The following is a 576,716-nucleotide window of genomic DNA, read 5'->3' as shown; positions in this document are numbered from 1 at the left end:
AACGCTTCTAGGAGAGAAAGTGATCTTAGCAGCTCCAAAGGAATAGAGCAGGCAGTGGGTGTTTCAATGTCCCGCTTCTCATTCCAGGTGTGCATGCTGCCTTTATTTTATCCTTTTTCAGGTTTAATTGAGCAGCTAACATGAAACATTCCTTCAAATTGTCATACTTTGATGATGTCAGACTTTGTCTACTTTCTAGCTTTACTGAAAGAAAAACACAGTACACTGAAGAGGATCCTGGGTTACACTATAGTCTCTTGTGTCTGTTCTCAGCATCATTCTTGCATGCATTTAATCTGCAAATGCAGTGGTATTTTTACAGGAATTGAGAGCCACCTTGTGGAGCTGGGATTCAAGAAGGGGATCAAAATAATACTGCTGGGAACTGCTGCTCGCTGCTAGGAACTTGGATCCAGTGGGATCCTGGATGTTGTTAATCTGGTAAACATACACACGTTGGCACGTATTCAGTGAGTTGTGCACAGCTCTGATGCTGACTAAAACTGGACAGCAAAGACATACACTTGTGGGCAGTGGCAGGCAGGAATGTAAGACTGTCAGAAAAATACAGAATGCAGCAGAATCAGGGAAGCAAAGTAATGTCCTCATTATGTCCTACACAGCCTTCATGGGGGATGGTGTTCACAGGGCATTTTTCACCATATAATTAAGTCCTCAACACTGCTGGTAAATTTTGGAATCATTGTATGTAGATTTCTGTTACAGGCTTAGTTTCTTCTTCAGTCATTCATTAACACTTAAGAGTTAGGATCACCAGGGCCCAAATACTGGCCCATGCTCTATAACCTGAGAAACAACAAAGATGGGATTACTGATGGGCATAACCTGTAACTGGAAGTGTTCACTGGTCAGTGTTTGTGCATAGAAGTAAGGAATAGTCTTTATTCTGAAGTTGCAAAAGGGGCTATACTACCAGCACATGGTTTTATAAGCATGCTACGAAGCAAGTAGCACATGAAAGCAGTCATGATAAGTCATTCTTTTTAAGGCCAAGTTTTAACAGACAATCCCAACAAATCCTTTATGCTTAACAGAGTTTAGTTTCCCCTTTTCTTCAGTCATTGTTTTGGTGAACAGGAGGTAGCTATTGGTATCCTTAATGGTTACTTCAGACCATTTAAATGGTTTAATTTTAGATGGGTTGAATTTTCCCCCCAGAAATTGCAATGTAACCACATATAAGATGACATGGTAGTAGGAGAAAATTCATAAAAAGACATCACAAGGCTATGGCAAGGAGGCAACAACTTCTACTCTGGTTTCAAAAATATGGAAATCTCAGAAAACCCTGCACCTTTTCCTATCATACTTCATTCCATCATGCTTCCAAGAGGCCATGGTGCATGGACCCATAGAGCACTGGGAGCAGGTGTCCAATGTTTGCTCCAAAAAACATTTAATAGATGATTCCACATTAGAAGACATAGAGGTGAAGGAAAGCCAAATCTAGAAGAAATAGAAATGAGCAGAATGCAACCCCTTATTTTCAGAATGTTCCCAAGCTTTGGACTCACATCTACACTTCCCAAGTTGTCTGTGTCAAAAGGAGAACACAGCAGCATTCAGAAGAATCCAGAAGAACCAGTAGGATCAGCCTAACCAGGATGCTGCTCTTCAAAACCAATATGTGCATGTTCAAGGTTACAAAGGATGCTTGATAAACACCGTTCTAACCTAGATATGGTCCTGGAAAAGTGAATGTTCTGCAAAGAAAGTTAAATTTAAAATAATATTTAATATACCCTTAAAATAAAGAAAAGGTACTATTTCTCAATTTCCTATTCCCCACCCACAATACACAGCTTTTTAAAAATTAATTTTTACTTATGCAGGCTTGTGGAGTTTAAAAGAAGAGTTTAGAAACATGTATTTTCTGTTTTAACTACAACATAAAAAAAAATTCAATTATATTTCTAGAAACCCCCTCAGTACATGAATTTTTTTTTTGAAAGGGGGGCTATAAAAAGTAGTTTGCTCTTCTAATAATAAAAATGAAAATTCAGTAAAATAGTTGCATGGATTTGCTTTGACTTACAATCTCATTTCCTCAATGGCTTTTGCCTTCCTTTTATCACCTTTTTCTGTTCTTTCTTTTAGAAGGAAGAAAAGGTCATCATCACTATTCAAAACTTGATTAAACCTGTAAGTTATTACATGCTATGAGACCTAGGGAGCTTCACACCAGCCTGAGCATGTTGTGACTCAGCAAGATTCAGTGCAGTTTTCAGCTCACCTGTGTACTGAGGCATTTGGGGTAGTGGTCTTACTAAATACACCGTAATGGCAAGAGGACAGAGTTGTGACAGTTCTTTTTTTGTCTCACCCCTTACATAATATCCTTGGCATAACTTATTTCTGTAGATCTACAGAAAGGTCACAGCGGAAAGCTTTGCTCCTGCAATGCTGAAGACTGCACACATCTTTGGTTCAGGTGTCAATTACATGATGGAAATATCAAAAGTGCAGAAAGGCTCTGGCCAGGACTGAGATGTACCTGAAACTCCATGTGGACTTGTATGAGTTTAGCAAATTGAATTGCAGCCCTGTTTTAGCAGTACAGGTCTAGTAAATATTTGGCTTAAGGTGATAATTTAGCAGTGGCAAAGGGATCAAGCATTATAGGGTCACAGAATCACAGAACGGTTCAGGTTGGAAGGGACCTTTAAAGAACATGTGGTTGAAACCCCCTGCAGTGAGCAGGAACACCTCCCACAAGATCAGGTTGCTCAGGGCCCCACCCAACCTGATTCACCCAAACTGACTTTGTACACTTCTAGGGATGGGGCATCCACAGCTTCATTGGGCATCCTGTGCCAGTTTCTCACCACCCTCACAGTAAAGAATTTCTCCCTTATATCTACCCTAATTCTACCCTCTTTTAGTTTAAAGCCCTTACCCCTTGTCCTATCACTACAGCCTCTGCTGAAAAGTTTGTCTCCGTCTTTCTTATGGACACACTTTAGTTATTGAAAGGCCACAGTAAAGTCTCCCCAGAGCCTTCTCCAGCCTGAACAACCCCGACTTTCTCAGCCTTTCCTCATGGGAGAGGTGATCATTTTTGTGACCATCTTCTGGACCTGCTTCAACAGGTCAATGTTTTTCTTTTGCGGAGCGCTCCACAGCTGGACACAGTACTCCAGGTGGGGTCAATAGTCAGGAGGAAAACACTGAAACCAATTTGTAAGAGCTTTTGTGCAATGATGATGAGAAGAGGAAAGCTAGGAATGAGTCACGCATTTTTTCAGCTTATTGATATGTTTCTTCTCAAGACTTTTTAATTTATAAACAGTATAGTCTTTACTTGAGGACAATGATTTAATTATGATTGAAAACTGTCCATCTGGTGTCCTTTTGATGCCATTAAAAGTATTATTGTGTTCCTGTGCTAGTTGTTTTCCTGGTTTTAAACAAAAAACTATTTGATTGCCCATTAAAATATGAACTTCAAGATCCCATCCAAAGTGCCTTAAAGACAGTGGAAAAAAATTCACTAATTTCAATGGATTTTGGATCATGCTCTCTTGGACAACAACTTGGACTAGGTGTAAGTATGCATATTGTAGCAATTATTACAGATGAATGTATTTAGCCTTATCTCACCCTTGGGAAACAGAAGTATCACTGTCACCACTTGCAGATGGATCTGTAGATCTGCACACCACGTGTTCTCTTAGTCAGATCAGCACATAATCCTGCAGCACGTAATTCTGGAGTGATAACTTACTATTGCATCAGGGATTTATTTCCCTGACATGTCTTTGTTATTTATTTATTGATACCTTCTTTTCTATTCCTAGTACATGAGGAACTTACAAGTAATGAACTTTCTTACAGCCCCAGCTTCTTGGGTCAGTCTGCACACAGAAAACACTTCACATTGGCTATAGAGGCTGCAAAAACAGTAAGACTCTTTCCCTATCCCTGCTGCCTACGTAGAGCATCTCTTCAAACCAGCTCTTCTCAGGAGAGACTTTGAAAGCAGGAGGGTGGGATGCAAATCCCAGGCACATGGAGCGCTCTGGGAATCCCACCCTGGCCCAGAGGAAAAGCCAACACATACCTGTGCAATAAAGTCACCCTCACTGAGCGGTCTGATCACACTCTGAAGGGAGCATGTGAAATCATGTGGCCTCATGGAATAGGGTTTTGGGGCTTGATTTTATGGAGTTGTTGGGGTTTTGTTTTTGTTGTTTGTTTCTTTTTAGTGTTAGCTAGATAGATGCTTTCTTTCTCATATTACTATAATGTGTGGTCAAAAGGCCACGTGCCCAAATTACCGGTGCCTTCACAATCTTGGTTCTATTTCATGTTTTTAGCCATGCACACAGTAGTTCAAGAGTATATGCAAGATAGGGAAGGGAGAATTAATCCCTCTGATTTAAAAATCCTAATGTACTTCAGTATCCTTCACAATCATTGCAAAGGAAAGAAAAGGGAGATCTGAACGTCAGGTCAGGGATCTTATTTTCATCTTATCCCTGTCCGTATGACAAGGCCAAGCAAACCCAAACAAAGGCATAAACAGCATACACCCATCCCCAGAATTGCTCACACCATTTAGGCAATTTAGAGCAGTAAACAAAGATAAGCGATCTTCGTAGAAGCAGCTTTAGGTGACCACAAATGGATCCCACTGTTTAATTCAACCCTCTCTCACCTAAACAAGTTTGTTTTCTCAGCGGTGTTTATTTGTACTAGGGAGTGCTAGGGAAAAAATTCCATCCTCCTCCAGATTATCTGCTTCAATGTTGTGAAAATTCAGTATTTCCCCAGCCTGAGAATATATTCCTCCTACAGACACACACTATTTTGTGGTCTTGCCAACATTTGTTGGTTGGTTTTTTCCCTGTAGCTCATAGCATTTTGCTGGGACTGGAGCTGATCTCTAGAATGGGAGAAGCCCTGCAAAGCTCAGTCTGGAAGGGAAAACCCACCAGATCAGCATTTCTGTCTCAAGTCACAGGGAAATGGGGAGAGAGAAGGCAGTAGATATGTGAAGTTCTGAAAAAAAAAAATTGGGGGATGGGGAATGTTTTTACTCTTTTAATGAATTTTCTACTGCTGAAAAATGGAAAAATGTTGAGGAAAAAAATTTAGAAAAGCTTTTATGTGAAATATTTTTTTTTTAATCCAGAGTGAAATAATTGCTAGGCTAAAAAGTTGAAAACAACATACTCTTTGAGTTGTCAAAATGTTTTTCTGTAGCTCATACACATTCCAATCTTTTCCACTTTCCTGTGAAAACACATGGTGTTAGGCAATGGAACATCCCTGGTGATGCTGTTGGCCTGGATGCTGGAAGTCACACTTGCTCTCAGCCCTTACTGAACCATAACTTGGGTAACCTCTCAGGTACAGGATTTCAGCAGGAAGAGCCCATCCATTCTGGGTTGCCTTCATCTGTCTTCTTTCTTGTCTTTCTGTGCAACACCAGACCTGGGAAGGTGCAATAAAGGAGCCTGCAATGTTTTCCTCTCTGCTAGAAGTTTTGTGGTCTCTCTGAGTAGGCAAAGGAGCTCACCTGAGTTTGGATGGGTGTGGAAGATACCACCATTCTTCCCTATCTACACCCAAGGATGAGAAATTCTTGGAAATGTCAAGAGACAGACCAAAATCCAGAACTTCTCCAAAGAAATTTGGGCTAGTTGCCTGATACTTAGAGCCTAGTGCATGAGCTTTGAACTTTTGGGTTGATGGTCCTTGAGATATCTCAAGCTTTGGGAAGGTATGGAGAAATGGTCTATATTTGCCTCTCCACTGCACCCAAGTGCATTCTCTCACCTGGCAAACAGAAGGTCTGCACATACTAGGCAAATGCATTAAATAGGTGCAGAACTAACATCTGAAGTGAAAATCTGTCCACTTTCCACCCTTATTCATTCACAAACCCATGAGAAAAAACAACACATGGTTGCTAGTTAATTTTGTGATTTCTAAGCATTCAGGAAGGTTCTTTCAACAAGATTCTGTAATAAAGTATGTTAAAATAATCCATTCACAAAGCAAATCTGAAATAACTTTAAAGCACAGGCTGACAATAACAGAAAGTACTCATATGTCACCCTTAGCTTCAAAAGAGTTAAGAAGGTTCTGGCAAAGGCACAGACATTATCTCCACCCACACACGAAAACATACATGGCTGAGTAGCTCTGTAGCAGCACACAAGGAAACAAAACAGTCTAGCCCAGAATTATCCTTGTGAAGGAAAAAGTGCACTCTGCTGGGTAACAGATGGCAAACAGATCAGAGACCTGCAATCAGGTCTGAATGCTCCATCCTTGCATCTTCATCGCTCACTGGATAGACTGTGACCATCAAGAGGAAGAACAGATAAAACACATACACATTTTGGCTATTAAAAAAAACAAAGGATGGAAAATATGATCCAGGTTTTTACAGCATCCCTTAGTGGTGATGGTCTGGGTGTCCCACACAGATTCTGATCAGCTGCTGCAGAGCACACCCCAACATCTGTGGAGTTAGTGTGGGGGTGTGCTGGGCTGGCAGACCTGTAATGCTGCTCCATAGGTTTGCCAAGTGCTTTCCATATGAATGCAGTTATGCACTCTTTGCTGCAAAGACTTCAGTGTTAAGGAAGCTAAAGTTATATGTAAGGAGATGGAGAAGCAAAATTAACTATTTTTATACATATGTAGATTTAATATGTAGCTACAATTCTCACAGCTCTCTGCTCAACCATGACTTTCTGGGAATGTCTTGTATTAAGAAGCAGGACTGGAGGCTGGATTAACACACAGCTTAAAATATCTCTGGGCCTAACTCAGGGAAGTACCATGAAGAACATTCCCAGTAGAACTAGAAAATACAAAACAGTTTTCTAAGCCTTTGACTGAGACAAAAATGTATAGGAAAAAATCACGATTGCTACTTCTTTTTGCAGCTGACTATTCATGAGTAACAAACGGATTGTCATGGAACTCCATAGTCTGCCACTTTCTTTCTGTATGGGATGCTTATCATCAGGAGAGCATGAGGCTCATTAGAGATGCGGTCTCTGTGGTCAATACAGAGTGACTGGGCAGGAATCTGTTGCTTGTGGCATGCATATACTAAGCTGGGTCCTCTTTTCCATTCACCTTTCCTGCCCTCCTCAGTCGAGTGTTTATATTCCTTTGCTGGTCGCTCACTCTTAGGAGTAGCTTTTTAACCCAAAGGACAAAAAGTGAAGCACCCGAAGGAGACAATTTCTTAACTCTCAGGATTTTCACTATAGGACCCTTTGGGAACAGCTGACAACCCTTTGCAGTGTTTCCTGTTTACTCTTATGCCTTGCCTTGTTTTCCAGGGTATAGCTGCATGGGAAGGCCATCTGTGGCTAAGAAGCAGTGTTGGCAGCCATCAGTGCCCCAGTGCTGGGGAAGACCAGATGTTTGCTCTGGTGTGGATGGCAGGAGGCTGCTGAGGCAGGAAACCATCTGGCCAGATGCATTCAGGTGCCAGCTGTATAGAGGATCTTACTGATACAGCTCCATCCAAGTTCACTTGTACTTGGGTTTCTGCAGTGTGGGCTTTTGGTGTTGCACTCACTCAGAAAGTGCACCCCAGCTCTTGCATTTCAGCTTATCAGGAACACCTCTAATAAAGTCAAGCTCCTCATTTCAATAATTTGGATCCTATTTGGATTAGATGCCTAAAGTAGGCAGTAAGATAAACATGCCTTTCTCCCAAAGTGAAAGGAGCTGCTGAAACAATGTGCCCATATTTCCATAACTGCATGCCTTCATGCTTATACTGAAGGGCGTATCATAGTTTATAAAACCATGTACTTCTCAGTTCCCTGACTGAGAAAGTAGAAAATATTTTCATATCTGTTCCAACTCCCTTTTCTAAGCACCCTTAATGCTGGCTACAGGAGAGAAGGGTTTTGTGGAGGTTTGCTCCAGCAGACACTCTGTCTGCCTTGCTGCAGTGACTGCTGTGAAACCTGCACCAAGGAAACCCTGTTCCTCCCTTCCCATACCCTACACTGGTAGTTTCTTTTTGCATATTACAGTTTCTAAAGCATCACTGTGGACACATACTCTACACTTCTAAACCACTTTTCGATGTCTCTCAAGAAAAAACAACTAGGAAGGTTTCTTTTGTGGGTGTTGAGTCTCTTCTCCCAAGTAAAAAGTGATAGGACAAGAGGAAGTGGCCTCAAGTTGCACCAGGGGAAGTTTAGGTTGGATATTAAGCAAATTAAGAAAAATATTTTCTTCACCTGAAGAGTTGTCAGACACTGGAACAGGCTGCTCAGGGAAGTAGTGGAGTCACTGTCCCTGGAGGTATTTTTAAAAGACATGTGGATGTGGTGCTTAGGGACATGGTTTAGTGGTGGACTTAGCAGTTCTTGGTTAATGGTTGGACTTGATGATCCTAAAGGTCTTTTCCAACCAAGACAATCCTGTGATTTTATGCTGTGGCAGAAGTTTTATTTGGCTGCTGTATTGTACCGAGGCTGGTATCATTATGTTGCCTAGTTTAACACAGATTGCATTCCAATACAGTTTATACTTCTACACATTTATATGCTTGATTGCCAAATTAGAAACAAGTAAATATGGTGAAACAAATACAAACAGTGCAAAGGAGTTTTCAAGCTTTCAAATGTAGCCCTGATTTGCACAAGCTGTGCAGCTGTGCCCAGCCCTGGAGCAGGGCTGCATGTCTGGCTGTTGGCCACCAGCTGCTGCAGAGCCATCAATGCAACCTGTGTTTTCTGTGTCCTTTACACAAAACAGCTATGGGGGGTTTGGTGCTGACACTCTAGAAGCAAAAGCTTACTAGAAACCGGAGGTCTTGACTTAAATGAAGAAACAAAACAAAACAAACAAACAAACACCAACAAAAAAACCCCAACAGACTATTTCAGAGAACGGGAAGCAGTAAAGAAGTGTCTATATGTGTGCACCTACTTCTAGTTCCACTCCTACGAGCAACATAAGATGCATAAATCATTCTCTCCATGCTGGAAAAAACCTGCAGCCTTAGGATTAATAGTGGTGGTGGCACCTATGACTTCAGCGTTTTAACATGATGTAGAAACACGCATCCTGCTAAAATATTGATGGGAATGACTGAGCCATGTGCACAAAACAACAGCTCCTACAGTTGCTGCTGTTTGTGGAGCTGCATCATGTCGTGTAGACCCAGTCTATAGACAGGCATGTTTGTGTTATGAGACAGTGAATTAGGTAGGAAAATGTGCTGTCTTGTTAAGACAAGAATCCAGCAACTCAGCTGGTGAATAGCGAGTGGTGGGCAGAAGTAGCGTTTGGACAAGATGCTTAGGAATTGCATGAGGAAGAGAGCTTCAGGTCTTCTCTTCACAGCTTCCTTTGGTTGATTCAGGTGGTAAGCATGACAAACAAACCAGACTGCTTGGAACAGAGTGCAGTTCCCTTCCAGTTCTTGTCAAAGCCCTTTCCAGCTTCTTAGCTGGCTGGAATAGAAAAGGCCATGTCCTTCTTTCTGCTAGAGTCACCTCCTCAGAGAAAGACCCATGTCAAATGCCTTTTAGGCGTTATTCTCAAAAGACAGCCTCTCCTGGAGATGGGGGCTGAACATGCAAGGGAGATGCAGTTTGAGGTCTCCTAACACACTCCTCAATATAAAATGACACCATGTTACTTCCAAGCAATACAAATATGGCTTTCAGAAATACGCTTTTTCCGTCTCAAAATGTACACGTAAGAGATCACAAAGTTCTAACTCGATCTTCAGATCTTTTTTGTAATAATTCTGCTCTTTCATCTGAGGCAATCTAATAAACAAATTATTGTACTTACAATAAATATGTCTCTGAATGTCTCCCAGAAAAAGATCATGGAATCATATCAATATCATACATTGCATTATTCAGGTTAATTTGTCCTTGAATAGAACATTAAATATGTATCAGTTTTAAATTACATTATTCGTACCCACTGATGTTCTGCTGATAAACTGTATATAGCAGAAACAGCTGTATAAATAATTCTTAGTTATGCCCCTAAGGAAATAGCTACAGTAATAAATCACTTGTCATGTGTCCAAATAATAAAATTGTCCTGAAAATCTAAGTGATACAATGCCACCATCTTCAAAACACCCTGTTTCGCTTGTTGTCCTTAACACATTTGTTACCTGTGTTTGAAAAAACATTTTAAAATTCTCTTGAGGTTTTATATCCCAATTGTGGAAACTCTTGTGGCTTGTCCTTAACAAAGACCTTTCTGTAGAACACAAGTTTCAAATTATGTGTTTCTAAGCATTATTTCAGCTTTCTGGTATATAAATAGCTCGGGGCCTGCTGAACTCCAGGTAGCTATCCCAGTCATTGACAAATGAAGCATGAATGGAAATGTAATCTTCTCCTGTCATGTGGATTTTTTTTCTTTTTTGGAATCCCAGTTTTGCTTTCACACCATCGCATTAAACATATCATTGATTGACCAGCATTGTACTACCAAGACTGACAGCAGGTTATTCATCGCACATCTTAAATACTGTGGGGTTGTATCTGCTGCTGCAATGCTGGCCTATAAGCAGCCACTTCTTTAATATATTTGGCCTTTCAGAGTTTGTATCAGTCTGGGATTTCCTGTTCTTTTATTTATTTGCTTTGCAAGTTTGGAAGAGTTAGGATTTTTGACAGTTTCCAGTTTACACAGATTTCTTGAAGCAGTCATCAAGAAAGTCATCAAGATAGTCATTCTTGTAGGGAAAAAACCTCTTTGCCAAATGGGGTAGATTTGGAGGACTTCTTTCCAAGCAGGGCTCAGAGAGAGAAACAAGGTAGGTGTATTACTCTCATAACTGTCCAGAATTACAAGCTGTTACTGTTTGAAGTTTACTGTTTGAGATTTAATAAATCCATTATCAATCTGGTAGCTTGGTGTGATTTAGTTGCCAGCAGGCACCAGGACAAAGCATGCCCAGCATCCCAACAGCCAGCCCTGGGGGGGCCCTTGGGACGGTTTGTCTGGCACAGTCCTGAACACAGCTCTTCTCCTGGACTGCTCCTGCCTCCCATCTATATTCAGCCTCTGCTGACAGCTGGGTCCAGACACAATAAATCCCACAGAGCATGGAACTGCACTGGCCATGAGTCAGATAGGGAGCTACGGGCTACACAGCCTCCACACTTATTTCCTATTTCTGAATTTACTGCTTGTAAAACTGCAATGAAGGAGCCAAGCCAGGAAACTCTGATCCACTAGCACCAATCTGGATTAATCCCAAATCAAACCCTAAAGCCAGGCTTGCAGAGTCTGCTCTTTCATATGTCTTCCAGAGATTTTTTTTTTCTTTCTAGTCAACTTTCCCTGAACCCAGGAGGAGCAGAATTACCTTAAACTTGTGATATGATTGACTGCAGGAGCTGCCTCAGTGGCTGTTTTATTTTTCAGTAATGCCCTTCTCAAGGCTTTTTCTGGAATTTGGGTGGTTTATCTATTGATCCAATGAATTGCTGCCTTTGCCAGCTATTTGCCATCTCTCACTACCATTTGAAATACAGGCATACATTTTAGAGAGGAGGCTCATTTTATTTTTATTTTTGGCAGCTCAGTGAAGTCTTTTATTCCAGTAGCAACACAGAGCTGTGCTTGATATGTTACAGCTACCTCTAAACTTTAAGACTGGGGATGTAAAGATGTTCTTGGCTCAGCACACAGTATCACTGCATATGGAAAACATAAATGGCTACAAAAGCTTCTTGATTTAAAAGGTGGGATTTATTTTCTTTTTTACTAAACCTCTCTAATTTCCTGAGTGTCAGATATTTGCTGTGATGAGCCCTGCTTTGCTTCTTATTGCAATGGAGAAAGCCATGGCTGGGGAATGAAATTCTTAGGTCAATAAAAGGCTTTTCATGGTGGGATTTGTCATAGCAGGTTGAGTAGTGCAGCATAAAGGTAAAGATTCATGTATAGCTGTGGAAAATAGATCCCTTTCTTTGCTCCAAAGCTTTATGCTTAGAATGACTAAATTTTCCCTGGCTTTACACACAGAGCAATCCTGATAAATATTCAGCCATTAATATTATTTTGGACAAGCTTTACATAGATAAATAATTGCTTCTTTTTTTAATGTTTTCCTTAGCACATTGGCTCAGTACAATGAATAGGACTACATTTTCCTACCTTGCTAATTCATGAACTCAATGGCTTCCATCCCCTTTTTTGACTGTGAAGCTTCTGAATTTCTTGCCAAGAATTTCAGTGCTTACCTAACAAAACTCATGCCAGGATTCAACAGCACATGTAATCTGCAGATACTATCAAAAGTTCTTAAGGCATGATGCTATTAAAGCCAGTTAGCAGGTATATATGCTTGGATCTATAGCTGCCTGGTTTCTGCTTCAGTGCCTTGCCAATATGCTCTCACATTTGGGGAGGGGAGGGGGGGGTGAAATGACAAAGAAGGGGCTCAATTTTTTTCTGTAAACAAAAAAGGGAAGGATCATTGGCTTTTTTAAACTTTGCCAGGTCAAAGAGATTTTTCAGAAGTCTGAGAGGCCTCCCATTAACTGCTGGACTGCTGTTGGAGGTGTCCGGCATGGAAAAGACAGAAGTCTTCCAGAAGTTCCTTTAAAAACCTCTAAAATGTAAAATATTAGGTAATCTAAGTATACGTTAATTTTCTCCTTCTCATTAATACTCTTCTTGCGATATGTAATATATTAGGTCTAACTGATGTGAAAAAGCAAGGCCCACATTGGACCTAACTCAACCAGTGAAGATGTGAGGATTTTAGTTGTTCTGAGAATCAAACCATTCTAAAAAATTATGCAACCTTTTATAGTATATCCTTTAGTATATCTGTATATCCTATAGTATATCTGTATTATTTTATAGTACAGCTAAATAATCAACTACTTTTCAGATTTTTTAGAAAATCCCTAATGAAAAGTAAAATATATAAGCAAAACATATATATAAATATTTACACACACATACACACACCATAAAATGCTACACTTTAGCCTAGAGCAATATCCAAGTCTCTGTCTATATATGCATCAAGGTTAAGAGTTGCCGTGCAAGGTGGCTGTTTAAGAAGCATGACTATAAAAAACTCCTCAAGTCTATGGAGGACAATACGTCTAGTGAACAAAAATAAATATGTAAAATTGATTGGGAAAAAATTAAAATAGGATAATTATAGTTATAAATCCACTGGAACAGTGGGATGCGAACAGCACGATTTGATTAGATGATTTGCAAGTTGATTAGTGATCCTTATCTTTACCTCCAGCATTTAATTGCTCCTGTTGGTCTTACTTGGCCTAATGAGTGATCGCAAGGCAGAATTTATCACCTCATCATGCAGGCAGGTGCTTGGAGAGAAAATGGCATCACCACAATGGAAATTCAAACTCTTGTCAAAGATCTCTTTACAAGGGGTTTTCACTGTGCCTGGGGGATTTGTCCAGATCGAGTTTATTTCCCAAGACTCTCTGGTATATGTCAGTTTTCCCATCTTCTCAGTCTAGTTACTGCTGCTGACATTCAGTCAGCAAATTATTGGCTTCCACTGGACAGTCCTGGGGGTTTGCTCCTCATGCATAAACCCATTCCAGGAAAATACATTTTTTGTGCTGTAGTGCCCAGACCTTTCATCTGTGATGGTGGCAGAGGGAGGTGATGCACCCCAATTTTTCCTGCAGCCTGAACTGACCTTCCTGCATCAGGTGGGTCCTATTGTGTGGGGATGGGGAAGGCTGGTGGCACCCCTATCTTTCATCCTATTTTCCTTGGTTTTCTTAGAAAAAAGCAATAGACCAAGGGAAAGAGGATGCAAAATAAACAACCTATTTTTTAATACTCTGGAGTTATTTTCGTTCTCTGTGCTAAAGAGCATGGCAAGGAGGTCTGCTCTGTGCTGGTGAGACCCCACCTGGAGTACAGTGTCCAGCTCTGGAGTCCTCAGGAGAGGAAAGACATGGACCTTTCATGGAAAGAGGGCCTATATGAAAGATGCAGGCAGAGTTTTTAGCATGGTCTGTATCAACAGGACAAGGGGTAATGGTTTTAAACTAAAAGAGGCAGAATTAGATTAGATGTGAGGGTGATTAGACACTGTCACAGGTTGCCCAGAGGAGTTGTGGATGATCCATCCCTGGAAGTGTTCAAGGCCAGGTTCAGTGGGGCTTTGAACAATCTGGTCTAATGGGAGGTGCTCCTTCCCATGACATGGGGGTGGAACTAGATGATCTTTAGAGGTCATTTCCAACCAGAACCATTCTATGAGTCTATGGTTCTATCAACAGAAGTGACCTTCACGGCAAGAGGAGCCACTGTTTCCATTCCTGAGTGTGAAATGTGAAGACCTGTGCAGCCGTCTAACAGGCAGAGGGATAACTACTGATGATGATGGCAGGCACAGGAAAATAATATTTCCCTTAAACTTTCTAATTGAATATGGGAACTCCAGCTTGCAAAGTCCGGCGGCTGGGTGATGCTACCAAAACACATTTTGTCTCCTAGCAACAGCTTGGTCTTAGCTGACAAATGCACAGAGGAGAAAAAATAAAACAAAACCAAGAGCAGAAAGAGAGAGTTTTGCTGGAATTTCACGTTGGTGTTGCTGGAATTTTGGATTGGTGTTATGCACGTATCTGAGGGGAAAATTAAAAAAATCGGCAAAATACCAAATATCAACTTTAGGCTTAAATCCAGGCAGTAATCATGTCCAGCAGTTATTGGTAAGTCACAGTCTTGTGTTGCATTTCTGCATGTCAGCTCAGAAGCGGGATGATCCCTCCATGGACAACTGCCTGGAACGTATTTGAGAGCATCCGTGCTGTGTGTCCAACCCACCGCCTGGGACTTCCAGCTGAGTCCAGCACCTTCATCTTTACAATCCAGCAATCAGTAGGGTTCACTGATTGCCTAAAAATATGACCCCAAACCTTGGGACTTCCGATGATGTAACTCTTAAGTGTTTGTGGTGCGTTCAGCAGGTATTCATGGCATGAATCACTGCAATCATACTTACCTAGTAAGCGTTATTGTAGGAAGTCCTCCACCCACAGCAACACTTTGCTGGGGCTGAGCTCACCACCACCAGTTTCAAAAGGCAGACTGCAAAAGTGTTTCAAAGACAGGGTTGAGACACTTGGTCCTTTCAAATATAATTGAAACTTTAAGCGTCTGACTTTTATAGCCTTGCTTACCTTCCATGAACTGCTTCAAGCAAAAGTCAGCAGCACCACACAGAACAAAATACAGCACAAAGCAGGGCTTCCATGCACAACGTATCTCAGGAATGTTCATCTAATCTAAATTTAGGTATTCACACTTTGTTATCTAAGTTTAAGTTAAGCTCCTTAATGAGACACAGGCCATGTGTCTCATTTTAAAATAGAAAGTCACTATTTCTCTCCACTGACTACAATGGAACCTAAGGTTGCAAACACTAAATTTATCCTTTTCTTTACCATAGTTACCTGGCTTAAAGGTACCAGTGGTCAGCTAACCCTCTGGGGCCTTTTGACTGACAACAGAGTAATTACAACCTTACAACAAAACATTTTGAATGTATGACCCTCTACTTAAAAGTCCATCTTTTTCTTATTCTTCTGGTCTTCCAGTTTTTTTCTGAACTATATTCTGATTTTTCTGTTTTCGTCAGTGCTGAATGTCATTAACATTGGCATGTTTTTTTTTTGTCAAGCTCACTAATATTTGATTCCAGTATCAGTTTCTTAGTAGCTCCCTAAATATTTGTCTTCTACCCCAATCATTTATTTAGCTACCATTTCCATTTTAGTGAATTACTTGCCTGCCTTGAATATGTTCTTCATGTAGTTGTTTCTAAAGAGATGTCATGAAATACTTTACTGAAAACAATATGATTTTTTTTTTTTTTTTGAGATTTTCCCTGCTAAGAATCTATTAAGCTTACAAGAGAAAGATAGCAGGGTAGTGTTGTGTGACCTTCCTCATATTAAGCTGTACTGAACTGTACTCTCTTGTCTACCTCTGCTGACTATTAAAATAAAACTAACAGTATAGCTAAATGAAAATGTTTATGCTTTTTAAAATATAGAAGCTGCTCTTGTTCTTCTCCCAGCACCTCTTCCTGAGTTAACATAGCATTTACTAGTTTTAGCAGGTTCCTGTGTTAGTTCTTTCAGGGTTTTGGATAGAGACAAGACTGTCACATTAATCTGAAACTATTAAGCCCTTAGATCTTTGTTTCTGCTCCAGATGCTCTCTCATTCCCCTGAGTCAGGCCATCTTTGCCCTGCATGTCACCGTGCTCACTAAAAACTGAAGCAAAGTTCATTTTTGGCCCACAATTAAGTTATCCTTAACCCCCACCCCCAATCTTTACTGCATAGCAGCCTCAAATTCCTCTTTTTGCTCTCTATTTGTTTATATGACTACTGAACATTTTACAAGGTGTTTTTAATTTCCTTTGCAAGGTCTAACACAGACTAGCTTCTGGCAGATCTCACTTTCTCCTCGCACTTTCTAACCTGCAAGATGGAATTTTCCATGTTGCTCAGCCCTTTTTTTTTCCATTTCTTGAAGACCCTTTGCCTACTCCTCATATCCTTTTCAACGTGGATTGTCATCACGTGGGTCTGGAGTTCTTCTGTGAGTTTTTTTTCTCCCTCCTAAAATGTAGACACTATTCTGTATCTTTGACTTCAGGAATGTCCTTTGCACTCAAGTCTCCAAGTTCCTCATTTCAGTTGACTTAACTGCTTTGAGATTTATAGAATTCACATATAAGAACCCAGAAAAATGTCTTTGTTTCTCTTCCCATTAATTTTAAACAAAATCCTCTATGATCTGATTGATGAGGACTATTTTCTACAGCCACCTCTTCTGTAACATCCTCATTCTGTCTAAATTAGGACTACCTCCTGCAGTCTCAGTAAATATCTTGTTGAAAGAATCTGTCAGAAGTCCAGATTCAGGAACATTTGAGCACTATCATCACCCATGGCCTCAGTTTTTTTATTGATATCATTCTACTCTGATCTATCTCTAGGAACAGGTCTCCCACAGGTCCTGTTGACTGTTTAATGCTATTCCACAGTTGCCTAGCCACAGTCATATTTTATCTAGAGGATCTTTAGTGGATCTGTGCTACTGCTGTAATAACATTTAGTTTTACAGTGCTTTTCAGTAAGGCAATGGGCCCTGGTTAATTTTATTGTATCATGCTTTTCCTCCTTTACATACAGCCACATCAGTTGTGTACACGTGCTTTGCTGTCACCCCTACCTCCCTCTGTCCTGAATACTGCCTTTCTCTCAGTGCCTGTGCTCCAGTCAGAGGGACATCCCACTATTTTTCTGTCAGCTTTGTAATTGCCTGGTTGTAGGTCCTACACCAGAAGACTGAGCATCTATGTCTCGCTGCGTGGGCTCGTTGCGCAGTGTCCAAGTTCTTGTACCCAACCTCTCTGTTTCCTAGCAAACAAAGTTGTCCCACTGCCTTTTGCTTACCTGGCCTTCAGAGTACAACTTTGTTTTCTCCTTCCTTTGCAGATTCCTATCTCAGCTATGCTGTCGTCTTTTTTTTTTTCCCCTTCTTCCTCACTTATTCCATTTTAAGTTTCCTATGTATTAACCTAGGGTGAGATAACTTGAGTCTGCTCCAACCTTAACCCCAACATTTTGTTACTCCATAACCAAATGCAGCTCAGCTACTGAGGACAATTTTCTTCCTGTTAAAGCTTTCCAGAAATTCAATGTGCTGAAACCATTCTTCCTAGCTCTGTCCTTGAGCTGTTTGTTGGTTTTGTTAGCTTGACATGCTTTTGCTTTTCTTGCTATGAACTCTGAGACTTGGACTGCAGATTGCTTAGGATTAACCTCTTTAGCACACAGAAAAAGTCACTTCACAAAAAACATTGCTGGCCAATTTCCTCCCAACTCCCCAAGTCTTCTCTTGTAGCCTAAAGAGATCTAAAAACGCACATACATGTAATTTTCACCAGAGCAGGAAAAAAAAAATTAGATTCAAAGAAAAGGTGCAAATTCAAACCAATCTCTGTCAGTCTTAGAAATACCTTTTCTGTACTTCTGAAGCTTTGAACATGCAATCCTGTGTAGCTGCTTTGTGTTACTGATAACTTCCCATCTCACATGCTACATCAAAGAGGTTGTTCTCTTGTACGGCTGTTAATGTGACATCTCCTCTGAAAATGTTCAAGAGGTGAAACTTATACTTTAAATGACTCTCTAAAATGACATGTGCTTCATTAAATATGTATATTTGGAAATGAGGAGGTTGCTATAAATGAGTATATATTGTCAAATATCTGAGATAGAATCAATACAGTCAGTCTTCCTAAGTTTCATATTAAGCAATAAAAAATATTAAATGAACAGTTTGTAGTACAGTTTCCTACACAAGGCTTTCCAAGAGTCAGCACTTAGTGTCTTCTTTGATACACATACATAAATTTAATATGTATGCTTTGCCTAAGAACATGAATAAGTAATTCCTTTTAATGTTTTAATTTGCATGTGTAATTTGAGTATGGGAATCAGTGAAAACGCACTTAAATGCTTATGCTAGTTTATTCACTTTGGTTTGAAAATTGCTGTGTGCAGCATGGGTAAGAAAGAAGTAATCTAGGTAGAAGAAGAGTTGATGGGAAAGTAGGTTATAATTTACTCACACGTTGTCCATGTAGTGGACAAGCAGTCAAATCTGCAGGGAAGTTGGTATTTCCTAGTGCATTTGGATGGATTTAATAATAACATCAACATGACCAGAACCAGTTTCTACAAAAACATGAATTAATTAAGTACATTTCCTAAATTATATGGTTCCTGGCCCAGCCCTGCTATGAGGACTATCATGCCTGCTTCCACCCAAGTTCAGAGAAATCACACTATTCATGGAGGTAGAACTGAAGTTTTTGTGAGCATCTGTGTGAATTTTGCCTTCAGTTACAAGATCATGGTGTTGTTTTTTTTTCCCAAAACATTTTCTGGAAGAGTCCGCTCCACAGGGACTTCAGGACTTCTTTAAAAAGTAATTGAACTGAAAACTGATTTTAAACTGAAATTAAACTGCAAACAGAATTGTTATAGTCATTTCTGCAGAACGTTTCTGGGGGTTGGTATTTTTGAGTAAGGCTGTTATAACATTGTGTTAGAAGAAGGATGTTACTTCCTACTAATTTATAAAACATGATCAGAAGCCATAAGGAAAACCTATCTTTTTTATTGTATCAAGGAAGGTTTGTGGATGGGCAGATTATGGGTAAAGGATGAGGGGGAGGGGGGCTGCTAGTATGTCTGTGGCAGCACTCCAGGGACTTGTGAATGCATTTTTCCCCAAGAGATTAATGGAGCTCTTACAGGAGATGTGATGCTGCCCTGCACAGGTCTTCATCTCTCACATGAGAGGCTCCTAGCAGAGGATGAGGTCTGGCAAAGGGGAGATTTTTGTGTCAGGGGCTCCAGAGCATGCTGCAGCTTCACTGAGCCCAGCTAGGCATCTTGTGGCTCTGCCCTTCTCAGAGGGGGAGAGCTGGGGCTCACAGCCTCCCCCTGAAAAAAAGAGAGATTCCTTCCTTCCACTCTCTGACTCTTTCTGTAGAAGCTACCAGTGACAGGCCCCCTCGCCCCGTGCTGCCCCACCCCTCCTTTACCCTTTTGGGAGCTAGAGCACTTTGTGCTGACCACAGCCCTGCAACTATTCCTCCTTGCTCTGCAGCCTGAAACATCTTTGGTTTTGGTCATTCCCTTCTCCACCTTCTCACCCAGGCTCCTGGGCTTCTTCTTCATTATCCCCCATCACTTTTCTCCTTGCCTCTCTCTTCCTGCAAGGGATCAAGCTGCCCCTGAGGACTCCCTGCCCAGATCTGCCCCTCCTGCGACCCTCCCCAGCACATGCTCCAAAACATCTGCCACCACCCTCAGTCTGCAGGAAGCCAGTTTCTTGCCCCAAAATAAAATAATCAGTGAACTCTCACATTCAGATTTTCAGTGGATTTCTCTTCTGTGGGCCTTGAACGGGGCTGCAGGCCACAGCCTGAAAAATCTCACCACACCTAAGAGGGATCCTTCAGAATTTGAGCTGCTTTGTGCCCCAGAGATCTTACAGCCCCGCACATGCCTCTTGGCAAGCTTTTCCTACAGCAGCCTACAGAGAAGCCTCCCCACATACCATGGGGTACCATGGTGGTGGCTTGAGCCAAAGAGGAGATGGACAAAAGGAAAGAGACAAAGTTAGGGAAGACCAGAAGGTCTCACAATTACTCCATTTCAGGCTATGTACTTCCAGACAGTTTTACACATTTGTTTCATATGTGTTTTACAGTTCAGATGGACTCACATTTACCAAGATGTAAACACGACATAGGAAAAAGCTTCCTTTGGATCTTGTGTCTTTCTTGTTGAATCAATGAGTTCAGTGATGTACCATCAAGCTTTTAGGTCTTCAGGTTTTTAAGTCTTTTTTTATAACAGAGCAGTCCAAAAGGACTGTTTTCCCTATTACATTTGAGAGCATAGCACAATTTCCTTATGACTTTGGGAAAATTTATAAAACCTTGGGTATTTTAGTTCTGCTGGAGACATGATACCAATTATTGAAAAGCAAGGGATGACTTATTGCTAACACTGAATTTTCTCCTCTCTTGGAAGTGAATGCTCCTGCCATTACACTAGTTAAAGCTAATCTGCTGCAGAACCACTTGCAGAATCCCAGCTCACCTGCTTTCTGCTACTTATTAAATAATGTGTCACACTGCAGAAGAACTCAGTGGATCTTGTCTTACTTTTTTGCCCCCATAAATAAAGAGACAAAAATGCAAAAAACGCAACACAATCTGAAGCAAGAAGCTGGAGGTCATGTTTAGTGGAAGGCATCATTATAAATTGAACAGTGGTCACTGTTACGAGGGGCTAAGCGAGTACCGCATATAGACACGTGTCAGCTGTGGAGGAATCTCTTACATATTGCAGAACTGCTCTGCCCCTCCTGCAGCCCAACTGCAGATCACCTCAAAATGCCAAGAAATGGTACAGAGCAGCTCCACATCCCCTGTGTGGACCTGCCTCTGCCTCCTGGACCTGCAAATGTTCACAAGTCTGTATATGCCTGAGCAGCCACACAACACAACCAATATCAAGTGCTTCACACTCCACTTTAGGACTTGGTTACTGCTCAAAATTCGACTCATGTGTTACATACAGTGAGTAGTCTGTTACCCGTGAGCAGGGACTGTGGTCTTGTTGCTCCCTTGTTGATGCAGCCAGGTATCTGCAGCCCCACCTGGACTGCTTTACCCTCTGCCCATATGAAAAGAGCTATTTCTCACCCCCAAGCAAAAACCAGTCGAACCCTTGGGACTTACAAGCTAGGGCAGGATGCATTTCACTTCTTTTTAGCCACTTGCAATTGTGAAACAAGATTCCTCCCCTTGCTTAGATGGTGTTTTAAGACGGGGCAAATGCTCCCTCTGGAGGTGCTCATCTCTGCAGTGTGCACAGAGGCAGCTCAGGGCACACAAGTTCTGCCGCTTCCAGAAGTCACCAGAAATTCCCAGAAATTCTCTAAGTAGGGAGGATGACCAGGAGAGGAAGGAAGAGGCTGGGGTTTCTAAACCCACAGGCCAGTTCTGGTGGCAGAGACAGTCACAGAGCCACAGTCACAGAGTGTTCAGGGTTGGAAGAGACCTCTGAAGACCACACAGGAATGCGTCCAGGCGGGTTTTGAGTGTCTCCAGAGAAGGAGACTCTGCAGCCTCTCTGGGCAGCCTGTTCCAGTGCTCTGTCACTTGCACAGTGGAGAAGTTTTTCCTTATGTTTAACTTCAACCTCCTGTGCTCCAGCTTGTGCCCATGACCTCAAAGGCAAACAAGTCCCTACTACAAGTCTCGACCACAAGTGCCTATTTGTAGTTCTTCGGCATGGGAGGATTGGCAGGAGATGTGGGAGGTGGTCACGACTTGGGGGTACAGAGTTTAAAGACCCAAAGCTGCAGGGAGAGGGGTTTCACCTGTGCTGTTGCTTGATGAACACCTTTCAAAGATGACGCCAACCCACGTGTCCTTGAGCCAGGTGGAGGGCAGGTACTGCTCCCAGCACATTACACCCTCTGCCCAGCAGCCTTCCTGCTGGATTCCGCGAGTTACAGCACATGTCTCTCCATTTTGGCATGAATTAACCCATCCTGCTACAGGTGCACAGAAAAAGGCAGTCCCAGGTGTATGGAAAATGAGTCCTGTTGGGTTTTGCACCATCAGAGGTGAAAAACTTGCCTGCAAAACCAATCCAAGTTTGGCCCAGGGTTAATATGGGACAGAAAGATCTTAAGCACATTGGGCATGTCCGTGTCTGTACCTGTGTGGCCAGACACTTCATCACCGAGAAAGTATATGTCATACTGAGTAGATTTGAAAGAGAAACTTAGCCTAACAAACCCAGCATTTAAAGATGGAGAGAAATAAAGAAGATGAAAGTGTGTTTCTACCCGCTACAGCTCTGTTGTGGTTTGCAAAATTAGCCTGAAGCGCTTTCCAAAATTATTTTCAACACTCCTGAACACTTGCAAATTATTTGTTTTGTTTCGTTTGAGGTTGTTCGGGTTTTTTAATTTAGAAAAAAAAATACATCCTTCCTTCTGGATTTTCTGAAATATAAAAACAAGAGCTATGATGCATCTTTCTGCTTAGTAGTGCATGACATCATGGACTGTAGTTCTCCCTCTTCCTAAATGCTGCCTGTTCTTTCACTGAGGGTTGATGAAGACCAACTAGCCCATGCTAGTTGTCACTTTTCATGTGGTTGGGATTCCATGGAAAAGACAGTGAATTATTTTTTCCTACTCTTTTATAACAAGTTTTTCTTCTTTCTGTTTATTGGGACTGGTCTTTCCCTTATCTGTGCTCTTTTCCAGCTGTGTGTGTAGCCATCAGCCATCACCGTCACCCACAGTGCCTCAATATTGCTCTGTCTGACAGAGATAGTGGGACAGAGCTTAGAGTTAAACCTGGAAACCATTACAACTGTAAAAGGATTCATAATAAACATTCTAGTGACATCCTCTTAATCCATCATCAACAAGAGTATTTTATTATTTAAGTTATAGATGTCAGTATTATTTATTCTTATTATATTAGAATCAATAGTATTAACATTGTTATATTTATGTAATATATTCCTGTATTTGCTTCTTTGAGGGAACTGAAAAGATGCATCCATGCAGGCAGCCAGGCCCAGAATAAAAAGCAACCTGAAAGTCTCTGCTGACCAGACCAAAGAAATCAAAGCACCTCCAGAGCACAGCTTGTCCCCCTGCACAAGTGCTTTGCCACCATCTCAGACAAAGCAGCTTTGGAGAGTCACTGACCAAGGGAGCAATGTGAGAAAGTTCTGGGTCAGGAATACCTTTGAAGCTGCAGACTCTGGGCCCTATTCTCACCTCTGGCCAATTCTGCAACCACCTCTGGTCACAGAAATGGGAGGGAAATATGTCGGTCGTTTTGGGGCCAGGGATTTGGGCAGGGGGATGCTAAGGCTGCTTTTAGCCTGTTTTTTTTTTATAGACTTGGAGATGGCTGGATGTTCAGTGCTGGGTTTTGTGCAGACTAGCCCATATCAGGCTGCCCCCGGGGCTGCTCTGCACCAGCAGTTAACCCCTCACCTGGGGTTAACACCATCTGCTCTCAGTTTTTGTTATTCCCAGCATAAGGATATTTGTCAGGAGATAAGTTGGTCTTTTTATAGTCAGGCCTGGAGTTTCCATGGTGAAATTAGCCAACAGGAGTTTCCTCTGCAAAGCAGAGCATATCCTTTACTGGCAAAAACATGTTACTCCCTTGGTTATGAGGAAGTGTCATTGTCCAAGATCTATTCTGGTTTTTGAGGGCTCCGTATCCTCAAAGAAATATTTTTAACCTGAAAAGAATATTTATACTGTCCAGTGAGAGGAGTTCACTGGGTTATTTTTAGTTCTGTTTGTGTGTTTGCTTTATCTGTGCATCCCTTTTTCCCTATTGATTTTTTTTTTTTTTTTTTTTTACAAACATTTAATAGAAAATGAAAACAAAGATAATAGATTAAAGTAATTCCTGGAATCAATCCACTGATGGGACCAAAGTAACACCAGGGATTAATGTGACCTGCCACAGTCAATGTATATCGTAACCAACAGGAATGTTTTTACACAATATTTTCTAAAAATTTTGGAAACCTTTGAAGATGCCCAGAGCTGGTGCATGGACTGGTCCTCAGCTCTTAGACATTAAGCAGAAAAACACCTCTTGTCTTTCTGATACTCGATGTGCCAGGCTAGAAGACGAAAAATCATCTTGTTTACAGCTAGGCACCTTGAAGCAGAAATTAATAACAAGCTGATTATGATGTTGTACATAAAAGCTTTGGTGCTGGCACATAGCTCAGCTTGTGGGCTAAGCCTGATTGCACCCACGATGAACAAGGACCAGCCCCATTAAAACCCACAGGGTTATGATATTATAAGCCTGGTGTGAGACCACAGTCACAACCAAAAGGCATCAGGGGACTATACATCTAATAAGTTAAAGAAATTTATTTTTTTCCCTTGGGCCTGATTATCTTCATAAATTGGCATTTTACTGATGCTGACGTCATGCTTTTTTTCACAGCCTGCTGGAGAAAGCATGGCTGAAATGCCTGGATTTTGGTATTTTGCAGAATCGGGGCCTTGCAGGGCTTATCTGCTCCAGCGTCCTACTCTTTCTTTCCTTGATGCTTCCCAGAGGGAGAGAACTGACTGTGATGGATGTGTTTTACATTGCTAACAGTCAGTCAGAGCTACCTGCAACCCCCTGATGGAGCAGCTCTGGTTCTGTCATGGAATAATGAGAATTAATGACTCATCTGCTAATTGAGCTTTTGTTGTATAGGTTTGGGTTTATTTTCCACAGGAATGGAGCACTCTTGCCTCTTACTGATGGCAAGGCTTGAAGCAGCCTTGAAACTCAGGGTACTGGATCATGTGTAAGTATGGATATGAAAACATGCTGGAGCCATGGCACATGGATCTCATCTGCATTGCTGGGGTTGCTGGGGCAGATCTGTCTTCTGCAGCTGCTTCTGCCAGTTCAGAAATATCCTTCTAAAATACATCCATGGTTGTGACAAATGTCAATGCAGAGCAGTTCTTTGCCATCTTTATTTAAACAATGTGAAGGGAAAGCTTAAATAAAATAATTTGGAATGGAAATGCCAAAATTTCTCTTCAAAACATATGGGTAATAAATCTAGTATCTTTTTAAAACAAGGAATTCACCAAAACAAAAACGCTTATGGTATAGAATATGATCTTGAATTTGCATATCTACATTACTCAAAAAGTTGAGGCTAAAAAGCATCAAAAAACAACTTTTCATCAAATGCAATGGATAAATATCCATAGAGGCATGGAGATGCTTCCAGAAAGAGAGACAGTGCAAAGCTACCTCGTGGCAAACTTTGAACAGGCTCCAACCTTATCTAATACTGCAAAGACAAACACCAAATCCAGATCAGGATGCCAGATTTTGGTTTGATTGAACAAAGAGGCTTAATATCCCAATTCCCATGTGCAATATTAATGATGGTATTGAGAAGTGGGATGGTTGCATTGTCTCTTTAGAGTGTTTTATGTGACTTCAGGGTCACGTTGCTCCCAGAAGACAAACCTATGAGTAACAGCAGGTCATTTTGCTTAACGTTTTCTTAATTTTACATATATTTGAGAGTCTGTGGTGTAAGGCATGAAAGGAAAGGCATGGGGTCGGAGGGTGTCAGCAGCAGCACCCCCAACCCTCTGCTGTCCCTCACTGTCTGTGGCCCACAGTAACTCATTTAATCTCTCTCTTTCAGCTTCTTCAGAATAATTACACTTAGCCCACAGGGATGTTGAAACAGATTAATTAGCTAAGGTTTGTAGAGACCTTTGAAGATGTCAGGCACTGTACGTGCTGCTTATTATGAATGTACATTATTGCACACTGTATGCATGGTGGGATTATGAAGTATTTGATATTGTGCAATTGGAGAGAAAAAAATGAGGAACATCCTTAGGGAGCCTAATTGGTATGTATTTCTAAACACAGTTCTTTCCCCATCTCAATGTTATATTCCATTTAAATACCTTTCTCAAGGCATTAATGATTTTCTGTGAAGTTATCAGATATCCCTATGCAAACTTCTAAGAAAAGGTATAATTTGGAAATAATTCTTTTCATTTGTTCCTTGGCTTCATAACTACAGTAGTGACAGCTGCCAAAACCATAGGAACTTTTTAGCCAAAATCAGTTTGCTTTGACTTTCAGCTCTTTCTTAATCCAGCTGTTGGTGTGGCCACACAGGTGCTAGTCTCAGGATGAAATAAGAATATAGCCCAGAGGCTCTCAGGGCTCAGCTCAGGGATTTGGATTTGAATATATTTATCCTTACAGCATCCTTAGGATAAAAGGAAGTGCAGTTATCATTAACCAAATAAATAAGTCTGCTTGCAAAATACCACCACTAAATAAGTGGTAGAAATTTGGTTTGGTGACTTCAGTCATTTTGAAAGTCACTTGGCTCCTTTGGTAGTGATGGCAATGTACAATTTCCTTCTTCTCTGATCAGCATCATTTGGAATTCCCTATAAACTTCCCTCTCTTTCCTCCAGGTGTTAAGCAGACTTTGCCCAAGCACTGCACTCTCTCTGAATGCAGAGATTCCCTTCCCCTGAACAATCTTTTTCCTTTTTTCTAAGACTTGTCAGAGATTAAGCAGGACAGAACAAAATGTTTGCCCACCCTAAAATGTGCCCTGTTTTCTGTGTAATAGATCATCTGTCTTGTGCTCATTGGTAGTAATGTGAAATATTTTTTGTATGCATGAATTATTAGTTATGATTATGCATAATAAAATAGTGTATTATTATACATATTTGTTAGAAATCTATTTATGACTGCTATAAACAGAGCAAATTATCTCAAACTCTTGTAAACCTGGTATCTGGTGAAACTATAAAAGAGACAATCTTGAAGATTTTTTATCAATCATCCACATTGTGATGTCTTAGGTCTTGGTTATACAGAGTCCAATCTGATGTCAACACGCTCTCACCGAAATCATAACAAGACCTTACATGGTACTGCTCTCTCAATGCAGACCAAGGACAACAGGACCCATGTCCTTTAGAAAGCTGTGCAGCATCTCTGCCTTCACTCACTTCTTGCTGGGCATCATTCCTTCTGTGTGATCTTCACGTGCACCACTTGGATACATTACACTTCATTTGTTGTGATTCCTCCCATGGGAATTTGACTATATCTTCTCTGTTTCTTCTCGGCTTGCAGAAGAACTCAGTTTGTGTATTCTGCTGCATCAAGAATATTTTTAGCACTTAAAAAGTAGGCCTGAGATGGCTGATCTGTTGGTGCAGTGGCTGATTGTCCCTTCCCTTTCTTTTGCAAGCCTTACGAGGAGTGGCTGAGGGAACTGGGGTTGTTTAGCTTGGAGAAAAGGAGGCGGAGGGGTGACCTTATCACCTACAACTGCCTGAAAGGAGGTTGTAGCGAGGTGGGGGTTGATTTCTTCTCCCTCATAACAAGCAAAAATGGCCTCAAGTAGTGCCAGGGAAGTTTAGATTAGATGTTAGAAGAAACTTCTTCACTGAAAGGGAAATTAAGCACTGGAATAGGCTTCTCAGGCAGGTGATTGAATTACCATCCCTGGAGGTGTTTGAAAGATGTGTAGATGTGGTGGTTAGGAATATAGTTTAAGCACTGGACTTGGTAACTAGGTTAATAGTTGGTATGGTTAGGTTATGGTTGGACTCGATCTTAAAGATCTTTTCAAACCAGAACAATTCTGTGATTCTGTGATTCCCCTTGCACAAAGGATGCTCCCAAATGGGAAAGGTCTCTCAGATAACACTGTCTCCCCTGTGCCACCTTCCCATCCCTGGTAAGTCTGTCGGGAGCACATTTCAACAAAACATTAGGTTAGAGGTTGGGCACCTTGAAGGATACCTGAGTCATAGTTGAAGGTGCATTTCTGCCAAACCCACAAGTCTCCAGGTTTCATCTCCAGCATCTGATGGTGAGTCATTTTATTAAGAAGAATCCTTTCTGGTTTTCTCCAGAGGAGTCAGGGTGCACAAGCAAATAAGCCACTATGAAAAACACAGAAAAAATAAAAATCAGAGAGGAAATTATTGTCTTGCAGCACAGTGCCCCTCTCTCTTCCTGGGCTGGATTCTTCTCTATGTTGTGTTGAAGTGCTACTCCATCCAGTTTGAAGAGTCCCAAGTGATAACATTTCTGCTTTCCCCCCCCGAGATATTACTATATGAAAGAAGTCTCATTCCCTAAATGGGGAATCAGCCCAGCTCACTTTTAAAATCTGCATAATTGCAGTATTTCCACTGGAACATAGGATGTGAGATGGAAAAAAAAGCCTTTTGGCCCCTTAAGTTGGTTCTGTTGAAAACAACCATTCATACATGTGTTTTTAAATCTTAATCTTAAAATAGTCACCTTGTGACTAGTCACCCTACTTCCAAAGATTTCTGATAAAAATTACTTAATTACTCAAATTATGCAGTGAGGTTTTATATCTTACTGAAAGGTCTGGTCGGTGTGAAGAGGCTTAAAAGATTTCACTAGAAAATCTCTGGTCCGGGTCAAAATTTGCATGAAAGGCTGGTGTTTCAATTTTATTGTTCAGGAGGTACACCAGAGGTGTATTTTGGTCTGACAGTGTCTGGTGTATATGGAAACTCACAGCACAGCAATACCAACCTCCCCCCCTCTTTTCCTATGGCAGGACCCGTGCAGTGGTGGAAGTGCTGGATGAAGGTGGAAAGTTCTCATCACACTTCATGGAAGTGAATGAAATTTGTGGTTTTCTGCCTCTTCCCCTCCTTTTTCAAGTCAGTGACACTGAAAAGGGGAAGATAAAATAACTGAGCACAAGCTAAGGGAAAGAAAAGGAGGGTTTAGATGGAAAAGCAGTTGATGTTCTCCTACGTGTTCTCCTCTCCCTGTTCTTGCCCTGTTAGTTGAAGGCTTTTGTCTGATCAGGTTTTTGTCTGACCTCAGCCTCTGAGCTGGATGTGCTCTAAGTTACATGACAGTTACTGGTGTGGCCAGTGCCTCTCAGTCACTGTTTCTCGAAGCTACAGAAAATCAGAAATAGCATTTCCCCTCCCTGCAGGGAGCTGAGCTCTTGAAAGACAGGGCATACAGAGGACTATGAAGCAGCAAAGGGTAGAAGATAGTTTCAGCAGGAAAACAAATTATTTCAATGTGTGTAGGCCTCAATGAAGGTCTTAAGCTGAGGAGATTGTTATGGTCATGAGTTATTTAGAATTTGCATATAAGCATTTTTGCATATAAACACTAACACTGTTTAAACAAATATGTTATTTTTAGGTTTAGATGCTGTGTACTACATAGACTTCTTGCAAATTTTCACTGAAAGTGAAACTCAGACTTCTGACATGCTACCCTTTCTTCATACCCCCTGCTACTTGGATGAGCATCCACCTACACATTTAAGTTATCCAGGGGAAGGTAGCTAATAATCAGGTTTTCTGTGCAGTGGAGATCACAAAGCCACAAGCCCCTTAGAAATTACAAGATGTGCTGCAATGAGTTCAAATCTGTGGGAAAATGATTAATAACCAACCAACAGATTTGATGAAAGCAGCTTGTACCTGACGAGGTGATGAATGTCCACAAATGAGTTATCTTGGAGGAAGGACTCCTCTTTCTCAGCAGCTGTGAAAGCAGTTCTCACACCAGCTGACAGACCTTCATCCCAGAGAGGTATTAAACCCTCCTCGGTCATCCCAGCAGCAACAGAGTTTCCTAACTATATTCTCCATTCCTTTGTCATCTTCAAAGCAGTTTTCCCCTGGGAACAGGACCTGATTTCTTTACATCAAGGGTCTGGCAATGAAGGCAGTGCTTGGACAAAGCTCTTACAGCAGGCAATAACGGTACTAAGGGCTTGTCTGTGTGCAAAGGTTGCACCATCTTGCTTTCTTAAGTCAAATCAAAATAATACCCAAGCATGTAGTCAAATACAAACCCTGAAAGGAGGATTTTGGTTATGAAATCAGTACCTAAGTGGGGGAAAGAAGAAGCCATAATTTTAATTCTCCTCTTAACCTTCTCCTATAACATTCCGTTCCCTTTCTGTTTTCTCCTTCTGTTACAATTACATACTGTTTAAGATCATTTACACTCTGCATGTTGTTTAGCTATGTCTGTCCTCACCTTCACACAAGGGTGAACTTCCCATTTAACTTAAATCCACTATTCTTGTTAAGAAAGCATGCTTGAGCCCAATGCTGAAAGTTGCTGAACATCTTTACAGTGCTGCAAAGCTTCAGCTTTCATTTACTTCAGGATAAGTGGCTGACACACAGCACATTGTAGGATGTTCTCCTGCTGGGTCTATGCAAAAAAGAGCTCAGGTAATTATTAAAATCTTAATTTCAGCTGTCAGTAATTATTTCAGTCCTGCCTGTCAAAGAGGGTAGGAGCCATGTGTCTGACAGCAGGCCTTGGGCCCCAGATACCTTAGCATGTAAAGTCAACTGATGCACATAAACAGGATTTTGCAATTCTAGTGCTTTAAAAAAGGCCTTTCCTGACTACAAACATGCCATTTGACCACTCATTTGTTGTCTGGATTTAATTGCAACTTCAGACTGCAGTCAGACTGCACATTTGAGAACAGTAGTTATCTCCAAGGAGCAGTTGCTGGAGAACAGGGAGGTGGGAGATGCCCCTCTCCTCACGCTTGGTCCCCAGAGCCTCTACCTGTCCTTCCCATGTGCCCTTTTCCTTTCTGCTTGTCTCCTTCCAAAAAGCACATAGTTGGCCACTGAAGAGCAGGAACACATCTATGTCTTCAATATTCAGGAGCAAATAATTCATGGCCATCATCATGGGCACAGCAGTGTGGGGAAGTGCAGCTGAGATTCAATACTGAAAACCCTCAGCACCACTGATGGTCTGCAGAGGTGCTGACGGGAAACAAAGAGGTCCTATTTTCTTCTGGGAGAGAATGGCAGCAGTTTCCTCATATTGGATAGCTCCCCCATGTGCTTGGATCAAAAGAGGCATTTTAAAGTAATCTCACCTGTTTTAAAAAATATAGATACATCCAGGCTTTCTTCAACTAATTTCCTTCATCCTGATCAGTCCTTCATCTTTGTTTTAAAGATAATATCCTCAGTTTCCCAGGCACATAGTCTTGCCAGTTGCTCCTTACTACAAAGTCCTCGTTTCCATAATAAAATGTTTTGATTATGCTAAAATCTAAATTACATTTCAGCCTCGCAGTTAGTTGCCTCTAGTGGTGTTGCCACATGGTTTGTTTGGGTTTTTTTGTTGTTTTTTTTTAACTGAAATAATTTCACAAATACCTGTGGTCCCACGTGACAGCACAGCCCACGTGTGCCTGCATCTGTGGGGAAATACCCGTGCTGAGGGGGCAGCAGGGGCTGGACGAGTGACAGGAACTCTGCACACCAGCTTGGCCAGTACCAACAGACATACGCAATCACATGGTGATTTTAATGTGAAGACAGACTGATAGATATATTCTAGATATAGTTACAATCATCTTGGATTGAAGCAAATATTAGTAGAAATTTGTGTACCACTTAAAGCTACATACCTGTGTTGTGTTTGATTAAAATAAAAGACTTAATGGTTTTAACTTCTGTTACAATATTAAATTCAAGCAACAGAACCACCATTTGGGTGGGGGGACACACTTTGTTTCTTCCTAACATCCAACTGTCTGAGTCCCATATAACTCTGCATAAAGCAGTTTTCTGCTTCACAGAAACGTATCAGTCTAGGATTCAACAGTGCATAACCTAATCTTGTATTATTATTTACATTTTCATAGCACACGTGTACAGATAATATGCATTGAGGTATTCAGGCTGAATAGTACACTTTAAAATCTCAGTGAAAAAAACACCACAAAACAGTCTGGTTAGCAGATACTACCCAGCCATTCAAAGCTTAATTATATTCTTAGTCAATTCTGATTTACATTTAAATTACAAATTGCATTTTGCTAGCATTAATTTATAATGCTACTTAAAAAAATACATATTCCATGGCACATGAATAATAATTCAAAGCAGCCACATCTTGTTGGAATGCTATGATCTCTCAATAGTGGGTGCTGAGTATTAATATTTCTAGAAAGTTTTCTCCATTTGAATATAGCATTTCTTAATGTATAAGCCTTACAGATTTGAATTCAGCCAACCATCCATGGTGCAGCCAGTTGCCATAGGATTTGCAGAATGAGCTGCCTGCACAGGCATTTTGTAAAAGACTGCAGCATAGCTCGATGGAAAAATGCTCTAAACCCACATATGCTTGTTACTGGGCCAGAACAAGGAGCTTTCTATGAACCACTTCACTCTGTGACCGTGTTAAATGTCAAGACTGAGTAGGATCCATTGACATCAGCCCGTGGCTGGGAGGTTTTCGAGGAAGGCTCGGAAGTGAGTGGGATTGTTCATCTGGGCCCCAGAGCAGGAGGATCTCTCCTCTGCTTCTCAGGGTGAAGCTTTTGCTTCCTTGGGGCTCACACAAATGTTTGCACTCTTCCACCACTAGCTCACGGCCTCCTGTTGACCACAGGCATGTGTTTATGATGCTCAGGGAGCACATTTTGCTCAGATGGGTATTTCCATAAATCTCAGACAAGCTGAGTTTTTTTATCACTTTTAATTAACTCCATTCCAGCATAGTGACAAGCATCTTCTGTTGGGTAAAAAACCAAAACTGAGCGTTTGCTTCTTAAAGCAAAGTCCCTTGGCACAGGTATGTGCTAGTATGGTTGTGCAAAGGCCAGCTGTGGAGAGTTTGCTGTGCACAGCCAGGATTGTTCTTATTATTTCATCTGCAGAAGATGTCCCAGAGCTCATGAGACTACACATGGCTTATATCAGTCGGAATGGGTAGCGGGGAGGGTTGTACAGCATTACATTCCAGTATAAGAAAACTTCAGTCTTGAAATTCAGAAACATGGCAGAGACATCCTTGGTTAAAAATAAATAAATACATACATATATAAAAAAATCTGTGCTCTTCTGTAGGAGAAAATGGAAAGAGGTTGTGAAAACAAAGCACAAAATAAAGCAAAAATATAGTCACTCTCACTTACTCACAAACAGCAGCAATGTCAAATGACTAATAGGCATGACTGCTCATAAAGCTGAACTTATATTTAATTTCCTCTCTCCAAAACTTTTTAGGAGTACAAGCAATATTATTTCAACTTTACATTCATTTATTTATTTATTTAATTTCAGAAGTCTTCGTTTTTGATGGGAAAGGAGTTGTCTTGTAAATGCTACAACAAATTCACTTGGATTGTATCACACTCATGCTATTTAATTTCAGCTCCCCGAGACAATTTGCTGCAAAAAGGACCCATTGAGAATGGCTGCTTTGAAAATTTCAAGTAAAATGTTCAAAACAGAGGGCCTAGCTGCTTTTAAAATCATTTTGCAACCCAGTAAAACTGAGGGAGAAAAAGAAAGGCTTGCAGCTTTGGAGAAATAAACCAACTTCAACACATCTTGAAGAAAGTTCACCAAGATACAGGGTCCAAAATCAAGAGGATATGGCTGAAATCGTGGAAAAGGAGGTAGAGTCAGGATTAACCTAGGTTTGGAAAGGTCTGATTTCTTGTTACTCCTCATGACAGGGGCATGCCAGGCAAGATGCTGTGGTGAATTGAAATCCCAGTTCCTCATAGGGCAGGGAGCAGCTCCAGACGCACCACTGCACGCTCACTTTTGCACAGCTGGCAAAGCCTTTCCAATAAAAATGGTGCTGGGCAGCAAAAGGGTATATGATTCTGGTGAGAAAAGGAGTATAACATTGCGTGTACAAGGTATTGTACCATGAATTTACTGAGATGTTTAAATTGGTTAAATCAGGTATCTATATAAATCTTCATTTTTCTATTAAGCAACCGTTTTTCCAGTAAAAAGTTAATAACATTCTCTGCAGAGTAAGTTATATTGGCTTTAAAAGGATATGAATGGCATTCCCATGAGCACAATAAACTTTGTAGATGTAGTTCTTAGAATTACTTTTTCAAGCCATTTTCTTGCTAAAGCCCTGTCACTTCTAGGCAAGGGTATGTGATCACCATCCCATGTTCCAGGATGGTTGGAGGAGGAACTTCTCCTTTTGGTCACTTTATGGTAACTAGTAATCCTTTAGCTTTGGTCTTGCTGTCCAGTCCTGTGAGTCAGAAGGAAGATCTAAGGTTACTCCTCATCTATCACTAATGCAGTGGTGCAAATTGCCACAGCATGCAACACGATACTGATGCCAAGCTGAGGAAGCTGTGGATTAGTGTCAGCGTTGTCACTGATGATTGATGCCCGCTCTTCCTTGCCCGGGAATGGGCAGTGAACAGCCTCCACAGTCCCTCCTTGTGGGTGCACATCCCTGAGGAGCATGGGGGAGCTCAGGGTCTGGCCTCACTGCTCCACTTTTGTGCCTCCAGGCTGTCCTCTGCCCTGTCCCATGTAAACAGGGAGCACCCCTTGGCTCTGTCTCCCACCCGAACCCACCACCTACAGTGAGCCCCAGCAGTGCAGGTGCAGAGATGTCCTCCTTCCTCACATGTGCTCGCAGCCACCCCTGTCCATATCTGTGCCTCTGCAAGCTTCAAGTGTTGACACTTGGTGTGAATGCAATGAGGATTAACCACTGACACCTCCATAACATGTGAACCTGTCACAAGGGCCATGCAGATATTGATAGAGAATCCATAAACATGAGTCTCTGCACTTTGCAGTTCAGATGTGTCTCATGTATCTGGACCCAGCAAAGTCCTCTGCTTCTTCAGCCACAACCCAGACAGGGACAGAAAGACAGCAGGATCTCTTCAGGCTTGCACAGGTTGAGGAGATGCTCACTTACATCTTAATTTTTCAAATAGAGCATCTTCTTGTAGAGAGATGATCCCACCATGTCCCCAGACGTGAACTGTACATGGCCTGCCCACCAAGCAGCTTTATGAACTACAGTAGTTGTATTCACCTTTTATGATTTCTACCATGTGAAGTTAGCCTCTTCTGGTAACAGCAAAGACTCTAGGTTGAATATTTGCTTGTGTGTTTTCCTGGCTTGGGACTCTATGGAAGAGGAGACAAACATCCTACCAACTACCTCCCCACTGACATCTTCCCGTGGGTCTCTGCTGGTGGTGTGGGAGACCAACAGGCAGCTCCTGGAGGCATGATCAGCTCATGTGCTAAGATCCACTGCAGAAGTTACTTCAGTAAGGCATGTACATACATTTTTAAATGTAATTTTTATTCCTCCTACCAGTTGTGCCTTTATTTACTGTTTAATTCATAGACTTCTTCCCTGCTCTCTCCACCATCACCTTGATGCTGGCTTCCAGAAGTGCCCCATTACAGAGCTGTGTGCTTGCACTTGTGGCATTTTAGCACAGAAAAGGCTTTTTAATGACCAAAATGCATCATATTTGACAGGGCCTCATTTGTTCACCTCCTGGCTAGCCCACGTCCAGCATGGCTGGTATCCCGCCATCCCCCCATCTCCACCCTGTTCCCTCAGAAGCGCTTTTTTCAGAGTCTGCACCTGTCTCCAAAGCAACTAACCACTTCTGCTGGGAGAGAAGCTGCCATTGGCGGCCGCCTACACACGATACCTCCCACCACGGCTGTTCTCCATTGCCATAGAAACCACCCTCCCTCGGCGGTCCCATCCCAGCTGACCTGGTGTTTGCTTTATCAATCTGCACCATTTATTCCCAGTGCCAATGCCAGCTTCTAATAGCAGAAATAAATACCTTGTAGATTATAACCCATGCCAGGACCAAGTCACTTCTCTTTTATGTGGGTTTGAGTGTAGAGGGGATGGGTTTGGCTTTGTTTCCATTAATTCTAGCAACAAAAAAAAAACATTTGTACCTTGCCATCACTTTCCTGGAAAATATTTGTTTCACATTTGGTTTTAACAGCTTAATCCCTCAGGTAAAGTCAATGAGCAGAGGTGACAGTTGAAGATTACATTGCTTTTTCTTTCTCCCTCTCTAATTCCCTTCAAAGCAAGTTAGTTCCTGGGACAGCATAATATAGCTTTTTAAAATGTCTCAGGGTTTTCAGGAGCCTGAGAACGACCCCATTAATCAATCCAGTGTTTCCCACCATCATCCCCAGCAAAGCAGCACAGGTTTGCTAGAGACTGGAGGAGATCTGGCATGTGCCAGGACTCTCCCCTCACCTCCAAAGCCTGAGATAACACTACATGGAAGGCAAGAGCAGATGCAGGCAGGAGGAAGTCTCCATCAGACCCACTGCATTCTACATTTCAGAAGGTAAAAATGGAGTCTCCTCTTTATTCTTTGCAAGGTTTTACACCCTTGAGTGGCACATACTCAGTATATAGCAACTTATGTGCAAAATGTGGTGTCTGTAATTGCATGTCAGACATTGAAGTCAAATGAATTCATGAAAATTTTATCCCAGCTCTGTCTTCTGTTTCTTTCTGCTATATTACTTGGGTTTATATGACAGACAGATGGGAAAATATAAGGAAACAAGGAGACAATATTTGGTTTAGAGCCTTTTTAGTATGCACTGCTTTCTCCCTAGGAGAGTGTCTTTACACCCTAATCACATCACCTCTCAATCTCTCTTTTTATCATAAACTAAAGAGACTGAACTGCTCGTGGGTAAAGACTTTTTTTCCAAGCCTTCAAAATATTTTTCTGCCTCTTCTCTACAACCCTTCTGAACTTTGAAGATCAATTTCAGCCTTGCAGCCAGAGGGTCCTTGGCTTTAGATGTTTTTTCACATCCTGTCCCATTTTGCTAAATCTCAGTCCAAAGGTTCCCACTTTTTCCATGCTGTCATGGTGCTGGATGAAATTACAGGGCACTGTTTTCCTTTGGAGTGACCATGCTGATCTTCACTCTTCACTGGTGTGAGTCAGTCCTCCAGGAGCCCTCTTCCTTCAGTGCTCTCCTGTGTGATTTGCATTCACCTACTGAAATTGCATCTCAACAGCCTCTACACCTCAAGGGTGGGATGCAAATCCTTCGCAGGAGGTTTCAGAAATCCTGTTCTGCCACTGCATTGAATGGTGTTCCACCCCATAAGGAACAAAACTTTTTCATATAAATACTCACACACACACACACACACACACATTTATTATCCATTTTCTGCAGGCATTTTCTCTCACACTGCAATGGTCACAGGAGCAAGGAACAAAATGGCAGGGACTCCAGCCAAACCCATGACTCTAGTTCCAATGGGTAGTCAAAAAAATGCTTGGTGGTATTCAGCCAGCTCTATTTTTAATATTGTGTTTACATGTGTAATGACCATGTGCAGATAATAGCTGTCCCCCTCCCTGCTCCACCCAGCACTTCACAGTACTGCTCACTGTAGCTCCAAGCAGACATGCCTTATGGCCATTCCCCCATCTGAGATGGCGTAACCTAGGGAAAGCACCTCGACCATTACACATGCAAATGTGCTATCTATCAGGAATATTATTTTAATAGATTTTTCACAGGTGACTTCTCCTGTTTGTCCCACTCACTGTCCCAAAGACCTATTCAGGCTGGGATGCAGGGAAGGGGAGACACCAAGAGGGAGGTGAGGATCCAGCAGTCAGGGTGCTTTACTGCTGCGGGTGCTCCACAAGCCCATTGCATCTTGGAGCTTTGAAAGTCAGGCAGGAAAAACAAAGCAGTCACCTGCCCACCACTGGCAGGTGGCCTTGCTGTAAGATAAAATCACTGGAATCACACCCGGACTGGCCCAAGCCTGAGCGGAAGGGGCCCAAATGCTTTAGCTCATCTTTGGTCAAAACTCTCCTTGATTTCTGGCTGCCTGGAGTGGTGGGCTGCAGGCAGCAGCAGCAGCCAGCTCCTAGGGCCAGCCTCCCCTCCCAGCTACTTCCACTTCTGCAGTCATCCTTTCAGACCCACTCCTGCAGTGATTTGGCAGATGTGGCTTTCAGCACAAACACAATACAAGCTCTCTTAGTAGCAGCAGAAAATTATACAGGAGCAATGGTCAAACTCATGGCGTCCTGTGCAGTCCAGAGCTTCCACTGAAAAGCAGTCGGAGCATGATGAAACGCAGGTTTTAGCATCGACAGTTTTCAAACCTGTAGCTGCAAACTTTGCTGGGAACATTATTCATTAAGTGCAGGAAATCAATTTTGGACCCCTTAATAGAAGCAACTGTACTTGCCTCTTAACAAGGTCCCTTGGGACTCAAACATATAAAGAGTGAACCCTTGGCTCCCCATGGCAGCAAGGGTAGCATGGTGGGGTAGCAAGTGTAGCAAAGCACAGGGCCCCATACCCCTGGAAAAAAATCAGGATATGCCTTTATTTTGGTTCCTGCTACCAGGCCTGGAGAAGCCGAGGCTGCAACAGTGCTCCTGAGTGGCTGCAGAGGTGGGAACATCACAGTGGGCTGCTGAGTATGGGACCCCTGACTTGTGTGTGACCCATACCAATCTGCATGGCACTTGCACATCATAAACACCCCATTTAAAATGTAAAGTCATCCATTTTCACTCCAAAAGAAGCACTTTGCTGGAATCCATGCTGCTCTCCATGTAGCTGTGAACACAGAGCATCCCAATGCTGCATCATTCTGTCATACACTAAAGGACTGTGATAAGCTTAGGACTAAAATCAGTTTTAAACTCTTGATGCATTGTTTTTCTCCTTCTGTATTATTAACCTGCACTGTGATTCCCAGTGCACCAGGCTGAAAGTGAGTAGGAGTTGATAAGAACCTACAGCAAACATTTGTGTTTATTTTTCCCACAAGAGAGGACATGTCTTGGCCATTCTCCTGAATTAAACATTGGGGTTTTGTTTCTTGCTGAGCTGGGACAATACGATGGAAGGACAAAGCAGTGAAGTAGAAAACACTAAACTGTTAGCCTGTAGCCTTAGGAGAGTTTCTTCCTTACCTTGTTGTGCAGTGCCCGGCCGTGAGGACTGCTGGCCTGTAGGCATGACACAATGCAGATCAGACTCAGCTTCAAGCCATGGAAAATGGCACAGGAGAAAGGAGAACAAGTGAACAGTTGAAGTGACCACACTTGTTCTGTTCACCGTGGCCGTGGGCTACCCTCTTCCACCTGCTGGCCATGCCTTTGTAATGTGATTGCTCCGGGAGGTGATTTCTTTAGGGAATTAATTCCAATTTCTATAACAGATTCAGTCTTTGAAAAGTGTGATGCTCATCTAGAGCAGTCTATAAATAAGAGCTGTCTCACTGACCAGTTACGATATGCACTGCCCTATTTTATCACCAGATGGCTGATGAAGAAGATGATCCTATTTTTATCTGTTCTGCATTGCCCATGAAAAGCTTGTTGTTTAGCTCATACTCCTCTTTCTGAGTACTTTTTCACAAAAGGAGATGTTCTGTGAGTGGAATCATTCAAGTTACTGTTGTTCATGGAGAGGAGTGAAAGGTTTCCCAGCCTTTCTAGAAGCAAATGGGAAGAAAGATGTTATGGCTACTACCTGCTACCAAACCACTGCTTGTGAGCACTTCCAAAGAGCTGCCTCATTAAAGTTAGGCCTGACCTGTCAAGACATATTGCTGACCCCATGACTTTCTAGAATTTTTTGTAGGTAATTTCTGTTGTTGTGTCACTAAAGGTATTCAGGAACATTTTGATATGGTCTAACCTGTTATTATCATCCAAGGGCAGGGTACAGGAAATGAAAACAGCAATTACCTGCTGTTTAATTACACTGTCCATTAGTGAATTATTTTCTTTCCATGTACAAAAAGGCTTCAACGATGATGAATCCCTGGTCTCCACCTTGTGGAAGTGTGAAAGTGGCCAACAGCTTGACTAGCTCCAGCCACGCATCCTGACATCTGCAAGTGGACCCCACCAAGCAACCTCAAGCTGCACCACCTGCTCCTCAGCTCCTGCATCCTCATATCAGCTTCACCCTTGCCCTGCACACGGGTGGAGTGAGACCTTGGAGGTTCAAGCAGAGCACACATGGGGTAGAGTGACCAATGCCAGAGGTTTCACCTTTGTCAGGAGTTCACCAGTAGACATCTCTTCACCCCAGAGGGTCTGTGCTCAGATGATGCCAGCAGAACCTGTGCTGGAGTGCTGCAGCATTTCCTGCTAGAAATAAAAAAGTGGCTCTTTTTTTCAAATGGAAAAATAGCCTTAGGAAAAGCAGCAATTCAATGCATTCCACTTCCTCCCCCTACACATTTAAAATAATAGCAAGGCAGCATTTTTGTGGGCAAGCATCAAGAGCTGCCTCAATGCAAAGATCACGGAAGAAAAGCATGAGTCAGCAGACCAGGGCCAGATCCTTGGATTTGCTGCAGTCCGGAGGGGCCAGGAGAGCTCCACAGCTTTCCATGTTCCCCCAGGTCCAGTGCCACCAGGTCCTGCCCAATCCTCTGAGCAGAGGGGGAAGCTGGGGAAAGCACAAGATGCTTTTTGAGTGGAGGAAGTCTAGTAACCTGTGGAATTATGAACAGCTTTGTGCTACCTAAGCCACAGAGCAGACTCAGACGGACCCAAAGAAACTAACTCTAAATCTTTTCCCAATTAAACTGGAAGCTCTTCAGCTTCCTCTTCACATATTCATACAAGGCAAGATGCACGACCCCTGATTTCAGCCATCAAAAATGTGAGTATCTCATCTAAATACTTCTAGAGAGGGAGAAAGAGGATGAAGACTTTAACTATAATTTAAGAATATAAATTAATGTGTGGGCACTGTGGATTGTGAGGGCTTTGGGTCTGCTGCCACGACCCACATGGAGCAGGGAGATTAATGTGCATCTGGGACAACTGTATCATTTTGAACCAATGTCCTGTTGACCAAAATGGGCACTGCCAAAGCAGTGATGCCAAAGCAGTGATGCCATACATTTTTTAGAATTAGTTTTTTTGCTTGTTGCACTAAAAATTTTAAAAGAAAATCCTGACTTTGTGCTTTGAGAGAGGCTCTTAGAGAATCAATTTTGCTCTCTCTTCTGTGGGCTGTACTATGCAAACTCTCTTACTGAAAGAACCATTTGTGAAGAAAGGCAACAGAATTATGCTTTTCATTTAGATGGAGACAAGACGTCCTCTGCATTGTAAAGGGAATATCATTTGCAGCCCAGGCTCTTTGTAAGCCTTCAGAGCCAAAATCAATTAAATTGAAAACTTACATCCCTGAATGTAAAGTCCCAAAATACATCCTTAGCTAACAAAACCTCTAAACCAAAACATATTTGAAAGGAGCATCCTGTTAAGCATTGTAGCATCCCTAGATGAAAGGCTGCTTCTTTTTCGGCCCTTACATTTTCATTTGTGTCCAGTTAAGCATTTCACAACCATCCAAAGTATAATTAAAATGTAGAGTCCTCAGGAAGGGATGGAAAAATTAACATTATTTATTGTAAAAATGGGCGTGAAAAAAAAAATCCGGTGACTTGTTCTTAATAATCCAACTCACACTTCATTACAGTGTACCTGCAATACTTAATTTGTGAAGCCAGTGTAATTGCATGTGCAAGATGAGCTATCATGCTGGTGTGAGGAACACAGGCAGCCTGGGAGCCTGCAGGACGAGGAGCGTGCTGCCCAGCCTCCCGCCCCGCCTGTGCTGGAATCACCAGCAAAGCAAAAGAAATTGCTTCTGCTTAGCAGGAACGACACTCTGATCTCACCCTCCAAATAGAGAACTTCCTCCTCCTGCTGCTCTGACTCAGCAGCTTGCTCAGAGCAACAGGAAGGAAACGAAGAGAAGAGGTCAAGGAGGAAGGCAGAGGTGGAAAGCCTGGCACTCGCCCATCTTCTCCTGCCGTCCCCCTGCTGTGGCCTTGCAGGTCCCACTGCTCTGCTGCTCCAGGCTGGACCTGGGGTCAGGGTGCCAGGTCCCATCCATAACCCTGCCTTCTCCATGCAGCCACAGCGCTGACTCCTGCCTCTCCTCAAGTCCACCCTGCAGGGTGTCTATTGGAAGGGTCCCTACAACACCAAAATATTTGGGTGTAGATGATCATATGTGATATTGCCAATCCGTAGGCACTGTCCACAACTATATAAGTAAAAGACACAGCGTGGCTCCTACAAGTCTGTCTCTCCTTCCCACTGACACACTAAGCCTCCACATCAAGATGGATAAAGGATGGCACTAGAGGGGCGGAAGAGAAGAGGAACGGTGAGCAGAGGCTATTCCCTGCCCTTTGCATCCAGAACAGCTCTGCAAGCCCAGTCTAGGGATGGCAAGGCAATGAATCACCCTGATACACTCAATGTGGCTCTTACTGCTTTTCTGCTGATGCCATGTATGCTTGTGAGGTTCCTCCTGATTTACAACAGCCTGAGACAAACAGGAGCATGCAAAGCTGACAAAGCACAGCTGTGTGATTGCAGTGCAGCCTCCTAAAAAGCAGGTGGTGAAGCAGGGGATGAAGAAGTGACTGGGAATAGCATAGCAGAGCTCTCAGGATACAAGAACAAACAAGTCTGAGCAAAGACCATGTGTTATATTGTTTATTTAAATGCTAATTAAATATTACCTTTTCAATTTGTATTTGTCCAAGGAAGCAACTGACTATACTGCTGGTGGTATTCAAAGACCACATGCAGACTGATCTGCAGCTTGTGCTGCCAGGCTCCTCCCCAGTGTTACTCTGCACTCAGTATGAGCAAAGCAGTAGGTACCACACCGAATCCTTCTTAGTTCAGCATTTCACTTTACAGTTATTTATGGAGTGACTCACAAAAAACAAATAAGGAGGGAAGGGAATTGTGTGTGCTCAGTTTTTTCTGTGATTGAGTCAGCAACCCAGAGGGTGGGAAACCCAGGCATGACAGCTCGGCCCTCTCCAGAGAGTGGGGCTGTCCCACAGGCAGCCTGAGGCAGCTCACACAGGAAGTGGACTGTGCAGACAGGTATTCTAAAACAGCAGCCTCACCTTTTGCCCTGAGCCCCTAGAAATGCTGTCTTTGTGCTGGGACGTTGACTAGAGCCAAGGGCCAAATACTGGAATGCAGGTGTCCACGCTCTGGCATTCTCATGGCAAGGAGCTGTGGTCCCTCAGAGGCAGCCTTGGAGGGGACCACCTTGTCCCCCCTGATGTGGGCTCTGTCCCCAGGCCACAGACTGTTTCTGGTGCAGAGTCGTGGCAAGGACAGAGGCTTTTGCAGAGTGGGGGCAGGACAGCACTGTGTACAGCCTGGAATTCAGTGCCACCTTCCCTTCCCTGGGGAAGGCGCCACTGGGCAGGCTCCTGGGGTTTGCTTGTGGCAGAGCCCCATGGGCAACTCCAGCTGCTGGCCCCAACGCTGACCTGCAGCCCCTGCACATCCACCACCTCCAGCAGCCATTGGCTGTGGCCCAAAAGAATTAATCAATAGAAAAATATAATCTGTGTATATTTAACTACCTAGATAGATTATGTGAGTCAGTATGATGGCATTGTTAACCCATGATGTCATAATCTCCTGCAACTGCCCCTATCTACTGTATCCCTCCCAGTCCTGGACTTTGTTCTTGGGAAGTCTGTTACAGGGTGTTTGCCCATGCAATAAGGAAATAACACTACAATTTCATATGCTGCTTTTTTTTTTTTTTTTTTTTTTTTTTAAAGCAGACACAGGTAATGGGGTTGACAACAGGTTGATTGGATCTGATGTAAAATTTCCAGAAGTTTCATTCTGCTCTGCAGTGTGCATTTCTAGGGAGTGTGATTTGTGTTTAGTACTCACTTACATGGGCACCAGGATAATAACCCAGTGGATCTCACTGCTGAAACTATGGAAATGGAAAAAAATATCTTTCTGCATGTGGCTGGCCATTTTCTGTCATGCTCAGATCCAGATGTATGCAATCCAAATACATTCTGTTATTAAAATCAATTTGCCTGATAATGTATGTGTAGACTTAAGACTTGTAGCCAGCGGAGACCTGAGTAGCCTGCTTTATTTCACAGGCAGAGTGTTTGGCAGGAGTTTGGCAGCTGTCTCCAGCTGTGGAGCTCTTTCTCTCACCAGGTGCAGATGGCAGCAAATCTCCTTCCTCCAAGCTAAAATGCAAATCCCAGCCCTTTCCAAGCTAGCGCATTGTAGAGTAACTGCTCTCTTTCATAATATAACTCAAATACGTTGCCAAGCACATCCTCAGGAGAGGACAGAGGGAAGGGAAGAGGGAGAGACAGACAGGCATTCATCCGGTAGCAGATAGGGCAAGGGAGAAAACTTGAGCACTGGTGTAGATCATTAAAAATGCAGTTAAGGAGAGATCGTGGGTTTTGCAGCAGATTAAAGAGGGATTGAGCATACTTTAAAAGGACACTGTCAGTATTAATTTCCTTCCTTTTCTGATTTTAATATCATGGTAGCAGCAAGCAGTCTGTAAACACCTTCTAAGCAGAGAGGTGCAGGGTATGGGATGCGGGATGCGGGATGCATCGCAGGGGCCAGGTGGAAGGAGCAAGCTGGGGAACATGTTGCTGCAACCTGTGAAGCAGCTCAGGGACAACTTCTACTAGCAGCCCTACCATCGGTATCCATGTTTGCATCAGGAAAGGAGCAGGCAGGAATGTATGGACTTAGTGGTATTTTCCTCCTGCTTATTTGGGAGAAAAAAACCCATCACCCACCATACTAACACTGTCCCTTTTCTTCCCTGCCATCACGCAGGCAGATGCATTGTTTGCTAATTGCAGATCACTCACAAATAGGAGGCACTACCTTTAGGTTGAAGTGGTGTTTCTTTGTCTGGAAACAAAACAAACAAAGCAAAATAATTGCAGGAGTCTTGCAAGTGAATACAACAAAATGTCAAAAGCAAGGCAAAATAACACTTTTCTTCTCTAGAGCTCAAATATCCCTGCAAAGCTGTGCTGAGTTTGGTGACTCCTCCTTGCTGAAAGGAAAACAAAGCACTTGGATCCACTCAAGAGCCCCTGGAAGAATTAGGAAAACCTTCTGGGTTTCTTACCTCTGCAGAGTCTGTTGGGAAGATCTAAGATGAGGAAGTAATTTTGAGACAGATTTTCTTCTCAGCATTATGCACTATGAAATACAATTCTTGATTTGCCTGAAAGCTCTTCATTTCAACTGAAAGCAGACAGAGCCAGACCGGACCCTCAAATCCAACACCAAAAATCCACAACAGGTAAGGCCTATGTAATACATCCCCCAAGCCCACAGCCCTGCCGTGCTGGTTCTTATCTACAACAAAGTCATGTTTTTTCCACTTGGAACTGGTGGGGATGCTGGTGCAACCTGTCAAGCTTCCCAGCAACCGCAGCAAAAGGCAACCACAACAGCACTCTAGATACTGAGGTTTTGGTAAACTGCTTCAGCCTTGAACCCAGATTGTATCCCCACAAAACACCAGAAGTCCAAATCCTTTCTATCTGCTCTCTGTAAACACAGAGGGAAGCAGTGCTTTGGGGGCACACAGAAAATTAGCACCCCCTGCCTCTCTGGCCACTCTGCGTGTGCTCCTCACATGTTTCTGTGTGTCCTTCATCTTTAATAGCAACTGAAGTGCTATCTGTGAAGGATGCCTAATGAGAAAGGTGTGTTGAAAGCCCACAGCAAACCCCTGCTGAAGACAGCCAGGTTACAAAAAAAAAGAAAAAAAGCTGCAGAAGGACAAGTGCATTTTAAGAAAAAAGGGCAACATGATTAAAAGTCTTTCTTGTCCTCAAGTGACCAACTAAACTTCTGCATAACTGTTAGGAATTCAGATGGGAATTTGCATGTTTGCATGAAGCAGCTACTCAGCGTTGCTGCAAAACAATGCAGCTGGAAATTTTTTTGTCTGAAATGTGCAGGGGAGGCATGACCTGACGTGACCAGAGCTGGATGTTTAGGAGCAGCACTGCCAGCCAGAGAAGTGGAGGAAACAGCTCTAGGAATACTGGATCTGGGTTAGATCTTAGCAGAATCATGTCCAGCCATAAGACCTGCTCCTGCAGGGACCTGAGGCCAGGCACAAAAAGGTTCAGGCCTTTTCTCTGGAAGCTGAGAGGCAGCAGCTCTAAGGAAACGGAGGTACGACCCCCCTCACACCACCCTGGTGCTGGAGATTTAGGCAATAACATCAGATATGGGGAGCATCTCACTGAACACAAGAGCGTTGGCAGTGCTGGGTACCAGATCTGGCTCAGGATCCTCAGCTAAAGCTTGGTGAACTGAAGGGGTGCTCATAACATGGAGACAAGGCTGAGGGCTGCAGTTTGGGGTTTGCTCTGGTCCAGCCCATAGCAGAGTTTACTTTGTACAGAGAAAACACATGTTCTCCTCCGTAGCCCCCTCAGTCCAGGATCAGACACTCCAGGTGCAACCCCAGCATTCCTCATTTGCTCCTGGACTATTTTTTGTCTGCTCCGGTTTTAAGTCTTCTAAAAATGTCTTAACTTACACGTGCCTTTTAAACTTAGTTACTTCCTTTATTTTCTTATCAGCTACCAGAAGGCTATATTTAAATTTCAGATGCAGCATTATCTCTTTGGCAATATTTAAATCCTTGTGGGACTTGTATGGTCTGGAAAATGAAAAATGAGGTTAATTGTTTGACCAATTCAATAAAGCGGAGCAGAAACTCTGTGATCTAAACTCAGACCTGCGTTATCTGACAGGGAAGGTGGTTTTGGTTTGTGTCACCTAGACAACTCTCTCTCGCATATCGTCGACGTAGCTCTTTGACATCAGTGCAGGTGCTATCTCCATGAGTCCCCTGTTTGCATGTCACCACCCTCTTGGTCTTCAGGGCAGGAGCTGGCAGGCTGCCTGCTGCCATCAGCAGGCATCACTTCCAGGCCTTAAACACTACCTCTGAATCAGCAGTGACCTCAGGACTAGTGCTTGGGAAAGGAGCACGTTGCACCATTCACTTCACATCAGTGGTTCCCAGGTGACTCACAAGTGCCATGAGTTGGAGACTTTTTGGAAGCAGTAGGGTCCTGCCCTCTCCTGCACACCCCATTCCATTCCTGGCTATGTAGGTTGTGCAGAGCAAGAGTTAAAGACAACCGTGGCAGCGTAGGTCAGTCAGCAGCCCTCAGGCACCAGCCCACAAGGACACTTGCAGCCCTGCTGGGGTGACATGAGGAGACTGAGACTGGGGTCTATATGCTGAGAGCCCTTCAGACACCAGGCTCTCTTTGACGGGATGTCAGCTCTAGCAGTTTTTCAAGTTCTAAAAAAACCAAAATAGAGTCACCTTCAAGCCTGAGGGGAGAAAGCTCCTGGAAGAAGGGGAGGGAAAAGTAAAAACTAAAGATCATGGTAGCAAAAAATGATGAAGAGAGAGTAAGTGCGATGTGCAGAGCGCAGGTAGAGGATTCGGACAGCCCAGTGTGTGGGTGTTGGGATGCCTGCCATTGACATGGCAGCACATGCACCTGCACACCTGCCCTCCAGCAAAGCAAACAAAAATGTAAAAGAAGAAACAAAAAGATGCCTTGCTCTCAAACAGCAATGCTGGGCACAAGCCCAGTGTGTTGCTTCTGGCTGAATGACTCAGTGTGCAACCCTCCAAATAAAGTGGCTCCATCACTCAGTGGGAGCTGCAAAACCCCCAGCACCAGCTTGTATAACCAATAGTAGGGTTTGCAGTTTCTAATTATAACCTCATTAACAAAGAAGAGCAAATAATACTTAGGCACAGTCTGTAACTCCTGGGGTTAACAGGGAATTTGCAGACCTGGCATCTGGGCAATGCTGACTTTCTGTTAGAGGACAAGATCCATGGATGAGTTACCTTGCTAAGGCAACAATGACAGGGTCAGCATCATGATTTTTCACCATTTGTATTGTACTCCTGATGTGCTCGACAGTGTTTTGATTCACACCTCAGATAAGAAACCTTGATGCAGGTTACAGGAATAGCTCCAGACCCAGCTGCCTGGAGATAGCTTATCATTTGGGCTTTCTATTGTACATCTTCCATTAGCCACTTGCAATAAAATCTTTCTCCAACAACATTTCTTTCTGGTCCACAAACCTTTTATTTCATAGCTTTGTTGCAGCTCCTGCATGTTTATTTTTCTGCTCATTCCTGAGGACAACACGTGGATGATGCTGTGGGTGGGAAACAGCCAGAGATGGCTCTTCTCCTCCCTTCCTCTCTGTGATCCTGAGACTGCCTGCAGGGATGCAACCTTGGTGCAGCTTCTGCCACCAGAGGATTTTAAAGGATGGCAACTTGAACTGCCTCAGTGACTGACCTGTTTTCTATCAATCAAAAAGCTTATGCTCCTCAAACTATGGGACATAGTTTGCTGGGAAGCACTGGCAGGAGCCCACCTGGAGACTGTCCTTGACCCCTTCTTGACTGGAAGAACATGTTCCCCACTGTTCTTTGGGTACCAACAGCTGCAAAGATGTATGTGATATGGATGGGGAGGTTTTTTGCACTGAGACTCAAACAGACATTTCCGTTCTGTTCTTTACCTCAAGGCACTGACAATATTCCCTGCTCCTGTTGGTGCCTTGCAGTTCCTGTGAGGAAGCCTCTCAGCTATCACTCTATAAAACTCCAGCCTGGCTAAGCTGGCAGCAGCTGTGTTTGCCAGCCCCTGATGCTGCAGCCGCACATCCAGCTGCACTTGCAGCCCAGCTCCATCGGAGCTCTCTCCTCATTCAAAGTTGTTCACTGCAGTGTGGGCGTTGTTCTGCACTTGCAGGGATGTTGTTTTGTTTTCCAGGGCTCTGGGGAGCCCTAAGGATTGGCATTTTACTTGGTATGTTGTGCCTCTGCTAGTCACTTGAGCTTTGACAAGCAAGCACTGGCAAATCTTGCACTGCTGCAAGACCCCCTCCTGCTCTTGTCTGTTAGTATTATAGTAAATAACCAGAGACACACTAATTTGTCTTATGCAGCTTTAGGCTATAGCTTCTCAGCCTTTTGTCCAAACAGGCCTTGCCAATTGGTAACCAGTGGTTGGCAGCATGTTGAATTGCCCCTTAATTTGGCCAAGATGCTCTTGGGCAACGTGAGTTTTGGAGACCCTCAGAGGCTTAGCACAACTAACAGCTAATACTCTTCAGCACCCAGTAGGCTGGTGGGCTGGGCCACTGGCACCCCAAAAGGCCCAGGGCCAAGTTGTCTGGCATTTATCCCTGCTGCAGCTCATGGGACAAGGCTTTGACCTCCCCCTAGGGATGGTTGGCTGAGGGAGGAGACCCACAAGGTGGACTGAACCATTTCCCAACAAATACAGAGCAGCAGCAACCTGCCAAAAGGTCACTTGAAGCTATTTATGAAAGCACTGAGTCAAAGAAGTGTGTGGTTAAGAGCCTGCCTTAATGAACAACAGAAACTCTGCATGGCAATGAGGGAAACAAACCCTGCTAATATTTTGATTGCTGGAAATGTGCCAGGGTGTAGGAACCTTCTGTCTGGAGCAGGTCTTGCCTGCACAGGAATTCTCCCCATGCCCTGGGGCATTTCATGAGGGTGAGGGCTGCCCAAATCAGGCCTTCCAAGCTCTGTGTAAGAACCTCTGAGGGTCTGCTCACCTGTGAGGCACATGTGGATTGTGTGGCAGTGCTTTAGCCACATGTTGCACTGCAGCAGGTAACGCAAAGCTGATGTGCTGGGATGTCAATGCCCTGGAAGGCCTAGGAAAAACCTTCCCTCCTGTTTCAGCAATGGAATCTGGGAGAAATGATGGTGGTGTGTGGGTTCTCCATCTGTTCCCCTTCAAATGCCATCAAAAGCTCTTTTCGTACAGCCCCTGTCCTTTCATGTCCATGCTCCACCAAAAGCCACCAAGAACCAACCTTTGTCACAAGTGGACTCCTGCTTTCTTTTCTTCTTTTTGACATGAAGCTTGTGGCATCCCTCTATCTGAAAGGCAAAAGGTGACTCCCTGCCCTTCACACCCCTGTATCCAGAGAAACGGAGAGAGATGCCCTTCCTTGGAGTAGCTCTCTGCAAGCAAACCACACAGAATGAGGAAAGACCCCACTGTCTTGTTGGTCTTATCTCTTCCCAGGAGACTTAAGGCACCCGTAGTTCTATAAACCCAGGCATTTTTATCAGCAAATTGGGTTGTTGTGGGAGCAACTCTTTTCACCTGCATATTAACTCTCACTGCATCAGCAAAGGCCCTGAGATGCAAAATAATCATCAGCTGCATGAAGCTTCATACTGCCCTGGGCCATCACCTTCCCAGCCTGTGCTGACCAGAGCCACAGCCTTCACTTTCCTTTCCTCTTCCCCCTTCTTGGTTTTCAGTCCTGTGCTTGGTTTTCAGAAAACCAGAGACTTTCCCAGAGAGGAGGAGAAGGAAAGGCACCTCTAGCCTCAGGATGGGGGAGCCTTGGTAAGGGATGAGAGGAATAGGTGAATTCACACCAGGTCTGTTATCACTCTGACCATATTCTTGCTGAGGAAAGTAGCGCATGCAAGGACCCACAGCCAAAAAGATACTGGACCACAAGACATCTGGGTCATTGTGTGGGGAGAAGAGGTGTCAGAGGATGATTCAGGCAGTCTAATGTGACCAGCCAAGGCCATCTGAAAGGCTGACATTTTATTTCATTTTTATATTTATGTATTATTTCATGCCTTTATTCCTCTGCTGCCAGTTGAAATCAAAATACCATTTATTTCCTACAGATTTAGCACTCATTAGAGCAGCAGCACCACCACAGCAGCAAGAGTCTGCCCAAGGAGGGTTTGCTGAAGAATACTGTCCTGCCATGCTGCCCTGGCAGGGACAAACCTTCTGGATGGAAAAAAACAAGGGAGTTTGCTTTGTGCTGTAGCGATGCCCTGGGTGCATCTTCCACTTATCCATTGCCTTCCTGCAACTCCTCAGGAGAGAAGAAAGCAGAGAGCAAATACTTTCTTGGTTATCTGAGGGAGACAGAGCACCTTTGATCCCAAATCTCTGTCGCTTCACACCAACTGCCACAGCTGGGAAAGATTAATCCATGCAGAGATGAGGGAGGAGAAAGAATGAAGGGGATGCTCCCTCCCGACCACTGCACCACAGCTCCTCTGGTGCTTGGAAAGCAGCAGGGGCTGCGCTTGGGAAATGGCTGTTGCATCCCACATCTTCCTTGCCTCTTGGTTGAGACTTTGTTGGGGGAATTAAATGAGGCAAGGGATCCTCTAAAGTACTTCTGTTGCGTTTTTTCCTTCTGTATATTTTGAATCACACATTTTAGGACAGGAGTTAGTGTGCCATGTTGCTTTTCCAAATAATTATGCATGATATGCTCCTTCAACTAGCCCTCTGGTGACTCACAAACAGGTAAACCTCTGAACAAGAGAAAAAAAATCCTCCAGCATGTTTCCATGGACTCTGTGCAGCCACCAAACGCACATCAAGTCTAGCCTCTTTGTGCTGCTGTCTGGCTGCTGAAATCCCACATCAGATGCAATGTAGAGAGTTTTGTGCAGAAGAAATTCTGCAAAGGATGGTCTGCTTTGGAGAAAATTGGGGGTGTCAGTGGTTTTGGTGTTGTCTTCTATTCCTTGCTTTGCTTTGTTGTTCTGAGCAGCCATTTCTACAAAAATGACCTACTGAGAGAAATAAAATTATCTTCATGAAGACCAGCTGAGAAAGTTGGGGTTGAGCAGCCTGGAGAAGACAAGGCACCACGGATACCTTAGAGCAGCCTTCCAGTACCTGAAGGGGCTACAGGAAAGCTGGGGAGGGACCGTTTACAAAGGCTTGTAGTGTGAAGACAAGGGGTAATGGATTAAAAGTGGAGGAGGAGAGATTAAGATTAAGGTTAAACATTAGGAAGAAATTCTTTAGTGTGAGGGTGGTGAGACACTGAAACAGGTTGCCCAGGGAGTCTGCGGATGCCTCATCCCTGGAAGTGTTCAAGGCCAGACTGAATGGGGCTTCAAGCAACCTGGTCTAGTGGGAGGTGTCCCTGCCCACGGCAGGGCAGTTGGAACTAGATTCTGTCATTCAGCAGGAAGGGTCAAAACTTTACAGCAGAATTTGTGGTGTAATGTCAGCTACCAAGAATGGCCCTGACAAAAAAGTGCATCTATAATGCTGAATCTTTTCCCCCATGTCCCTCCCCACCTGTGACCAAGGGGCCTGGAAGAGCCAAGACCCCATTGAGCATTGGGGTGGTCCCAGACGTGCTGCTGGAGCCGGAGCCAGGCACACACGTGGCTGCTTTTGCAAAGCAAAGTCGTGTGTAGCAGGGGAGTTCACCCCGCTGGGCTGCCTGTCTTTTGTGTCCAGAGAGTGTGGCTTGAGGGCAGCAAGGCTGAAGTTTAACTAAGCAGTGCCTTAGAGAGGAAAGTCCCACCTAGGAACTTGCTGTCAGAGGTGGTTTCACAGGAGTCTGAGCATTTGATCTCTGTTTAAGCATCCTTTTTTTTTAAGCAAAAAAATAATTTGCACTGCTAATGAAAAATGATAATTCAAAGAAAAGCAGATTCCCACTGGGAGGGATTTCAATATGAACTGTTTACAGAGGCTGCTGGCAGCAGTGCTGCAAAAGGGGGTGGCAGAGGCTGAGGCACCCAGAGCCAGCAGGTCATATCCTGCCATAGGGTCAGGAATGTGATCCCTGGCCTCTCCATCTCACCTTCATCTCGTAAGGCTGGTGCCACCAGCAGGTGAGGTCGGGGCCATCAAGCCCCAGCCCCTGCAGCCACGACATGCCCAGGGACATCACCTGTCTACCCTTTGTCCCCATTGCCCACCAGATCCCAGTTGGCATTGGTAGCACCTCCCAGATGCCAAGTAAGTAGCCTGAAGAAAGTAGCCACCAAGTCTGGCAGCTGGACCAAGAGGACATGCAAGTAGAGTGGTAGATTTCCATAAGGAACTAGAACAACAAATCATTAGGAAAACAAACGAGCCAAAGCAAGTCCTTCTCCTTTGTTCAGTAACAGTACACAGGCACAGAACAATGATGGAGCCAAATATCTCAAAGTTGCTTGGGTGCATAAATGTCTTTTCTTATTAATAGGAACAAATTGTCTGATCACTTTGAAAATCTGGGCTATGGTACATCTGGTTACAGGACCTCATTCCCTTGATCGCCAGGAAAATCTAGTGCAGAGACCCAAATGCAGAGGATCAGAAGCAAATTGAGAGACAAGAGACTGTGAGGGAAAAAAAAAACCAACAACCCTGTTTAATTTATATTTTTTCTGATATGGAAAACTGGGTACTTGGAGAAGAAATGTAAAAGAAACATTCTTGTAAATGCGTTTTGCTCCGAGTGAAGAGGGAAGCAAGGTTAGAGAAATATTTAACCTGACATTACTTTGGCTATTCTCAGCTCTTCAAAATTACTTTAATAGCTCAAGTATTTCAAATGAAGGTCTTTTATTTCAAAAATTAATGACATCAAGCAATTAAAATGCTTACAGAGTCTTGGTTCAATACTGTGGCCTAATTTAACAGTGGCCTTGACTGCAGTGTTGTCTTAGCTACCTTGCAGAGACTGTGGAGCAAGAGAGCATTAATTTCTCAAGCCCCTGCTCTACTCTGCAAGTCACTGTTGATATCCCACTGCTGAGCCATAGGATACAGCCTTCTTTCTTGTTTAAAAGACAGCTAGATGGCTGCTTTTCATTTTCACAGTTTTATTTTTCATGTTAGAAATATAATAGTGGGCAACAGATGCTTAAGTACTTTAGTGTGTAGTGAGGACCTCTCTCAGCAGCTGAAAGCAAAGAACTGGTACTCTGCTTTGTAAATGTACCCACCAGCTCCTTCGCTGTGCTAACTGCATAAAACATTTCTTACCCTTAAAGAATTAAAAAAGAATCGTTCTGATAAACAGTGTAACTGCAGAAATTAATTGCATTTTCCCAAATTTGGTGGATTTTTTTGGAAAAGCATTTTTTCCCCCTTAAGCCTTCCAAACTTACAGAAATTGTCCATCTTTAGGCAGAACAAGGTGTCCCTGTCTGACCCCTGCCATCATTTATTTATGACATCTACCAGATGTGATTTCTTAGGCACCAATGGCCCCAAACCAACCCTGCTCATGAAGCCAGGTATTTCATCCAGTTGCCTTCTCTCAGCATCTTCTTGCCCCATGGCCTCAACACAGCCCTGCCTGCTTCACCACCACGACCTACTTCCATCCCCGGGCGCTTTGGGAAGGGTTTTGATGTCAGCACGGGGTGGTTTCTGCCCTCCTCGCCTATGAAATCCAGCTGGCAAGCAGGATCCTCAGCCCCACTGGGAAATGCCATGTTGCATGGGAGGGTTAAGAGGGGCTCACTCACTCCAACAGTCTGTATTACAGGCTTTGGGGATAAAAAGGTCTAGAAGAGACCAGGTATGTTAGCAAACAATGGCATAGAGCTATCATCAAAAGGGAAAAGGATGCTCGGCCAGGAGTTAGCGGGGCTCATTGAGAGAGCTTTAAACTAGGCTTGAAGGGGGTAGGGGAAAAAACTCCTGGATGGTTTGATTTCCAGGACACCGGGCCTGCTGGCATTGTCCCACAGGGGACAAAGGGTCCTAGGGCAGGAGTTAGCAGGGCTCATTCACAGAGCTTTAAACTAGATTAAAGGTGGGAGGGGGTTGTAGCTGGGTTTGAACTAGTGGAGCATTGTTCTAGTATTAATGAAGACCAGAAGGCCTCCCACCTCCCAAGGGTGCCACCAGCGTGCTCAGCTGGCTCCCTGAAATGCCTGCACACCAATGCAGGCAGCATGGGGAATAAACAGGAGGCGTTAGAAGTTTGTGTGCAGTCTAAGGGTTATGATCTGGTGGCAATTACAGAGGCATGGTGGGACAGCTCACATGACTGGAATGTGGTCATAGGTGGCTATGTCCTTTTTAGGAAAGACAGGTCAGTGAAGCGAGGTGGTGGAGTTGCTCTTTATGTGAGAGAGCAACTAGAATGTACTGAGTTCTGTCCAGGGGCAGATGAGGAGCAAGTGGAAAGTCTGTGGGTATGAATTAAGGGGCAGGCTGGCATGGGTGATACAGTTGTTGGGGTCTATTACAGACCTCCTGGTCAGGACGAGGGAGTTGATTGAGACTTTCTACAGGCAGCTGAAAGCAGCCTCACAACTACAGGCCTTGGTCCCCATGGGGGATTTTAACTACCCAGATATTTCCTGGAAGGCCTACACAGCCAGACATTCACAGTCTAGGAGGATCCTTCAATGCATTGATGATAACTTCTTGATACAAATGGTGGACAAGCCGACTAGAAGAGGAGCACTGCTGGATCTTGTACTCACCAACAAGGAGGGTCTGGTTGAAGCAGTGATGGTCAATGGCAGCCTTGGCTGCAGTGATCACGAGGTGATGGAGTGCAGGATCCTGTGTGGGAGGAACAGAATACCTAGCAGGAACAGAACCCTGGACTTCCACAGGGCCAACTTTGGCCTCTTCAATCAATTATTAAGAGAAGTCCCATGGGGCAGGATACTAGATGGTAAAGGGGCTCAAGATAGTTGGTCAACACTCAAGGACCACTTCTTGCAAGCTCAGGATCAGAGCATCCCAATGACTAGGAAATCAAGGAAGGGAGCCAGGAGACCCACATGGTTAAACAAAGAACTGCTGGGCAAACCCAAGTGGAAAAAGAGAATCTATGGATCATGGAAGGAGGGGCTGGCCACTTGGGAGGAATACAGGACTGTTGTCAGAGGATGTAGGGAGGCAATAAGGAAAGCTAAGGCCTCCTTGGAACTAAACCTTGCTAGTGAGGTCAAAGACAATAGAAAGAGCTTCTTCAAATACTTTGCAGATACAACTAACACTAGAGGCAACATAGGCCCACTGCTGAATGAGGTGGGTGCCCTGGTGACAGAGGATGTAAAGAAGGCAGAGGCACTGAATGCCTTCTTTGCCTCTGTCTTTACTGCTGCAGACTCTCCCCAGGAGCCCCAGGTCCCTAAAGCCCCAGGATACGTCAGGATGAAGGAGGAGTTTGCTTTGGTAGATGAAGATTGGGTTAGAGATCAGTTAAGCAATCTGGACATCCATAAATCGATGGGTCCGGATGGAATACACCCATGGGTGCTGAGGGAGCTGGCAGAGGTCATTGCTAGGCCACTCTCCATCATCTTTGGTAAGTCATGGGCAACAGGAGAGGTGCCTGAGGACTGGAGGATAGCAAATGTCACTCCAGTCTACAAAAAGGGGAAGAAGGAGGACTCAGGTAACTATAGACCAGTCAGCCTTACCTGCACCCCTGGAAAGGTGATGGAACAACTCATTCTTGGCACTATCTCTAGGCATATCAAGGATGGAGGGGTCATTAAGAGCAATCAACATGGTTTTACCAAGGGAAAATCTTGTTTGACCAACCTTATAGCTTTCTATGAGGAAGTAACTAGGTGGATAGATGATGGTAGAGCGGTAGATGTGGTCTATCTTGATTTCAATAAAGCATTTGACACTGTCTCCCACAGCATCCTCGTAGATGCACTGAGGAAGTGTGGTCTTGATGGTCAGATAGAGAGGTGGATCATGAACTGGTTGAAAGGAGGAAGTCAGAGAGTTGTGCTCAATGGGACAAAATCTAGTTGGAGGTCTGTGACTAGTGGAGTCCCTCAGGGGTCGGTACTGGGACCGGTACTATTCAACATCTTCATCAACGACCTGGATGAGGGTATAGAATGTACCCTCAGCAAGTTTGCTGATGACACCAAGCTGGGAGGAGTGGCTGACACACCAGAAGGTTGTGCTGCCATTCAGCAAGACCTAGACAGGCTGGAGAGTTTGGCAGGGAGAAACTTGATGAAATTCAACAAGGGCAAGTGTAGAGTTTTGCATCTGGGGAAGAACAACCCCACGTACCAGTACAGGTTGGGGGCTGACGTGCTGGAGAGCAGTGTAAGAGAAAGGGACCTGGAGGTCCTGGTGGACAGGAGGATGACCATGAACCAGCAATGTGCCCTTGTGGCCAAGAAGGCCAATGGCATCCTGGGGTGTATTAGAAAGGGTGTAGTTAGTAGGTCAAGAGAGGTTCTCCTCCCTCTCTATTCTGCCTTGGTGAGGCCACATCTGGAGTATTGTGTCCAGTTCTGGGCCCCCCAGTTCAAGAAGGACAGGGAACTGCTTGAAAGAGTCCAGCACAGAGCCACAAAGATGATTAAGGGAGTGGAACATCTCCCTTATGAGGAAAGGCTGAGGGAGCTGGGTCTCTCTAGGTTGGAGAAAAGGAGACTGAGGGGTGACCTCATCAATGTTTACAAATATGTTAAGGGCAAGTGTCAGGAGGATGGAGCCAGGCTTTTTTCAGTGATGTCCAGTGATAGGACAAGGGGCAATGGGTGCAAACTGGAGCATAGGATGTTCCACGTAAACATCAGAAAAAGCTTCTTTTCTTTACTGTGAGAGTGACAGAGCACTGGAACAGGCTGCCCAGAGAGGTTGTGGAGTCTCCTTTGCTGGAGACATTCAAAACCCGCCTGGACACGTTCCTGTGTGATGTGCTCTGGGTGATCCTGCTCTGACAGGGGGGTTGGACTAGATGATCTTTTGAGGTCCCTTCCAACCCCTAAGATTCTGTGATTCTGTATTGCAGTGGATGCCCTGCCTTCCCCAGAAAAGGATGGGAAAGTCATCCTTGTTTCCATGGATACCATGTAACAGGAACCGAAAGCAAAGCTGCAGCCACACCTTCTAATAAGGCTCCCCAAGTCCCCCCTGTGTCCTGGTGGACAGGGTAGGGACAAACAACCCCTGCAGTATGAGGGGTCCCACACCACAGCCTTGGCTGCCCACATCTGGCCTTGAAGGATTGCCATGAAAAAAAATCTGTATTTGTGGCTGAGCAGGACCTGAAATTTTCTTGAGGCACCTTCTCCTCATCATGCGGAAACCCCAAGGGCCAGGGAGGCTGAGCAGTGCATGGCTCTGCTTGCTCCCCTCCCTATTAAATCCGGCTGAGTACACGTTTTGTATATACATTGACAAGCTGTTTGATCAAACAGACTTTCATTTCTTCTGTCCATAAGTGTCAGTGTTACATGGCACACTGAAAAAACCCCACAGTGAACATAAAACAATGGATAAGAATTTGTGGTTATCACATGACTAGTGATGCTCCCTTCTTTGCCTCTTGCTGTAAGGTTCTGTGCAATCTATCATGGTGGCACCAGCTGTGGTGGATCACATCTCCCATTACATTGCTGTAGGCACAACCACATGACTTTGCATCCCTGGCGCTGCTGCTGCAGCGGGTGGAAGGGAGATCAAACTGGCCCCAAAGCACTTGCGAGTGCTGTACAGCTCAGCCCTGAGCTTCTCCTTCCACCAGAGATGCAAAAATCAGGCTCCTTGCCTGCTTGAAAAGGCCAGTGTCCTATGTTCTCCACTATAAGCACCCTTGATCTTGCTCACTTGCAGTTCCCAAGCACAAACCACACCTTTAAGAAGCCCTGCTCTGCCCTGTTCTGCAACAGGCTGCTTGCCACTCTCTTCTTTCTCCTTCAAGAAGATTCAAAGCATCAAGAATATCTGCATCTGTGTTGCTCCAACTTTGATGCTGTTCGGTACAGCAAAGAGATGGTTTGCTATTTAATGTTCAGAGTCCATATGTGGGCTCCACCCCAGAGATATTTCTTGCAGTGATGTTACAAACCATTTCCCAAACAGGCATGCCTCACTATTTATCTACACGTCTCTGTTGGAGGCATTTGGAGAACTGGAGAAGTCCAGCTTTCCATTGTGCCAGCTGCAGGCCAGCACAAGCTAAGCCTGCTGTCACCCTGCCCTGAGTACATGCTGGCCAATGCCATTGTCTTCCCAGTGCTGCTGTGCCCTGTCTTGGTCATCTGTGATTTTATTTGCAAAATAAAATGAGAAAAGAAGGGGTACGTTAATGTTAAAAAAGAAAAATGTGAACATTGATGCTATGAGAGGACTTCAATAGTCCTTGAAAGCAGCTGCTTTATTAGAGGGAGCTTTGATTGTTCTAGTGGACAGGAAGAAGCTTTGCAAGGAGGTAGTAGCACCTGGTGGAGCTTGAGCCCTGGTTCAAGCCAGGATTTCTGCTCCAAGTCTGGTAGCTCATCCTCAGGCTCTGTGGTCACAGTGCTTCAGTATGGGCCTCCCTTGGGAAACTGGAAGCCCAACAAGGACCAGGCCCACAACACGACCACCATATTGCTACTTCACCCCAGCAGAGGACCTGGACTTGCAGAAGATGAAAACACCTAATGAGCAGAAGTCAGCACAAGGGAGAAAAATGGAGAGTTAACTGAACATTCAAGATCAGATAAGTATAAACTGTGGCTTGCTGAGATATTCTTTCAATATTATCCACTGTTATTTAGTAATTGCATGTATACACACACGTGCACAAAACATGAAGTGGTGGGATGCAAAGTTTTCCTGGCATGGGCTTCAACAGATGCATTACTTACTGAGGGAAGAGGCACAAGTTCAGATCATCCCTCACAAGTGCCAATAAAATCTTTATACCATGCCACTAAGCATTCAAAAAGCACCATCTGGACTGCAGAAAAGCTAATTTTGGAATACTTTTAAGCACAGCAGTTTATAAACTCAGGTGAATTAGTTACCTAGTTACCTGGAGGGCAGTTTTGCAGAGAGAAACAGCAAAACAAACTGCATCTGCAACCATGCAGTTTCCAAGTCCTCCATCCTGGGCTTGTGCAAACCCCCTGAGGGCTCTGTCACACACTGGGAAGCCACAGATTGACCCATTCCCAGGGGATAAAAGCTCCTTTCCCAGCCAAACACTGGAATTCTTTTCTTTTTTAAGATTTATCTGATGTTGGCCAAATTTTGCTGACTGGGAGCAATGGAGATGGAGGGCAGCAGCTCCTGAACAGCAGAGAGGAGAAGGTGGAGGAAGAGGCAGAGGAGGAAGCAGCCAGCAGATGGATGGAGTTGTCTATGCATTTGGTGTCTCTTTGAACTGGTTTGGGGCTTGGCAGGCTCCAGTAAGCTGCTGGCTGCAGGCCAGTCCTGTGGTCAGCATTATTTATTCCTCCTCTGCCTTCACAGTTGATCCTCATCACCGTATGTGCAGCCTGTGCTACCTCACACAGGCACCAGAGCTCATCCTCAGCTGAAACTCAGGGCTGGAAGGCAACTTCCCAGGCAGACAAGCAACACCAGTCAATGGGATTTATTCATCAGTCCAGAAAAAAAAAGCGTTTTCCTTTTTCCCCTCTGAGCAGAAGGGAGCACCATGTGGTGCCCTGTTTCTGCTCCTCTCCAGGGCTGATCTGTGCCCACAGGCAGGTTCCCTCCAGCTCTGGACCTGCTTTTGTAATAAGGAAAAGATCATGTTAATTTGCATGGTTTATCTCTGCTCTGGCCTAGCAGCTTAATGCCTTCATTCATAATGCCATCATTTCAGTGGCGTCCAGTGATAGGACAAGGGGCAACGGGTGCAAACGGGAACTTAGGAGGTTCCACGTAAACATCAGAAAAAACTTCTTTACTGTGAGAGTGACAGAGCACTGGAACAGGCTGCCCAGAGAGGTTGTGGAGTCTCCTTCTCTGGAGATATTCAAAACCTACCTGGACATGTTCCTGTGTGATGTGCTCTGGGTGACTCTGCTCTGGCAGGGGGGCTGGAATAGGTGGCCTTTTGATGGTCCCTTCCAATCCCTGAGATTCTGTGTTTCTGTGATGAGGTCCTTGTCTGCTGCCAGTTTTAATACCTGAAGGCATTTGGCTGCTCTTTCTGCTGGCTTGGACCCATCTCCACCTAAATGAGACCTGCAGTTTTATGGACCCTTCCCCTCCCAGTTATGGCCATAAACACCTGCAGAGTAATAACTGTGCACACTTCCACTCACACATCTTTTGGGGAAAAAAAAATACCCAACACTGAAAATATGGAATGCACATGTAAAATTGCCACGCCTCTAGAGAAAAAGTTGTTGTTTTCACATATTAAATGGGTCTACTAACCAATAACATTTTTAAGACTAGTTTATTAAATTTGAGTTTAGCAAAGTTTTCAGTGTGTTTTCATAGAAGTAGAAATACTTTAATGCAGTAGAAATAGTTGTGCAGCTAAGATGTTATACCTTTCTCTTTTCCTAGCCTCTTTGCAAAACTGTATTTACCTTTTTTTACACTTCATGCCTAAGGAAGCTCAACTCTGGCTTTAGCCAAGGAAGGCCTGGGGTTCTTATCCAGGTCTAAGCTGTTGTTTTGTCCTGGCTTTTCCTTGGAAAGGAAACCTTCTTTCCACCTCAGAGTCTTATTTCGTTTTACAGGATTGGAGAGATGTTGCATGGTGCTTGGCTGCTCTTGACACTGCAGGACCTCACACTCCACAGGTCGTGTCCCCTTGGCACACGGGTGCAGAGGGCAGGTAAATGGAGGCATTCATTTGTTGGAGAGCTGGAAGGCCTGGGATCCAGGGCAGCATCCTGCAGATGGGACAGCCAATCCATGTCCCAGGCTTTTGGCATAGGACCTGCTCTACAAAACCTGGCTGGGAAGCTACAGTGAGCTGAGTCTCCTGAGTGAGTACATGTGGGTAAATATAAAAATAAAGTGTCAGGAAAGATCATTGCCTGAGGTGTGTAAGGAAGTAGTAATAAGCTGTCTCTTATTAGATTTGCTCCCATCCTGGAGTTATGATTAGATCACGGATAAGTCAAAACCACCTCCTCATGAGATGTAGTATCAGGCTTTGCCTGTGGATTTGTTTTCTGAATTTACAGGCACTGATCCCCTTGGCTGGGTCCACAGTGTTGAAGGAGGATGCACAGCACCCTGGCTCAGGCACTGACAGGTCCATGTCCAGGCTGAAGAGAGCTGAGGGCAAGTCCTGTAGAGGGGGCTGGTTGGGATCACCATGAGAGACCTCCAACTCAACAAGCCAGAAATTTCATGGCAGCATCCAAGGTTTAAGCAACACCCCCAGAATGTGAGATGCTCTTCAGGAAAGGAGGTGCAGCTTAATCTTTTTAATTACGACAGAGATATCCCCCATTTTGCTCTTCCCTAAACCCTTATAAGTCCCTCCAGCTCTTTTCCACCTGTCCCAAAACACACTCACACCCACTTACTCCTCACTCAGTGCCTGTCGCAGTCCTGTGGGCTGTGATTTCCAGATCTGAACATTTTTAAGGGTCTTCCTGGTGCTTCCTCTGCTTTCCTCTTCCTCTTGGAAAAGGAAGCAAATGTGGAAGAATTGTGGAAGAGGAAGCAAAAGCAAGAAACTTGCAAATAGCATTGCTAAAAAAAATACCACAACAAGGGCCATCAGCTGGACAACAAGATGCTTCCTGCACCAGTAGCTTCAGGCTCCTGTGGAGAGCAATCTTCTTGTCAGTCTTCTCAATGGCAAATAATGCCAGTCCTTGGCCAGCAAAGGCCAAGGTGCAGGGTCTCCCTTGCCCTGAGACCTGCTGAGACCCATGGCCATGGGATCCCCCAGAGACTCTTGTCTCCAAAGCCAGATAGCTGCAAAAAACATTCAGCAGATGTTATGGCACAAGAAAAAGCAAGGAGAGATCACTCTTTCAGAAGGTTTGTACAAAAATAAACCACAGGTCAGGTTAGGGAGAGTGTTTCTAACCAGCCTCAGTGCGTTCTTTCCTGCACTGCCAAAAGGTGGGAGAAAAAGTCTCTTTATCACAGTTTCATTAAGTTCTACTCTTAGTTATTTTGTGGTGGTCCTCCTCCCACCAGACTCCATCTTTTGCTGAGACAAGGTAGGTATTAATAGCAGTTTCTCAGCTGCGACTTCCCAATGACATCCAGGGATGGTCTCACCTTGCCCAGCCTAAGAAGGGCAGATCGGGACTTGCCTACAGGAGGAACCACGCTGCCTTAACCACATCAGTGCAGTGAAAAGCATCCATCCTCCAAGCATGGACATGCTTCCCTGAGTGCAAAAGCACTCAAATACCAGACTAGGGAATAGCTCTGCTAAAATAAATTATGTCTGTGTTTTATGCCTTGAGATAGTAGGAGCTCTCAACAGCTGTGATAGCTGAAAAAACTTGTGGATACAAAGGGTAACGGAGAGCTGGACCAGCTCCCTGTGAGGTCCCCACACACTAGCATCCTTCAGCTTGTCTTTGCTTTTGAGCCACTGCCAGTGGCAGGGAATGCAAAGCCAAGTGTGCCTGCACTCAGACTGCACCCCATCCTGGCAAGGGGAGGCTGTACTTCACATTCATCTTGTGCTGGTGGCAGCCCTCCTCTGCTTTCATCACCTGGGACCACAAGTATGAGGGAGGCAGATGACATAGGTCTTTGGGGTGAAGTAAATGGCTTAGGAGATGCTGGAGCAGCAGCTGACCGGGGCTGCAAGGCTCAGAGAGTGACCTTGCAAAATAAGGCATGTCAATGGGTCAAAATTTCCAGTACAAAAAGTGCATCCTCAGTTTGTGGTTTTTGTGGGGGTTTTTTTGTGTTTTTTTTTTTTGTGTGTGTGTGTGTGTGTGTTGTTGTTTTGTGTTTTGTTCTGTTTTGTTTTTTTCTGGATGTGTAAATTCTGCCTAAGGAATGTTGAAGGTCTAAAACACATTGTCAGCCTAATCACATGATAAAAACTGCCACACTGCAGGCAGAACAACCATTTATGGAGTGAGACGATGCTGAAAAAAAAAAAATTGTTTACAGCTCAGTGTCTCCTCTGTCTGAAAATCACCCAAAGAGAGGAAGGAACTGGGAGAGGATTCATGTGGTGATTTAACATCTAAATAAGCATGTGAAATAAACATGTATTTCTGTCCACTCAAGAGGATTCAGGATTTGATTCCTCCAGTTCCCTGTGGCCACTGCTGGGTGATGAGCAGGTAGGCTGCACCATGCCCTGGGTGTGCCCTGGAATGCGTGGCAGCAGATGGGAAAAACCCATGGGAATGAGGTGCTGTCACACCGCAGGTAGTGGAGAGGAGGAGAGGGGAAACATTTGTAACTAATTATTTCAGCAGGACCATTTTATTACTGACTAGATAAGTGAGTCCATCCTGTCAATGGCTTTAGGAAGAGTGGACACAGAGAGATCTTGATTTTCATCTCCATTTCCAGCCCTCCGTAGATCCATGGACTCCTGGTCTGGGGTGGGGTAGTGGCAGGGTCACACCCACAAACTCTGGTGGCAACTCAGTGCTACTGGGCTGGATTTTATCTGGTGTTTACCTGAATTTTATCAGGATTTTATAGATGGCAGTCTGAGCTACCTGTAATTTAATCCCTGCAAAATCATGAGCTAAATCAACAGTCAAAGAAATAATAATCTCCTGTTTGTTTTGATTAGTCAAAAGAAACTGGTACCTTCTGCCAATTACTAGAGCTAAAGGTATTTAGCTCATATATGAAGAAATAGTCTCCATTTCCAAAATAATTTGCATGTTCATCTAATTAACCCTCACATCACCTTTGTGAAATAAATAACTATAATCACTGTGGAGTAACAACAAGCATTTAAAGGCAAACAAATAATTAATTAGGAACTGCAGTTGTTGAACTGAGACTGTTGGGGCTCCCCACGCCACCCGTGGTACTATGCTCTTCCTGGAAAAATCCCATGTAGGTGCCCAAGTGCAAAGGTGTGTTTCTCAGCAGAATGTTTCCATTTAAGGCTCTTGTGTACATCCTTGTGTAGGCTGCACCTGCACCCAGACTGTTGCAGCCCCATGGAGCGTTGGGCCCAGAAGGAATTAGGGCTAGTGCAAAAGGCATGGAGGGACATCCCACCCAGCAGTGCTATGGGGCCCAAAACATTTGGCCATGCTGAGCCTGACTTTTACCTGTCCAGTCACTGCACAGAAGTCTGCACAATATAAAATTAAATATTTTTGCTCTGATTAGTGTGTGTTTTTCATTTCTTTTAGACTGATGAAAACAGCTGCTTGATAAATCTGGCCCTGGATTTATCTGATTTCCTATTTATTGTTCAGTCTGCTGTGTCACTTCCATTCCACATTATGGTGCCTGGAACATACTATTTCAAAAGTATTTTTCCTTAAATTGCTATTTTCAGTGTCACAGACAAGAGCAAGAACAAGCATGGTTTGGGGAGATTTCAGCCACAGTGTCTGATCTAACATATGGCACAGCTGCCAAAATGCCACCATCTGATCTGGAGCCATTACAGGCACTCAAGCAATTTCACCTTGGAAATGTGATAAGGTTTTTATGGGCAGAGGACAACCTGTGTCCACCATCTCTCCTATTCCCCATATCAGTGCCACAAGACATCTGAGTCCATTTTCCCCATTTTGCTAGGTCCCAGCCCATACATGGTGTTTTGCAAGGACTGCTGCTCGCTGAAGGAGATGGCAGAAAGTGGAAATAGCCATTGTTTCTGTCCTCCTTGCTGGTCTCCTCCTGCCCTGCCTTTATACCTCCAGCACTAGGGTGGAGGAGGTCCCCAGCCTCTGGCATCAGGGGAGAGTTGTCCTGGGCACCTCCTGACACCATTGTCTACAAAGACTAGTACCAGCATCGAAACCTGCCAAACTTTTTCCCATCTACCTCAGAACAGTGCAGGGTTACTCAAAGAAGCTTATTCCAAAAGTCTGCAGAAGGACAGCAGCAGCATCATAGACATGAATGAATGCATCACTATATGAAAAGGTACCAACATAACGATGGAAACTTTTGGAGGTGCCCCAGAGAATTCTTCAGTAGGGATTTTAAATTTTTGCTAACTTTCTAAAGACTTTCCTACAGGGCACATCAGCAGGGTGTTTTGCTGGCTCAGTATGCCAGTATGTTACAAAAATAAGGAGAAGCAATTCAACACAACCCACACAGGACTGAGTGCAAAACTGGGCATGATCCACACCTCCATAATGGGACAGCACGGCTGTGCTGGAGCAGCAGTGACACCTGGGTGAGACAAGAACATATTTAGGGCAGTGCGGGCCAGGAAGAGGTTAAAGAATTTGTGGGAGAAGATGACCTGAGGACTGGTGGATGAGGCTGTTGCTTCAGGGCAGGGGCTGGAGCACTTCCAGCAGAAGACCTTTAATGTGATAGGAGTCAGGAGCAGACCTAGGTCTCCCTTTGCTTCTGCTGGGCAGAGGTTAAAGTAGGCAACAAACAGAAAAGATTCAGTTTGCTAATTCTGAAATGTAATTGACAGTATGGCTTCATTGGAGCTCCCCTCAGCACCAAAGCAGCCACGTGCTCCCTGCCATGCCATTATTCTTCCTTGGCAAGATGATCTCTGCTGGCAAGAGCAGATTTCATGTCCGCCAATGGCTTTGTCCTTAGAGATGCTTCCTGAGCTCAGAAAAGCAGTGGCTGATGTGGGCTTCAGGAGGGGATCTCCCAGACCATGGGTGCTGCACTGGGCTGGAGGCACAAGCCTTCTCCATCCAGTCATGTATGGACTCCCAGTGAGAGCCCATAACATCAACTCTCTTACAAGTGAGACAGACAGTTCTGCACATGAAAGCTTTCAAAAAGACTGTGTGCAACTGATTGCAAAGATCAGCCTGAGTGCAGCTCTGGAGAGGGTGATTTATGAAACCCCCATAGGGACTGAGAGTATTTGGGAAAGAGAAAGCTAAAAGCCATTATCTATATGCTTAATGCCTTTACTTAGGAGGCAGTTTCCCTTCTTCCTATGCTATTAGATTCCAGGTAACACTGGGAGGATGAGACCCCTTTTCACATGAGGTAATTAATCAGAATACCCAAATAAGCATGTGAAAGCACGCAAAGCATAAGAAAAATTAACCCCTCTGGCACATGTATCCCAGCTATCTCCCTGCCCAGGAGGAAATGGCACCTTGGATCAGACAGGCAGATTCAGTAGTTATAACTAGAAGTATTCCCATCTGGAGTAAACTTTTTTTTTCTGATTCTGTTTTTGTCATTAATGCTACCTTTGCATTAGTGCAGAAACTACCTTTGCTAGCCTTTAGTTGGCAAGAGATAAGATGCAGCATATAGGAACACCCTACAACTTGCAGGTTTGGGGGGGGGGGTGTGATATTTGAGTTACAATTAATAAAGGTGAGTAAGTGACTAAAAGGAGCAGGCTGCGTTGTGGCTAAAAGGAGCAGGCTGCATTGTGGCCACTGTTGGAGGATTTTTAAGCCACAGGAGTTCTTTCAACAACATTCATTTCTTCAGCCTTTGGTCTCCCCAGTGAGTTCACCATCAGTGAAATTGCCTTGGGACACCCAACCCCAACACAACATAAGCAGTCAGAGGTAAAGCAGCTCTCCTTCAAAAGATCTAAATGTTTTACTCTGGGGTTTCCACAAGTGATTTTCTGTGGCTGTATTCAAGTGTCCTCTGCAGGCTCTGCAGTTCCCCCTCTGCATGGGGAAATGTTTGCAGGGGTGAGATGCCCACGCTCAGTCTTGCACCATCCCTACCCCAGGGCATGGTGCCCAGCCACAGGTTGTGCTGCACATGGCCATGCCCAGAAGTATCCACTTTTGGCCCCAGCCAACTAATCCTAAAGTGCAAGTAACCCCTGTGAGACAAATTAAAACTGGTTGCAGGAAGACAGATAATTCACTAACCAGGATGGTGGTGATTTCACATTAATAAGTAATAGCACATTAGTTGGGGGAGGAACTCTCTTCTACATTAATGGATTAATATTGGTACTCTAATAGAAAGCCCCACTTACCCAGGGAGGCTGCAGATGGAGGCTCCAGCTCCTTGCTTTCCATCGGCTCACAAGCCGTTTCTCCCTGAGCTCAGTGGGAAGACATCACAACAGCATGAAAACATGAAAGCAGCTGAGATCACACCCAGGAACTTGCACATCCTTTTGTCTACCCTACATCACAGAATCACAGAATGGTCAGGGTTGGAAGAGACCTTTGGAGATCATCTAGTCCAACCCCTCTGCTAGAGCGGGATCCCCTAGAGCAGATTACACAGGAACACGTCCAGGTGGGTTTTGAATGTCTCCAGGGATGGAGACTCCACAGCCTCCCTGGGCAGCCTGTTCCAGTGCTCTGTTATCCTCAGAGTAAAGAAGTATTTTCTTATAGTTAGGTTAAACCTCCTGTTTACCAGTTTGTGACCATTGTCCCTTGTTCTGCCACTGGACACAGTCTGGCCCCATCCTCCCGACACCAACCCTGTAGATATTTATAAGCATGAATGAGATCCACCCTCAGTCTCCTTTTCTCCAAGCTGAACAGCCCCAGCTCTCTCAGCCTTTCCTCATTTGGTAGATACTCCAGTCCCTTAATCATCTTAGTAGCCCTGTGCTGGACTCTCTCCAGTAGTTCCTTGTCCTTCTTGAACTGGGGAGCCCAGAACTGCAGACAGTACTCCAGGTGAGGCCTCACCAGGGCAGAGTAGAGGGGGAGCAGAACCTCCCTTGACCTACTGGTTCCACTTTTCTTGATGTACCCCACGATAGCATTGGCCCTCTTGGCTGCAAGGATGCATTGTTGGCTGTAGTTAATTGAAAGACAAAGTGGCACTGTGCATTTGGGGGGCAAAGGGATGCCAAAACCTCACCTGCACACTTCAGGGCTGTAACTGGAAAAGCATGAGGAAACTGAAAGCTAACACCATCTGACATCAACAGTCCTGGCTAGAAAGCTGGATTTGACACATAGCCTTGCCAAAGCACTTGTGAGTACCATTTGGCATCCTCACAAGCAGCGCTGAACATTTCTATGGGAAGTGTGGCCAAAATTTGTAAATGGAAGGAGTTTTCCACAGCATGTTATCTGAGGTGGATGAAACCCCTGGGTAGCCCAGTCACCCACAACATTTTCTGTGGGACTTGTGTTTCTACCTGCATCAGAGGACACACCCTGGGCACCAGCCTCACCATTTCAGCTCACAGAAACCTCTAATAAAATAGAATACATTTTAAAAGGTTACCCAGGCCCTAATTTCCAAGACTAAAGGCTAAAGAGCTTGAAAAATGAGGGTGGGGTTATCAAGGTGGTCTATTTCCAGGAGGGTCCAAGGATGATTATACTGAGCTTAATTCACATTTTAATAATCAGTATTTAATGATCACTGGGAGAAAAAGCTAAGTGAAAATCATATGAACTGAGAAGCTGTAACTCCAGCTGAATGATCTGGTTCCACTGACTTGCACTGTTCCTAAGGGAGAGCAGTAAATATTAACACAGAAGTCGGATGGTTTAGTTCAAGTTTATGTCTCAGACCAGGCCGCTAATTTCAATACCTACATTTATAAAGATTGTATCCCCTAAATCAAATGTCTAAAAACAAGGAAAGTGAAAACTAACAGAAATTTAGAAAAAACAAGAATTTTAGGGGAAATAATTTTCTGAATGCTAAAATGTGTTATTGATGTTTCACCCACTGCTGGAAGAAGCTACAAAGGGGAGGCAGGAGGCAGCAGCTCCTTCCCCAGCTGGTGTAAGCAGGGTTTGCCAACGACAGACCCAAATCATACCAACATAGTTGTGCATATCCTATAAAGTATAAAGAAAAAAATTCGCAGATGCTCAGTAAGCTGAGATTTATCCTCTTCTTTTAACATTCTATGTTAGCTCACAGGTAGAGCAGCACTCCTGGGGTCACTGTGCTGTGCGGCGCAGGGAGGATGGGCAGAGCCTTCTGCTGATAAATATTATTAAAAATACATCCGAGAAGCAATCTATGCATCCAGAACTGAATCCAAACTTGCCAAAAGTTCAAGGATGCTCAGATCAGAGGTTTTGGTTCAGGCACGTCTCTGGAGACCTTAGAAACCCGTTTACACTGCAAAGAGAAAAACAGGAAGCAGAGACCATTTCGGCCCCCGGGGCCTTTCCTCCAGCTAAGCTGGCTGGTCCAGGAGAGATTATTTCAGCTGCAGGCACAAACAGTAGGAACTTCCCTCTGCTGTTTAGTAAAGGCTTCATCCATGGAACATTAACCCACTGACAGGAGCAGCATCTGCTAGCAGGCTGTTTCCCAGCCAAGCTGGTGGAAACCAAGGGGCTGGATCAATGGTGTCTCAGGCTCTCTGGCACTTTGAGGTAGCTTGCTTGGAGCATCCTTTCTGCACTAGGCTTATCACCTGTGCTAAGCAACTGACTGGCTTTTTAAAAGGAGAACTGAGTCTTGGTGTGGCCTATTGCTGGCTCATGTGTCTTGGCTTCCAGGTGGCTTTCATGTTCAAGTGGTAAGGGTTTATCTGAGGAAATCTCACTAAACAGGACAGCAAAGTCCTTTTCAAAAGTGAATTTGTAAAATCCATTTCTTTGTCCAAAATGGAGGTGAAGTCTGGAAACCATGGTATGCAACTTGGGTAGCTAATCAGCAAAGCTGTAATTGCAAAGCCTTGCATCAGGCAGCTGAGTCACAAGATAAAGAGGGAGAATTGGGGATGAACAGCAAGAAAATCCACATTCCTGGCTTGGAGAGACATAGAGCATTTCTGGTTCCCTCCCTGGCTGCTGTCAAGGCTTTGCAAGTAAATAATCAGCGTGAGCAATCTATGCATTTTATGTACACTACTCACGCAGAGCAGTTTAAAGATGGAGAGGATTTAAGGGATTTTGAGAAAAACTGTTCAGAGCAACTTCAAACAATTGCTAGGTATTAATGTCACATTTTCAAGTGCCAGTGTTTCCATGATTTTAGCAGAACAACAGTTTCTGCTTATTAAGTGTTTATCTTCTTGGTGTAGCTGTAAAATACCAGGAACAGACGCTAAATTGCAGGTAAATATGCTGCTGTGCTAGGGAATGGCCTTGTACCACACAAATTGAGGCAAACATATCCAAGAGCCAGGAGACTAAAAATCTGTCATTCACTCAATCTGCTTAACAAGTGTTGGAACAATTAGAAACAATCAGAGCTGATTCATGGGCTGCAAACTGGCCAGAGAGAAGTAAATATGCACTGAATACATTTTATAACAATTAGTTCAACAGAGCCTAATTTCACAGTTGCCCACACCATGATGATGTGCTTTCATTCTTACTCTGAGATATCGGACAGAGGGTTTAGTTCTTCTCCCTCCTGCTCCAGATAATACACCAGGTACCACTTGTAATAACACGCCTGCTAAATTTCCAACGTGAACGTCATCATGGATGCAGAGCCCTTATGTGTGCCTTACCATTTCACAATATCAGGATTATATATTTCCAAGAAGCCTTTTTCAAATGTGCAATTTGAAAATATGGTTTTAACCATTATTATGTGTGTCTGAGCTGGTGGCTTGTGCTTCCCCAACAAACAGGAAGACAACCTACTCAAAGAAAATTAAAATCTTGGGAAAGAAAGGAAGTTAAATCCTCCCTAAGGAACTCCAGAGAGATATTTCCCAAGCTAAGTCCAGGAAAACTTGGGGTTGTGATTTGATAAGCACGGATTTAATTCCCATTTGTGTTTTCCTTAGCACTGCTATGCTGAATCAGTGTAATTAAGGATTTTAGCCCCTCCAAAAGCCTTTCTTGTAGAGCACCTGGCTTTATGGCATGAGACAGAGAACACCTCTCTCTGATGCTCTCCAGAAACTGCTGAGAGAGCAATCTGGGTTAAATGCAGCAATACCCTACCCTACAGCAAGCCAAAATTGCAAATTTAGAGAAGTTTGGCTCACAGCCTTTGACTCACAGCTTCACAGCACCCTTCTGCCTTTGTCAACTTGAAAGGCCTCTTCTGTCTTCTGCTAGAAATGCTTGTGTCTGTGATGCAGCTGTGCTATGAAAGTCAAAGGAAGGTGTTTATCACAACTGAGATGAGCACCAGAGCAGAGCACACGTGTGTGTGCACATCTTCCTGTGCCCCAGGCAAAGGGTGGCACCATGAGACTTGAGTGCAGAGCCAGCAGTGCAGCCACCTCCTTGAGAGCGTTAGGTCCCAAAGGATTCTCCTGTGTTCCCCACTACAGTCAACCTCACTGTGATTCTTTGATGCTCCATAGGAGAGAAGTTTGCATCACGGCCTCTTCCTCATGGCAGGTGCTCAGCCCCTTTGGCTGCATTTATTTTCAAAGTATCAAAGCTAGCAAAGCATGAAGAACAGGTAGTCACCAGGAAGATCCCAACAGACCACAGCTGTCAGTGCATGAGTGAGATTTTAAGGCAAACTAACCCAGATAAGTGGTATCTCCTCTACAAACCATCCTACTCCAGAACATTTATCTGGAAACGTGGCCTCACCCTTTTGGGCTTATTTGCCAGGAATTCCCAAGAAAGGGTTGTGCTGCTGTGACATGCCTGGAAAGTCCTGTATTTTTCCACACTGGGAAATCAGTCACTGAAGCGCGAAAAGGTAAGCTCTGGCTAGAAGGGATTTTACAGCATGCTGAACATCTTTTTTTTTTTCTTTCTGAGAAGCAGAACAGCAGGGTCTTTACTTGGCCCTTCCACCCAGCACTTCAAGAATTTCTGATTATGGAACAGGTCTATTTTTTTTTATTTTTTTTTTTTTCATTTTACAGGAGCTTTAAGCTGAGAACTCTTTTCACTATTGAATTGACCATGGCCTCCCACAAGGCTTGAATCCAAGATCTTCCCAGAGCAATTATGGAGACTCTGTGGTAGGGCTGTCATCAGAATAATAGCCCAGAGAAATATTCCAATACAGACCTTCAGACTGGCTTCTCAGAGAATATCCTAGGCTAACTTTTACTGTAACTTTATAGACCTGTTTCTTCTCATTTTTCCTCATTGCACTCAAATTGTGTGTGAATGGTTGGATTTAACCTCCCAGTAAAAGCCAAGAGCTGTGTATGCTGTCCTCAGCTTCAGCAAATTACCTTGATTTTCACCACAGAAAGATTTGCCTTTGACTGTTGCAGCCCTCATTTGCTGAGAAGTGTCCCCGTCCATCTACAACTTCAAGGTCTGAGAGCTTATGGGTGGAGGTTGCAATATGTACAGATGTCCAGACAATTTCTGCATGAAGATCCCAATTCATGTTTCTTCTTAAAAATACAGCAGGCACATTTGCTGAAAAGTCCAAGGTTTAAGCCGGTGTAAGCCTATTGGAATCAATGAGATTATCTGGATTTACAGCATGAGGACTGGCTCCAACCTTACTTGGTCTACAAAACTTCCCAGACCAAGCACTGGGGTTTCTTCAGTTTTGCTGTCTCAAACTTATTTAACATATTAAGGAACTACCTTGGTGTGAACACAGGAGTGAGACAATGGCATAACAGAGGAGGCAGTGGCAGGAAGAGAGTCTGTGCTATGTGCATCCAAAGTGGAACAGGCTCAAGGAAGGGCTCCAGGGATGATCAGGAGGAAAGCCTGGTTGACATGAAGGAACTAAGCTTGATTTAGCCTGGTAAATCATGGGAGAGTGGGGATGGTATTGATCTCCATTAGTGCAGCAAACATTAGGGAGGAGGAGGATGACAAAGTAAGGGGAATGCAGGGCTGGTGTCAGCATTTGTGCTGCAAGAACAGATGGGCTGCTCTGCTCAGGAATGGCTTCAGACTAAAAATGAAAAGGCAGTTCTGACCCATTAGAGCAGGAAGGGCCTAAAAAAGTTCTCCGGGGGAGGAGAGCTTGAAGATGGGATAGGATTTGGCTGTGAGAGGGCAGGAGGGAGATGGCGAGTGGCAGTGAGGTCCCCTGTGCCTCACGTGCCCCCTTGAGCCTGTTGTCAGGGATTGCTCTGCCCATGAGGCACTCACAGCTCTTTCCATGTAGCATTCAACCCTGCTAACAAAAGTCCAGTCCTGCTGTCACTTTGGCATTTGAACCCCTGCCCACAGGCTGCAGGGCTGCACTGAGGGATTACATCTTGAGGTGAGCAGCACAAATTGAGTTCTGACCAGTAGCACTGGAGCAGCTGTGTTGTGGTGCCAGTGCCCTGCATCATCCAGTTTACATGAATCCACCTCCCTGTTAATTAGTGTGGACCTAGGCTGGTACAGTTTTTGCATGAACAACCTCTTCCTTTCCTCTGGTTATACTGCCTTGTCATTTATTACGATTAACTAATAAAAAATCTGAAGCTATTTATTAAACAGCTGTGGTTCTAATGGCGACAATAAGACATTATCTTTTTTTCTTTATTTCTTTACATGAGAAAAGCCTCTTTCCAGTCCCTCTTAGACCACAAGAAAGATAAGCTAAATAAAAGTTAAATCAATGTCAAGAAAACAAGATTACAGATAATGGTGTCCATGAAGAAGACATCCTTATCGGGTAGGTCAGGTAGAGCTTGTGTTTCAACATTAAACTCTGTATCAAAACCACCCCCCAATTTCACTGAAGCCATCACTAGATACTCCCAGTTGATAAATACCTTATTAAAATGGGCTGCTATTAAAATAATCTGCAGCAAAGCTCAATGTGCACAGATTTTCACTAAACAAATGCCTGGAAATATTTTGTATGTGTTTTTCTGTACTTATCTACTTAAAAAATGTGGATGTGTCGCAAAGCGTGTTTACACTTAATATGATGCCAATATCATCTGATGCAGTCCTCTAAATGGACACTTGCAGTAGACTGGGCCATCTCTCTGATGAGATACTAGAAAAGCAAGAGCTGCCCATCAGCACCCATACAGCCTACATCCAGCAGGTTGGGCTGAACAGCCCTCTGTAGTCTGGTGGATAAGGTACCCATGCTATGCTCTTACTGGCAATATTACTAAGCATTATATGGGCATGTCAAGGAGAAAAAAAGACTTATTTCAACCTATGTTTTAAATACAAAAGCAGGTGGAATTGCTTTAAAATTGGTCCTAACATAGGAAACCTGGTTTGTAACTGAAAACAACTGAGCACAGAGATGCTGAATGGTATAGCAGTGTTCATGGTGTATCACTCTGACGTTAGCCAGGATGAGGAGGAGAGTTGAGGCAACCTGGAGAAGGTTCTGTTTACTGCTGAGACTAATTATTTGGAGACAGCTGAAACAGGAGCTCTTCCTGACCTCTCACACTTCCCCACCCTACAGTATATGGAACATGCCTGTTTCCAGTCTTGTCAAAAATGTCAAGACCCCAGCCCATCTATCCTGCCATTTGTATAAGCTGGACCACACTGTTACAGCATATAATGCTGTGACTCCTCAAGAGCTCAGCCCAGTCCTTGGGAGGATGCTGGAGGGAGGCTGGAACATGTCCACATCCCTGGAGGATGCCAGAGGGAGGCAGGCATGGTCATCAAGCCAGCCAGCTCCCTGCAGATCAGCAGCTGCAGGAGGGTTTTAGGTGGGGAGTCTCTCAGGCAGATAGGCACTGCTCTCTCTTGTCTGAAAATATTCTCCTTCCTTCCTCTCTTCCTTCCTGAGACAGACAAAAGTAGGTAACATGCCAGGGCCAGTTCTCTGCATGGGGGATCATTTCTGACTTGCTTCTGCTTCCAGACTCCCATGCAAGTGACAGTCCTGGGTATTACTAGACTTTGTTTCATATCAGGCAACTAAACCGCCAGCTTGTTAATCTGAAAATCTTGTTATCCTCTTTCTACAGAAAAAGTCTGTATTTCAAAAGAATCTGTTTCTCTACTTAAAGAACACACTCAATAGTTAAGATCTTGCTTTAGAAATGCTAGGGATTAATAATTCAGAATAATATTTCTGCTATGCCCAGTGCCACTTATAGAGCCACAGAAGATGAAGATGCCCTTCAGCAGCAATGCCACTGTATGAAAACTAAAGAACAGATGCTTGTTACTGGCATTATACAAAGAGTAACACAGACCAGAATATCCCGAGTTTTATATGATCAGGCTAAACACGAGAGAGTGATTAGTGAGAATCACAAGAATCTGAACACAAACGAATGTTAATCAACTTGCTTTCAAAAAATGCAAGGAAACAGAAATCAGACCTTGGGAATTTATTCCTTCCTTGGGCTCACTTTGAATTGCCTACAGACCCAGAGACAAACACGGCCAGGGTATTTTTCAAAGGCCAGATGAACATGGACTCCAAAAAATATAAACACAGGTCTGGTGGCATTTGGTGCAGATGAGAGACCTGCTTGATAAATAAGGAGGAGAAGAAACTCACAGATGAAACCAAACATCTTCCTCAAGTGGACAATGCCCTCGGCACAGCGGTGTGTGCCTGTTTTCTGGCACTGTTATTTTTGGACACAGTAATCCCTCTCCCCTGGAACTGACTCACCTCTGCAGGAAAGCCTCTTCCCCCCTGAGCAGTTGTCTGCATTTTCCTTCCACAGCTCCTGATTTCCTTCTAGGGGCTTGCATCCACCTCTCACACAAACAGTTTTAGAGCATGACCACTGTGACTGTTTTTACAGGGAGAAACCTGAGCCAAAGAAAACAATAAATGCTTGAACTCTGTTCTGTTAATCAGATCTCAAAGCGTGATTATAACGAATCTCATACACCCCAAAAAATTAATTCCTCTTATCCTCACTTTGCACACACGGAAGGTCAAGCATAGACAATTCAAATTATTTTCCCCAAATTCATTCTGTATGGCAGGGCCAGGAATAGATTTTAGATCTAGAGATTCGTAGGCAGCCCGAGCTGGAAAAGATGAGTTTTCAATCAACATCAGATCAGGAACTGCTCTGAGATGTCCCTTCTCAGGGTTGTTACTTAGATTGTACCAGGAGATAAAGCAGGGCTGGAATCCTCTGAGAGCAGAGGAGACACAAACCTTTTTCTCAGAAACACCACAGTTACTCCTTCTTCAACTAAAAACTGTTCTTTCCAGTAGAAAATGAAACCTGGTGATTCAGGAAGCAAGCAGGCACCATGTCACACAGGCTGACAGGTCCTGGCACAAAGCAGGGGCCGTTCAGAAGCTCCATGGACTTTTTGCGGAAGATCCTCATGGTGAATCTGTCCTTTAAATTCCCACATAAATTTATCTTAAAAATAACAGGCAACTGGAAGAAAAGCAAGCATTTTAGTATTAATTTTCAATCTTAAAAAAATAAGGGGAAGGGGAAGATGTTTAGTTAGAGCTTGGCAGTCTGGTGGACTTGTGGGCACCCAGGGGTGTGTGTCTGGTGGCAAACTCTGCTGGGAATCGGAGATGAGGTCATGCCCTCTCCTCTTGGTTTGATTTTTGCCTCTTTGCCTTCCTGTTGAGCTAACATCCCCTCAGGTGACATACAAACTTCTTGTGCCTTACAAAGGTCTACAGTGAACTTGCCTTTTGATAAATGTGTAATTCGAGCAAATCCATCTCCCTCAGCTCTGGGCATTCTGTAGCATCCAAGAGGAAGGCCAAGCGCACAGTATCATTCCTCCCTGAGCAGCACCACCAAGTATCAGCCGACTGTGGCCAGAAGAGCCTTCCTTCTTTGATCAGAAAGCCACAACATCAATGAAAACCACAATTTTCCACCTAAAATTCAGACACATAATTTGCGTGTAACCGAGGCCTGTGGGTCATCTCACACTCTGGGCTGATTCCCTTTCTCCATTCAGTCTTTGTCATCTGAAGTTCTTAATGGTATAAATACATAAGTGATTGGAGCAGTCAAATTTTTGCATCTGTATTTTAGAATAAATAGGAAGTGAGAAGACTTGAGCAGTAGTGAGGTTGGTTGTCATAGCAATTGTTTGTTGGAAAAGAGAAATTGCAGCAACAAAACCCAGGAGAACATATCACTGTGCCTCTACCTTGTGCATCATGCCCACCCAGACTTCAGGGGGGACAGGCTGTACAGGAGATGAGAGCACCCTTGGCCCCCCTGCTGTTCTTCTACAGACGTGTTGGGGAACCTGCCTGGGGGCACAGCTGAGACAGTAAATTCAGCCTGAAGTTTCACTGAGTGACACACACAGGAACTTTGCACACACATTAAATCATGCTTGAGTCATCAAGTGATCCCATCATTATATCAGTGCAAGTACTTACTTATAAATCATAGATGAATCATAAGGCATTAGTTTGACTCTTTAAACAGTGGAGTATCAATCATCTGTTTTGTCTCAGATTAAAGCCTGCAATCACTCTGAAAACAAGCTGATCTCTGATGTAGGAAGGTTACCTGCAGGGTGTTCCTGTGCTGCTCAGCTGAACATCCATGGGCCACTACCCAGAGAAGGAGCCTAATGGAAAATAAATCCATGTGCAATTTAGGAGATTTACTTTGGCTTACATGAGAATATCTCTGAGAACCAAACACCAGATACATCAGCACAGTGATACTTGTACTGCTGTTATCTGAGCAATGATAAGTTGACAGCATTTGTAGAGAGTGTTTCACTTGTGGGTTTACATGTGATGCCTTATGTATATAGTTTGCTTACACCTGGCATCAGCCTTTAATGGTTGACATGTATTATTATTCTCATCTTACAAAGTGAGGGACAGGGACAGAATGTAAATGGGACACAAGGTGAGACTGAAACAGCGGAGCTGGAAATAGATCTTGTTTCCAGGCTCTGTCTGACACAGACCTTGCCTAATAGCATAAACTCCTGGTCGTTTTGCTGCCATTACAGCAGATGCTGCTGGCACCTCCTACATGTTGAGGGTCACACCAAGTCTGAGCATCAGCATTTCAGCAACAATATTCAGAATCATCCATGGGACATTTATATTCACATGTCAGCATCACTGTCCCAGGAAATAATGTTTGCATAAAAAGCCTAAAAATATTGCTTGGGAAATCTGTACTATCATAGGACAGCCTTCTCTAAATCCAAGAGCAGTGGTGACTCTTCTGCCTTAAGAAAAGGGATGGGGTGGCAGAGCAGCATCTAGCTGGTCACCACACCAGCAGCTGCCTGTGCTGGGTGTCAGAATGCTCTTGCAGAACAGCTTTGCCCTTCTCCACCACATGCAGAACAGCTCAGACCAGCACGGTGCTTAAGGAAGAAGAATTTAAGAAATCACTTCATGGCTGTGTCTGTGCTGGACTATTCTGAAGCATGAATGGCTACACTAACATACGCAGATGGTGGAACATCCAAAACAGGTCTGATTACCTCATTGGGCATAGCTGTCCCTAAATGACCTTTTCAAATGTTTGGCATCATTTTGTCAGACAGAGCTGACCCTGTCTTGGAGCAGGAGGGTGGAGCAGAAAGCATCCCAAGTCCCCTTTTCAAGCTTCATTTTCTTGTGGTCCTTTTCCTGAATAAAATCAAATCAATAGCATAATTTCTGATTGTTCCTTTGAACTAGCAGAGCTTATGAAGCAGGACAAAATGCTCTGATACATCTTCAAGATAGCAAATTGCCAGAGATCCTGTTGTGTGAGGTATTCATCAAAAGCTGTGGAAGATCACCAAAACTGCTTTCCTAAAACAAACCAATGAGCCATGCAATCTAAATTCTAGTGTCTGACAGGGATTGGTAACATCAAAATCAGAGGCAAAGTAGCACTTCATGTAAATTCATTCCCAATATATCACACAGTGTTAGCCATGAGTTAATATAATTTACTTTCAGAAGAAAAAAGGCAGCTGTAGGATTGTTCACACCCACTTGCCCTATAGCTTTACATTGAACATAGCTTCCTCAGGACTGCTTGGTCGTTGCTGAGCAAATTTTTCATGCACAAAGATCTTCTTGTGTTTAAAATAAAAACCAGCTTGTCATAAAGAAGTGGAAATCTGGGACCTTTTAGATATTCTCAAGGCAGTTTCCAAGACAGGATATGAAAAGCTAAAGCTGTGTATAAGCCTGCATTAACTGAATGCCTATGTTAGTGAGAGTTAGAAAGGGAATAGCCACTTTGCCCTGAGAAAAGACAAGAGAAAGTTTGGAGATGGGAAATCTTTTCATCTGTTTGGACCAGCTCATGAGAAAATTACCCCATGCTGGGGAGTGCTTACCCCTGGTGCTTTCCCTGAGGCTGCTCCTTGGCACAGTATCTGTGTTGTTCTCCCTATAAGGAAAAACAGTTCATCCACTCACTGGTACTAACCTTCATGGTTACCAGGTGCACCAAGAAGCGAAGGTCAGTGCAATAAATCCTACATGTTTGCTACCATTTGGAAACAAAACACCTCTGTGTCTGCAGAGCATATTTCTGCATAGCCTTCCTTCTGCAGTTTGAAAACATTATATATGCTTTGCATCTTGCTGCCTCAATACCATAACAGTGTCACCTTGAATACCAAGGAACACAAACCATCCTGCAGGAGGAAATCTGGTTTGCTTTAGATTAGATCAGCTACCAAATCCAAATTATTTTTGCTGTAGACATCTTGAGGATAAAAAATATTTATAAAATGTTATCCTTTGAACTGCAGGTTCAGCTTTGTCACTGGCTGTGCTTTAACACACAAATGAAAGCTTTTTATTTTTCTACTTTCCTGCCTTTTAGCTTGGTCAAAGATCACTGCACTTGCCTGACAGCAGAGCACATCTTTGTGCTGAAGCCTCTGGTTTCAGAGATGTAAATACTGGCTTGATGTCAGCCAAGCACCATTTCTAAAGCAGTTTCCAAATCCTCAGTGCTAAGGAGCTGCCACTGTCTTCTGAAAAGCTTTACCAAGCAGATACAGGTCAGCTCATGGGTCAGTTTCCTCCTCTTGTTTTAGTGCAGAAAACAAGACACTTTGTTAATGAAATATCATCTATTCCTCAATGCATTGTCCTACTAAAATCCAGGTTGTCTCTCTATCACATGCAGAATTAGTTAGCTACATCCACTGGACTCTTAAAAATTATTTTTCTCCGTACCTCTGGCAGAAGGACTGACTACCAGTGACCGAAACAAACTCGTGACCAGGCCCAACCCTCTCCTGGGTAGCAACCAGGCAGCATCAGAGGGAGTAAATAGGACAAAATCTGTGCAACATATGTTCGGTGAGGTGACTTGCTCAGCCCTGCAGCTGCTGAGGGCACTGGGGGCTGCAGAGCCCCTCCAGAGGCCACAAGGAGCAGCCAAGAGGCCCATCAGGCTGCAGGGACCTGACGTGAGGCTCCTGGCTGGTGACAACACACATAGCATTTGGCTGGCCAAGTGGCACATATGTACTGCTGGCCAGCAGCCAAGATGTCTCTGTCTTGTTTTGCCCAGTCCAAGGGACAAGAGAGTGGGAAGCTGGATATTGTCTTGTCTGAAGAGTGATGGAGGGTGGCTATTGCAGTCCTGGAGGATCAGGGACAGGAAGCACTCCAGGGATGCAAGTTTGTGGTCAAGTAGGAGACATGAGAGGTGTTGCAGTGAAGAAGTCTAAGGCAGTACAGCTGGCAGAGGTAAGGAATGTGGAGGGACCTGGCATCTCATGGAAAGGAGGGAAGGGAAACGGAGGGGTAAATATTGCGGGTGCAGTGAGTTGTGGGCCACTAGTGATGTCCGGTGGTCTGTAAAAGCCAAAATGTCCACCTGAGCTGGGTTGACCTGGGCAGTGTCACTTTGGGGCTGCCTCTCCATGCTTCAGGAAACCAGCTTCACCTCAGGGCACATCTTCACTGTGAGCCTTTGTGAACGCCAGACCCGCTAAACAGCAGGGTGTGGGTCAGCACAGCCTGCACAGTTTGTTTGCATCCTGTTCAGGTTGGGCAGCTTATGCTTTCTACTTTTTTCTTTTTCAATGAGTGAGTTTTCAATTCCTCATGGTTGCAGAGAAAAATTTCCAAATTGGCATGGGGTATCACAAGGCCCATCCAACCATGAAGCCTCAAGCTCTCATTTCACCACAGAGTATAATTAAAAGTGAAACCTTTTGCATTCTTATGAGCATAAGCTTCTAGTGAGCCACATGGGTTATGAGTTTATATTCTCAAACACGTTTGAGCAAGTCTATGGAAGGAAAATGATAGCAATAACTGGTTTCTGTAGCACCTTCCATAACTTTGACCCTGCTTGGGCTCCAGTTCTGCCCTGGCATATCAGCCCTGGAGCAGAAAGCCCCAGACTCCATGGAGACACAGCCCAGCCACAGGTGCCCACCAGATCAGACTGCTGTAGAGAGGTCTACATGACAGTCTCAGTGCAGCTTAGCAAACCCAGCCCACTGCTCACCACAGGAGCAGGAGTCCTACAGATTATTCCCAATTGAAACATTTGGTATTCATCACATTATGATATCCATTAAAATTATACTATTAATACAGGAAAAATATAATGACACTTCTCTTAGCAATCATTCCTTTATTTCTGTATTAGTGCTCATTAGAAAATTGCTTATATCAGAATGTGATGCTGGCTGGAACATAAAGTGTTGTATAGGCAAGTAGGATTTCATAAGCAAGTATGATTCATCACCACTACGAGATAATGGAATTACCTATTTAAAGACCTCTGAACTATTCACTATTCACTGAAGGTGAACTATTATGTTTATTAACAAAAGGTATTTGCATGAAACAGCTTCTCCACATTCTTAAGAGGGCATAAAGGCACCACAGTGTGCGTCAGCCTGTGTGAAGAAAATTAGACACATCAACAGAAAATTTAAGGACTTAGCCTCTGCAAATTTGGCTCCAAAGTGAAACACAATAAAAACTTGCTTCTCTCTGTAGTGTCACTAGAAGGTCCCAAGAGGGACTTGTGCCAACACACAGGCTTCTGGCATGGCAGTGATCCTGGGCGGATACAGGCCCTTCACTCACTCCCAAGCAGCCATGGAATTAAAAGCAGGAGCTTTGGTGATAAATGCTTCTGCAACTGTGAGTTAATGTTGGATCACACCATTGCTGGCACATGTCAACAAGAGCACAGATACAGGTGGCACTGCCTGTTCCCTTTGCTCTTCTGGATTCACCTCCAAGCTCCCTCCAGTTCCATCTTTAACCTCCCCTGATGAAATTTTCCCCTTCTCCTTGCTAAAGCAGTGTGGTGTGCAGCACTGCAAACATCACTCTCCCAGGGATTTCACAGGCAGCTGGCCCTTCGTTGCTCAAATGTAAACTCAGGAATCAGCTTGCAAGAGTTGTACTCTTGTACAATGTAATAAATATACATTAGTACATTCAAATTGCCTTCCGCCAGGTGTTCTTAGACTAGGACAGATCTTCAAGAATGGGGATAGAAGAGCCCAAACAAGTAGGCACAAACATCTCATGGTTATCCCTTTCTGTTTGAACAGTTAAATGCCAAATCTCTAGAGCTCTGTTTCAGCCCACGGTCATGTTCTGCCACAGGAAGCATGGCCCATGTAATGCATGAGTAATATCCATGGATATTGCCATGGAAAACAGACAAGGATTCATTTTGTCTCATGCTCACTAACAATCCTCACTTTCCCTGGGTAAGTCTGCAAGCTAGTCTCCTCATCACCTTCCTGAGAAGGAAGAGCTTTGCATGAGCAAATCACCATTAAAAGACAGAAAAAAAAAAGATGGGAATAGGCAGGTGGTGTTCTTGGACATGGAAGATTACCAGTGAACTCTCACAGGGCTTAAATCTTATGAATCATATGGATCATGGGACAACATCTCCATAAATGATCTGGAAATGCAACGGACAGAGGTTGCTGATGATATGAACTGATTCAGAGCATTAAAACTGAAAGCTGATTGCACAGAGTTGTAGGACAATCTTGCAATAGTAAGTGGCTGGATGATAAAAAGCCAGGTGAAATGTGATATTGATAAACGTGGAATAATGCAGACTGGAAAGACAATTTTACCTCCAAGTATGCAGCCATGGGCTTTGACCTGGTTGTCACCACGCAGGAAAGATATCTTAGATGGGTCTGTCAAACTGTCTTCTGAAAGTTCAGAAGCAGTTTTTAGAGGCTAATTTTAATATTAATATTAGCAAATGTTAGAAAATAGAGAACAAACCAGAAAATATTATAATGGTGGTTTGCGTGCATCATACTGTACATCTACAGTGCACAACAGTGGCATCTCTTTCCAAAGTGACACGGTAGTAGTAGAAAAAGCACAAAGACAGGAGGCAAGAGTGATCTTCCTATGTAGGGAACAATCTGACAGAAATAAGGAATCATCATCAACCTAAGGAAGAAAGGACTTTGAGAAATATACGTTAGGGTTTATAAAATCATGAGTCACACGGGGAAGGTCAACAGGGATTAATAATTCAATTTCTCATAACAAAAACCCCCTAGGGACTCTCACCTAAAGCTTTGTAGTGGCAGGTTTGAAAACAAGAGGTGTATACTGTGCACCATTAAACTGGGGAACTCACTGACACATTATATTGGTGGATGTCACAACTCTATGTGTTCAAAGAGTGAATGAAAAAAATTATGGAAGAGAGAATATATTGAGGATTATCAGTCACAAAGATACCATACTCAAGAGGAAGCTCTCCTACACTTCTCATACTTCTGTGCCCTTCCCTAAGCTCTCAGTCATCTTATTTTTTCTGTGCTTTAACTTCTTTGTAGTTCTAAGGCTCATTCTGCAGTCCTGCCAGAGGTGCAAGATGCACCAAGGAAATCTAGTGGAAATGTAAGTCGAGCTCACAGGGGACTAAATGACACAAGGGTGTGCTAACCCAGGTCACAGAAGGAACAGGTGCTTCTTAAAACAGAGGATTTCTATGGCAACAGTGAAAAATTATTATCTTCTTGCTTGTCGTGACATCTTTTGATCCACAGCAGCCTGTGGCCTGCACAATGTTTATCTCTCCTTCAGGACATGGGCAGAGACAACCTGCTGACCAACCAACCAACCACCCAGGCTCAGCAGTGCAGAGTTGCTCCTAATGCTTTCTAGCTGGCAGGGATCTTAATTAAAAGTTAGTAGTGATTAGTGTCTGTAGTGTGCTTAATGTAGAGGAGGATTAAGTTAACAAAACCATACAAAACAGGACAGTATAGATTATTAATTGTGAAGATAAAAATAACAAGTCAATATTTGTTTTTTATATGTAGGAAAACAAACAATTAAAAAAGGCCTTTTTTGACACCTGTGCTTCTGCTTGAACTTGTAAGTTTGCAGCTTTCTCCTGTACTTTCCTTCTCACTCTTGGCCAGATTACCATGTGCTTGGGTATAGCCAGCAAAGTCCCCCCTGAGGGCTACTGTACAAGCATTTTCCATGGGTTTCCTTTATGTTGTGATGCCCAGACTGGTGCAAAAGTGAGCTACATTTCCTGGGATGAGTTTTGGACTCTTCTTCCACTTGCCAGGGTTCATCTGCAAGGTGCACAACACCCATGTCTACATGTGTCACTCAGTGGCAGTCACTCAGACCTCTCAGGATCTGGGAAAACGGAGAGGTAGCCTTTACTACCTGTGTCACAACATTGGCACAGCTGAATGCCCTTTAAATGTCAGTAAACAATGTAGGGAAGACATCAATTAGATACTTACCCTGCTCTATTTTATGCCTTCTGTGGCTTCAAATACAATATTATAAAATGTAAGAAATTTATAAAGAAAACTAAGTTCGAAGATGAAAAAGACATAGCTAGCAGGACAGATGACAATAAATAGCCAAGTTGTGCCCTTTGCTGGTGCTGTTGAATGAACCTCAGTTTTCTGAGCAGGTTGTGAAGTCTAGAAGAGGGCTGCTGTAGTAGCAAATTCAAAAATAGCAGATTAGCTCTCCCCTAATGACTGAAGGACAACAAGTTATGGCATTGGATAATAAAGTAAAAAAGGTGATGAAGGACAAGAGTAGAAATATAGTTATGGAAGATGAGGCCTGCCAAAAAGAAGATCTCATTCTTCAAGGAGATTATGTTTTTGATTTACAACTGCAAAGACATGACAGATTTTAGCAAGGTTTTTTTCTGAGCACCATATTGGCATTCTGATTAGAAATTATCAATACACACTATTAATAAAGCATTAAGTGGATTAAGAAGTTACTAATAAACAACACTAAGAGGATTTTCTTCATCAAACAGATTTGTTATCTGTGAGATCTTAGGAAGATCAACAGGAACTTGGTACCTCTCCAACATTTTTATCCATTATCTGTAAGATATAAAAACACTGTTAATAAAATTTCAAATGCAGAAAATGTTGGGGAGGCCAGAAAGATCTGGATCAAATAGCAAGCTGAGACTATTAAAAAACACAGCTTTTAAAGGCACTCAAAGACAAAGTTGGTCTGACCCTAGCAAGGTGGACCAGCCCTTAAAAGAATCTCGGAAGTGACTCTGGAGCAACCAGTGCAAGGCACCATGAGCACTCAATGTGGTTAAAAAAGGCAAAAGAGTTGCCTAGAGGGCAGAAAGGCAGTAGGATTAACACACTACATTAAGGAAAGCATAGAGAAGCTGAATATGTTTGTCTGAGCCCCTTCCAGTGCCTCCAGATCCATAGAAACCATCAGCAGCCTTTGCACTGTGCTAGGCACCGGGGCTCTTCCCCACGCTCCTCCCACCAAAGTCTCCTTCTCTTTTACTCAGTGCTGTTTTCACTGTGTTTTGATCTCCTGATATTTAAAATCAGAGTTTGTCCAATCACTTGAGAAACAGCCATCTTGAAAGGGATACATGCAACTCTAGAGAATGTAGGTCTGAAAACAAAGATTTTCCTGGCAGCTGATAAGAGAAGAGAGGATGGGACCAGCCATGGTTGTGCCACCACTAAGCAGGCACCAGTGGTCAAGGATACTTCTGCTGGGGCACACACAAGAAATGGCACTGCCTTGTCAAAGGGCTTGATTTCTCAATGGTTTTGAGCTACTTATGCTGTACACATGTCGCTTTCTAATTTATTTTTGGCTAATGAAATTTCTGAGAGGCAAATCAGATTCCTATTGACACTGAATCTAATGCAGCCCCTTCTTTGTTGCAGCAGCTTTCTGAAATGAAGTTATAACAGTGCTGTAAAAAATACTTGATGTGACAGGCCTGGAAGATGAAATGTGTTGTTGATGTCAGTCTGTGGTAATGGAAGCTGAGCACAATTGCTCAAGAGCAACAAATTATATAGATTTAGGGCACAAAACAATTTCAGCTACATCACCTTAATGTCCTTTTTAATGGAAACAAATTGCTTTGTACCATGTACAGTGGTGCCACTGGAAGCTGGAAAGTTCAAAATGAAACAAGGCCATTGCTAGGATCCTCACTCAGTTCAGTGGAAGCATGACAGTGTGACAAACAAGGAAGAGACCAAAAATTTGGTCCCCAACACATGCCCTGGAGCCTTTATTTGGATCCTGCACTAAGCTAAATTTCAACAAATAGTCTTGTTTTGTTAATTATAGTAACTGCTTATCATTTGACCTCATCAAAGTATCCATCAAACTTCATTTAAACTTACAACATCTCTGAAGTGTGGCCTAAGTTTTCAAAATGTTTAGTCATTTTAACTATGGTGATATAATTATGATAGAAAAAATAAACCCCACCCTAAAGTGAGTACCAAGGAGCTGTTATTTCTGTACCAAGCTGTACCAAGGAGCTGAGAGATCTACACATTTCCACAGAAAAGACTTGACAGGACACCTTTGTCTGCAAAGATGCTGGATTGCTTATTTGAAGCCCTATAATGAAGTGAGACTGAGTCCTTTCCTCTGTGAAAGCACTACCCTTTTTCTTTTAGAAGTGACTACCTTGTAGTGCTACCCTTCTGTACTGTAGCAGTGATATTTTTCAGGAATAAATCTGAAACATTTTGTACGCACAAGTTCACGAAAGCCTTCAGGCTAGTCTTTAAATCCAAATAGTTTTACTGGGTACAGACATTATCTGCCTTTTGTACTGGAAAAAAAAAAATGCTGGAATAAATATTAAAGTAATTATATCTCTGTTGTTATAAGGGTCCACTGAAAAGACCAGCCTAGATCAGGTTGTCAAGCCTGATGAAAGAGCTGAGGAGGTGTTCAACAGAGCTGGCTGAGGCTCGGGGGCTGGCCCAGTAAGGCTGAGCTTGGGGTAACAACACAGTCACTGCTGCTTTGTTTTGCAAGAAAAGAGAGCTCGTACAGCTTTCACAGGTATATAATGCTTAGATCTTATCCCACTTCCACCTTTTCATGCTTAGATGACACAAAACCACTTTGTTAACTTTCAATTAATGTTTCTACAAACTAACTTCTTGCTAACTCATCTGTAGGAAAAAAACATCATAAATACTTCAGGAGACAGACATTGATCACACGGCTTGCAGGAAATTGCTGCTTGGGCAAACTGAACTGCAGGAACAAATTGGCAGTTGGATGCTCAGAAAGCAAAAATCACATTGTATGAGCTGGGTGACTTTTCCTGCAGCATGAGCAATGGATTATCTTGGGGAATTAGCAAATTCTAGGGGGAAAATTATTTACTAAACCACTGACCAAACAATTTTAATATCAAGCACATTTGTAAAAGCTCAAGGTCTATTAAAGGATGACTAAAATGGGCTGGTGTGATTAAGCACATGGCCAGAGAAAAAATATTCCCTGCTTTGTGCTCCACCAAAATTATACAGGTTCCAAATGGCCTCTGTTCCCTTGCACGCATTATTGGTGCTTGGGTTATTTCTGTAAAGATGTGCAGTCAACAAAACCATGAATTATCTATGTCAGCCTGTGTATCCCAGTGCTGCCATTACCCAGACACCTTTCCACTCCCATGCAGAAGTTAAACTTAAGGCTAAAATAGCCTTCCTTTCAAAAACTACTGCACTGAGTGATGGCTATTTATTATTTGGCAGCATGTAGAGGATTTGTGAGGCAAAAAACCAGCTGCTGTTACAGGACTGGGAAGCTGAGAGTGTTCCCAGTAAAAAGGAGATGTGGACATACTGGAGCACGTCCAGCAAGGGCCACAAAGGTGGTGAAGGGATTGAAGCACCTGTCACACAAGGAGAGGCTGAGAGAGGTGGGATTGCTCAGCCTGGAAAAGAGAAGGCTCAGCAGGGTCTTGTCAATGTCTTTCAATACCTGATAGGGAAGGAGTAAAGGGAATGGAGAAAGGTCCTTCTCGGTGACAGGACCAGAGGAAACAGCCAAAAATAAGTACACCAAAAATTCTTTTAAATCTAAGAAAAAGACTTTTTATACTGTAAGAGTGGTTGAGCACTGGAACAGGTTGACCAGAAAGCTTGTGGAGTCTCCAACCATAGGGATACTCAGAACACAACTGGTCACAGTCCTAGGGGATCTGCTACAGATGACCCTGCCCAATCAGGGCTTGAACTCATCACTCTCCAAAGGTTGCTCCTGGTGGTACTGCAACATCCTTGCCCCACTTGAAGGCCCAATAGAAAGTAGAAAGAATTCTTGTAGTTTGCAAGATTCCATGACTTGGTTTCCTTTTCCTCATCTACCTCCCTCTTCTCATACCCTTAATTTATTTCTGGTGAGTCTTCTGACCTCTAAAGTGCAGTTTTATAAGTCAGATGGCTGAGCATTGCTATGGCTGGACTGGATTATGGCTGGGCTATGTCTTCAGTGCCTGGTGTTTTCAAATTGGGCTAAAAGAATCAGAAATGTTAGTGGGACTAGGCTGGACAATGCTCACTTTGTTGTCGCTCCGTGTCAGGCTGCTGCAGGGAATGCCACCGCCCTTGTGTCAAACACTTCATCCAGAACTAATAATTCCACTTTGAACTAGATCCCAGTGAGATGGCTTTATTCAGTCTTACTTTAGGGAAGCCGTTGAAACTGCAATAGCAGTAAAGACTCTGGGTAGAATTATTTAGATGAATGATGCAATGTCTTGTGGGATGGGACAGAGAAGACCAGAGTTCTTCTACACAATCAGCTGGTAAGCTCCTGGCTTTGTTGTCCCTCCCATGTGCCCCATGAGGCTTGAAAACTCCCACCATGGACAGAGCAGGAACATTTTCCAGGGCTGTCAACACCTGTGGGATTTGTGAGCCTGGGTGCAAGGACCTGGGTCACTGTCCCACCTCCCAGCAGGGCTGCCTTCCTGACCAGTCTCCTACTGTCACATCCCTGCAAACACAAGCATCTATGAGCCTTGAGCATCGCTAACCATTCATCTTCACAAATAATGACATTAAAATTAAAATTAAATAAAACGCCCTCTTTTTTTTAATCATTACTGCCTTGTGACTTTTAGCCCACATGGTTGTGGCTCTCCCTGTTTCAGAGTGCACACAGTGAAGGAGGTAATTTCTCCCCATCCAGTAGGGAACGCCCTGTTGTGGTAAGGGCTACTGTAAGGGCTTCTGTGGTGCCAAGGACATCTCCTTTATTACAGCAGCTCCTAATCTTCTCTTAAAAACTAAAGGAAGGCGAACAAAGGGGAAACATGGCAAGCTGAAATCAATCAACTTGATACAATGAATTTTGAGCTTCATCTCTTGAATTTCTGAGGAAGAAACCCTTTCTTTACAGGAACAGGGCAGTTCTGAAGAAGAGAAAAATCAGAAAAACAAAGAAAAAAAAAAGAAATTTGAGGGTTGAGGTCTTTTGAGATTTAAACATATATATACATAGGTGCAGTTTACAGTACAGTTGTGGTACTGATAGCTTGCCACATTTTATGTGACAGCAAAGGTAGTATATTGAGGTAGGAAACAGAAATGAAGGGGATGTTCACAAAGATGTCAGTGAGCACAGCAAATCCTCAGGACCCAGGCACAACAGGACACTCACAAATGCATCACTGTCCCTGGAAGCCCTCTGCCAGGGGTCTGTCCCTGACGAAACACCTCCTGGCCTGGGAGACTATTGTGCCTTTCCTGTGCACACACAGGATGATAACTGGTTTGCCTGGATAGGAAAAGAGAGAATTTTCATTAAATCTTCTACTTGGGCAGGCAGCCTGCTGCCTGCTGAAATCTGACATATGCAAGTGGCTCAGCCTCACAAGAGGCAGAGATGGAAGAAATCGAGGGCAGGAATAACTCATACTACAAGCAGACCAAAAAAAAAAAACAACACCAAAAAAGGGGAAAGAATACTTAGGTGCAAACTTCTACTAGGTATAAGACAGATGGTTTCCCAGGGCTGAGAGCCAAGATTTTTTTTATTATTGGCCAGCAGTTACATGAAGTCTTATTTATTTATTTACTTAGTCTTAAATTAAAAATACCATAGAAATAAATCTGACAAGGTTCAAATTCAGTTTGCTCCAGCCTTATCATTTCATCCTCTGATAGGTTCAATTCCTTTTTGATCTTTGCTTTCAGATGGTGAAGTGTATCACATTTTTGTGAGAGCTGCTGACATTTTCACTCTGCATCAGCGCTCCCAAGACGTGCAGGCAGCCAACCCGCTTGGGCAGGTATGGCACAAGAAAGCCTCACTCCTCTTTTCCCTCCACATCAGCAACTCTCACAGAAGACGATGTCATGGTGATTGCAATGACATCATCATATGCAGGGAGGATAAAACCAGTGCCAAATACCTGAGGCCAAGGCAGTGCAGCACCATCACAGACTGGGAGCCTACTTGCTGCAGATACTGTGCTCCCTCTGTGGCAGCACAGCCACTTTATTTGCCCTGACAGAGGATCAAGCCCTTCCCGAGCCCTTGCTAGATGAAGGCTGGGATAGCATTTCTGCAACTGCATGGTGCCAGACTCTCAGCACTGGTTCTCAGAAGGGTTGAGATTGAAAGGGGCCTCTGGGGGTCATCTGGTCCAAAAGTGTTTGTCTGCACTTGTGCAATTATTATTTGTGTTATTACATCCTCTCCAAACTGTGCGAGGCATGCTGAGACCCTCAAGTCTCAATTTGCTTACTAGATTCTTAGGAAAAATTGGGGTATGAAAACTATTTATCTCTATCTCACATTTTTTCAAAGCGCTGCCATATGCCTTTTGAAGGGATGGTCTGGCACAGCATCATACACCAACCGAGATGTGCTGAAGGGGAAGATCATCTGGGGGTACGGTGATGAGACAAGCAAGCAGAACTCTGCTTGGGGTGACAACACAGAGTATGAGACTGGCCTGTTCTGTGAGATGGGGTCTCCTCCTTATGATACAGGCAGCACAGAGGACCATCACAGCCAGTCCTCTACCCTCACCTGAGTCACTGAAGAAAAAAACAGGAAATACCAAGCAAACATAAGACAGAGGGGACTAATCTACAGGAATGCCCAACTCCCTGATTATGAGACCAAAGGAGATGTCATGGCCACTGGGCAAGGAGCCAGCAGCAAGCAAGGCAAAACACTGCCAGGCTTGGAGAACTTCCACCTCCACCCCATCAACTGCCAACTACAACAGAACCAGGCAGGGAAAGGGATGGGAGGGACCTCACAGCACTGATGGGATGTGACAGACATGGTCTGGGAAAAAACCCAAAGCATTAGGTAAGCTTTTATCTCAGAGCTGCCGTATCAAAAACGAAAAGAGTTTGCATCATGTAATTACTTTTAAAAATGAAAGTGTTGGGGTTTTGTGGTGGTGGGTCTTTTTGTTGTTGTTTTGGTTTTGGTTTTGTTCTTCTTTTAAGTAAGAAAGATCTGGTTATATGATCCTGCTGGGTTTTTATTTACAGTCCTCGCGCCCAGTTTCATGTCATATCACTTCCTAAAAGCAAACTGCCCAAGGACGGAATTAGGGTAAGTCAGTTAAATCTGTTAGTTCACAAGGCTTTCATTTGCTGTTTGTTTAATCTAGTGGAAGTTCTTTTATAACACCCTGGAAGTGTTATTCAAGAGAAAAAAGTGATTTTAGCAGTTAGAAACAGGAGACAAGGTGTTGGGGCTTATGAATCAGGTCGTAAAGGGTAAAGCAATGAAACTCCACTGATTTCCATTAAGTGAATGCCATTTTACACCACCTGAGCATCTGGTCTTTCAGCTTTAACTCACCTCCACTGCCAAATCACTGTTGTGTTAACATCCTTCAGCAGAGGACATCCATTAAAGAAAAAAGCAACAAAACCAACACGATATTCTTCCCTTTCTGCTGTTTCAAAGAGGTAATTGCAACTAGAGAGTCTCAGGAAAGGTCTTTGCTTTCAGTTTGGTACGTTGACATTTTTTGCAGTTTTGCAGTGTCAGACAAAAGATTTACTCAGAATTTTCATCTCCTAAATACCACTGCAAGCCACCTCAAAATACAAACACTGAGGGAAGTCAGCCCTTTGAGCATCACTGTGCAGACTTGCATGTGTCCTGCCTTCCTTGGCTGGCAGGGGGAGAGAGCCCATCTCCTGCAGGGTAGGTATAGGGGGGCTCCCTGCTTACAGACCGGCTGTCTGGTGCTCTGAGTCCAGCTCTCCATACTCACATTCATTTCCTGGTCTCTGAAAAGGAGGGAGAGGCAGACATCACTTGCTCATTGAGCTGATAAAATAACGGACATGCTAGAAAAGGGACTCATGAGGGGACCAGCCTGCAGCCCTGACTGGAGCACAGGATCCCATGGGGGAAGTAGCAGAGGAAGGGCTTTGCACCACTGTAGAGGAAAACATGGCACTTCAGAAGAGATGCACAAAAAATGTATTAATGCATTATGACTTCTGTCCAGAGATGAGATCACATATAAAAGTTTCTCTGTGAATTTACTCCATCATTTGTTCATGAGAAACTCCCAGATTTGCAGCCTGCACGTGACCCAGACGAGAGCATCTTTGCCATTGGACACACTTCACCAGAAGTCTCTGTGTCTGAGTAAAAGCAGAACCGAGCCATGCCCACACCTGGCATTCCTGTGCTTGTTCACAACTACTCATAAGCCTTTTTTAGGGTCTGATCTTTAGAGTAGGGTGAAAGCTGTGGATCTGATGCTTGCTTGTAAGTGTGCAGGCTGCAGGAGACAACCTGTTCCGTGCCTGAATGTGCCATATAAGAGACCATCACAAGCTAGGGAGTGGAAGCCTTTATTCAGTTTAAACCATTATCAGCTTTAGATTGAATAAATTTCTTTTTCTAGGTAATAAGCATCACTTTAGAAAGCATAACATGGCACATAGCAAGGACCTGTACATCTCAGCATGGTGCAAGAAAGCTTCAGAGCCTGCAGATCAGCCACACCAATCCCAGCACTTTCAGTTGGTGTTAACAATCTTTCCAGTCCACCGCATGTGCAATAAACCTGGAGTGAGATGAGACACCGAGGAGTCCCACACTCTTTCCAAATAACTCGTCCTCATACTTCAAAGGCAGTTATGCTGCTGGCCAGAGATGAGGCAGACTGCCAGCAATGCACAGAGAAGGTTTTTGCTGATCGTTCCCACCATCGCACTGTGGGTACCGGTGCTCCCAGGAAAAGATACCCTCTGTTATCAGAAGCCTCCCAACTCAACCCAGCAGTTCCCAGCTACAGCCTGGAAATGAAAACCGCAACAGGATCATGATCCCCCTCCACAGAGGGTGATCACCAGCAGAGCAGTTTGGAGTACTGATCCAGCAGGCAGCTCCAGCACCAAATCAAGCTGTGGGGTTGGGACTGCCTTCACAAAATGCTGCATTTTGCAGCAAATAGCCTGGCACTTGGTCCAAAGCTCACCCAAAACAGAGGAAAAAGCTCTGCATTTCACAGGGTTTGGATTAGATCTCCAGCCTTTAATACAAAATAACTTCTCTTGACTTACTTTTCTTTCTGTTATTAAAAAAAAACAACAATCCAAATAACACACAATACCAAATACCCAGGAAAAGAACTGTGATTTGAACCTACAAGGTAAGCCACCCCAAATCCTTATCCTATTGCATTCCAGGACACTTGTGCCTGTTAAGCAAAAGGAACTATTATCTGCTACAAGGCAGGTGTTTTAGCTGTACTGGGAGTGAAAATGAGACTCTCTCTAAAAAATAATTTGATTAAATGGGAAGTTTTTTAATTTAACACACAAATTGATTTGGTTTGGTTGATCAGCTGTGATAAAAATAGAAAGACACCCTTTAAAATAATTAAAGAAACATTTGTCTGGAATGAAATGTTGACTACAAATGCCTTCTGAATGAGCACAATTTTGACTTCAGTTTTCTGAGAAGAGATTTGGAGCTGACGGTGATCTGGACCAGCTTTCTAATGTCGTGGTTCTTGGCTGGTTGGTCACTCTCCTGTTACAGCCTAGAGAAGCCAGGTGCTACATTTGAGGGTAACTGTCTGACTTCAGGATATAGCATTTAAACTGTTGCCATAATTTGTCAACTGCACCTATTTGCATGTCTTGTTCAAATCCTTTTTCAGTAGGCAATTCAATGTTCTAAAAATTGAAAAATACACGGTAGGTAAAATCATAGCTCTTAGTTTCTGCTGTTCTTTCTCATTTATTCCCTCCCTGAACTGCTCGGAAGCTGTAAAGATCCAGATAAATGCAGATGCATCCTTTTCTATTACATAATGTTTTACACTACAATAAAGAAAATGTGACATTATTGAGTGGTTCTTCATCTCTGCAAAAAGTAAAGCATTATTTCCTTGCTCAGTACTTCTTGCTCTAAACTGAGGGGTAACTTGAGGTGACTAGTATGAGATGTAAATGAATGAATTTCCTAAGAAAAAGTGGTTGAGGCAACATCCAGAAAGCTGGTATCTGGCTTATCAGGGTGAAAAGTTTGCAGTGGGAATCAAAGCAAAGGTGATGAATTCTTGTGGTTTTGAAGTTTGTCAGCTTGGAAACCTAGAGAACTCCTTGACAGGCACTTGCATAATTTCCACTGGAGCAGTTATAAAAAAAAATAATAAAAATTATTTACAAGTATTTTCTAAGACTAGGTGCTAGTCTTTATTTTTACACTCACATAGACAAACCTGTAACTGATAGGGTGTAGTGGGTTTTGCTGATGCATATGAATATTGCTCATATAGGGTCAGTTTTATTATAGTACTTCGTGTGACTTTGTATACATTGGAATTACATCAAGGACTTGTTTTGTAAATAGTTTGAAAAAGTTGTGCAGAAGAAATAACTTGGGCAATCCCCTGTATTTTCAGTGTGTTACAATTCTCAAGGGACGTTGTTGTATGGAGTAAATGTCTAAGCAATCACTAATGCAGTGGGAGACTGAAACACAGAACTGGTGCACAGGCCGAGTCTGGAACTGGGAAGCAGGCTCGACCCCCAGAGTTGTCCTTGTGCTTGTGCCACTGACCTGCAGGGTCATATTCTGCCAGATTTTCTGTAGTACTTAGCATCCTCAAGGTACTTAACCTTTAGGATGCTTGACCATATCTGAAATAGTGCTCCTCAGAGCTTGATGGGTTCAGAAGTGATGAGTACTCTCAGCTTTGGCTATAGTCAATGAGTGTCAGGGTATCTTGCAGCACATAATGTCCAAACAGCTCTGTTAAAATGGAAAATCCCTGGGAGGCAAGATACAGGTCACAATTCCTTCTGTGTAGTTGGAGAAGGCCATTCCCATCACCAGCTTCAAGCAGTGATTTCCTTTCATTAACTCTCTCAGGGTGGATACAACCCTGCCTTATTGCCACCTGTGTTTTAGATGTTAGAGTTCACTATGCAAGGTAAGAATATTTACTATTTTCATTATCCAGTAAAGACAGTCTATAAGTCAGGACTCATATTTGTATTCAACATTTACAAGGTGCCCTGCAACCCTGGGATCGCAACCGTATGTGGTGCAAGAGGAAAACATTGTCATAACCACGGAGGACAAGGGGGGATGGTTCTTTTTCACACCACATACAGTTTTCTAATTGTGCTCTCTAGTAACTTGTTCGTAAGTAGGATCCTGGTGCGGTTAATGTAGTCTCTGAATGAAACAGAAGCTCATGCTAGACACCTATACTAAGAAGAGACTGGAAATAACATTGGTGAGTCTTCTAATCGAAGAAGAAAGGCTGCAGAAAGGTCGCAGACTGTGCCGATAAAGTCTCTGCCTGTATGAATGCAAGTGCTCTCATCTGCATGACAAAGACTCCCCTCCCTTCCCAACTGCTGCTGCTTTCTGCTTTGTGACACCGGGAGGAATAACATAGCATTCGCTATTCACTCCATGCAGTCTCCACGCTGCAACGTGGAAAAAGAGGCTGAGTCCGTGCGGGCAGTGCTGTGAGTATGTTTTGCAAGACACAAAACGTTACATTCTCATCAAAATACATGCATTCACTGCCTCGCACCTATGCAAGGCAGGACTGCGCTGTTTCCTCTGCACAGCAGCCAGTCCCTTCATTATACCAGAGATTTTGCAAGCCTGACTCTAAAATACATTGCAGAGGTTTGATTGCTCATTCAGTATGAAGTTCTGCATGGTAATGAGATGTCCCTTAGACGCAACCGCTGTGCTGAGGTTGACACAGCAGAAACAGTGCAGGAACAAAGGGAGGAGTGTGAATCACCAAAGCCACAGCAAGGCGAGTCTCCAGTCTGAAACAGGAGTTGCCTGTTGGTACTGACTTCTTGAGGGAGAACAAGCAAGACCCCCACGGAGACTCACAAGGTAAGAGATCCCACCCAGTGATCTTCTGGCTGGTGCCAGGCTCCAGACATGGGACCCTGCCCGGGGACAGTGCCGAGGCCAGGGCTCCAGTAAGCACACAAGCCCATTGGACCTGCTGCCTCCCCAAACACTGTGGCAGGGGCTCTCTTAAACAGGGGGGTTTCTCTCATCAGGTGGTATGTGTCACTTTTGTCTCACACATGCTTCTGCTCTCCAGACACATCACTTCAGCTGCTCCATCTATTTCTGTAAACTCAAACCGCACTGGAAAACCTCTGGCACTCGAGGACTGAGTTCTGCTCTGAGCTGCATGGTGAAAGCTTTATTAAATCCAGGGAAGACAAAGTTTTACACAGAGTAAATAAGCAGAGGTTGGCCTTTTTCCCCTTTACCACTGACTTTCTTGCATTTCATTTTAGCCAAATCTCTCCCATGTTTTTGGCAAGATTCTCACTCTCTGATCAGACTCCTGATAAAGACAAGATGGTTTTGGCTCAGAGCAGGATCTTGCTAAAGAAGAGGAAGGATTTGTTCGGAAGAGGATTTTTTTATTTTATTTTGATACATGGCAACTGGTAGAAGAATAAAACAACAGATTTAAGGATCATATTTTTTAAAAGCATCCACTTGCCCTGCAGGTCTGTGCCCAAAATATTTGAACTACAACAATTACCCTTCTATTTGCTTGCTGATACTGACCATTCAGCAGGTTGGGGCTGCAGAAACTTATAATGGGCATGTGGTGTAATTTACCTTACACTCATATGTTGCTAGAATAACTGAGATGGAAACGTGCTTCACCCTTCCCATTTTTTTGCCTTTGGAGTTCAAGCAAAGGGAAGCTTTCCTTCAAAATGCAAGAACAGTGAAATTATTAACAAAAGCTAAATAGGACTGTTTCAGGCTGAAAAATGTATGATTCATAGCAACTTGTTCAGACACATTCCTAAGTCATATACATTATGGCAATTTACTTATGTAATAGAAGGGATCATGTACTGTTGCGTGCCCACTGTTCCCACTCATCCAACTAAATCCAGATGGGCTCGCACTACACAGAAAGTGACACACAAAAGAGAAGGAAAGAGAGAAAAGGGGTGCTGGAATTTCAGACAAATATCATGTAGCAAAACTAATACCCAAATGGCAAGTTTTGCACACCACAAAGTATTCATTTGTTCAGTTGTAGCAAAAGGCTGGGCAGAAGAGCGTCTCAGCAACAAGCCAAGGCAATCCTGGCGTAGGATTAGTGCCATTAAATGGAAGGGAAATGTCACAGCATGCATAAGAAATCTGAAGACTTCAGAGAAGCAAGTACCACTGCTCTCAAATGAATGTGGGTGTTTCTATTATAAAGCTAGATGTGGAATTTCATAGCCTTTCCAGTACGTTTCTCCACTTAAATCAGAGGTTTAAAGGTTAGCGAGTGTTGCTGCAGCTTCATTAGTGTTCTGATAAAATCTAGCAGGTGATTTCTGAATAGTCTGGGGAGGGTGCAGGTATGTTGTAGACCAGTCGTACCTCATGACTGCCTCTTCCATGAGCCCATGACACTATCCACTTCATTCAAAGAGGTGCCATCTTAAAAAATCTCCTGCCTTGTTTATGTGCTGGAAGATTTATGTCTATGAGAACATGCATCCTCCTGTATTTGTATCACATCAATCTCTCTTGAAAGTAGCAGTGGCAAACAGCAACTGCACATGAGGGATGCAATGCTGGCAAGGCTCACAGAGATAAATTACTGTTCACAGTGATAGGAAACTTCTGAGAAATTCAGAGTCCCCTGACGTGCCAGAAGTGACATCTGTCTTTTGACTGACCTCCACATCACAAAACAAATCTTCTTTAAGAGAACTTGTGGCTGTGGTTCTGCAATCATCAGCATCAGATTTGTGAACAAGAGACAATCTGTTGGTATGTATACAATCTAGATCAGACACCAACACACAATTACACTTACATAGAATTAGTAAGATCAGATGATGCTGAATTTATGCTCCAATTAGAGCTTTATGCCTGCTTTTGTCAACTTTGGGGGAGCAGATGGGCCACGAGGCCCCTGGCATGCTCTGCAGTCCCTGGGACAGGGGCATTCCTCCACAGATCTTGCTGCTGAGGCCGCGTCCTATCAGAAAGGATTGCTCCCAGCCACAGGGGAGGAGGGCTGGGAGCAATATGAAATACAAATATGATTTATTAAACACGTAATATAATATAAAAGGTACATTTCAAAAATAAACAAAACTTAATACTTTGGTGGCCTGTCTGAGCACCTGGACATGCCCCCGGAGGCACGTTCTCTGTGCCAGCTCTGACAGGATTATAAGTACACTGTTGGGCTGGACGAAAACCTGCCTGCTCCAGGTAAATGGCACTTGAGCCAGAGGCTCAAATTAATTAAAAATTAAAAAAATATGTAGACCACACAGTGCAAATAGCCTCTAAGCAGACAGAGCATCCAGCAAGCTTTCCTTCATCAGATTTGGTGGCTTCCTAACAGTGGGAGTAGGAACCTGTCCACTGGCCTAACACCTCGCTCTAACCACTCAGATGGGCAGGGGGGGACACAGAGGAACACAAAGGAATGCAGAGATATGCAGAGGAATACAGGCATAGGCAGGAGGAGGCAGGTCCTTACAGAAAGCAGAGGCAGCATGGGCACCCCAAATGGAAAAGGGACACCCAGTTGGCATGGAGCAATGTGACACGTGGAGGTGCCACTGGCCAAGGCTTCCTCCTAATGTGTGGTGTGAGTTTATACCCTGTGGAGAGGGCATGGAAGACCTTTTGCATGGAGGAGATGCCTACTTGCAGTGTAAGAAGGAGACCTTGATTTACTGATCTGTGCCCCTGTTAACCAGCAGATGCAGGCTGTGGCATTTGCCCACAGGTTGTACAGGGAAGAAAGCATAAAGAAAGCCTGGAGAAATTGGGTTAAATAATTTAATGAATAGGAAAGCATAGTAGCCCCCTTCAGGAGTTAAGTTTGGAAAGAGGAGCAGCCCCCGGTGATCAGCTGTACCATCTCTGGATCACCACTTCTACAGGAGAAAGCTGCTGCTGCCCCAGCACGTAGGGAAGCCATGAGCAACACCACCTCATCCCACAGGAGTGACTCAGATCAGCAGTATCACCTCTGCATGCCAAACATATCAGGTCAATACAATGATTTAGAAGTATTGAGGAAGCAAGTCTAGTATGCAAGAATCCCTCAAGGGAAAAGAAAGAGACACAAACTGTAGGAGAATGCACATTATTGTACATTCCTGTACACCATGCAGTAACAGGCAGAGGTGATCTACATTCATGAGCTGTGATGCTCTTCCTTCTACCCAGGAAAGAGTAGGATATATTTGTGCTTCAGGGGTGCACCTTCCCCATCTCTGCTGTGTGCTCTTATCAGTGAAGACAGGGTCAAAGAAGTTCATCTGAGCTCGGAGCAGAAAGGGACACACTCCTAAGGACTTGTAGAGCTGGTTGCACAATGCTGAGCCAGTCCCTGAAAAACTGCAGCTAAAGAAAGAACCCATATTGCACCATAAGTATTCATCATAGTATTCACACATCAGCTCTCACGCAACAAGACCTTTGGGCTCTATTTGCAGAGTTACGGAGTCTGAGAAAGAAGAGCAATCTGATCACAGAAACCATTCCAGTCTGGATGCAAGCTGGAATGCTATCTTCTTGTATGGAAAACTGCTCTGTAGCTATCACATAAAAGATGTGGAACTGTGCTTTGAGAGTGATGTGAGGAATATGCTCCAGCTTGCCTCACCTTCTACAGCTTCACATGAGAGAAAGCTGGGTCAGGTGAGAGACAAAAAGCACCCCTGACTTTATATATAGTGCCCCACTTAGCTGTGATTCATACATATGGCACCATTACTAAGCTGGAGTCTTCCCTGTGCAGGTACTGTGTGTTGTCCTCCACCAAAGAACATAGAAGGGAATTTCTGTGCACTTTCTTATGGAGAAAGAGGGAACTAGATTTTAACATTCTCTACATATAGTAAGGCTCTGGTCAATGACAGCATAATTTAACAATTTCCTTAAAAAAACCCCACAAAAGACCCAAATACAGCTCTCCTGTTCAATGACAAGCATCATCTTATCTCCAGTTTAAGCCTACCAGAATCCTAAGATATAGAAGGAAGATTCCTGACCTCAGTTTTCAGCTGTTGAACCTTCATATAACCAAACTGGAAGGCAAAAACTATTTCTTGGTTGATCTTTACTTGCAGTGTTTTCAGCAGCTTTAAAAGACATTTTGTACTTCTTGCTAACCTAGGTTTTCAAAGGTTTGCACACATTAAAGCAAAACAACAAGATTTCATTTTCTCGGTGGAATAAAACCAGGGAAGTGCATATTTAATAATCACATGAAGACTATCTATTTTATTTCAGTTTGTCTTTAAACAGAACAAAAAGGCATCAACTCACCCAAACTGCAAACACTGCCAACAGCAGGTCCTGCCAGCCAAGGGGCATTTGCTGAAGAACAGCCCTTTTGTCACCAAGACTGCTGAGTATATTTGACAATATTGCACCTTTTTTTGCCAGTCAGATTGAGAAATGGAAGGAGGATCGTTCTGGTTTCGAAGGTGCAACAGGTCATGACAAACAACCAGGAGAAATGGCCCTGGGGCTAAAATTCAGTCCTTATTACCAGCCCGAGCTCAGCCTCCCTGCAGAGACTTGAGCAAGTTTCTGTGCACACGGTTACATCCTATAGAAATCAGAGCTGATAAAACTAACCTGTCTCATTGGGGAAGATTTACTGAAGTCACTAAATCTTTTAAAAGGCAACTGTTGCTTTATGGGGTGAGCCCAGGGCTGGGAACCAAGACAGTGGTAGCCCCCGGAGAAATGCTCTGCAATATCTGGGAAAAAAATCTGTCCCAATCCAACCATATTGGATTTCTGCCATTGGCATCAGTGGGACCACGATTTCTTTTTTTATACCAAGTACAAATCCAAAAGGATGTGAAACTGGGAATAGTAATGTTTACTGGACACTGTCCACTGATTTGAGGTCTGCATGACATGATTATACCAGTGACTTCTGATTTTCGCCAGCCACGGTGCAGCAGCAGAAAGGCCATTCCTGTGAAAATGTCAGAAATAAGGCTCTCTGGATGGCTCGTTAGCAGAAGACTCTCAACAGGAGTTTAAAAAGGCTGCAAGAAGGATTAACACTGTCTTGAACCTGACACTAACCATGGAGAAGGGGAATTACACCAGTATAAAGGAAGGTGTGAATTTAATTAATCATGCTGGCAACCTAATTCCCCAGGTGAGCATTTCTCTTCCAATATGAACTGTGGCCATTTTCAATGCAGTTTATGTTTCTTAAGAGGTAGTTTAAACTAAGCTGAAAAAAAGTCACTCTTCCTGTAATAAGAGGATCCACAGGGGAGATTACATGGCATAACTGCAGCAATACATCTATACTTACATTGGTCTGACTTCCCATGCAGATGAGTCCTGACTCCAGTAGAGTTATTGATTTGTGGTACTGTGTGTGAGAGTGGCATGAGCCCATTGTGTCTGAATTATCCTCTCTGTATGGTCAAGAAGGAGGACAACAATTTTTGGTAAAGAAGAAAGAACAGAAATTTCCTTTCTCCCATTTTAATTCACAACTTCCAACAAAATTATTTTATGTCAACTACTTACTCTCTAGGACTGCAGTCCTTGCAAAATACCGTTTGATTAACGGCTGAAGCAGAATACAGAAACAGATCACCTTTTATTTCTCATTTGTTCAGGGATCAATGCAGTCAGTTTAGGTACCAAACCACAGAAGAGAGAACACACATAATACTTCCAGCATATTCCCTTACCTACATGTATCCTCTCTGTTCCCAACCCAGGCAACTCCTGTTTGCTCATCCTCAGGGCTCCTAGGAGCAGCCAGCATTACTCACAGCTGCCTCTCTCCATCTCCATCTTCCCACTGACATACCCCAGCTCCCTCCCTTGCCGTGCACTCCCACACTCACAGCGCAGCTCACCCGTCTCTCCCCAGCCTTCCCATAGCAGCCTCCCAAACAGGGGCTGGAGCTCAGGGATTCCCCTTCATCCCTCTCACCGTGGTTACCTGCTTCTGTCCAGGGAATGTTTTCTCTTTCCTGCCTGGCTTCTTTAGTAACTCTAGTGCTGCCTCCTTTACCTCTCTGCATTTCCAGTTACAACACAGAATTGAGCTGGGAAGGTACTTAGTAAGGAATAATCATAAACAAAACAAAAAAACAATGAACAAAAAAACCCAACAACAACCAACCCAAGTGTTTTCCGTGCTTTTTCCCAGCGTGAAAAAATATGCAGAAACTGGTGTGCATAAAAGCACAGGGATCTCCTTCCTGCCAAGGTGCTGGAGCTCCGTGGGCAGAGCAGTGGAGGCTACAGCGCTGTCAGGTTGGCAGGCAGGGCGTGGGGGAAGGCAGCCTCCTCTCAGGTTTAGGCTTTTGGGTGTTTTCCAAGTAATCAGACAAGTTGACTCCCACAAAAGGGTTAAGTTCAAACCTTAAGTCAGTAGCTCTGGTGGGAATAAATTTGCAGGGTGTTTCAGCATCCTCTGGCTCCTCCCTCACAGCGAACTGGCAGCCTGTTCAGATTTTTCCCTAGAAACTGCCAAACCACTATTAAGCCTTAAACTCATGCTGCTGGAGAGGGAAAACTATTTATAGAATAAAAATGTGAATGAGTTTGCTGGACCTAGTTCATATTTGGTGACTTCAACAAGTTACATAAGGGCGCATTTCAAAGCACCGCATTTGGAGGATCCTTCTCGGTCTTTTCCCAGTTTTTCCTGTTGTTTTGCTCACCTCTGCTGATTAGAACTGGGCACCATTCTGCAAGAGTATTCTAACTGCTTTGTCTGATGTTTTCTTTAGGTGAGGGTTCTGTTGCTGTGGCCTGCCCTGAGCATCTCACTCTGCTGCAAGTTTGGGATCCAGCAGCCTGCAGATGTGTAGGATCCTCCTGTAGCCTCCTTATAAGCTTGACAGCATGGCAATGATCATGGAAGGAATGAGAAATGTTTCCTTCCATCAAATTGTTCAGCATTTATAAAAAGCAAGTTCTGAACAGAGTATTTGGAGTAAAAAGCACTGCCACTTAACTTGACCGATTATTAACAAAAGAGCTTTATTTAAAAAGACTTCATGGCTTGCATAACGAATGAAAGATGAAGATCATAGATAAATACATAAATTGAAACTCAGACCTGAGCTGCTATAAGCCCAGGAATCATGTTGTCCTCAAAACTGAGATGCAGACACCTGCATTGACATTTTCAGTAACACAACCATGAATATGCAAGCCAACCTAAAGACACGATTTATAATCCAGAGGTACAGAGAGACCTGCTATCCCATTGAAAACTGCTCCTGCAAACTGCTGAGAGCCCCCTAACAAGACAATCTCAGCCCCAGCTGCCACTCCAGTCAAAGTGCTTTAAGGGTTTGAGCAGCATCTCCATGAAGCAGAGCTTGAGTTTGCAACTGGTGGGAAACGATCCATGTTATAAATAGGGCAGTGCATCCCTATCAGCACACAGTGCCCTTGTCAAGAGGAAGGATTGCTTTTCTTATTTTAAGACATGTCGTAACAATACACTACCTTAGAAGTGGAAAAGGGGCCTGGATGGATCTTCAAAAACACTGCCTTGCTTTTTTACATCTCGGTGTCCAGGAGCTCACATGCATTAACAAATACTGAAACCTTTTACATGATAGAACAGCAGCCTGGGGGATGGTTTTGGCATCTCTGCCTACCTCAGGTCTACGTGGCATGTTAGAAAGCAGTTTCTCAGGTCACATGGAAGGTGTGTCTCATTTCCTCTGGTTAATGGAGACAGGGAAGTACCCCCTGGGGACTGCGTTTTAGTTGTAGTATTTCCTTTTTTGTAAACAACAATTTATACCCTAGGAAAGGACCTGCTAAAAGGATCTAGACAGTGAAACCGGTTTTGCATGGCTTGGCTTTTCCTCCTGGAGTCAGAGTCCATCAGCCAGTGCACCTAAGCATGTGTCCAGCTCCCACAGCCTTTAATGATGCTTTTGAGGTATCTCACAAGCAATTAAGAGTCCAAATTGCAGGATATCTGTTAACACAATCCCGATTTTTTTCATAAACTGAGGCAGTTGTAACATTTGGGAACTTTAGATCTGTGGGTGAAAGCAAAACTAATGAAATGTGAAAAGGAGCTGAGCAGTGTTTCAGGTCTAAGGCTCACCAGCGCTTCAGGGTTCCTAAAGATTTTGGCTACAATGATGAGTTCTAAACCAGTCCTTGCCTTGCAATTTAAATATTTTAAATACTTGTCACATAGCAATCTCAAGCATTTAAATACTGTGTGGGCATGCAACAAAAAACAGGCGAGGAAGTGGACCTTATAAAAAAGCAATATGCTGCATTAAGTACACAAGGAAACAAATTAAAAGGAGTGTTGGGATATAACTTAGATGTTTAATGTTCTGTTTTAACAAGCTCTCAAACAGTGCTTGAAGCAGGGGTTAAATCTAATTCATTAATCAGACAAAGCTTGAAAAACTCCATGAGAGAAATGTGATACTACTTTGAGATGGAGGTTATTAGCAGCACATAAGTGAAATCCATGCAGTGGAAGCGGATGAAACCAGAGGCTGTGTCCAACAGCCTCCTGTGTCTGCAGCTACTGAGGGTGAGCAAAGCTTTCCTGTGCGCAGAAATGCAGTTCTATATTATGATCCAGACACTTCTTCATCAGAAAGATCAGAATGTCCTCCCCAGCTTCTCTAACTCTGCAAAGGGCTGAGATGGAGGCATGGAAGGGGCTAAATAAATCAATACAGCAGTAACCACATACCTACAGGGATCCACCCTCTGATGCACCAAGTACAGTCATGGTGACAAAGTGATAGGAGCTTCCCAAAGATACGATGGGCAGGGCATCACTGCCTGTTGCACAGCATGCTGGAAAACACGACTCCACCTTAAATTATTGCCTTTAAATTGCTTACATGTCTCTTAACAGCTGACTGACACATCCAGGCGAGGCAGGCACACATGCTTTCACCCCTGGGCTGTGAGGTCTAGGTGGGCTCAGCCTCTCTCACCACACAGAATGAGTACAGAAGTAAAATTTCCAGGGTACTTCATAGCAAGAGCAGTGCAAATTAGCATGCAACTTCTGACCCCAGGATTACAATGCCTTTAACAGGCATGATGCACATCCCACAAATGCTTTGACAGAGATTAAGCTTCAGCTATAAAGTCCAGATTACTTGATGTTCTTCATATTTTTATTCAATTAGGTTGATACAAAAAGCTGTGATGCTTTTGCTTCACTTTGCTATCTTTCAGCAGGAAAAAACCCAACATTCCCAGCTTTATTTTCCCTAGCAGGGGGATGCAGTATTTGGCCATATTCCTCCTTTCAGCTCAGAAGCTGTCTTGGAGCAGGCTGCTGTGGTTTCTCAAGCTGTCCTTTGCTGGACATTGCAAAAGAAGACAAGTGCTTCAAAGGACAAATGCTTGGAGAAATCAAACATTATTCAAAGCAGATCAAACCTGGCATTACCTGCATTACCATAGGAACCAATCTATTCCCAAATATTTGGCTTTAAAGCTTGCAACTGAAACAGGAGTGAGCCCATTACCATACATACAAGGCATAGTGCTTATAGCATACCTTAAATTGTGTGTCGCATCTTCCTGGAAGTGTGGTAGGAAGCTTCTGGCCAAATCTAGGGGAACACAAACAGTAAAATTCATGATGGAAGGTAGATACTAAAATGTCTTGAGTTCACAGACCCAATCTACTGCTGATCCTGCTTTTCCTCTTCTTATCATTGAAAGGGGATATAAACATAAGATATTTGTCCCGGACGCTCCCTCTCCTCTGCAGACATAGATCCCTAACCCTTCAGTGGAAAGAGGGAGATGCTCCACAAGGCACACTATCCTTTCATCTGCAGGTGAATATTCACTAAGGTTCATCCTTGTGCATCAGGCCCCAAAGCAAATAAGACTGCAGACAACAAGAATCTGCTGCATCCACCCAGAGCACCCTTCCACATCCATCACAACGCTTGCTGCTTCCTCTTCTACTGATTACCCAGATGATAGGGCATTACATCAGTCAAAGAAATCCACAGCTAAAGGAAAACCACATCACTTGGAAGGAAAAGTTCTTTTATTCTAACAGTGCTTACTGAACAAGGGGAAAAAACTTCCTGAGACATGTTGTTGGCTTACAGTTTAATTGATGCCCTCAGCTTTGAGCCAGCATAAATTATTATTATGAGGGAAATCGCTGAGCTCAGACTATGCAGACACTTGCCAAAGGAAAGCAATTCTGACAGTTGCTATAGGGAATTCTCTGCAGCTTTCCTGTCATTTTGTAGGGTACTTCATGCTGACCTGCTGGAATTAAATGAACTTATGCCAAAAGCAGTGCTCTCCCTTAGCAGTAGGCTGTGCATCAACACAGCTCTCTGGTGGTGCCCACACTGGGAGGGAGTGTCTTTGTGTCTAGCCTGGGGCCAGTATTCTGGAGCAATAGGATGTATTTTTCCTCAGCTGTCCTCACCCTCATTATAAAAAAATTTGATTTTGTTTGCTGGCAACAAGCTTGACAGTGACATCCTTGCAAGTGCGGAAAGCCCTAAAAGTGCCCACTTAATTAATGTCTCTTCTGCACTTCGCTACCACGTACCAAAAGCAGCCACCGACCTTCCCAACAGAGACACACCCATCCCCTGAAGCCTCTCTCTGCAGTTAATAGGCTGCCACCCTCCCGCCCCTTCCCTGGATACCTAAAAATCCATGTTGTGTTTAATATATTTCTCCATGAGTTACCAGAAAAGCACTGTTGTTACACAACAGGCCTAGAGGACCAGCAAAAATTTGGGAAGATTAAATCCTTGTAACTTCAGATTTGTTTAGGTCAGAAAAGAATCAGTGAGAATGAAGACTCAGACCTGAGGAAAAGGCAAAAGGATATCTGCAGTGGGTTAATGATTGTAAGTTGGAAAGTAACTTATTGTTCTTCTCCTTTGTTTCCCCAGACCTTAAGTATAATAAAAAGGGAGACAGAAGAGGCCAGGAAAAGGGCAGATAGAGCACAACAGCTCTTTGGGATCACGAAGGGGCAGATAACCCTCCTGGAGCCCATGGGCTTTATTTAATACCCTAACTGCATTTCAGATGCTTAATAATGCTATGCTGCTCAGTGCTTAGATCTATGTACTCCTTGCTACTTATTACAAAAGTCACTGAAAATATCTTTCCATTCCACAAAAAGTGTGATTAATTCTGCACGTAAAAGAAGGTAAAAGGTACACATGAATCACAATAATAGTATTCCATATACAAGAAGACATGCAATAAGCTTGACTAATGCTTTACACAAAGACATACCTGTTTTTCACAAATGGCTGTTAGAGTCACACCAGGAGCACAATGCATTTCTGACTCTATGACCCTAAGAACATACAGCATTTCTCATCTGGCTGTTCAGGGCATTCAGCTCATGTGTCCACTGCCTCTTCCTCGGGCTGCACAAGACCCTCTCACTTTTTTTCCCTTAAGAATTTGCTGCAAACTGCACTCAACAGCAAGAGATTAGTATTTCTGTCCTGCCTACACCTCCATCTCAGTGTTATTCATCCAGCCATGCTTCTTCCAAATAATATTTTATTGTCCTTATAAAGTGACTCAGGCCATAGGACAAGGGAGTGTTTTGCTATCAGTGTGCAAGACAAAAGACTGAAATGAAGCAGCATCCTCTGAATAACCAGAATAACTACCAAAGTCACCAGGATTAGGCTGATTTGCTCCCATGAGAATCTGTGCTGTCTCCTTTGTTTATCTACAAAATGTATCCTGCACAACCAATTAAGGCTTCTTCAAGCTTGGGACCTTGGAACCAATCTTATTTAATACTTTCATTAACTACCTTGGCACAAGAAAATGAAAACATGCTAATGAAACTGGAGCATATCACAAGATTCAAAGGCTGTTGGTTCACAGGAAGATCAGAGTATTATACAGGTGGGCTTAGAGTAAAATAGGCAGGATAAAACTGAAGATCATGGAGTATAAAGTCATGTGTTTAGGGATTAAGACCAGCATTTCTACTATAAATTTAGTAGCCCATAATTTAGCAGCGAAATAGAAGCACCCTATATTTCTAGCTAAGTACAATCTGACAACCCCTTAGTAATGCAATGCAGGGCTGAGAAACTGAAGTGTGATGCCAAGAGGTGTAAGAAGAGACATTTTCACCAGTAATTAAGTGAATGTGTTAGCACCTTAGGTCCCCCTGGGATCTCACTCAGAAGCTCTAAGACACTGGGCTTTTTTGTTTGAAAGACAACAAAATCAGATTTAAGAGGTGTGGGGGCTGCTTTGGTGGATGGAGGGAAGGAGGAAGCTGAAAAGGGGCTAGCATAGAGGAGGTTTAGGGTACAGTTGTGCAGGCAGTATGTGTGAATCATAAGGTAGGATTGCAGCATATGAGGCAGACACAGCCAACTAGGCATGCTTCTGCCTTGAAACGTGCACAGAATTTGCCCTTGTACTTCAGTGAACAAGCACAGAGCCTTCCAGAATCCCTCATACGGCTTTCCTAGAGGCACCCCCACCATACTTCTACTGCTCATAATTATAGACCAACCTAAGAGGGGAGACAGGCCTGCAGGAATGGCTCCCTCAGAAGCTGCCTTAGCCAAATGTTGAAAAGAAAGACATTCTTCCTTGCCAAACTGAACTAGAAAAGACCATCTCCTTCCAACTAATGAAATACTTATTTTTGTTCAGATTTCTCAGCTGGTATTCCTGTCCCGGTGTTTTGATATCTGGTCTCGTTTTTCCCCATCTGCTTGCATGTTCTCTCCCTCAATTCCCCAACCCATTCTCCCCAAAAGCTGCCTAGATGCCTCTGAGGGATGGTATGAACTACAGATGGGAATGTCTCACATTGAGCTTTTGTACTTAAACATGGGCATTAAGTAGCTCTTTTGAAACGAAGCAGCATCAATATTTCAGCAGTATGAGAAGAGTGGAAAGCCCATAGCTGACTAGGAGCCAGGCAATCACTTGGGAACATAAAAGATGCCAGTCATCCTGGCATCTTTGAAGCTCTTATAACACAGCAGAGGCAGCAGGTTTCCCAGGGATTGTGGACTTCCATACGACCCCAGTCTTGTAGAGTGAGGTAAGGTGATGTCAAGCTATGTGCAGAAATACCCCTTTCTGGTAATGACTAGAAAGACTGATGGAAGAAAGAGAAAAAAGGTACAGAGAGCCTTACACTCATCCCAGTGCAATCGAGCCTGTTGTGTAAAATCTCCAGTGCACCAGCTAGGCTTATGCATATTGTAGAGAGCAGAAGGTGCACCCATTACCTTAGCCCACACTTCACCTCCCACCCAAGTGGTCAGCTCCTGAGCAGTAGCAGACTGAGGTGGTTAGACTCCAGATAACAAGTGCATGGCTCTGTATGGCATAGGAAACACTCACCCATGGGTGCCACTCCTGCAACTCCTACAGGTTTCTTGGAACCACCCTGAGATTCTGATGCCAACACAGCTGTTCAACAGCACAATTTTTTATCCAAACTGGTTCAAACTTCAACCAATGCTGAAGTCTACAGGGACAAGAAGGTATTTTTAGCCACCTTCTCAGCTGCATCAAGTTCTGCCACTGTCATGGATAGAGGCAAAAGGGTGGGAATACAGGTTTTACTTTTCACCCAGGCATGGATTAACTGCATAGTGCCTAAAGATGCAGGCTACTGCTTGATGTCTTGACTAATGATCTAGAAAGAGAGTGAACAGGGCATGTTTATGAGTGACACAATGTTATTTGACAGTCAAAACAGAAGGCTGAGATAAGGTTGTGAAAAAACTGCATACAGACCTAACAAATGGTGGTTGAATGGATAAAAAAAAAAAAAAAAAGAAACTCCATGTTATCAAGTAGTCTTGGAATAAATAATTTACTTATTTATGTGGTTAACAAAATAAGAATATTTGCATAATACTCCATATCATTCTAAAAAGTTGACAGAATATGCGGAAGCAGTGGACTGAGAAAAGTTCCTGAAAGCATTAAACCACTGCCTAAATCAATAGTCTCACTTTGCAAGCAGCATTCAGTTCCAAGTGTCTCATCACATAGATGTACAAGAAACAGAAAGTATCCACAGATGTACAATAGAAGAATTTCAGAAACAAGGATGGACTAAATGAGATAGTACAAATCCTACAAAGGGCTTACAATAAAAACTTCAAGCAATTAATTAAATACAAAAGACACACAATCACAACAGGCAGGATTTTTCTATGATTTACACCACATGAAAATCTGGATTTACCCTTTCAATGTGAATCAAAGGGAGTTTGTGCTCTGTGAAAGCAAAGCACTAAATGACTCTTGATGACAATCATCTTACGTATCAGGCCCTGAAACTACTGTTCGTTCAAACCATTTAAACAGCTGTGATGCAAGAATAAAAATAAAACCAATTGCATCAGGAATACAGAATATTCCTCTCCACCTGAAAAAAATGTATGACTTCGAATGAAAATATATAATATGAAAGGGGAAAATCCAGATAATTCAGTCCCCTAACAAATAACACTTTAACCAGTATGAAATTTAGCCCTATGTACAAACCTGAGGACTGCTTATGTGCCTCCTGAGTGAACACAACTTGCACATAATTAGTATATAGTATTTGTATGGGTCCATTAGGAGTAAACTTCAGCCACCATGAATATTCATAAAATTGCTCTCATATTTGTAAACTCTGGCTTATGTTCAACCTATTTATTTTTATTTAGTTGCTTAAGGATCTGGAAAGAGACACCTCCAGAGGCTCAGTGGGATGGGAAGAATTATCCCCTGGAAATGCTTACCAGGGCTACTATGCTCAAAAATTCAGCAACTTGGAATTATGCCTGCAAGAGAGAAATCCATGTCTGTCTTTCTGTGGAGTATCCTAACAAAGTCTTGGGAAACAGATTTGACATTACCAGGATACAGTCTTCCATTAATCTATAAGGGAGACCTTATTGCAGCTTTTCAATATACAGAGGGGGCTTGTAAGAAAGATGAAGAAGGATCTTTTACTAGGGGCTGTAGTGACAGGAGAAGGGGCAGCTTTTAAACTGAAAGAGGGTAGATTTCCATTGGATATAAGGAAGACATTTTTTACAATGAGGTTGGTGAGACACTGGAACAGGTTGCCCAGAGAAGCTGTGAATGCCCCTGTAAACTTACCATTAAACTGGAGAACTAATGATTTCTCAAATGATTGTTCATTATAGAAAGTCTTTGTTTTCACATCACTACTATGTAGACTACTTCTGTCCCTGCCATGCCTAAATCTTACCTGGGTAGCTACCTAGCCAAAAACACATCAGTTAAAATACTCTCCAAGGGACAACCTTTTTCAATTAAGATTTTTCTGCTCTCAGTAATGACTACTTGCCAATCCTCAAGAATCTAAAATCCGATCACCGTTACCAAAGGACCATTTTCTTACAAACATACGTGAAATGAAGGCAAGCTATTTGAAATGGTAGAACTACCTTGTAGTTCAAAAAGCTCAACACAACTGTGTGCTGGTCCAAAGAGAAAGTTGTCCCACTACGATACCAACTCTGAGGCACAGTGCCTGGTGCAATGTCCCACTAACACCATTTCAAGCAGAAATTTCAGCCTTGAGAGGTACAGCTGATGGTCACTTTCTGCCTAAAATAATTTATACATTAAAAAAAAAAAAAAGAGAACATGAATATGTGAAGAAGGGTGTCAGAAACTTACTTTTATGAAGCAAGATCTGATGCATTTGGCACACTGGACAAAACGTATCATATTTGGAGAAACAATGTCTGCAAGTCACAGATTTTGATCGTTAATCAGAAGGTATTGACCACTGCCTTGAGAAGGATGAATTTTACTAATTTGTTCACAGAAAGTCTGCTCCTGATATGTTCTAGGAAAATGTCTTTCCAGGTTCACTTCTCACCTAGCATTTTTTATGATTCTGATACAGATTCCAGTATGGGATAGTACGACAGCCACAGTAAGAGCCACAACATGTTTTTTAAACTACACATGCCAAGAAGGAAAACCTACTTAAAATTAATACCAAAAGCTTAGCTTTCTGTGTCAGATTATATAGCCAGATGTTCCTTTGGTAATATGACATTGATTCCATAGTATGGGACGGATGGAGAGTTTACATATTTATTTTCAGGGGCAATTTTGGACTGAAGCCAGGAAATGACAGCTGGTCCTGGTTCAGAGTTATCTGCTGAAACATGAGGAGGGGCTGCTGGAAAATTTATGACCAATAAAACTTCTAGTTTGAAAAGTTTCTTCTTTTGGAGATACAGAAAAGACAGGAGACATCACTCTATGTTTAAAATAACCCAGTGAATTAAAAAATGGTTAAATGGGAACTTGAAAAGAGCTCGCAGATACCAGGTGAATGCTTTCATTCATATTGTAGGAATATGGTTTATTTTTTCATGAGAAAAGTACTGCAGCCTTCTTCTGCAGTGTAAGAAGTCTTTTTCTTGTTTGTATCTCCATGGACACTCATCCTGTGTATCTGAGGCTCCCTACAACATTAATGCAAGTAATTAAGTGATATAATTTGCATTAGCATAGGCTATCATTAAGCAGCTTGTTTATAATGATGGCGGATAAGTACAACAATTATAAGATATTTCAGTAAAGCAAAGATGCAGGATGTTAACTGCCAAAATTAATTCAGTTACTAAAGATGAATGTATAAGGTCCTATTCTTAGCTTTTAAAAGAGCATTTCATCTTAAAATATGTATGTGCATATGCCATCCCCTTCTTCCACTGAAGGATTATTTCATTTTCTACATAAATAATGATTAATGGTGTACCAGGTACATAATCATAACTAGCTAGAGATCTAACACACACTTTTCACAGTCCTCAGATTTCTGAGGTTTCTACAAGGAAGGTAGTACTGAGTCCTAATTAAACTCGTAGCCAAGAACATTGTCATTACAAATTGTAAGGAAAAACTCAATACAAACACATCCTACTGTCACATTTTGCCAATGGAAGAGCAAGAACTCTTCAAAACTGAGTTTGAAAAAATAACTTACCTTTAAACAAATTTCTGAGGCTTACTACAAGGTTTCTTTCAGCCGATAAAGTTCACATGTGAGAGGATAATTATATCATGTCTTCCCAAAGGTATCTCTGGTTAACTGCTTGACTGCCTTCTTTCTATCTGTCTTTTTTGTCCTCTCCCTTTCCTTCCTTTATTCTTAAGGTTTTTCTGCTCTGGGAATAATCTGACAATTATAGTTTGCTGTTATTACTCCCTTAGCAGGCACTATATTTCAGAATAAAGGTGCCTCTCTTTCTAGAACAAGTTTCCATGTGGGGAATTCCCCCAACTTACCTGCAGTGTACAGTTATAATTATTAATGATTCCTTTACCAGTCAGCTTTCCCACACAAACACGTGACCTTTAAATATCCATCAGCCTTAACATTACATGGCATAGAACAAAAAAGTATGTTTAGCTTACATAGAGAAACTACATTGGATGCTTTCAGATCAAATGCATCTCAATTTTTCCAACTTTTAATTGATCTAGTAAGATATATAGCCTCTCTGCACCAGCTTTGCCTGTGGACATCCCAAGCCCATTGTAGTTACACCAGTTTGGATAACCAGACTAATCAGGTTTTTTTTTCTCACAACCTCACCATGCTTCTAACTACACCTCCAGTGCCCCCTCTCAGACCCTGTTGTGTCATCCGTCCATCTGGTTGACCGATCTGCCTTCTCCTGTTTAGATAACATGCTCCTATGGTAGCTGCAGGGGAAGTAGGAAGAAGATAAGAGATAAAAAGTAAGAAGTGCTGAGATCAATGGTATAACAGACAGAGCTCTCCCTGAATCTACTAAACAACCAGCTGATAAAGCCTTCCCAAGCACCAGTACACCTTTATGCATTTCTGTCTTGTTCCCTAGTGCCCCCTTCCTCTCCGATACTTCTCAGTGCCTTAAGGACATGCTAAATGTGTGCCAGCTTTTTACTCTCTGCCCTTTGCATTTCACTTTTGCCTTGCACATCCATCCCCACTACCTGTTTTCCTCATTTGTCATGACCATCGGAAAAACAGCAGAAGAGCCAAAAATCTATACGTATCTATTGCAATATAGACATTTTCTGAAATCACCAATCTCATAGCACCACAATGAACTGTTCATGGATGACTGACTTGAATGGTCCACTCCCATAAATTGGGTAATTTTTCTTAGATAAAAGCAAGCCATATAATTAGAAAAGGGAACTAGTTACTTGTAATGAAAGAATAATCAAATCACCATGAAAAGGAAATTAGCTTCATTTATCTTAATTCTAGGAGCCCTACTGTTGCCTCCTGATAGGAGGATAAAATTTACTTCACAATCGCAGTGACTGTTGCCACTCCAGTTTCTTCATGCAAAGGGGGCCCTTTTTCATGTTTTGGCACAGCAAGTTGCACTTAACTGAACAGCAGCCACTAAAAGGCTATTTATTCCATTTCCATAAAAAAACCGACACACCTCAACTTTCAGTGATACCCCTGATACCAGCTGGCTCCTCTTCCCTCCACTTGCAAGTCACAGTTGCTGGGAGAGAGCCAGAGAAAACAATAAAGAGACCCAAGGGAGATCTGCAAAAGCATTGTATCCAACTAGACTGGTGCAGGGCACGGTAATCCTGGAGAGGAATCCCCAGTGGGACCCCTCCATGACTGTCTCTTGGCAGTTGCAGCACAGTAAGGCCCCAGGGCTCTGGAGCCACTTCACATGAGGTTCACTGGACTTGCCTAGGACCAGCAACGAGAAACCTGTATTTTTTATTCTAACAGCACAAAGAAGGGAATGGTTCTGTTTAGCCAGCATCCTCCCTTCCTCACAGGACAACAGGAGGCAAGGAAAGCTGTCTGAAGTGCAGATAACATAGGTTTAACAGAGCCTTTTCTACTCCTCAATACCACATGCCACTGAAGGAAAGGATGCAGAGAAACCCTGTTATGTTTAGTATGGAGATACATATTGTACCCCCAGAAAGAGGAGTGGAATTTAACATCAATTCCAGCAGGAGGGAAGACAAGTGTAAGATAAAGGCTAAGATTTTACTGCCAACCATGATCTGCTTCAGCTTATCAGACTACAGCAGCATTTACCCTGCAGCACATACCAATATTTATCAATATCATCCTTCACCAGCAAAGACCAAACTACTCCCATTATTCTGCAGCAAGTTAAACCAGACAATTGGCACTCAGCAGCAAAACTGAGGTTGGTTACCACCCTCTCATGCTGACAGTCACCTTCCTAACCCTAGTATTCCTTGATTCCTCTTCTCCCACCAGAAGAAAACAGTTTGCATGAAAGAGTACCCACCATCAGCGACACACTCAACAATTTCCTTCAGAGGCTTCAAATTTAAGAAGTCCCATGGCCTTCCTCACAGCTACAATACAGAATCAGGCTAAATTATGTTTAAAGAGCTTGATCCCACTAGTTCACATTTATTTGTTACTCCTTATGCCTTCATTCCCAAGTTCCCAAACCAAGTATGACATAAGCAAATCTAAATAATATTTTGTCTAGAAAAGATGTTAGCATCTTTTTAGTTTGTCTCCAAAGGCAGATCATACAATCACTTAGGTTGGAAAAGACCTTTAAAGACATTGAGTCCAACCATTAACCCTACTCTACCAAGTCCAGCACTAAGAATATCTCCAAGCACCACATCTAGATGACTTTCAAAATGCATCAAGGAATGGTGACTCAACCACCTCCCTGGGCAGCACATTCCAATGTCTGATGACCCTTTCACTTAAGTTCTTCCTAATGTCTAGTCTAAACCTACCCTGGCACCGCTTGAGGCCATGTTCTCTTGTTCTATCATCAGTTACTTGTGAGAAGAGACCAGCGCCTGCCTCTTTACAACATCCTTTCAGGTAGTTGTAGAGGATGACCAGGTCTCCCCTCAGCCTCCTTCAGGCTAAGTAGACCCAGTTCCCTCAGCTGCTCCTCATAAGACTTGGTCTCAAGACCCTTCACCTGCTTCGTTGCCCTTCTTTGAACACACTCCAATGTTCTTCCTGTATTGAGGTGCCTAAAACTGGACACAGTATTCAATCTGTAAGAACACAATTAGAATATTTTTCTTGTTTCTAGAATGTTTTTCATGTTTCAGCTAGAAGAGTTTATCTGTTTCTTACAATGAAAATCAGAGGTAATTCCTGTTTTGCTCAGGCTAACAAACTTCTTTGCTATTTTATTGAAGAATTTCAACACCTACAACCACCAGAGTGGCACTTTTAAACTCATCAAAAAGTTAGCCAGTTGGAAGTTGTCTTCTGCTGGTTTTATGGAAACTTACCCAAACATGGAAAACCTAATGAGAAAACTCAATTTTAGTACGGTCAGTTGTCATCTTAAGATTTGCTAGCAGAATTTCCTCAAGGCTCCAGCTCTCACATAAGACTGCTAAATGTCCAGTCTTCCTAAGCAAGTCCTCTTCTCTGCTCAGAAGTTTTAGTAGAAGTTGGAAAAAGAAGGGCAGATGGTACAAGTACAGCAAGAGTGATAGGATGGAGAACAAACAGGGAGCATTTGGGCAGGAGTAGAGCAGAGGGCAGGATGCAGAAGGGGAGGAGATGGGATGGCAATGTAAATTAGGGGGCAGATGATAAGGCAAAGAGGAGGGCAGGAAATAGCTTGGAAGCAAAGGGAGAAGTCCTGTAATCACCGGAACACAGGGCCTTAAGAAACATGAAATACATTTCCTCACCATTCAGCAAACAGACATATTAGTTGTAAAGAATCTCCATCCCACTCAAGGCAGGACACAAAGTAAGTTTTTCTAACTGCTACCTACGACAGGGCTATTTCAGATAGCACAGGAATATGCTGCGGATCCAAAGAGCTCAGTCATGCTGATCCTTAGTGGCAGGCTGTGCAAATCCTGTGACAGAAGTCTGCTTTTTGGGGTTCTTCATTTGTGTCTACTCTGTGAGATGCTACCTTCACCTGCCACATGCCTGTTGTACGGAACATAGGGAAGGAAGCTGCTGGCTGTACCATCTCTGCCTCTACAGAGATGAAAAGAATGTGATGGAGGGGGCAGGTTCTGCTGGGAAAAAGTCTTACAGTTATGACAAATAACTGAGCCTCTGTACAACTGAATTCTAACTGTGTCCTAGAGTTCATATGTACGTCTAAGTACTTTGCATTATTCCTCATTTTTCTCCCACACTCCAATTGAGTAATTTGTGGTGTGACCTGCTAAGATGCTGAATGTGAGTAGGTTCATCTGAAGCTGGTGGAAGGTGGACTTTCAATACATGCTGGGTAGCATACAGCATTTACCACCTAGGAAATTAAAGTCTTTGATTTAGTATTTACCACTCTGAAAGTTAAGGTCTTACATTTTGCCACATAGGTACCCAGAAGTGTTGATATTTTTAATTTCCTGGAAATAAGATAATGCCAACAATTTCATAAATGGTGTGACAAGGGCAAATTCATTAGTGGTTAGTAGGATGATAGCACTCCTGAAATGCTCTAAAGGAATTAATTGGGTTTTTTATTCAATGAAGGATAATGCTGTGCAGTAAACTGAACATTAAATTATACATGGAATAAGCAATAAAAGAAACATTAAATAGAAATGCAGAATTGGAAAGCATCTAGAGTTTAGTTTCCTGCTATGTCAGGCAACTACATCTCATAAGCACTTTTACAAATTGATCAGGCCCCACTTTCAAAGTGGATGGGCTTCCTGCCCTCAGCACAGGGAATTTGTTCCCCAGCCTTCCAAATCTTCTAATCCACAGTCTAAATTCATTAATGTCCATTTGACACACATTTGTCTTCCACTTAAATAACAATTCTACGTCCACATTGTTTACTCTCCTTTCAAGCCAACAACAGTTCTCATCATAACCTTTATTTTGCTAAACTAAATACAACAAATTATTTGAGTCTCTTCTTATAAAAGCTCCCCAAAGATCATTCCTATTCAGCAAAAGGGTTCCTCTGGGGAAACAAGCTTATGGCTATGTGATTATAAACCCTGTCACAGTGCAGCCTTAAGTCACATAGGCCCACAGGACCCAAACCTGAAAAGCAAGCAGCTGCCACACACTTGTCTGAAGTCAAGCAACAGAGGCCACACAGCTGCTCCTTACCTATGTATCAAACTCTGCCACACACATGCAGTGAAGTCTGGATGCGCCTCACAGCTCTGTGCACTCAGACTTGCCATGCCTGGCACTTCCTGATTTTTGATGGTTCTGCACTTTTTAATGCAACCTCTCAGTAAGTGGGAGAGAGATGTGATCCAAATTTTGTGAGGCTAATTCAAGTATCTTCCTTATTTTTGAGGGGAATCAGCAAAGGAGGTAGCCTTGATTAGGTTAGCTGTCCTTCCTCAAATAAAACCTACTCATCTGTGCTAAGTGGAATGGTTAGTTTTACCTCTGATGGAGACGGGATGTTAGTCAAGAAAGGTTTTGTTGTACAAGTGGGCAATTTTGGTCTTTATTTCATGTGGAAATGAAGATAATCTTTAGGGACTTTGGTGAAAATGAGAGAGTATCCTACTGACAAGGAGGATTAATAAGGGAAAAAAAATGCCTCCCAAACTCAAATGACAAAGAGTACCTTGTTCACGGCAAAGATCCAATTTCCACGTACATAATCCCAGTCCAAACACAGATCAAGAGCTTTACGAGTTGAGACAATAACATCCTGGGGTTGATTCAGAGAATTCATCATCCCATCTGGATGCTGAAGTTCCTCAGCATGACTATATTTGGTGATGCTGAAACCAAAGGTGAGAAATCTCACCACTTCATGCAGAGACTCACACAGACATTGGCAAACCTGAGCCAGCCGGAGCCCTGACAGACCAGATGCATTTGATCCACACCCGGATTGTGCTGAATTGCTGAATGCTGGGATAAACAGCACAAACCCACAGGGTCCTTACCACATCTCCTGAGACGCAGGCAGCACGAGTGCAGACAAAATCATGCATCCATTCTGCCAGTGTTTCGGACATCCATATGACAATAGGTTCCTCATGTTTATTCACTCATGGACGGATAACATTTTATTATTCACGTGTCACAGCATGGACGTAAAATTCCAGTCTGTGTCCATCACATCTCTGACCTCTTGAAAATGAAGGTGGAATCAAGGGTGGGGGGGAAAGTAAATATATGGACGGTCACTTATGTGAAATACTTGCCTCCACCTACTGTGAACTCTTCAGGAACACTTTCCTGGCACCGCGGTCCCAGGGGCAGAGAATCTGGCACTACAAAAAAAAAACCCAACAAAACCAACAAACAAAAAAACCCCCAAACTGTGTCAAGAACAGAGCGCCCATGGCATTCCTGCCGCCTCCACCCCGCTGCGGGGCACGGGCGGGGCGGGGCGGCGGGACGCGCCGAGCCGCTCTCCTGCCGGCCGCAGCGGGCAGGACTTTGCCCCGGCACAGCCCAACGCCCGCCGGCCCTGCCCGCTCCTCCCGCTCCTCCCGCCCCGCCCCAGCCACCTCAGGGCCGGCCGCGCCCGGCCGGGCCCGCCGCCCCGCTCCCGCGGGAGCTCCCGCCCGCCGGCCTCTGAGGGGAGAGGCGGGCCCAGGGCGCGGCTACCGCAGGCGGAACCGCGGCCGCTGCCCTTTCAGGCGGTAAAAGGCCCGTTGCCTCGTCCCGCCGCCGGCGCGGGCACCGCCTGGGCCGGCACCTCCCGCCCCCCGGGGCTCCCCCCACCCGGGGCTCCCCCCCCCCCCGGGGCTCCCCCCGCCGCCGCCGCCTCCCGGTCCCGGGACGGGGGAGGGGAGGGGGACGGGAGGGGGGGGGGGGGGGGTTGTAGCAGCATCACCATGGCGACAGTGACGTCATCTCACCCTGGATCTAATTGGAGGAAACCCCGTGGCCCCAGCCGCAGCCCACGGGCCAACCGAGCTTGTGCCCTGCCCGCGCTCGCCCCCGCGGCGGCGCGCTCTGCTGGGATTGGCTCCCGGGGCCCGGGGGGGCGGGGCCGGGCTCGCAGGCGAGGCCGCGATTGGCCGCGTGGGCGCGGGCTGAGCAGCGGGCAGGCCTGCCTGTGCCAACGCCCTTTAGCGCTGGCTCTCGCCGGAGACGGGAGCGGCTCTTTCTCTCCGCCACCGCCCCGAGCCAGGCAGCCGATCGGGTGCCGCCCGCGGCCCGGCCTAGCGCAGCGGACTCAGGTGAGCGCGGTGCCGCTTCCCGGCGGCGGGCGCGGGCCCCGCTCCGCCGACCCCGCCGCCGCCGCCGCGTCCTCCATTTTGTGATCGCGGCGTGGAGCGCTCGGCGGCCCCGGGGAGCGGCAGGCGCAGCCAGCGCCGCCATTTCGCACCCGGCGGGGCCGCCGGCTTCCTCTTTACGCCCCGCCGCCGCCAGGGCAGCGCCGTCCCCGCGCCCCCCGCCGTCCCCGGGGACGCGGCCGCCCCCGCCCGGCCCGGGACCCCACCCTCTGCCGCTCGGCCGCGCTCCCCGCCGGCAGTGCGGGGCCGCCGCGCCCCCCGCCGCGCCGAGGGCCGCCGTCCCGCGGCCGGAGCTGCGGCCACTCCCGGCGTGGCCACCGGGGGGAGGAGGGGAGACCCGGGTCCTGCCGCCAGGAGGCGAAGCGGCCTGGGCCGTCGGCCTGGCCCCCGGGCCGCCCCGCCCCGGTACCTCCGAGCGCCCCGGGCCCGCGGAGCGCGGGTGCTCGAGGGAGGCGGATCCCGGGCCCGCTCTGCCCGCCCGTGGCGTTGTAACCCCTTCCTTGCCTCCCCAGGGACGAGCTCGGTTCGCTCCTTTTAACAGCTATTTTTCCCCGGCTTGTCCCGGCTGTGGCATCCGCCTGGCTTTGGTTGTCGCCCGCAGGGCTTTTGGCAGACGGGGGAAGGCCTTTGGGTCAGGGGCCCCCAGGGCTCGGTGGTGACCAGGTGTCCTTCTCCAGGTCCCTGTTAAACGGCATGTTAATGCTTTCACGTAAAGCAAGGAGGAAAAGCAGGATGAGGACAAGTCTGCTCCGATGAAAGAAATGGCTGTTTCCAGCTCTTGGTCTTAAGGCTGCTGTCCCTTGGCTAGCGCTGAGTGTGCCTTCCCCAGTTGTGTTTCTAGGTCATGGTTTCCCTAGGGGTGGACCCTGGAGACGAGTGCCTCTCCCCTTAGTCTTGCGTGGAAGAACAGGCTCCTACAGTCCATCTCTCCACAGGGAGCCCCTGGAGATAGGGAAGGCAAGGCTCACTGTGATCCTTTTTTTTCGGGTGCAAGATCACGGGCAGTAGAGTTTTATCCTAGTGTCATGGTTACTGTCTTCTTTCTGGCAGGTTTTGAGGTGCATTCTCGTCTTGATAGAGTGACATCCCCAGCTCCTTCTGCTTTTGCTACTATACTGCTCCTGCCCCACTGCCAGCCACCATGGATAAGACCGAGTTGATCCAGAAAGCCAAGCTGGCAGAGCAAGCTGAGCGCTATGATGACATGGCCACCTGCATGAAGGCAGTAACAGAGCAAGGTGCTGAGCTGTCCAACGAGGAGCGCAACCTGCTCTCGGTGGCCTACAAGAACGTGGTGGGGGGGCGGCGCTCTGCCTGGAGGGTCATCTCGAGCATTGAGCAGAAGACAGACACCAGTGACAAGAAGATGCAGCTTATCAAGGACTATCGAGAGAAGGTGGAGTCTGAGCTCAGGTCCATCTGCACCACCGTGCTGGTAAGCGTAGGCTTTTCTATTTTGCTTTGTCTTGTGGGTTTTTTTTGAGAATTAAGTAAAGTATTCGTGCATGCTGCTATACTGGGGAATGAGACTGGGAACTTGACTGGTAAATACCATGCAAAATATTACACTGGGGTAGGGGAAGTCAGTGTAGTAACTTCTGCAGCTGTTTCGTGGATTATTGCGAGGAGGAAGATCATCTGCACTATGCCGTGGGGCTTGTGTATTTGAGATACTAAGTTTTGAGTCTGTATTTGGAGTTCGTTTTTGGATGGAGTGATATATGTGTAGTATTGCACTAGGTAGCTACAGAGGTACAGGGACTGTAGCCTCGTTCCTGTTTGTGCTGTGGTTAGTAAGCTTATCTATTCATAAAGATAAGCTGAATAGAAAATGAGAAAACCCCTCTACTTCTTGAGAGTTAATAACCTGTTAAAAGCATTTAAAGTAACTGGGTGTGCATTTTGTTTAGTTCTCATCAAGAAAGATGCTCTCAAGGGATCTTTAAGAGATGTTTTGGAGAGGTTTTTAATGTAAAATATTATTTTATCAAGACGTATATAGAAGATAGGAAATAAAGACATGTAGAAATTGGCCTTGTCATATTTAAGCTGACTTCTCGGGAATCTTTTAAGATGAATTTGCAGTAGTTACGAAATACTGTAAAACTAAGGTGTGAAGATTGGCATGACACCTCAAGCATGTATCATAGCCCAGGAATACATTTCAGTGCAAGCAGCAGAATTCCAGATGCTATTGATAGCAAAACTGTACTGTTCTGTAGTGGAAGCTGAAGAGATGTGTGTCAGCAGAATGTGGGCTGCTGGACACTATTCTGTGTGACCAGGGAGTTGTGGCTGCAGAAAGCTGTGTGTGTGTAATGTAATTGTGTGGCAGATAATCTTCAGTGGTTTTTTTGCTCCTCTAAGTTACTTTTTTTTTTTTTTTTGGTGGTGTCTAGTATTGCTAACATGAGAACAGGAAGAAGCAAGTCTATAAGGAAATAAACGATTTTGAGGTCAATGTATGTAGATTGGATTAGGAGACCTGAATTTAAAGCTGACTGGTGTGGAGGTAACTGAATTTGCTTCTTAAGTGTTCTAGCTCACGTACAAGGGAGTAGTACTTCCAAATCAGTCAAAATGAGTTATATTTGCTTGAAAATAACTTGGAGACTTATTAGCTTGAAGAATCATTTGAGTTAATTCCTTGACCCATTGAAAAGTACTTGTTTTTCTACAGTTACGGGTGTAGTTAAGCTGTAAAACTTTCACCTTTGTGAAAATGACATGACTTGGGTAGGGCAGATTTGTTTCCTGTGACAAGAGTTTTCACTGAAACTTGTGTCATGGAGTGCCAGTGTTTGTGCTGTTGTCACTCCTTTTGATCACCTCTCCTCAGTGCCCCGCTTCAGAACTAACTTCTTGGGACCTCAACATAAACCTCACTCTTCAGACTTCTTAATCTCTATCTGTCCTTCTACCACATCTAGTTCCTAAGAGCAGGTGGCCTGGTTGGTAACTCTTCTCACCTGGATGGCAGCAGGAAGTAGCATAGATTGAAACCGACAGCTGTGTGTGCTTTTCCTGTTCTGCCCTGCTGGCAAAGATGTGGCTTCTACCATTCCAGTGATCAATGAGTCAGCATCTGAGAGGTTGGAACTCAACATGTACAGGCACTACAAAGGACAGGTTTCCTAAAGCTGAGACACAAACGGGTTTTAACTCCTCCTTCAAATTGTAATTTCTTCTTTACTAATGCTATAGTAACTGGTTTTTTTTTAGATCTCTGAAGTTGAATCGCAGAGATGCTTCTTTAATTCCAGGAAGGCAGCTAAACTGAAACAACTGCTGGCAAGTAGTATGGAAAGGTTGCTTGTCATCTAGAGTATTTGGATTTAGGAAGGGTGGATGTATTGGGTGGAGTGTGACTGCTGTTAGTCATACTAGTAACAGTTTTTCAAAAGGCTTTTTTTTTAATTACTGGCGTGGCACAACTTTCGAAGCTAAGTCTATCTGGTGTGGTAGAAACCTTCATTTAGAAATACTTGCACTAGCATTATAAAACACTGCTATTTTTTTATTTAAACGATAGCAACTTTTAGTCTCAAATTACTTGGTTTTTTTTCCTGTAAAGAATGCCTCAAGCCATATAGGTACAGTATTATTTTATGCCATGGTTTGATAGGGAACCACTAGAATACAAACATCCAAAATGGTGTTCATAGAAATGAAATGTATGTTTATCAATAAAAATAGGACTTTTAGTAATTATTTAATTCACACAATCAGTGGTCACGGTAAATATTCCATCTTACACCAAGCAATGAAGACATTTCTTTATTTGTCTGTCTTGCAAGTTAGGAGCAGGTGTAATCTGAACCCTTTTTTAACTGTTAATTCTATGCACTGGTCTTTCAGGTGAGTAGCTTTTTAATGAAGAAATTGTATGGCTTCATCAAACAGCTTGCATGAATGTTTTCTTTGAAAGGTACACTAGCAGGTTTTGTTGAAGTCCCTGTTTTGATTGACTGAGTCTTTGGTAATGTAGACAATTAATGTTGAGTGTGATTCAAAACTGTTCTTGAAACTCTAGTCCCTGAAAAAAACAAAACGGGTTGGCATCTGTATTAATTTTTTCCCAAGGTATAGTTGAATTTTGTTGTATTGTGTACTCTGAGCACAAAGTTCATGTTTCTATATTTCCTGATTTCAAGGCGGAGGTACTAGATTATGTAGAAGGGCTGGGTGCAGCAGCAACTTTCACATAATGAGTGAAATAATGTGTGTGTACACTCTGCTATTTAATGACTTCAGGTTTCCAAAAAGGGTAATTTTGAATTGGAACTTCTTGGGGGCAGGAGTATATCAAACTGCTGAGTTTGCCTAGATCATTGAAGCTGCTTCATTCTTTAGAGACAACTATTGTAAAGGAAGGAAGGACATTAGCCCTTGCCTGGAAGGAGTTTACTCTCCACCTGCAATGGGAGGGTTTGAGGTTTTTTCATGTGTATTTGTTGGTGCTCAGCTTATGTTCGAGTTCTAAGTCCTACTGTTGGAGTACTTTGTAGAGCAGCAGAGATGAGATTTGATGGCTGCTTGTCCACATTTTAAAACTTGATGAAGATGCAGTGGCTAAAATCATTAAACTTGGAAACAACTGTATCTTGATGGTTACTTACTCTTTGTGTCTCTAGCTGAAACTTAGAAGTTTATTTTAATGTGCTTTTAATAGGGTTTTTTAAATAGAAAAATTAGATGCAAGGTTTTTCAGTTGTTTCCAAACATCTCTTTTTGCAGTGTCCTCTGCAAACAGTTGTATGTTGCACTGTGTCAGGCCTGTGTCAGCCAGTTTTTCTAGAAATGAGCAACAGCAAAGTGAACTTTTAAAAATGGACCACCCAGTAACATTACTTGTGCTTTTGATTCTTTTCTGTACCCTCCAGCAGTGCCTGCAATGAAACAGTCTTGAGCCATGAGATGTATCTTATTTCCATTTTTACTGTTTTAAGGTTGAGAGGATATCTGTAAATGTTTTATCTTCTATGAGGTTGCAGTGATAACTGTTGAAAGCATGTATTAGTGTGTTGTTCGTTCTAGTTTCCCCTTCCCCCCTCCCCCAAGGCTGCGATGTTACTGCTTCCGCTTTGCATGATTAAGAAACAGAAAAACCAAAGGTAAAAAACTGTCAAATTGTGATTTTTACCATTTTGTTGATCTAATTCTAAAGTTAATAACTTAAAGAAAACAAAAATTGCAAAACACATTTTTCAACACTACAAGCTCATAGCTGCATAGAAAATGAGATTGCTATTATCTTGCAGCAGCAAATAGATTCCTTGTGTCAGCTAAAATACCTGATGTGAGGTTATGAATAAGCTTTGACCATAGCCCTTTTTCTTTCCCTACTGTTACCTCACAAAAAAAGTGAAATCTTGGGTTTTGTTATACATGCAGAAGTTTGGCAGGTTCAGTAAGTATCAGCTTGATTGTGCTGTATGAACTAGAGTTTCATGTGAATTTTTTTCTCTGCTTTCCTATTTTCAGTGAATCGCTGCAGCTTATGTAGAAATACAGTGTTGTAGAGGTGAAACTCTAGCTTCTGAGTAAAACGTTGTTACAGTCTTTTGACTTGGAGAACTATGTAGGATGCAGTCTTACTCTGAAGGCTGGGCATACTGATCGCTTAAGTTAATACTACTTTTGGACTTGACTCAGTTGTCCCAATAGTGGTGGGGACAAGATTTCAAGTATAACTTGTGTTTTTTACATTTTTAAATAAAAGCAAATGCTATTGACTCATGCTTTTTAAGTAACTGTCTAAAAAGACTAGTTACTTCATGACTCAAAGCCAGACCTGAGGTTGCGAACATTAATTCTTGAGAAATCCAGAATTGTGGAGTAAATGCTAAATGAATGTTTTCATTTGGAATAACAGTCATATTTTTGATGAAAGTTAATATAGGGGAAGAGTTGATTCTCCTTTGTATTCTTAGCACAACTTCTAGCAAATATCAACACATTTGTGACAAGAATTGTGGAACTTAATGTATGAATCTTTTCTAGTTTAATATACTTGAAACTTAGAATTTACAATTTGAACTTTACTTATTCACAGTTTTCTCTTATGTCAGTTTTTGCCCTTCGTTAGAATCTGTTGCTGTAGTTCTGCACTTTTGTGCAAGGAAAACTGAATCCATTTGTAAGAAAGGACTGACACTTGCAGAAACAAAGCCTAGAATGTTCTGAGGTTCTTGAAGTGGCTGAAGACCATTAAAGCCCAACTAAAAATAGTTCAAGGAATTCTGATGGTAGCTGAGGCCTCCATCCCATGCAGTCATCACTTGCTGCCCCCTTCCCCTGCAACTGGATACTGGATTTCTAAAACATGCAAGCTAATGAAGGATGCAAGATAAACAGCAGCAAGGTACATTATTTCTGAGGTTCTGAAAACTTGTGCCATTATGTTCTTTGTGTGTGCAGTGTCATTTCCTTTTTCAGAAGCTACTGGGATGAGTTTAGATCACTGATTTGATTTTCATGGATATTTTCATCTGAGGTAAAGCTGACAGTACGATTAACTTACATCTGTTGAAAGTAGACAAGTGATGGATCCACAGTTTTTTCTATTCTTAAAAGTTTAAGAAGTGACCAGTAGAGAATTGCAGTTCTGCAAAGTCAACTCTCCTGACAGCTCTGAAAGGTCTGTCTTAAATGGCACATCCTGTGAGAAGCAGGATGTGGAGTAAGTGAAAATAAGAAATCATAATACCAATGCAGGTGACCAGCTGTTGAGAATGAGGCAACCAAAGCCTCATCTATCTCCACTGTTAAAGCAATTTTTTGAATGAAGTTAAGCTGTAGATTAACTAGCCTGGTTGTAATTAAGGCTATTAAAGCTTTGTCTATACTGTACCTCAGACCACTTGTACATCTAGAGTTATTAAACTTCCTGGAGGATATTTATTGGTTTGGTGGCCTTGAGAAAGTAGAATATGCTTACTAGGTAGAACTGGACAACAAAGACACAAACTATTTTTTCTGCTAATGCAGTGAAGCTTTTGACAGAATTTGTAAGTCACTGTCATGCTAACCTGCCAGACAGTTGTCTTGCAGGCATTTCTACTACATTAGTCACTAATATGATTAGCGGCCTTTTTCAAGTAAAATGCAGAAGGCTGATAAGGTACCTTCCAACCCAAACCGTTCTATGATTCTGTGATATTGGAGAGAGAAACCTTGATGAGGAAAGAACATGCTCGAGCTTGAAGATTATTAGTGGTTGTTTCTTTATAATGGCACAAATTGGAGTGGTTTAGCACAGTATTAAAACAGTACATTGTACCAGTTCCTGTATGTCCATGGAAGCTTGGTATTCTGTTTTCAGTAATGAGGGATTCCTTATTTTCAGAGAAAGGTGTTAGGTGGGCAGGAAGGGCTAGTAAGAGTGCATGGATATACTTTATAGGTTTGGTAAGTGAAGGTGTGTGTTTGATTAATCAATGTTTTCTTAATTGTGTAGATCTTGCCTCTTTTAAAGTTTATGTTCTTGCTCTTTGAGAATGATGGGCCTAATGCTCCTAGATGTTACTTGCTGTTTGTGTTTGAGTGCTTCTGTACTTGACCATAAACTTGAAGCTAATTTTATCACAGACTAACTGGGTAAGGTAAGTAAGACTGTTCTTGAACACTGCATTTGTGGCACTTTCTCCGTATAGCTCTACCAAGTTAATTGGTCTGACCTTTACAGGTTCCTCTTCATCTTTTCTGCTCCCCAGGATGCTGGAACCAATGTGAGAATGCTCCAGCTGAGCATACAGCTGACTTGTAAGCTTGTAATGTGCAAATTCACCCCTGGGTAACAGTTAACGTGAACTGGGCAGTTAGACATAGAAGTCAGTGAAAGTTGTTTGAGTGCCGAGTTTCACATCCTGTGGTTCTGTGAACCCACCAAAACACATTATATGTAAAGACGTATGAGCTAGAAAGTCCTTGAGTTTAATTACCTGTGATTCTGCCTGTGCCTTTCTCTTATTTTGTTGAAGGAACCAAGGGTTTGATTTAGCAAAGGTTTGATGTAGTTGGATTCCTAATGTTGATAGAAATGTATTCCTTGCTCTAGCAATCTTTTTTCTATCTTTGAATTTATACAGTCCATCCACTAAAGTAGTTGTGTATTGCGGTAAAGTTAGGCGCTGGAAACAGAAAACTTTCCATTTGCTCTGGTAATAAATTTCCTAAATACGCTCCACTCTTATCAGACTAACTGCCTCATATTTCCTGGATAAAACTTCTTCAGGAAGTTCTGTTCTGCAGTTGAATGCATTTTGCAGAATTCTTGTAAGCAGAAATTGTTTTAAATGGAAGTAGACAACATGGTCTTAGCAAGAGAGTTAGGGTTCACATGCTGTGAGAAATCGTTTTAACAGGGTTATCTGAAATGTTGGCTTCTAGTTTTTGTGACTTAAGGGTTAGATTTTATTGTTGTAGGTTGTCTCATTTGGAGAATAACAAATTACCTGCATACTCCTAATGCACCAAATGAAACAATGCATTGCTGGGTTTCCTTCAAGGTGAAGTTGGACAGTGCAAATGACTTTTCCAGGTGCACTAAGCAATGGGAAGAAAGTGCATTTTCTTAATTATCTTTCTGGATTTTGGTAATCACAAGTCTCTGATCTACATCTACGGCTCCCAGAGAGCAGAACTGAAGCAGGTAAAGTTTTCAGGCTCTCCAGAGTTGTTTGTTTGTTTGTTTGTTTCTTTACTATGGAGTGGGGGCTTTAAAAATCAGTTATTTGCACAAGGACAACAAACCTTAAACCCATGTATCTCCCACATGCTTCTTGTTAATTTTGAGTATTGTTGGTCTAGACGTATCAGTCAATAGTTTAATCATATCTTGAGGGTTTCTGTAGCTGCAGAGCATAGAAATAGTTTAAAATACAAATGTAGACCTCTTTGATTCTGTCATATTCTGGAAGATCACAAATGGAGGATGCTGGAAGCAACTTTTAGGTAGTATGGGTTCTGAGGCAAGAATCTGATGTCCATAATCCATGTTTACTAATAGAAAAATAACACTTGAAGTATTTTGAGGAATTAGAAATACGGAAAATGCAATCATGGAAGAATGTTATAATCAATTTGAGATAAATTTCTCTGATACCAGGAAAATTTTCCTGAAGGCTTTAGACTGTGTTGTATAGCCATTACTTCAGGAAAAAATTGTAATTATTGAAAAGGGAAATGGCATTTTTTGAAGACTCATTTTTACACTTGGCAGGGAGAAACTGGAAAACTTCAGACTCTTCCATAAAACTTGAATGGTAGACTTTCACTGGATTGTTGGTTTTATCTGATTAAAATCTAGAGAAAGGAGAACCTGCATTTCCACACACTTCTAGTTCCTGGCTTGCATAGTTCTTTAGGAACCACAGAACTTCCTGACTTCTTGTTTTAGGATAATTTTAAGCAGTGAATGTAAATTTTAGATTAAATTAATCTCAACCTCAGGTGAGAACAGTGTGTGCAGACGTGCTGCAGCTGAGGCTTCCAATGCATCTCTTAAGTGGTATTCCAGACACTTCATTGAGGGCCAATCCTAAATATTGACTGCCAGTTTTTAAAACTATGTAGACAAAGGTTCAGAACCAAATGGAAAAGATAAAATTAGGTCACCCTCTCCATTTCCATGCCAGGTACACTTGTCTCTGCTTTTGACAGTGCTTTGTCAGGTCATCCTAAGGCCATGCCAATACTGGAAAGGCATACTTGTATTTTCCTCAGTATGTAAACTGAAATACTAATGGTATTAAGAGGTCTGGATGAAAACTTTAATATTTTCCCAAAAGGAGCTGATGCGTAGAGCTTGAATCCAGAAGGATGAGGAACTTCTGGTGAATTATACTTTTGAAATTACAGTGATCCCAGCGAGGGACTCTCCTTTTCCTGTCAAGAAAACAACTGCTGAATGTTAAAACACACCTAGGTTTCAGTGAGTCATACTGTGGACTTTGGAATGACTGATTATACTTGAAATAGTCAAGAAGTCTTAATACCAATTTACTAGACGATTAAAACAGGCAGTCATTTGTGAGTAGAAGCCTTCTTGAAAGGTCTGAGCCTACACTGATCGCCTGTGCTGTCAAACACTTTGGAACATTGAATGTGTTTAAATTAATCTTTAACAGTTACATATTAAGGGAATATATTGGTCAGAGCTGTCTCACCAACTTCTTAGCTTTAGTTTTTGACTGCAGTTAGGGTGGAAACAATTTCCCTGTATGCTGCTGTTTGATGTTTTTTCTTATATTGGAGCTGAATGGACCGTTCAGAAATACTTGAGACTGAATAATTTTTCCAAGTATTTTGCACAGTGCAGCCCTGGCTGAATTTGTGTAGTGTCACACATTTCACATAGTGTGCCTGTTGGATGCAAGCTGCTTGTCTTCTAGATGGGACTGTGATGTTGAATCCATGTGGTGAGTTAACTTGCTAAAAAAAGAAGTGGTGTCGACATGCACTCTGTGCATGTGTATTATTTTTAAGGAATTTTTTCTGAAAAAAGGCTTATTTCAGAACAGTTTCTTCACTTGCAGATGAACATTTGGTTCTGTGGGGTTTGGCCAATAAGTATATGCTGTCACCCATGTCACATCTGTTCTGGTGCCTAGCGTCAATGAATCTTAAAAACAACCAAGCAAACAACAAAAAGCACTTAAAATAGGGAACATTCAGCGTCAGCTCAGGAAGGGAAGAAACACCTAGGAAGTCATCCAGAGGGACCTGGACAAGCTTGAGAAGAGGGCCTTTACGAACCTTATGAGGTTCAGCAAGGCTGAGTGCGAGGTCCTGCACCTGGCTCGGGGCAACTCCGGGTATCATTACAGGCTTGGAGAATGAGGGGATCAAGAGCATCCAGAGAAGGACTTGGGGGTGCTGGTGAATTAAAAGCTGGACATGAGCTGGCAGTGTGCACTCCCAGCCCAGAAAGCAACTGCGTCCTGGGCTACATCACAAGAATTGTGGTCAGCAGGTCGAGGGAGATGATTCTTGCCCTCTACTCTGGTCTTGAGATGGCATCTGCAGTAGGGTGTCCAGCTCTGGAGTCCTTAATACAGGACAGACATGGACCTGTTGGAGAAGGTCTAGAGAGGGCCACAAAAATGGCAAGAAAGAAAGATGGAACACCTCTTCTATAAGGAGAGGTCAAGAGAGTTAGGGTTGTTTAGCCTGGAGAAGAAACGGCTCCAGGGTGACCTTATTGTGGCCTTTCAGTACCTAAAGGTGGCCCATAAGAAAATTGGGGACAAACTTCTTAGCAGAGCCTGTACCAATAGGACAAGAGGTAATGGTTTTAAATTAAAAGAGGGCAGATTTAGGCAAGATATACGGAAGGAATTTTAACGAGGATGGTGAAACACTGACACATCATCCAGAGAGGTGGTAGATGCTCCATCCCTGAAACCACTCAAGGTCCAGTTGAATGGGGTTCTGAGTGACCTGATCTAGTGAAAGATGCCCCTGCTCACTGCATTTGGGTTGGACCCCTAAAGGTCCCTTCCAACACAAACCATTCTATGAAAAAGCAATAAAACTTAATCTAGTCTCTGTAAGACCTGTGAAAATTAGTACCCAGTGAAATGGTAGCACCTTCTCCACTGGCAGGTCTGATGAGCACTTAGACAGCAGAGAGCTTCTTAGCTGTTGATTTGAAGTTCAAGCTGGTCTTTTTGTTGTATCTTTGAACTTTTTACATCATGAGGTGAGGGGGAATGTATTATTTCTTTATATTATATGTATTGATGTTAATTTGTTTGCTCTTGTATCAAAAAAGAGTGATACTATAGGATTTTCTTTTCTCTAGATGTGTTTTGTGTCCTATGAGTTAAAGCCTAGCAGAGGGGTTTGTCTAAAATTACTAAATCCTGCAAATACAAATTACTTCCTGCAAACTGTCAAGACATTTGCATTTACATAGTAGCATTTAAAATCATATGCCCAAAAGATGAAGATGCTGTTAGCATCAGGTGTTTTAAACAACTTGAAGTAGATAAGTCAGCCTTAGGTTCAAGGATGTTGTTGAAACAGCCTGAAAATCAAGTTCTTCACAAAATCCTATTGCAGTAGTTTCAAACATTGGCACACTCTTATTTGCTAGAGATCATGCAGCAGCTAAACCAGTTTATATTTATGGAGACAAACTTCTTGAGAGCATTGCTGATTATGATGGTTGCTTTTATATTGACTTCTTTCCCTTCTGGTGGAGCAAAAGTAATGATATACTGTGCTGTCAGTGAGAAATGCAAATGGCAATGTAGATCAGTCTTTTGATAGCATTACATTAAATAACTTGGTACTGGTGATGCGACCCAAACATGTCGTATGTGTTGACATCTGAGTGATGGTGGCATTGTCAATACTTTTGAGTTAGTTTAGTTTACCACATTGAGAATCCTCTGTCATACCTAGGCAAATGATACCTTTAGCTTGCTTTGAAAAGTGACCTTAAACTAGTTGTGATCAGTAGATAATCTCTGGAGCTGACCTGGTTCATCCTCTGGTGTTGAATGAGTAAGTGTGAAGAATATATCTGTTAGCTAATGGAATTGGAATGTATGCAGAGACTCAGAGACATGTATTTACTTTTCATACTGAAGTCTAATTCTAAATGGCTCAAGTGCTGAAGGCAACTCAAAGGTCAATTCAGTATTCCAGGATTATTTATTTTTATTCATCTTTACTGTCAAGGTACTTCATAGCTGAGTATGTGGGAAGAGAGAACAACACAGATAAGATAGTGGTGGTATTTTTCTGCTACTTGAATCTACCATGTAGTTAAATTGTACAGAAAATATTTGATGTATGATGTGGTTGAACTTCGAAGTCTCAATCAGGCTTGCCTTTATAATAGGAATGGGTGGTTGGTGGGACTTTCTGTTTTGGTGGCAGCATTTAAAAGAAGGGATTGTCCTGAAAACAGGTAGCAGAAAGCATTCATTGGGTATATTCATTGCAGGTGATGTGTGCATGCATACACAACAAATAATTATGAAGGACCTGTGTCTTCAGGGAGCTTCTTTTTCCATATCAGGCACTTCAAGATACAGCTGGCATATTCCTTCAGGGCTTGCTTTTCGTAAAACTGAAATGGTGGAGAAGTGATGAGAGCAGATGATTTAAACTTAGTTTTTCTGGCTGAGGTTAATTGCAGTTATCTGATATGTTCAACCCTTGTTCCTGCTTTAAGCAGAGGGTAAAAGAGAATAACAAAGACACGTTACTTAGTTGGGAAAGAACAAAAGTAGAACTGGAGAAGGATCCAAAAAGGCAATTGTAATGTAACTTTCTGTTGACATGTAAAGGAGTAAGTCTGCCAATGGAGAGAAAATAAAATAAAAAATTCAGCTCTACAAGGGGAAGAAGTGGATTGCTGCCAGGCTCCTAACCTGCTCCCCATGGCTTCTTCAGGCAGCTGCAGATCTGTTCCAGGGACTGGTAGCCCTTTGCTGCTGCTGTCTCTTCTATAAATAAATAAGCCTGCCTTTTGTAGCAGGGGAGAAGAATATTGTATGTGAGAATAAGAAGCTGTTAGCACACTGTGAAGGTGAAAATAAATTGAGATGGATAAGCAACACAAATGAGAAATGGAGTGGGAAATCATGTCACACTACAGGAGGACCAGTGTGTGACTTGAGAATAAACCAGTGATGGGAACATAACAGATACCAACCACAAACCATCAGAGTGCAGGCCTGTTCTAATGCAGCTGCACAGAGGCCTGAAGGGTCTGGCTTGAGAACAGAGTTTTGACTTCTACTGCTGGTGGTTCCTAGAGTTACCCACCATTAGCTCAAACATCATGTGGTGCTTCCTGGCAACATCTGAGACATGTTTGACATTGTAGAGCATGTAATCGATGGTTGCAGCTATGTTTTGATACACAACTTTCTCTGACAAAAAAGAAAGCTATGGGCATGTTTTGCTGTATGTGAACATGGATGGCACTCTATTGTATTGTCTGACTTCATCAAAGAGTCATACCTGTGGCAGTGTCAGTCTCTCTTTAGGTAAAATTTATCATAATAAATTTTCAGGTTGTCCAAGGTCTGCTTTGTGTTTAAACTAAGGATTAATGGCTGATTGCTATCTGATGGAAAGGTAGAAAAGCCCTTGTGGGGAAAGATGGAGAACAGATGTAGGAAATCTTGAGTGTTTTTGGCTATTATTGAATCAAAACAGTGTACAGTAAGACATTTAGCTTATTGTGCTGTCTGCTCTCACGGCACAGGCAACTGATAAGAGGTAGGGTAAGTTGCCTTCCAGGAACTGAAGACGTCCTGAGATGAATGGCTCATTGATCGCACCAAATACATTACTTATTTGAAGCTGTCTAGATAGATAAATAACTGTCTTTACTCAGTCTGTTTGAATTCTTTTCTATCCTACATGATGCATATATGAGATCTTCCATTTAAGACTATCAAAAAAACCCAAAACCAGATACATAAAGTCCAGAATGAGGATGTTTCATCCTAGCTGATAGAGGCACAGATCTTACCCTTGTCATGGGCCGTGGTAAGGATTAGGAGGCCCTAGAGACACACTGGGAGTGGGAGCTGCTGACTGGGCAGCTCAGCTGTCCAGCTAAGGGAGTGCCTAGGAAATAGAGCAGTGTACATAATCCACTCCTTGCTGTCTGAAAAACTACAGTTCACTCCCAGCATCAACTTTTTTATCCAGAGTTTCTCAGAAATCTGAACAGAACCAGTGTTGTTCAAACCTGTGTAGTGAAGGCAGCACTGTCAGGATGCACTGACAGGGGCTGCAGTGCTACATGCTTGTGGTAGGGCTGGGGCCGTGGCAGAATCCTTTTGTGCACCTGGAAGAAGTGTGTGGTCTACCCCGTCTGAAAAGAAAAAAAAGTGGATGTTAATGGTCTTGTGAGTGTAGGTTTGAGGCTCATCTTAAAATAGAGGTGCTAAAACTCTCTCCTCTAAACATTATTAAATGTACACTAGTTTCCAGGGAGTTAGTATTTTTAAGTCCTAACCAAGCTATGTCAGTGACATATGGTACTTAACTCTATTGCTAAAGCTATCTTTAAAGACAGAATTTTGTAATACTTTTTTATGTGCTAAGTTTACAATAAACTCGTAGGTTTTAGAAGGCATATAAGAAAAATGCCTGTTTGACCCTTGTTGATGTTGTGACATCTTGAAGAAAAATCAAAGATAGAGTTTTGTCAAATATTTGGTTTAAAATCCTGTACAACATACCTTTCTCAGTTGTCCGGTCAATGCTTGTTAAATTGTGGTGTAGTTATCATATCTCATAATGGATAAATAGCATCTCTGCTGCTTAATGCAGTCCCAGCCTGAGAATGATCTTTAGTGGCTGCTAGATGCTCTTTGATCTTGACTGATTTAGGAAACTTCTAGAAGCGTAGGTGTATTATGTATCGGCTTTTTTGATCTTGGGCAGTTTCTTGTAAAATAAAACTTCTGTGTGAAACTGGAGGTCACTGCATTGTCATCTCTGAGTCTTTGAAACTAGTTTCTGTTGTATTGTGCTTTTTTGGTGGTGTTGATGTCTGAAGTAGAAGAAAAGCATGAGGAAAAACATCAAGTCAAAATGTGAAGTTTTTCTCATCACAGAAACTTGTAGGGTGAGGATAACTCATATGGGAATGACTCATGAAAAATAACAGTATTAATGCAGGGGTGTATTACCCATCTACCTACTATGTCTTAAGTTATGTTTTGAAAAGTATCTAAGGTTTTGCTGCTTTTCCCACAGTGCCAGAGAGGTGTACTGTTCAATATGATTGCTCAAGCCCTTGCATAATTCACTGTGTTAAACTGTTACACAAATCCCCCCCTTATCCCTGTGCCATGCTAGCCAGTGTCTAGCTTTTGGTGCTGGTTTTCTAGCCTTACCGAAAGTTTTAAAAATGTTTGTTTCTGATTTAGTAAGTGGATGGGTATGTCATGCTCCATATCATCTTGCTCTCCTATTGTTTTCTGTAGGGTGGTAATAAGAGCACTTGTAACTCTTTGCTGTTTCCTTAATGCTTTGGTAGGGGGATCTCTGAAGAGAGCTTCTCTGTGGAGCTATATTCAATATTACATCTGTGGTAAGCACACTGGATGCAGAAGCGCTTTTTTCACTGAATTGGAAGTACCCTGCTACAAGTGTTGGTTTAAAATAATCACCAAGACCTCAAGTGGACTTGGAATGAGTAAATACTTTCAGCTGGATTGCTCTACTACTGTTGATTATTAAAGAAAGTAATAACAGTAAGCTGGTATGCATAGGGAATAGGTTTGTGCCTAAAATTAGCTTGTTTTGAGTATAGTGCTACAGTTGCTAATTAAAATGTTAAGGGTTTTTGCCCTTAAAGTTTTCGGTTCCTTAAACGTTTTCTTTGTAGCTGCCTCATCTACTTGGATGCATGTTCCTGTAATGAAAATTTGACTTAACTAGCCACATTTTGTGAGCTTTGTGGAAACTTCCTGCTACTTTTATGATCTGTTTATTTTCCAAGTAACTGAATGCAGATCTTTATCACTTAAATTCTTAGTGTAAAGTTGCTCTGAGTATTGTGGGGTTTCCTTGAGTCTGTTGGAGCTTATTAATATATTTTGCCAACTACAGAGAGCATGGGTCAGTGCTGGTACTGGGTTGGGTAAAATTTGTGGGCCTCAGAGACAAGAAGGTCAGCCCTCTTACCATTATTACTTCCTTTAATCATCAACAGTAGCAGAGCAATCCAGCTTAAAGTTTACTCATTCCAAGTCCATTTGAGGTCTTGGCAATTATTTTAAACCAACACTTGTAGCAAGATACTTCCAATTCAGCGAAAAAAGCATTTCTGCGTCCAAACAGTGTGCAATTCTCCTTGTTAGTTCTCTGAAGTACCCTCTTCTGGGAGAAAATCCTGTACCTCTTCCTCCTTCATGCTTATCTTGGAAGGGCTAGGGAGACATTGCAGCCTTGGAGTGAGACTGATCTCCTCTTGCTGGAGACTTGTAAACCTTTACCTGTCCCTCTAGTAATCAGGTGGGAGAGCTGTGAGCAAGGGGAACAATGTGAGCAGCAGCTCAGGGTGTGCTGAAGAGCACTGAATAGCCCTTCCAGTTCCTAGGAGCAGCAGGGCAGACATGAAGGATGCCTCCCTGCTGGGCTGGAGCCTGTGCTACTTTACAGCCTTGCAAAGACCTGGTATGGTTTGGTCAGGCTGGCTACCAACTGGATGGGTTCAAATCCTTGGCTCTCTCTGGTAGGTGAGCTGGAGATTTTCTTATCAAGAGTCTAATGAATGCAATTTATACCAAAAATAGCAGACTAGTTTTTCTTACCTTTTTTTTCTTCCTGCAAAATGGTATTATGTTCTTATTTATAAACAGCTTTGAGACTTTCTGCATAGTGTTTAATTTTTCCAGTAAAAGCTTATTAATTTGCAACAGTTTTGACACAAGTGCATATCCTGAAACTAAACTTGGCCCTGAAACTATGCACCAGTAGACCTTTTCTGGTTGCTTTTTCTGCAGTCTGATTGGGTGGAAGGCTGATCATCTAGTGTAGTCTCCAGCTTTGTGCCTTTAGACAGTTTGTTTAAATAAGTGTGCATGTCTCTAAAATGCCTTAAAAATTCCTTTTTTCTTTGTAGCAAACATTTGAGTCTATCTAAACTTTCTGGAGAGAAGAAAAATAGACTGAACTTAGTTGCAACGGTGTATGTAATATGCCGATGTCTTTTGTTGCTGTTGTTTCAGGAGCTGTTGGACAAATATTTAATAGCTAATGCAACTAATCCAGAGAGCAAGGTATTCTACCTGAAGATGAAGGGAGACTACTTCCGATACCTTGCTGAAGTTGCCTGTGGTGATGACAGAAAACGTAAGTACCTTGTTCTTCAGGTCTTTAATAGCTAATGAATTTCAGTTTTGGACCATGGGGGAGGGAACAGTAAACAAAGTACACCAGTATCTTACTCTGAATTTGGGTGAGTTAGCTCAGTGGGAACAACTGTGTATCTGTTGGAAATCTCACATGTTCATGCAGACAGAGAGTAAAATTCTGAAAAGACCGTAAGCATGTTATGCCACAGAATTGTAGCTGGTGTTCCTGTTGGTACCCTTATTCAGAGCTTCTGGGAAGAAAAGTTAGGTGAAAGTGTGCTAACATATTTAATGTTGTTTGTTTGTATCTCTTTACTAAAATTAAAGTTGATGAGGAAGAGTAAACAGATCTCTGCAATATTTTTTTACTCCATGATGGAGTCCTGTTGATCTCTTTAAGTTTTAATCATTCCAGAGGGAAGCAGACTTCATTGTACTCACTTAAGTTTATAAAAAACAAAATTACTAGGTCAGTACACTATCCAAAGAATTGTGAGCTGCACTCTGAAGTAGTTTATGTTCACAGGGATAATACTGTCCCTGTAATTCTAGTTTACTGGTTTGGATCCAGCAGAAGATGCCTGGAAGACTTCACAGCTGGTACTGTCACTTGATACTGGACATCCTGAGAATGTAGAACATTCCTAGAAGTTAGAACATGTGGATAGGTAGTTTTAAGTGGCTCAGGAAGCTCTTCTGGGGAGGATTTCTCTATTCAGAGAATGTATTGAATTAAGTATTAGAACTTTTTTGCAAGGTGGCCAAATACTGTTGTGATGTGAAAAATTCTTGTTATAGCATAAGGTAGTGATACATTTCTATGTAACAAACTAAAATTAGTCCTGGAGTGATGCTGTGACACAGAAAGGAGATGTCAGGCTGATGGAACAGGCAGAGCACTGAGTCGACTGTCCCTTTGGGTTGGGCATGGTAGGCATCTGACAGTGTTGGCTAGTTTAAACCAATTGAATTGCAAAGTGGGAGGACAGAGCCGATTGTCACTTAAATAAGGCCTTTGTTAGTCTCCTTGTGTTGTCAGAGCATTTACATTTAAAGATGAAAATATACAAAATGGAGTAAAAGTCTTAGCATTAATGAGTTGCATTCAGAAATTCTTAACTCTTCACCTGGTTCAAATGACAACAGCAGGTCCAAATGTAGCAAAAACAAATTGGTTTTGTTTTTCACAAAGCCTGATCTCTGTTTTGTCTTGAGCAACAGTTAGGAATCTGTGGGCTTGTCTGAGCAGAGAAATGCCAGCTTATCTTGCTAAAAAGACTGTATTTAAAGAGATATGCATGTTGATACCGGTGCTTACTGCAGAAGAGGAAGTGATTGATAACCTTTTCAGCACATATTGGTGTTTTGCTGGGAAGTCAAATGTATGCATACACTCTCCTGCTTGACTTCTTGCAGACTTACAAGAGTTTTACTTGAAGTTTTTCTCATATCCACCTCTAAGCATTTGTGTATTTTCTTTGCTTCAGATATATATTATGTACATTTTACTTCCTGCATTTGCTAGGGTTTTCTTTGCTGGTTTTCACCTGTTCTCAAAAAATTTATAATCCCTTATCACCGGTTGCAATGTGAATACTGAAAAAAACCAAGTCCATGTAGTGGCTCTCTTAAATACTTAACAGATTTTATTTAAAACTTTTTTTCAAGCATTTCCTAGAGCAATTATGATATTATCTCCCTCAGAGGGCTGTATTCTGAGCTCTGACAATGGCCTTTCTTTTCCTGCTGTCTCCTTGGGTTCTGCAGCATGTTTAGGGTGTCTGTTGGCCCTTTGGTTGTCTCTTGGAAGAGAATCTGAAGTATTCCATTGTAGGACTCTTAAAAAGTATCCACTCTGGCATGGTAACCTCTGTTTTTGGTGGTATTTCTCCCAGTTATTTTGGGCATGACCTTGGGTTTTTTATCTTGACCTTTCTACACCCAGTCTTTGGTGCCAGACTTGCAGTTTTTCAGGAACATACAGTACATGCCTTCCAAACTTCCTCAAGAAGCAGGGCTGTACCAACAGTAGCCTTCTTTACTCTGCAAACCCAGCTGACAGAAGCACATCCATCCTGTGCTAGGAATGAAGCAGGAGATCTGTAGAGAAAGTAATGCACAATTAGTATTATTTTTTTTTTGTACCTAAAGTATCAAAGGCCATTGAGGTAATACAGTCAGCTTGGATTTTTTTATTTACCAACTTCTGTGTGTTTATCTGTCTCTTTGATACCTTTGTTCTGTAGTAGCTTAATTTGCTCCCGAGTTTTGTCAGTGTGACAGCTGTACTTAAAATGAGTTTAAAATCATGACCTTGATTAAAGTGCAATGTTTTGCTAAGAGTGGGCTTAAATAGAGGAATGTTCAGTCGCCTACTAATGGAGACATTTTTTTAATTTAAAAAAAAAAACAAACACCAAAACAAAAACCAAATACCAACCCACAAAAAAGCCTAATGTTTCTAATTCTTTTAACAGAAACAATAGAAAACTCACAGGGAGCTTATCAGGAGGCATTTGATATCAGCAAGAAGGAGATGCAGCCAACACATCCCATCCGCTTGGGTCTAGCTCTTAACTTCTCTGTATTTTATTATGAGATTCTCAACAATCCTGAGCTTGCCTGCACACTGGCAAAGACAGTAAGTTACTTTTTTCTTCTGTATCCCCTCAGGGTTAGTAGAAGAGAGTTTTATGCTTAAAATAATAGGAATTATTATTTCCTAGAGTTTATGCAGGAAAAGATCCTATTTAATGGATCTGTTTTCCAAGCTTATCTTGTTAGTGGGATTAAAAGGCTACAAGCAGCTTGTATTTACACTGTGATTTGTATCTTCAGCAACACAACAAGCATTTATTATGCCTTTATGCTTCTTTGTCAAATAGGACAATTCTGATCATTAACTTCTCATGTTTTTGCTAGCTTTTTTTTTTAAGCTACCTTACTGATAGGTTTAGCCTCTGGTTGTTTAATGATGAGTTAATAGGCTAAACATTTTTTAATTATTCTAGGCATTTGATGAGGCTATTGCAGAACTTGATACACTGAACGAAGACTCATACAAAGACAGTACTCTCATCATGCAGTTGCTTAGAGACAACCTAACAGTAAGTTCCCTTTTCATGTGCTATCTGGTTCTGTAACCGTGTATTTGCTTAGACTGAATTTGTGATGAAACAAAACCCCGTATTTTGCTCTAGTGAAAAACAGCAGTGATCTGGGCTGTTCACCCTACTATACCTTTTCATAACTTAGTTTGAATATAGTGTAATTTAATGTCGGTGACTTCATGCTGCATAATCTGGAATAACATCTTGAATAGTTCACATTCCTCATTTTTTGCCAGCCTTTTCATTGGAGGAGGAGGAGAAGGTGCATTCAGCTAACTTAACATACAAGATAGGACAAGGAGTCAAAAAACTCTGATCTGTTAGGGATTCTTAAGACTACCTCAGAAACAAAGCTTACTATTTGTGCATCCAGTGCAGCTTGCTTTATTAATTTTCTTTATTTTCATTTATAATAAAATATCTGGAATTGAAATATATTAAGATTAAAATCAGTTGATGTTTTAATATGTATTATAATGCTTAACCATTTAAGAAAAGTGCCTAATGGAATCACTACATTCAGTTAAAATATGTGAGTAGGGCACTATCTTCTCTGGATATTCACTGCATTTAACATTACAGCAACATTTATTGTTTTGCAATACTCCTTCAGCAGAAATGTCTTTTATTAGCACTGTAAAATGCTTAGCTTCAATAACCAAAGTGGTAATCTTCATATAGAGGATTTGGACCACTGCTTTAGAAATTTATGTTACTTAAGGAACTATGATTCAGATTTGTTGAATGATCTAGGATCAGTGACATAGCTCACTATTAATCACAAAAATCTGGACCTCTTTAGAGCACTGTCTGCTCTGCCTCTAATACATTGAGCTAACAGAGTGTGTCCAAAGAAGGACAATGAAGCTGATGAAAGGTTTGGAGCGTATGTCTTGGGAGGAGCAGCTGAGGGAGCTGGGATTGTTTAGCCTGGAGAAAAGGAGGCGGAGGAGAGACCTTATCGCTCTCTACAACTGCCTTAAAGTAGGTTGTAAAGAAATGGGGCTCAGTCTCTTCAATGAAGTTACCAGTGACAGGACAGAGAGATAATGGCCTCAGGTTATGCCAGGGGAGGTTCATATGGGTTGTTAGGAAGAATTTCTTCACTGAACAGGTTATCAGGCATTGGAACAGGCTGCCCAGGACAGTGGTGGAGTCACCATCCCTGGAGGCATTTGAGAGTAATACAGGCGTAGTACTTAGGGGTATTGGTTTAGTTAAGGACTTGTCAGTGTTAGGTTAATGGCTGGACTCCATGATCTTGAATGTCTTCTCCAGCCAAGGTGATTCTGTGATCCTGTAATAGCTGAGGTGCATAGCTAGGTGTGCCCTGCGCACAGGAAACAGTTTCCAGTTACCTCTCTTGGAGTGGGGTCTGGCAGCCAGGATTTTACAGCTTCAGTGCACTGGTACTTCCTAAGTCCAATCCATTATTATTTGTATACAATCTATAGTTGTCCCTTTTTGGAAGTGAAGCTGCACTTCTAAAAGCTGACACTGTTTGTTTTTTTTTCTAGTTATGGACATCAGACAGTGCAGGAGAAGAATGTGATGCTGCAGAAGGTGCAGAAAACTAAACTGCACATGGGGCGTCATTCTCCCTTTCCTTCTCAAGAAACCTTTTTACACGTCTCCATTCCTTATAGCTCCACTTGGATTTCCTATAGCAAAGAAAACCCATCCATGTGTATGGAAATCAATTTATAGTCTTTTCACACTGCAGCTTTGGGAAAACTCCATTCCTTGATTTGTGTTTGTCCTGGCCTTCCTGGTGTGCGGTTACTGCTGTAGAAAAGTATTAATAGCTTCATTTCATATAAACATAAGTAACTTCCAAACACTTATGTAGCGGACTAAAGTGTACCTGGTATTTAAAAACAAATCTGAACCAGTTCCTGCCAGTTGACTGTGTTTTGTATTACAGTAAGATATGAAAATGTAGTTAATTGCAACTAAAGAGTGTTCCACATAGCTTTTAATTCTCCACATTCCCTTCTTATTCTGCAGGGATTCCTTTCCATAATTGACTTTCACATGCTACTGTGTATTCTTTTCAGTAGGAGTATGGAAGTATTGGGCCAGATCAAGTTGAGCATTTCTAGTTTGGAAAATGACAAATTGGGTTGCTTCCTGTATGATGTAATACAGAAGCTTGTGTGTTTGAAAACAGGGGCTTCTCTTAATCTTCAGTTGCTGCTGTTTAAGTTGGTATCCCTTCCCAATAAAAGTTCACTTACACTCCTGCCTTCGTAGTTCTGGTATTCACTTTACTATGTATTAGAAGCAGCATGTTACTGCTGGAGTACAGGCAGTGCTTTTTGGCAGACTAAAGTGCATGTCATTTCTTAATACACTGGAATGGGAAAACCAATTGAAGTTCACATGTCCAAGTATAAAATTTAGTACTTTTCCATGCAGGTTTGTGCACATGTGAGAAGGTGTCAAGTTTGTCCAGTGATTGTTATTTAGAGAGTTTGGACCACTATTGTGTGTTGCTAATCATTGATTGTAGTCCCAAAAAAGCCTTGTGAAAATGTTATGCCCTCTGTAACAGCAAAGTAACATTAAATAAAATTACATTTTATAAACCACTTACTGTTGACTTGTAACAATTCCATGTAACCGCTTAAGGGCTAAACATAAATGTAAGTATCTTGTGCTAGAAGTGTTTTTTTTCAAATTTATTGCATACTTTTTAAAAAGTCTTCTGTTAAATGAACTCATTTCATATTTGAACAATGTTCATTTTACGAAAATATCCTGGATAACTTTTCTTAGTTAACCTAACGTGGACTTCTTAATAACTAAATCTACTTGAGCTAATGGCTTCACCTCAATAATGACCTAAGAAAAAGTAGCCAATTTCCTGACATTCTTCCATGTCTTGCAGATCTTCTCATCTAAATTATGCAATTTTTTGTAACCTCTTGCAGTTCTCCAGTCCGTCCTCCTGATGTGTTTTTTCTGTTAGTCATCATTATTCGTATTCCAGCTGAACTTCTAGAAATGCATAGGAATTTATGCTGCTCCTCTAGACCATTAGTTTGTGTGCTGCCACATCATAACCTGCTTTCTGTTGTTCTTAGACTGCTTTTAGTATTACTGTTTCTCCCAATTTTTGGAGCTTTTTGTAATAATACATTGCTCTGCTTTTTTTTTTTTCTTCTTTTCTCCCCTAGATCACTTAAGATGATTTTTTTTTCCTAAACCTCTACCTCTTAGTTTCCCATGTTGGTGGGTTTTTGAAAATATTGAACTCCTTTTGGTGTCCTGGCTAGGCAGGATATGACATTACAAAAAAGGATGTATTACTAGTCCTTGCAGGCTTCTGATGGTACATCTTCCACCTTCCATGTGTTTGTTCATTCTTTGAGTGTGCACAATGAATGTTCCAACAATAAAACTGTTCAGATTATGTGCTTCAATTGACATGCATTGCTTTAAAAAAAAAAATAAATTGTATCAATTCCATTTTCATCATGCAGTCACTTTGAATTGCTGTCAAAGTATTGTGTGGCAGGATTCTACATAAACTCATATGCTTCTTAATTGGTGTTTTGGTTTCATAATTTCTTCCCCTCCCCCATGCATTTCTTACTGATCCTTTGTTTCATAAAGGTTTTTAACTTCTAAGTGTTCTCACTCTCCAGGAAAAGTGTTTCAGTGCTGACATGTGAATGATCAGCTCATTTAAGAATTTGCTTTGTTCTCTCTCTTCTGGAGTTACTGCCTTAGCCTGCACCACACTGTCAGTTAATGCTGTTCTCTTGTTTCCTTCCTTTTGCAGCTTGTCAAGAGAGTTGTCAGTTTTCTTTACAGGAACAGCACTTTGGCCTTCTATCTACATTATAGCTTAATTATTAAATGCTCTTTCTAATGTCTGTCAAGGTGGGCAAATTCTAGCTGTCTCTTCTTCATTGCATCTACATTTTGTGCTAAACATGAATCTTGAAACTGCAACATCAGCTCTTCAATAATACTGAATGCAGCAGCGTCTTTCCTCATACTGTTGCTTCCATAATTTGGCCATTTATTGTTTTGGAGAGGAGAGAGAATGAAAGGGGAATGTAGGGGAATCGGATAATGGTGCAATAAAGGAATAAACTGTAATTCCCAAATGACCGCCTAGTTCCCCACCAACACCACCCCAATACATTCCATTGTTAGTGCAACACCCAGAGTAATTAGGTATGTTCATGTGGTATTACGGTTTATGGTCAGAAGATAATTTGCAGTTGCACATATGCTGCCCCACCTTAGGTAAGAGGACATGCCCCAGAGCTTAGGAGATGCTGGATAGACCAACAAACACCTCAGCTCTCAAACCGTGCCTCTTAGTCTGACTGGCAAATCACAATGCTATCCAAGACACCTTAGTAAAACAATGGTGTCTTGTTAGGTTAAGGATGGAGTTTTCATATGCTGAATTAGGTTGTATACAGAAATCCTGTGGGGCAGCTTTATTATTTTAACATCTACAATGAATTTCACAGCACTGCATCATTTCAACTTCCTTCTTAGTACTTTCAGAATAATAAGAAAACAGTTCTTGCTTCTCTGCAAGACAGGTGGTGGTAACAGAGATGGTACTTCACGCTAAGCCAAATTCTTTGGAGGTACTTGTGTTATAACTGAGTTGAGCAGGAAAGCAAGAGATTTTGTACTTAATTTCTCAAGGTCTTTATCAAAATGAGTAATGTCAACAAACATACAGGTTGTCTTGTCCTCATCTCTAAGTCTACTTGCAGTATCTTGGTGTGATAGCAGGTACCTGTCATACCAGGAGACAAATTATTACATGATTCTGTAAAACAAACAGAGTACTTGCTACTTTGCACCTTACTTTGTTATGTACAGTACAAAGCAGTGTAGGGAGACCAGAGAAAGTTTGGGTTTATGGGGTGTATTTTTGTATTTTGGAGTTTTAGAAAGCTTTGGACTTAGAACACGCACACACCAAAAAAAGACAGTAGAAATACTGATTTGGGTAACCAGAATCTACATGAGCACACAAAGTATGCTAACGTTTCAAATTTAGGAGTAGAGGGAAGGGATTGAAGTTGCACCAGGGGAGGTTTAGACTAGATAGGTATTAAGAATTTCTTTACTGAGGTGGTAGTCAGGCACTGGCACAGGCTGTCCAGGGAGGTGGTGGAGTCACCATCCTTGGAGATACTCGAGAAACTTGTCGATGTGGCACTTCAGGGCATGCTCTAGTGGGCACGGTGGGCTTTTCGGGGTTGTGTGGTGGTGCCGGTTTTGTGGGGTGTCTGATTGTAGTTTTTCTTCTTTTTCTTCCCCCACCCCGCCATGGGGATGGTTGGACTTGGTGATCTTAGAGGTGTTTTCCAACCATGAAAACATAAAATAATAATAATCATAAAACCTGTTAGTTTGGGTTTCAAAGTAGTAGTAACATTCTAAATATGTCTGAGAAATGGTCTGATGCTATCTAAAATTATCTTCCATATTAAACCAAAAGCCAAATTGGGCAAAAAATAATTATAGAAAGGAGAAGGACAAACTGAAATTTATTGCAAATGTTATTGAAAGACTACAAACTTGAAATCCCCACTCTACTGCTGAAAACTGAGACTTCTGTAACAAGAGTTGTGGTCAGTGGTTCAATGTCCAAGTGGAGGGAAGTGACAAGTGGTGTCCCTCAGGGGTCAGTACTGGGACCAATGCTGTTCAACATCTTTGTTGGAGACATGCACAGTAGGATTGAGTGTATCCTTGGCAGGTTTGCTGACAATACCAAGCTGTGTGGTGTGGTTGACACCCAAGAGGGAAGGGATGCCATTCAGAGGGACCTTGACAGGCTGGAGAGGTGGGCCAGGGTCAACCTCATGAAGTTCAACAAGGGCAAGTGCAGGGTCCTGCACCTGGGTCAGCACAACCCCAGGCACAAATACAGGCTGGGGGGAGAATGTCTGGAGAGCAGTCCTGAGGAGAAGGACTTGGGGGTGGTAGTAGATGAGACATGAGCCATAAGTGTGCACTCGCAGCCCAGAGAGCCAATCACATCCTGGGCTGCATCAAAAGAAGTGTGGCCAGCAGGGCAAGCGAGGTGATTCTGCCCCTCTGCTCTGCTCTGGTCAGACCTCACCTGGAATACTGCATACAGCTCTGGAGCTCTCATCACAGGGAAGATACAAACCTGTTGGAGAGAGTCCAGAGAAGGGCCACGAAGATGATAAAAGGGCTGGAGCACCCCTGTTACAAAAGACAGGCTGAGAGAGTTGGGGCTGTTCAGCCTGGAGAAAAGGCTCTGGGGGGACCTTGTATCAGCCTTCCAGTACCTGAAGGGGCTACAGGAAAGCTGGGGAGGGGCTTTTCACCGGAGAGTGTAGTGATAGGACAAGGGGTAATGATTTAAATTGAAAAAGGGTAGACTTAGGTTAGACATCAGGAAGAAATTCTTCACCATGAGGGTAGTAAGATGCTGGAACAGGTTGCCTAGGGAGGTTGTTGATGCCCCTTCCCTGGAGGTGTTTAAGGCCAGGCTGGATGAGGCTTGTGCAGCCTGATCTAGTGAGAGATGTCCCTGCTTATAGCAGGGAGGTTGGAACCTGATAATCTTTAAGGTCCCTTCCAACCTTGACCATTCCATTTTTCTGTGATTCTAGAACTAATTGCCCTCTTTTGTGTGAGCACAGCTAGATGACACGACTGTTGATAGCTCCAGCAATTACAGCTTGGCCAGCTTTCAGATGAATAAAATGCCAGTGTGGGAAGGGTGAAATGTTAGTACCAGTTTTGGATTATTGCCATGATGTTTTCCACTACACTGCAAAGACTCTAACTTGCTAGAGGAATGCCTTTGTCTTCTGCCAGAATCCTTAAATCGATAAAGAGAGATGCAAGTACATCTCTGATATTGAAGTGTAGCCTCAAACCATGTGGTCAAGTATTATAAAAATTTAATTTCTGTATGTGCAAAGTCATTTAGGGCAAGTTTGTCTGTAGTGTAAAATCTGTAAGTTGACATCAGGGTAAGAATCCCTGAGGTGGGATTCTGTAAATGCCATTAGAAGTGACTCATAAACTCTTATTGCAAATTATATTATCAGTTGTCCATTCTCTTTGCTATTTAAATGTTCATTCCTGCTCCTGTGCTCATCATAATTGTAAAATCTCTCTCCTTCTGGAAACGAGAACAGTTTGTAAAACCTGCCTAGGAGAGAAATGTGGGGGGTTTTTTTTAGGCCTTGGCTTCAAACTAACCGCTGATCTTGTTATTGCTGAGCAGATGCTGGGTATTTCAGATTTGTAAATAAAATCTGAAAAATAGAAAAAAATAAAGTCGAAGGGGCTCATTACAGCCCTGTAAGAGGGATTAAAAAGAGAGGGAGAAGAGATGTTTGTTTCTATGTCTAAATTACTTAAATTCCACTCTCCAAGGAAAACTCCTGATGTTTTACAGCCAGGGAGTGATCAAGTTTGGTCTCATCAGTGATAGCAATAACAACACTGTACGTTATAACATTCTTTGTGTAAGTCAGTCTTCAAAAAATATTTGGGACGTGTTTTAGAGGTACTGTAGCCTCTGTAGTGCAAGTTGTGTGAATCAGCCCACTTAAATTTAGATAATACTTGAGTTTCTACTTGCAGAACAAATTATGCCAACAGGAACCAGGAAGCAACAGAATGCTTTGGGACTATTTTATAAAACAGCAAAATCAAGGTTTTCTTGCTCTCTCATACTTTCGAAAAATCCAGACTGCCATAAAAAGCTACTTTTGCTCTGTTTGTGTAATTTCCATTGGTTTCAATGTATAGGTGGCTTAAAATCCATTTATATGGCTAATTTGATAAATCATGTTTGAAATTAATGGTCTGAACAAGATCTCAATACCTGATTTTAAAAGTTTCAGTAGCTGGTGAACTTTGTTGATCATTTAATTCACCTTTAATGTTAGAATTAACCAGTTTAAATACAGGATCTTGAGCATGTAATTCAAGTTTTATAGATAAGTCTACAGTGGGATTTTATGAATACACTATTAGCACTAGTTTTAGAGGTACCCATGCAAAACATATTTTTCTTTTTAGGCTTCAAAATATATATATTTGTTGATGTGGCCATGCAAAATGTATTAGATAAACGTTAGTACCCAGTAAATATTGCATCAAGTGGAAACTCTGTTACTCTCCTGCCAGTTTGTTGCTGTTAAGCTTTGTGCTTGGGAGGTAGTTGACGTTTTTATCAGTGGGAGGAACAGGAGGAATTCCTCAAGCAGTACCTAAGCGTCATTAGGGAAGTTTGTGTGCAGTAGTACTGCAGCTAGAGGCAGTTTAATCAAATCCATCTTGTCCCTTCCCCCAGTTTTTATCCCATCTGTGACAGTTTCAGTAATTCTCATTGGGAGACAAAGCAGTGGCTTTTGATAGATCCACTCTTTAATTACTTACCAACTGAGTTCTAAATTACTCTGCTGTAAAACATGTTCCTACAAATGTGTGTCTAATGTTCTGGTCACCCGCCTACTCTGCTCTACTCAGATATCCTTGGACTTGTCCTTGCTTTCTACCCTGACCTTCTAAGGGTCTAGACCAAGGGCTGGGCATGCTGTATGGTCAATGAAGAGATGTGATTCTTGAAGCCATCAGTGGTTCTAATCTCTTGTACCTTGGAAATACTTGTAGGGGGTGAAGGTCTCTACATACTGGTACCGGGTAAGTATGACTCTGGAAGGCAGAAGATACAGCAAGATGATCACTCCTGGAAGTGCATTGTGAGGCAAGAGAATAAACCAAGACCTGCAGAATGGAGTTCAAACCCAGCAGCTTTGATAAATAACAGAAGAAATTAATTTCTAGAAATAACAATACGATTGTTCCTATGGAGAAGAAACTGTAAGTGTGCCAGTCTAACCAATTTGAGATTTTTGCTTCAAAGTGGGACAATGTATGCTGTGGTTTATGTACTTAGAATAGATCAGAGGAGTCCCCCTAGATCATCACATCCCACTCAGCCCCATCACAGGCACTGCACAGCATGTTTATCAAACCTTATATTTAGATACTCTTCCTCCTTCCCTACTGGAAGCCTTTTCCAGGTCCTCACCCTGCTGATAGCTAGAAATCCAAATAAAAAACTTGCTCTAAGCCAGTTTATACCCAATTGTTTTTGTGTCAGTGCTGCCTGTTGGCTAAAACCCAGTAAGCATTCAGCTTTCAGGAGGGCTACACAGAGACAACTCTTGGATTAATAGATCAGAGTGCTCCAGGAACCTCCAGTGTGAAGGAAGGTAGGAATTGCAGAGCTTTGATACATCTATAACAGTAATTTGTTTTCAGAGGCAGGTCCTAATGCTGCACATACTTTTTTTCAAGGTTTTGCTGATTTTAGTGGGGATTCTGTTTCTAGATGGTCTGCAATAGTTAGATTTGTATTTTGTCAATGATCATTTGGCCAGTAAGGAGGACAGGTTGGTTTTGTGTGTGTGCACAGAGTCTATATTGCAAAGGGAAAAAGACAGCTGAGGAAGGAGGAATCTAAATTCTCATTTTGTTTCCCTAGTAGAATGATCTTTAACGGCATGGACATTTGAAAGAAACACTTCCTTTTTTCCAAATTGCTGCTCTTTATAAAGGCAGCTCACTTGTTACTTCACTGTCATAAGAGATAAATGTTGTTGGTCATTGGCAAGTAATATTGCTTATCTTTCTTTCTTGATTGATGGGTCAACTGCAAATACTACTTTTGTCCCATTAGAACCAGAGGAGAAAGGGTGGATTGCTCTTGTCAAAGGCACTTCAATTTTTAAAAGATGCTCAAGATTTTTAAATGTAACATAGCCTTTTTCCAGGCAAATACAAATATAAGATTGATATCAGTGTTCTGGAACTTCATACTTATTCCTTGACTTCCTAAATTTCATTGGTTGAGACAACTAGGCAGGCCTCCTCACTAGTTAATAAATCACTAGAAATAAACAGTGCAGTAGGAAGAATAATGGGAAAGAAAACAAGTTGGCTGTTCAGTGGATTTGTAATACTGGAAGGTTTTTTTGTTTTCTCTGACAGAATTAAATTGTTACACCCACAAAAGCACCACAATTTAGTGTATGCTTTGGTTAGTGATGACAACTTTCCTCATCAAGTGGAATCTAGAAAGCAGTTACTTCAAGAAAAAACAATTAAAATTGTCATGTCAGAGTGGATGTAATACTTTTTATTACAGTACGGTTCACAACCAGGCTGTGGAGAGCATTACATACACAAGCATCCAGAAACTTCATGTCCCTAGGAACCCACACCTGACATGCTAATCCTGCTTTTATGACTGATGACTTTTTGAGAATATTTGGTAACTAGCTGAGTGCTTCAATGACTACTTACAATCATGAGGTAAAGCCCTAAAGGCCATTTATATGAACACAAGGTCAAGCATTATTTATGCAAAAGAAAGAAACACAGAGTGCTCTCATGCTCTTAAAAGGATAAGTAGCATAATAAGAGCCTGACAATGATTTCTGGGTTTATAGTTGACATGGAATAACCCTGTCATCTGTTTGTAGTCTTCAGCCTCATTTGCTGAAGACAAGGAATATCTATGTGAATTAATTTGCAGATTTAATAAGGTGACTGTAGAGACCAACCTGTTTAATTCTTGAACTCAGAAGCACCTGAGAGCAATCTTCTGATGTTGGAGAAGGGAGAAAGGCATCTTTCACCAATAAAATCTTACTGTTCTTCTGGTGGGATAGAAAAAGAAACCACATGCACTGGTATTTGAGGTTGCAGTGGTTGTGATCTCTTCAGAGAAGGTCTAGAGCAGAAATTACTAATGTCATTATGAGCTTGGTTCTGAACTGCTGGGTTTCTGCTCTAGTTTCTTAAATGCTCTTGGGTCCTCTCCAGTGAAAATGTTTCCACAAGGTGCAGTGCAAACAAAATTCTCCAGTGAAGGATGATGGTCTAAAACTACAAGAACTGATGTAGATAAGCATGTGATGGCAGAGAAGGCTGACAATTTCTTGGCAAAAGGAAATGATACAGCAAAGCTGAGTTTGGAGAATCCCTGCCTTAACTTAGGAAAGTGAATCCTTAAACCAAACCATGTGGTGGCACCTCCTAGTAAATCAAATCAAATAGGTCCTTTGGGAAGGAGATCAACCCATAGTGAAATAGTTGGACTGACACTTGCCAGTTCAAACCATTGGACTTAATCAATGAGCATGGTGATATAGTCAGGGGGCTAAAAGATTGGGGTTGTTGTCACTTGCAGGCAGCCTGGAAGTTAGTAATGCTAAAGGTGCCAAAATGGAAGTAGTTTGCCATTTCCTTACATGTAGTTATATCACTGTTTTTCCATTTGTGCTTATTCATTTTTCTCCTTAATAAACCAATCCTGCTCTGTACAGTCTGAGTGTTTGCTCATTGAGATGTTCTGCTGAAGGTTGGGCATCCAAGTAATTAATGAGTAATTTTTCAAGGCACACCTACAATCAGGCAGCACTAGTGCTGAGTCTCGTGATGAGAGTCTGCTCACAGCATCACAAGTACTGGCTGCTTCCTACACTAGTTACTGAACTAGTTGTTTGATTCTTTAGCAGGAAACCTATTGTTCAATTTGCAGAATTGAGTCATAGAAACTATTTCCTGTCTGAATGAAAATAGTGTCCCAAAGTTATCCCAAATATTGCACAGTTATTCTATTAAAAAGTTTTACCTAAGAATGAAATTCTGATACTTGCTTTTCTTTTTCTTTTAATTGAATTTAAAATTGCTAGCTCTGAGCCTCTCATTAAGTATTTTTTTTCAAATAAAAAGTCCTCAAAAGCTCTGGTAGTCACAGCCAAATGGGACTCTGAATTGCATTTCCATCTTACGAAAGACAGTTGGAAAGATAACTGTGTGGGAAGTGATACTCTGCAGGGAACAGTCATGCCCTGGCAATGAGGATGGACCAGATGACCTAATTTCTCTTTTCCATTAGAGCTGTCTCTGATTCCCCAGCTAGTCATGCAAACACATGACTGACAATAAGGATAAAAAAATATGGAAAACATATCTCTCAGCACAACAAATAACTCAATTATTGATTCCATCACCTTGCAAGTGCTGATTAATTGAATGCCATAGAGTCTCCAATCTTTATGTTGGTCTTTCGGGTGAAACTTCCAGAACTGACTCGCCACTTCCTCTGCCTGGAATTCAAAACTGCTTTTTCAGCTGCACGAGAGGTCTGCTTGATGCAGCTGACGGAGGAATATAAGCAAGATTTGAGAACAGTGCAAAGAAGCAGTTGCAGGGGTAATACACTCTATGCCCTGTTTTAATACTATCCCACACAACTCATCTGCAACAGGATTTCGGAAGTGCAGCTCTGTGCTGACTGCTACATTATCACACCTTGTCCACAAATGATACGGGCTTGCTGTGCCAGCCCACACCAAGGTGTGAAATCACTGTCTGCATGGTCAGTTAAACTGGAGTTAAGACTGCTTTTTACTACTGTTTGTAAATTGGCCATGATCTGGCTGTCATGGTCTAAAGTTGTTAGGTTGGGGTTTTTCTGGCAAGCAAAATCTTCCCTGGCCATTTGCCATGTTATCCTCTCCCTTCACTTCTTTAGTCAGCTTCTTGCTGACTGTTCTCCCTGAGCCAGGGAGCCTGGGGTCTTGCAGTGTCAGATACTATCTGGAATAATAAGAATTTTGGGATCAGTATTTAGATAATGCACAACATTATCATTGGACAGGTCTTTGAAATATATGTTATTAACATATCCTCGTGCTGCAGAGTTTATTTGTGAAATTGTATTCCCATCTCATGTATCCCATTTGTATCTTCTCCATTAACATTATTCATGTTGTACCTACAAACCAAATCACCTACCAAAGGACAAAGAATCCTGAATACCTGCATCCTGAAGAGCATTAAGATGAGAAAGGATTACAAGAATGCTCTTAGAAAGACTTTCATCTAGATGGAAAGGGGCAAGGGTGTACAAGATAAAGAATTTTAAAAAGCAGAACACACAGACCAATATCACACCGTTGTTGTTGGAAAACTACAAAAACTCCCTATTGTCTGAAAGTAGATGTTAACCCTTGAGATCCCTCATAATTCTGATCTGCAAATACTAGATGGATGCTCCTCTAGCCAACTGAGAGCCAAGAGGAATTTGCCTCTCAGATCCATTTTGAAACTGTTTTATTTCCTGCTCAGTAAAAGAGAATGGAGTAGAGTGCTTCTTGCTGCAACTTCATGTCATATACTTTCTACTACTGCAGAAACCTAGGGTGTCTGCAGCACTCAGTCTCCCCCAACCTCTCCTTGTGGCTTTTTTTTTTTTTCTTTCAATACCTGTGTCTTTCAGTCTTTTTTCATGTGTATTTTGTATTACAGGATGTTGAAAACCTGTTCTGTAGCCCAGTTGTACAGACTAAATGTTTTGTGGAGCCTTCTGAAGCAGATGTCTATTACATGCTTTCTTGGGTGTAAAAGGTTGGACCAGTCCTGTGTTCCTTTGGCACTGGAAAACAGCTCTTTTCTCCTGGTGTGGGTCAAAGGAAGAGCTCCTTCCACTCTGCCACCTGTAGAGCCAGACACAAGGAGAAGGTACAGGGATGTGGATTGTTTTCCATACCTGCATTCCTCCTCCTAAAGTATTTTCCTGTGCACAGTGATGCTAATTTCTACAACACACAATGAGAAAACCTTCAAGTTCTTAAGAAATTTAAATAATTAAATGTGGCTTATAAAAATCTTATTGGTTAATAAGAAAAACATTCTGATAACAAAGTTTAACATTCAGAAATTAGGAATGTCCTAGTGACTCCTGAGGGCCCTTTGTGGAAAAAATTACCAAAAACTCTAAATCCTACATATAACAGCATATCTCCTGTCTCTTTTTACTTGTTTTTTCCCTTGACTTGTGAATTTTTTCCATGTTTTCCTTTCCAAATGGAATAGAGAGATTGTCGCTGTTCAGGGAAACTGCCTCAGAGACCTGCCTCATTGAGACAAAAGTAACTAGCAGATGTAGTTTGATGTGTTTTTCTTTGTTTTTCTTCCTTGTCACTCAGCTTTCATATTCACTTGCATCCACCCACTCCCAAAACTCTTACTTATCTTAACATCTTATGCTATTAGTGATTTGTTTACTTGTTGTCTTATTTCAAAGATCTTTGGCTTAAGTTGCTTTTAAACAATGTTTTGGAATGGGACGTATCAGTCTGAGCCTTACAAATTAGAGAACCCCAGAGGAAATGCTGATTTATACTTGCTGCCAGTGGTGTCTGAGGGCTGTTCCATTAAAAGGGAATTGCTGTGGTACAGAGCTCCGGTGGCAGCCTGTCCTCCTGGGCTATGCCTCCCATCTGACAACCAGTTCCTGCACTGGATACATGCTTTGGAGAATCCCTCTGAAGCCATAGTTATGTGGTCAGTTTAGCCCCAACATAAATCCGTACTGCCTCAGAAACCTGCCTTCTCACCTGTGCTTGTCCCTAGAGCCTCCCTCAGGCTGGCATTAGACAGCCTGAATGCAAATCTGAATACAAAGGTGGGCTTTTCACTTATCCCTTCCCAACTACGTGCTGACCCACGCAGAGCCTGGTTCTGCACCAAGAGAAATGCATGGGAAGAGAGACCAGGAGGACTACCCCTCCCAATGGCAATGCAAATTAGGTTGGATGGATGTGGCAACACAACAAAAAACTGAGTACAAGGACTTTTTGAACACTCCATTTTGTCAGACTCAAGGCAGGTTCATTTCTCTGGTTTGTATGGGATTCTGGGTCTGGTCTTGTCATGTTTATTGTTGGCTTAAATTAAGTGATATCAGATTCACACTCATTCAGGATGCATGATAATATTCTTTTTAGGAGTAATACTTGCCAGTAGTGAAAGCCCCCATGATTCACAAGTAAATTGCACAAAAAGAAGAGTTATATCTAAAAGACAAAAACTATGATCTTCACCAAGGAAGGAGTCTTGGTCTCCTTAGCAGAACCATCAATCCAAATGACACCCTAGAATGGTGGCATGGTAAGCAGATGTGTCTTACTACAATTTTCATATATTCTGTATGATCCAATATCTTCCTACCTTTGCAGTTGGGTTTAGGGTTAAAAAAAATAAATTAAGCATCAAAAGACAAACCTTGTCTTCAGTCTTTCCATACTTCATTGTGTGGGAGGCTGTTTCTGTAGTGTTCCAGAATGAAATGTCCTCATTCTGATGCCTGTAATCAAGGAAACAGGAGAATATGGGATTAATGCAACAAACAAGATGATCTGATAATTATTGACAGACACTTAGTTCACTAAAAAAGCTTAACTGAGTAAAATGAAACAATCTAGGACACGACTTCTATTCATTTCAATTGGAGAGCCAAGACTATGTGGAATCCCCACTTTAAAATAATAACCTAAAAGATGCACCACATACATGGGAAGTAAAAGCATGGGAAAATAATAAGTAACATGCCAGGTACCTTCAGTTGTGCTGGTGTGTGTATACTGAAATATGTATTTTATTTACAAATATATTACATTATATATATATGTTTATATGTATTTGGGTATATTTATTTATTTATGCTATGTGACCACATCTGCTTGCAGAAGACTGGCTCCTTTCATTTTGGAAATTAGTTATAATCAGATGGTAAAAACTTTTGGTTCCTAAGACCCTAGCCTTTGGTCTATGCTTTAATACTTTACTGATCATAACTTTTTCTAGCTTAACATCACACCTGCATTGCTCTTATCATTAGACAACATTGTCAGCCACTAATGGGGCAAATACTTTAATAAAAGCAGCCTAGTTTCACTAATGCTTTGGAGTCATAAAAGCAATTAAGATCTTGAATAACAACTAAATTGCTGTTCATATAAGTATAGTGTCTGAGTTTTAACACAGAATAAGTCTAATGTATCTGTTTGATAGTGGATTAGTGGGAACAACTGACTATGTTAATGGTCGTAAAAGGTCCATGGTATTCCACCACAAGGGTTACTGCCCTTGTCTGACTTTTCTCCATCAGCTGTCTTTGGGCAGTCTTCCAGACAACCCAGGAATCAGAACAAGTGTAAGACCTTGATTTTGCATAACTACTTAGAATTTTCACTGCTTTTTGTTATGCATGTTTGTGAAGACCACAAATAAGTGAAAAAAACCCCAAAACAACCAGCCAATGAAATAAACTCTGGGTGTATCTAAGAGTTCAGTGCACTTTAGTTACAAATACGTTAAAGGACAAACCATATTCAGCACCATTTAAATGGTCAGATGGGAACAGTTTTTGTAAAGCTCCAAGGGAAAAGGAAGGGCAGAGAAGAAGGAGGTATCAAGGGGAAAAATGCAAGAGCAAAAGGTCTGATGGCAATACAGAGTTTGATTTTTTCCCCCCTTAAACTATTTTTTCTACCCTTGTTGATCTCATCTTTCATGGCCTTCTTTATGGCCTGTTTCAGAGTCCTGCTTTGCCTTCATCTCATGGGATCAGCTTTTCTCAACATCCCAGAGAAAGCAGGAGCAGTTACCCACTGCTGGTTTCTGCCAGGAAAGTAAGTTTGATTCAGCTGAAACCAGGTACATAAGTAGCATAAGATCAGGATCAGGCCTTCTGTGAGTGTCTTAGAGATATGAACTGTATTCTTTGAACTGCATTCTTGATTATATTTGTCACACATTTCCTCAGCAACTTCAAAAGAGTTTGAGTCCTTTGATTACAGTGCTGTTTACCTACTATCTGAACTAACAGGCATTTGCTCAGAACAGACATTCACTCAAACACTCCCTGTATTATCTTTTACCCTTAAGTGCAAAAATACTTTAATTTACAAACAGCCATATTAACATCCCTGGTGAAATATAAAGCAGTATTCTTTTGAGATCAAAAATATTAAAAGAGTGATAACCAAATGAGTTCCTGTCCTAGATCTGCAATAAACTCTGTGTCTATGCTTTCTGCTTTAGGGACCTTACAAACTTCCTGCCTACCAGTTCTCCACCATTAACAGTATGCAGTCACACTTGAGAAATGAGCTCTAGGTACCAATCTCATTTTTCCTAAAGAAAATTGTCTCTTGTCTCTTGTCTCCAGTATAACTTTAAAATGGGTCTAGCACTGTGCTTATTTTCAGGTTATTTCCTAGTTCTTTTAAACTGGTGCTTTAGGTCAGCAGGTGTATAATAACTATGAGTGTTTGGCACTTACATTCCACAGTTAATGTATATCGATATCCACACTCTACACTCTATCTATTGGAAAACTAATTCGCACACAGAAAGGTGAAAAGACTTAGCCAAAGGTCTCCCCACTTACATAGTGGTACCTTGAGTTACAGCTGAAGAAGTATTTTGGACAGAGGTCTCCTTAATGTGCCCCATGAGCCACTGGTATGTGCTCTGCAGAACCATATCAAAACATGTTTTCAAATCGAATTTTAATAACAAGGTACAATAAGTTTTGGGACTTGACTACACTCCAGTGGTCCAAACTGTTTGGAGACTACTGACTTAGTTTGACATTAGTGATCACAGAATCACCAAAGTGCTCGTAGGTGCCTTGATGGTACAGCTGTGTTATCAGTGCAATCTAAGTCACAGGTCAATGAACAAAATAGCTCAGTGGCATATTTGCTGACCCAGAGGGCAGATGTTTCAAGTTTTTTTACTGCCACTACTATATACTAGAGTGTACTTCCAACCAAATGTCTCCAAGTAGGCCAGAAAAATTAGACCCTGCACAGGTGTAGCAAGAGAACATGCCTCCTAGCAGCACTGCCCTGGGGCAGAAGTGTCCCTTGGAAGTATTTTTCTCTTGTCTTCCTATTGTGCATCCTATATCAGATCCAGCTGGTTAGCAAATCACAGATGGGTGTAATCAGGTAGGCTGGGGAGTGGCAATTGTATGAGTCACATTTTCAGCATACTGAACTGAAAGACCTGTAGTGGAGACAGAAATGAAGCACCACGAAAATGAGAGATGAAAGGTGTATAAATACAAAGACATATAAAATTAGTGGCTGAAATCTCAGCTGATGGGCTGGTGACTCTTGAATCACATGTAGGTCTTAAGCAGTTCAAGTGCAGCTCCTGCATCAAAGCTCCATCATGAGGATGGTCAGTCTGAGTAATCTGAGCCCCAGCTGTTAGATGAAGTGAGCCAGCTGGTGCTCCCAAGCCTGACACCAGTAGGTTGTTTTCAAGTCAAAGACAAGGCCCATTTTGCAATGATGAACAGATGTCCCTGAAGCAGGCTGCTCACGGAGATTTCCTTTTCTCTTTGGAAACAGGCGGCATGTGAGGATTCTGGTCACATGAAGATTTTGGTATAGCCCCAAGGCATTTTGGTCAACTTAATTTTGTTTGCAAACAGGTGACTTAAAAATAAATCTTTCTGGTCTCACTCAAATAGTCAGCAGAATGATATTGTCTGAGAAAGAACTGTGAGGAGTGGGATCCAGCTTTCCTGTTCAGTGCAGTCACTCACACCTATTCAGAGTGGGAAGTACTTGCTAGCCTGGAGCAGTAGGTCTTCACACTTCATTGCTCAGATACCAAGGAGGTGACAGGGTCAAAAATACATAAGGAGAATGAAACCTCTGAACAGGTTGACAGCTTGTTGACACTGCGGGCTGCACCAGCTCAGCAAAAAGCTGCTTGCATTCCTCCAGTTCTGGGGTGAATGGGTTCATTCAGCCAGAGGTGCAAGTTAGGGTAAATCCACCCTGTCCTTCTGCTGCAAAGCCACCAGGTCACTACAGGAGACCAGAATTTCTTCTTCTTTTTGTCCTGGTCTTTTCCTTCCATTAAGGAGCATTAAGACAGACACACAGCTTCTCATTATACAGGAGGAGAATCAGTGCAACATCTCATCAGAGGAGTTTTTTTTCACCTGATTCTGCAAGAAGCTCTGGGCTCCTGGCATCACCATGGAAACCAAAGAAGATGCACGGTCTCACTTTCTTGGCTGGGGCATTTGTCTCTTTTCAAGCAACTCCCAGCACTGCCACATTCAAAAGTATGATATACTACAGTTCTTATGAGGAATACCAAGCAAAGTCTAATGCTACGTTCCATGTATTCCATTAATTGCTCGCTATTTGAGATCTTGCAAAAAAAGCCTAGAAGGCATGAATCCATTCCAGCACAGCCTCTTTCTAGCCCACTCTTTTTGTGTTTTTTGTAATACAGATTGTACAGCATTCAATACAATAATTTATCATAGCATGTTTAAGTTTCCTTTTTTTTTTTTTTTTCCCCATGTTTCCTCATTGTTAACATAGCTTGTAAGAAAACAAAACAAAACAGGAGTTCCACCTTGCAACTCTCATTCATGGGAATAAGCCATTGAACACTGGTTTCAGAGTCTGCCAAAAAAAGGTTCATTTGTCTCTTATGAATCTTCCTGTATAGTTCTAAGCCTATACAGGGCCTGTTCATAGTTATCTGTAGACTTAGTTATGTATGCATGCACGGAAATACATGGCCAAAGCAGTCAGCATAAGGCAGGTTCACAGCAGATCTTCCCAAATCTGAATGTGAGCAAATATAATCAGTTAAAATTTCTACTTTTGTTGTTGTTGTTGTTGGGAGAGTTGTCTTGTGGTGGGTTTTTTTTGTTTTGTTCAGTAGACTCAATTGTCCAGCTGCCAGGTTCTGCTGCTTGGGTTGCTGGAGTATACTGGCAATCAGTTCCCTCTGTGTCTCATACACCAAAATAGTACAGCTGGACACGAGCCTACATTTAATTACTTTCCCAAAGCTCCACATTATCTGCCTTTGCATTAACAATACTTCCTGGAGAAACATTAGTCTGATCAAAAATATTGCCCAGGAAAAGTACGTTTTTTCCTACTGAATACTTTGGTTCTCCTCTATTGTATTTCAAATCAGAGAAGCTTTTTTATTAGGAGAGAGAAGAGAACCAATAAAAATATCTGATGTCCTCTGAATATCAGTGGATTGGTACCAGAGGTGTAACTTTTACCAGTGTCTGTGACAGCTGTTCTATGGGTAAGAAAAATCACCAGGATATATGTTACGGACGTATTTTAAAACCAGTATGTAACAGAATCTAGCAATTTGAAATTAAGTCCGGGTTTTTGTTTGTTTGGTTGTTTTTTTTGTTGTGTTTTGGGGTTTTTTGGGGTTTTTTTGTTTGGTTGGTTTTGTTTATTTTTTTTCTTATTGTAGCCTTGAGTGTTACCAAACAATTGCACTGGTGAGAAGAAAACCTGGTACCAAACAAACAAAGCTAAAAAACTGATCCTTTTAACGTAAAAGGAAGTATGTTGCTCTGTGACATTTACACATATTTATAAATGTAACCCTTGTGCTGACAGTAGTCTAAAAATTATTAATAAGCTATCAAAATTATCAAACAGAATGCAATGTGCTCCTTCATTGCATATTGCAAGTTCTTTTCAAGCCAAACATCATGAAGTGTGCACAGGGGAACCAGAGGCACCAGGACCTGTTCCTATCAGCATTGATGCTAAGAGAACTGCCCAAATTGACTAAAGTGATTTAGGATGATATTCAAATCCACATCCTGCTTCCATTTAAAGTAGTGTCAAAGCTCTGGCTCTCTGCACAGGGCTGGGATGCCTGTGTAAGTATGAACCAGTACATCATAGATGTCTGGTAAGGTGAGAAGGACAGGTGTGAAATTACCCAGCAAATCATAAAGATGGTTTCTATTCATCATCCTGTCATGGAACACTATAAAACTCTGGAAAACTCCTGAATGGCTTTGCCATTGACATCTGATGGATCTTAAATATGTATGCCGAGTTCTAAGACAGTAGTAATCTTTAAATATGGAAAGCTGTTTTCTGTTTCCCATAAGATCTTTATTAGGACAAATGTGCACCTGTCAGATGGCAGAAGTATCTTCATTATTTATATACGGAATTACACATAAACATGTGCCACCTCTTCTCAGAACTGGAAAGGAAGACACATAAGACTGGCAGCACCATCTCCTGGCAGATACAAGAAATAGGGACCACCGTGTAAGGAAGTAGGGCCAAGTAATTTCTTTTCGGATTTTAAAAGACTGTAACAGGAAGTAACTTAGTAAGAGTATATTCCCTCCCCAGGAAGATTAACTTTGATAAGCTTTGGGGAAGAAAAGCATGATGTGTTATTATAATGATGAAAAACACGTACTTACAATTATGAAGAACAAATTCAGGTTGTTTCTGCCTTTAAAAAGCTCTCTCATGTTGGTGTCTCTACTTTCCTTTACATTGTAGTAACAGTAGATTTCAAAACTAGCACAGCAGGTAAGTTAGTCCAGTTGTAGTGTAGTCCTGGGAGACCTCAGAAGACCATAGAAGTTCCCTGTAGTCAGAAAACAGAATATATAGATTTTAGGAGTTGTAGCCAAGTTCCTGTCTTGCTGAGTAGGCAGGGGAAATAGCTGGAAACTCCTATTAATACCATAAATTGCTGGAGATCATTAATGTGGAATGCTGTTATACATATCTAGAAAGTGACAATGGGCCAAACTGCATTTAGTAAGGGTGAGGCCTTCAGAGTAACACAAGGCTGTATGGGAAAAAAAACATCTATGGAGATAAAAAGGAAGAGATTGCTGAAAGACAGCCATGGAAAAGAACAGAGGAGTAAACAAAGAGAAAAATATGAGGAAAAGAGGAATTCTAGCAACTTTTACGTTTTTTTTGTGAGCAGTACAGAATTGGTATGCCACAGGAGTCCAGATCCAGTTTATCAGAACACTCTACTTCAGCAAGAGGAAGAAGACTTAGACTCATTGATCAAGACCTAAGTATACCAGTCTTCTTGTTTGTTAACTCTTGCAGATCCACTCTTGCTATTAGGTCCCCATGTTCCATGGCATTAATCAAACATAAGGCCCTTCTTGTGTTACACAAACACAGATGATGCTTTGCTGTTGTTATTTTCCTTGTGTTCTGGAGGTTATTTTACTTTGAGAAACTCCCAAGTGCTTTAAGGAAATTTTTGGCAGATGATCACGAAAGTGGAAGAGACTTAGGAACTAATTCATTCCACCCCCCTCCCAAAGGAAGAACACTTCTTATAAGACACTGCACATCCCAGGACTTTGCCCAATTTAGATTCAAAAGCCACAAGTAACAGAGGTTCAAGTAATTCCCATGGGAAAATATGCAGCTTTATGCAGCCTTCCATCTCCCACATGGGTGGGGCTCTGCTTATCTCTAGCTTAGAACCAGGATCAGGCTTTTTTCCTCAGGGCAACATTGACTATTCAAACATTCACAAAACAAAGGTAATCCTCCTCCTCCAGGGCCTCCCACAAAAATCTGCTTTCCTTTCTAAGCAAATTATTAACTGTACATATTTAGGAATCACTCTGATTGGTGGGATAGCCTCCTTTATCAAATGATTTTTCTTAGAGGAGCCTTTCTGAACAGGGTTAGCTGTCCAGTTAGCTGTCTCTGTCCTTCTCCAGCTTTTATCATTAACACAGGAAAACACTTTTTACTGGCTATATACATTACATTATTTTGTTTCTTTTGTTATTCAATGTGTTGTACTTGTGCTATTCCTCACCAAAACACACTACATGCTGTTTTCCAGTAATTTCTAATCATATCCTATGTATTTATCATATCCTTGTTTAGGGCCTAATCATATTAATAAAATGGCTCAAATTCCTAAATGAGGGAAGGGAAGAATGCTTTCCTGTCAAAACTGAGCATCAACACCACCCTGAAGTGCTCCTATACTGGACACAAGATGATATGTTAGTATAAATTAGTTTTTTTTAAAAAACATACCCAGACATGCCATCAAACTAACCAACTGATACAAAGTACCGTATTGTTATTAACATGGAATAAGCAATATTGCTAACTAAATTGCACTTTTCCTAATTATTGTTTACTGTTTTGCTATTACATTTTCTAAACTCCTTAATCTCACAACTGCATTGTGATGGGCTCTGTCCAAACACAAATCACAAACTCTAAAAATATTTGCAAGCAATCAACTTTTCTTCTTAAGGTGTTCTTGTGAGATAAGAAGTAACAATGGAAGTAATGGAAGAAACAAATAGATTCAGTGGGAAAATTCAAGTGAAAACGGGAAAATAAACCTTTTACCTGCCTTTCTATATCTTTCTTTACAAGTTACAAAATAGTGAGACATCAGTCCACCAATCATAGCATCTCTGCTATGAAGACAGACTGAGAAAGTTGGGGTTGTTGAGCAGAAGGGAAGGGTCCAGGAGGACCTCATAGCTGCCTTCCAGTACCAGAAGGGGCTACAGGAAAGCTGGAGAGGGACTTTGTACAAGGGCTTGTGGTGAGAGGATAAGGGCTAATGGATAAAAATTTAGGTTAGACATTAGGAGGAAATTTTTTAGTGTGAGAGTGGTGAGACACTGGAGCAGGTTGCCCAGGGAAGTTGTGGAAGCCCCATCCCTGGAAGTGTTCAAGGGCAAGTTGGATGGGGCTCTGAGCAACCTGATCTAGTGGCAGGTGTTCCTGCCCATGCAGGGGGGTTGGAACTAAGGTCCTTTCCAACTCATTCTGTGATTCTGTGATTCTATGATCTGTACTGAGACTTGTGCAGTTCATATATGATATGAAAATAGGGATAAATAGTTCACAGATAAAAGTGAACTATTCCAAAAAGTTCCATCTAAAGTTGATCCTAAGAACCGAAGAAGGATCCTGCAATATTAAGTGACACCTGATAGAACGGGAAATGAAAATTGGTATTTTTAAAGTGCCAAGTATAACCTTCACCAAATACAACAATAAGCACTAGTTTAGTCGTTACTACTTTGCAAAGAAATCTTAGAAAGCTGATGGAGCATCAACTATCTGAAATCTCAACTCTCAGTGGAGTTCAAAACAAAGCAAAGTCACTAGAATTAAGACATACATAGAAAAAAAGGATATATTATATACTTCAGACTGGGTATACTATATCTAAAAGCATATAGAAAGAAGTAACTAGAATAAGCACAAATATTAAATAATTCCCCACAAGGGAAGCCTAACAAAGTAAGACTTTTAATTTTGGGGGAAAAAAAAAAAGCCTTAGAGGGCTAGGATAGATGTCAAGGATCACATCAAAGGAAAGAGTTATAAAAGGTATAAAACTGAACAATAAAACCTTTTTGAAAGGATTTGATAGGATTTCAATAATCTTAGTGTACCGAGTACCAGAAGCTGGCTAGGTTCTGAAACCCACCAAGTGAACTGGGCATAAACCCAGCACTCAGAGAGGCTAAGTGGTAAACCTAAGAGGATGTCCTGTGTCTGTGTTCTGCTGGAACACTTCATCATCTGCCTTCTCTTTGATCTGTTTCAAACTGAGATGTTGCCTAAAAAAAAGGTTCATGAATTGAGAATAGACAAAATTAACAGTAAGAGATTCTCAACAGATTCTGCTCATCCGTGAAACCTGAGGATGCAATAACTGAAATTCTAACTGGTATAGATTCTTGCTTAAAACTTTTTTGGCATCTAAAAAGTGGATTGTATCAAAATACTACATAGTCAGTTGTCCCTAATACACCTTCACATCTCTATGCTTATTCATTAATAATTTGAACAAGGAGGCGAGGAGAGACAAGACAAAGCTTGCTGATGATATCGTGCTATTCGTGGAAGGAAGGAAAAGGTGTGGCTGAGTATTGCAGAAGGACCTTTCGATACCTGGGGCTCAATTACCCACACTCAAGCGTGACGATATGGGAGACATCTTACTGGTTGTGGCACAGGACCTGATGGAAGCCCATGCTCTTCTGAAGCCTCGGTCAGACACCCTGTCGTCTGACATAGCCCTGGACACCTACGTAGGGGCAACTGAATTCAGCCTTCAGAGACTGGCCACAAAACGGTGGATGATCAAGGATACAGTTCAATGCTACATGTAGAATAATGGTGTTCAAACTGACCCTCACGTTTCAGGAGTGAGGTGTTTGAAATTTAATGGTATCTGTAGGACAATGTCTGCCCAGTGGAAATCAACAGCACATTGAATGTTAGAAATGTTTAGGAACAGTCTCAAGAACAAAAGAGGGAAGAGTGTTGTGCCACCTTATAAATCCACTGTGTGTCTCTATGTTGAAAACTGAATGCCATTTCAGTTGCACCACCACGAATAGGAAACTTAGAACTGGTGAGGTTCATAGAATCGCAACAAACACTTTTCACCAAAAGAACTAAATTTAACTTGTTGGCCTGCAAGAGGAGTCTTGCCAGACTGAAAGGGGATCTCATGGAGGCTATAGATGACTGGCATAAAGGAAGTAAAACTGTTTACTGTCCTTTCTAAAGCAAGAAGCAGGACTCATCAAATGGTGTCAGGAAATGTCAGGTTGAAAGCAAAGAGACCCTTATACATGCAATTACACTGTGGAACTCCCTGCTGCAGGATGTTACGGATGCTACAAGTTTACAAACATTAGAGGGTCAAATGAGCAAATACCGGAGTGTGATACATTGAGACCTGCTAAGGAAGAAGACACTATTTCTGATTTACGAGTCAGTAGACGCAAATTGTGGGAAACTCAAAGTGGACCCACGGGAGTTGAACCAGTAGTTTTGTCTCTTATCATCTCCCCATCTTTGGACACAAGAAGCTGGGAGACATACATTCTTGGTTTAAGCACTATGTCCGTCCTCGCGGCCTTACAGAAAGTTGAAGAACGATTAATTTTATTAATGCCCTAGCTATTTAAGTATTTCAGGTTAACTAATGAGCCGTGTGGCAAAACACAGGATGGGAGACGGTGGCGGCTTTGTCGAGCGCAGCCCTTCACAGTCGCCTTTACCAGAGGCACCTGCCACCAGAAGGGCGTTCAGACCAACTCCGGGAAACACGACCGGGCACAGGGCAGGGCGGCTGTAACGCGGGTACCAGGCTGTGCCTGCAGCCGGGCGGGCCCGGTCCGTCACGGAGCCGCCCCTCGGGCCCGCTGCGCGCGTCAGGCCGCTCGCCCGGACGGAGAAGGAACCATCCCCCGCGAGCTGCAGACACAGCCGCGGGAGACACCGCTGCGGGCGTGACGAGCCGTGAGAGGCCGGAGCCCCCCCGGCCATCCCAGAGAGGGGCTGCGGGAAAACGCAGCCCCCTCCGTTTCCCGGCGACGGACGGGGCGCCGGTCCCGCTGCGGGCGGGCGGCAGCAGCGCCGCCATGAGCATGCCCGGGGGGGGGGCGCCCTTGGGGCAGAGAGGCTGCACCGAACGCCTTGAGCCCGCTGCCCCGCAGGAGCCGGGCCCCGTCCCGCTGCCCCGCAGGCCCGCAGGAGCCGGGCCCCCCATCCCGCTGCCCCGCAGGAGCCGGCCCCGTCCCGCAGCGCCCGCCCCGCCGCCCAAGATGGCGGCCCCGCCCGCTCCCAGAAGGCCCGGCGGGGCAGCGCTTCCGGGTGCGGGCCAGGGCGGCGGGCCCGGCGCGGCGCGGGGGTCGCGGGCGGAGCGTCAGGTTCCCCGGGCGGATGTGAGGGAACGGGCGGGCGGACGGAGCAGGAGGGAGCCGCGCCCGGACCATGAGGCTCCGACTGTGGCTGGTCCCTGCCCTGGTGCTGATGTGGGGGCCGGGCGGGCCGGAGGCGCTGGGGCGCCCGCCGCGCCGGCAGCGCTACGGTGAGGGGCGAGGCGGGGCTGCGGGGAGGCGGCGTGAGGGGGAGCGGGGCACGGCCGCCTCTGCCGGGGCAGCGGTGCGGGGAGCGGGGCAGGACCGGTGTTGCGGGGCACGGGGCGGGGCGGAGCGGAGCAGGGGAGCCCGTGCTGGGCGAGCAGCCGCCTGAAGGCCGGCCCGGGGAGGGGGCAAGGCCGCGGCCTGCTCCCCCGCCTGCCTCCGGGCGGGTGGGCTGTGCCCGGGAGCGCCCGGGCACCCCGCGGCTGTGTAGGCCTTGCCCCCCGGCGCGGCGGTGGTGCCCCTCTCTCTGGAGGCCTCCCTGGTGGCCAGAGCTCTCTGCAGGGGGAACACGAGACCCCCCGGTCTCCATACTCGGGGTCTGCTGAAGAGTTTTCCTCACTGGCGTTTGCGTTATGTTAAGGCAGGTTAATCACTAAATGACTTCCCTTCGTAGCCCAGGTTGGAGGTGACCACTGCAGACAGCCTGAAGCTATCGGAGCCGAGTGTGACTTCTAGAAAACCTTAAGGCAGAGGAGGGCCATTGCTTTACTGAAGTTCTGTAAACTTACTTTTGCGTCTCAGCTTTTACTTCGGAGTAAAGAAGTTGCAAACTGCAGTTTGATAAACAAAAGCTTATCATTGAAATGGCAGATGAGCTCTTGTGAGAGGTGGTGGTGGTTCTTAGCCAGTCGAGTGTCCTGCCTCCGGTTGGTGTGGCCAGTAGTGACTGTTGCTCCGAGTCCCTTTTCTTTGCTTAGATCTCTCAGCAGATTTCCTAACAGGTGTCTAGGCTGTGCTTCTCCCACACCTGAATTGTGCTTGTGGTTCTGTGCAGACCTCAGCAACTGGGGACTGCAGGAAGTTGGGAAGGATAGGGTTCAGTGGTGGATGTTCCAGGAAGTGCAAGAGAAACAGAACAAACACAGCTTGTCCTTTCAGCATCAGGCAGGTCAGGGAGCTCCTCAAACAGGTTCCATTTTTGGCTGTCAGATTTTTTTGCCTTCTATTTGCTATGAGTTCATGTAATCTTCATTTGATACCTTTCTTATTCTTGGCCTTGTACCATGATGCCTGGACTGTGAGTGCAATTTGATGAAACACTGCATGGAGGGAAAACTCCTTCCTTCTGTTTCTAAACTGACTATTATTGTATTCAGAAGTGGTGAATATGGAAGGATTATAAATACTTTTCCTACCTTTAGTGACTTGCAGACCAATGTAATTTTTCTCTTCTGTCATCTCTTTATTTTGAGGGGGAAAATCTTAGTCTATGTAAAAAGTATCAGTATGGGAAATAATTACTTCATTGGTCTTTGTTACTTTTGCCTATGTGCTTTCTATTTGGTTTTATTATTTATTTATTTTTCTTTGGAGTGTATGACCAGGACTGCAGGCAGTATTAGTGATACAAAGGTACCATGGATTTATAATGATGAATACTTTTGGCTGCGTTTTCTTTCTGAGTAGTTTTTTGGCTTTTTTTTTTTTTTTTTTTTTTTTTTTTTGTAGTTATTCACTAGTCACTCCAAGATCTTTTTTCTTCTGTGTTGTTGTTTTGGGGCTTTTTTTTGTCTTTTAAAATTTTTGAGTGTTAATAGCTGTGCTGAAATACTGAAATACTTTGCTGCACCGGTATAGTGAGGATTATTTTTTTTCCTCACGTTATTTCACATTTATTCATACCTTCAGTTTCATCGAACATTTTGTTGTTCTGTCATTCAGTAAACTAAATATAAAAGCATTTCGTGATTGAGCTATTTCAGAATGCTAGTATATTTGAGACACTGTTTTCCTAGTATCATCTTTAGCCACATGTCTAGGAATTTGCGCTTTGTTTTTGGTACTATTACCCCATTGTCAGGTAGGGAAGTTGAGTGTATTTGTTGATTAGGCCCCTGGATGATACCTGGAGCAGAAATCGATCCTGCCCTTAGCACCTTTCAGGCCACCTGCAGCTAGACCAGTGGCAGTGTACTTGCATATCAGGATTAGCATTTGACCACTTTTGTTTTTTCTGTGCTTTATAGCTCCACTTAATACATTAATGTCCTGTTGCCTTATTGCTAGTTTTGTTGGTTTGCCCTAAAGCCCCTTTTCTTGAGTCTTTGAGGCAGGTCTTTGGATTAATCCTATCAAGACAAGCTTTTGGGGCCCTGCTTAGTCTCCTCTGCAGTGAATGCTAAAGTCAATTCTTCTCTTTTTGTTACTAGCCTTTATCTTTGCAGTTTACTTGTATTACAAGCCCCTTTAATTATTTGGCTGTGTTGTTTCTTTTGATATAATAAAAGCTATCTTAAGTATTAACCTTATGCCTTCTACAGGCTGTCCTTCCAAATAACTTTGCCTACTTTACTGTGGTTTTATGTTCATCTTTTGCTGGAGTTCTGTTGTCCTCATCTTACATACAGCTTGGTTTCTGAAATACCATTTTTTCCTTCTAATAACTTCAGCTTTGCTATTTTGGGAGCTCTGTTTAACCTCAGAGCTTGTGTTTTGTGAACTGAAATCAGATTTCTGGCAAGCAGTAGCTTTAGGGAAGTTTCAAGGATTACGATTTCATGATTTCTATTAAGAACTTTCTTGCTGGTTTCTCTAAAAGTTTAGTTTTTCAGGAAGGAAAAAAAATATTCAGTGAAAAACAAAATTTGACAAAGAATAGAATAAGAGGATAAAAAGACATGGGTAATTTCCCAGCATTTTTTGACTGAAGTAATCTTAGGGTGTGGTGCTCCAGCAGTCTAAACTGATCTAAATTGGGACTGCCACAGTCCTGGCCTCAGATTTCTGATCCTTTCCCCATTTCTGTGAGCTAAGCTGCTTGGAAGCTAAGGCCTTTTTTCTTTTTTCTTTTTTTTTTTTTTTTTTTTTTCAGTAAGTGGTAGTGTATATGTGTTTGGGTGTTTTCTGTTTGTGGAGTCCACTCCTTGGACTAGCTCACAGCATGACTGTGCAGGTACCTGACCTGTTTGTTGAGGGATGACAGTGGTTGTGCTCAAGGTGAGGGGTGAAGGTAGGATGGTATCTACCACAGTTGGTTGCCTTTAGATGTGGTGCTCTTTCTGATGACATTGACAGCAGGGATTAATTTCTGGGAGAAGTTTGACTCCACTAGTCAATACAGTGACTGTTATTATAGTTTTGCCTCTGAAAAATTAATGTCAACTTAAAAAAAAAATTCCTCTCAGTTATTTATCTCTGAAGATAACCTTTTATAGGTATTAAATATTAATGCTATTTGTCTTGGAGCTCAGATGTGTCTGAATTATAACAGGACCTAATGTACTTGAAAAGCACAGCAGTGCAAATACCCAGCTTCAGTGCTGCTGAATATATCACCGAATATATCTGAATATATCAGAGAATATATTTAAATAACTGCTTGAATCTGTTTTACAACACAGTGGTATTGCTAGTGCACTGCCACTAAGCAAGCATGTAGCCAGGATTGCCCACAGTAGTCTATCTGTAAAATGTATCTTACTCTACTGCTATCTCTAGGTAGAGAACTAAAATAAGGAAGATAACTGTTCCTGTCCTGGGCAGATGATATTCTTTGAATCACTCCCTAATGGCCTTTTTCTACCTGCTGTGTTGCACTAAGAAAATCTGAGGCAGATCAACCTGGGCTTGAATTGTTTGCACTCCACACTGCTCAAATACCATGCAGAATTCAAAATTAATTGCATGAGCTGAAGAGAAGATCCATTATGAATAGTTTAGTACAAACCTCTGTAATGCACATCAAAAGACTAGAATTTACAAATTGTTTAGTGGAAAAAAAACAAATTATAGTGGTATTGATGAATAAACTAGGGGAGCTGAGTGATACAGAAGGCAGCATAAAGTTATTCACAGTCAGTTTTGAATTCTGCTTCATACTTGGTGTGACAAAACACAGGAAGTCTGTAAGGCCAGGAATGTAACCAACTGCCAAAGGGTTTAGGAGTTGGAAGCTGGAGGCAAGAGCATGCAGTGAGATAGTGACAAAATCCTTATTTAAGATTAAACTTTGTCCTTCAAGACTCAAGCATCTGTTGGAGACTAAGTGTCTAGTTAAGGACCAAATGTCTAGTTTCTATACTGAAGTCTGCCATTTTTGTCTCTGTTTCTTATCCCATTTTGGTATCTTTGGAAGCAAGCTGACTGTTTTGGGTTGAGCTAGTTTTGCATTTTGGTTCTACAAGTGGAAGGTTGGGTGTGTAGCTCAGCATGCATCACACGGAGGAGAATCCAAGATGCAGCCTAATAGCAGTATGTTGCAGTATGTGGTACCTGCCCGGGATGCTGAGGGATTATTTTAAAATCACTGCAGGAATTTGTAGCTACAGTGTTTCCATAGGTGATGTTACAGGCTAAGTGACAAAGTTACAGTCTTCTGTACACTTTGTCTCCATATAAACAGCAAAAGCTTCATGTAGACATGGCCTTGTTTAATGCAAATTATCAATGTGGCTTTTATGTTGTGGATTGGCTGTCTTCTGTGGAGATACTTAATATCAAAGCTTTAAAGTACTTTCCTCAGCTTTGTTTTCTTTTGTTCATGTGAATCAATGTTTCAATTTCCAACTGAAGGACAAAAAGAAATGATAAAAGTGTACTTCTGGCAGGAGTTATACTGTGTACTCAAAGTCAATAGAGTGAAAAATGTCAACACTATGCTGATTAGTAAGAAATACCCTTAACTATTGCAAGATTGTTGTAAGGGGAACATAATCAAGTGCTCAGTGTGAGTCTGGTTTTCAGAATCAGCAATTTGGTCTGACCTCCGGGCAGCCAAAAAATAAATTCGTGTTTGCATTTAAGAACTGGGTTTTATTTTTCTTTCCCCCCACCGTAAAAACGGGCAACTTCACCACTGCTGTTCATTGCTGATAGCAGCAGTGACTCATCTCGGTTTCACGCTTCTGCTCCTCTGGAATTTTTGTGTGTGCGTATAAGGCCCAGCGTGGTTTCTGCCTGTGGCTGGAAGGGCTGAGCGAAGAAGCGCAGCCAGCCAGCTCTTCCGTGCAGGGTCCTCTGGGTTGCACTCTTAATGTTACACCAGGATTTAATTATGTGTTTAGTAGTCAGTAGAGATTCATCTTTGAGATAGAAGTTTATATTTAACTTCTGCTATAAACAGGCTAATTTCCCCCCCCCCCCCCGCCAGCTTCTTTTATAAACTGCAGGAGTCTGGGTTTTGCCTGTTTCCCAGACTGATCAGGGGAAGTCCTTTGCTGTGTTTAATAAAAGGTTAACCAAGATCCAGGATTCTTTAGCAATCTGTTCTACAGATTTCACATCACACTCAAACTTGATTGTTTTGGGGATGTCCTGCAAACCTCTCGATGGTTCTGATAGTCTTTCTGATGTCTTTTATTATTGCAGATGTATGCCACCATCCTGCCCATATTTATGTTACTTGTGCCCTGCATTTCTTCACAATATCCATCCTTATATTCCTATTTTTTTAAATATATTTTTTTCTCAATATTTACATTTTAAACCTAAGTAGGTACATGGACTGGAGGATAGCAAAGTGTCTCTGTTGTACAGGGAGGCACCAATAGCTGCCGCCCACTTGGTGTTGATCCCTAATTACTGAGGTGTTGAACAAGAACATGGTATGCATTGTGTTCCTTGGTTTCCTGTATAACCCTTTCAGATTGTTACTGAAATCATAAAGTTCTGCCCCTCTGTAATTGTGATGTGCCTTGAATTTTGGAAGGTCATGTCTGAGTGAGTCTAAAGTTGTATTCAAAAGGAGAAGAGATACAGTCAGATGGAGAGGATTGGTCTCACAACTGTAGTCCAGGCAGTAGTTGGTCTCCACGTAGAATCAGCTCCACTGAAGCTTACTTTGTGATACAGCAGGATTTTGTTGCATGATGTTCAAGCACAGTAGTGAGGCTGACAGTTGTTGGGGAGCCAGGCAAATTATCTGTTTCCAGAAAACACTACATCCTGTGACTTGGCTGTTCTTATCTGCAGAACAGATGAAAGTATGTAATTTTCTTTTGGGGGGTATATATATATATATATTTTTTTTTTTTTTTTTTAGCATTGGGTCATATGATGCTGTTCTGGTTTAAGATGAGACAGCTGTATGGCCCATGCTTCACTTTGAATATGAAGATGTTAATTCAGTGGGCTTCCTTATTTTCATAATGTCAATATTCAAGCAGGATATTGCATTCTTTTTTTTTTTTTTAATTTCTTTCCAAAAAGTGCTTTCTACTTTCACTAATAGGACAAGCTGAGATATTAAATAAAGAAAATCCAACATAATACATTTTGTTCCTCACTAGTCCCTCTTTAAGATGTGTTTAGTGAAGGAGAAAATTTGCAAGGTTAGAAGTGTCTGAGGTGTATCATGTAGGACCCACTGGGGATATTAATCTGTATTCAAAACCACCAGAAATAGCAGTTTAATTACCTATCTGGTTTCTGCTAAACAGAATTTGCACCCTTAAGGAAGTATTCACACTGTCCAGAAAGAGATGTCTATTTTACTGTAGGGGAAAAAAATAATCTTTGGAGTAGTATGATGGTGCAGCTATATGAACGAATTTTTCCTGAGATGAGCTAAAAGGGTGTCTTGTAAGTTATTAGCTTTTCCATGGTATCCCTCCCTGGGCACTTCTGAGTGTGTGGATCTTCAGTGTACCTGCAGGAAGAGGACAGCACAGCTGGTAGATGGTAAGTCAGCAGCCTGCTTCACTTCCCAGTGTGAGCTCTGCCTAACTGTACCCTGAGGCTTTGTCTGCACTGCACTGGTGACTAACTGAATCGGGGCACCCTGTTTTCTCACATTGTTTAGCAAGTTTGGTGTTGTTTGGATCAAGTAAAACACATGCCTTTAAAAACATTCAGCAATGCTGACACGGCTGACCGTTTTTACTAACATGTTTGTCTAGAAATGTGTTTAAACAGAGTGTAAACCTTTATCCTCTTATGGTTTATAAGTAGGCTGACATACATTGGGTTCTTGCTTTGAACCTGTTTCTTACACAAGTTCATCTGCTCACATACACTCAGTGAGCAAAACAGCAGCCGCTCTTTGGTGGAAACAAGTAAATGTGATTTATCTAAACTGTTAAAAGCATGGTCTGTTTTGCATGGGATAAGTGTTTCAATTCACTTTGTCATTGGCAATGGTTCTGTACCAGCTGTACTGGAGAAAGATGTAACAGCGTGTGTAATGAGCTGTTACGGAACAGCTTTCCCACAGACAGGTCTTCTCAATGTGTCCTCTTCATCAGCAGTCTCCTGAAAGCAGTGTAAACTGTTAAGAGAAGGTACCCATAAACATTTAGGCATGACTGCATCACCTCCTGACTGGTGAAGACACTCTGTGTGGACCAGCTGAGATATGAATGTATTGGCCTTTTCCATTAGCACTTTCTGGAATGGTGCTCCAGTCAAGTGATCCTGCTGTATTGCAGCCAGTAACCGGCTGTTACCTAAACATGAGGGCAGCTGTTTTGTGTAGGGTGATGGAGACATGCTTTAGCTCATGTAATTAAGGTTGTAAAGACTCCAGTCTGTGTTTCCTGGTCCAGATTCTGACTGAGGCTGTGAATTATATTTGAGGTTATTACATTTGGTTACTTTAATGAAATATTTTCATGTATGAAGAAAAGCGTAATTTGGAGAATAAAAAAATAAATAGTAACAATAAAGAATATGGAGCCCTTTAACCATTCAGCTGAATTGGAAAAATTATTAGTTGCTTTTGATAGATGTTAGATACCTATTGGAAATCAGCTCAAGATCAGTACCAAGGCTGTAGCTGATGAGTGCTGCAGTAAATACAGACTGGAGCCCTTTCTTCAGTTTTGGAGATTGCAGTCTGCAAAATCCTCCCTGAGTGTGTTCGCTGTGCTTGTTCTAGGGCTACTTTCTGTAGGCTTGTCATCCCATCCCAGTGCCTTTTGATGGGAGATTTATTTCTGCTTTTATTCCCTTTGGCATGGTTGGAGAAATAACTGCAATCATTCCTGCAAACCCCTCTGATGCTCTTGTGAACAATTTTAAACTCTGAAAGTAATGTTTGTAAATATTGTTGGATCTTGTGTTTAAAGTAGACACATTTTCTGTCACTGAATAATTGTGAAGAGAGTTTTAAAAAATATTAATTATATCTTCTGGGTTAAAACTTTGATTCTAGATAAGTTTAACCTTTCTATAAATGATGCAATGCAAAAGAATGCGCATGAATTGTTTCACTTGCCACATTTACTTGTTGCTTTCTGGCCAATAGATTTCGGCATGAGATCATGGGAATGTACTGTTCTGCTTATGAAAGCTGGTTGGAGAAGGATGCCATTGGTATTTGAATTGGTAGCTGAGTACAGGAAGAGAAACTTCTTCTTTTGAAATACATGCGGTGGCCTCCAACTCAGTGAGCTAAGCTGTTGCCCAGCACATTCTTGAGCTCTTTGCTGCTGGAGTAGCCTGCTGCAATGCATACTGGCCCATAATTTATATAAAAGATACTTTACCATGTTCAGTTGCAGAGTCTAGTGGCAGTAGGCTTGAAATGAGGGGAAAGAGAAGGAGGAAGGAGTTGGTGAGTTTAAAGTTGGAAGCGGAGTAAAAGTCACTGCTGTGGATTTCTTCTTGAGAAATTTTGGGGTATTGTCTTTGATGTTCTTCCCCTGTTTCTTTTACAAGCCTGATGTGTGCATGTTCTGAGAAGGTCCCCCCATCAAGACAGAAGGTGTAATAAGGTGAAGGCTGGCAATCATAAAGGAATATTTGGAATATCAGATGAAATTAAGGTATCCTTCTCCAAAAAGAGAGGAATGCAGAGATCTAGGAGGGGCCGGAAAGGAAGAAACCACAGGAAAGTGGTTTGGGAAAACCTGAGTCAGCGCAGTGCTATTGAAGCCTATGGGAAATTACTCTTGGAACATAGTGAAGAAAATGAAGAAGGAATGCCAGAAAGATTGTTAAACTTGAACAAAAACTATTCAAGTATATGCTTGCTGTAGCTCCCATCCATATAATCCTGTACAGTTGGGCTCTGTACAGTTCTCTATTTTGCTTAAAATAATGATGCTTCATCTTTTATTTTCAATAAGCCCTGACCATGGATTCATTTTCACAGTATGTAAATTTTACATTAAAATTGTTGTTTGAGTGTGTTACTGAAATATTTTTTCACATCCATCTGATACCTGAATTAGTTCACAGATCTAGGCCTAGCAGCAGCATTTCTTAAGTCTTTGCTTATGTCGCAAGTACATTTTAAAGCAAACAAATTTAGGAAGGGTAAGAGGAAATGCAAACAAGTGCATTCTTGTTTCAGGGTTACAGGAACTAGGAGTGTCCTGTGTTTCATTTGTTACTTTAACAGAATTGTCTTACTCATCTCCTTCAACTCTGGAAGTCTTGTTCTTACTACATTTCCCATGTCTCAGACATTTCCAGAAGTGTTTGTGTGTGTTGAGGTGAAGCAGGGTTTCTGAAGCTCTCCTTGCCTACCAAATAAAAGCAACTAGTTTATTTAGCTGATTTCTCAGTTCTCTTTCCATGAAACTGAGACTGGCAGTAGTGGCAGCTGCATCTTGCTCTTTGGCATGACCTTCCCCTGGTTCTGGGCCATACTTTGCAGGCAGAGGTGGGAAGGGGCAGAAGGAGTGTTTTGCAGCTGGGGTTGTGCCTCTTGGGCAGGCCTTGGGCTCAGTAAATCCCCAAGCAGTGCAGTGGTACCATGGTACCACACCTCTTTTGCTTCATGGCCCACATACCACACGCACTTGCTGTGTATCACAAATGTAAATTTGGTATCCCATATATCAACATTCACCCTAATTGAGGGGTCTGCTCTAGCTTTGTTGGAAGAATCTGAGGTTTAATTAAAACACTTTAGGACTGGACAGTTTCATGAAGGTTTTTTTCAGAATGTCTTTTCCCTGCTCCTCTCTACCCTCCTTGGCACAGAAGAGGAAAAAAAAACCCACACCATGATCGAAGGTGGTGGAAACTTGCCTGTGTGTATAACCCAAAACACATGGTAATCGATTGCAGGTGCTTTCAACCTGTGGGTTGTAAACAGAAATCAGGAAATTCCAACTGCACTGCCCTTCCTGTGTTGCTCAATGGCAGGGGAGGGGCAGCTGGGGAGGGAGAAGCCTGGGAACCACTGCTGGAGAAGGGAGCTGTGTTGTCTGTCCATCACTTGGTTAGTAGGTCTGGTGCTGTGAGGGCAAGAGAGCTGTGAGGGTCATCTTTGTTCCTGCAGCTCCCTCACTTCCAGTGTACAGAAGCACACGTGTGCACATACACTGGTGGTTAATTCTCCATACCTTCCCCCCTTGCAAAGAAAAATCAAGGTGCTTATCTTGGCTTAATCAGTGTGCTTGTTCTTAAAGGCTTTCTTGGGCTTTAGAGACATGTATTTGGGGAAAAATGATGGCACTATGTGGCAGGTTTATAAAAAATAAATAAAAAAAAATCAGGAGTTACACCAATCTAGATTTCAAGTTGGCAGTGTTGGCTTGTTGCACAAGAGCCAGTAAAACTCAGCTTACTAGTGGTGCTGTTTAGAAGTTCTAGAAAATATGTGAGGTTACTTGGTTGACTGGAGTAAGCTAGTGATCAGGGGCCCTAAGAAGTGGAAGGCCATCTTCATTAATGTAAACCCATTTTGGTAGCTATCATATCTGGTTTAGAAGCACAGATGGAAACGGAAGGGGAAAAATGGGAATTTTTAAAATAAAGAATGACTGGATGAGCACTTTTGCCTCTTGTAAAACACAGCTGACTCCTCATTTGGTGTAGTGAAAAGAGTGAACACCTCTGGCAGAGAAGGAAGTTGCCAGTGTGGGGATAAGGGCCTCTGTATAAGGCTGTAAATGGCAGATTAATTGATTGGTGCTGCTGGAAGCAAAGGTAGTTGTCAGGTGTCTCACTGGGTGGTGGGTGCTGCAGAGTGGAGAAGCATGGTTGGGTGCTCCTGGCAGGGGTATGCCTTCAAAAGCAGCAGGAGGCTTTGTCAGCAAGAGTCAAACGTGGTTGGCAGCCAGCATTGTGCACTTGTTAATGCTGGAAGAATCTGCAGAATACTGACCTGAATTTGTAATTTTTGTGCTGCTCCCCATAGGGGTTCGGGCCCTTGGTCTCCATCCTCTGTACAAGTTTTTGTTTTCTGATTAGGGAAATCAAGGCAGTTTTGCATGGTGATATGGGAAAGCAGGGTACCTGGAGGTGCCTCTTTAGATGTTTCTGATTGACTATGCTACACAGACATCTTTTTGGCTGCTATTGGACAGAAAGTTAATAAATGCAGTCCTGATATGCAGTGAATCTGCAGATAATTCTTAGGTTTAATTATTTTCTTCTTTAGACTCGGATAGGGACCAGCAGGTGAGGAGTAATTCACTGCAAAGAAGTGGGGACTTCTCCTCCACTTAATTTCTGGGGGCAGCCAGGGACGCTGTTAGCTCTGCATATCTGAGGCAGTAAAAATGATGGGTTGGTTTCTAAAAAATGGCTGTAATAAGTGAATTAACTTCTTTGTGTGCCTCTCTTTAGATTGTGCCTTGTCTCGCAGTACAATTTCTACTTACCTGCACAAAATGCGCCTTTACAGAAATTATCAAGTTATCCTAAAGTTAGAGCTTGCTGTGGAAATCAGAGGCTCTGTTTTGTTGCTTTACCTATGCATTTGTGATAGAAACTAAAACTTTCCTTGTTGCTCTTCCAGACACAATTGAGTCCATACTTTCAGACTACGACATCCTTTCTCAGTCTAGCATCCAGCAGCACTCACTGAAGAAGAGGGACCTCCAGCCTGAGGCACATGTAGAGAGACTCTTAAGTTTTTCAGCCCTGCAAAGGTAATTTAATAAGCAGCAATGAAACAGTCTCATATTTCCCTTCAGTTTGTGATGAATAATGCACAGTTCCAAACTCGAAGTTACCTTGTTTTCTGACATGACTGGCCGTTTCTTCTAAGTTAGTGATCTGCATGGTTATATGACTTCAAAGAGGAAAAATAAGTTGCATTTTATTAAGTCTGTTTGCTGAAGTGTCAGTGATTTAAGATTTCTTTAGCTTTAGTTTCTTGTAAATTACTTCCACTGATTCACAGAATCACAGATCCACTTTCACCTCATCTTGCAATATGTCATAATTCTTGACAGTCCTCTGGTTCCTGAAAATCTGTGTCTTCAGTTTGGGGATTGTGTGTGATATGCCGCCCAGGAGATTTATTACATTTTTCATGGAGACTTAATCCTCTTCCTACTGAGGGTATATTTCCTGCTCAATAAAACACTCGTAATAATTTTTGAATAAGATGGGAAATAGAAGCACAGGTGACAGGGGAAAGAGAGGTAGAAGAGAGCAGACATGAAGGTTGTTGGATTTTTATTCTGAGTGTCATGAAAGTGCCTTACAAGTATTTGAGTGCTGAAACTCTGAATCTAAAATGGAGGAGCAGGGTGAGCATCACGCTATGTATTAGCAAGTGGAGGTTGATTTTGTTCATCTGACATCTTTGTCTTCTGTGTTCTCATGTGCCTTCCCACGTCTGTCATCTACAACTACAACTGTTGTGCAAGTTGCTGTGCATATTTTTTGAATCTCTAAATGTTTGGAGGGGTAATTTTAAAGTATTGAGTATAAAAGCTTAATGGGATTAAATGTCTGGCTGTCCCTGTTTTGCACTGCCTCATGCACCCTGACTTTATGATGAGGTTGCAATACTGCCAATGATAATTACAGAATAATTGCAGGGGGCATAACAAAAATCTTTGACCCAAAGCCCACATAAACCAAACGCCCATTAGGCTCATTCCAGAGAAGATTCTCTACTTCTTGGGATAGCCTTTAGTTTTTGTGACAATGTATCATAAAAATCTAAAGAGATCAGATTTCTGTTTATGGTCTTCTGATTGTATAACTTAAAGATTATTTAATTTAAAATAGATGAACAAATCCATTGTTTTTCTTTAAATAGTTACCAGTAACTGGTTTTACTTGTCTGCAAAAGGAAAAGGTGCATCATGAGCAAACCAGAACTGTTTTAGATACGGGGGTTTACTTTTTTTAATTGAACATCTTTGACTCTTAAAAAAAATCTTTGCAGTTATGAATTACAAAATAGAGGTTTTTGTAGTCTGCTTATCAGAATGAATGCTTTCTAACTTCTTTCACACCCTTAGTAAAATGGAGACTGGTTTTATCTGTTATGTGTATACTTTCTTAAAAATAAATGGAAGTAAATTCTTTTACAGGCACTTTAAACTATACTTAACTGCAACTGCTGAACACTTTTCAGAAAAATTTCAAGCATTAATTGTGGATGGTGAAGGCAAGGAAAAGGAGTATCGTGTTCAATGGCAAGACTTTTTCACCGGACATGTTGTTGGTTAGTATGGACTAGACTGCATATCAGTGCTGAGAAAGTACAGCTTTGCACAAGTCTCTTGGCCAAAGTAAATGGTGTATTGCCCTCATTTTCATCAGATGTGGTTAGGATGAACAAGTAAACTTAGTTCTCATCCTCCTTGGGTTTTCTGGTTTTGTTTTTTGTGGAGTTTTTGTGGTGGGTTTGGGATTTTTTTTAGGTTTGATGGGTTGTGGGGTTTTTTTGAGCTATTGTACCCAGGTTCTGAGATAGGGCTTTTCTGTTTAGTTTGGCAGAACACAAAGGTATAATTTACTCAAGCAGTAGCTTGTGGTTTGTTTTTTTTTTTTACTTTTAATTATGGTGGTGGCTTTAATTCCAACTGGAATGTAGGACTTGAATATTCCTTGTCCTGGAACATAAGGCCCCAATAGTTAGTTGTGATATTACATATTGTAATGTTATTCCAAAAGACATTAAGATGGTTCTCTGCAGACTACTTTCCTGTAAGTTAAGAGTGTCTTTCTGCAGATAAAGAGTGTGTGGCTCCATTTAAGTCCATCACTAATGCTTCCGCTAAGTTGTTTTGATTTTTATGTGGCCTTTGTGATGTGGTAAAGGTCTTTTCCACTGGAATGCAGGCTGATGCCATGGAACTGCTGTCTGACAGTAGTAAGATGCAAGCTGCTTTTATTGGCAGAAATACTCTGGGTCCCATTACTAATCCCCACAGCCATCTCAACATGTTCTGCAAAATTATCTATTGAATCTGAGTCTTTATGACCATGACCATTGAGAAGTTAAGGTTGGGGGGTAGTGCTGGTTCATTTCTTATTTTCTTTAAGCTGGACAGTGTAGTGCTCTTCAAGGACTGAGGAAGGTAATTCTGCTTGAAGTTTAAAAACAGTTTTTAAAAAACACAACAGTGTCCATGCAGGAGTGTGAGCAAATAAAGCTGAATTAATTTTATTTTTCCTTGCTTATGTCAAAGGAGAGCATAATTCCAAGGTTTTGGCACATATTGGGGATGAAGACTTTACAGTAAGAATCAGTACTGATGGAGAAGAGTACAATATAGAGGTATGATTTACTGTTGAAAGGAATATTCCAACAGTCATCTCTTTTCCCTGTGGGTGTTTCTCTTCCTATTTAGTCACTATAACACCTCTGTAGCTCTAAATAGACTTGGTGGTGGTGTTTGTTGTGAGTCGAGAGGAGGGAGAGAAATGTGAAACCAATTTGACTTTCACAAGTGCTGAATTTTATTAGTAACTGACATTCTCTGACATTTGCATGCTTGATATACATCAGGGAAAAGGTATGTTTTACACAAGAAAGGGGTTTAGAAACAGAGTTAATAATCGGTGGTGATCATGTCCTGTAGAATAACAAACTCTGCAGCTTTCTGAGCAAAGTTGAGGTCTGTTGAGTTTTCTAACATTTTTGCTTTGACTCTTTAAGCTTTATTTGAAAATCTGCTATTTCTCCCTGCTCCCTTGTTTCTTTTTTACACCATTTTAATTGTTTGTGTTATTTTAAACTATTTGGTTAAAAAAAAAAGAAGTAATTAGAGACTATCCAAATGAGTTGTTCAGTGCAGTATATTCCCAGACACAAGCTGTATGAGAATGGCTGAATAACAGTAATTATGGCTGACTGTTATATGGGTATTATAATTGTCTTCAAACCCAAGGATATGCAGAATTATGGGTAAACTTGGGAAATCCAGTGTGTTAAAGTATGAAAATGTGATTGGAGTACCCAAACCGCTGTGCTTGTGTTTTGCATTAAGAGCATATAGCAGCCATTTGATTGTGGTTTCTTAAGCATTTTGGGGTTTGTGGTCCAGAGTAATGCAAGCATGTCTCATTTCCCACACAGCCAGCCCTGTCGCTCCTCGCTGGCTGTGTCTGTGCAGCTTAAATAAAGGCCAGCAGTAGCTTGGAGGCTCCAGCTTGCCCACATCCTAGCTGCCAACATCCCAGAATCAGCTTTGGCCCCTAACCAGTCTGGATAGGATGATGCCCCCGTGCAGTGTTGTGTGCCTCAGTCCATTCCCAAGAGGCAGCATGGACAAAGGCTTTCTGGTGTTGCCTTCCTTTGCTTTCACGGTCCTCCTGCACCATTTGGAAAGGATGCAGGTCTTCATATAAACCCCTGGTGCTCTTGTACTTTGCCCTAGGATGCAAAATCTGTGCCCTCAGTTTTGCAGTGTAGACACATGGCTGCAGGGCCAGCACAGCCTTTTTTCATTTCAGGATTTTTTAGCTGTGGACCAAAAGCACAGTATGCTAAGTAATAGTTGTCTGAAGTTGGAAGACCACTGCCTTAAGGGCAAAAGGAGACCCACAAGTGCTCTGCAGTGCTGACATGGGTGGTCTGTATTTCTTGGCCTTGCCCAAAGAACAGCCCCTGGCTGTGTTGTATTTGGTGATGTTGCTGTAGCTGTTCTGTACAGATAATAATAGGGACACGTTGGTTAAACAAAAATGATGGTCAGTATGTGTTTGCTATGGGAATTAGGAAAACAGTGGAACTTCATGGTTTTCTTTGCTTTTGGAGAAATCTTCATGATTATAAGTGACTTGGGTAGCTATTGAACATGGAGGAGCCTGCCTTCTGCTGTGAAGACTGTGTTCTGCTGTGCACTTAGATATTCTCTGTTATCTGCCAGCTCCTGTGCTTCTGGTCAGTGCATTTGTTAGCACAGTCTAAGCATCTCCCCCTTGGCTGTGCCAGTCTCCCTGCAGTTACAGAGGGAGTGGGTGAGCCTGAGATGCCTCCTCAGCTTGCTTATATTCTGGAGTGAAAGAAAAATTCTTTCTCTTCCACAGCTTTATCAGCTGGCTGCCGCTGCTCTCTTGAGATGATCTTTGATTTTTGGATGCCAACATAAAAATGTTGGGATTCTTTTGGCTTTCTTGGGGATGCTGTTTTATCAGACTTATTACTATGGTTTGATTATTGGAGTCCAATGTATTTGTGTGTACACATAACTACAGTTTTTTTAATATAGACCTAGTCTTTGCATTCATTGTGTTCCTAACTAGTTGTATTTTTGTTCTTCTTTTGATGTCAGCCACTGTGGAGATTTGTAGATAATGTGCAAGATGAAAGATTGCTGGTCTACAGATCTGAAGATATTAAAGATTTCTCAAGATTGCAGTCCCCCAAGGTGTGTGGTTATTTAAAGCTGAATGAAGAAGAACTGTTGCCAAAAGGACTGGAAGACAGGAAGCAAAATGAATGTGAGTGTCCATACCTTGGGAGAGCAGCATCTTTGAAACAAATGCTTGAATTCTGGCTGTGTTGACAAGTAAGATCAGAACCTGGGCAATAATCTGTGTTGCTACTTCTAGTTTAACTATTAAAGCAGCATTCTTCTTCATGCCCACTCCCTAATCAAAAAAAGGCCCAGTTGAAGGAAGAAACTGTCACATGGGCCATGTTTCTTCTGGCTTGTTGAGAGCATGTTTGGCCCTACCAAACTCTTGGCTATGGAGAGGAAGCTACTTCACCAGGCCTGAGTAGCATTCGGTGTGATAGCAGGCAGCAGTATAAGTGAACATTAAAGCAACTATACTTCTGTGCACTGTGCAGCAAGACCTCTTTGCCCTCAGTGGTCATTCTAAGAATCCATTTTGAGTTTTTTGAGTTTTGGGTCTCTTCCTTCTCTCCTCAGTTGTGGCAACAGAGATATGGGGATAATGACTAGGAACAGGAGGAGGAAAAGGGGTTAAGGCCGAGATGATGACTGTAAAAGCTCTGTAGGTAAATCTGTTGAATGTCTCAATTTCACTACTGTATGTTTGCTTCCTTACAACAAGTTTAAGGACTGTTACGAAGACAAAGTTTAAGGATACTTTTTTTAAAAAAAGCAACCAAAAACCAAACCCAAGATCAAACATCCCCCAGTGTCTCCAAAACCCCACCTGGACTCACATTATATCTTATATAGGGGTAATAGACACAACAGTGGTGGTTTTATCAAGTGTTTGTTTAATTATATTTATAATGTTCACATTAGCAAGCATCCGTCGGAAGAAAAGAGCTGTTACAGACAACTCCAAAAACACATGCAAGATGTTGGTAGTGGCTGATCATCGTTTTTTCAAGTATATGGGCCGTGGGGAAGAGAGTACTACTATAAACTATTTGGTAAGTAAGTGTACTTTGTTACTATTTGCTGCAGGAAATGGAGAGGAAAAAGTAGTGCTTCAGTAGTTAAAACAACATACAGCTTATGCTACTTCTCTACAACATATATATTTACATCATGACAGTGTGTGCTTTTTACCTGAAAAAGTGCTAAATCATGCTTTAAAAATATTTTATTATGATTATATGGTAGTTAAATTGTCTTAAAGTTTCATTTCTGCCTAAAAAATGTTATTTTTCCTGTCAGAGGTTTAGAATCTCCTGGATTTTTAATTCCACTGTAAATGATACAAGCATCTTTAAAGTTCAAGCATGTTTAAAGTTCACACAAGAGACAAAAGCAGCTTCTATATTTTTTATTTCTAATTATTCCAGGATTCTCTGTCCAAAGCAGTAAAATTGAAGCAGGCACAGTAAACAATTAGTGTGATTGTACATGAGTGTTGTGACTTACCTTCAGCAGGCAGCTTGGCCCCACTCAGCTGCTTTCTCACTCCTTCCTGGTGGAATGGGGGAGAGAATCAGAAGGGTAAAGATGACACAACTTGAGGGTAGAGATAAGAGCAGTTTAATAAATAAAGCAAAAGCTGTGCACACAAGCAAAGCAAAATTAGGAATTAATTCACTGCCGTCCGTCAGGAGGTGGGTGTTCAGCCATCCTCAGGAAAGCAAGGCTCCATCACATGTACTGGTTACCAAGTAACTCAGCCAAAACTAGTACAAAGGGATTGTATACCTGACAAGTTTGTGTGAAATAGACTGCCTATCCACAGCCTTTCAGCAGAAGTGGAGTGTATGGGTTTGGGGACTCAAAACAAAAACAAGTTAAACCACTTTTGGAGGCCTGCCCTTTGCCAAGAGTTCTCTGAGCCCGAATCTTTGAAATGCTAATCACTTTGATCCATCTTTACTGGCTTTTTGACCTTTCTGTCCCCAGAAATGTTTACATTTCTCAGGTAACAGAGTTTCAATTAATGTATTTGCAGAGATGCTCTTGTCTCAGTATCTGACATGTACTTCTTCCAGCCTAACCTACTGTTGTATTTCCTGGATAGATGTGTACTGTAAACAACACAGTGAGTGGAAAACTAAAGCATAAATTATTATGGAGTGGTTCTGAATGTCACTTTTCATTCTGAGCAAGTTTGATCATTTGTAATTAGTAGAAGGTGGTTTTTAAGAAGATGAGAACAGCACAAAAACGGATGTATTGATAGCGAGCACTGACAATAGACTTTCTAGAACCTTGTACTTGAACCATAATGAGGAAAATAATAGGTTTTCTGATGGAGAGGGAAGCAGGCCTAAAGCATCAGCTAAAGTATTTAAGCATCGTGCTAAAACAAAGCAGTAAAAGCAACTTCCTCCTCTGCCCTTCCCCTCAAAGAGACATAGAAAACTAGTATATGAACAAAACATTTCACAAGATGTCTTGTTAATTAATATTATCACTCTTCTACTATACAAAAGAAAGTGATAAATGGGAAAGTTTGTACAGGTTTTCTATGATGGAAAATGTTCAGGGATGTTTAATAATACTTTCTGGATCCAAGTGCTGTTGTTTCTGGAACAGCAAGTATGTCTTTTATGTTAGATGAGGTTCAATTTTCATTTGAAGTGTTTCTAGATAAGTATGTTGCAGCTTCCCAGTGGGTTTTGAACTTTATTACATGAAAATTTGAACTAAATAACTTGTTTTTCTTTTCTACATAGATTGAATTGATAGACAGAGTGGATGACATCTACCGAAACACGTCCTGGGACAATGGGGCCTTCAATGGGTACGGCATACAGATAGAGCAGGTATCCACTGAACTCTCCACGGGCTTCTAGTTTCATAGATCAGGATATGTTTTGGATATCAAGGTTTCTGATCATTTCACCTGGATTAGGGATAAAATAATCAAATCCTACAATATGAACCCCAGCCAGGAGCACACTGAAATAGCTTGCCAGAGGTGGTGTTAATGTTCTGACACATCGTATCCATTTTCACTTTCTTGCAGCTTTTGAGATACGAGTTTTCAGGGAGATTCTTTTGTATTTAATGTCAATTCAAAGGTGTGGGGTTTTTTTTCCAAAATATGAGCAATTCTTGTTTCTGTCAGGCACATACGCTTTCTAAATCATGTGTTTGATGTTTGTGTCTGTGGCTAGTGATTAGCTTAAAAGCCTGAGTGGGGCCCAAACATAGATGAAAAAGACACATTCTCTTGATACTATGATGGTGGAGAGGCTGATATAGGAAGGACACATGGGATGTAGTGGCTACAATTTTTATGACTGGTCCTGAAAGTTAGTGCACAGAAATCTGGAAAGGAATGTAAAAAGAAGAGGAACCCTTCGGCTTGGAGTACTCCCAAGAGCTGTGATGTGAATGTGAGGACTCATGGTACAAGCTAGCTGCCCCTTTGCTGGGAATAAGTCTGCAGGAACAAGGAAGCAGAATTAATTGGATGGGGAGGGGGAAAGAACATGATGCACTAACTCTAGGTTACTGGGAAAGTAGAATCCTTTAAAATATATTTTGGTTAGCTAGAACTCTGAAATCATTTGGGGTTATTTATATTAGATGTAAATCATGGTTGTATTTGTGTGGTCTTTTTTGATAGAGTAGCATGCATCTCAAAGCAGAATGTTACAGTGAAAACTGTTGATGTTGCTCTGTAAAATGGCTTGTGTAGTTCACTACAATGAAGTCAGTGTATCTTGACTAGCAGGCTGAAAAGTTAACATTAGAAGCATGCCGAGTCTGAATTTTTCTTCTTGCAGATCTGTTGAGACATTTAAGATTACATTGAAAGCTTTTCTGTAGCTGTAAAATTGATCAAAATTCCTCTACATTGTTGTTGTCCTTTTTGAAATGTAGATTCTCATCCACAATGAGCCAAGTCCTGTAGAACGTGGAGAAAAACATTACAATATGGCAAAAAGTTACCCAGATGATAAGAAGGATGCCTGGGATGTGAAAATGCTGCTAGAGGTAGGTTGACTCTTGAAAAATTGTGCCACTTACAGAGAATTACTCGTTCATACAGCTGCTCTGTGGTATCAGAGGAAGACTCCTCTACTTCATTTGCATGAGGTATGTTACAGAAAATCAAACTAGTTGCTGTGCCCTGTAGCCTGTGGTAAATTGTGTAATTATAGAGCACACACCCCATAGTATTATTTATAAATACTTATAAATACTAAAAACTTATTGTATTATTAATAATTATTAAGGCCTGAGTCAGAAAGGCAATCCTGATATGTCTGGCCCTGAGACTGGCTGCCTTGTGACCTTCATCAAATTATTGTGCTTGGTTTTCCCCTCTCTGAGAAAAGGAGAAACAAACAGACACATTATGTAAATGATCTGTACAATGTGCTTGGGTAGTCATTTAATTTTCTACAACTCTGTAGGACAGACATCAGCTGCTTTTTTTCGACTTAACCAGTTCTAGAAGGTGCCTGTCTGGCACATTAGATAAATTTCTGTATCTATAGACTTCTAATATACACTGTAAATATTTTGCAAAGATTTGACTTTTTTTTTTTTTTCCTTCTCTTTAAAGCAATTTAGCTTTGATATTGCTGAGAAAGCAGCTCATGTGTGCCTTGCTCATCTCTTCACATATCAAGATTTTGACATGGGAACACTTGGATTGGCTTATGTTGGCTCTCCCAGACCTAACAGCCATGGTGGCATTTGCCCTAAAGGCAAGGCTTCTTTTTTTTCTCTTCCAATTGTGAGTTGAATGCTAGTTTTTATTTGTGTTTAATCTTCTTCTCCAACTTTTGCAGAGTATGATTTGTAGATTTTGGCTAGAATAGATGGCCATTCTTTTGACTGGAGCTGGAAAAAGAAGGGAAAGGAAGGATAAAAGTCCCTAAGCTCTCTGGTGTGAACAAGCTGGCTAGAACAAATCCTAGACCAAGGGCTGCCTTGTATCGGCAGCGCTTCTGGAATGGCTGATGCTGTTGTCTTGGAAATGTCTTCTGTTTTCCCCTTTACTGCAGTACATGAGCTGTTTGTGCTGTGCTTGAGATTCCCCCACTCCAAAAGCTGGCAAGAGGCAGGGTCTCACTGGCGAGCCTGGGAGAACAATAAGCTGTTCATTTACCCAAACAACTATCACTGTCTCCCTCATGAAACCTAAGAAAAAAGTTTGGCCTTTTAAATTTGTTTCTTTCTCACTTCTGTAGCTTATTACAGTCAAATTGCCAAGAAGGACATCTATCTGAACAGTGGCTTAACCAGCACCAAGAACTATGGGAAGACCATCCTTACAAAGGTAGGAGAGTATTCTCTGCAGAGTGGGAACATTTGGTGTACGTACGTGTGTGTTGGTCATGTGTGCCATGGGATTTTGACAAGCTTCTGCGCTCTCTCAGAAACAATCTGCTGCCTTTCTGATTGCATCAGGTCCCTGGGGACTAAGATGTAGGTCACAAAACCAAAATCATTGGTTTTGTTCTTGCTGACAAGGGGACTTGGGACTGAATGGAGTTGAAGGTTGAATTCATTGTGGAACAGGAACGAGGAAACATAGCTAGTGTCTAATATGAGCCATAGTTATCCACGTATAAATAGGATTTTGGTATCTAAAGATGAATTTAAATGTATTTTCCTTTAAAAAAAACCCAGCAGACAAACCAAAACCTAAAGCAGAACAAGGCATATTATACAACAAGTATTAATGTTATAATACAAGATTAAGAATGAAATTAGTCTCAATAGGCTAACAGTAGACTCATAAGAAAAAAGTGTGTGTTTGCTATTATGTACACTTACAGCATGCACGTGGACAATTTTGTAGGCTTGGTTCCATTTGCAAGGTAAAGCAGTGAAAGTAGTGCAAGCTAAGTAAGAGGTATAGTTTGGGCCTTCTAATGAAATTTCTTTACCTGTTTTTTGTGTGTCCCCTGAATGAATAAAGCAGAGAACAGTATGATAGGCCAGGCTTATTAGTGCTGATACTAAGAGTAATGTAAATTGATACTTGTCTGGATTATTTTTTTTATACTTGCTGAGGTAGTATGTATTTAAAGGCCTGAATATGAGCTTTATCTCACTTTGAAGATCCAAGAGCAGTGCCTGTGTTTGCATCTACCAAATCTTTGCAGTTGTGCCTATTTCTCTCTTGCTGACTTCTCAGTTGTACTTTTCTGTAGCCTGATTATAAAGCGAATTCATAATTGGTGTGTGGGCTAAAACTTGGCACAGAAGCTGTCAAGAGGCTAGAAAAAAAAAAGACAGTGGACCTTTGTGTGAGAGGGATATTGACAAAGAGCTCTAGTGGTTGCCATGCTATTTGCATTTTTTGTTCAATCTCCAAGCTGGAGTTCTGCTTTGGATTACAAAGGAAATTGAGTTTTCTGTCTTCCCAGTGGCTGTCACAAAGCTTGAGATGAGGCAGTAGGAGGATTATGAATTGGTTTCATGGGGAGAGTGTAGCAGTGTCCACTTGGGTTTTGAAAGACAAAAAAAACCCCTTCTGCAAATTAAACACAATGATGCATGGGAGGGATGTCTGGGCAGCTCTCCTGTCTGTGGCTCTTGCATTAGCCATGCTTACCCTGGCTACCTGTGCTGCTTCTTGCAGTGCTTGGTCCCTCCTGTGCCTGCACAGCAGCTGAAATGGCAGTTACCTGATGCAACTTGCTTCTCTCTCTCTTGAACTGCTCAGTTCCTTGTGATTAACTGTTCTTTCTGTGCTGGTTTTGTGGTTGTCACCTCGTGACCTTGACACTGTCGGCTGGTCAAGGCACAGCAGGGAGGCGTGCAGTGCAGTGAGGCAGAGCCGGTTTGAGATCCTGAGCAGAGGAGTCCTGTCTTGCATAAATTCTGTGGGAAATCCAACCCTGTTGGGCCACGTTTGTAGATATCTTTCCTAGTAATCAGGCAATAGAAGAGCTTATTCAGCACTCCTAGTGTCATCATCCATTTAGAAGAAACCATTGTAATGGCGAGAGATGTTAAACAAGAAATTGACTAATTGTAGTAGCTGGTGCTTGTTTGGATTGGGTTTTGTTTCAACGTTTTATGCCTTCCAGCTATTTAAAAGCAATTTTTCACAATTTAAGTGCATTGCATTGAAAACAAGACTGAATCAGTATTCTAGGACAGCATTTTGCCTTTAACAGTGGTTTAATATTCAGATTTAGTCCTGGGACTTGCCTTTGGAAGTGGACCATAATTTTACCTGCCTTCAGTTTCTCACTTCTAAAAAAAATACAAATCCCTTTCCATCTCAGTGTATCTTGAATTGCTGGTGCCCTGGAACTAGCTGGAATATTCTGTCTTGTCCTGCTCAGCCTGATTTTTTTCCAGCATTGTTTTTTTTTTCATTTTCATAAAAGGAGGCTGACCTGGTTACAACACATGAACTTGGACATAACTTTGGAGCAGAGCATGATCCTGATAGTTTGCCAGAATGTGCCCCGACTGAAGACCAGGGAGGGAAATATGTTATGTATCCAATTGCTGTCAGTGGAGATCATGAAAACAATAAGGTACAGTTGCATAGTTTTGCTTCCATGTATAAGTTTCTGCTGTGGTCAGTGACCCTTTGCATGGGAAGTCTATTTGGTTAATGATTCCTGTAGCCTGAAACACCAGGAATGTAATGGATTAGCCATAAGAAGAAAACATACTTGCATGCTGTTGGGTTCTCTGCAAGATCAGCTCATCCTTGGATTCTGAGTTTCACTAGAGTTCATAGGGTGTCCAGGTGCTTTTTTAATTAGTTGTTTGTAATTAACTGTGGCAACATGCTGCTAAAAGCAAGTCATCAGCAAGAGTCAAACACAGGACCTTCAGTACCAAATAGCCTTTGGGTGGTCCATAGTTATTCTTGTTGGAGAGAGACTGCCAGATGTCACAGCCATGGTGCTCACCAGTCTCAGAAGTTCACAGTGGCAGTGTGGACTTGGCATTGTGCCTGTTCTGCAGATGAGAAACCAGGATTACCAAGGGAATTATGAGTCTGCAGTCTGGTCTGACTTGTGGTTCAGCCTACCCCACTGTCATGACGAAGCACAGTCTCTCCCCATTGCTACAACTTTGCATCCCTTCCTGGGGGTGGTTGCTAGTGCTCCAAAAGCTGTTGGAGAGCTGGAGTTGGCTCTTTGAGCCAAACCACATGTGGGTGTCCCTGTATTGCAACATAGCAAAGTTCTTTATGGGCCAAACTGTTACTTTCCCATCTTAAATTTTTTCCAAGGTATCAAACTGGCAGCATGGAGGGATTAACTGCTTTCTGAGGCACCAGAATTTGGGGGCATAAGGAGGCTGAAACTGTCTTTGATGCCACTTGTTGACAGAAAGGTACAGTCCTCAGTGCTGTTCTTTCTCCACGTGACTCTCTAGATGTTCTCAAGCTGCAGCAAAAAATCCATCCATAGAACCATAGAGGTCAAGGCCCAGGAGTGCTTCAAAGAGCGCAACAACAAAGTGTGTGGGAACTCCAGGGTGGATGAAGGGGAGGAATGCGATCCTGGCCTCTTGTACCAACAGGCTGATCCCTGCTGCTCTGCAGACTGTAAACTGAAAGATGGTGCCAAATGCAGGTAAGGGGAAATAAGCTACAACTTCTCTTAACGTGGGAGAGAATGATGGGCTTGGCTGAAAGTTGCTGAAGCCACCTGCAGGGTCATGGACCTGTTTCCTGGCTGTAAGGTGAAACATGTGAGCTGAAGATAGTATAGGATTTCAGGGAAGGCTGCTATGTACATGCACTGTGTATAGCATTCTGTTACTTTTTCTGAGAAGTGCCAAGAGCTACAAGCTCGAAGATGATGGTTGCTTTTTTTATTTAAAAGAAAAATCAGACATTAAAAAATTAATATTAAACATTTCCTGTGCAAACTTCTGTGCAAACACATTTTTTGCTTGCATTGCAAGGGGGCACTAAAAGGGGTTGCTGGTATTTTCAAGACCTGCTGCAAAACATGTTTGAGCAGGCAACACAGTGACTGCACTAAATGAGTCATTTTTCCATTCTTACTCGTTGGAGTGTTTGTGTCTCTGTTGCAATGCTGTGTCCCATCTGTTTTTTCAGAGTTCACCTCTGTGTAACAGTAGAGAACTCCTGCAACTCCTGTTGTTTAGCCTGAAATTCCCTTTAATGACTATGTTTGTACTAAGAGTCTTCTTGCATTAGATGCAGAGAGAGAGATAAAAAATGCAAGATGCAAGAGAATAAAAGAGAGGGCAGAATAAAGAGCAGTAAAACCTTCAGGATGAATGAGGAAGTGGAAGATCTTGTCCAAAGTTGCACAGCAAATGACAAGAGGATCTGGGTGCCTTGAATAAATACAAAGGTCCCCGTGTTGTCTCTCAATATCTTGTCCTTTCTATAGATTTTTACCTTTGGTAAATGAAGAGTGAGTAAGTGTGTAGAAAGGTGGTCCTGGGAGGGAGTAGAGAGAGCAAAGGTTTTGCATCAGTCAGTCAAAGTAGCTTGCTTTTATGTTATTTTTTTTCTAAACAATTGTTTTTTCCCTGGCCATGTCATGCTCATAATTCTAAAAAAAAAAAAAAAAAAAGCAGCTCAGTATTTCTTCCTTTCATTTTGTTCTTTCCACAGTGATCGGAACAGTCCCTGCTGTAAAGGTTGCCAGTTTGAAAATGCACAGAAGAAATGCCAGGAAGCCATAAATGCCACTTGTAAAGGAGAGTCTTTTTGCACTGGTAGGACATGGTTCTGTCCTGTTCATGTCAGCTTGCCAAGTGCTTCAGGCTGTGTCCTGTTCAATCTGCTTTCAAACTAGTGTCCTTTTTTCATCCGGTACATGTAATTTTAGAGACCAGTTAAGCATCACAAAATTGCCCTATAATGAGTTTCGTTGTAGTACAGGAGTCATTTGGTGATTTACTGCCCAGAAGAAAATGAAAAATGTTGATTTTTATTTTATTATTCTTTTATTATTATTACTTTTTTCTTTCTTTCCCTTAAAAGAAGAAAAAGCAAAACAGAGTGTGTCACTGGGAGGGAACAAGAAAGAGCTGAATCTTGCCATAGAAAGGGTGGAATTATTGCAACTCTACTTCAATTGTCCACTTGTTTACTTCCTCCTTATAAGCTTTTCTGGAGGCAAGGAGTTGAGTCAGAGCTCCTGCTTTGCTGATGGTGCCTCCAGGGTCTGCTACCTACTGCTTGGTTGCCAACGTGCCACAATGCCAGAGTCAGTGAAAGCCTCCAAAGCTGCTGCTGCCCCTTTGAGGAGCTGGCAGACAGCCTGCAGATGAAAGCCAAGAACAAGCTCTTGGGATTCCCCCCAGGATCTGGATTTCCTTTATTCTTCTGCACACTTAGTTGCTCTGCCCTTTGCTCTAACAGTCCTCCCACTCTGTTGACCCCCATCTGCAGGGAACAGCAGCGAGTGCCCTCCTCCAGGGAATGCTCCAGATGACACAGTCTGTGTGGACATGGGGAAGTGCAAGGATGGGGAGTGTGTCCCTTTCTGCGAGAGGGAGAAGAACCTACGGTCGTGTGCGTGCAATGGTGAGTGACATGGGACTGAGCTGCAGTGTGGGCTTCATCTCTGCTCCTCCAAGAGCGCTGGCTTTGCTGTGGGTTTGCCTGTTGGAGGACAGAGTTTCTTGTTTCTGAAAAAACACAAATGTTAGTTTTTCATGGCTAGTGCTTTCTGTTTGGAAAAATAATGTAGATGTCCTCTTGTCCTCTGATGGTCTGAGTGTGAAGACATTAAGATGAGACCCAGAGTCACAGAATCATTTAACTTGGAAAAGACCTTTTAAGATCGAGTCCAACCATAAACCTAACACTTCCAAGTTCCACTAAACCATGTCCCTAAGTGCCATATCTACACATCTTTGAAGTACCTCCAGGGACAGTGACTCCACCACTTCCCTGGGCAGTCTGTTCCAGTGCCTGACAGCCCTTTTGAAGATAACCTCTTAGAGGTGTGGCTTCACCAGTGCTGAGTACAGGGGAACAATCACTTCCCTAATCCTGCTGGCCACACTGTTTCTGATACAAGCCAGGATGCTGTTGGCCTTCTTGACCACCTGGGCACACTGCTGGTGCCCAGACACTTATGGTCTGACCCTCCAGTTAGAGAGGGCTCCCTCCCACCCTCCATTCCCTCTGCCACAGGCAAGTGGGAGGGAAAGTCTGACTGTTCTCTGTAAAGAGATCCCAACCAACCTCTGGATCAGGCATGTGGTAGAGGAGTGGTAACTTCCAACAAGTGGTTAAAGAAAGATTTCAAAGAGGTTAAAGTGCCTTGAGAACATAGCGTCCCTGAGTCCAGTCCTCTGCTACTGCAAACCTGCCTGTCACGTGGTACTGTCAATGAGCTTTACTGTTCACTTGCTCTCCATCACAGCTCCTGGGTCTGGTAAAGGAGCTGGGAGCAGGAGAAAAGCTTCACAGGGCAGTGCAGGGAAGTGCTGTGAGCCCCCCTGTTCCAGATGGAGGCATAGCCAGGGAGAAGGTGCCTAGAGGACCCCAAGTCCAAGAAAGATTTCAGTTTGTGTCTCAGACATGTTTGGAACCCCTTCACCTGCCTGTTGATGGCTGCAGTGTTAGGGTGTCACCTTGGAGAGCTTAGTTCCGCTGTGTGCCCTAGTATGTTGCACAGGACATCTGTTTGAGTTTCATGCTTGCTCGTCAGAGTAACTGCACTTGGGTGACTTGCACAGTCCTGCCTTCCCTGTGGGGAAGCTGGACAGGAGCACGTTCAGCCAGGGAACATGAGGGTTATGCACCTTCTGGTTACGGGTTGTAGGTAACTCTTGGTGCTTCTGAGGAATGAGTGTGTTGTTTTGTTACAGAAACAGATAATTCCTGCAAGGTGTGCTGCCGGGACGAGCAGGATAGGTGCATACCCTATGTGGATGCTAACAACCAGTTCCTGTTCCTGCGCAAGGGGAAGCCTTGCACCGTGGGCTTCTGTGATACAAATGTAAGTTTCCCCAGATGTCAGTGCACTGCATGCTCTGCTGCAGTGGTTGGGTGCTCGAGTCCTCTGTAACAGGGACTGTGCTGGTCAAGAGAAGCCAAAGCTTGACCTGCTGCGGAGCTGGATGGTACTGTGTAAGTATCTCCCCATGGGGTAAATATTAACGGGTGTCTGAGGCTGCAGATGGAAGTCAGTTCTGCAGAGACCTGTGCAAATTGAAGCGGTTACCTTCTGCCATAGCTTGTTACTCCCTTCTGCTGCTCCCCACAGCTCAGCCAGCTGGCAGTTTGGGCAGAGGAGGTGAATGAGCTCTCTCCTAACCCCAGCTAGGTTTACAGCACTTGCTGTTTCAGTTGTTCACATTAGTTCAGTTAATTTTGACTAAAATAATTCAGGTCAGGGAGCAGCAATCACATGAGACAGTATCTGAAAGGGGCAGTGAGCCCATGGCAAGGAGACTGGTGGGTTGTTGGCACTCAGTGACCATTTCTGTGGTACAGCTGCACAGACAGTCATGTCGCCTGCAGACCCCAACAGTCAAAGCTAAACTAAGTGTTGGTAGAAGTGAATTTGCAAGGACACACCTCAGACCTTCCACTGGCAGATCTGAAAGGGCAGTGAACTGTTGTGTTAAACCAGCACAGCCAGATTTGGGAGTCTGTCTGTCTGTAACCTTGGGCTCCTGAGAGCTGCAGCCTTCTGGGTGAGTAATGGAAACTGAGGCTTCCAGCACATAAACCTCTCCAGAAACTTCAGTTTTATGTCCCCTAACATGGAGCAAGGGTAGGGTTGTTTTTGCATGTTTCAAGTTTTAAAACATCATCTGCTTCAGACAGCAATAGAATTGAAACTTTTGCCAAAAATAAAGGCAATAAAAATGGACTGCTGCTACTGGACATGAGCGTAAAGCTGTATTTGGAACACGTGTCATGTGCTGCTGTGTCTGTAGTTTTCATTTCCTTAACCTCTTTGTATCTTTTTCCTTCTCTTTAAGAAGGCAGTAGTTAACACTTAGGTAGCATGAGATTATTTTATAAATAGGTGTTTACTTTTGCAGGGCAAATGTGAGAAGCAAGTACAGGATGTGATTGAACGATTTTGGGACTTTATAGACCAACTCAGCATCAATACATTTGGTAAGATGTGTAACAATATCCTTTGGGGTTTTTTTAGTTCATGACATGAACCTCTAAAGCCTCAGAGGGAGCTAGCTGTTTTATTCACCTGTATGTAAGGGTAGCTAGTAGCTGTATTTCTGACATATATTTTTGCCTAAAGTTTGACAATACTGATCTCACCTTTTAAAGCTGAAAGGCTCGGGATTATGTTGTGTTTTTCCACCCTGTTATTTTCTAGGTGTTATCCAAGCTTGTAAAGGGGTTGATAGCCTCTTGTCTGAATACCAAGAAGTAGGTCTAATAGAGAAAAGGAAATAACAGTCTTTTTAGAGGTCAGCTAGGTTCAGCATAGTATAAAGTGGGCTCTCAGTGGGATTTAGGATTTAGATGTCAACAGACTGGGAGAGTAAAACTTAATTTCTCTCTTCTTTAAGACCACAGAGGTCACTCACCTCCAACTGTGTGCCCAGCGATTGTGAGTGGGCCCCCATGGTCTTCATCCCCAACATGCAATCTCAGTGGGTAACCCTGGGTGTAACCCCCCAGTGTCTCACTCTGTGTCACTGGAACCATACAAAACCTGGTAACTAACTGGTGCTGTGTGGTGACTGGGTACCTCCATATGCTCAGGGAAATGCTGTGCCTACTGAGTGTCATTAGCTGGGTTTGGGGATTTCACTCTTGAGTTCTAGGGTAAAAAAGTCGTTTCTGAGATAATAATTAAAGCTACATGGTCTGCTCAGGTAGAGGCAGTTTGTGTATCTTAGATGTTAAAATATTTTGCTCCTGGAGGCAGGTAGTTACCACTTGACTGTACAACCAGAATTTGGTAACAGACTTGCTGTGTGTCCAGTGTATTTTGAGAGAGACAGCTTGGGTAGCTCAATATAGCGTTTTCCAAATCAACTCGTATTAAATGTTTATGGCCTGTCAGCATTTCTCAGCAGAGAGGACCAGGGGAAAAAACCTGTTATTGTTAACACATTGGACACAATTTTCTAAAATTGTAGAATTTCTTCTGTCTTTGCTTAGTCTTGCAGCCTGTGCTTGTCTAAGCAATTCTGTGGCTTGACTTGCATTGAGTAGTGGCTGCAGAATGGGGACAGATGTGTATGTTTATGAAACAGTATTTGGTTGGTAACTAACAGATTTGAACTTATTTCATCACAGGGAAGTTCCTAGCGGATAATATAGTGGGCTCTGTGCTTGTCTTCTCCTTACTTTTTTGGATTCCTCTCAGCATCCTTGTGCATTGTGTGGTAAGCTGCCTTGGCAATGACTGCTCTGTTGGGCTGAGCTGTAAGAGAACACTCTTCGTATATGAAATGGCAGATGTCTGTGGGAGAAGGTGATGGGAAACTTTTAGCAAACCCTGAGGGGGAAATCTAGCATTTACTTAACTTAATGCTCCTTCAGGAGGCAAAACTCCTGCTAAATTCTGCCAGGCTCTGGGAGACCCATTGCTCTGGTGAATATTTCCTAGAGCCCTTTCCATTTTCTCCTAGGCAGATTTTCTTCCTCTGCCTCCCATATTCTACCCAAGTTTAATTTTGGTAACTTTCATTAGAGTAAAAGTTTTCTAAAGACCAGCTAAGAAATAAGACACCCACGTTCTGTGGGGAGACCTACAGTGGGAAGTGGTCTTAGTTGAGCTTGGGTGGATGAGTAACTAAGAGAGGGAGCTCACAGCAGCTGAGAGTGTGGGCATGTGGAGTGATGCTGACACCACTGTGGGGTTAAAGCACAGGGTTCCTGCCCCCACAAGTGCCCTGGGACAGATAGGAAGGTATGGGAGGTAGGGGAAGGGAGAAGAGCCCCACCCTGTGCTGTGTCCCTGCAGGGAAACAAGGACAGGGACCTTGCAATTGGGAAACTAACTTTCTTATTTTTTGTGTGTGTTTTGGTTTGTTTTTGTTCATTTGTTTTCCAATAGGACAAGAAGTTGGACAAGCAGTATGAGGAGAACACCAAATCCCTGTTTTGTCCCAGTGTAAGTTGGTATCTCAATACGAATTGGCAGGAATTTATTCAATGTGTTTTAGAGAATCTGAACCTAAAGTGTGTGCAGATTATTTAAAAAAGAAGTGATAATAGACCTGGAGCCCTGTGCCTCACACTGCAGATAGATGAATCAGTTTGAGGGGAAGCTGTTTTCTTGAACAAGCTTGTGCTTGATATATCAAGCCCTTCAGCCTGGCAGTCTCTTGATTCTCCCTTCCTGCAAGAGCTGTGGCTTAGCCCTGTTGACGAAGCAGTTCCCTCACAGCAGCCGCAGCTCCCGGGGCAGGAAGTGGCTCCGCTCTGCAGAGCACCGCTCGGCGCAGCAGGCCGTCTGGGACGCCTCTGTGCTGGGACAGCTCTGCAGATCAGCACAGGGCTGACACAGGGCAGTGCTGGAGAGATGTCCCAGCAGAGAGTTGTCCCTTCCTATGCAGTGGGCACCTGTGCATGGGTCCCCTCAGCATGGGTCATTCAGCAGCTTCAACCACAGACCACTTGTTCCCAGGCAAGCAGCATCAGCAAAGCACAAGGCTCAGCAGGGAGAGGCTGCAAAAGAGTCTCCGCAAGATGTAGTGTGTTTGCAGAATGATTGTTTGTAGGAGTCAGCTTCTAGTGGCCAGGTGTGCTGAAGCCTTGCAGTTGCGTATGGGAGAGCTGGTGCTAGGACCTGTTCAGTGACACTTCTGACCTTGTGTAGATAGTGAGTTGGGAGATGTCCCATCTCATCCCCATGGGCTGAGGGAGGTTGTTTTTGATTCTCTGTGCGGTAGGAGGAGGGACCACAAACACCCTTGGGAGGTTTTAATAAAACAGCACTTTACTCCCAATCCCTGTGTTCAGTGCAGCTTCTTGCACATGAAACAGGGAAGTCTTCAGGTTGAAGAGTGGAATAAGCTGCATTTCCAGCCCAGGCTTTGCCAAAGCAGTGCTGGGCCCCAGGGGAGGTGGGGCTGAGCTGCCAGCTCTGTTCCAGTGAGGTTGTCACCTGTGGTGTTTTAAATGGAAAAGGAAGAAGCAGAGATAAACAGGCCTTTCTGCCTTTAGTGCTTAGCCTAGCTGGATTTCTTGAGAAAAAACCAGCACAGTACTTCTGTTGGATGTTACCTTGCTCTTAAGTTAAGCATAAATCTAATGTAAAACCCACCATCTGACTCCTTTTCTAAGCAGTCCAGTGGGTCCAGCCTGGCTAGGGCAGGGTGGCCTGTGGCAGCACGAAGGCCGGTCGGCGCGGCACTGCTGGGAGCGGAGGGGAGGAAGCAGGAGCCTTCAGGCAGTTCTGACAAGTGCAGGTGCTCCTCGGGAGGTGTCCATTGCCCGTTTGTAAACAGCGCAAAATCCGAACCCTGCATTAGATCTCGGTTGCTTGTCCCACTGCAATGGCTGCTTTTGTCTTGCAGAACGTGGAGATGCTCAGCAGCCTGGACTCTGCCTCCGTGCGCATCATCAAGCCCTTCCCCGCGGCGCAGTCGACCAGCCGGCACCAGCCGCTGCAGCCCCTGGCAGCCGTGCCCGCCGCCACCGCCGCCGCGCCCAAGCAGGACCACCAGAGGATGGACACCATCCAGGAGGACCCCAGCACTGACTCTCACATCGATGAGGACGGGTTTGAGAAGGACCCTTTCCCAAACAGCAGCTCGGCCGCCAAATCTTTTGAGGACTTGACAGACCATCCTGTCATTAGGAGTGAGAAAGCTTCATCCTTTAAACTACAGCGCCAGAACCGGGTGGACAGCAAAGAAACAGAATGCTAGTGTCTTGCTGCCTTCTGAATGTGTATGACTTGTGTCTGCAAAATAAGGATCTAAAACCATTTCATTTCTATAAATATAAATATATGTATATATATTTTTGTGAGGGAGTGGGAGAAATAAGGAAGTGACCTACTGCAGATGCTGGTCATGTGTATGACCTTCCTTAAATTACATTTATTAGAGCATTATATCTTTTAAAAAGGAAAATCCAAACTAAAAATGGCTTGTTTTTAAAGCTTTTTGGATTTGTTTTTCTATTTCCTTGACCTTTAACATTTCCTTCAACCTGTGGTGCAAAACCGAATATCCTGCTGGATATTGGAGTGTGTATATCAGCCTTTTTTATAATTTAATATTTTGTAGTCTGACAGCACTGATAGGCAATATTAAGGGGCTTTTAAAAACAAAATGAAAACACTGCAGTGTGTTCCGTATAGAGGAGATCGTTTAGCAATTTAAGGTACATAGAAACAAAAGTCTAAGCAGATGCCTTGAGAACCAAATGATTAATGAAAAGAGGAAAAATATAGTCCACAGCATTAAATGAAGATGCATAATCAGAATCAAGAAGCTTAAGATACACAGCTTCTAAATAAATAAAAAGGGTCATACAGAGGCTGTTAAACCTTGTACCTTCCTTTAGTGTGAAGCTCTCCTGCCTCTAGCAGTGAGGTTGTCTTGTCTTCGTGTCTCCATTGCAGAGAGAGGCTTTTGTTGGGAGTTCCCACTCCTCATTAAGAGGTTTGTGTGTTGCAGGTATCTGGCAAGGGAAAGAAGTTAAGTGGAGAAGTAATTTGTGGTTGACAACCATTTTAACCAGCTGTTTACAGTAGTTGTTTCAGTGCAAAAATGTTTCTCCACAGGTTATTTTGAAATAGGTTAACACTATTGTTGAGATGTTCAAAGAGCTGAGCCTCAGTTTTTCAGGGTCTGTGTGGCCTTTGGAAGCTCCTACTGCAGAAATAAATGGGGGAAGGGGAATTCACTCCACTGCAGCAGGGGGCATTTGTTTAAAAAATGATCATGAATTCAATTAAAAAAAAAAACTTTTGTTAAACTTACAGGGCAAGTATAAGGAGGAGAGAGTTCAATAATTTAACTTTCCACACAGGTGTTAGTACAATGTGATGTTAAAAGTTGGTAATTGGATGGTGTCCTGTGAGCTGGAGGTCTGTAGGGTGACCTGGGACTGGTACAGGAGGGTTGTAGCTTAGCAGATGGACTGACACAGTGGAGTCACAGAGCAATTGTTGTGATAGTAAAGCAGCATCTTAATTCTGTATCAGTTTTCTCCCTTCATAATCTGTTGATAAAACTGACATAAAATGTGACCAATGGTGGAACCATTTTAACTGTTACAAGCCTGAGCTCAGCCACAGGGGAACTGCAGCTGCGGGAAGCCTGGGTGTTTTCTGTGTGAGGAAGAGGATCCAAACCTGTGCTGAAAGGATTGCAGGAGTTCCCAGCTCTCCTCCCCACTCAAGGATACTTGTTACACTAATACTTGAATGTGTGCCTTATGGTATTCCTATCTGACTAGCTATTGTGTTTTATATACTGGTTTTGAACTTTGTTTGGGTTTTTTTGTTGTTTGGGTTTTCTTTTTTTTTTTTTTTTTGATTCAGTGCAAAGTATGTGTGTGAGGAGTTAATTTAATTCCCAATACAATAAAACATTTTTATATTTAAAAAAAAAAAAAAAGCCAAACAAGTGCTGTTCCTGTGCAGTCCTTTTAGAAGAGGTCTCAGTTCTCCATGTGTCAAACCTGGAGTTAAAAGCTGGATGTGAGCCAGTTGTTTCTCCTTGCTCCCCTCTGAAACTGCTTCTGCAAGGCCAGGTCCTGAGCAGAACAGTATGCAGAACTTGTCTGTTATGTTAGTTGTTAAATTAGTTGAAGGCTGACTCACTTGACCTGTCTCCTCAGTCTGGTGGCAAATTACATGTGGCACAGCTTTGCCAGCAGATGCAGGCCCCTTCTAGTAGTTTCTTCAAGATCCAAGCTTCTCAACACCAGCGTGTGCTTCACCAGTTTTATGCTGCCCCAAACCATTGCTCTTCTAAAAAACACAAAATGCTTTGGGTTGGAAGGAACCTCTGAAGTCCATCTAGTCCAACCAACCCCAAAAATTTACGCAAGAAGCTGCTGCTGTTGCCAAAACAAGTGGAACTTTAAAATTCCTGCTCTGAACTACAATGGATCGCTGCCAAAGGCCTCACTGCAGTGCAGACTGCTGTTCTGACTGCTGTATTACAGCCAAATAAATCAATATGGACTGACACAAACGGCTTTTGACAAACTCCACACTACTGCCCTGTATCAGCTCCTGGGTGTTTAAAGCCAGACGGTACTAATCAAGGTGCAGTCCCCAAGGCTCACCTAAGTCACAAACTCCTCAGGGCAGCTGAGACTCTTGTCTTCCTCTGAGTCTTCCAGGGAAAGAGCTGCTCATCCCCACAGATGTTCAGACCACCAGCACAAGCAGCATGCAGACAAACCACCCCAAGACACACCCTGAGTGGCCTCCTCTTTATTCTCCCACAGAGCAAGAGAAGGGGACACAGAGGGGTATCCAGAGGGTGTGGTACCTCCCCCCGGCCCCGTTCCCCACCAAGGTGCTGTTTGCACCTCCATGCTGGACACGGGCTGTTTGTGAACAGATGGGCCTTGTCAGGCCTGGCTGCTTCAGCTCCTGGCTGCAGGGGACCTCACAGCAGACTGGCCTCAGGGTTGGAATGGTCCACATCACGCCAGTAAGGAAGCAGTGAAGGAAGAGCAGACAGTTTTTTTTCCAGGTGTGACCAAAGCTGTGCTGCCACAAAGCTGTTGCCTTTTGTTGATAAATGGAGCCCATCAGACAAATATGAGGAGAAATCCTACAGGGGAAGTTACAGCCATGGATTAATGTATTTGCTAGTTGCAAACAGAAGGTCTTGAGTAATTGTTAAGTAAGTACTTCAAAGCCAAATGGTTTTATTTTTCACCATTTGTATTAAAACATGAAGAGAATGTTCTGGTGGCCAGAGTCACTGCTGTGATCAGGAAAAGATGATGGGATTAAGTGATGCAATGTAAATACTGGGTCAGGAGTGCAGGAGAGAGAAAAGATTCAGTGTCCAAACTGGAGTTACCTGCTTATGGGAAAAGTCTGCAATGTCTGTCACATGGACAAGTTTGGGTATTTGGTTAGAACCATCAGCAAGGTACTCATGCAGCCTGATCTAACTTTAGATTTAGCCCAGTGCAGTGCAGCAGGTGGGATCAGGTGCTTCCAGAGGCCCCTTCTGACCCAACTATTCCATGATTCTAAGTCAAAGGAAACACACCCAGGGGACATTTGCTAACCAAAGATAATGGCCAGGTTGTATTATGCTTTATTTCTTGTAGCCCACTATGAAGCATTCTGGATTATTTTTTTCCTTCCCCAGGGTAATATGGGTACATTTTGTATCCTTTCAGTAATAATGCAGGACTATGGCCCATCCCCGTGCTAAATGATGCATTTCACAAATCATGACGAAGTATTTTTTGTGACATCATACCTGATTTTTTTGCATCAGTGTCCAGAGGTCAAGTACATCTGTCCCACAATCCCTGGCTACCTGAACACAGGCCTGGGCATACTCCCCAGTGGTGGCATTGCGGCGATTTAATTTGTCACCTACCAATCAGAAACAAAATATTTAGCAGTCCCAACTGACACAGCCTGGCCAGTCTTCCTGTCACGCAATTCATCACCTCCTACTCCACTCCCCTCTCCTTGCATCTGAGGCACCTGGTGATTACCACTTCTTCACACTGCCACCTCTTTTCTCCCTTCATTTCTTTTTATCATAAAAGCATCCTCAGCAGCCTCACCAGTCCTTCCTCACCCCAGTACGTTCCCTAACTCTTGCTGTCTTCAACTGTCTTCCTGGTCCAACTTTCCCATAGACTGAGTGGCCCTTCAGCTCATTCCAGCCTTCCTCGAGCAGAGCTCCCTTTGCTGCCAAGTTGCCTGTGCTGATCACAACCTCACCTCCTCGGGCACAGTCCTGCCCTTTCCCTTCCTATGCCTTCTCATCTAGCAGTTGATAATTTCTTATTCTCCCTTTTTTCTTTTCTTTCATTACTAGGATTACTTCTCAGCTGTTTCATCTCCTCCTCCATTCTGGAAGCTCACCAACACACGCTTGCTCTCAATGTGCAACTCTGCAGGAACGTGTGCTGGGTCTGTAAGTTAAAAGCAGGACCCATAGGAAGCTCAGGGAATACAGGGGTCTCCTGAGGGAGCAAGGAGTCAACGCAGTGATGTACCCCGACCTGGGTGGGTACATGCAGAGGTCGGGGTACAACCTAGTGCCAGCACTAGGTTGCCTCTGCTCATTTTTAAGAAAGGCAAGGAAAAGGACCTGGGGAACTATCAATCACTCAGCCCAACCTCAGTGCTGGGAAAGACAGCAGGGTTATTTCCTCTTGGGATTAATTTCCAAACACAGGAAGGACAGGAACAAACCATGAACACAAATATAGCAAAGCCAGATACTGTTTGACCAACCCAACTGTCTTTTGCAACAAAATGATGGCTATGCAGATGATGAAGAACAGCTCTGACTTTAGTAAGGGCTTTGACTCTCTCTCCCACAGCACTCTGATTTGGAAGCTGAGCTTCTTTTTGCATCTCTCTTCGCACCTGGGTGAATGTTCCTGTGAACATCATCATCCTCATGCTTCACACTTCTCCTTCACTCTGCTATCTGTCTGACAAAACAAAGGAGAACATTTCTCCTGGATACTGGTGGAGGGCAGATGACCCGATACTGCTGCTTACTCTGCCCACAATAGTTTATTTGAGGTCCACGGACTGAGATCACCCTGTCTTCTGTTCCATTCCAGACAGCAATCTCTTTTGGACAGAGGCTGGGAGATCCAACACTGTTAATGCAAGTTTCCTCCTTCCCTACCCTGTAAAAAGGTAGCTCTAATATGAAAATAAATTAAGATTTTGAAAATGTTACTTGATAGCTGGGAGCCACAGGCAAGCAGCATTCATGGCGTGCTCACCTAACATCTTCAAAAGGACCACATGGGTGCATCTTTGGCAAACTATGGCTGTAGCAGCTTTGGTGGGAGCTGAGCACACAGGAAAGGCTGCTCCATGCCTGACCTATCCCTCAGGCCCTATCCAAGGGTCTGCTGTCCCATGTGGTACCAGCTATGGCTGATGTTTGATCTGACCTGCTACAGCTGCTCCTGTCTTGCACAATTTGCCAGGATTACTCTAGGACTTCAGTTCCTTTCCCAAACTAAGTATAAAAACTACCCTGCTGGATGAGACTGGAAGTCCACATGCTCCAAAGTCTACTTAGCACAGAGGTCACTGATGCACACTGAAGCCCCCTTATGCAAAGTCATGCAGTTTAAACATGAGGCCATCTTCAAAATCTTACTTCTTTGATTCACTACAAAACTCAGGATATGCAACACCACCTAAAGTAGAGAAAACCCTGCAAATAAAAAGGTGACAGCTCTGCATTTACCTGATTCTAACTCTAAAGTCTCCAATAAAAGTGCAGGAACTGGGCAAGCTGTCCCCATGGAAAAGAGGACACACTCTCAGGAGGTACAAACTGCTACTGCTGGAGTCAGTGGGATTGTGGCCATTTCCAGCAGCCAAGCATCATCAAGTAAGCTGTGCTATTATGTCTCTATTTTTAGAGTTAGCTTGAACAACATAATGAGAAATCACTTTATCACCTTTTGCTGCCTTTTTAGGTGCTTTTATTAGCATCTTTAGAACACGGCATCTTTGGGGAGGGTGTTTAAATTTAAAATAAACGTGACTAGGATATTACTGCTTATCAAAACAGATACAAAGCATGCTGTGACTATCATCAAATTTTCTAAGGCACACAATGCCAGAATTTCTTCCATTATTCATGTTATTTCAAAAGCTGCCAGGACATGATGTAGTCTGCCTAGGACATCTCAGCAAAACCTGTGCTCTCAAAGGGCAGCCACTTCTGTCAGTTTTATGATCAGTCAATGCTTTTGAAAATATTTTACTAATTAGCTGGTAGTTACTCCACAAGCTTATCCCAAAGCTGTTTAGCAAACCAGCTGTTAAGTCCTTTTCCATCAACTCCAAGAATGCTACTGTAACCTGGCATAAGCACAAAGCTAATCATCTGCCAGCCTGGGATCAGTAACTCACAATCTGCCTGCAAAATGCAAAAATTCCACCCATTTGTATCACTCATTTACCTTTGGCAAGACACTCCTTTTCCCAAGCTGATTCCTGAAGAGGTGGTGGCGTTATCAAAATAATCCGGTCTTCAGTAATGTCTACTGACTTCAGATACTGTATCATGCTCTTTAAGTTTGCAGCATATTCCTCCAGAGGAACATGTTGCTTAGGGTTCAGATCTGTTAGGGGATGGAGCACGGGCATCAGTGATGTTCAGTTGCTTACAGATGCATTTTACACAACCTAACATGCTTTCTACACAGCATACGAATGTGGGCACTCATTTTCAGTACGCAGTTCACCTCCACCACTCATTGAGAAAGTGTGGTAGAAAAATGCTCTTCCTCAATATCCAAAGCAGACAAATCAAGAGTTTAAATACAGCACTTCCAACTAGCACCAGCAAGGCACAGGAGGAAAAAGGAAAATCACCTTTTCTTTTTAAGATGCCTTTTCTTCCGATTCTGTATCTCTGTATTAGATCACATAATCACCTCAAACCTGACCTGAAAAAAAACAAACCCTAATATCTTTAGCTCTCTTGGATGCAGAGAAAATTTTGAAAATTCCCATGGACAGTCAAGCCTTCACATACTGATGTTATCATTTTGAATAGAGCTCTGTGCACTGCTATGCTTCTCTTAAAGATAATGCAAATACTGCCCTCCCTCATTTCCTCAACCCATCTGCCAGGAACTCGTCAGACTGCTCTAAAGGCAGAAAAATCAGCCAGATGCCCAACTTCAGTTTTAGGTGATGGCTATAAAACTACTTCTTGAGCACCTTGAAATTTACTTTTATTATTAAAACATGGCGAGAGAGAGGAAAAATAGAAGGCACTGCACGGTTTAAATACAAACAGAAGGACTGAAAACAATCCACTGGAAAAATTAAAAGCGGGCAACTGGTTGATTGAGAAACATCAGGAGAAGTCTGTGCAATGTTCTGCCTTTTCTACTAAACTGTTAAATTGTCTTAAGACAACAGGTCCCAAGAATAAAAAAGAAAGCTACCATACCTTTCAAAGCACTGTCATTAGCTCCAAAGAAAATAGTAACTGCAACAGTACTCTCAGCACCAGAACTTTTAGTGATCAGTCGTGGAAGGATCAGTTTAGCCCATCTGGTGTTGTACCCCGAGAGCCCACGGTTCACAACATCACACTTTCTGAAACAGACATATCAGAAAAAAACACCTGGGGAGGGACTTTTTACAAGGACATGTAGTGGTAGGACAAGGGGAAATGGTTTTAAGCTGGAAGAGGGAAGATTTAGGTTAGACATTGGGAAGAAATTCTTTCCTGTGAGGGTGGTGAGACACTGGAACATGTTGCCCAAGGAGGTTGTGGATGCCTCATCCCTGGAAGTGTTCAAGGCCAGGTTGGATGGGGCTCTGAGCAACCTGATCTAGAGGGAGGTGTCCCTGTCCATGCAGGGGGGCTGGAACTAGATGATCTTTAAGGTCCCTTCCAACCCAAACTATTGTGATTCCATGACACACCTGCTGAGTATTTCCACCAGTACTGGGCTGGTTACCACTAGGTCAGATCCACTTCAATAAACAAATAAATGCCAATAAATAAATATACATTAAATATTAATTCCTGTTGGTTTTCTTTTAGAAAAGCTGCACAACTTCTTGCACGCTAGAAATTACTTTTGACATGTAAGCTCTTACCTGACCAGTCTCTCAGCAAGGGATGCACCCCAGCCATTTTCCTGGAAGGAGAACTGAAAGCAAGGAAGAGCATTGGACCCCCACTGGAAGGACTTGCTCCCCAGCAGGTCGGTCCCACCACTAGCACGTTCCCTCCTCAAAAGCTTTCTGTCCATGTCCTCTGGCACTGCTGCTGCTGCAGCAGCACAGCCTCCCTCCCAGCAAACCCCATCCCTGCAGAGGTCAAACAGCCCTGAGTTTACCTAGACACATGACTGGCATCAGAGGCAACGTGGGACCAGACCCACGGCAGGATGGACCCTGTGGTCCCTTCACACCCCAAACTGCTCTCAGGCTCTAGCTTTGTTCTCAAATCACACGCTGCTGCTTCAGAGCGCAGCTTGATACAGAATCACCTTGGCTGCAAAAGATCACCGAGCCGAATCATCAATCTAACACTGACAAGCCCTCAACGAAACCAAACGACCTCTTCCAGTAGTGGAGAAATTAACCCCTCCTCCTTGTTCCCACTGCTGCATCCTCCTCTCTGCTACAACGCTGCCCAGCCAGCTGCTTGAGCCAGCCAGGCTCTCATTCAAAATAAACTCCTCAGCCCGATCCTTTTCACCAGAGCAGCCCTGTGACCCAACCCCGCCCCGCAGCAGAGGGCCAGGGCCGCCGAGGGGACGGGAGCGCGGGGAGAGGGCAGCCCGGGCAGCGGGCTCTCCTCCCCGCCCGGGAACCGGGAGCTACACGTAACCAGAGCACACTTCCAACGCAGGAACCCGATGAATTTCCGCAAAAAAAAAAAAAAAAAAAAAAAAAGGGGCTTTAAATCATTCCCACCAGACCGCTCCGGTGCCGGACCCAGCGGGGACACACCCAGGCCGCCCCGCCGCCCTCCCTCCCGCCGCCCGAGCGGTTCTGCCGCGGGCCCGAGGGAACGCCGCGCCCGGCTCCCCGCCGATGCCGGCAGCGGCTCCGGAGAGCGGCCCGGGGGCACCGAGATCCCGCCCGAGGGGCGGGGGCCGCACGGCCCGCACACGGACCCCCGCGGGGCTGCTGGTGCTCCCCCGGGAAGCGCTGCGGGACGGGTCCCGCCGGTCCCCGCCGGCCGCCCGAGCCGGGCCGAGCCGAGCGGGGCGCCGGCCGCGGGCTGCCGTGCCTCCCTCCCGCTGCGAGCCCCCGGGGCTGGGGCGGGAGCTGCGGGGCCCGCGGCCCAGGGGGCAGCGGCCCAGGGGGCAGCCGGGGCCGCTACCTCCGTGATGGAGTCTCCGAAGAGGACGACGCGGGGCCAGAGCAAGAGCCGCCCGCGGGCGCCCGCCTCAGCCAGCGCCATGGCCGCCGGACATCCGCGGGGCGGGGAGGGGCGGGAAACGGGGCGGGAAACCGGGCGGGAAGGGGCGGGAAGGGGCGGGCTGACAGGGCTGGGGAGCCCGCCCAGCGACACATTCAGCACACCCCCGGTCGTGGCTGAAAGCACCCTTGAACAGACATGCATGATTTGAAAAGGCGGCTACCCGTTCCGAAGAGGTACTTCCTTCGTTAAGAAAAGGCAGTTCCCTCCTGACGCGGATTCCGTTCGGCGAGCTAATGCCACACAACCTGAAGAGGAAAAGGGCCACCGCTCCTGCGAACACGACTCATGGGGACACGAACACGACTGCGAACATGGATGCCGTTTCAAATGTGTTCAAGCCCCAACACGCAGGCAATTCCTTCCCTGACAGGAACGAAACTACATACAAGCTTGATTCTCAGCATCTGCAAGCCTAAACCATCCGATTTATCCTCCAACTGTAATTGATCTTCAAAAATATAAAACTCTCTTCCTTTAATTTTTTTACAATTCTAGATATAGGTCAAGGATAAGAATTTTTTCTCGCTTCTTGTATGTGCACGTAAGAAAAAAAAAAGGACATATGCACCCTTTGCCTGATTTTATCATGATGCATAATAAAAATACATGCATAAACACAGCTGCTATAAGGTTGTTCAGCCATTATTTGAAATAACTCAGCTGTTTCACAGTCACAGAATCAATTTGCTTGCCTTACCGAAGCAAAAAAAACCTTTATTTACTCTTAAAAAATAGTCCAAGTAAATTTAACATTTAAACAATTTTTCTGACGTGTCCTAAGTATGTACAGAGGTCAGTGTACTGGGCTGAGGGCATCGTAAAGCCTCTGGGCAGCCAGCTCTACCATTTCACGAAGGGATTCGTCATCTTCGCTTCCCGGCTCACAGTCAACTGTCTGGGAACAGGGAAAGAAGCATGTTAGAAAAACCAGCACTTCATATTCCTTTTCAGCATGTGAAGAATGCTCGTAAGAGGAAAGGAAAAAGTAGTCATGCAAATAGAAAAGAAGGTTATAAAGAGGAGCATTCTATGTTTTTAAATGGTCTGCCAACACGTGGAGGAGTTCAGAGAAGACCTGTGTAAGTTCTGCTGAGGAACAAGAAGTTTTATGCTTGATTAACAACTTGCTTCAAAACTACTATTTAAAATGCATTATGTTCTGTAGCTTACACTTAATTTAAAATGAAATAAAACCACTCAAGGTTCAGTCCTTGGAGATTTCATTTTCACGCATATTCACCCACATTGTATTAGGTAAAAATTGTAAAACACTTGCACTCACCACAGAGGTACAGGCACCTGTACCTGGGGAGTCTCCACAGGGATGTTCCCACACCCATAAGCTAACCTTTACATCAGAATAAAAACCCCAAAAGATGAATTTATCACTAAAACAATTTAAAATGTCTTCTTAGAGAAAGATGCCCACCTCAAACATGCACGTTCATCAACAGTCAATCCAGTCCCCTGACTGCTCTACCTCAAAAAGAAAGGGCAGCACCTGCATAGCATTACTATTCTTGATCTTCCTAGGCTCTAAGATTGTACCATCTCTAATTCAGTATTAACTTGTTACTTTTCTGAACAAGTAAGTCCTTTCAACCATAAAGGGTTTTTTTCTGGGGGGGGGGGGGGGGAAATGGCATTTGAAAGAGCAAACATATTTAATACTATCTACCAGTGCAGTTGAAAGCTATTTGTAAGGTAACTTGTAAGAACACTATGTTAAGAGTTAACGTGGAAAAAATACATCCACGTGTTCCACCATATTGTCAGATCTATACTAAACAACTTTTTATTTAAGATCTGTTGAAGTTTTATAAGAAGATACACATACACATAAAAAAGGGCAGACCTTTCTTGTAAAACTTGTTTCACAATGGCACAAGCTTGCCATTCCCAACATGGTATGCAAAGTATTACTACGAAACACAGTCTTGCAGCTAAGCTGCCATTAGTTTCTGACAGTATGCAAGTCTTTTAACAATAATGTCATATGTAAGTGTAATATTATATGAAAATTAAACCTAAGTTCTTGATTAAGCAGTATGCATTTTTTCCACTCTTGTTACTTTTTTTGTTATTGCACGAGGACTTTTAATCAGTCCTGTATTTTTCTGTACTATGCATGCACTGAAATGTAGCATATGCTTATTAAGAAGCTGAAAAAAGATGACACAGCAAGCATTGTGTGTTAACCACAAAACTGTAACTCACTATCCTCTTAAGGTAATTAACTTTCACTTGTTTGGCTTCAATAGCTAACAAATTTTGGGCAGGGACCAACCTTTTCTTCTGGGTTTGTAGAATTCTTAAAACACTTGTTGTGGTCCCTATGGAGAGCACCTGAGAGCCACTCCAGTGGAATATATTACTACTGTGGATAATGGTAATCCATTATATAGTTCTAATACATTACTAACAATGACAGAAATACATTAAAATGCTTAAGGACACAAAGGACATGGCTTTAACCATTCTTTACAGTTCTACGTTCTTCAAATAACCAGGTGGGATAGCTTCTTAAAGCAGCGTTCTGACATGCGTGACATCCAGCTCTGAATCTAGCCAGTAAATTAATGAAGTATTTATTTCTGTGAGTATTTCAGGCTTTCAAATTTAGCTACAAAAGGATCAAGATGACAAGAAAGAAATTATTAGTATCATTCCTACTTGATGTTTGTTCAATTATTCAGACCACAGCCTATGTTTTCTGAACATTAAAAAACACTATGTGGGTTAAATCACTTTTATCTCTACAATCTTTCTTTACACAGGCAGAAAGTTGCTGAAAAATACTGGGTTTTCTTCCAAATTTACTGCATTTGTTACACAAACATCACTAGCAAATGCTTCTGTACCAAACCGAACTCAGCTTGCAGGCTGGATCAGTGTTTCTCTCAGAAAGGCTGGGTGCTGATTGACTGATGAGGATGTCAGTGAAGCTAACGGAAAGTGAATAGGCTTAAGGTGTTCTGATACCAAATACAAAAAACACTTCCTCAGCAAACGGATACAGAGTATTCCAGGCAGCACTGTATACTAGACTGGATTCTCACCTCTGCTAAACATAGTGCACACAAAACAAGTGCTGTGCTGTACATACCCGAGTGTCCAGGGAAATGTTGGCAGTCTTTCCATCAACCGTGACGCTCAGGACAGAGCCATCTTTTGAACTCACACAGTCTTCTCCAAACATATCCCTGAAACAGAGATATTTGCATCTAACACATGGCCAAGGAGCAAACTTAGATATCATTGACAAACACCAATCCAAATGATTACAAAAGTGAATAGTCACATAACAGTCAGTATTTTACAAAAAAAAATATCTCATAATAAATGAAGGGAAGGATTCCTTTGATTTCAAAAGAGGTAAGAGTTATTGTTGAAGAATGGCTTGAGCAGCAAGGCCATGGATCCTTGCAATCTCCTTGAGAGACCTTCAGAGTTATAACACAAGTAGCAACTGTACAAGCAATCTCTTTGTTAGCCTAACACAAGTATAAACAGTCTCTTTGTTAGCTTAATAAAGGTAGGCATTAGGCCTTATATAAAAGAACATAACAAGGAAACTAACACAAGGACAAGATAGAGAAGTAGAATAATAGAGAATAAGGAAGAACCCCGAGAACTCAGTGTGTATGTTACCATATAAAAGATGGAGCGTGTAAATAGAGCTATCCGATGATATCACGACTATACAATGAAATCACTACAAGTAGTTTTGGAAAAGGGTATAAAAGTAACACTGTGTATTCAATAAATTAAAGCTTGCTTTATCAATCACATTGATTCTAGACTGCTCGCTTCCCTCGCCACCGGCAAGTTATAACTATATAACAGAACATACTTAAGAGTAAGTTTTAAAAGAGGAGTGACCCAAAACGGTATTTTCAGAAGCGTTTACGGCGTAATTTTTCTTCCAGCTTCACTTCTGGAAGAAATAGCTGGGCCTTGTATTAAAAAATTTAATGTTGCTGATAACCTTTTTTACTGTACCTCTTTCATTACTTAATTTCTGGCCTTCACAGAAATGAGACTGAATTAAATTTGCACAGAGTATTTTTCAGTAACTGTACCCTTAAACTGTATTACACTAAAATTGTTGTGTTTGCACAATTAACAGCAATCATTTTCCTTTAGAAAGATATATGCCAACTTACTGAAGCATGATCTCCATTCTCTTCCTATACACTTCCATGTCTACTTTTTTTGAAATTTTCTGTACTGCAGCTGAAAAGAAAAAGTCATTTTACTTTTATAGACATCTGCTGGGAGGGAAAATTGGCTAATTGATACAATCTGGTTCCTAAATCACCTTCATTATAAACAATCTAAAAGCTGTATGAGATACATTTATTTAAACATATTATAAAGAAAATATGTAAAAAGTAAGATGGAAGAGTCAACAAAGTGTGTACATTTGAAATCTTATTTCCTGTACTAATCACACCTTAAAACAGACAACTTTGCAAATCTAATTCTCACTTCTCAACTATCTTTTTTATTGTTAATGCTTATTACTTCTCAAATTTCCTTTTCTTAAAAGTGGAAATAATCCATTTACATAATTTTTTTATAAACCCTTCATGTTCTATTGTTATAGGAAAATACTGCATCATGGAGGCATGGAGCATGCAGAGCATATGTAACTAGACAGCAAGTGTGAGTAGCAGCAATAGGCACAGACACTCCTGGAATGTGTTTCAGGATACTGAGTTTGAAATAAAAATTATGACACTGTTTTACACTATGTGGTATAACTGGTTAAACCATCATGAGATACTTCTAGACAAGTTATTTTCTTTTGAAAATTTACATATTTGATCATGAAAGGAGTAAGAAGTCTATAGGAGGAGCTAATTGCGAAAATCACTACCTGTTTCTGATGAAGAAACCAAACAGATCTACAACTACAGTTTATTTAAAAGGAGGCTTTTTAAAAACAAGTATTCAAGATTTCTGAATCCTCTGAAGAGTTCAGAGAACTGAACACAGTAGTAATTAGTGTAACTTAGAAATTCTTTGAAGAACTTTGTAATTTGCAAGAGACCAAGCAAGCACTTCTTAACAATTTACAAACTCTTACACGAGATGCAGTAACTGAATGTACTAAGCAAAACAACTTTATACTAGAAATGAGGTAAGAGTGGGCACATGCTCCAGTAAGCAGGAATAACTTAAGATACTTAAATTCAATCACTTGTGATCCTGTGAACACACTCTAAAATAGACAAGTGCAAGAACTATTTGGAATGTTTTTTTACCCCAAACAAGGGAAAAAATCCTGCAAGAAGCCACACCTGAGATTAGCTGATTGTACAGATAAAGTAGGGACTACCAAAAATCAGGACAAGTCAGATATTACACTAAGAATTAAAAAAAAAAAAAAGTAACAAAACAGTACAAGGCTTTTTCCAGCCATATAGAGAAAGACAGGAGAAAAAGGAGGTCCAAGTATATGTCTAGCATGGGATCTCAGATTGCTTTGAAGGCTTCCAGGTTCAAGCACCCACCTGAGATGTGTTCTGGGTTCATATCAGAAAGATTTCCTCCCCAGAACTTGTTTTCCACACAAACTAAAAATAGGCACTAAGGCATGTGTGGCACTGGTCACTACCTAAGAGCACAGAACGTACCTGCTGGGTACGTACCTGGGCATTACAGACGTGGCTTTTGAGTTTTTGTGACCTTTGGATTAATTTAGTATGATCGCTACTCATATTGCACTCTTGCAAAAAACATTAAAATAAATTCAAATCCAAATGGTATTACTTTTATATAACACCTCAGGAACAGAATTTTGGGTTCTGCTTGCCTCACCACATCCCAACTGGTGATGAATAATGTCCTAAGGAGGATACCCAACTATCACTTATTTCACTGGGTGAGCAAGGGTACAGAATGGCAGAATTAAAAAAGATCTTTGTAAGTAAAATGAGAACATTTACTGCAAGTAATGATGCAGGCAGTGGCAAAAAAAGGTGATTTAATCCCCTGGAAAAAGAGAAAAAAAACCCAAACCCTTATTTTGATACATGTATTATCATTACATTATACGTGTTGCCAAGCTGCTAACATTTATCCTCAGTGGCCAACCCAATACTTAGTGTATGCTCCAGATGTGTTCAAAAGCAAAACACTGGAACAAAAACCAGAAATACCATCACTGGTAATCCCACCAAAATTGGTGTGATTCTTGAACAGCAACATCAAGCCCAGTATCCAATGATGCTACCGCTACACAATAATATTACTTAGTTACATGGTCCACATAAATATAATTGTGGAATTAGTCTGACTTTATTTTCAGCCTTTCTGTTGTAGAGTCATAGGAACACCACTCAGGAATGGTAACTGTAACTTTCAAATGAACAACTGAAATATTTGAGATATCATAAATTGTTTATGCAGAAAAATCTGAAGTAATATTTAACTTATTTTTAAAAAGTCACATATGGTCACATTTTCCACAGTCAGCTACCAGCTGCCACGTAAGAGAAAGTTTCAACTAGTGAATGTTACAAATAATGAAGACCAAGCTGTGATTCTGTTAAGGTAGCAAATCTTAATTCCTAAGAAGTTTCTTATGTGAGGAAGTAAAATGTTGTGATTGCAGTCCATTACAAGGCATTATATGTGAGCTTGAGATAAATAAACTAAGAAGAAATATCTCAGTGAAATAAGCATACACTAAACTTACTACCTTTCTGTATTTTGGGATTTGACTGAACTTCCAGTATCACTGTTGTCACGGTGTCTGCGTACATATCATTAGCAGGATTTGCCACCCACTGGAAGACAAAAAACACGTAACATTCATTGCGTTTTCCTATTTGCCTTTCTCTGAATTTTAGCTTCAAAAATGGCAGTACATTTTACATTAAATTATTTACTACTTTTAACCTGGTATATTCCAGTAACTTTCCATGAAAAATTCAAGCTGTTGAATGCTTCTGAACGCATTTATTAAATAGTTATTAATTACCACACCTCTTTGGAGGAGGGGTGCAGGGGAATGCCATTTGACATTATTTCTAATTACTATTTGCCAAATAAAGAAAGGACACTGAATCTGCCATTACACTCTTGAGTCTCAGTAAAAAAAGCAGGACCACAGCGCTAAGGAAACTTTGTCCTAGCTTTTATTCTATTTGTCACCCACCAGAAAACTACTTAAAACATTTATTTCTGCATGGCATCTATCTGATACTGTTTTGCAGAAACTGGGAACAAAATACTTCTTCCTCAACCACCAATGCCTACCTCAAGGACTACCATGCCTGGTTCCTGGATCACAGTAATTGTTTTGAAAACCTTCAGGGCTGGTTTTTGTTGGATTTCTATTTCTTCTACGTCACCTAAGAAGTGGTAACAAATGGTTAGCAAGGACAAAATTACACTGAAAGCAAGACTAACTTTTTCTGCATAAGAAAACAGGTCCTTTTAAGAATAATAGGGACTGTCTATTATCACAACTGCTCAGAGCAGCTCACGAAACAGAAGTGCATCTCCTCTTGCCTTACCTCACAATATTTTTTTCTTTCTTCTAGACTGTTTGGGGTTTTTTTAGTATGTAATATTGGCCATGTTACCTGTTTTGAATTCTCATATTTGACTGGCTTAGTACAGTGATGTAAGTACACCAAAAAGAAAACAAATAAGAAATGCAGTGCTCCCATTTGCAGAATTAACCAGCTCCTCTTTACCCTTAAAGGATAACCCATTGCTTACATAAACATGGAGCTTAAACCAAGCATTTCTGTGCCAGGTAGCACTCAGGTTATGAGACCTGATCATCAGCCAAATATGGGTTTCTTATAATATGAATTAGATCTGAGCCTGAAAAAAAAATTCCCTTAGCTTGTGCGAGTGTCTTTACTGAATGAGCACAGGAGTTGCCCCTAACCCATAAGAAATCTAGGCAGAGGCACCAGGGATCACACTAGTTGGAGATTTAAATGGCTTCTGACTCAGAAAAAGTCAAGAATGCTAGACTCTTGCCTCTCAGGGAGGGACAAAATCATCTATCTGTCATAAAGGAGGACGGAGCTCTTGTTTTTATTACTTGTATGGCATTACCCATTCCATTTTAGGGCTGGAGATAAAAGACTGATTAATCAAATTTTGCATCAGAGTGGCTATGGCACTCACTTTGGGGATGACAGAAGACAAATATCAGCCTAGGCTCTAAATTACTACATACTCATAATTTTATAGTATAATTACAGTAGAATCCCCCAAAAAGGATGTGTCATGCTCATTAATTGCATCTGGCAGAAGCTGCATAATCTAATGAAAGTAGTGAAATATGAAATGAACTGTAGCACTTCAGTTCCTGGCAAAGAAGTTTCCACTCAGAAGACTTCAAAAGACTAAAAGCTGTTTTAGAAGTTGACCATTACTAATTCTGAGCATGTTTTTCCAAATACGCACCTGTAAGTTTTTGTAGCTGATAATAAAGCAGATTGAAAGGGCCGGTATATGGAATGGCTTGTGTCTGTGTTACAGTGCTCATTGCCAAGTCTGTATAATCTGAAAACATTTTTAAAGTATGTATTAATAAAATTGATCAATACATTCAGGACAGAGGCTTGAAAAGGACAGTTGTAAGGGTCTGTTTTAAGATAAATTACATATTTGTGGCCAAGAAATCAGCAAGAGCTTGTTGCTTTATCAGACCCATTAAAGGCGAGTAATGAACTAGGACAGTACAATTGCTTTCCCTCAAGCTCCTCTGACATCACCACTCCCTTTAAGTATTCTTCTATTTTGAGAAGAGATACATATATTTAGTAATAAATACCATAGGAGCAATGCACAATATTTTCACTGCACTGCAGCTTTTTACACTAAAAATTAATCACGTTTTAGAAACTGGCAGAACAATTGATCAAGGTGCTTTTCTGTTCTCACTAGTATGTTTTATGCATATTCAATACAGAGGAAGAAGTTCTAAGTAACCATAAGAGGAACGGAATTTTGCTTCTTTTCCTTTATAGAAGAGCAGGAAACTTTTTTAACTTCTCTGGACAAAGAACTGAATGTCTTGCTTCTCACTCCAACAGTTCAGAACTTTTGGCAAAACTAAGTCAAATTAAAACAAAGATGTTCACTAATTGCTTATCAAACACAAAATTACAGGGAAAAAAACCCAACCATTATTGTACGTATTTTAATGACAGTAGAAAGATACAGCAAGTTTCAGTTATCTACTGAGCATATCACCTACTAAGCATGTCTCTACTTACTAGAGAGGTCACATGGAGAAAGGATGTGATAGTTAAAATTTCTTTTAACTAGGATTCCAGAAATTCTCTGTCCTTGCTCTGGCTTCTTATCTGCTAAAGATCCCATCACCTGGAAAGCACAAAACACAAGGAGTGCAACAAGGCAATCTGAACTACTCATAGCTTAAAGTTAACTATGGAGATGAAATGTATTTTCCTCAGAAAAATCAAACATAGTATAAGATTAACTCTGAAAATAAAGGAAAATCAGAGTAACCAACAAATGTTCTGAGATGTAACACAAGAAAAAGTTGAAATAGTGAAGAGCCAAAAAAAAAAAGAAAAGAAAAGAAAAAACACCTTGAAAAAAACCCAACCAAGCCAACCCCCAAATACACCACTAAACCCAAAACATTCACACTCTCTGAGTCCCTGGAAAAGACAAACATTCCGAAACCAATGAAAAATAGAGGCTTGGAAGAACATGTATAGTTTTTATCCCTGAATAAAATACTCTTGTACAGATGGGAAAATATTCTTTTTATACCTTGGCAAGTTTTTCTCCTCTGAAGTTTAATGTGACAGCTTCAGTATTCCTAGGATTATGAACTTCAATATGAACTTCATCATTATCTTCATATTCCCGTATCAATGCTGCCTTCAGTCTGGCCATTTCATTCTGCTCACCATGAACTAAGATCTATAGGAAAGACAGTCTTCCTGTTACCAAAAGTTACTTGTTCAACCAGATGTGTTTAGTAAACAAATTATTCAAGGAAACTAATATCTTGGACCTCTCACCTTTATAAAAATGTAATTTCATGAGGTCACAATATACAAAACATTAGCTCAATTATAACATATACAGTTCTGTGTGTCTTTGAATTCTATGTATTATTCAAAGGCCTAAATTTCATGGCCATGAGTACTAGTAGAAAAGCACATGCAAATAAGCAGACTGCATTATAGAGATTCCATTTCATTTTTCCTACACAAACACATTGTTATATTACTAAAGGGAAGTATTAAGCTCAACAACGCAAGTTACAGTTAACTTAGCATTTTTGTGTCTGCACATGGATAAAAATATAATGAACATGCAACTCAGAGAGGATGCTTATTAAGCTCACCATTTTCTCTGCCAAATTAAATCCTCTTTTCTTCTGCTATGATTTGTTTTCTTTCCATCTGTGCTCGCACACTGATTCTCCCCCAGTCTCAGCATGCTTCAGATCCTAGTCCCCATTTTCATGCTCTGGTCCTTCACACCTGCTCCCTGTGATTTGCTCATGCTTTTCCTCACAAGTGCTGCCTCTGTCTTTTGCTGCCTGCTACATACCTTCTTTCAGACTGGCCTGCTCTTCTTCAGTCAATGTTTTCTTGTTTATTTTGGGGCAAATTCCAGTGAATTATTCCAGCAGCAGTGCCCCCAGCCTAATTATACCTTACATGCACTAAACACTGCTGAAACAGGCTATGGATAATACCACTTTCTTGAAAGTCATCCCCAGATATCCCACATGCAGACGCTCGAGAACAAGTTCATCTTTACTTTGCTACGGTAACATGATGAAAAGCAGTTAAAATCTCCACCTTTTCTTAGTCAAAGCATAGGGATGCTGGCTACTGCTGGACATCACCATCTGCCTTGATGACTCAAGGCTATTAATTGGTTTGATGAATCCTCCTCTGGAGAAACAGGCAGCATGTATACTAACCACGTGTGGAGGTTTCAGGGCCCGGATAAATTCACTGGTTTGTTGATAATCTGTGTGAGCTGAGAAAGAAATGTAATCCACAGACATCTTCAGTGGGAGTTTTTGCCCTGACATAGTTGTGATCTCTTCAGGTTCAGACATGATGTGCTAGGAAAAAAAGGACACTTTAAATAGAAGGTCGAAAGCTTCCTAACAGACACCATATAACTAATGCTCTACATTTCAAAAATCAATGAAAGAATATTGGCAGCCAGGTTAGACGTGAAGACTGAAAAAAATTTCTCAAATTTCACAAAAAACACACTCACAAATGAAAAAAAGCATGCATAACACACACCATTTCATCTTTTGCATCTCCAGCAGATCTGGGAGTTCATTCTTCTTCCATATACAGCTCTCTCAAATTGGCATCAATATTTTAACAAATGTGTGATTTCCATCTCTAAAGGCAAAACTAGGTGCTCTGGCTGCCCTTAGCTGCTGGAATTTGGAAGGAAGGATTTCATTCTCTACAACCAGATAGTGGCACAACATGTGCAAGGCAGTCTGATCTCTGACATGGAATTAGAGCTAGATTTAATACCAGCTCCTCTAAAATTAGGTTTAGGGCCCCCCTTCTCAAAAAGCTACATTGTGGAGGAGTCTAAAGACAGAGAAAAGTATCAATGGTTCTTTCTCATTAGAAGATAACTGCTCCTAGAAAAGATTATCCTGCATAATGGCTACATGGAAATTTTCTGTACTTTTCATTAGTATTAGCCAAAAACAATTAGTTTTGGCTACATAAATACGTGTGCCTGACAATAATCTTTTCAGTAAATCCAAATGCAGACATTTGCTACTAAGCAACCCTTTTCAAACTTAACATGCATAATACTTTGTATTAAGAACTTTCGGTGCGTCAGCAACTCACCTTAGCGAGCGTTCCTTCAACACAGTACCCTGCTATAATCACTCCATTTCTCTTATCTGTGCACCAGCTCTCAAACAACTCTCTGGATAAGCCACTCTGCATCATACCTGGGGAAGCCATCACAACACTTGGGCCAATATCATCAAAATGATCCATACTCTAAATGGACAAACAACATCAATATCAGTTACCATATCTCACTTAAATGAAAAATAGCCTAGTTGCACCCTCAAACAATGTACAAGTAGAGCTCTATATTCACAGATTATACCTCATCCTCATAAAAAGTGACCTTTACAGGAAAGTTCCTCCTACTGACACCCATAAGGAGCAAACTATAAGCACAGGGATGTATACTGGAAGTAAAGTTGGGACATAAGCTCTCATCAGCCAGCCCTCTAAACACTGAGACAGCAGATAACTCAGATATAAACCTGTACTTAATCAATTTATTAGGATAGTAAACATGAAAATTATTCAGCAAATATTAACTCTTCTATCACGCTTTCTCAACACAACTTCAACTCAAGCTTACCTTCAGATTGCTAATATGCTTGAAAACAAATGGATTGTTGATGTTAATTTGCTTGCGGATTTTGTCATTCATGGCATTAACATAAGTCTGATAAACAGCCATGCATTTCTTTGCCAAAGAGGAGGCATAGTATATAGGGATATCATGGAGTTCAGGATGATTCTGCCAGTATTCATCTAAAAAAACCCAAAAATGCAAAAATTATGAAAACAAAATAGGACCAACCAAAGAAGCACACAACACACACACACTCCCCACATTATTTCCAAAATACATGCTTCTCAGAAATGTACAACTAGTACAAACAGGAAAACAAGAAAAAGATGAACCTCAGATGTTTTTGGCAGGTCAAATTCCAATCAATCACCAACTTCAGCTACAAGGTATAAAGTATACACAGCAATAAATCTACACTTACAACAATACAAGTTTAATCACAACACTGCAATAAAGCTAAAATGTCTCTGTCAAATATTAATTACACATCTAACACTTAGGGACATCTGCACATAGATATGTTGGTGAGATTTCACTGTATCAAAGTTCTGTAAAACAAATCCATGGCCTTCAAGATGTGAAGGGATTGCCCAGTTATCTAGCCTGGCTTCCTGTATACCTCCAACTGTTTTATTTTACAAGCTTAACTGAAACAGAAACACGAAAAAAGCCTTCACTAACCACAACTTATTTTATCACTGATGACAGTAGACATGACCTTTACTAAACACAGAGATCTGACTGCAGCTATACAAATGTAACTTGTTTCCCCACAGTTCTGCTAGTCTAAAACATATTTACATTGTGTAACTGGGGAAGAATCGTTGAAAAAGGGCAGTATGCTCTTTTGGCTGTATCTGTACATTTAAAATTATATGGCTTTAACCTAAAAGCTCTGATCTACAGACAAAGGTTTCAGAACATGTCAGAGAGGCTCAGTGCCATGAGTATCTTAATAAGCTCAAGCATGAGGTGGAAGCAGCCACTAAGAGACAACTAATAGCAGCACTTACAGTAATATTAAAAGACTGCACCCATCATAATTCTCTATACCATCATGCAGTATTTTATTTTTTGACGGACATTTACAGAAAGAAGAAAAACAAATACAGGAGTCTGCAGACTCAATTGTGTAGGCATTTGAGACTCAATTGCATTTTCTATCTAATTAAGCATCCAATTACATGTCTAGCCTTCCTAGATGTATGTTCAAGCTTATCTTTAGAAACTCACTTCAGCATCTACACACAGCAAGGGAGGCCAACAAATTACAAACTAATAGCTACACAAGATTTTAAATTATCAGTTTTTATCTCGTCTATAAAATAAAAAGCCCTGAAACTATGGTAAGTAGTAAATAATCCTACAACATCTAACACTACCACACGCCTAGATTCAAATTTCTTATTAACATTTCTATAGACCAGTAACACATTTTGAAAACACACTAGTTTTTAATGTTGAGCTAAACTGAAATGGAAAGTGAGAAGAATTTCAAGTATTTTAGGTAACACTTCAGATTCAGCACCAATAAAAATAAGAATTTAATTTTGAGTTAGTAATCTTCTGATCTTTTCAGCATTTGCATGAACAAAAGGACTATTGAAAATTCACGTATATAGTATAAATCAAATGTGCGGCAAGAAAGTAAGGAAGTTTGGAAATAATTTTTTTAAACCTATTTTATATGAAGTACTTTGTAACAACTAGCACTATATTTTATGTGAAATGGCTTGTTATGATAATGTATAATTCCCCCCTCTTCCACATTTTTGCTCTTCTTAAGAAAGCTTAATTCGCTTTCCCATTATCAACAGGACTTCAGAAATGCTTCAAGTGTCTATTATGGTCTTCTAAGCTTTTCCTATAAAGACTTCTTCATATAGATTTGTGAACTAAAGGGCAAAGACAATGAAACTTTGGAACAAGACACACCTTTTTCTTAGCAGTACAATTTACACAGAAAAGTTGCTGCAATTGCTTACTTTCAAGCTGTATTAATAGTCCCTATTTGCTGAAGTCCTGACTCAACAGGATTCAAAAGTCATAGAATGCCACAATGCCTGGTTGGAGGGGACCTCAAGGATCATCTGATGCAATCTTAAAGTGAAGCACATAACACCTTGACATTACCCTTTCCTTTCTAGGCTTCCATCCTACCTCATGAAGCAGAACTGCCTTGGTTGTTTTATTGGATTTTTTTCATTTGAAGAAACACGCATTAAAAAAAACATTATATCTGAAGGACTGTACATGCAAACATTCTCATTTAACTTCATATGCCTTTTATTAAGGGGAGCTGGGAAGGTACATACCTAAAATTAAAAGAAGCTCTTGAGCTCGACCAAGGGCAAACACAGGAATAAGACCTCTACCTCCTCTATTTACAATGTCGTGAACAGTATTACAGAACCTTGCCTCTCGCTCTTCCCTCTTCTCATGAATATGAGTCCCATACGTGGATTCCTGCGTATAGAGAAACCAAATGTTAATGTAGAGATACAGAGACTAATTCTTCATCTTCTCCTTTCAATCTAACAAGAAAATGCAGAAGAACATACCGGTGTTAACACGGTGGGGAGGGGAAGGAGAGGGGTGGGGGGAAAGGTGAGGGGAAAATCAATTCCTCCCCCAAACTTCCCTTTCCAAAGCCCCTCCCAGCAATTTGGAAAGACAGATCCTGTTAGCCAAAAAGTTAGAACTATTACTTTTTATGCTTCTTTTAAGAGGTTTCAAATTTAACACATTTATTCTCCTAACTGGAAATGCTGCCACTGCTGTGATGAATGGGTTATCACATTAACATGGCTCGCTAGTGGTACGTTTGCCGCTGTTTAGAAACATCCAGTCGAAAATACGGTAATGAAAGAAAGTACAAGATTTTGATGTCACTTAAAATGAAATTATTAGTTACAGAAAGCAGCTAAAAGGGACACAATAAATGAAATAATTTTAAGTGTTACTCTGAAAGATCCCATTGTTTGTTTCCAGATTAAATGGTTACTGTCAAAGTTTTCCCTGAGCTTCTGATTTTCCAAACATGGATTCAGAATAAAACCATTTTGCTCAGAGAACAAAAGAAAAATAAGGAATAGCACTCAGGGCAAATTCTCAACAAACATAGCTGGAAGTAGGTAAGGATCTACTAAAGAAAGGTATCTGGCTAAACTGGGGTTTGCAAATGCAAGTTGAAACCTAATAAATCTCCCACCTGGAAAAGTTTTGTCTAGAGGCTTAAGGAACTTAATCCTTATATATATATAACTATTATAAAAGAAAAATTAGACTTTTTAATGAAGTGAAAAGAAATGTTGTCATGTTCTGGACACCCAAGCATTTGGACATTTAACATAAATCATCTACTATCACTCAATCTCCATTGTCTTTCTCATTTCAAAATGGAATTCAACTTCAATTAATAACCTTATACTTAATTTAATTACTAATATAAAGAACTTTTTTTTTTTAAAACTTACAATTATAAGAATATCAGGTTTAATATTGGGAATCTCAGCTGCCATCAGATGTCTGTCTTCCTGTCTTGAGAAATCACCTGTATATAAAAGCTATTGGAGACAAAGAGTAGTTATTCTGATTACTGGTTCTAACAGATCATCAGTCTTTAAAAAGCTGTTGACAGGAATGATGTTTTATATGAAAGATGCTTTTAAGGACTTTATGATAAAAAGCTAACTTGTGCTTTAACTAAACTCATCTGCTGTGGACAGTGCTTACAGTATTAGCTCAACAGTACTACAATACAAATATTTTAACCACAGTAAGTAAAGGTATTTCAAGCAGTACTGTAATTTCTACAGAACTAGGTAAACAATTACTAAGATTTAAATTTTCACTTGGTATTTAAAAGGTGCTATTTTCAGCCTGTTGCACACATGCACTGACCATTAAGGAGTAAAAATTGACATAAGAGAAAACAGAGCAGGTCTCCAGTGGAAGTGAAAAGTATATAAATACGTATTTACACATCAGAATGCAAATATAATGAACAAACGAATAAAATAACTTTTTAAAAATTATTCCAAGATCTTCTCATACTAAAAAATAGCCTGTAATCTGCCACATTTTCCAAATGGAATGGTCATGTTCCCCATTACACCAACAAGTAATTTGTAACTGTTAGTAATTTTTAATGAAGTCTTTACCGTAAGGCGGAATGCAGCACTCTGTGCCCAAAATGATGGTTTCAAAATGGAGCATTTTTTACTTAACAATCACTCCATTGATGAAAATGTGAATAACAACAAAACATATCGTCAGCAACCAGCAACCCTGGTGTATGGGTAGCCACATTCCTCACTTGCTTCACAGGGAATTAAAGAAAATTATGGATATTAAAACCCAATCTGTTTGAGTCATGCTTAGAGGGAAATCTCTTTCTCCATCATGCCTTAAGCAGAAAAATCCAGTAAGATATCATTGTAATTTCAGTTCTGTTTCTATATATTTATTTAAACTTTACAAATTCTCAATCATTATAAACCATTAACAAAGTACTACTAGACAGCAAGCCTCTGGACCACCATTCCTCTTCCCTCTTCAAGGCTGTATGCAACTCTTCTTGGGTGGTGATTATCCTAAGAACACCAATTAACGAGATTAGCTTCAAGTACCTGGTTTTGATGCAGCGCTGCCTGTGATTATATGATGACTTATTTAATCTCCCTGTGCCTAAAATTAATAATAATCCATTTCTTTAGGTACTTCAGTGTTTCTCTGAGTATTATGAGAATACACCTTGCATAGTTTGACAAATGCCATTTAAGCATTCAAACACGTAGATGTGGTAAATGAGAATTACAATACCAGACAACTGATTTTACTAAAATACAGCTTCCACAAGACTGCTTCAGCTATCAGCTACTTCTGAGCAGACCAGCACAGAAAACTGTTCACTGGTTCCAAGTCTGAGACATAACTCACTCCCATAAAATCCAAACTTTCTACCTGGTTCAACACTCCTGTCACTTACTAGTTTTAATCAATGAGAAGACAATGCTCTAAGTCAAAGCCACCCTCCTTAACTTGAGTCCAAGTCTTTTTGACTGCTCCAGTCACAGTGGTGAGGCTTAACACACAATTATAAATAATTAATGACCAAATCAGAATTCACACATTGTTTCACCTTTATAATAAAAAGAAAATACCTTCACACCAGCTATTTCAATCATAAACATGGCTGCTCCCAGAACGTGGCCTGCATGGTAACACCAGAATTTGATTCCTGCCACCTCTTTCACTTCGTGGAAGTTGATGGTCTCAATCTTGTCCATGCTTTCTTCAAGGTCTGTCTCTGTATATAGCATGTCATCCGCTGATATATTACTGGATATAAGTGAAATGGCTAAATATCAGCTCACTTTAGCAGCTTAGATTAAATAACAGTTGGAAAAAACACCTCCTGGGTTTTTTCCCCACTGACAGCAAGACTTCCATTCAGTATCACCACATCTCACATGTTAGAAATCAAGTGCAGGTACTCTAATGTAGTTCACCTAAGCAGAGTTAAAGCATCCTTTAAAGAAATGCCCACATTCTCTGACAACACCAAGCTGAGTGGTGCACTTGACGTGGCTGAGGGACAGAATGCCACCCAGACAGACCTGGACAAGCTTGAGAAGTGGGCCTATGTGAACCTCATGAGGTCCAGCAAGGCCAAGTGCAAGGTCCTGCACTGGGTCAGGGCAATTCTCATTATCAGTACAGGTAGTGGGACTTGGCAGAGAAGGACTTGGGGGTACTGCTAGATGAAAAGCTGGACATGAACCACAAAGTGTGCTAGCAGCCCAGAAGGCCAAGTATATCTGGGGCATCATCACAAGAAGCATGGCCGGGAGGTGATTCTGCCCCTCTACTCTCTGTTGGTGAGACCCCACCTGGAGCAACTATGTCCAGCTCTGCAGTCCTCAACACAGTAAGAATGTGAAGCTGTTGGAGCAGGTCCAGAAGAGGGCCACAAAAATGATCAGGAAACACCCCTCCTGTGAGGAAAGGCTGAGACAGTTGGGGTTGTTCAGCCTGGAGAAGGCTCCAGGGAGATCTCATAGTGGCCTTTCAGTACCTGAAGAGGGCCTATAAGAAAGACAGGGACAAACTTTTCAACAGGACCTATAGTGACAGGACCAGGGGTAATGGTTTTAAACTAAAAGAGGGTAGTTTTAGACTAGATATAAAGAAGAAATCTTTCACTATGAGAGCGGTTGTCCAGAGAGGTGTTAGATGCTCCACCCTTGGAACTATTCAAGGTCAGGGTAGACAGGGCTCTGAGCAAACTGCTCTGGTGGAAGATGTCCCTGCTCATTGCAAGGGGGTTGGACTAGATACATTTTAAAAGTCCTGTCCAACCCAAACCATTCCAGGATTCTATGATCATTCTTTTGAAAGGCCATGCTAGAATCACAGAATCTTAGGGGTTGGAAGGGACCTCGAAAAGATCATCTCGTCCGACCCCCCTGCCAGAGCAGGATCACCCAGAGCACATCACACAGGAACGTGTCCAGGTGGGTTTTGAATGTCTCCAGAGAAGGAGACTCCACAACCTCTTTGGGCAGCCTGTTCCAGTGCTCTGTCACTCTCACAGTAAAGAAGCTTTTTCTGATGTTTAAGTGGAACCTCCTGTGTTCCCATTTGCACCTATTGCCCCTTGTCCTATCACTGGATGTCACTGAAAAAAGCCTGGCTCCGTCCTCCAGACACTTGCCCTTAATGTATTTGTAAACACTGATGAGGTCACCTCTCAGTCTCCTCTTCTCCAGGCTAAAGAGACCCAGCTCCCTCAGCCTTTCTTCCTGAGGGAGATGTTCCACTCCCTTAATCATCTTTGTAGCTCTGTGCTGGACTCTTTCAAGCAGTTCCCTGTCCTTCTTGAACTGAGGGGCCCAGAACTGGACACAATACTCCAGATGTGGCCTCACCAAGGCAGAAAAGAGAGGGAGGAGAATCTCCCTTGACCTAGAACAGTCTTTCCAGTTCAGGATCTGCTCTGTATTTGTCTAAAACCCCCAACAGACTCCCAACCCTGGGCAGAGATCTACCACTTAGCTTGCAACAGCCTTTAAAAACCAAACTAAGCCACAGTTTTCCCATCACCCCACAATAAACAAGTTAAAAGAGGACTGTTTATCAGGTTTCTGACCCAAACTAGAATTTGCTGAGTTGAGATACACTCAGGATCATTACAGTCACATAGAAAAGATGTGTCAAGGCATGTAACAGAAGTAAAACAAAAATTAAGAAGATACAAAATACCAACAACATGTAAGTAGCAGAGCCTTCTTTGTATATTTAATATTTAATCTGACCTTGTCCTAAAGACTGATTTACATCTTTAGGGGATGAAAACTCACTAATTCTGCAAAGCTTGAGGAAAAACAGTCATTAAAAAGTATGGGAGCAAAAGACTGTCTTAAAAGAGACAGATGGGGAAAACAAGGGATACTATTAGAGGTCCAAAAAAAGGCAAACAAAAAGAACGTGAGGAAAGAAGGAACGATTTTTTTATTTTTAATGATAGGAAGTTATTTTAAAGACACGTTATCCAGGAGGTAGTAAGATGATTGGTTATTTCTAGTATATATACTTCTAGTCTGGTTATAATGTTGCTATTTGTGGCAACATCCAGGTTCATCTAGCCACCTTTGGTGGCTTCATCTTAAGTCCCCCATCGGATATATAGGTGAAGTAATTCAGGAGTTGAAGAGACAACCCACAGGTCAGCTTACCTGACTTTGACATAGTCTGAAAGAAGCCATCTGTAAATAGCTTTTGTGGCATGTGTCATAAATGTCCTTCCTTTAAAACTTGTTTTCTGCAAAAACCATGGCAAAGCCCCACAGTGATCTAAATGGAAACTAAACAGACACACAAATCCAATTAACACATTAACACGACACTAATATAGCATATGATTCACTATGTGACTGGATTAACATGGTGTAACAAAAATCCAGAAACTGAACTTTAAACCTCATTGTTAACTATTCTGTACACTAGTGACTAGAAATGCAACTAAGAAAAAAGGAAGAGTAACACAAGAAATGCTCCGTTAATTGCAAAGATTTTACCCACACAATCTAAGAATTAACTGTTTTGTAACCTACATATACATTTGGAAGGATAAAAGTAACAGGAACCAGGAAAACAATAAATGCCAAAGATACAAAAAAGCTAAGAAACATGATCCCAGGTTTGAATGTTGAACATGATGGATTAAAACATGAAATACTAAAATAAAATTGGCTGCACTTCCAGCTTCCCCTACCTCAAGGAAGCATTTTGAAACACAGGCAGAACAAGCATATACCATGAAAACTTTAGATTTCACAGAGACACAGGTATGACTGGTTAAATAATTTACAAATGTCTCTCCCTGTGTCTCACCCACTTATCAATATTTAAACAATGGAAGTCTCAGAGAACCTTTTTCATTCAAAACCAATGGAGCAAAAACCCCACCCAATGCTTTTCAGTAGTCTTTCTGTAGAAAACTCATTCCAGAAGGTGTTCAAGCAGGCCAGGTTATAAAAGAAGTCAGACACCGCAGTGAGCTCAGAGGAAAGTTGTCATGTCAAAAGCCACTGAACTCCCTTAATGTAAAAAAAGCTGAAAACTAAAACTTTGCCATCCTATTACCATGTATATAACACCTATTTTCAGACTCTTTTAATAACCTACAAGCAAACACAGCTCAGAGCACGACCTCAGTGTTTTTGCTTTTTAGGTGCAACTTACTGACTAATGAGGAGGAGATCGATCTCCGCAGGATCTATCAGATCAATGTAAGGAAGAGCATCCATTCCTTCCAGTCCTGGATGGATTCCACAATCAAGCTGAAATTTTAGAGAAAGTTAAAAGCTTCTAATAGAACATATAATTTTGGTCTAAAATACAGTTAGTAGTGACTAGTAGCTCTTAGCATCATGCAAAAAAAGGATTTTTTCCTTAAGTATTTTTTCCACTGGGAAACTGAACACCTCTCAAGAGACCCCAGTTTTTGTAATGTTCCACCTATGCAAGCCTTCCTTCACACTTCAACAACACATGAACATACAGAACCAGTGTATGCAAGTTATTTCAGCTGCCATCCCAGAAGACAGCTGGAAAAGGGAAAGAGAACATCTGTGTGTTTACATGTGACTGTTTAACAAAATTGTAGGCAAATATTAGCCTTACATTCCACTGAAACCTAATTTGTGCAAATTTCAGAATCTGTGCTTAAGACACATATACTCTGTTTGGGCTATGGATTTATTTTACAGGACAGCCTCTGTAATCCCTACTATCACATATGGTTTATTGTTCCAGAAAGCTACAAATGTGCCTCTTCTAGCAACTTCAGTGCAGAGGTTGAATTTAACCTGTAACAACATCTTTTGGTGATCTGATGACCCGTAATGAGAGGGCACACAAATACATTAATGCAATAGTTACCATTATTTTTCTTCCTTTAAACTCCAGAATAATGCATGACCTCCCTACTTCTTGGCCAGCACCACTGCAAAAGGACATCAAAGTCATAACATTAGAACAACCCACACTATACAGATATAAATATATATTAGATGCTTTCAGTGGGACTGCTTTTCTGTCTAGAAATAACAAAGACCTTTCAAGATCGGATATTTAAGGTAAATGGACAGTTACATTTATCTCAATGGAAATGACACCCCGTTTAATGCAGCAGACATAAAAGGAAACTCCTCAGGTTTTTATCGCATCCCCGAGCACTCGAGTCTCAAAGCACCGAGACGTGTAACAAGGGGCAAGTTTACTTAAATACTAAATTACTTGGGGCCGAACGGGCTTGAAGTAGCATCTTCAAGTCGTCCACAAGACAGATCCTACCGGAAGCACCTTCCCGCTGCATTAGCACCTTTACCAGGGAAAAAACCACCACCTCAGAGCCCCCGGTGCCGCCCACGGGCAGCAGGACAAAGAGGCGGGGCTCCGTCGCTCAGACAGGGCGAGGCTGCGGCCCGTCCCGGCGCCGGGACCGCGGGCTGCCCGCTCCCGGGAAGCCCCGCCGCGGAAGGCCGGGGGGGAGGGATGCCAGCCCTCCGAGGCCGGGGGGGAGGGATGCCAGCCCTCCGAGGCCGGGCGGGGAGGGATGCCAGCCCTCCGAGGCCGGGCGGGGAGGGATGCCAGCCCTCCGAGGCCGGGCGGGGAGGGATGCCAGCCCTCCGAGGCCGGGCGGGGAGGGATGCCAGCCCTCCGAGGCCGGGCGCAGCGCTTCGGCCCGGCCGGCCCGGGCACGCTCCCGCCCTCCCCGTCGCCACAGCACGGCCAGTGCCGGGGCAGGCGCCCGGGGGCCCGGGCCCGCCAGGGACGGGGCTCGGCCCGCCCGCCCCTGCCCGCCGCTCCCGCCCCTGCCCGCCCCGGGCGCTCACAGGGGCCGGATGAGCAGCTGGTCGCTCTCCTCCGCCGGGATCAGGGCCTCGGCTTTCCGCTTGCCCGACATGCTGCCCGCCCCGCCCCGCCCGCCCCGCGGCCGCGCATGCTCCGCCGCCCGGAAGGGGAAGCGCTGGCGCGGCCGCGGGGCGAGGTGAGGGCGGCGGGCCGGGCCGGGCCGGTGGGGCCCGGCCGCGGGGAGGGGGCTGCGGGGGGGAGCAGGGCTTGGCCCTTGGTCCTTGCCCGGGCGATCACCCGGGGCTGGAGATGGAAGCGGGAGGGAGAGGGGCGGGAGGCGGGCGGCGCTGCCCGCCGGGCCCCCCCGAGCCGCCGCAGCCGGCAGGGCTCGGCGCTCCGGGCCGCCGCGCTGCGCGGGGGCAGCGCGGGGAGGAGGGGCCTGTGCTCGGGCAGGGCTGCTGAGAGCTGCTCTGCCGTCCGGTGCGCTCCGAAAGCTCCTGGAGCAGCGTCTGTTCAGTCGTGGCTTCCTCAGAGGCCGCTGCCCGCAGCAGCGACCCGCCCGGCGTGCGGGGCGCCGGGTCCGTGCGGGGCGCCGGGCCCGTGCGGGCGGCCGGGCGTGCCTGCCCCGCGGCTCCTGGCCTGCCCGGCAGCGAGTGGTTGCTGAGGGACAAGCCCGGCAGCGGTCTGGGGGCTGAGGCCCAGCGCTGCATCCCGGACCCGAGCTCCTCCTCCTGCGTCTTCTCTTAGTTTCTGCATTGCAAGCGGTCTTCAGCGCGCTGTCCTCCTCCTGTGTTCTCTTCCTTCCACCTGCTCAGAATTCCTGAAGCTTTTTAATGACAATATTCCTCCCTGAAGCTGGGAAGTAGTGCTACAGCACTCCCTGACTGGGATCCAGCCTCCTGCTTCTCCACATGGGCTGGCCGAATGTGAAGGGGGGCAACAGAAGTGGTTGGGGAAGATACAGGAAAAGTGCTTCTGGAGTATTCTCAGAGCTCCCAGTAACTCAGCTCTAAGGCTGTAAATGAAACGTGCATCTCACTTTGATTTTCAGGAACATGTTAGGTAGTAATGGCTACAATCAGTTGTTCTTCAGAAGCAGGGCTTGTTTTGGTGTTGTGGTTTTTTTTATGTAATGGAACCTTTGGAGGAGGAATTGCATTGGATGCACTTTGTAGGATGCTTAGATTGTGGTTACAAATAATAAAAATAATCTAAGGCTTTTAAAGTGGACATGCTTCTTTCTAAACCTCTGCCTTCATATGCATCAGAAACTGGCCTTTGCAACAGTCTGTAAACAAGGTAGCAGCATTTTTTTAATGAATCAGAAGGTCAGGGAAATTTTAGTAGAGATCTTGAGGGACTTTCTCCCATTACACATGAAGAGCACCAGAGGAACATTCCTACTTCTGTTCTCAGAATTCTTTTCGAGTTTTCAGATTTGGTCCCCTTTGGACAGAGTCACTCTGGTGTTTGCCAATAATTCCTTCCCTTGATGAAAATGACAGCTTTAATTTTTATTTTTCCTACCTAGAAGATCTTCCTTGAATCAATTATGAAAAAATGTTTAGAAAAGGAAAAAAACGACACAGCAGCAGCAGCTCACAAAGCAGTGAGATCAGTACTAAAAGCAAGGTAAGCTGAATTGGGTACACACTCTGTTATTGGAAGCATTTTGTTTGTTACAAGTTGACAGTTCAGTGGCTCACTTGCACTGATGGTAGGGTGCCATTCCCATGAAATGCCATGTTCCATAAGGAGAACTTTCTACTTCTACTATTCCTCAGATTGTGTTATGAGAGTTAAAACCCCAATCCATTACACAGCTGTTGTATTCCCCAATGAATGCTCAGTTGCTTCCATAGTGAAGCCCACAAAGACAAGAGTTTCTGGCAGCACATAGTAAGGCTTGGAGGAAAAAATAGTACAATTGTTCTGTACTGATAAATGTTGTCTTTAAGAAAGTGCCTAGTGCAAGGTACCAAGAACAAGCTTTTCCTTCACTACTAGTTGGTTACTCAGTATCTCTGAAATGTATTCTTCATTTTGAATAATGTGTCCGTTTTGTCTGATAGGTTTTGGAATGATCAGTTGAATATTCTGGATTTTCCAAGGTGCCATGTCACTTCCCTTGCACTGCTATGTTCTTACAAGCATGTAGTTGTCAATTTCTTCAAGTTAAGATGCCGTACCAGAAAAGTCTGGACATAACCTTAAGGTTCATTTTCTCTTTTTCCTTTATTTCCTCCTCTTTTCAAAATATATGTGGACTTCTCAAGGGTTCCTGCTGAATTTATGTCAGTCTAATCTGCATTGAGGCAGAAAGATAACCTCAAGAAAGAAATAGATGGTGGTGTTTTTTTCTCCCCATTTTGCAGTGCTAATTAAATTATTAGAACATAAACACTAGCTTTTTTAAAAAAAAAAAAGTAAAAAAAAAAAGTTGAGGCAGGGCATCTAAAAGTGAATTGTTAATATGTTCTCAGTAACTCCCTGATGATACTGATTTTTTTCTTAGTCTGTAGATTCCAGTCTTGGGGGACTTTCCAGATCTAGTACCGTGGCTAGTCTAGATACGGACTCCACAAAAAGTTCAGGTATGTATTCAGAGTTTGATCAGATACATGTGGAGCAGGATTAGCCTCTGTTAGCCTGTTGACTAATGCATGCATAGCTCTAGGCATCCAGACCAAGTATTAATGATGGTTCATCTAGGATTAAGTCACTGTTTTCAAAGTGTCTGAGTAAGAAAAACATAGTTGCATTACCAGTCTGTTTCACAACATGTATCAGATAAAATTTCTTGGAACCTGTTTCCTGCTTTTGTAAGTTTACAATTGCACTAAAATAATGGAAGTAAGATTTTACTTGGTCTTGCTCACCAGATCACAGCACATCACTGTTATACCAAACAGATAATTTAAAACAAAAATATATATCTATAAAAGTAGATCTAGCTTTTCTGTTTTCTGAATCTAGGTTGTTAACTCCATACTTGAATTATTAAAAACAATGCTATATCAAGGATACATGAGGCTGTTGCCTTTACCAAGGGCTGTTCTGAATCAACGCAGGACAATTCATTAAGGAAAGGAGTTAATATACTGTGGTAAGGTTAAGTGTTTGATGAAAGTTTGCAAAAATTACAGAATTTAATAAATTAGTCCAAATAACACAAATTAGAATAGCATTACTCTTCTGGAATTCTTCAGAATTGCTTTGTTTTATTTTCTTGCAGGACAAAGCAATAGTAATTCTGATACGTGTGCAGAATTCAGAGTTAAATACGTTGGTGCCATTGAAAAATTGAAATATAATGAGAGCAAAAGTCTCGAAGGGCCGTTGGACTTGATAAATTACATAGATGTTGCACAGGTAAGTAGGTTACAAAAGACAACACCAACAACATCAGAACATCTGAAGCTTAGTTGTATTTCTTTTATATTGTCATGTGATACGGCGTCCTTGTAAATTTTAAACTTACTGGCATAAAGCAGCTTACTTAAAAAAAACATTAAGCTGTGAATCTCAAAAGCTGTCACGCTCAGTTCCATCCTGTTGAGTAACTGGAGAAGACTACCCAAAAAGCCCTTCTGAAGAAGCAGACTCAGGGCAAAGGCCCTTTTCTGGAGTCATTACTGAACAAGTATCCCAACTGAAATTTGTTGTATTGTATCTGGGAAAGAACATCTCCTCCAGGTTTCCTCATTAGAAGTTTTCCCACAGAGGAAAACATCAAGTTTCAGTTGCCTATAAACCTGTGACCAAAGAACCTGAATAATCCGCGGGTTATTCTTGACAAACTGTGGTTGCTTTCACTTAATTTTTACTGAAAGCTGTAACTGGTTGTTCTCAACAGGTAGCTGATGGTTTTATCTGTAAAAGCACACAATGTCTGTTTTTCTTACAGCACCTTGACATTTCAAGTATCTGTATATATGCTAAAGCTATTTTTACAGCCAAACAACAAAACAGCTTCCAGTGTGGAACACAGATCATCCAGGGCCAGCACGGCATGACAGGGCATGCATTATTTTTCACCCCATTTGTTTTAACCACACAGCCAAACTCCCCCAAGATGATAAATTCCTTTTTGGAATAATGTGATTAATATAATTAGAATAGAATAGAACAGAATAGAATAGACTAGGACTGTGTCAATTGGAAGGGACCTACAACCATCATCTAGTCCAACTGCCTGACCACTTCAGGGCTGACCAGAAGTTAAAGCATGTTATTAAGGGCATTGTTCAAATGCCTCTTGAACGCTGACAGGCTTGGGACATTGACCACCTCTCCAGGAAGCCTGTTCCAGTGTTTTACTATCTGCTTGGTGAGGAAATGCTTCCTAATGTCCAGTCTAAACCTCCCCTGAATATATTTCATGTACCCTTAAGACATCGGCCAAATGCAGGAGTGGCAGGCAGACTCCACACAGGAAAGGCACGAGCAGGGTTAGTGATGTTGCTGATACAGTGGACACATAAACACATTTTCTATTATATATTGTCATGGTTCATGTTCTGATGTCTGCGCTAAAGGCTTTTCTTTGTTTCCCTCCAAAGCAAGATGGAAAGTTACCTTTTGTTCCAGGTGAAGAGGAGTTCATTATGGGAGTTTCCAAATACGGCATTAAAGTTTCAACGTCTGATCAGTATGTAAGTGATTCACAACAAACTGTCTCTTTGGTGAGAGTTGAAAAGTGCTTTCATGCATTTCTCTGAGAGATGATCTGTGTGACCAAGATGTCACTTCTGGATTTAAGCAAAAGTAAACAAACAAAAAGGCTCTCAAAGCAGCAATGCTTCATGTCCTATCTCCTTAGGGCTCTCTGTATTTTCCTGGTTGGATTGGTTGGTTTTATGACAAAAATATGTTCCTTTTGAGACAGAGCACCAGACAAAAGGCAAGCAAGCCTTTATGCTCTTTGGGCACATCTTCCTTTCTCTGTGACTGTCTTGCCATTGTGTCATGTGGAAAAGTAGCATGACTGTGGTGGCCAAGACCAGAGGTTCTTCAGCCTGAATTAGTGATGCAATTCCTGTGCATGTTATTGTGGAGAGGAAAGAACAAAGCATGTTTTTTTCAAAAATACCTGAGTTGTCTACCTCTTTAAAGTTCCAGCCTTGCACTCCTAATCCAAGGGTGTGAGTTCACTCCAGCATTAAAGCCTCATGATTCCACTGTATTGATCAAGCCTGGTTTTTGTTTGCATCGTTTCCTACATCTTTTATTTTTCTTCAGCATGCTTCAAGTAGCTTTTTAGCTAAAAATAAAAATCCGGTCTCTTCCCCAGGGCTCCACAGTTGCCTTTGTGTAGCTTTGTATTACAGCCATGTGGTTTCCTTCTGGTTGCCCTCAGAGCCCCAGCTACCATAAATACTTGGCCTTATGAAGTCATGACCCATTAGCGACCCAGCAGTGCCAGCTGATAAAAGCCTTGAGTATGTGGACAGTGAATAGTATTGCTCAATAGCTGAATAGTCTGAAGAAAGCCAGAAAGTTTCCTTTGGTCCCTTCAGAAAATAAAACATTTGTTTCTAATGCTTGGGAGCAACTCTAGTAGTTGTTAATCAAACTTTGAACTCTTTTGGGTTGTTTTTGCTGTCCTCCTAAATTCTTAATAGGTTACACCACTTAATGTGTATTATTATACATATTATTTATTTAAATAAATAAAAAATTGAATTCCTTTGTACTTTGAAAAAGATCAAATAGGTACTTTTAAGACTTTTATCCATCATTCTTCAGGCTGAAAGACTGCACAAGCTGATAAAGCTTCCTGTGATTAAGCTAACTTGCACTGGCATGTAACTGTATTGCATCCTGTTTCCCAAATTTGGCTTTTTGCATTTTTGTCACTGTTGACATTTAATTTGTGTTTTAGTGTGTTGGCCCACCTAGCTCTTTTCATAGGGTTCCAAGATGGAAAGGTTTTCTCTGCATTCATATGAAGAATTCAGTCTTTTAGGACTTTGGGGGAGAGATATGAGTTCTATGATACCTTTGCAGGATACAAATTTTTTCCTCATCGATTTCTGCAAATGTTTGAGAAATTATTTCATTAGTGTCTGAAGTATGTACAGATATGTAATTCACTGATACATCTCCATTGTTGGTGGATGCAACCACTGGAAACAAAAAGCAAAGTATTTATAGAAGGCACACTGAGGCTTTGGCCTTCTTCACATTCTGTTTGTGTGTATCTGTACATATGTGTGTACGTACATGTATGGCACAGTTTGTCCATCCACCATCTCATTTCTCAACTGCAGAATTCCCTCAGCCAAATATTGGAAGATGTGAGGAAATTAATTTACAGGGGGACTGTGTACTTTAAAGAATTCTGTCCTCCCTCTTTTAGTGATAAACCACTTGCACATTAGCACTGATGCAAGTCCTAAGCAAGTAATTCTAAAAAGTTGCTAGGAATTTGGAGCGAAAACTTGGCATCTTCCAGACAAGAGACTGGAGAGCTGATCCAGTAAGTTCCATGTCAGCTCCAGCTGCCTCCAGCATGGTACAATACTTACTGATGGTATGAATAATTCTGAGTGACTGCCAAGCAAATGTCAGGGATGGAGATGCTTTTCAGGAAGGTGATCTTGGAAGCTGTGGTAGAGGTCTCACCCTCAAGGGTTTCACAGCAGGCATCAAGCTCTCTGCCCATTTGTACAGTTTATGTGTTGAAGTGAACATTTCTTTAGACCCATGAGATAGGGGCGTGAGGACCCACAGTGTGGCTCAGGCCACAAGTGGCCTTGCTATATCCACATGGCTACCTGTCCCCCCTCAAGCAACTAACCTTGTCCATACCTCTTCTGGGAATAGCTTCTCGCATGCACACTTCACAGAACTGTTGCAGAAGATCGTGTTAAACCACTACTTATTTTTTTTTAAATATTGACTAAACTCTCAAAAAAATACACAATTTTACCAAGGAAAACTTTTTTTCCTTGTAAATAAATCCAAAGTATTCTTTGTAAGAGAGAGAATCAGACCAGGTGAAAAATGAAATAGCTGTTGCACTGTTCCAGAGTAACTTCTTTTTGCCACATGGTTTCAGGATGTGTTACATAGGCACGCTCTCTATTTAATTGTACGGATGGTCTGCTATGATGATGGTCTGGGAGCAGGAAAAAGTTTACTGGCTTTGAAGACAACAGATGCAGCCTCTGAAGAATGCAGCCTCTGGGTGTATCAGTGCAATAGTTTGGTAAGAGTTTATGTTTACAGTAATTTAGCTGTCGGCATTTTGATTGTAAAGGGAGATTCTAAAACCCAAGGCCCTTCTGAAGGCTTTTTGGCAGAAGGGGGTTTGCTCAATTAAAAAAAAGTGGAAGTGTGCCCTGGCTGAGGAGGGGAAAAAAGCCCTATTGACTGCATTTCCATCAGCTTTCAGGAAAAATACCTACATTCCCTAAAATTGCCAATGAAAATTAGCCTGAGAAAGCTCTTTGCAATCTAAAGAGAGCTGTTGTAGCTGCCAAGGACAATCTTCCGTTTGTATTTTCAAAGACAAAAACCTCTTAAGATTAGGCAGAGCAGGGAGGGATTGAGTAACAATTCTGGTAATAAGAGCATGCATTCATATTTATAAGCAAGGGAAGCGATCCCTTCTTAAGCTTAGAATTCATTGTCCAGATACCCTGATCTGACACACGGCAGTGCTGGGAGAAGGCAGAACTGACTTTCTGAATGCTAGTGTCATGCTATGATGAAAGCTTAACAACTGATTTGTTTCAAAAGGCTCATTTAGAACAGCTTCCCATGTCATTTCAGACCACAGAAATCAAATTAAGTCTCACTAGTGCTACTCCACTATGCATGTCTCTGCCCCAAGACTGATAAAGGTCACATTCACCTTTAAATGAGTTTTGAGATGTTCAGTTCTTAACAAAGCGTTAATGTGCGTTTTTGTGGAGTTTTGTTTGTGGTTTGTTTTTTTTTTCAGGAACAAGCACAAGCTATTTGTAAAGTGTTATCCACAGCCTTTGATTCAGTTTTAATGTCAGAGAAATCCTGATTTTCTTCAGCAGCACATGACTGTGTAGTACAAGAGGCCTTTGTCTTGGGAGGAAATGGGGCTACTGTGGGACAGATGCCACAGACTGGCTGTAGCTACACACAGACCTAGAGAAGACTTGCTGTGCAAAGAAGAGCCATGCAACCTTGCACTTGGTACTTTGTCATTCCGCAAACACGACTTGAAGAAATTATTCCATCTCCAGTTTCCAGGACAATACAGAATTTTATATTTAACATGACTTTTTTTTTTTTTTCCTAAAACGTGTTTTGTATATTAATGTCAATATTGTAGAAATGTAAAATAAACCTGAGACTTGCTTCTGTTGCTTTGTCTGAAAAACTATGTGTTAGTGTAGATCTCAGTTCTGCTTAACCTAGATACTGGAACAAGAGTGAAGTGATAGTAGGCAGACACTTGGAGCTTTACACCTCTAATTTATTTTTAGGTGTGCCATCTACAAAGTTTCTGCATTCCAAAGAGGTTTCTGCATTCTACTTGTTTGCATTTCTGATTTGACACATTGAAAGACCATTGCCTAGGCAATGCAGAGTAACAGAAGTAGCCAAAGTGATTTTAAAAGTAGTTTTATTTTTCCAGACATTTGACTGGTTAACAAGAGTAAAATTTATTAATCATGCTCTAATTATAAATCACTGCATCCAGGACATTGAAAATAAGAGTTGATTTTAGGTTATACAATATATACAGTTGCTCTGCAACTAAACAAAATAAAAACAACTGAATTGAATATTATACATCTTGTAGCATTCTAAGCTGCATTTTAAGTGTCACTTGCTCCTTTTAAACAGTTAACACAGCAACCTAATAGTCTGTCTATTAACAGTATTTTTTTTAATCATTATTTTAATCAGATTTGAAAAATTGTATGAAATATGCCAAAATGCTGGACTTAAAATTCTTAATTTTATATCATAAATAGATATCTACAGGCTCTAGAATTTCTTTTTCCTCTGCCAGAGGAGCAAACTTTGGGAAACATTGAAAATCTAGGGCTAAATTTTGCTTAGCTGCTCTTCATTGGTCCTCAAGGTTTTAGCTGTCTGCACTATTAGTGCTATTAAGGAGTATTCTACAAGTTTCCTAGTTTCTCAGTGAACAAGGTTGTGACATTTTAAAGTGTCTTCCTCTTCTAGCAGAACTCAAGGAAAATTTGCATCATTGTTTAACTTTACGAGTTGTTACATACACTATAAGATTCTGTGTTAAAAATACTGTACATTAGGAGATATGTGCAAAATAATATGCCCATTTACTCTCTAGACTCTATCAGGGATAGAAACATACAAAATAGTGTTGCAAACTGAACGTATCAGTAAGTGAATAAAACTAGTGCTAAACTATTACTCTATCATTTTACTGGGAACTTTGAAAATACGGACTAATTTGCTTCAACTCACAACAAAAATATCTTGAATCATTCCAGTTTGTTCCCCATTTATACTGCAGCAGCAGCAGCATCTAGAAAATGAAAGTTCTGCATATACTTGGCTGTACCCCCTATCTGGGAGGCTCTCAACCAGCTGTACCATTTGGGAAAGGCGACACGAGGTACGATCAGTGTTGCTCTTCCAGCACTAACGCATTGGGATTCTTCTCCAAATAAGCACATACTTGGTGCTGGCCAATTCTCCATTCCATTCAATATGAAATGGCCAATTTAAACACCACTTGTCAGAAATTCAAAGTTCTCTTGATAAATCTAGAGATACGATATTCACAAAACGTGATCAAAGCCAATGTGACCTAGACATTGATTTTTCTTATCCTATGCCATCAGTTGTTTTCTGTAGCATAAGCAAAAACTGGTACAATTTCACCATATACAAACATTGACATGACGCCCAATTTGTATTGGTATTTTGTGTTCCATCAACCAACTGGGAACCATCCATGGCCTAGCCTTTGTTCACAAATTAGTAAAACAAATTCAAAAACAGTGTAGCTACCATATATGTGGGTATATTATATAAATACAGAGTGAGTCAGCAAACTATCGTCGTTTGCAAGGTAGTGGCACAAAAATTTTATGAAACATAATGTAGTGTACTTGTGAGGTGTCAGATAGCCTTAATGACCAATGATAATAATCTAAGTGTTCCACCAAATATGTTCCTTCTGTGAACACACTGCTGGACAATTTAAGAAATTTCAAGAACTTAAAGTCTAAAGACTATAATGAGACAAGTGTGAGAAATGCTCTGCAATCCATCATCATAGTTAAGTACATTTCAGGAAATGCAATTTTCATATCCTTGAGTCAATGTAGTAACTCATTAATATTGCCATAGTTTAGTTAACCAGTAGTGGTCACATTAAATGACCAACAAGGATGTAACATATATAAAGAACATTCAAAAAACAGGTTCTACACACATGCAGCATAGAAAAATGAAACAGTCTCAAGCCCACAAAATCAGACCTAGAAAGTTCAACGACTAACACAGATTTCAGATAACTGTAAGCAAATATCTACATCCATTCTGAAAGAAAGAAATTTCTCCTGTGGTAAACTGAAATACTTTTTCACTTTTACCTGGCCAAAGACACCCAATCAAAATAGTTTCTTCTGTAATTGTTGACATTCTGGATGACAGCCAGCATGGCAAGATGTTGAATGGGTCCAATTCAGAACTACACACTAGCTTGCATGTTTTGGTTCCAACACTTCAAATGGTATCAAGAATTTGATAAATTCACTGCCCTGTTAGATGCACACAATTTCTTTCACTGGGAAAGCAACACTGAACAGTGGTATTGTCATGTTACAAAAAAGAGAATGAAATTACAGTGTATTGATTGAAAAGAACATTCATGATGGTTGTGATGTCCACACACTTATATGGATTTTGATTGTTAAAGCTTTTCAATTCGCCTCGAAAAATACAGGGATAGTTGTTAGGTTTTTTAAAGTGTAAACTCCTCAAGAGAAGTTTTCACATAGAAAAAAGTTTTAGAAGTCCCAAAATCAGAACCATGGCAATAAAAAAGTAAGCTACAGTACCTAGGACTTGGGCAGTGCTCTGGCAAGGTGTCTGTAGATAGGCAGATGAAATTAAATAGAGCAAAACTTATTCCTGTGACCGCTGGGAATGAGAAACGTCTCCGTTGATCAGTAGCAATTTAGTCAACAATAAAGTGCACAAATGATACAGGGAAAGCTCCTTTCCGACTGGGATCTCCGTCAATATGACCAATCTGAAAGAGTCCAGATATTTTTCAAGTTAATCTCAAAAATGCATTTCGCTACCACCAAAATTAATACCAGTGACCTTCCTGCCTGCAATATGACAAGCCTCTCTCCCTGTCTTTCTGCAGCTGTGTTCTTTTTCTTTTGTGAATGGGAAACATTACCAGAAAATGCAGTCCAACAAGGTGCATTTCTTACTCAGCTATCGACTTTTTCCCCTGCCCAGTTTATGTTTTATCCAGTTCTTTGAAACTACCACCTCCTTATGCAGTACCACTGCTACACCACTTCAGTGCATTCGGCAATGCCTGGCAGTCCATATCCTGCCTCTGTTCAGTTGCTTCCGCTTCCCCCTCTTAACAATCCCTGGAAGGTAAAAGAATGGATCGATCTTCAGCACTCGGGGGTTTTCTATGAATCTATTTGTATTTATACAGCATCATTGTCAATTTAGATGCAATTTGAAGTTCTTTTCTTCACAAGTTAACAACCAGGGTAAGGCAAGTGTTTTCACACATAATTTTCCAAGATTTCACTTCAGCTGATGAGACTGGAATGTAAACAGTTAAGATGGTTTCCTAGCTCAAATAGACCATTTCTCAGTCTCAGTCTGCAGAAGAATTAGGACAATATAAAGCTGTGTTCTGAGGCTCACAACACAGCATCTTCAAGGAAGAGGAGATAGCAGACTCTTAAACTGCTGACATCCCCCAAGAATTTCCTGAATCAAACAGACTACGTAGCCTGTAGATTGTGAACCCTATGATGAGGTTTGGTTTTTGATATTTTTTTTCTGAATGAGAAAAGCCAAACATTTATAATTTATTGATTTTTGAACAAAATACATGTCTGGTATCAGGTTTCTATGACATGAAAATTTTCTTGTTATTTGGAAACCCAGTGGGGTATCTTCTGAAGTCCGTGTCAACCTCTAGATTTCATCTGTTTCCTTCAAAGTGTGTTACTGGAAAATGCAAGATACTCACCCACCACTCCTGATCTTCTTCACCATCAACTACAATAATGTCTCCCTCCGAAAAAGTTAGCTCATCTGGGTTATCTGCTACACAGTTGTAAATTGCTTTTACTCTCTTGGGTTTAGTTTTTGACTGAAATATAGAAAAAAATAAATGTAAATATCTATGGAAGAGACAGAAGAGTCTTGGAGTTCATCTAAAGAAAGCTTCAGAACTGCTTCCAACTACTATTTTTCATAGGTTAAAGTTCAGCTGCATCTTTTATGCTGGGTACTTATGCTCCAGGCTGAATTTGGCAGCATCCAAAGCCTTTCAGAACCACTGTGCTAGCAACATGGGAAAGGTTTCCCTTGGCAATCTTCCAAACCCGTCTTCAGAGCTCTTCATCACCGCAGCAAGTATGATCTTCTTCAGAAGACACGGTGATCAAGTGCTACACAGCAAGAGTAACAGCAGCAATGCTATCAGAAAGAGGCCTGAGCCACCTGCCAATATACCCCTTCTTAACTCGCTCAATGCATTTCAGCATCATACAAACCCTCCACACCTCCTCTGCCCCTGCACTGCTCTGAGGACTGCAAACCACAGGGGTGGTTTGGCAACTCTTTCAACAGGAAAGTTTAGTAAGGAGTTGCAATATTCCAGTATTGCAGCGGGATTCAAATCCTAGTTGTGTTCTATTTGAAGTGATGCTGAAATGGTTTTGCTCTGGTATCACAGTATCCACCATCCTATTCTCACTCCTCTCTTGGTGCAACCCGGCCTGCTGCTGCATTTGTTTTCAGCCTCCTCATTCTCTGTTGCAGACCTGCAATAATGCTACCTACGTAGTGTTTCCATGCAAGGAGTGGAGAAGCACAAGACCCGGAGGCAGAGCATTAAGCCTTCTACCATGAGTACACCCTTTTCCCCAGTTTGCCCAGCCATAGCCAGCAAAAATCTCTCCTTTCTACCCTAAGATGCCAGAGCACAGTTGTAAGTGCCATTTAGGTCAGGAGACACTTGCTAATGCAGTGGGTGTTTGGGACAGAGGCTCTGCATGGGATAAGGAAAAGAAGATCTCATCACCATCACCATCCTGAGTGCCCCAGGGACTGGTCCCAGTTTCTAGTTAGGTCAACCATGGAGCAAGAAGCTAGTGAGGGAAGAATGATCTTTCATAAGGCTACCTCTCTTCACCAGCAAATGCTGTGCTGTGGACATTACTGCCCACAGCCTCTTCATCTGTCATTTTGTTTGAGTCGGGCGCCATGCAGAAAAAGGTAGATGTGGAAGGAGGGAGGTAGCCTCATCACTATGCTCCTCTGCAAGCACCCATTTGCATTTTAATATAAAAACCTGACCTGCCCAGACCAGGAATACCCTTAGGCTCTATCACTGGGGCACAGCCCCATGAGTTGGCAGCCTTGCACTGCATCATAGCAGTTATGATAGATGTTCCACCTCAGTCAAGTCTGAACCACAACCACCTTTCAGGTCAAGAGGGAAAAGCTTCACATCAGTACAACAGTGGCATAATTACTAACATCAAAGCACAGTAATCACAGGTATTTCTTGTTCTCTAGAAGGCAATGAAATTAAAATAGGTCACATTCCCAGAAGACTAAAATCTTCCAGAAAAGTTTCCCATGTATCTACAATATGGTTTAAAAAAATCTAAATTATACATTGGGAAGAAAACCCACAACAAACAAAACCCAACAAATGATACCTCAGGAATTTCTATCTGAAAAATAGGCTATTGGACAAATACCCTGTACAGGAGATAAGCCACATGTGCATGTCCAACTAGGCCTCTTTTTTCTTTACTCAAGCAGTACTTCTGCAATCATTCCCCAAATCTGGGCTGGCCTCTGGGTTCTCTGGTAGGATAAAGACAGAAAAAAAGGCTGGAGTATAAGACTAAATTGAGTGATTTAGCCAAAGTACTTTAGCTAGTCTGACCTAGCTAAAGCTCTTTAGCTGAGGGGCCCTTGACTAAATCTCAGCTAAGATTCTTTACCTATACTGATTCAGCTAAAGCACCTTAACTAGCACACACTCCCTGAGCTAGGTTTCCCTTACTTTTCCATTCCATGACAAGAAGAAAATCAACCAGCTGATCTCGTCAGCCTCACAAAATTCACCCTACTGAAGCCCTAGAGACATCTGCAGAGTCAGATTTGTTCTTCATATTATGTGCAAGTAATAATAAATTGTGGAGACACTGTGATTGTTCCTAAAAACTAGCCAGGATATCCCATTCACTCTTAAGTAAAGCAGTTTGTCCTATAAAACAAAGAAGGAGAGAAAAATGTAGGGAACCATTACAACCTTAGTTTTCACAGAAACCCAGATAAGGAGATGTTTCAGAACTGACAGATGTGTTGAAAGGAGGTATCCAGTGCTCACATCTGAACCCCAGAACACACAACAGAAACTGTGATCAGGCTCCAGCAGCTTTAAATACAGCCAGCTTGCTGTAAATACAGCAATTCCCTCACTGCATGTAAGCAAAAGAGATAGATACTCCATTTTACACTAATTAGACCATTTAATTTTATTGTGGCCTAAAACATGATAAATATTTTGATTCAAGACAGACAGTAACTTGGTTAAGCAACAGTAGGAAAGGCAAGAAAACAGAAGATTTTACACTCCCAACTAATGCAAGATGAACTCCAGATGTCTCTGTGGCTTTTCAGCTTTATTAGATGAGAATCCGCTAATAGGAGTTCTAAGAGCTCAAGAAGCTCAGGACAAATGTGCAAGGCTATGCACACAAACACATTGAAGTGTGTCCTGGAGAGTTACTGTTTCAGTAGACATGGTTAAGGAAAAACTGAGGAAAGGACAGAGTCAGAGGACTGAAGAAGCCAGGTCTTTTCATCACAGCCCACTAAAAGCCAATTGCAGATGCAGGAACATGTCTCACCTCTCAGTGTATTATTTACCTACTGAAACACACTCCTATACAGGATGTAAAGCAAGAAACATCCCAGATCTAGTCACATAGAGCATCTCAAAAAGTATAGATTCTCTTTGCTGTAATTTGCTTACTGCAGTGAAACACTGTCATGATCAAGCATTTGGATGTTTTATGTCTATCACATAAGAGAACAATATAAAATCTGAGCAAGGACTGAAGACCCAGATGAACTACACATAACAAAACAGCTCAGCTCAGCTGACATTTGGAAATATTCCCCTTTACCTACACCAGTGTAAGAATACAGGTATTGACACTCATATGTGTGTTACCATTCATGGTCCTAGATTGTAAATAAGAATATGTAAGAGCATAGTAAGGCCACACAATCGGATCAAGAGACCATGCAAATCCAGTGTCACTTTTCTAACAGTCACTGTAAGGCTGGGGGAGGGTGGAAAACAATATACAATACTTCCAGCCCAACACTTCCAGCCTTCTCCTTCACCTACCTCCTGGCTGGGGATGTTTTGAGTCAGATGTGGTTTCTGTGTATTACCAAGAGATTTCTCCCCTGTCATGCAGTGAACACATGACAAAGAGAAACAACTGCACAAAGAACCAATTTATTTTGCTTTGAGCTTGACTCTTACTAGTCTTGTCCAAAGCAATTTGATCTACTACATGAACAACTATATCTATTTCCATTATAACAGGAAACACAAAAGCTCCTTTATTACTTATTTCACTGAGGTTTAAGAATGAAGTTAAATATGATCTGCAAGTGACTCACTCACCAAGCTGCCCTATAAGTGACTCACTCATCAAGCTTACCTATCTTCAATAAAGCAAATCACACCGTCTGTGGATTGTGTTGGTCACATCTGGACACAAGCAAAGAATACACACTTCTTTGGTTTCTGTTGGTGTGGTTTTGTTTGTTATTTTTTGTTTTGTTTTAAATTTAAAATCACATACTATCATATAGGAAATGCAAGAAAAGAGATGCTTTCATAAATATTTAGTACAAGTCACCCACATATTTAACATAGGACACAGGCTTTGTATTTTTCATGATTCTCACACTTTCTCCATAACAGGATACACTACTAAGTCAACATCATGTCTGATAGACTGCAGAAGATGTAATAAAATCAGAACCCAGATTATGTACTTACTATTTGTGATTTCCTTGGCATTGGTGCTGGTGGCTGGATTTGTGCCAAAGTATTTGTTGTAGAACCAGTTTGTGTCACTGGAATCTCACATACAGACTCTCCTGCTGCTAAGATATATAAAAAAGTAAATTTTAGACATGCTTGAAAAAGAAGTAAGAGTGATGATACAAGTAGAAACCAGATTAATTATTCTTTAAAGTATACAATTTTTTTTTTATCCCATGAGTATTTAACTTTTAATGGTTCTTTCTGAATAACTGAACAGAATTTTTCCATCCTTTTCCTGACTTAAAAGGCCTCTTTTTCCAATGACATTAACCTAAGACCTTCAATACGGCAGATAATGCTAAAAGAGAGAAAAGCCAATAAAACAGATGAGAGCAGAACCACATACTCATTATCCCCATTAGTTCACTGCAGACCGTGTGCTTTTAGAACCCTTTTTTCCTAGTAAAGACCATCTTTATCAAGATGCTCTATGCTTCACAGGAGACTCCTGACACAGATGGCAGATAGTTATTAGCAATTTCCCCTTAGATGTGTCAAGGGGAAATAAAAAAACCACAAACAACACAGTAAGAACCAATTAAGATAGTATATACGGTGGAAGGGGAAAGTGGGTAGGAGAAATTCCACTACAACCACCACAGAACCCACATAAACTTTACTTTGGACATCTTATTGAGATGACATTATTGCAATGTCCTAAAGTAAAAAAGAGCAGTATCTATTTGCAATTTAATTAAAACTGATTTGATATGAGGTTTAGATTTTCAAACTAGAAACACATTTTTCTATTCTCAAATGTGTATCTGTTCCCTTGTTTATGACACACAAATGCTGATGACACAAGGCAGTAAACCAACTGAAGTTTTAATAATGACTCCTTTGTTTGAATGGGGTTTAGGTGAGGCTTTAGTTAAGCTAAAGCACAACTGGAATCTGGCAAGGGATGTCAAAGACAACAAGAAGGGCTTCTGTAAATACATAGTTAACAAAAGGAAAACTGGATCCCATTTGGATCCATTGCTAAACAAGATGGAGGATCTGGTTACACAAGAGATGGAAAAGGCTGAGATACTGAATGCCTTCATTCCCTCAGTCTTTACTAGCAAGATCAATCCTCAGGAAGAAGGAAAAACCTGGAGCAAAGAAGTGTCAAGTCCCACATCTGGGGACAAACAAGCCCATGCACCAATACATGTTGGTGGCCACCCAGCTGGAAAGTAGTGCCAGAGACAATGGGCACAACTGAAACACAGGAGGTGTTCAGCTGTCTGAACACCAGGAAACACTTCATTACTCTGAGGTTGAGTAAGTTCTGGCAGGGAGTCTGTGGAGTCTCCATTCAAAAGCCATCTGGACATGGTCTTGGGCAACTGGCTCTGGGCATCTCTGCTTGAGCAGGTTGGTTCAGATAAGCTCTAGAGGTCTCTTTCAACCTCAGCCATTCTGTGATTCTTGTTCTTATTACTTCTATTATTTACATTAATTGGCCCATAATTCTGTTGATGCAGAAGAGCTTAAGGCATCAGGGCCTACACAATCAAGAAGAGAAACAAGAAGAACGCTGGTACTGACTGTATTTAAATGTGTACAGTAAATACAAAAACCCCACTCTCCCTTAGGCTTATAATTATTAAATTACAATAAAATAAATCTCTAAACCACAATTACCAGGTTGCTGTAGAGACCCAAGTCCTCTGGACTGCCCTTTGTTAGTTAAGCCAGCTGATTTCTCAGTCCTGTGCAGGAAGTCAGAAATTTAACCATTTAAGAAACAAACAAGAACTTGAACTGCAACAATACAGAGTATTTTCCAAATTATACCATTCTTGTCATGCCTGTAGTATACTTTGGTGACAACTATTTTGCTTCTAAAAATACTATTTTGCTTCTGTATTTTTGATCACACCACTCATAAGTTGTACCTAATTTTAAAATGTAAGGCAGAAGAATAATACAGGTGTAGTTACTGCCACTTGCGTAGAGCAGATTTTATTTTCCTAAGTTCTGAAGTTTCTTTCATTGCTGTTCTAAAATTTTATGTTAAAATTATGTATCCATATTAATCTGCCCATTATAGTAAGCCTCAGCAAGTTGCTTCTGCCCTTTACTTGGACAGCATGAGTCGTCTGGCTTTTATTTATGATTCACTATGTTCTTGCAGATCCTTCTCTTAAGGATTTTTCCTTAACCATACTCTGCTGTTCTCCACATTTCATTTTCAAAGTTGATTGTTCTTAAGCACTAAGTGTTGTGTACTGAATGACTAATCCTCTTCTCCCTTGACTACTACTCCAGTTTCTTGGGTCTACTTTGGATATAATCTGCTTTTCCTGTACACTTGTCCCTCTTAACTTTGTTTCCTGAAAATTTAAAAATTATATTTTCTTTTCCAGGTCTCTCTGCTCCTGCCATGAATGAAAATACTGAATAGAACCAAACCTACTCAAAGCATGTGAACAATAGATGGCACAATCAGACATGAAATCTCATTATCTCTTCTTTGCTATAAGATGAGACCTAGAAATGGATTCTTCTTTGTGGTTTCTTATTTCCATAATGGCTAAGCATTCTGTAGATATTCTGCAAGTCATATAATCTTTAATCACTAGGCTGTCTTGTTTTTACTGTGGGAATCCTTGTAATCTGCTTCCTTAGTGTCTGCCTTCTGTTCATTCCCATACTCTAGAACACATCGTTGGCAAAAGTATGTATGCTGTTTAAATTACTTGCATGTTATACACTATAAAATTGAAAAGTTAATAATTATGAAGTATATTAAGTACTAAAATGATATCAGTTACCCAGGGATAGGCTTTCTTTGGGAGATTCTACTAGGAGGTTGTGGGGGCAGTGGTGGTGGAGTTGGCTTGGTTTGTGGAGGAGCTGGTTGCTGTTTAGATTGCTGGTTCAAAGCTTCTATGATGCTGGCTGTCTTTGCCACGGGAGGCGGTGGTGCTGGAGAAAGCATATCTATAGAAGAAAGTTAGAGAGTGAAATGGAATTAAATTTCTATTTACCATTTTGTTTCTTGGGTTCCCAACCACAGGTTTTCCTGTTACAGGATTTAACCTTATTAAAAAAAAAATTCTTCACTCTGTGTAACCAATAACTTAAACTCAAAGCAATCCCTCCACTGGTCCACTGGAAGGAGGACCTCTTTGGAAAGAGGTTTACCTTTTGTTTCACCTAGTCAATGTCAGAGAGCTCACAAGTACTAAAATTTGTTCAAGCATTAAGGTACAAGTGAAGAAAATTATTGTCAAAGACAGTAATATTCTTGAAAATAGTAGATCAGAATATATTTAATAAAGTGCTGATACTGTTGGCTCAATCAATGCCTTCAGTTTGTGTTTTAGGGAAAAGTAAGAGAGTGAATAGTATCTGAAAAGTTTTATTTAGAGGAATGTATTTCCTTAAAATGCTGTTACAATTAGCATCTAATTAATTTCATATTAGGCTTAGCAATAAATTAAAACTTCTACTGAATTCTTGAAACCACCACAACAGCAGCTGGCAATGCATTAAAAACAATTTTTTTTGCGTTTCTACTGTCTGCAAGAATCAAGCACAATGTGGAGACACAGCCCCAGGCCTACACGTGACACTCATCTTTACAACTGGTGAGAAATGCAGCATTTGCACTACATACAAAAGTGAAGAGCTCTTTAGCTTTAGTAATAGACAGTACTTCCTGTTGACACTGCACTACGCCATATAGTCCGCACTGGAACATCTGAGAAGACATTTCATACAAAGTTACTGGATGGGAATGATAGGCTGAAGCTACAGTCACCAAAAGAGGAAGTATGAGTTGTGGAAATGGAAAAATAAGCCAACTATGATTAGATACAGCAGAAGGGAAAACAGGGGAAAGTGGAAACATACTTGTAGATGTTACACGCAATGGCGGCACAGGGGGATGAATAGCTGGTGGATCTGATGAAGACCTCTGCCTGCTTATACTTTCCACTCCTAAAGAATTTGTCTTCCACATTGCATTAGATGAAGAAATTGTCTGAATACCACTGCCAAGAACTGAAGGCTGAACTAAAAAGAGAGGAAAATACTGTATTATTATTATTGTTTACCCTAAGCACAAAGTGTTTATACTCACACCTGTGCTTTTAAAAATGGTGCAGCCAGACCACTATATTCAGCCATAGGAACCACTGCTATCTGGCTGGAATGCCAGAGCAGAAATCAGTTTGGTGTAAAAAATCACACAGAAGTTTCTGGGTGAAGTCTTACTAACACTTTACCTAAGTAAAATTTGTCTCCAGTCATTACTGTGAAGTATGACAACACCTGAAAAAGCAGAAATTTCTCAGCAAGAAGACAGAAGGCAACTCTTGCTACCTTCTTTAATCCCTGACTGATAGCTGGAATCTTCTCAGGCACTGCAAGAAGTACGACTTCTTCAGGGCCTCCTAAATGACTCTGTTCCTAGGCTGAAGAGATGCCTCCCCATTTCACAGAAAGACACTACAGGTTTTCTTCATAAAGCCAGTATTTTGCACATCTCATGCCACTTCTCCCTACTCAGCATATGAGCATCATATTAAGAGAAGTTGAAACAAAGTAAGGTACGAATAAATATTAGGTTGCAGGGAAAAGCATAAAAGGCTCAGAAGGCTTGGAGAACAGCCTAAAGCTAAGAGGATAAAAGAGTAATAACACACCATAAGCATAAAAACAACAACATCAGCAATCATCAAGAAGCTAAGATCAACAGTAATATTGTAGCTTTAACTAAAATTATAAAATAATAGGCTAATACATTGCTACAGTAAAGAATATGAGCTAATAATCTAAGCTGGGCAGCATACTTTCTTGGCATAAATTGGACGATGCTGGTGCCAAGAAGTCTGAGGTTGGGAATGAAATTAAAATTACACTCTTTGAAAAGTGTCATTTAATCCAGGGCAAACAGTGGGTAAAATAATATGGTTGGCCATGATTAAAATATCATCAAAGGGTAAACCACGATTTCTAACTACCCTATTGTATTACTAATTTAGAGATAGAAACTAACAGTTAAACACAGACTCCGCAAGCTCCTTGGGTAAATTTTTCCATTTGGTGGGGGAAACCTTCCTTTCAATCAAGTAAAAAAGGTGCCTAGATATTAAGCTTATTAACCTTAATGCAAAAATGTTAGACGAAAGGAATCCCACCTTGGTTAAGTTTTATATGCTGCTACATTTCCCCCAGTCTCATGCTATCCTTTTGAAGTAACCCAGCACCACTCTGTTTGATCGTTTCAGTTTCTCTGCTGCCAACAGAACATACTTTAACCCGACTTCTGTGTTGCAGCCATTCCTGTGAGACCAACAACTGACTTTTCATATTACACAGATGTTCAGTTTGCCATCTCAGACACAACCACTGGCACATGGAGTCTTGCATTCTGACCTCTGCAAAGTGCTCCCAAAGGCAGAAGCCACTCAAGTATTCCTCGTATCTCCTTGTATGGAGTATGAATTACAGCACCATAGAAAATTGTGTGTTTACATACTCATTTTTCTTGAATTGAACTTTACATAAATTTAGCATTTATGAAAGCTGCTGGATTAATAAATGTATTAAAACACTGAAATGCACTGAACGTGTACAGTACAAAGAGGACCTACACAGATTTGTACATGCTTCTTTAATATGATCCAAATAGGTTATATATGAAGGTAAGAATGAAGTTCACAGCATCAGCTTTAATGGTAGATTTTGCAAGTACACAGCCCTTCTGAACCAGGATGAGACATGCACATTTTACATTGTTCTGCTGATCTGAGAATAACCAGTAATTCAATTTCATTTTCAGCCAGTTACCAGTCCTTTAAAATAATCCATTTCTCCACATGACGGCACTTAACACTTTTAATAAATATACGCTTCAAGGTTGTTGAAATAAAACAAGAACTTTCAAGGTTAAAACCTCTCATGTTCTGCATACACTTTCCATTTTTGTAGGTCTATTTTCCATGTCAGCGGAATGCTACTGAAACTGTACATTTAAACTGAACTCTGACAATGACATCTTTAAGAAACAGAAGTATGAAAAGATGGAATAGAACAATAAATTAATTGCTGAACTACATTGACTGCAGCCCTCCTGTTTAACTCTATGGAGGTTACCTGGGCATTTTTTTCCCAAACACTACTACTCTATACTTTCTTGCAGTTATACTGAAAATCAAGCTCAGAAGAGGTTGTGCAGATTCACTTCCAGTATATAAAATGAAGTCCCCAATAAACAGCTTCAAAGCTTACCTGTGCAAAATAACTGTAAAAGAAAACCTACAAATGTAATAATATAAAAAAAAATAATTATAATCCTAGTCTAACATACAATGACATCTTCTGGTGTTAGTACCTTTGCTGATATTCCTTGGAGGTAGAGGAGGTGCACTACTTGTAACAGGCACTGTAGGCTGAATGGAAGGTGGGCTGCCACTGAGTATTGCTCCATATGTTTCATTTTGTAATAAACTTGGCATAAATCCTCTTTGCTTATCCTTAGCAATGTTGGCTGCATCTTTTGCCAAGGACGCCACATTAGGCTGAAGTTGGTTTGATCCAAGTTGATAGAAGCTGACAGGCCTGTCCTCTCTCCGATTGGGACTGGGTTGCTTAAACACAACAACAAAGGTACTCACTGACAACCACATTAGTAGTACTTGTTTTATTTATTAGTTGATAGAAAGGTATTAGTTTCTAGAAAGAAAAATCTGCTTCCAAAATTCATTTTGTTGTTTTTAGTAAGTAATCTAAAACCCTCTTCAAGACAAAGTAACTGTGCACATTAACAAAAAATAATAATAATAAATAAAAGAAATTAAATGTGAATTGCATTTCAAGATTATTACAATTTTCCCAGTTTCTCCTGTAGTATGCTCTTATGGGATAATACTGTATCCTTATATACACAGGACTGTACTCCTATAGATAGTCAATACAGATATTCAGACTGTATAAAGTAATGTTCCCCTGCATCAAAATACCAGGCAATATTTTCAAAGGTAAATAAACAACTGAAGATCCTAAGCCTCATCTGAAGTTCAACAGTGTTAGAATCCAAATAGATTATAATGATCTCAAAACCCAGATACAATTGCACCTAAGTATTCTACCTGTAGCTCAACCTACAACAAATTAGGAGCCAAAACTTCTCATTAACTCTTTTTGGCTCACTATTATCACTGGATGAGTTCAGGAGATTACTTCAATCAGCAGGTGGGATGGTACATTGCTCATCCCCTGCACTTTATCACATGAGATCTAATCAGTTGTCTTTGAGACCTACAGCAAGTCATCTGCTCATTATGCACACTTAGCATTATTTTTCCTGTTTCAACAGCAAGCATAGTAATTATTGTTATCAAATGATAATCAAACTAGCTAGAATTATAAATTCATGTGGCTGGTACAGGAATGCATTGTAACAATTCACAAATCTGAGAGAATAAATATGTCTTTAGAAATAATATTAGATGAACACTTCACAGACATACTGTCTGTATTAAATTAATCATTTATAGTAATAGCATTTAGGCAGAATAAAGATTTACTCCAAAAGTACCACAACTAAGTAATAGATTTTGCTTTGAATATCTTCAGTGCTCACACTGGACTGATCATGCATGGCCTTTAGACATGTTATAGTAAAACATTATAGTTCCAAGATTTATCAGAATTATGTATGTGACAGCCAGATGCATTAATTCCTACCTTTACTTTGGCTTAGCAGCCTCACTCCTCACTGGCTGACACTCTCCATTCCCTGACCTTGCCACCATCCTGGTTCTCACACTTGTTTCAGCCCACACTTGCTTCTGCTTTCCAAACCAGTAGAAATGTTTTCTTTTGTTTTGTTGATTGAGCTTTTCATTGGATTACCAAACTGAAACAGCTGAATACAGAGACAAATGTGTGCCAGCATGGGGGCCAAAGATGAGGCAGAACCAGCAGCTGGGGTGTGGAACAGCAGCAGAAACCAGTTGGACTGTCTTAGCCTTCTTTTAGGTTAGGCTTCTTTTATATGAAAAATTCTAGATTAACAGAACTTCAGTTTAAGATATAACCTTTTCTGATGAAGATTACAAAATCTGTTCAGTTGCTTCACCAGAAAAAAGGACAAGACCAATAGCTTGAAATCTATAAACAGAACTCTGATGTGATCCTAAGCAACAGAAGAATTCACCAGTACATTCAGTTTAGTTACAGACACTCGTCTGTGATTAATAGTCTTTAATCTTCTTTCAAAAGTCCCTGCAGTACAAACCTATTAATAGTGGGCAGTGAAGTACCAGTTTCACTACTTTGGCTTCATTGTTGAGTAGCAGATAACTTGCTGTACAAGGTGGAGGTCAGGGACTGGCCAAAAAGAATGCTCAACTGCAGAAGGCAACTGGCAACAGTGATGGAAGTGAAGTTGAAAACAGATAAAAAATACAAATGTAGAGTGTCCCAGAAAGGGATATGTTAGATTTCTAGTTGCAAATTACCCAAAAGATTTTACAGCTGGGAAAAAAATGAAATCTCTAAATATAATAGAGTTTCAAGCTGCTTTATTGAAAAGTTCATAATTACTGCTGTTATCTGAATGGTGATAAAATATTCAGGAATACATAAATACTGGGATAGTATATGAAACCTCATCCAGAAGAACTGGATTTAACAGCTCACAGATTCCAGATTCTTGCACAAATACCAAAATTCTCAAGAAAAATCTTCATAACAGTCTCAGAAGGTAGCAACTGTGCTTTAAAAGGGATGGCTCATGACATGTTTATCTGCTCTTTGTTGCTAACTCCTTCAAGTCAAGCACCAAAGTTAATTAATAGCTATGCTTGACTAAAGAGACAGGACATGGGGAGAAAAATCCTATGCAGTCAAGAACTTGCAAAAATGGTATTTTGCAACAGAGGAAACATAATGATGTAAAAATGAGTCTCCAAAACATTAAGCCAATTCGATGATCTGATGACCTAGTATTTTTAAAGACATTCTGTGAAAGCAAAGACAATGAACCTATGACTGTCAGGTTTTAAAGGTTCTGAAAATAACGAACAACCCAACACACAAGATTTGGCTTAACATTATTAAGTATTAGCAATTCATGCCCTAGGTGAGATGGGGGACTTTGCAAGAGAAGTATTAAAATGCTAAACTCATAAAAAGAAAAAAGTAAAATTTCATTATCCAGAGGAGAGTCTTTTGTTAGCTACTTTCAAGAGGAAAAAAGGCTGTGCTAACATCTCAAGATTAACTAATATAAAGCCTATTGTGTATTCCTTGCACTTTATAAAGGAAGCAGAAAAGGCAGAAGTAAATTAGAACACTGCAAGCACATACACAAAACACCAACCAAACAAAAAAGTGTTCAATACTTATACAGAATACTTCAAATTATGAAAAGTTTCAGAACGCCATTAGTATTTATGAGTCGATATGTCATTTCAAGTTACCTGGCCCCTATAAATCCAAGCCATTTCTAAGTGCATTTCAGGCATCAAAACATGTTACTTTGTTCCCTGCCTATATGTTTAGGTGCTTAAGTACTTTTTGAAGTTGGTCCCTAAATTAGGAAAGTGAATTCTGAAAATACAGTGAAGTTCCTATGCTACTGGAATACTCTGTAATACTTGTAATATGACCTTCCTTTGGAGATACTAAAAAGCAGTTTAGACATGGTCCTGGCCAACTGGCCCTAGGTGACCCTGCTTTAGCAGGGAGGCTGGATCAGATGACCTCCAGAGGGTCCTTCCAACCCCAAGCATTCCATGATTTTGGACTTAACAGCACCACCACAACAACAGAAATTTCAGGTATGAGAAGGGAGAAAACAAATAATTCTATTACTTGCAGATTCAGAATTCAGATCCTACCCTCCCATTAATGCATGTAGCTTATTCAATGCAGAAGTTTAGTTCCACTGAAGACAAGCCAATGCATAAACTGTTCCAAAATTAAAGCCATCAACTGGAGCAGTTTTACAAACATGAGGAGATATAATAAGGCATCTCTCTCTTTGTACAGGCAGTTTTTCTAGGTCATGTTAGTTCTGCTTTACAGTCAGCAGGTCTGGATATTCCTGATGCATTGAAACAAACTGTTGACTCCATTAAGAAAAAGGTATCACATCTGGCTCATCATAATTGGATCATCACCACATGTTCATATTTTTGTCTACCTTATATTAAAGAAGAAAAAGAAGACAAACTATAAGTTAGGGAACTAAAATTTAAGCTACTACATTTTACTACAGAACTGTATTTCACACTATCTTTACACCTACAGTAACAAGTGGTGGTTTTGAAATAATTATAAACATCATGCTTACACAGACAGGCGTACAGAAAAATAATAATGTATTGATACAAACCTGCAGCTTTTCATCAACATCATCATCACTTTCATCCAGATCTTCATGGAGTAACCGCCATTCATATTCTACATGAACATGAGAATTAAATCGTCCGGATAGTGCTTGAGTAAGCTATGGAAAAAAAGATTACTGTTGACAGCTATGTTATATGCAGCATTAAATTTAAAACAACATGTTTAAAACCAAACAAAAATCACATACAGAAGTAAACTTGGTTTATAAATGCAAATATTACTTCTGTTTTAAAAAGAGATTTAAGTAAACTGGAAAGTTACTGCACCGGGTTAAGTTTCAATAATTAAGTTCTGTCAGCAAATACAAGACAAATAAATTTAAATCAACTAGGCCTTTCATTAACCATTGTAGGTCCATTCTCCATTTTCTGGCATGCACCACATCTTATCTGCTTTGATTTAGGAACTGCAAGTCAAATAAATTAACTGCAATGGCTTTTATTTTTTTTTTTTTACTCAGACTTGCTGATCAAGAACTCGCTAATCCATTTTTTATGTTTATTAAAAGTAGTGATGTGAGCCAACTTTTCTCCAAGGAATCACAAAATAGTTTGGGTTGGAATGGACCTTTAAAGATCACCTAGTCCATGCCCCCCCTGCCATAGGCAGGGACATCTTCCACTAGATCACATTGCTCAAAGTCCCACCCAACCTAACACTGAACACTTTCAGTGATGGATCATCTACAATCTCTCCGGGCAACTAGAAAATGGCCTTCATCCATGGCCTTCACCCATAAAAACTAATTTAGTGGTAAGATTTCAGTGAGATGTCATAGAATTAGAATTATAGAATTGTTCAGGTCAGAAAAGACCTTTCAGATCATCAAGTCCAACCCTTAACCTAACACTGCCAAGTCCACCACTAAACCATGTCTCTAAGTTACCACACCTACACACCTTTTAAACACCTAGAGGGATGGTGGCTCAACCACTTCCCCGGGCAGCCTGTTCCAATGCCTGATAACCCTTTCTGTGAATTTTTTTTTTCCTAATATCCAATCTAAACCTCACTTGAGGCCATTTCTTCCTTGCAATTGTTACCTGGGAGAAGCGACCAAGCCCCACCTCACTACAACCTCCTTTCAGGTGTTTTACAGAGCAATGAGGCTCTGTAAAACAAGAGCAAGGAGGCTGCCCTCAGCCTCCTTTTCTTGAGACTAAACAACCCCAGTTCCCTCAGCCAGCCCTCAAAGACGTGTGCTCTAGACCCTTCCCCAGCTTTGCTGCCTTTCTCTGGGCTCACTCCAGCACCTCAATGTCCTTCTTGTAGTGAGGGGCCTAGAACTAAACACAGTATTTGAACTGTGGCCTCACCAATACAGAGGGATGACCACTTCCCTACTCCTGCTGGCCACACTATTCCTGATGCAGGCCAGGATGCCATTGGTCTTCTTGGCCACCTGGGAACACTGCTGGCTCATATTCAACTGGCTGTTGAGCAGCACTCCCAGATCCTTCTCTGTCAGGTAGCTCTCCAGACACTCTTCCCCAAGCCTGTAGCATTGCATGGGTTTGTTGTGACCCAAGTGCAGGACCTGACACTTGGCCTTGTTGAACCTCATACAATTGGCCTTGGCCCATCGATCAAGCCTGTCCAGGTCCCTCTGTAAAGTCTTTCTACCCTCAAGCAGAATCAAAAAGAATCATCCCCCGGCCCCCAAAAGTTTAGCATTTTCAAAGCATATAAAAAGAAATACAATTTTCTTCTTAAAAGCATATAACTTGACATAAGTATGTAACTATTTCTAAGCATAAAACTATTTAGTCTGGAATATATTAATTTAATATTTAACTGTAAACTGTCAACTATTCAGACAGGATTCTGCTTATAAATGCACAAACACACAGAAAGATGCAACACTTACCAGCTCTTCACAGTGGGTATGTTTTAAACGTTTAGCTATATCAAGTGGCGTCTCTCCTGATTCATTAGCTAGATTATAGCAAGAAAAGAAAGTTCTAAGTGTCACTATTAACATGTCCATTACTAAAGATAAAGACAAACCTGCAGGCACATAGTAAATACTAGACCAACAGCCTCCAAAACTAATCTCTTTCCTTCATATGTAGGTTCAGCTCTGAACGTGACAAGCAGTACCAACTCAACATGCCATATATAGGGAATGATATCCATGAAATAGCAGTATATAACTAGGCAGCAAGATACTAGTTAAAAATCTTTGTACTTATTGATCTAAATATGTTTAAAAAAACAAGTGTAATGTATAAGTCAATTTTAAACTTGAGATAAACAATGAATATTGATTTTTTTATCATGAAGATTATATTCACAGCATATAATACTGATGATAAACAATTGAGCAGGAAATGGACTTACTCCACCTTTCTTCTCTGAAGCAGTGACAAACATGAAACTGAAGTACACATTACCCTTTTACCTATTTCAATAGAAGCCTTCCCTCTCAGCAGCAGTTTGAGGCACTCAACGTTGTCCGTCAGGCAGCAATAATGCAGGGCTGTGCTACCTTTACATGTTTGCTTATCTAGATTGCCACTATTGGAGTACAAGAAAGAAGAGGAAAGCTGATTAAACTTTGTTTCCTACCTTATATTAATAAACCTCTTCTATTAGAAAGTTTTTCAAAGAATAAAATTACATTTGAAAATACTAGATTTAGTTTTAGTATTTGTATTCATTTAGCATTTGCATTACTTGACATAAAAGCAGTATAAATCGTATTTTAATAGCTTTCCATACACTTACCTGTTCTGCACTAAAAAGTCAACTATATGAAGGGATGTTCGATCAACTGACCTCACAGCAAGGTGGAGTGCTGTTTCATCTTGCTCCTGAGAATAGAACAAAATAACACATTTATTCCTGTTGATCTGCAGAGAAGCAGAAATTTTATTAAGACATAAATGAGGCTAATTAAAACATTCAAAATTTTCAGACATGTTACCATTAAAATATCTCTGTGAGATGTTCATTGCTTCCCTTATGTTCCTTTAAAGTAAAGAAACAAATGGGTTGAAAACAAATAGATTCTTCAATGATTTAATGTTTAATCACAGAATTTCACAGAATCCTAGGGGTTGGAAGGGACCTCGAAAGATCATCTAGTCAAACCCCCCTGCCAGAGCAGGATCACCCAGAGCACATCACACAGGAACGTGTCCAGGCGGGTTTTGAATGTCTCCAGCAAAGGAGACTCCACAACCTCTCTGGGCAGCCTGTTCCAGTGCTCTGTCACTCTCACAGTAAAGAAGTTTTTTCTCATGTTCACATGGAACCAGTTCCCTGTCCTTGAACTGAGGGGCCCAGAACTGGACACAATATTCCAGATGTGGTCTCACCAAGGCAGAATAGAGGGGGAGGAGAACCTCCCTTGACCTACTAACCACACCCCTTCTAATGCACCCCAGGATGCCATTGGCCTTCTTGGCTACAAGGGCACATTGCTGGCTCATGGTCATCCTCCTGTCCACCAGGACCCCCAGGTCCCTTTCCCCTACACTGCTTTCCAAACATTTTAATACATTTAAAACATGATGGTATTTGGAAACAATGTTAGAGTACACTTTACTATCTTTTGTTATTGTTAAATTACATCATTAAAAGTAGAGTGTTCAGAACAGTATTTAAAATCTTATTTTCAAATAAGAAAAACCAGTCCTTTTTAAATCAATGGAAGCATATTGCACTTTACAACAATTTTCTAATAAAATTTACAACACTTACATGGCCATTGGCCAGTGAAATTTTTTCTGTGAGATCCACACCATCAGCATATACTTGGACTAATCCAAGAATGTCTCTTGATTTGACTGCTTCACAAAGAGCATGTAATTTAGCTGCATTGTCAGCATGCTTTTTCCTTGCATATTTTCTCTCAATATACTTGGCAGTAATGTAATCTTTCCTTGCATTCCTGAAATTGAATATAATTTACTTCTATAACGTTTAGCAGAAGACACACATTTCCACAAATACATGCAAGTAATTTGAAACAAAATCTGGGGAAAACTACTTATCATTCACTGTGGTAATTTTTCTTCTTAAGTATGCATGGAAGACATGCAGTCTTGTATTTCCAGGATAAAATGTAGCTATAGAAGATGAATCAAATACACAGTATGAAGACAGACCATGAGTTTTACCCTCTGAACTCTGGGGTGAAGATGAGATTAAGATTACCCAGCTCTAGGCACAGAAGATACACCAAAGCTTCATAATGCTGGTTTGGTAACAGCAGCTTGTCAGGTTTATGTTTACCTGACCTGTACTCCTACACAGGCTGGAAAGGGATGGAAGGCATGGGATACAAAAATTTGTCTTATACCTCTGCACAGACTATCCTGGCCTTGGATCTGTACTCTCAGGAGTGAGCATGTTCTGTAAAGCAATTCTTCACCACAAATATAGCAGGGAGGATGCAGTGGAGTTTCTAGTTTTGCCTCTAAACTGAGGTGAAAACTTAGTACTCTTGATTCAGCACACGTTATCACTTTTGTTGTTGATAGCCAACTAACAAATGACTAGTGCTCTTCCCAACACAGCAAGACAGGAGCTTGAACACCTCCCAAAGGCACCACTCCTCACCAGCTCTTGGGATGTACACAACATGGCACAGAAGACATACAGTAAAGCCATACTTGAGATACTAGGAAATGGGGAAAAAAAAAAAATATCCAAATAATAATGAAGGGAATCAATGGATAGCTTCTGTTGCTAAAGCATACAGCAGTATTTCTTCATGATTTTTAAGAAGTGCTTGTCTTCAAGTTCCCATTTCATTAAAAAATATAATAAAATTGGTATGCAGAGATATCAAACTAAATTATTTTTTTAAATATAATTTTACAAGTATGCATATGCTATTGATTTAGAATCTGGCAAACTTAATAAGAATTCAAATTATTAATATTTGTATTCTGTATTATTATTAATAGTGGTAGTAAAAAATAATTTAAACTATATGGTTTAACATTAACTCTGTCAGAATGATGAAAGTTCACATTATGTAAAATCAAAAGCCAATTATTCTGGGTTTGTTTCTGTATCATTTACAAACTCTTTTAAGATGAAGTAGTATCCAGCCAAGTAGGCAGCTGTCTTTGCTGTGTCTCTGCTGTCACAGTTCAGTGTTTTTGAGGAATTCAATTAAATGTTCTGTCTTTATTCCATGTACTTACAGACTTAATTCCTAGGTGTAGTTTCTAAACAATGGGTGTTCAGCATCTTTCAGGTAAAATGTTTTATGTTGTGTTTAAATAGCACAAAATTAATAGCTTTGGCTTTAATCTCTACTTTTGCATGCTTTTAAAATTCCCAAGTCATGTTTCATCTGTTTCTGTTCTACAAAGGATTCAGAGTGTTAGTAAAACAATCCTTACTATTAGGGAAGGTACAATCAGATAAAGTTCAATAAAACAGACATGCAAAGCATCAGAAAAAAGGTTTACTCCTTGGCTATGAGGCTATACAAGACATAATACATCTTCCATGGCCTGCTAATGCCAACCATAATGGCATAACCCATTAGTAATATTAAACTAAATGCCTGCCACTAAAACATAGTGGCTTTTTACTTACATATCACTGCCTGGATTAGGTTTGACCATCTCATCAGCTGGCAGACAGAATTCCATAATCTCATTAAACCCAGCATTCCCAATATTCTTTGCAAGCTGATTAAAAAAAATAAAATTCACAACTCACTTAGTAAAAATGTTCAGTTACTGGCTATACACATCCTAGTGGGAGGGACGGGAAAATGGGAGCTGGGACTTTTTATTTCTGACTTGTAGTTCTGCTACTATGTCAGCGCTCATTAACAGATTAGGTATCCTTTTGGGTGTCAATTTTCATCTGCAATTTATTACACAATAAGTAACTCCAGAATAATCCATCAAAACACCAGCTCATACAATAAACACTGAATACTTTGTGCTGGCTAGGAACACATACATACAAACTGTCACAGAGCAGCTGATAAGTGGTAACATCTTTGTGTAGCAAAGCAGAATACATTTACTTCCTTTCAGGATTAAAGCTCTTTTATAAAATACACCTAAATAATTAATGGGAGAAGTTATTTGTGAAGTCCTTCAATTTTTAAACTGAGAGGCACATTAATACGTCAAACAGCTGTGGTCATTTAAAAAGCAATCAAGTGAAAAAAGACATGGAAAAACAAAAAAATATGAAGCCTCTCCTAATTTGAATTCTAGGATCAGGCAAAATGCACTGTAAGTCTCTGTGTTCAGGTTTCCTTAAACCTGAAGAATTAACCTTTCTTAAAATATATTTATCCAGAGGCAACTTCCAAGATTGGAACAACAGATTGTTAAAATGACAAAAATATACTTCTGTTGGAAGTATTTTATAGTACTATTTTTAAGTCGATACAAGCAATTTGATTACCAGAAGTTCAGATGTTCCCAGCACATCTAATGTAAGTGATTGCATTCTGGAATAGTGAACACCGAGTTCTCTATGGATTCCTGAGCATTCAATGCAAGTTAGAATTCCCAAATTTGTCGAAAGCCAGGTAGGATCTGAAACAGAAAGCACCCACAGAATTAAAATTTATTCAGGTAATTATTTCATTCTAGAAAATGTGGTGTACAGAAAATAAATTCTGTAAAGTTCCTGTATGTGAATTATCAGGATTTCATTAATTTATGTCTTTGCACTTATTCTGTTGGGAAACACAAACCAGGAACTTTTAATGGCAGAAGTGAAGAGGCAGATATTATTATTATTATTATTATTATTATTATTATTATTATTATTATTATTATTATTATTATTATTATTATTATTACTATTATTACTATTATTACTATTACTATTATTACTATTACTATTATTATTATTATTATTGTTTGTAAAGAATATGGACCTCCAAGGGAGCTACTCAAACAATTCAGTTCGTCATTCTCCACATGCTTTCTGGAATTGTATTTTTACCACCACCAATATAATGGTGTCACATTCTCAATTGGAGGCACAGGTGGAAGTCAAACTGAATTAACAATGCCTACAGGTTTTGGTGAGGTTTTTTATGTCAAGTACAGACTTCAGACTAAATGAAGCAGCAGTGTTTCTGAAGTATATACACAGTACCACACTGTAAGGGATTCTCACTGAACTATTTCAAAGATATTAAGCCTCATTCCTCTCCTTTCATTACTCTTGCTTGTCTTTTTTCCTGGTGTCTTGCAGTTTACTATAACATTCCCTCATCCTCCAGAGAAATTATTAATTTCTGAAGATGTAGTCAGTTTAGAAATAATTTTATTTGATAAAGGTTTTTAATAGCTACTTAGAATCTCCTCTTTTAAAGACAGTAGGATTGACTCTTCCCATAGCTTTATACAGTATCTATTGCTGGAACTATTGATTTATAAAGTTCATACAACTTCAGACCTGGTATTTCCAGCTACAGTTTAATATAGAAAAAACCTCTGCGTCCTGCAGTGCCTCTGTAATATTAGAGAGCACAGGAAACAGCAGGATTTAAAAAATAAATTGAAGATTAAAGTAGGAAATAATCGATCAACAAAACCAAACTGCAAACCATAGTCAGCAGGCACATTCTTTTCTAAGTAAACACCATTAGACATATTCCCTGGCTCACCCTCCAAGTCAAACATATAAAATAAAAATAAAAAAAGACAAAAAGAAAAGGGGTGTATTAGGAAAATGCTTGAAGCATCTTACTGCTGTCCAGTTTTACCTAAAACTTTTTTCTGAATATATGGGCTAATAAAATGAGATCAACTGATTTATATAAACAAAAATTACAATTAGCAAAATACATGGGAAGAAAAAAAGCTTCTGACTATGTGCATATAGCAAATTAGTCTTACTAAAGTAGCACAATTAAGTTGTTAGCCTGTTCTACTGTGTGTAATCTTTGTGAGATAAGGAATAAAACTGAAAACATAAAACATCAGCTTAAATACTCTCATGATACACAGAATTTTTCCAATTAGAAATATGTTTAATTGAGTCACCTTGTGCTCCACAGTCACAACACACATCATTTCCAGTCATCCTCTGGACTTCAGATATAATTTCTTTTGTCAGTTCCTGGACAATATTATTTTCTCCTGTGTTATCATCTCCTTTGAATGCATTATTTAAAGCTTCCTCTTTGCTGTTTTGTAGCACAGATGTCCATCTAAAATGGCAGTAATATTTTGCTATTAAATGTTTTGGCACTTCCAAAGGTTAAGGTAATGTCTCAGCAGAACACCAGTTTCAGAAAAAAAATTAGGAAAGTAACTCACATTTGACATTCCTGTTCATCCTCTGCTTGAAAGTGGTATGTTCTGTCGTCTGCACAATAAATAATTCACATACTGATTAAAAAAATGATTGAAAAACAGATCTTGCAGAAGTCTCTCAGAAAATCCTAAGATTTAATTGATGTATGACTCCTGAGGTCTCTAGTCTCATTAATGGAGTGTTGGCAGGCAGAAAGTCTATTTAGCAAGTTTCACTCACACTACTTACAGTTCAGCTACATTTATACCTGTATTTACACCAGATGACCTGTTGCTCTTTCAAGAGAAACTGTTTTCTTCAGTATTGTGCTTCTATCACACAAGCAGCAGGAGAGTATACTGATTTTTCCACGTTCTAGAGATAACCTCAGCAATTTCAAGTCTAAAGTTCTGCTGGGGGTAGTGGTGTGACTAAAATACAGTCTGTATTTGGGTTTATCTGTATATAGAAGACTAAAATTTTCCAAATGAGCTCTTGAAACCACAGTAAGAAAAAATGACAAAAGAAATTTGACAGACACAATGTCCAAACTACAATCAGGACAAGCCCCAGGCTATTTCAATCAAATGAAGCTAAAAAACTTGCATTTACCACTACTTTCGTAATTCTAAGAATTGTTATCACAGTGTGCTATTAGAGAAACAAGCATAATACACATGAAACAAGTGATATACAATATAGTTTAGAGATCGACTTGGAGTTAAAATTAGTATAGTTGATGAGAAAAAGAGAGGTAAAGCTACTGGCAAAAAGATATTCTAGGTTGAAAATTCCTAAAGTTTGAAAAATATTCAGGCAAAAATATATTAAAAATGGTCTAAACAATGGAATTGTTAAGAGAGCGAAGATACACGGAAGGACAGAAAGGAAAGTGTCAGATAAAGTGTAAGAGCTTTTATCTTGTCATGACACAGCAATTTGCAGTTTTTAAAAATCAAGGAATGTTTTTAAGCTCTATGGTAAAACAAAGTGAAAAAGTGACCTGGAGACAGCTAAAAGGCCAGTTATGCCTTGCCATATGTGTGACAGGACAAATGACAACACTGTGATAAGCTGATATTGGGCAAAATGTGACATGGTAACCAACAAAGTAACTGCAAAAGTAAACAGGGAAGACCACTTGCTTGTGCAGAAATGGAAAAGCTGTATATTGCATACATGACTACAAGTCTACTGACACAAGAAGCATATCTTACATTTACAAACTGAAAATAGCTTTATTCTCTGACAAAGGAACAAATGAGACATATTCTCCTCTCCAAATAATTTGAGACATATATTTTAATAATGTATTTTTATGGAGCCCAGAGATATGATACTAAAATGTCCCAGTGAGAAAACAAAGGAAGCATTTCTACTACACAATTCAGCTCCCAAAATTATTCAGTTTTGGTGATTTTAATACATAGACTCTTTATCTCACCTTCATATCTACTGTGAGATAACAAAACCACAAAAGTTTTCAGTATTTTCTTCACAGTAACACAGCAACCACTATGATTAAAGTTTAAGAAGTTTTGTCCTGTTTTAAAAGCTTCTTCTGATCTTGTACAAAAGTTGTAACTTTCCAAGATGACCAGCTATGACATTTTCAATAAAAAATAGTGATGTCACAGCAAAAATACTGTTACTCTATCATAAGGGAGCACAAAACTATATAGCATGACGGAAAAAAGATAGCTTTAAAAACAAGTGGTTTTCCAAAGAAACAGGTACAGTTAGTGGCATTATACTAAAATAAGTGAAATGGTAAATTATCAAAGGAAGGGCGTTTTATAAAGGGAAGCATTTTACAGCTGCAATAATGTTTAAGTGGATTATTGACACATTTACAGAAATAATGCAAAATCCTTTTTTATTTGGTGCAAGTAAAAAGACCTAAACAACAAACCTACGTGATATGAGGTCAAAACATTTTTTCTCCTCTGGGTTTGTTTTCACTTGGCAGGTTAACAGATTGAGCTTTGCTGGAGGTCGGTTAGCCTATTTGAAGACAAAGCATACACATTTTAATATATTGATACTGACTGAAACCTGCAGTTCAAAACCAGGATAACATCCCACTGCCCAAAAAGACTTGAAAATGGCTGTTCCTTTAATTTTCAAGGTACTCAGTTTTTTTACTTACGTTTTCTTCTGCATTGTGGTTTGTAAACTACATTTTCTTTTTTTTTGCTATTTTGGTCACTGATAACTGCATAGACAGTAGAATTTTGAAAGTGGAGAGGGGTAAAATCACTTTATTATCACTACTCTGATCACCTTGCCAGTAACACTTACATGAAAGAATGAGTTATGACAGAGAGACAGATGAATTTTATGTAAATTTAATCCTCTAACATGTTGAAATTTAGTTTTAAAAAAATTAGCTTTCTAGGTTTTCAACAATCAAATAATTTGACTCCTGTTAATGTCTTTAAAGAGAGCCTAGATAGCCGATTTTGAACAAAAGCTCAATTTTTAAGTCACTAAAGAGACACATTGAAGGAAAATAAGTTGGTGCAGAGCAGTCTTGCAATGAACATATGCAAAACTAAACTGAGATCTTTCATTACCAAAAAATGTAGTGAAACAAAATACATTGTACAATGAAATCCATTTTCTAGTCAAGCTCCTCTCAGCTATTTCAGTTCCTTATTAAACAATAAGTAGCAATATTTTGCTAAAAGCAAAATGCACAAGCAAACCTCATTTTTAAGAAGCCTCAAAAAGCCTACAAGAACTTTTCAAACAGCATCACTGTGCTGATCTCTTCTTTCCCTCAACCCACCCGTCCTACAGACCCGAGGTAGCACCTAATGAGACGTCATGTTTGCTACCTTGACTTGAAGAATGGCTTGCACTTGCTACAATAGATAACCAGTTTCACTTTTTGTTTAGAATAATTAAATCAGAAATAAGTTAACTGCAGAGACTCTGTTCTAGACTATACTATCTGAAAATTAACAAGTTTGAAATAACGTTAGTTAAGTACTATTATAAAGATAGTAATATACATAAACCACACTTAATGTTGCATTCTAACAATTTGAATCTATCAAGCTGCTAAAATAAGATTTCATCACCTAAAAAGAACTATTATCAAATGAAACCGAACTACCACATAACGTAATTAACTTGCAATGAATCTTAAGAAACTTCCATCTTCTGAAATTCTTCTAAAATTTATTTATTAAAATATTTCATTCAAAAAGAAGGAAGAACAAGGCTGAAGAATACAGATTTCCTTGAAACAATCTCCTAAAACAATGTAGCTGGCCAAAAAAGAACACCATCATCATTATGTCTGAAGACCAGTAAAAAAACAAAACCATGGAGAAACATAAGAAGGGAAACAATTACATAGTGTTTTTTCCTGTTAAAGGAAAAAAAGAAGCATGGTGTCCTTGAAAAACAGCATGCTCATGCTTTGCCCAATATAAGTAAGCAGCAGATATAACCAAGTCATGCATGCTTTGAAACAACAAACCTGCAGGTCTCCTGCTGGGCACTGTAAAACAAATTGTACCCAAGAGAGCTTTTGGAGGCAGCAAGATGACAATTAATTGACAACCACATTGTATTCTCTGTCTAGTAAATAGCTTTCCAAATTCCAGACATTCCTTTTTGTAGTAAAAGTGCATACAGTTTTCATTATTTTAGCCTATCAACGAAAAAGAGTTCTTTGTAACTAGAGCATACAAGATCACAACTTAAAAATGCCAGCTTGGGCCCATTTTCTTGGTTATATTTAAATACACAATATCCATAGCAGTAAAGTTTCTAGTGTTTTCATTTTTAATGTGATGGTTTGTCCAAGAAGTGTCCAGAGATGGCCTATAATAAAAATACAAAGTAAAGCAAACAAAAATAAAAACATACGCATCTGGTAAACAAGCCACTGGGCAACCCATGTATACCCTTCCCAGAGGCTCTAGGAGAATGTAAAAATGCAAGTGAGTTCAAGTTAAGAGAGAATCTGCTTGACTTTGGGTGTGAAGTGCATTCAGGACCCAACTAGTTTTCTGTAATTTATGAAGCTGTAAAGGGATCCACTAAAAAGCTTCAGAGAGGTCTGAAGGACCAGTATACACAGAACTAGTCTCTCTGGACAGGAGAATGCAGCATAAGAACTCTGCATCAGGATATGAGAACCCAAGGAAACGGCTCCAAAAACCTAAAACACATCCTGTGCCAATCTTGGAATCCAAACATATTTCAGAGTTTTGAACTGAGGACCTCCTACCCTGAAGTCAGCAAAAACAAAGGTATTACAAAACCCTGACATCTTTGCATGTGGCTGATACCACCACCTCCATGCTTTTATCCTGTGGCTGAGTAACAGTGGCTCCCCAACATGCTCCCCGACATGTGTCCTTCACTTGGCAGACAACACACTTCTGTTGTACGACAGATGCTGCTTGGGAAGAAGTTAAGAGCCTGAAGGCAAAGGGAGACAAGGCTCTATAAATTCCTTAACCACACTAGGATGTTGAACCAGACTTTTGGTAGGATTAGGAGACACTAGAAGTAGAAAATGCTAACAAACATGTAATTGCTATGACACCACTGGTTTGAAACCTCTGGGTTTCATTTTCCTGCTTGGGACTCCGATTAGACAATAAAATTTCAGACTACAAGAGAATTTACGGACATCCACGTTAACATACAAACACCCTGAAAAGATGTGCTGCCACCTCACATGCCATACATGCAGACTTCAGCAGCAGCTTGTATTTCTTCCTGGAGAATATGTAAGGCTCTATTCAAGAAAACTGACTTCTTGTATGTTCTGGCTACAAATAGTAAGTGTAAGAATCAAGTGTAAGAATCTCAGGCCTCTAAGACAATACCAAGGAGTGCCACGATCCAGAGCTGATATTTACAAAAGGCACAAGCAAGCATGTCCACTTATTTAACAGACTGGTTAGCTGATCTCATCGTGCACTTCTCCTGGATATCACGGTGATGTATTTTAGAATCAAAAGACTTAATCAGATTCTTTTGCCTTCAGATCACTCTGTTAATCTTGATGATAGATTAAAGTTTCCAGCAGTAAAGAAAAAATAACAAAAAGGTTCCTTGATAATGAGTCTCTCTTGTACTCCTTTTTTGCAGACAACCACCAAATTCCATTTAAGCTCTTTGAACACAAAACAACTTTGAGAAATCTGAAGCTCCTTAAATCTAAGTTTTTCACCTGGGACTTTTTGATCTGGTAACTACTCAGGAATTCCCATTTAAATGGCTCAATCTGCTTCTGTCATTGTTTTTTCATCCATGTACATTGAGTTCCTGTCAGGTAGATGTCAGAAAATTTCCAACTGCTAATAATTACAGGAACAAGCAGTGTCTCTTTTTCCATCAGCCATTATCTTGCACATTGCTCTATGAACGCTAATTTCTTTGAAGCTTTTAACTGTCTAAAAGCACAACTTCTGCATATATGCCAATGCAGACGTACATTCAGTGTTACAGCTGGGTGACTGACAACCAACCATACTCCCCTAATCCGTATCAGGAGAGCATTTGGCAGGTGCCTTTAAGTCAGAATACAGGATCTGTACCTTCCTGCAAACAGCTGTTCTAGAAACTATCTGAAAAAACAGCCCCCCATAAAGAGAGGCTACATGACCAAAGACAGAAATACATGACAAATACTTAGCCTTAAAAGGAAAAACATTTACAAATGTGTATTTGATAAAGCAAACAAAACTGACAACTGAATTTCGGAGATACAGTTCATTTCAAGCAACAGCTGAAAAGACAGAATGGGACATTATATTTTAGAGACCAGGAGGCATCAGCCCTGAGAAAGCTTGGAAATCAATATCGTTGATTCAGAAGTCTCAGAAACCATTCAGAGCAGCCTAGAAAATTCTTAACAAACAGAAATCACTTCCACCCACTTCAATGCCTGTGAAACAAGCATTAATTTTTTAGACAAAACTGCCACCAATACTTAAAGAAAAAGTGAACAAATAAACAAAACCACTTTTTTTGGTGTATTTTAAAACAAGAAGGTACTCTTTTGATTTTGTAATATAAAAAGATCAAGACCGAACTTGTGAAACCCACATATCTAAATTAACATTTAAGTATCTACCTCAGCAACTGACTTCCAGCTGCAGCTCTACTTATTTCATTGGGAACTTGCCGCTTCTAAAAATGTGGGACCATCTGGCAGACAGCTTATAAAAAGAGAACAACAACAGTATCTTGATAGACTCAGTAACTGTACTTGCTTGTGAAAGTTCTAAAATTCTGCTCCACAAGTGGATTTTTGTAGCCTGCTCTGAGCTGCCCAAGCTACACCCTAGTGGTACCACTACTGCATGTCCAATGCCAAGCACATGTACAGCACATGGAGACACCAATACAGAAACACTAGTAGACTTTTCTCTGACAAAGACGTGCTTATACACACTCATATGAGAACAGGGACAAATTGGTGGACAATTCGAAAGCCGTAATAATTACTCTACTTTGCAGGCCTGGATTTGCATTCCTCCTTAACTCCTGATTTTCAAATTTAGAAGGCAACAGCTTGTGATTAGATGCACAAATGAGAAATTGATTCATTTTTGCTGCCAGGGTCAACTTGTAGTCATAGCAACAGGCATAACAGGATGAAGAACAGAACAGTTCATAACAGGATCAAGCAACAGGACTGTTTATTAGCCCAAGAATGGGAAATACTTTCACTGAGTTGATTTTTGCCTTAAACTTCCTTAAAAGTTTGGAGAAAGCAATATAAAAAAAGAGGAAAGTCATGGGAAAAGAAAAACAGCTGAGTTCAAAGCCAAGAGTAGAAGGCCCAAAATATGGAAGTATAGAGTTTTAAAACTTCAAGTATAAATATTAACATTTTGTTAATGTGTTTCAAATATGGGTGGCAAAGAAAGAGGGACTTTTAACTCTATCTCTTGGCATTCTGGTAGAAGTTGCCTTCCAGGCTGATTTTCTCCAACAGCTACTCCCCAGGAAAGCTACCTTCATACCGAATTACCATATAGCAGCAAATCTGGAGGAGAGAAAAGATTCAGCACTGTCTCAGCTTGTCTTGGAAATATAAAAAGTTGCTTAACCCATATGTAAAAGATGGCTTAACGCCCGACCATGTCTTTCAAAAAGAAAAACTTACAATTGGTATATTTTTAGATAGTCTGGTTAAGTATGAACAGCTTACGTGAACTAAATGAGTCATTAAAAAAAGACTTTTTTTCCCATTAACAGTCATGAACATTAAAACAGTTGTATTTTTAGCTACTCTGTATCTCTTGATATATTTCTGAAAGACTGCCTTAAAAAATGTATCCATCATATTCAAAATGCTGCACCAGGAACCCAACTAATTCCAAATTATAAATATAGACCAGCATAGTTTGCCTTTTTGTATTAGCAACCATGTACAGAAAATACTGTAAACAAATACTTACTGTACCATGGGAAATTGTAAGAAAACCATTTTTAACTGAGCACTTCCTTTTCTGCCACACTTTTCTGATTCTGGTTTGAAGGGGGGGAAAAAAAAAGTGACTCAGTTTTTAATATATTTAATATTACATTGTTTCAGCTCTTAAGACATAATTATTTATTTTTTCAGTAGAATCCAGGAGTACTTACCCATCACTTTTCTTGTACAGACTGCCATTTCGTTCAGTGCCATGTTCCTTGTTTCCCTGAGGCTGATGTAAACTATAAGCTGTACTCTGACGAATCTGAGATTCCTGAAATATACAGAACAGCAATTTGTAATGCATTCCACACTTTCAACCAAAACATCCCCCCTATTAATGAGGTTCAGAGGCTTTCCTTCCTGCTCTAATCCTGCAGGCCAAAGAAGCACACTTCTCCTCCTCAATGAGAAAGAACCAGATCCATTTCTTTCATCAGAGGGCACAAAAAAATGTTTGAGGAGTAGCCATTATCAGCTCTTGCCAAAATCCTCTTACGTGCTTTCTTTTAGCATTACTATTGGACTTAATATATAACTTTTTAATCCAAAAATTAATTGAACAGTGGACTTTCCAACTCATGCAAACACTGAAATGTGCAAACAATAAAGGTTATTATTACCTGCAATTCCTAGTGCACCCTTTCACTGTAAAAAAATTACAAGCATAAACTTCAAATGGTTTTCCGTGTGGAAACTGAGTCAAGTTATTATTTGAAAAGCAGAAGAGACCTCCAGGGAACACAGTTCAGGAGGCATACAGGAAAACACAGAAGTTATTTCTGAAGAAATAATAATTTAAACCAAAGTATCTTGAACAAAGTAGACTCCTGGGAGAGGAAGTGACACAAGGATTAACTAAACCCTTCACACTGCTCTCAGAACTACCCAGAGGCAGGACCCACTGCTACAAGAGTACCTGTTCTTAAAAAATAACATGATAAAGAAGAATCTGATGTGTCATGCTGTATTAGTAGCAGTAACACAATGTCATGGATTGTTCAGTGCATACAGTAACAATGGCCAGTACTTATGATATTTCTTGCTTTCTTCTCTATGATCTTTGCTCCATGGATGTAGTAACATCTGTTATATATGGCAGATAACAGAGGTACAGCAAGGAAAAAAAACTTACGAAGAAAACAGCTCGTTGAAATTAGTCTCCATCTGAGCTATCAATAAGCAAAACCTTAAGAGCCATGAAGATATAATTTGATAAAAAAATCTCATTTGCTAAAAATATGAGATAGTGTGTCTCAGATACACTATTTTGGATCTTCTAAGTGTGCACATGATAAAATAATCTTCAGAGTATTAATTAAGAAGATAGTTTCTCTCTAATTATAATTAGCTTCATACACTTCAAGTACAAGACATCTCTGGTTAGAAGCAGGGGAAAAAGACTAACAAAAAATCAAGAGCACAGTTGGACTGTGCTTTTCCCCAGAGAATGCCAGATCAGATGGAATGCCTGTTTACAGGTTGCAGCAGTTCATTCTGCTACTATACCAGAGCTACTAATGCAGCCAAAGCTATTCAGGACCCTTCTCAACTGTAGTGGCACCACACTGCAAGTCCAAACTACGGTAGCGACAGAGCTACCACAGTCAGTGGACACAGTCAGTGCACTTAGGACTCCACACTTCCAGGCTGCAGGATTTCAGGCTCATCGTAGTGCTGGAGCTAAGTGGTCCCGAGAACCATGAGCTGAGCTGAGGGCAAGGCTACAGTACTCCTTGGTGTTCCTTTACAGCAGAAGCAACCTGTGCCCACTTCCCTGTCACTCAGACAGTGATCCAGGAAGCTGAACAGGTAGCTACAACATTCACCTGCGGATTTTAAAGACACTACAAAACCATCACTTAAAAGTCCATGCCTGACAAAGCATCCCTTCATATTTAAATGAGTGTGCTTATCATTCCTCTTCAGCCTGTTTACACAGAATTACTTGGTTTTGAACTCTGGCTGTCCACTACAAAACCAGAACAACATTTAAAAAGAATTTCTCCTCACTGATTAAGAAGTCTTGCATGCACAGATTTACTAACTTCTGAAGAAAATCTGATCTGACACTACCTGTTGTGTCCTACCAATGCCTTGATCTCTGCCTCCCATTAGTCAGTAAAGGAAATCCATTCCCAAGATTAAAGGCCTTAGAGGAAATTAATTTCAGTTCTCCATGTTGTCAATTATGTAAAGGCTTCAGGTGACCTCCAACACCTGCCCATAGCACTATTCCCATTACTTAAGACTGTGTTGCTACTTTTCGTGGAATATTTTCTGCTGCATTTCATCTACCTCCCTTCAGCTGTTGTTTACGCTCAGCTGCTGTGTTTGGCCAAACTGGCAAGCCAATAATACAAGCTTCCTGCCTTATTTCAACCAGAGAGGAAGCTGCTGTAACTGACATGTATTTCCACACATTCATTATTATGAACAGTATCTTTAAAATATGTAATACTATTTCATGAGAGGGACTTGAGAACCAGACAAGGAGATTTTCAACTTTAAAACCCCGTTTCAGGCCGTGGTCACATCAACTGTCTGTCCAACGTAATTGCCAGATGATGGTTTACCACAGCTCTCTGACAAGCAAGCTCATGATTTTCATCTAGCTCCTAACAGACAGGATGCCATACCACAAATCACCATCACAATTAACATCCTTCCGGGCAATTTCAGCATGCGTTTTCCATATGCAGGCTCCCCAAAGGATCTTCCCTTATTTCTGGTTTGCATATTGCACACAACAGGATTAGAAATCACAGATAACAGGGTCAGACTCAATGGCCTCATTGGAGGAGCAGGAACAATATATATTACCTATGGGAGGAAATGGATCCCTGCAGGATATAGGACATAGCAAGCTCAGAGTATTTTGTCATAACAAGAGCAAAACAGACTGAAGTACACAAGCCTAAGAAACTGAACTTTGTCCACTTTATCAGCTTTGAAGTGCAGATAGGCATACAAAAGAAAAAAGTGAGTCATTTAATTGCAGCATGTTTATAGTGAACCACTTCACTGACTATAAAGAGGTTTGTAATTATTTCTTCTAAAGACTGACTGACCCCTAAATCAAGCAGAATAGCATAGTTACAAATGAAAGAAATGTGCAAACAATATTCTGTAAAGATGGTCTGTGACTACTGATGAGAGGTTCTAAAAACTTGTTTATCAGCTCCACTATTTGAACAAAACACAATTTTCCACACAAGGTGTTTTAACCTATATTCAGCAAATTTTGGCTGGCCATTCTGCAACTCACACGGAGCAGGATTTTAGACTGTCTGGCTCACTCTTGTGCATACAGCTGCCAAAAAACCCTTACAACTTTCCAAGAGCCTGAGCTTCTGTTGTATGTAGACAAACACTGCCACAGAGACATTTCAGAGATCCACCCCTTATCTATTAAAGTTCCACAGAGGCTCCAACAGATGTATCTGCCAGAACCCCTGGCAGGCAGCCTCTCCTGTAGCACAGCTATCATTATTGTCCAAAACTACAAAATGCACACTGTTTAGCAATGGCCTGAACAGATTATAGGTTCTACCATAGATGTAGAGGAAGCAGAAGCTAATCTAACAACTACAGTAAGGCTACCCTCAAAGACAACGCTGGAAAGAGAGGAATAAAGGCAATACAACTTTGAAGTTAACCCCAAAACTTGTAGGAGCTCTACAGTTTGCAAAATAAACGTTTAAAAATTAAAAATTATGAAGGAGTACACACAATGATGTTTCAAAAAGAAGTTTCAATACAAATCAGGTTTGAGAAAATTCTGTGAAGGAGGAAACTATATATACAGGTAAAAAAAAAAAAAAGGTTCACTATCAGTGTTTGTGTCTTTTTGTTTTTTAAATAAACAGAAACAATATTTGTTAACATTCTATTACTTCATATATAAGTCCATTTTAATTTAAAATACATATATCTTAAAAATCTTGCAAGAACATCAAATCAAGCAACTGGATTTAATTCCCAAAAGAAAGTGAAATCACCAATTTGTCTTACAGCAATTTTACTTCCCAAGAACAAACTAAGAACTTTTTTTTTCTTTCTTTTCATAATACAACAAACAGAAGAGAAAAAAAAGATCCAGTCTTTTCATACCAACAGAAAAAAGCTCAGAGGAAAAATCCAGTTTCTTGAAATCTGAATGGAAATCATGCCAACTATTTTCATTAAAACATAGTAACACTTACTCTCCTAGACTTCGGTCACAAAATGTAAATGCATTTCAGGAAGGAAAAAAAATAGATCAGTTGTAGTAAAGGAAATTACAGTGCAACAAGAATAATATTAGTGGGTTGTACAATAAATTATAACAGGATTGTTTGGCATCTCACAGACTAACTGATGTCTTCAAAAAACTTTAAAAATAAAATGATAGCACCTCTCATGCTTTGCAAGTAAGCATCTATATCTAAATGTGATGAATTTAAAAATTATTAATATAGCATAAAGCACTTTAAAAACTTCTAAATTGTTGTATTTTAAATACAACAAAAACAGTAAAATAAGTTAATGTGTATTATTACATTTTTCAGTCTGTGAAAAGATGTATGCTCACCACATCTTCCATACACATTTAATATCAGCACCATTGATAAACAGGTAAACATAGAAAAGCAACACTTCCAGCAACCATGAACTCTAAACTGCTTCTACTATGTCTTCTTAATAAAGATCTGAATAAAACTGGAAGCCTGCTAAGAGATGCTAAGCAGCAAAGCCTCCTGATTGGGAGTGAGCAGTCAATGCTGAATCCGAACTAGCCACTGTATCCAACAGAATCACTAGTCCTCCATTCCACAGAGCTCAAATTAGCAAATTTTTAGCAAATGCACCCCTCAGTGGGTCCTAAATATGAGTCAGAATCTAAGAAAGTGCCTGCAAACTGTGTGGAACTTTGTATATAATGTTCATTATCAAAAAAGTCACATTGTAACAATGAGCAGCTCAAAGTGAAGAGCGTTTAAGGCCGTTTCAATGCTTACCAGCAAGTTATAGAAAAACTAGTCAGAAAGGACCTTAAAGATCACCTAATCCAAACCCTGAGCAATCGCCAGGGACATCTTTCACTAGATTAGGTTGCTCAACAACCATCATCTGACCACCAGAGCTCAGAGTCACCACAGCCTGTACGGGAAGATGAAAGCAAAACCAGAAAAAGATCAAGGAACTCTGAGCTCTACAGACTAAACTATTTCATTGTGATCCCTCTCAGTAAGAGAATCTGAAAGGAGGCAGGAGGTTCATTCATCACTTACTCATGGCCCAGCAGCCACGCAAAGGAAGCTGGCTGGCATTTATTTATATGAAGAGGAAGCACTAGCAATCTGAAACAAAAGTAGACTCAATATTTAGGACTAGATTATACACAAAATGCTGGCTTCCAATTCAGTTTGTCAAACAAAACTACTCCAGAATTCTTTAAATCTAACAGCAATCATAACTGAAACTCAATAAACACCTTATTTGTTAGATTACAGAACTGACCCAGCATGTTTGAAAACTGGCACCTTGCAGCAGAGTAGCAAACTTAATTGTCATTTTTTGCAGCTGATACAAGAGGTGGTTTTTGATTTGAAGTTTTACATAATCTTTATACAGTTTGAAGTATTATTGCGAGATAGCATTGTACTGATATGGTCTCCTTGATACTGCCAAAGTTGTTCCATTTTCAGTTGGAGCAACACAGACACCACTGCCTGTTAGTCCACAGACAGCGGAATATATCTTAGGTATTTTTCGATACTGATTACCAGAATAAATTCTATTTTTAGTGGGAATTAAGTTTTTAAAAACCTGCTTTTGTCAGAAACATTCAGTATCAGCATCAAAACAAAGATGAATAAACAAAATAAATTAGATGCCTGGTAAAAGTTAAAATCTCTATTTCAAATACTAACATTACATTAGAAGTAATTAAATTGGGCATTCTAAAGTCAAACCACTTTATATGCTCACCTCTTTCTGATCAACCTGGAGTGCTGATTTTAAAATATCTCTAAGCTGTGTTAATTGTCTTCTTTCCTCATCTTGTGCTTGTTTAATCTTGAATGAAGAAAAACACAGGTTAAAAATAACATTATCACTTCTTTTCAATGTAGTTCTTTCAAACTTGCTACTTAATTGGTTCATTTTTTCTGAGAAATGTTCAGGAAGAATGAAAACACAGAGAGAAAAGATAACGTGATCAATTTATTTTCGTCTATATCTTCAGAAAAACTGATAATGGCTAGGATGTTACTGAGTTAACACTCCGATACTGCCTCACACTGTCCTTGCTTCCTTGTGTTCAATTTGAAACAACACGTTATTTTCCACTTAATCAGTAAAGATTTTAGAGCAAAAGCTGTTTTCCTAACATTTTACACAGTGGGGTCCTGAACTAAGGCTTCTGGATATGACATTGGAACAAAATTTTACTCAAAAATATGTTCAAATCCTTAAAACGATGACTATTAAAACAGTCAGGCAACCTGAACCAAAATTATCACAGTTCTACTGTAAAAAACTAACTTTATAACACAAATGTGAGAGGTTGTTACTCACTGTATAAAGATCGGTCGAGAGTGTCTCAATTGAAGGCTTGAGACTTTCAACTGCTTTTAAACCATCCTGAAAGAAACTTAAAAACAAAAAACCCCATTATTAAACTTTGTATTTTTGGTTTTAAAAGTTGCCAAAGGAAGACATGCATATTATTATGTCATACCATAAATTTCAAAACATTAAGCATTTTTGTAAGCATCTTTGATCACCTCTTTATTTCCATCATAGTTTATTCTAACATGCAACATCCCCAATTAGGTTCACAACTGCCACAATCCACTGTCATGTAAGTTTTCCTCATTCTCACCTCTAGCACAGGTTCTCATCCCATTTTTTGAAGGCCCAGAACAAGCAAGATTCATTTGCAGAACAGCAAAAGCTCTAGTAGATATAAAATAATTGTGACTTCTTGGAGCCAAGTAATGTCACATCTGACTCAAACTTTCTGCTACATGAAAACCTCTTTGTTTTCCAAGCATTAATTATGGCCTGTATGTAAACTGAATATGCTAAATCTTACTGTAGCATATGGATTTTTCTGTTGGCATAGAAATGTTACCTATGCAAAATATTTCAGGTTAAAAAAACCAAAAAAAGTGGATATTTGAAAAACAGATCTAAAGAAAAACAGCAACTACACATGCATTTCATTAAAAATACCCGCACTGTTTGCACCTGAAAAAATTTTCAGTCCAGGAAGCAGACAAGAAAGTGACAGAGCAACAAAGAACTTACGTTGTTAAAATCTTATTAAATGGACAGAGCAGGTGAATGACATACTACAAATTAAACTGATTTTAAAACCAGCATAGCTATATAGGGAAAAATCCTACATGGAAGCAGACCAGTCTTTTAAGATGAAAACTTACTGATTTGAATGGGTTAACAGCATCTCTTTCAACTTTACAGCTATGGCTTTATTGCTATGTTATTGATCTGCAAGACTACCATTAAAAAGGACATCATTCTAATGAGAACTTTGTGTTTTATTACTGAGTATTCCAATTAATTAGATAAAGACTGAGTCTTTCAATGTAGTTTATCCCACTGCTTGAGCAATTTATTTTTCTTGAGCACAGAATTAATTTAGATCACTGCTAGATACACTCGAAAGAACCCGTCAGAACTAATGCATCTCTAACTAACAGACCAAACTAACACATCTGTTTCCAGAGTAGTTTATGAAATATGCCAAATTACTGTGCAGCACTCCTTTGGAATAGACAATTATACTCCATGGGACTAGCTCAACCTCATTATATGTTTTAGAAATAGTAACAAAAGCAACAACTAATCTATGACATAAGCAATTTGTCAAAAAATATAAGCAAGAACAGTAGAATTTTACATTGATTTTGAAAAACCTAGGAAAGTATAATGATTATGTCAAAATTTTAAAACAAAACACTGCTACTGTTATAATGAAGGTATTAAAGAAAACTAAAACATACTTGCACTGAGCATGAAAATACTTGATCAAGTTCTGAAGCAAGTCCACTCCTTTTTTAATCTTGATTTCATTGACTTTCAGCAGGTACTGTAAAAACAGTAATTCACAAATGATATGAATTATTACTGCTACCATAATTTTTTTTACATTTTATTTTCAGTTATTTTCCAACAAGCTTTACCGCTGCAGATTTAGAAAACTTAAAAGAGAATGCATTGAGCAGTGGCTTCACGAGTTAATCACACAACAGTAAATGTTGTCATGGCTGATTTTTGATACCCTGTGGGGATAATTCACTATGATTACTCCAAATTGTTAAAATAACATTCATAGCTCCTAGTGGAAGCTTGTGCTAAAGGAAGCATAAAAGTATAGTAGGAAGCATAAAGTGCAGTAAATTTAGGAACCCATTCTTAAACCTAGCAGCTCATTCAGGTATCTATCTCACTAGTTGTTAAATTCATTGCTTAAATAAATGTCATTAAGGAAGCAAGCTGTTTACTCAAAATAGTGAGGAATCATTTTAACAGTTTTTTAAATCTGCATTTTTTTTTTTTTGTTTTCTCTATTAATTCCTTATACATCATTATTACAGCAAATTACCCCTTAGTGGGAGATTTTCTAAAATCTACTGTCAGCTAAAAAATGGCGGAATTAGTGTCTTTTGCATCAGGCACAATCAAAGTCCATATTAAGTGACAGCTCCTCCCCTGAACGCATAGCACAAAAGATGCCATCCATGCAAGCAGAGGTAAGACTGACCAAGAATTTACAAGAGTCCTGAACTGCCCAATAAATTGCAACAATTTTTAACCCCTGCTTAGACAGTGACCTCCAAGCTTAAGAATTAATGTCTTCTTAGCAATGCTCTAATGCATCTGGTTTCCCACTACCTGCACTACACCCTGAATTTTTTAAACCCACTTGAATAAAGCAGTATCCAAGTGCCAGCTTTCCCTGTTGCAGCTTTTTGCACTGGTTCAGCTGAAAAGATGATTAGCTAAAATGTAGACATGCACAGAATAGTATTTAGTTAGAAGAATCACCTCTCTATCTCCTGTAAATTTAAAATGGAGCTCTAGGCATCTGGTATTCAGTTCACTTTCACAATTTATAGAAAACTAGTCTGTATTTATGATACAACTTTAATATATCCCACTTCTGATTTACTAACAAAACAGAAACAAAGTCTCCTTTTACGACAATTCAGAGGTAAGCACATATAAACTTCTTTTCCCAAAAATCAGAAGAAATACAGGATACACTTAATCTTCTCTGCATTTAAGGTAACTTGATTCAATTTCACAGACTTCACCCTGGGTTTTATTTTCACTACAACTGACTAAAGTGAACTCTTCCTTTACTGCGACACAGGAAGCGAGAAGTATCTGTTCTTGGTTGGTAGAAAGGACACATATGGGCAATTAGATGGCAGTATATGTGTTTATTTGGTACTCAAGTCACTTAATCAGTTTTGAATACTTCAGTCTGATTCCCTGTAGGAATGTGAAGCTTTTCTGCTAAGTATCAGCGCATGCAGTTACTAAAAGTGGTATTCAGGACAACTGCTGTTAAACTATGCTGGTGTATGAGTCGTATTACCTCTAATCATCCTAGTAAAAACAGAAGAAACACCCACAGTATGTTTTTTAGTTAATGCACAGAAAAAGAACACAGCCACTTTCCCAACCATGGAACCTGACATGCCCTTACATGAATCAAACAAAAAAAATATTCACATCACATTTAATACTGTAGAAACTTTCTGAACGATCCTGAAAGACAACTGGGTTCCACCCTTAGCGCCTTTATTTTTCAGCAGCAGCCCAACACTCCACACTGTAGGAGTCTCTCCTAAATAATACAACAGCTGTCAGCCTAGGGAACAATTCAGAGCATGATCTAGGGCTCAGAATAACTTACGGTGAAGCAGTAGTGTAAAGGCTTATTTATTATGATCTCTTAGTGCCTAATTGAGCTTTGCATTATTTATTCTACAATTTACTTGTTAAGTGACATTAGAAAATATCTAAATTCCCTGCAGAGTAAGCACATCAGGATTAAAAAAAAGTGTTTTAGCAAATGGAGTCCACTAATAACTTGGCATTTCCCTTTAACATCACAGTTGCCATTAAACAATTTTGTTTTTCAAAGTTTCCCTATTAACATAACAATATGAATTTCATGATGAATCTTACCTCACACATTTGTAACTGGAAGAACCTTCTTTCTTTCTCCATTTCTTCTGCAATTTCAGCTCCACTTATTTCTGTACGGATCATCCCATGCAGCTTAGCATGCTCTTTTTTCTCCTTCTCTATTTTTGTACTGTAAGGCAAAGAATCAGTCAATGAAGTGAGAAATCCACAGCCTCTCAGGAAATCTGATTATTCACAAAATCTACTGACAGATGCAGAGCCAAACTCTTGTAGTTTTGCATATGACTTACTTCCAGATGACATTTCATTTGAAATTTGACAATGACTAAAGATCAGCAATGACATACAGTAGCTGAAATCTAATTCAATCATCTGTTAAAATAATGTCCTGACATATTCCAAAGGAAGATACTAAATGAGAGGAATATACCAAGCTCTTGCATTGAAGAAAAAAAATATCCAGGAACAAAAGAATTCATTTTAATTTAAAATTTAGGAGGATGTTTAATCCCAAGTGACTAAACAGAAGTTAACAGAGTTCAATTATGTCACCAGATTTATTGAGTCTTGCCTGTCATCAAGTCATCTTCTATATATACAGGGTTTCCTAAGCCAAAATCACAGTTGCCATCTCTACTTGCTACTGAGCCAGTTGGCATTGGGAATGCTGGCCAGCCAGCTATGATGCAGACTTCCAAGTCTGCTAGACCAGCTGTCCTAATTCCCTAAAAGTTTCCATTAACATTTTCCAAGAGTTCTGAATAAAATAGGTTCTCCTGCAGAATATAAATGAATAAGCAATGTCTGTCATACAGTTTAACTCCCCTAAACACATTTGTGCATTTGTTACAGCTATTATCCACATTGTTCCTAAAGGCAGTAGCATAATTACACTAGACAGTTAGACAAGCCTAAAATGAAGCAAGATATTAATGAAAGAAGATACATGAAGAAGTTTACTTTTTTTTGAGAGTTTTAGTTTGCACTTGTACCATTTAGAAGCTGAAAATTCTTTAAATAGCTTCCTGAGGAAATGCTACACTGCTTTTGTACAAGAGGAAGCATTACACAGGAATATAGGAAGCAGATGAGAAGAAGAAAGAACACACGCTCTGTCGTACCTCCTCTTGCGCAGTCAAGTGTCTCTCTGCTCTCTCTCTGAAAGATGATATGTCTCAAGTGCTCTCTTAACCTGATGTTAACATTAACTTAATAGCTTATGGGAAAATGTCCTAGATGGTCTAAGGACTTCCAGTCAACAATATATTCTGCACTTATACTTCTCAAGAATGAGGAACTACCTCCTCTTACACCTCAAGCAGCAAGGGAAAACAAGAATTAAACCCATTAATCCCATCCCATAACATCCCACAGGGAAACATTTTGAACAGCAGTTCAAAAAGCCCCACTGCACTCTCAGTACTGGCAGGCATAGCAGAGCCAGCCCCTTGCAGTACTCCAGCAGCCAGCACATCCAGCCAGCACCACACTCCTTCTCAGCCCATCCTCTCCTGCCAGCAGCAGACATGTACAGGGAGGCTCCACTTCTTTGAAATAAACATTCGGAAAACCTTCACTTGTCTGAATAAAAGCTTGATTCTATAATGTTCTGTTTTAATAAAAAATGTCTGTATTCTCACCCACTTACTGTCAATTCTGCCATTTTGTAGCTACCAAATATAGTGGCCAAACAAAAGAATTAACCAGACATCAACCATGAACAAAGAAGATAAACCATTAAAAAAGATTCCTAGAAAATTACAAATACACAGCTACTTTCGAGCGCATACTCTAGGAGAGTTTAAATTATATCATACTTTATAGTTGTAAAAAAGTCAAACCTCAAAGCAAAGATCCAGGATGGTTTTAGTTCTCTCACTTTCCATAATCTAACAATTAATTATTCCAGAGAATTCACTGAAATGTGAGTAAATTGTAATAACTATCAATTGCTTTTTTACTGAAAATAATTGAACACAGAATGACATAATCACCTCTAAAATTTTAAGAGCTTATGAACATGCCATTAAGTGTCTCTAAATGCTAGTCAAGCCAAAAGACAACTAATATTGCCCAAGAGTTGAACATTATGCACAATATTACCATACACATTGTTTTAAGAAACAGAATTCCTTTTAAAGGGACAGATTTCAGTGAAAGAGTCCTTCCTAGACTTTAAAGAACACATCATACTCCACAAGCAAAAAGTAGTTAAACCAAGACTAAAGCATACCAGCATCTACCAAGTAATTCAGAGAAATAAGACATCCCTGAAGCCATTTGCTGGAGCTTTGGGCTCCATCGCTTCAAAAGCTTAAGAGTTGTTCTACAAAAAACCCAAACCATCTCTCCGTGACCAGAGATACATGATGGTGAATTTCATGTTTGCATTTCCTTCTTATTTATGGTTTTAGTACCTAACTATGTTTTCAGTTTTATAATCCAGAATTTAACCTGTTGTTTCCCAACAGAGATGTGTTACCTCCTATCTGATTTATACTACAGGGCACTTAATTCCTAAGGAAGCAAAAAACCCACACACAGCAGTGTTGCATGCCAATCTTCTGAGTGCTAAAGGTTGACCGTGTTTCTTACCAAAATGCAAGGGTCAACTCAGCTTCCAGTGCCACTCTACTGTGACATTAACCTAATCTTCCTGGCAAATACAGTTCTACACTGAGGGATTTCCAAATACTGCAGTGTATTCAGGTTTTCCAGGCAGACCAATTAAGCAAAATTTGTAAAAAAATTGGGAAAACAATAAAGCAGTAAGAAAGAAGCAAATGTGTTGTAAAGCTGTTGTTCTTGAAGCTCATGCAGCACATACCACACACAAACTTTGCTAATCTGAGTATACTAATACATAGTGACTGTAATGGGCAAGTAAAGCTGAAATACAGGTTGAAGAATCACAACAGAAAAGTCAATCAGTCTTGCCAATTCAGTTTCCACTAGGTGACTATTTTTACAGCTCATATTTGAAAAGCAACTGTTTTAAAATATAAATATTCATTTGTATTTCAAATAAATCAATGTTCTCATACAGATCATGGTATAAATAAGCAGCAAAGTAGGCATTTTTATTTTTTTAAACTTTAAAAAGGACAGGACCTATTTTACTGCTGAATATGCTGAAGACTGGTATTTATTTTCAGCCAGTGAACAACAGGAAACAACTAGAACACCCTGTGTGCATGCAGCAGCACTGAGCTGGCTGGCTGGGCAGCAACTCCATCTTTGTTCCTCTCCTTCCCCATATAGCCATAAACCAGGCTGAGTCTGGGTAAGTACATGAAAAGATGCAGAGACCGGAAATAGCACCTGGAAGGCACAGACATGAATGGGGAGCACTCTGAAAAACTGAGAGCTTCCACAGGCTATTTTGTTTGACAAAATAATATTACATATTTTTATTTCAAATATCCTTTATCTAGTCTTCCTTTTCAGTCAGATTGCCAACTTCACCTCTGGCATCCTAGCCTGTCAGTGAAAGAGCCCCCATCTTATTTTATCCTACTGTCTGTCAAGGCTGACACTAAAACATGACCCTCTCTCTTACCACCCTAGTCCTGAATGAAGTACTAATCTTTTCCTTTTGGAAATGCTGGAAGGCTTTTCCCTTTCTTCCATCCTGCGCTGGATAATGGGAGAGAAGAGGGCAGAATTAGCAAAATGTATCCAGATCTTTCCAGTATTTCATCCATAGTATCTGCAGATCCATTAAAAGCTTTTTCCATTTCATTCGCAGATCATCTATTTCATAACAAAAATGCTGAACATTAAGTCTCAGGCTCAAAGCAGTATCCTCTGAGTGTAGTTTACCTGGACCTTAGTAAAGTCTTCGACACGTTCCCACAGCATTCTCCTGGAGAAACTGGCTTGGATGGGCATACACTTTGCTGGGTAAAAATCTGGCTGTCTGGCCAGGCCCAAGGAGTTGTAGTCAATGGAGTTAAATGGAGTGCTGTTCCCCAGGGCTGAGTGTTGGGGCCAGTTCTGTTTAATACCTTAATCAACGATCTGAATGAGGAAATCAAGTGCACCCTCAGTCAGTTTGCAGATGACACCAAGCTGAGTGGGAGTGCTGTTCTGCTTGAGGGTAGGAAGGCTCTACAAAGGGATCTGGACAGGCTAGATTAATGAGTATGAGGTTGAACAAGCCCAAGTGTTGGGTCATGCACTTGGGTCACAGCAACCCCAGGCAATGCTACTAGCGAGGGCAAGAGTGGCTGGAAAGCTGCCCAGAGGAAAAAGATCTAGAGGTGTTGGTCAACAGCCAGTTGAACATGAGCCAGCAGTGTGCCCAAGCAGCCAAGAAGGCCAATGGCATCCTGACTTGTATCAGGAATACTGTGCCCAGAAGGACTAGGAAGTGATAGTGCCCCTGTACTCAGCACTGGTGAGGCTGCAACTCAAGTACCGTGTTCAGTTCTCAGCCCCTCACTACAAGAAGGATGTTGAGGTGCTGGAGTTAGCTCAGGAAAGGGCAACAAAGCTGGTGGAGGGTCTAGAGCACAAGTCTTAGGAGGGGCAGCTGACGGAACTAAGGGGAGACCTTATTGTTCTGTAAAACTACCTGAAAGGAGGTTGTAGTGAGGTAGGGGTTGGTCTCTTCTCCCAAGTAACAAAGTGAAAGGACAAGAAGAAATGGCCTGAAGTTGCCCCAGGGGAGGTTTAGACTGGATATTAAGAAAAACTTCTTCACCAAAAGGGTTATCAAGCATTGGAACAGGCTGCCCAACAAAGTGGTCGAGTCACCATCCCAGGAGATACTTAAAAGACAGGTAGATGTGGTGCTTAGGGATATGCTTTAGTGGTGGATTTGGCAGTGTTAGGTTTATGGTTGGACTTGATGATTCTAAAGGTCCTTTACAACCTAAATGATTGTATTATTCTGTTATTTGATTGTATAATAAATCTCCACTTTGTCATATGTGCATGCTTTAAAATGAAACGTGGCAGAAATATCTATGATCTATGAATAACAATGATCTGCTGAATGAAGTTCTGCAGTTCAGAAGAAGTAATTTGACAAAAGCTTGCAGAATTTTCTGATTATTTTTCTTTTAGATATAGTTTAAAATAAGAGTAAACATTGTCACTTAATCCAATAGCTATGCAGACATCTTTACAGAAGACTGTAATAACAACTTGTTCATTCTTCCAGTGACTTCAAATGGTTTAGAAACAAATCATTAATGATAGTGTTGTAGCTAGGTATGAGTGCTTGTGTTCCTGCACAGTAATGTAATGCACCTCAGCCTACCACCTTGATCTTATAATCCCATAAGCACATTAAAACAACTTGTTCCCTTCACTCAGTAGTGCATAGCAGACCTCATGCTTGGCTTTCAAACAGAGAATGGCAAAGGAGTAGAGGGAGCCAGGCTTCCCAGAAAAATCTTGTTAGTTTTCATTAAGCATTTATGTTTTATTGCATTAGCACAACACTTACTAGTAAAGGACTTCTGAAGATAATATATATTTACAGGCCTAAAAATAGGACACCTCTATTTAAAAAAAAAAAACAACAACATTTCTTTCTTTTCAGGAAATACAGGTTTATGTCTGGATTACACACACTAGCATTCAGCTAAAAAATGACTGAACAGCATGCTTCAGTACATTGATGCTTCTATTTCCTGTGCAAAATTGATACAATGTCTTTACCTCAAAATCCACCACAACAGAACTGACTAAACTGAAGAACGTGGGTGAAATCTGGCTGGCTGCCTCACTGAATACAGTCTGCCTGCTGGGAGAATGCGCAGTTTATGACATGTGTACTCCTTCCCCATATGATTCCCGGTGTGCCTGCCATTAGTGTTTAAGTACATTGGGGAAAGCAGCTGCCTCATAACAAAAAGAGCCCAGTCTGCACCAACCCTGCCCAAAGGACACAGCCAGACTTGTCCCGCTGCAGCGCTGCAGTGGCAGGCAACATCACCCACTCGTGCATGGAAAACAAAGACCTAACTGAGGTCCTAAGAGAAATCCACTGCTTTTAACTACTTTAAAAACGTTTTTAAATCTTTATGGCTTCAAGTGAAGCATGTTAATGACTGATGGTGAGAAAAGATGGATTATTCATAAATGTCACCTAAGGATGTTCCCGATTTTTGACTGAGGCAGGCTAACATAAAGCTATGGGTTACTTGCTCCTCTTACTCCTTTATTCTAGAACACTCCCAAAGTATATAAAAAAATGGATACAGCTTCCCTCAGTTACTTAAGTTAAGGTAATCTTCAGGAAAATACTCCAAGAAATTAAGATAGCTACAGGGTATAGGAGCTACGCAACAATCAACATTGATGGGTGGTGATCCAAGAGCATAAGAATGGATCTTAATATTACTCTCCCTTCAAGACTAGGCACATAGGAATTTTTAAACACACTTAATTACATATAGAGCTTGAAGTAGCAGGTCAGAAATTGTTATGGGGAAAAAGCAAAACAAATGTAATTTTTTAATTAACTTAATTTCTTTTCAAGTAGGTCACACTTGGGTATATTAGCACCTGATATGTCATCATAGAGGTACAAGTAAGAGAGATGAGACATTGTGGGAAATAAGTTCCAATTCCTTCTTATACAGACAGCCTATCGAGACAAATCAGGATGAAGTCACTGTCACTTCTCCACAGACTAAAAAATACCACTTTGATATCTGGTGCTTAGCTTCACAGGTCTGTACTTGTGACTAGGAAATGCAGATGAGTGGTATGACTTTGAGCATATGATCCAGAGGAATATGCAGACAAAGAACAGCCTAGCAGCCTCAAACAGTTTGTTAACCCAAAGAGAAAAGAAAAAGAATGGAAACAAACACACAAACAAAACATATATATTAATATATTTGAAGAAGAATGTCTGGAAAAGATAACTAAGCATAAAGGTAGGACTGATTTTAGTCACAGGCCAAACAAGGAGTCACCTACGGCAACACATTAAAGGCTGAGCACACCTCTGGCTATCAACACCTACATACACCATCCCACTCTGGCAACACAAGCTGTAGGTGAGAGCAAGTTTAGTTCTCCCAGTCCCTTTGTCCTTTTTGTTAAGACACAGACTGAAGATATTGCAGCAGAGAAAATCAATTTGCAATTAAAAATTCTTAAGATGACTCTGCACCCCCCCCACTGCTACAGATGACCAAAATGCACAGATATACGAAAGCTGAGATCCACTTGGGACAGCCACAGAATCAAAACAGTTACTATCTCAATAAACCTCAGTGGTATATATATTAGCAACCCAGAAAAACTTCACTGTTTTCCTGTGTCCAAAACGTAGATAATGAAGATGACCTGAACACATACAGGCTCAAATTAATATTCTCACCTAGCTTCTAAATTACATCATTAAACTTTCAGTCTCTGATTTGTAAATGCTGGCAACAACTCAACTTATCTGGGAACTGATCTTATGCACAAGAGGGTGTAAAAAGTCCTGCAGTCCCACTGCAGGGGCACGATCCTCAGAGAAGTTCCAGTCTAAATTGAACTCAACAGAGCTAAGGAAAATTGGGTCTGCTTCTTGGTAGAAGTGAGGCAACTTTCACCGAAAAACAAGATTCCTTGACTGCAAAACTTCAGCCACAATAAGTAAGTTCTGCTTTTGTAAAACAACCACAAAAAACTCCCACCCCAAACATTTTATCCCCAAACACGCCAACAGAAAAAAAACAAACAACCTTTGTTTTAAAGAATCTTCCTGTATGTAGAATTCCCAGGCTCCCTATCCCAAGCCTCAAGAAGATGATTCTTTGGTCTTGATCAAAGTGAAGGATTCCAATAGGCTAGACTAAGAGCTTTAAGCTCTGGAATAATAATGTGGAGCTTTCATCTAACCACTTAAAAAACTAGAGCACACAGCAATTGTACCAGCCCACCACCTGGAAATATCACAGAAAATGGTAATAGATCTAAAAGAACTTCCTGGTGAACATGTGTTACCTTCAGTTTTTGCATACTGAATAACCTGACGCATACGTTCGTTAAAAAATCTTGCAGAAACTAGTTGGTAACTTGGAAAGAGGCATCTCCTTACAGTGGAAAAATGAACCTGGTTTGGATCAAAAAACGGGTGGACTATTTGAAAGGAAAGTCACAAAGCAGACTTCCTTAAGGATTGTTGGGTAAAAGGAAAAAAAACTGTACAAATACATTTCTGTGGCCATTTTTACATCTCAAGTCCTTAACTAAGTTAAAAAACAAATGAAAATATTTCTGAAACAGACTGCCTGCTCTGATCAAACTGAGGATAAAAGTACAAATCTTTACATCACTGCAACATACTCATCCTGGTGAATATTCTATCAGAAATTCTGAATGTGTTAGAGATCTTGGTCCGGCAGCAACAGCGTTCTTGGTATACGTCCAAGAAGTGTGGAACTGTATTTTAAATTCAGCACATAAACTTCGTGGAATGCCATGATCAGTAAGTTACACATAAGTAAACAAGCTTTCAGATCCAGCAATCAAGCACTGGTAGACAACAGCAGACTAAATTACAGGACTGTCCTTTACAGCCCATCCTCAGAGATCAACTACTGCCATGGGCAATGATTAGAAACCTTAAGTACTTCAGCAGCTGATAATTGGCACAGCACCAAATGAGATTGTTCACTGGTATTAAGAACATGAAATGCTGGAGCCATCACAATCTTCCAAGTACCCAGACTGTCCCACTGGAAGTTTATCTCAGTATTTCAGAATGTTACAAAAATGCAGCTGAGTTTAGAAGCAGTAACTAGACTGTTTTCATTGTTATTCACAAAAGGAATAATGAAATTTAGCTAACTTGCTAAACTTGTTGCTTCTGTGAGTAAACCACTTACAGGAATAATTTCTCAAGACTCTTTGCACACAACTTCAGATGGGCCAACTCAGGGAGACCAAAGAATGATTATAATTTTGTGTGATGAAATAAAAATATTTAAAAATGGTGCTAGATTCTCAGCTAATCTAGGTGGCTGGGGATCTGCAAGCTATTTATGTTAAACAGCATCATCATATGTGCTTCTTCCAAACCCGTATCATCAGAAATGGTCTGATACTTGCAGCACTATCTCAGAAGATTAAAGATGCTGGATGTGCCACATGAAACTCAAGCAATAGTCACAATCTAGGTATTATTGGAATAAGGAATAAAACCCAATGCAAAATTCTACTTCAGAGACTGTCAGCTGTGCTGATACAATTGACTTGGCCAAGTCAGGAAACAACTGCTCCTGAGATAGGGCACTAAACCACTTGAAGGTTTAAAAGGTACCAACATTAATTATATTTGATCTCAGGTGCTGAGCTTTGTTGACTTATTTGATTTAGCTGGATATAACTTTTATAGCTGTTTATACTGTGCATCAGGTACTCTCAAACAAGTGGCTTTCGGTAAGATGGGCTAGACACATGAGACAAAGTTCACGAGACTCAGATAAGTGTTCATCCACTTCTAGTACACAATACGTCTGCTGGAAACGTGTAACCTTGACATTAAACGCTGGAAACGTGTAACCTTGACATTAAACGCAGAAAACATCTGTATCTTTAAACAAACTGCATTAATGAAATGTTTACTGAAGTTCCTGGTACCGCATCAATCTGGAATCATGTGCAGTTTGGAGTGGTAGCAGCCAACACCTCCACCAGCCTTACCACCTCGCTGGTAAGTGCCAAAGGCTCAACATCAAAGAAGGTGTTCCTAGATACCTCAGCATTGGGCACAGTCTCATAAGGTGTCCAAGAGACAGGGACATTACAGAATCATTACAAGGGTTTTAGGCTAACAAATTCAGAACTAAATCTTGACTTACATACTCTTGATTTTTTTTTTGTTAAAACATTTTTTAAAAATGCAGACATAAAGTATGTAATTTCTTCTGTACTCTTCAACTAAAGAAACCTGCTAATTACAGTGAATTATTCATTGATGAGGAAAAGGAAAACAACAACAACTGCTTAAAAGGCCATCAAGCACAATTATGTTGCTGCACTTTTGGTATTTAAAGGATGAACACACAGATGGCTAACTTTTCATTTTCTATATTAGCATTCTCCAAAAGTAGAGGAAGGCAGAAAAGGCAGTGGACTTTCACATGTAGTAGATTACAGGAAGCAATAAAAAAACCCTATTTCCCAATTAAAGCAAAACTCTCTCAATTTAAGTAGAAGAATATGCAGTGGAAGAAAACGCACAGGGAGATTATGCACATTACTTGAAACTTCATTAAGCAAAAAGGTCTACCACAGATACTAATTGTCATGGCACACAAACACACATGCACAAAAGACAATTAACTCATTAAATAAGTAGTATATTACAGAGTTTGAAATGTTTGTGTCTATGCACTTGTATTTTCACACAGCGTCAGGTTTTAAGAAAACAAAACAAAAGAACTCAGCTCCCCAGTTAGGACTTCTGCCTCAGGTCTTAACATTATTTAACGACCTTTATAGATTTCAGTTATACTTTCGTTTTAAAGAAAAGTTTTAAAGATACATACACTTTTGTTTCATAGTCCTTCCAAGCTTTATCAAAGGGTTTTTTCAAGTCCTGTCAGAAAAAAAAAAAAATAAAAATAGCTAATTACATGAAAAATACTGTGAATATAACAATGAAGAGACACCTTAGCCACTTGCAGCATCTACTAGAATAACAGAATCCACTCTTTCTTGAATATCTCACCTAAGGATTGCGTAAAAGCCCTCTTGCAGAGGAAAAACAATCTCGTAGACAGAATTTATACACTTATGTTTTTAAAAGCATATATAGCATGCTTTTTACAGCTCCATTTTGCTCCTTAAAAGGCATAACCACATCTTATCCCAAGAGCACTGTGCAATTAATCAAATCAGCTGTTTTCCCATCATTCCATCTCTAACTCCACTAGAAAAAAGCACCTGTCCTGAGGCTGTGTTATAACCTTAGCTAAGGACTCGATTCATCTCACTAAAGCTAAAGAAATCAATTTCCCACTGGCTTAATGGAAAACCTATAGGCCATACAGCTCAACATAACCAGTTCTGTGAGCATGTTGAATTACTTGTTTTCCAAATTCCTGTATTTTTTCCTTTTTGGATATAATTAACAAGTTGTGAAACAAAATGCAACAGTTGCAATTCTGCTAGAGATCAGCCAACTACAAAAAAAAATGTCAGATGCTGGAAAAACTTTGCAGCTACAGATTAGGAACTGATTCTTACACGTCAGGTAGTTATTTTGACAAGTATGAAATTAATTAAAGCAATATTTGGTTATTTTCTCAAGTCAGGAACATGAGGCAACATTGTATTGCAATAAGTGTATTTATTCTGACAGAAAAAGAAAAGAACAAGAGGAATGAAATGTGGTAAGTAAGCAACACAAAGTTAACAAGCCTATCTTACTAAACAATCTCTTTATCCTCCAAAAACACATTTACAAAGACCATTTTTAGCCTATGTACATTTTTCTTCTTCCTTTAATGTTCTAGAACAATAGCTGCCAGTCACTTCCTGTTTGCTCAGTAGTAAACAAAGCATAAGCCAAATGAGTTGGCTATAAGCTTTGAAATGTATTATAAACATATCATTTGAGTCTTAAATTGTTATTTTTTCTAATAGGAAATAACCTTAGGGGCCAAACAGATTTCAGCTTTGTTAAGAAAATCCCTATGCTCAAGCAGTCTAATGTATCTTTCTTAATAATCCATACAGTTCTAGGTAAGTTTAGAATGCTAAAGAAATCTATTAAAAATAATAAACCTTTTTTAAAAAGTACTACCCTGTCCTCAACTAAAGAAATATCTAAATCCTTTCACCTCGTTGCTTCTGTATCTCAGAGCAGCATTTAAAGCTTCTCAAATCTTGTTTTGTATACATAGTCAAGAGCATGCTGTAGGTGAAACCACAAACAGAAGGGATGATTCAATTCACAAAAGAAGAACCAACAACAAACCTTTCCTGTATATTAAGCTAATATGGTATTTTAGTATCCCATGCCTTTCATCAAATAAGATTAATACACTAGCTAAATGTATTTGTTATACCAACAATAATTTTATATATAAATAAGAAGATAAACATACCCCTTTTACTCCTTTTAGATCTCCCTTCAGCAAACTGTCCAATGGAAAAGTGATTATATTATTCATATTCTGAATCTGTAACAAGAAAATTACATTAAAACATTACATGTATTTTATAATAGAATATACACTGTCTCAATTCACACATTTCAGAAAGTTTAAAAACTAAATCTTATGGATTATTTTCCTAACCTCGTTATATGAAGATGTTTATTAGTTCAACCAGTAATCAAAGATGGAAAAAACATGAGTTAATTAAACTTAGTCTGGAAACACTGTAACCCAAGCCAGCAGGAAACACTCAGAATTACTGCTGATGACAAATACCTCATTCAACAGTGACTGCAAAGGAAGATCACTAATGATTTCACTGTTTAAATTATATTAAAACAATCATGCAGTTTTTCTGCACTTACATGTATCAATTTAATCAGTACATTTTAAATGAATCTTGTTTATTTTCCAGTCTCTTTAGTCTTATTCCATAAAACCTATCTGCTATTCTCACAATGCATTACATATTACTTTGATACAAACTATGAAGACAATGAACTCTGGTCTGTAAAAAAGCCATTATTCAAATAATCTCCATGTATTTTAAAAAGTAATGCATCCATCTTATTTATCTCATACAAACTCTGAAATAAGGATTTTATGAGGTCTTGAGTATGACAGTAATTCAAAAGTAAACAAGTAATTCAGGAAGAAAAAAACATAATTTCAAATGAAGACAGCAGTAAAATAATTACAGTTTTAGATAGGCATCTGTATGATAACATTTTGATAAGGAAAAAGAATGCAGAAAGACAGCAGAAATAAGACAGTAAGTAGCATACACCAGGAAAAGAAAGACTTCATGTCCAATCCTCTATGATTCAGCAAATATGTTCCAAGGTATGAGCCATGACGTCTAGCCACAGAGTTTAAACCTCAACAATTCAAGTGGATTGCAATTAAGAGTTAAACACATTGTATTTTAGAACCTCATGATGGAAAAAAATTATCAGAATAACCTGCAGTTGTTTGATGAATGTTGCCTTTGGATTGTTTCCTTTTTTATGTTATCGTCAGCTGTCATTTAAATTGTGATTTTTTCAAGAAGCACTGAAATGCATGTATGAAGATGGATTTCAAATATTCTAAGTACATAAAGAACTTTGCATCATGTACCAAAAAATGCTTCTGTTTCATCCACAGGGAAAAAGTCACCAACAGGTACTTAAAGAAAAATATTGCCAGTTGTGATGCTTCGTTCTCTCCAGAATGGAAAAATACACAACATTATCACCCTACAGCTCCTTGGTAGCACCACTAGAACAGACTCAGGTGTCCCATCCCCAGTGGTACTCAACAGCTGCTATTGAATAAACAAAGTCTCCAGACCCCTGCCCATCCTCTTCACCTTACCGCATTCAGCCTACAATCAAAGTGAAAATACATCAATTTTAAAGGTTAAACAGATCACCTCTGCATGGGAAGGCTGAAGAAATATAGAAAATATATTTCAAACTCTTAACACAAATGTAATTTCCCCTCCTCCACCCCTTTTCCATTTATAAAAAGTAATTCCTATAAAAACTGAATGAGCAACATCTATACGTGCTTAGCTGGCAGAGCTGGAAATCATCCACCTTGTAAGTTCTCAGCAGTACAACATCTGCTTATCAACATAATTATGCCCTAAGTTAATAAAATTAAATGTACATATAGGAGGTAAGTGAAAAGGTTTAAATCACACACAACATAGATGAAAAAAAGACTCAGCATCTCTAAGATGACAGATGGAACATCTATGCCTATGGACATGCACATCGAGAATAACTATCCAGGTGGAAAAGCAGAAGTCTCATCTAAGATATCATCCTATGCAGAGTTTTCTACTTTGTTATTCTATCAGTATGATGCAGTCAAATATCTAACCTAAAGATCAATACCATCATAGCCCCCATTTAATCATTCTTCAAATCCAGATAAAGAGGCATAAAGCAAGAATAAAGCATTTCTCAACAGTAGACTCAAGACAACTGTTTCTTCCTTAAGTTAGAAAAGAAAAAAATTCAGACCCTGAAGTACTATCCCAGACATATTAATATAAATATTCCAAAAAAGTTCTGGATGTTTCCTAGAATTTCAAGTCATGAGGTGTGAAGTTCAAAGCAACTTTAAAGAAAGAATAGGAGAAAACAACATTCTTTTTAAAAGTTTGGAGACTACTTAACTATTCCAATTAATTCCTTCTGTGTGCTATCACCTGTATACTACTATTAGTCTATTGTATTCCCTATGCTCCCATTTTAATCTGCAACAAATTTAAACATACATAATACATGAACTTTTCATTATTAACCAAAGTAGTTGAATCATACTAGCTCATATTTATAAATCAGCAAGCAATATATAGACAAAAGATCTTACATGTTTTTGCCCTCTTTCTTGAGAAACTTTAGCTGAACTACCTAAAAATATAGACCCATTTTTGGCATGCAGAGAAGAATTAATATGCTGCAGCTCCTACTCTGTGTGCATACAGGGAGCTAAAATGTATACAACTGCCTCTGCTTTTTGACTATTTTATGTTTTGAAAAATTCTTCAAAAAGAAACACGCACACAGATGCAGGAAAGCTTCACAGAAACTAAAGTCATCCTGTGTTAGAGGAACACTAACAAGTTCTACATGTTTTAAAAAACAGCAAGAAAAAAAATAGTTGACCTGGTTTCCACTTCCAACACTGCTGCTTTGGCAGACTCACAGTTCGTCTCTGACAGCTTCCAACAAGGTAAGATGTCAGAGACAGGGTAATAAATTAAGTCTCCCTAAGTTGGAGAACGCACAGAAGAGAAGAAGAAAGGACAGAAGGGAGAACTTAAAAAAAACATGTAGCCGCCAGAAGTGATGGTAGAGGCAACAGGAAAACCAACATTTGTGAAGAGGAAAGAATATTTTCAAGTACTTTAAGAGCCTATGGCTAAACAGTGAAGTTTCTCATTTCCTGGCCCTCCTGATTAGTTTAATAATTCTTTTCCAGAAGAGCACTGGATACTGGTGCCTGCAGTACTTCAGTAAGTTTTGTTTTCTTTAACCAAGCCAGAAAAACAAACCACCACCACCACCACAACGAAAAAAAACCCAACCAAAAAAAAACCAAAACAACTCAAACAAACATGAGACTCTGTTTGTTTGTCTGAACTTGGAGTTTCTAGTATATAACCCCAAGACTTCAGAAAACCATGTAACATAAAGACCCATAGCACAAACTTTCATCTTCACACCATGCCTCCCTTCCACACACAAGAACACAACACTGCCTTTTCCCTGTCCCCTCCCCATTCCACCTGCAGCACAGTGGTGTGTCCCACAGCACAAACTGCATCCCACCAGGCTGGTGCCTGAGGTGGAGCATCACCCACCACCCATGCATGCCATGGGAAAAGTGACTCCAGTGAAGCAGAAGCTTCACTAAGCACCCACATGGAGCTGCTAGCTCAGCTGCCTAGAAAAATGCCTTCTCACAAGATATCTAGTGTTGCCACCATGTGCCACTTGGAAACTGCCCCTCTGCCACTGATACACAAACTACAGGCTGGGAACTTCTCTGTTAGGAAGTGCAAGCAAAAAAAGACAGGAAATACTTTTTAAAGGTATTCTTAAAAACAAAGTGAAGAATTTTAAAAGCAAAGGGAGAAAGAGAGTTGAGATTATTTCAGCCCATTTTCTTTGCACATTTTCTAACCTAGGTTAAAACACCTAAATGGCAAGCTTCTATCACTTTCTCTGGGACACTTAATCTAATATTTTCACGCTGAAATCCCATTTATATGAAATTTATTACTTTCCTCTTCCACAATCAGTTATCTGTGAGGTAAACCACACACTTCCAATTTGTCTAAGTTTTCTTCATAAATCAGCCTATTCAAGCCCTGATTTTTTTGTTGTTGTTATTGTCCTCTGAATTTTTTCCAGTTGGATCAATATCTTTTTGGCAAAGAAACAGAGTTAGGATTCCAAGTGGAGCTGAACCCATGCCACAAAGGAGGAGTTATTACATCTTAGTTTATATCTTTCCAAGTGTAAATCAAACAGTACTTTTTTTTTTTTTTTCCCTCTCACCATTAAGCCACTCTTTCCTCAGCTGTACCAGTGAAACACAGAAATAACACAACTTAAATCATTACACTTCCCATATAATACTCCAACCCCAAACATGTATCTTTACCTTCTTTTATGCACTTAACTAGGACAAGTCGTTCTGAACAAAATATGCTTGTGAATGTTCAGGCAACAAACATTTTTTTTAAAACCTCAGTCTCAACTATAACCCTGGAAAGAAAATTCTGGGCATAGATTTCTTAAGTTCATGATATAACACAGAAAAGATACTTCCTTACATTTTGTTATTTTTTTACCTTTCACATTTAGGCAAACCTTCCTTCTTTTTTACATTTAAAAAAAAGTAGAACAGGAGCATATAGTCAGAAAAGTATTATCACTGTTCTTCCATTACTCCTGGATAAAAATCCAAAGTTTATTAATAGAAAAACTTCTTACATGGAATTTTTTCCTTCCAGCTACCTTCTACAGAGCGAAAATAACAGATTCCAGTCCTCTCCATCCAGCATGTTTCATTAGCTTTAAAATTAAATAAATGAAAAAGGACGAGTATACAGAAGAAAATGGAATTTGTTAAACAGCTTCACCAGATCAATTCCCTTTTCAAGGAGTATTGACAAAGATGGCAAGCAACTACAGATTTTATTTCTTTGTGGTGTAGCAATCTAAGCATAGGATTTAAAGGTAAAAAAATTCAAAGCACAAACACGTTGCAATGACCCTTTCCTTGTCTTAATATTTTTCATATTAAGACTCACACCTTTACCACTTGGCACTAAATTAATTAGAAAGGCAGAGTGATTAACACTATAAGCAAGTGCCATACAGAACTAACCTACTTGGGAACTCTGGTTGCTACCATTCTGTCAGGAATTAGCACCTAGTTTACTATCAAGAAGTGATACTGTACATGCCACATAAGGTACCATGTTACCTCTGAAAATGCCTCTAGTGTTTTCTGATAGTTCACTACCAAAAAAGACATACTGATTGCTCAATCTTCTTAAAAACATTTTTATCCAGAAGTTGTTGAAGAAAAAAATTTGTAGCTTGAGATTGGAGCTATGGCAAGAAAAAAACACAACAAAACACAGCATATCATAAACTGATCCAAACAACGCAAAGAATGTGTTAGAAAGCCTAAAGTGAGCAGTTACAAGGACCCGATACACAGTAAATTACTATTCATTCTGTCAAAAATGTGTTTTATAAATCATTTCAAATGTGAAGAACCAAAGTTCTTCAGTTTTGAGTTGTATGCACTATTTAAAAGTGTACACATAGAAGAAGCATAGCAAAACACACAAAAAACTCAAGACCTGAACTTTAGCTTGAATAGTTCTCAGTTGAATAATTAGATTTAAAAAAAAACACAACCAAAAACAAACAAGAAACAACAAACCCACAACACCAACAAAAAAACACCAACAAAAACAAATCTATAAACTTCAGCTATTAATTAAATTTTTTAAAACACTGATGCCTTGGTAAGTCCATAAAAACATCAAAGCCTTTTGGGAAGCTTTTAAATATATTAGAGAAAATAAGAACATAAAATCCCTGTTAAAGTAGAACAGCTTTATAATTACTTTACCTTACTAAAGGCAAGTTTAAGGAAAATCTTTTTGCAGAAGCACTTTACAGTTACAGCTCTAAATGCCACCCAGGCCAAGAGCTGACAGAACATGTCAGCTTCTACAAACAAAAGCAAAATATATGACCAAGCAAAACTTGACAGTAGCCCTAAAGCTTTGCCAGTGCTAATAGCTTTGGCATCTGTTCCAGTCTGAACATGTCCTCTCACTTCCTTGCACATTCCCCACTCATTTCAGTTAAAATGTCCTGTGGAAATTCAGTGCCCTATCCATCTATGTTATAGGACTTTTTACACTAGTCAATAGTCTTTTAACCTCTTAAAAAATGAGACCTCCCATCAGTAAACTTATGAACAGATTTTAGAAGTGACAACTTATCAACAATTTATTCTAGTGGTATTAACTTCTAATGGGCAAAGTTAGATAAAACTATAATTCTACTTTATAATTCTTTTATAATTCCAGAATTTTTATTATAAATACGGTATTTTGAAGCAATAACGAAGATTAGTTCCTTTTTTTCATATATATTTCTTTCTGGAGGAAATTTTTTTCCTAGAGAGACACCAAATTCAAGGACCATTAGGTTCCTTTACTTCTTCAGTTTTCTTTTGCTAGTCAGGAGAAAACAAAAAAACTCAACAATATGAAGCATATCAGGAAAGAGCAGAAACTTACAGAGGCCTTTCCTTCACCAGACAGCATTAAAGAAGAGAGAAGGTACCTATGCTATTGCAATGTAAAAAAAAATAAAAAAATAAAAAAAATTTACATTCACATCCATGCAAAATTATTATTAGTTTCAAAAATACAGAAAATCAGAATCACAAACTGAGAAGAATTAAAAACTTATCTACTAGCTCATGACATATCCTCTTCTTACACATTCAAACTAAAGCAAAAATACGTAGTTGCTAATGAAAAAGCAGTACACAAAGCAAAAAGAGTTAGAAATAATCCTTGGAGAACACACATAACACGCTTACATGGATAAGAAAAGGTAATAAAAACATGCATCCCACTTCCAATACATATTTATTTTGTTTTTATTTTCCTTTCCAGTTTGTGCAAGAAAAGTTATTCTTGCCAGAAACATTTTACAAAGACAATAATTACTGGTTTTAAGATAACAATAGCTAAGATTTTTGTTATAAAAGCAACATTTTTTTAGCTTTTAAAAGTCATTTTGAAATACAATACATTAAAAGGTTTTGCTTGAGAGCGGGTGCAGCTCTTAGTAGATTGCTTTTTAAAACCACCTAAAAATCACATTTCCCAAATCCATTTGCCTAATGAAGTCACCATATTGTAATTGATATATGATAGAGAGGGGTTTTTTAGTTAACAGAAGGTATCAATTAGAAGACCCATTTTATTTTCCCTTCCACATGAGCAGCCTACCTCTGTATGGGAGACTCAGGATAACTGACTGACTCACACTCAATAAGGATTCCTCTTCAGATACATAATCTGAGACAGTATTTCTACATCCAAAGACATTCAAATCAATATGATCAATATGAAAAACATTTCACTGTTGATAAATACATATGTGTCCAGATCCTCTTTCATCGATATCACAATTGGGTTAAAAAGAGAGGTCAGCATCAGGGACTGAATGGGACTGCCCTAAATCCCATCAGCTGGAAACATTCCTCAAAGAACTGATTATGACCAGCTGGCTGCAAGCTACAGACATTTGGTCTAGACTGACAAAAGCATCTGATGTGTCTTCATCCCATTGTTTTCATCAGGAACAGACTTTTAAATGCTTGTAGGAATGTGGGACATCTCCCCTTCCTAGCTCCTGGTTTAAGAGTTCTGTCATTTTGCGTTAATTTGGGACTTACTCAGAAAGCTCTAGTTAATAGGGTGTAGTCAGAATCTGCTCTTTTTGTGCCCTTTGATAATGTGAAATTGAGGCTGAAAATTCTCCATTCATAATTAAATCTCCTGTTCTTCCATTTGGCTCCAACCCATTTGGCTCACTGGAGTGTGCTTTTAAGCCTGCAGGGTTGGTCCCCAGTGGACATTATTGTCATTATAGCACTACGCTTGGTTTTGTTTTCCTGACTCTCTTCCATGAGAAGTGAAAGAATCTCTTTTCCAGGGGCACTAAAATCTCTCTTTATAAATACAAACAGAAAAAGTAAAAAAGTAAAGTAAATGCAACATGAATACAAGAGTAAACCAGGTTGGGTTTTGCTGGTTACAATTTTAAAGCGAATGAGTATGTACATTTTATAATACATGTTACAACTACTTTATTGTGGGAAGTTTTTAGATGTAAGAATTGGGGGTTTGGGTGTTTTGAGTTTTGCAAGAGGAAAAGCTAGGGCATGAGACATTTTCCTGAGCCAAGAATTTTTTAAGAGCAGGGGTTGCTAAAACACAAATTGTCTTCAACTTAAAGAGCTGTTATAATGCCGAAATCAAGCTTTTGTAATGACCTTTAAAATTTCAACATGTTTTTCTTAAGTAATTCTTACCAAATTTTTGAAGAGTGCAGTTAATTCCTTTGTAAACACAGAAAATTTTAAAAATGCTGTTCCCAAATCTGGGTCATCCCTGCAAACACAGTTGCCTCCAAATTTCTCCAGTGCTTGTGTATACTGTTCTTCATTTTCCACATGAGCTTCAAAAAGAGCAAAACATGAAAATATGATCAGTAGATATAAGGTTACTGAAATTACAATTTCAGAATATTTCTTGCTAAAAATGTTTAATTGATACAATGAACATTTATTATTTCTATTTTAATGTTGATATGCCAGAAGTATGATGTATTTCATTAATTTTGTTTCTTTTTTTCTATTTATCCATATGCTGTACAAAGTCATCAAGACTAGACAATCATCTGACTGGTATCCACTCCAGAAAGACCCACAATATTTCTGCACCATACCAGAGACAGCATAATGCTTCCCAACTCCTATAATGAACTTCTAGAGTCTTTTCTTAACACTCGAATTTTAACATTGTGCTGTTATGTTTAACTGTGTGCTAAACAAAGAGGAGAGATTGAGTGTGTTGGCACACAACAGAAGGCAGTAAGATCAAATAAGACTCTCAGGTCATCCTAGGAAATGGGACTACAAACTACATTACAGATGAGGACAAAACCTGTATCTGTGATGGTTCCACATAGAGCAACAGGGGGGGATCTGCAACAAATCCTAGCAGTCAATCCTATCATCAGCATTTAACATAGACCAGTTCAGTTGTCAAAGCAGTTTTGGTTCCTGACAACTAGATTCCTTTCTGAGACAAGGAAACCAGAAGCTCTGTCCCAGAAGCTGTCCAGTGCTCAATGGAGACAGCAGGTTCTGCATCACTACCTGGCTGCAGCAGTGCAAGTCACCCAGCACACAGCTAACACATCTGCCCTTCAGGAAGTTTTGAGATGCATGTGTTGGGGGGTTACTCAACCCAGGGGATGAGATGAATTCTCAGCCTAAAGCAAGTTCCTCTGACTCAAATATAAAGGAAATCTGATGAGCCTCAGACTTAACTACTTTGACCTACTGGTTCAGTTCTAGGAACCAGGTTACTTGCTCACATAGACAGGCATAAAAAAATGAACAATTTGTCAATTTGATATGTGGAATAAACAAAAAGTCTTTCTGTACCAAAGGTTAGTGACCACAACAAGCTTGAGCACATGGACAAAGAACACTAAGGTTACACCTGAGAGAGTTAAAGTTGTCTATTTAATACTCTAGCTGTGGCCAATTCCTGTCTCCTTTCAAAAGAAATCAGAAAAATAAACCCAGCACCCTAGAAATAAATAATACATTAATAAGAACAACAATCCTTTTTAGGTCATTATATGAGACCAGCATAAACCCTAAAGATTATTTAGAGCGGATTAATATGTTCAAACAATCAGTGATTCAGTTTAGCTTAAAGTCCATTTGTCTACATCAACACATTTAATATCCAAAGGATTCTCGATTCCATGTCCTTTCTCCAAATTTCTATGAATTAGCTATACAACCTGTTCAATAAACATAGCACACTCCAGCTTAAAAACAAGCCTGCCTACTCACATTTCTATTTGGATAACCATTCAATAACTTTATTTCTCAAGTAGTTTAAAATTTTCTTTCATTTCCAATATACGAAACTAAAACCCTGAAGAGTAGTGGTATAATATTGTGCAATTAAAGACTGTCATAATGTCCTTGCAGAATTCAAGTCAGACAAATGGCAATAATTCTACAAGTTTCTACCTTGTGTGCTTGAATCTGCAGCCTGTAAAAGACACTTTGTCTATAGCCATTCAATTTAAAAACTAAATCCTAGCACCGACCTGTATTTATTTTTTCTCAGCATCAACAGCAAAGGCTGAGCACTTACCAAACTTTTTTGCTACCCGAACTGTAGGATGAAGTAAGAACGTTCAACTGTTACTACTCTGTGATGTACACACACCTGGAACAAGCTTTGAACCACTGGCACAGACAGCAAAAAACAGGATGTGGCAGGTCACTACTCATTCAGTTCACACAGCCACCCAGTAAGGTGAATTATTTCCATATTGCTTTCTGCATTCTTACAGTGTCCTGCATCCAGCTTAGTGTATGTGAATCCAGGTGAGGGAGGAGGTCTGGGTACAATTCAGACAGCAAAAAGAGAAGGCTGCCATTGCATAATAAGAAGGTGAAAAGGCTGCTACCACTACTTGTTGTGGTCAGATGTGTAATCAGCAGCTGAACCATGCTGACTTTTTACCTTAGGAAACATGAGCTTTCTATTCCATACAGCATCCCCAAGAGTTTGCTATTCCCCAGCATCCTGGGGACCATTCCTCTGGATCAGATTAAACAAAGCAAACAAACCAGCAGCTCAACAGTAGTTCTGAGACATCCCCAGAATGATAATGGTAGTTATTGCAGCAATGCTATTAGCTGAGCTTAGTCCACAAGCTCTCTGGAAGAACACAAAATGCTATTTTTTCATGGAACCCTCCAAAATACTCTTCCTTGCCCAATGGTGTCTTCCTGATGGATTTTAAGAGTCTCTCTGCAAATAAAAGGTGTGGAATCTATAAAAAAAAAATAATTCTGGGCAAGGCTTGTTTGAGGGTTTAGAAGATTTTCTTTTAAGTAAGAAACTAAATTACAATGTAAAAATGGAGTCACTGTATATTGTACCATGTGTAATGTCCAAATCTGAGTCACTATCCAAGCCTCTGTAACAGTTCTAGATTTACACATTAAAAAAAAAGCCAAAACATGTAAACTTAATACTCTGAGAACCTAAATTAAAAATCCAGTAACTGTGTCCTTATGAGTGCTGGGCCACAGTTCTTGTCAAAAGGGCTAACAAGTGGCTGGGTTAGTGATATTTCTGCTGGTGGAAGAGAAACACCTTCAAACCTTGATTGTCAAGAGTGGGCAGCATGAATTTAAAAACTAGGCAAGGTACTGATTTTATGCAAAAAATGCAGTGACTTGCTACAATGCTTTAACAAGTACACTGATTACGAAGCATAGTCAAGCACTCAAAAATTTTAAAAAAACCAAACAAGCAACCAAAAAAACACAATCAGAAGGGTGCCACGTAAATATGTAACAGATGCCACCACTCCAGATGAATCTTAAACTGGACCCTCTACAATCCAAAGATAACAGCTTTATCACATTAGGCAAGAAGGAACTTCCTTTTAATTAGCTGATAAGAATTACACCACAACAGAAGTTCTTGTTATAACCTTATATTGGAACACCAATATGCCCAGAAGTTCTGTCATATATTGGTGCCTTTCCACGGTCACATGGCCAACCTATTTTGCATATAATATTGGTATTGTTAGCTTTAATTGCTATGAACTGCAAAGTGAGAACAAATGCCAACAAAAACCTTTTTCTTATCAACAAAAACAAATGCTGTTTCTTCTACACAAAATGCTTATAATTCACCAAAAAAAAAAGAATCTTCAGCTTCTTTTTCAAAGATGATAAACACAAAAAACTCCATGAGATTGGCACACGTAAAAATGCACTCAACAACAGTTCTTTGTAGCTTTATCAGTGTTTTTAAGACCAATATCTGACTTTGTGCATCATGACACTAAAATATTGCAGCTCATCAGCTCTCTCAAGTTCTCTACATAGATAACTGGAAGACACCAGGAAGACTGAGGTTTCACAAAGCAGTAGAGCCAATGCATCTTCCCATTGTTGCCAAAGAGAATAATTTCACCCCTTTCACCCCCTCATCTCTTAATAATACTTATATGCATTTCAGGTGCTCACCTAATCCCACTGAAGTTGATTTCACTGCTTTTGCAGCTTTATATAAGCTAAAAATTTCATCTAGGGATCTGCCAAGCACCAAGGGTGGCAGAAGGAGAAGGTAGCCCAGACCTGGTGGAAAAAGGAGAGCACAGCTTCCCCACTTGGTAGCAGTATGCCAGCTAGGTAGGTTCAGCTGCCTCACAAAATTTCATCCTTACTGAGCTCATGATCAAGCAGATAGCTCAAGATTGTTATATAAAATATACATTTTACTCTTCTCAGAGTTACCTATATAACTCTTCCTGATTCAGCAAGACAACTGTTTAAATTATCCCCTTTCACCAATATAAATTATTATATACTTACCCAGACCGGATATATTTATGGCTTTGACAGACTTCTTCATTTTATAGAGAACAGTTCGATCAACATCCAGAGCCTAAAACAAAAGAGAAAAATTAAATATGCAATATTGGATACTTTACTCTGGTAAACCTGTGCCCTGGAACCCTCCTGTAATTGTAACACTATTATGTTACTCAATGTTATTTCTGTAATTAATAAATTACTCGCCAGTTGCTCCCCCCTCCACCCACACAACCTATTCTATCCCCTTGACCAGAAAAATACATCTTCCCTATACCCAGCACTATCTTAAATGAAACTATTTACACAGTATCTTCTTGTTATGTTAAATTGTTAAAACAGTTTCAAACTGTGTTATGTTCTAACCTTGATAAAGGAACAAGAAACATCACCTCTCCAGACAGAATATAAAAATGGAATTTAATTACAGTTTTCCTGGATAATTCAGTTAATTAATTGCACTTCCAACCATAGGAACTTTCTCACTGCTACGCTGAACAAAACAAATTGCTTATCTCTCAAATATCTTCCACACGTTTTATCATCAAGCAAAGCTTTCACCAACATAATATAAAATTCCAGTTTAAATCCCGTCCAGAATACTCAGGTACTTATAACCAATTTGTTTGAAAGAAAAAACAGTGGCAGAAAGCAACCATTTTGCTTACTGAACAGAAATATGGGCAGATCCAAAAAAGTACAATTGTTCCAGAACAGAGAAGCACAATTAAGGATACACAAATTATTAAAAAACAAACAAACCCCACAAACAAACCTAAACAAATGAAAAAAAACCACCTTTGTGAAACTGCAAGAAAATTTAAGTGTGACTTCTAGAGATGGTGATGCCTTTAGATCCCACTGAAGAACAGTCCTGAACACTACAAATTACATCACAGCAAGAGCTGTTTAGCATGATACATGCTAAAAGAGCAAACAAAAAGCAGCAAATTAATTCCAGTTTTCATATAAAAGATTTCAGCAAATCATAGCAGCTACAGATCTGACCTACCATTGTTTAATTGTTAATTACCTGTATAGGATAAATTATGTGGAAAAGTCAGAGCACAGGACCCTATCTATTTTTTTTTTTAACATAATGAATGCAAAAATAAATATTATCCCTCCTATTTATGGGAGTATTCTTAAAATTAATCCATTCAGACCACAAATAGCTAGGCAAAATCTTTGCAGCATTCCACGGAAACCAACAGATTTAGATGTTGCCTTAACATTAACATTTTAGTGTCATGATGCCACTATATCCATTGGAAGTTTTACCCCCAGGATCATTACAGTTTACATCAGAAACATATTAGCAGGAAAAGTGCAGAGGCCTTTCACCTGGAATTCTAAAGTACAGAGGAAGGGAAAAAAAAAACCCTAAGAGAGTTCGTAAAAGTCACCCCCTTCAGCAATTTTAATTGCATTGACTATAACAAACTTGTATACGGTGAGATCGCAAAGGTTAGATTAGTCACCTGTCTGGATGGAAGTACACAAAGTCAACTCCCTCACCCTGTGTTCAGTGATTTCCATAAATAACCTCAGAAAAGCGCCATCTGATCAGCTGACTACAGAGGAATGGTAATTTCATTGATGACTGCATCAAAGGACGATTACTCTCTTGGAGAAAAAGTGAAAGGAATGTCTCCAACAACAAGCCTTACAAGTAACAGTTCACAGAGAAAGCTGATGGCCAGAGACTTAAAAGTTATGGTTTCAGTTCACTGCTAAGTGTCAGATTTGTGTGTGCACTTGATAAGTTATTTCAACTCTGCACCTGAGTTTGGGGAAGGAGGAAAAGAAGAAAAAGAAGACAGCACTTCTTATAAAAGAGAAGTGTTGGAACGATAGATGCATTGAATGAGTTACGAACCACTTGTACTACTGTGGTGAGGGACCCAGGTAGACCTAGGAATTCAGAAAATCTAGCCCATGACTGTCTCAGTCAGAAAGCATAGGCTCTCAGTAAGGGAAAAACTTCAAGCTGTCTTCCTCAACAAAAGTCATAATTTCAGTTTGCAGCTTCTCTCAACCAGCTCCCTCTTTCACTGGGATCAGGCAGTGGAAGGCAAACCCATAATGCACAGCACTGCCAAGGTCCAACAGAAATGATAGCTAACGCCCCTAACAGACCAAAGATGGTAATTTAAGCATCTAGCTACCACAGCCAGCTGGTCTGCATAAAAATTCAAAACAAGGATAACAGGGAGAAAGAAACCCCACAGACAGTACTGAGGCCAACAGAACCAGCAAAACACCCCAAGCTGTAATGTGATGAAAATGTACAGGAATGCCAGGGCAGCTTCCCTTGGGTCCTCCATTCTTCCTCTGCCTGCCCTTTCAGCTGTGCCAGTGCAAGTGCTTGTGGGGACGTGTCGCAAACTGCAGGAGAGAATCAATCCCTGTTTAAAATTAGACAAGGGGGGGGAAAGAAGTTATTTTTCAGATGGGTCAGCTTTCCAACTCTGGCTATCAGGCAGCCCCTTGATACAACATAACCCAAGGAAAAAGACAATGGAAATAACAGGAATGAGTAGGACAATCAACATACCCAGGTGCTCCTGCTGAAGAAGCCTCCAGAGACACCTCTGAACAAGGATTTAGTAGCTGCATGAGTGTGGTGACCACTTTTACTACACTGTTATCTCTATTAGCTACATTTTCTTTTAGCATTACATTAGTCTCAACATTCCTTCACATATTCACTCACCACAATAGAACAGGCTTTATTAGTTCAGCTTGTCTAGAAACTGTTACCACATTTTTGTGGAGATAGAGGATGCTGTAGAATTATGCTGAAACATCGAGGGAGGCAAGATGACTCATGCAGCCTCAATACTACCTTGACTAACAGCAACTTAACACTGACTTTCTAGCTGAGAACTTGGTTCAGCTTTTGTTCAGGTAGATCATCCATTCCAAAGTCATGAAAAACTGAGAAAAGTTACCCCAGTAGCAAAGTATCGTACCTTTGTATCAAGGCAACATGGACTCAACTAGCTATTTCCACCCTCTCCTAGCAAAAAAAAAAAAAAAAAAAAAAAAAGAAAAAAAAAAAGAGAAGAATTGAAGAAATTTTTGACAGTCAATACTTCATGCAATTCTATTTGCATATTACACCTAAAAGAATACTCCCATTAGAAAAACGAACAAACTGTCCCCAAAATAAACTGTGCTTCATTCTTTAAAAATACAAGTATTTCATTGTTGATTCAATTCATTGATGTGATTAATGAAAACGGGAAGAAATTCAACAGCAAAGACTGCAAAGTTGTGTATCCAAGAGAAAGATACATATAGGAACTGGCCGATCAGTAAAAAAAATATAAGGGGAATAAAGCAGTTTGGCTTACCACAGGATTGCAGAATCAACACAGGGTGCCAAAGTGATATAGCCATGAAAAAACAAACAAACAAACATCAAGATACAGGAGATCTCCTTCCACCAAAGACAAGGGAACAAACTAGTTAAAAAACAAAAAAAAAAAGTCATTGAATACTACATAGCTTTGACATGCAAAAAGGTGTAGGTCCAAATTTTTGGTCTTGACAGCTTATGTCTCTCTGAACCACTGGATTTTTGAGTCTGATAAACACACAAAATGGGAACCAATGTGTTACTTTCATCCAACAGTATGTGAAGTATGGACTGGAATAAAAAGTCTCTTGAACTACTCTGTTTTTTTCATGAGATTACTGGGAATAAGCTGTAGCAAACTTAAATTGGCTAGCTCAAGCAGATATCTAGAGGGAACTGGAATGTGCTCATCACACAAATGTAAATAAATAAAGAGCACAAGATGCTTAAATAAGTAAGTTTTTAAAATTAAAATACACAAAATGTAGGAAGAACAGGCTGCCTTCCTAAAATGATCTCCAGTCACCAAAGGTGTTTGGGCTATTCTCTAGGAAACTAAAGATCAATAGAAATTTGTACGGATAATGTGGCACTGATTGCCTGTATCTTTTGCTTGCTCACTTTCACTTACCCTGACTCCTCTCTCCTGAATGTAAAGGATCCTACCTAAATTCCTTACTGGTGGTAACAAAGAAGAAAAAGAGAAAAATACCAAGAAATATTTAAGCTAAGAAACAATGTTAGCATTAAAAAAAGCTGCATAAAAGCTGTACCTGAAGAAACTGTGACTAGAAATTGAGGAGAAAAAAAAAATATAATTCTGGAAAGCTTTCCAAACAGGAGATAAGGGGTAACAGGCTTCTGTTTCAGAGGGACCTGGATACATTTATGAAATATTATTATGTTGTTACCTATTGTGGTAAGAAACTAGACTTGCTCCTGTAGGACATTTCTTCTAATCCTCTATTCCTTTGTGAAATCTTTTGATAATGCTGCATTTAACAGTGGCTAAGTATGTCTACAGACTGATAGACTAAATATAGTAAAACTTTGTACCTTTAATACTGTATTTTAGTCTTGCTTATAGAACAAAAAATGGGGAGGGGGACTTTAATTGGAAGACATTCATGCCTATTCACAACTAATGCTTCAAAGGCAGCACTTCAGCATAAAATTTGAAAATGTTAGTTCTCTGTCTTTAGCAGTGTTCTTCATAATTCCTCATCCTTTTCTTTGTGCAAATATTAGCACTTAGAAATCAGTTTAAGTACAGCTGTAGCTTAAAAAAAACTTTGAATTTTTACTCCTGTATGTTTCATCAATGTACACACAGTATACTGATGCACACACATGCCAAAATCCTACTCTTCCCTAGTTCAACTGCTTTGTGCACTTTCAGTAGCTTCCAAAGCAGTGAAATTTAAGATGGCTTCTGATGTTGCATAGTCTACCCTTTGTTTTTACCCACTTAATATGCCCAGTAAACCTCTGAACCAGCAATGACCATGTATTCATATGGTGGGATCATTTTGTCCTCTCATGTAATGCTTCTAGTTTTGACTCAAAAAACTATTGCAAGATTGTTTATTTTGGCATGTTTAATTCAGTGTAATGTAGTCAAAGAGGCCATGTAAATAATTTTCATAGCCAGTTTCTACTGATCAGTCCTCAGACTTCCCTCTTGTTAAGAACAGTATATATAGCTTTAATTTAGGGGAAAAGAAACAAACAAACAAACAACAACAAAAACCCAACACATTTTCTCTACAGTACATTAAGAAATAAGCTACATTATTGTAGATGTGGTGCTATGCGACATGACCTGAACCATAAACTCTACAGTGACCTTTTTAGTGTGCCCATAGAATATTTTTCCACAGTATTTATGTCTTGTGTTAATTTACTTTTATGTGACTTCTAATGCTAATCTTTTGGAACAATTTTTAAGGTAAATTACCTTTTGTATCAGAATCTATATGCTGTTTCTGATCTTGCTCTCTTAACATGAATTTCAAGGCTGCTAATGGCAAATTGGATTAATAGGAAATGTATTCTCAAACCAGTTGCTCATATCATTAGTATTCTTCAAAATGCATAACTAGTATCTCTTAAAATGGCATAGAAACATTATTTAGTTTGAGAACCGTTTTACCTTACAACCCAAAGCTACACAGTGAAAACAATTACAAAAAATGTCTATTTGCTATGCTTTAAAACAAATTGTAATTTTAAATTTTCTTGCTGTATCTTCAACTAAATGATATCTCTGTGCATTTACTACAAAAAAATAAAAACACAAACCAAAACACAACTCTAAAATTACCTGCAATATGCAAATTTTTTTAAAAAATGTAATTCATGTTGTTTTTTTCCTAGCAAGTGAAGGCTAGTGTTTTGGTACCCATCACAAAACCACTTTGGACACACTGCTAATATATTTTTCACAAGGTATTCAGTAATACAAGTGTTAGGTCTTTTGACTGCACAGGCTGAAAATTTCAAAATTACAGTAATGAAACAAAAGCATTTCTGAGGCCCATACAGACTGTAGAAGAAGCAATTCCAATAATTACACAAAATATTTTAAGTTCAATAAGCCTAATGAGAATTTAGCAGCAAACACGTCTGTAATAAGTATACTAGGAACAGAGATAAGCATATCAAAATAAACAGAAGAAAATACAGCTTTTAAAATGAGCACTTGAGAGGACACAACTATCAGTATTTAGCAGCAAAGCTTTTTTCCTCATGTACGAACAAGGTCCAGTTTCACTTGCCAAAGGCCAATTTTCATTTCAACTGCTTCAAAGCTTTCTACTCTGAACAATAAAATGTGCCAACTAATTAGAACCAAACCCATCTTACCAGGAAGAAATCAGTCCGAGGTTATTGAAACTTCCTGGAATGTTATTCTGCATCCTAGTTTGTGTGCCACAATCTGCCTTGACCCTTTCAAATTATTTACTCTTTTTTTTTAATTTTATTTTTCTTTTTAATTTTTTTCTTTAAAAAAAAAACCGAACAACAAAAACAAACAACACAAAACTGTTCAGGTCCATTTCATATTGCTCAGAAATATTTAAGCCCACTGGGAAAATACAATGTTCCAACACTTCATTACTGCTCCCACCCTCTCCCAGAAAAGAACCTCAAAAGTAACATCAATCAAAAAGTCTATGTTGTCTAAATAGAACTTTGCAATACACAGGTTTATTTCTTTAGGAAGGGGTATTGGCTCAAATTAATAAATATATTTAATGAATTTCATGCTGGCACAAAAAAAGAATGTACTGTTTGCTCTTTTCAGTGGACTAGGGGGAAAACAAACTATTCTATTTTTAATTGGGGGTGGAAAAAAAGGCAGGAAGGCATAAACTGAGAACTTGGAGATCCCAAAGATTATTTTGCCACCCTTTAAAGAACCAAAGGGTATGGGGAAAAACAGGGCAGTAGTAGCATAAATGGAGAACCCTCAGGCTCTAGTGGTTAGATGCTCATTAAACATCTTTTGTACCAATCTTAGAGCAGAAGTCTGTGTCTTTATCTTATCCAAGTATCCTTACACCAGTCCCTTATTTCTTTGTGCCCCAGAAAATAATTATTTATCTGTAGAGGAACAGAAAAATAGTCATACTGGGTCAGATCTATTTAACTCAATATCCTCTATTGGTAGTGGTCAATAACAGACGTTTAGGGCAGCAGGCAAAGAAAAGCACTTACATACCCTTCCCCAAGACAATCTCCCAGTTTCCAGCAACCAGTTTAAAAAGAAAAGACTGAGAGACTTTCAAAGAAAACACTACATAGCCCAACAAGCTATTCTCAAGAGAAACAAGAAGCTTAAGTTGTCTAACTCCAGACAAGAGAAAGAAATAAAACTAAACTTCTTGCTCAGTGTCAGAGCTTCATGACTGCACAACAGCCTACTGTGGGAAGCAGTGAGGGAGGGAAGGGAAGGAGGAGGCCATCATTTTTGCACTATTTTTTATTTAAAACATTTGAAAGTCTCCAATACATTCCTTTCTTCTTACCCACAGCAGCTTCATTTTAGAAAGACTAAAATTAACTGTTTCACATTTTTGGTTATTTGGATGGGCTTTTTGCTGAAAGTATTCCCAGAACTGGATCTGAATTTGTAAAAAGTCTCAAGGTAACCAATTATTTTGTTGGTTTCTTTTTTTTCTTTTTAAAGAAGTAAAGAGTCCACTGGAACAACAACAACAAATGCTTAGAAGTACTGCTAAAGCAGTAACAAAATTTTGGGAAAAAAAATCCTCGTCATTTGAAAAGCAATCCTGGAGACAAGAACCAATGTGCTCTTCTCCATGACACACATTTAACTGACAAAGGTAAAAATAAAGTATTAACACACTGACTTTAGGTCCAATGTAAACAATCATCTTAACCATTATATCTTTAAAACAAAATCTAATCTCACCCTCAATTTTGGTAATTTGCACTAAAATATGGGGCTTCTCAATATCCTTCTGTGCTTCACCCATTCCAGTATTTCAGAATAATGATTCATGCCAGAGGCTGTTGCACATGCTGAACACAAATAGGAATATCCTTCCAAAAAACAAAGGATGCAGGAAGGAGCTTGGTCAGTTAGCAAGGAAAAGAGAAGTGTTCAAATAATTACTGTAGACACAGAACAGCAGGAATCAGCTCTTGTGCCTTAAAGACCTGGTCTTGTTTAAAAAGTAAGAATAGCAAGTTTTGAGTACTCATACCCAGCAAGCACAATCATTTGGCTTTTCTGGTGTATCTTTACAGGCAATCTGATCCTTGCTGTAATTAATCCTCCCTGACTCAAAAGATCAGAGATATCCACAGACATTCTATCTCAGTTTGTTATTTTTCTATTAGAAAAGAAGTCTATGCTCCTGGCCTCAATCCACTTTCCTGTTACAGAAGGAGGTATAAAGCTTCCTAAATTATGTTATCCCCCTCCAAAATCCTCTTTCCATTCTCCTACTGTTATGTAATTTCCTCCCTCCACGTATTAGTTTCTTTCCTAAATCCTCTCCAGTATCCTACTACTGATCACCTGGCACATTCAGGAAGGGACTGATACAAAGGGTACAAAAAAACCTCATAGGCATATTCTGGGGCAAGGCATTCTAGCCTGAATGTATTTTAGGATAACAATTCTAAAATAAATATAAAATAGTATTTTATGTATAAATACATGTATAATAGTTATAAAAACTTTGATTTTGGGTAATTACTTTATTTGGAGTGTGCATGGGAAGAAATGTTTCAGAACATTATACTCTACAGTAGCTATAACAGTTAATTTGTATGAATAAGCTCTTAGGTGTGAGACCTCTCTACTTAAGAGACTGTAAAGGTACAGAGACAGACATGCCATAAAAAAGACCAGGTTTATCATAGAATTGTCTCTGCAAAGTCCCTTTCCACGAAAGCATTACTTCTCCAGCATCTGGGTTTGTGGTTCTTGTGGGCCCAACGCCAAGGCAATCTGTTTCAGCGAGCTCTGGTCTATCTGGCAGAAAAATGTAGCAAACACTTCAGCTCTGAAATATTGTGCTAAGGGTATGCAAAGAGGTCACAAGAGTATTAACTTCCCAAAGCAGTGGTAAGTAAAAGGTAATTCGGTTGCAAAGGTAAAAGATGGGAAAATCAGACACTGCTATGTTGCATACAAAAACACCCTTGAGCACAATAACTTTTGTGTAACTTCTTTAATTTTGATTAAAACAAATAATTCATGTCTAAAAATCAGAATTATCTCACAAACTACTTCTATCAGTAAAGAGAAATCCCCAGAGGTTCAGAGCCTACAAAATGTTACATCATTCATACAAGTCAGTATATGATACTGTTGCACACTGACCAGAAAAGATGCTCTATATGTGTATTAATCATTTGATTTCCACATGCTTCCTTCACTACAGAAAGTTGGAAATGCAACAGATACTTAAGGGGAGGAGGAGTGGGGGGAGCACAAGAGATGACACACCAAGCACTTCAGTATAACAAAACTTCCTGCCTAAGAGGAAAGAATGGAGAGTGCTTATACCAACCAGAACACATCCATCTGTGCATTATCCAAGTTTTATACTGAGAAATACATTTTCCTTCTCTTTTCATAATTTCACCACCACCATCACAACTATCTGCTTTCAAAGATAAGATGACTGGACTTCAAAATAGATCTTATAAGCAATGAAATAGACTTGATACACTTACTCTTTACAGAGGCTCATTTTTAAACAAAGAGCATGTAAACAGAACTCCCTTATTTATTATTTATTGTTGTTTAGTTTTCCAGTAGCACTAGCCAGTTCCAGATACCCATGTATTTAGTATTGCATGCTTCAACATAACAAGATATATCATTATGTAAAACAAAGTAACATAGATAACAAGATAAAGTTTCAGTGAAAATCATCTTGAACAGCCAATTAAACTTTACACTCCCTTTACCCATGTCAAAATTCTCTGGTCCTCAGCCTGCAAGATACTCCGCTCTAGCTTTGTGTTTTTGCATTTCTGCCTGCTGTCCGCATCTGTCAAAGTCCTTCATGGTTCTGAGCCCAGCTGTTGGAAGAGGCTGATCCTCACTCTGTATCACTCAACAGCATTTATGATGAGCTAGGCTGATGGGATTTTCCCTTTGCAGATTTCTCAATTTAGTACTCGCTTCCCTAGTATTAAATCCTTTTATAAACCATCAGAGCCAACGAGAATTAATCTTTGCAGAAGATAATGCCCTTTTATTCTGCGTATGACAAGCTATCTGAATAGAGAATTTTTAGTTATTTATGGGCATAATCAAATGAACATATGGGCATAAACAAATGAAACACCTTCCAGACACTCAGAAGTTCCCATATCAAAAGGTCTAATCTGGTTTTAGCAGTCTTCAAATCCTCTACTTGAACCAGGCAATCCAAACCAGCTGCAATCTCTCTAAAATTACGAAAAACTAAAGACTAAGTTTTCCCCATATATGATCCACTTACTCTCCCCTAAAGCTGAAAAACTCTGTAGTGTGTGCACACATCAGCTGGATGCCGTAAAAGGAGCTATCCCTCCCCATCCAGCACTCCTTCAACTTTTGTTTGTTTTCTTTATTTAACCAATAATTCTAGGGACCAGAAATTAACCAAGAAAAGAAAAGAGTCTACAGCAAAGTAGCACAATCAAACCTCCATCTTAACAGATCTCTGAAAAGTTCTTAACCAAAATAAAAACCAAAATCTGTGCTACAGACAGTTTTGGCAGCTGTATAAATGAGGTGGTCATTCTGACTGGGAATAAAAGGCACACAGACTATCTAGTTCATGATACACCTGGAACTTTAAGGACATCACACTCCCAAAACAAAGAATGGCAGGTATTTAGAGAGGACTTCAGAAGAGAAAAAGACAAATTGCCTCAAATGTACAAAGTATTCCTAGGGAAACACTGTACCAGCTGTCAAAATGAGGATCAGCAGCGGTAAAGCAATACATCAGATATCACCTCTCTATTATTAGGGTAGAAATTTATGAAAGGCATCTACCTATAATACTGGTGGCATATTACTATAGCTTAGTTTTCTTCAGTGGAAAGTTGTTTCCTTTTACAATGTAATACATTTTGTGTAGTTAATCTTTCAGTTTCTCACACAAAAGCCCAGGGTCAAATGACAAAACTGATTTTCTCTTTATATACTAAAATAATGTATAGTCTACAGTGGCTTCCAGACTTCAGTCTGTGATTTTCACTCCAACTTCTCTATACTTCAGTATATTGCCTTTGAAAATCTCTGCATGTTTGCTCAGTATAAATACATTTTTCTCCATTAAAAAGTAATTGCATGATAGCATAATTAACAGCACCCACTGAAAATATAAGATTAGCTAACTTATTATGGCAATCAAACATTTGATAACACCAGTATCTTCCTCTTTTTGTTAAATGGAAAAAATACATGGCACTAATTTAATGTTGTTGATGCTTTGTCATGCTGTAGCTATTGTGAAGAGCTTCAGTTCTTGTTGTATAAATGCATAAGCATAATATTATGTGAATTTCCACCTGGGAATTTGGTTTTAAATAAATAACATATCCAAATTGTCATATATTGTATTTAATTTCAGGTGCCCAACTAAAGAAATCTCAACACAATATTACAGTCTTGAAAACAATGATCTTACATTCTGTTGGAATTTCAACAGCCTTAAGTATAACTAGAACTAACAGTTTAGGCACTCCTGTCCCTAAGGACAGCCTGCTAAAAGTTTATGTGAATCTTAAGTCACACAACTATTACTGTAGCAAACAGGAGATATAAAACACCCATTTACATAATATTTGATGTAAAATTAAAAGCTTTCCAAAAGGATGACCTTTGTCAAAATAATTAAGTTCATGTACACAGAAGGTACCTATAAAATGGAGTAAACAGTACTTCCCTATACCATTGAGCATTAGGAAGTTAAATTCATACACAGCTGCTACCTGACACAAAACACTGAACAACAACTGCATTTAAAATTGAAGCAGTTAAGAACAGAGAAGCACGTCCAGACCTATCAGCACTTTTTTTGTGTTCTTAAAAGAAAAAGGAAACAGCTACTGAATCAGCTGACTGTAACTAAAGAGAGAAATGCCTAAATCTCTGTCACCAAGCACCACGAATCCTTGCATCATTGCCACATCCATGTGGCCTGGGGGATATGGAAGGCAGTGGGAAACACTACCACTCCATCTCTAGCACAGAAAACTGTGCTGACTGATAATACTGACATGAAAAGCTTGACATCCACAACCAGAGCAGTTAAGCAACAGAAGAGAATGAACTAAGCAAGAGAATGAATGAAACCCAAGCAAAAAGCAGCTTACAAAAGATTTACTACTTCATTGCATCTTCAATACTACGCTCTTCAGAGCATCAGTTTACATAGAGCTCGAAGTGGAGAAGGAATCTGCTAGAATCTTTCCTGGTTTTGTGTAACATACTCCTACAGTTCTGGAAAACAAACAAATTATTAAAACATGTGCTTTGAAATACTCTATACTTCATGTTTTGCATTTGACAACAGAGCAAGGGCTCTGTGTTTGCATGTGCTAAGGAAATTTCCACTCCTATTATTCTAGCCAAACAGTAATCCTGTTTGATTGAAGTGGCTTAAAATGATTAGTAAATGCATTTGTTTCCAAGTTGACTTCCCTAGAATGCAGCCTAAGTTGCCTTGAAATTACATATTCTATGAAAGAAATACTTCACTAACAATGAACAGAAACCATAGAACATGAGAAAATAATCCATATGAATGTTCACATTGCTTCACTACTTCATTTTTTCCCTTCCTATATGCCTTCTAAATGTAGATAAAAGCTTTCAGGAACATAAAAGTAATTTGTTCATCTCTAATCACTTCAGCTGTTTTGATTTATCTACACGCATACTTAGCATAATGCCTAGACAGAATTATAGATTTCAAACTGGAACTACATTGATAATCTGATCTTTAATCAGGGATAGCTGAGGGGTGCACAAAGAGCAGGTGGTTCTATACACCATACTGCTCCAAGACAATGAGAAGCAGAGCTTCAGCCTTCCCTTTCAATTCTCTATTTCTTGGTTTAACAAGTCAGATGCTAGAATTTACACTTCAGGTTCTTTCATGTTAACTTTTACAGCCACCTCTTAAATAATATACTCCAAAGAAATACACTTCACAGTGTGCACAGTATGTCACTTCCATAGTAAGTATTTTTGTGAAAGAGTTCACATACACAAAGAAGTAAATTTTTCAAATTCTGTCCAACACCTACTCAATTGAAAACCAAACTTCTAGATGAAAAGTACTGAATCACACTACACAAGCTTATTTCCTGCAAAGCAGCATTGCTCATAAGAAAAAAAGCTATTCCATTACAGTGCTGTATCTCAGCTCCTCCGTCAATAAATTCTCCCCCAAAGGTGCATTATTTTCTCTTTCCAAATAAAATTGAGATATATATAACAGTTAAGGAAGTCTGTATAATACTTACTACTGTGTCCCATTTTCTGGATATATAATGTGCAGGACTCTCCTTCCACTACAGGAATACTAGATGGTAAGATAGAATGTAGCTATGATATCACCATTATCCAGTTTTCTCCATTAGTATCCCTTCCCCATATCCCTGCCTGCCTCCATACTATACTGATTGTTTTCACATTAGCCCTCCCTCCACATACTCTGCCTGATGCTTTCATCCTACATCCTGCATAAACACTGCCGCACTCCCCCTTCCTTTGCTGTTCCTGTTAATTCTGATTCCTCTCAACTTCCTCAGACTTTTGATGCATTTCCTTATCCCCTCCTTAATGCTTCTGACTATATGCCAATTCCTGACCCTCCACTCCTTATGTGACATTACAGTAGATTGCCTCTGGATGACTCCCTTGACTCTGTCCTTAATTCATATTCCATTTTCTTGCTCTTCACTTTTGACTAATCCTCATGTTCCCTCTTAGATGTTTCAGTTGCCTTTTACTTTCAGAGTCTGTTTCTTGTGTTCCCATTTTCTGTTGTTCCCTAGACAAATTTACTCCTCCACTTAATCCCTACATTGATGTAAGCTTCATGAAAGAAATCTGGACTTAGTCCAAATAAAAGAAGCTGGCAGTCATCTTAATCACAGAAAATCTCATATCTAATACTAAAACTCTTTCAGCTTATGTCTCTGTCCTCACCGATAACAACTACATACAGCAAGTATATCGCATACAGAAGAGCTTGAGCATGGTGCTGACAAACATAAGGCTGTATAGGGAAAAGACTAGGGAAAAATTAGAAACAATCCTAGCATCAGCTTGCAATAAAATTATTACTAACACTAAACTTTTTTGTCCCATAACTTGATCTATATTTTCTAGCCAGGTTTAAAGGAGAGGGCAGAGGGTAGGGAATAAAATCTCAGTAAGAATGGACCAAAGTAGAGGGTGATTACACCCAGCTTTACATGTATTATTCTCAGTAATTGTTTTTCCATAAGAAATTGGCAGCACCAATGCAAGAGTAAACAAGAAGCAAAAAAATTTCTCCCAATGTGAAGTTCTTCCACATCTGTCTACGCTACAACTTAAAAAATGAAAGCAAACATGAAAGTACTGTCTTCTTGCATAGCAGTGGAAGTTGCTGTAAATACTTGTTTACAGTATTCTCAAGTATTTCTGGAAGAAGGAAAGCGAACTGTTTACTTTGCTAGCCTGCCAGTCATCAGGGATACTTGTAATATTTGAGTAAGAACATCTCTCCTTCTCAATTTAAAAGTCATGGTGTGCATTTCTGCATCCCTTGCATCCATTTTTACTAGCTGTAAATACTCCTTTCCATCCCTGCTTTTTTAACCCTCTGTGCTTAAATCAGATATGATCACAGCCTTCAGAGGATTTGTTAAGAGTATTTGCTAGTTACCATCCTAATTCTTTCAGAATCCGGGAAAACACATTAACCAGCTCCAACAAACTGAGTGCTTAAACCCACAGTTTTATTTACTGCTTTGCTTACTTGCATCTCTATTCCCACTATTCATTCTACCTTCTCCCACACTTTGAGTTCAAAAACTGCAGCAGAGCACCAATTTAGATTTGGTAATACCTACATTATCTTTAATACGACTACATTCTAATTGTATATTATCTTTGTATTGTATATTGTATTGTATATTATCTAATTGTATATTATCTCCTCACAACTCTATGTGCTTAAAGAGTGGGTTTTTTTTCTTTACTGCCTTCTGTGATTCCTACAGCAACTTGACTTCTGCAAATTTGTCTTTTACCTTTAAGCACTTTAAAGCAAAACTTCCCTCTGACTACTTCGGTTTTCTTTCCATTTCTGACAGGCTCTGCTCAATTGTGATAATCTTCTTGGAGAGTTTCAAGTCTGTAGTTTTTCCCATAATCTTCCCCTTTCTTGGGATACTTCATGAACAATTTTCATGCTTTAGTACATGAACTCTTAAGTTCTGCTGACCTCACCACCTCTCAGTTTAAAGACTTTTTCCCTAAATATTTTTTTCTTCCTTGTTTTGTCTTGGTTTTGCTTTTAACTTGGCTGTTTTGCCTTTAGTGCACAACGAATTGAACTCCAACCACACAACAAACACTTTGCTTGTTTACAGTCTCATCCACAACATCCACTTGATTCCTGCCTTTAAATCAGCGATTCCCACATCAACTTCCCTTGCTGTTTCCTTCTGCAAAACTCAGCATCTTGCCTTGTTAGCCACCATAATGTGGTTGAAATACAGCTCATATTTATTCCTCTTGCACAAATCCTCCATGATTGCAGTGTTAACAGGCAGCCTGCTTTACCAGACCATAATCAACAGGTTGTCTTAAACTGAAACTTATCTCTCATCCAACCTTACATATCTATCATGCAACTATACAACCTTTCTGTATCTTGTGGATTTTATCCATGACCTCATCATTTAATTTTGATTATTTCAACATTCTGGCCTTGACCAATATGGTCTTTCTCAGTCACATCCACTCAAGCTACTAAACCTTTCAGTTTGTCTTCCATGCAATTAATCCCTTTCCACACTTGTATCAGAATTCTTCTTTGCATCAAATGTAATATATTGGTCTTTGATTCTTCGCTTACTAGAAGGTGACACTAATCATCTCTCATTCACTCACGACTCCCTCTGCCTCCAATCACAGGAACTCCAGCCATGAACATCCATTTGCTTTTTTAGAGTAACACCTTCATGTTATCCTATCAACTCTTAGTTTATACTTATCTTACCAACACTTACATTTTAAAGCATCCACAAACTCTTCTGAGCTATACAGCTCACATAGAATGGGAAGGAGAGCAAGGATGGAAGGTGTCCCCATAGTTGGAGAAGCTGCAGAAAGATTTAATGCAGGGGACATCTCTTCTGCCCTCTCTAGCAACTTTATGAAGAATACAACACCGATTTAGAGCCAGTGTTGCTAGCCCACACATGAGACACATGGGCTCAGGGTGAGCCCATCAGAGCTCCAACTACGGCTCTGGTACCATGGACAGAGCTGGGCCAAACCTGCTGTGGGGCAAGGGGGGGTGAGGGGTAAGGCTTGGGGCTTCACTGCAGTTGGGCAGAACACGAAGAACCTCTGTAGCAAAGGGGTCTCAAGAAATTGAGATAACGAGACACTGTAAAACTTGAGGAAATATAGAGAAGCTTCGTACCCAAGACAGTAGATGGAAGAGCTAACCTAAACAGGGTTAGGTCCAATTTTTCTGACACTTCAGGTGCAAAGGGTAAATGGGGCAGACAGATTGTGTGGGTTGTTAAGAGTGAGGCTCAGAAGCTGGGGTGCAGGAGTTTAGATTGGGAAGGATTTTATGTATTATATACACATATACACACACATAGGGAAAGTGCATATTACATTAAAAAAAAAAAACAAACAGATTTAAGAGTTAACTAAAATGTTTAAGAACAACTATTCTAATGCATATGAATAAAACCAAACCACTTCACAGTGGCTCAGCTACAAACACAGTAGACTAGGTCAGGTGCATCAAGTTTTCTTGGATTCCTCCACCTGTATTCACAAGCCATGTCCACTTGACACGTGGACTGTAAGTGCTTTGGAGCAAGGGTTACGCTTTTGTGATTGCAATGCCTTTCAGTAGCAAGGCCCCACCTTTACCTAGCACTGTGGTATTTTTTCGTACATAGAGAACAACATAAAGATGAGAAGAGGAAGTGAAGGTGGGTTAAATCTAAGCAGAATTAGCCACTTTCCACATCTACTCTCTTTTAGAATCAGCATGAAGTACACTAAATCCAGATGAGATAGTTCTGAGAAATGCAGCAGCACTAGGGATCAAAAGAGAAAAGCCACAGTTAGCAAAACACTTTGGAAATTTGCATAATTTCCATTGATCCTCCTATGGGGAATGGGGCCATTGCATAATAGGAAATAGATACACCATTGGATGTACCAAGGTAAGGTGCACAGGAATCTATTTAAAAGACTTGTCTGTACTTTAAAGGTTTAAGGTTTAAATTCTGTATTTTAAAACACACAAAAACTTCCAGCTGAAAACCTACAGTGTTGCTCCTGTATTTCTAAAACTTCCACTCTAATTCCTCTCAAAAAGAAAAAATTAAAAATTCCCACACTCTTTTTGAAACCATCATGCCATTTATGTCATAATGACTTTTCCAGAAACCCTTTGGATGCTGATGACAGAGAAACATGATTCCAGAAAGGAAGCAGAAGTGGAACAGAAAAAGCGGTGCTGAACAACACGTATTTATGGAACTGTACACTTTTCTTACCTCACTAAGAAAAGTGTGCAAGTAAGTTCTGCTAAAGAGCACATCATAGATACACAAAGTATATTTTATTAAAAGGAAATATACAAATACTAGTAGTAAATTTCCCCAAATGCACCACAATGTGACGTTTTCTACTGCTTCCCAATTTATACAAAAACACCTTCAGATAGCTTTCAAAAACAAGTCACAGTCACACAGCATATGAAGACAGAACTCCAGTCCTAAACATCTATCAAGCAAAAAATACATGTTGAGAAGTATAATTTTTAAAAACTTTTAAACCCACATGTATGCACTTAACCAGCCACACATTCGCCCACCCTACAAAGCTGTTATTACCTCTCACTCTAGTTAGCTTTGCAAAACAAAAATGGAGCAGAGACAATTACAGAATTTTAACATACAAAAGGGAATGAAATTCAATAAGCATCTATCCTTTATGCCTCTCCAAGATAGGTAGGATTTTTATGGGCTTCAGTTTCAGTCTTTATTGTAAAAATTAATCCATGCTTTAAAAAAAGATGGCACACTTGGATTCTATTAAATCACTCTGCAAATAATTTCTAAAAACCTTTCATGATCACAGTTATTAGAACTACCTTGCCGTCTCCACTGTGGTTTTGGGGACTATTTTACTTAGTTCACAGCACATAAAAGCAGGAAGTGTAGGTTCTAAGTAACAGAAGTACTAAAATCAGACATTTAAGCATTCACAGCTTAAGAATGGTCACCACACATTTTTAGATCCTGGGACCTTTAATAGAAACAGGCAACTGCTGTCAACTAAAAAGACCGCATTTGTCAGACTAGATTACTGATTTCAAGCAATCCCTCCCCCACTCATGTGACTACGCTCTGCACTCTATCAATTAAAACTTGTTTAATCTTAGTCACTATCATACATGCAAAGATTAAACAGTAACTTGTAAGGGCCTGTGGCATATACTGCTCTCTTGTAATTTTGCTTTAGCAGAAGCTAAAGATTCCAAACATTTTGCTAAGCAACATCCTAATCTGAGAACAATGCAAAAATTACATGATTCCTTTTCCTTTGAAATCATGTTGTGCTCCACGAGCATGCCTTTCCTAATTCCTTTTCCACTACCAAGAGCAAAGGATCAGATTATCTTTCTCCAAATGTTTGAACAGGCACCAGTTCCCAAACTGCAACACAAGCACTTCTGGTGATCTCAAAAGCCAAGATCCAGAGTCTGTAATTAGTGTATAGAATCACCTAAAACATTTAACTCCAACTATTGTCAGCTGATACTAAAAATCAATCATATTCTGCAACTGTCAGAGGTCAGTTAATCCAAATTCAGAAAACACTTATTTAAGGCAATACCACTGCCCACAGAGATATATCACTAAAATATACACTTAAAATTGTCCAACATCTTACTGATTTGCTCCCTTCAAATGCCTTTTCCACTTATTAACTAAACTTTTAAAACACAATTAGATACCTGCTAATTAACTAAGACAGAATTACAAAACTGGTAGCCAGCAGTGTTAATGTTAAGTGCAAAAGACTTCCCATTGGGATATGGAAACAGTTATCTGTGTTTGCCCAAAGCTGAGCTCAGTTACATTAGCCCCCACCTCCTGTGGACTGCCTCACCCTGTGCCTCTGCTTCCAACGGAGCTCAGGGCTTGGGAGACCCAAACTGGCTTCATGCAGGCAGTTGCAATAGTCCGTTCCAGAACCACATTTGCTGAGAAAAGCAGTTAAGAGTCATCCTCAAAGTATCAGTATTTACTAGTTAATTTCTTCATACATGTACACAATATCCTGGAAAACAAAAGCTTAACTGTCTTCGGTTAATAAACTAGCTCTTAGAGTCACTTGTTAAAATCAATGCGTACACAAAGCTTGCAGTCAGCACGGTTTCAACTTACCCATTAACTCTTTTGAGTAACACATTCCCTAAATCACCCACAGCCAGAGCTCTCAGTTTTCAGAACCATCCTGTCTACTGTAACAGAGCAGCACACTCAGGAAACTGATGCTTCACTGTACTTAAGACACTGGAAATGCACCAGTTATTTGCATTACCTGTACATTTTTAGATGTATTCATTACTAAGTTCATAACAAGCTGATGAACTGATTCTTGCCTAACCTTTTAGAAAAAAGATGCTGAGTGTTGACCTCTCTATTACACAATTTATACACAGCTTTTTATCAAAGGATCACATTTAACCTGAAAAACCAGGCACATCCTGCTAAAAGAGCAGAGTATTTCCAAACCAATTAAGTCTAAGTCTGAAAAAATATTTCAGTTTTGAAACCATGCAAATTTGTTCATTGCTCTTGATAAATCACAAAGGAAAAAAAAAAAATAGTAGTCATTTCAACATTTTTTAGGACAGCAACACAAACAAGCAGCAATTCCTGATATTTTGCCAAAAGTGCTAGATAGACCAATGCCATTAAGAATAGCTATAGTCAGTGCAACCTCTCATCTCCTGTCTTGCAAACTTTACTTAGATCTGCATGACAGTATGCACGTTCTTCATCATAAAAGATTATTTTTGTACCTAAACAAGCCAACAGTGTCTAATATCTGAAATATGCAGAGATACAAACACACATTTAACATACTGATGGAGTTTCTTTAAAACTCAAACAGCAGTTTATGAGAGATACGACACAAAAACAAATGCCAAGGACAAGAAACCGATTAAACAAGAAAGGATCCACCACACTAAAATGTTTCAAGGTGTATCATTCACCTAACGTAAAAAAACAAACAAACAAAAAAGGTCTTTAAGATGCTACTTGAATCTTTAAAACATCTTAAGACACATTACAGATTTCATGTCATTATCCATAAATTTTGTACCATCAGACATGAAAACGTAAAATGAAAACTTTTTTGCATGTTTTTTCTCTGAAAGATGACATTTTGCAACCATACAGCTTTAAAAATTGGCACTTAAGTGAATTATTGTGAGACTTCTGATAAAAACGCCTAAATCTAGAAAAACTGCTTTTCACCCAAACACTCCCAATAATTTGATTTTGTGTTAATCAATTATTAAGCAGCTCCGCCTTACAACTAAAAAGATTCAGTATAATAAATATTATTTAAGAAAAAAGTTATCTTCAATACAGAACTGTAGATCTTAAGACTGTCAGGCTAATAAAGCATAATTAAAACCAGGCATTTAAGTGCAAGCTTGCAGGGAAGAAAATTACCTCAGGAACAAAACAGTAATTCCTTCTGTGCAGATTATTTTGAATCCAACTCCTTGCTTTAGTGGTTTTAGGAACTGGCAAAACAGGAAAATCTTGAAAAGGGTGTTGAAACACCTAACCTGGGTTTTGTTCACTTAAGACATGTTAATAATCCATTGCTAGTGGCAGCTCTTTTGTAAGAAGGGACATCAACTACTGTCAAGATTATTTTTGCTGAAGAGGCCCTTTTCAAAAGATACGCTTCTACTGCAAAACAAACCAACTAAACACACTGTAAAAACTGATGTAACAGGTAGATGGAGCAAATCCATCTGCATCACAAATAAGATTCCCCTGCTCCCACAAGTTGCTTCAGAGAAGCTGCTAGAGGAATCGAGATACACAGTCCCTTCTCATTTCATTGTGCATATATGACCGGGATGTGGAATGTGCGCTCGCTGTGCTCAGACCTGTCCCAGATTTCCCTCCGGTGGGAAGCAGGAGGGAAAGAGCCTCTCTCCCCAGCGCTGGGAGCCACCACCCTCCTGGCACGGCAGGGAGGGCTCCCGCCATCAGCTTCAACGGCACCTTCCGAGAAGCAAAACCAAACACTCTTCGCGAGACAAAAGCGGCTCACACAAAGTCTCCGCAGCCCAGACTGTCCACGGGGAGGCAGAGAAAGAGGGGCTGAGGCTCCCGCGCCCCGCGGAGCGGCTGAACCGGCGCTGCCCCCGCCCCCCGGGAAGGCATCGCCCCCAGACCCCGGGGAAGCGCCTGCTGAGGGAAAGCTACCTTAAAGCACACGCCCGAGGTGGGGGAGGGTGTTTAAATATCTATGGGCGGGGACTGGAAAGATGATTAAATCCCACCTGTGCCAGGAGGCAGGCAGACCCACAGGCGGGGGCAAGGACGCCCCTCTCTGCCGTGCTGCAGGGGCCCGAGCCGCGCACGGCAGCCGGAGGGGCGGGGAGGAGGGGCGAGGGGGCCCAGGCGGTTCAGGTGTCGCTGCGAAGGAAGGGGCGGAGGGGGGAGGCTGGAGAGTGCAAGTTCTCCCCCAGGTAGGAGACAGGGCGGGCGGAGCCCACAGGCCCGGGGCTCCTCGGGCGCCCCTGCCCCCAGGCTGAGGGCAGCGGGGCTGGGGGCGGCCGGCGGCCCTGCCCCGCCGTGCCCTGAGGGGGGAGCTCCGAGCGGGGGGGGCAAGCGAAGCAGGAGCCCCAGGGGGTGCAGCGGAACCTCAGCCCTTCCCCCCCCCTCCCCTTTTCTTCCCCTCTCTACCCGGGCGAGCCCCACTTCCTCTCAGCGTCGGCCGAGGGCGCTGCTCGGGGCCGGGTGCGGGGAGGGAGCGGCCGGAGCCAGCGCCGGTAGCGCCTTGTTCTCCCCGCGCTGCCGGCAGCCAGGCCGAGGGGGCGGCCAGGCCGGAGGGGGCTGCGCTGCCCGCCCCCCGCCCCGCCGCGCCTCCCGCCCGCGCTCACCTCCTCGATGGCCGCCACCGTGTTCCGGCACTGGGCCATCCGGGTGGTGAAGTTGGAGGCGGTAGGTGACTTGTAATCCTCATTGGTCTCGGACACGAATTCCGACACGGAGATCTGGTCCGGCATGGCGGGGCGAGGGGAGGGGGGGCCCAGCAGGCAGCTCCGGGGGGAGGGAGCCCAGGGGGGGTTCCCCCCTCACATCGCTCGACCAGCGGCAGCGCCCGCCTCGCAGCCCCGCTCTCTGGAGCGGTGTTGTTCCGCCGCCGCACAAGGAAATTCCCCGCACCCACACTCCTCCTCTCCGCGCGGTCACGCAGCACCGGGGGCCGGGCACACGCCCAGCGGCGAGCGAGGGGGAGGCGGCGGCGGCGGCGGGAGCTGCCTGCACACCCCGCCCTCCCGCTCCCTTTCTCCCGCAGACACACACACACACACACAGAGGGCGGGGGCGGGCCCAGGCGTGGCCGCACCAACCCCGCGCCCGGGCAGCCTCCGCACGCCCGGAGCAGCCCCGCCGCCAGCAGCAGCCCCCCGGTGCCCGCCCTGCGAAGATGGCGGCCCCTCCCTGCCTGCCGGGCCCCGCCGGGGAGAGGGGCGGGCGGCGGGAACGGCGCGGCTGCGACGGCGGGCACCGGGCGGGCGGTCCCGGGGGCAGGCAGGGCAAGTCCAGTCGTGTGGTTCAGATCGTCGTGTTTATCAACAGCGAGAGCCCAAGGGCAGGGGAAGGTGAGGTGCGATGCCTACCTGAGGGAAGGAGGGCCTGGTGGAAGCCCGGGGGCCGTGCTGGCTTCTCTGTCCCTTCCTGCAGCTGGCGGGGGCAGCCTCTTCCCTCACAGTTCATCACCTGTGTTTCAACAGTTTAATCTGTTCTACAAGTTCGCTGCCTAGGTTCGAGGGAGCTAAAGGTGGGGAATGGTGTCGTTTCCCAGAGGTCCGCGCAACAAATGCTTGTAGGCTAAGGAGCGCTGAAATTCCTAGAAAGCTTTTTCTGTGCCTGAAGAGGAAACGTCGTTATCAGAGGGGGAGACACTTTCTTATTTAATATAAAGCAACGAGGATTAATAGAGACAGAAAGTGCAAAACTCGGCCCCGGCAGTGGCGGCTGTGACTGCCGTGGCAGAGGGAGATGGGCAGGGTGTCGGGCGCGCTGCTGGCGCTGGGCACGCAGGGGTGTGATCCATGGCAGTGGTTCCTCTGGGCCTCGAAGCCCTTAGGACTTCCAGCCTCTTAGTGCAGAAGGCTTTGGAAGACTGCATTTTGGCCCAGAAACTCTCTTGTGGCTCTTCCACTCCCCCCTGGTGATATAGTTACTGGCTTTCTATAAGTGATTCTTTATTACCGTGATTTAAAGCTCTCTGGGGAGTTCAGATGAGTAAGTAGGTACTCTTTTGCTGCAGCTTGTAAAATGTCCAAATAAATAACTGCAGGCCTACCCAGATGTTATTGCGCTTTGCCATCCTTGTTACTGTTACACAAAGTTCTGCTTTAACATAAGTGCTGCTGATGAACTGTATTTGTTTTCCCACTTGTAGTAAAGCAGATGAGTCAGCAATGACAATCTGAGTGTTCTTTCCTTATTCTGATTCTTACTAATTTTTCCATTCTAATTGCTCTCTATTTTGTCTCACAAAAATCGCCACCATTATTTTGCTTTTAACTTCTGTCTCCATGTAATTTTGTATTCTAAACCCCTTTCCTCCTTAAGACATGCATGTTTCAGTTAATGAGGCATGTATGGGTATAAACTGTTCCAGTGCTAATTATTAAACTTCTTATCTGTATTTGAATGTCACATAATAAATAAGTATCTTTGTGGCCAAGTTGAGCATAAGTATTCATTCTTGCTGAAATTGTGTGATGTTACATCTTCATTTTTGTTTCAGCAGGTGGTAAGACCTTTAGAGCAAAATTTATCACACTACAGCCTAAACTAGCATTCTTCAACTATCTATTATGTCTTCCAATGTGGCATGTTTATTTAGAAATTTTGACAGGGATGAAAAACTTAGTCTGAAAAGCAAATAATACTAGATTTTTACTTTTTGCAACAGCTCTTCTATCAGGTGTAGTCTGAAATTGCAGAATATCAATGTAGTATCTATTGGTTGCATCTTCAGTTTGATATTGAAGTATATACAACTAAGTAACATCATGCAATATGTCGTTAAAGTCCATAGACAGCATTTGCACATCAGGTTAGATTAGATGGTTGCAGTCGTATCCCCTGATCTGTAAATTAATAGATTCAAAAATTTGCCTTCCCAATGAAACTCTAGGCCTTTTTGCATGAGACTGTGCATTTCACTCACCGTTTCCCCCAGCTGTCTTTTCCTGAAGCTAAAGTCTTGTGCTTCTAGAAGACATCTAATCTTGATATAAAGGCTCAGTAGTTTGGAGAATCCACTGCTTCTGTTCATGTTTTGTGGCAAAGGCTAGTCATGATTACTGTCTTCCAGCTACTGCTTGTTATTACCATTTTTTTTTCAGTAAGTTAAGGAGCTATTCAGTACTCGGGATACAGATTTTTCTCCTTATGAGCATTCTTGCATACTATAATTTAATAATTTCTCAGTTTTGTTTCTTAATGAACCAAACTGATCAACTCCCCTCTTAAAGAGGGCAAAGCTTATTTGAATTGCTTTGCATTGGCCACAAACCAAGATGAAGTACACAGATGGTGACTGTGGGTCAACTGACATATGGCAACTTGCTACTCTGCAGTAACACTTTTATTAGTGTGTGTGAGTCCTACGTCTCTCACTGAGATGATGTTTTCTCAGCCCTTCCATCATTTTTAGAGTTCTAACACCTCAATAAATTATCCTGGTTCTCTACTCCCTCACTGTTACATGTGTGATTAGATTTTCTGGTTCCAGTATCGTACTGGCTCATCTCCCTGTCCACTCTGGCTTCTAGGTATTTATGAGTGACACTTTCAGCATCCAGCCCCATTCTTTGAATCTGTAAGTGTTGCAGTGGAATGGCTCAATAATGAGACAGCTGTGAATGAGACTTGCTTACACAGGATCTGTTCTACTATTTCATCTCTAGGTTTTTGCTGCTTGCTTACCACGTTGCTGGCTCCTTCTCCTCTGCCTTTGGACACTCCTTACTTTTATTTCTGTCTTATCTCCAATTAACACTAGATAAAATGCCACTGTCTTCCTTTACCCAGCCTTGCAGTTAGAGGTCTTCTACTATAGACAAATAACAAACACACTTTCCAAAGATCCAAAATCTGCATGTTACTTTGGTGAAAAGCTTCTTGTCTTATGGATATGCATAGACCACAACTCCATAAAGTATGTCAGGTTTTAGGTCTCTTTTCCCTTGCAGAAGAAATTAAAATCAGAATCCTAGATATGTACAGACATTCCTTCCTACCCTGACTTTAAACCATCAGTAATGGTTTCATCAGTCAGTGTTGTTAAAAACATGTCAGACCTCCAAAATAATGTGATAGATTTAAAAATAACTAATTTTCTTCTCTGATTAGGTTTGGAGCCTTTAGAAATCTTTATGTCAAAACATTTATTTGCATCACTGCCAGTAAGTAAGAACCCAAACCAAAGACCAGGTGCTGTACAAACAGAACAATAAGGCAGTCTCTAGAGATCTGAGTGTCTAAAATTAGCTAATGGAAAGGCAATTGACTGAATATAAGGAAATACTGGGCCATTATTGGTCTGTCTGACAGTCTTTGATCTTTGTGCACTATTGTCCACATGTTTCTTAAGACATTTTAGGTAGGGTTTTCACGATGGATTATGAGATAGGTGGGGATGTTTAATGGGGAATTATTACAAGAATGTGGGTCAGTGTGAGAGAAAGTGCACAAGACCTTGTGTCCTTGAAATTTAACGGCTCAGCATTGGAAGTTAATGTCATGGATCAAATGGAGGCAAAAGTTAATGTCTGTTTAATTAAAGAACATGCTAAAGGAGTTGTGAAAATAGCAGGGAGGGAACATGATGAGCTGGTTAGCATATTCGATGATCCCTCAAGCAGCTGCCTGGGATAGGAATCAAAATGTGTAAGGAATTTTTTTTTCCACAGCAGTCACGTCATTATTGTCCTTCACTGACTCAATAACAGTTCCTTAGTGTTTGCTCTGTCTGTCTTTGATATAAATATGGGGTGTTTTTTTTTTTTCACAGAATATATTTATTTGTTAGCTTCAGATAGTTTGAGGAAAGTGCTTACAGCAGCTCTTATACAGCCATCATCTAGTCTAATTGACTGACCTCTTCAGGGCTAACAAGAAGTTAAAGCATGTTATTAAGGGCATTGTCCAAATGTCTCTTAACACTGACAGGTTTGAGGCATCAACTACATCTCCTTTCTAGGAAGCCTGTTCCAGTGTTTGACCAGCCTCTCAGAGTAAATAAATGCTTCCTAATGTCAAGTCTAAACTTCCCCTGGCACAGCTTTGAACCATTCTTGTGTATCCTATCATTGAATACCAGGGAGAAGAGATCAACACCTGCCTTTCCACTTCCCCTTCTCAAGAAGCTGTAGAGAGCAGTGAGGTCACCCCTCAGCATCCTTTTCTCCATACTAGACAAGGACAAAAACCTTAGCTGCTCCTCATAGGAGCAAAAGCAGCAGTTACTCAAGAGTGCGATCATTGCCTATCTCAGTTGCTCCTGCTTGAGGAAAAGGAATTGAAGTAGCAGATCACAACAGACAGGCTTCTCCAAAGCATGCAGCGTGGAAGGCAAGTTTTGAGTGGCTAGCAACCTTGGGCTGAGATGGGTGTGTCTGACATTTGATGTAGGATTTTCTCACTGAATTAATCAGCTGATTTGACCTTGATGCTATCTCTGGGCATGATTTTGCAGGGTAGCATTAGTGCAGCCATTCCATCCTCCATTTCAGTCAGTGCTTTGTGTATCAGGATTTTAGTTACAAAACTTAAATTCATTTGTGGATCTAATTTTATGGAGTTACCAGATAAGAAGCACTTCCAGACTGATGGGCAGTGGATTTAGGATTGTCAATATATCTGTCTTAAATTTCCATTAATAGCCAGTCGACACTTAGAGAGTTTGGAAATCATTCTTTTACATCAGGGAGTTTGTCTTGAGATACAGAAGTTAAAGGTACAGACCTATAGGATGGGTCCTGGAGTGCAATCTGTCATACTGCTAAGTTGTTAGTACAGTCACTGGCATAGGTTTTGAGTTCTTAAAGTCTTCCAGAAAATGTGTAAGCACACTTTGGGAGATAGGACAGTATACTAGTGTACACTAATATACGTTATTAAATGTACCCTGTGTTTTTAAATCCCTTAAGACAGACCAATGAATTTGAGAATGACTTCAAGAATGTTGTAATCATTTGGCTTCAAAAAACAAATGTTTCTTCTGCACCAGTTCTGTGTGTCTAACCTCCTTTTCTTGGTATTTAGCTTCTGAAGGTTAAAAATGCTGATTCCAATTTAAAAACAAAATTAATCTAAGAAGACATTTTTTATTTCCTTTGAAAAAAATGAAAAAAAAAAAGTACTTTGGTCAGTGCAATCCCTATTCTCGTGTAGTTCGGTTTAATTGCTGATACACTAACCCATCTTGTACCCCATGTCTGATACCCATAACGGAGTGAGACTGATATACAGAGATTGGTTCTTCATCCTTTCTCTCTTAGCATTGTGTTTGGGAAGCTGTTTTTGCATGTGCATCTCTCCCAAACTCTTGGACTTATTCTAAATCTGGCTGGCACCTCACTTTGCTAAATCTAGCTGCTTCAGTCACAGTGGCCCTGCACTTTGTAGGTTTGAATTTAGCGTTTTGTGGGTTTTAAGCACACCATTATCTTTCCTTTGCTGTCATCTAAATAATTATGCAGTCTGCCCTCATTTCACTTACCATAGTGCCACAGTCTTAACTTTGCTTGCATCTTACCTATTTATTCACAACCTATTACTAAGTCATTACTTTCCAACACTAGCAGCTATCTCTTTTAAAATTCAGTCCTAAGTATGAAATTGCTGCCAGGCAGTTTCAGAATTCATGGGAGGCTCTGGCAATTTTCCTGCAGTTGCAGGACAATGGATGCAAGGACTATACTTAGATAATGCTGTTCAGTGTTAACTTAGACTTGATATGATAATGGAGTTTCTTAGAGTACAATTATAACATTTTGAAATACATAGTAAAATGATGTGGGAAATAGCAAACAGCTGAAAAAGCAAAGCATAAGGATTTCAATCATCTCTGAGGCTTTCAAGAAGAGCAGAGTCGCTGAGGCAGTAGAAAGACATGCATGTCAGAAATGAATAGATTATATAGGACCTGAAGGCTTATAGACTTCAGAGAGAAAACAGAATGAAGTAAAACTAAATCAATACAGCAAGATGTATATTAATTTTCCAGTCTCCCTTATTACTTATTAAATACAGTTTAAGGAAACAAAATAATTTCATTAAGCAGGGAGGATTGGGATAACTAACTAACTTATACTCTTTGAAGATAACATTTATAATGGTAATAAGAAATCCACTACAGGCAAAACATTCTAGCTTTGAACTTTATCAATTCAATCATTATTTTGCCACTGAAGAGAAGGCCAAAAAATCAAATGTTTATTTATGAGAGATTTATTGTGGATAGAGAATTAAATCATAAGCAGGAATTGTAAATAAAAATGTTTGTGATCAATGGAAATAACAAGGGGGGGGGAGGGGAGGGAAGGAAACAAAGAAAAAGTACAGGTTGGTCTGAGGCACTGAGTTACATACACTGTTAATGTTTGGTAAGTAACCGACAATCTGAATAAAGCTTACAAGGTCTTCAATATGTACAAAAACCCAAGAGTGTTATAACAAAGACCCTCTTTCACTGGTGTTATCAGCAGCTGATCCCTACCAAGCTTTGTAGGATTAGTGGCAGACAGTGACGAACTTCAGTAGAAATGTACAGACTTGTGGATGCCACAAAGTTCAGTCCTTTAACGTCAGCTTTATTTGTGTTTGAGCAGAGTTGCACTAACTCTCTTAAGGTATCTGCCATTCTTTTGGTGTCATTCTCTAATGACTGAAGTATAGTGAAAAGTGATAATGAGTACACAGTTCTCAGAGGCTAAAAGAATGTTTCATCATCAGTGCTCAGAAAAATGAGAAAACAGTCCATTTTTAAGGTCTAGATAGGAAGAAAAAGGGACACAATAATTATGTGATTTTAAATAAATAAATAAATAAATTGACTGCTGCCTCAAAAAAACGGTTTAAATAGTCCATCAAGAAAATACTGACGCTTAGAATCCAAGGGAATATATCGCCCTGTGCTTTAAGTAATGGACTTTTCATACCTTGGCACAAAAAGCTATGAACATGTTATCATTTAAGAGAAACAAGTCACGTGCCAGCAAGTTGCTTGGTGTGTAGTTCAAATAAGTAGATTAATAATAATAATTTTTTAAATCCTGAATTTATGTTAACATTAAAATTTACAGTATCAGATGAAGGAAATAAAATAAATATAAATACTAACAACTGACTTGCCATTAAGAATTCAAATGCAGTAGTGCTTGTATGCATTGCAGTTGCTTATTGTGATGCATGTAAGGTGCCTAAGGCAGCCCCTTAATTTCTCAACATTAGCATCCCAAGTAGCTGTACATGAAGAAAATTGAGGCTCCACACAACTAGACTGTCCATATGGGTCAGAGTATGACCAATGACCATGATCATTTGCCCCATACCTGCCATGTGTGTGTCATGGAGAGTGTCTTCACCAGAGGGAGAGCTTAATCAACTTAAGAGTCATTGAATGTGTGGGGTTGGAAGGGACCTTTAAAGGTCATCTAGTCCACCCCCCCTGCAATGCACAGGGACTTTTCAAACTAGATCAGGTTGCTCGGAGCCTCATCAAGACTGACCTTGAATGTTTCCAGGGATGTGGCCTCCACCACCTTTCTGGGCAACTTGGGCTGATGCAATCCACCCCCTCCTTGGACCAACAGAAGGGCTGCCTAGGAGATTCAGGCTTTCTTGAGCTCAGCTTACTAAATGACTGATAGCTTTTCCTAACCTAAACAAAAAACACCTGAACAGAATTTTTATTAAACTTACAGATCCAAATCTTAATCTTTCTTGCTTTGTTATCTACATGATCAGTCTCACTCATCTGAATTAGATTGTCTTAATGAATTAAAAACCACAAGATTTGATCGTTTCTGTGTGATTCTTATAGGTTTAGTTAACATTATCTGTAAATAATGCAACACAATCTGAAATTAGTTTCAGAAAAACAGAGGCACCACAGTTTCCACACTTGTGAACAGACTGTGTGGTTTCTGAACACCTCTGAACTGAGGCTACTCTGGTGCCAGCTGCAAACAACCTAATTTAACATTTATGTCTTCACAATCTAATTTGGTTCTGGAAAAGAATAATACATTCTGCAAAAAACTTATAATGAATCCAAGTATATGCTTCAAAGCACATATTCCATTTTAAAAGCAGCTCAGATGTTTTCTGAAGCATTTTTTAAAATGTTGTAAAACTTGTTGAGTAACCCTCTAACCAAGGGAAAAGAATTATTACAGCAAATTGAAAGCAATCTATGAGAGTTAGTCAAGAGACTGAATATAACATTCCAAGGAAGTCACATGATTTCCATTCACATATTTTCATTATCTTTACACTAACAGACAACACAGCACTTTATTTCCAAAGCTATTGTCTTATGATAACTGTCATAAGAGAGCCATTACAGCACACAGTTGTTTTTGGCTGAAGGTAGAGATGATTTTGTTTATGATACCTATCTTTTTGGAAAAAAATAAAATTGAGGGAAGTTCTTAAATGCAGGATATCTGATTACTTGATCACAGCTGTCTGTAGTCCTCCTGGCTTGAGTAGTTCTGTGTTTACTTTTCCACATGTACAACTGCAAAATCAGAACAGGGTAGGTACACTCTACCGATTACAATTTTTAATTTCCTGCACTTAATAAAAAATACAGTCTAGGTATTGTCAGCTCCTTTTTTAAAAAAATGGGGGATATGACTTTCCCCAAGTAGGAAAAGGACATAAAAAACTAAACATCACTGAAAACAGTTTCTCAGCTTCTATGAATGTACTAAATAAAAAAATAAAAAAATAATTTAAAAAAAGAAAAATAAGAATACATAGCCCATATTTACAAACCAGTTACACATGACAACTTATAGAAACCCAGAAAGTGGAGTTAATGTCCACATACATATATAATGAATTTTAAAATGCATGTATGTTAAATATGTATCATACTGATGGATTCTTTATAAATGAGTAAGAGAGATTTATTATTTATATTGCTCCAGGACTGCACTTGGTTCTTTTCAGTAAAAAGCTGGATGGTCTGTTTCCTTCCTCAAATAATATAAAACTCCACTTAAGCAAATAGATTGGATTCTGTACCTTTAAATTTGAAACAAGCTATTTTATGGGGTAGGATGGTGTGCAAAATGAAATGTAGCCATAATTGTTAAGATTTGTGACATACTGTTTATGGCTCCAGCTATTATATCTATTCCTATATGCATTCAATTAAAGAACCTATCTTCAATGATGTACTCTAGTACACTCCTGGGAACTAATCCAATGTCTTTAGCTATCAGTTTTACATGAAACCAATTATTGTAATATCTCTAATGTCTTAAGTGGTATTGTCGTGAATGCCATTTCAATGTGTTCCAAAGAATTTATTTCTGTGATTTTATCTATCTACTCTTCAAATGTATTATGCTTTCAAGAATATCCACAGAATCACATTAGCATTTTTGTATCCCACAGCCAAATGTTCAAGCAAAATATAATATGAGATAAATAATCAGCTGACTAAACTCAGTGCTCTCCACTTCTATTTACATAAAATGACCTCTTGCTTGTGCTTGACCTCTCTGTCCTCATTCTAAGTTCCCTGTGAGAGCCTATGTGCATTATTTGTTATAATCTGCTGGTTTTCCTGGTGCTGTGTGATGCTAGCTCAGCTCTGCCATAGACTACAATTACTGTCTGGAAAACTCTGGGAATTAACATGAAAGCAATGTTATGGAACTGTGCAGAAGAAAGGTTCTGTCTCATGTTACCACAAATTATCATTGTTTTACAGAAATAATAAAATGTACTTAGAAGCAGTGAGATCTCAGTAGTGGCACTATTTGACCATGTTTCTGAGGTAGCACAGTTCTCCTTTGTACAACTTTGCTCTTCCAGAAGTACAGTGGGAATAATTATCTAGTCCAAAAGAATGTTTAAACTTTGTGCATTAACATAATGTTTGTTTGCTGCAAAACAGTATGTAATTTCCATAAATTATTATTAGCAGGTTCTGACTTACTATTTGCATGAAAAGCACAGCTTTTGTGGAAAACTTCAAACAAGTGTGAGGTAGCAAAACATCATTATTGTTACTGTTGCCATTGTCATGGTTTGTTTCTGGTAGCTCACTTTTTGCTAGTTGATACTGTGTAACGGGTGCTGTAGGAGCTCTTTGGGGACCTAATGCAGCAGTCCCTTAATGGCCTCATTTTATAAGAAAACTTTCATTTATGACAAGAAGTTATAAAAACTATCATCAGAACAAGTAGAGAACTTTGATTTCATGATGCTTTGGACTCCCTTTATAAAAGGAAAATAGCTAACATGAAATGGAGTGGCAAAGCACAGCACTTGCATCTGAAGCACAGGAAGGGGAGGTATGCAATGATTCAGTGGCAAGGTACAGTGGGAATGACCTGTTTTTTCATTTGAGTGAATTTACTGTATGTCTCACGAGGAACTTGCCAGCAAAGGTTTAAAGATGGATTGCAGGTTAGGGTCTGTCTTGTTAACGAGGTCCCGGGATGATTTTCAGATGAGATGTACATACAGCAAAGTGTGTTGTTTCAAAGGAAGAAAGTGCACTTGCTGGTATGACGGTGGGGAGGCAGCAGTAAATCTGCCTTGATGGGTGGATGCCTGCATTAGTAGCATGTTACAGGTGGACTATAGCAAGGCTGAATATCTGGCTGGAAGCCCATTTTCTAAGCTGAGATATTACGTCCTACAGTCATTCTAGTACAATATCTTTCATTGCACTTTTATTTTCAAGCTGAGAAAATGAAAGAACAGTTATATCTGACGCATACTAAGAAATCTTCTGTCTTTTGAATTGTAGCTGTTTTTGCTTTCATTTTCCTAATTTCTGTGAATTCACTTCTTAATCACTAGCCTGCACTAGCGACTTGTTGAATAAAGCTTCGTCAGGCTGGTGATGATGGTGGTTTTCAGCTAAAACAGTAGTAAATATGCATTGGAATAAACATTATACAGTGGTGGGTTTTAACAGAAAGGAAGTGATTATTTATTGAGTGCTGCTGGAGGGTCTAATATAGTATAAATAAACAGAAGACAAAGACTAAGGGAAGTACAGTCTACAAAACTAATTTAAGCATATTTGAAACCTCTGTAAAATTCAGATGAAAAATGAAAGGGTTGCTTTGTGTTATTTTTCTCCACTTGGCCCGAAGTCCTGTACTACAGTAAAAAATCAGGATTTATCAGCACCTTCCACAAAGTTATGGTTTTTTTGTATAGAGCACTATGGGATTCCTCATTTAAGATTAACTCTTGAGAATTTGCTGAACAGTTTAATGGAAAAAAAGCAGCTGACACAACAGCAGACTCCACCCAAATGAAAACACATATCAGCAGAGGAATTTTCATGGGTATTGCTTTGTTCTTTTTTACTCGTCTTTACAAAAAGAGGCAGAAACATCACAGGGGTAAATAAATATGGAATAGTGCACGCCCACACAAGTCTGGTACTGTGACCTGAGAAAAAACTGAGAAAGAAAGATTTTTAATCAGGTTTTGAATGGAAGAGATTTGGGGATGGCAACTGTAGAATTATGTAGTAGTATTTTGATTTTTTTATTGTATTTAGAGAAAGAGAACCTATTTGTAAATGAAGAAAAGAAACACAGTAATTGCCTCAACATCAGTTCCCCTTCTCTCTGGAACAACCTACCTAGAACCCAGAAAACTGGCTGAGCTTTTGGATCAAAAAGCAATGAAAGCATGTCTTTTGAAACAGGGGGATAGGAAACATTAATAGGACGCAGAATAAATCTGCAGCATGCCAGGATGTCTGTTTTCCCAGGATTCATTTTACCACCACAAAATCTGGAATCATATGATCATAACTTGTATTTCAGCATTGGAGTATAAGCAAAGCAGTGAACAACATGTCAGGCTATCTTCTTGGAGGAAACCTCTACTGCTTCTGGGCTTCCTCCTTCTTGTACAATGGAGCAAGCAATGAGATTCAGGTACAAAAGTGTACCAGTAAAAGGCCAGTTATCTGCTAATGGACAAGAAAGAAGGGGAGAAGCTTAGCAAAATCAAGGTTTCTGCAGAGGGATTTAAGTGAAGAGCCAGTGAAGCAGATCCTGTGCTGATCTTCTGTTTCATTGTTCTCATCACTTTGCATAGTCAAATCTGATCATGCAGGTAGTTCAGTAAAATGGGATTGATTGACAGAATAATTACTAGAACCATTTTGATGCTATCTTAAAAGACAGGAGGTGATTCCAGAAGCATCTCTCCAGAGCATACTTGTTAGTGCAATATACTGAAGGACTTAAGAGCTGGATGAAGAACTTAATGTGGTTTAGCAGTACTAAATCCACAAAATAGTGCTCAAATAGGTAGCAACATACGCTAGTTAAACAAATTCTATTTAGACAAATACAAGTTATTAAATAGTTTTGGTTTTGGTAAATATGAGTAATATTTTTTTATTATTAAAACAAATTATACTAAATGTAATTGAAAGAGCAATTGAATAATAACTTGAAGACTGAAGAGGATTGGCATCGGTAGTATGGCTTGCAGAGTTGTCTGGGCCTCTTGATTTCTGAGCAAAAATCCTTTCAATGTATTAAGAGAGGACTCTGATTACAGCAACATTCTTAACTAAATCCCTGTAATCCTCTTCCATATCTAATGAATCTATTGCTTTGTCTGCTCTAGAATGCAAATGCAATGAGGTATATTAATTATGAAATCATAAAAATTTAGGAAGAGGTTGCATGGCCCAGCAATTTGTTCCAAGATTGTACCACCATCATTCCTCACAGGGCCTTGTCTGAGCAGCTCCTAAAGACTTAAAAGTGAGTGCCATCACTACAAACAGTTTGTTTGAGTGCTCTACTCCTCACTATTTGAAAGTTTTGAAGACTTATGAGGCTTTCTTTTGTCTTTTCTCCACAGAATATTCTTCTAATCTTTTGTTATGCTTCTTCACCTCCAGTTGCTCTTATTGGTCCCTTATGGACTCTGTCCAAGTGATCATGTCTTCTGTGGTTTTGTTGAAGCAAGAGCAGATGATGTAGAATTAGTGCCAGTGGCCAGGAGACTGCTGCATTGTCTACCACAGTCTGCATATCTGCAGCTTCCTCCACCAAACCACTGTCAGCATTTGTGCTCTAAGTGTGGCAGTTGATATATTTCCCCAGAAGACCAAGATTTATTCTAGTGCTGAAAATTACCTTCTCTTGAGGAGCTGCAGATGGTAGGGGTCACTAGATGGGATGGATGCAGCAGGAGACATGATACAACATGCTAAGTCTGGCATTTAAACCATTGCACTTGCCTATAGACCCTCTGTCTTTGAGAACTGCAGTTGTCTTTGTGTAGCTCAGCCCTTTGTTATGTTTTAACAAATGCTGTTACACTTTAACAGATTTGGGTTGTGTTTGCACTTTTCTTTTGCCAAGCAGGAAAGTTGGTATAATAGTTTGGGGGGCTATTACGACAATGTTGGGAGTAATCAATGATATAGCAGCCTCTGGGATACAGTCTGTGCCTGGTGCAGGTTGGGGGGCTGGGGTGCAAAACAGGGCAAGCACTATTAAAAAAAAGCCTGGGAGCAAGACTTGCAGAAAACAATTGCTTATTGCTTTCACTCCAGCATATGCATAATTTCACAGCGCAGCAAGCAGCACTCAGGGATTTTGCATAAACTAGTCAGTCAGGGCATTCTGCACAAGTTGCCCCTCCCATTTATTCCGGGTGAGTGAACAAGCTGTGGCAGGCACAGGTGGTGACTGTGGCTCCATTTGGGCTTCTCACTCTCTGCCTTGTGCCATCTGCTCCTCTTTGCTCCTTCAAATACCATGCAGGAGACAGCAGAGGAGCAGAATCCTGTTAAGGTTAGTTTGAGATCTGACTCTCTTGCTTTTGAGGGTTATTCCTTTGGCCTTCAGGTGATCAAGCACCTTTTCTACAGCCAATCCACTTGTATTTGGAGCTTGTTTCATAGCTATGAGACATCTCTTTTCTCCTGGGACAAGGTGGCTTAGTAGGGGGAGTCCATTTATCTTCATGGCTGGATTGAATTCTTCACCATGAAGCTTTATTTGAATCCTCTCTCTTTTTACACTGCTATGGTACCTGAAGCTGATCACATCTCGGCTGCTGTGGTCCTGCTCTGCCCTTCAACTCCAGATGCATGTTCCTGTTCCTGTTCATATAATCATGTGATGATCTGGCTGTGGGAGCTGCTCTGGTTGAGAAATAATCACTTTCTTGGTGGAGCCAGTTGTCAGCCCGCAGAACTGTCTCAGCATGTGGTTGCATTAAAGCACTGCTAGCAGAAAGAAAAAGATGGGAATGTAGTTGGAAAGTCCTGCAGACGGCAGGACTACAGCAGCCCAGGCTTAGTGCCATTGATTGCCATACAATTGCACTGGCTCTTTCTGCAATACTCGTCTTGATGTACATAATGTACTTAGAATGGGTCCATTCCTCTTCACACATATCTCTGGCCACTTCCAGGTAGATATCCAGCCTGCTGCTGCTGCTTCTGCTCAAGGTGGAGGTGAAAGTGGTGTGTTGCTCAGGCAGTAACAGGTTACAAATGGTGATGTAAAACATAACTGGTACTGAGCTAGGTGGTGATGGCAGGCGACTGAGCACTGCAGAGATCTCACACTTAGGATTGTGGAAACATGGCCCAGATCTCATACTTAGGATTGTGTAAACAAGGCCTAAGTGTATAGCTTTGCGTTGCCTCCTCTGAATACCCTCTCAATTTTCCTCTGAATATTTTTCCAATATGTCAAGATCACTTTGAATCCTAATCTTGTCAGCCAATGTCCTTTCAGTCCCTCGCAGTTTCACGCTGTGTACAGATTTAATAGAAATGTTCTCTAGTCTATCATCCAGGCTGCAATTGAAACTTTGAGTGAAGCTGGATCTGGGTCAGATTTCTATAGCCCCCAGCTTGATAGAAAAATATAACTTCATTGGTCTCTCAGTTTTAACAGTGTTCCATTATTAATTACTCTTAGCATATTGTTGTCCAATTAGATTTTGTACCTACCTTCCACTAGTTTCAACTAAATATCTTCCAGAATTCAGCCCTCCCAACTGTGTCCCACCTTCACTGTATTAATGGATTCTCATATACCAAGATGATGAGCACTTTCAGGGACAGTTTAATTGTCCTTTGGAGCAGCTTACTTTTACAATTAAGGCCACTTGAATGCATAGTATTTAATCCTCCCACAATGGTGAGAAATTAATATGGTGATTTCATGAGAGAATGACAATAAGTAAATTACCTGTCACTGGACTACATTTTCTGTTGGTATTTGTAGAGTCTGGAAGTCAGCATCTTCCCCTACCCTTTCTTTCTGCCTGTGAATTAAAAAGAACTGCTGCCTTTTTTTCCCATAGAACAGCAAAAAAGCAAAGCAAAGCCTCATTAGTGGAGACTGTTCTCCATAGTTTGGCAACTAGCAAGGCCCTTTGTGCTTTTCTCTGTGGAAGTGGAACATGTATGTGGAGTCCCTATGGCAGTGAGGCTCACACGTTGTTTAAAACAACAGCTCCTTGCACATATTGCTAAGCATTTGGGGCTGCAAATCCAGCTGGTCCCTAAGTAAGCCTTTATATATATATATGCTATGATACAGCATCTTCAGTGTTGGTCTTCTTAAATAGCATGTTTGTTCTTTTATCTCACTGTTTTACAGTTCACTACTTGCAGCACATAATTGTCCCCGAAGTGAAGGAGATGGCAAGTGATCCCAGCCTCACAAATACTCTCCATTTAGCTATCCCTTTCAGTGGTAAAGTGAAAGCCAAGGAAAGAAGTGCATGGCAATAGAACTATAGAAATAATGTCAGGTAGTAATAGCTAAAGAGAGAAAAAAGGCCACTCAGTCCTTCCTTCTACAATTTTCAGAGCAAAGATTAATGGCTTAAGAGCATTACAACTCAATTCTGTACATACCAGTTGCTGCCTCCATTTTTGCCCAGAGGCCAATGCTTGCAGTCTGGCTGCAATAGTTTGTGTTTCATTGTAGCTTTGGGTTTGCTTAGTGAGAAAGTATTATTTGAAGTGTGCACATGTATGCTGCCAACCTTGAAGACATTAAATCTCCTTTACACATAAGCAGAAAATCATCTACATATAAAATATTTAATTAGGTCATCACAATCACTTTAACATGCATGAGGAAATTTTGTACCGTGATACAAGTTCACTGTGGTGATGGTAGACAGCTCAGATATGTTATTTTCTCTTCTATTGTACAACAGAGAAATTGTAGAAATCACCAGATTTTTTTCCGTTGTAACTGGGTCATTTTGCTGGTTGTGATAAAGAAATCTCTGTAGTAAGTTGGATAGAATTAGGTCACGGCAACATGCAGTCAGTCTCTGGGTCTGCCAGATATTGCAGTTTTGACCTTTACTGTCCACAGGACTGGAGTTAATTATGATTAGAGAGTACTTACCTTTTATAGTCTTCACAGAAATCTCTTAGCCAAACTGCTTACTATACATATCGTAGTGTCTCCTGGTAGCTTATACTTTTTTTAAGGCTGTGTATCATCTACCACCATTGTAACAGACTACGATAGTGACCTTCCAAATTGCATTATGTTTAGATGGTACATCTGGAAATCAGTTAACACAATGATTTTATGTCTGTACGGTGCAGGGGGCATGAATTCCCTTTGTCCTTTACCTTACTAGGTAATACATATTGCTATAAATTCAAGATAAATATGATACTGCTCTGATAGTTTATATTTACTATTTTATATTTACTATTTTATATTTACTTTCTAGGATGTAAATTACTACCTGGTTCAGGGCAGTGATGAAGGCGTCTTCAGACAGCAAGACATTAGGCCTGTATCTTCTCCTATGGCTGACAGAAAATTTGTGGTGCGTGGTACTGCATTCCTAATCGTGATCTAGCACTTCTGGAAACTGCTGGAGAACTTCCAGAAAGATGTTGATCCTGTCCCACTACTTGGAAGAAGTAGGAAAAAACTAATAACAGGAAAGGCAAGAAAGCCCCAGCTACCCACAGAAGACTGCTACCTTGAAATAGACAAACTTGATCTGACACCAGCAAATAGGAACAGATCCTTCAGAAAAAGGTTTGAGGCCTCTTTCAAGGGGATGTCTACTGGAGAAGCATGGGGCTCTTGTCCCATGTACCAGGAAGAAGATCACAGTAACAATAAGGTCTATGTGGGAGGTCCTTCACAATATGCCTTGATTAAAGAAAGGTGGATATGTGTTTAATCCTAATTTTACTGTCTGAAAGAAGAAATAAAATGCTTAAGGAAAATGTCCTCCTAAACTCAATTAAAAAAAACACAGTCTAATAGCATTAATGCTAAGATATCTGCCCACAGTCTAATCAGAGAGAGGTTTTATGAAGCAAACAGTTTCTGACACTACTGTGGCGGTGTCAGCCAACTCTTGCTTGAATAAAGCAGCCAATAAAGCTACATAGCATGTAATTTAAGAATTTTCTAAGCTGCAGATTTCACAGCTATGGAGTTATTTCTCCTTAAAGCAAAGGAAGTAGGAATATTAGTAACCACTATTGTAGGTTACCACCCTCCAGACTTTTTATGAATAAGATCTAACATTTCAAGCTTTAGGCATTCATTAATTTTTTTAGCTCTCAGAAACTACAGTTCCCATTTTATTAAAAACCCTTTCAAGCTTCTCAGCAACTTTCCTCATGCAATCCAACTAGTTAATTCTGGTACAATTAACTAATATTCTTTTTGTCCATTAGGCATTTGCCCTTCTTTATCAGTTCAGTTAAAAATCTAATTGACCCAAAGCATCACAGTCAAGAAGTTATGCATCCTAATGAAGGGATGCCAAGCTGGTGAAGGATCTAGAGAACAAGCCCTGTGAGGAGGGGCTGAGGGAACTGGAAATGTTTCATTTGGAGACTATGAGACTGAGGGTAGACCTTATTGCTCTCTACGACTACCTGAAAGGGGGCTGTAGTGAGGTGGGAATTGGCCTCTTCTCCCAAGTGAATAATGATAGGACTAGAGGAAGTGGCCTGACGTTGTGCCAGGGGAGGTTTAGGCTGGATATTAGGACGAATTTCTATACTGAAAAAGCAGTCAGGGCTTCCTAGGGAGGTGGTAGAGTCACCATCCCTGGAGGTATTGAAGAAACATGTAGATGTGGCACTTCAGGGCATGCTCTAGTGTGCATGGTGGGTTTTTCAGGGTTGTGTGTTGTTGGTTTTGTGGGGTGTGTGGTTGTGGTTTTGTGGTTTGTTTGTTTTGTTTTGTTTTTTCCCCTGGGTAGATGGTTGGACTCGGTGATCTTAGACGTCTTCTCCAACCATGACGATTCTGTGATTCTGACTGAAAAGACAAAGTGTAGAGGACTCCTATAAGAAGGATTTAGTTTTCACATTCATAGTCCCGTGTCCCCACCCCCCAGTTATTCAGATTTTTTAAACATTGAACAATTTCTTGTATTTTAAAGACTTTTTATACCCTAAAGTTCAGGCCTGAAGTTAATAAAACTACAAATTATTCCAAGTTTGAAAATGTACTTCAGCTACAAGTTTCAAGGGTATATTATAAACAGTTGTCTGCAGAAATGTTGTTTTAACACCTCTTCCTCATAGACATCCTGGATACTCAAGTTATATATTTATTGTCAACAAGTGTCTTTAATAACTTGCAAAAAGATTTGGGCATTTGCCCACAGCCTAAATTTAATGCAACTCAAGATCTAAATATCACTGGTTTAAGCCTTCATAGTATATTAGAGACAGCAACTAGGTTTTCAGCATTTGCTTTTATGTGGTTCCCTACAGAGACTGACGAGACTAATTTCTTTCCCCAAGCACAGGAATAACAGATGGTGTCAGTCAGGTAGACCTGCCAGGGTACCTATGAACAGACAACCAAGAGATGAGAATATTTGCTTTGGAAACACAGTAAAGAACAACAGCCAAAACTTCCCTTTTTATAATTGCTTGGTCAAAGAACTCCTCCTTCCTTCTTCTCCTGAGCCCAAAACAGCAGTAGAGGGATCAGCTCAGATGTATTTGGATGCAGTTTGAAATTTAAAAAGGGAGGTTGGAACAGGGACCAGACTGAAGGTCCTGCAGAAGGGGCTTGAATTCTGAACTGTTGAGCAAAGGGGACTCTCACAAACTATGTAAACATTGTTTTTCCATTTAAAAGGCTTGTGCTGGATGGGCAGTCAGAATAGTAGACATAAGGCCTTGCTGCCTCTAAAATCTAAGATTATGCTCAAGTGCTGGCTTGCAAAACCACTTTTGTGTGTTGCAGCAAGCTTCTCCTGATTGTAGAGTTCATTGAAGTTTTGTGTCCAAGTGGGATTTTTAGTCACAGAATCACAGAATTGCTGGAATTGGTAGGGACCTCTAGGGACAATCCAGTCCAAGCCTCCCACTGAAGTAGGATAACCTAGGGCACTTTACACAGGACTGTATCCAGGCAGGTTTTGAATATCTCCACAGAGGTTCCTGAAGGAGCTTTGGGTTAGTGAGAAGCTGCTCATGAAGCCAGTCACCATTATCCAGGCCAGGTGGGCTGTGGTGTGAAGTACTAGCTCAGGGTCTTGTGCTGAGAAAGAACAATCCTGGAAAATATGCAAAAAAGGTGGAATAATTTACTGGAACTGGAAATGTTTAATTTTTATACTTGTAATTAAAATATTTTAGAGTTTGTAATTTGGGGGGGGAGAGGGAGGAAATCTACTTTTTGTTCTGATTTAGGGCAAAATATTAAAAACTCAGTGGTTTTGTTTTTGACAAGCTCTTATTATTTATTATGTTATCAAAACCTACATACAAGCCAAGATGCTTTATTTTCAAGCAATTTTGCCAGCTCTTTGAGAAAACTGTGAAGTAAGTGAGGAGGGCATAAGTGACAAGTATTTATAGAGCTCAGTTCCAAGCCATTTTGAGCCTGTGACAGCAGCACACAAGACAGCCTGGCTCTGAAATGCTTACGCAGGACAGCTGGTTTGTTTCCATCTGGAGCACTGTATTCTGACACTTGAGAACATGGGATACTGAAAACAATTTGCTGGATGTGGTTCTCCATGACCCACATGACAGTGGTCCGCTTCACGCAGCTACCAGCCTTGAAACTTCTGCCACCTCCTAAGTTCCCTCTCCCCCGAGAAGAGAGCAAAGGCACTTAGCTCCTATTTTGTAGCCTTAGTAACTGCCAGGATGCTGGGAGAAGAGGAAGCATGAGACAGGAAGTCAGGTAGTAAGTAGCCTTTGTGGCACATCTGTCACAGGAGTTTGTTGGATGCTGTTTGCTGCAGGGGCTCCAGGGGGACGTAGGTTGAGGTTAACCGAGAACACTGACTGTAGTTCAGCTTTATGCTAGGCTGGCTGCTCTTCTCGCTGGCTGCTGCAGGAAGGATGTAGCTCTTTCCACACTGCTGCTCTAAAGGCACTTGATGCAGTAGACCGTAGTATCATGTTTTGTTATTGCAATAAATCGTATTCTAGAGTACATGGGCACATGCACAGAAGTGTACCTACTTTTCAAATAGATGTGAGAAAGACAGCCCATTCCAAGCAGGAGCATTTCCATTCACCGCTGTTCCTTTCCTTTTTGGAGGTTTAGTCTGTTCCAGCTTACCCAGAAAATTTGTTCAAACTCCTGAGCCACCAAAAAAACCCACCCCAAAATGCAAACAAAAACAGCCAAAAACCCCTCAGAACTCCTGAGGGAAGAAAACTAGGTTTGTCCTGGCACTTCCAAACATCACCTAGTGCTTTGGTATTAAGCTGTGTTGTGCAGGAAGCAGGAGCTGAGGACCTTTCAGGAACTTGCACGTATACCCAGTCTCTGCTTCCATTGCTGCCTGAAAACTCTGGCACTCATGGACCCACAAAGAGCCCTGAAAAACGCTGATACCTCAGGGTTTATATTAAAATTCTAGTTTCTTAGGAATAATAGTAATTTTTTAGACCTTATTGGCATGATGATTTATAGCTCTGCCTGTAGCACTAGTAGCAATATTTTGCAGTTCATTTCAGTAGCTGTTGAGATTTCTGCTTTCAGTGTAAAGTGCAGCTGAAAACTACTCATGTAAAGAATGGTTTTAGCAATGGGTATGAAAAGCAGGGCTTACCAGGGCTGCTGGAAAAACTTACTCCATCCTGCAGTCTAATTCCTCCCGCAGTCAAAGGGGAAAGCAGAGGCTTTTAGTGAGGACAAATTAGGCTGGCAACAATAACTTGAATTATGGTACAGCCATGAGAAAATTCAAAGTCTACTTTATCCTTCCTTTCCAAAAGTCAATTCATCTTTCCTCTGAGAGACACATATTAAAGATTTTAAAACCAATTCTGTGTCCCATTTCCTGTGTGGGACCTTAATCTTGTAAAGTACATTCATTGCGCTCAAAGGTTATTTCTGTCTTGTTTTGACGCTACAGATTTAAAGAATGAGATCATTTCTGTTGGATGCCCAGCTGTTTAAGAATCTCCATCTCTTTTTAAGAAGTGCAAGAGGAAAACACAGTGTCCTTGCCAGAAAAACAATCAGATAATAAGATTGCATTTTGTTTAATTGGGAAAAAAAGAATCAGACATGATGTGATGTGTGGATGAATCAGCGCAGACAAGAATGTCTGTGACCCAAAAAATGTTTAATCTTGAAGTGATTGCCATTCTGGATGTAGAATTACTTGCACATCTTGCACTGTAGTTTTCCATCTTCACTGCATAATATTCCTAAAATGCTAGATTTCCTTGCTGTGCTAATTCTGCTGATTATATCACAAGCCTTAGGACTAGCATTTATCTTCTTAAGGCCCAGTTCTAGAAGTGATAGAGGAGGAATCTTGGATATAATTTTAGTTAAGGCTTAGTTTTTGATCACCCTGGCTACAGGGAAAAAAATATAAACATACTGAAGATCAGCCTTGAGTTTCTACAACATTTCTGTGCTGCTCATTGCTTGTTTGGTTTTTTTAAATGTTTGGTTTTTTTTTAAAGCTGGCGACTAGCAGAAGAGCTTATGTGTTTTAGATCCTTACACAATTAAAACCACCAGTAGAAGTTCAGTAGGAGTCGCAATATGCAGCAAAATTATTATTCCAAATTTTATATCAGGGGAGGTGAAAGAGAAAGGCTCTGTGGTTTGCCCTGTGGTTAACATACAATCAGTGTTGTGCTGTTGCTAGACATTTTCAGATGGAATACAATATGGCCACTCTGTTTCCAGATAAATTGTAATTTTTGTTGCTTTACTATTCCTTTAGATTATTTATTATTTAACCACTGTTTATAGCTTTGAATTTAAAGGACCATTATCAGAGTCTGAGATACAAGAATTATAGTTATTTGAACAAATTTTGGCATGTTGATTGATTTATTATGATGTTTGCAGCACAGAGTGTTTAATTATAGCAGAAGGCACATTTCCTTTACATGGAATTGTTCAATTGTGAATTCTGTGGTGGCTCTAGAAATGGAAAGAATGACTGAACTTGAACAATAAAGCATAAGACAGACACTGCTAATGCTGTGCTGGGATGCGGTTGAAGACAGAGCTCATGGGAAAGCAAAGTGCTTGCACAAATGCAATCATCATATCATCAATTAATCATTATTCAGAATGTTTTCCACCAAACTCTTCATGCTGATAAATGAAAACAACTTCTGAAGCCATTTCTGCTGGTATACCCTTACTCTTCTGAAGGGCTATGTCATTTCATTACAACTACTGGAGACAGAGATTCAGAAAAGTTTTACATTTGATCTGCTTTGGTGATGTCTTGGTGATTTGCTACAGTGATAAACAGTTATAGAAAGATATATTGGAAATTAGGCAGAATTTCCAACAAACACTTTTAGTAGTATTATAACTGAAGTGCTGTTAAAATTTTAAAAAGGTAAAGTTCCACTGAATATATTTATTATATTCCTACACTACATGTTGACTATTATTTATGTATTAGAAATAGAGAGTGCTCTTTTCCTCTTTCAGAACTCTTCTCTGTTTCAAAAGCAGAAAGTTTGCTGGAGGATGGTGAGCCTTTCATGAGGATCTGGGCATGGCCTGCTGCATCAGGCCCCTCTTTATGCAGCACCACCTTCAGCAGTGGCACTAGTAGAGGTGGGACAGGTATCTTGGAGGCACATCTTGGAAATCTCCTTTACAGGTCTGTAGAGCAGGTTTCAAGACTAACTCAGAAGTTCAAACTGCCACTGATAATTTCCTACTCATGTAGGAAAAGAAGCAGAAAGGATATATATATATATATATATATATATATATATAAGTCCTCAAAGTCCTCCAATTGGAACAGATTTTTTTTTTTCTGAAGGTTAACTAGCAAGAATGGCATTGGAAACAACATTAATGCTCCAACTGAAGACAGCCAAGTATAGGCAGATGTCATAATGGTGTCTCAAGGACCTTAATCATAGAATCATAGAAGGGTAGAAAACCAAAGCTAGATCAAGTGTACTAAGCCCAGCCTGTACTGTAGATGATGTGCAGCCAGCTGCACCCTGAAGCTATGTGGTGATTGATTCCAACAATTTTTGAAAAGTATGTGAAATGTCTCTGCTGGCACCAATGCTGTAGAGACTGGCACAGAATATACCATGGGTGTACTGACCAGTTGTGTGCGTATGCAACAGTGCCAGGGCTTATATCAAGAATAAAGCTATTATACATGCAGAAATCACAGAGAAGAACACGGACAAAAATGAAGGTAATATGGTAGTACTGCTGTATACAAGTAGTAATACTTGTAGAACCACAGAATGGTTTGGGTTGGAAGGGATCTTTGAGGATCACCTAGTCAAAGCCCTGTGCAGTTAAGAGAGACATCTTCCACTAGATCATGTTGCTCAGAGCCCCATCCAACCTGGCCTTGAATGTTTCTGAAAGCAACCTGTTCAAATGTTTCACCACCCTCATAGTAAAAAAATATTTTAGTTAGGATCTCCTGTAGTGATCAACAGCTTTAGAAATACTGAGCTAAGGTGAATTTTACCTGACACAAGCATCAAAGCCTCAGAAATGCCCTCTGAATGGATTTTATGATATGAGCACCATTCCTGCCTCCCATTTGAAATCAACTAGTTCTCTTGAGCAGCTCTCTTAATCACCAGATGACATCTCTGTGGAAATTAGGGTGTTTAATTTTAGGATTGTTTTTAAACAACTTCAAAAAACGTTGTTTAGGAATGCTATATATCTTCTAAATCCTATAAACAGATAAAGCTATCTATATCCTATCTGGAAAAACAAAACAACAAACAAACAAACAAACAAACAGTGGGCCCAGCAGCTTTCGTCAGCAATGGTGTTTTTAAACTAGTGACTTAAGCCATGCATCCCCTGTTCAGGGCTGCAGTATATGCATACTTCACTCTGTTATGTGAATTCAGTGTTGGATATGATTCTTGCTTTTCCACAAAGTAACAAACTCTTAAATATTAGGTCCCTCTTCTTTGTCTACCTGCTACAGACTTAACTAGTTCTTTTCAAAAGGAACTGGTGGTCTGCCAAAAAAACAGATTGAATAGAAGGGTCTTGAAATTTAGTGAAAAGAGAATAAAGCTGTGGTCATTCTAGTCTTGAACTGAAAATGAGTTTTACAGGTGTATTCATCCTCCCCAGCTGCAAACCCTCCCCAAGTTTTCTACCCTGCTCCAGCCCAGTTCTCAACCAGCTTGCTGTGGACTCTGCTGGGAAACCTCCTTAACAAATTAGAACAAGCTGTACCAGCTCTTGTCACTTACTTTACCTGTATATACAATTCTAACAATAGCTATGTGTTTTTCTGACTTAGTTATGCCTATTCCTGGAACTCCACATTTACGAATAAAGAAGTAAAATATTGCTTGACATGCTCTGTGTATCTCAGTGCAAAAGCACTGTGAGCCTGTCCTTAGATCCTCTTGTGAAAATGGAGTTACGTGTAGAGGTCTAAAATTCCTTCTAATGTAAATTACCAGCCTCAGAGACAAATACTTTGCTGTCTGTATCATCATAACTTTTGGAATGGTTTCTGAGATCACAGGTCCAACACTAGACCTTCTGTAACTGAGTTAAAATAAAGGACATTTCTGAAGAAGGGTACAGGAGCCATGCAGTAAAATGTATTTTATGCTGAAAGATTTTTTTTTCTTTGTTGAAAGAACAATATTAATTCAGACATATGTATGTATATATTTATAATACATACACCTTCCAGCATAAAATACTTACATCGGTGGATTTAGTCTTTGCCAAACCTCCAGTGTGGTGAGCAAGAGTAGCCCACGGACCTTATGCAGCAGCGCCTCTTAGTGAGAGAAACAAATTCTGCATCTACTTAGTGTAGGAGCAGAAATATTTCCGCTGGCCTTTCCTTTACTTGATTCCAAAGTCACTAACACAGCAGACAAACATTCAAACTTCCAGTAACCTATATCTCAGAATTATTCTTACTAGAGTATTCAAGCTAGAGTTCTTCTTACATTTATGGCTATGCACGGACTTGCAATGCAGTCTCCCTTTTATGTCATGAGTTGACACTTAATATATATATATATATATTTAGCTTAGATAGACTTTTGAAGTCTGAGAAAAATCTATTACTTTATTTAATATTTCTCATCCTCGATGTATTAAAGAAGCTTTCTTATTAGGAGATGTTCAATTTACTGACCACTAGAATGTCAGAACTTATTGCAGTCTGAATTCTTCTATAGTCAGGAATTTTATACCAGCTAAGCTGTTTGAAATTCAATGGGAGCCTTTTATTTATTAATGGATATTGAAATTATGGTATAACTTTGTAAACAACTTTTGCAGCTGACTGGATTTCAGTCTAGTTATATCCTTTAAAAGTGTCACGAAGGCCAGGAATATGTGATCAACATGAGTTCAAAAGACTCAGACAAAATTAATTATTTAGATGTAAAATAAAATAAAAAAAGAGACCAGGAGGAGTGGAAGGCTCTAAGTGAAACTGATTTAATCCGACATGGTCTCTTCAATAAAGGAGGATTCTAAGGTCTTGATACAGATTACTCTAGTTAACAGGAAAAAAAAGGCATGTTTATTATTTTTCACAACTGTAAACTTCTTATAACATTAAGAACATTTTGTTCAGAAAAACTGGTAGCCTGTGTATCTTTCTTCCTACACCCAGAAATACTTTATTGTATGTCAAGTATATCTGGGGGAAAAAAAAAAAAAGAAAGAAAAAAAAAAGAAAAGAAAAAAAAAAGAGGGATTCAACAGTTCTGATGGATAATGATTATAATGAAGTAAGTTTATAATTCTGTAATGTATGTGGCATTAATCCTCAAATGTGTGTAAAGACCTAAGTAGTTAATTCTGTATTTCATTTATGCTTTTCAAACACTTGTGTTAGCAGCTTCATTGTGGGTTGGTTTAGAGTTTCCTCTGATTCCTTATCTTCTTTGTGAGACTCATTTATATTGGACTTTTTACTCATAGAATCACAGAATGTGTGGCGTTGGAAGGGAGCTTTAAAGCCCATTTAGTCCAGCCTCTCCCCTTCCCTCTGCCCCGGTTCCCCCTGCAGTGCGCAGGGACCTTTTTTACTAGATTAGGTTGCTCAGAGCCTCCTTAAGCCTTACATTGAATGCTTTCAGGGATGGGGCCTCCACCAACTCTCTGGGCAGCTTGTTCCAGTGCTTTATTCTCATTCTAACCTTGGTGCTCCTCATCAGTTAAGTGGGGTCGTGTCCTCCTGAGCCAACCCGCAGGAGGAGCCCCCACAGCTTCTGGGCAGCCCTGGCTTGGTGCCCAGCACACAGAAACAGCTTTATCTCTTCTCCCTGCTTTCCCGTTTGGAGTGAGGGAACGAGTTTTCCACGAGCTTTTGAAGCTGCTGGCAAACTGCAGCCACATTTGACAGAAAGACTGGACTTACAAGGCAACTTAGAAAGGAAGGGCATCCAGCCCATGGTGAGGTATCTGGTTTGCAGCAGCACTGTGGCTCTACCAAAGCTCTTCTCCCCCAGGTCTCTGAAACCCAAGGAGAGAAGTAGTTGCTGCTGAAGGCCTCCAGAGGGAGATCCTGCCCATCTAAACTCGAGTGTCTAAATGCAGCTGTTAAATTCCACCCTGAATTCCTGAAAGTTTAATTAAACTGGATGGTCAGGGAGTGGAGACAGAAGCTATAAATACCATGGCTGAAGGAGCAGCTGCAGCATGAGTTCACCTGTAATCAGTGGCCAGAGAGTCTAAACTGGAAAAAAACACCCTTACCTCTCTGATTGTGGGAAAAGTTGTAACCAGAGTTCACTCAAAACCCCAGTCATCTGGAGAACACATTGTTAGGTCCAGTAATTATTCATTACATGAGAAAGCAATATTGAATTATCAAGCTGGATATATAGACCTTACTGATTGTTAGGAATCCTTTACATAACTCAAAGCAGTATACAGAGACATGGAGGAACAGCTGTGGTCACCATGAGATGGTATAAACAGGGAGCAAATCCCTGCCAGAGCCAGAAATCGTTGTGTTTTTAATTCGAAGATTTAAATTCACCAGATTGTGGTTACACCTATTTAAATGAAAATGTATTATAACAATGTTTTTGAGATGCTGTTCCCCTCAAGTGAGCTCTGGTAAACAACTACATCTTTTCCAGAATGTTACTTGAACTGAAGTAGCTTAAATTGCACCAGTTTGAAGACCACAAGTAGGAGGGGATATTGAGGAGGGTTGGCTGTCCATGGCAGGTGTGATGAAGCTCCTGACTGGGCAGCACCATAGTTCTATGTAACACCTCAGCAGTTATGGTGAGCAGAAAACATCAGAAAAGATGGTCCTGACTGGAGAACCTCAAAGATGAAGATAAACTTGACCAACAATTGCTGTATATTAAAGAGTAGTATCAGAATCAAAGAGCCAATACAAAAACTCAGACTCCCTTAGAGATGTGCAAGAGCTGATCAAATCTCAGTTAACAGTACCTACATTTTTCTGTAGTAGACACAGACTTAATACACGGTATTTGGTAGTTGTTCACTTTTGTCACCAACTCAATAAGGTGTTTTGAGGAGCTTGTGCAGTCAGGATGGGTGCTGAGACAATGGAGGGCAGGTTGCCAGGATTGTTTGGGGTCTAAAGGACCTGGCCTACATGGAAGGCTGCAAGTACATTGATAACATATTGCTCAGTCATGAGGAGCTTGTGACTTCATATGGTTATACTGATTTGATTTAAAATATTTTTCATTTATCTAATACAAAAACACAGAAGGCAGCTTATAATGCTTCAGAGAGAAACTGAATTTTCAATTATCAAGTAAAAATAATGTAGAAAACCTGCAACATTGACCCTTGCAAAAAAGTAGAAAGCAAAGTTTGGTAAATAATACTGAGCTGGGACTGAAAATAGAAAGTGAAGTTCTGCTTTGTGAAAATATTTATTTTTCAATAGTTTTTCCCATGAAAAATATTTTATATGAGTATTAACCAATCACAGCTATGCTCTTGTGGAAGAAACACCAAAGCTTAAAAGTAATGCTTTTCTGATCTCTGCAAAGACTTGAACACATCAGATGTGTAGTTCATGAGTAATTCTGGTTTATTAGTTTATCTCTGATCATCTAGTTTAAGACAAAGCCAGGTTATGTAAACTCCTTAACAAGTTCTCCATGTAACATTCTTCATTCTTTGTTTTTCCATTTAAGTGGCAACCACCATCTTTACGTAAACCAGGTGGCTGCTGGGTTTTGCTCTTCAGCAGCTGCCTGTAGCAGAGAATAGTTACACTGCCTTGGTTTCTTGCTTTGTTACTTCTTTATTTCTGAGCATTTGATCCCTTACTCATGCTGACATTCGAGGCTGGTTTGAGTCACAGCCTTGTGAGAATCTTTCTTGAAGATTCGAGTATTACTACAAGATCTGTCACAGTGTGAAACACAACGTATCATGTTCCTGTCTAGAAATTACTTCCCAGAAAGCTGTGACCCTGATCCTTCTTTATACAGACACACTTGAGGAGGCTGATACTTGAATAACCCCCAAACACTGTCAATATCTCAAGCACAAAGCTATTTATATAAGCATGTTTGTAAGCTGCTGACTGCTGCAGGCACAGGTACCAGTTGATTATAGATTATTATAATACAGCTGAATACATTGTGTAATGCAATCTGGCTTTGCTTTAATAAGGTGAAAACAAAGAGATGAACAATGTTCTTCTGTTCATGAGCTCTTGGAAACTGTCCTAGGTAGGTATGAAACCACATAGAGTGGGGTACCTGGTCCAAGTATTTTATAGGTTGGAAAAGGAAGTGAAGTACAGAAAAACAGGAGTGAAGTGCATCAGGGCACTGAAGTTGATAGTAACAAAGAAACAATATTTTTCCCCCTTACCCAAAGAGAAAAAAATAACATGAGCTGCATGGAAAATCATAGATGCTTGTTACTATCTTAGCACAAGTTAGGCAGTCACAGGATATATTAAATGATCAAGCAAACAGTATGTAATTGAGCTATGAGTCCTACTTTTATTGTGTTGGAAGACAAATAGAAAAAAAAACAACACTAAAAGAATAAACCAAAGAATAAACTCCAGTAATCTAATCATTATTTGGCCTGCAATATCTAGGTCTGTTTATGGATTAATACAGACAAAAGCTAGATCTGACTGGTAAGGACTGTAAATTGCAACGCCTTGCATGTGACAGAGGTCCATTTTGCCAAGTGGTAATGTATCAAAGTGAAGGTTGACTGCTTTGGCCATTTTTTCTCCCAGTACTAAGTGGTACATATTAAGTGTTTGGGCTTAATGTTTCTAACTAGATTACTGCATTTAAGCTTTCAGGAAGAATCGAGTGTTGTAAATGTTATTTGTTTTTGAAACATCAGTAGCCTGATTTTTTAAAATTTAAAGTAAAATAAAAATATTTAAATAAATTTAAATAAATATATTTGAAAATGGAAACATTAATTCAAATATTTAATTTAATTTCCTTGGGCTAAATAAATGTAGTTTTCCATGAAGCAATAAGAAAACAGAGATGTGAAAACCATCCTGGTTTGTGTCTATGAGAGTCCATCAGCTGCTTCACCTTCTGCTGACCCATGTACAGTCAATAAGCTCAGGGCATTTACCCTCAGTTACCTTCTGCCAAGCCAAGCACCATTTTTGAGTGAAACAGAAAAAAGAGAAAATGAGGGAAAGGGAATCTGTGTATATGAATATGTGGTCCTGAGGCCGTAATGGCCCGAAAGTGTGCATTTCAGTCAGTGAAACCCCAGTCAGCGACTTGGAGCTCATCCTGAACTTCATGCAGCGAACTCGATTCCTCCACAGCTGAAAGCAGTGTTGCAGGGCAGGGGGCTGATGTTTTGTAGTAAGGAGCACTGTCCTGGGCTTTGGTAGGCAGGGCATCCTGCTAGCACAGGTGCCAATGGAGCTGAATTATGGTTGCTGCTTCCAGCTCCTTACCAGCACCTCACAGCACCACACAGGCCAGCACCTCACCATGACTGGACCTCACTTGGGCCCCTATAAATGCAGTCCTGCTTGATTTCCATGTTCACACAGCTTCCCACCAATGCTGCACAGAGATGTACCTGTCATCTGGCACGGGAGTTCCACTTAAGACATTATGTGAAGAGCAAAATCTGATTGACATTTCTGCTTTTGTGCAACTTGCCCACTCTTTATCTCTTACCCACACAAGCACATACCTTGAGCATCTCTTTCTGAAACTCCTTTCCGAAGCTGCCGAGCTACACCTTTATCAGAGCAGAACTGCTACTCTGCACTATGCACCTTCATCCCAGCAACATTATGATGGATATAGCAATTTGTTTTCTTGGCATGGTTTCTGTGTGATATGGTAGATAAATTAAATCAATCAAACAAGCAATCCACCCATCCCAAATGGATAATAAAAAACCATAAGAACTGATGTACTGAATCCAGCCAGAGGTCCCTCTAGTTCATTAATCTTTCCTTGAAAGTGGCTGACACAAGGTGCTTGGGAAGCAGCAGACAAGCAAGGAAGGCATGTGGTGACTCTTTCCCAGTTCAGCACCCATCCATCAGCGATCTACAATTAACTGACCTGCTGAGAGGTGACATCTTCCTGTTTCACAGCACTTGAAGTGTTTTTCTTTCATTAACCTGATTTCTTCCTGAATATGTGTAGAATTTTACTGTCTATAGCATTCTCTGGAAGTGGGTGTTCCACAGCTTCTTGCTTTAGAGGTTAGCTTAATTTCAATTTTTTTCTTAACCTCACTACCTGTAAGCCTGATATAATTACTTTCCAACTAGCAAGTTGATAAATCAAAAAGTTATGATGTGGAATTTAATAAAGGTACTGAGAGATTTATTGAGCAAATAAGGTCTCTTCTCCCTGGTATCCAGTGATAGGATGTGTGGGAATGCTTCAAAGCTGCACCACTGGAGGTTTAGACTGGAAATTAGGAAGCATTTCTTTACCAGGAGGGTAGTCAAACACCAGAGTAGGTTTTCTGGACACGTGGTTGATGCCCCAAGCCTGTCAGTGTGTAAGATACATTTGAACAATGCCCTTAATAACATACTTTAACTGTTTGTCAGCCCTGAAGTGGTCAGGCAGTTGGACTAGATGATGGTTGTAGGTCCCTTCTGATGGAAATTTTCTATTCTGTTCTGTTCTATTCTGTTTTAAATAGTAGTAAATATGTAAACACCCAGGATGCTGGAAAATTTTCAGCAGTAGTTAAGACATGAAGAGAGGAAACCGAGAACACTCTATTGACTGTGAAAGAAAGTATTTCCCATCAGTGCAATGTATTCCTATCTGAAATACCTACTAAGGGATTGATTGTGTCTAAAAATGGACTGGACCTAAACACTTATGAAAGAGTAAGGATACTTCTGCGTTGGCATTAAATAGCTTTCTCTCTTTGCAGTGAATTCCCTTACTTCCCTTTCTTCTACACTACTCAACGTGAGCCAGCAGTGTGCTCAGGTGGCCAAGAAAGTCAACAGCATTCTAGCCTGCATCTGGGATTATTTAGTTTGAAGAAGAGGGGGCTGAGGGGAGACCTCGTTGCTCTCTACAACTACCTGAAAGGAGGTTGTAGGGAGGTGGGAGTTGGCCTCTTCTTTCAAGTGAATAATGACAGGATGAGAGGAGATGGCCTGAAGGTGCACCAGGAGAGGTTTAGACTGGATATTAGAAAGAATTTCTTTACCGAAAGAGTTGTTGGACAGTGGAATAGGCTGCCCTGGGAGATTGTGGAGTCACCATCCCTGGAAGAATTTAAAAGAAATGTAGATATATTGCTTAGCGACATGATTTAAGCACTGAACGGGTAAATTAGGTTATAATTGGAGGATTTAGGTTATGGTTGGACTTGATGATCTTCAAGGTCCTTTCCAACCAGGATGATTCTATGGTGCTATGATTCTATGAAACTTTAGATGTCACAGTTGTGTCCCCACTCTTTTTGCTTTGGCATCTCACTTAGTTTGGATTTTGCTCCATCAGATTCAGACCTGGGTTATAAATGGAATATTGCACTAGTTTTGGCTTGGGAAGACGTAATTTTCTTCACAGAAGCTTGAATGGGGCTTTGTTTTGGACTTGTGCTGTAAGTAGTGTAGATAACACAGGCATGTTTTAGCTGTTACTGAGCAGTGCTTGCACAGCACCAAGGCCTCTTCTGATTCTCATGGTGCCTCACCAGTGAATAGGTGGAGGCTGCATAAGGAGCTAGGAAGTGACATAGCTGGGACAGCTGACCCAAATTGCCCAAAGGGATATTCCAGACCATATGATGTCCTGCTCAGCATATAAATCTGAGGGAAGAAGGAGGAAGGGGGGGTACATTTGGGGCAATGGCATTCGTCTTCCCAAGTCACTGTTACAAGTGATGGAGCCCTGCTCTCCTGGAGATGGTTGAACACCTGCCTGCCAATGAGAAGTAGTGAATGAATATCTTGTTTTGATTTGCTCACACACACAGCTTTTGCTTTACCTATTAAACTGTTTTTATCTCAACCCATGAATTTGCTCGCTTACACTCTTCAATTCTCTGTCCCATTCCACTGCAGGGCAGTGAGCGAGTGGCTGCGTGCGGCTTAGTTGCCAGCTGGGGTTGAACCACAAAAATCATACATTTTTATCTAATCATCATTATACTTTAGAGAAGGAAGTTATAAATCTATTTATCTGTTCCTCCACTTTATATCCCAGTATCTAATGAAGACACAGGTAGTTCAGGAAATTGTAGGAGTACAGTTCTCTGGTCAATAGCTGCACAGCATTAGCTGAATCTGCTCCAGGTGCCTCCCATCACAGGGAAGCAAGTGTCCTTCCTTTTGCTCCTTGGTCCTTCTAGCCCCTGGACTAGGGGGGCATGGCAGTGGTATGAAAGTAACCCTTGCAGAGCTTCCTGCACTGTAGGATCCTGCATCTCCTCCCTGCTCTCTAAGAACACCTGGACAAGTATGAGAGAAAATAGTCAGGCTTTGCATCTGTGTGGATTTACTGCTCATTAAACCACCAGCATTTCTGGAGCTCAGATGCCGAGACTGGAAATCTAAATAAGTTGGTAAAAATAAACAGGACAGATAGAACTCAGTGCATTAGGTTTAATCCCAACGATAGCGTGGCGTGGCCTCATTTAACACTGGGAACTGGCAGAGGTAGCAGATAAGGAGAGAGTGGCAACAGATGCCAGTTGGCACCAAATAAGGAAGCTTGGGTTTATAGCCCACACTGGGAGCTAATAATGGCTACAAAAGAGGGCACACAGGCAAAATTGTATGCACTGGTGAAAAAGCTTCTTAAAAGTCAGTCTTGACAAATGAAAGCTGGGTTTTTCTATGCTCCAACATAATGGCCATGCTGAACAGAACACATGTGCCACTGTGGAGGTAATTGCCAAAAACTTTTTTCAAGGTTCTTTTAAACTTTCTCTTCTTTAAAAAAAAAATAACAAAATAGAGCTGACAAAAAAAGAAACATGAACTCTCTGAATCACTGTGGCTTACGAGTCCAAATTTTCAGTCCTTCATTATAACAAAGAGTGGTCAATGGACAGAAAAGTGGGTTGGGTTTCATCAGCCACAGACTGGCTTTTTAAAATTACTTAACCTCTATGTGCATCAATTTATATTTACACTGAGAAGTGGTGTGCTTACAAATAACTAGCTGGGAGAAATTAAATGTCCACATCCATCGATTGTGTTTTTTTTTTCCCTGGATTATCAGAGTAAACAGGGAACATTTTGAAGTTTTCATTGCTTACCTTGCAGAGGGTGAGATGCCCCGCAGGGCAGGTTGCTTCGCTGTTGTAGCTGTGTGGCTGTGCCTCTACCCTCTGCAGTCAGTTGTCCGGTAGGAGTGGGCAGGAGTCTGTGTGGGCAGGAGTCTGGTGTGGAGTTTGCTTGGAAATAAACACTTGAAAGTGAGCTGTGGGGCGCAGTTAATTAGCATGTGGAACTAACTGCAACCAGATATTGCCAAAAGGAATATATTGGTAGGAATTTCATAGATATAAAAGCACACATAGAAATGATTTAGGGTGAGATGTTGAGCAAATTGTTTCATCTTCTTGTGATGGTTCAAAATGAGGATAATTATACTTACCCTACTGAGTAAACTAATTAGAGATCTAAACATGGAAAGCACAGTATGTTCCTAATGTGATTATCTTCAGCTCAAGGAAGAGAGCATAGCAGACAGATAACAGGAAAAGGAAACAAAGGGAATGTCAGCCCTCGCTCTGGTGCCCAAGTGGCAGAAATACCTCCATGGCATGTAGGCGAGGACTGAGAGGAATGCATCAGGCACCTTCTCAGCTCTCTTTCTCCTTCACCATCATGGCCTTGTGTAGGTGTCAGTTGTCCAGGTGTCAGTTAAGTAAGTAGAAATGACATCTGCTTCATTTTGACCACTTGCTAACTCCAGGATAGGTTGAACAACTTCATCTTTTGCTCTGCTTTTGTCAATGGACAACATATGCTGATGTGAAGACCTAGTTTATCACTGACATTGAATATAAGACAGGAGGAAGATTTTTTTTTTTAAGTATACCAATGATAAGTCCAAGGACTACGTGGGGATAAAGCTGAAGTCGAAGTTCACAGTTTGACTTTTGAATAGCCTTCAAAATACAATGCAATATTGATACAATAAAGACTCTAAAACTAAAATGTTGGTACCTAACTACTGCCTACACTTGACATTGATCAGGTATCAAACAGAGAAATCAGTGCCCTTCACACACTTCAGACTGAATTTAACCCAATGAGACCTTGCAGTAGAGCTTAAATAGCCAAACCCTGAAACAATACCCTCCATATTATTATTTGTTTTATTGCTCCTGATTGAAACAGATTTAATCAAAGTCTTTATTACTTCTCCATGCATTCCACAGCACACTAATCTCAAAACCTCTAAAAAGGAGAGTAGCTTCATATTCTCCTGGTTTGGCTCTGACCAGTCTAACCTTTTCACTTTCTTTTCTGACATGTTACATTTAGGTGAGAAAGCCTGAAAGCAAGATCTTAGCTTGGAAGGCATTGACAGCACAACTATGCAGGTGGCCCGTTAGTAGAGTGCTTGTGATTATGTATTTGACTTATGCAGAATTTATTTTTTTTTAACTAACATGGAATAATTTAAGATTCTTTCATAAGTGTAGTGCAATAAGTGATTTGCATGGTTCTGTATTTTATAACTGGATGTAGATCCAGGTGTGCTCATTTGGTTTGGTGGGCTTTTGGTAGTGGGGGAGGCCCCAAGGGTGGTTCCTACAAGAAGCTGAAAACCTCCTCCAGCTCCAAACCACCTGGCCAAGGCCGAGCCATTAGAGAGACAATAGATGTGCTTCTGCAATTAACACATGAAAGAACTAATATAATACCTGTTGGAAGAAAGCAAGATAGAAGAGCTGAGCTGGGGAGGTGACAGCAGTGCTGGAGCTGAGATCCCAAGGTTGGTGAGGAAGAAGGGGAAGGAGGTGCCCTGGGCTGAATTTCCCCTGCAGCCCCTGGCGAGATGGCAGGCTGACCTCCTGCACCCCATGGTGGAGAAACATGCCCTGGAGGGGCAAATGTGGACCTACAGCCTGTGGACTTGGGCCTGCAGCTGTGGAGGATCCCGTGCCAGAGGCGGTGGCTGTTCCAGAAGCAGCCTGTGACTGGTTGGGAGGCTTGTGCTGGAGCAGCTTGCTCCTGAAGGACTGAACCTCGTGGGAAGGACTCATGAAGGAGGGGTTCATGGAGGACTCTCTCCCATGGGAGAGACCCCGTGGGGAAGCAAGAAAGGACTGTAAGGAATCCTTCTTCCTGAGGAGGAAGGAGCAGCAGGAACCACCAGCCTGTGAACTGACTCTAAACCCCATCCCCTGTCCCCCTGTGCCGCTGGGGGGAAGGAGGGAGAGAAACCGGGAACAAAGTAATTTGGTCTGGGAAGAAGGGAGGGGTGGGGAAACATACGCAAGCCCTGCTCTGTGTGTTGTCTGTGTCCTGTGTGTGTTTGCTTAGTGTGAAATTAAAGTATTATTTTTTGCCAAGTTGAGTCTTTTTGCCTGGGATGGTAAATGATGACTAACCCCTCCTTGTCCTTTATCTCGATGCTCAGAGGTTCTAGTTGGCCTGTGTCCTCCCCATCACACCATGTGTGTGCCTGGGGGTGGTGAGTGAGCAGCCACATGGCGTGTCAGGCCCAAACCAGGCACCAGGTCTTCAGTCAGTAAAAACTTACCTGCTGCAATTCAAAGTTCTGACAACAATCTAAGGCTTGGCTCAAGTGATCTGGGCTCCATCCCACTAACTTCTCGATGGCAATTCTATTCCTTTGCGCTGACTTTGCAGTTATCTCCAGAAAAGGAGTAAAAATTTCCTGAAAGGAAGAAGTCCATTTCTGCTCGCTCCTCAGGACACCTTGATGTCAGTTCCTCAATGATTAATTCTTTGTCAGAATACATGGAGAAGGGTCCTAACATTAAACCATTGCTTGCATAATGTTGTGGTTCCAGGGTAAAAATCTCCTTGCAACCTGTTATGAGAAATAAATACTGTATTCTGAGCAGATTTTTCTGAGTGGTGATAAATATCTTCAGACTGCTTAATGCAAGACTGGTCTATTTTCTGCTTTCTTAAAATCACATTATTTTGTTTTAACAAGATGGAGAGGAGATGTGTTTTCAAAGGTTTCTTGGTAGCAGAATTCTCTTGGTTTTTATTTTGTTTTGTTAAAGGCATGCAATAATCCTCCTACAATGCACTGTCATGTTCAATTGCTTAATTAAGTTACTGTGGCGAACTCATTAGGACTATAACAGTTTAAATCTATTATACACAGCCAGCCAAACATTAGCAACAGAATGTTAGTGTCTTATTTTGAAGTCTGGATCCTACCTTTCTGCTAGAAGGCAAAAATAGTAAGCTGACCATGTAATTGAAAGTGTTGGGTCCTTTTTACAGCATCAGTGTCCACATATGTATGCCCTTTAGCAGTTAAAAATAAACTAAAAAAGAGTAAACTCTTCAGCAGTAAATTGCGTAACTCGGGGAATAACAGAATTTGTTGGTGAAATACAAATGTGCACCCATGTGATTGCCAAACAAAGCATAATTTGAAATTTAAATGGATATCCACACAAATTCCAACATTTGCTAAGCTTTGTTCCAGGCATGCTTATGGCTGTTTGGCTACGTTTGGGATTGTAGCTAAGTGTGAAATGAGCAAAGAAGGAAAAAAAAGGTTCACATAAAAAGTCATGGTGGTCACATCATTAGTCAGATCATTTGTAGTAGAACAAGAATGATGCAGGTGAAGTGCTTTTAAGAGCTGAAGGAAATAAAAACTGAGCATTGAAACCAAGAACTCAGTTTATATGTGGGAGAGGTGTCCAAATTGGGGAAAAAAAACCCCAAGATTTACTGTCTTCCAGGTGGCCACATCAGATTCTCTGCCCGCTATAGTCATAGAACAGGGGGTTCTCTTAACAAGCTGGAGCTGTTGTTTGATAGTAAGATGGGCTTCAGGAATGGAGAATATTCAGCATTTGGGTGGACTTTACATATATTTGAACTGCTTATTAAAATTAAGACAAAAAACAGTCTGTTTGTGTAGCTATTCTCATTAATAAATTAGCTCTACCAAGTTAATGAGATAACCTATGTCATAATGTTTTGGACAGCTTTTTCTGTTTCTTGTTTTCCCACAAAACTTCTTGTACTTGATTTAAAGATTTTCACTGCTACAATATTTATTTGATTAGAGACTCTCTGAATTAAGACAATACCAAATATAACAAAATAGTTTCTGAGTGTTCTGAGAGAACATAAAGCAGATCTATGGTTTTCATAATTGTGTAAGAAGCTGCTGTTTATGTCTCTGTGCTGGGCTATATTCTACTTTCCTTGTCACAGTTAATGAGTATGAACCTACTTAATTGGCAATATGTCTTATTTCAAAAGCTAAAGAAAAAATGGATTAGGTGGATGATACAAATGAGTTGGTAGAAGTATTTTACAGTGTAGATTACATTAGGCAGAGTCTCTGAGGCAAACTCTGTGTTTCAGTGGAGCTGCACAAGGGATGACTGTGACTAGTAATTTCCAGGCAGGACTGGGACTGCCTTAATAAATGGATATGCTAATCACAGTGGAGAAATGCCCCTCTACACTGCATGCAAATGACATCGATGCTAGATATATTCTGACTATTAACAAATAATAATTTTGTAACACTGAGAGCATTTAAAAATTGCAGTTCCTTGCTAATTTCTGTTGATTTTAACATCAAGACAGTTTACACAACTGTAGCTCTAGTTTAGACAACAGCTAATGCTAGGCAGCCCTGTGGCACTTTAAGCAGGAGGTCACACTGTAATGACAAAATAGTTCTTTCCAGCCTTGTGAACAAAAAATATAACATCTATAAATAACAGATGCTAGAGGTGCATAGGAAGAGTGGAGTTAGCTCTCCCTGGACATCCAGAACTGTGGGAACTGCTTTCCTTGTCTTCTCCCTAAAAAGTGGAAGCCTAATATGAAGGATCTTTGGGTTCAATGCATTCTGTATAAGGCACTGACAAATTTTTAACAAGGAACCTACTGGAACAGGTTGCCCTGGAAGTGTTCAAGGCCAGGTTGGATGGGGCTTTGAGGAACCTGGTCTAGTGGGAGGTGTCCCTGCCCATGGCAGGGAGGTTTGAACTAGATGATCTTTAAGGTCCCTTCCAACCCAAACCATTCTGTGATTCCATGATTCTATATACAACATTTCTCTTCCAACTTCAGTGTAAAGCTTTTACAAGCATGAAATACTGAGTTGGCTGAGTTTGAATAGAGGTGAGGTAGAGAAAATACTCATCCTTGTTGCTCAGTTTGATGATTTAACTCTGCTATGGAATTTAAATTATTTAAGCAGCTATAAGTTAAACTAATTCTTTAACTGGTCACCTTGAAGACTACTATGTAGTTGCTCACAAGCTGTAGAAAGAGAAGATTATGTTCACATAATGCAACAAAGTGTTGTAAGTGTCCCAGCTTTCCTCTGGCTCAGTTAACCCAGAGATCAGGATTAACCTGCCACTTCTGTGATTAAAACTAGCAAATTGTAGACAAATTCCATTTCTCTATCCACATCTGCTCCTCACCAGTCATTGATCTGTCATTTGATGGACAGAGTGCAAAGAATCTCCCTGCATTTTAATATTGACAATTTAAAAGAATGAAAGGTCATATTTGTACAGAATGGAATAGCAGCCTTGAAAATGCTGACCTTGAAACTGTCTGCAAAGCAACAGTTATAGTGAATAACAGTTGAACATCCTCTTCTGTAGAGATGCTGTGACTCAGTGTTCACACACCAAATGTATCACCAGGTGCATGAACTGGCATTATTTTTACTAGTCCCTGACTGGAGTAATGAGGTAAATGCTTTTTCATCTAACCCTCATGTATCTTGTACACATTATGTGTCTAAGTAATGAAAAGCTCGGATCAGTTGCACTGCTTGCAAATATTTACCATAACTGTGCACATACCTCAGGTTCTCCATCAGTTAAAGATTAGTAAAATGCCAGTCTGTATCAGGAATTGCTTTCTTTCTGTGCTTGACATGGAAGAAACGCAGGAACGCAAGCACTGAAGATTTGATATGTATAATGTTTTCCCCCTACAAATATGCCGTAGGTTTCCTTTGTATTCTCTATATTTTTATTTTGTCATTGAACTGATTTTCATTTTTACAAGATTGCTTTGTTCTTTAAGTATATGATCCATGGATGATCTACAAATTAAAATCATAGAATCATAGAATGGTTAGAGTTAGAAGGGACCTTAAAGATCACCGAGTTCCAACTCCCCTGCGTGTGCAGGGACACCTCACACTTGATCAGGGTGCTCCATTTGTAATGATTTCAACCAAGTAAACTAGTATCTGAAAAGGTAGATTCATGGCCACATTAATAAATTAACTATATATTAAGTATAACCAAATTGATTAATCCTTGCAGCAAATTACAACAAAGAGCTTACAATACACAAAGGAACTATTATGAAATACTTATTTTAGGCTTTGAGCAGCAGAAATGCAGAATGTAGATGGAGAATTGCAGGGTTGTGATACAGAAGGAGAATCATACATCTTATTAGAAATCCTATCAAAAGCCTTTTGATGCCAGATTTTATCTTGTGGATTGAATTTTTGGAAACAATGGATGGCTCACAGAACATAATTAAATCAATCAGTTAAGGTATATTATAGCTTTCATAATGGATGATGGCTTTGCTCATATGACATAAAGCATATGTCTCATAGGTGACTTGTCTACATACAACAGGGATTTGAGCTTTTTACTCCCAGCCATTTAGTCTCACTGTCTGTCTCATTGCCATTGCTGGTGCAATAAGCAGTGACTCCTACAAAGTCTGCTTCCTTCTGCCAGCCATCCTTCTCAGGTGAGAGGACTGCATCCACCTTTTGCCAGCTGCACTGGCTGCCATCGTGTATCAATGGGTGATTTCAAGGATTCACATTCACCTGCCTGTCTTTCCAAGAATCTGATTTCTTTTTCAAATCTCTGGCTGTAGTGGCCTCTAGCTGATTGAGTCCAGCAATACTGCCCAAAGTTAAATTGAAATTGTTTGAAATTATTGAGAAATGCCCATAGCATTTCAAACTTCCATGTAAATTCCTTAAGATGATAAAGGAATAACTTTGTTTTCATGGAATGCACAAATAAAAAGACTATACAAAAGTGAACATGACCTACACAACTCATTATTGTTAGTGGACTTTTCTGTATCACTGGAAGATAAAGCTAAATTTTGACAATTAACTGGAAAAAGCTAACAAGAACAGTTAAATAATCAGTATTAAATACCATTTGCCTTCTGTATCTCTGATTATATTGCTATCCCCTGGACATCTGTGATGATTCAAGCATAGGGCATCCAAACAGCTATGTTTTATAATTGTTCCAGAAATAAAGAGCTTGTGTTAAGATATAGTTCTAAAAGAGTTTTCATACAAACAGAAACATAAAAATAAAACCCAAGAGTTCTACTTCTTTACAAGACTAGGGTGGAAGCTTTATTTATGTGCATGACTAGTTGCATTGAATTTTGAATGATTATTTATCTGCATTTAACTAAAACCCTCTCCTGCAAACCCAGCGCTTGAGTGTGAGCTAAGATGCTTGCTGACTAAGTTGCAGTTCAGCGTTGCACTAGTGATAGCGAAGTTACAATATTAATTGCATTTATGTAACATCTGTTGCCTAAGCACCTCCAAGCACTTTACAAATGTTAACTAACAAGAAGCCTGCCCATGCTCTTTTTGAAGTCAGTGGCAGGATTCCAGCTGTCCTCAAAGGGAGCAGGCACAGGCTCTAAGCCTCATAATAACGTAAAAGTAGGTTAAGGATCTCTGTGTTCACTGGGGAAGGGAGGGATAGTGGAGCTGAGGAACAGAACCCAAAAGGCTTTTCTCTGACTGTAGAGCTGCCTTTCTCTGGAAGAAAAAGTAATATAATTTACTGGTGGGACCACAAAATGAACCATAAAGAAGGAGCTGCCCACAAAGGTTTAAACTGTTGTTGCCTCAGAATGTGTCCTTTGTCTTATTCCAAAAGCAACAACTGGGTACAAAGCTGGGCTTCCCGGGATGTTCCTCTCCAGTGGCTGTCATGGCCTTACAAATAGCTGCTCCTTGAAGAGGCATTTTTCTTTCTGTCTGAGACTTTCTCTACAGAGGTATACGACATTTCTAGAAGTCTAGTTACTTTGCCTCTAAGTTTTCTGTGACTGATGTGTTTTCAGATCAATGCTCTTGACTTCTTGAGCAACAATAAGTAATCTTATGAGGAATAGAAGTTAATATATATTTGCACTTCGCTCTTAAGCGCTTTCCTGGTGGTTGTCCTCAGCACTGATTCCCATTTTAATCAAGTACTCTGGCATCTTGTCTTCATTAAAATTCTCTCAGGCAGCCAGTGGTGCCTCTTTTCCATCATGTAGCTCCATACAGAAATCCACATGGAGGCACAAGGGTCACAACAAGGCCACAGGCCTTGTGCAAAGATAAATAGCATGGAGTTAAATAGCACCATTTCAACAGTAACTGGAACACAGTCCTACAGAGGATATTTTCAGAGCCAATAAATGAAAGGGGGGGCTTTCACAGCCTATTTCAATGTTGTTTCAAAACAAAAAAAGCCCCAACAATATATCCAAAGAGAAGGAAGCAGAAAATAGCTGTTGGTAATTTTCCTCTAGTCTGCCTACACTTTAGGAGACTGAATTAATCTTTTGTGAAAGACGCCATCAGGGAGCCTATGGCCAATTTGCAGGCAGCTATCCATCAAACTCTCACATGACAAAGGAAATGCACATGGAGACACTGGAAGTTCCTGTGATGCCATGTGTGTCACCTTGTCCATGTGGTTCAGTGAGAACTCCTGTAGCAGATAGGACCAATATAGCTTAGATTATCTGGACTTTACAGAAGACATCCTCACAGAATCTTGTTCCTGCTCACCACTGCTGTAGAGGTAAGCAATGCTCTATTAAGCAACATACTAAGATTCATCTATACAAGAGGATTTAAATGGGCATTTTTTGTGGGTACAGACAGGACCATCTTCCTGCCTTAGCAGTCACATAATTTATTTTATTATACTCTCAATGGCATCAGCTTTAGAGAAGTAAAAGTGTTACTTATCTCTGCAGTATAACCCTCCCCCCTATTTCTAGCTACATTTGCTGCCTGCCTCCCAGTTTGTATTCTGCTCACCATCCATCTTCATTGACTTTTTCCTCACACCAATGCAAGATTAGAACACCACGGGAAATTAAGCACAGTGCATATAAATCATGTTTATTGTTGCCTCGGATACAGAAAGATAACAGGAATCAATAAAAAAAGGCATGATGACTCACAGTTTTATTAGTATACTCAGTTTTTCATGAGTTGGGTCTTCATAAAGCAAATGGTTTAATTGGACCACTGAGATCTAGAAGAATTCGTGTATTCCTGGCTATTTATCTTCTGAAACCTCAGTCTTTGATTTTCTGTAGCACTTACGGCCATAAGGGAAAAACTGTACTTCTCTCAGAGAACATGACAAATTTCTAAAAGCTAGAGAGGTTTGTGAAAACAAAATTCATCTTAGCTGCAGTACCTGAAGCAGAGAAGTGGTGCTTAGGAGTCTGAGCAGCCTTCACAGGGGAGGAAAGAAGACTTTCAAAGCAACAAACAAAACTGGTGGTTCAGATGACTGAAGTGTTCTTCCATCTTCTACTCTCACAAAGCATAAAGACCCCATTGTTAATGGAACTACAATTTCTTTCTGCCTAATTACAGAATCAGTAGACCAGGAGAATCTTATTTTGACCATTCCTCATGATTATTGATCTGTATCACAATCTTTGATAACTTTATTTCTACAAAAGATTAATTGTCTTACTTAATTTTTTTTCCATAAATTTTCTGGAAAATACTAATCAAATGCAGTTTAGCCTATGTATATCAGAATATGACGTCCACACAGTTATCCCTAATTAAATCAGATATACATGTTTCTTTGCTTATAGCACAGTCCTTAACCATGGTTTTCTTTAGGCAGCAATTGGGAGGATTTGTTGCCTTGACTGCTTCATGCACTTCACCTCACCATTTAGAGTTGTTCAGAAGGTACCTGGCTTTTATCCCCCTCTCAGAAGTGGTCCTTTCCTCTCCCCAGTGATGTACAATAGCAGGTGTTTCTCTCTGGAGCGCATAATGATGCAAAGACCAAGGCCAAACTCTAGCCTTGCTGTACGAGACATCATTTCTCTTTCAGCTTTCCAACAGATAGACCTTCATCCCAAAGACATCCAACAGTCCCTTAGATTATGGCTAAACTCTTTTCTCATGGGCCAACAATTGTTACTATGGAAGCAAAATCTCCCAGAATAAGAGAATATTCCACTAACATCCCAAATAGCCCAAGGAGCAGGTTGCTCACAGGGGCAAATTGCCCCATGTTTCCACAAAACTTGTTATCAGATCATTCCTACGTCAGTATTGGCTCTGTCTTCCAGCACAGCCCATCATGAGCTCCCTGTCCTGGTTTTCCCAGTTCTCTTCCGTCCATGGCCAGCGTCCGGGGAGGACTCTGCTCATCCAGCACCGTCGACCCTCAGGCTCGAGCTCTCCTGACCCTCATAACTCTCTGCTTTCTCCAGCAGCAGCTCCGGGATTCCTCGGGACTCTTCCCAGTTCAGGGGAGTGCTGTGGGAGTTGCTGGGGGTGGGGGGAGGCGAGAGGCTTTTGCCCATATCTGAATATATCTGTATATAATTGTATATATTTTCTTGTATGATTCATTAGTGTTTTAATTAAAGTTGTGTAGTTTAGTTTTCAATCCAGCCAAGTCTCTCTCTTTTTCTCTCTCTCCTTCCCTACCTGGGGGGGGGGGGGAGGGGATCAAGAGCATTGTTGTCGGACCTGAGTCAAACGGTGATTGACTTTAAAAGCCACAAGTCAATCAAGTTTTAAAAAGAATATGTACTTATCTTTGTATGAAAACAGTAGTAATTTAAAATTATACAACTATTTTTCATTGAATTTTTTTCATTTTCTTTATTTAAATATGGTTTGGAATCATAGTGGAGATTCACACTAGTTCTGCTGAATAATCTAATTTTCATGACAACCAAGTTCATGAGCAACACGAAGAAGTAACATGCAGACATAGGATCTCTTGGTAGCCTCATGGCTGGAGGCTTTCTTGTTCAATCCATGGTTTATTTGTCATTTTACCTGACACAAAGGGGAACTTAGTATGCTGATCAAGAAAAATACCTGCTAGATGCTTGTGGGTATTTTATTAAGGTGGAGGAAGGTGGTGCAGTGCTAATTTACTAGCCATGAAGAGCTCAGCTTTCTGGGTCAAACACCAGCACAACTTCTCACATTGGAGCATTTGTGGCAAACGTCAGAACAGTGACAAAACTGGCCAAAAATACGTGATTCTTTGGAAAGCCAGAATTACTTCAGAACGTCAAAATGAAGCCTCAGCTTCAGTTGTCACGATGGTGCAAGAAGAAAACACAAAGTCAAATGTGGTTTTGCAGCTGAGGCTTTCACCTGACCAGCTGTGCTTCCCAAGCTGGAATTCAGCTCTCCCCAATGAAAGGTGATGGTGACAAGGCTGCTGACACATTATGGTCCAAGGCAGCACTGCAAAGCAAGGATGAGCAATATTTTGTAAAACACTGAATGGACATTGGAAGTGGAATGGCTCACAGGACTTACTCTGCACGATGCAAATGTCACTGGAAATGCAGAAACCAGACACAAAAGGAGCACACCAGCAGCTTCTGGGAAGCCTGCTGTCTGTGCTAAAATTGGTCCAAGCTATCAGTGAGTATTCACCAACTGAAGCTGCAATAACATCATTCAATGTCTATCTCAATAGAGCTTTTCAGTAGACATCTGAAAGCAAAAGACAATGATATCCCAGCAGTGTTTAAACCAAATTTATCTACATAACTACTTTTGACTCAACATGAATGCTACAAGCTGTCAACTTCATATGCTCATTAAAGCCATTAACATTGGACGTACTCCAGAAACTTAACCTTGTTTTCTAATACGCTCAAGAAAAAAAGTTGTGCAGCTTCATCCTCAATATGTTCAAAGATGAGATTCAGCACCTGGTCAGTTAGGAGAGAATGTGCTGGAAAGCAGCAGTCAGTGAAAGAATACAAAGATAAGAACTTGGAGGTGTTAACTTTTAAGTTTTGGAGATTTTGTCCAGTACTTCTATTAAAGTGCCCTGTAGTGGTGGGCTGAAAACAGGCCAAACTGGTGGCTGTTGTCTTGCCATTCTGGGAGAAAATGTTGCATAGGGCAGAGTGTTTTCCACTGCTGAAATAAACCTATAGACAAACTGTGCTAACTGCTGTAACAAATGTCTTTTGCTTGAAGTGGTTAATCTTTAATTGCACTGGGGAAAAAAAATAATTATAAAATCACAGGTGACTTACAGTTCTTTATTTGCAAGTACAAATTTGTGAAAATTTTGGCCTAGCGACTTTTATTTTTCCACAACAAAGTGTAGTGACTGCAGCTAAAATGAATTTGTTACTAGGTTAACTGACTTACAGTGCATTTTATTAAAAACTATTTGTCATAATCATACCAACAGCCTAAGAGGGAGCCACCTAGCTGCATGGCAAAAACTGTCTACCACACCACATGCACTCTTGCTTAATGAATACTAGAATAAAATAATTCTAGTATTAGAGTTTTATTAGAAGATGTTAATAGGGGAAGAATTTAAAAAAACATGAGGTATGCATTGAACTTCTTAGCATAGGACTTACCTACTTAGTGGGACTGGGTTGGTCACTGGCTGGTAACAAGTTGTGTTCAATGTCAGGTAGCACTGGAAACTCTTGGCTTGTTTTTCTATCGTAATTTATACTTGATATTTAGCTGTACTTAGAAAACAAAATTAATAAGCTATTTCATATGCAAGTGCATATTTATATTAATATATATGAATAGCTGGCCAACAGGGGTTTGGAAATGGCTTAAAACTGATTGAATGGCTGAAATGACTCAAAATGTATATCATTTATTTATTGACAGCAAAGGAAGCCTACAGCTTTCTTAATTTGATTTACGTTCCTTCTGCTAAGAATCCATGACTATTGCCAGTGGAAAAGAAAAAAAACCCCATAGTGCAGGGCAGGACAAGTGAGCACTAAATTCTGGGCTGTCAATCCAATCGACCATGCTGAGTGGCTAATTCAAAATAATGCAGAAATGTATGAAGGGAATAATTAAGGAAAACATCTTAAATGCACATAGCAAAGTGATAGCAAATGCAATTCACTGTAATAAAATTGTTGCATTTTGAGCAAATTACTTTTACTGATTACTTTATGGCACTGGCAATGAGTGAAGATTACAACACACAGATGATTTAAAATACTGGAGACAGCAACACTGCCTGGTGCTCCGTAAGCACAGCTCCTAAGGAATGGGACTTCAAAGTAAATTTTGAGTTAAAGAAGCACATGAAAGGATGTGTCCTCTTCAGAATAAAGCACACAGTAAATATCAATTTACCCAAGTTGATTTTTACTGACATTAGAACAAACTGGGAGTTACAAGGACAAACAATGCTTATAAATCCATTTGATTAATCTATACAAGGAAATACATGAGGTGTTCATTACATAAAGCCAGAGACTGGCCTTGCTAAGGCAATACTTTCTGCTCCAGTGTTTCTCTTAATGCTTGCTTTTTCAAATTTCCCATCTAAAAGCAGATGCACTTCTAATATGAGCAGATATTAAGCCCAGCCTGCTCAATGACACTTTCAATGTAACTCATCCCATTCTGGAATTTGACAACCATAGAAAAGAAATAAAATGAGGAAATAAATACCAGTTCAAGCTTTCTGACTTGTGTTTACAGTGTCCCACCCTAGCAAAGCCTTCCAGCTGTACAGTCTTTGCCCCCTGTCCTACACAGCCACTCCCCAGTTACTTTAACTGGGTTTTGCTTACACAGGGAGTCAACAGGTTTAGTAAATCAGCATAAATCACTACATGATTTCATTACACACACGTATTACCAGATTTGTTTCATGTTGAGTGCCCAGATTCATGCTTACTTACATCTCCTTGGCACTACAAGATGGACTCCTTCAATGTTTGTAAAGTGCTATGCACTTGCTGGGTAAGAAATGCATGCATGCAATTAGTAATTACTATTGTTTATCTTCAAATAAAAAATAGCATTTAAATCAGAACTCCTGAGTAATCTTGTTTTCAATGAAGATGTTTATTTCAGAACACTGGAAAGAAGAGAAAAGAATAATACTATGGACTATGGTTTTATGGTAGTGTCAAAAGTACATAATTAGATCAAATGTTAAATTAAGAAATCCTAAGCTTAAAATCCATGGGAAACAGGGGTGTAGTCACATAGTGAAAACATGCTGGATGAGTAGGTACTTGATTCTCCTCTGCCATGCATTTGCTAGTTGCCCTCTCAGCCACACCTTGGGAATGTACCAGGGCTGCTCCACTGACAGTCCACTCAGGGTAGTGCCTCTCTTCCTGGGACACTGCAAGAGCTATACAAATAAAGGAAATGTGTGTCCAATTTTGTTATGTTTAAAATCTTGCTGAAGGGCAAAAAAAAAATCATCCCTTGTATGTATTAGTAAAGGTGAGAATTTATTGTTTGTATAATGCAATTCTTCAATTTAATTCAGGAATCATCAGTAGTCTAGATCTAATTGTTACAGAAAAATAGAGAATAATAATGCAGGTAGGGTACTTATATTTGGAAAAAGCAATCTTCCTTCTACTTAGGGTCATATATTTATGTTTGTTAACACATATTTACACCTTTGTCTTTCTTAATTGTTCTGTAGCCTCAGGTAACATCTAAATTTACTATATATGGTTCCATTTACATAATTTAGATACTGTTTATTTTTGGTTACTCCTAAAACCAGCTTGGTCCATCTCCAGGTCTGCAGGTTCTTTTAAATGACCATTATGGAGCTGTTTACGGCTGGGGGGTCGCCAGTGTCAGTCTGTGCCTCATCTCTTACACCCTCCCCACCCTGCATGCCTCTACACCACATCTTGTGTCTCCACCTCTCAGCACCTCCATCACCATACCACCCTGGATTGCTCTACAGGGCATCGTGGTGTCAGAGTTGTACATATCTCATCCTACCCAGAGCTTGTTGCTACTGTTGTCTGTGTAAAACTCTTTGTCTACTACACAAAGATAAACTAAAGTAAAACACATTAGGTACATACCCCTAGTCAATGACAGAACTCGCTGCCATGGCTAAGCCAAGTAAAACAAAGCTGCAGGCAGGTCAGGAAAAGTTTGGGCAGAGCCTGGGGCCTTGCAAACTCACGACAAAGGTGATGGCCTGTTGCTGGCCACAGTGATGTCATGTTGCAGAGCTGCATGGTCACAAACCTGCCTGACAGTGCTCCAGCAGCTCCACCAGCGCTGCCATGGCTGGGCCTCCTGCAGCTCATGCTGTAACTGCATGTCCACGGGCCTTGGGTGTGAACTCCTGCTCGTGCTTCCATCCAGCCCACCCACCTGAGGAGCAGCTCCCTGCACCCCTAAATTTGCTCTGTGGCGTAATGGCAGCCTGACTCGGTGAGCTCAGATTTCACTCCTGCACCTGCTTCAGCTGCTGCCCCACTTTATCCTGCTCATTTGCACCATGGCTGCAGCATAACCACAAGCTGCTGGGATTTAAGCCAGTCCATCCTTCACTCACCATCCCCACATCTCATGCTCTTCTGCCTTTTGGGCAAGCTTTCCCATTCCACTGTTCTACTGAGGCAATATTGTACGGGTCCGTGTTTGGCCTTCAGCCTCTCATTACTGTGGGCTCCTCCAGGCTGCCAGCCCAAGTCATACACGTTCCTGACATGCAGCCCACCAGTGGGAAGAGTACAGTCAGATCCTAATCCCATCCCAGCAGGGACACAACAGGCCTTGTGAGTTCAGCTGATATATTAAGCACATTGCAGCAATGCCATTCTGAGGGAGGTTGCACATAGCAATGTAAGGAGAGCATCAGATATGCAATGCTAGCTTCCTGAAAGGCAACTGGTCTGAACCATGCCTGGACATGCCCTGGCTTCTAGTCTTCGAGACAAAGAGCCCAGTAAAGTGCTTATATTGCCCTAAGCACAGAACTTTTTACAATCTTTTTCTTTTTTTTTTTTTCCCCACAAGTGAGTTTTTCAGAGGAGAAAAAAGAAAGGAGAGTATACAAGGGCATGCAGTGAAGTGTTATCACAACACCAACATGGCCAGCTTTCCCAACACACTCTTTGAAGCAATCTCCTTAACAAATGGTTCCCCCAGATACAAGAAGAATTATTAAGGGACTTGGTGCACTGGGATAAATCTTTCTGCGTTCTGAATGAGACCCCTAAAATCAGGGAACTGATTCTAACTTGCTGTTAGAAAGGGTCCTGTCCTTCTCACAGACTGACTAAGTCTGATCTATGGATGAAACCAAGTAATGGGTTTATGCCTGCTGTTTGCATGAGTGACTGCCAATGGGAAGTGTTTTTATATACATAAACTGAGCAGTTGTGTCACTTTGAATTGCCAGTGAGTTGTTTGGTTTTTTTTTTTTAAAAATGTAATAAAACATACCTCAGCAATTGCCACACAAAGGTTAAAATGTTTTTAAACATGCGGTTATATGCATAAATATTCAAAAAGCAAAAAAGGCTGTTTTTGTCATGGCTGCAGCACTTGCAGACAAGTAAGGTCAACTCACATGGAAAGTAACTTTCAGAATCAGCTGGCAGCTTGTGCAGCATTACTTGGTTTGCTGCCTCCAGCCAGGTGTGGTACAGCGATCTGCAAAGGAAACCATAAAAGCCATTATTTTTCCCCTAATAGAAGCTGCCCTGTTGGCCAGTTTCTTCACGGTGAGATGTTTCTGATGGGTCTGATATTTTAGAACCCATGGGAATGGCAAAGCAGCTTCTCCAACTCTGTCTCAGTGACCCAGCCCAGAGTCATTTAACAGCACCAATGCTGCAGAACTGTTAAGTCAACCATCTTAATTTTTTTTCTCTTTGGTTAACTATACTAACAATATCTGCTTTCATAGAGGGTTGCCCCTAAGTGAAGACAGTTTGCGGTGTGTGGGAAATGCTGCAACCTGTACTTCACTAAGAATAGTAACATCATCATCGTGTGTATAAGCATAATGCTTGTGAATTAGTCTAAGGAAAAGTTTTAGCAAAGTTAGGCTGTGATTTAGCTTTCCAGTTGTGAGGCTGATTTAATGGGTGGCCATTTGTTAATGTTAAAACTCACAGGAGGTCTGTACTACTGGTCTGTATTAGAAGCAAGCTGTCCCAGGCAGTGTGGCAGCCAATGCTTTTTGGCAAGGGTTCCTCTGAGTATTCCTAGTTGTAGAGCTGTATCATGGGAGATCCTGGTGATGAACTGCCTGCCACTCACTTCTTCTCCCCCTGCTGTGGCAGATAAGCTGCCCTTGTGGGAAGGTTGGTTGGCAGGTATCATTCAAAAAGTTGTTACTTCAGATCAGTGCTTTTCCAGATCCAAATCTAAATTGATAAATTACTATATTTAAGGGGGAACACATTTTAGGCAACGGATTTGGTCAAATAATAGCACAATTTTTGATCAAACTCCTATAGTTCAGGATATTTCTCATTTTCCTTACACATTTCATGTTCAGAAGGCTATTAAATAACTTTGCACAGCCTGAAGGGAATACTCAGGCCATGTTGGTCTTGGAGATTTCATCTCTTCCCCATCCAGAGATCTCTAAGACACTTGTATCACCACTGGGTTGCCCAGGCTCTGAGAAAGTCGAACAGGCCCAAGGCTGAGGCTCTAATTACCTGTTTATCTACATTAAGCTGAGACAAATTACTTTCCACTGGAAGTTAGTAAGCTTGTAGAAGTGATTTAAACAACACTACAAATAAGACCCACCATCTCAAAACATGGTCTATTGTCACTTTGATACATTCTAGCAGAAACCTCTGAGGACTGCTGAGTTCAAAGATGAAATGATACAAATAAAATTAAATCTGCTAACTGTGATCCTGTAATGTAGAAGCAATTAGTTCTCACACTGAAAATCCATGTCTTGTTATCTGACAAAGAATACTGAAGGGACTGGTTTTTCCCATTGTAGACACTGTAAAAACAGTGGAGCATGTGCACACGGTCACTAGTGTGTAAGACTAGGAGAAAATGCACCCCTACACCCAAATCAAGAGGCAAAAAATTTGCAAAATGTATCATGGGTATGTGGGAATCCCAAACCCTAGCAGGTTTCTTAAAAGAGAAATTCTTTGGTGGAGGTAGATCAGAAACACTTTGAACATTGGTTCAGTGATGAAGGTCCATAAACACTCATACAGGAACAAGAGCACGTGCAAGTTCCAGCACTGTCACTTTTGCCAGAGCTCTGAGAATCAGCTCCTACAGACACAAGGGCACATGATCCTTGCCTCACATGTTCCCCTCCAGGTTCAGAGACAGGCATCCCAAACTCGTATGAATCTTTAGTCTGTTGCTTCTCAGAGAATGAAAAAGGCAAAGACGAGCATTTAATGAGTTGCTTGGGTAACCTCATGTAGTGATCAGGGAAGCTCTTTAGTCCATGCCAAAAAAAGAAGAGATGCAGGAGAAAATAAAACCCTCAAATGCAGAAGAAATCACAACTCATGCCCCAGTCCTAGCCTTTCAGATGTTGAATTTTGGCTTGTTTGCATACATTCACACAGTTACAAAGTACATTTGCTTTTTCGTAGCAATCTGATGGGGCTCCTCAAATATTTTATTGTACACTTTCTGAATTTAGTACAGTGCTCTGTTTAAAATGTCATTATTTTTCCCCACAGTAATTAAATGCTTGCTTAATGAAGCCCAAAAATTAATCTGTGACAAAACATCCCGGGCAGAAGAACAGCCACGGGCACTAGAAGCTTAGGCAAATACATACACCACACAACTTGCAAGAAATGAGGATGTGTTGCAAGGTATTTTGCAACTTAACACTGTACATGGTTGCAGGCAATTACTTATTAAAGTACTTGTAAAGAGCAGGGAAGTAAACATGTTCAACATGAATTTCAGTAGGCTGTCATAATTCCTTACGTAACTGTTTTATCATTGTGGAATTCTGCTACTTTTGAGCAACTAAGAACAAAATGATCTGCACGTTCCATATTGTGTGAGGTTGCTTTCAGACCAGGTCAAAAGATGACGAGCTCAGTTCCCCCTGAACTGCGACAGAGAGCTGTGTGCGTGGCAGCAGGTTTCAGCTGTCCAGGGAGGTGAGTGCTCACTTGTTTCAGAACACGTTCATCCAAATGGGTGTTTATGAATGTTCCTCAAAAGTCTGTTAATCCTGCAGGACAAAGCATTTTTGAGATTAACTTGGCTCTTTCAAATGGTGGAAGCAAGTGGACATAATGAGAACATTCTGAAAACTAGCTAATATTTCTGGTGTGTTCATGATAACATGGTTTATCTACTGAGTCTAATAGTTAACTTGCAAACACCAGTCTGGGGCAGCCAATCTCCACCACTTTTTGACTGAGACACTAGAGATTTGAGGCAGGTTCCTCAGGCAGAGGTTCTGGGATCATTGATATTGTTCTGCCTGCGTGGAGAGGTAACGGACAATGTAGACAATGGTAGCTACCCTGCACTGAAAAGCCCATTATGTACCAGTGTATTAGATCTTCCATATCTGTTCTGCTTCCTTCCTTCCTGCTTTATTGCCTCCTTAGTGCTGCAGTGCTTTGCACAATATGTCTGTGCGTCGCTCCCCAGAAAGAAAATGTGACTTGCAGATACAAAGATCCATGGTGTTGTTTTTTTTCTTTCACAGCAATAAACATGAACATCTGAGTCTAGATTAGTAAAGTACAGACTGTGATGGATTAAATAGTCTCTAGCTTTGGCCTAATAAAGAAACACAAATCACTTTCCCAAAGGGAAAAGACTGTTTATTGGGTCCTGTAGGAAACAGGCAAAGCTCCTCCTGGGATAATACAGGCCAAAGTTCCAAGGAGCACAGCATGCCCATGGGTATTATGACCTCACATAAGTTTCAGAAAGTAGCATGGGATTAAACAAAAACCCCAACATAAAACCCAAACAAAAAAGAGCTTTGCGCTTCCCAGCTTGCAGGCCAAACCCAAGCATGAGCAAGTGGGAGAATGATGCAACTAAGCAGCATAGACCTTGTAATCCCTTCAGCACAAGCACATCTGTCAACAGGCTTTTTCATGTCAGGTATAAAACACATACCTCTGCTTCTACTCTATAGTGCTGCAAAATTTATTAGATGAAATTTTGGCAGTTTTCTTAAGATCTAAGGAATTGTATACATGAGATGAATACGCATTACACAGATTGAATTGATCAATATTTTCTGTCTTACATGACGCAGCTTTATTGCTCTTAAACTTACATGGCTGTGTCAAGCATCACTGATTTAACTAATTTTCATGGCATGTCTCTCCTCTTTTTATTTGTTTGTGTAGAACTATCATGCCAGAGACCCTGCTAGTCCTCTTCCCAAATAAACTTTAAAGAAAGAGGTCGTCAAGGAAGCAGATGGCTGAGAAAAATACAGGTCCAGCCTTTATCTTCTTTCCCAAACATGCAAGCACCCATCTGTTATGGAAAAGGGAAAGCCTTTGCAGTTGGGCTAGACACACTAATTGCATGTTGGCCAAAAAGAGACTATTGGAGCCTATCATGAAAGAAAAGGGAAGTTGTTCAATCTCTGCTGAGGCCCACACAGCTGACAATGTGAATCCGAGAGAAATATCTGAACTGTACAAACTCTCATCCAAGGGAGACCCTGAAGTTTACGTGTGGTTTGTCTCCAGGCACATGCCGTGCCATGCCCCACAAGGAGATGGAAGGGGAAATGAAGGACACCCACAAAAAAAGAAAACATGGGAAGGGAACTTAATCCAGAGTAGGCATAACCACAGCTAGGAATAAACTGCAGGAAAAGGAGTGATTTACCTGAGTACTATGCCTAGCACTATCCAAAACATGGCACCAGCCCAGTCGACCCCAAAAGTCAGAAAGTGCATGTGAGCTACTAAACAAAAGATTCAGCAAAATGGTGGAAAAAAAGCACCTTTATGCTATGTTCCTTTTATTTAGTGATATTGTTGCACATACACATAAAAGCCACAACTTGCAATTTCTTGGACTTGGCAGTTTAATCAAGTTCATGTGTGTTTGTGTACATGGCTGAATCACAGGGTTTCCCAGCAGATTCCTTGAATTAACAGATTTCAACAGAAATAGAAAATTATTTTTGATGACTTTTCATTCAAAGGCCTCTCTACAATTGGAAATTCCAATCTGGAGGAAATTTATGATACGTACTGATATGCACAAACCCTCTATTATTGAATAGAAACTCCTGGCCAACAAGGTACCTCAAGGCTTTATCTGGCTCCTTATACTCTTATGCTCCATTTGTAAATAGTGGAATTTATCTCAAACCTTTCTGACTACCCTAATTTGACAGACTCACAGAACAGTCAAGGCATGAAGGGACACCATCAGGTCTAGTTCAGACCCCTGCTCCAAGACAGACAACCACAGCAGGTTGCTTAGTACCTTATCCAGTTGGGTCTCAAGGATCTCTAATGCTGCAGACTCCAGAAACCCTGGGAAACCTGTTTCAGTGTTTGACCACCCTCATTGTAAAGAATTTATTTCTTATATGTAAGTGGAATTTCCTGGCTTTCATTTTTTGCCCATTGCCACTTGTCCTTTCTGGGCAGCAGTGAAAAGATGTTGGTTCTGTTGTCTTTTACTACCTCCCTTTTGGTATTTACACACATTGATAAGATCTCACTAGCCTTTTTTCCTCTAGGCAAAACACCTTCAGCTCTCTCAGCCTCTCCTTGTATGACACATGCTCCATTCTCTCAATCATCTTTGTGACCCTTCATTGAACTTTCTCCACTATGTGCACGTATCTCTTGTTCCGGGGAGCCCAGAACTGGACACAGCACTTGCGGTGTGGTATCACCAGTGTGTCACTAGAGAGGAAGAATCACTTCCCTTGACCTGTTGGCAGTGCCCGGGATTTTTTTTGCCTTCTTTTCCCTTATGTGAACACTGCTGGCTCATGTTCAACTTTTTGTGCACCAGGACCCCCGGGTCCTTTTCTACAAAGCTGCTTTCCAGGCTTCAGTGTGTACTAGTGCATGGGATTAATCCTCACCCATTTCAGGACTTGACATTTCCCTTTGTTTAACTTTATGAAGATCATGAACAGGAGTTGGCCCATTTCTCCATCCTGTCAAGGTCCCTGGCATCTGGTATATCAACCACTCCTCTCAATTTTGTATTGTCTGCAAACTTGCTGATGGTGCACTCTGTCCTCATCATCCAGGTTCTGAATAACAAGGTTAAACACTACTGGCCCCAGTATCAACCCCTGTGGTACTCCACTAGTTACTGGCCTCCAGCTGGACTTTGTGTCCAGACCAACACTTTGAGATCAACAGTTCAGCCAGATTTCAGTCCACCGCACTGTTTGTTTATCTGGTTTGTGCCTATGTAGATGTTATGGGAGACAATGTTGAAAGCCTTGCTAAAGTCAAGTCTGCCTATCCGCAAAGTCAGTTGTTTCATCACAGAACGTAGTTCCCTGGATTATTCTTCTTGGCCTTCTGGAAGACAAGTGGGATAATGACTTTCTTACAGTCCCCTGGAATCTCTTCCAGTTGCCATGACCTTCCAGATATAATTGAGAGCAGCATTGCATGCATGGATGAGTCCCACTAAATCCTACAGATTTGTGTATGCTCTACTTGTTTAAATGTTTCCTAAGTTGATGCTCCTCTACTGAGGTTATGTCTTCAGAGCTCCAGACTTTCCCACTGATCTCCACAGCTTGGGAACCCTTGGAAGTAAATCTTACAAGTAAAAAACAAGGCAAATAAATTTGTTCTGCAGTATAAATGATTCAAATTTTTTTAAGCTGTAATATTTCTTGTACCTCTATTAGAAGTAGAAAATCAACACAGGCAATGACTGAGGGTTGCCTCTTAAGCAACCTGCACCTGAACAACACCTGTTTGAAACTGCTGTTATTAGTGGTGGACCACATATGGAGATCAAAACATGAGAAACCATCAGAAGTAGCTGAGGGCATTTTCCTGTAGAATCATATTGTGATATTGGCAAGAGAAATCTAGCCTAGGGAAAGACAGAAGAATGACAGATCTCTCACAAAACTGGAAAAATATTTTAACAATCATAAAAAAGCCAGATTCCTCCTTGTGAGAAGAATGTGAGGAATGTTTTTTTTTTTTCCCCTTCCCCCCCCCCCCCCCCCAAACAAAGCCCATAGCTTTTATTCCTAAATACTGGAGATAACGCACAAATGAAAGCAGTCATATTCATGCTTTCAAGAAACAAATTTTGAATTTTCTGATCAAATTCCTGTTATTGTATTGTTAAGGAAGCGGCCTTGTTCGCGGAACTGAAGCAATATTGGGAGGGCTTCCTGTTTAAAGCAGCAGGGAGCGCAGCCCCGAGAACGTCAGTCACACAGTTCCTGATGTTAACTCGACTGGAGCATTGCAGAAACAGGGCTCCATCCAGCTTCAAGGGTCCCCTGCAATGTTACATACTGCAGGATCCCAAAGTTAGTATTTCTTCACTGTGACACACTAAATCTCTAATAGACGTGGGTATAGTGGGGAAGAGATGGAGCAACTTTACAGAGCTAGGGAATCAGATCAGTGTTCCAGCAGCCTCTCTCTCTAGCATCTTTGAAAAAAGTGCCAAAAATCTGGGAAGTAAATTACATAATAACCTATATGTAAGTCTCTTCCACAGAGCAGGTAACAATTGCTTAGCTTAATACATTGGCCTGCATTGGTGAGGCCACATCTGGAATATTGTGTCCAGTTCTGGGCCCCTCAGTTCAAGAAGGACAGGGAAGTGCTTGAAAGAGTCCAGCGCAGAGCCACAAGGATGATTAAGGGAGTGGAACATCTCCCTTATGAGGAAAGGCTGAGGGAGCTGGGTCTCTTTAGTTTGGAGAAAAGGAGACTGAGGGGGGACCTCATCAATGTTTACAAATATGTAAAGGGTGAGTGTCAAGACGATGGAGTTAAGCTTTTTTCAGTGAAGACCAGTGATAGGACAAGGGGTAATGGATACAAGTTGGAGCATAGGAGGTTTAAGATGAATATCAGGAAAAATTTTTTTACTGTAAGAGTGACAGAGCACTGGAACAGGCTGCCCAGAGAGGTTGTGGAGTCTCCTTCTCTGGAGACATTCAAAACCCGCCTGGATGCCTTCCTGTGTGATGTGCTCTAGGTGACCCTGCTCTGGCAGGGGGGTTGGACTAGATGATCTTTCGAGGTCCCTTCCAACCCCTAGGATTCTATGATTCTATGATTCTATGAATGCCTAAAAGTCCAAGGCATAAAGATATATATCCCTTGTACTTTTCAAGTAGACCTACTGTTGCTGGTATTTTTAATAATCCCTTTAAAATGGCTTGTATTTTCTGGTAGTGATATCCACAAAATAATGACATACTTTTAAATTTGTTGCCCGTTTTACATTCTTAACTGGAATTTCACTTTAATGTGGTACTTTTAGAAGAAAAACAGAAACAGTTAAGCTCTTTGTTGTTCTCTCAATTTTGTAATAATTGCACTTCACATTTAATCAAGCCAAGGAGATACAGCCAGTGCTGATATGAGATCTTTAGTACTCACAATTCCTCATTAAATGTTATCGTAACTTCTCAGTTAAAAAAACCCAAAACAAACCTAAGACCAGGATGAAACAAAACAAGCAGCAGTATTAGACAGATTTGCTCTCTACAACAAAGGAATGTGGACAAAACATTATGAAATTGACTATTCTGACCTCCATAACAGAGTACAGCAAGCTGATGTTAAGAACAGTTTTTGTTATATGCAGACATACATCTTCATCTTCATAGAAGTGAACATGCTACTGACTTCAAGCAGGAGATGGAATAGTGCCTATTCATTCAAGCTGTTTAATCTTTCATGGTCCTAAATATCCCTCCTCCCCTCCATGTAAAGAACAGTTTAGAAATGTGTTAATTTACTATCACTATAAATATAAAAAATCATGGAGGACATAATAGCCAAACTCTGCTTTTACATACAGTTTAGGGGGCCAAAAGAATGAAGCACTGTATAAAATACACCAGGATAAATATATCTAATGTGATAATAATTGAACTGAACTGACAATAATGTATATATATTGATTTGTACATTCAATTTACTAAAATGCTTCTTCAGATTTCTATATAGGTTTTCTGAAAAAGTTTATATTCTTGAGAATTTCAGGTTCACACAGTGCCATTTTAGAGAGACTGTTGCTTGACTGAATGGCTGACAAACTCAAAGCTTTACTTATGCAAATACTACATATAAATGGAACATATATCTGAGCTTGTATATGACTTGAAGTAACTTGTCAGAAACATGAATACTAATATGCATCTTTGGCTACTGTTCCCAGAATATTACTCATTAAAGCTCTGGGTGTGTTGTGGGGAGGACTATGTTATCATGACTATTATCTTGAAAATTTGTGTTTGCACAATGCTCACATGCTTGCAGAGGGACACTTAGCAGATGGGACATCAAGGTAAGATGCAACTAATAAAATTAAATCTCAATTTTGTGTTTTTACACTCAGTGGCTGACTGGTCCGAAGCTCTAGGTCCATTTCCCCTCAGGTCTCTCAGTCCCTGAGTTGAGCAAAGCTTCCCCCTGTCCTGTTGCTCTGAAAAGCAAAGGCTTGCCCACTAGAACAGACAGTGACAGTTTCTTGCTTGTTATACACAGCAAGGGAAAGGCACTAGGGAAGCAGGTGGATCCTGGAACAATTCCTGAAACATTTAGTCTCTGACCCAGTGACAAGTTCAATTGCACTGGGCTGTTCCAGGCTGTGGCTGACAGGTCTAACATCCCGAGTACCTACTTTCCATCCGTTACCTGACACCCACGCCGGTTCTGACATGCACCACCAGTTTTGTCTGCTAAACAGTCCAGCAGGACTCACTGGCTGGCAAAGAAGAGCTGTGCTGACTGACACTGTTGGACTTGGAAGTAGCAAGGGAAGAATTTTAAGAGCAGGAGCCTCAGAACTGTGTGTGGAGAAAGAGGTAGTGGGAATGGTAAGAGGGCTGGGAATCAAGTGCCATATGACCAACCCAACCCTATCCTTTCTAATGTTGATGTGTGCAATTTTTATAAAGAATTTAAAATTAATGCCAGACAGTAAAGCTAATAAGATGTATGGACACTGAAGCTGTCTTATGACAAAAATTTACAAAATGTCCCAAAAACAGGAGGGTAATTTAAGATGAAATGAAGGCACTAGGACTAACCCCAGAAACCCCTCAAGGAAAAAATCCTACTTCTTAATGAATAGAAATATGATCAGAATTGAACATAACTCATCCTGAAGTAGCAATGACCATATGGAGTGAGAAAGCTATTTAGGGTCAGCCAGTCCTGAGGGACAGAAAAAGCAAATTCCAGAGTTTTCCCTTTGTCTCCTTAAGTTAACTGTGAACCTGAAGGAACTGAAAAGAAAACCTATTTGGTAAGCTTATTTTTAAATTGCATGTTTCCTTTTTACTTTGCACCCCCTGCTACACTTCAACCTTTGCTCTTAGAATAAACTCACTTTACTCTGGAAGCATATGTTGGCATTAAAAGGAACTCTTAAGCAACTCAGGGATGAATAAGGTGTGTTATTATTTCAGAAACAACTAATCCACATAAAGAAGAGTCTTCATCCTATCTCATTGCACTCACCCAGGGCAAGTGGGAGGAACCTTGGGAACTAAGCTCTCTTAAGTAGCAAGGATCAATTTGAGAACCTGTAACATTAGATATCAAGAAAAGTCAGGTCTCCCCTTTCAGACAAGGAGATATGACAGCCCAGAAACTTGAGAAACTTGTTAAAGCAGTTATTTCCATGCCCTGCTGTTACAGTATGACAGGAAATTAAACTAAATTATGTATTTACTGTACATTTATTAATATGTTAAATATGAATGTGCTTTTTTTATAGTTACATCAATACAAAAGGTAGACTTGCCGGTTCTTTCTTACTGTTTTATAGTAGTAGGCTCCTTGCAAGGTTACCACCAGCCTCTCCCATCCACTGAATTTCACATAGTATGGCAAACACCTAATTAAGCTCAAAACAACTGTTCTTAAACTCATAACTTAGCTTTGAAGTTCATTGCTTTTATTTCAGTTCTGAAAAAAAGGTTTCTATTCCCCAAATTTTTCAGTCATCAGTGACAACAATGCCCCAATTGCATGTGGCACTAGTTATTACACTTTGAAATGCTGGACACTCAGTTCGTACTGTTTCCCCATGGAGAACTTCAGAGTAGAATTTGCTCTGAAAAGGCAACTCACTCATTGATGAGAGTAACTTCTTGTTGAAGTCAGTTGGTTTGTCCTTGTCATGAAAGCAGGAAAGTTCCTTTAGCAAGGAAATTATAATGTTTAAGATCTGTACCTCAGAGTCGATACTTACAGCTGAACAGTAAAGTGAGTTTTGATTCATCCTTCTTTAGAAGCTCTGACTGATTTTGTTAACAGATTTCATGTTACAACTGAAAAACAAAGTGGTCTGAGCTGATCATAAGTCTATGTTTTCAAGAGACACTGATGTTTCCCCATCACAGAATTTACAAAACTTAAACACTTAAGAGGAAAGGAAGTTGCTCCAAATCCGTTTTACGATATAAACTGATTTCTGCCTTAACAACAGAGAAGCTTGCTTGTTCGCAGAGCAGCTCTAAGACTGAAACAAAAGAACAAATTAAAAAATCCAAAGTGAACATGTTTTGCTAAAAAAGCCAAAGGGAGATTATAGCTATCAAGTAGCTAGACTTAGAAAAGTATTTAAACTTTTCTTAAGAGGTAGAGAGAGAACTGCTACTTGAGCTGGCAATCAACACTATTATAATAAAGAATTCTTACTAATATTAGCAGGAATTGCACTGGGCACTACATTACTACTATAGCAGCACTGGCTAATTAAAGATTTTATTAGTTCAGAAAACAGCTGATGCATGTGAAGTTTATTGTATTGTACAGAATATTTGAAGGGATTGCCAAAGACTGTTTTGGATGATGGTTGAGACAAAGATATAAACAAATACCAAAATTTCAACAGTAGATTTTTTATGAACAGTAATTCAGTTTGACTGACATAAGCTTATAAGCTTTTGCACAACTATTTCTCTCTTCAGAATGAAGTCTCAAATATTTTAAGCTAAGCAAACTCATATAGGTAAGGCTAAAATAAGACTTTACTGTGGAAAAGTGATCACGTCTCTATAGCTAATACTGAAACCCATTTTCTTTTTAATCTATTTTGCTAAAAGGAGTTTCAGTGATTAGTTCTATTTTCTGACTGTGAAATGTATTCCCAGAATAACCTTATCAAACAAACAGAGGAACGAGAACTTTACACTATGGTGCATCTAGCAACTTTGTCCCATTGTCCCTTTTTGTCCTCTGCCACAGCTCTTCTCTTTTTGCTCTTTATTGGATAATGTCATATGGGAAGACTGGTTTTGCAAACACTTGAATATCTTAAATTGTCATTCAACTTAAGGGAACCTCTAGCGTTTGTTACATCACTCTGACAGATGAAGTAATCTCTGTAGGGTTGAGAGATGCCTTTGTGATTATTTTTATAGCTAAGAACTATGAGCACTTATGGGACCATAAAAACTTCATCTTAGAACATCAGAAGAAGTTGATGCTATGCCAAGCCACTGTCCAGGGATTATTCTAATCCACACGTCCTCCTGCATTTTGACTGGCAGCCTTTAGTGGAAAGAACTTCCTTGTGGAAGTTAATACTTCTTGTTCACTTACAAGCAAATATTTAAAACACTAGGAAAGTAAGTAATGTTTTACGTGAAATTTTACCAGTTTCCTGCTCTGGGTCCATCAGCTTCTTTTTATCAGTCACCAGCCTTCTTTTTCACAGCACCATTTCACTTTCAGGGCTAATTGCATTGTTACCTTGTCAATGTGATGCAGAATGCTGTCTGTTGCTAGCCAATCCTTCATCTTCCCACACGAAACATAGTATTCTCACACAAGCAGAAGTCCTCTAAAAACATACATAATGACATCTTCTCTCAGAAAAAAAAAATGAAAAAGGAGAAGCTGAGGACCTAGTTTTACTGTAGCGCCCATGAAAGCCCCTACCATGCATTTCGCAGCAGACCAGCTACTTTGCTCTGGCAGAAATTGCTTATTTTCCTGTTACTTTCTTCTCGACCATTATTTTCACACTTCACTTTTAATTGCAAACATAGATTTGAAGCCGTGTGTGGAAGAGCCCCTTTTGCTCTTTCATGTAACCAATCTCTTCTGTTACTACAAAGGGACTATGATTTTGTGACTTATTTCAGGATGTTTTCCTTTGACATTGTCTTCCCCAACACACACCTTCTTAAATAGGAGCACAAGAATGTCTTCCCAAAACATTGTATTTCTCCAGTGCAGACTTATGAAAGATGCAATTATGTAACTTAATGCCATAGATGGCAACTACTTAGAGGGATATCGGGATTTTCAGTACAGATAAATGTAGCTTTTAAGTATGAACTCCTAAGATTCAATGAGTCAAGCAAGGAAGCATATTTTTGTATTTTATAAGAACACATACATTGGAAAAAAAAAAAAAAAATGAGAACATTAAGGGCTGTGTTTTAAAACCAAGTGACATTAATGCTGTGATATATCATGAGCTTGTTCTCAGGCATTTTGTTAATTGAAGGTAAGGAGTTCATTCAGTAGGTCAATTATTTGCTGTGAATATTTCATGAAAGTCCCAGTAACACCACTTCCATGGCTTTATACAGATGCACCAGAATAATTTATTATGACTAGACTATGATTCAGAATTAGCTATCAGCCTTTTCTAAAGCAGCTCTTTTGTGGCTTCATTCGAGAACGTTTAGGTTGAGATTTCCAAAAATTTGTGTGTAGGTATATGTTTCCTTACTAAAAGGAAACCAGATAAAATGAGCTTAGCCTAGATATACATATGTATAGTGTAATGCAGCCTGCCCCGAGTCGAGTGGCACTGCATTCCTCTGAAGTTACTCACACTTACATGTAATTTGCAGGTTTAGATTTAAGGGGCTGATTCAGAATTAACTGGGAAAAGTTGGGTGGTTTTTTTCATCTTTCTGAAAGCAGCTGTCTTTGCTTTACTACAAAAACATCCTGCTCTTGCCTCTGAAGCTGCAGATGCTACCACAATTGTAATTGCCTGTCAAGCAGTGAAGAAATCTAATTAAAACCACTTATTTGTACCTATTAACCAGTCTCTTTAAATGCAGACAAAAGACTTTACCACAAGCCAAAACATAAGTACCGCGTGTGGTCTGCAATTCAGTAAGAGAAACAATGGATGTTTTCAGATAATTACACTTACCTCAATTTTCCTGCAACTACCTATTAGCATTAACGGTGAACTTAAAAAAGCTATGTAAATCACTGTACCGAGCCACTACTCCAGACGTGGTTCAGACTGTTAGCATGATATTGGACAAAGCATTTCATCTTTCACATACTTAAGGTGGTGACATTTTTGTGTTGAGGGTAAATTGCTGATTGCAGCATCGTTTAGAGGTGTAATACACAATAAGTAAAAATAAATGTTTAATAGCATGCAAGGAATAACCTGTGGTTTTCTCTCAAGAGACCAAGGATTCTTGAGTCGCTTTATATTCCTTTGAAGCGTTCTTCACCACATCGAGAACAATTAAGGTTATAGTTATTTAATAAGAAAAAAACTCTACAGAAAGCTCTAATGTAAGAGACGTAGGCAGGGCACTAAACTAGAATTATTTAATTAGTAGCCTACTGGACAAGCTTATCTGGCAGTGTGCTGTGCTTCCTCACGTGAAGCCTTCAGTCAAGACCTCACTCTTTCTCATTGGAAAGTGTTGGCTGCAGAGGTGGAAGAGTTGTGCTACATCCAAGTTCAGGATGAGGGGCAAAAGACACAAACTGGAACACAGGAAGTTCCACCTCAACATGAGGAAGAACTTCTTTACTGTAAGGGTGATGGAGCACCCGAACAGGCTGCCCAGAGAGGCTGTGGAGTCTCCTTCTCGAGAGACTTTCAAAACCCATCTGGACATGTTTGTGTGACCTGCCTCAGCTACTCCTGCTGCAGCAGGGGGGTTGGACTCAATGATCACCAGGGGTCCCTTCCAACCCCTAACATTCTATAATTCTGTGATCACTACTGGCATCACCACATCACTTCTTGTTTTCTTTAAGGAGGCTGACAGGCTGAACCTACTGAAAAAGTGTACCACACTCGCACCATTTCAGGTTTCTGTATTTAAGAAAACAAGAACAAACAATCAAACAAAGTGGCTTACAAACATGATAGACAGACTTCCTTAAGGCAACGGGTGGCTGCAGAAACAAGGGGTTTTTTTACCCATTTTTGCAACACCTTCAGGATGCAGGCCCACCCTCATGCCCTGTGTGTGTGTCCATCACCCATCTACGGCTGCCCACGCAGCTGCGGAGCGCTGAACTGGCCCCGTGTCCGTCCTGGAGAAGCGGCGATGGTTAGGAGCTGAACCGGGGCTTAACCTCTTCCTTACCTCGACATACGCATGTGTCCGCATAGTTTCCCGCCACCCTCAGCAACAGATACCCCCGCCGCCCCCCGGGAATGCCGCCTGGCACCGCCGCTGTCCGCACCCGCTTCCCCGGGGGGCTCCCCTCTCAGGCTGACCCCCACCCCGCCCCGCTCAAAGGTGCCACTTCCCCTCCGCTGCGTCCCCCCGCGCCCTCGGCGAGGTCCCGCACACCAGTGCGCAGGTCCGAGCCCCGCACGCTGCGGAGAGACGCGGCACGGCCGGGACCCTGCCTCGCGCGGTCCCGCAGCGCCGCCTGGTGCGGGGCGCTGTGCGGAGCCCTGCGCGGTGCGCGCAGCCCAGGGCGGAGCGGCCGCCGCGGAGCCCCCCCCTTCCCCTTCCGTGCCGCCCCCCGCCCCAGCATTTACCTCCAAGACCCCCGCCCGCCCGGGCCCCATCCTCCCCCGCCCCCCGCCGCGGGGAGCGGCCTCGTCCCGCCTCCCGGCCGCGGGGCGGGGATTGGCCGAGCCCGCCCGTCACTCCGCGGCGGCGCCGCGCCCGGGTTGGCCGCCGGGGCTGCCGTTCAGCGGCGGGGCCGCGCCGGCCCTTGTTGTCACGGCGCCGTGCGGGGCTGGGGCTGCTCGCGCCGCCGTTGTTGCCGCCGCCGCCGCGGGAGCCCGGGAGGGGAGCGGTTCTGCCGGCCTCGCCGCCCGCTCTCCCGGCGCTGGAGAAGGCGCCCTCGCCATGGCCACCAGCACCACCGGCTCCACGCTGCTGCAGCCCCTCAGCAACGCCGTGCGGCTGCCCGTCGACCAGGTGAGGATGGGGAGGTGCCCGCCCCGCCGCTGCCTCCCGGGGGCTCGCCGGGGAGGGGCGGCGCCGCGCCGGCCGGGAGCCACCGCCGGGCTCCGCGCTGTCCCGCTCCCCCACCCCCCCGCGGCCCCTCTCTCCTCTCCTCCTCCGCCGGGCGGGGGCCGGGGGCGGGTGGGCAGCGCCCGGGCGGGGGCCGGGGGCCGCCGTTCTCCTCCCGCAGCCGCGGCTGAGGGGCGAGGGGGCGCGGCCCGCGGGGGCGCGCCGGGGCGGGGAGCCGGGGCCGCGCTCCGCGGGCAGGTGCGTTCGCGGCGCCGCCCGCCCGCCCGCAGGCGCGGCTGCATCCCGGGCGCGGCCCGCCTGGCCCTGCCCGTGCGCGGCCGCGGGGGCTGGGGTCGCGGCGGCGGGTGCGCCAACTTGTTGGCGTCCCCCCTTCGGGCAGATGTGAGCGCGCAGCTGGGAACGGGGCAGGTATCGGCTCAGCCGCGCAGAGGCCGGGGAAGAGCTGCAAACGCGAAGCGGCGTGCCGTGCGTCTGCCAGCAGTTTTTAAATGTGTTGAATAAGGATGTGTGCTGCACATCATGCTGCTGGGAATTCTGATGTACTTTGTCGGAAGAGCGTTCATGTGGTGGTGTCTTTTGTCAGAGCGATACAGGAATTCCTGACGCTCGTCAGTCGTGTTGTCTGCACAAAACGTCAGCAGGTTACAGAATAAGATTGGGAAAGTGAGGTTTGCAGAGTTTAATATCAGAAGTTGTACAGGATCTTTGTTTATGGTCTAGACCTCCTGAATTTGCAGAATATTTATGTGTTTGTGTGTACATCAGTAAAGGAGCCTTAAGTAACTCTGCCTATAAATCTTGCAGCACCAGGAAACTTCATGTGAGGAATTCTTGTTAAAAATATTTGTTTCATGAGTGTATGCATAAATGAAACTCATGAAGGAAAACAGTGTGTGGAAGTGTAGAGGGAGATTCTGATAGTTTGGTGTTAGAAAACACACCTAATAAGTGAGGAAAGTATCTGAAAATGAGATACAGAGTAAGAAGCATGTCTTCTGAAGGAGTTTTTAAGTGACTGAACTGCAGTCTTTGTCTTGCCCCACTCCCCCAGCCATTCTCGTGAATGGAATCTTAGGTTAAGGATACACATGAAAAAGTATCTTCTAGAAAACTGACAAAAGCAGGCAAGTTTAAACGGAGCTTGCTGTGATGGAACAGATAGGGTGCACAACTTGCAGTGATACCTGCATGCAGGATCAGTGGCACCCTGTGGCTCAGTGCCTTGCACGTGCAGGCTGTAACCTCTTCTTGGCAGGTGCCATGTATTTATTTCCATAAAGCGTGTAGCTTCTGCAGGGTACTCTAAAACCAATGAGAGATGACCATCATTTTATGGCATGGTGCAGGTGTTTATCTATTCATAACAGAAGTCATACATTTTAATTGCTTCATGATGTAGAGCAGCTTCTGATAAATTTATTTTAGATGTTGTTACGGCATTTTGGTGGTAATGAAGTTACTTTTTATTAAAGCCTGGGAAACTTCCCTGTATTGAATGTTTCACAACTGATGCTCCTGTAAAGCCAAGGTGTTTCTATAAAATACTAATCGAGTTCTGTTGGACCTTTTGGGAATAATTGCAATGGAGAGTGGCTGAACACTTGGTTAAAAATATTTGTTATAAGCAGTTAAAAATCATGCATGCTTTGGTTTTAGTAATATGGGTCCAGTTGTGTATGAAGAGCATGAATTGTGACTGGAGTATGAATTGAAGAGTATATGATTGTGCTGCACTGAGGAAAACGTATCTGTAACTGATTTTTTTTTTCCCTAAATGTTAAAGTTAGATTTTTGAAACCTCTCAGCTTAAGAGTCTGTCTTGATAGTAAGTTTGTAGTACTGAAAGAATGTGAAATGTATTCAGTGTATGTGTTCAAATTAAACATAGTAAAGGAGAGAATGAGGGCAGAGAAGGAAAAGGAAGTGGCCATACTCTGCTGTGTGTGCTCAAAGATTATGCATGACATTCAGGGATACTATACTCATACTTGGTATGAAAATGTAGCAGTGCTTTGGAAAAAAAGAGCAAACCAAATAGCAGAATAGAGGTTTTCTGATTAGTAGGTTGTTTCTACTACTTGATCCAAATCTGTACTGTGACTACAGTCATACCAGTACAGCAAGTACTTGAAATCGACACTCCAGAATAATACCAGCACTCAAAACTGATGGAGATGGATGGTCCTTTTCTCTGATTCTATGTTTCAGTTTTGGCCGCAAGTTGATACTAATCTTTATATCCAAAATGTTGCAATTGTGATTTATGTTCGAGCCATTACTGTCTCATCATCCTGCTGTAAAGCTCAAGTGAAGCCAAAGGCATGTAACTCTGGGAGGGGAAGCCCAGGTAGCATGGGTCAGTGTTACTCCGCTGTCTGAGTGTTCAAACAAATGGACAGGAGAACCTTGCCTATTTGGCAGCAAATGGAAGCAGAAATTACCATTAAAGGTGAAGCTGCTAACTCTAAGATTGAGCTAATTAATCATACCCACATCTGTGTGTGAATTGAGTGCAAGAAATTGATTACTTTTTGACTGAATGCTTCGTAGATCCAGAGGTGGACACTTGTTTAAGGATGAAGTTTTGTTGGAGATCAGTGTAAAATATGGAGGTTGACAGCTCCACCAGAGCTGTTTGACACATTTGTAAGAACAGTTTCCTCTACCTGCCCCACTATGTTACAAGAGAAAAGCTTTGTTGCTGTAGGATGTTACTGTTCTAGACCTCTCTTATTGGTACTAGCGTGTAGGAATGGAGAAGAACTTGTTTCTGCTTCTGTGTATAACCCCCAACAAGGTATTATGCATTAACTTGTCTCTACGTTAACCCTGTCTTTAACTCTTATTTTGTCTTACACCAAATTAACTGAAATGGCTACCTGGAAAAGCGAATGCATTTTTGATAGGTTGCTTGTTCCAATTTTTCTATTGTTATTTTCAGTCTTTTGGTGCGATGCTTGGTATGAACAAGAACCTATGATTATCTCTGTAGATTTGGGAAGGCAAACCTGGGCACCTTTCTTTTTGTTGTAGGGGGAAAAAAGTTCTCTCCTGGAGGGTGAAAAGCCTCATATAGAGCCTCCTATTTTTTCACTCCTTGGAAAACTTAAGTTTGCAGCTCAGCAAAGGAAGCCTCCCATTGACAACTGAATCATTGGATCCTTAAAGTTAACTAATGAGTGAATGAATGTTTATGTACCACAGTATTCCTTTTGTGTTGTTAGGAGAGACAGGGCATAAAAGTAGTTACGTTCTTCCTGCCCCTGATAGCTAAGGAAAATTATAGTAAGGATTATTATAAAAAACTTGGCTGCTAGAGAATCTTATGTGGGATCATAGAATCATAGAATCATAGGGGTTGGAAGGGACCTCGAAAGATCATCTAGTCCAATCCCCCTGCCAGAGCAGGGTCACCTAGAGTACATCACACAGGAAGGCGTCCAGGCGGGTTTTGAATGTCTCCAGAGAAGGAGACTCCACAACCTCTCTGGGCAGCCTGTTCCAGTGCTCTGTCACTCTCACAGTAAAAATTTTTTTTCTGATATTCACCTTAAACCTCCTATGCTCCAATTTGTATCCATTACTCCTTGTCCTATCACTGGTCATCACTGAAAAAAGCTTAACTCCATCTTCTTGACACTCACCCTTTACGTATTTGTAAACATTGATGAGGTCACCCCTCAGTCTCCTCTTCTCCAAACTAAAGAGACCCAACTCCCTCAGCCTTTCCTCATAAGGGAGATGTTCCACTCCATTAATCATCTTTGTGGCTCTGCGCTGGACTCTTTCAAGCAGTTCCCTGTCCTTCTTGAACTGAGGGGCCCAGAACTGGACACAATACTCCAGATGCGGCCTCACCAATGCAGAATAGAGGGGGAGGAGAACCTCTCTTGACCTACTAACCACACCCTTTCTAATGCACCCCAGGATGCCATTGGCCTTCTTAGCCACAAGGGCACCTTGCTGGCTCATGGTCATCCTCCTGTCTACCAGGACCCCCAGATCCCTTTCTCCTACACTGCTCTCCAGCAGGTCAGCCCCCAACCTGTACTGGTGCATGACATTTTTCTTCCCCAAATGCAAAACTCTACACTTGCCCTTGTTAAACTTCATCAGGTTTTTCCCCGCCCAAGTCTCCAGCCTGTCTAGGTCTCTCTGAATGGCAGCACAGCCTTCTGGTGTGTCAGCCACTCCTCCCAGCTTGGTGTCATCAGCAAACTTGCTGAGGGTACATTCTCTACCCTCATCCAGGTCGTTGATGAAGATGTTGAACAACACCGGTCCCAGTACCGACCCCTGAGGGACTCCACTAGTCACAGGCCTCCAACTAGATTTTGCCCCATTGACTACAACTCTCTGACTTCTTCCTTTCGACCAGTTCTTGATCCACCTCACTGCCTGATCATCAAACCCATACTTGATCAACTTATCTACAAGGATGCTGTGGGAGACGGTGTCAAATGCTTTACTGAAATCAAGATAGACCACATCCACCTAGCTCTACCATCATCTATCCACCTAGTAATTTCCTCATAGAAGGCTATGAGGTTAGTCAAACATGACTTACCCTTGGTAAAACCATGTTGACTGCTCTTGATGACCCCCATCTCCTTGATATGTCTAGAGATAGTGCCAAGGACAAGTTGTTCCATCACCTTTCCAGGGATGGAGGTGAGGCTGACCGGTCTATAGTTACCCGGGTCCTCCTTCTTGCCCTTCTTGTAGACTGGAGTGACATTTGCTATCCTCCAGTCCTCAGGCACCTCTCCTGTTCCCCATGACTTACCGAAGATGATGGAGAGTGGCCTAGCAATGACCTCCACCAGCTCCCTCAGCACCCTTGGATGCATTTCATCCGGACCCATTGATTTATGGATGTCCAGATTACGCAACTGATCCCTAACCCAATCCTCATCTACCTGGGCAGACTCCTCCTTTATCTTGACTTCTACTGGGGCTATATGAAACTGGGGCTCATGGGGAAAGCCTGCAGGAATAAAGACAGAGGCAAAGAAGGCATTCAACACCTCTGCCTTCTTTAAATCCTCTGTCACCAGGGCACCCACCTCATTCAGCAGTGGGCCTATATTGCCCCTGGTATTAGTTTTGTTGGCTATGTATTTGAAAAAGCCCTTTCTATTGTCCTTAACCCGACTTGCAAGGTTAAGTTCCAAGGAGGCCTTAGCTTTCCTAGTTGCCTCCCTACATTCTCTGGCAACAGTCCTATATTCCTCCCAAGTGACCAGCCCCTCCTTCCATGATCTATAGATTTTCCTTTTCCATTTGCGTTTGCGCAGCAGTTCCTTTTTTAACCACGCTGGTCTCCTAGCTCCCTTACTAGATTTTCTACCCATTGGGACACACTGATCCTGTGCTTGCGAGAAGTGGTCCTTGAATGTTGTCCAGCTATCTTGAGCCCCTTTACCTTCTAGCACTCTGTCCCATGGGACTTCCCTTAACAATTGATTGAGGAGGCCGAAGTTTGCTCTGTGGAAGTCCAGGGTTCTGGTCCTGCTGGGTATTCTGTTCCTCCCACACAGGATCCTGAACTCCACCATCTCGTGGTCACTGCAGCCAAGGCTGCCATTGACCACCACTGCTTCAACAAGGCCCTCCTTGTTGGTGAGCACATAATAATGCATCAAGGTTGCAACTTGAATGGTTTTATTATAGCTTTGCCTCTCATCTAGCCTTCAGATTTCCCTGTCTGTATTTGTGTCATATTTGTGCCTCTTCTTTCTTGTAGCCTGCAAATAGTGTGTTGGACCTTGGTCCATTTCTAGTTCTGGCACTATCTTGTTGATTGTCTATTGACAAATTACTTATCTTGGTGGTATATCAGCTTACATCGTGTTAAATGGAAGATAATTAAATTTGCTGTGAGAGGAGAATAGTTATAGGAGAGCAAAGCTTTCTTCTTGGCTCTAGGTCTCTGTGGGGCAAGGGGAGTTCAGATAATAACCTTTGCTTTCACTGCTTCCACCAGAGGGAGCAACATTTTTTATTTGAAAATAGGCAAAAATTATGAGTTATTGCTGCACTTCATTTGTCATAGGAACAGTTAACTGTAGTAGAGGAATAGCTGAGCAGGGGAGATAGGAGATTGAGTACAACAATATGTGAGCATCAGCTTTTTGCATGGGTTGTCTAAGAGATTGATCTTGAGATACTGAAATATGGTCTGAACAACTGGATCAACTAAGCTAACTTCAGTGATTATCTTCTAGATAAGAAAAGAGAGTATGGCTCCAACTGCTAACGGTGTAGCTATGTGAAGATGTGTGGACTCAATAAAATGTCATGCTTATGATTATGCACTTCACTTAAAATCCAGGATATAAATATAAGCACTGCTTTTTCAACAAAATCAATACAATTCCTTGCTATTTTCACTCTTCTTGGGTTTTTTTGCAGTCTAATTTTATACTTTATTTGAATAAATTTTCTCATTTGTGTAGAATAAATTGAATTTTCTACATGAGTGCCACCAACCTTCAAAGAATTTAAACTGACCTTTTTTTTTTTAAAAAAAAAAGTAGGCATGAAAATCCAACTCCTTCTAAATGTGAATTGTATAAACCATATGAACTTTCTTGATTTGGTGATCATGAGCCAGTCTGCTGCATCTATATCTTTGCATTATTTTCTGCATATGCTACGTTGTGCAGAGTGTTACCTAAGTTCCTTTCAATGTGTCTCTAATGCACTCAATTCCACATAAAAGCAATTATAATTGACATATGTTGAGCATTTGTCTTTAACCTTGTTGCCTTCAAGGAGAGCGGCCAGGATTATTTTTTTTTTCCTCATAATGATGTATTAAATGTTTATTTCCTATATATGTGTGATTGGTAAAATATATCTGCAGATTTTTTTACTTTATTTTGATGCTTTGGAGATGAGGCACAGCTGGAGTTTAAGTAAAAGACAAGGCTTGGAGGTGGCATAGGGAATCCTTTTGCTGAGAAGCACTATGTGCCTGATTTGCCTGCAGCAAACATCTGGATGCATCTCTTAGTTAGCTCTCTGTTTTATTTCACCAAGTTTTAGGCACTAGTCATGCCTTAGCCTCCATTGTTTTCTGTCAAGGCAACCTCGTGTAGCCTCCTAAGGACTGAAATGTTTTAGTCTGATGAAAACCCTTTTATCTAAACATGGGTTGGAAGTCAGAAAGTTTGTCTTATATAGCTGTCCAGAATTTAGATGCTCCAATATTTGTCTTAAGTGTTAGGAAACTATGTATAAAAAAAAAAAAAAAAAAAAAAAAAGTGAAGAGTGTCCCATGTTTTGTTCTCTTTCCCCATTAATTCTTAGACCTTTATGTGTATCTGTGAAATGGAGAGCAGCATCTTACTGATTCTGCTGATGTGACCCAGGAAACTTACAAGTAATAGAAGTGAGTAAAAGTAACATCCAAACACTGAAAGTAAGGGAGTGGTAGGATAGGAGAACTGTGCCCCTGCTTTACCCTGTACGCTCCTTATTTGCTGCTGGCAGCCAGTCAGAAGAGCAAAGAAAGCACGATCTCCTGTAAAATGGAGACTATAGTGGGTAAAGAGTAGTTGGGGAAAAAAAATCCAGGAGTAATGTTCTTTGTGCTATATGTGCTGTTGTCAGTGATTGGATGTTTTGGATTCACTGGCAAAGTCCAGTGATGGTTTTTTTGCTGGTTTCTTAACTTCCCCTTGAACTACTGGAAGGGAGGAAATATATAATCAGAAGGCTCCTAGTCTCTCAGCAATATTTTAGTATCAGTATTTAGGTGTTGACTCAACTCTCCAGGTTTTGTTGCTTGGAATTACTCTGCAATGAAAAATGTACAGAAGGATCAAACTGTTGGGATAAGAGAAAAATTGTTAAGAGAAAGCAACTATCTTGAAAGAGGGAGTGGAAGTGGTAACTGAACAGAATTGGAAAAAAAAGTAGACACTGGTTTCAGTGTTGGAAAAGATGAACCATCTCTTTAGGGGTGGAGAGATTTAGTGCAAGAAAGGAATACTTCTTAATTCAGGTTCACAAATAGTGGTGTGAGGATGTAAAATATAGAAGTACTTTAATTTTTAGGGAGCAAATTGTCATTCTGATATACTCTTGCTGACTTTCATACTGGGTATGTTTTTGTGAAGCAGTATAAAAACTCAAATATAATTACAGGCTAAGGTTTCTACAGTAAACATACAAAATAAATGCTCTTTACCTGAACAGCCTATAGTCACCCGCTTTGTTTTGTGAGACTGTTTTTCCTATCCTTAGGCAATTAATTCCAGTGATGTAAGTGTGAACACCTACTGACCTGTGTTCGCCACAATACAGGCCACTTCTGAATTAAAAATGTGGTTCAGAAATTGTGACAAAAATACTTCAGGCCTGGATGTTGAAAAGAAATACTGGAGAACAGGCTATAAAGAAACAATAAGGCATGAGGAAGATGACAAGAGTCACTTATTTACTGAATACATGGGTACTACTGTGTTGCTTTCAATTTGTTTTTCAAGTGTTACTGCTGTACATCTATTGTACCACAGCTATGTAGATCTTTTCTTGGGTACAGTGCTGACTTAAAACAAGAACTCTGAAAACTGGTAAAACTGAAATGAATGAGTCATCTTTATCATTCATTACCCCTGATATTTGTTGACTGCAGCTCCTGTTTACCTGTCCCTGTGTTGACCTGATGAAGCACTGCGGTTCATCCTTTGCTGCCTTGATTACTGCATGTCTTCTTCACATTTATTATTTTAACTAATGTTTACTTTTCCTAGCAGTTGCCCGGGTTTTTTTCATTTTCTGAGCCTTTGAATGAGGGAGTCTAAATTGTGGGGTTTTATTTTCTCCTGGAAGGTGAGAAACTACACGCTGGCCGGTGAAAGCCTGTTTACTTAATGTGTGCATCTTTACAGTATTTGTTTTATAAAGAATGTTGATGCAGTTCTTCAGCATGGATATTTTAATTTCCTTCTTTCCCTTGGAAAGTTCTTTAAATTCAACATTAGTTATCATTATTAGTCTTTTAGCACTTATTCAAATGAACAGAGCTGTTTGGCAGTCTCAATTTGTCTGCAAATCTAAATAAATGTTGGTTATGCTTTCTTGTTTTAAGTGGTGTTTTCTGCAGCTAAACCATGTTTTGCACAGGAAAACATCTGTAGCTCTGTCTTTTATTCTGGAATAATATATCCAGAGGAGCTATTTTGGTGTGGCTGTAGTGGTGTAATTTGCTGTAGTTGGAATTTTGATGTTTCCTTTGCTTCTAGTTAGAGTGGCCTAAACTGAAGAAGATTATATTTTTATTCTGAAACATGACTTGTGAACACACAGGTTGTATAACTGTAGTGGTGTATTCATATACAGGTTGCACTACCAGTATAGAATATATTTTTAATGTTTTTGACCTGCCTTCTGGCTGAGTAATGGCCTTGATTCTATTGCTTCCTTGCAATAATTTTTAATATATATATAAAGTTCAGTGAAGACTAAGCATGTCGCTCAAAAAGTGGGCTGACAGTCCAGAGTAAAATGAATGGGTTTTTATTCTAGACACTGGAAAAGCTAGAAGGGAGTTAAGGCCACCATGAATCTGCAGGAAAGAAGGTAGAGAAGAATATTTTAATATGGACGCATAATTCAAATGTTGCTAAAATATAAAAGAAAATGGAATTGTTTGAAAAGCTGTAGTGACTCGAAGTGATATCCACTACTTCTGCAGGTTCCTGAGTATTGCAAATTTTTACAGGGCTTCTGTGGTGCTCAAAGACTTTGTAGGTTCCCGATTTCATGCAGATGAATCCTGAACTGGGAGGAGCAGAAGGATAATAGACATGAAGGAGTAGAGACTGTCAGAGTTGAACAGTAGTTCATTCAAGGGAGAGTGTGGTGAAGTCCCATCTGTTTGGTTTTTTTTTTGTGGGGAGCACTGAGAAGCTGGCTGTTTTAAAGATGGCAAATGTTTGTTTCACTTGCTAATTAATTTGACTACTGCAGTTACTAGATTTCTGCAGACTATATGGACAAGATAGTGTTACTTTCTTGTGGTTTTTTTTTGGGTTTTTTTTGCTTATTTTAAGATGTATTTCAGTTTCTGGTTTCATTTGAGAAGGATACCTCCATAGATGTTAGTTTTTCTATTTTTAAATGGTTAGAAAATTCGGTAACTTTTACAGTTTTTGCAAAATTTCAAGATCTGTAGAGTTTATTTGAGCATTAAAATAATAACTTGTCGTTCCAATAAACATTTGAATGTTATGTCTATTGCTGATCCTCATGTGACAACAAATAGAAATGTTGAGGTTAATCACTATGTGCATGTGCACCCTGAGCGTGTCATAAAAAAAACAGTTCAGGAAAACTAAGTAGCTGAGTTGGTCTTTGTTTGGAACTGTGTTTTGACAACATAATGCTGTTGTGTTCTGATGTTGTAAACCCTTTTTCCCTGGTAGTTTGAGTTCTGAAACCCCTTAACTGGCCAAACCAGTTTTTGCTCAATGGAAGCGAGTGTTTTTATTGTTGAGGAGAGAAGAAAACAAAATGGAAGGCAAGCAGAAAGCCCAGGCCAGCATTCTTAGTCTGATTTCACCTTTGAACTAAACTTACTTCCTGGATTTTGGCTATTCCAGTGAATAAACAGCTGTTACTTCTGACAGCTCAATATCTATAATACTGAATCCTACAGAGCCAAGTGAGAGTGAGCACCCTTCAGCTGACATGGTCCTATCCTTAATGAATTAGTTTTGATTGTTTTCATTATAAAATCTATGCATTGATGCTTCCTTTTACATCTTTACTCCTATAGGTTTTCTTAGAGTAATTCTGAATAATGGTTTAGTAAGCCCTGTTTGAAAAAGCTTATTGGATTTGATGCTCATTTATTGCACAAACCGGATTACTAGTCCCTACATCATGTTCTTCATTATGTTCTTCACTCACTCCAGCATACTTAAGAATTACAAGCTAGAAATTGGAAGTTAATACTGGTTCTAAAAATGCTATTATTAACATATGTCATGACTGTCTTTGCTGTTTTTGACTGAAATTAGCTTGGAAAGAAAGCATTTTGAATCTGATGAATAAGTTCTTATAGCTGCCAGTAACTTCTGAGAAGCTTTTTGCCAGTGTTGTTGAAGTTGACTAACACAAATGGTTAGAGTACAAACTTTAAGCAAGTGGCTGCTATTAGAGGGGCTGTGCTTGGAAGTCTAACCTGAAAACACTTCACATTGGGTACTGTGTAAACATGAAGTGGCACAGTTTTTGCTACAAAGAGTAGCAAACATGCCTTAACATAAACATCTGTCTCCCATACTGATATTGCCCCAAAGTAACCATTGCTGCTTATCCTCCTTTTGGTAGTATTTCACTCATGAAGTGAGGTTGAGACTTCAGGGTGGGAATGTTAATGAATTAAATTTTTGTTGTTCTTATTTGAGCCAAAAATGCATTCGAAAGCATTGCCAGAAGATTTGTGATCTTTGAGTTGAAAAGAGAATGCCTGTTTCTTCCTATCAGTTAGAGAAGAAATGTTCTTTCAGTTTATCTCTTGAGTGTCCTTTAACTTCTATCAGATAGCTGTGCTGGTGTCTCTGCACTCCACTTTCTGATAATTCTCCATAAATGGAAGAAAATTACCAAACACTTTTTGATTCTTGCTGTGGAATTGCTCTTTTTCAGCTTTAGCATGGAAATTGTTCCCTTTAAAAATTTTTTTTTAGAATCAGTGCAGGAATTTTCAGGAAATAGTTGGAAAATCGATTGTTAGTTTCAAATAATAGTTATTATCACTTCTCAGTTCTTAGTGGCTTGGCAGCAGGCAATTATTGAATAATTGTGCAAGCTGTTTGTTCCTTTTCTTTTATACTGGAGGAAGGTTAGAAATTGGACAGGAGAAGATCCATCTGTACTGCTATCTGGTTTTTGTGGAGAAACATCAGTTTTCCTGTGTTATAAGCCGTTTTTTCTGAACATTTGTAGATGTTTTTGATTCCTCAACTGACTGTTTTGGTGGAAAAGGAAAATGGTTTTGACCTAACTGGCAGCAAGAACAAGCAAGAACAAAATACAAACAAGGCACAACTGAGGCTTCATTAATTGTGGTAAAGTTTGTCAATTTTTTAAAAGCATGTGTCAACAAATATGATGGTTGGAGGAGTTTGTGTTTAAAATGTTACTGCTGAAATAGCCCTATAGATTTAGGGAAAAAATCAAAACCTCAGCTTGAAGATCAGAGCTTCTTATTGAAGAAAATGGTGGTTGTTCTGTCTTGATCTCCTAGCTCTTGCAAGAGCTCTTTTCAGTGTGTTTTTGTAGTTCATAGTCTAAAATATGTTGTTGTTTTTTTAAAAATCTTTTCTCTCTAGTAACTATAGTTGTTGAGAAGTAGGGCAAAGCTGGGAGAATAGGAATGCTGCTCCATGTACCTTGCCTACTAGCCCTGTCAGAACAGGAAGCATGTACCATAACTTTTACTGTGGTGGAGCGGGGCATCAAAAATGACTATAGACAGGCAGACAAGTAATGATGGCATTTTGCAGCTCAGGAAAACTAAATTCTGTGGAAGAAACATACCACAGTGTGGCAAAATGGGGGAGGGGGAGAAATCTGGCTGCAGAATCATCAGGATCTTCACTGTTGCTTATGAGGTATCTTGCATCTTAAAATCATAGATTTAGGCTCTGTGCATGATCAGGTAGGCTTCAGTGCTTCTGCTTCTGTGCGGGTAATCTTTTTCCAAAGCCTATTTCATCAGCAATAAGAACTAAACTGCCTTTTTTATTTTTCCCTTCTGCCCCAAAAGAACAACTTAAATAACCAAACAACTCACAAAACAGGAAAAAAAAGCACCCTCACAAAAAACCCGCACAAAAACCTTTATCAGCTTTTATTCATCCAGAGTGTGTTATTGAGACCACAGGCATTTATTTGCAGATTTTCAGGTTTGAATACCCTTTTTTATTCTGGTCGGAACAGGTATGTTAAAAGTGAGAAAATAAAGGTGGACAAAGAGAAGGTAACTTCCTAAGAGTTTGCATGAGTCATTGGCAGAATAGAGTGTAAAATGTAATACTCTTGAATCTTACATGGTGCTCCACTGGCTAGACTCCTGTTTTGCTTGAGAGGCACTTTACAGCCCATGCTGTTCTTCTGAGGGCCTCTCAGTGCCTTGCTAGAGCTAGGAAGCAAAACTTTATACAATCATGTTGTTATTTCTCAGTGCATTGTAGGTCATGTGGGCTTGTATGATTAGTTTGTGGTATCCAGTTAGGAATTCTCTGTATCAGTAAAATTCCCTTGCTACTTTGGCTGATTTTCTGAACGAGACAAATGCCTTCTGTGCTGTGAAGTAGCAGGATTCTGGAGGGCTTGGTTGCAGTGATTGGCTTTTGATATTAAAATATAGCTTATATGAAGAGAAAGCTTAGCCTAAAACCTGTATTAGTGTATAAAAATTGCATATACTAAGAATTAGTTTCAGAGAAAAAGTATTTTCTTCTAAATTTATTTTTAACACAGACTTAACAAACTTATTTTATAGGTTATTAAAGATGCTGCTTAGTTGGAAGATTGGGAGATTGGGAGTTGGAAGATTGGGAGTTTCTAGCAGTTCAAATAATATGTTTTATCAAAACTTGCTTTTGATGATGAAAATTTTCATAGCAGTCAGTAGTGACCTTTTCCTCCTTTTCTTTTGCTTTATGTAAAGGATTGATCCCTCAAATACTTCCCTATTTGTTTTTACAAGTGCATGGCATAAATTACAGTTGAATTTTCAAAAGACTAGAATAAATGCCTTTAAAAGTTTTATCATAAACTTTCTATTGACTTTTGCACATAATGAAAATGGAAAATTTGTTATGTAGGTGGCTTAATGCAGTTAATGATTTAATGGGTTTTCATTTTATGTAGCTACTCCAAACATTGAAACTGTGAATTTGTGCTCATGTTTTACTGTTTCCTTTGGCTCAAAGTGTGCCTCTGAACTGCACTGGCTGTAGGACTGGTCTTGTACCAAAATAAGGATGTAATTTTTAAATTGCTAGAATAAATACAGCAGGCTTTTTAATAGCTTTGTATGTCTAAGTGGTATTTAACACACACCTACATTAATCATAGCTGTATAAGCAGTGCTGATAATTTGCATTATCTCTGTAAGTTTTTTTTATTATAATGTGCACATAACTTCCCCTGACACATTGTTCTTCATATGGGGCTTTCAGGTACTATGTATTACTGTCATGATAAGCTGAGCTGTTGGTAAGACCTGTACCATAGGAAGTAAAAAAATCTGTTTGTTTTCTTACACAATTGGTAAATTATAACTATTCAGGGTGGAACTTGCTGTTCCATGCATCTGCATCCAAACTTTTTTCCCCTAGGAAGTCTCAGCTTTAAGTGGATCAGGGCTTTTTATTTCTTCTACAAAACTGGAGCTGCTTATTGGATCAGTTTTTATGACTTCGGGGAGGTAAATTAGAATTTGATTTGAGGAATAAATCATCCTGTGTTGTCTTTGTTCTTTGTAGGTGTTTTGCTCAAGTCTAACCAAGTCATGAGTGTTTAAAAGTTGTTTTTTGCCCATACTCACCATGTTACAACAGTTTGACATAAGTTTTCAAAAGTTGTGCAATATACCACTCTCAAATGTTGGGTTTACTGTGTATAACACTTGCCAGCAGCAGAACTGCTTGGTTAAGCACTTGGTTTTTGTGGAAGCTTTCAAGATGGCCATGTCCAGTTCTGTCCTTGTTCCTGCTCGCTACTATGTCAATGGCTGTTGCGTTTGTCTTCTAGGAAGGCGGATACTTTCTGTGCTCCATTTTGAGTCATGTTGTGCACCTTCAGTGTTTCATGTGTCTCAGTGTAGGGATGCAGTGGAGCTGTATGTCAGCTCCATACTCGTCAATGTGAGTAAAGATGGGAGATGTGATTAGGAAAAGGCTGGATGTTAAATTTTTGTTTCATTTACTTCAGCAAGTAGCGCAGTACAGGAATGGTGTTTCTGTGGAATGAAGTGATTGGCATTGAGGATCCAACATTAATGCTATAATAAATTTGGGCAATACTGCTTTTACCTAAGTCTAAGTGGACTAAATGTCCCCTTACCTGTGGAGCAGATCTCCTAGTTTGGTTTAGCTTTAAAGAAATCAGGTAGCTTAAAATAAATCAGGTTTGTGTATTTGGACACCACTGTACAAAGCATCTGAAGTGAAGACGACTGGTAGACTTGCTTGAGAAACTCTCTCCTGAGCTGAACTAAGCTGCTGTGTAGATACATGCATTGTTTTGCTGCTGGAATTGGAAATGAATGGGATAGAATGTGGGAGCCCAAAGAATCTGTTTCTCTTTCTATCCCCTGTAGTGTTGGCAAGGATTAATCTTATTTTTGTGTGGAAATAAGTACATATTTCTGATAGCTGAAGTAGTAGAAATCTGTGTTTTGGACTGAAGCAGCCACAGGTAATTGTAAATGGTTTAGCTTTGCATTTGTGGTAGAAATGCTGTGTTTTCAATTTCACATAAAATGTAAGAATTTGGATATTCAAAATGTTTACCAAGTGAATATATAGCCTGTGATAGCAGATACTGGAAAGCCAGAAGAAGCTTCAGATGAACGTTGCCTTTGTGACTGTAACACAGCCAATAGTTGTCACAAACTCCTCCCCTACAAGGTCCTGTCTTTATTTGGAATACAATTCACTAGTAAACACCAGCATTTTAGTGACCTGGAGAAACAATATAAAGAAAATATGTAGTGCTGATTTTCAGTTTTCGCTTGCATTTTGAGATTGTTTTGGTCTGATGTACAGGCATGCTGGATATTCAAAATAGCAGCTGAAGTTGTGTTTTCGAAGCACAGCTCTAGTTAAATTTCTGTTACAAGTGCTAACTGAGACTGAGGGTCTCTGAAATTGGGCAATGGAAGTTAGTGGGCATTTATTTTACCCTTTGGGCTTTCATCATTGTGTGCCAGTCACCTAGTACAGGAATAGGAGTAGTGATCTCACACATTTATCGCAAAGTTCACATTTATTTCATGTAGTCTTCCCACATTATGGACAGATCTGCATAAACATGTCTATGGGGAAATGTAAGGATTTGTATTCAGTGTAGGATGCAGATGGTAAGTATTTAATGGGTCATAGGATGTGGGCAAATACTGAGCAATTGTCCATTTGCTGAATGAAGCAGAAGTCCTGCTGGGGAAAATGGAATAAAGCAGCAGAAGGAGTATTATCAGACATAGGTATGTGTAAAGGCTAAACTAAAGTTGCATGGCTTTCAAATCTCAACGGCTGCATAGCTAGGTTTTAAAAATATATATTTAAAGCTTTAGTAGGATTGGATGTGATACAAGTCAGCAGAAATGTTGGTGCTTTGTAATCTGCATTTCGGCACATAGTGAAGCAAGTGTAAGGATTGGATTGGTAAGAGCAGAGAAGAAATGCAGGACAGTGTATGATGGTGATGATGTCTTTTGTGTATCTAAGTGTGTATACATTTGTGCACTTTTTGGGAAGAATGGTTTAAAAATACCCACTGGTATCACTTGTAAGGAAGGCTTTTGGAACAAGACTGTGTTGCTTGAGTCATTTAGTTGTGTGTTCAAAATGTCAACATCATGAATTGACATCCCTGGAAGTTTTGCTTCTAAGGTTGGTCTAAAGGTATGATATCTGGCATTTTATTGCTCTTCTCAAAATATTATTGTGCAAGGGGTTTTGGGTTATTATTTTTTTGTTTTGTTGATTTATTTTTTTTTGGGTGGTGTTTGTTTGTTTGTTTAGTGGGTTACTATTTTTCAGATATGGATTTGGTTGTTTGAGTAAATAGCTAAAGCAAGAGCAAATGCCCAGTAAAGGAGACAGCAGGTAGGACATGAACAAAGGGCACCTTTCTCGGATTCATTTTGTGTGTTTTGTACAAGGATTTTCCTAAATCCTGCAGGCTCACCCTGAATTGTGTAATTCAAGATTTGTTGGTTTGTTTGTCTACTTTTATAGAAATAAGGGTACATGCCAGAGATGCCAAACACTTTTGCCCTTTTCATGGTAGTAGTAGGAGCCCAGTCGATGACTTCTCCCCTGAGTCTTGTTAGCTTGATTTTTGAAAGGTAGTCTGAAAAAGAAGGGCATCATTAGATACCAATTGGCAAATCGTTAATGCAGCCAAAGCAGCGATGTCTGGATATTCAGTAAAACCAGCAATGCTAACTAGTCCACTGTGCTATTACTTATGGACAAGTATTCTTGCCACACATCTGTCCCTTCACCTCAGCTTCACTGCGTATTTGTCCCAGTTTTCTCCTCAGGTCTCTCTCTTCCTCTTCTAGTCTACTGACGGTGCAAGTTCCTTGGGTCAGAAACATGCGATGTGGTATACATAGCATAATTTCTGTAATAAGTATCCAAAACAAATGCTGATAGTGAATTCATAGTTAATTACTTTGGCTTGAATTGTTCTTCCTTGTGTTCTGTTAAAAAGAATATTATCACTTTGTTTCCCTTTCAGTAGCTCCTTAAACTTGACTGTTTTGTACGAAACTTTACCACTAAATCTACAGATTGCTCCTGAGTTATAAACCTCATTCTGTTTTCATTTGCATCATTGCTTATAAAGGGGAGAAAACAGGTCAAGTTATGCCCTGAAAGAATATCTCCTCATTTATTTAGAATTTCTCAAATACTGTTACACACATAATGTACATGTAGGAGTAAGAGAGTGAATGGCAAAGTGTATGTGAGGGTTCAGTTTAGGGAATTGCTCCTGTTAAACAGAGCAGCCCTGCCTTCTGAGCCTCTTTACCTGCTAGCACTTAATGCTTGTGAAACTTGGTATTACAGAAGGTTTTAGAGTGGTTCAGAAAAAGGGGAATTATCCTTGAACTGGCAAAAGGGCAATGTATGCAATTGTTACAAAGATGAGTTCTGTAGGTAGTTGGTGTCACTTAGCATCTACTTTAAATATAACCATGTTTGCTTGCCCTCACACCCTTCCTTACCTGTTGTTACCTGAAGCTGGGCTAAAAAATGAGGAAGTAATGGGCTAGATGAATTATACCGTACTAGAGGCGTACACTGTGTTGCTGCACGCATCACTATTAGGCCTGCTGTCATGAGCATAAAAATAATGTTGTTGTTTGCCCTGTGGTGGTAAGATGAAGAACGTATTTCAGCTCAGTGGCATCAAACAGGCTAAACCCCTGTTGCGCGAGGGCCTAGTCCGGCCTGCAGTGTGTGCAGGTTTCTTGTATTAAAGTGCTTATGACCTGAAGGAGTGATCCCCCAGCTGTTGCTTGTGATGACTAGGGTTGCTGCTGTTAGATGCAGACAATTGTTAGGCAGTTTTCTGTGGAAGAAAACAAATCCATGGAGTGGGAAAAGTTATATTCTAAACAAAGGAATTCATCTGGCTTTTTGTAGCTTAAGTCAGTTTTGGTGGTAGTTGCTGTATTTGAGGAAATTACTTCTTTAGCATGCCCTTGCTGTTAAATTTATTTCAGGCAACAGTCAGAATTATTCTTTTTACTCACTGGTTGAGTTTTTTTTTAATTCCTTTTTTCCTTTCAGTGCCCTAATGCCTTTAAATATTTAGTATACAAGAGATTTTCTGTTTTCTAATACAGAAACTATCCCACTTGAAGGTACAAAAAGAAAATCCAATGTGCAGCCAAGCTGTTTATCTGGTTACATACCACTGAAGCAATCTGCTAGTGATTTGTGTAGCTGATACCTATTTCCCAGTCATGCTCATTTAGAAAGCAAATAAAAACACAAGCCAGATCTTAGTGTTACTGGGAGAGTATAAATGATTCCATGGTTGATAGAGTGGTTTGTTATATGGAAAATGTAAAGGAAAATCGGTTAAAAAAAAAAAAAAATTCTTGACTCATGCCCAGCTTGACTCTACAGTTCTGATTTATCTTTTCTGCTCAGCTGCCTGGGGGGCACTATTTTGTGCTTTAGGAGGGGAGGGGGCTCTTGGGAGAAGCTCCTTGAGGCTGACATGCTGTGGTAAGAGCTGTGGCAGAGCCAAAGGTGTGGATATTTCTGTTCATTTTTAATGCACAAGTGTGTGATAACTTTTTTCTCTTCTTTTTATGCAGGTCAACTTCGTAGTGTGCCAACTGTTTGCCTTGCTTGCAGCTATTTGGTTTCGAACATACCTGCATTCAAGCAAAACTAGCCCATTTATAAGACATGTTGTTGCAACCTTCTTGGGCCTTTATCTTGCACTTTTTTGTTTTGGATGGTAAGTTGCACTTAAATTCAGTATTCAGGGATTTGTAGGATATCAGTTTTTTGATTGCAGGGAGGCAAAGTTTTGTTATGAAGAACCCTAATTACCTCATTTTGTGGCTTTTAGCTGTTGCAATCGTACATAAATTAGCTTAAAATTTCTGATGTGCCCAAGTTTTGAGAGGTTTTCAGTTTGAAAACTGGTAGCTAACATAATGTCTGCCTGTGGTTTTGGGGAGGATGGAGCAGGTGCAGTTTAACTTGCACTAGTTTTTCTGTAAATTGGCTTGAAAAGTATTCTCTTGAGGTGTAGTGATAATTTCTCTTAAATATTCACTGCATGAGATAAGTTGCTGTGTTTTTTTCTGAATATTGAACATGAACTGATTTATTGTAGGAAGAGTGCTGATGATGCTTCCTTGTTGTATAGAACACCTGGAAAGGAGCTGGCCTCGAACTGAGAATTTTCTTTTGTGTGTTGTGTAGGACTTTTTATGTCTTAAAGGGGGGGTGTAGTTTGTTGTGTTTTAAAACAAACACAGATTTTTCTTTGACTGTTCAAATCTTGATCTCTTCAGTGTAGCAAGCCAGAATGTAGGGTATGTGTTCAATTTGGTGAAAAAAAATTCCCTTTAAAATTAGCTTACTTAAACGTCTCTCATCTTCCTGAAATGGCTTAAGACTAGTTAAGTGCCAGTTTCATTTTCTTGCAGGTGGGAAGCTGCACTTCTGTGCACACACAGAGTGTGTATAAGTAAATCTTGGAATTCCAAACCACAGACCTCTATTGGCATATTGCAGAGGCTTCTCAACATTAGTTGATATGTATTACTTTTAAATTTAGGAAAAGAAAAATTAGTAAGTTTTAGTATTTGGATTTACATGTACAGTTTACTTGGATATATAATTTCAGAACTGCCATACGTTACTCAAGCTTTTGCCCATAGTATTCTGCTTTGAGGGAATGATCTGATGTCAAAGATCATTTGACATAGGACATAGGTACTACTGTGTGTGGTTTTTATGAGAGCTATATAAGCTTTAGACTCACGTTCTATATGCATTGCTTTGGAAGCAGAAATTATTAATTGTAGCTTGTAATTAGAAAGTTAACAACATACTTGTATCTGACATTTGTGGATGGGAGACTTCAGAAAGAAACAACCTCCATGCCCAACAGGCATAAATAAAAATTGTGGAAGCCTCTCATTGGTAATAAGCCCTGGAAAAAAAAAATAGAGATAAATTTTATGCAATAGTACAAAGCCAGTTTATTGTAGTTTGCTTTGGGTAACACTTTAAAGCTATTATTTTAACAATTAATTTCTATTTTACTAAAATGTTCTCTGTTACAGTCATGGAACTAAAAGCTTTTTTTTTTTTTTTAACTTCTGAAAAGAAAGAACATAATTTTAAAAGTACACGTGTTAAAAAGCTGATACTTCTGTTACACTTGTGTCAACTCTTTTTCGTGTTGCTTGAGTATGTATTATAAACCCATGTTTCAGAGGGTTTGGTTTTGTTTGGTTCCTCTCCCCCCTCCACAGAGAATTGAGTATATGTATAGGTTACAATGCCATGGTATGCTTTCAGGAGCTCTTTAGTTGTGTTATAACATGTTCTGCACCTGGGCCTGCACCTGGGTTGGGGCAATCCCAGTCACAAATGCAGGCTGGATGGAGAATGGGTTGAAAACAGCCCTAAGGAGAAGGACCTGGGGATGTTGGTTGATGAGAATCTCATTGCGAGCCAGCAATGTGTGCTAGCAGCCCAGAAAGCCAACCATGTCCTGGGCTGCATCAAAAGCAGTGTAGCCAGCAGGTCAAGGGAGATAATTCTGTCTCTCCACCCTGCTCTCTTGAGATCCCCCCTGGAGTCCTGCATCCAGTTCTGGAGCCCCCAGCATAAGAAGGATATGGACCTGCTGGAGTGAATACAGAGGGGGGCTATGAAGATGATCAGAAGGCTGGGGCACTTCTCCTATGAAGACAGGCTGAGACAGTTGGGGTCATTCATCCTGGAGGAGGCTCTAGGGAGACTTAGAATTTTAGGTAGTCATATCTTAGATGAGACTGGCTATTAATGAAGTGTGGGAATGTGTGCAGATTGGTTCTTCCATAAGCAGCGAAGATTTTCAAGATCAGTTAATACCCAAGTGAATTGCTTTTCCTCAGTTTATCTGTATAGACTGTAGGACTTTCTTACTGAAAGTCTTTGAAGACATTTGCTTATGAATAGATAAGGAGTGAAAGTAGGAAACTGCTGAAAGAGTAAGCTGAAAGAAAAAGGTATCAGTATAAGCAAATACTGACTGCTTTTTAGGCTGCTTTTTATGGGAAATATTGCAAAACAAGATCACATGTAAGCATTCTATTGAGGCATCTAAAGAATCAACTTAATGAAGATCAGATGCCTTTCCCCAAACACTGGCCGTGGTTTATGCCAGTGCTCTACTCACTTGCTGAAATGTAACTTCTTTAAAAAACAAAATGAAACAAACCCCAGAACAATGGTTATGTTGTAGCTATGGTGGTAAGCTGTGGAAATCAAAAAGAAGGGGGTTACTGCATCTTTGTGACAGCCTTCTCTTCTCTAGTCTAGAGAACACCAGATCCCTCAGCCACTCCTCCTAAGGCTTGTTCTCCAGACCCTTCACTAGCTTTGTTGCTTTTCTCTGGACAAACTCCAGCCCCTCAATGCCCTTCTTGTAGTGAGGGGCCTGGAACTTAACACAGTACTTGAGGTGTGGCCTCACCAGTGCTGGGTACAGGGGGACAATCACTTCTTTACTCCTGCTGGCCACACTATTCCTGATGCAGGCCAGGATGCTGTTGGCCACTTGGGCACACTGCTGGCTCATGTTCAGCCAGCTATCAACCAGCATCCCCAAGTCCTTCTCCACCAGACAGCTTTCCGGCCACACTCTTCCCTAAGCCTGTAGCGTTACCTGGGGTTGTTGTAGCTCAAGTGCAGGACCCAGCTCTTGGCCTCATACAATTGGCCTCAGCCCATCAGTCCAGCCTGTCCAGCTCCTGCTGTTTATCAGCTGGGAAGTTCCAGCTAAGTCTTAGTTTTTGTTGGTTACTGTTGTCTGCGCTGTGCTAAGGGGTGAAGCTCTGAACAGAAGGGAGGGCTGCAGAAAACCAAAGTAGAACAAAAGGGCTTTTTGGAAGCACTGATGGAGTTAAAATTTGACAAACTTATTTAATTTCACATTAAATAAACAAATGCATGCAGCTTATTTTTATTTTATGAAAATGCTGTTAGAGCTTACTATTTTTTGCTTTTCCTAGGTATGCCTTACATTTTGTTATACAAAGTGGAATTTCCTACTATATCATGATCATAATAGGAGTGGAAAATATGCACAAGTAAGTTTCCATTATAATATTTTTTTTCTTCTATAAGAATGCTACTGTTTAGTTTTTCTTGTAACTACACACATATGCCATACTTCTGGTTGTTCCATAATATTTTAGCATTTGAATTCTGCTAACCATAGTTTTATTTCCAGGAGAGAAAATATTTTAGTTGCATATTTTTTGAATGTCTGTAGCTAGTTACAATTGGTAATGCTCCATTGAGGTTTCTTTTGTGTTCTTAGCATTCTGTTTTGTCATTACTTGATAATAAATTAGTCTAGGTGTCTCACAAATGAGTTAATTCAATATAATTTGATAACAGCCAGTGCTGGGAGAAGGAATTTGTCTGAGGGAAACAGTTCATGTGAGAATTTTTTTTTAGGTACTAAATGTTTACAATTTTTTATTTTTAATTTATTGTAAGAATAACACAATGTGAATGTGATCTTAGGTTAAGAATACTATATTAAGATTACATATGTAGGGTATTATTTTAGGTTTGCCAGAATGTATGATTAGATTAAACAGTATCTGAATCCATAAAGTCTGGCACTTGTTTCTTTTTTTCAATCACTCTTAAAAGCAGGTAAGACACTTATTTTATTACTGTTTGCATATGTTTTACTGTTCTACTAGTCTAGAGATCAGAACCAAACTAGGTTCTCACTGTGTTAATTCCTGCATAAATGTTTACTAAAATAGCAAGTCTTTGTTTGAACAGGTTTCTGAAGTATGTGAGGCTGTAGGAAAGAAGCTGGTAAAAAAACCAAAAAGGCAAATTGCTTTTACAAATACAGTGCAAAGCCTAGTGGCCTAAATTCATGATCCTGCCTATTAGAATGCCCAGCTTCTTTATATTCTGTTACTGAATATGATTTTATTGTCTTTTGAAATATGCTGTATTGGGCTCTTGTTTCCAGGACTTTCTACAAAGCCTGATGTATTCGAACTACTGTAGATGGGAGACAGCTTCATTTGGTCGGATGGCTGGTTTATATTCTAATGGTTTATTTGATTAGAAGTTGTTGTAGAGCAGCTTGTTCGTATCAACGTCTCTTTAGACATGTAACAATTTAAACTGTAGCTTATGTAGCTTAATATTTTAAAATAAATTATTAATGCAGTTAGATGCTGTTAAGGGAGTTATCAGGCAGGAATACATGGTCTTTATAATAACAACAAATTATACAGGTTTCTCAGAAAAGGAAATGTAGCAGTGTTTTCTTCCTTAATAGTGAGAAGCAGCTGCAGGAAACATTTCTAGTAGGTGATACAAGCAAGACTGTACAAGGTTTGCTCCTGCAATTGCCACAGTATCCCAGGAGGGGTGATGCCTCTTGTTGTCGCTACAGGCCTGTACCTTTTATGGAAAGAATGCACCATGGACTCTAAATTTTCTGCTGTGAAAATACCATCTACAGCTGTCCGTTTGGCAGCCTGAACAGAAACTAATGTGAATGACTCCCCTCCCCACCTGCTTGACTTCAGGCTACACATGTATCTCACAGAGCCCAGGAAAGACTTAAGGTTAAGTCCTTTACAGTAGAATGCAGCTGGTACCATCTGCCATCAGGATTGGAGGGTGGTCCTGGCAGTGTTTCACTGGGGGGTGTGTGTGTGTGTATGCACAGTTAATCAGAGTACTTAGGTATACCTGCATAGCCTAAGTTTTGGGATTTACTTTGTGCATTGCAGAGGGATCCACTGGCTGGCAGTCCTAATTAAAGTTTACCTGCATTGTTCATAAGCTTCTTGGAGACTACAGAAGATCAAATACCTATGGTGTAAATATGAATTCAAGTAAATTTTGTATTGTATAAGTATTTGTATATTATACAACATATTTTTGTCTGTTATCTAAATTAATTCACTGAAGAAAGTTTCCCTCTTCTTTTCACTGCCCTGCTTGCTGTCCTGCAGTTTTCATGAGTGTATAGAGAAAACTGTTACTCCCTTCCTTTCTGCTTCCCCCACCCTTGCATATAGTTCCTCAGTCTTTCCAGCCTCTCTACAATTTTTTTAAACAAATAAGAGACAACTGAAGTTTTTAGATTGTTTATCAGTACAGCTGCTGTGAGCTGAGTACAGCAGCTTTCCTTACACTCTGAAGCAAGGAGAGATTTTTGATACTCTTCATTCTCCAAAGCAGACTTTCAAATACTGATACTCTTCTAAACCTCTGTTGCTTTCTTCGTGTACTTCCACTGGAACCTAAAAATCTCTGCTCTACAAGGTTCCTACCTTTGTGATTTTCCTGAAGTAACTGAACCTTGTGCAGCTATTGCTTCGAGGCTGGTCTTCAGGAGACATGGTGTGTTAAACATGAAAACCTTACTGAAGCAACATTGAGGGTGGAAAGAAAGAAAGAAAAAGGGAAGACTTTTGGGGAGAGAAAAAAAAAAAAAAGAAAACCAAACCTCACCATTTTAAAAATTAAGGAAACCTTACCTTTTATATTTTAGCAACTTTATTCCAAAAGTTAATTAGCAGAAAATTAGTTACCTGAGACTTGGATTTAGCTACTTTTATGCTTTAGTCTTATTGAAGTTATAGTACTTGAAACATGAAGTGGTAACACCACTCCTGAGTGGTTCAAAAGCTCTTATTTTTTAATTTGTGACTAAGCTATCTTAATATTTATTTGGTGCTCTCACAACTCAGTTAATTATGAAATAAGTTATCCATTCCAATAACTTTGCATTTGGTAACTGGTATGGTAGTAACATTTTTTTCTTAGAAATTCTTCTGTTTTTTCTATGGTTGTGAAATTGCTACCGGTCTTAAAAAACAAAACTTCAAATGCCATGAAGTTTTTCCTTAGAGCATTTTGGCTGCTGTTAGCTAAGTGCTTTGTAAGAAGTGCTTGCATAGGTAATTTGATGACAAGGTTTTTAAGGTTTCTAGGTAAATCTTTCTCTTTTGACCTGATTTAGCCTGGGAGGAAAGATAATTGAGGCTCACAGTTGCTTCACTGAAGTTGGTAGTTTTCTCAATGCCTTCTTTGACAAAACAGATGTCTCAGATGTGTCAGTGTAGAAAATAAATCTGTTTATCAGAGATGATGAGGGGACTGGAACGTCCCTTCTCTGAGGAGAGGCAGAGGGAGCTGGGACTGTTCAGGCTGGAGAAGAGAAGGTTCACAGGGATCTTGTCAATGTGTGTAAATTCCTGGAGGAAGTGAGCCAGGCTTTCCGTGGTGCTCAGTGACAGGACTAGATGTAATGGGCACAAACTGAAACACAGAAGGTGCTCTCTGAACAGCAGGAAACCCTTTTTTTTTTACTGTGAGGGAGGCTGTGGAGTCTCCAACTTTGGAGACATTCAGAAGCCCTTTGGACAGGGTCCTGGGCAGCTAGCTCTGGGTGATCCTGCTTAAGCAGGTAGATTGGACCAGATGACCTGCGAGGTCCCTCCCAACCTCAGCCATTCTGTGGTCCTGTTTTATTTTGGTGCACATAAAATTTTTTGTACTGTCCCTACACTTATGTATGTGAGCTGTTTGAACATGATAAAATAAAGAGATATTTGAATTCGAGTTAAAAAATTTTGATTGTAACTGGTCTAGCCCCTGTGGAGCTGCTTCCTGGTCATCTCTTTCCTTGAGATTTGGGGATGATAGTCATCATTAAGTCCCTTTCCCCTTCCTAGCCAGAGCCATGACAGAACCTTGCTCCCCTTTTCCTTCACTCCTAGGTGAGTCTTTGACAAACAGCGAGATTTGGCAAAGGAGCAGTGGAGGAGGCTTGATGGTTTGATCTTAGGAATCTCAGATAAAGAAACAAATCTTGTTCTTCTGAGAGAACTAATTCACTCAGCATGTCAATTGAGGCACTTTATTGAACACCTGACTGACAAATTGCACTGATTGTCATGACTTGTTGATATACAAATTTGACTGCTAGTTAACCTACAACTTAGATTGCTCTGAAAATTAATTTAGATTTTTTTAAAGTTATGGTTTCAGTGAAATATAAAATGGATCAGGCAAACTACTTGCATCCTGTGAGTTATTGGCAAGGTTTTTGTAAGCCTCTTTGTATCTTCAGAAGTGAGAGCATTCATAAGCTGAAGTTATTCTTGAAAATGGCTTGAAATTGTCTTTTCCAAAGGCCTTTGATCAAGGTAAATGTAGGTTTGTTTGTTTGGTGGAAGCAACATCTAAAGTTAGTTATCATAAATCAACAGAAAGAAAGAATATCTAACAATTGTTAAGGTTTTGACCAAGAAATGCTATCAATTTCTAATAACATTTTTTAGTAAATTTAGGATTGGAAGCCTGCTTATATAATTACTGTTCTTTAAAGGTGCAAGAGCATCCAGACAGCTGTAAGCTATCTGACATATAACTTCTCAGTTACAAATTTGTAATTTATTTATGTAACCTGAATAAAAATGTCCGGTACATGGGTAGCTGCCAAAGGATGGTGGGCATAGCATTGAGAATACCAGGATTCAGAATTTGAAGTATTAGTAGCTGTGAACTGTTCTGTTTATGCAAACACAAATTTTTTTCTGCATTTTTACTTCTACAGTTAAGGCAAATAAGATAGACTTGAGGGCAGAAAAATGTTAAGTATGTTCTTATTGTTCAGCCAAGGATAAATGCAAGATGGAGGAAGATGAGATTTACTGGTTCTGTACCTCTGAATAACACAAGGACTGAAAAAACAAGTACTGTTCTTTCATGACAAGCAATTCTTGGAGTCTTAATCAGATCTATATTAAATGCAAAAAAAACCCCAAAAAACCTGTTGAAATCTCATAATTGCAAAGTTTGCATTTGATTAAAAAATGATTAAAAGCAGTTAAAGTATTTTTGGTGTAGATGAGGATCAAATACATATTGCACAGTAGAGTTTCTACAGTATGCATAGAAATATTATCCTTCACTATTAGAAAAAAACACCAAGGCTAATAAATGTCTGTATTTAGGAGAAAATTTCAGTATTTATCCACTAAAAAGAATTAGTTTTCCTTTTTGAAGTGGTATGTCTTTTCCTAAAGAAAAGGGGTTGCACTTGCTGATTTCCCCCTAAGAAAGGGGAGATGATGAGTATATGTATCTTTCTCAGGAGTAGGACTATTGTGGCTAAAATAGCTAATGCAAATCTTCAGTATATAAAAAAGATTCTCAGTTGTTTGGGTTTTTTTTTTATTTCCAAAAGTAGCAGTGAGACTGCAGGATTTTGTCCCATTCTAGTAGCCAGAATTAAGGAATGGTTTGGAAACCCTGGATCTTATGTGAAGAGCCACAGCAATGATTTGGAGAACTGAAACCATTTATTGTAAAGAAACTTACAGGGATTTTATCAAGGTACTACAAGACAAAAGAATTTGTATTTGAGATAAAAATGTAGAGAACTCACATTTTAGCTGACAAAAGCATTACAAAAATTAGAGGTGATGGTATTGAAAGCACGACTGCTGTTTTCCTTTAGATGGAAACTCCTTTCTGCTGTCAGAAATAGTGTTATGGCTCTATGCAGAAGAATGCTAGTTAGTACTTTTTTCTTTTCTTTTTTGAATAGCAAAGCATATGGTCTGACTGCTAGATGGTTTTCTTAGATAAAATCTTTGAAGTTTTGCTTGCGTAATAGCAAAGACTTTCTTGTTTGTTTGTGGAGGTGAACACTGTTTATTTTCTTCAAGAATGTAGTTTATCTTGTGTTACATGTATATATATTAAAATGTAAAATCAAGTTAAAATAGAACTAAAATAACTGAGACTTGTGATATGAAATAGGTTTAATGTATTCATTACAATTTCTCATGGCTGTTAATTATGTCCTTAACTGCTGAGTTTCTTCTTTACGTAGTTGAATCAGATTATCTACTTGAAGGTCTTATCTTGAGTTAACTGTGCAGATGAGAGCTCTGCTGTTGCTAGCTTGGTAATGTGTGGGGATAGGGCTTGAATGGGGCATATCATATGATCCTTTAAAGTTTAATAGCTGCCTCCCACGTGCTTTTTACATCACTTCTACATCAAATTGCAGATAAAACCCACTCACTGTTTAAAACTGCCTTACCAAATTTAAAAACAAAACGACAACAAATCCTCCTATATCCCTTTTTACTTTTGTGGAGATTATAAATTGAGATTAGTAGTCCTAGAGGTTTTGGTTGTTGGGTTTTTTTTTCATTGAGTATGCTTTATTGGCTTATTTATTTTCATAATTTGATAATGTTTGATTTTTCTGATGCTTACCTAGAGATCAGACTTTTGTATCCTGAAGAGTGTGAATGCAGGCACTGGCTAGCACCAGGCAGTGATTCTCTGCATCCTGAAGATGTGGCCATCACAAAAATAGCCATGTCAATGGATGGCTGTCTTCAGTGAACTGAAAAGTGAGCGTTTGTTGAAGTTAACAGCTGTCATGGAATTTCCTTGTAATCCTTGTGAATTTCTTTTGAAAGTGTTCATTTTAAATAGCTATTTCAAGTTCATCCACTTCGTTAACTTCCTTTAGCTGTCCTGGCTCTATTTGCATAGAAGTCAGTACATTACTTAAAACCATAAAGATGTAAGTTGAAAAACAACTTGATGTATCATCCTTCTTAAAATTAGAATGTTCTAATGGAAAGGCCTATGTTGATAATTTTTTTTGTAATTACCAAAATAGAGTGAAAATAGAACTGGATTTTTTTTATCTCTAGTGCCTTTCAATTCTGTCTTGTTTTTAAATAAAGATTGAATACATTTATTTAATCTTTGTGTCTTGCCCCCCACCTGCTGTATATGTATTTAGGGAGAAAGAAGGAAGAACAGGGAATCATGTGGTATCTGCAGCTTTGTGAAGGTTGGACTTAATTAAGTAGACAGGCTGATAAAGATAATAAACAACAATGCAAAATAAGGCATTTTAAGTGTTCTAGCCATTTCAGCTATTTTGGTACAAAATGGGTATATGATTGTATACTTCATATTTCCGGGGAGGGGGGCCTAAATTAGTCTGGTTTTAAATTCCCTCCCTTAAAAAAAAACGTAGTTTTTTATTTATTACTGATGTTATTAAAATAATGGAGTTCTCAGAAGAATAAGCATTTCAACAGTGTTGCTGGTATATAAACCTTCATCTCACTTGAGAAATTCAGGTGGAAAAATTTCTGATTTTCTGTTTTCTGAGGTAGCTATACTTTATTAAATATTGGTGTTTATCTGGAAGAGGGTTCTCTGGCTTCCTGAAACTTAAAATTGATAGGTAGTTTTTTCACACTGTGTACTTGGTTTCTATAAGTGTATAGAGGACAACCTTTTCTTAGCAAGAAGCAGTAGTGTAAAATGGCTGGGTGTGTTAGAAATCTGCTGGGACTGAGTAGCTATTGCTTTTTTGCTTGCATAGATTTATTTATTTTTTGGATCTCTGTGCTCAAAGTGAAGCTGAGCACCATCCATCAAGCAAAAGAAAATTGATAGTGAGACTAAAGTCATGTTTTCTACTCGATGTGTTTGGTAATGAAAGCTCTGAAAGCTGTAGCATCTTTATAGATACTTCTTCAAGGCATATAACTCTGCCTGTCATGCTGCCAAGCAGCTTGACTGCTAGGAAATCAGCTCTGAGTCATGGTATCGTTGCTGCATGGTTTATTACCTCAACAAACTATTGATGTCAGATAAATCAGTCTCCCTACAAAATGAAGTGGCAGAATAAATTGTACCTAGAAGAGTTCAGTGAAAGCTGTGTTCTTCAGCTCCTGGTAAAAACTGCCACTAGTAAGAGTTGATAAAAAATTCTGGTTGCATGGCATTAACTGAATTGAACCAGTGGTGTTTGTGATAGAGATAAGATACAGGGTTTCTGTATATTTTAGTCAACTTTCATCTCTTAAGTGTGTGCTTCTGCATATTTTTTTTTATTCTTTGGTGAAATGTCTTGAATTTGAGGCAGATTTCACTTTAGTAATTTTGACAAGCTCAGCAACAATCACTTCATTGTCCCTAATGGAACTGTTGGCTGTAAATTACGCAAGTCAGTTTTGCCTGCAGAACTGCAAGTGGTTCTGTACAAAGTGTATGGGTTGGAGCTTAGAGGTTTGAAGAAATAGAAGTTGATGACTGTTTTTTTTACCAATGCACAAGAAAACACACAAAAAAGCTGTTTGTGTTTTGTTTCTTTTAAGAGAAGGTGGATGTAAATAAAAGTAACTGATTTTTTAAAAATACAGACATCTTCATTTAAAAACCCAGTGTCTCAATTAAACATGGTAATAAATTTTACATTGCTTTTAAAGCAGATCGGTTTTTCAGGTCAAATGCCTTTACTGGAAGTCAAAGATGAGATCACAGAATTATAGAATAGCTGGAGAGTGAAGCATTTCCAAGTCCATCCCCCAGTTCAAAGCAGGATCAAGTAGAGTAGGTTGCTCTGTGAAACCCAAGTCTTGCTCAATGCGAACATGATCCTGAATAGCTCCAGTTGTTGTAAGCATGCTAGCCATTTCCTTTTGGTGTCTTGCTTCAATGTCTACTGTAACTTGAAATTTATTTGAGGTGACTTCATGCATCTTGATTTTCCGATCTATTTGGACTTGCTACAAAAGCTTTTTTATTCTTTAATTTCCCCCCACCCAAGAATTGCACGATATTGTCAGATTTCAAGGAAATTGCACAGATAATAGCATTGTTAACTTAAATCTGTTAGGCTCACTTGACAACTGCAAATTGGTGGGAGTAGACCATGTTAGGCAACAAGTAGTAGTAATCTGTCTTCCTATCCTTTTTTATAAGAGAGCATTTCAATAATAAAAAGGGGAGGTAGGGGCAAAACACATGAAGACTATGCCAAGAAAAAGCACGTGACTCTTTAAGACAGTAAAAACAGATGGAAGCCAGGCTGAGTAAGAAATATCAGAGGGAGTAATTGATACTTCAGGTTTGAGTTTTCTTTCTGTTCACTCTTCGATTGCATTTGAAGACAAATATGTTTCAAATATTCAAACAAGAAATCCATTATTTTCTTCTATGCCGTGAGAAGATGAGTAAAGGATTTACTTAAGCTCTTCAGTCTGGATGAATTGCCTGAAAGTTTAAAGAGAGCTATGTGCTAGAATTCCTATTTCCTTTTGGTTTGGTTAGTGTAGTTTTTAGCTGGGAAGCTTACTGTTTCGTGACAGTAAATTTCAAACTTTGCTGTTTCGAAGTTGCACTTGATTATATTGAAAGAGAAGTAAGTTAATAAAAAGATGACTGATTCCCATCTCAAATCTAACTGAAGTGATAGTGGAGCTTCGGGTGTTTGCTTTTTTTTGGGAAATCTTGGCTACGTGGTACTGAAGCAGGTTTGGTGTGTGTCTGCATCTGGTAAGAAGATGCAAGTACCTTAGACAATGTAGTATGGTGTTAACCTTGAACATTGGAGATGAATAATAATAAATGAATAATAATAAATAAATAACAATAAATAAAAAGTACTTAGTATAGCCAAGTGCTAAGCAGTTTGCTTAGCAGTCATTACTAATCACAGACAGAACAGAAAGTGTGAAGTCAGTAGCTTGCAAGAGGAGGCTCTGTGTATTTTGGTGTATGATTACTTAGCGTGAATAATCTGCCTTATTAATAGAACATATCACATGGAAAGGCACAATACATACAAGTAATGCATAATTTTAAACAACATGTAATATGAGCAACTGATGTCATCTACCTGGCTCTGTGCAAAGCTTTTGACATTGTCTCGCACAATATCCTGGTATCAAATCTAGAACGGTATGGATTCAATGGATGGACCACTCATTGTGTAAGGAACTGGCTGTATGGTTGCACTCAAAGAGTTGTGATCAATAGCCCAGTGTCCAGATGGAGACCTGTGATGAGTGTTGTTCCCCAAGGCTTGGTACTCAGACCAGTGCTATTTAACATCTTTGTTGGTGACGTGTACAGTGGCACTGAGTGCACCTGCAGCAAGTTTGCAGATGATACCAAAGTACATGGTGAGGTTGACATGCTGGAAGGGAGGGATGCAATCCAGAGGGACCTTGACAAGCTGGAGAAGTGGGCTTGTGCAAACTGCATGAAGTTCAGCCAGGCCAAGTGCAAGGTTCTGCACCTGGGTTAGGGCAATCCCAAGCAAAAATACAGGCTGCAGGGAGAATGGATCAAAAACAGCCCGAAGGAGAAGGACTTGGAGCTGATGGTGGACAAGAAGCTCAACATGAACTGACAGTGTGTGCTTTAAGCCTGGAAAGGCAACTGTGTCCTTGGCTGCATCAAAAGAATTGTGGCCAGCAAGTTGAAGGAGCTGATTCTCTCTCTTTAGTCAACTCTTGTGAGACCCCACCTGGAGTACTGTGTCCAATTCTGGAGCCACCAACATAAGAAGGACATGGAGGTGCTGGAGAGAGTCCAGAGGAGGGCCACGAGGATGATCAGAGGGCCGGAGCAATTCTCCTATGAAGACAGGCTGGAAGAGTTGGGCTTGTTTGGCCTGGAGAAGAGAAGGCTCTGGGGAGGCCTTGTACCAGCCTTCCAGTATCTGAAGGGGGCCTACAGGAAAGCTGGGGAGGGACTTTTTAGAAGGGCTTGAAGTGAGAGGACAAGGGGTAATGAATAAAAACTGGAAGAGGAGAATTTTGGGTTAGACATTTGGAAGAAATTCTTTGGTGTGTGGGTGGTAAGACACTGGAACAGATTGCCCAAGGAAGTTGTGGATGCCCCCTCCCTGAAGTGTTCAAGGAAAGGTAGGATAGGGCTTTGATCTAGTGGAAGGTGTCCCTTCCCATCCAGGGTGGTTGGAACTAGATGATCTGGAAGGTCCCTTCCAACCCAGACCATTTGATTATGATGATGAACTGGCTTACTTTTTCTTGGTATTCAGCCCTTTCTAGGAGTGTGTGATGTTTTAAATTCCATATCCTGAAAACTCCTTAGTAAGTCTCTGGCCATTCCATTCATCAGATGTTCCTCTGTTCCTTTCTTCCACCATGGTATCCGTTTGTGATACTGTGCTTATTGTATGCTGTGGAATCATCCATGTGTCTAGTCACTGTCTTACGGAATGCTATTTTTTTTTGTGATTGGTATTATTGCTTCTGTAGAAAGCTTTTCATCTTCAAAGTAGCTCACAATCTATTGAATGCTTTAAGGACACCTTGTGGAGTATGAATGAGGTGGTATGTGTATATTGAGAACTAGTAAGAGCCTGCCATTTCCCTGCCTAAGGCATGTGGATACAAACTGAAACTTGATAAGTGTTCTGATAAACTGAAAGAAAAATCTGTAGAGCCATCTTTTAAATTTTTTTTTTTTTTTCTGCAAGATGGAGATAGGTCTTCTTGATCATCAGTATTCACTTTTGGTCTAAGTTGAGGCTCTTCTGGCTTCCTTTCTCTATGTGATCCTGGTGCTCTGGAAAGCTCATCAGCAAATGCTATAGGCACAGTCTTCTGCAGAAGGTGGTCTTGATGGCATTGTTTTTCAGTTGTCTTTGCTGCAGTAGTTTCACTGGAAGGTTTGCTTTAGAAGTTCATGTAAGCAGTGTGATTTCTTAAGAATCATCTTCACGATATTACCACTTAATATGGTAATAAAATTAGAATTGGTCTATGTGAATGTGCTATGGGCTTGAGAGAGCTTTCCAGGAGAAAAGGGTAGCCTTGCTACTGAGCTGCTGTCAGAGCTGCAGTCAAAAGTCAGTGGCTTCATCTTTCCTAGTTGCTGGAGAGCAGAATAACAGATTTTTGTTTTATATAAATCTCTGAAGTAACAACATCTGTATCCATGCAGGATATCTCCAAACTGAAATAGCTTTCTAAACCTTTGAAAAGGGTGTGAAAGGAAAAGTGGCTTCTGAAAAGTGGGTTGAAATAAAGCTTTATTCTAATGTTGGTTTGATTCATGGCTTTGGAAGCTGGTTAGTTTTGTTGGCGTTTTTCCATGCTTCATGTTTGAGCAATTACTGTATGTGACACAAGCTGTATAAACAGTAGGAGTATCTAAATAAAGCACCCTAAGGCACCTAGAAGCAGACTGAGTTGAGTTTGTTGTGCCAGCTTTGTTTTGCTATTCATATAACTACTTGGCGCACATTTCAGAGGTCCTGCAAAGGTGTACCCTTTGCAGTGTAGAAGTGAAAGTGCCTCAAGATTAGGAAATGGTTTCTGCTCCTCAACCCTATCCTCTTATGAATGCGGATTGATGTGCAAAGTACAGCACCAATCATTTGAAGCAAAAATCAGAACTTCTGAAGGGCTGGAAGGAATGCCTTATGAGGACTGTCTAAGGACTTTGATTTGTCTAGTTTGAAGAAAAGGAGGCTGAGAGGCAACATTATTGCTCTCTACAGCTTCCTGAGGAGAAGTGGAGAGGGAGGTGCTGATCTCTTCTGCCTAGTATCCAGTGATAGGATGTGGGAATGGTTGAAAGCTATGTTTTAGGTTTAGATGTTGGGAAACTTTACTTAGAGGGTGGTTAAACACTGCAACAGGCTTCCTAGAGAGAAGAGGTGGTTGATGCCCCAAGCCTGTCAGTGTTTAAGAGACATTTAGACAATGCCCTTAATAACATGCTTCAACTTCTGGTCAGCCCTGAAATGGTCAGGCAGTTGGACTATATGATGGTTGTTGGTCCCTTCCAACTGAAATACTGTAGAGGAGAATTCTAGATGTAGTTGCTGTCCAGTTCCTATGGTAAAAGAAATCCTTTTGCTAGAAGTAGTAAACGCCATATATTTTAGCTGTTAATGCATTATAGAAATAATGCATTATGCATGGTTATGAGGCAAGTGTTGCTTTCTAAAATTGTTAGAATGGGCAATGGTAGAAGTAATGCCAATGTTGGCTAATATATCCATTCCTCACAAGCATCACCTTCTTGTATTTATGACCAGGATCAATGAAGAAGTAAAATCATTCATAATTATTTTTTTACTATACATGTTAACTATATGTAGGAGCATCTGTTATTCAAGATATTTCTTGGAAACTTGTTCTTCAGATCAGCACTGGGAGACAGTTGTGTTAAGTATCTTTTATCAGAATATTAATGACCTGCTGTGTACTTGTGTTCATTGTGAAATGAAACCATTGTCTCAGTATCTGTAGTATGTTTCTCTAGTGTTGCATAATCGTATATTTGATTTTCATTTCTTATTTTCTCATAGTGAGAGTGAAAATATGTGAGTAATCAACAGATAGTTTCTGTGTCTTAATTGTTCTTTTACTCCTTCACCATCTGCAAACACACAGGAATGCTGTGGCAGAGTTTGCTTTGTTCTGGATACAGTGCCTCAGTTTCCATGTCACAGGACATTAACAGTGATGACACATGTTTGAAATGGCATTTGATCAAGTCACTGAGCAGATACTGACCAACTGGTGATATTTATCTGAATGTTATGTACTTAATGCTCTTGTATTTTCCTGTATCCGTATTTGTTATAAACATTTTCTGCAGGTCAATCTCTGACCTAAGTTTGGGCAGAGGAAGAGCCTTTTGGCTTCAGGCAGGAAAGAAGCTGTTGCATGTCTTTTCCAGGTTTTTGTGGTAGTAACTGTTAAGACAATATTAGTGAAAGAGCTAACTACTTCCAAATAATTTTAATTCTGCAGTGAATCTTTTCAAAGGGATTAACTACTCTCAAAAGTACATGGTGCTAACAGAGCATATACTGAAATCTCATTTCCTTTAGTGGTTTTTTTAAAAGATCATTTGGAGTTTTGCAAAACCAACCCAAAAATTCCAAACCAGAAAAAAACCCACAACCCAAAACCAAACAAAAAACCATACCAAAACAAACAATAACAAAATAAACCACCAAAAATCCTTGCATGTTTGATGTCATTATATATTAGTCATAATATATATATTATATAGTTTGGCATATTTCAGTAAAGCAAAAGCTAAGAAGAGAGAAGTACAACATGAAAGGCAAGAGAGTTTGGAGAAGGTCCTCTGGCTTGATTAGTTTACATATGGACTTCAGTAGCTCTTACTTTTTTCTACAGATACAGTTTGTGGGTTTTCTGAAAAAAAAATATTAAATCTTTGCATCATGCTCTCCAGCTAAACCTTGAGGAGGGGCTTTCTTAACTTCTAGAAGGAGATTAGTTGCTTTACCCTAGGCTATTCTGGAGATAATTTGGCTGCAGTAATGACAGATATCATTCAGGAAACTTCAGATCTCCCTACTTCTTGAACTAGATAAATACGATGAAATGTGGTTTCCAGAGATTTCATAAATAGAGCTCCAAATCCACAGGAAAATTTTTAGATAGTAAGAAAGCATTTCTGGACTTCCGTGGTTATTTTTTCAGACGTCTGGCTGTCCTATTCACAAGTATTCCACTGTGACACAAAACTGTCTAAAATATAAGGTGTAGAAAGTCTACTGGCCAACTACTAATGTGGAGGTCACAATTTAAATGAGCCTTCCTTTTAGCTGAGCTTAAGCTTTTAGAAAAAGATTGATTTTTAAAATTTTTTAAAATTATTTGTCACTATTAAAATGTTAATTGGAAGTGGAAGGCTTCTTCTGAGCTGAAGGATATTACAAGTACTTTCAATGTAAGTTTTTTGTTTTGTTTTTCTTTCTTAACAGCAAAGAAAGACTTTGTATTGAAATGCATTACTTTGGTTTTGATTTTCATTTTCATTCCCTTTGGCAGACTAGGTAGGCTATGAAGAGACCAGAAGGAATAGGCGGGAGTAGACCAGAAATAATACTCCATTTTTTCCTACACTGTCTTCTCCCAGTTGCTGAAAAAGAGAAAACAGTAAGATTTGTGTGAACAGATTAACACTCTTGGAAGTGCCTTTTTGAAGGAAGAAGCCTTAAATCTTCATGCTTTTCTGCCTGCTTCTTTCTTGCTGTGCTGATCAGGGCGTGTCTCGTGAGAATCAATGTGTGGGTGCAATTCTGCTGCAGAGTCCAAAATCATTGTTCAAGAAGGAGGAGCAAAGCCTTTGATGTAATGGGTTAAGAACCTGAAAGTGATATAACTTCTTTACGTCTGTTTTTGGGGTTAATATGCATATTTGGGGTTTTTTAAGGAAAGTTATTCATAAAACATGCCTCATGGAGGATTGCTGTCAATGTTGCTTTGGCCACAAGCATTGTATCCTCAGTGAGGATGGTGCTGTCTCAAATACTACAGTTCTATTTGTGTCTTGCTCAATATTTTCTGCCCTTTTTACAAAAATTAAGGAATCTGGTACTCTAAGCATAGAATTTAGATTTCTGAATTTTGTTAGAGAATCTGTCCTCTTTCTTGTAGTCCCTGCTTTCCCAAGGGTATGCAGAAATATTCCATCTGGCTTTTCCAAGAGAAAAAGGAAAGAAGTGTGTGTGAGAACTTCAGCTGAGTTCAATTTTCTACATTGCTTGTATTTTATTTTGACATTTCAGTATGTGTTCTGTGGCTTATTGCAAAGAAATTTGATACATGAGGTATGTGAACAATTTGTAAATTAGAAGACAGAAAATAGGTTGTGGGTCACCTCCCTCTTATCAAACAAGTGTTTCTGAAATTACTGGTGCTGAAGCCTCATTCTTACTCAAAAATATTTGTTTGCATTGATCAGGAGATACGAGAGGTGTAGACTGCCTGCCCTCACAGCATAGCTGAGCTCCTTAATCAAACAATGTTAGCATATGGAGTATGTGTTCAAAAAAAGGTATATAATGCAAAATGTGAAATCTTTGCAGCAAACATAACCTTTATTTGACAAAATTGGAAACATTTAAAAGAAAACTGAGTAGTGCTACAAGATTATGAAACAAAAATGGCTTCTGTGGTTGTCTCTCTTTCATTCCTATTTTTGTGCTGGTCTTGCCATATCATCAGCATCTTGACTGGCTCCCACAGCTGTTTTTCCTCTTTATTGCATCTGAGCTCTTAACAGACTTTAATTTAAAAATAGATGTCATTTTGTCTACATACTGGATCATTTTTTAAAGTAGATTCCTTTTCTCTCCTTTAAAAAAATGTTTATTTGGGAAACAAAGCTGGATAATAGAATTCTGGAAAAGGAGGCTGGGAAGTTTTGAGAGCTTATCTGGACCTCTAATCAAAGGCAGTTTGAGATATTTATAAAGAAAAAAATGTCCATAGTTTCTTGTTAGGCAATCCAAAAAGTCTTGTTAGGTAACCTGTACAAGGGCTTAACTACCCTTGCAGTTAAGCTCTCCTAGAAATTAGCTGAAGTTTTAGGCTAAATCTTCTGTAGTTTGAGCCCCTTCATCTGTGTAGGGAAGCATATTTCCTTGCTTTTTGCAGCAGTCTTCTATTTGTATTGTCTCTTTTCAGTCTAGAAAAGGCTTGAACAAGTCTGCTTAACATCTCCTCATGTTGTGTTTTCAAGGACTCTTTCCATTTTGTGTGGTTGCTTTTGGAGTTCTTTCAGTTGTTCTGTGTGGAGATGTGCTTTTCAAAGCAGATTCAGGTGTTTCTAATGCCAAGCAAAGTAAAAAGCTTATTCTACATCTTTTCCAATGCTGTGACTTTCCACAGATCCTTTTCTGCTATAATGCTACCTAATAGGTGGTTTCCATTACAGATTGGTATGGTTGATTTACAGCCAAAATTTTATTTTGCACACAAGTTAATTCAACTCTATCTGATGCTTTTAAGCCTTTCTTAATTTTATTTTTTCCAAGGTAACTTGTTTTTCTGAGTGACTAAGTGTTTGCAGTTTTTTGTAATTTAATGTCCACCTGCAGATTTAATTAGTGTACTTACTGTTACCAAAGTACTTAATAACAGTTTCCTGTTGTTCCCATATGTTTGAGCTAGTAGAACCATATCTGATACAATTTGGGTACTGACACGCAGTCTCCAGCAACTTGAATAATAGGATTAAGACAGAGTAACTGGCTATATACATACCTGTACCTCAGGCTGGCTGTGCTAATAGGATGGTTTTAATTATGGTAGTAATTAGACTTCGGGTGTGCATGGTGTGGCTCATATGTTAGTTTCAGTCATCTAACCAAGTCATTAGAAATAGTCTATCTTGGTAAGGGAAGAACAACTGACATAATCTACCTGTGCAAAGCATTTGACAATATCCTGCATGACATCCTTGTCTCTTAAGTTGGAGAGGCATGGACTTGATGGATGGACCACTTGGTGGAAAAGGAATTGGCCGAATGGTAGCACTTAAAGAGCTGAGGTCAACCGCTTGATGCCCAAGTGGATATTAGTGACGAATGGTGTTCCTCAGGAGTCAGTATTGGGACTGGTGCTGTTTAACACCTTTGTTGGTGATCTGGATAGTGGAATTGAGTGCACCCTCAGCAAGTTTGCTGACAACACCAGGCTGTTTGGTGAGGTTGACACGCTGGAGGGAAGGGATGCCATCCAGAGAGACCTGGACAGGCTTGAGAGGTAGGCCCTTGCAATCCACATGAAGTTCAACAAGGCCAAGTGCAAGATCCTGCACATAGGGTGAGGCAATCCCAAGCACAAATACAGACTGGGGGGGAGAATGGGTCCAGAACAGCCCTGAGGAGACAGATGTGAAAGTGTTGGTTTATGAGCACCTCAACAGGAGCTGACAATGTGCACTTGCAGCCGAAGAAGCCAACCGTGTCCTGGGCTGCATTAGAAGAATAGTGACCAGCAGGTCAAGGAAAACTCAGATGAGAAATTAAGGGCATTTGAGTTGGTTATCTTGAAAAGAAGTTAATTAGAAGGGACGTAGGATCAGAAACTGCCTAAAGCTGTTTGTCTGCAGAGGAGAAATTGTACTTCTGTTGTAGGGCAGAGGGAAGAAGACTGGGCATGGATCTGGGTTGGAAGATGGATTTGATGTTTTTCTTGCTGCTGATAAAATTACTATCCTGTCCAAATGAACTATCTCTGTTCATAACGCAAACATGGATTTTAATTTTCTAGGATGTTCCTGGGTCCAAGGCTATAGGAAAATACTGAGAAAGGCTTCAATATCCTTACTAGAGAGAGGTGGAAGTTTGTAAATACTGGGCAGCAAAATCTAAAATGGGTTCCAGCTGTAAGGAATCAATAAATAAACCATTCATGAGGATAGGGTAAGCTTTCAAAGGGAGAAGATTCTGTTCATCTTACCTTGCTTCTGATAAAGCACAGCCACAGTATTTCCCAGTTATTACAACAAATAACTTGTTTAATGAACTGTATTTCACAATCAAGATTGGATGCTTTTGTGAAAGATTCTGAGAGTCAGAAAATATTTACCATTAGAAACTTACTCCTGTAATAATTTCTATTGATTCTAGTCTGGATGTTTTTGAGCTATATTCCTGACATTATTTCTTATTATGCCCACCTGCTTTTTGCCTTTTTAATAGGTCTCCTAATGGATCTCCCATTATTTCACTATGGAAGTTATGTTTGTTTTGTAATCAGGTTTTTTCTAATGTGAGCCACTGTGCCATCTGGTTCTCACAACTGCTTCTGATTTATCTGCTCCTGACAAGGATACGGAGTTAAGTGAGCCATTGGTTTGATCTGTTATGTAAAACACAAATTGCCTAAATACCACCAAAATAAATTGCAGTGAGCAAAATGCATCGTGACTCATTTCTTCTGTTTAAGACAAGGAGAGGTGGATCTCTCGTGTGGAGGGGGAAATTACTTCTTCCTTCGAGAGCTTGCTTAGGAATTAAGGGACTGGGAAATTGCTGAAGAGTGGCAAAAGGAGAGGCGCAGAGGGAGCTGCTGATGCCCATGGCTCCTCTAGAGTTTGCAAGGCTTTGGTAAGGGGCTGGGAGTGGATGGCCAGGCCTCAGAGGGGACAGAGAGAGCTTCTGAGGGACTAGGGGTAATTGAGCAGAATCTGCCACCGTTGAGAAAATTGTAGAGTTGGCTGAAAGTACATGCCTGTCTGCCAAGGACACAATGAATGAGGGAAGGATGTGCTCTTTGTTCTGTCTGCCCTACTTGCTCTCAGATTTTTCTGCTTAAATTTTAAGCTTCTAGTACTTGTTCTAGTAATGCATGTTTGTGTTGGTTTTGTATGTTGTGTGTTGTAACCACCCCTGCCCTCAAATTAAAAAGCCTTTATAATGCTTCTGGAAAGCTTTCTGTAAGGGGTGAGGTGGGGGGACGGGGTGGAGTAGAACCAGAAGTGTAATTTTAAGACTGAGGCTAACTCTGGGTGCTTTGCATAACTCCTGTCCTTCTTTAACTGAGTGGTTTGGGGCATGCACATGTGGAGGGTTTTTAAATTATGTTTTCCCCACATTAAATCATAGTGGCTAATAGAACATATGGTTCTTAAAATATATCATGTTTTTTACTCCTTTCCTCTCAGATGCTCCCCTGTCACTTACCCAGTTATTTCTTTTCAAGTATTTGTAGAAATGTTTGGCATCTTTAATAAAAATGTGCATTTTTCTACCATCTCTGCCAACTATACTAGAAGTTGAGATGACATTCTCACTTGTAGTTACAGGCTTTTGCAACTTAAAAATGTGTGTTTGGGAATAAATAACTTGTAGCTGCAGCAGTAAGAGAAACCTAAGATTTAATTGTAAGGCTCACAGTGCAATACAATCTTCTATTTCTAATCATGGTTTAGGATTTTACAAGTTTGTATAGGAGACACGTTTCTACTAGTGTATACTGGGATTTTAAAACTTGGTGCTTTTAGTACAATTCTGTAAATGCAGCAATATTTTATGACTTACTATATGATGATGTATAGATACTGTACAACGGAAACTGCAAAAGTATGATTGCTTTTGCATTTATCCCATGTGGCAATATCTTAGTTACGCTCCAGCATTTATAACTGTAGTGTAACTTCTTCCGGTCAGGTCTGCTTCACCCTTCATCCTGTGGTGGTACTCTCATCTAATTCTCCTCTTTCACAAGTGCTAGGAAGGATTTTGATTATTTGAGGAAAATTAGAATCATAGAATCATAGAATCCTAGGGGTTGGAAGGGACCTCGAAAGATCATCTAGTCCAACCCCCCTGCCAGAGCAGGGTCACCTAGAGTACATCACACAGGAAGGCATCCAGGCGGGTTTTGAATGTCTCCAGAGAAGGAGACTCCACAACCTCTCTGGGCAGCCTGTTCCAGTGCTCTGTCACTCTTACAGTAAAAAAATTTTTCCTGATATTCCTCTTAAACCTCCTATGCTCCAACTTGTATCCATTACTCCTTGTCCTATCACCGGTCTTCACTGAAAAAAGCTTAACTCCATCGTCTTGACACTCACCCTTTACATATTTGTAAACATTGATGAGGTCCCCCCTCAGTCTCCTTTTCTCCAAACTAAAGAGACCCAGCTCCCTCAGCCTTTCCTCATAAGGGAGATGTTCCACTCCCTTAATCATCCTTGTGGCTCTGCGCTGGACTCTTTCAAGCAGTTCCCTGTCCTTCTTGAACTGAGGGGCCCAGAACTGGACACAATATTCCAGATGTGGCCTCACCAATGCAGAATAGAGGGGGAGGAGAACCTCTCTTGACCTACTAACCACACCCTTTCTAATACACCCCAGGATGCCATTGGCCTTCTTAGCCACAAGGGCACACTGCTGACTCATGGTCATCCTCCTGTCTACCATGACCCCCAGGTCCCTTTCTCCTACACTGCTCTCCAGCAGGTCAGCCCCCAACCTGTACTGGTGCATGGCGTTTTTCTTCCCCAAATGCAAAACTCTACACTTGCTCTTGTTAAACTTCATCAGGTTTTTCCCCGCCCAAGTCTCCAGCCTGTCTAGGTCTCTCTGAATGGCAGCACAGCCTTCTGGTGTGTCAGCCACTCCTCCCAGCTTGGTGTCATCAGCAAACTTGCTGAGGGTACATTCTGTGCCCTCATCCAGGTCGTTGATGAAGATATTGAACAACACCGGTCCCAGTACCGACCCCTGAGGGACTCCACTAGTCACAGGCCTCCAACTAGATTCTGCCCCATTGACTACAACTCTCTGACTTCTTCCTTTCAACCAGTTCTTGATCCACGATCAATTAACTTGTTTTGGTACAAAAAAACCTGTTGGACGCTTACCCTTTGATGCTTGGAATGCAGCTATGTTAATATTTAATGGCAAACTTTAGTAGAAGACAGTTGCTTATTTTCTTTACATTTTATGTTAGAAAATAAACAGTTAAATAAACTGAATACATTCATAAAATGAGACGTTTCAGATGGCAGGGACCTCAAGAAGTCTTTGATTCAGCCTCCTGTTCAATGCAGGGTCAGCTAATGAGGTCAGATGAGGTGACTCAGGACTTGATCCTGTTGGGTCTGGATAGCTATCACCAATCTTATACTCTTCTTCAAGCTGATAATCAGCTAGGAGTAGATCTGTAAAAGATCAAAATAGAGTGAAAATCTACCCTCTACTTCATTGTCCACATTGAATAAAAATTGACTGCAGTTAACATATTTTGTTACTACTTCATAAAACATACCTTAGTCTGACAAAACAGAGTGCAAATCTGTGGTGTTCTTGACCGCAGTTCTGATAGTCTGAGATTTCCTTCTGTTCCTTGCAAATCTCGTTTCATGTTTTTTTCGGTGCCACTATGATTTGGGCAATGATAAATAACTACTCTTCTGGATTTAAATCTTTGTTGCTTTATTCTTGCAGTCATAAATTTAATCAGAGGCATATATTCCTACTTTTTTTCTACATCATTACATTCACAGGCTTTATTGCTTCACTGTTGAAACAATTTGATAAATAGAGTCATTGCAGAGGTGCAGCACATCTGTCTCTAGTGGCAATAATGTTTAGTTTAGGCTAGAGGTGTGCTAATTTTTTGGTGGTCTCCTAAAAGTGCCTTCTCTGGCAAAGGTACAAATAACTTAAGGGAACACTGTGAATTGTTTTGCTGTGTCACGGATTTTAATTTGCTGGTAGCTGAAATCTAACTTATGTGGTGCTTTCAGTTAGAAATATCTGGTCTGCCTGGTAGAGCCTGCACATAAAGCCTTAATGAAGGCATGGTTGAGCTGTCATACAGGCTGAAAATACTTCAGTAAACCAACAACTGAAAAGTTTTAAGACTATTGTCTTCAGCTATGAGGTAATTAATTGACTATGAATTGTGACAAGACTGAAGCTCCCTCTTGTAAGTGTAATTTACAGTTGACACTGCTTGAAGCAGAATGCTTTTTCTCATGTTGACTTCTGTTTATTCTTTTTTCCCCGTCCTTTTTTCACTCCACACTTCCCTTGTTATCTTTGCATCTCCAGAGATGAAGCATGACAAGGTTCTGGCATTCAGCTGAACTCATCAAAGCAAAATATGAATATTACAATCTGTTTCCTTGCTTTTAATTCTGTGCTTTTCTCACAAAACTGCCATCGACTTTTTTCTTCCTCTTGCCTGTTTCTTGTTTAAATGTGTGTACTAGCATAAGACTATGTGAAATGATGCTACAGCAAATAGTATTTGTCCCTAGCACCTAGCAGAAGTTTGAAAAACATTCCATGTTGACATTTTTTCAAACTAATGCCATTTAAATTTTCTCTCCTAAGTAGCAAAAAGGCCTAATACTAAATTTACAGAACGCTTTCTCAACTGTTCCAATACCTGAAGGTGAGAGGAGAGTGGTTACTAGTAGAGCAAGAGCGTTATAAGTGGTTGCAGAGCTAGGACTAAGTATTGAGTAGTGATTTACATTTAGCCCTGTCTGGATGGATGCCTGGTGGTCTTAAGATCAGGCAATGAGACTTACTCACATTTTTAAAACATAACTGATAATCAAATAATTAAGGTAAAAAATAAGAATATAAGCACAATGTATTTTATTTTGTAGTAAAAGAATATAACTGATTCAAACCCCTCATGGGGGAGTTTTCATTGCTGTGACTATATAGATATGGATTTTGGTGGCCAAAACAATATGAAATTCTGTTTGCTTAAAAGATACAGTTGACTTCCCTTCAAATTCTTGAGTCACTGATAAGTGTTATAAACCTCAAACATGTTAAACTGTTGTTTTTGTGTTTTTTTTTAAGGCATGTAAAACAGGGCATGCACGTTTACCGGAACCTTATTCAAATTTGGTTTATAATGAAAACACAGAAGGATGTTTAACTGCAGCAACACTGCCAGGCATCACAGTAATGAATAATTAGAGAACACACATTGTGTGCTTGTGTTACAGATTGGTTTGTCTTGACTGTTACGCTATATGTGATTTTTCAAAGTCTTGACATTCCTGGCAAGTGCAGCGTAGGAGCTTTGGGATGCATGCTAAATTTCTGGCTGACTGGCAATCACACTTATTTTTAGGCTTGAAGGGTTACAGTGCGGAGTTTAACATGCTTAGAATGAAATTAGAAGTTTTATCTGAAAATCAGTGACTTTAATTAACTTGAACATAATTTAGAGGTTGCTATGTGTTGCATGCTTTCTAAAGCAACTTGCAGTTGACAAGTTTAGTTTTTAGGTCGTTCTAGAATAGTGACCATAAAGCAATTTAGTGAGTTGTAGTATTTAGTGCACTTACTCACTGAATGCTCTGTGAACTAGCTAAGTGTTTCTATTCATGTTTTAGAGATGGGGCAGTCAGAGGGATTGAAAGGGTCCATAAATTTATCTCCTAAATATTAAATGTTCTGTGGATTGAGTGGGAATCTGAATGCTTAAAGAACAACTATATTAATAGGAACACTTGCATTTGTCGATCTTTGTTTAAGTCACCAGCTCATAATAATACAGTAAATTTGTGATGGGTCTTCCAGGCTATCCGAGTTCAGTTCTCTTCCTGGATTGTTCTGCCTGTTTGTGCTGGCCCTTTAGTGGTGTTATGGCGAAGTATCTAATGCACAGTGGGACCTTTGCCACCATAATAATATTAATCTGCTTCTATGTGTATGTGACATGTATTTCTTACTGTGAACAGAGTGGTATGAGCTATTTAATGCAAACAACTTTTTTGATCATTGCTGTAAGTTTGACAAACTTGCTTTAAGTGATTATATGTGGCTTTTCATAGTCTCTATACAGCTTTTTACTGCATACTGTCTAGAATTATGATTAAAAGGAACTCTGAGCATATTTCCTAATTCAGGCTAGTACCAGTCACAAAAAAATGCAAATGAAGACAAACTCTTCTCATCCTCTTTTTTTTTTTTTTTTTTTTTGTGGTTCAGATTTAAAATTAATAAACGTCTCTTAAGAACTATTGTGTGACTTTCATGTTACCTGTAGGTAAAACAAATTAAGTAATGAAAATTTTCAAAAAGGAATCTTTGAGCTGGCAAATTTATTGCAGATACCTTCCTTGTATGTGACTTGCAGCCTCCAGGCAGTCCTGCTAAGGTTTTGTTCATTGATAAGTCAGTGTTACAAAGATTTGGGAGTGAAAAGTTAATTTTTTTGGAGACCCTGTTTGTGATGAGAAAAACAACTGGTCTTAGCTTTCATAAAGAATGGCTCATTGTGTTTGGTCATATGCCTGTTTATGGAAAACAGAATAAACGAGTGGTATGAGGAAATTTCCAGATAATCAGTGAGTATGGAAAGTGCTTGAAGGCTGGGAGAAAGAAGTCGATGAAGTAAGACTGATGATTTATTTCCTTGAGAAAATTTTAAGTGACTTTTCTCAGTTATTAAAATTCAATTACCTGCAAGTGAGTTTTAGGAAACACAAGAAAGAGAATATTTCAGGAAGGTAATGGAACACCTTGATGATATTTGATAGGCAAATGGCGCTATTAGGTGTACATATAAGTGAATAATTAATTATTTTGATTTAGTGCCTTAAAGGATAATTGATGAATAACGTGGCATTCTTTATCCTTCTTAACACTGACACAAAAACTGCGTTTATACAGAAATTTAGCCTCTTCCACTACCATGTCTTGTGATTAAATCTACCCGAAAGTTTCTGCTAGTTGGCTTTATACAATATGATGTCAGGGGCAGGTCATACGACCTTTTGGCTGGAATAAACGGAGCAATTCTGATTTTTGAATATATTTTTTTTAGTTAATTTTGAGATAATTTCATTGCTCTAGGCATATAGAGGGAAGATTTTGAAAGGCATTAGCAGATCACAAACACAAGTGGTTTTCCACATCTTTACTGAAGGACAGTGAGATTACAAAGAAAAGTGCAAGCAGTTCAGTCGCTGGTGTAGGCTGAACATGCAGTGAAGTTTTAATGTGTATGGGGATAGGATCAAGACAGTACCCAAGTAAATAAAACCTAAAAAAACAGGTATATTGATATAATTATAAATCAGTAGAATATATAAATTTATACTCTGAGAATACAGTTATGTCCAACTTAGAGATCATAAATGTAGCTTTGAGTAATTATTATTTGCCTGGGGGCTACTGTGTAACACTTCTGTGAGTGATGACTTGGAATGCTGTTGAGAAGTTAATTTGCTTTTTTTGGTTTCCTATCGTTAACTGGAAGAAGGAAAATGTTTCAAAAATAAATGGAGGGCTTTTTTCATAATGGGTTCCTTGTGTACTTGCATGCAACAATCTAACAGGTACTATTTCTTCCCAACCATCAACATGAAGAATTTCTTTGTGAGCATGCAGTAAGTCTACAGTGTGCCACAAATAACCATTATGCATAGAGCTTACTTTTGCTGAGGTTTGATTTCTTGCCATGGCATTTCTGTTGCATATCACTCTTTTGTGGAGTATCTCAAATACACCCCTGGAAATAGTCAATAGTGTTTCTGTCAGGTGGGAGTAAAGAAATCTGCATTAAAATAGAGGTTGCCATCCTGTATTCAGGAGTAACCTGTGTCAGGCTTCACCATGGAGCAAAGAAAATGGAGCTACTGACAGGTTTTCTTCAGTCTGGGAGCAGGAGATAGATGACTTAGATCTCCCCATGTGATTCTGGAGGAATATATGACAAATACTGTGGTAGTGGTAAACTTGATGCATCATGCGAATGTTATGTACATTGCCATGCATTGATTAAAGGATGCAGAAGATAAGGAATTGTTGGGTGATTGTGGTGCTTTAACTTTGCTTGGGCATGGGGAGGGGGGGGGAGTGGGAGAGAAAATTGGACAGAAATTAAACAGGTCATCTGAAGGGATGGGTCTTTTCAGGTTAAAGGAATCTCAAATGTCAGGGCAAAGCAGGCATTTCATTTAAGCTATGTTTTAAGTAAATCAGATTTTTCAGAAAAGCTTTTATTCCAGATGCTGTGCTGCTTCAGATGTGTGCCTGATTGCAAAACAATGTAAGTAGCTTGGAATGGAAGATAGCTGCAGCTTTGGTGTAGGTCAGACCAGCTGCAGGGTTTGCAGTTGATGCAGTGGCCAGCTGAAATCTAATGGTCTGATTCCTTTCTGAAGGCAAAGCAAGAACTAGTGAGGGAAATAGGAATACCCTTGTCTCCTCTGGTAAGTACCTCCTGTAAAAGAGGGCATTTAGTTTTGAAAAATGGTTTAAAAGGAAATGCAGCTGTCTTCCAGATGTTCTGGGATGGTAACACAAACTTCTGACTTTTCCTTTGATACTGAAGTAGTTCAAATATTCCATTCCTGTAACTAAGCTTGATTGCTGTGGACTTTGAGTTTGCGTATTCCACCTTGCAGGGATTTGGGTTGTTTATTAATCTTCTAGCAGCCCCATGTGCTGATTCTAGCTGCATAACGACCTTCTCAGCAAATCACATCCCGTATGTTTCCCAGCTGCTGCCATCCTTAACACATGCAGAAAATATCTGCTGGCTGGCTGAACACTAACTCCAACTGGCATCACCTCGTGGCTCAGCAAACCCCCCCTCTCTCCTGGCAGCGTTGCAATCGCGCTCTTTTTCTGACTCAGGTGTTGTGTCTCCAGGCAAGGATGTGGGAGGTCTCACCAGACCAGAAGGGGCTGAGACTGCTGGGAAATCTGTTCTGTTCTACAGTCAGGGAAGAGCAACAGCTGCAGCACGTGAGGATGTGCATGGTGTACAATGGGGGTGTGTAGCTAGGGCGGGGTGGTGAGTGGGGGAGTGAAATAACAGCTCAGTCGTATGTATCCAAGATGACATGTGCCAGATATCGAGTTTATGATGGTATTGCGTTTAATGGTCAACCTCACTGTGGTTTTTGCCAGCAGATAACCTGTTCTCTTCTGCTGGCTGTAAGTTCTTCTATGAAGCTTTATGGTCCATAGAAACAAAATTTAATTTTGCAAAATACTTTGTATTTAGCAGTTCTTGGTTACAGTTGCTAAACCATTAGGGCTGGTAGGGCTGTACTAATAGTGCTTTCAGGAGTCCTATTATTATCAAGGTTCTGTAATAACATCTTTATTTCCTTAAAAATATTCCACAGAAGTTGTGTTGCTGCCTAGCACCTTTTAGGACACCGTTTTCTGTCTGTGTGCTTTATGGGTTTTTGCTAGTTTGTAAAAGTAAAGATACTGGGCATCTGATGTTTGAAATAGGTTACTTATGGATCACAGAGAAGGAAGTGGAAGGATAAAATTGCTTGCATGCTGTGATGCTGAAACATCGTGTAGCCAGGCAAATATTCCATAGAGAAATGGGTGAACAGATGAAAATTCACAGTCCAGCGTAAAATTGTTTGGGGAACTTAGCAGCATTTCATTTCTGAGCTACAAGTCCTCATCTTTGTCAGAAGATGTGTCAAGAATCTCCTTTGTTCATCTGGGCTTTGTAAGACAGATTCCAGAATCAGGGAGTTCTGCCCTTGGGTGTTTTGTATTGTGAAGCTGTTGGGCTTTCTTCTTTGTGTGCTTTAAGTGCCATCTACTGTTGTCAACTTTTAAAAATATAAATGTCAAATCTAGTGCTCTTATTTACATTGTTTACTGTTACACTTCCAAGCGATTGCAGAAATAAGAGTTGATATGACACTATGTTTTTTTCAGATGAAAGAGAACTTAGGTGACCTTTCATGTCTCATCTAAGTTTAACATTAAGATTTTAGACGAGGCCAACTTCAGCTCTCAACACTGAGTCTGATGAGGGATAAAATAAATTTTTCTATTCCCACCCTTCCTGGTTCTATACTCCTTTGAAGACTTGCAGGAAGAGTGATGTTTCTTTCACCCAGGGAAGAAATGAAAGCACCCTGCCCCCCTTTAGTTGCAGACTTATGTTTCTTCTTTCTATGAGAGCCTGAAGCTGATGTTGCTTGATGTTCCACATTTAGAGGGAGTGGGGTGAGAGGTCAGAAAGCAAGAGATTGTAAACTTCGGGGACGTGTGGAAAATGCCAAGTTATTAGTATGCAATTTCAACAAGAGTATCTGTGTGGCATTTGTCAAATATTAATTTTGCATTTGGAATATGGCCTGTAGCTATAAATGGAACAATCATTTAACTTAGCTTGATTCAAAACTTAGTTTACCAAGCTAATGTTTTGCCATTATGTATCAAAACATCAGAATGCAAGTGAAAATGTCGACCGTGAATCTGTAGTAAGCAAAACTATCAAAACCATCACAAATGGTTCTGGCTTTGTGTGCCTGGTTGTATGCAGGAAACCAGTGGACTGGGATAGCTTTTTCTTTTTTTCCCCCTTTTTTTTTTTTTTTTTTCTTCTGTGGAGATGTACTCATAATCTGGTTTTGTCATTTTGCATTTTTAAAGTGCATTTTGGGTCTCTGCTTGAAGTAATCAGAAGGGACAGACCAGTGTGTAGATCAGAAGGCTTCCAATTTCCTCTAAAGGACTAATATTGCTCACATTTTAGGGTAGTTTCTTGAAATACAGAGAGGATTTGGACTTGGTTAGGGCCATATCCTCTGAGTTTGTAACTGTATGTCCTAAAACTGATCTGTTTTCTAAGTAATACCAATGATGTATGACAATAGTGCATCCACAGTTTTAACCAGTACTGTATAGATAGGAATCTCTTAGTGTAACAAGCAGCAGGTTGTGGCAAGCTAGCTTACCTTGTGAGTGTTAGACAGTCAAAACTAAGCTAATTCTAAGAAGTATTTTTATTGACTTGTACTCGATGATTACAGAATTAGATGTTTATTTTTGGCACTTGGAACCTTTTTGCTTGACTTACATTTTTCCCCCTGAAGTTTTGCAAACAAATACTGTATGTTCTAACTGCCTAGAGTTGAATTTCTCCACGTGAACAATTAAAAGTAATTATGCTCATTAGAATTAAAACAATTAATGTATCTGCATTTTGTTAGGAGTTCAGTTCTGTCCCTAGAGACAAGAATTTATTTTTTTAGGGTTTTTATGTTGGCACAAGCACTAGGAAAAACAAACAAACCAACCCAGACATCAGCTTTCAGCACAGAGCATGCGAAAACTTGAAGGCTATTCTGTCACCTTTTCTAAAAATCAAAGCAGTTTAATGTTTCAAATTATATTATTTCTTAGCATAATAAAAGGAGTGGGTTTTGACTGGACATGGAACTTTTATTTCAAGACTAAATCCATAGTGTGTGCCAGCTAGCTGGTGAAAAAGTGCCCTGTGTTATTGCTTTATTTAACTTTATTCCAGCAAAATAGCATACTGTGCTGTTGTCCTTCCACTGCATGGGAAGAGCCTAAAATAACAGAAGCTGTTACGACATCTCTCAGAGCGTGCCTTTGTCAAGGTTGCAGTTCTATTTTTACTACATTTTGTACAAACAGAAATACGTGTGGTAGGTACTTGACCAAATATTTTATAAATAAGATGCTGAGTCCCCCAAAAGTGTAAAATCAAACAAAAATGCAACTCTTATCCGTGTTTATGCAAATAAAATCAGCTAATGTATGTTATGGTTAGCCTGGGCCTGTGTGCAGACTGACTTGCCTGTCAGTGGATACAAAGCTCTAGAGCTAACCTATGAGTATTCTTTTTCTTCCTTATCCAGCAACCAAACATTTCTGAGGGACACAAGTAAAAGCTGGGGGTTCTACTGCTAAACCACAGAATATAAAGCTGTGGAAGCTTTCTTCAAGCAGGTTCTGCTGGCTTAATCTGTAGTGTCTAATTTGTACATAGTTATGCTGAAAATGTAGAAATTTAACAACCCTTTCTCAAGGGTATTTGGAGGAACAGAGGGTGGTAAAGATAAGAGTCTGCTTTGGAGCAAAAAGGTGGTATAGGAGTAGTGTTCTCAGGGTTATTAAATGCGTGAGTGCCATGTTTGAATCCAGGTCTTCAAGGTGCTGATGGTTTGAGTCTGGGAGAGCATTGGGAACTAACTTGTGTGCTTCTTCTGCTCATCTGCTTTCATGCTTGTCTGGGTTTTAGCTGGTGCTTTGGGAAGGAACCCATTCCTGGATCCTGGCTTATAGATGGACACTTCACCTGACTTAGTTCTGCCACTGATCCTGTCTTTATGTCCTTCTTTGTTATAGATGATGTGGTGGGTAAGATAGTAGGTGTATCACATGGAATTAATTTCTAAGGCAAAACTGGATAGAAAGGCTTTGCCTGTAGGGGAAAAAAATAAATAAACTGTTCAAACAAAACCAGACTACTTTGCATTGAAGTAGAGGAGCAGCACTGGTGTGAATGTTCTGCTGGCTCTGCTAAACTTACAAAGATGATAAAAACAGAGGCGGTAGTACAGGGATGACATTGATGAGGTTCTCTATGTTAGCTGAAATGGTGCTTCAGAGGTCTATTTAATGCAGCTACTTCATTTCATCAGTAGAAAGTGTGATTAAAAATGTGTATCAAATTTCATAAGGGTGTTTGGAAATGAAAAGAAGGTTCATGTAATGTGAAAGAACTGAAGCCTGTATATCTGTGTGTTTGTATATATCTGTATACATAGAGGTATAAAGAATCTTTTTGGCTTTTTATACGTGCAGGTAAAAATGCCCTAACGTTTATGTTGATTAATGTTACTTGACAAAAAATAATTGGATAGGCTTCCCAGGGAGGTGTTGGAGGCACCATCCCTGGAGATGTTAAAAAAAGGGGCAGACATGGTGTTCCATAAGATGGTTCAGTGGTTAGGGGTTGTAGGGTGGATGGTTGGACATGATGATCTTGAAGGTCTTTTCCAACCTTGACAATTATATGATTATATTATTCTGTGAAGAAATAACGATATAGGGTAGTTCTTGTGTTTTCCTCATCAGTTAAAAATTTGAAGTCTTCCAAGCTGTGTGTAACTTGGTGCCTGGTGGCTGACATATTTGGAAGACAGTTAAAATTCATAATTGTGTTTGGTGAATGCAACATAGCAAGCTTCACTGCTCTGGTAGCTTTTGTTTTACATTGTAAAATGAAATCTGGAATCTCAGCAAGAACTTTAAGGTGTTTGTTGTTTTGTGTTTTTTTTTCTTTCTTCCATTTATGGACTGTAACTGCAGCATAGATATTAACTGAACGTTGCAATAAATCGCACCATGTCAGCCATGATGACTAAAATCTACTTCAAAGGATATTTGGAAGTAGCCAGGTGGCTGGCGTGTTGGTCAGCAGATACCAAAACCAGAGAAATGTTGTATAAACATGAAGGCAATAAAGGATGTGCTAGTTTTGTTGCTGTTCTTTCTAACTAGACTTTTCCTACTAAAGTTTGGTTTTGATTTGGAAGAGGTTATTGGCAGGGTTGCATGTGCTGGATCTGGTAGATGTTTCTGGCTTTCCTCAAGGCAATGTGTCAGTAGGGCTCTTGCTCAAGTGTTGTAGCAAATGATGTTTTGTCCTTGAAAGATGCTGGGAAAGCTTTGTCCTTCCCCTGTGCCTTCTTTACTCAAGGGCACATTGCTGTCTTATGTTCAACTTGGTGTCCACCAGGACACGCAGGTCTTTCTGCCATGTTACTTTCCAGGTGGGTGGCTATCAGTATATAATGGTGCCTGGAGTTGTTCTTCCCCAGGTGCAGAACTCTGCACTTCCTCTTGTGGACCGCCATGAGGTTCCTGTCAGGCCGTTTCTTCAACCTGCTGAGGTCCCTCTGGGTGGTAGCAAGATCTTCTGGCATATCAGCCGCTCCTCCTAGCAGACTTCACAAGCTACACTCTACCCCATCCTCCAGATCACGAACGAATATGTTAAAGAGGATCGGACCCAGTATTGATCTCTGGGGTACACTGCTAGTTCCTGGCCTCCACCTCAACTTTGTGCCACTGATCACCACCTTCTGGGCCTGGCTGTTCAACCAGTTTTCAGTCCAGTTGACTGTGTGTTCATCCAGCCCATATGTATCAGCTGCTTTATGAGGATGTCGGGCATCAAAAGTTTTTCTGAAGTCAGGCAGACGATATCCTCTGCTGTTTCTTCATCTACTAGGCCAGTCATTTAATTGTAGAAAGTTAACTTGTAGAAGTTAGAAGGTACTTAAGTCATAGGAACCTGCAAGAGAAGAAGAAACCTTTGAACTGCCCTATGCATTTCACTGTTCCATACTCAGGTAGCATGGCTGCCTCAATCTGTGTTCCTAAAGGCAGGACATCTGTAGAAGTACTGAGCACTTGTGTGTGTATGACTGAAATTTACTGGTGTTGTCCTTTCTGTAAACTTTAAAAAAGACATTTTTGTCCAAGAATTGGCCTTGCATCTCCTCTGTTGGGTATTCAGATAAATATAATCTCTTTATTTCTCAAGTTCCTTGTATGTGTCAAGCTGAGGTAACGTTGACTATCACTACAATTCATCTTAGAGGAATGCAATTTTTATGAAACATTTGAATGCACAAAGAATGACTGAGGAAGCTCTCATGGGGAAATTCCATGTAACCAGCCTTCTTGACTGCAAAGAATAATCTTGCAGATTTTGAGGTGAATTGACAAATCAATTCTCATTAGTGTACTGTTGTATATCTTAAAAAAAAAAAAATAATAAAAAAAACCCACACCCAACCCTGATCTGAAAAAATGATAGGTGAAATTAAAATTTATAATACTTCTGTAAGGTGGTTCTTGTTTTTCTTACATTTGTTGAAGATCAGCTTTAGCAGAGGCAGAAAGGCCTTTTTCACTCATATGTTTTAATGTGTGTATTTGAAAAGTAATTGCTTTTTCCAGTTCCTTTGAAAACTGCAGTAGTGGGATTTGTGGTGTTAAATTTTGCATGTATAGAAATGCGTTCCTTGAAAATTATGTTTGATGTATAATTTGCAAAATTTCTGTGCTTATATAGGCAAAAGTTTACTTCAAAATCGGGAAAAAAAAGCACTGATGAGATTGATTTCCTCTTTATAGGACTTACAGTTTTTACAGTGGCACTTGAAATGATAAATCCTGTGCTTTTTTTACATGAACAAGTATTTTGGCTAAAGACAATAGAATTTTTAAGTTTGTACTGCAGCTTAAAAAAAAAAATCTATATGCTTGCATAGGATAAATATTACCAGTCAGAATGAAGGTGTAATTGCAGAGGCCAGTTATGCAATATTTACTAGAAGTAATCGGAAACTAAACTCTACTTAAAAGGTAGTTTGTTCAATAGAGAAATGCTTATGATTTTTAATTGAAAAGCTTTCTTTTTTTCATTTGCTTTCCAGGTATTGCTTTGTTTTTGCTTTGGGATACCTCACTGTGTGCCAAATTACTAGAGTCTATATCTTTGATTATGGACAGTATTCTGCTGATTTTTCTGGGTAAGGAGAAAAATAAGTTTTCCATCTTGTCTTCCTAAGTACTATGTCTGTTCCTTTTTTGTTTTGTTTCCCCCCCCAAGTTATGTGTGTTAGCCTTTTAAATTTGGAGAGAAAGTTTCATGTGTTTGTGCGTGTTGGCACACGTACAAAGTGTTTATCTACCTGTGCTTTAATCGTGCAAATTCACAACTTTGGGAACAGTTGTCTGTTAGAACCACAAATATGTTATCTGCTATCCCTGGTTCCTGTCTGAAGTATATGAAGGATTCGGTAGCTGTGGGATTTTTTTGCTTTTACTTTTTTCTCTGTTACTATCCATGAAAACATGACGAAACTTAAATTTTATCTGATATGCTTGCATGCCTTGCACAGTCTGATGCCACTTTGTGAGGAAAATTTGAATGTTTTATGGAATTTAGCTTTTATCTTCTTTCTTTTTTGGTTTTATGTTAGATGTTCCAGAAGGGGAAAGCTAAGGAGAGAGACACCTGTATGCTGGAGTAGTCACACAGCCTTTGGAAATAAAAAGTGTTTCCATATGTGTTCTCTTTTTTGTAGAATGAACTTAAACCTATATTTGACTTGAACTTTATAGGATCAAACCAAAGTTTAAATAGGCAAATAAAAAATCATCCATATTGGTGGTGGTTTTTTCTACTGCAGACACAGAGAAGCGAAGCACAACATTTCCTATAAGTAAGATGGCTACTGTGATGGTGCTTTTTTTATTTCAAAGAGAATTTGTATTTTGGAAAAAAAAAGATAGGACATGCTTGCTGGTCTGCTTAAAATAATGCATTAATTTTCAGAAATATTATGAATGGCAGAGGTCTTTATAGTTCAGTAGTACCTGAATTGTGCTTGTTAGCCTTGCTGCTTCTCAGTCTTCATCGGTAACAGGCATGTAGTCCTGAAAATTTAACTTGTAGGCTGAAGCTAAAAGGTTTTATGGTTAAGTTAATATTTTCTGTAATTTTTAGCTGGGTCTTTCTACATTTACGCCTACATCCTAGTATCTGTCTTCAAGCCAATTGTAGTCAGTGGAGATCTCATTGATGTAGACAGTAGAGCCTGGAAGGCGTTTCAGCTGATCCACTGCTACGTATCTACCTTAGTGTGAACTGGGTAACTTGCCAGATGCCCCTGACTCCATTGACTAGATCTCCACTAGCTATAATGAGAGCTTGCAACACAGTTTAAAACTAGATTGACTGATGTTGCATTAAATTTCACCATTGCAAGTGGAACTGTAATCCTAGTGCTGTCCCATCCAGTTCACTGTAGGCCCAAGTGTTGAGCCCTGGCAGTGATCAAAGCTCTGAGCTGACTCCAGAAACAATATAATTGCACTTGCTTGTTGCTGCTTTGAAAACTGTTAGTTATTCTCCTTCAGGAGATGATTGCTCAAATACAACTGTATTGCTTTCACATAGCAGCTCTCTTTGTGGCTCTGTTGGTTTGGTGTTAGCTCAGGTATTTCTGCTAGGTCTAAACATATCCGAAGATTGATGAGATTTGTGTTCTGGTTAGAACTGAGTGGAAGCTTAGCTCCAATTCTGTGATTGTACGTTTGAGCTGCCTGATTTAAGCCATCCTTTCATGCACCTGTTTGGGAGCTTGATGTGTGCATATCATGTTAAATCTTGCATATACTGCCTTGGTTGGACTTGATGATCTTAAAGGTCTTTTCCAGCCAGAACTATTCTATGATCTGCTCCCTTGAGGTCTGAGACAGAGATTACTTCCAAAACAGGAGGAGAAATAAAATGATCCAAAGGGGCTATTTTCTGCCAATTTTTTCTAGTTCCAGGAGAAGACTGTAAGCTCAAGGGAAAAAAAAAAAAAAAGTTGCCTAACCAGCTGTTGAACCACAGCACCAACAAGCTCTTGCAAAGATGTTGGCATGGATTCACATAGTGGTTAGCCACAAAAGAGCTTTGAATATCTGTTTACCTAGATATTTCTCCTAGCACACCATGCCCATCTCAGGTGCCTGAGCCCAGAGTATCTGCAAAATGAGGGAATCAATGCACTGACAGTGGATAAAGCTGAGGAGACCTTATGCTAGAGGTGCAATTGCTTATTCAGAGCTGTGTGTTCCTGGCCTCATTACTAACAGATCCCAGCTGCCAGTGAGCTTTCCACAGCTTCCTCTTCCTCTCTGCCAGCACCTAAAAGGGGTGGTTAAAATCCTGGTTCACAGCCTCACAGTCCAGGAAGGACTTTTCCTCTTTTAGTCTCTAGATTGTTGCACCTCAGCCAAATCTCAGTATCTCAGCCGAAGATACTGGAATAGCCACTTGAGAAGAAAAAAAATTAATTAAAAAAAAAAAATAATCAGAGTTTGCTATGATAACAATGTATCAGCTAGAATTAATGTGAGCTCTCACTGAGCTCCTTCTGGGCTCCATCCTTTCACCAGGCAGGTTCCATTCTGTCACATGTCCACCTACAGAAGAAAAATCCTGTTATGTTCAGAATCAGTTGAGGATTTCTGCCAGCACCAGGCAGGTCTACAACATAAATGCTAGAAAGAGGTATGAGGGATTTTCCAGACTGTCTGTTCTTCTTTAGATTTTTCTTGCTGAACCTTGTCTGTCACTCTAGTCTTGACATCAGGATTTTGGGGCACTAATAATCTAGTAGAAAAGAACTTTTTCACAGATTGCATTTTGAAGACTGAGAATATTGTGTGCTTTGAAATAACTACAACCTAAAATAAAAAAAAAAAATTACAGACTGAGCCATCTGGCAAAATCCTGGTGAAGTCCTGTCAGTGAAGGAGGACTTGATGGTTCTTGGATTTGTTTTTCTGTGCCAATTTGAATATGTTGTAAAAAGATCAAGTGCATTTGAAAGGCTTGAAAAACACTATGGCCCCATCCTCCAGTATTAAAAACAGGGTTTTTTTGTGTTTTTTTGTTTGTTTGTTGTGTGTTGTTTGTTTGGGGGTTTTGTTTGTTTGTTTTATGGTTGTTGTTTGTTTTTTGTTGTTGTGTGGTTTTTATTTGTTCATTGGTTTTTGTTTTTCTTTGTTTCTAGCTCAGACACAGTCCCTGATATATTTTCGAGATCTGATTTCAAAGTTAAATTTCCAAATTCTGGTAGCCTATCTGATGCTCTCCCCCATTCCCCAACCCTCCATTTAGGGGGTTAGCAGTGCTGGGATTTACATCAGTCAAAAACTCTTAAATGCTACCAAGATGGTAGAATTTCTCAGTATAAAGCTGACTTCCTTTGCCAGGGAAGAGTATCTCTTGGACAGTTTAAGATCTGCTCAAGTGTACCCAATTCAAACCAAACTGAACTCTGTGGGAGCCAGAATAATTAGGCTGGGTTTTGTTTTGCCAGATGTGTTTTCTTGAAGCTAAGAATAATGCAAGATGGAAAAATTAAGCATAGGACCAGGTGTTACTAGAAGCAGTGGAACTCATCTGCATATCTAAATATAGTACTGTTCAACTTGTATATTTTAATGTGAAATAAATCTTGAACTTTTTTTTAAATTATTCTTTCTTCCCCCTTTTTTTTGGTTACAGTCCAATGATGATAATTACCCAGAAGATCACTAGTTTGGCGTTTGAGATTCATGATGGTAAGATTTCTTTAAAATTTGTTTAATTTTTCATATAAAATAAAGGATATTTTAGTCCAATTTGTGTTTTAGGTCAAAATATACTTTTATGTTGCAACTGATTCTTTTGATGCTTACTTACTCATGGAAGTACCAAGAAATGTTGCTCAGAAACTACAAAAGCTCTGAAAATGCTTATGTTGTGCAGAAGATACTCCCTGTCAGAAGATCAGTGATACTTCTGGGGCCAGTGACCAAAGACCACTGCCATGTTTTGGGGCTGGAATATTGATCCTGAGAGTAAGCTAAATTATTTCCAAATTCAGAAATCACTGTTACTGACAGGTTGGTAGAAAAAGGGCATATAACTTCAGTTTTTGAGCACCTCTGGTTTTAAAATGCCATTAATATCTCCTTAATTTGTGCCATGTATGCTGATTTTTATTGAACCTTTGTATATGTTTCATTTTGTTTATTGTCATAATTACACTTGCTGCCAACATCAGTGTGAACAGGGAGATTATGTAATTATGATCCTGTCTTTTGTCAGATTTATCCATCAGTTAAGTGGGCCCTAGTTGTGACAAAAATGAACCCTAATGTGGGCTTTTGTGGGTAGGGTATCTAGATTTTTAGGTACATTAAAATTAAAAGGAGTAATTTTCATTTCAATGTTTGAAAATATCATCCAATAAACCTAGCCAATTAGTTTATATCAGTTGGAGCTACATCTGTCAGTTGAAGATTGGGAGTGTACCCCCAAACACCTGGATCAAGTCACTTGTTTTTCTGAAATTTCTTTAGCAACATTCTATATCTGGTTTAACATGCTTTTGCCTCATGTGTGTCCTGTATTATGGAGTAGCTTTTTTTCCCCATCAAATTTAAAACTAGCACATTTTGAAGAAGGAAAGGTGCATTGTAGTTCTTCTGGAAGGAGGGGGCTTGTCTACAGGTGCAGTTTAGAAGGACTATAAAATGGAAGATTATACTTGCAGGATAGATTTCTAAGAGATGGTGGGAAGTAGAGAAGCTTTTGCAATTATATTTATAGGTACTAAATGTTAAGCAGGGGAGAGGAACAGAGATGCTGTCACTGCTTAATTCTATATCTTGCAATAAGTTCATATGCCATTTCTCTCTTTTTTGCTTATAACTTGCTTATAACCTACTCATACCCACAGAGCTTCACTCTCAAGCAGGGAACGTTAGACTTGATATTTAAAAGGAAAAAACCCAAGCTCACAGCTTCTTACAACCTTGTTTTTATGTATTTTCTCTAATTTAAACATAATTAAATCAGAATTATAAATAAAAATTTAAAGGAAAAGTAATTTTTAAGTGAAATACACATGTACTAAACATGAAATCTAATTCTTCTAAATTACTTCTTCATATTACTGTGTTGCACTTGCCTGTTAAAAATGTGTGGCTAGATACAGGTAGGAAGCCAGAACCATAACACTCTTAGAATCACTTAGGTTGGGAAAGACCTTTTCTTCTGTTCTGTCAGCTGCTTCTTGTTTCCCAGGGGCTTCTCAAATGCTTTCTGAACACACACACACACACACACACACACACACACACACACACATACACACACACACACACACACACACACACAATAAAAACATACCCAAAAAACCCCCTAAAAACCAACAAACCTCTTTATTCCTGTGTGTATCCTTCTTGCATGTCTTAAGTCTTGAGTTTCAGCTCTGTAGTTGCTAATTTTTAAAAGGGCTTTTCCTGGAATGCTGCCTGCTTTTTTCCCCTAGTTCTTATTTCCTCTTATGTATCTGGTGCTTTCCATTTTTAAAAGCAATAGACATTGATGCTGCTCTGGCAAGGCACAGCATTTACTGAGAGAAGTTAAAGGAAATAAAGAATACAGTCAATACGAAACTAAAAAGCTTTTTAATTTATTTTACCTTTGCCTTTTAGTGTGAATGATATATGGGCAAAATACAGTGAAGGGCTAGTCTTACACCAGTATTTTACTTTGCTCCTACAGCAGGCTGTTAGGACAATGACTAGATTATTTTATGCTGTTTTTCCTCATATTTCTATTGTACTAATTACAAAGTTGTAAGATTTCCAAATAGGCTATTAGAGCCTATTTCCCCTTGCAAAATAATGAAAATATAGTCTCTAGCCAGTATAGCCCCTGCAAAGAGATTTCATTGGATAGATAAAACACATGGAAAATGAGAAGGAGATGAGGAAAAAGAAACGAAGGCTTTATTATTTGTCTTTTGCTACCTGCCTCATTAGGCTGTGTTAATACACCATATGCTTAAAAAGTTTTTCAGGAAATGCTTTTCCTTTCCTTTTCCAGATTTGAAAGTAAATTTCTTGTTGATTTGCTCTATATTTTTAGTTAACTAGATTCTTTGCCTTTTGGTGTTCTCAGAGGCAAGTAATTTCCATGTTCACCAGAAAGACTATCTTTCTAAAAGGCTTGCATACCACTTTAGTATCAGTCTTCTCTGGCTTAAGAGGGTGAAATATGGATGTACTGGAGTGCTGAGTAGCTTATGTATTGCTGTACATTAGATATGAAGTTTCAGATTTATTTTAAATAAATACCTACAAATAGAGCAGACTTAACAGGCTGAATTGCTAATTGTCACACTGTAACCCCATGGTAAGAGGAAACATACCCTGTTTTGGCCAACTTATTTTTGTGATTAAGTGGGTTTTTTGTTGTAGTGAGAGGCAGTCAACTAAGAATGTTGTTTTGTTTATGAAAGTAAAGTTCTCATGAATTCTGCATGCACCTTTCTGATTTTAAATAGGCAGTGGTTTTTGTTGTTTGTAATTTTAAAAGTGTATTTGGGTGGTTGCTGTTGTGAAAGCAAGCAAGAGAAAATGGAACAACTCCTAAGACAGAGAAATTTCTGCTTATATATGTAGAACTAACTACTCTTAAGGAATTTTGATAGGTCATCATGACCCAAATCTACTTTATAAATGCTGGTATTACAGCAAGAAAGTTTCAGCTGTGTAACCAAGAATGTTATTTTCTGATTTGTCTGTTAGTTATGTCAGTAAAACTGCCCTGGTGTGGTGGTATGTGGGTGTGTATTTGTTTCTTATATTTTTGGTAATTGATGCTCTCTTGGTCTAGATTTGTGCATTCCTTTTTCTTTAAATACTACCTCTTGTGATAGTGACAGCATGGTCATTATTGTTTCAGTATCAGTTACCAAATCACTTTGATTACAGTATGTGTCATTAGTGTTTAAAGGAATTACATTTCTCCTCTAAGTCTTCAGGTGTTGTTCTGGGCCTTTGATTGCATGGCTCTCTGGATATCAAGACTTCTGATTTTTCTTGCTTTTTGTAGTTTCTTTGTAATTTTACTCATCTGGCATCTGTGTCTTGTTTGCTATTGCTGCTGCCAATATGCTAGTAACAACTAAAACTGTTAGTGTCTCTCTGTCTTCTTCAGGTCTTAAAATACTTTAATTACAGCATACATTACAGCAGAGTCTGCAATATGATCTCCATGTTTAAGTATTAACGTAATATAGTATTTTGTCTAAGCATTATCAATGAGTTATTGATTGGTTAGATTTCTTGCAAATACAAAGGTGGATGTATTGAAGCAGATTAACTGCAAAGCGGGGTTGTAAACATTGCATGATTGCAGTGAGAGCTGTCAAAATATGTCTTAATAAAGCATATGACAGGATATTAGTGTTTTGATTTTGTTAACGTTAGGATGTGGTCTTCTGAAAAGTAATGAGAAGATGCAACTTCGTCATGATCTAGACCACTGAGGATAAATTTTGTTACTGATTATTTACAAAATCCTTTTACTAATGAAGGAACATAGGAGTTTTTCCTACTTGACAGATGAGAAAACTGAGTTACAGTTGCTGAGTGACCGTATGATTTCACCTCTCTAACAAATATTCCATAAAACCCATTTTCTCTAATCCCCGTTGTGTGATTTTTGCAGCAACTAAAAGCTGCAGCCATTGCAATAGTTATCTGCTTTAGGACAGGAGAAACGATTCTCATAATCCCCAGAGAAAAATTACTAAACTTCTTGAGTGCTGCTGAAGTGTTGTTTCTTCATCTCCAATGTGTAGTAGGTTTGGAACAGCTATGATGTATGAGGCTTCTATTCCTATATGCAGATACATTGTCTGGGAAATATTAAATGTACATATATTAATTCATCTCATATAAGATAAGCATCAGTGTAAAAGCACCTTTTCCATGTGAACTTTCTGTGAATTCAAAAATGTTAACTGTAGCTTCCTGAAAGCTTTCAAGAGTATGACAGAGGCAGATATCAGTGATTTCCTTCCTCTTAAGTCCTATGCAAAGATGATAAATGGGCCTTCAAGGCTCTGACAAGAAGTAAAAAAAAAATACAGGGAAAGCCACTGGTCTGACCTCAAAAGAAGCTGCTGGCTGGAGAGAAATCTTAGCGAGATAGACAAATGAAAAATTAATAGAGGCTGACTCGTATGTGGTGTATTGACAGCAAGTGTATTGCTCACCAGGTTATTTATCCCGTAAGAGGCTTGTTACATATGTAACTTCAGCCCATTTTAAATATGCCGGTTCTTTCTTCCTCGCCCCTTCAAATGTGTAAGTCATATTTCAGTGGTTAGATTCTTCTATTTAAGGTGTGATGTTTTTTCCTCTTCTTTTATACCATGTAAATGATGTGAAATCTTTCATTTGACTAATTACTTTTGTTTAGTGGTTAGTCTGGCTTTATGCAAGTTCATTTGGACATACTTGGTGACTGCTTCCTCTTGTCTACAGTAGGGATAAAATACTCATATGGAATATAACAGCCAAGGAGGCTCCTGCTCTGGTCAGTTTGCAGTGTATATACACTGTGAGAGACAGAAGGCCCTGTATGGGCTACTTCCCTAAAGTAATCATGCAGGGTCATCTATATGTTTCTATAGGAGTCTTTGTGTTAAGTTTGTGTTAAGAAGTTAAAAGTTTCACTACCTGAGAATTGTATTCTTATGGCCTTAAAGGTTAAAGGACCTTTCACAATGCTTCTCCCACAAAAGAGAATTGTTTTCAGTACTGTATCTAAGACAGTTAGTGTAGAAATCTGTGCTGTAGCACCAAACAGAAAGTGGGAAACAGAATGATGGGGAAGGGAAAGTGCCTGCATGAAGTTAAGGGTGCAGCTTTGTCCTTCAATTTCTTGCCTTGAGGGGTATGAATGGAGATGACTTTGTACTGGGAAGGATCAGGACTGAGGAAGGTATTTTTCCAGGTCATACTGGAAGACATGAGTTGTCAGGTTGCCAACCCCTCTATATTCTCAGCTTTGCTGAAGACTAAATGTGCAGTTTTAAAGTTTTAAATGTGCATAGGTCATGAAGACAACAGTTATGTTCTCTTTAGATAACAAGTATTTCCATTAATCATAGAATTAAATGTGGTTTGACTTCTCCCTCACCCCCTAATCTTTTATCTTAAGCCTGAGTGATTTTCATATATAAAAAAACAAAAACAACTTCAACTCTAGTTAAAATTTTTCTTATGCTTGGACTAAAGATGAGGACTCTCTTCTCTGGATTTACTGGCATCAAGAGGTGGGGTTGAAGGCAGACTTCCTGTAAGTGGAGGAGCAGCTTCTATAGAGTCACCTATTTTCATAAAGCACAATGGGATTTAATATTGAGATTAGTTCCACTCTTTCATCAAACTTGGTTAGAGATTGGCTGTTGGGTTTAGGCACTGCTAGGGAGGAAGGTAATTGAAGTGGGATTCTATAAACTTAATTTCCCTTGGTTGCCTATACTAATAAAAATACTTTCTTTTCATGCTTGTGTTGGCAAAGAAAACTTTCAAATGTGAATCCCAGGGAATGGTTGCATGTGTGAATGTCTGAACCAGTGGAGAAGGAGCTGAAGGGGTCATTTTGGCAACCAGTGCTGCTATAAACCAGGGCTGTCTGAAGGAAGAAGCTCTGCTTCTTCTGTGCTCCTGAATTAGCATATTTTATAAAGATTTAAAGTGTTGAAGGTGGTATTTTTTTGCTTTTTAATGGGAGTACAAAGTTGAAGCCTGTTGTTCAGGGATGGGCCACTGGCATTCCAGGAAGTGCTGTATATGGCAAGAAGGTAGATTCAGTCTTGTTGCCGAACTTAGTCTTGGCCTGCCCCCTTCTGCTAGCAGGGGTTGGGGCTACTCATTACTGCTCATGAAAAAGACCTTTTTAAGCACCCTGAAAAGCACCTTTTACTGTTGTCCCTGCTTCACTGGACCTTGTTTGCAACCTTTACTTGCAGCATGAAGGTGCCCTTGAGGGGCAGTTTTAAATTGCTTAAATCCATCTCAGACTGTGTTCATACTGTACATGAAAAGTGCAATGTCTAGTGTAATGTCCCTGGGCTATTGCAATGTTGAAAGGGGTTTGAGGCTTGTCTAGTTTCCAGGACTGGGAATAAAGGGCTTTAAAACCTGCAGACTTTGAAATATTAATGGATGTAGAGGACTTGTATTTGTCAACACTTACTACAAGCCTTCTTAATGCTTACATGTGATTTCAGGTTTAGGCACTGTTGGATATAATTGAGGATGTGAGAGTTTGTAATTTTGTCAACGGTAAGAATTGTTTGATCCAACTCCAGCAAAAATGTTATGTCACATAATACCTCTGAAATTATTTCAGGACTTAAGTAGTTACATTGCAGCATGAAGCTTTCTCTACTGAGTAAAGAAACTGCTAATTAATGTGTGGGAATTTAGCTTTTCTTTTATTTTTCCTTTTTCCTGTCCTCTTCCCTAGGAATGTTTCGGAAAAATGAAGATTTGACTCCATCACAGAGGTGCTTGGCTGTAAGGTAGGCTTTCAGACCTCTCTGAGAATCTAGTTTTGGGGGTTGGGAAAAGCTGGTGTTTTGTGTGCTCTGCGAAATTGCTGCCATCCACGTTCAAGATGGAGAGTTTACAAACTTCTGTAAAATAGATCCATGTTTTTTATATTTGTAGCTTAATTAAGACATATATTCTCCTGGAAAATACCACTAGGAGTAGATTTGTACTTATTTAAGAAAACATTCTAAGTTCTGTGCAGTCTATGCAAGTTATTGCCATATCAGACAGGAGACTTAAGTTAACGTTTAGTACACATAAAAAGTAGCTGGTGAAGGGCCATGCTTGTTTAGTTCTGGTTTTCAGTGTTTAACTTCCTTTTCTCCTTTCTTCATTCAGGAAACTTGAATAGTGTGTTGTTCTGGGCAAAACAGTCTTGACTTGAGGAATTTACCTTAATTGAAATTATTGACAGTTACCACAAACCTTTGTTTACTGACTCAGTTACTGAGGAAAAAAAGAAAACATAGACAGTTGAACAAACACTTAAGGACATACCTTTCCTTCTCCTTCCCCTGGCTCAGCTTCAGTCAAACACCTCTATTGGGCAAGGAGTCACCAGAGTTCAGGAGATCTGTATGCAAATGCTCAGTATGGATTGAAAAGAAATACCAAGTGTAGAATGTTTTAAGCTGTGATTACAAAAGACCTACAAACTGCTTTTCTACATGTAGTTTTTGCTGCAGTTAGACTAAGCAATAAGATGGAGTATGACTTTTCCTACTGTGGAAATTCTGTAGAACGACACATTCCATCTCACAAGTTGCTTGTCTTTGAATTACAGACGCATGCCAAGTCTACTGGAGTATTTAAGTTACAACTGTAATTTCATGGGTATCCTGGCAGGCCCGTTATGCTCTTACAAAGACTATATTACTTTCATTGAAGGCAGATCATACCAACTGCAACAGTCTGAAGCAAATGGGAAGGAAGATACAAAGTATGAGCAAATGGATCCTTCTCCAAATGTAAGATGTATGACTTGCAGTGCTGATGCTTACATAATCATTGCATGAAAGGCTTGGTTTGCACTGTTCGTTTACAGGCATAACTTCTGAGCTGTATCTGGAGTTCATTCATCAACAGTATAGTTCCCTGTTCAAAAAGTTAAACACTTTTTTTTTTTAAGGCAGGTTTTCTCCATGGTTTCCAGTCTGGATCTTGTGGATATAAGCAGATTAAATTGGAGCTTCCTAACAAGCTTATATGGTAAAAAGCCATCTTTAAATTAAAATAGTTCATGCATGTTTCCTTCAAAGCATATATTGTACATAAAAAAAGTCCTAGTAAAGACAAAGTGCAGATTTTTTTCATACGAAAGCTGATGAGACTTGAAAGTTCCAGTAAGGTTTCATGAACGTTCTCAAGTTCTACTATTTTGTAATGTCTTCTTGCAGCATGTAGAAGACGTTCATGTTTAACAACTTGAAAAACACTCACAGAAGCGGTTTCATTTTTCTTGCTTTCTTTCACACAGAGAGGTGTTAGAGATGGATTTTGATCTAAAGGTGTAGTAAAATGGCTTGTGTGTACTAGCCATACACTGTGACTAGTAATCCATGCAACATAGTTCTTTTTTGTCTTTATTCCATTATTGGAAAAGAGACCACATACATACAGAAGAAAGTCCAGTTGTTCATTCCTTCCAAGAGATATTGTATGGCTTGAACTAAAATGAAAGGCTTCTGAATCTTGTTACTTTAAAAATTTAATCGAATTATTTTAATGCTTAGGGTACTAAATATTATCTTTTCAGTCTTTTCGTATTCTCTTAAATAGGAATATTTCAGACATTTAGATCTGTGTGTGCCTAAGGTAATTATAGCCACACATAAAAAGCAGAATTATTGTGGAGTCAACTGGAATACTGTTGCTAATTCTAGTACCAGTTGCCTGTTTTCTTCTCATCTTGCGGACCACCAACAGCTGCTGGAGCAGGTGAAGGCGTTCCCACATGGAGCTCCTTGTCTGGTCCCACCACCTAGAGCTGCTACCATCCCCACAGCTGGGCTAACAGGGAGTGCTTCCCAATCAGTTGTGTCATTGTCAACCGCTTTCATCCTTTGAGTGTGGATGTGGACTCTTTGCATGGTCCATTCTGTCCATCTTGTGTGGATATAGTAACTTACACCACAGGAACGTAAAGTGCTGGCTGGAGGATGATAATGCTTTAAACTGCTTCACATTTGACAAAACACCTAAGCTCACAGAAGTGTCCTATGGAGCCAGGAGACAGGAAAGCAAAAGACACAGGAGAATTCCTTGCGCAGATTGGCACCTCAGAGTCTGTAGTCTGCATTGATATGCTGTATTGGCAAAGTTTGCAGACACTTCTTTTTCAACATTGTTTTGGCTTGGTAAAGGCATCACATCTTACGTACTAAAATCCTATTTCTGTGGAAAAATATTGTGTAGTAAAGTCATTGCAGATAAATGGAACTAACCAAATCTGCCAGTCTTCTGGACATGCATCTGCTGATTGCCTGGTAGGAATTCCTAGCTTTTTACCACATAATCTTGCTAGTAATCTGAACACAGTCAATAGAAATAAATGTAAACCTATGATGGATTCTTCTTTCAGGTAAGTGGCTTTTCTTAAAATGAATTTCTCTTAAGATGCTTGAAACATTTTGCAATTTATGCTGCATTAGCTCTTGACATAAAAAAAAAAAAAAAAAAAGAGAAGCTGTCTTTGCTGTTGATGCCTCTTCTCAGCACTGGTGTTAAAGAAATCTGGTTGCATTTTATAACACCAGTGAGTATTGTGTGCTTTTGAAGACACATGGATAATAAAATTCCACTGCATTTGCTGCATCAATTAAAATATTCATTGCCTTGTTCTAGAAGAATGTTTAAATACGATTAACTTCATATTAATACTTTAAATTTGTTCCTTGATTCTCATGTCATTATTTTAAGAATAATAATGTGTTAGGTATCTCAAAAAATAAAATGTAATGGGTATCAGCAAATGTTAATGTAGTATATGAAAAAAAATCACTCAGCTGAGTTACAGTAAGTTTCATTTCTTAAGTATAATTACATAACCAAAGTAGTACATGCCAGCCTCCTTTTCTATTACTGTATGTTGACCGCATGATGTTAACTTGGTTTAGTATTTTTGCTGTGTTTATTGCATGTTAAATGAATCAAGTCAACATATTAAAACCTATTTCTTATATGCCTCCTATTGTGCCTTTTTACAAGCTATCAATTGTTGGTGCTCAAAGTGGTGTCAACTCTCAGAAATTAATATCTATCTTTGTAAGTTTCTTTTTATTATGGCTACCCTTAAAATACAAGATTCCTGTCAGCAGATACCTGCTTTCTTACTTATTATGCAGCCTCTTCCTACAGGTTATAAAGTTCTTGCTTGATTACCTATATTTTTTTTTGCCTGAGGTGCTAACCTCCCCAAAATAATATGCTTTAATATAGTTCAATATTATATTGAGATCTTTTTTAATTATCAACCAAGAACAAGTTCATTCAAATAACTTTTTAATGTTTCTGTTATATTTTTTAATGTTTTTCTATATTATAAATGTTTACATAGTAATATAAAATTCCGAGGCTCAGTTAGTGTTTTACCTTTATTGCTTCAATTAGAAAGCTGTTCCTGAACTCCTTACCCTGATTAGGTGTCTAGCTTTCAATCTAATTATATTCCCATCTAGTTATGCACGTTTTGTTTTGTCCTGGCACTGTCTTCTAGCTTAAGTACCTTTTTTCGTTGCTAGTGTTGACCATAGTTGATATTTTTATACATGTATCCACAGTTTTTGTTCATCAGAACTAAATGAGCCAGGCCTTTCTACCTTTTTGTTGTAAAATAAATGGTGCAATTTGCATCATATGAGGCCAAAGTTATCCTGCAACTTATGGTTTTTTAATTCCTTAACAGAACAGTTATTTTTATATGTTGAAAGCTATGAAGAGTGAATGAAATGAAACTTCAAATTTCTAAATTAGTTATGTCATCCTTGTAAAAACTGACCAACACTCCTGTGAATATGCAGTCCAGTGATTACCCATTTATGCCTTGGCAAAGAATCTTGTATAAGTAACCTAGTTAGTTAAGCAGTAGGAAGTGAATTAATGCTTTACTAAATGCATTTCTATAGGTAGTTGAATTATAGATCACTTTAGTGTCAGGTGAAGACTTTTATTTTTGTGTACATGTGTTCAAAACTTGAGCGCTATAACTGTCAGGCTGTAGTTTGATAATCTCTTTAAACCAAACACATTATAACCTCTTGCTGAATTTGGTAGGTCCTGGATGTGGGTTCTGGGTCCTTTGCTTATCTTAGCAGTGCTGATGTGCATTGCACTGTCCTGTGGTCTGATCATTTGATCCAGCCTAAAGCTAGTTAGTATATATATATATATATATATATGTATAAAAAACAACAAACCAAAAACACCAAACAAACAAGCAAACAAAAACCAACCCCACCTTCCACAAAGAGTCTAGTTTTTCACCTGGTTTGTCTAATCTGACTCACTGGAAGAGCAAAGAGTAAAAACTTGCAGCTAAGGTGAGGAGACAGAGCAGGACAGCTGCTTTGCCTACAGCCTGTATTTGGATTGTCCTTCAGAAACTCTGCTTAAACCAGTCCTGAAACTGCAGCTGCCAGTCTTTGTAGAGGCAGGAGATTATTTCCCTCACTTTTTATTAAGGATACTAATATCCCTGGTACTGAACCCTGCAAAAGGTATCAGCGTGCTTGGTTGAGGTTCTGGGATTTATTAAATCTTAAGTGTTTCTGCCAAAAAAATAATTGTAGCAATACATAATTTAAATGCTTAATAAATGAATTAAAACACCTTCCTTCTTCAGTACTTTTTCTACAACTACAAATTGAAAACTGCTGAGTTTATTTTCTAAAAGTACAATGCATATAGGCAGAGCCCTGTATGAGTTCATTATCTTAAGATAAATTTTGTTGTAACTCTGATGCTTTTCCTTAAAAGAGGGGCTTTCACCACCACAATTTAGTTAAAAACCTTCAAAGAGGTACTAAGTGTATTTTTGGGTTGAGTAGGCAGATTAATGATTTCTATCTACCTATAGAAAAACTGGGAAACAATGGCAGTGGCAAAAAGCAGGCTTTTAAACAGAGATAACATGACTTCTAAACTGCATAGACTTGACACAGATCTTCAGATAGAAGATGCCTATTTAGTATGTTTATGCTTTTATTTTAGGTTGCTTGTTATTGTTACCAGCCTATAAATACTCTTTATTATGCTAAATTGAATATGACTTCAAGTTACAGGTTAGAGTTTGTTTCGAAATTTGGGGGGGGATGGCTTTTGGTATTAACAAGTATCTGACTTCTACATGTGTCAGATATTAAATAAATTAAAGATTCATTAGTGTTAATAATTGTTTTTATGAACATTAATTTCTATTTAAATTCCTGAAGAAGTTAAGCTGACTGAACTTTTCCTCTGCTCTGGCAAAGAGAGATTTGGGTTAGTAGTTGCTAGAAAAACAAAGGAACACTTCTAGAAAGTTAATGTCCTTTACTTTGACCTCTTGTAATAGAGGAAAATACTAAAATGAAGTTTAATAGAAAGCAAGTAAAAAGAAATAATTAAACGTTAGCTTTAGCTGTTAATAGATAGTTGCTTCCTGAGTTATCCAGGTGGTTTGTTTAATTAGCTGGGTTTTCTGATCCTCTCTGAAATAGCTTCTGAGATAAGCCACATGAAAAATACACAATATTGAAAGCTACCATCACAGTTTTACAGCTTTTCCAATTGAAATGTTTTGTCAGGTTGTACCACCTCTTGCATCTATGTGACTGGGTGAATCTTTGGTACCCTGTGTGTCTGGCAGAAATCTGTGTTTTCAGTTGAGCACTTAAAGCTCCATTCTTTATTGTGGAACAGGATTACTCTTTATTTATGTGAAGCTGCACTCTTAATTGAAGCAGGACATTACCATTAAAACATTGGGCAGGTATACTGGAAGCAGGATGGACAGAAAAAGGATTCAGGTTATCTTTTTGTTCGGATGCTTCAAAGAAAAATAGTTAGATCTATTGTGGTTTTGCCAAGTTTAGTGTTTGTAAAATTGTAATGTAAATTAAAACAGTAATGTTTAAATTTAAATATTGAGATTACTTACAATCAGAACTTGAAAATTAAATATAAATGAACTAGATTTCAAACTTCTCTTTTGTAGGTACTTAGTTAGTGTGTAACTTCAGGAAGTTGCACAGATACGTGTGTTACTTTAGGAAACTGCATAGAACGTGGTGACTGCCCTTGGGATGTGGATTAGTCCAGAGACTTAAAGCAGTGGATGTCATGCATTATTGCTCTCTGTGTTTTGTAATGGAACCTTAGAAATGTTTTCTTAAAAATACTTACTCCTTAGTATGGTAGTTGTAGCAACACTGAATTTTGACAAAATCTGAGTCCAGTACATGCCTGAACAACATACTTTTACGTGCCTGTGAGCATATTATTTGACCCCTTATAGCTTGATCACTCTAGTTGAAAAACAGGTCTGCATGGAACTGAGGTATTTGGGCTGAAAATTAAAAAAATATTTCAGTATTTTAGTTGGTTTAGAATTTAGGTATTGCAATAATCTAATAGAGATGATTGATATATTGAGTCGGGCATCAATTTAACACCTGCATTATACCAAAGATTGCCGAAAATTAATAGAAGCTTTGCCATTGTTTTTGGAATCTCTGTACTGTACTCGTCTTGTCCCAGATTTTATGTTTTATACTGTGATGTCTTAACATCTTACTTGCTTCAGTAATTTGACAATGGAATAAGAAAAAAACTGGAGTTGCAAAAAGTGTTCCCATTATCAAGAGGGTTTTTGGAGGTTCACTGTAGTCAGATTGGATTTGCTGTGTTTGCCACAAGAAGAGGTGCTCACAGCTTAATCCAGATAATATTCCTTGAACCTTCTTAAAATGTTACCTGTTACTTTCAAGTTTGTAGTATATATTACCGAAAAAGTGATATGTATGCCATATGACATGCTTAGGGAAGGAAGATTATAACTTGCCTTTGTTTCCAGAAGATTAACAACGAATGACGCTTACAAAGTCTTCCATTTTAAACTTTTCAGATAGCTGTGGCACAGAAACTTTTAATCTGTGGACTGTCCTTACTCTTCCACATGACTATTACAAAAACTTTGCCTGTGGAATACAACATTGATGATAACTTCAGAGCTACAGCATCATGGCCTGTAAGGTTTTTCTACCTGTATGTGTCTCTTATGGCTGCCAGACCCAAGTATTATTTTGCATGGACTTTAGGTAAGTATATACACATAAAAAAAAATAGATAAAAGAAAGTGTAGGTATTGAGTTTCATTTTGGATGCTGCACACTATGTATTAAAAAGTGACAGTGCCCTCTTGAGGCCTTAGGAAAACATAATTACACTGAAGTATTTTGAGGTGTTGTTAAAGTGTATTGATTGGTGTCTCTTTTTGAGTAACAAATCTTGCCATAAATCTAAATACAATGTTGTGACAGTGTTGCAAATGAGATCATGGACTTTTGAGTGAAACATAAGGTTTTTTGGAGAGTGGTGGTGTTTCTATGAGCACTGACTTTGGTTTTTAAAAATTGAAGTCTGATGTACAATCTCTGATTTTTATTTTTATTTTTTTGATACCTTGATTTTTGGCATATCTGAAAAGTTATTCTAAGCCTCCTTCTGTGGTGAGTTATCACTAATTTGCTTGATGTTATTCAAGTATGATGGAAAAATTAATATATTGAAATTCAGATACAGTGCTTTTAACAGTGGGTGGCATTCACACAAGTATTTTCAGGATTTGATGTGTGACACTTCATGTTTAGTCTTTGTTTACTAAAAGTTGTAATAACTGATGATATAAGACCTGCAGTCACTGATTTAAGACACCCTGAATAGATGATGCAGTTTAAAGAAGGTTTTGCCTTTGACTTAGTAGTATTGGAAAAAAACAACACATACAACAGCAAAATGCTCTATTTATATAAGCTGACATCTTGAAAATGGCTCATAAAACAGGTTTCATCAGCTTCCTCCTCCTCTCCAGTTTTACATATTTGTTTCATAATTCTTTTGAGAGGGAATCTGTGGGACACAATGCAATAAAGAAAGCTTTAGTGTAGCAGAACAGCATGACTCATTTACAGCTGCTGGTTTCATTCCTGGTCAATGAATGAAGTGCTTTCAGCTTGTCTGGATATAGTAATTCTGGATCTTGTTGTGGAATGAAATAATTTTGAATGTTGTTCTCTTATGCACCAGTATTATAATCTGCAAGGAGTAGGAGTCATCTGAAAAATTAATAATCTTTGTTGTTTTTTTTCCCTGTAATACTTCTGATAGATTTCTCCTGATGCACTTGCTAGCAGTGTAGAGCTAGCATTCCTTTGGTAAAATACTGAAGAAAATAAGTTATGTCAACTCTGTACTTTCAGTTTGCTAAATAGCTTTTTAAAATCTTTGTTCCACTTTATTTCATCTAACCTTCTAATAGTATAAATGGAGGGGTCCTTAACATCCTTACTGGATGGTGTGATTTTGAGTTGTACATTACTGTTGTTTGCACTGCAGAAAAAAATGAAAATGAACACTTACTGCAATGCAAGTTGATAAAATGAATACTTATTCTAGCCATAGTCTTTGTACTAGCTACCAAGAGATTGTAGAATTCATGCTTTCAGCCATTTCTGATTGAGCATTAAATCATTGTCTAATGTTTGAAGTTGGCATCAGTGATACCAGATGTGTAGCAGTGAATTTTGTTGCCTTCTAAGTTAAAATTATTCGTGATGAGTATCTTCCAGACTGGTAGGTAGCTGGCAAAACTGAATTTCTGGAATGGAATTCATTCAGTCAGTAGTTTCTTTTTGTTTACAAATACACTGGATTAATACCTTGTGAAAGTTGTTAAGAAGAAAGGAAAATAAAAAAGAGATTAATCTCTCTTACATGTTACTACTGTAGAAAATAGTTTTTTTAATATTGTAATACAAGCTGAGCAATTGATTTTGCCTTTCTAACTGTAATTTAAAATGTGACAATCTAATTAGTGTTTTATGTGAATACAGAGCTAACAGAAGGCTCATGCCCTGTAACTAGGGCATTAGGTCTGTGTTGTTTCCGCAGAGCCTTTTGCCTACCTTGCATCCAATTCATCAGGACTCCTCTGAACTGAGAGAGGAGCCCATAGTCACTTATTTATCCACATAAGTGGATACCTGGCTGGATTCATGTCTCATGGATGTGCGTCTGTGCAACCAAGCACCTGACTCCAGAGAGGCAATATTTGGAAAAAAACCTTGTTTCCCTTCCATGGCCATCCTAATTTGAGAAGTACCACTGAGGAATTTTTAGTGTCAGAGCTAACAAAGCTAAGCAAAAGGTGATGACTTGTCTTGTCCTGCATAGTCCAGGTGACAGTAGCAGCTTTTTCTCCTTGGGAATTATTTGACCTTTGACAACATGTTGCATTCAGAAGTGTTGTTAACAATGGCCTGGTGCCATTAGTGGAAATCTGACAAACTCTGCATCGCTTAGTACATGACTGTTATATTCTGCTAGGGTTGCTCTGCTCTGCGTGGTGCTGTAAATAGGCACCTGCTGGAAGAGAATCGTGCAGTTTTATTTGTATGCTTTAAACATCACTGGTGCTGCATAATGAAGACCAGAGACAAGCATCTTCATGTTGTGCTGCTGTCACAAATCTTTACAACCAGCCACTGTGTCACGGTCTTGATGCATATCATTGAGATTAGTTTTCTGTCAAATTGCTCAAGCAAGTCTAAGTAGATGGTATGAGGGAGGGAGGACGTCTGTACAGTGAAGTCCGTAGTGCTGCCTTTCATTCTTTTGCTTTAGTAACAGTTTTTAATTGGAAGCTGGTGTGTTGCTTGGATTATTTTTTGTTTGCTCAAGTGTCTTAATACAGGGATCCTCAGTATTAAAAAAATATATATAGCTGTGAAAAATGTGATAAATATTTTGAACAAACTCCATGTTGTGTGATGCACAATTTGTAATACAGGCAGTTTGTAATTCACTTGTTTCTTTTTGTTTCATTGCAGCAGATGCAATTAATAATGCAGCAGGGTTTGGTTTTAGAGGCTATGATAAAAATGGAGTTACACATTGGGATCTAATATCAAATCTGAGGATCCAGCAAATAGAGGTTTGTTCATGGTTCTTACAAATAAAATACATGCCCACATAGGTAGTTGCTTGTAAATTCAGTAACTTTTCCAAAGCATTTTGTCCCTCTGGGTAGTGAATAATATGTTGTAAGTCAGAAATTACATGTTCACACCCTTAGGAAAGGATGGAAAATAGTCTGTTTTGAATATGTTCTACTTGTCAGTTGAGTTCCAAAATATTTTGTGGTTATAAGTAGTTGAGTAAATACATTATTCACCTCATCACAAAGTAGGGTGTTATTTTATGATTTATATGATTTATATGTCGTAATTCTGAAATATTTTGTAACATTTTATAATTATGGAAGTAACTAATTTGTTTTTACTTCACAGTTTTCTACAAGTTTCAAGATGTTTCTTGATAACTGGAATATCCAAACAGCGCTTTGGCTTAAAAGGTATTTCTTTCTTAAAGGAAAGCTTTTCTCTAATGAGGTTTCTTAGCTGAATATGTCTTTGAAGATAACATTTAAAGCTAAACCCCACAAAATGGTATGGTTGTTTAGCAACTGCATGGAACATTCGTGTTGAATTAAAGCCTCTGAATGTAGCACTTCTTTCTTACTCTAAAGTGTCAGGTAGTGATAGAAACTGTTCTTCAGTGGTCATAGGGAACATGAAAGTATTAATCTGTGGAGGTGTTTCTTTTTTTCCTCTCTTGGTATTCAAAGCAGTGCATGTTGCGAAGAGCAGTAGGCAAAATACATGTTTGGCTGTGGATTTTCTTTTTTTGGTGGGTTTTTTGTTTTGTTTTCAGCCACAAATTGATACAGAAACTTCCATACATTCTGTGAGAGAACTTCATGCACTCCTTGCTTAATGAGTGCGTGGCAAATAGTAAACCCTACAATGTGTTATCAAAAAAGAAAAAAAGCACTTTTTTCCTTATCTGGGAAATGGGTGTAGTGCTTTTACTACTTCTTTGTAGTAACTAGAAAGTAAAAAAATGTTCTTGAGTAGTACATGAATGTTGTTTCCCCTGTCCCAGTCTCTGCGTAGATGATCTTTATCTTTTATTCTAAGATGGCTGGCAACAGGATGTTGCTTACATCAAATTTCTGTATAGTATATTATCTTCCTTCCTTAATTTCTTCCCTAAATATTTTTCTAACCCAATTAAAAATAGAAATTGAAATTTATGTGATTAGTTTGGTTGGCTCAATAGGCAATAGAATCTATGGCTAGGACACCCATTAAGGAAGAATTGCATGTTTACAGGTATTGAAATGTATCATTTAATAAAGCAATAAGCTAATTTAAAATGCATTTTAATTTAGTTAGAGAACAGTGGTTTGTCAGTATAAAAACTTAGAAAGTTTGTTGGAACACAACATTCTCTTTCTAAGCTCCTAAATTGAATGGTGTTGAACTAAAACTCCTTTTACTGGAGATGACTACCACTTCTGTTAGGAACTGAAATTTAAAAATGCAAGTCAATTGTTCAGATGTGAAGAAAAATTACAGCATCTCATTTATTTTTAAGAACAATTAAGCTCAATTTAAGAGCAATTTATTGCTCTTAACTTATTAAGAACAGTTGTAGAAGAATCTTTGAGGGTAGTCTAAATGCATATAGATTCTGCCACAGTGAAAGGGAGATGGGGGGATATTTTCTTAAAGATTTGTTCTGAGTAAGAGATTGTTTTAATTATTACATATGAGGCATAAATATTGGTCCAGAGTATGTATTATATTACTGATAATTTGGTTAGTTGCAGTGTTTGAATAGAGAACAAGCTCATGTAGTACTTTAAGCATCCACTTTTAATACCTCACCTGTTTATTATTTATGGAAGTATCTAAGATATTAGACATTTATCTTTCATGAAGTGCACAGATAGCAGGAATCAGCATTCATTCTGCTTTCTTCTGTTGCTATTGGAAGAGGAACTGAACTTAGACCCTGATTGTGTGTAAAAACAAACACTTTGTAATAAAACAGTTATCCATCTACAGATCAAAAAACAGTTTAATAAATGTTTAATGTGGATTACAAAATACAGTAGTTCAAAGGAATTCTTGTTAGAAGCATACAAGTTAAAATATATATTTATATAGTAGGGTGTATCAACAATATTTATCAAGTTTCCTGACTGAGGAAGCTGTTAAGTTCCCCTTCAGCCTGTTCATTGTTTTTTTCCAAAGGAAACATCTAATTCCTTTTGTCTTTGGTCATGTTTGCAAAACCTCTGTGGTTCTTGCTGCTGTCTTCTGACTTCTTTCCAAACTTTGCGTCATTCTACAGTTGATGTAGGACTTCTGCTAAGACCTCTGAGGTCTTTCCCTGGCTTGTTACAGTCAGACTTGAATGCTTTGAGTGGGTTAATTACCCCTTTTTTTTTTTTTTTTTTTTTCCTTTAGGATCACAGTATTACATCTGTCTATTTCTGCAGCAGCAATCTAGTGTTGATTCATGCTCAGCTGATACTGAGTGTTTCATACTGTTGATTCATATTCATGCTCAGCTATACTTCTTCAGTAATGTTAAATGGATGGGTACTGTTTTCTGTATTCCAATTTCTTCTTAGATGTTCTAGACTTTGGACTTCATCTGGTTGATTTCAGAACACCATTCAAGTCAGTCAACATAATTTTGGATTCTAGTGCTCTGTCTGTTAAGAAGACAACACGAACCTTCTTCGTTCCTTCTCCTTCCCCCACAAAAAAAAAAAAAAAGGAAGGTGGAAATACACACTTCTCAGTCTACCACCTAAGCTACCAAGCTAGTAATGAAAGTATAGAATCAGATCAAGAGGAGTACATTGCTGAACAGTTGATGCATCTTCCCACTTCTAGACCAACTCATTGATAACCTGAACCACCCATATTTGAATAGGTTTTCTCAGCCTGTTGTAATGTTCATATTTCCTTAGTTTCCTGTTAGGAATGTCAAATGAAGCATTTCAACATTATTTATTATTGACAAATCCATCAAGGAGTTTTTAAGCTTGCTTTTAACTCCTTGAAACTGAAGCCTCTTTTTTTTTTTTTTTTCTAGTATGTATCTTACCTGACTTGCATTGGTATAGCTGAAATTTCATTAGTTAATTTAGGTTTTGTTAACTCCTGAATGCTTTGCAGGACAAAATCTGCTTAAAATAGTTTAAAACAAGGAAAGATTGAAGCCATGTATCAATTTATTAACAAGACAACTAGCCACCAGTCAGTGAAATACACATTCAAAATAATGTTTTGTAAGTGCTTAGTGTTGTGGCTTAATAAACAAATTTCTAAACACTATTCTGTAACTAATCCCTAAGAGTCTAAAAGAAACACATGTGCAAACCACATCTCCTCTCCCAGGAACATGTGGGTTACAAAACCACACCTCCCTTTGGAAGCCTGGGCCCCCATCTGCTTTGTGAGCTGCCTGTGGGAGAGGTGGGCTCCAGCCCTGCGTGGACCTGCTGATTCACGTGCGGGTTAGGAGAGTGTGCCTCAAGTTCATGTGCTTGCAGCTGGTAGGGATGAGTTACTGCTCCCTGTGCATGACATCCAGCTGGGACAGCCCCCTAACTGGATGCAGGCTACTTGGTGTCTACCAGGAAGGACGCTCTGTCTCTGTTGGTGGGGTGACATTTGGCAGTGTCAAACAAGGTTTTGATGGCTGTTTTTTTGCTCCGAGGCATCTCCCTGAGGTGCTACAATTTGTCCTAGTGCTTTTCCACTTTCTAGGCTGACACCTTTGTTTCAAAAGTCTCTTTGAAATTCCTAGTTATTGTTTAGTCAGGCCAACATTGCTTTCCTCTTTAAGGTGATCTATTGTGGGCAGATGTCCTCAGATAATCTTGTGTATCATGCATACACACACCTGTGCCCTACCTAGGTCCATGTTCTTATCTGAATGGGCATTCTTAGGGAAGCCCTTTGGTAAAGGGAGGGAGCTCTGCTGTTACCCTGCAACCCTGCACTGGGGACCTCATAAGATAAAACTTACCACACCCTTTTGACTGGAATAAACTAAATTTAGCAAAATGCATTTTTTTTCTTTCCCTATTCAGATCCTGCCTTTTTACCTTCTGCTCTTTAACACTGACTGTAAGATTTGGTCTCAGCTTTCTTTTTTATATGCAGAAGTTGTAGTAGTTACATTAGCAACGAATGTTTTGGCCCCCCCGTATCATTAGCTTGTCTTCCTCTTTGAATAATAGATTTGCATTCTCCTGTCTCTCTCTGTTACTTGCTTGTGTTTATAAAACCTTTTTACATATTGGTGTCTATGAGTTTTTTTAAACTTGAAACTCACTCTTGTATGTTAGCCTTAGATTTGTGTTCATGCATGCTTGTGCTGTTTATTTTTGCTTCACATTAGTGTGCATCTGTTTCCATATTTCCTATTACTTTTTGGTTTTCAGATCATTAAAGAACTCTTGATGAAGTCATATCAGGACCTTACCATGTTTCCCATCATTCTTCCACATCATGATGGTTTGTCATTGTGTCATTTAATGTTGTCTGGAAAATACTTTTCTTGGATTCCTGTTTCACTTCTTCCTTCTAGAATTCCATATTGTAGGACCTTGCCTAATAATTCAGGGTCTCCGTTTTTTAAATAGCAGATTTCAGCACTCTCCTTATTTGATACTTTCACATCCCTAGGGTCGTTAATTATAATTTCATCATCATGCTCACCTAATTGCTATACACAGACACATTTTCAACTGTAGTCTCTCTGTTACTCAAAACTGAAGGTAGTTACTACTTTTTCTCTTCTCCTATAAGCTGTGTTCATTTTATGAAAAATACATATCTGTCTCATTGCAAGAGTTTGTGCCTTCCAGTGTAGCTTTTCAAACACATTTTTGGATGGCTCAAGATGCATTATTAACACCAACACCCTCTTTTGGACACTTCTGTATCACGTCACTGTAAGTACCATGTGTGAGGGCACTGAGCATAGGTTAGCAATGAGGGGTTAAATCAGGAGCTGTGAATAGCTTTATTTTCTGTAAGGCATAATACAGAGGCAACATTATTAAATAATTGTAAACTGCAGTTGCATTGCAAATGATGTATCGGAGATGAAACTGTTAAAAGTACAAATGATAACTGTGAATATTGTTGGTGAGCTGTGTCTCATGTTGCTTATCTTTAATTGTCTTTGACTTGCTAGAGTGTGCTATGAGCGAGCCACCTTCAGCCCAACGATCCAAACCTTCATCCTCTCTGCCATTTGGCATGGGGTTTACCCAGGATATTATTTAACATTTTTAACAGGAGTACTAATGACACTAGCAGCACGAGCTGTAAGTACCCACCAAGTACCTTCTTAAATAATAAGTAGTTCTGTAAAAGAAAATTGTGTTCTGTAGTCCAAAGATGCAATTTACAGTTAACACACAGTCTGTTTGATAGTTTTGTACTTTTTTAGTTATGAGAGCAGTGTGGCTTTAGAAACAAGCAAGACTGTGCACAGCCTTTTACATCTTTGTAGCATATCTTTTGTGGATGTCTTTCATCTGCATTAACTGATCATGTATATTCTTACGCCATGGTAAACAAGATGATGTTATCTAAGATAATTTTGAAAAAACTTTATCACTCATTATCAGTAGTTTAAAATTTGCGAGTCAGTGCTATTTATTTGAGTCTGTCCCGCTCCCTAATTTCTGTCCGGTACTATTGTAAAGATGGTAACTAAAGAATGTTTCCCCTTGACCAGCAGATAAAGGTTTCTATTTCTACTCAAAGTTGGCTAACCAGCAGTGCAGTCACATTAACAAGCTTTTGCAGCTGCTTTTCAGCTCCATATGGAACCAGCAAACCTGCCAAGAAATCTCTCAGTCCTGCTTGAGTAAGAGCAGAGGCAGGTTTATCAGTTACTCAAGGGGAAAGAGGAACAAACAAAATTAGCTGTCAGCTCAGAGCAGAATAACAGACTACTTTTCTGTCTAAAGAAACAGGAGAATGAGTAATGAAGCAGACTGCTCTTTTGTTGCTATAATAGTTAGGGGAAGGTGGTACTTCAGATTTAGATTGTTATTAACAGTAATAAAACAGATGCCCCTTGTCTTCACTAAGATGTGGGTATAGTCCTTGTTTGACAGAACTGACACCTTTCTTTACAATAGGTATAGCTCCCTCTCCTTTCCAGACTTTGTCACTGTGAACTTTTGACATTAATCAGCCAGGGACTGGTGCAAAAGCCAAGGTTTAGGGACAGTTCACAGGTAAAAGTTATGTTCTCTCTGCAAGGTGAGTCCAGTCTACCAGAGTGCTCACTGTAGCATTTAAATTCATCTTATGAATTACATGGTAGTGCAACAAAGGCTGTACAATAAAATAACTCTCAAAGTTTATTCTTAAACTAACTTACTATTACCGGATTTTTCAGATAAGAAACAATATCAGACACTATTTTGTTGAATCTCCTGCTGTTAAACTGTGTTACGATATTATAACATGGATGGCAACTCAAGTAGCAATAAGTTACACAGTCGTGCCATTTGTACTGCTCTCTGTAAAACCCTCTTTCACCTTTTACAGGTAAGCACATTCTACTTGTTCCCTTTTTCTTTCTTTACTTGGAGAAGTATTTTCTGTGGCTTAAGGTTTCTGAAGGTTTATCTGTGATAATTGTGAGACTTGTTAGCTGAGCAAACTGTATTTCTGTTCTAGTGATCAAACATGGTTTGTGTTGCATTTGAGAACCTTAAAGTGATCTTGTTTTCCTATCATAATAGACTTCTCTTTCCTGGGTCAAGGAAAAAAAAAACAACAAAAAACCAACCAAAAAACAAAACCAGAGGGTGCCCTTGAGATCACTAAATGCATTTGGACTATTTTATAGCAAGACTAGAAAATGTCTTCCCAAAAGTAACTTTTATGAAAAACAGTCAAGAGCAGACTTGTCTTCACTTTACATCTCTGTTGCAGCACCAAGTAGTGTGGGGGAAGACTTCGTTTCCAGTTTCCCCTTAACAGCTTTTGTTAAAAGGGAAATATTAATGTCTTCCTTATTTAAATGTCTTATATACAAAGTACTGCCTACAAGGATGTTTTGACAACTTATTTCTTAAGCATCCTCTAAGAGTGGTCAGAGTTATACTGAATTATTATTTTTGTTTGTTTTTTTAGCTCCTGCTATTTCTGTCTTCATATTGCCGGCATCCTGGTCTTGTTGGTATTTCCACTGAAAAGAACTGAAAAAGGAAGTAAAAAGCGTGAAAGCATCCAGCCTGTGTGGTCCAAAAAACTAGAAGAAGAAAATATTTTGCAAAAGAACAGTTATTCCACAACAAATAATAGTTTCAGTCAGAAACAAGAAATAACCTGCAGATATCAAGTGTTAAAACAGTGATTGAGGAAATACTATGATGATTCTATTTTGTATGTTTTCAGAAACCCATTTTTAGCACCTTTTCAAGGGGTTTGTATTTGTTTGCAAAGATGTTTAGTAAGAAAGAATGCATTACCTAGGAAAACTACATACAATAGCAAGACTGGAAACAAAACAAATTAACCCCTCCCATGCCATGTCCCTGTGGGTCACGCCTTATATGAAGAAATTACCATTATTTCAATGGGCACTCAGGACTTGCAACGTATGTCCACAGGGTCCTATGTGTGCCCTTTGCTGAATGTACGTTGTGTATCCCAAGGCACTGATGGGGTGGAATGAAATTGTGTCAATCTAGAATTAACAAATGGAAAAGAATTTTTCCAAACTAATGACTTGCCTTAAACCCTCTATTTACTGAAATACTGTTTCTAAGTGGGAATTTTCAAGTTTGATTTTATGTGAAAAGTGTATTTCAAATATATAATACCATATGCTATAAAGAAGTTCAACGTAGGAAATGGAAAGTCACTAGAAGGCTTTTGAATTTTTAAAAGGGCATTGCAATAAGCCTCTCAGTATTTGGAGGGTTTTCTTGAAGTATCTCAAACTACTACAGTACGTTATGGAACTGTAAGCATTAAAGATGCCAAACTATAGTTTCTTTGATAAAGAGTATAACTACACATAGCCCTTCTGAATGGATTAAATAAATAAATAAACACAAAAAAACCCACACAACACCAGAAGGTTCACCTTTTCTGGGGCTTGGTAGCTAATCTAGGTTTCTTTTTTCTTTGAAGTACCTAAAACCAATTTAAAAAAAAACACTGCCAAGTGGGCTTCATGGCTAGAGAAGGAAAGGCAGCTGTAGGACACAGAAGACAATGTGCAAGCACCAGGATTTCAATGGAAGTGCATTTTTACCCTTAAATACCAGAAATACTTGGTTTAGAATAGAACTCTTTTCCAAAAAATTATTAATGCTTAAAATTGTTTTGAATTTTCAGGCATACAGTAGTTAGTTGATGATGCTTTCAGTGTAAAACAGCAAAACATTACCTTGAGCTGCAGTGCACAGGTAGCCAAACATGAAATTACTGTCATAACCATTTTCTGTATGCTTGATACTTGATGTCCTTTTATCCAAAGGAGTATACGAATCTGAGGAAAAGCTTTTACTTTAAATTAGAATTTTAGATGCAAAATTCACATAATATTTGTGGGTAACATAATGAAAGAAAGAAATCCTTCTGACTGACTGAATTATGGAAGGGTGTCAAGGGAATAATGCAGTGATTATATCTATTCCAGACCATTTATTGTGATGATGGTCTCCCTTCTAGAGTACTACTGTTAAAGGGCTACATTTGAATTGCTTATATTCTGTATTTTCTTATAATTTTTTTAAGTAAACACAAGCTGTTTATCCACATGTTGGGTTTTTTTTTGTTTTGTTTTTGTTTTTTAACTTTAAAACTGACACAAAATACTACTGGAGAAAAATACTGCAGCTTCTTTATTAATAACCTACAAATTAATGAAAAAAAAATTTGTCATAATATTTTGAACTTCAAGTTTTTGATCAAATATATGGCACTAGTGGGGTGAATATTCCAAGTACCAGAATTGCAGTGATAGTCCTCAGCTTTGTGGGGATACTACCATGCAAAAATAGTCACCATACTTCTGGCTTACTCCCTGTAGGACCAGATTCTAAGTCAGGTCAGAATTGTTTTCTTGCTGTGATAGTTCTGTGTCTGGCCTTTGGCTCCTTGCCTAAAATTCCCAGAGGATAATGTACCTTTTCTGGATACGCAGGTTAGCACTAATTAACCTACACAGTTAGAAACAGGGAACTAAATATCAAATGTGAGTAGATGAGTCTGATTAGATGAGCAGGGATGTTTGTTGTTTCAATGACAGCTGTATCCTCTTTAAGATAAAATAATCTGAGTTTCTAAATCCATACTTTTATTGTCCAAGTAGACTTCCCCAACATGGGGTTGTGGTTGTCATATGCCTCTTCAAAACGGTATCACGTTTTGTGTGAGTAAGGGCACATTAGTTTCTCTGTGTTTGATTATTTTTTATTAGATACAGAATCAGGAAAGACATTTTTCTACTTTCTGTTCTTGAGGGACACTTACATAGAATAACAAATAGAACTGCACATTTCTGGGTGGGTGAATAGAGTTAGGGTTGATTCTTTCAGCATTGGTTGCTGTTGAACTTGAGATTGCACCAACAGGATGAATTTCATATCTACCTAATCAAGCACTTTTGGATGCCAGTACAAAATCTAATGTGCCATCTTCCCAGTAATGTTCTGGTACTCTTATTTTCTTGTTTTGGCATGTGTGCCCATAAATGTGATGGAGGCTTATTATTTCTTCATTAAGAAATATGAAAACAGTTGTAAGCTCTCCAAGAAAATAAGCAGGTTTAGGATAACCAAGGCTGGTACTTCAGTGTGAATGAATTCACAGGTAGTTTTGTTCAGAACTTTCATACATTGGGAAGTTAAAACAGTTAAGAAAATAAGTATATGCTGTAGTCAGGCGTAAGTGGCAAGATATGGGTTTCAAAACTGGATGTGACTGGTGTCTGTGCAATGCAGTTACTTTTTTCTTCATGATCTGAACCCCTTAAATAGTTGCAACAAAAGATAATTATGACAAATAATTACTTCTGCACAGAATTTATTTTTAAGTGTAGAGTCCTAGAATTTGCCCTTTAAATGTCATTGCTGAAGATAAAAGTATTTGGAAGAAAATCTGCTCTTCATACAAATGAATTATCTTGGGGACTTTGGAAAGAGGTTTTTTTGTTGTAACGGCAGCACTCTGATTTTAGTCAAACTGGGGTTTTGTTATTGCTCTCCTGCTGCTCTACCAGTTTTCTGCCTTGCTATCACACTGCATCCTTTTCATCCATTCAGTCAGAAAGTCAAGAGCAGCCAGCCCCAATGGTGATATATAGATTTTACACACATAATTTTATAATATTGAATTTGAAAGGATGGTGATGATTTACTTTTACTCTTGTTGAGAAAAACAGTAGAAAGTGAATTTCCTAGAAATGTTTCGGGCATGAAGGAAACAGTTTTAAGTATTGTTCCACTTATTAACTAATGTACATCCAAAAGGTAGAAGAGTTCTTTGTAATGCAGATGAGCACACTATGAAGAGTAAACACGACATACTCATAATTTTATGGTGCTTTGCAGATATTTGCCTGTTGTAAGCAATTAATTCAGGCACTTAATGAGTTTATGTTGGTTAGTAAATGTAGTCACCTTGATAGTAACTATTTGCTTGCTTAACCTTTTTTAACCTTTATGATTCTGTATTAATGAAAGAAATATATATTTAAATGATACTACTGTTGTATTTGGGAAGGCTTTGTTAGCTTTACAGTTAGATATGCCCTTCTTATTCAGGAAACTTATTCTTCTGTGGCTATTCCTTAAATTGACCTCTGTTGATAAGATTTCAATAATAAGTGACATTTTAAAATGCATTACCATGTAAAAATATTGGTATGTATTTCAATATACTCTTGATAACAAAGCATACTTGAATGAGAAGGCTTTATGAAGAGATCATTGTATACTCCCTGCTCTACACTGACTTATGGTATGAGTTTTACCAGTATAGTATATTATTTTTTAGAATGATTTTACACTTGTTCTGCTTCCCCTGTGGGAATAAGAAATATGAATATAAGTGCTATGCTTGTATGACAGGATGCACACTAGGTAGTTGTGCCTCTTTTGATTTTGTTACTGGTGAAGTGTCCTCTGATGTAGAGGAGACCTTCGTGAGATCCTCACCTCCTGTCAAATTCACCTCAAAATGTAATTTTAAGAGTGTCTGGATTTTTCTCTCAGAAACTTTGCAAACAAATTTTGTCAACTATTTGTTTAAATACATGGTCAAATGTGTCCTCACATTTGCCTGCAAATGTGTCACTGCTGCTTACACGTAAACTTTCACGTGCTCAACTTTATCAGTTGACCTTGAATGATAAAGAAATTTAAAAGCACAGTAATTTAGGCTTTTCTTTCCCTTCTCCTGAAGTCTTTCACTTTGTAATTCTCATTGAATTCTGAAATAGTGTTTGACAGTTCTTTATTTTAAATAAAAATTTGGAAATACTGCCATTTATCTTGAAAATCGATCAGTGTTAAAAAAGCAGATGGAAATAAATGTAAGGATTTTAATATGACGCAGACTCTACATATAAAAATATATATACATTGGTCCTCTGCTGATTCGTCACAGCATTTCATTACATGACTAGCCTCTATGTATCTATTTATGTCCAATAATACTTCAAAGAGCACTTAAGAGTATTTTTGTGTTTCCTGTTATAAAATTAATTGGCTACAAGTACTTAAGTATTTAAATTCTATGCGGAGTAAGTGTCTAAGCAGATACTGTAGTGAATTGAGCCTGCTTTGTTAGATTACCAGATCTGTCTGGATCTAAGCTAGTGGGCTCTGTTGTTATTGGTCCTCTTCACAGTCATGGTGGACCAGCTGGCTGTGAAGAAGTCTCTAGTAAGAACATGTCAGTGGGTTTTCCACAGAGTTCCTGGGGGAGCCAAGCCTACACGTAGAGCTTGACAAAGGGCCTCCTTGCTTGTGACCCAGACTGCAGCTGGTCTGGATTTTTTGAGTTTGCTGTCTGAGCCTAGACATTTTGCAAACACCATGAAATCCACAAAGTCACCCTGCAAGGTTACAACTGCAAATATCACAACAGTTGCTTATTATTAAAATCTAGTTTTGAGATGAGCTTATTGTATGTTTTGTTACAAAGCCTAACCATCAACTGTATTGATTTTCATTACATTAAATATTTAATACATAATTTTGCTCACTTTATGTATACAAATGTGCAAAAGCAAATTTTGCCACTTCCATCTTCTGTGCATTAGCTGTGTGTCCCGTGACTTAGGCCTGGTTTTGGTTTTAGGTGTTCTAAATCCAGGTGCATATCCATATAAAAATCGTGTAAACTTTACGAATTGACAAACTGAGTTACATAAAGTGTGCATAACTATACTTAAAATAGGCCATATCAGTATTTATATGGGACTAGCATTGGGCCCTCTAGTTGTACACTACATCTGATGAAGGCTGTTGGGCTCCATTCTCAGAGTACTAAGCTTTCTGCTTCCTAAAGTCAAAATAGAATCTGTTGGTTACACTTTTAAGTGGAAAGTAAAGGGCTTCTTTCGGTTTGTTACAAAACCAACCTTGACAGGATATTCTGCTGCAGGCTATGGATACAAAGTGTGACTTCAGATATGACTGAAGTCTGAGTTAGGGCCACTTTAGGAGGAAACATTTAGTATGAATAGTGGCTCAGTCCAGCACCTTATCCCAAATGAACCTCTTGGCAAAACAGACCTCTGCACAATCTGTTTGCTTTCTTTCATTCTCTGAAGGAGAAATACCCTGAACTGGCTTCTCATTTAGGTTTCACTACAATACAGCATACGAACAGGTAGCTGTGGTCCATGCTCTAGTTGGATTAGGCTTCCAAACTGAAACAAGAAATAGAGAAACAGGGTGCCTAGAGACCAGTAATTGTTATAGTGCAGCACTGCATATTGAAGGTGCAACAATCTTTTGTCACAATAAGGAGTATTTGCCTATGCATATTTTGCCTTTCTATGTGTTTATCAATTCTCTTTACATCTTCGCTTTGTACCTTCTTTTGTCCAGTGGTGTTGCTTGTTTCTATGAAGAATCTTCTGATGTGTCTTACTGTGACAAAGGTGTCAAAATGATAAAATAGTAATTAGGTAGTTATTCTTAAATCCCAGACCTCAGATGTGTTCTAGATCAGTTAGAAGAGAACATTCAAAATGTATTGAATGAAAATAGAGTAAGAAGGGTAAATTTATTTAAAAATGTTGTAATAAGTTATTCAATTTAAGATTTTAAAATACGGAACTTCATTCTTTCCTGCCTTGGTTACACATTCAAGGGAATAGTTTTACCTCAATGCAGAAGTAGTTATGCCTCCAACTACCCGTATGTTAAGGTGAGAAAACACCCCTGGAAGTGGATAGCTACAGTATTCCTAAATTTGCCTTTCCTGGTTCAGATTATAATGCATTGTTGGTGAATTTCATTTTTATTATTCCAAAATATATATTTTTTAAAAAGTGTTATTTTTCAACAGATCCATAAACTAAGTGTTGGTGTATGGTAAAATTAAAATACCACTGTTAGTTACACTGTGATTGTGATATTTTAATAATTACTTATTTCTAATTTGTCTCAGCAGTGCTGCAGAAGCAGCATGCTCTTATGTTTTAAAGGTGTTTTTAACTTGCCTATAAATGTTTTTTTCTAATTGGTGTCTTTAAATCTGATTAAACTGTAGTTTAAACAAGTGAACTTGTTTTGCTAAATTCTTTGGTGTGTGTGTCTTTAATGAGTGCTAAAGAACAAAACTATTTTTACATTACTAATAATTACAATAATAGAATCACAGATCATGCAGTTATGTTTCAAGGTACAAATACAAGGATGTTAGGAGTCGGATTGATCTGTAGCATAAGGGAAAGAAAGTGAAGAACCGTAGAGAAACCACATGATCTGAAGCAGGGTAGATTTAGAATAGACTTTAGGAAGAAGTTCTTTACAATGAGGGTAGTGAAGCACTGAAACAGGTTGCCCAGAGAAGTGGTCAGGCTTGATGAGGCTCTGAGCAACCTGATCTAGTTAAAATGTATGTACACTCTTCTCTTGGTTTGGTATTAGGTCTGCTTCACTACAAACCTTGTAAAGCAAATGTAACTTTGCAAAGACATTTTTACACATATCTGTTTCTGCAAGTGGTGCCACCCTAGAGGAGTACTGGAGTATGTGTGTCTTGGTCTCTTGAAAGGCCCTACTGTTGTACTGATATTTTTAAACCTTGTGTGTTTAGAATTATTTTTTTACAAGCTGTATCATGGGAGATAAAAATACTTGCTATTTCAGCATGAAGGAATACAGATGCGATTTTAGAAGCTCTGGTGATTTTTGTCATTTCAACCAGAAGTTAAGAGACTGCAGTGGAAATTGCCTTCTCAAATATGCATTCACAATGGAGTCAGTCAGGAGCATGGGAAGTATCTGCATGAGCTAAATATATATTACTGCAGTTAGTAAAAAAATCATTTGAGCAGATTAAGTTAAAACAGCTTTCTGCTACTACTTCAGGTTGCTCAGACTTTTTGGTGAAACTGATTATTCTTATGATGGAAATCTTTTAACTCTGCTCTTTTAAGGTACTGAACAGAGAGAGTCCTGATTAAGAACATTCTGGAGCCAGCAGATATTTTCCTGTGCCTATAATTAACTTAATTCCATCTGAGCAACTTCCTGATAAGATGCAGGATGTTTTGGTACAGAGCACAGAAGTAGCTTCAGGGGAAGAGGTCTTCAGTCTACTTCCTAGATTAGAACTGGAGACCTGTACCCTCAGCAAGGTTTGCCAGTACGTCTTGCACATCTTGCTAGGGTGGCCATATAAAGCAGCAAGTGTTATTTCTCTGTGTAGATTACTCATTGTCTTTCCAAACTAAATAAACTATGACAGTGAAAGGACTCTCCACACTTCTAGTTATTCTGCTGTCATAAGAAAAACATTTAAATATAAATCAAGAAATAAAAGCCAAACCACTCCTGTGTTACAAGTGCTTAAAGCAATGTTTTCTCAGGGATTTCCTGATGGCATACCTAAATTATTGACTGCTAATAAGTAACTTATTTCATGGGGGAGAATTCCATGCCAGCTTTCCTTTTGTTTGAAATGTGGTGGTCTTTGTGTCCAGTCCTCCTGGTTCACCCTCTGTTGCCTCCTTTGCCATTTGGGTTGTTACACAATGAGTAATGTGACTGCCTGTGCACTCTGCCCAGTAACAGCCTCTTTGCATATTGATGCTGTTGTCAGATGGCACAAATATGCATGTTACACTGTCATGATTTTGGTCTATTTAAGTTTAGGAAATTGGAGGAAGGAAAGAAAACCATTTTAAGCATTATAGTAATTATAATCAGCATAATAAGCTTATTAATAACTAAAGCATGGTGACAATTTTTTAAATTCTATTTGTATTGAATAGATGCAGAAATCTGAAATAGTGGGGCCATTTTGTGCCTGAAACAGGCTTAGTTACTGTGACAGTTATTAAACCTTTCAGTTGTTTAAAAATTTTAAGTTTATAAGTCATGCAGCTATTATGAGGGAGACTAAACAACAAGGTTAAGAATTACTTGGAAAATTGATTTAAAGGGGTTTTTTGTGAGTCTTGCTAAATTTTATCTGTGATTTTGGAGTACTGAATATTAGTTAATCCTGGAAACAATTTCCAGGTACTCAAAAGGACAAGTAGGTGATTGGAAGTAGCATGGAAGTAGCATGGATTCACCAAGGGTAAGTCATACTCAACCAGCTTTTTAAACTCCTGTGATGAAAGTACTGCCTTGGTACATGAGGAGAGAGCAGTGGCTATGAACTGCCTGAACTTCAGCACTGCCACCTGTAAGATCTTCGTAGAGAACCTGTTTGATGTATGGGTTGGATGAGAAGAACAGTGAGGTGGACTGAAAATAGTCTGAATTGCCAGGACCAGAGGGTGGTGATAAGTGGCATGAAGTCAAGCTGGAGGCCAGGAACTAGCAGTGAACCTCAAGGGTTGATAAGAGGTTGATAAAAAGGTTCAATCCTCATTAACATCTTTGTTAATGATCTGGATGATGGGGTAGAGTGTAGCTTCAGCAAGTCTGCTGATGATACCAAACTGGGAGGAGTGGCTGATAGGCCAGAGGGGCCGCAACAGGCTGGAGCAACAGGCTGATGGGAACCTCATAAAGTTCAACAAGGAGAAGTGCATAGTTCTGTAACTGGAGAGAGCTAACCCCAGGCACCAGTATGTGCTGGTGGCCACCCAGCTGGAAAGCAGCCTTGCTGAGAAGTGTGGGGATGCTGGTGGTGGCCAAGCTGAACAATGTGCCTTTGCTGCAAAGAAGGGACCTCCAGAGGTCCCTTCCCAACCTCAGTCATTGTGTGATTCTGTGAAATTGTGTCGATGGAAAAGCTGGAAAGAGAAAATTGCTTGGATTAATTTTTTTATTTGGTTGGATTGTATGCTCCACTGCAGCAGCTTAAAATCATCATCATTTATTACCTTTCCTAAAAGGCATAATACAAGTAAAGTATTTCTACGCTTTACAGACTCTGGAAAATATCTACTTAGAACTAAGTGTCATTTAATGAGAATTTGGGGGGGGGGCAACTGTTAAGAGATCATTTTTATACCTTACTAACAAAACAAATGTATCTGAAAAGTGGACTGCTTAGTTTGAAATCCTAACTACTAGATTCCAATTTTGACCCTTCAGTGGGACCATGTTTCACTGGTGGGAAAGCAGCATTCCTAATGCAAGCATAGGGCACAGGTAGATGAATACAAGGATGTCAGGAGTTGGATTTATCTGTAGCAAAAGCAGAAGAAAGTGAAGAACCATACCGAAAACCATGCCTTCCCTTCCTCCGTATTCCCAGAGTGCATACAATTCCTTTGTACACTGGAGGGAAGGAGCTACTCTCTCTGCCTGATAAATTTGTAGCCATGGGGTGAAAACGCAGCTGACACCTAATGGGTGGAATAAGGATTTGAGTGATTTTGGATGTCATGAAGGGACAGATTATTATGCATTTTGGTATAAGCTCTGAAAAGAGAGTAATATTTTTAAAACATGAAAATCCATACATCTTAGGAGGCAAATATAAGTAGTGTCTCATTAAACTACAGCTTCTCTTATGTATTTAAGATTATATAGATGCTGGAAATATCAGGACCCCCATCATTGAGTAGGGGCTCCTATGCATATATTCAAGTAGCAGAGCAAGCATTTTTCAGCTCAGCAGTAACTGCATCCTCTATCCTTGTTGCATTACTATTTTGTAAATAAGAATGTGTTTTATGCCCTTAATTTCTCCCAGTTGATCAGCTGAATCAGTGTTTTGGTGCCAGATCTAAGTGGTTTTATTTTTTTATTTTCATAGCTTGGTCTTCAGCAATTGTCAATTGTATTAACTATTTGTTTGCATGTGGGAGAGTTGTGTGTGAAGAATTTCTTAAGGTAATAGGAGAAATACTTTAAAAAGTGAAAAGCAAGCAGCACACTTTCTGGTTATAAGTATTTGGGATACACAGGAAGCACTGACAGATGTTGCTTTAGGAAGCTAACTGTGATGGCTTTTTAGGGAAAGAAATCTCAGCATTGTAAAGATTTTAAATCAATGCTTTGACCCTTGAGCAGTAAGCTTAACTCCTTTCCCTTGCTTCTTTGTTGCAAGCCTTTGTTGTCACCCCTGGTTTAAGCTAGGTTCTGTGATCTTGGAAAGATGCTATGACTGTAGTCATTGGAGATCACCTCTCATAGAATCACAGAATGCATTGGGTTGGAAGGGACCTTTAAAAGGTCATCTAGTCCAACCTCCGTGCAGTGAGCAGGGTCATCTTTAACTAGATCAGGTTGCTCAGAGCCCCATCGAGCCTGACCTTGAATGTCTTCAGGGCTGGGGCCTCTACCACAGCTCTGGGCAACCTGTTCCAGTGCTTCACCACCCTCAAAGTAAAGAACAGCTTCCTAATGTCTAATCTAGATCTACCCTGCTCTAGCACAAGACCAGTGCCCCTCATCTCACTGGTACACGCCCTTGTAAACAGTCTCTCCCCCGCTTTCCTGTAGCCCCTTCCAGTACTGGAGGCTCCTGTGGTCTCCTTGGAGCCTTCTCCTCTCCAGGCTGAACAACCCCAGTTGTTCAAATGAATTAAATAAGGACGATTTGGACTTTTGCAGTCACTGCATTCGTTTTACAATCGCAGAAAGTACAGACTGAAGAGCTGTCGTCAGCGTGACGATAATCGCCTCGGGAAGGGCCTGAGGAGCCCCGGCCCGACACCCCCTCCGGGGCCGTGCGGGGAGGTCTGCGGGGAGCTGGCCAACATCCAGTTTCCTGCTATGCTGAGGGGATAACTCCCCCCCCGCCCCATTTACCAGCGGCAGTCCTCATCGTGGCGTTGAAGACCGCACTTTGGTCGGCTTATCCATCAGATTGCAATTGTTACCAAAACGTGGTTTTACCCCCCCGGCCCTTTCTTTGGGAAAGCAGCCCGGGTTGAATGCCAGGGTGGCTGCTCTGCCCGCTCCCTCAGCTGGGGGGGGCGCGAAGCGGGCTGGCTCCCTGCCGCCGGGGCTCCCGGGCAGGGCTTTCCTGGGTGCCCGCTATGAGCTGCTTGCACAGGGTTGTTAGCGGGCCAGCCCCGCGGGCGGCCGGAGGTGCGGTCCGTAAGAACACCCGCGGGGCGCTGCCGCCCCCGGGCTCGGCCCGGCCCGGCCCGGCCCGGCCCGCCGGCGGGCGGTGCCGCCCCGGGCCACGTGAGCGGCGCGGCGCGCGGGGCGGAGGCAGGCAGGGAGGGAGGGAGGCAGGGAGGTAAGATGGCCGCTGCCGCCGCCGCCGCCGCCGCGGGGAGGTGAGGAGCGGGGGCGGCTGCTCACGCCTCCCGCCCTGTCACGTCTCCGGCTGGGCCTGGGGAGTCGCCCGGAGGGGGCCGCGTCCCTCCAGCTGCGGGGTGAGTGGCCGAAGGAAAGCGAGAAGCGAGGGCAGCGCAGGCCGGGCGCGGGGAGAGGGGGCTGCCGGGTGACAAAGAAAGGGCGCCGCGGGGCCGCCCCTCGCCGTGGCGGGCTCACGGGGGACGCGGCGGGAGGGGTGTTAAGGGCAGGGCCTGGTCCCTCCGCGGGGGGTGCCTGGGCCGCGGCCCGGGCAGCCCCTGGGGTCTGTGTGCGACGGGAGGACGGGGCCTTCTGTTCCGGGAGTTTGCGACCTTGTCCCGGCGGCGAAGCGGCCCGCGGAGTGCCGGGTCAGCACCGCCCCGGCGGGGGCAGCCTCCGCGCCGCTGGCTGTCTCCTTTTGTTAACTCAGAAAAACAGGTACGAGCTTGACCTGTCGGCGCTGTCTGGCATCTGATTCCGAAGGTAACTGATTATGGACAGTTGGGGTTAGGAGTCACCGCCGCACGGCCGCTGCTCCAAACCCTCTGCTCCGGCAGGGCCAGCCACAGCCCAGCGCCGTGTCCGGAGCCTTCCGTGTGGCTCCAGCAATGGAGGTTCCACAGCCTCCCGGGACAGCCTCTCCCAGTGCTGGGTGACCTTCACAGTAATGAAGCGTGTCCTGATGTTCAGACAGTACCTCCTGTGCTTCACTTTGTGCCCATTGCCTCTGGTCCTGTCACTGGACACCACGGAAGAAGCTGAGTGGCGAATTTTCTTAAGGGTAGGGCTTTGCCACTTCTCATATATGTTGAACAGTTGGTTGGGAAAAGTGATTTCCAATCTTTAAAGGTTTGATGGGTGATAATACAGCAATATGTATTTCGATGGAAAAGTGTTTGAATCATGGGATTAATTATCTGCCCCCACCCTGTCAAATAGTAAAGAAATGGAAAGATAAAAAGGAGGGTGTTCTGTCAGAACAGAATGTGTAAGAAAACACATTTGTCTATTTGATAAGCGTGTATTATTTGGTCTTCAATGGTGGCTATTTAAAGTAACTTGATTATTAAGAAATTCAGATCTACTTGAAAGCCTGTGCAACCACAGCTTATGAAATGTAGCCATATTAATTTTTAAATCTGTATAACAAAGTTTTCCATAACACAACTGATTTTTTTCCTTAAGTGAAAATACTGAAATAGATTCTTGTCATAGAACTTGTGTCTTTGACTGACAAACCCTTGATTTTATGATACAGACAAATGTCTTATCTTTAAGAGATCTTGTAAGATGATGTTGTAGGCTTCCTTGCTGCACTTTTTTGTGTTATATATGGGTTATGTCAATTGATGTGTGTTGGTATCAATTTTTGAGAAACTTAATATTGGTACCTGTTTCTGTTTACTTTCTTTTACTTGAAGTATTTAAAAACGGAAATGGTGTTTTGTAGGACCAAGCAATTTGCATTTTGTACAGTCATTGAATTTTTGCTTAGGATTCTGATGTTCTTACCAATATCTTATTGCTCATTGACTAAATTTTGTCTTAGAGGTAGAGTAGCTTCTCTGATAAATTGTAAATCCAACTATTAGATACTTCACAAACCCTTTATTTTAACTGAGCTTTTCAACCAGGCTAGAACGTAGACATACCTGCCAGTTGTTATTGGATGGCAGTGGTGACTTCTTACTTAAATACATTTGCATCTTTCCAGTCTATTGGATATAATCCCCAGTCTTGTGTTATGGTTTGATGGGGGTTTTTTTGGTATTAAAAAATAATCTCCTTCGCTGGAGACATTCAAAACCCGCCTGGACGCCTTCCTGTGTGATGTACTCTAGGTGACCCTGCTCTGGCAGGGGGGTTGGACTAGATGATCTTTCGAGGTCCCTTCCAACCCCTAGGATTCTATGATTCTATGATTCTATGATTCTATGAATCTATCCCTGCAATATTCAGAAATGGCCATTGCCTTGAGTGCCTAAGGTGGAAAACATTACTTGCGTGTCTCCAGTTCCCTGTATCTTTTACCATGTAATAAAAGGTTGCAGGCAAAGGAACCTCTTTCTGTGCAAACTTTCTTTAGTTGTTTTGGTTATAGGTTTCCAAATAAGAATGTCTGCATCTCTGGTTACCTTTTTATGTCTTTTATTTTTTTTTTTTACTGTTACTATTTACTCTTTCATATTAAGTAACAACAACAAAAAAAATCTATTAAAATGTTTCTCATCTAGATAACAGGAGTGTGACTGATGGCCTTGCCAGATAAATAAGGAAGAGATGAAAATCAACATAAGGTCATTAGTCATACTGGAACTTCAGGCACTGGAGAAAAGGTGTGCCTGTAGACTGCTTGTGGAAACTTAGATTTGTTGTTTCTTTCTGCTTCTGAATACCGGAAATTAATATTTTAGCGACTCATATCAACTGTTTTGAAAATTTGTTCTTTAAACAGAATCCTGGTTGACTCATTCCTTATAGAAAGAACAGTTAAAAATATTTACTGCTTCATGGGGTGCCTGACTTGTGATCTCTTAATGTTTATGAAGCGCGTCTGTTTAGCGAGTGATTACAGTGAGGTGTCGTAAGGGTTGGGGGATGCTTATATGTACACACACTTCTTCTGTATTCCACATTTCTTTAAATTCTGATTTGGAAAGATGGCAAAATACTGTGTGTTTCTGTATCTGATCTGTGCATGCCCAGATTTCAGCAGCACTGTAATTATTTCCTTTTACAGTTAACTGAAAGATCTGTCACAGTGTTGCATGTCGGGAAGGTAGCTTTTGTATCTGGAAATAGAAGGAAGCACGTTAAGAAGCATGGTTTTTTTTTCATCGTATGATGAAAATAGGAATTTTATGTAAGTCACTAGGATGTTTACCTATTGAAAACAAAAACAATAAAATAAAGTCTTCTCAATAACTCTAGTAATTGTTGATCACCAGTTTTTATTCATAAATGATTACAGTTCACACAATTAAAAAAATAGGGAGAGCTATGGAGAAGATACTGATATCGGAAAAATGTAATGTCTAATGACTTTTTTTTCTGTAGTTAGCTGGTACAAGATTCTGAGAGTACATTAAATATCTGCAGATCTGAATTATCAGGACCCCTGCAAGTCAATGCTGATGCAGTTGAGAGAAACTAAATTTTTGTAAATCAGCAAATTTTTGCAGTCTTTCCAAATCAGTGATAACATCTGCTTCAGTTCAGGATGTGTGAGCCTTACAAAATCCAGTTAGTCCTTGTACTAATGTTACCTTCACCTGAGCATTTGTGTTCCAAATATGTATTTTCATGGTTCTTGGTTTCGTGCTGGTCTTCAAAATACGAAGATTTGGTGCCCACGGGTGTTGTGAGATTTCCAAGCTTGGAAGCTCGGATTGCGAATGAGGAGCTGGTTTGTGGGCTGGAAATTGGCTTGCTTTGGTGGGAGAAGAAAATAATAGATCTAATCCTTTTTGGAAAGGGAATAAATTTCCAAATAGGCTCTCGCTTTTAATTGAAAGTTTTGTTATAGATTGTGAAAATACTTGTATTGTGTCAGACAAAGCAAATACTGTTAATTGAGCTATTAAGGACCATATATGTGTTGGAATCTCTTGAATGTTACTACTTTTCCACTATGCTTATGAAATTGAGCAGGGATTAAGCTCTTAACCTTTATATTGGTAAAGTATAAGGTATTGGGTTGATTTTTCTTTTGTTCTAGGGTTGTTTTGAAAAATGTATGAATATATTTTTCAGGAACTTTTTCCATTGGAAGGGCTAGAATAGTGTTACTTATCTAGCTGGAGACTATACCACATGCTTGGTTGGAAGCATTTATGATAACTGAAAAGAAATTTTAAGCATTGGAAGAAATCATACTTTAGCGTCCATTACCCATACAGACTTGGAACACAGTGCTTAATTTTTATGACATAGTAACAAAAATCTTATTTAATACAAAGGTGAACTGTGGCTGTGCTCAATTTATGCTGACTTGCTGCCATGAGTGAGCCTTGTTTCAGGCATATTTATTGTTCTTGGAGGAAAAAAAGAAGTGTTTACATGGGTTTGATGCCAAGATGGTGGGTTTGGTGTTTTTGTTTTGTTTGTTTGGGGATTTTTTGCCTGTTGTTAATTTTGCAGGATTTCTTTAAGAATAAGAAGAATATTAACCTATAGATTAACCTGGTGAATTCAGGTTGCATTTTAAGTGGAAATTTCTGTTACTGACTCCCTAAACAGTGCTTTCCTAAACTTCTCCAGTGGTGTTAATTCTTTGGATGCTTTAAGAAGCTTGCATGAAAAGTGGCAAATGAAAGCATGAGGGTATAAAATTCATTATTATAAAATGTTTTTGTTGTTCTTGCTTTTATAAATAGACTTATTCTAAGGAGGCAGTATTACGTGACAGTGAAGCATAGGTGACAAACAATATACTTGGAGATGGTTCACCCTACAAAGCTTTTATAATTTAAGAAAGGTAATATTAGCATGAAGTTTGTAAATGCAGCCCTAGATGTGTTCTTTAGCTTCGGGTATTTTGCTGTTAGTCAAAGGTTTAAGTTGCCTTCAAGAATTCAGATCTGCATTAAGGCAGAAACTGCACTGTCTTGATAACTGGGAGTTCAAGTAATGATTTCTGAAGCAGGATACTTATCTACAGTGCAGCAGGGCTGCCTTTGCCTTTTTGAAATATGGCAGTAGGGAACATCAAGGGAAGAATCTTACTTTGAGGAGGAAGCAATGCTGAATGCTTTTTTGCTTTTCCCACTAACTAAGAATTAATTGGAGACATTTTGATAGCAACTACAAAGTGTAATTCACTTCGTGAGACATTGTAGTCATGTTTTGCTCATGATTTTTAATATAGTTTTCAGTTTAGTGTTTGGTATGGAAAACAGCATGAGGAGGGTTTGAAGGTACAGCTGCAGGAGAGAAGCTGGGACACTGCACAGGGAGATCACTGCACAGTGGTAACAGTGGAGCTAATGGCAAGTCATGTTTATGAATTTCTGTCAAAATACGTAAAAATTGGCGGGAGGATTTCAGATGCCTGCATGTGAATATCTAATGTCACTTTAGGTGCCTGAGAACATCAGAGACGTTTGCTTAGGGCTGTGAGATACTGATGCAGTCCATAAGGGAGGCAGACTATTCTGGACTGGCGTCTGGATGTCTGGCAAGAATGCTGATTTTTCTGGTATTTTTGTATCTGAAATGACCATAGGAGCCTGTGTGTGGACACTGAGTCACTACAATCACTGTTTCTTTTCAGCCTTTCATTTTTGGTGTGGTTTAGGTTGGGGTTTTTTTTTTTGGGATGTGTGGTGGTTTTTTTGTTGTGTTTTTTTTTTTGTGTGTTAAGGTTTGCAACCTCTCAATTAGATCTTCCTGCTACTGAAAAAAAATAAAGACAATTGTATGGTACCACTGTTGTGCTGTTCACCTCCTCTTTTGCATGGTGGCACTGTATAGTAAACTTGACAGACTTTTGGTATTCTTAGTTTATTTATAACTTTCTTGTGGGAGAGACTTGCTATTTGTGCAGTGCCTGGTAAAACTGTTGCTGTGCTTTGTATGTCAAATCTAGTTTTTTTTTATTTAACTGATTTTAGGTTTGGGTTTTAAATAACATCTAAATGAAATTATTTCATTTGTTTATTTTTACCTGATATGTGGACATTTGGAGTTGAGATGTCTAAATCCTCTTTGGAATTTGTCCCTTAAACCACAGCCTGGATTTTAAGCTGAAATTTAACAGTGGCAGTCACAGTCCCTCCTTTTCCTCTCTTCTCTCTCTTACGTTCTTCTGCTTGCATACCTAAAATGTACATAGTTTATATTTTCTTTTGTCACTGGACATAAATGTGTTCATAAAGTACATGTACCCAGAGTTGCTATCATAACTGAACTGGGTGTGTTGGCTTCTTTGCCGACGTTTTAATGAACAAGGAATTTCTGTGTGTGGGTCATTTGATGGCTGTGGTGCTGTAGGTGAGCTCAGGTTGTGTCTAACATACCTTGACAGCAGTGTGTTTGTTTATATACACTTACTTGTTAAAGGAGAAAGGATGTTGTGATGCTGTTATTACAATCCATGTAAGCAATTTAAAGTGGAGTTTGTTTAAGTCTCTAAATCTAAATAAACTTCTCTGCCCTATGTGTAATGAAGTACCTGCTGGCTTCCTCTCCTCTCTTTGTGGCTAACTTTCCACTTTCGTTGGGAGTGCAGAAGAATTCACTGGCTCCTTTTATGTGAGAATAAATTTTAGAACATTCGCCTGGGAAAGCCACTGTTTTTTTGGCTTCTGTCAGGTAGAGAATAGCTTAACCAGTAGGCTTCAGCTAACACTCAGCTGGAGTTTTTCCTCTGCTGTTAAACTGCTATCACACAAGGAAAAGCTAGAGAGAGCAATCATGTCATCCGCAGGTGGGCAGGAAAGTGGGGGTGGGTGGAGTCTGGTGTTTAGCCCAATGACTTGTTCTGTCAGTAAAACTGAATTTCGGTGCAATGAATAATTCAGCTTCTGGAGCTGTAAGTGTATACATTTGGCACAGTAATACTAGCTGTTCTCTGAACATACTAATTCACAGCTTTTTAGGAAATCTTAAATGGTTCTTAATGCTCTGCCTTAACCAAGAAAAACCTCTCCTGTCTTACATATTAGAAATGAAAAATATATAATAAATTGGTAGAAGCTATGCCAAGTTTGACTAGCAAGGTAAGAAGAATGAGCCATCGTGTGCAGGCATGTCTGGGTAAAGTTGGTGATAAATGATTCAATAAATGGTGTTTTTCAGAGTTTCGTATGGCTTCAATTTAGATATTATCACTGTATTTCATAATGCTGAGTAAGCTCCGTGTTCTGCTTATGTGCATAAAGGGAAAGGGCTATATTGTAAATAACTAGCATGTATGAAATTTGTAACATATACAGGTATTCCTATAATGTTATGTATGCCAAAAAAATTATATAAATAAAAGGATACTATGCCTTCAATTAAAATACATATTTAGTCAATACTTATAAAAATTAATATGATTTTTTAAGAACTAGAAAGATGAAGCAATTGACTTTTCAATGAAATTAGTGCATTTCAGTGCAAAGTGGTTTTTTGAGGAGAATTACGGGTATTCGTACTCAACCAGTAACTTACTGGCATATGCAACTCGTGCTTTCTAATGTCAGAGTTAACTCTCATAGCCTTTACTTATGATTTGCCTTTTTTTTCTCCTTTCCTGAAATACAGATAAGATTTGTTACAGAAGCATTTAAAATACTGTGCAAAGATGGCAAGTCTGATGAGTCAGAGTCTCTTGACCTACGTAGAAGAAGGAAACGTTCCTGCTCTGAAAGCGCTTCTTGAGAAATGCCGAGATGTAGATGAGAGAAATGAGGTAAGATGATTTTTTGAAAAGTCAGTGTCATATTGAAGCTTATTAGTTACAGAATTAATAATTAGTGAACTCACACTGGTTATTCAGTATACAGATTTCAGTTCTATTTTCAAGTGATTGCTTACCTTTGCATAGACTGAACATACCATATACAGTCTCCTCAGCATCTTCCATTATTTTATTTTTTTTCTGAGTGTTCTCCTAAGCTGGAAAATGCGGCTCAACCCTTACTGTGTGAGTGGAGATCATACCTGTAATTCTGTGGCTGGGAATTGTTTCCTAGTACACAGATCCAACTCCATGTGCATTCATTTTCCTAGTCCATTTTGTGGTAAAACTTGGGATGATAATGGCTCTTCCCCCACAACCCGGTTTCTAGACAAGAGAAACTGTTATACAAGCCAACTAGGATTATATACTCCAAACAGATGCTAGTTTGGATGAAAACATATGTCTCCAAAAAACAAACCATAAGTAACCAGGAGGATTAAATCACTTTACCAGGATTACACAGGAGGTCTCAATACGCAGTAAGGAGTTTCAGTGTAGAGTATTTGGATGTGGAATCCTGGAATAGTGCAAGAATTGTGATTTTCTGCTTTGTCATCTGATATAGTCTGGTTTGAGCATGTTGCCATCAGCAATTTAAGTGATTGTGCTTATACTGCACTGAAGAATCCTGCAATTTTCCTGGGAGGTTTGATTCATTAAATGTCTGTTGCTAGTGATTGTTTATGTTCTTTTGCACTATGTTTAGAATTCAGGTTATCTGGATGCCCTTCTAAGTCTTCTGTGTATTTTACAAATAATTTTAGATGATTTGACTAAATTATTTTATCTTCTGCAGTAGTTTTTCTGGTTTGTAAGCATCTGGACTTTTCTTTCATCTGGATGTACAGCTTGTATCAATTTTTATTTTGTTTGTGATTTTCTAAACAGTGTTGTAAAACTAGAACCTGATCAACTTACGTAGCATATTTAGAGAATCAGTTTCATAGTAAAATTCAGGATAGGAGGGAACTGTGGAGATAATTGAATTCAGTCGTCTCCTAATTACAGGACTAACTTCACTGTTCTGTCAGGTTGTTCAAGGACTTAACAAGCAAAATTTGAAAGTTCCCAAAAGGAGGGAGAAACTGCAGCCTCACCAGTGTTGAGCAGAGGGCTAGGCCAGTATTTGATTTGCCTTCATTGCTGCAGGGACAAACCTCTGGCTCGTGGCCCTCTTGTCCATTGGGACCCCGTGCCCATTTCTGCAGTGTGGCTCCCCAGGCAGGCAGTCCCTAGCCAGTACTGTTGCATGATGTTAGTCCATTCCAAGCTCTGTTTGCCTTTCAGCTGCAGGGAATTGTCTGCCCATTTCTTCAGCTTGTTGAGCTTCCTCTGAACAACATCCTTGCCCTCTGGCATATAGCTGCTCTCCATACCTTGGGGTGTCATTAGACTTGCTGAGAGCACTTTCTGTGATGTGTTTCTAGGTGTTGATGAAGATGATACAATATTGGTCCCAAATCAAGTCCTCCCAAGCTGGTTGTCAGTGACTGTAAATAGTTGACCATCACCCTGTGAGTCTGACAGTCCAGGCAGTTCTTTTACTCACCTCTTACTTAGTGTATGGAACACTGGCTTTCCAATTAATTTATATTTTATGAAAGTCTTGGAAAATGCATGGTCTATTTCATTATTTTTGTATTTATTTTTTAAACTTGCATAAGATGGAAATAATATTTTAAGAAAGAAGTTGAATGGCATGTATTACTTAAAACCAAAAAGCATCATACAAATGTGAAAACAACATGCAGAATTTAGCCTTACTGTAGTCACTAAATCTGCTTTCACTTAAGACAGTTTTCTTTCATTGTCTACACATTCATTTAGTGCTGTGTATGTGCATATGCTGAGGTATTTGAGATGGGAGAAGTTTGAAGTTTCACAGCTTATGCATGAGCCTCACCACCTGGCATGCTTTGTGTCTGAGAAGAATAGTCTGTTCCCTCTGCTGGTAATTCTTAAAAACTTGGCTTAAATCAGACAAATAGTCTGTCTTGACTTTATCAACAGTATCGCAGCCTTCAACTTCTTTTCTAAAATTTTCCTCTCTTCTTGATGGCACTCTTGGTTTTCAGTTACTGTCCTTTACAGAGATCATATTCCTTGTACCTAAATTTTTTGGGTCTTCTGATATATTACAGTGGAGAGGGTAATTTCTGGAGACATGTAGGGTTTGCATCAGTTTTCAAGCCATGAGGATGGGGCAGCTGTTCATACATTATCAATGATAGGAGTTTTATTTAAGTGCTGGCTCATCATTGGAATTCAGTGGCACTGAGTGCAATTCTGTTTCTGTTTTGGACCTGCCAAGATGTCTTTCCTTTTTGGATAAAAACAAAATACCAAAACTTGAATGCTAGCAGAGTAGGTCTTAAAAGATTGCTGGCAAGCCAAGGTTTGCTAGCGCCAGGACCTCCCAGGCTGCACTGAGTTGTCCAGTGGAGGATCACCCACGTTGTTACCAACCCTTTATAACTTGACTGTGGTCAGCTGCCAGAAAAACTAGGATATTCCAGTGAGTTTGTGTGTGGGTGATTTTATTGGACTAACGCCAGCAGTTTCAGTTAAGTGGAGCAAGTCTCAATCTCTCTGCCTTTTCCCTGAGCGTCCTTTCTCCGTGCACATTCTTGTCACATACCAAATACATTGATTACTTAACAGCTAATGATAGATGGTTGCCTTGAGTGATACATTATGAATCTTCTGTTCTCTAGTGGACTGTGAGAGAGCTGATCTGCAAAGTAGAATCACTGAATTATTTCCCTAAAAGGATGCAGGTGTGCCATATAATTTAGGTATTGCAATACTTAGCTGTGATGTACAGATATACAGTACTTGATGTGTTTATGAGAAATGAGCATTTAGTTGTTGTGGAGTGTCTAGGCTCTTGGGCAACTTTTGAGAATTATTTTGGATGTCACAGGTGTAGTAATTATCTTTTGTTTCTGTGTTGGTGAAATCTTCATTATTTGCTAAAACATTGAATCTGTACTTGAGAATCTTTTAGCAAAAAGGGAAGGGTGTTTTCAGTACCCCTAAAGAAAAAAAAATCTGTATTTCATTAGTTTGTGCAGATGACGTAGGGAGGCAGTGTCTAAACCCTTGCTAGAGATGGAATAAACAGTATTTCAGCTCTTCATCCACCAAGCCACTGATGTCATCACAGAAAGAAGTTAGATTAGTCAGGCATGTTTTCTTAAATCACTTGGCATGTATATTCTCAAAATACTAACTTGCATATAGAAAACTTGTCTGAAAGAGCAACAATTTCGACCGTTCTCTCCACTGAAGAGAGCTGTTCTCTTCTAGAAAGTAGTATTTACCTTCTTCTTGATTTGTTGAGCATTTAATTAATTTATTTTTTAATAACCAGACTTAAGATACTACTGCTTAATGATAAAAATCACAGTTTAGGATCTAAAAGCAAAGGCATAATTTTGAATGTATACAATGTATAGTTACAACAACATGAACTTCTATGAGAGCATAATTTCTCCCTGTAAAAAAATTGCATTTTTAGGTTTTGTTATATCCTAAGTAATACTGTTGGTTATCTGTAATGTTATGGGGAAGATTCTGTGAAGACTAGTCAGGGAATATGACAATTCTGTTGTATCTGATGGACCAGAAAGCATTTTTGAAAGAATCAGGACATTCCTGTGTTGGTTTGAGTTGTTGTTTGTTAGGTTGTTGTTTGTTTTTTTTTTATGGAAAGAGCAGAAAGAACCCATCAAATATCTTTATTACTCTTACTGTTAATTCTTTTGCTAATGAAGATTAGTGATCTTTCTGCATTGATTTTTGTTCTTTTCAGGGAAATGGCTGGTTTATAACTCCTCATATATAGCTTTTGTATTATTTAAAGACCAGGTAATTTGAATTTTTTATATGGTACAGAGAAAAGGCAGAAGACAGGTCAGGAAAAATTCTTTGTTTATTAAGCTTGTTAAAATTAACACATGGACTGTAAAATTCAGTAAGTTTTACTCTTCATCATGCAGTGCAGTTGTATCTCAGAAGTGGGCTGATGAAAGGGTGGCAGGTTGTAACTGATTTTTAAAACATCCTTAAAGGCAAATAAACCCACTTTTCTCTCTTCCATCTTCCCTGAGATGAGACTGTTTGTTAACCTGTAGAGCACAAGACGGGAATGATACCATATTTGGTGTACTGCCAGACGAAAGTGTGGTGTCTAACTTGACTATTTTTTTCCAAGACTGCAACAAGAAATCTTAGTGATACTCTGAATCAGTGTGCATCTTTTAATGGCTGCCGTGATTCTTAGGCTAGATTGATTTATTTATTAATTTCTAAATGACAAGGTTGAGTTACTTCAAGATGTGAAGATATAACAGGCTGTGTTAGAGATGTCTTCAGTGGGAAAATTACTGGGAAAGAAAGATATTTCACAATATAACTTCTTTATTGGAAGCCATTTTTAATGTATGAAATATTTGGGGTTGTTTTTTTTGTTTTGGTTTTTTTTTCAGTGTTTTTTTTGTTTGTTTTGATTTTTATCCCTTACAGGGCAGGGTTTAATATTATGTTCACATTTTTATTGCAAGTTGACTGTGTGGTTTGAAAACCAGTCCTTCTCACTGCTTCTCATTGGCAATTAAAAAATGAAAACAATTAAACATTCCTCCCTACTTTTTGGCATTTTATTGTTGGTGTATGTGTGTCATTTACTTCACTTCCCAGTGTATCACTTTTCTTATAATTTTGATTTCAGAATGGCCAGACTCCACTCATGTTGGCTGCTGAGCAAGGCAATTTAGAAATTGTCCAGGAGCTTCTCAAGAAGGGAGCTAATTGCAACTTGGAAGATGCAGTAAGTATTATACTTTATGTGCTGATATCTAACAGTAGAGGAGGGAGAAATTTCAAGAGGTAGGCAAAGAAAAATTTTAGTTTAGTGTTGAGGGGAGGGTAAAAAAAAGGTGAAAAGTTATGACACACAAGATAAATTTCATCCAAAATTACTTGGCTCTGCATTCCTCTGATTTGATTCCTCGTAAAGAATAGGGATATTTAAGATTTTTTGAATGTCTGAGGATCGCTGTTGAATGCTGCTGCTGTTTCTTCTGGGAAATTAGCACTAGGAATCTATACTAACAGGATTGGCAGTAGTTGACATAAGAAGACAAATGGAGTAGAGAAGTGTACCATCAAATACAGGGTCCAAGTTAATTTGGTCATCTCAGTGATGTTGTAATGTGGAATTTTATATATTCTTCTTTGTTTTGGTGTTTTTCAATAAATACTGAGAGAATTCAGGTTAAAGGATTGTTTCAGGTTAAAGTCACAACAGTGGCAAAGAATGGCTTCCTGCCTTTGAGGAAGAGGTTGAGTAGGCGAAAGGTGCCCTGAAAGGATGAACGTGACAGAGGTGTTGTTAAAAAGTTTTGAAAGGTCTGTATATTCCAGTGAAAAGTGACAAACAAGAAAAGGATGTTGCTTGTGTTTTTTTTTCCTTCTGCACTGAGTTTAATTGTAGTAGTGTAGAGATACAGGAAAAGCCTGGTATGAAACCTGTAATTTTGTTTGTTGCTTCTTTTTTTTTAAAAAACTTTTTTTTAAGACATTTTATTACATTTGCTGTGAATGTTACAGTTCCTGTACTCATAGAAAGAACAGCTTCCATATAAACTGTTGCTATATTTCTATGTGTATAGCACATAAAATAGTAGTCCACACTTGGACATAGTTTCATAGCTCCGTTCCAGTGGATGGAAGGTTAGTGTAATTCAAGAGGAAATATATATCCTGAAGTCATCATAAATCCAAGAAGCTGTTGTCAAAATTCCCGTTCGTGTTAGCCCCTTGGGTGCTGTCAGCCCCTGTATGTGGAGACAGACCACCACCATTTTCTGTGGTCTTGGTTGCCATCTTGTCCCCACCCAGCAGTTGTCTTGATCTCATTCTCTAATCTTGTTGGTTTTGCTTCCTCTGTAAAATTTTTAAGAAGTTATCCCCCCGTGAGCTGAGGAGTGGAGATTGGGCAGGAAAGGAAATAGTTGGAGGGGAGATTTGGAGTAGCTGTCGGTCTGTATTTTTATATCTAGAACTGGGAGGTAGTCTATGAGGTGGTGTTTTTAAATTTATTTTTTTTAAAGGAGAGCTTTTTGATGGCTTTGTGGATTTCCTGTTGTGGGTTAAACACTTGAAAAACAAGGTAAATGTATTAAAATATTGAACATGATTTTAAAATGTTTTTTTCGTTTTTCTAGGATAACTGGACAGCTCTTATTTCAGCAGCTAAAGAAGGACATACAGCTATTGTAGCAGAGCTACTCAATTATAATGTCAGTTTGGAGCATCGGGATTTGGTATGTATTGTCCCAGCGTAAAAATAAAATAGTTTTTAGTAAGGACAGCAATTTTGGGAGTTGGAGATTTTCAGTTCCATAAAACAAATCAAAGATCTTTTATTTTTTAATTATGCACTGAGTGCTATTAAAATAGAAAAGGAAATATATTTAGCTATTATTTTTACAGCAGTAAAATAGTTGCTTTAGTGTTAATAAAAGCAACTTTATTCCTAAGGCTGCTTTTTTTCCTCTTAATTTGCTTTGGAAAAAAGCTAAACTGAAGAACAGTTTGATTTTTGGATGTGTTTTGTGTGGGTGGGTTTTTTTGGGAGGCGATTGCGTTGGTTTTTGGGGGGGCAGTGCATTGTTTGTTTTTTGGTGATGTTACAGAGTCACAGAGTGGTCTGGGTTGGAAGGAACTCTGAAGATCATCTAGTCCAACCCCCATGCTAGAGTAGGGCAATTGGTTAATCCAGACTTTTCCAGGCTTTACATAAATCTAGAAATTAAAACCTGGGTATTTAAAGGCATTTGTAAACTAAGCTGTGTTACAACTAGATTCAAGGATGAGCTTTGAAAAAAAAGAAAAAGAAAAAGAAAAAAAATACAAGCAGCACTCCTTACATAAACCAAATGTTGTCTTTTCCCAGAAGGTGCCTTCTGATACTTACTTTTTTCTGGACAATGATGATTATTCATATATCACTCCTTGTTCTCAATATTCTAAAATTTGTTTTCGTTCATCTTGTAAAATTTTTTTGTATGGGAAAGTGGGTGCTGTAGTCCAGTCCACCTAAAGAATGACAGAAGTTGCTTAGTTTATTAGAAGGTTTGATGCCTGTGAAGAGCTATAGACTTGTTTCCATTGACTGAAAAGGTAATCAGGTACCTGCAAGGACTACTTAAGTTAACAAGTAGAAAAATACTGGGGGAGAGCTCAGTGTTCTTTCTGTAATTGAAGTTTCGCTCTATCTCCAGCCTGAGGCATCTTGCCATATCCTAATGTAGCTTTTTCAGAAGTGTAACGTTAAGGACATCCATGTGGCCAGTGGATGATTTCTAGGCCTGTGTCAGTGTGAGAGGGATCTTTTACCTCCCCAAAAGTGTATTATAAAGAAATGTGCTTACAGTTATCAGTTACTGTTATTTTAAAATTGATTTTTGTTACCTGACAGGTCAGATGCCTTAGACAGTGAAACCTCATTGTCTCCTAGTTTACAAACATAGGTGAACAGAGCAATTGAGTTTGCAATTAACTGATCTTATTACTGCCTGAAGAATACCATTTGCTTCTTTTTCATGATGCAAATCATTACATAGCTCCTTTATGAAGGCCAGCTGTCAGTTACACAAATCAGAAGTAAACCCTCTGTGTTAATTGGATTCCAGGCTTTTGTTTTTAAATAGTGCTTTATTTTTTGTTTGTTTATCCAGTGATTGGATTTGCATGCACTTGAATGGCATCCTGGCCTCTATAAGGAATAGTGTGGCCAGCAGGACCAGGGAAATGATGGTGCCCCTCTGTCCAGCACTGATGGGGCTGCACCTCAAGTACAGTTTTGGGCCCCTCACTACAGAAAGGACATTGAGCTAACAGAGTGTGTCCAAAGAAGGGCAAGGAAACTGATGAAAGGTTTGGAGCATATGTCCTATGAGGAATGGCTGAGGGAGCTGGGATTGTTTACCCTAGAGTAAAGGAGACCTTATCACTCTCTACAAGTGCCTTATAGGCACTTATAGGAGGTTGTAAAGAGGTGGAGGTCAGTCTGTCCAATGAAGTTACAAGTGACAGAACAAGAGTTAAGGGCCTCATGTTGTGCCAGGGGAGGTTCATATGGGATATTAGGAAGAATTTCTTCATTGAACAGGTTATCAGGGCAGTGGTGGAGCCATCATCCCTTGAAGTATTTAGGAGTTGTACAGACGTAGTACTAAAGGATACGATTTAGTTAAGGACTTATCAGTGTTAGTTTAATATTGATCTTGAAGGTCTTTTCCAACCATGATAATTCTGTGATTCTGTGAAGTCTGAATTGAGTGTTTACAGCAAATTCAGGAACATTTAGAACGTATTATCCCAAGTTTTGCACACAGTAGGAGTTTAGTACTTTCGTATGTTCAGTTATTTATTCTACATAAGGAGGATTACAAGGTTGTGTTGTCAACCCTTACCGTGTTTTTGACTTGCAAAACAGACTTAGGGCAAGGACAAAATAAAATAAAAGTCACTAATTAGGTTTCTAAAAAGTATTTTTTCAGTTTTTACATTTCTCTGAATTGTGTTTGCCAGGGGGGATGGACTGCCCTGATGTGGGCATCGTATAAAGGCCGGACTGAAGTAGCTAAACTTCTGCTTGAGAAAGGAGCAAACCCAAACATCACAGGAATGGTAAGTTTTAATCTGATATGCCCCCTCCTCCCTAATGTTTGAAATCCTACCTTGTATTCTCATCTTATTATCTTGATTAAATGTGTCTCATTTTTTGCTATGTAACATTAATCACTGTGCTTTATTTATAGTGGGATTGCTTTAATAATATTTTTTATTAATTTTTATTTAATTAAAGCAAAGGAGTGTATAGCTGTTAAGGTTCAGATTATCACGAGAGGAAGTAAAAGGAAAGATAAATAGTGCATCTAATGCTACTTGTATAACAATTGTATTTTTTCTGTGTCTGTGGAAGTTAATGGAGTAACTATTAAGTACCATTTAGAAACTATAATTTGTTTTAGTTGTTTCATACTAGTTACCAAATGGGCTAGATTATATTAATAGGTACCATACATGTGAGAAAGACTTTAAAAAACTAAGATACTGAGATTTATTTCAATTTACAAGCATTTCCGATAAAAAGTATAGGCAGGTTGAAATCTGAATGAACAGTTTCTTTATACCATCTGCTCTCTGGTGTTTGAGGCAACAGTGAACAGTCGCAGGGGAACACTGGTGACTTACCTTTCTTTTGGATTTCATCTGCATGCATGACATGACACATCTGAAATCCTGATTACTTAGGGATATTGTGTAGCTGTCGCTGCTCTCTTACATTACAAATGTGCATGTTAAGATGAGCATGTGAATTTTTAAACACTGTTTAAGGAGTTATGAACCAAAACGGATTAAAAACAGTAGAAATCTTCCTAGACATCATCTAGGCAATGTCCTAGGCAAAAATTATTGGTATGTAGTTAGATTTATTTCTGTATTTTCCTACTTTTATGGGTTTTTCATTTCTGGGAGCACTGTTATAGTATTGTTCATGGAACATAATTAAGACTATGTTTTTATTTAATACTTTTTTATTATTATTATTTCTAAGCAATACAGTGTTTACCCAATTATTTGGGCAGCAGGACGGGGCCACTCAGATATAGTACATCTCTTACTGCAACATGGAGCTAAAGTGAACTGCTCTGACAAAGTAAGTTATATTTATATAATAGTGAATTTCTATAATGCTTGATACATTTATTGAAAAAGTAAGTTTTATTATAAAAGAAATGTATGAGTTTTTGATTGGAAAAACACCTGCTGTTATATATTGCCCATGATACTAGAAGTAGTGTGCTAGAGTAAGTCATTATACTTGCCAGAGGTTTTTCCATAGTATGCTGACGATGGGCGTGAACATTTATTTCAGTGGAGCATATTTCTGTTTTCTAATCTATTTGAAAACTTCCTATCCGAAGTTGCATAGAAAAGTAATTCTTACAGCTATCATCTAGAAGTTAGAAGTTAAATTGGCTTTTCAAATGTTAATTCACAAGACCAAATTACATATTTGTAAAAGCTAAAGTAGTGAAGTATATGATGAATACTAGATTGTAGGAGATGCTAAATACAGAGAGCAATATGATAAGATGTTATAAATGGTTTTGCAGTATGGAACTACCCCACTGGTTTGGGCAGCAAGAAAAGGTCATTTGGAGTGTGTGAAATACTTGCTGCAGATGGGAGCTGATGTTGATCAAGAAGGAGCTGTAAGTAGCTGTTCTTTTTTGTATGTACATAATCTGTGTGTCCTGTTTAATTTTATAATACAATAAATATGTGAAAAATAAGAAATGTTAGTGTTGGAGTATATTACTCTTCAGCTATTTGCAAACAGCATGTGAGGCTTATTTAAAATTTTATATCAAAATATTATTAACTAGGCAGTTGTATTGACAGTTGACATACTGTTATATAAAATGTAAGTTTCAATGAACATAAATTACTTTACGTTATTGTTCTTTGAAGGTTAACACTATCAAAATTTATTCTGTACCCAATCCTGATACTTCAAACAGCTTGTTCCTCAGTGCTATTTGAAAAGTAAATCAAATACAAGGCATTTTGAAAATAATAATGGCTGTTGTGCCTCTTCAGAAGTTGGAAATTTTTAGAGGGTTTCAGCTGCATATTGCTTTAAATAAAACAGATTTTAATTTTTTTGTTACATAAGACACTTAAAATCAGTAAAATTTAAGTGGAAAATTAGGACAACTTTTGTTATTCATGTCCTTATTTCTGAAGGTCTTCATAAAACCTCCTTGGAAGTGGTATTGGCAAACCAGTGTGCTGATACTGTGTCCCATATGACAAGAACATTATTTTACCATGTGTGTGACTGACATTCAAGAGTTAGAATAAACTGATTTGAGTTTTACTGTTTGCATTTGTAGTATTCTCTACTATTTATTTTAAAAGAAAGCATAGCAAGTGCACTCTAAAACATGACATTGAAGTAATGTTTGGATGGCTAAGAAAGTAATGTCAGCGAGTGTTCTTTTGTTATTTAAACTGCTGGTATGATGATGACTTCCATATCCACTGTACAATAAAATCTGTTGTTTTTGTTTAAAGAATTCAATGACTGCGCTTATTGTAGCAGTGAAGGGTGGCTATACTGATTCAGTAAAAGAAATACTGAAGAGGAACCCAAATGTGAACTTGACAGATAAAGATGGAAATACAGCTTTGATGATTGCATCGAAGGAGGGACATACTGAAATTGTGCAGGATCTTCTTGATGCTGGAACTTATGTGAACATTCCTGATAGAGTGAGTAAATTTTCATCATAGTTGTGGCTTTACATATATGTAGTTTTACATATATGTAATAATAATAGTAATAATAATATATTTAAATACCGATGTATTCAGATTTGTGGGTAAATTATTTTTCTGGCTTTCTAATTTTTTCTGCCACCTAGGGGTATTTTTATGTATTGCTGTTTTACAGGTGTGTTAAGTGGCAAATGTTGCTGTGTGAAAGTCAAGGATAAATAACTTTTTTTGAGATTCTTGAATTATTAGTTTCCATAGGATATGGAAGTGATTTATGGTTGTGTATTTTTTGTTATTGTAACATAATACTAACACTGAAATGACTTGCAGGTTTGGGTTGGGGCTTTTGTGTGGCAGTGCTCTTAAAATTGTAGAACAACGCATATTATTAAAAAGAAGTTGATCAGAGTCTTTTACAATTAAACTTTTGACTAGGAAACTTGCATGTATTAGAGGAGCGCTTCAGCTCTGGGTGAAGACATCTAAATGCAACTATTGAAGGGTGTGCAGTGTACCTGAGCTGCAATTGCATTGGTCGGTAGAGGCATCAGTATGGTCAGTGACTAGGATGTGAATCTGCTTGCTAGCCACTCAGGGCTTTATTCGGTTGTTTGTATAGGTGACTTGGACTGTCTGCAGTGTCCTCTTGATAGTGTTTTTTCTGAAGTGCCAGAGGCAGGCCAGGCAGTGTACCCTTGGAGCTATAGGTGGTCTGATACCTCAACTTGGGTGCCTCTGGTCAAGGCCAGTGTTTTAGTTCAGAGCAGTAATATGGTTTTGACGTTGAATTCCCAGTCCCTAAGTTGAATTGCTTGGGGCTGCAGAGAAGAGAGGAGACCCTACTAATATTTGTCTCATAATTTTAAAAGGATTTTTTGATGCATTTGCCTATATTTCAGGTGTCAGCTTAGTGCATTTTTTAAGCTATGTACTGAGCTGCAGTGTTGCATGTGACAAGAAATTTTATTTCAGGTACATATCAAAGCAAAACGTAAAATATTTAAGAAAATACATTACATTCTCCCTTCCTCTTCTGTCACAAAATTCTACAGCTGTTCTGTGTTTTTGGGAAGGATAAATGACAGCTCTCAGTACAGTTGACTGTATTCCAAAAAATACATCAAACAATGAGTAGTCTTAGTTTCAGGTGCTAGAGTACCTTTTGATAAGGAAAATGTATTGCTTTTCAGCCAAGTATGTAATAACTGTGATTGATACATGATCTACTACTACTGAGCTTTCTAACTTAAGTTCACACCTGTGATTATAGCTAAACTTTTATCTATTTCTCCTGTTTCATCATAAAAGAAGTATTAAATAATTTCAGGATTTCATTTTCTGAATTTCTGACATATCCTTAAGTGTGTTAGAAGCAGAAGTCTTAAGCAGAATTGTAATGTTATTTTATGAATATACAACCAAATTTACCACTGTAAAATATTTTTTCTTTTGATCAATTTGAGATAAAATTAGCCTTTGGCTTCTTTTCTTTATAACAAGGTAGTGTATGTAAACAAGATAGCAGTCAAATCTGCATCAAAAAAAGGGATAAAATTATTTTAAATTTGTGAAGAACTTTTGTCAGCTGTGAAATGTCTTAAGGAGAGAGCCAATATTCTTGTCTGATTGTAGAGAGGTATTACTGTAGAGTGGTTGGTCTTCCTCTGAACACAGAACAGCTGAATATTTTTATATTATTACTAATTTATGCTGTTATTTTTTAAGTGGCTTGAGATGGACTTTTTAAGATGCTTGCTTTGCCATAAGCACATAGTATTTCATCTCTTTGCAAAAAATATAAAAAATGAAGGCCAGAATTATTTTCTTCTATATATGCAGTAGATAGACCTATTTTTTGTATCTTCCTTTAAAATATGTCCATTTTTCTTAATGTAAATAGGCATAATGTTTATTTAGAGGCTATAATTTATTCTGTGTTGCATTTCTTTTTTTGCTAAATAGTATTGATTCAACTTCATTTTTCTTTCACTGTTTTTTTTGTAGAGTGGAGATACAGTGCTGATTGGGGCTGTTAGGGGAGGTCATGTTGAAATTGTGAGGGCCCTGCTGCATAAATATGCTGATATAGACATCAGAGGTCAGGTAAGTACAATGTAAATGTTAGAGTAGTTATTAAATAGGATGTGAATTTGAATACCAATTATACTGTCTTTCTGAAAACTTTAAAAACTCACTCAATCTGCTCTATAGGAAGCTCGGATTCTCATCAAACACTAAAAATAGATCATGTTGCTGTGCAGTTTTTAACCTAGGAGACATCTGTAACTGTGATGACTTGTTAAGCAGGATTTTTTTCAGCTAATTTGTATAATGAATGAGAAGCAAAAGGTGTAAATTGAACTTATTTCATCTTCAGTACTGGACAGGTTTAAAATTGTGAAATACTTTAAACACCCCTAAATATTATTATTTTAATACTTGATATTTTAAATTTAATATCAATATATTAAAATATATTACTCTTTAGATTTTACCTGTTGTCAGTACTGGTTAGCCAGTTCTCTTGTTATGCTCGGTTGGTTGTTTTCTTTCAATGCCTTCTTTCACTGCACTGAGCAGTGTTGTCAGTGATTTCCAAGTTTTCTATCTACCCCTTCATTCTTTTTTTGTCCTTTGACATGCTTTTATTCTTCTACTGAAGGCTCTCTCACTCAGCATGGTGCTTGTTCTTATTGTTAGATTCAGTTTGCCTTTTTTTTGCTTGAAGTAATATTCAGGTTTTCAAATCTCTGAATCACTTGTCTAGCAGGCTGGTATGTTCTGCCAAGTTTCAACACAAAACTAACTAGACATTGAGAGCTGCAAAAGTTCAGTGTCTGGTATTTATGCAGAGCCTCATTGAGAAGCCAAGAAGTTGGCTTGGATAAAAAAAAGCTTGGATAAAAAGTGGTGTTTGGATCTCTCCCTCTGGTCTGCCATTGGAAATCTGGAATTGTGTGGGTCTGTATCTTGTGCTTTTTAGCATCTTAATATGACCAAGGCAATAAATGCAGAAAGAGCAAGAGGACCCAGCCTTCTCAGGGACAGGAGAAGCTTATAACTTCTGGCAGTGTGAGGGTGTCTGTATAGCTATTTTCAGTGGTTGATCTAGAAAATACTTTTGTGGCCTTGTTGATGCAGGAGAGGAAGATCCTGGCTATGTGCTTCAGATCTTTGGATTAGGACCAGCAGTGTCAAATCAGTGACAGGTGCTAGTGTCTAGCAACTGTCCTGCTCTTGGGCACTGCAACACCTGTCTGCCAGCCAGACCCGTTCTGGGGAAGTTTGCTGCCTGCCCAAATCTGTCATATTCCAGAAGGATTTCTGTCTTGCCCAGTATTCTTTGCTGTTCCTTCATCCATATGGACACTAGTCAGAGGAGACCTTGAGCAGGCGAAATGTGACTGTAGGGCTTTGGGACTGAGGGTTGGGGCAGTGTGGGGGGCTCAGATGATGTTCTCCTCAGCCCTTCTGGCTGGGGGGAGGGGTCCTGCTGGGAGCATCTGGCAGACCAGTACCTGGCTGTGCAGCTGGTGTTATTAGCAATGGGTCAGCTTTCTCAGGCTGGTGTCTTTTGGGAAGCCACCTGACTGAAGGACAGAGGAGAAGCCCAGGTGACCAGAGCAGAAAGAAATCTTGGTGTCCAGGCTTTAAACTCAGTATGCTGTAAAGTCCACAAGTGGGAGAAGAAAGTCTGCAAAGAAAAGAAGAAAGCAAGGGAGAAGGCTGCAAGAAGTCTGGAAGTAGTTAGTACTTCCATGTTCTAATATGAGAGAAATATTAAAAAAAAAAAAGAAACAGAGAAACATGACTTGCATTATAAGGGTAAAAAAGAACAGTCTGGAAAAGGTTGTTTTATTCCATTAAAAAATGTGTATATTTTTGTTGCAACTGAACACATAGCTATGGAAACTGTTTCAAGAAAGACTGAATCTTCTTGTGTTCTTAAAGTTCCTAGCATATTTTGCACTAGTCAGATTTCTGTTCCTTGCCGAAGTTCTACTTGTCTACCAGTTAGGTTTGGTGGCATTTCCCTTTGCCCTGAGCTATGCTAAAATTTGCTGGTTTATATGCTTTTTTTCAGTATATTGGTTGTACTTTATATAGTTTTTGAAATTAATCCAACTGAATGAAAATACTGTTAACATTTAATACTCTCTTTTCAGGATAATAAAACTGCTTTATACTGGGCGGTTGAGAAAGGAAATGCTACAATGGTGAGGGATATCTTGCAATGCAACCCTGATACTGAAACATGTACAAAGGTAATTATTAGAATTTTAATGGAATTGCTTTGTTTAACATTTCTTCTTTTCTCAACTGTTATTTAAAGTTAAGATCGTGATACCAAATTCATTTTTTGTGAAATGTTGGCACCTTGAGTGCTGTAGAAAAAATGATTTCAAGTTCTTCTGAAATATGGTATTTATTTTCAGCAATGGCAATGTCCCCTTTATTGATAAACATCCTGTGCTACTAAAACTCAATAGCAGGGAAAGTGTGGATTCTTCACCTCGGCATCATTAGCATGCCCAGCGATAGAGTAGAGAGCAGGTGGTCCTGGACATTTAGGAAGGAGGTTTCTCTTTCTCCTAAGCCTGAAAGCTCAGACCACTCTTTGTTGCATGTGCAGGAATAAAAAAAAAAAATAGAGGAAGCAGTATGTGCAGCAGGCTTCCATGGGTCTTTTTTTCAAATATCTTGTATTATATCTGGATCTTGTCTTTCTGTGTTTGACACTAGCAGAAATGCGTTTTGTTCTGTGCTTCTAAACAATCTACAATACAGGGTCTGTGATACTTTTTCAATAACATGTGCCAAAATGTGTTTTTACTTGCAGAGTAACATATTTAATTAAAAAATTATTTTAAGTGTTTGGGATTTAATTTGTTTCACTATCACAGTTTTGGGATTTTTTTGCTTCTTTTTGAGTGTACAGAGTTCTTTTTATTAGATCTGTTTTTTCCCTTTTAGGATGGAGAAACACCACTTATAAAGGCAACCAAGATGAGAAATATTGAAATAGTAGAGCTTCTTCTGGATAAAGGAGCTAAGGTCTCTGCTGTAGACAAGGTAAATAGCATTTGTTTGTTTACTTTAGTATATTTAATAATTTTAGTTTTGCAGACAACTTCTGTAGTGAGCTGTCAAGGGTAATGCAGAAAAAGAGCTTCCTGTGTGCTTAATAATAAAATAGACCTTAATACTTAAAGCCTTAGTCTCCCTTAAGCTTAATAAATAAACAGATCAGAATACTTAAACATAAATTGATTCCCACTATTAATATATTGGCTTTTTGTTTGCATCAGGGTGCTTTCTTTTAAAAAGAAAAAAATCCAGGTCAGAAATAAAAAAATCACAGATAAGAATACAAATTCTTAATGTGCTTGAAAAAGAACTTAGAGAATGGTTGTTACTTGTCAGTGATTTTTGTTTTTGATTAATAGACATTAAACCAAGCAATATCAAGACAACAGTTTGTTGCTGTCCTCTTATGCATTACCTGCTTTGACTGTAAACCTTTTAAAACCAGGAGTATTTATTGGATACTTTTGTAACCCCTTAGTATTATATTTAGGACAAATAAGTAATAATGTTGATTTGATGTAATGAGGGAGTTTTGCTGGAAAGCTTATTGGGGAAGTCTGAGCAGACATTGAAATAATTCTAACAAACAGTGTCACTTGTTCCAAACAAGTCTCTGAATTTGCTAGTAGCATTTTTCCTAAATAGAAACTACGGTTTTAATGAACCTTAAGATATTATCATAAACATTTAAGAAAGAAGACAGTGTCTTAGATTCAGCATTTTAAGAACTATCTTTTCACATGCCTTTTCAAGGGAAAACGTATACAGTAAGGTCTCAATGGTGTTTAAAATACCTTAAGATCTATTTCAAGTAAATGACACATCTGAAATTTTGTGGAACATGTGCTTTGTGTATGATCTTAGGAATTCAATTAGGTATTACCAGTTTTTCATTAATTGCAGAAAGGAGATACTCCGCTTCATATTGCCATTCGTGGAAGGAGCCGTAAACTTGCTGAATTGCTCTTAAGAAATCCAAAAGATGGTAGATTGCTCTATAGACCAAACAAAACAGGAGAGACACCTTACAATATTGACTGTAGCCACCAGAAGAGTATTTTAACACAGATATTTGGAGCCAGTAAGTATAAGTATTTAATTTTATATTTACTTTAATCACTTGTGTATTGACAATAAAGTTAATTCAATTCTGTATTGAAAAGTGGTCACACCAATAATAACAGCTATTGCACAGGAAGACTATATATACAAATATAGATGAACCTGTTTTTATGTATGAAAATGGTCATATTGAAGAGATTGCCTAAAGCAAAGGTCTGTAACATAATATTCTTATTACAGGACACTTGTCTCCCACGGAATCTGATGGTGACATGCTGGGTTACGATCTGTACAGCAGTGCTTTGGCTGATATTCTGAGTGAACCAACCATGCAGCCACCTATCTGTGTAGGCTTATATGCACAGTGGGGAAGTGGAAAATCTTTCCTGCTCAAGAAACTGGAAGGTAAAAGTTGATTTAGCCTTTTCTGTAGTTTCAAATCTATCTATGAAGAGCATCACATGGATGTTAATAGTTTTTGTGATAGCTGTTGGTTCACGTAGTTTTGTATCCAGTCTCTGTTTCTGTAGTGAAAAGATTTGTATTTAAGTGTGGTCAGTTCATCCACAGGTTGCTTTGTTCACTTAGAAAAAGTCAAGTCAGTCTTCAAGTGTTGCTGTCTATTGTCCTATGGGTTTCCTGCAGCAGCGAATCTACTCTTTGGGTACTGCTGAAACTATCGCTACTGAAATACACCTTGCTGGGAGTGTTGGTTTGTCAAATCAGGTTCAGACCTCTTTTGCTGCAGAATTGATTTATTGCACCTTCTGTGTGTCATATTTTTAATTGAAGATAAAAAAATTTCAAGCTACTAGTATTTTTTCTTTAGAATGTATTTTCTTGGTGTCTATTTTTCTTGCCCTTTCCCCTTACTTACTTTGAGATTTTTGAACTTTCTGAAATGGCGGAGGAAAAACAAGTATATGAAGCTTATGAAGAGACTCAATGTTTTTTGCAGTGGAAACAGGCATCCTATTTATAGTTTAGCCTTTTCTAAAAAATAATGTTTTTTTGAGATGTTTGAGTTTCATTCAAAATACTTTTATCAGTCTTGATGTTTCTTGCTTGTGGTTTCTATGTTTTTAAAGCTTCTATATTACTCAAAATGAATTCTCTGAGTTAATTATGTTCACTTCATGCCCCATGTCATAAATCAAAATTGGTGTTTATTTTTGACTGTGATGTTTCTTGTTGATGAGCACTTACATTTTTTAAAATGCTTTTTAGTGTTTTCTTCCTGTTCCTTATTAATCTTTTCACTCTGGATAAGGTATTTAAAGTTCCTTATTGAATAGATCCTAAATAAGTTTTTACAGGAATTCCTATTTTAGTGAATCAACAAACAAATAAATACTGAACCCTATCCATTGTACTGTTTTATCTGACTATTTGAGGAATGTGGTCCAGAGTTCAATTACGGAGGTTTTGGGGGTTAGTTATTTGGGTTTTTTTAGAGATCTGATGGATGTGTTTTTCTTGGTGTCATAAAATAAGTTTTAAGCTTTAGAAGGAGGATAGGAAGTAGCGTGGCTTTTAATATGCCTTTAAAAGTATAAAATCTGCAGCAAACAGTGCAAGTATTATGTATTTAAATGGCTTTGTTCATTGCATGGATGAAAACTTAGGGTTTTGCAGTGATGTTTGAGGAAGAATTCAAAATATAATTGTATTTTTTTTATCAATAATAAGGAAATACACTACAGTATAGTGAAAAAGTGTTTGTTTGCAAAGTTTATCATTCTAATACGTTTTTTGGCTTTCTGTTCTAGAATGATTTAATATGTTAACTGTTCCTTGTCTTTTTATCTTAGATGAAATGAAGACTTTTGCAGGACAGCAGATTGAACCTCTGTTTCAGTTCTCTTGGCTTATCATATTCCTCACACTTTTGCTGTGCGGAGGTTTGGGTTTATTGCTTGCTTTCACTGTGGATGCAAAGCTTGGAATAGCAGTGTCACTCAGCTTATTAGCAGTTCTCTACATTTTCTTTAGTAAGTTATTTTATATGAAGCTTGTGAAAGTTTTTATTAATTTTTGGAACTCAGTTCTGTTTTGTAGAAATGCTTTGTGATTTAGAAAAAATACGAAATGTTTTTGTAGAAAATAGGACACCTTTGGACCCTTTCCTTGTGTTTTGTGTGTAATTTGTGGGAGGACATTCTTGAAATTCAAGAAGAATTTTGTGTGTTAACCTCATTACTTTCCTCTTACAATTCTCATTTTTAGCCATAACCGTTAACAATTAATTCAACTCCTTTTACTCAACTCCATGCCTTGTCTGTTCAAACTTCAGGGTTCTTTCTTTCAGATACAGTGATGACCGAAACATAGCCATAACATCTTCTTTAATTTTTAATATTTTAGCTGTAATTTATTTTGGTGGCCGAAGAGAGGGTGAGAGGTGGAGCTGGGCCTGGGTGTTAAGTGCAAGGTTGGCAAGACATATCGGATATTTAGAGTTGCTTCTCAAACTCATGTTTGTGAACCCACCAGATTTGCCAGAGCAAACCACTAAAGCTTTACCTGTCAGGTTAGTTATTTACTTTATTTACTCTTGAATGAATAATTCAGGTTCACTTCAGATTGTGTGTATTTAATGTACATGTTTATTGTCCTATGAAAAGCTGTTGAGATACCTCTTTGTAAAATAGTAGCCCTAGAAGATTGTGTAGTTAATTTTTTCTGTGTTAAGAAGATAGTAATGTTTTCAACAAAAACTCTGTGCCAAAGTCAGTGAAACTTACTGCTCTATAGTGTTAGGGGTTTTAATTATCATTTGTGACAGGAAAAATAAGAATTTAATTTTGTGCTATGTCTTATGTTTAATGCTTGTTTCACTGATTACTTCTGTTTAAGGTTTTTTTAATTCCTTTTTTTTCCTCTGTAAGTAGAGAATCAGACTGCTCAAAGCTTCTAGTTTATCTGAAAGGAAGAAAAATTTTGCCATGTGTTTTATAGTTTTGTTTAGTCCTGTTGTTTACAGACTTGTATTTTAGCTTCATGGTGCAGTGGTATGCAAGGTTGCCATTCTTGTGACCTGGGTTTTGGGGGATTGGAGCTAGATGATCTTTAAGGTCCCTTCCAACCCAAACCATTCTGCAATTTTATGATTCTGTTTGTTTTTTGAATTCTCCATATATATTTGAAAATAGCTTAGAATGCAGATTTAAAAATACTTGTCAATATTATGTTTTGGCATCAAAAAGGTGTTTTTATTGCCATCTGAAGTGCTGTTACTGATGTGATCATTATCTTTTTAAGAAACTAAGTTTTAGAATAGAAAGTGGGACAAAGAACTTGAGTATGATAATGAGAAGAAATAAATAAATACCTAAAATCCATGTAGAGTTCACAAAAAATAAGCATTTAAGTACTTTACATTTTATGCCACTTGAAAAAACCTTTTAGCTCCAGAGATGCAGGAATATTTTTTGTTTTGACTGCCAGAAAATATTTAAAGATTGCTAAAGTATACAATATACATGTATTTTCTCTTTTCAGATTTTTGTTTACAGACTACAATAGACTGTCCAGCGTAGGTGGAGAAACTTCATTGGCTGAGATGATTGCTACTCTCTCTGATGCATGTGAAAGAGAATTTGGTTTCTTAGCAACAAGGCTATTTCGAGTTTTCAAGACTGAAGATACACAAGGTTTTTATTACCTGAATCACATTTCTGATTATTCTATTTCAATGCACTGTTACCGAGGGTTCTGTTTTTCATTATGAGCTCCTTCTAGAAACTGTTGTAGCCTTGCAGAAATTCATACAGGAGGGGAAACTCTTTGTATTGTTTTGGAGAGAAAAATGCCCTGTTTTCTTTCCTCATCTTAATATTATTAATCTCATTAAATAATATCTTCTGTGAAGGATAGTTTTCAGCAGTGCTAGTGGAAATGTGTATTTATATTGCATCCTTTTAGATGCAGCATGGTATTTTTTATAGCAATTAAGTTACTGTGTCTGAGTCAGATTAAAAGAAAAAAGTACACTTTTGTATATTGCTATGAGAAGTTTGTTTAGTTCATTAGATTTTCATTCAGAGATTTTATGAGCGACCACTACTTGTTCGTGGAAATAATAAAAGTATAGATCATGTTGGTCCACAGCCATAAATCGCTGTGATCAGTGCTGGTAAGATGGGATGAAATATTTCTACTTGATCCAAATGGAATGCACTTTTTTCTTCTGTCCCATCTGTAGATTTTTGAAAAAAAATTGCAAAACGGAATATGATATTATGAAGAAAGAGAGTTCTTGAGGGTAACTTTCAGTTCTTAGAGAACTTATTTCTACTCTGAGTTCAGTTTTAGTCAGTTGCTTCTTGTTTCAGTGACCACAAATTGAGGAATCTGTTAGATGCTGTCTCCTCTCACAAAGTGAAATGTTTAGACTCTCCTGTCTTGCAGAGGCTGGAAAAAAACATTCTATATGCTGAACACAACTTCCTTTCCATCTCAAATTCACTGAATGTTCTTTATGAAGTGCTATGTGGAATTTTTCACCCCTATTTCCATATTAGACATTCTACAGTCCTTTTTAACCTCAGTGAAACAGCTTTCATGATGCTGTAATTTCTCCCAAAACTGACTTGAGAATGACAATGCAGTGCTGTCGTCTTGTGATTATTTGCAGTAATCATCACTTTCTTTTGTAGTCTTACATTTCTTCTGTTCTCCCTGGCTCTGGGGCCTTTCTGTGCCCTTCCTAATTATCTAATTGATAATTTAAAAAAAAAATTATCTGTTTTACAAAGTTGCACAACTTATCATCATTTACAGATGTTTGTATGTCTAGGGACATAGGTTCCTTGTCTCTAGATGTCTGCAGAAATTCCATTTAGGTTTCTTTTTAATCTTCTGTGTCTTTAATTTTTGCTATGTCTGTGAAGTCACAGACAAGCCATTTAATTGCCATTTAATTGTTGGCGATTCCTAAGTCTCTCTCTAATCCACTTCTGTCTCTTTCTACCTAGAGGAAGCTTACATCCCTACTTCAGAATGTCCAGAACTGAATGTAATTGTAACTGAGATGTTATTCTCCTCTTCTTGCCCCTCACTCCTGTAATTTATGCATTTCTGTTGCTTCGTCCAGCATCACAGTCCTATCTGTCACACATGTCAGTAATGTGAAAGGCCTTTCCAGCTCATACTCTGGTCTAGAATATCTTACATGGGCCTTGTAAACAACTTGGATAGTCTTTCCATGTAGTATATTTAAAATCTGATTTTTCCATTTCAGTTCAAATAATGATTATTTTTTTTAAATTGTTGTCATTTTGCTTCAGATTATGGCTGTGTTCTGTTCTTTGTTATCAACACGTGTACAAGAGATGGGAATCTTCTAGATGTGTACACCACTAGGTGTGTACAGTTCCTACAGGCAGAAGCTGCTGCTTTGGAAAAAGAACTTTGTCTTTGGTCATTGCTCTAGCTGTGCTAAACCCCCAGCTGCATTAGTTCTTTGTCTCTTCCTTATCAATCTAATTGAAATTAAGAGGTCCAATATTCTCTTCCGAGGCCCTTGTGATCTGTCCAAAGCTTATGTACTGCAGTTATCCCTTGTTTGTGTGTGTGTGGTAAGCATGCAAGAAAGGATAGTCTCAGGCTGTAGCATGCAATTTTGATTTAGTTCTTTAGTGGCATCATTACTGTTACCTCATGTGTCATGTTTCTGTTTACAACCAAGTAGTTACCGTACTGTTTACTTAGGGTTTACTTGCATAAATACACTTTACTGGGAGATGTCACAAAAGGGGTGATATGACTGGTATGAAATCTATATAATAATGTAATATCCATCCAGTGCAGATTTCTTGAAACAGTGGAAAGAACTGAAATTTGAAGGAATATCTTTCCTTCATGATTTCCAATGATTTTGGCAAATTCAGTTGAATTTTTTTTTTTTTCAAGTTTGTGACTGGATGGTAACACTGCAATAACCTTTTGTGCAAGTAGGTGTTTTATGAGAAGTATGCGAGTTAATAGATTTTTGCACACACCTATAATTACATTTGACATTAATTTTAACAGCAAATACTGTTTTCCTAGGTAAAAAGAAATGGAAGAAAACTTGCTGTCTCCCATCCTTTGTGATTTTCCTGTTCATACTGTCTTGCATTGTTTCTGCGATTACCCTGCTGGCGATTTTTAATGTAGAATCAGCCAACGTGACAGTGAATGTTATTCTTATAACCGTTACCTGTGTTGTTGGTTTGGCCTTTGTCTTGAATTGTCGCACGTGGTGGCAAGTGATGGATTCAGTTTTAAATTCTCAAAGAAAACGTCTTCACAGTGCTGCCTCTAAGCTTCACAAGCTGAAAAGCGAGGGATTCATGAAGGTAAGCATTTATTATGAGTTGGCCATTAAAAGAATTGAAACAAAACCCCAAACCTGTAGGCTTCTTAAGATGGGACACCATTTATTTAATCAGCCCAAGTCTGCAATGTTAGAATGATTCTTGGTGAGTTTTTACTGAGGGGAGCACTTCTGTTCTGCTGGTAGTTATTCTTAGTGTATGAGATCTGTCTACTCAACCAGGAATGTTACATTTGGATTATTTTTTAAGTTTCTAATTCTGTTTTTGCTGGGAGGAAGGTACTAGGAAAACGGTTGTTCTAAATGATCAATATTGAGATCACAGGATTAGAAAGAATAACTTCTTAGATGTTTGAAGGTGAAAAACCATATCTGACTTGGGCTGTCTGCAAGACCTCTTTACTGAGAAGGGAATGATAGCACTGAAAGAGCATTCCAAAAAAGTTGACATATGCAATGAAAAATGATAACAGAATCACAAAATACTAGGGGTTGGAAGGCACCTCCTAAGATTGAGTGCAACACCCTGCCAGAGCAGGACCAAAAAAAAAAAAAAGTAAACAAAACCCAAAAAAACCACCCTAGGGCATATGATAAAACATACATTTGTGTTATAAAAAATGTACCCATCAGACTGTCATCAAATATCCTATATGCTTCTATTTTAAAAGCAACTTCAGCATCATGATGTTTACTGCCATAGATTACAGCTAATACATTGTGTAACAGTATGTTGTGCCAGTATTTTTGTAGCAGAGGACCTTATCTGTGTCTTATTACCGTGTTTCTTGACGGTTGTTTTTTTGAGTGTTATCTGGCATAACTTCAGCCATTTAGGAGATAGATTCACCCTTGCAATCAAGGAAGAGAAATGGGTATTTCTAGAGAGTTATTCGTATGATTTATGTCATCTTAACGCGCACATCTAAGATTAATCTGGTGGTTAATAGGTCAGATTTTAATGTCTGCCTGTTAGTTGCTGGAATTAGGGCAGGGAAATTCCACCTTTGTTTCTATATTAATGGTAGTTGCTAAATATGTAGCTTAATGCTGAAGAACCTAAAAAAATCTTTAGATTGCATCTCCTGAATAGGAATGCCTGATCATTGGAGTAATAGCATAATTTGCTTGGCTGGAAGGCAGACAGAAGATTTTCGTGTACATTTTATGCAAAGCTATTCTTGAGGATTAGCTGAAACTACAAATACTAATTTGTTTACTCTTGAAATACTGATTTAGAGTTCATAAACATTACTTTCTTTTTAAGTAACACTGTAATGGAATTTAAATAAGGATAGTTACATTAAAGTGGAATATGCAGTTCTGCTGTACATTTTTGTACAAATTAAAATGTTGAAAGTGACATTTTAAGACTTTCACTTTGGGTATTTATAAGTGTTTATTTTTTAGCCTTATTTAAGTATTTTTGGGACAACTAGCAATTTGAAAAAGGCATTTTACGCATTCTTGTGAGTTTTAAGTATCAAAGAGATGTCTTTTCCTTCTTGGCTTTTAATTCTTACAGGTTTTGAAATGTGAAGTGGAATTGATGGCCAAAATGGCAAAAACCATTGACAGCTTCACTCAGAACCAGACAAGGCTTGTTGTAATTATTGATGGATTGGATGCTTGTGAGCAGGACAAAGTTTTACAGATGCTTGATACTGTGAGTTGGATCATTTGATAAAGATGAGCTCTGGATCATCTGGATTATCTCTTCCATAGATGAGCTCAGATACATACTGTTACTTATTTTCTTTAGAGAATCATAGAATCATAGAATCATAGGGGCTGGAAGGGACCTCGAAAGATCATCTAGTCCAACCCCCCTGCCAGAGCAGGGTCACCTAGAGTACATCACACAGGAACGCATCCAGGCGGGTTTTGAATGTCTCCAGCGAAGGAGACTCCACAACCTCTCCGGGCAGCCTGTTCCAGTGCTCTGTCACTTTCACAGTAAAAAAAATTTTTCTGATATTCACCTTAAACCTCCTATGCTCCAATTTGTATCCATTACTCCTTGCCCTATCACTGGTCATCACTGAGAGAAGACAAACAGTCTGTATGTATAGTCTGTAGTATTTGTGTACATTGGTGTAGCTGTAATACTAAGAGTGATGGGTTTTAAAGGTTGAAAATTAAATCCCAGTAAGACTGTACATGTTAATACTTGTGAGAAGTTTTTAAATAATCAGATGTAAATTATTTAAAATCAATATCCTGTTGAAACAAACTTGTGATGTTTGGAGCAGTTTTCATATTTACTTTTGAAGTAATTAAAATGAAAAATACATGAATGCTAAATATTTGTGGGGGCTAGGACATTACTGCTTTATACCTTCTTGGTAGTGACTTCTACTGTAACTACTGCTGCTGAGTTGTCAAGTATGCTTATTTCTAATTGTGAGTAAATTCCTAGCATTAGATATCTTATATTGAAGAAACTGACATTTCTATACATCTCTTGTCCTCTCAAGTTTATAACTAAGACAGAATACATTAAAAATGTTCAGTCAGACATTCGAATGATCTGTATTTACTGTTAATTGTTGATTATTATTAACAAGGTGTACTGTTTGCTTTTTTACAGGTGCGAGTCTTGTTTTCAAAGGGCCCATTTATTGCTATTTTTGCAAGTGACCCACACATTATTATAAAGGCAATTAACCAGAATCTCAACAGTGTTCTACGCGATTCAAACATCAATGGACACGATTACATGCGAAACATTGTCCATTTGCCCGTTTTTCTGAACAGCCGAGGGCTTAGTAATGCAAAAAAACTGATGGTGGCTTCAACAACCAATGGGGATATTCCTTATACAGATGGTGCAGGTAAGGTTGTGCAGGTGGAGGTTATGAAAGTTACAAAACCAATACTCCAGAAATCTGGGTTTTTTTGGAACAAGCTATTTAAATAATTGTCAAATCATTAGTGTTATTTTATAGATCAGTTAAATGTATATGAATGGATGAAATGCCTGCCTTTTGTATTCTTTCCATAGGATTGCATGAAGAGGTTGACAGGAGAGTTTCTCAGAACAGTCTTGGAGACATGACCAAGCTTGGTAGCAAAACTGCTCTCAATAGGCGGGTGAGAAAGATTTTTACACTGAATAGAGTTACTGGTAATACCTTTTTTTCTCTTCTATAATTTTTTCTTTCACATTTTTTATGATGTCAACTTGGAAAATTTATCAAACCATTTTTGTGAAAATCAATGGTAATGATCCAGGTAGAAAAAGTACATTCTTAAATCAGAAGACTGATGCTCTATCAAAGAGGAAAAGTTTGCTTGCTCACCAGAGTATCCTTTTTTACAAATACTTAAATTTAGCTCTCTCTGAATGCTGAGATGATACATTGTACTGGTAGTAGCTGTGATCTATGTGTGTGTATTTTGGAGTTTTGTGGATATGCCTGCTATCACTTGTTCACAGGATCACAGAATCGTCATTGTTGGAAAGGACCTCCGAGATCATAGAGTCCAACCATCAAAACAAATTAAAACCCAACCCCCCCCCCACAACCTTGGCCACTAGAGCGTGCCCTGAAGTGCCACATTTACGTGTTTCTGTAATACTTTCAAGGATGGTGACTCAACCACCTCCCTGGGCAGCATTTGATCAAGTCAAGGAATTTAGAATATGATAATACTAGACTTCTACTGCCACATGTCCGTCACCCTTTCTGTTCTGTTTTCCCATCTTTACGTAAAATCAGGAAGTGGTTGAATAAAAGGTATCTAGGAATTAGTGAAAAGTGATGCCGAGTCTGAAGATTCTGAGGTTTTTGAGCTGCCATAGGTAGACACTTGGGGAGTTTTGTACCACAGGAACATGATAATTCATGTTAATTTTAAAATTTAATTAGTAAGTGGATACCATTAGCTTTTTGTAGGAAACGATGATGGCAATGCTGAAATCTGTAACCTTTTTAAAAATACCTCTTTGTGCCATTCTATTTTGCACTTAGAGAATTGGCATGGAGGTAAAATGTGTAACTCTTACTAGCTCTTTGCTTACATGGACATGAAGTTCTACTGTTAGACAACTATTTTTCATATTTTATGGTGTTCGATGTCAACCTCACATACACATATTCACAAAGTTTCTAAGTTACAATCAAGTAAAACGGAAGTATTTCAAACACATAAATGTTTCATATACTAATGGGTATTTTTTCCTTTTTTGTATCATTATCAGGATACTTACCGAAGACGCCAGATGCAACGTACCATTACCCGCCAAATGTCTTTTGATTTGACCAAGCTGTTGGTTACAGAGGATTGGTTCAGTGATATCAGTCCTCAAACAATGAGAAGATTGCTAAATATTGTTTCAGTGACAGGTAAGTGTGACATATTTGTGTACAGTAAATAGTATTGTGTTTTGGTTGCTTGTAGTTACACTCAGACTTTTTAGTGTGTCAGTCCATGTGTTGATTTTGAAAAACCTTCTGAAGCAACATCTTCTAGAGTGCAAGCAAATATTATACATTATTTTATGTAGAATTAAAAATAAATAAATATTTGTTGCTTCATTGACTTCAGTTGGGAGACAAACAATTCTAGCCTAAATTTTTAGGAAGTTTTATACTTCTCAATTTTGAAGTGGATTTTTTTTTTTTTTTTTTAACTTTTGTAATACTGTAATGTGAACAAAGCTCACAGTGCTGGTATCTTTAAAGGTAAACTGTGAGGCAAAACCAGGTATGTATCCTTTACGTTTTTGCCGTGGGTATTTGGAGTCTTTTATTTTTTCTCTGAATGGTTGTGTGGGGCCCATTAAAGCATTTTATGACCAGTTTTCCTTCAACAAAACACAAAGCATTGGTATCTTGGTTTAAACATTTGGTTTAAAAACTGGAAACAACTAGAAAGGGACTTACAGAAGTCTAATAAAACCATGTTTCATGTAGTAAGTGAATGGGGAATGGTTATTTACTGTCTTTTCTGTTATAGACCCTAAAAGACACTGAATAGCCTTACAGCTAACTGGTTCCGAACAGAGTTACTTTTCACACTGCATGTAATTAAGTCCATAACTCTGCATCAGTATCATATGGATGCAGGAAGCCTACATGGATTCAGAAACAACTAAATACCTGAAAAGTAGAATTCAGAGTTCTAATAAGAAGGAAGGAATGAGCCACAAGTCACCACGGGCTGGAATAATAAGAGAATATTATTTTTCCCCAGGTTCTGAACCTTTTACATAAGCATTTGCTGTTGTACAGTTTGAGGCTTCTTCGTGACTTTGGCCTTTACTCAGAATTGGCTTGATCTTTAACCAGAAAAAAATAGCCTGGCAGAAGCTTGAGCTTACTTTCAGTATCCTTAACTCATTTTTTGCGTTGATGTGAAAGCCAAGACCATCTTTTTAAAATCTAATGTTTTCTCTGTTCCAGGCTTTGTATTCCTAATTTTTGTGATTAGGATGTGGAGCCTTGTAGAAAACTACCATTATTCACCATTGTTCACCTGGTGCAAGTAAAACAGTTTTCAAGCCATGAGGGTGACTAAGCAGTGGCACAGGTTGCCCAAGGAGGTTACTGAGTCTCCATCCTTGGAGATACTCAGAAGCCATCTGGACACAGTCCTGGGCAACTGGTTCTATGTGGCCCTGCTTGAGCAGGAAGGGTTTGTCCAGATGACCTCCAAGAGGTCCTTTCCAACCTCGACCAGTCCATGATTCTGTGAAACAAAGAATATTAACTCTTTCTAGGACTAAGTGAAAAATGTAAGGGATTCACAGATAATGTCAAATGTATTGTCTTTAATAACTAAAAATATTATGGTACTATTTAGCATACATATTTAGTATATGAAGGTATATCAAGGATAGATTCAACAGATTTGGCATGAACTTCTGCATTGCGTGATTTTACCCATATTGCCTATACTGACTGCAATTCAGAAGTCAGCCTTGTCTCCACCGCACAGCACGTAGCTAGAGCTAAGTCACCTGCTGCAGCCATCTCAGGTCTCCCTTAGGGTGCTTGCTTTACCGACAGATGCACAGGGTAGGTAATACAGGCCCAAAATGAATTGATTCCTGGTGATCTCTGTGGTTGCAGAAGCCTGCTACAGCAGTAGCAATGCTGCATCCACTGCCCTACTTAAATGCATTTGGGAGAAGTTGCTTCCAGCAAGTTACAAATAGGTAGAACTGGTTCTGGTCCGGTAGAGTGTTGAGGTGATCATCTCAGTAGGAGGTATGATACAAGAACACAGCTGTCTGTCTCTGTGCTGGGGTTCAGCACTGTCAAATCAACCTGGAGAGTACAGAGGGGTTGGCTGTTTCTGCAGTTCCATCTCCAGTGCTTACATAGTTTGGATTGTCCTCATTTACCTTAAATTATGAAGAATTAAATGTAAATGCTGCTATAAATTAAGTAAAAGGAGCCATGGCATATTTTCTGTTTCATAAACTTACTGCTAGTGTAATTAATACAAGAGTTAATATGCCATTTCCCCCTGTTTTTTCCTGTTTTAAGTGATCATTCATATGTGAAAACAGTCCTAAAATTCTGAGCTAATCTTTTAAATAAATGTGCAGTCTCTTCATGTGTTTGTTACAACATGTAGCATGAAATGCCAGGTTTTGGCAAATTTTAGTGCAGATGTGAAAGTATAAAAAATAAATCACAAACTGTTAGTTGTAAAAACAAACACAACTGCAAGAACACTTTCAGTGTACTGTAGTTTGTAGTTATGTATGATGATTTAATTAACAGCTTTGTGAGCAGAGTCTTCAGGCTGTAAATTGTTAGTCATCACCAATATTGATAATGCAGTTCTAGAAAACTTGCTAAAATTTGAAATGCATAAACTAGCTTTTTTTAAAAATTAACTTTATTTGTAATTCATACCTTGCCTTACTAATGTAGAATCATAAAATGAATTATAGAATGGTTTGGTTGGAAGGGACCTTAAAGATGATCTAGTTCCAAACTTCCTGCATGGGCAGGGTCATCTCCCAGTAGACCACATTGCTTAGGGCCCCATCCAAGCTGGCCTTGAACACCTCCAGGAATGGAACATGCACAGCTTCTGTGGACAACCTGTTCCAGTGTCTCACGATGCTCACAGGAAAGAACTTATTCCTAAAATCTAGTCTAAATCTACCGTCTTTCAGTTTGAAACTATTATCCCTCATCTTACTGCTATATGCTCTTGTAAAAAGTCCCTCTCCAGCTTTCCTGTAGGCCCCCTTCACATACAGGAGTCTTTTGTTTGTAGCTTTGAATTCTAGCCATTGCATATGGCATTTTATGCCTAACTTGTTTTGACCATACTTCATATGCTAATGCACAGAAGATCTTTAACAGTATTAGTGTGATTTTTGTGTTTAGATTGAAAAATTAAAGCTGTGTGAAATTCTCTGAGTTTAACCTGAACGGAAGTTGACCAGAGAGTCTCATGTTCTGAACAGTCTTTGCAATAATTTTTTTTAGGTTGTCTAATAATACTTTTAGATGCAGCTTGATGATTTTGAACTTACTGAGCTAAAAATATAGTATCAGAAAGTTAAAAAATCAGGTTAAAGGATTTAAACTGCTGTTACTTTGAGAAAAAATAGTTATCTTTCAAAAGGGAAAAAAATCCCCCGTGTTTCTAACCTTCTTCCCTGTTATATTAGGTCGTTTATTGAGAGCTAATCAGATCACATTCAATTGGGATAGACTGGCTAGCTGGATCAATCTCACAGAGCAGTGGCCGTATAGAACATCGTGGCTTATATTGCATCTTGAAGAGACTGAAGGTGTTCCAGATCAGCTGACTTTAAAAACCATCTATGAGAGGTAAGTGCTATTCTGGTAATGGTATGCACTTCCAATGATTAAAATAGAGACCATTATTAATGATTATTAGAATAACATATCTTTCAAACAAGTTGTAATCTAAAATTGCCACAATCTTACACTCTTCTGTTAACATTTGGAAACTTTTAAATGACTTTGTCTGTTTAATACACCACATATGAATATGTGCTTTGTATTAAAAACAAAGATAATTATACTGAAATTCCTTCACAAATAGCTAGCTGTGCTTCTGTGTCTTGGTAGTTTTCATCTTTACCTTGACCAAGTTAAAAGTTGGTTGTTTTTTAGCCTTGTTAGAACTCTCAACTAAGCTCTGCAAGAACTGCCTTTACTGGTAAAGATCTCTGAAGGTTTGGTGCTTGGCAAGTGTGCTTGAGGCTATTGCAGTGCCTTGTGCTGCAGTTAAGATCAACTTTCCCCATTGCTGTAACAAGTTGCTGTCCAACAGAGCTGTTTGGATATTGCAACTGAGAGCAAATGGTCCCTGTGTTGCCAGTGGACATGCCTCTCCAGAATCTGGCTACTTGTAAGAAAGGACATGTGGATTGTGACAAGTGACCTGATGACAGTGGGAGAAATGGAAGAGAAAGAATGTGACTGGGAGCTGGGCCAATAGGAAAAAAGCAGGATCTGAGAATCCGAGTCAGCAAGAGGAGAAAGAAGAGTTTTACTTGTGTAAGAAGTAACTGAGATCGGATGAAATCGACAGTAATAAGTCACTTCAAGACATATCAATGTTTATGTTTTCAGATTAGCTAAAGGAGGTATTAGGGACCTGGTTGTTCTCATTTATGAGTACTAGTTACTAACTACTGGTAGTAACTCCAGTATAAACTAACATTAAACCTATAGTAAACTAATGTGAGGAGAAGGAAAGGACAGCCACGATTGAATGTGAATGGCTTATTTGGGTTCTGGATTGTCTGATGTCAGTACAGACGCCTGAGCTGTTGATACTTGGTGCCAACTGGAGTGTGTAAGGGTTTATTAGTTTAGGTGTGGAGGACATTCACAACTCCTGCTATGCTGTCTGCCTCTTGCTGTGCAGGCTTGTGTTTGGAGGTCATGCAGCCACTTGAGTAGAGTGCCAGTTCACAATTGGCAGTTATAAATGTATCAATAAATTTATAGTGTATAAAAATAGGGTCTGTGATGAAAAGAAGCAGTGAAGAACCCTGTACCTTATATCGGAAAGGGAAAGTAACGATCTTATTTTAACTAAAGCTATTTGTATTCCACTTGCAATACCAGGAAAACAAGGAAAAGGAAAAGAGGGCAAACATTCAGGATTCTCTCTTTAGCAAAAAATACCAACAGGATTTTTTTATATGAAAATGATAAAGCTACAAGACTTGTGTTTCTTTGACTACTTAAAAAACCCATTTCTAATACTAACATTGTCACGTGCCCAGGAAGACAGTTCATGTCTCATGGCTGTTTCTGTTGAACCTGTGTAAGGAACTAAATACATAACTACTGATAAACTGAGATCTCATCTGTCTGGTGATTTGAGTGATGATCTATACCATATGCTGAAGATGAAAAGGTCTATGAAGTCTTCTCTGGGATTATCTAATGCACTTAGGATTCTGTTTTATCCAAAATAATCGTATCTATATAATCATTATTCTTTTTGTCTACAACTGTTTGAAGTCACTTGACTTGAGTATCTGTTTCTGTGTAAGTTCAAAGTAGAGTATTTACTTCAGTTCCTCTTTTAAACCTTCAGTTTCTGTTTTATGAGGTTTTCTGGGTTATAAAGCAGCTTTTCCATTTGGAGTCCTATGAATAGATACCAGATTTTTTTACTTCTTATGTTCCTGCGCTGAGTTTGTGTTGTGCAGTTTATTCTGCAAAGATTTATTTTTTAAGTTATATTTTTGTGCTTTTATAACAGGGACGAGAAAATAATTTTCCTACTACTGAGTAGTTTCTGTCTTTGGTTTTGCTGCCATTTCTGAACTCTTGTTAAGTGTGTGCGGAGAGGGATCTGCTTGGACAGCTCCCTTGGGTGAAAGGAATCTTGCAGGTTCTGTGCTAAGTGTAGGAGTGCCACGCTTGATCACCTTCTGCATATAAGGAGAATGCTTTGATATTATAGCTACTTGCCAAAATACCATGTGTTAAAAAGCTTCTGAATGACCAGGATTCCCTGGCAGTGCGAGCTCCCCCTTGCCTTCCTCTTTGCGGGGCTGGCCGTGCGGGGCCGAGGGTTAACGCCAGGGATTGTATCTGTTACAGTGTGTGCGCTGCGGGTGTGACAAGGGGTGGTGAACCCGACGTTGTCGCCTTCCGTGTCGGCGGGGACGGGCGCCCGGGCCCGCCTGGCGGGGCTTTGCCGGCAGGTGGCGCTGGCAGCGCGCGGCGCGGCGCGGCGGGGCTCCCGGGCGGTGCGGGGGGCGGTGCCTTCACGTCATGCCGAACGTACTGCACAATGGAAACAGCCAAGCACTCGAGCAGTAAAAACCCGAAATACAACCAACCAGCAGTGTGTTCCCCTCGATGTGTGCCCTGTGCTACGTGATTGATATGTGTGTATGCTGTTTTGGCCCCATAAGGTTCTTGTCTTGTAATGTCTGGAGTTTAATTTGGCAAATGGTTTAGACAGGCCATGTAGTATTAGGGAAGAGCTGTTTTCTGTCACCTCTCAGTGCTATCTGTTGTACTTGAAAAGAATGCAATAGGAAAACTAAACTCAGACAATTGAAAGCTATTCTAGAACTATTGGTTAGAATTTGTGTGATGCTGGACTATTCACCTCTATCACACCATCACTTCAGCAGTATTTGTGCCTCTGTCAGGAGGTGGTGCAGCTTATTGTTCTGTAGGCTGACATTGGTACTAAAGTGCTTTGTGTTCAGAGCTATATCTGATGCTAGTGGGAGTTCTGCTTTCAGTTGCTGGAGTGCTCAGAAAAAAATTGGTATCTCAGTTTCGTTAATAAACTAATATACTTACACTTTGGTTACTAAAATAAATATACCAGTGATGACACACTGGAACAGGTTGCCCAGGAAGGTTGTGGATGCCTCATCCTTGGAAATGTTCTAGGCCGAGTTGGATGGGGCTCTGAGCAACCTAGTCTAGTGGGAGGAGTCCCTGCCCATGCAGGGGGGTTAGAGTCAGATCATCTTTAAGGTCCTTCCAACACAAACCATTCTATGATTCTGTGATATTCTTACTCTGAAGGATTGTTAGGGAAAGTAAATTTGTGACTGCTTTTCTATAGATACTGTGATTAATATGGAAAACTGTATTGATGAGTTTGAATCTCGTTTTGTCAGGAGTAGTGTGCCTTTACTGTATCATGCTATGCAAAGATGGGAAAACCTATGGAATGTTACATTGCCAACATGTTCCCAGAGTCTTAAGCACCAACAAACAAACTCAAAGTTCGGCTTTAGTTTGTGACTTAGGCACACTTCTGTGAACAACCTTTATAGATTTGAGTCACTTAGACTTCTTAGTGACAGGTAGAAGTGCTATGTTGTAATTCTTTCTTAGAGGGGAACTAGCCCATGCTTTGTAATTTTGAAAATGAAGAAATGTTGAGTTGCATTTCCAAATTCTGAAGAAAAATGTCTTTACTCTTTTTACTTCTTTAAAATAACTTGCTATATCATTCAACTTCTGTTCTCTTGCTTCCAGCCTCCTTTTTGCTTGGTTTAGCTTTCTACTTATCAGTTCCAGTATTTACTCCTTTGTGTTTATGTGTTGCCTTTTCAACTCATCTCTCATCATCGGGATTATTTTAATGTATTCTCTCTCCTTGCCAGGTTAAGCTCCTAATTCAAATTTCTTGTCTCTTGTGTTTTCTTTCTTCTCTTGTGATTAGGTTGTTCTATAGTCAAGCCCACTATTTTCATTATGTATCTCTCCATCCTGATCTATTTTAATTATTTTTACAATTTTGTTTATAATTGTGATGTACAGTTAACATTTCTCTTTGTTAATGTTGTGCTGTGTTATCTTCTGTGTTGCTGTAAAGAATTCTTCTAATGTCAGTTTTGTATAATGCCAAAATGGTTTGCAGAAGTTGCAAAAAGCAAATTTTTAAAGCCCTGAAGTGGAATAAAATATGTGGGTTTTCTGTAAATGAAGTTGTAAGAGAATTAAGTTGTCAGATTAAAGCAAGGTTTTGTTGAATGTTTGCAACTGTTAGTTCTTAGACTTGTAAATTAGCCAGCTATGGGTATGTGCTCTTTTGTGAAGACTAAATGAAACATCCATGATGCTAGAATGAATATCAGTGTGAGATCTAAATAAATGATACGCGAGGAAAAGTCTCTGTGGCTTTTGAGAGATGTATTTCAATAAACTGAATTCTCAACAGTCAATGAACATGTGAGGAAGGCAAGATAATATTTCAAAATTTAAGAAATTTTAAGCAAGATCATAATATAAGAACATCTGAATGTATTAGAATTTAAGGAAATAACAGACAAGATTGCTTCAAGAAAACAAAAGAAGGAAGTAAAAGGTAGGAAATAAGAGTCTTGTGAGAAGTTTGCAGGTAGTTTCCAAAGATAATATTTGTGCTACTTGACATACCTTTAAATGATCTGTCAGAGAGTGAAGATGCAGTGTGGGGATAGAAGCAGAACAGCTGTTTCACAGAGAGTTTTGGAAGTAGTGAGTGAAGTTACAGATAGCCTTTGAAGAGAAAATGATAGGAAACACACTGCAGACTACCAGAAAAATTTAATGACTTACCTATTATGTAGGGCCCTTTGGAAGAAAAAGGCAGTATTAAGTTGATAACAATCTCTGAGAATTTCTTCATGGCCGTGTCTGGATAACACTGGAGTAGAACATTTCCCCAAGAATTTGGTAGATCCATGGTACCTTTGTCCTCTCTCTCATGGGCTTAGGATCTAGATTCTGTAGCTTTCTGAATATAATTCTAGCGATTACTTGGTGAAACTGTAACAAATGCAAGGCTGGTCTATCTAGGTCTTAAGAGAGACCATGACTCAGTGACGCAGTGCTTTAAAATGCTCACTGGGGAGTGGAGAGTGCATGAGTGCATGTCCCTAGAACTGAATTTACATTTTGCGTAATGATACAGAACTTGGGTACTGACACAACTTTCTATCTGAGCACATCCTGCTGTCTGATGTTGATGTTACTCTGCTTGCTGTTTTTGATATCATCAGGGACAGTCCTCCTTGTTCTTTGTGCGGGCTTTGCTCATACTGGGGTATTAAGACAGAGCTTATCAGTTCTTTGTAAGGATATCAGTAAAGAGTTGCTGGTCTCTGAATTTCTGTGACATAACTGTTTTTATATATTCATACAAAATATTAGAACATGAGAGCTTAGATCAGGATAGAAGAAACTCTCATGAGCTATCTGTCCAGATGGGGATCTCTACCCTTAATCTCCTTGAAAACCTGTTTTTTTGGGAAGCTGAAGGAAAGTCTGGAAATGAAGAATCTCTGCTTTTGGGAAAAGAGATACATCTTACAGGATGAGAAAATGGTTGTGCTTTCCTCTGTGTTTTAAGTAACCATTATTTAAAACTTAGTAACATACAACTCATCTATCCTTTGGGCTAAATTTAACAACTTCAATGAAGTATTTGTGCCTGCATATATGCATGCCTACGTATGGTGAATGACAAATTGGATGGCAAAAACATGTGCCAAAGCAGAACACATGAAATTTAGAAAAATAACATAGTAGGTTTCTTTTATATTGGATTCTTTTCTGCTGGGGGGAAAAGGGATGGGGACAAAGACACTAAAGGATCTAATCTGGCCATGCTCATTTACTACTTTTTTTTTTTAATGCTTTTGCATGTCGTATACCATTCTAAGGAATTATTAGTGGAAGAATGCTATCTGATATATCAATAATGGGAAATGTTGGTGTTTCTTGACTTCTTCAGTTCTAGATGTTGTCTTTCTAGTTCTAGCACTGGTATATGATTTTGCTTGGTTTTTTTCCAGTCTTTTAATGAAGTTACCACTTTTTGGAAGCAGCCATGAAAACAGTTATGTCTAGTAATGGTAACCAGAAAAATACTTAATTCCACGTTACTAGACAACATATCCTATGTTTCTCTTTCAGTCTAAACTGGTAAAAACTAATTTAGTTATAACTGGAATGGCAGTTGGTTACTGTAGGTTTGGAGTTCTATAGTGTGGCTTTATTGGTGCTATGTTTTACTGGTAAATTCAGATCTTTTGTGTGCTACACCCATGTGAGTCAAATTAGGAAACTGCTTAGGCAGCTTAAAACATTTTTGTTATGCATACAGTGGAGTATTTCTACTTCATTGTTTACTACTTCAATTTAAGAAAGAGTATTTACATCATAATAAAAGTACCACCAAGATATAAATGATACAAAATTATTTTGTTAAAGAAATTGATTTAATAAAAAAATTAGAAAATAGTATTCTATTGCACCAGTAGTAAAATTTATTTTTCCACATATAAAGGCTCATTTATTTTTATAGCAATTTGATGACACATCTGCTTGCTTTATTCAGCTGAAAAGAAAATGTTGGTTCTTGGTGTTTTGTAAAATTGCTTTGTTAAATTATTTTCGAAATCGTTCAACTTTTAACAAATGACATTTGATACTAACATTGGAAAGCAATTTCAGCTAATTAAGTAGATCCTTCTATAAACCACTGCAACATTAAGATGACAAACTGTTCATTCAGGATTATTTTAATTGGTACAATTATTGTAATTTTGTTGCAATTATGTGTTGAGCTAAAAGCTTTTGTCTAAATCATTTGAGGGGGTTTTGTTAATATACATAAGTAAGAAGAAAAAAGTAAAATAAAAACTGAAGATAAGCATTATCTGACTACTTTTTCATTACAGTGCTTTACACAAGTATCTATTAAATTATTTTTAAAAAGTATGTTACATGTTTTCAGCAAATCACTAGCAATGTTAAAATTGAGCAAGATCATTTGAAATGTAACTTTTCTGGAAGGTCATTATGCTAATTCCAGTTTTGACACTGTTTAAATACCTTTTAATAAAAAGGGTGAGATTAACTTTTGAGGGATTTGTGAGTTGTATAAAATCTATTGATGTATTAATTTGAGAAGTGTAGCTTTTTAGTGATTATAGAAATTAAAAATGAAAAAGCTATGGAAGGTGCCACATTCATCATTCTGGTTATTATGTTCTCTGCAATCATCTTTTGCCCAGGCCAGGTTTAAATAAATCACTTGTTTTTAAGCAGACAATTAAATATTCTTGGAGACCTCACAGTGAGGCATTATTTATAAATATTTAGCCTGCTTTTTGTTTTTCAGTTTCCTTTTATTGCCTCTTACTTAAAACTCAGAGCACATAAAGTTTCTTTTTTTGGTAGGAGTGTGTTCTCAATGCTAAAAGGCAACGTACCAGTTGAGCAGTGGGTGGTTTTTGCTGAAACTGTCCACTAAATAGACATGAGGCTAGGCATAAACCAGAAGTAAATAGTGTACCAGAGGATGTGACAAGTAAGAAGGAAGTTCAGATGGAAAGATAGTAGGGGGAGAAAAAAGATTGGAGGAAAAGCTAATCAGAAGATGACAGAGGAGTATTTTTATCTTTTTTTGTTAACTTTGTAATGTAGGCTGATAAGTATGTTTCTAAAATACTTCCCAGGTAATTTTAAATGCTTACAGTATAGTTAATGTGCATTAATGACATATCTCAAAAGTGCCCCTGTGGATATTTCAAATCCCTCCAACCAACACTGATTGATACTAGTTCAGGTTAGAATACGGATGCCTTAGTTTTAGCAACTCTATAAACAATTTCAGGGAAGAAAACTTTTATTTTTAACTTGTGTAAGTCAATTTGTGAAGCTTTTGTACTTCTTGGGAAGCTGGTAATGTTGGGAAATAAAACTAGAGATTATGGCTTTTTGTGTCTGCTGAACATTTTTGTCAAAAGTAGAGTATTTGTGCAAAACCTGAGAACATGGGAAAACATTGGGGTGAGATGATAAGCTGGAAATGTATCTTAGCTACATATTGCTAGTGACCCATATCCTGCCTCTTACCCCACAATAAATGTGATATAACCTATCGCAGGAGAAAAGAGGAGGTAAAATATTTGCTTCAGGTTCAGGAAGGACTTTTGTCTCATATTGCTGTAAAAGCCTACCACTGAGCAGTAGCATGGAAAATCAAGTTTTTTAGAGCTGATGCTCTAGTATTCCTTTCAACAGCTTGCTCATATGCCCATACAATGAATTTGCTTCATTAGATCAACTTGGTCATAAGAAGCTGCTTCAGAAGGGCAAGATAAGGCACAGATCAGGTAATCCAAATGCTCTGTGCAGAAATTAATATTTCTGTGGTCCTGGTTGACCTGAATTTTAGTTATTAAGCCATTAATGTAGCATAGCAGTTGTACCTTTTTGCATTCCATTTCTGGGTAGCATTTACAAAAGTTTGATGGATTAGTCCATGACTTGTTCTGAGAAGTGGAACTCATGATTCTGTGAGTGAAATATTTGCCACGGACTTCTGGAGGAGGAGTGTCCTTTTGCCGGGTCCTGAGGTTTAACTGTATGCTGTAATGTAGACCCAAAAAAGAATCCTGTGCTGGAGACTAGGATGAACCATGGCCACCTGTAGTGCTGGACAACCTGCAAATATTTGCTGAATTTCCAGTGTCCTACAGGTGGAGGTATTGGATAAGAGAATCCCTGCATAAAGTCGTAAAGTAGCTTTGTAACTGATGTTCAGAAATGAAAATACCAAAACCAGATTAATACAATATTCTTATGTTTCACTTGTGTGAGTGATCTTGATGGACTTGTCAGTTAGAGAGACATAATTCCATTTTGTTTACAGAGCAGCTCAGAGAGTCTTAGTTTCTGCTGTGCTACTCTGTTTTGCTGCATTTCCACCTGTGTAATAAATTATTGATTTTTTTAAAAATTATTTTGCCTTCTGTAATTCAGTTAACACTGCAAAGCTGTGCATAAGTCCATGCATTTGTAACTGTATTAACATTTTGATTGTAAAGAATGCCAGTGCAGGGTGTATTCTGGAAAATCGTATTAAATTTAGATGGTTTTATTATGACTCAATGAGAGTGCGTGATACTGGGTGTGGGAGATTAGTTTAGTAAATATCAATCTTTTAAGGATCAAAATTGTTTTCTTTCTGAAATGGTCAAAAAAGCAGGTACAATCAGAGATGCTTTATCTACTGTTACTTGAATTGGATAGTCAATTTTGCAAAGCAGGCTTTTCTGAATACCTACCATAATAGGAGTTTTTAAATAGCTGTTGCATCTGCTCAGTGAAGTCTCTGTACTGCTTAATACATGCTGAGACGTTTTTGATTTTTGTATAAATAGAAATATCAAACTATAGAGCTTTTTTGGTCTTTGTTAAGATAAAACATAGATTCCCTTATGTTTCAGTATTGAGTATGTGATGACTTCTTACTTCTGCCTTTATACAAGCATGCATACGAACAAATGCTGTTTTTCAGTGTCCAAATAACCTGTTGCAAATTTCAGTTTGAAACATTATTTGCATTATTATTCTTGATGTATTGATAGTACTGCAAATTTTCTGGAGCGTTTTGCATGAGAGCTTTTCATCTAAAAAGAATGCACCCTTAGGCATGAAGATATGCTGTCATTGTACCAACCACACATGAGAAGAACAGGATAAATATCGTCAGAGCAAAGCATTGTATTATTGGTATTTGATTTGTAGGTATTAGAGATCAGATGTCTAATTAGCAGACTGTTAAGCATCTGAATTTCGTATTGCATTCCAGAGTGGCCCAGGTTTTATATTTTTCTGTTTCTCAGTATCAAACCTTGTGAAAAAATATTTCTTGTGTAATTTTTAATGAAAAGTTATTTTGTTATTTTAAGCAACATTTTTATCTAAAACTGTATCGAGAAAAATGTAAAAGCCTTCTGATAGATAAAACATGACATGAATTCACGCTCACGTCTTCTGGTGCTCTATTTATTAACTAAAACAAATTAATTAGATCTGTTGCTTCTTATGGAGTATAAAACTTAAATTACTCTGGTCCACATAGTTGTTCCTGTAAACACATGAGGAGGGGGAAAAAATCTAGGTGTGCAAAGAGTGACTTGTAGTTTCTTTGTTTTCACCTTCAGGGAGAGAGGTTTGGAAAGAGCAGGGAGAATGGCCCTTCAGGGTATAAGGACTTGCACCTATCTGGAAGCAGGAGGGCAGGCTGCTCCCTGAGAGAAGGCAAACTGGGAACTGAGGAGGGCAACAAGACAGGTAGGCTGTTGTCCTCATGAGCAAGGAGTGCAGTCCGACAACAGCCAAACAGGAAGATCAAAACAGGTTCAGTGACAATAACTAGGGACAGCAGACAGCCCAGTGGCCTGTAGCCATGAGGTACGTTTTAGGTCAAGCCAGGAAACCAAGTTAGTGAGTCAAGGTCACGACCAGTAAGGTATTTTTGTATGTAGCTCAGGCAAGGACCAAGGGCAAAGACCTGAGCTGGAAGGCAGTTCTCAAATTAAGCAAGAGAGGCCTCCAGTGAGGCTTCTTGCAGCTCTTACCACCGCAGTTGATCCTGAGTTACTCAGCTGCAATGTATTGGGAACTGGCCTTGAGCCTCCTGGCTGGGGGCTGAAGGAAGAGGTGGTAGAGTCTGTTGGCATACTCCAGGACTTGGCATAACCAACCAGACAGGGAGTATGGGCACAGTACAGCCTTCAGCATAGAGAAAGGTAGCTGATGCTACTGCCAATCTACCACCACCTGATTGGGTGGTGAAGAGCCAGATCCTGTGGTGGCGACCACCACCTGTAGTAGGTGGAGAATAGGTAGGCTGTGTCACGTATAGCCCAACAGCTTAGCATCTGAGATGTGCTGGCAGTGTTCAGTGCTGGACCCACTTTTGGACCATGGTGGTTATTTTCCAAGTCGTGGAAGTGCAAGGTGAACATAAACTAGAAGAACTTTAGAGCAAATTCAGTCTCTTGAAGGGAAGATGATGTACCTTTATGTACTTGCAGTAAATTATTTTTATTTGAGGAAAAAGCCAGAAATAATCCATCGTTGTTGGCATATAACTTAATCCACCCAGAAAGCAGTTTTTAATTTTAGCTGCACGTGGAAAGGACATGTGCAGACTAGTGGAATGAATTGTTAAGGTACTCTTCTGTCAATGTAATGTTCTGTTTTGGGCTCATTCCTTTTAAATTCAAGTAGTTTCTTATGGAAACAGACATTCTGTAACACTCACAGTTTTTTATGTTCCTGGTTTAAAGAATAATTTCAGGAAAAATTAGGAAAATCTAGCCCCCAAATGAGAACAGGGTGTTCACAGTGCTTTGTTTCTAGATCCACGTGCTTATATTTTAGAAGAAGTAACTCCTAAAGTGCTTGACATGCTAACCTTTTCTTTTTTTATCTGAGAAGTACAGGCACATGAGATTTTTGTTGGTCTTTGCCAAAAGATTATCATTTACATAAATATTTATTTCAAAGGCATAGTTTAAGACATTGAGCTGAGGAGGTTAGGAACTTCAATCTGCACACCAGCAGTGGGCTATTGGCTTCTGAACAGTAGCTTTGTTCATTGGATTCAGAACACTGTTTGCATTCAGACTTAAGTAGAGCTGGCATTAAAATTCAGCTAATTTGTTTCATGTGATTCATCAGCTGTGTGTTTTATTTAAATCTATGTCACATTCTCTTTTGGCTTTTTATTTTGTAGATTTAAGTGTTGAAGTAGGCCACTCTTAACTCTTCAGTCCCTGACTTAAAAAGTTATTTAATTTTTATTTTGCTAGTGTTTTAACTTTTTTCTAGAATACTCACAGTAAATATATATAGCTAAAATGTGCATTAGTGGTTTTGGGTTTGTTTTTTTTTACAGTCAGTTTAGTTAAAGTTTTACATATGGTGAAATGGAAGAATGTAAGGTAGTAGCTAAATACTGGTGTAAAATACACACTTCTCAGATTTTGTTGAATACACAAGTTTTACTTTGATACTGCTGATGTTCTTCCTATTGTGTTTTTTGTTTTTTGTTTTTGTTTTTTTTCCTTTTTACAATTCATTCCTTGAGGTGAGGATCACTTTTGGCTCCTACTATGTTTCTTTAAACACCGTTGAGGAATGAGCTGTTTCCATTCCTTCCATTCCTGTAACTTGCTTCTAAGTGTTAAGTTTCTCCTGTTACAGAAGCACCACCGTTTAATCTCTTAAGGCTGGAGCCTCTGAAGCCTTGCATGCATTGAACTTCCCCAAAGTGGATAATCCCACTGCCATCCAGATGACTGCTCATAATGATTTACATAATCAGAACCTTTGATAAAATAGGCTACAATTGCGTTTATACTTTACATGTTACATTTTCCTATGTTCTAGAAGTAACATTTCAGTGTGCATGAATGTATTTGTAGATACTGCTTATGAAAGCAGTGTGATAGTATGCTCCATGTGTTAGGTACATGATCCGTTTTGATGTTTTCTGGTAAAATTTGTTAATTCTGCTTTTAGTATAGGGCAAGACTGTCCTAAAAAATAAGACTGAAAGACAAAGACACAATTAAAATGTTTTTAATGTAAAAGAGTTGCACTTACTTCAACCATCTAGCATTGATCCTCAGTTCTTTTATTTCTTTTAACATTAAATGCTAAATATTCTGTGTATATATGCTGCTGTTGTCTCTGGAGTAATCCCATGGTACATAAACTTCTGTTTTTTATGGAGGATCTAAAAATAAAGATAAAATAAAATCATTGCTTTTAATAAGCTAACATTATGAAATAAGGTAAGATAATTCAGCTAGTGATAGGTTTAGCTTATTAGCTGTATTAAAAATATAATTAAATTGCAAGCAGATTTCTTTCTTAAGTGCTATGTTCTTTTCTCTTGAAAGACACATGGGGGCATATTTATTTAATGTAGGAGATTCTTGGTTGCACTTTGATAGGTTCCTGAGTGTACATAAGGGCTCCTTCTTCCCTTTCCATCCATATGTCAGTCCACTCCTTTTCCACCATAACAGCACTGACAGTTGCCTTAACTACTTTAGTTGTTCAGTAATCAGAGAAAACTCTTACACTTTCTTCGTGCTGTGCTAATTTATTTTTAGAAAGTTACAGCAGCTCACAAAGCAGTTGACGTGTCTATGCTATGCTAAGTTGTCCCCTTCCATGGAACTGTGATCATATGTCTTTGGGAAAACCTATTAACTAACATCATTAATATTGTATTTATATGAAACTTTGGGGCTTGTTTTGGGTTTTTTTATAAGGTTTTTTTCTATTTTTACTTTAAATTAGTGTGCTTACTTCACTGGTATCCACATAGAGTGCTGTCATAGTCGCTTTGAAGTCATTACTATAACCAAGTCAACTATTCTTTCACTGTTTCAATTTTTTATTGTACTGACTACAAGAAACATTTTTTTCATTTTAGTAATCTTCAATTTAGATTATTGTTTTTCATTTGGTATCACATGAGATACCAGTCATGATATTACAAGATGAGATGCCAAATAAGTTAGATCCATCTGACCAATTGTGTTAGCTTCCATCACTTGCATTTGATAGGAGCTTTTAATAAACTTCCACAAGGCTAGCATTTAATCCTTCTTGTTCCTTCTTAAAACTATCCTATGTCCTACTGCTTACAAAAAAACCCAACAGCCAAACCCACTAATGCTTGTCAATAGTCATAATGCATCAGCAGTCCTTTATATGGATCATGTCTCTTTGTTTCATTTTTCTCTTCTGTTTCTGGCTTCTTCTCTTAGAAAGTTGATTACTTGAAAGCAGGCAGCCATTTTTTCCACTTTCTATTATGAAATCGTGCTCACTTGGGTTTTCATCAGTCTTAAGATGCCTGAGTGTTCCTATTACAAGAAATTTTATTGTAAGAATAAGATTTTTAACCATGGAATTTCTGCTTGCGGTATCAGAATTTGTATAGATATTTCAAGTTAATGTTGACACATGTTAACTTCCCCTTACTTTGGATTTTATGTTACTGATCTATAAATTCCTGATCTGATTTTAGTCTTTGGTATGACTTCTTTGAGATTTCCTTGAAGTGTACGATTAGATCAGATTACTTAGCAGTTGGAGATTATTTGCATATTAGAAAATGTTGAATTGTTCTTTTTACAGTGAAAATGGTTTGAAGTGTATTAGTATTTCACCCTAGAATATCACTAGGCAAATGGAAGTCATACTCTAATGAACATGGTTTATGATTTATCCAATTTTCTCCCCTTCCAGAATTTCGAAGAACATTCCTACAACTAAAGATGTTGAGCCTCTGCTTGAAATTGATGGCGATATACGGAACTTTGAAGTATTTTTATCTTCACGAACACCTGTTCTAGTCGCACGTGACGTAAGAACTTTTTTGCCATGTACTGTAAACTTAGATCCCAAGCTACGAGAAATCATTGCAGGTGCGTGTGCTTTCAAGTAAATGGAAAATTACAGTTGTATTTTTTTTTTTATTTTAAGTAGAGATACTTTGCATGTTATGCAGAACCCTGAGTTGTTCATCAGATCAGACCTTCAGATTGTCTGATTTGACTTCAGTAACGGGCCATTGAGTTTCACTTAGTAGCTTTCCTAGAAAAGCCAGATCATACTAGACTGAATACTCTCTTTGAGAGGCAGGTCCAGTGTTCTTGATTGGAAGACTGCTTCAGCAGGTGGAGGTAGCTAGTGAGCTGTACCTGGGGATTGATGAGGAACTGAGACCTTCTGGTCAGGATTAAAGTGTGGGCAGGGGATATTATAGTGGGGGTCTGCTACAGGCCACCTGACCAAAAAGACCAAGCAGATGAGCCCTTTGTAGATAGATAGGAGCAGCCTCATGTTCACAAGCCCTGGTGCTGATGGGGAACTTCAACCATCCTGATAGCTGTTGGAGGGAAAACACAGCAAGATATAAGCAATCTGGGAGGTTCCTGGAATGTATTGATGATAACTTCCTCGTCCAGGTGATAGAGGAGCCAACAAGGAGAGGTGATATGCTTAACCTTGTTCACACCAACAAGGACAGGCTGGTGAACAAAGGGCGGCCTTGGCTGCAACCACCATGAGATGGTGGACTTGAAGATCCTTAGGGCAGTGAGGAGGGCACACAGCAAGCTTACTGGCCTGGACTTCAGGAGAACAGACTTTGGCCTCTTTATGGACCTGCCTGGTAGAGTACCGTGGGATAAAGCCCTGGAGGGGAGAGGAGCCCAGGAAAGCTGGTTAATATTAAATGATCACCTCCTGGAAGCTCAGGAGTGATGTGTCCCAATGAAGAGGAAGTCAGGCAAAAACATGAGGAGGCCTGTATGGATGAACAAGGAACATCTGAACAAACTTGGACACAAAAGGGAAGCCTACAGAGGGTAGAAGCAAAGACAGGTAGCCGAGATGAATACAGAGAAATTGTCTGAGCAGCCAGGGATCAGGTTAGGAAAGCTAAAGCCCTGGTAGAATTAAATCTGGCCACGGTCATTATGGGCAACAAGTAAAGCTTCTGTAGATATGTTTGCAATGAAAGGAAGACGGGTGAAGATGTGCACCCTCTCCAGAAGGAAACAGGAGACATGGTTACCCAGGATATGGAGAAGGCTGAGGTACTCAATTACTTTTTTGCCTCAATCTTCATGGGCAAGTGCTCAAGCCAGTCTGCCCAAGTCACAGAGGGCAAAGGCAAGGGCTGCAAGAAGGAAGATCTGCACACTGTAGAAGAGCAGGTTCAAGACCATCTAAACAACCTGACGGTGTGCAAGGCCATGGGGTCTGATGAGACTGCCTGAGAGAACTGGCAGATGAAGTTGCTAAGCCACTACCTGTTGTGTTTGAGAAGTCATGGCAGTCCAGTGGAGTTCCTGCCGACTATAAAAGGGAAAACATAACCCCCATTTTCAAAAAGGGGAAGGAAAAAAGAAAAAAAGAAGACCCAGGGAACTACAGGTCAGTCAGTCTCATCTCTGTGCCTGGCAAGGTCATGGAACAGATCCTCCTTGAAACTGTGCTAAGGCACATGGAAAATAAGGAAGTGATTGGTGACAGCCAGCGTGGTTCACCAAGGTCAAATTGTGCCTGACAAGTTTGCTGGCCTTCTGTGATGGGGCTACAGCATTGGATAAGGGAAGAGCAATTGATGTAATCTACTTGGACTTGTGCAAATCATTTTACACTGTCTCATGTGACATCCTTGTCTCTATATGGAAGAGACAAGAACTTGATGGGTGGACCACTTGGTGGACAAGGAACTGGTTGGATGATCGCATTCAAAGAACTGTGGTCAATGGCTCTATGTCCAAGTGGAGACCAGTGATAAGTGGCTTTCTACAAGGATCAGTATTGAGGTTGGCACTGTTAAACATCTTTGTGAGTGACATTGATGGTGCGATTTAATGTACCATCAGCAAGTTTGCTGATGACACCAAAGTGTGTGGTGCAGTCAACATGCTGGAGGGAAGAAAGGCCGTCCAGAGGGACCTGGACAGACTTGAGAGGTGGGCCCATGCAAACCACATGAATTTCAACAAGGCCAAATGCAAGGTCCTGCACATGAGTCAAGGCAATTCCAAGCACAAATACAGGCTGGGCAGAGAATGGATTTAGAACAGCCATGAGGAGAAGGACTTGGGGGTGTTGGTTGATGAGAAGCTCAGCATGAGCCAGCAATGTGTGCTTGCAGCCCAGAAAGCCAGCTGTGTCCTGGGCTGCATCAAAGGAATAGTGACCCAACAGGTCAAGGGAGGTGATTCTTCACCTCTACTTTGCTCTGGTGAGATCCTACCTGTAGTACTGTGTCAAGTCCTGGAGCCCCCAACATAAGAAGGACATGGGCCATCTGGAGCGAGTCCAGAGGAGGGCCATGAAGATGATCAGAAGGCTGGAGCACTTCTTCTACAAAGACAGGCTGAGAGAGCTGGGGTTGTTCAGCCTGGAGAAGAGAAGGTTCCAGGGAGCCCTTACAGCAGCCTTCCAGTACCTGAAGGGGGCCTACGGGAAAGCTGGGAGGGACATTTTACAAGGGCATGTAGCAGTAGGACAAGGGAGAACAGTCTCAAACTAAAAAAAGGTAGCTTTAGATTAGGCATTAGGAAGAAATTATTTCCTGTGAGGGCGATGAGACACTGGAACATGTTGCCCAGGGAAGTTGTGGATGCCTCATCCCTGGAGGTATACAAGACCAGGTTGGATGGGGCTTAGAGCACCCTGGTGTAGTGGGAGGTGTCCCTGCCTATGCAGGGGGGTTGGAACTAGACGATCTTTGAGGTCTCTTCCAACCCAAGCCATTCTATGATTGTATGATTTCAAGCAAAATCTCATTCTTTTCTGCATTTTTATTTTTCAGACGTTCGTGCTGCCAGAGATCAAATGAATATTGGAGGACTTCCTTACCCCACGTTGCCTTTACATGAGGCACCTGCTAGAGCAACATCTCTGTTCAGTCAGCCTTCATCAGCTTGCTCTTCTACAACCTCCTTCAATGGACCTTTCAATAGTGGAGTTTTATCACCGCAACCTCACAGCAGTTACTATAGTGGTATGACAGGACCTCAGCATCCATTTTACAATCGGGTAAATAGTCGAGAACCAATTATCATTCTTTTGATTTAATCTGGTAATATTGCAGATGCCTACTGTAGAGTGCTAAAAGACCCATGCAGGCTTCATCAGGAAAAGATATTACACAAGGAGAAAAAAGATCAAATCATTGTGAGATGCTGTCCAATTGTAGGATATTTCAGGTTTTCGTTTTTATTTTTTCTATTTTTGTGAGGTAAATGTGCTCAATCATTCACATAGTTGCTTGCAGACTTTGAAAGGGATCCCAACTTTTTTTTGGTGACTTTGGTTAAAACATGCAGAGACTCAAGTGGGGAGCTACATCACAAGAATGTATATCTGTCTATCTGTCTTACTTTTTGTTTCTGTTTAAAGTTTTTCTGGGATCTTTTCCTGAAACGTAGCATAAATTACACAAAACATACATTTTTGAACTATTTTGGGGCCTCAGAAAACATAGTCCTGGGCATGGCTCACTTGAAAATTTAATGAAGTACTTAATGTATGGTCAGATCAAGTCTAAATTTTCCATTTTTACGGAATGGATTTGGTATTTTTAAATTTTTACTATTTTTTTCTATTATCAGGGAAAAAAAAGAAGGAAGCTGATAAAGTAATAGCTTCCTTATGTGTACAGAAGATGTCCTCAGCTTTAAGTAGATCTGACTGTAGGTAAATATTTAAGCTAATGAGCTGGAAAGAAGATTGAGTCATTCCTAAATCAGTGTCTGTTAACTAAGGCAGACAAGAGTACACATAGCTTTAAGTTATATGTACTAAAATTATTTTTATATACCCTCAATACAGTGACAATACAGTGTTTTGTTGAAAATGACTTTTAATGACATAAGTTTTGAAGTAGTCCAACTCTGATAAATACTTATTATGTATATCTTTGTGCTGAGACTAACTCAGCTTTGTTAAAGTAGGTGTTTAGTTGGAACTTTTGTGTCTGTGTCACTGTACATGACAAGGTTTAAAGTATGGGATGATACACAGTTGAAAACTTGTATGTTTTTTTGACTCTTAATAAGCATTTAAAAATAAATTATTGGTGAGTCATTAGCTGTTCTTAGAATCAGTGTATTTGTTAGTATTAAGTGCATATGCAGATTTTCAGGCATCCTTACTTTTTTGTCTCATGAAGACTGAAATAATTCTGTTTTGGCCTTTCTGTCTGAAATTTTATACTGCCCTTCAAAGGTATAATTGGTTTAGTTGTTTCACACTTTCAAATATTGACAAAGAGCTATATTAATTACTTCGGAGGCATAAAGGTACTCTCATGAACACCACATACTGAGGTAAGTGGTGAGAACCTTACAACAATAATATAAAATTTAGACTGGAATATTACTGTTTTTCAGACCAGTAAATGTTTCCTGTCCTGTTGTTTTTAAGCATTAATTTATGCTTAAGAGAAAAAAACCTTTGCCCTGTTGGGAGAAAAATGTTTGTTTCTATTCAGGAAATACCAGTTTTTTTACTACGTATGTTTCCTCTTTGTTCTTTAGATGCTCTTATGTTATGGACCTTGAATTTCCAGTGACATAATTTATTAATTTTTTCTTAAAACCTTATTCTTCCTCTGTATAGGTGTAAGAGAAAGATTGTAGTCCCATTTGGCAGCTCTCCAGCTTGGCACTTTGGCTGTCAGTATAGGACTGTGCTGGACATGTACATTTTAACACTGTTGTAAAGGTCTGGCTACAAGTTGGATTCAGGTTCAGCTTCTCAAAATTGCTGTTATTGTGAATCATTGTGGATATCATGTTTCTTACAGGGAAGATCAGAGTGGTAGGCAAGTTTCATTGGGATTTCCTATGTGGGAACCAGAAATTATGGTTTGTGAAGACATTTTTTGCAAAAGAACAGCAAATTCTTTGATATCTTGGAAAAACAATAAGCAACACGTGCTTTGTAGGCTATCTGCAAACTTGGAGAAGAGCTTTACATTTACATACATTTAAAAGAGCCCAACATGTAGTTATGTTGATCTCATGTTTTCACATCTGTATTACTGTACTTCAAATGAAGACTGAGTCTGTAGACTTGAAGCCTGTAATGGAGGATCAATCCCATGGTTGGGAAACAGAAGAGTAACTGAAGTGGGCTCAAAGCATAATTAGAAATTATGAAAGAATTTCTGGATAATTGCCTTATTTTACAGATTTTTTCATTGCTTTGTAGTTTGGTGTCTCACAACCAACAACCAGGTGCTCACTCTGTGTTTCAGAGGATTGTCTTTGCACTGAGAGATACTCACTTGAGTGGGGTTTGATCATTAAGCATTTTGTACTTGAGGATTTTCCAAATGGTTTAAGCTGGTAGTGGAAAACTGAGACATTTAATTATTCCAGAAATAACATGAACTTTTTTTGAAGATGGTTACATTTCCATAAAATACCATAGGATCTGTGTCTTATGACAGTGAAAGAGTTTTAAATCAGTGAATTTTTTGAGACATCCTCTACTAACTAATAAATGTAAGGCAAGGACTAGGCATTGGTTCTCCTACCTGTTTAATCTGAACCAAACTTGCAGCATGTGCTATCTAAGTAATGGATATGCACAGGAATGAAACTTTAATTTCCCAGTTCATTTACAGCTGCTTCTGAATGCAGAGGTTTTTTTTAGTCCGTATAGGCAAATCCAAAGTGGAATACTTCATCAAATTTTATCCCTCCCTTATATGTTGGCCATCGAGTCATAAAATTACGTGTGCTGAATTCAGTGCAGTAGACTAAGAATCTTGTCATGTGCAGCAACACAAACCAAATAGTATGATCTGTTTTGTTAAGCAGCTGGATAATATTTTTTTTTTTTTTAATGCTATGCATAGAAAAATAAGAAATCTCTAGTACAGCCATTATTTTGAGTTTTCTGTGTGGTTTTTATATTTGTTTTTTTTAAGGATTGGGTAAGGAATTGAAAGCAATGAGCACTGTGATTCTGCTTTTTTTAGGAAAGGCTCTATTGCTTTCCATTACATTGCCTTGAAACAGAATTGCAACGGAGATTAAAGCTTATTTCAAAACCCAAATCAAATTCACAGATGGGTCAAACTAAAATGTCACAATATTGGAACAGCAGTTTGTACTTCATACTGCACTTCCAGTGATGAGGTTCATAATTCTTAAATGCACACCTCGTGCGTCTGCACACAGAAGTTTTATTGCATGGCAGTGGGTAGCATGGGAATTTCATGGAATGTGTTTTTACAGTTGATTTTAAAACGTGAAATATTGGAGCATGTGGAATCCTCTGGAAGTATATTTGTAATTTTGACATCTCTATATCTTCCAGAAGTGACTTCATTAAAAACCTGAGTTCTCATTTGGACCCTTTGCACTCACGTGCTGGTGACTTTAGGAAACTTGGATAATGTTTATTTCCTGGAATTTGTTTTTTATTAAAAAAGGGATAAAAAGGAACCTGGTTATAAAAATAGTGATTAGCATTAACTGTTATTATTTCTATGTGAAAAAAAGTTTTTTATATTCTAAGATTATTAACATTGTCCTTTAAAATGGTATTTGTATTGAACAACATGCATTGATGTATTTCCAAAAAACAAAGCTCAAATACTTTCTGCTATGAAGATCTACTTACAGATTTATAAAATCTGTTATTTTGTGGAAGCCTTCCGACTGCTTGCCACAAATGTGGGGAGTTGTAGTGATGCTATTACGCATCACATTCATTTCTTCTAGTACAGTTTTATGAAACATTGCAAGTTTTACTGAGTATCTGATTTTGGGTTTAGCATATCCAAGAGAGTGAAATTATCAAAATTATCCTTAAATTATCCTTTTCCCATACTCAGAACAGAAGTTAGAGTGTAGCTACCAAAACCACTCCAACTCTGTTCCTTGAGAATATGCCAGAGCACACATTGGTGCTGAGGGACTTCGAAGAACTTACTCCAGAGCTTTTGTTTGAATTCTGTTCAATGCAAAAAATAAACCTATTAGTAATTGCTGTTTTTCACTTTATTAAGCACAACTAGAGGCTGTGTTTTGTTAAAATAAGTTTTATTTTATTATTACATTTTGATTTGTGTAATTGTTTGTCCCTTTTTTTTTTGTTACTTTTTTTTTTTTTTTTCATAGCCATTCTTTGCCCCATATCTTTACATGCCAAGGTATTACCCTGGCAGTTCTCATCTCATCTCACGTCCACCACTAAAAACGAGTTTGTCCAGAGATCAGAACAATGGCCTAGTAAGTATTTTGAAGGATAATTAAAATACTAACCTAAATGATAAATATAGTGAGTAATTAAAATAAAGTTTATAAATGATTATTCACTATTGACAAGTACAAACTATATTACAAATAGTTTAAGCAAAGGTGTTATTCACATGTAATGTAAAATGTATTTTGTTTTAACTGCAGAAATTACTTAGAGAGGAAAACCAATTCTAACGTCCAAGTATGAAGATTAGAAGAGTATTATTCCCAGTAATACTGGCAGGAAAATATTTTAATCAAAATGCCAGTTTTACTACATAAAGAACTTGATATAGTATAATAGTGTAAGAAAAAAAATACTATTTGTAAATTTATATTTAAATTTTATAAAATGGCATCCTTTAATATTGCAGAGAATGCTAGAAATTGGAAGGTCAAACTAAAAGGTTAAAAGGAATGTTTTAAATATTTAAGTAAAACAAAATACATTTTATCTTAAGTATGTGTCAGTTGTAGCTTGGTTTTGTAAGTACATGTAATTCAACTTTATTTACCCATTGAAAAGGGAAAACAATCAGACTTTTCTAAGTTCCTATACAATAAAAAAAATCCCATTTAAGAGTATTTTACTAACATACGGCTGCTCAAAAGGAATTAAGAGTTAAGGAAAGCTAAAAAAGTAAAAGTCTTACTTCTCAATCAGTTTATTTCTAGGATATTGATACAATGAGCAGGGATATTAAAAGCTGGCAAAATTTTTAATCACGTAAGGGAAAAAAATGTGTTTCTGTTGAATTATGTATTATTACAAGATCATTTTCATTCACTGTTTACTTCATATTTTTTGTTGAGCCCTTGGTCATTTTAGCCAAACCGTAATATTTTGTTGTTGTTAGGATGTTATCAAGGAGGATGCTGATGAGGGGCTTCCTTCACCCACAGACCCCTCAATGGTAAACGAGTAGTCATGTGGTGTGGAAATTTTAGCATCTCATTGCTTTTTCAGCAGTAATGAGTCTGCATTAATCATAACTGCAGTTCACTAACACTGCATCAGTGGCTTTGGTGGGCAAATAGAGTAGCTGAAAACTAACGTAGTTCCTGAGTGAGTTTTAAGAGCTAATATTTCACTTATAAGATGTATTGTATTTGTCCCTGTAGTTTTCCCATTACCTTTCTCAGTAGCTGTGGTGAGCTTTCAGTAAAAAGAGTGTTGTGGTAGCTAAACAGAGTGAAGAATGACAGCTGGTCATTCGATGCTTAGATTTTAGAAAGAAGTAGCTGTGATTTTTCCCCGCTTCATTGAGCTCTCTCATCTGATCCCTTCTTTTTTCATTGGTGGCATAAAAGTTAACACAGTATAGAGCAGTTTTCCATGGAAATATTAAATATTTTTAAAAAATGCTGGTCATGGGCTTATTCTTGAGTCAGAACGCTAACGTCTACTTTTCTCTGACTTGTTTTATTCTAAGTGTTCTCAAAAAGATGTCATCTTTATGAGTATCCATTTTAACCCTCTCCGTGGGAATCAATGGAAAATCTTGATTTTTTACCAAAGCGAAGAATTTAATATGATTGTCATCATGCTCAAGACTTACTTCTGATGATTGTTGGCTACAGTTATAGTTCGATCTTGCTTTCTAGTAAAGAATTGCAAAAATGTATTTCCATTGTTGTGCAATGGAAAAAAAATCCAAACCCCATACAAATTCCAGAATTGTATTTGATTGCACGTAACAAACCTTCACTGAGCACCCATGTATGGGTGACACAATGAAAAATGTACCCTGAAGTTCTTTCTTCCAGGTCATTAGCTATCTTGTGTGAAGGAATGACTTTGGGGTAAGTTTTTCTGGTAGTATGTTTTTGGAGATGCTGATGCTTTCCCTGTGTTTGATTCCTTCTCTCAGTATCCCATTCTCTTCCCAGTCCTTTGCAGCTTGGCAGTCCAAGAAGAAAAAGTAAAGACTTTTGAGAAAGTAGTTGAGTGGTGGGTGAAGTGTGTATCTGTGAGTGTGAGAAGGGGCACAGGACAGGAAAACTGGGATGTATTCTCAGGGCATATCAGTGATGAGCTCCAGTGGCAGACCTGGATGTGGTTGCTTTTCCGCTTGCTACTCTGAGCGTGTATCTTAAGCACACACAGGCTGCAGTTTCGAGCAGCAATTTAAGAGACTCGTGTAGGTTATGTAGTCTGTTGGCTTATAGGTAAGAAAAACAAGGAGTTAGAACATTAACAAGAAACTTTGTTTAAAATAATTGTAATGGAGGATTTTATTAGATGTATATTTGCATTTAATTTATACTGCTGTATATCTTTGTAGTACAGTGCATCAGATCATAAACTTTTCTGAGGATTAGCAATATTTAACCTAAGTATAAATCTAAAATTTTGAATATTTGAAAATCTATTGGGTAGTTTATGGAAATATTGTTAGTCAGGGCATAGTTTTCTCTTCTCCAGGTTGGGGTTGTCAGCCTGGAGATGAGAGGACTGGAGAGAAACCTTATAGCAGCCTTCCAGTGCCTGAAGGCATCTGGAGAGGGGCTTTTTACAAGGGCATGTAGTGATAGAACAAGGGGAAAGTCTCAAACTGAAATAGGGTATATTTAGTTTAGATATTAGGAAGAAATTTTTTCCTGTGAGGGTGGTGAGACACTGGAACAGGTTGCCCAGAGAGGTTGTGGATTCACCCTCCCTGGAAGTGTTCAAGGCCAGGTTGGACAGGACTTTGAGCAACCTGGTCTAGTGGGAGGTGTCCCTGCTCATTTAGGGAGGGATTGGAACTAGATGACATGTAAGGTCCTCTCCAGCCCAAACCATTCTGCATGGCTGACAGGATGCCTCATCTATTCTATAATCACTTCTTTTGCAGACTTTACTAATGTTTCTGTGAGAGGAAACAGGTACTGCAGTTATTCAGAGGCAGTTGGTGCAATAATTTGATCCGGCTATTTAGGTAGCTCTTATTTGATAGGTCATTGCCACTATATAAATTATACAGCTTTTACTTATTAAATGGATTGGTGCATGCAAAGTAATACACTAAAAGACTGCACAAGGTGCCAGAGAATCATAAAATGGTTCAGGTTGGAAGGGACATTACAGATCATCTAGTTCCATCTTTCAAGTCTGTCCAGGTCCCTCTGGGTGGCATCCCTTCCCTCCAGCGTGTTGACTGCATCACATAGCTTGGTGCTCTCAGCAAACTTGCTGAGGCTGCACTCAATCCCACCATCCATATTTCAGACAAAGATGCTAAACAGCACCAGTCCCATACTGATCCCTAAGGAACACCACTCATCACTGGTTTCCAGTTGGACATTGAGCTGTTGACCACAACTTTTGAGTGTGACCATTCAGCCAATTCCTTATCCACCTAGTGGTCCATCCATCAAGTCCATGTCCCTCCAATTTAGAGACAAGGATGTTGCAGTTAGTGAACACCAAGATGTGTGACTGGTTGAATGACTGAATGCAAGAGGAGTGTGTAGAATCAAAGATGTCTGTCATGCAAATCTGGCAAGGAGCCAGAAATGTTGCCATTTTCCGTCTGTGTAAAATAGAGAATAAGCTTTCTTTTATATGTTCTAAGTCTTACAGGGCAAAAACCAGTTTATTCAGGAATATCAATTTTTTTTTAATTTTTTTTTTTTTACAAAGGTCATCATTGCTACTCATTGCATGAGTTGGCAGAGCTGTGTTCAGGATGTTATGTGTTCTAGTAAAGGCCCTGCTATTGTTGTCAATCTGAGATTGGAGTTGACTGAGTTCTGAAATTTCTTATCCTAATGTTAGTCATGTAAAATCAGTGTAAATTGAGGTTGGCTTAGTTGAAATCAGAAATGTTTTGAGAGCAGTCACCCAGTATCAGTAATTTGACTTTGGCACCTTTTGTATTTTAATTCTATTGCTAATGATAAAACTTGTCTATCTCAGACTGTAGTTTGCTGTTCTTTACCAAGTGGATCAAAACACAGGTGTTAGACCAGTAAGTTTACAAATATGTATGCATATCAAGATGAGGGTACATCGCAAATTACAGGCTTAAGTCACTAAGGAAAGTAGACTTGCCTTTGCACATCTGTGATGGAGGCAAACATGCGTTTCTGCTGACTTTACTGTACCAATGGTTATTTCTGACAGGAACTGCAAAAACTTCTAGAGTGCTCTTCTGAAGTGCTTATTGCTGAATTGTAGTGATACCAATATCTGTTGATACTATCCCTGTTAAGTCAGAAATCAAACTAGCATTACCAGTGGTTATCTGTCATAAACTTAATTGTGTGCTTTATTTTACAGTGTCAGTTGTGACTTGTTAGGATGCAGCTTGTTGTGATCTAATTACTTTGCTTAAATGTTTTTTTCATAATGCATTGAATATGTAATACCTTAAGATGTAGTATGTGTGCTTTGAATGAGAACTAACATGGCCCAGAGTGTGTAGTGTAGATAAACATACACTACTCTTTAAGAAACTGGAAGTGCTTTTCAGAAGTTTGAGCATGAATGGAACTGTGTGGCATTGGAGGTTTTTTATATTGGGGGTGGAGGGTGGGGGGATGTGAGTGTATTTACATACAAATTTTCAAAGTTATTTGAGATACATTGGTGTTAATAATCTTGAGATGGCAGATGAATGTTTGGTTAAAAGCAGGATTTTCCATCAGAAAAATAATGTAAAACTTTTATGCAAACAAAAGACAGTAAGTGTAACTTCTTTTTACAGTTGCAAAACGGAGTAGTTTTTTCAAAAGAAAAAGAAAATAGTATTTGTATAGCATATACTAAATGTGTAGTATTAAGGCCTATCTTAAAAGTTTCATCACCTTATGAAAGTACCCTGTTTCTGGCTTAACAGTGATTTCCTCTGTTTACTTCAAAGCATGTCACCTGTATGTTCAACCTTTGTGATGTCACTTTAAGCTGTTGTTTCTTTTAATTCTGTTTTGTCCTTCTCTCAAAGCTGTGTAAGTCTGGGTTAAACAAAAACAGACAGGTACAGCCACTTTCTGTAAATTATTATTCACTTATTTCAGAGTCATTTCAGAAGCTATCATACTGGCGCTTCATGCTGGGCTGTCTGTAAACTAATGCTCATTACTAGCCTTGAGGTTTGTTTTGACAAGCTGCTTTTAGCTCTTGCATGGCAAATACTTTTCAGGCTAATGTTCTCTAAGCATCTCTAACAAAACCAGTAAGGCTGAAAAATGTATCAGTTTAAGTACAGTTTTAATTCACTTGCGTGATGACAGTGTCCCTAAAGCTGTTGCATTACTTATTCTTTGGAGAGTGCTTTTTTAAAGAATTACTTGGATTAATATGCATCCACTTCAAATAGTTCACACTTTAAAAAAAATAGTCTAAATATTTTAGCACTTTCCTGTGTTTTTTTAATACACAGAAGAGTTTCCAAACTAGCTTTTAATGCATGCAGAAAGAATTACTTGTTCTTGGTTCTTAAAAAATATTTTGATCTGAAGTAGAACAGTTAAATTAAAAGTGTTTAAAACTTTTCTTCATTTATTTGTAGATATGTGATAGATAATGTATTTAATTTATTCAGAGAACAAAGGCAATTGCTTACATACATTGCTTAGGGATCATTTAGTAGTACCACATTGTAATTTTGGCTTTATTTTAGTTTAATTGATAAGCTTGCTTTCAAAAAATAATTATTTGAGTTAATACCTTTTCTTTATTGATGTATTATCTAATTTAGAACAAAAATAAATAGTGCATTTATGGGGAAATAATAAACAAAACTGTTGTTCTGAAGAAAAACTGAGTGTTTTTTTTTTAAAGAGGAAAAATAGAAATGTACATTAAAAGTATGAGGTAAATAGTTAATGCATGGTTATCCTTATCATGTTAAGAATAAAAGCCAGCAATCAACTGATGAAGATTTTAGCTGTGCTAAAAATCAGACTAGATTAAGACCTAAATAACCTCCTTTAGATGCCTAATATGATAAGTAATTAGGTATTGTAGGCACTTAATTAGGGAGACATTGCAGAATCAGATAAGCAAGCATCTTGTCCTCAGAAGGAATACCAAGCCCATAAGTTAGGTACCTAGACTGTATTGCAATTATATTGCTAAGTTTTTGTGCAATAATTTAGGTAGACTACCTACCCAGAGAATGGGGTGTGTATATATATATATTTTGTAGTGCCCAGCTGACATCATATTAAAAAAACATAAAGGGTCAAAGGAACAAAAGTTTAGTGTCCCAGCTCTGTTTTCAGGCAAGTGTGCAAACTGCTGGGCTTAGATTCCCCATAACCTCGTGCTGTGCTCTGGATTTAGGTTGATATTTTTCCAGTTTTAAGTCCTTTTCAAGCACATTTGGCAGAGAACTTCGGGGGAATTACATGTAAAAGTATCTAAACTTTGAAGTTCAGAGTAGCTTAGGTGGGGAGCCTGCCTACTCCCCCAGATCAGGATGTCTAAAATAACATTAAGTTAGAAATAACTTTGAGGTTAAATGCTAGTAGATAATTGGGGTTTGGAATCCTGCCTTGTAATTAATAGTTGAATAAATTCTTCTTAAATACCCTGGTTTAGATAATTCAGATATGGTTAATGCCATTCTGTGTGATAATCCTTGGTTTTCATAAGAAATATATTTGTATCAATTTATATGAATTCTGAAATTAAATAGCTTTGAATTAATGAAATAAAAATGGGGAGAAGTATTGCAGCCATAAAAACAGTCTTCATTGGTGATTTGAGGAATATAGTCAAACTTGATTAACTGTGCATAGTCAAAATGCACTTTTACATCACAGGGTTTACACATGTGATGATGAGTTCTGAAGCTTTAGAAGCTCTTTTGCATCCTCCCAAAATGAGCTTAGTTCGTGCATGGTCTACTCACGTTCAGAAGAAGGGGAGGGTGCAACACCCTTCCCAGGAGGGCATACAAGTATTTCATAGCTCAGAGAACTGGTTCTCATTTTCCTTTCAGGAATTTGAAATCCCTAGTGTAACTGTTTAGAGCTTTCCACTTTGCTCCTACTTAATGCACAGCTCCCCATCCAGGGACAATGTGGGTTTTTCTGAGAACATAACTGTCTTAGTATACTGACTACCTGCAGGTGCATTTGGTTTGGTTTTCCATGCTTTCTTTGAAATTCCCAGAAGCTGGCAACATTAACGGGACAACTCCTAGGTTACAGATCTGAGTTGTGAATAATTTCTACCTAAATCTTGGCAAAGTTTGAGATACATGAAGCATCCTCACAGTGTCTTGGAGGGATATCACAGGCAGTGCTGGTCTTTGTTTCTTTACTGTGGTGCAGCCCCTTGGCTGATCTTGCATAAATGGAGGTGAAGGAACTTCTGGAAAATGGACAGATGTTGCTAAAAATTACAAGTAATCCAAGTAATTCAGGAGTTAATGTTTTAGGTTATCTTTGTCTGATAAACTAAACCAGGAGTTTTTAAGACAGGACAAGCTTAAGTTGTATCTGCATTATTTAAATAAAAACCAACAACAAACCAGAAAAAACAAGTAAAATCAGCGGGGAAATTGAGTAAAGATGCATTTGAAATTGATTAACCCTTACTTAATAGTTCTTATTTTTAAGTTGCTTTTCTTAAATACCATTATTTGAGAGAGTTATTTTCTCACATACGCAGGACTCAAGATACTGTGTTTTTTCTCATATAAATACCTATAATAAATGTTTCTTAATATATATATTCAGGTAGTAATTAAAAATGCCTGTGCATTCTTAATCCTGTGCATCCTGTAATTTTAAAATGTAGTTGAACAAGCTTGGTTTGTGCTAGCATATATTGTGAAATTCTGGGTATCCTGAGTATTTACACAAATCTTATGTACACATTTTCTCACTTCTTACAGGGAGCAGAAGGCACAGGATCAACTGCAGGAGTATCACATGCATCTCTGAGCACAATGAGTGTGGAAGCTGTATGTGAGAAGCTAAAGCAGATAGATGGTCTGGACCAGAGTATGCTACCTCAGTACTCTGCAACAATAAGAAAGGTATCATCTGAATTCCATTAACTAGATTCCCTAACTAAACTAGTAGGGGGAATACCTAAACATGGAGAAACACAAGGAAAAGGAAATATTTAGTTGCCTCTTTTCTTAAAAATGTTTATTGAAATACATTAAATGTCAAAACAACATCCTAACTTCTGTGTCTGCTAAGTTTGGCAGACATTTTAATATAAGCAGGTATTTTTCAGAGAAAGTGCTTTCTCTCAAACAGGAAAAACAGACTGAGAAATATAAATGCTGATGAGACTGGTTATGTGGAGAAAAGAAGCAAAACAAAAACCCCACCATTTTCCAAATTGCCATGTATAGATAAATAGGGTTGTAAATGTGTTCTAAATGCAGGTAGCAACATTCCTTTTTTTTTTTTCTCTGAGAAACTGGCACATCTCTTCTGTTGTAAATGAGTGGTGTGAAGATAGTTCCATTTCTTTTTATCACATTCCATATCTATTTGCTTCAGAAGGCAGCCACTGTACATTTTTCTGCTACTGCTCTTTTCTCTGAGACATCAGAACAGAATCAGTTCTGTCTTTATTACATTTTTTTCCCCACCATTCTGTATGCTCCTTTTATAAAAGAAGAAGGGAAAAACATGAAGGTTGTCATTAGTGAATGTTTTTGTTGTGTTCACTTTGGATACCTCTCATGTCTTCAAAAATACAGGGAGGATGTTGATTCAAGGACTAAGAGACAGGTTTATCATAGGGAGCATCAGTGATGTTGCTTAAAGCAAGAAGTAGGGTGTCAGACTGCAGCTTATTAAGTGTAGCTGTGAAAAATTCCAATTGTTTCAAGTGGCTCTAGGGTGCAAACAGAATGTGCTCACCGTTTGTCTCTAATCTCTAATGAGATGCCTTCTATTTATGTTCTTGCATATCACAAGTGATACCATGTAGAAAGGAAGTATGAAAATGGCTCAGCGTGGTCTTTTTCCTGGTTTTAATAAAACCATCAGCTGGGATACGGGAACAGAACCACTGAGATCCCTCAGACTGAGCAGAGCTCTCAACTTGTGTCTTCCATTTTGTGGCTGCTCTCCTAAGACATGGTTTCTCTTTTATGTTCTGTCCATCCACTGATACATGTTATAAAGAAAAATAGCTCTCACTGTTACTAGTGAACCATCCTGGAATATAGATGGTGTTCAGGCACTTTGATGTATTTATGCAGGGAAAGAACTTGATGGAGGTAGTACTTCATGTTAGATGCCTCAAGTCAGGGGTCATAATCAGACAGATTAATTGTCTGATTATCTTCAGATACTTGGGCATCTGCAGTCTGTTTGTGTTCTGAGTCTGAGAAGTCTAGGCAGATGAATGTGGTTTATTATCTGTGAAATTTCCTACCACAGATGTGTTGTTTCCTTATGTCTTTTTATAGAACCCAATCATACTGCCTGTCATATACACATTTTTGATAGGTTTAGTATTTCCATTTTTATCATGACACATAGATTCTTCTTGTCCATCAGCAATCATCAATAAATATTCTTGTATAAGAACATTATATTATCCTGTTATATAGACTGAACTTAAGAGTGATGTTGGGAGAATTTCACTGGTAGCTCCCTCTAATAATCCAGTTTTAATTACCTTTTTATTATGTTATTGCCATGCCGTAAGTCTTGTATTGGTGAATTACATTATTTAGTTTTACTGTTTTAGGCAAATATAAATGGCCGTGTGTTGGCTCAGTGCAACATTGATGAACTGAAAAAAGAAATGAATATGAATTTTGGCGACTGGCATCTGTTCAGGAGCATGGTAAGACTTTTTCTTCCATATTCAGGTCATCATAAATTAGTCTTTTTCATTATGGACCTTATATTTTTTTTATTATTTCTTGTTGCTTTTTGTTACCATACATGCATTTATTATTTTGTTGCTTCATCTTCTTGTCTTGAGCACTTTAATGAACAACTGGTTGCCTAGGGATTTGCATCTGAATTGATTACAAACTCTGAAGTTTTGCCTCGTTTTCTTTTACGATCTGTTTTTTCCTGTATGAGTTCCCTTTTTCTTTTTAAAAGTTGCCTATTTTAATGAAATTGTTAGAGCTTAATTCTCTTTGAAGATCTTGTTTTTCTGTTAAAAGTTAGCCAGGAAGTTCAGAGTGTAGTAGTGTGAGGAAGTGGACAGCCAGTCTGTTACAGATGCATGGCACACAATTGGATAAGCATAGTTTTTAAAGAAACTTCAACTAAATGCCAAGCCAATGAGATAAATGTACAAAATTCAATTGACACATACTTGTATAATGCAAGAATGCTGCAATGCATGCTGTTATTGAAGCATTCTTACAGTTCTCTAATTTCTACCATTTTTCTCCTCCTGGTTTGAGAGTAAATGGCAGTTTTACAGCGCGGGTTATGTACCACAGAGAACTGTGTTTTCTCTGAAGTATTTTTAGTATGTTGCCAGTTTTCTTTCTGAAAATAACAGTGTATCTTTCAACTGCTAAGTTGAAAACAAAGAGAATTACAAGATTCAGGTTGATTAAGCTATAAACTGGGTTTGCTTTTGTATTTATAATATCACTTACCTAGTTTTACAATAATTTTAAGTGATTTGTAGCATGAGTTCCTTTAAGGGCCTGAGCAGTAATAAGAATTATTTGTAAATATAAAATATTCTTAAATATTAAAATGTTATTTGCAATAAAGATAATTAATGCACTACATCTGTGAACATAGTTTTCTTCATACTTTTCCATGAACACAACCACACATACAAGTACACTTTTACAGTTGTTAATTCCTGGTTCCCATTTTTAATATAATTCTTCTTTAAGTGTTTTGAGTTCTTTGACTTGTCTAATTACGTTTATACTGTCTCTTTTTTGTGTTAAGATACTTGAAATGAGAAATTCAGAAAGTCAGGCTGTTCAGGAAGATTCCCGTGGAACAACTGATCATGTTACCACTGCGATTCCTCACAGTGAGCTCACTCGTCGTCCTGGGCACAACACAGAGTTGCCTCACACTGAGCTTACAGGTCTTTCTGGTCAAGCTCCCTACACGCTGAACTTCAGCTTTGAAGAACTCAACACAATTGGTCTTGATGAAGCTCCTCCACGCCATAGCAACTTAAGTTGGCAGGTATTTAATAGAGAAATGTATTATGCTTTCTTACCTGTATGATAAAGGTTTTTTTTAATTCTTGGATACAGACAGGTCAAGAAATAAGTCTGCTGTGACAGTTCAAGGACTTTCAATTTTCAGTCTTGACAAAAAACAGTTTTGCAGAGTTGTGAACTCTAATCACACTGTCTGAGTCAAAGTCTTTAGTCTTTGCCATTTGAAAACTACTCTTCTGTTCCAGTAATGGGTCTTTCAGAGAAAAAACCCAAAGCTATCAAATTTTTCACATCTAGCTTAGGGCAGTGTCCCACAAGATTTCTTTTTATCATAGTATTCAGTGTTTGTGTGTGAAATACTTCAGCTATGTGCTAGCCAGATGTTATGCCATTCAAAGGATTACAGATAGGTTTATTAGGTTTTTTTAAACAGACAACTTGCAGTGCTCCATGACATCAGAGCCTTGTCCTGACAATGTATCATCTATTCATAGACTCCAGAGCTGACCTTCTTCTCTGACTACAGTTTCTGCTATAGGTTACAGTCAATTTTCTTCTCTTGTCTTACGAAATCACCCAAAGTGTGTGATTTTCTTTTGTCCTTTTTAAGAAATAAGACAAATCAGTTGGTATCCAAATAGTGACTAGAAATTTAAAAAAAAGCAAAACTCTAAAACCAGTTATACAGCAGGTTTTTCATCTCTGGAATTCTAAATTAGAAAATATTGAAGTAGCATCAAAATAGGAAGACACTCCAAACTACTACCTTTAGTTTATAACATTTTAAATTGTCACTGAAAAGGGGTTTGGAATATCTATCCTCAAGATAGATTTCTATCCCTGATACCTCTGCTTGGATTTGGAAGAAATTCTTTACTGTGCCCATGCATCTAGTCTAAACCCACCATCTTTCAGTCTAAAACCATTGCCCCTTCTGTTGCCACAAGCCATGGTAAATAGTTTCTCCCCATCTTTCTTAAAAGCCCCCTTCATATATTGAGAGGCCATGATCAAAGTCTTCCTGGAGCCTTCCCTTCTCTAGGCTGAACAACCCCAACTCTTTCAGCCTGTCTTCGTAGGAGAGGTGCTCCAGCCCTCTGATCATCTTCATGGCCCTCCTCTTTTTTTGTGTCAAAAGCACAGAAAGCAGTACAAGAAATTCTGTTTTAAAACACTTTTTAAAATGCAAGTTTAAATAAATAGTTTCTGATGCCCATATAGTTATCTGAAGTTTAGTCAAAAGAATGAGAAAGCTAGTTTGTCCTTAAGAAAACTTGAGAATTCATCTGTTGGAATTTTCAAAGTAAATACTGATTAAAAACCGGCATTGCTGCTTCTCTGTAAAAGGAAATAGTTATATGCAATACACAAAGCCATATGTTCAGCCACAATCTACTCCTTTACTTTATTCAGCTCTGTTCTAGACCTTGGTTCTAGCATTTAATAGATGGTCTAGCATCCAGTGCCTATGGAGTTCTCTGTGTGCACACCAAAAGAGAGCAGAGGTGGAGGCAAAGAGTGATATGTTTGTCAAGAACTGATTTTTCTTAAGTCAGCTATGGGCAATGGAATTTTTGTCAGGATATATCGAAGTAGGCTGGATAGGGGTCTTTTAAAAATGTGTTTGAGGTATCTTCAGCATTTAAATGAACTCTTTCTGTATTTCTAATATAAAATGCTAATTTTGTAAATGTACAGAATGTATTATAAAAGCCCATATTGATATAAAAATTCAGTTGTCATAATTATATACGCAAAAGAGTTAGTTTCAAATGCACTGGATAAAATGCTTTTTTTGTGGAAATCTTCTGTTATGGGAACCGAAAATACTTTGTAAGTTTAGTGAATGTGTGTGTGTGATTGCATGTGTATGATTATAGTAAGCATGTTGTAATTACAGCCTTGACAATTTCACTTGTGTAATCTATTCAGAACAACAAAAAATCATTTAAGCACGTACTTGATGCTTTGAGTAATTTAATTTTAAAAGACCAGTGGAAGTAAAAGTAAATAGTTAATTTAACAGTTATATCTCTCTTGTCTTTTTTTTTTTCTTCTTTTTTTTTTCTTTTTTGCAGTCACAAACACGTAGAACTCCAAGTCTTTCAAGTCTTAACTCTCAAGATTCTAGTATTGAAATATCAAAACTCACTGACCGGGTACAGGCAGAATACAGAGATGCGTATAGAGAGTATATTGCTCAAATGTCACAGTTAGAAGGAGGTGCCAATTCTACTACAGTAAGTGGCAGGTCCTCCCCTCATAGTTCAAGTGCTTTCTATATGGGGCAGAGTACATCAGGGGGCTCTTTACATTCCAGTGCAGAACAGGAAAAAGGAAAAGAGGGTGAACAGAAAGATGATGGAAGAAAGTCCTTCTTGCTGAAGAGGAATGATGTTGATTACAGTACTTCAGGTGTTTCTACTAATGATGCATCTCCTTTGGATCCTATTACTGAAGAAGATGAAAAATCTGATCAGTCTGGTTCCAAGCTCCTCCCAGGAAAGAAGTCTTCGGAAAGAACAAGTATTTTTCAGGCTGCAGATTTAAAGCTCAAGGGAGGTACTCTTCGGTATCAGAAACTTCCAAGTGATGAAGATGAGTCTGGAACTGAAGAATCGGATAATACTCCACTTCTTAAGGAAGGTAAAGATAAGAAAACAGATGGCAAAATAGAGAAGCAGCCCAAGTCACCAGAACACGGATCTGAGCCTATCAGAACCTTTATCAAAGCAAAGGAGTATTTGACAGATGCCCTTTTGGATAAAAAAGATTCATCTGACTCTGGTGTAAGATCCAATGAAAGTTCTCCAAATCATTCCCTCCATAATGAGGGAGCAGATGATTCACAGCTTGAAAAGGCAAATCTCATTGAGCTTGAAGACGACAGTCACAGTGGAAAGAGAGGAATTCCACACAGCCTTAGTGGCCTTCAAGATCCAGCTGTGGTTCGCATGTCTATTTGCTCAGAAGATAAGAAAAGCCCTTCTGAAAGCAGCTTGATAGCAAGTAGCCCAGAAGAGAACTGGCCAGCTTGCCAAAAGGTCTATAATTTAAATAGAACCCCTAGTACAGTAACCTTAAATAATAACAGTGCTCCAAACAATCGAGCTAATCAAAATTTTGAAGAAATACAGAGTATCAGAGATTCACCTCAAATTACCCTGCACCCTGGCTCCAGTTCTAATTCAGCTGTGGTTCAGAATGAGAACCTGAAGAGCGTTGCTCACAAACGGAGCCAGCGCCCAAGTTATACCAGGCTTTCAAAAGATTCGTCGGAGCTGCACACTGTTACGGCCTCGGAAGGGGCTGGGTTTGGAGAAGAAAGAGAAAGTATCCTGTAAAAGGCAGCCAGGTTAACCAGAGTATGCCCATGAATTATAGCTTGCTTGGAATTCTTTGTCAGTGTGTGATTAGATTGTGGTCTGTAGTTTAAGCTTTCAATACTGTAACAGAAGGTCTAGTTTATTTTCTATCATTTTCTTGGAGAGAAGAAGTAATTTTTACAAGAAGCAAATTACTTCAGTCCTTCCCCATGTATAAAAGCAGTACACTTGTCCGCATGGAAAACCAGTTCTTTGTCAAGACACTGTGCAGACGTTTGGTCAGGGGCAGATGTTAGAGAAGTAAGTATGGTTTGCTTATTAAAGTTGCGATTTTTACTTTTCTCTTGGGATATATATATTACTTATCCCTCCTAAACATTCCAGTTAAGTCTGCATACTTGCAAGGAAAGTTAAGACTGTGCATCTTTGCCATTTGATGTAAGAGATGCCAGAAGATTGAATATCACAACCTGTGACACCCTTATCAAACTTTACGTTAATTAGTGGATTAATGTGTGCAATATATAGTACATATGTTGAAATCTGAGTGTTAAGGTACCTGTTTGGCTATATGTACATTTTCTGTATGTTCAGTAATTGCTGTTGACTTTGTGAACTTTGGATAGAATGGTGATATGGTTTGTAAGGAACGTTGTCTTGATATGTCATTGGAATTAGCAATTATTTATCAGGTAATACTTTATTGTTGATTTAGTGGATTCCTTATTTATTGTAGGTACATAATTTTACAGTCATTGGTTTAAATAGATGCAATCACCTGAGTTACATTAAAATATTGTAAGGAAAGAAAAATAAGCAGTGTTTGCCATTTAAAAAATAATGCATAATATTTGGAATCTCATCAGAGCTGTATGCCAGCTTCTTTAATTCTGAAGTAGAGTGTTTGAAGATTTTTGTCATCTAAGTAATGCTGTTAAAGTGGTGTTAAGTACCTGAATGTTATTGTAGTGATTACTTGTACTGCCCAGTGAAATCTGCATGTTTTTGAGGAAGAATTGTTCAAACCAAACTCTGGTAGTACAGAGAATAAAAAATAAATTGTCATGTTGGGTTTGTGTCCAAATTTCTATTTATTGTGATATTTTGTTTCTTCACTAGATAGAAATGTTTAATCTATGTTGGTTTGGTTAAAGTAGTTAAAGGATTTAATTAAGAAGAATGCATTAAAACAATATTGTTATTAATACAATACAAAAAAGCATAAAGTTTAAAAATACATTTGATAAATGGAATTGCCAAAGCAATTAGATGTTTCTAAAGGAGGTGCTGGGAGCTGCAGAGATGTGGCCACCTCCCCTCCTGCTAGTCCAGTAGTAGTCCTGCTGTTCGTGGCAGTTAACATGCTGCTGGTAGTTCCACACAGCTTTGTTTTCAGTCCTAATGCATCTCAAACCAGATGCTTCCAATGGGACCATGCGGTTGTGGCCTTTGTTATCCAAATCAAGAGGATGCTTTCCTATTCCATAGTCAACAGAGGAAAAACTGGCTTTATCTAGGCTCTTTATTTTTTTCATTCCATGGATGTCTCGTACCTCTTACTTACAAGGCTGGAGACATGATGTGTATGGTTTTGGATTCTGTTAAATTGGTGTTTTATTTGATTGAATTTACTCAGAAGTAATCAAGTTTGGGTGCATATATGTTTATCTATTAGAAAGATTATTAGTTTAACCAAAAAGCCTCCCAAAACAAAATAAGCAGCCCCTAAATCCTGATGATATTGTGCTGAATCTTTGACAGCAGTTCTTTGGTTTAGGACATGACTCTGCTTTGTGTTGCAATGCAGAAGCTTTTTACAGAAAGATACTTGTAAGTATTCTTTTGTGAGAGGACAAATGTAGCCTTCTTCATTTAGACATACAATAGTGAAGAAAAATAGGAAAAAAAGTATTTGAAATAATTTTGTCTGTTAAAGTCCTCAATCCAAGTGGATGAATTTTAAATTTTCATCTGTCTGAGATCTTTTTCTTCCTGAAAGTTTTATCCTTCAAGTCTTCATAAAATACCAGAATTGGGGTGAAATAAGTAGTTGAGAGGAAAACACTTCAGTATTTCCATCTTGTGTTCATTAATATGAGTGTAATTGCTTTTCATCACTAAGAAATAATAGTTACAAGCAAAACGTCTGTGTAAGATTTTACAGGGCTTAATGTAATAATCTCTTTGGGTATGTCGATCTGTGCCCCATGTGGGCTGTGGGTACCTAACATCATTTCAGTTCCAAAGAGTGGTTCAGTCCTCCTCCTTTTAACTGATTTATCTGTGTGGTGCAATAATGCATGCTTGTAGTTTATATAATCAGATACGTTTGTGGGCTTGTTATTTAATGCCTTCCTAGTGGAGTTCCTAGAATCAGCAAAATGTGATTGCTTCACAGGCAACTCAAGACAGTATGCTACAAAAGCTGTTTGTAAAAGTGAATATATTTTGGACAGTAAATGTAACTGACACAATCTGCTTGCATAAAAATAACTAGACAATGCATTTTTCTTCCCCCTTTGAAGTATCTTTTTAATTTTTTTATACAGGTGTTCATAAGCAAAGAGAAGAAAATGTAGTACTCTCATAGAGAGAGGAAAAGGGAGAGAAGAGAGAAATGAAGTACTTAATACAGGACAGTAGTAAGAAGTGTCTTTTAGTACATAATAGATAGATACATTAGTCACTATACATGTTTAATGAATTTTTCACATGTAGATATGAAAAAGTAGTATTGGTAAGAATTAAAAATATGTTGCAGTTTCATAGCTGAAACTTTTTTTTCCTCTACCACAGTTGCTGTGGTTACTAGCTTGCTTAGTTTGCTGCATGATTCTCAGAGTTAAGAAACCATAAACAATTTCCAGTGTTGAAATACTAAATATTAGCTCTGTAACTTGTGGGACTCATGGAACCTGATAGTTCCATGAAGAATGGAAATGAGTTAAGATTATAAAACAATAAGATAACTGAAAAATTACTTTTGGTACTCACCACTTTCCAGAACTCTTCTAATGATAGTTTATGTATCCACTCTAATTTTGGATGTCTGAACATTACAGGAACTTGAAACCTTGGCTTCTTTGCCTGACTGAATCTGAAAGCACAGTTTGGCTTGTCCTCTTTTTCTGATGCCTGGATGTTGGCGTGACAGGGTGAAAAGAAGTAATTTTTTCAAGGAAAACTGGATGCAAGTAACATTCCAGGGTTTATGTGAGAGTCTCTTATGGCTATTTGCCATCTTTATCCAGGATTGCAATTTTATGAGAAAGGGGGAGAGGAAAATTCTTATATCCCCCTTGTAAAACTTGAAACAAAATAATGATCTAGTAAAATTCTTAGAGATTCTGGAAGAAGGTTTCCATTTTGTGCCTGTCCTGGTCAATTTGGGATATCTCATCACCCTGTATGACTTTGTCCATGCAGTGGAATATATATGTGGTGCTAGTGAAACTTCAGTCCCTAGCTTTCTTAGGTTTTCTTTTGAAATATGTTAATTTTTTTTGTTTCTTGTTTTATTTTTTTATTTATATAATCTTTGGGAAACTTTCCAAGGACACACTTAGCATGGATTTATGTAGTATGCTGAAAATAGGTTGTTTCCCTTGTGGTCTGGGGTTGAGCTGTTCGTGTCTGTCCACAGAATCCTTGAAGCCTGTATTTTACCTTTGCAGCCCTCCTGGGAAGCTTTCTGGACCTCACGGTAAGAATATGGGAAGTTCTTTGTACAGCTATGAGATACAGGCAGAAGATCCCAACAGCATCTGTTATCCATAGTCCAGCATGTTGCACCCTGTGGCCTTGATGTTAGATAGTTTTATCATCTGTCTCAGGTTTAAGTTTCTAAATACATTACTAAGAAATTGCCAAAGAAAAGAATACCTGGATATTTGAGGTCTCTTAACTGAACACCACAGTTGTGGTAAAATAAAGTGTTAATACCTAGTAGCGTTAATACCTTCACGTGAGAGAAATATGGGGTGCTAATTAGTGTAAGATAAAGCCTGCTGTTAGGATTTTGGTATTTTCTGTGCCAAATAATAGCTGTAATGGGGAGAACTTGGAGCAAAATTCAAACTCCAGTTAAGCAGAGAAGACTGGAAAGACTGTGCTAACCGTACTGTTTTCTGTTAGCTTTGTGCATTACTTTTTCTAGATTTCAGCTATCTTTATCAAGGCCCATTTCAGCAGTGTAAGTGTGAGGTGAGGATAATTGTACTTAGTCTTTCTCCATGGAAATACAGAAGAGTTTCATGAGTTTGACATGTTCTCACAGGTTTCTGAATTTCAACAAAAAGGAGAAAAAAAATAGGGAAGTAGATGCTCAGAACTTTTAATGAAAATATAAATAATATCAAACCATGTTTTGAAAAGAAAACTAGACTTTTCTAAAGACTAATTGGCACATTGGAGATCTATCAAAGAGTGTTAAAAAGAGAATTTTAGCTGTTTAACATCCAGGCAACTTTTTCATTGAAGATGTCTATCATGCAAGCTGATATTTTCTGCCCTTTGGTTAACAAATGGAAGCAGGTTATAGAAGTCAAAATGTGATTTAAAGCTAAAGAATTTTAATTATTTTTTTTTTTCCTGCAGTATGTTGTTTTGTTTCATTGATCTTATGCTTAGGTTGCTTACGATTGTCGACCCTGAGTCAAACCGTGACAGCTTTGTTCTCTAATGAGGGCATGTGTTCATTGCAGCTTAGCACAGCTACTGGCACTGTAATGATTAAGTTCTTTTGTGGTAAAACACAAGACTAACGATAGAGGAGATTTCCTTCTTTTACTGAGCTTTGAGTCTAGCACTTTTATTTTCATTTGTGGGTCTGACTCCTGTGATGCACTTAGTACTTCAATTAAATTTTTAGAAAATTATGCCCCGTTTTCCATGAAGACTCAGAGCTACAGGGTTTTTAGTAATGTTTTCTCAGTCATAAGTGATTGTAGTTCTTTAATGAGACTGACACTTGCAACACCAAATATTTGGGCCTGAAAAGATTATGTTGGTTTGTGTTTTTTTTTCCCCAAAGCATGATTCATTATTGTAGTGACACTGGATAAACTTAGAATAAAATGCTGTTGGCCAGTTTCCTTCATATCATATCGTCAAATCACCTATTCTGAAGTGAAAAGACAAAAAAACAATCTTGGGATATTTTAGAAGAACATGGTCTTTTGGAGGGGAAAAAAGATAGGTTAGAGGTTGTGTGAGGTTTTAAGTAACAAAAGGTTACATAAAATTGGGGAGTTAGTGTGTGTTTCTTTTAAGATGGGATTCTAGCAATAGAATGTACTTCTTGTTATGTGCATTCTTGATGTTGCCACTAAAACACAGAATCAACAAGGCTGGAAAAAATCTCTGAGATCATCAAGTCCAACCTGTGAGCTAACACCACCACATCAGCTGGACCATGGCACTGAGTGCCACATCCAGTCTTTCCTTAAACACCTCCAGCCTTCCCTGGGCTGTCCATTCCAATATCTGATAACCCTTTCCATGAGGAAGTGCTTCCTAATATCCGACCAGAATCTCTCGACACAGCTTCAGGCCATGCCCTGTCGTCCTGTCATTAGTTGTCTGGGAGAAAAGCCTGACCCCCACTTGACTACAACGACCCTTCAGGTAGTTGCAGAGAGTGATAAGGTCCCCCCTGAGTGTCCTCCAGGCTAAACAACGCCAGCTACCTCAGCCTCTCCT

The 576,716-nt window shown here is 39.9% G+C and overlaps 8 protein-coding genes and 3 long non-coding RNA genes across 33 annotated transcripts; 6 read left to right on the top strand and 5 right to left on the bottom strand.

The window, feature by feature from the left end:
- Positions 1-93,382: 93,382 nt before the first annotated feature.
- LOC127383225 (uncharacterized) lies at positions 93,383-119,794 on the bottom strand. Of its 3 annotated transcripts, none has more exons than XR_007889134.1 (4): positions 119,641-119,794; positions 106,593-106,647; positions 105,768-105,874; positions 93,383-93,831 (listed from the first exon to the last, which is right to left on the bottom strand). It is a non-coding gene; the product is annotated as an uncharacterized LOC127383225 (long non-coding RNA). The 3 variants fall into 3 exon arrangements; XR_007889136.1 differs by having other exon boundaries at positions 93,383-93,599; XR_007889135.1 differs by lacking the exon at positions 93,383-93,831 and adding an exon at positions 105,008-105,087.
- A 1,259-nt stretch (positions 119,795-121,053) lies between these two features.
- YWHAQ (tyrosine 3-monooxygenase/tryptophan 5-monooxygenase activation protein theta) lies at positions 121,054-144,817 on the top strand. The gene is made up of 6 exons (XM_051613941.1): positions 121,054-121,216; positions 122,324-122,708; positions 138,991-139,114; positions 141,594-141,757; positions 142,128-142,223; positions 143,744-144,817. The coding sequence occupies exons 2-6, from the start codon at positions 122,415-122,417 to the stop codon at positions 143,801-143,803; spliced, it is 738 nt and encodes a 245-aa protein (XP_051469901.1). The 5' UTR covers positions 121,054-121,216; positions 122,324-122,414; the 3' UTR covers positions 143,804-144,817.
- LOC127382386 (uncharacterized) lies at positions 141,039-163,416 on the bottom strand. The gene is made up of 3 exons (XR_007888939.1): positions 163,375-163,416; positions 157,347-157,428; positions 141,039-141,216 (listed from the first exon to the last, which is right to left on the bottom strand). It is a non-coding gene; the product is annotated as an uncharacterized LOC127382386 (long non-coding RNA).
- Positions 163,417-168,574: 5,158 nt separating this feature from the next.
- Positions 168,575-203,795, top strand: ADAM17 (ADAM metallopeptidase domain 17). 2 transcript variants are annotated; one of them, XM_051616078.1, is made up of 20 exons: positions 168,610-168,809; positions 175,396-175,482; positions 180,497-180,629; positions 182,031-182,164; positions 183,135-183,223; positions 185,223-185,391; positions 186,171-186,301; positions 188,015-188,104; positions 189,171-189,284; positions 189,859-190,003; positions 190,490-190,578; positions 192,647-192,799; positions 193,656-193,855; positions 194,875-194,978; positions 195,658-195,792; positions 197,088-197,218; positions 198,273-198,351; positions 199,504-199,592; positions 200,267-200,323; positions 201,732-203,795. In XM_051616078.1, the coding sequence occupies exons 1-20, from the start codon at positions 168,713-168,715 to the stop codon at positions 202,083-202,085; spliced, it is 2,580 nt and encodes an 859-aa protein (XP_051472038.1). In that variant the 5' UTR covers positions 168,610-168,712; the 3' UTR covers positions 202,086-203,795. The 2 variants fall into 2 exon arrangements, with proteins under 2 accessions (XP_051472040.1, XP_051472038.1); XM_051616080.1 differs by lacking the exon at positions 175,396-175,482 and having other exon boundaries at positions 168,575-168,809.
- An 803-nt stretch (positions 203,796-204,598) lies between these two features.
- IAH1 (isoamyl acetate hydrolyzing esterase 1 (putative)) lies at positions 204,599-211,342 on the bottom strand. Of its 3 annotated transcripts, XM_051616084.1 has the most exons (6): positions 211,224-211,342; positions 209,987-210,039; positions 209,328-209,476; positions 208,327-208,488; positions 205,626-205,744; positions 204,599-204,959 (listed from the first exon to the last, which is right to left on the bottom strand). In XM_051616084.1, the coding sequence occupies exons 1-6, from the start codon at positions 211,302-211,304 to the stop codon at positions 204,792-204,794; spliced, it is 732 nt and encodes a 243-aa protein (XP_051472044.1). In that variant the 5' UTR covers positions 211,305-211,342; the 3' UTR covers positions 204,599-204,791. The 3 variants fall into 3 exon arrangements, with proteins under 3 accessions (XP_051472044.1, XP_051472043.1, XP_051472045.1); XM_051616083.1 differs by lacking the exon at positions 211,224-211,342 and having other exon boundaries at positions 209,987-210,758; XM_051616085.1 differs by lacking the exons at positions 209,987-210,039; positions 211,224-211,342 and adding an exon at positions 208,742-208,815 and having other exon boundaries at positions 209,328-209,411.
- A 662-nt stretch (positions 211,343-212,004) lies between these two features.
- CPSF3 (cleavage and polyadenylation specific factor 3) lies at positions 212,005-234,205 on the bottom strand. 2 transcript variants are annotated; one of them, XM_051616081.1, is made up of 18 exons: positions 234,125-234,205; positions 233,169-233,232; positions 232,470-232,567; positions 231,461-231,589; positions 228,887-229,064; positions 227,198-227,287; positions 226,037-226,187; positions 223,725-223,900; positions 223,190-223,348; positions 222,277-222,423; positions 221,106-221,258; positions 220,580-220,688; positions 219,765-219,863; positions 218,595-218,689; positions 218,035-218,122; positions 215,492-215,561; positions 214,432-214,528; positions 212,005-212,220 (listed from the first exon to the last, which is right to left on the bottom strand). In XM_051616081.1, the coding sequence occupies exons 1-18, from the start codon at positions 234,193-234,195 to the stop codon at positions 212,119-212,121; spliced, it is 2,076 nt and encodes a 691-aa protein (XP_051472041.1). In that variant the 5' UTR covers positions 234,196-234,205; the 3' UTR covers positions 212,005-212,118. The 2 variants fall into 2 exon arrangements, with proteins under 2 accessions (XP_051472041.1, XP_051472042.1); XM_051616082.1 differs by lacking the exons at positions 232,470-232,567; positions 233,169-233,232; positions 234,125-234,205 and having other exon boundaries at positions 228,887-228,936; positions 231,461-231,512.
- Positions 234,206-234,245: 40 nt separating this feature from the next.
- On the top strand, positions 234,246-242,448 carry ITGB1BP1 (integrin subunit beta 1 binding protein 1). 8 transcript variants are annotated; one of them, XM_051613879.1, is made up of 7 exons: positions 234,246-234,279; positions 235,615-235,715; positions 236,599-236,677; positions 237,319-237,455; positions 238,646-238,738; positions 241,147-241,296; positions 242,035-242,448. In XM_051613879.1, the coding sequence occupies exons 2-7, from the start codon at positions 235,644-235,646 to the stop codon at positions 242,104-242,106; spliced, it is 603 nt and encodes a 200-aa protein (XP_051469839.1). In that variant the 5' UTR covers positions 234,246-234,279; positions 235,615-235,643; the 3' UTR covers positions 242,107-242,448. The 8 variants fall into 8 exon arrangements, with proteins under 8 accessions (XP_051469839.1, XP_051469840.1, XP_051469841.1 ...); XM_051613882.1 differs by lacking the exon at positions 234,246-234,279 and adding an exon at positions 236,156-236,298 and having other exon boundaries at positions 234,406-235,715; XM_051613886.1 differs by lacking the exon at positions 234,246-234,279 and having other exon boundaries at positions 234,392-235,715; positions 238,622-238,738.
- Positions 242,449-242,677: 229 nt separating this feature from the next.
- On the bottom strand, positions 242,678-333,484 carry ASAP2 (ArfGAP with SH3 domain, ankyrin repeat and PH domain 2). 4 transcript variants are annotated; one of them, XM_051613873.1, is made up of 28 exons: positions 333,352-333,484; positions 311,038-311,110; positions 306,919-307,064; positions 298,726-298,800; positions 297,163-297,212; positions 286,694-286,823; positions 284,497-284,582; positions 283,046-283,121; positions 282,458-282,544; positions 276,655-276,758; positions 276,468-276,537; positions 270,945-271,032; positions 269,052-269,100; positions 268,776-268,942; positions 267,178-267,311; positions 266,347-266,441; positions 264,493-264,682; positions 263,515-263,600; positions 263,189-263,304; positions 262,655-262,722; positions 260,771-260,884; positions 256,760-257,015; positions 254,275-254,436; positions 253,191-253,359; positions 252,058-252,125; positions 250,381-250,487; positions 246,304-246,426; positions 242,678-245,325 (listed from the first exon to the last, which is right to left on the bottom strand). In XM_051613873.1, the coding sequence occupies exons 1-28, from the start codon at positions 333,475-333,477 to the stop codon at positions 245,251-245,253; spliced, it is 3,090 nt and encodes a 1,029-aa protein (XP_051469833.1). In that variant the 5' UTR covers positions 333,478-333,484; the 3' UTR covers positions 242,678-245,250. The 4 variants fall into 4 exon arrangements, with proteins under 4 accessions (XP_051469833.1, XP_051469835.1, XP_051469836.1 ...); XM_051613875.1 differs by having other exon boundaries at positions 250,381-250,484; XM_051613876.1 differs by lacking the exon at positions 254,275-254,436.
- LOC127382367 (uncharacterized) lies at positions 333,369-350,972 on the top strand. Its single transcript, XR_007888937.1, has 2 exons — positions 333,369-333,412; positions 350,462-350,972. It is a non-coding gene; the product is annotated as an uncharacterized LOC127382367 (long non-coding RNA).
- Positions 350,973-400,038: 49,066 nt separating this feature from the next.
- Positions 400,039-490,593, top strand: MBOAT2 (membrane bound O-acyltransferase domain containing 2). 2 transcript variants are annotated; one of them, XM_051615478.1, is made up of 13 exons: positions 400,039-400,209; positions 419,360-419,505; positions 422,786-422,863; positions 456,153-456,248; positions 459,788-459,843; positions 466,604-466,658; positions 467,474-467,657; positions 473,792-473,984; positions 476,775-476,878; positions 477,234-477,298; positions 482,014-482,146; positions 483,235-483,386; positions 483,978-490,593. In XM_051615478.1, exons 1-13 carry the CDS (start codon positions 400,138-400,140, stop codon positions 484,198-484,200), a joined length of 1,557 nt encoding a protein of 518 aa, XP_051471438.1. In that variant the 5' UTR covers positions 400,039-400,137; the 3' UTR covers positions 484,201-490,593. The 2 variants fall into 2 exon arrangements, with proteins under 2 accessions (XP_051471438.1, XP_051471439.1); XM_051615479.1 differs by having other exon boundaries at positions 400,117-400,209; positions 467,582-467,657.
- Positions 490,594-495,681: 5,088 nt separating this feature from the next.
- KIDINS220 (kinase D interacting substrate 220) lies at positions 495,682-572,081 on the top strand. Of its 6 annotated transcripts, XM_051613393.1 has the most exons (31): positions 495,682-495,831; positions 503,000-503,147; positions 507,931-508,029; positions 509,429-509,527; positions 511,800-511,898; positions 512,830-512,931; positions 513,392-513,490; positions 514,356-514,553; positions 516,564-516,662; positions 518,726-518,824; positions 519,534-519,632; positions 520,551-520,728; positions 520,950-521,114; positions 522,521-522,700; positions 523,074-523,239; positions 524,211-524,362; positions 526,761-527,050; positions 528,554-528,694; positions 529,619-529,862; positions 530,033-530,121; positions 531,233-531,377; positions 534,671-534,833; positions 549,084-549,262; positions 552,175-552,401; positions 556,502-556,612; positions 557,479-557,535; positions 561,550-561,582; positions 564,454-564,597; positions 566,280-566,378; positions 567,464-567,712; positions 569,769-572,081. In XM_051613393.1, exons 2-31 carry the CDS (start codon positions 503,040-503,042, stop codon positions 571,032-571,034), a joined length of 5,379 nt encoding a protein of 1,792 aa, XP_051469353.1. In that variant the 5' UTR covers positions 495,682-495,831; positions 503,000-503,039; the 3' UTR covers positions 571,035-572,081. The 6 variants fall into 6 exon arrangements, with proteins under 6 accessions (XP_051469353.1, XP_051469349.1, XP_051469348.1 ...); XM_051613389.1 differs by lacking the exon at positions 557,479-557,535; XM_051613388.1 differs by lacking the exon at positions 561,550-561,582.
- The last annotated feature ends 4,635 nt before the right edge of the window (positions 572,082-576,716 follow it).

Source organism: Apus apus, chromosome 3, assembly GCF_020740795.1.
Source record: "Apus apus isolate bApuApu2 chromosome 3, bApuApu2.pri.cur, whole genome shotgun sequence".
Taxonomy (NCBI): domain Eukaryota; kingdom Metazoa; phylum Chordata; class Aves; order Apodiformes; family Apodidae; genus Apus; species Apus apus.
This window is presented reverse-complemented; position numbering and strand designations above follow the sequence as displayed.

What these genes read in the sequence shown, in the direction of transcription:
- ITGB1BP1 (XM_051613886.1), top strand. Translation starts at nt 235,644, where the DNA reads ATGTTTAGAAAAGGAAAAAAACGACACAGCAGCAGCAGCTCACAAAGC. An exon ending in AGATCAGTACTAAAAGCAAG is followed by an intron (nt 235,716 to 236,598) that starts GTAAGCTGAATT and finishes TTTTTTTCTTAG; the next exon opens with TCTGTAGATTCCAGTCTTGG. An exon ending in TTTCAACGTCTGATCAGTAT is followed by an intron (nt 238,739 to 241,146) that starts GTAAGTGATTCA and finishes ACATGGTTTCAG; the next exon opens with GATGTGTTACATAGGCACGC.
- MBOAT2 (XM_051615478.1), top strand. Translation starts at nt 400,138, where the DNA reads ATGGCCACCAGCACCACCGGCTCCACGCTGCTGCAGCCCCTCAGCAAC. An exon ending in TGCGGCTGCCCGTCGACCAG is followed by an intron (nt 400,210 to 419,359) that starts GTGAGGATGGGG and finishes CTTTTTATGCAG; the next exon opens with GTCAACTTCGTAGTGTGCCA. An exon ending in TGACACTAGCAGCACGAGCT is followed by an intron (nt 482,147 to 483,234) that starts GTAAGTACCCAC and finishes CGGATTTTTCAG; the next exon opens with ATAAGAAACAATATCAGACA.
- IAH1 (XM_051616083.1), bottom strand. Translation starts at nt 210,141, where the DNA reads ATGGACAGAAAGCTTTTGAGGAGGGAACGTGCTAGTGGTGGGACCGAC. An exon ending in TAATGACAGTGCTTTGAAAG is followed by an intron (nt 208,489 to 209,327) that starts GTATGGTAGCTT and finishes ATCCCCTAACAG; the next exon opens with ATCTGAACCCTAAGCAACAT. An exon ending in AAAGGAGTGTCTTGCCAAAG is followed by an intron (nt 205,745 to 208,326) that starts GTAAATGAGTGA and finishes TCTGATTGGTAG; the next exon opens with GTGACAAATTAAATCGCCGC.
- KIDINS220 (XM_051613393.1), top strand. Translation starts at nt 503,040, where the DNA reads ATGGCAAGTCTGATGAGTCAGAGTCTCTTGACCTACGTAGAAGAAGGA. An exon ending in TCCTTATACAGATGGTGCAG is followed by an intron (nt 529,863 to 530,032) that starts GTAAGGTTGTGC and finishes TTCTTTCCATAG; the next exon opens with GATTGCATGAAGAGGTTGAC. An exon ending in AGCATCCATTTTACAATCGG is followed by an intron (nt 552,402 to 556,501) that starts GTAAATAGTCGA and finishes TTTTTTTCATAG; the next exon opens with CCATTCTTTGCCCCATATCT.
- YWHAQ (XM_051613941.1), top strand. Translation starts at nt 122,415, where the DNA reads ATGGATAAGACCGAGTTGATCCAGAAAGCCAAGCTGGCAGAGCAAGCT. An exon ending in CCATCTGCACCACCGTGCTG is followed by an intron (nt 122,709 to 138,990) that starts GTAAGCGTAGGC and finishes CTGTTGTTTCAG; the next exon opens with GAGCTGTTGGACAAATATTT. An exon ending in CTGTGGTGATGACAGAAAAC is followed by an intron (nt 139,115 to 141,593) that starts GTAAGTACCTTG and finishes TTCTTTTAACAG; the next exon opens with AAACAATAGAAAACTCACAG.
- ADAM17 (XM_051616078.1), top strand. Translation starts at nt 168,713, where the DNA reads ATGAGGCTCCGACTGTGGCTGGTCCCTGCCCTGGTGCTGATGTGGGGG. An exon ending in TTTCACCGGACATGTTGTTG is followed by an intron (nt 182,165 to 183,134) that starts GTTAGTATGGAC and finishes CTTATGTCAAAG; the next exon opens with GAGAGCATAATTCCAAGGTT. An exon ending in AAAGATGGTGCCAAATGCAG is followed by an intron (nt 193,856 to 194,874) that starts GTAAGGGGAAAT and finishes TTCTTTCCACAG; the next exon opens with TGATCGGAACAGTCCCTGCT.
- CPSF3 (XM_051616081.1), bottom strand. Translation starts at nt 234,195, where the DNA reads ATGTCGGGCAAGCGGAAAGCCGAGGCCCTGATCCCGGCGGAGGAGAGC. An exon ending in CAGCTGCTCATCCGGCCCCT is followed by an intron (nt 233,233 to 234,124) that starts GTGAGCGCCCGG and finishes GTCCTTTTGCAG; the next exon opens with TGGTGCTGGCCAAGAAGTAG. An exon ending in AGAATGGAGATCATGCTTCA is followed by an intron (nt 214,529 to 215,491) that starts GTAAGTTGGCAT and finishes TCTCTGTTTCAG; the next exon opens with GGATATGTTTGGAGAAGACT.
- ASAP2 (XM_051613873.1), bottom strand. Translation starts at nt 333,477, where the DNA reads ATGCCGGACCAGATCTCCGTGTCGGAATTCGTGTCCGAGACCAATGAG. An exon ending in TATTTTCATGCTCAGTGCAA is followed by an intron (nt 283,122 to 284,496) that starts GTATGTTTTAGT and finishes TTTGTTTTTAAG; the next exon opens with TTTCTTTCAGGATGGTTTAA. An exon ending in ATTGCGTGTAACATCTACAA is followed by an intron (nt 253,360 to 254,274) that starts GTATGTTTCCAC and finishes TTTCTTCTATAG; the next exon opens with ATATGCTTTCTCCAGCACCA.